Below are 576,716 nucleotides of genomic sequence, written 5' to 3'. Positions count from 1 at the left end.
AGCAGCAATTAAGAGTATGCTCGATACTCTGGTGAAAGAGAATGTGGCGAACCTTGCACAAGAAAACAAGGCTGTTGAGGATTCCACTCTTTCCAGTCACCAAGCGACCGAAAAAGTCGATAAACTAATCTCGGAAATGGAGACATTTATGACAGAGCTTCATACTATAGTTGAAAAGAAGAAGTTTATGCATGAGTTCATGCTTGCTGATATGCCCGATCTTAATCCTCATGATTGGATTTTGTTACTCAACTTGCTGCTGACTGAAGAGCAAAAATATGAACCCATTCTGGCTCACTTAAAGCGAATGTTGGTTTCGTATGTATATATATATATATATATATATATATATATGAAGTAGCGAATATCGAAATTGAAATAACTAAAGTTCTGAAGCGAAAGCTCACTGTCAATCCGATTGGAAAAGCTAGTGATATGAGCGAAATGAGTATGGGTAACATTGATATTGTCCACTTAACTGTGATGTTTCAGCATGGGACTGATGTTCCTAGAACTTTCCAAAAGTGCCTCTTCGCTTTACCTGAAAAACACTTGTTCACAACCTGCCTATAACATATTTTGGAGATCGTCAACAAGTGTGGCTTGAATGATGCTGCTGCGAAGAAGGACTTCAATGATATGATTTGGTGGTATATCTTGTTTCACAGTACTTTTCTCGCTGTTATACCCAAGCTCTCCAAGACAATTAAGAAGCCTCAGCAGTGAAGCATCTCTCGCTTCAATTGATGCAAATGGGGAGATTGTTGGGTATTAAAGTTGCGTCATTGGGTTTAGTATTTAGTCCATCTTGTATACGGTTTTGGCCCTGTCCATCCGTCTCATTTATTAGGGTTTAAGTATTTATAGTGCATGCATGCATAGTAGACAGTTAACGTTTTTGCTAAGATATCTTTTGTAAACCCTAACACGCCTTTACAGTTGAAATTCTTCATCGAGTTCATCTGGGGCGTGAGTTTTAATCATTCGGTATTTGTTTGATCATCTATGTGTTCTTTACTTACCTGTTTGAATCTAATCGATCATTCAAGGATTTTCATCCTAACACCTATATACTAGGATACATAACACAACCTTGTGGGCAACATTGGTTCCTTCGATCCATGAGTACAGTGAGGAAAACTCACCTTAATATTCGAAACAAAGCTGAGCTGAACATCGCTCCAAATACCAGCTCTGCAGGTCACAAAGGTCTAGAAGGTGTAAAGATGAATGATGGTGAGGCTTGAATTCTGAGATGATGAACTAGATGTTATTCCTCTCGTTCTTCTTTTCTATAAATCACCAAAATGAGCTCAAATGAACTATGGGATGCTAGTTCAATGAAGAGTATTAGGAGGTGATAGAGGCTGAGGGTGGGCTAACCCTATCCCTCACTTCCTTTATATATGAGGAAAAACCGAAAAATCAGGGTATGCCTCACAACCAGGTCTCATGTCATGACCCATAATGGCTCATGTCGTGAGCCTCAAGGGTGATGCGCTTTTTGAGATGCCACGTCACATCGTGACACAGAAGTGCTCACAAAGTGACATAGATTTGAGCTCGAAAATATATTTAATAACTTAACAAGATGAGTACCTGAACCGGGTGTTACAATTTCCCCCCACATAACTTAGACTTCGTCCTCGAAGTCTGGTGCTACGAATAAATCTAGTTAAAGCTCATGCATCTCAACCTCGGGTTCCCACGTCCACTCGGAAACCTTCTTGTGCTTCCACTGGGCCTTGACCAAAGGTACCACCTTGTTGTGCAAGGCCTTTGTCTTCCTATCCAAAACAACCACCAACCTTTCAACATAATTCTCGTGCTCAATGACCTAAATTTCATCCATGGGAACTACCACTGACTCACTAACTACACACTTACGAAGCTAAGAAATACGGAAGGTGCTATGAATCTGTCTAAGCTCATCAGGTAAATCCAATTGGTAGGTACCTTGCCTACCCTAGTCACTACTCGGAATGATCCAATAAACCGGGGACCTAACTTTCCCCTCTTCCTGAAGTGTATAACACCTTTCCAAGGTGACACCTTCAATAAAACGATATCCTTGACCTGGAACTCTAACTTGGATTATCGTCTGTCGGCATAACTCTTATGTCGGCTCTGGGCCATCTGCAATCTCTATGTGGTCTGTTAGATGAGCTTTATTGTCTGGAGAACTACCTTAGTCTTCCCCATGGCCTTGTAGCCGACCTCTCCTTGGCATATTGGTGTACGACACTTCCTCCCTTAGAGGAGATCGAAAGGCGGTGCACTAATACGAGAATGTTAGTTGTTGTTGTAAGAAAACTCAACTATGGGAGGGTAGGAGTCCCAACTCCCTCTGAAATCGATGACGTAAGACCTCAACATATCCTCGAGCATCTAAATGGTCCGCTCACTCTGTACATTAGTTTGAGGGTGATAATCAGTGCTAAAATATAGTCTCGTATTAAACTCCTCATGACACTTTTGCAAAATCGAGAAGTAAACCTTGTAAGCATCCTTATGATCTTTCCCAAAAAATTGAACTTCCTTAAGCGCTGACAGAACAGACAAGGAATAGGAAGTAATGCCAAATCAAACATTCTCAGGCTAAAGTTACTTAATTATGTACAACTATGATGCACACACTAAGCCATTGCAGTAATGATGCCAATTTCATACAAGAAGTCCTCCTAGGCTATTAGGCATCATACATCAAACAATTCTATCATGCAATTCCTAAAGATACCTAGCTTATCACTAGCATGTAGCTCTATCATGATCATTATAATTAAATAACAATATGGGTAATAATATACTTTCTGCTCCGGCTGATCGTACACCTCGTGTCCTTTTCTGGTTACCTTTGAAAATGACTTTTGAAAACTATTTTGGAATATATTTTAAAAATTATATGAAAACTTTTACAGATCTTTAGTTTGAGTCTGGATTCACTCAAATGCTCATCTAATTCTCTCAAACTAGAGCTCTAATACCAACTTGTAACATCCCACAAATCACGATAAAATTTTTAATTTTTAACTTAAAAGAAACCATTGTTTTCAACCAAAACCATATCAAATTAAGTGTCAAATACAAATATTCCCAAGATCATTATATCATAAAATCTCCCAAAACATATCATCGAAGGATGTGTATGATCACGCCTTCGCCTTGCCCCAATCATTCGAAGTACCTGAAACTTAAACTTAAACTGTAAGCCAAAGCTTAGTGAGTTCCCCCAAAGTACCACACACAACCATACAAATAACAGCATGCATACATGAGCTTTCAGCTTGGCTGGACTGCCACATCGGGCCTACAGACTATCTGGACCGCTCATAGAGACTTCAAAATGAATGGACCGCCTACAGTATATCTGGACCGCTCTCCGGGCCTTCAACCTGACTAGACTGTCTCACAGGCCTTTAGTCTATCCGAACCGCCTTATGTATCTTGGCCTTTAGCATATAGCAAGACCGCCCCAATCTAACCGACCATAACACATCAACATATACCATAACAATAAATAGCCAGTAAATACAAGTAGTCCTACAAATCTACCAGTCTAACACATACCCAACAATACAGGTAATCATTCAGATCTACAAATCTAGCGCGTATTAGTAATCATACAAATCTACCACATACTCAGCATAACATTAATCAATATAACAGGATATCAAATCTAGTGGGCCGACCTTGGAACCTTTGACCCACAAGTACAGTGAGGAAAACTCACCTTAGAGTCTGAACAAATAGCCAATTAGGTATTTTCTCAGAATATCAGCTCTACCCATCACCTAATAATCAAATAGTGACCAATCACAAATACAACTAAAAAATACCCAAAATAACCTTAGGTCAAACTTGGTCAAAGTCAAAAAGTCAAAAGTCAAACTTGGTCAACACAGCTGAGTATGCTGGCGTACTCAGCTGGTACGTGAGACATACTCGCCTTGACCAAAATTGGGTGGATGACCGCGTACATGCATCGTACCATTTGGTACGCCCAACATACGCGTCTGGCCCCTTATCCTTCTAATTAGGAGCTTAATCCTTAAGCTCTTTTGCCCAAATTCCAGATCCAAACCGCAACTAACGTCCTAAACCATAAAATTGGAAACTTTATGGTCTTGCATAGCTATTAAGTGGTAAATACCAAAAACCCTAGCCACTTAACCCATTAAGACATCCAAACTCATGCATGGAAGGGAAATAATGATCAAGACAACATTTTTATGCTTCTAAACACTCCAAAATGTATGAAAGGACCAACTTAGATGGATTAGAGTAACCCATACTCAACATACCAAACTAATGGGACTAAAAGAACACAAACTTCATGGCTAAACTAGATCTAAGCATAATTCTGGATCCAAGGTGCTCCATACTTCTAGAATGATCTCCTCTTCTTTCTTCTCCTTCAATTTCACCAAAACACACACACCAAGCTAAAAAATGCTCTCAAATGGATTACAGTTTCCAAAGGGGGTTGAGATGGGGCTAGAGGTTGATGAAAGGAAGAAGACTTGGGGCATAAGGATATTTAAATAGAGTCGAAACCCTAAAAATTTGGGTTTAGGATCCTGCCACGTACGCTGTGCGTACTTAATATACGCCCAACATACGTGCCCCTTGCCCAAAATTTACAAAAATGCCACTATGGGCCAATTTGCAACAATTCTCAAACATAAGGGTTGGAAATGTAATTTACCTTTAATAGGAATGTTACACCAAGATGATGTGCATAATCACGCCTTCGCCTTGCCCTTATCCTTTGATGTATCTGAAAACCATAAAATCAAATTGTAAGCCAAATCTTAGTGAGTTTCCCCCAACATACTCCACACGATAATAGGAAGTACAATACATGCAATAGGGTTTGTTGGCCTATGGCCTCAAACGATCCATCCAGGGTTTGTTGGCATATTGCCTCAACGCACCCATCTAGAGTTTGTTGGCTTACAGCCTCAACTCAACCATCATGGGTTTGTTGGTCCACTGTATGACGTAGTAGAACCTCAACCCAATCATCCAAGCTTTGTTGGCCTCTTGCCTCAACCCAACCTCCACTATCTCGACATATGTAACATATAACAATAATCGGCAAATACAAGTATTCATACAAATCTACCAATCTATCAGGTGACTACAACATAAGAGCATCCTATATACCAAGATACATAACTCAACCTAGTAGGCCGACATTAGTGCCTTCGAACCAAGAGTAGAATGAGAAAAATTCACCAAAATATCCGAAATACAGTTGAACTTAACGCTGCTCCAAATACTGGCTCTACATGTCACAAGTTTCCAGAACGTGTGAAGATGAATGATGGTGAGGCTTGAATGTTGAGATGATGACCAACATGCTCTTCCTCTTGTTCTTCTTTGCTAGAAATTACCACAAATGAGCTCAAATCAACTATGGGGTGCTAAGGTTTCAAGGAAGAGTACTACGAGGTGATGGAGGTTAAGGGTGGGCTAACCGTAGCCCTCACTTTCTTTAAATACAAGAAAACCCCCAAAAATCAGGGTTTGCCTCGTAGCCAGGTCTCCATAAGGGCTCATGTCGTGAGTCTCAAGGGTAATGCGTGTTTTAAGATGCCACTTCACGTCGTGACACACAAGTGCTCACGACGTGACCTAGGTTTGAGCCCCAAAATTTATTTAATAACTTAACAAGATGAGTACCTGAACTGGGTGTTACATGGCTTGAGTTTAGAAATATGCATTCTTGGTCGCTTTTAAGACTTAAAGACTGGATCTTGGTTGTTTGGACCATCCCCAATGGATAATTTGGAAACTTCATCCATTATGAAGCTATTAGGAACCATGTCTGATGATATGAGTTCTCGTCTTTAAAGATTAAGCTCTTAATGAAGAAAAATCTTTCTGGACGAAACCATGACGTGGCCAAGGAATGCCCACGACATTGTGGCACGCTGCAACACGTTTGTTTTATCTGGACATGACCATGGCGTGGCAGAGGAATTGCCACGATGTGGGTGTCATCTAAGTTAACTTTGATGAGTGACTTTTTGACTAGTTTGCCTTTTGGTCAAATTGGGGTAGAATTGAGTATTTGATTAATCACTGGTCTCGATTTGACCCTAGGAAGCTTGGGTTGCCTGTCTGTTGTTGAGCTTCTACCTAGTATTTTATGTGAGTCTTCTCACTATACTATGTAGGATGCTAGTTGTCTTTATGGTACTTACATGGAAGACCATGAGGGTAGTCCATGGCAGTTGTATGAAAGACCACGTAGGTAGTCCATGAAACTTGGATGTAAGACCCTAGGGGTAACCTATGACATTTTAAGGGAAGACCATAGGGATAGTCTATGACACTTGGATGTAAGACCATGTGGATAGCTCATGACATTGGCATGTAAGACCATGAGGGTAGCGCATGACATTTCAGGAAAAGACCATAGGAGTAGCCCATGAGAATGTATGTATGGTATTTTGTATTTTAAAGAACTCGTCGAGTTTTGTGCTTATAGTTTATGCTTGAAATGTTTTAAGTTTTCTTATACTCTGATAAATATTTTTGAATCAAATGGTTTTATTAGATATTTGATGTTGTAATTGAAAGAAATGCCTTAATTTTTAAATGAATTTTTTTTTTTGAAATTTTGAGACGTTACAATAAATAAGTAATTATGGATCATATTTTGATAAGGAGTTTCAAATAAATAATTAGAAACAAACTTATTAAAAATTTATTATTTAACCAAATAAGTGTTTATAATTTATACTTATTCAACCACTATGTGCTTATTTATTGGTGCCAAACTTAAACAAACAATTCAAACACACCCTAATTAGTCCTAAATTGATAAAATATACTTAATGGATAAGAACTTATTTGTAGATAAAGTGATGTTGAACTTTTTTTCACCGTATGAAATGTCTGTATCTTAATAAATTAGTAACTTATCCTCATAATTAACATTGATAACTGAATAACAATTAACAATTACCAATATTTTAACAAAACGGTTATGCGCGATTAAACCACAATAAACACCATTAAATACGTTAAATTAATGTTTTAACAAAACGGTTATGCGCGATTAAAACACGATTAATAAACATAATTAATTCCATCTAATGCTTGATTACTTTTCGATCATACATTTGCAACTGGTCCAATTCCAGTCGCATTTGAACGCTTCTTAATCCTGAGTCTCTTGCATGTTTCCGTAAACATTCTGCAATTACCAAGTATATTTTATCATTAGAATCTTCACTCAATTAAAAATATTGTGACAAATAACATGCTAAAAGAATCACTTTGCGGTATTATAATATGTAGCTCGATAATCCGTCAAGAATGTACGTATTTCAGAATCGATGTTTAAGAGTCTGTTATGTATATATAATATAATATCAAGAAAGGGTTGTCATGACCCAAAATATAAACGAACTTATTGATAACTAGTAATATTCAAAAAATGTGATTTTAAGACATTATATATATATATATATATATATATATATATATATATATATATATATATATATATATATATATATATATATATATATATATATATATATATATATATATAAAATGTCTTAAAATCACATTTTTTGAATATAAAAGTTAATTAAATTTATATTTCTTTTATGTATAACTTGTCATTCGATTTACCAGTTTCTTGAAAGTTACAATAAAAAAAATCTATAGGTGAGATGGGTATTCGAGTACATCCCAACGTATGGACAAATTTGTCATTTCATCAACATTTTCATCTAGAGTTCTCCTTTGTCGGCAACGAGCATAGCTACTCAAGAATTTAACGCCAAAAAAAAGGACATGCTTAAATTGACATTAAAGCCACTATCGTTCGTACAAAAAATATTCATAGTAAATTAACAACTTTACACTAGGTTTGACAATAATATTTATTTATGCTATAAAAACGATCACTGTTAAAAACAAATCTGGAATCAAACCCTTCCAAAAATGATATTGCATTATGCTCAACAACTCAAAAGAAGCACTTTTTAAATAGATCTAAGAGTGGATGCTAATAAAGCTAGCTAGTTGCATGTGCATGTTTACTAACAATTCATAGCCACATAAAAAAGTGGCAATTTAGTTTTGTATTTTAGAGCATATAATTCACATGTACAACTTATAATTCTATTTTTAAATTTATATATTTGTTCCCAGTTAAACATTAACTTTCCATTTATTTAATTAAAACATCTTTTCAAATCTCAACACATCTATACGGATAGACCACGTACCTTTGATAATCATGGTCTTATTTTAATTAAATATTTCTTAACTAGGTGTAAGACCCATGTATTACATGGGTTCATTTAAAAAAAATATGAAATTCTAAAATTTTAAGAAGTTTAAATTTATAAAAAAAAATTAGAAAAATATTGAATTATTAAAACTTAAGTGTTTTTCTCCTTTAAATTTAAACATATAATTTAAATAAATAAACAAAGGAGACTAATGGGGTTTTAATTTTGAAAATTTGAAATTAGAAGAAAAGTCAATTATTGAAATTGATATGCATTTATTATTACATTTATTGCAATTAATACATTTAATCAATTATTATATGAAATTTAATAAAAATGAAAACAACCACAAAATGTCATGTGAAAAAAATTTAATTGAAAATAACCACAAAATGACAAGTGGCAAAATCAATGAGAGTGTGCCATGTGGCAAAATGATTTTCATTTATTAGAGTAGATATACAAGGGTGATGATAATAAGGCATCTTATCTTTTTAGACGTTTCATTGATATTTTTATAAAAATCAATCTATAATTAACTATTTATAATTAGCTTTTTCAGAAAACAATATAATTTCAACAAATAAAAGTATTTTAAAAATTAATTAGGTGTCTAAATATTAAATAAAAATATCTTTTTAGCCAACCTCCATTGTAAGTGGGTCGAATAATTTTTTAGGTTAAATAAAAATGGGTAAACAAATTAAAGTGTCTAATGTGTATTGATTTAATTTTAAAATTTTTTATTAAAAAAAGATTATTATTATAGCTAGCGCATAGCTTTTTACTCTACATAATTAAATAAATTCATCTCGATACATGCCTAAAAACTATACATTTCGATCGAGATACTATCTCAACTGTTCATTCTCATTTTACACACTTTTAAAAATGTTTGAGAGCTATTTAGTAGACCAATTATTGAATTTTTGAAGGTTGGGATGGAGTCTATTTGACGACAAAAAACAATGATTAATTTAAAGAGAATAAAATAAAGATTGGAAAGTGAACTTACGACCAAGGGACGTCTCCCACAAGCATCCAGTCTCTATCTTTGTCTTCATATATTGCTACGTATTCACAACTCTCGCTTTCTTCCTTCATTGCTTCACCTACGAGTTTTAGATTTCTCTTCTTTGAATAAGTTATTTATTATAAGCAAAAAAACAATATCAGTTTTGTATTTTAGCATGCAGACTGTTTCATTCTTCATTCATATTAAAGATGAGCGATGTAATATAAAAGAAATAATTAAATTCTTTTGGATGCAATGCAAATCCAATAACCTTTTTATTTTCTTTGTAATTTAATTAAAGAAAAAAGACCTTATATTAGACTACTAATTAAACAAAATTTAGTTAGTTTTGCAGAATGTTTATGAAATTTAATTAAATACCATTATATATTTTAACTTTTTGTTCCTAATAATTAATTGCTAATCTAACAATATATTTCGCAAGTGCAAAAAATTCTCTAGTAAATGGTATTATTTTTTGTAGTGTATCGAATGAAAACAAACATGGTATTATAAGTATTACATGAACGAACGCTTTTTTATGAGTATTATATTTATGAAAGATGAAATATGAAAAGGATAATCAATATTGATGTTTTAGCTAATAATTAAGGAAATTTATAAACGTGAGAAAAAGTGTACCAATGCCATAACAATCGAAGAGCTTCTCAAGAGCCATTCCTAGATCCGAATAGCACTTGAAACAACTCAAATCAATCTTTCGAAGAATCGGTGCACCATCCATGCTTACTTTCACGTACAACTTTGTCACTTCACGAATGCTTTTCTTCCTAAACACACACACCGGTGGCCACCCAACCACCTCATCCATATTCCTATTCTTCCCACAACCACCATCGCCGCCACCACCACCACCATGAATGCTACCCGAAAATGTCCTCTTCTTTTCACCGCCGCTGCCACCACCTGGTAGACCTAGCCTAAGTTCAGTAATCTCTAGCCCTAGTCCTTGAGATCCCATGTCTATGTTCTTTTTAGGGTTTTCAGAGAAAGAAGAGGAAGATGAGTTACATGTTTTTAATTACAAGTGGATACTGGTTATATATACATAGACACATAAAGACGACATGGAAAGAGCAAAGGGGGGTCGATCATGTTCGTGGTCGGTCACATGAAGATGAGGGTGGGGGTGCACTATTACTATAATTCAACCAACAACACATTAACACTAATTAAAGGCCGGCAAAGATAGAGGAAAGAGTTGGGATATTAGGCAAGATCATCGTAGTGTTTCTTGATTTTTGGTGGGTTTGATTTGTGGCCGTTGGATATGAGGTTTGGAGACAAACCATGTGATCTCTGCCTTCTCAAACACGAAGCTTTTCCGACTAAATCTTGTAAGCCATTTTCCAAAGTAAGTAACCAGTAAATACTCCACTTTCTTAAATCAATATATATATATATATATATATATATATATATATATATATATATATATATATATATATATATATATATATATATATATATATATATATATATATATATATATATATATATATATATATATATATATATATATATATATATATATATATATATGTGTGTGTATGTGTGTGTGGACATTCTTTTGAGAAGTCATAATTTGATGAGAACCCGAAAACTAAAGATGTAGTGTTATATCAAAAATTTAATGGCTTAGATTAAAAGTGACATATTTTTAATTATAAGTTAATTTAATGATACTTTAAGCTTTTCTCGATACACATTAAGGATAAATCTGGTATAAAAAATATCATTCCAAAATATTAACAAAATTCAAATAAAAAGGTAAATAAAAATTTCCCTAATTACTTTCTCTCTCTAGCGTATGATCCTCAATTTCTCTTACATCTGCATTGATTGCGTCTCTCAACGATGACTACAAATCCGATGTTCTTAATTTTCATATCATCGATGCCAAATCCACCAACCTAGAGATCGACACCTTTTGTGTTCATCTTCGATTTCATATGTAGATCGCCGAAGCCGTAAGTCGTTCAGTGGTGGATCAATGAAGTATCCATCGTCATGTCAGATAGAAAAACTTATTCATTGAAATCAAACTCACTCACACACGGTGAAGATTAACAACCACAACACTCACATTATATGTGCTCCGCCTTGACAACGCTCACTTTGTCAGTAGCATCGATGCATCCGAGCAAGCTGTGTCACAGTTCTCCGACTCTGACTCGTCGCTCTCTGCTAGATTCTTCATGTTCGCTGGTAGATTTTACGCTTTAGTAAGTTGACTTCATTTTTTTTTTTTGCGTTTCTTTGTAGATTTTGTTTTCAATTAAATTGAAATAGTATTGGTGATTGACTTAGGTTATATTTTTGTTAATCATATATACTGCGTGGTCATTAATCTGGTGATTATCTGCTTATTATCTTTTGTATCTTCCATAGGTTTATTTGTCCTCCATCCGACTTTAGTTGATTTGAAGTTGTGTGCTTTTGGTCACTATGTTTAACAAGGATTATACAATGTTTTTTTTGTGGATGTGTAGAGCTATGTTGCTTGTCTTCTATCTTTTTTACAGTCAAAATGCAAAGTAAATGTAACATTCGAATCCCCAGGTATCATAATTTAAGTATTTCTTTTGAGTTAAGAAGAGGTATTTGACGAGTTGACGCCTAAACTCGCCGAATATGATCGCGAATGATGACTCAGATTAATGAATGGACTCGATGAGTCGGTGAGGCGATTTGACGAGTCCGTGCTATTGGCAGAAATCCTAAATTGTAACAACGGAAATTTTCAAACAAAATTTTCATTTCAAAATAAAGTGTTTTCATCCAAAACAAGGCATAAACATTCCACGTGTCATGTCATAATACAAATCATATGAATCCCAAGATCATAAATCATCCATCAGTGTGTACAGATCACGCTGGCCCCTTCCCACGGTCCTCGCTAGTACCTGAAACACATACACAACAACTGTAAGCATAATTGCTTAGTGAGTTCCCCAAAATACAACTTACGCACATACGCCTTTCCAGGCCCTGACCTTCTGGTCCATGTGTCTCAGGGGACTTCCGTCCCTGCTGGGTAAACCTTCCGGTCCTACCCACGCCAACCCTTCGGTCCACATTACAACGCCTTCCGGTCCATAACATATTCGCCTTCCGACCTATAATATAATGCCTTCCGGCCCACATTAAGCATATCATACATAGCACATATAACAATTAACTTATCACATATAGCATGTATATCTCATATCATATCCGACCTTCCGGTTACACAGTCAAACCCTTCCGGGTACAGTATAGTGAGAAGACTCACCTCGTGAATATCGATAGCTAGCAAATCCCGAAGTCACTCGTGCTCGATCCGCCGAGCTACAATCTCCCTATAACATCATACATCTTTTGTTAACACTTTTATCTTCTAAGTTTGACTATCCCTAAGAAGTCAAACATAGGTCAACTCTGGTCAACGGTCAACGTTCAACTTGACCGGACTCGGCGAGTGCACGAGGGCAACTCGGCGAGTCTAGACGTTTTCGCCAACTCCCTAGGATTCCCTTCTTACACGTCGAGTGCTTCCCCTGACTCGACGAGTTCCACCTGGGAGAGTCGCGGGGCCACCCCGACTCAACTCGCCGAGTCTCAAGAACAACTCGGCGAGTCCCAGCTCGACTCAGTCCGCCTGTCGACCCTCTCTAACTCGTCCTGACTCACTTAGTCAACCCCTGACTCAACTGGATCACTCACTGGCCGATCCAAGGCAATCTTCAAGCTACTCGCCGAGTCTGATCATCGGACTCGGCGAGTCCATGCCATGCAATCACTCAAACTTGCTTCTAAGGTCAGATCTGTTCCAACAATTCATAGATCCGGCCTTCCTAGACTGATTCATCACGTAAAGCCCTTATCTTGGTGTTCACAATACACTCCGTGTCTCATAAATGGCATTTTGGCCCAAGGCATAAGGATTCCAATCCAAAACCTCCATTGATTCATAGAAAGCTTGGGCAAAGGGACACTCTGGACCCCCAGGGGTCCAGATCTATGGTCTAAAACGCTTAAGGGACCAAGGGAGCACTAGATCTAGCCACATGAGGCCTTAATAAGCCCTAATAAATGAAAACATCAACATAGAAGAGGATAGTTCGAAGATATTACCACAATAACGATGCTCTGGACTCCAAACCCTCAGAAATGGCTCCTCTTGCTTTCCCTTTAGCTGATCATCCCTTTCCCTTGCAAGATGACACTTCCAAGGTCAATAATGGCCTCCTTCTTTGCTCCAAACACTCACACTCGATTAGGGTTTCACTCAAGGGACTGGTAAGCACAAATGACGACCATAAGGCCCTTTAAATAGGTCCCAAACCCGAGCAATTAGGGTTTCATTAAACAGCGCGGACTCGCCGAGTCCAGACGAATCCCGCGTCCAGAATCGTGACCCTACTCGGCGAGTCTGAGCTCCAACTCGCCGAGTCCCCTCTCAAAACACCAAAAATCAAAACAATAAAGATACCTGGAAATCCAGGCTGTTACATAAATCTTTAGGTCTGAGCCATATTTAAAGGCATTTATGGCCTTCATTAGCGGCTACCTTCCCAAAGGAGAGAACCCTAGCGAGCTTGAGTGTGTTGAGTGAGAGGAAGAGCTATCTTGAGCTTTTTGGTGTGATTTTGCAAGGAAGGAGGAGAGTTTTAGCAAGAGGGATCAAGGAGGGTTGTTGTTCTGAGTCATTCAAGCAATGAGCTTCAATCTGAGGTACAAAATCGACCCCCCTTTCTTTCCCTATTGTGTAGATTCCATTTTAGGGTTAAGGATTGAATCATTTCATCTTTGGGGTTTTGAATGCCTCAAATCCCTCTTTATAGTTTGTTATAGATCTGGACCCTTCTAGGTCCATAGAGCCGAGAATATGAAGCTTTAGTTGAGTAAACCTTTGGGTTTGAAGCTAAGAGGCATTTATGGGGTTTTTATGGTATATTATGCAAAATATACCATGCATGAATGCCAAGTTCAGACCTTTACGTGACTTTTGGGTGTTAGAAGGTCAGATCAATAAGTTAGAGAAATAGATCTTACCTCAGAAGGCCGTTTGAGCATTTCCATGGAGGAAACTCGCCGAGTCCATGGAAGGACTCGACGAGTCGGATCGGGTTGCTCCGCGTTTCGTGATCAGTGGTAACCCGTCGAGTGAAAGGTCAACTCGACGAGTCGAGTGAGGCCTTAGGAGGATTCAGAGGACACGCATGGACTCGCCGAGTCACCCGAGTGCACTCGACGAGTCTGGTCAAAGTTGGGCCGTTGACTGGAGTTGACTTTCGTTGACATTTAGGGTTTGGTCAACATTTGGACATTTGGACCATTGGAGGGGTAAAATGGTATTTTCTCGTTCTATGAGATTATAGGAAGGGATTAGTCCAACTTCTTGAGGGCTAATATTAATTAGGGATAATTATTATGTGTTAGGGAGGAGCTAGACCCGGGAGTAGAGATCACGATCCCAGTTACGAGATTTTCATTCATTAGCTTACGAGGTGAGTCTTCTCACTATACTTACCTTATATGGTAAACCTTATGTATGACCAGAGGGTCTTATGTGCATGAACTGTGTAATGAGATATCCTGCTATTTTACTTGTGTTATGCATTATGAGTAATATATTGTGATGCTGAGTTGAGGGACCGGAGGGTCCATATGAGTTGTGGGACCAGAGGGTCCCACCGAGACACATCGACCAGAGGGTCTAACTGAGTTATAGTCTTGAGTCGCTATTGTGTTGTGTGTAGTATTTTGGGGAACTCACTAAACTTTTACGCTTACCGTTTTATGTGTTATGTGTTTCACGTAGTTCTGAGGATCGCGGCAAGGCACCGACATGATTGTACACACCGACAGAAGATTGTTTTTATGATTCTGGGATTGTGTTTCCTTTTGTTGACATTTGGGAAATAAGTATTTTGAGAATTGTGATACAAGTTTTATTGTGTTAAAAATGAAAATTTAGGTTGAAAATTTTACGTTGTTACAAGTTAGTATTAGAGCATTGGTTTGAGGGATTCGGATACACCCTCGGGTGTGTTTGGACTCAAACTGAGGATTTGAGAAGGATTTTCAAAAAGAGATAAAATTTTCTAAAAATGAGCAAGATTCTAAGAGAAGTCGAGTCGGAGCAATGTGTACAATCAGCCAGAGTTGAGCGGTAATTTCCCAAAATACCCTCATTTTGTGTTACGAGATATTTGATGGGATATGATGCATTATAGAGAGTAGGCTAGGTGATTCATATATTAGGACTAGGGTGGCCTGATTTGTGATGCCTTAGCCTAGGGATTTATGTTATTAGTGTTTAGCTTGAGTATAAGTACCTAGTAGGAACAAGCCAATGAGAGAACTTATGTGGGAGTAGATTGTGAGGCATAGAGTACTTGTAAATTGGGATCCGAGGAGGAGTACTTGCGGTGAATACTGATGCAGTGTGGAAGGTAGTATTGGGCCCGTACTACTGGAAGCACCGGATCAATGAGCGGCCCAAGTAAGAATCCTAGTGATGCTAAGGAACAAGTAGGGTCGAGTGATCGAGTGTAAGTATGCTCGAGCGACTCTCTGATAATATTGTGTTGTGTTTCAGAGACATCATGGTGGGGACACGCCACAACCCTGGGGGCAGTGGGAGTAGCGATGAGGAGATACGGAGGATGATCCACGAGGAGGTGGCTGTAGCTATCTGAGCAGAGATTCCGGAGATGTTTGGGTCTATCAAGACCACCTTGATTCAGAAATTTGACGAGCCTTATGATATTATCACTGAGGCTGCTGCTGCCGCGGCCCTGTAGCTGTCGCTGCTACTAGGCCACAGGGAGGTGACTCGTTGTTGTTCCAAGAGTTCAGCAACACGAAACCACCAGAGTTTGATGTGACGTAGGTGTTGGATTAGTGTCTTAAGTCCATAACTATTTTGGTATATACTTGACCCGATGGTGCATGGTCCTTTTGGGTTGCCTTCACCAAAGCAACTTGATAGGATGAATTATGGAGAGAAAGAATTAAATATGATTTATTAATATATTATGAGAATAATATATTAAAGGAGAAATCATATTGTTTAATTAATATTAGTCAATAATTAATTGGTAATTAGTTTTGTGACTAAAAGAGATTAATTAAACTTAAGGGACTGGAATTGTAATTATAAGATAATTGCAATTTGGGCCATGGATTGTCTTAAAACAAGAGGTGGACGAATTCTTATGGGAAGCCCATAAGGAAATCGTCCAAGGGCTTGATTAAAGGAGTCTATGGGTTGCTTAGGGCTTAAGCAATCAAATTAGGGTTTCCTTGTTAGATAACCCTAATAGCCTCACTATATATAGAACCTTTAAGGCTCAAAAACGTGGGGAACTTCTTTTCTAGGGTTAGAACACGTTTTGGGGAGCCTCCATCCTCTCTCCTCTTCATCCTCTTGCTTATGGTGTTTGTAAGCCATTAGAGGAGTGACACTTGTGACTCTAAGCCTTCTAAAGTCAATTCAAGGAGGAATTGGGATTGTTATTGCTATATAACAATCAAGGTAACATTATAAACCTATTCTAATATCTAATATGATTACTTGTATGCTAGAATTAGGGTTTATAGTCTTGGATTCAAAGCATGTACAATAGAGAAACCTAGATCCAAGCATTAGGGTTTGTATGAGCACATAGGATGTCTTATGACCAAAACCCATCAGTAGGATCCGATTGCGGCTATGAGGTGGATCTCTAATATCAAGGGGTGTTTTTAAACGTGATTCTATCCAGACCATTTGAGAGTTCGGTTTGCGCTGAACCAGCTTCGCTTGGGAGCGAAGGACTGGTGGAAGTTCGCGATAGCTGGCTTTACCACCGCAGATCATGCTGTAGTGACATGGGAGAGGTTTATTCTGATGTTTCGAGACGAGTATGTTCCCTCGATGGAAATGGAACGTTTGGCTAAGGAGTTTCTATCTCTTGGGCAGAAGACAAAATAAGTGACTGAGATCTCAAGGATGTTCCATGAGAGGGCGATTTTTTGCCCTGAACACGTGTCCACTGAGCAGGCACGTGTGAGCCGATATCTAATCATACTGAGGAGGGATATACAAGAGTTCTTAGCGAACGCATCATACCATACATTGGCCGAGCTTCAGGCCAATTCCAGGAGGAGGGAGATTCAGCTTGAGTTACAGACTAGGGAGGTTGAGGACGAGTCCCGGGGGAGGGACCGGAGGCCGGTGCAGTCGTAGCTGGCGACGAAGCGGGTTAACCCCGTTGATTCCAGAGTTAGGGGCCAGAAGGGCCGCACTTGTGGCAAGTGCGACAAGAGTCACGAGGGTTCTTGCCGAGTGGGGATTTGCTACAAATGTGGCAAGGAGGGGCACATGGCGAAGGATTTCCCCAAGGGATTCTCGGTTTGCTTTCATTGCAACCAGACTAGCCACCGGAAGGCCGAGTTCCCCCAGCTAGTGCAGGGACCAGCATAGGGATCTGCATCTACCTTTGTGCGTGCTTCCGAGAGTCGGCCAATGAAGGCCGAGACGCCGAGGGCTCGAGGGAGAGCCTTTCAGTTGACAGTGGAGGAGGTCCGCGTAGCGCCCGATGTCATGGCTGGTATGTATTCTTTCTTTTTACTTATACTGAGTTTGAGATGTTATGCTTATATTTTGACGTGTTTAGGTACTTTCCTTGTGAATTTTGTACCTGCTTTGGTGTTATTTGACTCGGGTGCGAGTCAATCTTTCGTGTCATTAGCCTTTAGTCAGCACATCAATATCCGACGAGAGGCATTGAGTCGACCGATGTGAGTTTCTATAGCTAACGAGCGAGTGGTTTTTGCTGCTAAGGAGATTCGAGGATGTATACTCGATATTTTCAGTGTTGAATTCCCAATAGATTTGGTACCTATTGCGATGGGCGATGTATGTGTCATCGTGGGCATGGACTAGTTGAGCCGATTCAGAGCTATTATCGACTGCGGGCGTCAGTTGGTGACCATATGAGACCCTAGTGGCGGAGTACCTACAGTATATGGCGAGGGTACCCGATCTGGGTCAGCATTTTGCTCGGCTTCTAGAGCGAGGCAGAGCCTACAGTAGGGATGTAGAGGGTTTATAGCCTATGTGATGGATATACGAGCTGCCGCAGAGAGGTCGAGCTCGGTCAGTGAGGTTCCTATAGTGCGAGAGTTTCCGTATGTTTTCCCCGAGGAGTTACCGGGTGTGCCTACTGAGAGGCAGGTGGAGTATCGCATCGATTTGGTTCCAGGTGCGGCGCCTATTGCTAAGGCACCTTATCGCCTTGTGCCACTAGAGATGCAGGAGTTATCATCGCAGCTTCAGGAGCTATTGGGGAAGGGATTCATTCGACCGAGTAGCTCGCCGTGGGGAGCACCGATCCTTTTTGTCAAGAAAAAGGATGGTTCGCACCGGATGTGCATTGATTACTGGGAGTTGAACAAATTGACGGTCAAGAACCGTTACCCACTTCCGGGGATCGATGATTTGTTCGATCAGTTGCAGGGAGCTTCTTGGTTCTCCAAGATATACTTAAGGTCGGGATATCACCAGACGAGGGTGCGGGATGAGGATATCCAGAAGACAACGTTTAGGAATCGTTATGGGCATTACGAGTTCGTGGTGATTCCTTTCGGACTCACCAATGCACCAGCAGCGTTCATGGATCTCATGAATCGAGTATCCAGGCCGATGTTGGACTGATCGGTGATCGTGTTCATCGACAATATTTTGTTATACTCGAGGTCTAGGGAGCAACATGAAGAGAATTTGAGGGAAATTCTTGGGGTATTGAGATCGGAGAGGCTTTATGCCAAATTCTCCAAGTGTGATTTTTGGTTACGAGAGGTCCAATTTTTGGGACATCTCGTTAATCAGAATGGGATATTGTTTGATCTAGCCCAGATTGAGGATGTTATGAGTTGGGAGGTGCCGAGATCCCCTACTGAGATCAGGAGTTTTCTGGGGTTGGCCGGCTACTATTAGAGATTTATTAGGGATTTCTCCAATATTGTCATTCCCCTCACCATATTGAACCGGAAGGGCGTTGCTTTTTCTTGGGGTCCCGATCAGCAGACCTCTTTTGAGACTCTTCGCCAGAGATTATGCGAAGCCCCGATGTTAGCCCTTCTGGAGGGAATGGAGGATTTTATGGTGTACTATGATGTGTCCATATCAGGGTTGGGTACGGTGCTTATGCAGAGAGGGCACGTGATAGAATACGCATCGAGGCAGTTGAAGCATCATGAGACGAGGTATCCCACCCATGATTTGGAGTTGGGGCAGTAGTGTTCGCCCTCAAGATATGGCGCCATTATTTGTATGGGGTTCGGTGTACCATATACACAGACCACAAGAGTTTGAAGTATCTGATGGATCAGCCCAACCTGAACATGCGTCAGAGGAGATGGTTGGATGTGGTAAAGGACTATGACTATGAGATCTTGTACCACCCGGGCAAGGCCAACGTGGTAACCGATGCTCTGAGCCACAGGGTGGAGAGTACCCCAATTCGGGATATATGCGTGAGGATGACGGTGATGACTCTAGTATTGGATACCATCCGAGAGGCCCAGGCAGAGGCTGTGAGGCCGGAGAACAGCAAAAGAGAGCGGGTGATTAGGCAGATGTCCGAGTTTGTTACTTATAGCCGAGGGCTTATGACCTTCAAAGGTCGGGTTTGGATTCTGTTTATGGGCAGGGCACGTAGCATATTGATGGAGGAGGCGCACAGATCGAGATTCTCAATCCATCCCGGGGCCACTAAGATGTATTTGGATCTAAAGAGAGATTATTGGTGGCCCTGTATGAAGAGGGATGTTGTGTGGGTTATGGAAAGGTGCTTGACCTGTCGTCGGGTCAAGGCCGAGCACCAGCATTCGCACGGCAAGTTGCAGCCGTTAGAGATTCCCCAGTGGAAGTGGGAATAGATTTCTATGGATTTCATCACCAAATTGTCAAGGACCATGAGGGCTGTTGATGCAATTTGGGTGATTGTGGATCGGTTGACGAAGAGCACTCACTTCCTTGCTATCAGTGAAAACTCTTCTGCGGAGAAACTGGCAGAGGTATATGTGAGAGAGGTGGTGTCGCGGCATAGAGTGCTGATCTCGATTGTGTCAGACCGAGATGTACATTTCAGTTCCAGGTTCTGGAAGAAGTTCCATGAGGAGTTGGGTACGAGATTGCACTTCAGCACCGCCTACCACCCCCAGACAGACGGACAATGTAAGCGGATGATTCAGACGCTCGAGGACATGCTTCGAGCATGTGTTATGGACTTACGTGGAAGTTGGGACACATACCTACCTTTGGCTGAGCTTTTGTACAACAACAACCACCATTCGAGTATTGGGATGCCTTCCTTTGAGCTTTTATATGGGAGGAGGTGTTGGACCCCATCTGTTGGGGAGAGGTAGGGCATTGAGTGATGGGAAGAACGGAGATAGTGCTTAAGACAACTGAGCAGATACAACAGGTTAGACAGAGGTTACTGACAGCCCAGAGCCGTCAGAAGAGTTACACAGATAGGCGGCGATCCGAGCTTGAGTTACAGGTTGGAGACTTTGTGCTCCTCAAGGTATCTCCTTGGAAAGGAGTGACCCGATTCAGGAAGAGGGGAAAGTTGGGGCCCCGATACATTGGTCCTTTCAGGGTGACCACAAGAGTAGGAAAGGTAGCATACCATTTGGAGCTACCTGAGGAGTTGAGTCGGATCTATAACACCTTCTATGTATCATAGTTGAGGAAGTGTGTGGCCGATGAGACGGCAGTAGTACCACTAGAGGATATTTAGGTGGATGCGAGCCTGAATTACATTGAGAATCCGATCGCGATCGTGGATCGGAAGATCAAGGTTCTGAGGAACAAAGAAGTTCCCTTGGTGCAGGTCCTGTGGCAACATCGGAGAGGGTCCGAGCTTACTTGGGAGCCGGAGACAGAGTTATAGGAGCAGCATCTAAAGCTATTTGTTGAGTGAAACTTCGAGGGCGAAGTCCGATTCTAGTGGGGGAGAGTTGTAACATCCGGATTTCTAGGTATCATAATTTAAGAATTTCTTTTGAGTTAAGAAGAGGGACTCGATGAGTTGACACCTAAACTCGTCGAGTATGATCGCGACTGATGACTCGGATTAATGAATGGACTCAACGAGTCGGCGAGGCGACTCGACGAGTCCGCGCTGTTGGCAGAAACCCTAAATCTTTGGGCATGAGCCATATTTAAAGGCATTTATGGCGTTCATTAGCGGCTACCTTCCCAAAAGAGAGAACCCTAGCGAGCTTGAGTGTGTTGAGTGAGAGGAAGAGCTATCTTGAGCTTTTTGGTTTGATTTTGCATGGAAGGAGGAGAATTTCAGCAAGAGGGATCAAGGAGGGTTGTTGTTCGGAGTCATTCAAGCAAGGAGCTTCAATCTGAGGTACAAAATCGACCCCCTTTCTTTCCCTATTGTGTAGATTCCATTTTGGGGTTAGGGCTTGAATCATTTCATCTTTGGGGTTTTGAATGCATCAAACCCCTGTTTCTAGTTTGTGTTATAGATCTGGACCCTTCTAGGTCCAGAGAGCCGAGAATATGAAGCTTGAGTTGAGTAAACCTTTGGGTTTGAAGCTAAGAGGCATTTATGGGGTTTTATGGTATATTATGAAAAATATACAATGCATTAACTCCAAGTTCAGAACTTTACGTGACTTTTGGGTGTTAGAAGGTCAGATCAATAAGTTAGAGAAACAGATTTGACCTAGAAGGTCGTTTGACCATTTCCATGGAGGAAACTCGTCGAGTCCATGGAAGGACTCGACGAGTCGGATCGGGTTGCTCTGTGTTTCGTGATCAATGGTAACCCGTCGAGTGAAAGGTCAACTCGAGAAGTCGAGTGAGGCCTTAGGAGGATTCAGAGGACACGGATGGACTCGCCGAGTTACCCGAGTTCACTCGACGAGTCTAGTCAAAGTTGGTTCGTTGACTGGAGTTGAATTTCGTTGACTTTTAGGGTTTGGTCAACATTTGAACATTTGGACCATTAGAGGGGTAAAATGGTCTTTTCTCCTTCTGTGAAATTATCGGAAGGGATTAGTCTAGCTTCTTGAGGGCTAATATTAATTAGGGATAATTATTATGTGTTAGGCAGGAGCTAGACCCGGGAGTAGAGATCACGATCCCGATTATAAGATTTTCATTCATTAGCGTACGAGGTGAGTCTTCTCACTATACTTACATTGTGTGGTAAACCTTATGTATGGCCAGAGGGTCTTATGTGCATGAACTGTGTAATGAGATATCCTGCTATTTTACTTGTGTTATGCTTTATGTGTATTATATTGTGATGCTGAGTTGAGGGACCGAAGGGTCCATATGAGTTGTGGGACCAAAGGGTCCCACTGAGACACATCGACCAGAGGGTCTAACAGAGTTATAGTCTTGAGTGGCTATTGTGCTGTGTGTGGTATTTTGGGGAACTCACTAAGATTTTATGCTTACCGTGTTATGTGTTATGTGTTTCAGGTAGTTCCGAGGATCGCGGCAAGGCACCGACATGATTGTACACACCGACAGAAGATTTGTTTTTATGATTCTGGGATTGTGTTTCCTTTTGTTGACAGTTGAAAAATAAGTGTTTTGAGAATTATGATACAAGTTTTATTGTGTTAAAAATGAAAATTTTGGTTGAAAACTTTACGTTGTTACAGTAAACCCTTACCTGATGGCCTTAATTTATGCAATGATTATATATGATCCTTTTTGTTAAGCATTTCTATTTTTTAGTTGATTTGAAGTTGTGTGCTTTTGGTTTACACATTAGGTGTTTGTCTTTATTTCTCAACTAGTTTTTTTGGTTATCATCATGTTTTTACTGGTTGGCAAGAATATACATGTTCACATTGAAATGAAGGAATTGACCAAGAGTTGTATAGATAAACCATTCTTCCTAGAATCCCAGAGCTGCTATTATTATTTATAAGTTTGTATCTATATATTGGTTTTGTTTTTTTTTATGATCCCAAGATTTAATAATAATTGCTTAATGGATTGTATAATTCAAGTATTTCTGATGAGTATCATATACAGACTCTTGAAACATCATTCGAAGATACTTTTGGAAGTAGAACAACAACGAACTTACCAATGCGTATGGGGGAAGATCCAGTTGTAGATTTACGGATATCTACAGTATGTTCACATAATTACGAAACTTTTGACTTCTAAGAGAGATTCAGAACTCTTCAATAACTTGTTAGATGGTATTCAACTATAAGTGTGTAGTGATTCACTTGTAAATCACAAGTGAATCACATATGAATTACTTGTGATTCACATGTAATTCTCATATGAATTACATGTAACGGCCTATTTCGAATCGTTTCCCAATCCGGGGTGGTGAGCAAGGATTGGATATTAGCTTACTTGGGACCCTTGAATAATTGAAATTTGGACTCATTTGGGCGTATAATGGTGTATGCAGGGCATACTGATGCGAGGTAGGATCGTGCCTTCGGGCACGTACGCGGGGTGTACAATGGTGTACATTGGGCGTATGTGGATCTTAGTGAAAACCCTAATTTTGATGATGTAGCTTATATAAGATGATTAAGCCTTTAGGGTTGGCCTCTTTACCATCCTCCAAGTTATCAAAACCTTAGACATCATCCTTTAGCTTTCATGATGGTATTTTGAGCTCATGGTGTCCGTTTTTGGTGTGTTTTGGTCCATATCCAAGAAGTAGAAGATTGGTGCATGGTTGGGGATCAAGGAAGAGCTTATTGATCTTGATTATGTGCTTCATTTCTAGCTTGTTTGAGGTATAAAGCTATAAACTTGATCATTGATGTCTTAGACCTGTTATTTATGAGTTTTGGTTCATTTTTGACCCCATGGATATGATCCAGTGGCATAATGCCACTCCAGGAGCTTTGAGTAGCTCCTGTTGGTGTTTCTAAGGTTTAAGGTCCAGGTTGGCACCTTTAGGATTTAAACCCATCCATGCATGAATTTGGCTCCTTTTCATGATGGTAGAATGCTATATTTTGAGATTGGGTCTTCTTGGGGCATGTAAAGTCACCAAGTCAGTGACTTTATGGTTTTAAACGCTTATTGGACTCTGATCTATGGTTTGGACTTCTAGATTTATGCATTAAGAGCTTCATGGAAGGATTGGGCTTATTGGGTGAGTATGTTGGGCGTACAAGTTTGTACACGCAGCGTACAAGCCAATCAACGAGTACGCTTAACGTATAGATGGTATGCCCTACGTACTCAGCAAGGAAGGATTTTGCGTGTTGGGCTTCAGTTTGGGCCATCTTTTGGGCTTATTTGTCTTGGGCCCTGTTTGGCCATCAGGTTTTTGGGCTGATAATTATTTTGAAAAGGCTTGCAATGGGTTTGGGCCCAATTTGGAAATTTAGGCCATGGTATTTGGGCCTTGGTTAATTATTTGGCTTTTAAGCCTTTCAGATTGTGAGTTTGGGCCTTAGACTTGGACCAAGCCAGGTTAGGGGTAAAATGGTCATTTACCTCGAGTATGGATTTATGGTTACGGATTGGAACCTAATTGTTAATTGGGCGTTGTTCTGATATTGACAGTTCGGGGAACCAGTAAGCCAACAGTCAGGGATCATCCGTGTGATTTGGCAGTGCGAGGTGAGTCTTCTCAGTATATCCATGGGTCAAAGGCACCAATGTCGGCCCATTACTTGTTATGTGGAATGCTAGTTGTCTTTGTTATGTTTGCATGAAAGACCATAGGGTAGCCTATTGCACTTGGATATCAAACCTTGGGGGGAGCCTATGGCATTTCAGGTCAAGACCATAGGGGAAGCCCATGACACTTGGATATCAGACCATATGGGGGGGGGGGGAGTCCATCGCATTCTAGGTAAAAACCATATGGGTAGCCCATGACACTTGGATATCAGACCATGGGGGGAGCCCATGGCATTCCAGGTCAAGACCATAGGGCAACCCATGGCAATTATATGTATGTTGCATGATATTCTGTGGTTATATGTTATGTAGTATGTTGTGGAAATTCACTAAGCTTTGTGCTTACGGTTTTCAGTTTATGTTTTAGGTACTTTGGTTTTTCAAATGGAAGAGCTTGGGATGATTGCAGAGCACACACCACATGTTTCCACACCCTGTGATTTACTCTGATTTGAAAATGTTTTACTAAATCTAAATTACATGGTTTTATGGAAATGATATGTATTAATAATTTATTAATCTAAAAATAAATATTTTATGTCATTATTTTTGGGACATTACAAGTTGGTCTCAGAGCCTTGGTTTGAGGGATTCGAGCACACTCTTGGTTGTGTCCGAACTTAAACTGAGGTTTTGATTAAATTTTTCAAAAAGAAATGTATTTTTAGAAACGAATCTTCCAAAAAGAAGAAAGGGTGTAGTGCGCGCAATCGACCGAGCTCAAGTAAGGTTTCCCAAAATACCCATACATGCCATCTGATATGATTTGATCTGTGAATCTATGAATTGCATGCTAGTTAGCGCTAAGAATCTGCTCCATTTTTGCATGATAGAATGCAAGAGATGCCTTTGTATGTCTATTGTATGAGCTGGTAGACTTGCATGCTACTGTTGATTAGTCAGTGATAGCTTGGTCTGATATGTGATGCCTTGTAGCATTGGGAGTATTGGATGCTATGATGGAATAGGAATACCTATCGGTATCAGTAATTGCTAAGTGTATGAGTCAAAAATTGTCTACGGTTGGGATTTTATAGTCCTAGAATAAATGATTTGATCTTATTTCCTATTATTCGTTTGATTGTGGTCCTAGGGTAGAGTCTTTTATTCGACAGTCTATTTGATCATGTTTTGTGTATAATTTGCATGCATAAGGCAACCTGCAATCAGGGTGGAAAATTCTAGTATTAGTGGTAGTATGTAGGATTAAATGCCCATGATTATGTCGGATTAGTTTCTAAGTCCATAACTATAATTGGTATGTACTTGGCCCGATTTGGCATGGTCCATTTGGCTTGCATGGCATCAGAACAATTGGATAGACAAAATGAGAAAAGGATAATTATGATTTATATTAATAGATTATAAGTTCTAATATATTAATGTGGAATCATATTATTTAATTAGTATTGATAGAGAATTAATTTAGAATTAATATAGTGATAAAAAGGAACTAATTAAATATGGACTCTTATATATATATATATATATATATATATATATATATATATATAGGATGGGCCAAGTTCATTTATGTTGGGCTAAGCTTTCATGTATAGTCTATGGAGTGTTTAACCCATGGATCCTATGGAAATGAAAGGTCATGGGTATTAGGGTTTACATCAATGTAACCCAAATGCTCCACACTATATAAATAGGTGTATGGTTCATGAAATGGTGGCTAAGAACTAGTGTAAAGTACACAAGAGGGCAAAACCGATTTCATAAGTGTGAACCTAAGTATTCTTTTTCTCAAGTTATTCCAAGGGTTCTTGGTGTTGTGTGAACCATTTGAGGTGCAACACTTGGGGCACTAGGCACTTAAAGGTTCAAGACTTCAAGATCCATCAAAAGGTATGTCATTCTACTAGATTCTTGTATTGTATATACTTCTTATTATGCTAGTTAGGATGAAACCTTGGAATATTGAATATTTGCATGTATAATAGAGAAAACATAGATCCAAGGTTTATAGGGTTGCATGTACACCATAGGAGTGTTAGAATGCTCAAACCCATCAGATTATACTATGGATTAGAGTGTTAGTGCATGAATGTTGCTTGCTTTGTGCTTTGTGGAAACTCTTAGGTGATGGGAGTTAGCTACTAAGTGAATATGGTAAGTCACGTGTGACAAAGGTTGAATAATCTAAAAATGATAGATTTGACCCTATTTTGCAGCTCTTGTCTACATCCAACTATTGTAGGGATGATTCTATTACTCAAAGGATTATCTAAGCTTTGTTGCATGTGATTGTATTCATGATGTGGGTGACTGACATTGTGGGGAGTTCTTCAGCAGCTAATGGCAGGGCGAGGTTGGGAACCTAGGAAAGCTTAGGGAATGCTTCAGTGGGTTTTTGCGATGGGAAGCGAGTATTGGGTGTACGGATTTAAGAAGGTGATTTAGAGGATTCAGGAGGATTCTTGAGGAAGGTATGGATAGGTGTGGACTGTAGTATTGGCCCCGTACTACTGAAAGCACATGATCCATACTAGAATTGGGTGAGTCTTGGAGAATTTATGAAGATTTTGGGATGAGGATTCTTGGGTATATTCGGGTCTTTTGCATGTTTTTGTCGGTATGGTGTTGAGCACTCAGGAATGGGGTCATGTTATGGTTCCGACTCAGGTGCTGGTACTGAGTCTATCGATGCAGAGATGCGGGAGTTTATCTCGTTGGAGGTTACTCGCGGTATTTTGGAATGGACCATGGTAGTCTGGGGTTCAGTCAAGGACGAGATTTTGGAGCTCTTGGATGATCATCTCGGGGCCTTTCGGGACGAGGTTGTAGTAGGGCAGTTGGGGGTTCATTTGGAGCCCGAAGTTTGTGGATCCCTAAAATCCTTTAAGAAGGAGGATCCTATGGCTAGTTCTTGTCTTTTGAGATCAGAGGGGAGTTTTTCACCATGTCCTCAGGGTGGTCGGGGTAACTCAGGAGGAGGAGGTCAAGATTCCTTTGGATGCTTTTGCGGGAATGTTATCTTCTGTTTTCTTCTGGGTTGTTGTCGGGAATTTGTATTGCGTTGGAGTTTTGCTTGGGTTTGGGTAGATTATATCTCGAGTTGGTTCTCTGTTATGGTATGGGTTATCAAGGATTGTTATATGTCATTCTGCATGTCGAGAGTTTTCGATGAATCTTTAGAGGTTCGTATCTTGTTGAGTGGGTTTCAACGTGTTCGGTTGTTAAAACAGTTCTTGGTAGGATCGATTCAAGGGCTTTTCTTGGAGGATCTTTAGTCAGGGTTAGCGGGCTAGTTCTCCAGTGAAGTCAGGGCTCAGTGGTTTTATCATATGTTCTGGTGTGATCGGCAGTTGCCTATGGAAGAATTTTTGGGTTCAAACATTATTGTTGCTCTGAGAGGAACGATAGCAGGATGATAGTGGTGTCAGTTGCATGAGTTGTTTATGTTGGCTTAGGTGTCTAAGCCCATAACTATAATTGGTATGTACTTGAATTGATAGCATCACAATCCTTTTGGGTTTCCTTCATACTAGCAACTTGACAGGATGACTTTTAGAGAGCGAGAGGTTGAATTAATTATTTGGAATAATAAATTAATATATGAAATGATTTATTAATGTATTATTTAAATAATATATTAATTAGAAATCATGTTATTTACTTAATATTTAATTAGAAATAAATATGGAATTAATTTTGGGATTAAATGAATTAATTAAAAGTATATGGGCTGTTTTGCAATTAATTAATAGCTATGGTTTTGGGTTCTTGGACCACCCTTATGAGGGTTGGACGAAAACTCTAGGGAGGCCCTAGGGATTTTCGTCCAAAGCCTTGTGAAGGGGAGTCCATGGGCTGCTTAGGTTTTAAGCTGGAAATTAGGGTTTCCTCCAACAAACCCTAGCTTTGGGACCAAGCAACCTAAAGTATAAAAGGAGCCTCACCCCTTTAAGTTTCGGCGATCACTTTGAAACCCTAGAAGAGTCTAAACTTTGAACAACTTCCCTCGTCTCTCCTCTCATCCTCTTGGTTGGTGTGTTTGTGAGACATTAGCGGTGTTACACTTGTGACCCTTGTTCTCAAAGTCAAGATCTTCAAGGAATCCATTGTTATTACAATATAACAATAAAGGTATGTGTTATAATCCTTATTTTGTTAACTTCGAAATTTGTAGAAGCATGGTAGGGTTTCTTGTTTTATGTTTAATGCTTGTATGTCTAATAGAGAAAACATATATCCAACAATTAGGGTTGCATACACACATAGGATTGTTTGCTATGCTCAAAACCCGTCAGTGGTATTAGAGCTAATGGTTTGTGTTTTCAATTACATTTTATGCATTTGATTAAACTTAACAAAATTAGGGTTTATGGTAATTAAACCCTAGGCCTTGTGATTTTCACAAATAGGGTTTTCATAACCCTGTTTTTCGAAAATTGCTAAGGGTTTTTAAACCCTTTCCCTTGGCCTCCATATTTTCGAGATCTAGGGTTTCCTAATCCTAGGGTTTTCCAAAATAAGGCAAGGTTGAAAGCCTTGCCTTTCACTCCAAGTCCCAGATTTCAAAAATCAAGGGTTTTATAGGGTCGTTATGTTTGGTAATTATCTTCCAAATTGCTTTACTAGATAATTATAGAGTCTTATAAATCTCTCCCATATTTTCTAAATTAGGGGATAAGGGATTAGGTTAAATTTATTTGTTTAATTTAATGGATAATCCTTAATTGATTTAATAAATTAATTAAAGGTTTAATTAATAGATAATTATTAAATCAAAGTCTTTTAAATTTTAAATTTTAAATTCAATTTTTTTTTTCATTTTCGAAATTTTAAATAGATTAAAAAACCTAGTATTTTGAAATGTTTAAAATACACCTTTATACTATATGTCAACTTAAAAGTTTAATATTTACTATACTTATAACACAAGTCATTCGAACCGCTAGTACGCTTCATTTACAAAGTCGGTCTATAAGGGGGGGGGGGGGGGGGTATAAGGAAACTGCCTATAAAATGGTAGTTGAATGGGTGTTCACTCTTACCCACCACTTCCTCGATTGGTGGAGGGTCGTTAGCCGAACGGGTTTGATAGGACACTTAATTCTCATTAATAAGTATAATGTAATTAACAAAGTAACTAAATGTTTTAATTAAATTCCCAATCTTAGTTACTTTAGGAAATTTTGAATTTGATGCTAATCAATGAAATTAGACATTGCACTTTATAAAAGTCATTACTGAAGCGTGTGTGGTTGCCCGACACACTAATATGGACTAATAAAGGGTGGCAATGGGTGTCTCATAAATTATCATTGATTAATGGAGTGTGTGTGGTTAACCGACACATTAATTAGGTGATAAATGACATCGAGAGTACCAAGCTAATTTTCATGGTTATTCACACCTTGTTTGTGATCCTCGGTATCCCAGTTACAAATGAAAGGGCATAATCGAGATTAAACATGCCATTGAATAGTTCAATGAATCTCAAAAGATCTAGGAATTTCATTTAAAACCTAGTTCATTTAAATTTCATTTTTCGTGGTTAAATTGGTAAAATCAACGTTTACCTACCTTTAAATAATTTGCAATTAGATTATGGCATCCCTTTTTTGAATTGTGAAATATTTAGTTGGATCCTAGCCTTAATATTTCATTTGGTTGTTATATTGAGGATTTTCTTATCTAATCAAAACCTGTCCTTTTTCCTTTTCAGATGTCGACTTCAAACAATGCTTTTGGTTCCTCCTCCAACAACAACAACTTCTCCAACCACATCTCGCTCTGGAGCATCTGATCGAAAGTCACCTTCAATGGCTCCAATTATAATGATGGGATGCGTAACATCAAGATGGCTTTATGCTTTGAGGACAAGGAATATGTTCTCGAGAAAAAGCTGAATGAGATTGATGAAACAACTGTTACTCTTGAAGAAATAGTTGAGAATATGAGACATTGCAATGATGCTACCAAAGTGGCATGCATCATAGGGCTACTTTGACTCCTGAGCTGCAAAGTTTCTATGAGGGCTATTGGTCGTATGAGATGTGCAAGGACATAATGGAAAAGTGTCATCAACGAGCTCGTCAAGTCACTCATAACTAGCAAGATGAAGGACGGAGAGTCCGTCACGACCCACTTGCAACACATGCAACGTTATGTGGATCGTTTGATGAAACTTAATTTGAACTTTGATGAGGAATTGGCTATTGACATAATCTTGCACTCATCGCCTAGTTGTTATGATCAGTTCATTATGACATATCATTTAAACAAAGTGGAGACCACATTGAGTTAGCTTAAAAGCTTACTGAGAACCGTTGAGAGTGGAATGAAGGGAAAGAGCATTGCCTCCATTCCTGCTACTGTTGTTACTGTCGTCATAGCCATTAGGAAAAGGAAGAGGAAGAAGAGGAAAGATCCTCCCAAGCAAAACTGGAAGGGAAAGTCTCAAATCGGGTATTCAAGCAATGGCCCTAAAGGCAAAGCCAGTTCTGATGCTCCTCCCGCCTCTGATCTGAAGGAGGCTACTTGCTTTTACTTCCACGACAAGGAGAATTGGAAACAAAGCTGCCTTAAGTACTTGCAAGACATAAAGGATGGAAAGATTAAGCCAACGTCAGCAAGTATTTACAATATCCTATCTAAAAACTCATCACATTCTAATTCTTGTGTCTTTGATAAAGGATGTGGTTTTCCCTTTTGCTCTAACTTACATGGACTAAAAAGAAGTTAGGATGTGGAGCATGGGAAGATGAACCTGATTATGGGTAATAGGAGATCGTTTCCTGTTACCAATATTGGTGTTTATTCTTTAGTGCTTAGTTATGGGTTGTGTTTAGATTTGAACAATTGTTTCTATTTGTCAGAAATGACGAGGAATATTATTTATTTTCATGGTTTATATAGAAAATGTTTTAGATATTCTTTTCATAAAGAATGGTTCTATTTATGCTTATTATAATGGTGTATTTTCTTTTGAAGCATTACCTTGTGATGGTGTGTATGAAATTGTGATGGTTGTAGACAAATTAGGTAATAATGTGTTGCAAATTGATTCGTATAAAGGTTTAGACAAACCATGCTTGTGGCATTGTCATCTTGGACATGTCAATAATAAATGCATTGCCCAACTCTAAAAGGATAGAGTGTTGGAATCATTTAACTTAAAGTCAGATGATATATGTGAATCTTGTTTGCTTGGAAAGATGACTAAATCCCCTTTCACTGGTTCTTGTGAAAGAGGTGAAGGATTGTTGGGCCTCAGTTAGGGTTGTGCATGGGTCGGTTTGGGTCGGTTTTGTACCCAAACCCAACCCAACCCATAAATGGTCGGTTTCTGGTTTTTAGAACCCAATAGGATCGGTTTCTGGTCGGTTCGGTTTCTCGGGTTCTGGGGTCGGTTTGGGCGTTTTTTCGGTTTCTTGGGTTCAACCCATACACTCACGGGTTCTGGGTTTAAACCCCTTGGTTTTGGGTTTTAACCCATTTTCCATAAATGAAGCAACAAGTTAGATACTTCAAAAAATAACAAATTGAAGTTAATTACTTCAAAAAACATGAGTCTTACAACAAATAGTCCATTACAAGTTTCAATTAAAGCCCGAAATAGTCTATTACAACTAAAACACAATCAAGTATGGGTGGTTTCTTGGGTTGGATGGGTCGGTTTGTCGGTTTTAAGTATGGGTCGGTTTCTCGGGTTGGATGGGTCGGTTTCTAGTTAAATACCAAAACCGAACCCGATTTTTCGGTTTCTAAAAATATCAAACCCAAACCGTCGGTTTTGCTTCGGTTTCGGTTTTTTTGGTTTCGGTTTTGTCGGTTTCTTGGTTTTTTGGTTTGGGTTTGCTCATCCCTAGCCTCAGTCACCCGGATGTGTGTAGGCCCTTTAGATCCAGCACAAGGGATGCAAATCGATTCTATGTGACTTTCATTGATGATTATAGTAGATATGGATATATTTACTTAATCAAGCACATGTCAAAAACCTTTGAAAAGTTCAAAGAGTTTAAATAAGAAGTGGAGAATCAATTGGACAAAAAGATCAAGATACTCAGATATGATAAAGGTGGTGAGTATCTTAGTATCGAGTTCCACAACTACTTCAAAGAATGTGGAATCATTTCACAATTTATACCTCCTAGGACACCACAACTCAATGGTGTGGATGAGAGGCATATTCAAACCTTGTTGGATATGGTTCGTTCCATGATGAGTCGTGCTTCACTTCTAATCTCATTCAAGGGGTTTGCCTTAGAGACTTCCGCCCACATTCTTAATCTGTTCCCAACAAAGAAGGTTGCCAAAATACCTCAAGAGATGTGGACAGGGAAGGTTCCCTCGTTGGCACATATCAAGGTTTGGGGTTGTGAAGCTTTCGTTAGATGAGAGACTCACGACAAGCTTGAACCTCGAAATGAGAGATGTATTTTCATCAGCTAACCACAAAATTCCTTTGGATACTTGTTCTACAGACCTAGTGATAACGTGGTTTTCTTAGCATGAAGGGGAGTCTTTTGAGATAGAGAGCTCATATGTAAAGAGGACAGTAGAAGTACAATTGATTTTGAAGAAATTTAAGAGTCTAACGATGAAGGAACCTCTAACACCAGCGCTCAACCTGATGAAGAAATTCATGTTGAACTAGTTGACGAGTCATTGCTTCTTAGGCATTCCAGTAGAGTTAGCATTCCGCTTGTGTTGTTTGGTTTCCATATAACTACAAAAGGTGATACGTTTATCAGTTTTAGCACACTGGTAAATTTGGATGAACATGCTAACTACAAGAAAGCAATAGCGGGCCCTAAGTTTGCCAAGTGAAAAAAAGGCAATGGAGAGTGAGATCAAGTCCATGTATGAGTACCATGTTTGGAATTTGGTTGATAATGTGCCAAGTCGTAAGATAATTGGATGCAAATGGATATTCAAGATGAAAACAAACCTGGATGGAAAGGTGCACACCTTCATGGCTTGACTGGTTGCAAAGGGCTTTACTTAAACCCCAGGGGTTGACTATGATGAGACCTTCTCACCAGTGGCTAACATTAAATCTATTAGGCTTATGCTAGCCATACTTGTGCTTCATGATTATGAAATTTGGCAAATGGATGTCAAACCCGCTTTCCTTAATGAAAAGTTGGCTGGGGATGTTTACATGAGTCAGCTAGAGGGTTTTGTGGATGCTAAGTACCCGAATAGAGTGTGTAAACTTGATAAATCAATCTATGGATTGAAACAAGCTTCTCACAGATGGAATCTTTGCTTTGATGAGATAGTCAAAGAGTTTGGTTTCTCTAGAAATGAAGATGATTCTTATGTATATGTCAAAAATAGTGGGAGTATAGTCACCTTCTTGGTATTGTATGCTGGTGACATACTACTTCTAGGAAATAACATTCCAACCTTGCAACAAGAAAATGCTGGCATGGAAAGTGTTTTGCTATGTAGGATCTAGGAGACGTTGCTTACATTCTGGGAATAAGGATTTTGAGAAATAGGAGTAGAAGACTAATTGGACTTAGTAAAAGCACATATTTGGATAAAGTGTTAAATGTTTTAGCATGGAAAACTCTAAGAAAGGAGAGTTACCTATCCATAGTAATACCAAGCTGAGTAAGACTCAGAGTCCGAGTATCGATGCAGAGAGCGAAAATAAGTCGAGTTCCATATGCTTCCTCTGTTCGATTGATCATGTATGCTATGACATGTACTCACCCTGACATGGATTTTGCTTTGAGCATGGTTAGTCAGTATCAGGGAAATCCCGATAAAGCTCATTGGATAGCGGTCAAGAACATTGTTAAGTATCTGCGAAGAACTAAGGACTGGGTTCTTGTGCTTGGTGGTAGTGATGACTTAATAGTTATGGGGTATAGTGATGCCAACTTTGAGACAGACAGAGAAAACTTCTATTCTCAATCTGGCTGGGTGTTTACCCTTAATGGAGAAGCTATGACTTGAAAATGTTCTAAGCAAGAAACCATGGCTGATTCTACATGTGAATCATAGTATATAGCTGCAAGCAAAGCATTAAAGGAGGCTATATAGTTGAAGAACTTCATTGGATACCTTGAGTTGTGCAAACCATTTAGGAACCGATGGAAATTTTCTGTGATAATGAAGGAATGGTTACCTTAACCAAGGAACCAAGAGATCACGGGAGATCTAGACATATCGACAGAAAATACCACTTTATCAGACATCGGGTGGAAAAAGGACACATCTTTGTTAATAGGGTATCATCTGAAGAGAATCCATCAGATTCCCTCACAAAGGGTCTGAGTAGGGTCAAGCACATTCAACATGCAATGAGCATTAGTCGGAAGGATGATATTGGTTTTAGTGATTAGATAGATATTTAGAAACTTGTAACAAATAAATGTGATTAACATTTGATGATTAAATAAATGGAGATGTGTTTATAAGTATTGTTTACTATCTTCTGTCAATTATTTATCATTGTGCTTCTCTTTTGCATGTTTTACTTACAGAATAATTATATTACTCAAATATCCATAGTCGATCATACTTTGGAAGTAAGAAGTGAGTTAAGGCTAACATGAATTGGGTTGTCTAAGGGTTTAAACATAGCAATGGTTTGCTGCAACATTCATGAGTACTTATGAAATGGGGATTTGAGTATTAGATTTATTCCATGCTCAGTGAATTACTTCATAGAATTGATCACAAGTAATTCTGAGACGATAATATCGTATAATCTTTAAACAGAGATATATGAGTTGTTACTTGTGAGTTGGTTAGGCATTGATAATGCATAAACGCATCAGTAACTTGATGTTATAAAATGTATTTTTGTTCATGATTTGATGAGTAAATAGTTCAAGCATATAAGTCAAAGTTTATCTGTTCCTTTTGCCCTAAACGGGAAAAGCGATATCCTAGGCCCCTCGATGATTTGGTGTTGACTTGTGTGTCGGGCCCAGTCAGGACTTAATTGATGTGTTCAATTAAGTTCTCTGTCGTTACAAATCTGAAATCGGGAAACAATCTATTAGAGAATGAGAGTGATTTTGTTCCATGTCACTTGTCCACATGATATCTTGTAGAACGGAGATTATATGAACACTTATCTTAGGACACGTTACTGACTAGGTCAGAGTTCGACAACAGCTTTTAGAGCTACAATTTGCTAATCAATTTTTGAAGATATATTGGCAACTAGTATTATTAGACTTATCCAAGTGGGAGACTGTTGGATTATATGTCTAAGTCCATAAATATAATAGGTATGTACTTGAATTGATTGTAGCACAGTTCTTTTGGGCTGCCTTCATACAACTACTTGACAGGATGAGTTTCGGAGAGAGAGGTTGAATTTATTATTTAGAATAATAAATTAGTATATAAAATGATTTATTAATGTATTATGAAAATAATATATTCATTAGAAATCATGTTATTTGATTATTATTTAATCATAAATTAATTTGGAATTAATTTTGGGATTAAAGGAATTAATTAAAAGTATAGGGACGGTTTTGCAATTAATTTATAGTTATGGTTTTGGGCTCTTGGGCCACCCTAAAGAGGGTTGGACGAAAAATCTAGGGAGGCCCTAAGGATTTTCGTCCAAAGCCTTGTGAAGGGGAGTCCATCGACTACTTTGGCCTTAAGCTGGAAATTAGGGTTTCCTCCAGCAAACCTTAACTTTTGGACTAAGCAACGTAAACCATAAAAGGGCATCACCCCTCTAAGCTTCGGCCATCACTTTGAAATCCTAGAAGAGGCGAAACTTTGAAGAACTTCTCTCCTCTCTCCTATCATCCTCTTGCTTGGTGTGTGTGTGTGTGTGAGCCATTAGAGGTGTTACACTTATGACACTTGTTCTAAAAGTCAATATATGCAAGGAATCCATTGTTATTACAATATAACAATGAAGGTATGTGTTCTAATCCTTATTTTGGTAATATCAAAGTTTGTAGAAGCATGTTAGGGTTTTTTTTTTGTTCGATGCATGTATATCTAATAGAAAAAAGATAGATCCAATAATTACGGTTGCATGCACACATAAGATTGTTTGCTATGCTTAAATCCCATCAGTTTAGTCATCGGATGTGTCAGGGGAGTTGTATATTTGCATGGATTCAAGATTATTAGAGTTCAATGGTTCTCTGAGGATGAAAGCTGGGGTGAAGATTCGTCAATTTAGGGAAAGGGTTATAATTTCTTTGTCGCCAGCATAAGAACGCATCAATTGTTGATGTATCATGGGAGGCGATTTGAATTATCAAGCTAGTTAAGATCTCAAGAACATTCTTCAGGATTTCAAGATTTGGGCAATCATTAAGTTTGGCTAGCAATGAAATGCCAGTATTGTTTAGCGTAGGTCATAGACGGTTCATGTTGTATGACGTTGATGGGTTGGGAATCCATCAGGATTTAAGAGATGAGAGAGTTTCGTCGAATCCAACTGAAGAAGAATCGATTAGAATTTCTGGAAGTTTGGAAGGGTGTGGATATAGGGCAAGTTTTACATCCTGTCCAGGAAGAGAGACGATCCAAGTGACCGTTTAGAATGTGATTGTGTAAGTGGGAGTTCAAAAAACTTCCGACCATTGGGTGACACCTTCTTTATTGTGCATAGAAAGCTTGCGGGTAAGTCTGGGTTGAGGGCTTTGGGATTGAAAGCGTGAATCGAACACCTGATCGGATGCAGTTAGATGTAGTTTTCGGCTCAAGATAAGCGGGGTTTTGATGGTTTGAGTGTGGTAAGGCCATGGATGGTAACCATGGTTGGTTAGAAGTGTTTTAAGACTGCAATAGGATCATAGCATTCACCAGTTCAAGGTAAACTGACGTTAGAGATGGTCATGTGGATAAAGGGGGAATCAGTTCGTACCTTGGGCATACCGGTCAAGATAGTCGAGGACTAATTCTCTATTTTGGGTTGAAGACCATTAGGGTCTGAGGCGGAGTCGGGCTTTTGTAGATCTAGATGGGGTGGGACCAATGAGTGAGGCCCGTGCGATTATAGCAATACATGTGGGACATGGTAGAGACCATTGGGTTAAGGTTTTGGATCTTGAGTTGCAGGATTAAGTGTGGGCCAGTGTGTGATGCGAAGGGGTTTATAGGCTAGGTAGCCTTGTTATTTGGCCTCTTGGGAAGCTAGTGGTTAGACTAAGTGCAAAACTGGTATTCTGAGCGATAGTTTGGGAACCTTTATATCACGGTCTAGTGAGGGGTTGTGATGAATTAAAAGGTTTTGGGTGAAGTGCAATTATGGATTTGTGGATCTTGAGTTTGAGTTAAGTATTGGGCTGGTTTTGATTGAGATTTCGAGCTGGGAATCGTAAATGTTTTGTGTAGGATTTCCTTTTCAATGGGATAAGAGTTGGGTATCTGTATGCCGAGGGTATCAATCGAAGAGTTCAAGGGTAATGAATGGATGCAGTTTTGATGATACATCAAGCTCTTATAATTGTGTCTTGGATTGGTTCTTTTAGTAAAGGGAAGCCAGATAAGTCAAGGCAGTATAGGAATATGAACAACCCTTTGTCATTTAAGGACCTGCCAAGTATCTCTTACGCTGATGACAATGCAAGCAAGGTAAGCTATTGGGTTATGCTCAATGTTTCAGCATAATATGAAACTTGATGCATACGACAAACGTGCTTCCAGGTACAGGGTCAGGTAAAGATGATTAATTTAAAAATAATAAACATCCTAGCCTTTTTATCAATATTTTTCATTTGGACCAGGCTATCTCACTTTCGAGAGTTTAGACAATGCTAGACAATCAGCGTGAGAGGGTGACTCACTGTTGTCAGCAAATGGTCTCGTTGATGAGAGACTTAGAGAGATTTAGTCACATACAAAAACATTCTTCTAGGAACGATGATGTGTCAAAAGTTGCATACTAGGCTTAACTGCTACGCCAGAATCCTTTTATATAGAATGGTCCAAGAGAACAATATAAGAATACAAACAAAAGAATTAGTCAAACAAGAAATAGTTTAAACAGAAAATTATGCAGCTATTTCAGAGAAGTAACAAAGACTTTACCCATCAAATCTTTGGAATTGAATGGTCATTAATGCCTTTCCATTTTCCGAGATATCTACCACTTGAAATTGCAGCTATAAAAGAGAACAAAAACAATGAAACATATCACACACAAATAACACAAATCATAGAAAGCAAGAGAAAGAATGCCTTTATTCGTTGAGGTTTTGCAGATCGATTCGAAGCTTCATGTTCTCCCAGAACAAAAAAAGAACATTAATAAGTCTTTGTAACCAATGAGTTAAAGGGATCCATTCTTTGTAGCCTTCGAGTTATAAGAGTCATAAAGACTACACTCGAAGGTTTCATTCATTGTGGTCCATGAAGGAGAAGAAGGTAGGATGGTTGTCTCCTTGATGGTGCCTTTAGATCTTTGAGGGGATGAAGTTATAGTGTCATTTTCTTTGGATATTATACGATCCAAGACACCTAACTACATCTCATCTCATTAAAACAAAAATAGGTTGTTCAAGATAGAATAGATATGTGTCCAGAAGAACATCCTTTGGCACAGTCATCCCCCATCTGTTCTTATCAGCGTGAGCATCAGTGATGGTGTGAGATTTTTTGGTGCTGAAGAAAAGATGCAGATTCAATGTTAACATGCTTTCCATAAGGGGAGTGATGCATTCAAGGAATGACATGCTGACTCCTTCAAAGTAGATCCATCATAGATGGTCACTTGTTGAGGAAAGATATGCTCGTATCTTTGATTATGGATGTTGATGGTCATAGCCTGGACTTCCAGAGTGCCTTCATAAGCCATCGTTAGCATATCCATCATCTCTTAAGCAGATTCACAATTCTATACGAGATGATACACATGGTATGGAAGAGAATTTCCAATAGCGGCCTTAGCTTTTACATCAAGACTGAGTAGTCTTTTGTCATCTTCATCATAATTTGCTACTGGTTTTTGCTTCATAAGGCCAATGGGAGCATTGTTTGCCATGGGTTGGTGCATAGAAACATGGGGACCTTTTTCAACAGTACTTTTCATCTCATAATCAATGGTCTCAAGAACCACCATGGCCTTGGTTTTCCACATGGCGAAGTTGTGTTCATCGAAGGGAGGTATTTTGTTGAGACCGAAGGATTTGGAATTGCTTGAATTTGACATGATAACTTGAGGATATCAAAAACCTACTCTGTTACATCCCAAATTTAGATAAAATTATCATTTTTGAATTCATTCTGGTCATACGATAATCATATAAAAATAGTCGAGAGGATATCGTTATAAAATATTATTAGAGTACAAAATCCCAAAATCACGTGATGCGGAAAAACATATGTTAATGTAGTACGACCAGGTCGGGCCCTTCCCTTTCTAGCTGGAAGTTCCTGCAAAATAAACTAAAAACCATAAGCACAAAGCTTAGTGAGTTCCCCCAAAATACCCCATAGCATACAAACATACACTCAAGCATATTTGTGTGCTTGCAATCCCATTCACTCTATTTTAACCGGGTACAGTTAAGCATATATGGGTGCTTGCAATCCCCTTCGGTCTATTTCAACCAAATACAGTCAAGCATATCTATGTGCTTGCAATCCCCTTCAATCTATTTCAACCGATATCAGGTCAAATTCACCCCTACCCCTACCACTACCACATAATATCATAAGAAAAGAATCACAAAGTCAACAAGAAAATACAGACATAACTGGCAATTATCATAAAGACAATCATCATACTTTATCAAAAACTAGTGGACCGGTATTGGTGCCTTCGGCCCACGAATATAGTGAAACTCACCTTAGACTGAAGGTATCAAAACTCACTCGAGTTGCTGACTCAAAAAATCCTGTCACTCTAAATCACAAGTAAAATAAACCTTAATTAGAAACTAGGTCAATAGCCCACCACGAGGGTCCAAACCCTAAATCCTATATTTAAGGGAAAATGCTACTTAATACTTTCCTTATTGGGCCTAACCCACCAAGGCCCACATACAGTTAGTCCCAAGGCTCAAAAGATATGTCATGTCAAAATGGGCCCAAGTCTAAAAGCCCATCATAGAAAAACTCATGGCCCAACAAGGGCCGAAAGTCTCCAGTTCCCAAAATAAGCCCAAGTCTTCCCTCTGGTGAGTACGCTCAGCGTACCCTCAGAGTACGCCCAACATACTCAAAACCCTCACAGCACGTAAGTGCAACGCACATATGCACATGCCCTGCTTATGTCCCAGAAGCCCAACATCCATTTTTGCAGTCTTAATCAGTTAAGACATGATGTCTAACTTCAGATCTAGGCTCCTTAATAAGTAGTAAGCCATAAAGTTACCAACCTTATGCTTTTTCATGTCTTAATGGCTTACTACTTATTAAATTGGGTTTTTCATAACACCTAAGAGGAGCTAGATCTATTAAATGCATCATCAAGATTCAAGATTTATACCTCTAGAAGAAAGATCAAGGTGAACAAATTTTTGATCTACAAGCTCCAATGCAACCAACACTTCTCCAATTAGCTCCTTTTTCTCCAAGATGCACCAAGAACACTCCAAATCACTTAAAAAAACCTTCTTTTTTCTCATAATGCTCAAACTAGGGTTAGCGTTTCAGTAGAGGGTGTTGGAGAAGTGGAGGCTAAGAATGGAATGGTTTTAGGGAAGTTTAGGGGCTTAAATAGGACTCAAACCACAAAAATAGGGTTTAAGCACTAATCGCGTACGCCCAACATACTCTAGGTACGCCAAGCGTACTCCATGAATGCCTAGTATGTTCAACACACTCCAGGTACGTCCAACATACTCCATGTATGCCTAGTACGCACAGTGTACTCTAGGTACGCCCAACGTACTACACTAAGCCCCCAAAACCTTCTTAACTTTAAACGGTCATGACTTCTTAGTTCGAACTCTGTTTTTGACGATATTTATATCTATGGAAAGGTAATGAGAAGCAATACAATCCTATCAACTCTCCTTTGCCTTAGAACCTCCCGAACATAAATCCAAAATTCATAAAAAGCCTGAACTATCACATTATGGTTATACCCATGGGCTCCAAAGAACCAACCTAACTCTCAGATCAACTAATCTATGTTGAGAGAAGAACTTTGGGAAACACTTGAACAAACGTTAGTACAATATTATAGTTACAGAATAAGTTAATCTCAAAGGATCATGAAAGCACAACAATAATAAGTTAGATTTGTTAGATTGTTAGTTGCGGATATCTTAAGTTATAAAATGTAAAGGAAATGTAAATGAAAAGTTATATCAAATAAACACCAAAATGATACGAAACACGGTTTGCATTCAAACACGAGTTAGTAAGGGAGATCAGTTTAAAGTGAAGAGGATCTTCGTTGATGATCAGTAAGATAGAGATATGATAAAATGATCTTTATATTTCAAACAGAAGGATCAAAAGATCATAGTATAGAAATGATAAGAAGTGAGAAATAGAAGTGGTGTTTGATACAAAACCTGAGCACTCTATTTATAGAGCGTTGAAGACTTACATTTAGAATAAACAATTAATAAACTACTGACTAATATGGCCATGCAAGGTCCATTGGATAAATAGATGCTATCACTAAGTCAGTACATAAGTCTTCACTATGGTTCACTTCTTGATTCCAGTAGCAGAGAAGTAATTACAGCAGGAAAAAGAGTTGAGGTAGCAAAAGAACAAGTTGCAGTATACATAGATGATTGCGGATGACCTAAGTTTAAGATGGTCATTTTTTCCTTTAACATTTTCCCCCTAAGTAACCTCTTCAACTTATTCTTCATTAGTTATTAAGCTTCAAAAACTTGATAAGCAACCACCAAATTTGCCTTACTTCTCCTAGCCAGGTAACTCTCCGTGTGATCTCGAACTTCACCTCATCCGTTGTGTGCTTAGTTCTCTTAACTGAAGCTAAGGTGACTTCATGTTGTTTGCGGGTTAGACTATGCATTGCGGTGATAAGGATGAAGTATTTAATATCGATTTTGGCTCTTTTATACACAACTCCAAGTTTAGGGAAGTTGGTTGCTCCTAAGGACCTTTCTTGATATCCTTCAGTGAATACTGGTGCAAGATCAAGAGCTGGGAGATTGAACTTTTGGGCGAGTACCGGATGAATGTCTGCATCAACTTTCACAAAATGCCGACTTAAGAAATCCATAGGCTTTCTCATTTGATATCTTCATTTTTGGATGTTTCTCAAACTTGATTTGAATTCCCTTGCAATCAGAAACACTTCCTTCATATTCATGCAAGGAAAATCTGCTTGAGTCCTAATATAGTCGTCGCCTCTTCTTGTAAGCGTATACTGAACAAAGTTTGTCTTCATGAACTTCCTTATCTTGAAATTTTTAACTGCGGAAGGTCTATCATTAGACCAGATGCTCTCAAAATCAGATCCATGCTTGGCATGGAACCTGTTCAGACGTTCAAACTCGAGAGGTAGTCTTTGGTCATCAGGTAGGCTGCTGTCAAAGGGTTCAAATACCAAGAAAAAAATTGCATTGGGAGAGATCGGGATATCCCAGTATCCATCCAAAGGTGGTTCCGCATAGGTCATAACTGGGCTATGATCTTCATCGAGCAATCTTCGAGTGGGATTAACCTAGGAATTAATCAGGGTTTCATCCATGGTTGTGTTGAAACCATGTTCTCTCCAAATTAGTTCAACAAATTTCTCTGCTTTCCAGTCTGCCTTCCTTTGATGAGTTGCAGGAGAGTCAGTGGAGTATTCAGAAGACATTGATGCTTCCAAATTCTTGAACTAAGGAGGGGTTTCTTGACGAGAATGGGATTGATGTTGGACTTTTTGTTTCGGGGAGTTTTGTTATGGTGGAGGAGAATTATAATATTGCACTGTAGTTGGAGACTTGTTTTGATTTGTAATTTGAGAACTTTGATGATGAAGTGGAGATTGAACCAAAGTTGTCTGTTGTGGGGATGGTTGCGGATTCACTATTTTTTGATGCGAAGAACCAGTAGTTGGGATTCTTGGGGGAGATTGACGTTGATGAGAGTGTTCACTTCCTCCTTTTGAGGAAGAAACCATTTATTGCTCCTCAAACCACTATCTGAGGACATCAATCTACGAATTTTTTTTGTTGAATTGAGACTTGATTATGTTAGAGATGTGAACATTAGAAGGAACTTCAGTGTTGAATAGCAGATTGTAGATCTCTTTAGTGAAGCGTAGAATTTCGTCAATACTTGAGTTTGTTGTGAGAGAACATCTCAAGCCATTGATGGTTGATTGTAGCACCGCAATAGCAGGCTCATATGCATTGTGCATTTCTTGCACCTGGTTCTTTCAATTAACGGCTTGACTTTCTAGAGAATACTTGATTTCTGTTTTGAGTGCGGTCACCTCTTTGATGAGGTTTTCTGCAGTGGATAGGAATTGTTTATGATTCGCAGTGCGATTGTTATCAAGGGCTCTAATACCCATTTCCACTTTCAATGATATTTTGTCCACATCCAATCATTCTCTGGTTTCTAATATTTCCACTCGTTCAGCCAGAGACTACGGTCCAACAATATCTGATTGTTGCGGTTGCTGAATGGTGACTGCGGCATGAATTTGCTCGACTTTGGGTTGTAACGAGAGAAATTCCTTTCTAGAAATTTCCAACTTCTTCTTTTTCTTCTTTTCCTTTGGATTTGAGGTGGAGTGTTGAGATCCACTTGATTCATCTTCATCAAAAATCATCATGAACTCATCTGACTGCACAGGTTGATCAATTTCGCTGACATCCAGATCATCAAGACGAAACATCGGTCCTGAGCTTATCTCGATTGCGGTTCCATCCTCATATGAGCCTTGATTTTCAACAGTAGGCAGAGGTTGAGATAGACCAGCACCATCTTTGAGATTCTGAGCTTGCTGCACCGTGGCTTCCATTTTGGACATCCATTCTTGAATCTTTAAGATATCATTAGCTTTTTTCGCGTTGTTGAATGCATCAGCCCATTATTTAGCTACAATATGAATTTATTGCTCCCTTTGCTGTAGTTGCTTCATTTGATGAGCCTTGTGTGCCTGGAACGCCCTACGAAAGGCTTCATATTTCCTGATTTTGGATTTAGTGCTTTGTTGAAACTGGGTCCATGAATCACCAATATAGTATCCGTCAAATCCTTTGGCTCGCATTAGGGTGTCCCTCGGGTTCGTGGATCCTGGCATAGTTGTGCTCACCATGCCTAAACCACTTGGATGTAATGGTGGTGGAATAGGATTTCCCGAGCTTCCTTGGTCTCCTTGACCTGTAGTCAAGTTTGGCCTCGACTCTATTCTGGAAAGGGCTGAAGAAATGCCATGTAGTGGGTAAGGTGTTTGTAGTATTTTTGTAACAGAAAGAAGGATGGAGCGCAACTCCTCAGGCTAAAAAACGTGTAAGTGTGTTGCCCTAGAGACCTTAGGGTGTGATGTACCAATGGGATCCTCTGAAGATCTGACTGGGGGTGTGTCTCCATGTTTAGATAAAACAGATACACTTGTTATATCTGAGTAGCTGGAAAGGGTAGAAGCGAATAAGCCTGCTGGGGCTCCTAGGACTATCGGAGTCTTTCGAGAGATTGTGGTGTGAGTATAGTCAAACATTTGGCTATGACTTTGAGTAAGTTTGAGCTTCTTACGTCTAAAAAGATCACTGGAGTAAGGATCAGAGTCTTTTGTAACATTGACAAGTATGTCATGGGATTCAGAGGGAGAGGGAGGAGTTTCATCTGAGGATTCAGTAACTCTGGACTTGCGTTTCTTGGAGGGATTTTCACCTGTTTTTACTATGTTGCGGGGAGCTTTCTTAGAGAAAACAATTTGCTTACGACGTTTGGGTTTTGGTTGACTAGACTGCTCTTCAATACGAGGGACCAAAGTTGAGGTAGGAACTGCGTTACTAGAAAGAGCTTGGGTTTTGGTAAGGACTATGACAACCTGACTAGGATGAGGCAGGGAAGAATGGTATGGTTCAATACCACCTGTAGCCTCAGATCTGTGACTTCATGAGAATTGAGTCCAATAGACTCCAAGATGTGTCTAGGTAGTCTCCTAAGAGGTCCAAAAAGAGATTGATCTTTGGAAGGGGTGTACCTTTTCAACTCGCAGGTGATAAAGAGTGTGGAATCATTACCCATGTCTAGCTTCGCCTCCTTGTGAAGATCTGAAATGCATAGAGACCAAAAACGAACAAAAGTAAGCTCTGTAGCATATTGTCAAGGAGTTTCTTTTGGGATGTACTGTAGGAAATCATCCTATAAGATTTGATTGAAATTGACCGCGTTGCCAGTGAAGATGCTCCATACAAGCTCGAGAAGCATGATCCGCATGTTGTCTGTGCCACCAGTTCTGTTGGATAAACTTCTGATGACAAAATGAAAGATAAACCGCCACACCACTGGCAATTGATTCTTCTTAAATTCGCCAATCCCTTTCATTTTCTTCTATTAGCCCATCTGGTAAAGGGTGGTGATGATGTCGGATGTGCTTCGTGTGAGAAAAATTTGGAGTTGGAAGGAACTCTAAGATTAATGGCTTCTAAGAACTTTTTCTTTGTGAGCACGACCAGTGAATCGCCGATCAAGTGCATATGCACTTCTTGAAGGTTATGAAGTGATTGAAAGGCTGAAAAGGCACATTTAAATAGTGTGGGGAGTGGGACGACATTAGTGAATGAATCAAATACACCAAACAATGGATTGGATGGAATGAGTTGGATCATCAGGAGGATTGTGTCATTGTAGTGAGCTTGATCTTCAAATACAACCCTAAAGTTTCTTGAAGCAATGGTTAGGGATTGAACCTTGATCATTGTGTCTAAACTAGTTGGTTTCACAGACCCTGAGGCCTTAGATTGTTTCTTGGAAACGCCGAATTTCACCATTGTTAAAAGGAAGGTTTTGAAGAACTTGCGAGAAAACTGTTTTGTACAAGAGGGAAGAAGATGAAGTTCGTTGATTAGGAATTTAGAAAGAGTAAAGCTTTCATGGAAGGAAAAGGGGATTTTTATACCTCCGGATATCAAAGTTTATTAGAAGTAACTTATTTATAGCTGTTAATGGTAAAAACCCTTGGGTCTTAGCCAATATCAGCCATAGAAAAAGAAAATTTAAATCAAAAAAATAAAAGATTTTCTTGGAAATCGGGGCATTTAATGACTGTCAGGCCCATGATCACACGCTGTGGAATATGTGGTAATGGGAGTTATCTTTTGTAGAAAAGGAAAAAGTTGAAACATAATTGACAATTTGGAGGCTAAGAGACGTGGCATAATAAACAAAAAGATTTTCTCAAAAGATTTCTTTTATGGAATAAGGATTTATTTGTTTCATAGCCCAACATAGGTCTGACATAGAAAAGTGATTTTGAAAGAAACATAAACGTTGTATGCTACAAAATGAATGTTTTGCTTTTATGAGGAATTTTTATTTAATGAGAACCATTAAATAGCACACAATGTTATCAGGAAATTTATAAAGTAATTGTGGGATCCTTTAATGCGACTGCGGTGGAAAGATGATGACTACGGTTGAGATTTGGTATGGCTGCGGTAGCATTAGCTGAGGAAACACTTGATCAAATAAATAGAAATAAAAGGAATTAAGGACCCGAAGAATATATAGATCATATGTGATTGTAGTGTAAAAGATATACCAAATAGACATATGATTAATATATTGTTCTAGAACCGCGGTGAAGAGAATGCTTCAAGAATTTTTTGAAAAGAAAAGAAACAAGTTCTTCACATGACAATGACTGCGGTAGCTATCAATTCAAAAGGAATTACGGGTCAGGATTCAACATTCCTAAAATTTATAGAAAGCTATTCAATTTAGTGGCATCGAGTGCTTTTGTGAAAACATCAGTTATTTCCTCGTGTGTGGGAACAAAAATCAGTTTGATGTTACCTTTTAGTATATGGCCTTTGATAAAGTGGTACCGTAATTCAATGTGCTTCCTCTTTCAGTGTTGGATTGGATTGTGAGAAATTGCAATGGCACTCTCTAAGTCACAATAAATTGGTACACGCAACATTTTGTACCCATAGTCCATCAGTTGAGTCTTCATCCAAAGAACTTGAGAACAACAATAAGCTGCGGCCACATATTCTGCCTCTGCGGTAGAAAACGAGACATAATTTTGCTTCCTTGAGGACCAGCTGACTAACCTTCCTTCTAGAAATTGGCAACCACCTGATGTACCTTTTTCGATCTAATCTACAACTGGCATAATCCGCATCGGTGAAGGCTTGAAGGCTGAAGTCATTTCCTGCTGTGTACCAGAGGCCTAAAGCTTTGCTTCCCTTGTGGTATATGAAGATTTGCTTAAATGCAGTCAGATGTGATACTTTAGGGTCGGCCTGGTATCGAGCACATAAGCTTGTGGCAAAGATAATGTCTGGTCTACTTGCGGTTAAGTACATCAATGACCCAATCAGTTTTGTGATCAATTGGCTCTCCGGTAGGATCAGCAGAGATCTTGTATCCAAAGGCCATAGGAACTTTGGCTGAGGAGCAATTGTCCATTGAGTATTTCTTCAGCAGCTGTGAGGTGTATTTTTCATGATGGATGAAAATCCCTTAAGGAACTTGCTTTACTTGAAGACCTATAAATAAATTGATCTCTCTATTCATGCTCATTTGAAATTTGTTTGTCATGAGCTTAGGAAAATCATCACCCATATTCTGATCAGTTGAACCAAATATAATATCATCCACATATATCTGGACGAGCATTAGGTGATTACCATTTGCCCTTCTAAATAAAGTGGGATGAGTTACACCTCTTTTGTATCCAGACATGACGAGAAACTCTGAGAGCATACCATGCCCTTGGAGCTGTTTGAGACCATAGACCGCCTTTTCAAGCTTGTTGCAATGGTTTGGAAAATCTTGGCATTCGAAGCCCGGAGGTTGTTGCAAGTAAACCTCCTCTTTCAGTTCACCATTGAGAAAGGAACTTTTAACATCCATTTGATGAACCTTGATGTTCTTATGTGCCGCATACGCCATGAAGATGAGTATGGTTTCCATTCATGCTACAGGGGCCTAGGTTTCATCGTAGTCAATGCCTTCCAGTTGATTGTACCCCTTAGCAACAAGTCTTGCTTTGTTTCTCACCACTGCATCGGATTCATAGCTTGTTCTTGTAAACCCATCTAGTAACAATGATTGTGTGGCCTTTCGGCTTTGGTACCAGCTTCCACACCTTGTTTCTTTCAAAATCAGCTAGCTCTTCTTGCATTGTGGTGATCCATTGGGGATCCATGAGTGCTTCTTTTATTGTTCGACGCACGACTACAGACATGAAGTCTGCGTAATGGCAATGGTCCGTTAGATTACCAGAAGATCGAGTTTGTATGCCTGCAAATGGGTTACCAATGATTTGACCCGGTGGATGATCCTTTTTCCAAATATGAAGGAGGGATTGGTAATGATCAACAACTGCGGTGGAGGGAATATCTTCAAAGTCGGAGCATTCAACAATTGGAGAAGGTAGTTCCCCCTCGACTTAAGAGAAGCCCACAGAAGTATCTTCGTTGTAAGAGCTTGAACTGTAGTTGTTAAAAGAGGTTCCCCCGAAACTGCAGATGGGAGTTCCACCTAGATTGTAGATGGTTCCCCTAGAGAGATGAATGAGTGATAACCCTTGAATTTGATCTTGTGTCAATGTTTTCAATTTCTTCATCATTAGTATCTGAAGGTGCAATTGATTGGAATGGGACTCTATGAGAAGACATCGGAGTTGTATCTTCTAGTACTGGAACCTCGATGGTTGTCATTTGAACCGGAGTTGAACTTTCCCCCTCAACTGGCGAGGTGGAAGTGTTGAGTGACAAGTATTTAGAGAGAGACGGACCAGATACTTAAACTATGTTGAGGGGACCAGATGAAGCTTGGATATCACTCTCTAGGATGAATTTGGTTTTAGTTGAAGGAGCAGTGTTGCGGATATGATAGTCATCGAATTTAACATCGAAGCTTTCAACTATCAGCCTTGTACGTCTGATGAGAACTAGATAGGCCACTTTATTGGTTGAGTAGCCAAGAAAAATTCCTTCGTCTGACTTGGGCACAATTTTTTTAAGATGATCATTATTGCTCACAAAACATTTGCAACCAAAAATGTGGAAGAATCTGACATTCGATTTATGGTTGTTTAGGCCCTCATATGGAGTTTTATTTAAATTCTTGCAAATGATCCTTTGGTTTTAAACAAAGCATGCAGTTGCCACTGCTTTGGCCCAGAAATATAGAGGAAGGTTGGCAAAATTTAACATTGATCTAGCTGCTTCCACCAAAGTACGATTCCTTCGCGCTACAACTCCATTTTGTTGCGGTGTATAGGGAGCTGAAAAGTTGTGACTTATGCCCTTTGAAAACAAGAAACTATTCAAGAGCTGATTACTGAGTTCGGTTCCATTTTCACTTATTCTTCTTACTGGTAGCTTGATTTGGAGCTCAATTTCTTTGTGTAAGTTAATCAAGACCTGCGGTGTATCTGATTTGAGTCTCAAGAGGAAGACCCAACTAAAACGAGTATAGTCATCAACTATAACCAGTATGTATTTCTTATAATGAAGACTGGCTACGGTAGATGGGCCGCAAAGGTCAATATGAAGTAACTCCAATGGCTCAATAATTGAAGAATCGATAATCATTGGATGGCTTCCCTTTGTTTGTCGTCCATACTCACACGCTAGGTAGAGAGAGTCATTGTTGTATTTCAGAATAAGAAGACCATCGACAAGTTCTTCGGTGACCAAGTTATTGATATACCGGAAGTTGAGATGAGCTAGCTTGCAGTTCCACAACTACCTGACTTTGGATAGAAAACACAACTACGGTTTCCCAATGATCAATAAGACATCCAACGGATACATTGTAACTTCGGATTTAGACTTAATCAAGCAGGTGCTTCTATCACTTGTCAAAATGTGGCAATACTCACTATCAAACTCAACTTCGTGACCAACTTTGCATAATTGACCCACACTTATCAGATTATGCTTGAGACCTTCAACATAAGCAACCTTTTGAATTGAGAAATTTCTCGTATTCAAAACACCATAACCTCGAATGATTCTATTTGCATTGTTACCAAATGTGACATGTCCACCATTACATATAGGCCTGAAATCGCGAAGGTACTCTAACCTCCCGGTCATGTGCAAGGAGCATACACTATCAATTAACCACTCCCCTTCTTGTTCCTCGTTGCACATTGCCTACAAAATTAATTGGTTAGTTTGGTCACACAAACGAATTTGGAACCTGAGGACAAACTGGAATTTTTCTTACATGATGCATGTACATGAGTTACCAGGACAGGTTACGTGTTCGAGTTTATACCTTGTCCTAGGTACTTGGTAACTTTAGGAGTGTTACGAGGTTGAGTTGGATGTGATGTTTTCAAAAGAAAAAGTCAAGAAGAAAGAGGTTTTATCCAGACACCAGATTTGCTCAACGGTTCGAAGGGTGTGTTATGATTCTTTTGTCCGGTCCATGAGTGACTTTTGGCTGCAGAAACCTTGGGACTTGAAAAAAATTTTACACGTGAATTTGTCCAAGTTTTTGACTTAAGAAGTGACTGAGGTGACTTTGAAGACTTGGGAGTTGGCAAAAGGCCTTTCCATTTTGGATCTTTTAAGGAATAATTTTGAAAAATATACCTTTGAAATGATGTGACTTCCTTTTGGGATTTTGCAGGAGAGTTTGGAAAAGTTTTTGTTACTTTACACTCCTTTTTGTTTGATTCTTTGACTGTAGTGATTTTCAAAAGATTTTTGTCATTGATGGGTTTTTCTAAATTCTTTTGTTTTGAAACCTTGGTGTGTTTGAAATTGTTTTTGTATTTATCATCCCACTTTCTAGATTTGAGATGCTCTTTGAAAGTGAATTTTGTATGAGATTTTGGAGAACCGCAGTTAGAAATATTCAACTGCAGTTTGTTGAGAGTTTTTGACTGTTTCGAAAAACAAGGGTTGGAATCATCTGAACTATAGATTTCAGGGTTTTGTGAACATTGACCAAACTCAAAATTTTCATTGGTAATTCATGATGAATGGGCTGAATGGTTACTGTACTTTTGTCTGTGGTCTGTGGTAAGGATGATTGGACTACCATAAAGTAAGTCAAGGATGGATTTTTGTTTGGATACTTTAAGGAAGGTAAAGATGGACAATCATTGGATAAGTCTGGTCCTTCTAAAACTTCTTTGTCTGCATTAGAGGATGACTGAGAGTTGGGACAATTTGTGTTAGTGATTGGTATGGAATCTGAGGATTCGGAGAGAATATCCTCAATAACAAAATTGTTACTCATTTCATAAAGCCTACCGAAGTGACATCTTATGTCTTCGGAGAATGTTTTGTCATTGAAAGGGAAATGAAGCTCTCGATCTGGAGGGGCATATGGACGGTCTTGGTTAAATCGAGGTGATGAGTCCTTTGTGGTTGAAAACCCATTGGACCATCCCCAATTGTATGTATTATCTGTAGTCCCATTATTCACAAGATTTTCAATAGCCTCATATTCATTAAACAACTTTTCAATTAAAAGATTTAAGCGTACATTTTCGTTTTGGACCAAGTACCATAGATTTATGGCTATCCCTAACTAGGTTTCACACAACATCCTAGCATTTTTCTCTAATATTAAGTCCTTCTCTAACATGGCAGCTTTGAGTCTCTTATATTCTAGTCCTCCTCTCACATGAATCATTTCTTGGGACGCTATGTTTTTCTCATTTAATGCCTTGTTATAGTCTGAAAGGACGACAACACAAGTTTCATTAATTTTCTCCAAGAAGGGCTGACATTCATTCATGTTGTAATTATTAGATTGGATCATGAGTTTTACCTATTCGATTATGCTTAGATTTCCATCTTACGCAATGAAGTAGTAGTTTTTCTCCAGCTTTGTTGATCCATCCTCATCAGCAATCGCCAACATGTAGATTTTTCCTTTATCCTTGATGTTGTTATCATCTTCATTTTCATCTCCGGAAGATCACACTTGATGATCCCTCTTTACATGGGCTACATATGCCATTGTCTTTTCTTTCTCCTCCATCTCCTGAGCCATTCTCAGATAAAAGGCTTTATCTTTCACAACGCTAGCTTTGCAGTCTTTAGCAAAGTGATTTTCTTTGTTGCGTTTGTGACAGATAATAACATCATTTTTGTCTTCTGTTGAGGTACTGGAGTCAATTCACTTGATGGACTGCGGTGCCTCTCTGTGTTGATGAGTGTTTTGTGATTGCGGAGACTGGTGAGGGTTTTTGGGATATCGAGAATGATTGTTTTGCGGATTGAAGTTACGGTTGAAGGGTGGTTTGGTAAATTGCTGATTTTTACGAAAAAAGGTTGGTGGTAGCCTATTGAATTGTTGGCTAACTAGGGCGATGGCATTTTGAAATTCTTCTTCATCATCATATTTTGTATCGGCTTCATAGGATTGCAGTGGGTTGTCATATGAGAGTGGATATGATTTATAAGATTGGGTGGTTTTTCTTTGAGGGGTTTGAACTTTGAGAGCAAGTGGACCTTCGAAGTCTACATTATCTTTTAGCACTATTGATTCTTATGCATGGAGTTCAACATACAACTTGAAGAGAGACAGTGTGTGAATTTTCCTATCTCTTTGGACTATCATGTTTGTCGTAGTCCAATGTTTACACAAACAATTGCAAAACTGAAGGTTTGTTTCATGATTGCTTCAGACGGTGCCAACATTCGATAACTTTATGACAATAAGATCAAATCATTTGAATGAGTCTTCAAGACTCCCACCTGGATGGGCTTTGAAGTTGTTAAACTCGTTGAGTGCGGTGATGAGTTTCTTGTCTTGAGCTTGATCGAAACCTTCATACAAGTTTTTGAGAACATCCCGGATTTCTTTGGCTGATTTGCAGTTGATGATGATGTCAAAGTTTTCTAGGGCCACTCCACATGAGATTTCATAGAAGGCAACATCATCACTTTCAATCTTATCAATATCATCTTTAGTGGGATGATTCATTACAACTTGACCTCCACCTAGTCTAGCTTGAGCACCATAAGCTTGAACATGAATGAGAATAGGAACATGAGGTCCTTCTTCTACATGTATCTATACATCTCTAACAAGTCTTTTTAGATACCTCTTCATTCTTTGAGACCAGTGGTATATTCGCTTACAACAAGTATTGGGGCTCGGTTAGAACCACCAACACTGTTGGAAACGTTAAGTGATAAAGCTTGTGCCATTTCCTTTTTTTTAAGAGAAAAAATGAGCTTCAGTGGTATAGAAGGCTTTTAAAAATCATATTTTCGTTTAAAAAACAACCACTTTGGCTCTGATACTAATTGTTGAGAGAAAAACTTGGGGAAACACTTGAACAAACGTTAATAGAAGATTATAGTTGTGAAATAAGTTAATCTCAAAGGATGATGAAAGCTCAACAATAATAAGTTAGATTTGTTACATTTTTAGTTGCGGAAATGCAAAGTGCTAAAATATAAAGGAAACGTAAATGACCGATTTTGACCAAGTTACGTCAAACAACCTAATCGTAATCGATTTAAAGCCGCCAAACGATTAATCGACCACCAAGGCCGATTTCTACAACCTTTATATATATATATATATATATATATATATATATATATATATATATATATATATATATATATATATATATATATATATATATGCTTGTGTCGTCGAAAAAAATTAATAAGTAAAAGTTAATCATGATATTATGTTTCAAGTCGCATGACAAACTAATAACCGACATGAATGGCATTAATTTTCTTTTATATTAATAATGATGTTTATGATGTTATTATTAAGTAGACAAATCTACAGTGGTCGCCAAGAATATTAAATAATGGTACGGCCATTTGGTAGTCACTAGTGGGCAAGAGGAAACTAATTAAAACAAAACACAATGATTCACTATAAGAAAACAAAAGCAAAACAGGTCTGTCATTGCGTACGACTCTACCCTTATTTTTGTCTTGTGATTGAGTATAAGAAAATGAAATTGTATTTGTAAGGATTGTGTTTTTGAAAATGATAGGCACTTGCCCATAATAATGTGCAGATCGTAAATTCTTGGGGTGTTAGAAGCAATATGGTCCATCATTGGACCGACAATCAAATTTTAACATTGGCTTCTAAGTGGGGTTAATATCAATAGTTTCCTAACAATTTTAGTCTATAAACTATCATTCTACCCGTTAAATTCGGGTTAGAAGCAAGGGTTAGAAGCAGTAAAGGAATAGGCAATTACAAAGGTCGATAGAATTACAATAAAGGAATAGCCAATTACAAAGGTCGATAGAATTACCCATTAACATTGAAATGATATCCATGTAATTTTTTCTGTTTAATTATTTATTAGTTGTGAAACCCGTATATTATACCGGTTAATTAAAACATAATGTTAAATATGAGTGATTAAATGAGAAGTTTATTTGAATTTGAAATATGAAATAAGTGAAAATTATGAAAAAAAAATGCAAAAAAAATAAATTATCTAAAATTATGTGTTTAATTGTTAGACCCGTGTACTAAACGAGTTGTTATAATAAAATGTTAAATACAAATGTTTAAAGTGTACATTTATTTGAAATTGAAATTGAAACTTCAAATTTGAAATTTGAAATTAATAGTTATTATAGTAGGTTTAATTTATGGAAACTAAATTAATGATATTGTGAAAATGAATAATGAAATAATTGACAAGTGGAAAATAAAGATATTTCAAAATTATGACAAAATGACATGTGGCCAATTAAATGAGAGAATGACAAGTGGCAATAACATTTTCATTTATTAGGGTGGATTTTTATAAATTTTAAACATTATTATTATTATTATTATTAAAACACCTTTGACTTGTGAACAGTAATCAGCTGACTGTTCATTGGTTTAGGCTAAAACAATTCAACTCATCGGCTTGCAACTAAGACGTGTTCTCCTACCATTCTTCTTGATCCAGATGACTAAGTATTGGGTCATCGTCTCCCACCCAATTACGGTATACAGGGATGCAACTGTGTCTTTCTACAATCGATTTCATTCCACGATGACCACTCTTGTTATGAAATATAATGTTTCTTGTTTCATGTTTGGTTTAATTGAGGTAGTTCTAGACCCACTTATGTTCGCTATTGACCTTCATTTATTCCCCTACATCGAAAATTGCTGAAAAGGCAAGAAACGAATAACCTAACCTGATTTTTTTTTTATCAGAAAACCGATTCTTTTATTGTCGTTGTGTCGTTGGTATGCAACAATCCCTTCTACGCTTATGTTTTCAGGCACATCACTGTTCAAATTTCGATTTAGGTTTTTTCTTATTTTGGGATTTTTGACGATAGCGATGAGTCAATGGAAATTGTTTTGATGTATGTGGTTTGAATAGATTTCTAATTTCAACAGAAGAAATTTGAGACAACGGTTATATAAAGTCTCAGCATTCTTTGTCCCCCTTGCTATCCCCAATGCTACATCATTCCTCAGTTTTGAGTTCCTTTAGTAAGAAACTTGTACTATGTTAATTACTTATGATCTATTTTTTTTGGTTTTCCGGGTTGTAGAGCCTCTCTATGGTTTTAAAGACGTTTGTGTGTGTGTGTGTGTTTTTTTTGCAGGAATGGAAAGCTGGCTCTGGATATTGGTAAACTGGATACAAATAGATGAGAAATTAATCCAACATGCATCGTACACTATGCATCATATGGTGCTAACTTCTCCTTGAGACTACTTTATGTAACTTTAGCAGCCTCCCACTTCCTTTTGGGATCTGGCTTCATGAAATCTAACATAATTGAATTATCAACCCTTTATGGAATTTTGGCTGCCTAAAAAATTCTTGAAATAAGGATTAAGGACTCATTAGTCACTGAAAATGGTGCAGTAGAAGCCATGTTCTTGATTAAGTTAATCTTCCCTGTAGTGACAGTTTCAGATTTTAGTGATCTTTAGGTTTAAAAAATATCTCAAATACTAAATGGTGTTTCTGTTATTAATGTAAAGAAGATAATGCCTAATGCCTTCCTGAAAAAAAATACTTTCTTCAACATTTGATTTGGTAGGTTGGAATTTTAGGTTATTAGTGATTATAAAATTTCCAGGTTGAGCTCTTATTGAAAGAGGTTAATTAAATATCATTCCATTTTACATTCCTTATGCCAAAAGAATGGATTTGAATTTTTTGCTATTGATATTGCACTCATGGAGCCCGACTACTAATACATCTTTTTATTGCTTTTATGCAGCCACACGAGGATGACGTCATATTGTGTTATGGTAGTTAACAACAGCTGACATATTATCCATAAGACGAATTCAAATTTTTTTTATTCCTTGACTATTTAACATATCTATGGTGGGTAGACCTGGCAATGGGACGAGTTTGGAGCGAATCGACCTTGATCCAAACCCTTTTAACAAATTTTAAAATCCGATCCAAACCCGCTCCGTAACCCGCAGGGTTTTGAATAATCAAACCCACACCCTTATCCACCGAATCAGTAGATATCCAAACCCGCCCCGTAACCCGTAGGTTTTTTGAATAATCAAACACATTTTACTTAAATCATAAAATCACATTTATTAAGTAAAACTAAGTGTTGATTTAGAAAACGCATTATGTACTCGAGGACTTTCTATTGGAATTAAAATCATTAATTTAGTTACTTCTGATTGGTTTTTGACCGTCGATTGCATTGATAGGGAATAAGAATTACAAACTTTCTTCCGGTTGATAAATGACCTTATTGATTTATAAATGAAATTAGTGATTACATGATGATATATAAATGAAATGAAATCATGGCTCTTGGGAGAAGACTAGAAGTCTAGAAGTTGAGTCCTCGAGTCCTATGTAAAAACAGTTTAGTTTTTGGCCTTTTCCTTTTAGACTTTTGATTGGAATTTAATGTAAACTTTATGAAATATATAATATAAATGTATAATTCTAAAATTTATATAGGGCGGGTTATAAACGGATCGGATCGGTGATGATCCATACCCGACCCTTTTAATAAAAGGGTTAGCGGGTATGGGTCGTTAACGGGTAAACGGATCAAAAACTATGCTCCAAACCCGTATAATTGTTAAGGGTTTGGATCGGATCAGGGTCAAAACCCGCTCCATTGCCAGGCCTAATGGTGGGTAAGAAGTTTGGTTAGTACAAGTTATAGTTTACGAGTCTTATGGTCACCAGATACTTCAATACTTTGTCATATCGTGTTGAGATGGCACCAAAATTATAGTATGAAATTACTTTTTTTTAGATTTAATGAGTATTTAGGTGTCGTATGTCTCAAAATTTATTCATTTATTGTATAAGTGGTACAAGTACATGACAGAATCTAAATTGAAATTCACAACAAGTATTTGGCTATTGAATGTTTTAGGTGCAAAGCCCTTGACTATTGAATGCACTAACTCATTTTATGTTGTAATTATGTTTCCAAATTATTTATCTTTGATTTTATTTTATGCTTGATTCAACCTGATTTGTTTGTGGTTTCTTTGATTGCAGAAAGTTGATGTTGTGGATTGAAGAACAAACTTTGACGTTCTGAATGTCGGTATGTACTTTGCCACTATGTGTACGAGTGTTCTTTGTCTGGCGGCACTTAGGAATCTATGACATCCCCTATTTTTCCAGAACAAAAAAAACTTTTTCTTTATGCTTTGAAAAATCATAACATCTCTGTTTGCAGAAAATTCCAGTAAAATAAAACATTCTGCGGAAACTGTTTCGTCTTATTAAAAAAATCTATAAATAAAGATGTTGTTTCAAAATACAAAACTCTATGGATGTCATAATCAACGGACAACATAGTTACATCGTAAAGACCTATGGGCTGAACTTTATTGCATGTCTTATTCTTAATCACTCAGTATCCTATTCAAACCTCCAACAGTCTTAACATTGTTACCTTGATGTATGTAAATGTACTGGGTTAGGTTGGGAAACCTGGTGAGACACATAAGGTTTTCAATCTCACAATATTATTATGATAATAATTTATAATTATTAAACCCGCAAAACCAACTATTACCAAACAATATCATATAACCTAGATATCTTCTAAGGCAATCTATCCTCAGTTACATGTCTCGTCGATCCTCACATATTATCCATGTACAACAACCTCACGAGATTTATCAGAAAGGTCATTGTGAACAACAAGTTGCTTCCGAGATTCCTTGGAAGAAGATAAGGATAAAAAATACAACAAATGATAGAAATGGAGTACACCGATGAACACACAATCCAATCACCCTGAATAACGTGATTCATCAAGACCCGCTAGATTGCTAAGACTTGCCTAGCAGTGGTCCTCCAACGCACCCGATCCAACACACGATTAGATGACTCATACATACCTAGTACCAGTCCGAGTCACGAAGCATATATGATCAACATGAAAAGGGAAATGCTGACACACACAACTCATCAAAAGAAAAGAAGGGGAATACTACTATATTACTCAGTACGCTCCCATATACTAACACGTGATAGTGTTAAAAAGGAATTTTCACATAATAGTACTCTCTGGCATATAATAGTACCACAACACAAGTAGCACCTGAGAAAAAGAGCATTACACTCCGTTTAAATCCTACGTACGTCCCAATATAAAACTACTTATTGTCCAAACTTAATTGAACTAAACATCCCCCTTAAGACTTAGGGTATAACTAACAAATTGTAATACCCGTAATCGTCCCAACATTCCTGGCAATGTTTTATATTTACAATACCCGGTAAATCTATAAATCTTTCAACTGAACTCGAACTAAACATTATTTATAAGTCTTATTTTAACACCTAGGCAAGACTACAATGCTTATAATCAAATTTCAAAATGTTTTCCTGTTTCATACCATACAATATATGACTATAATTTTATTCAACTCACTACTAGAAAAACAGCCTTTTACAACGCGCAATGCGCGTCGTAAAATGGTCAGATGACGCGCAAATGCGTGCCAAGGAACGCCCTGTCATAACGAGAGATGACCCGCTTTTGCGCATCGTCTATTTACAACACGTATTTACGACGTGCGCTTACGACACACAATGTGTGTCAAGGAAGATGACACACATTTACATGACGTAAATTTACGATGCGTGTTTACGACTCACATTATGTACCGTTAAAGCCCCTGTCATAAAGAAAGATGACACACATTTTTGCGTGTCATAATTTTAAATGTTTTAAAAATATATATATGTTTGATAAATTTACTAATTTTCAAATTAAATAACACATTTAAAGTCTCATAATGCAAAATAAAATACTTATATAACAAAACAATCCATTTCATAAAATAAATGTACTAATATTCAAAACAAATCACAATTTATTGTTAGTTTATTAACATCAGTCAAACTAGAAAAACAAATATTCCTAATCCAAATAAGAACAAACGTATAAAACACAAACTATTTCGGAATTGCCATAAATGTTTAAGATTTGTGGGATCATTAATCGTCTCCTCTGTTGTAGGGTGTGTTGTGTATGCTTGTTGCAAGCCTAATAAATCCTGACAAATGAAATGGATTATTTGAGGATTTGAAACTGATGAAATGACTGAATACATATAAATACCTATAGTGGGAAAATTGCCCACATAGACAAAAACCAACTTTAACTTCAATGTTGACTTCTTAGAAAAAGATGTTTGTCAATTAAGAAAACTCTCTTTACTTGATAACTTACAGCTTCATTAAGAAAAATATACAAATCATTATATTTCTATCGTGTTCTTATTTTTTAACCTTTCATTCAATTGCTACATCATCCATCGTCCAATTCCCTAAACTTTCCAACTACATTTTACACAAAATAATTAATTAACTCCATAAGATGCTTCAAATCTGAAGAAAAAAAAAGGTAATTTCTCAAAGTCAGAACTTGAATCATAACATTAAGAGATGGTATATGGGCTATGCAACTTTCAAACAAGAGGTGATCAGTCTTCACATGCCTCACTAGACAACCAATCTTTGAAGATAAATAAAAATAAAAAAATCAGATTACATTACCAATACCTCCATAAATGAACTACCACCAGGATTTCTCATATAACATGCCTAGAAATAATTATGTTTTTCATCACGTATTCTCAAGTACACCATTTTAATACGTAGATTCGCTATAATAATGAAAGAAGTCAAATGGAGCTTTCCTTATATGATCAGTTGTGAAATTATCTTGATACATAGTAGTGTCAAAAGGAATACCTACCCTTTTCCTAGCAGACATGTGACTTCAGACTCATCAAGCTCCCTAGAAGTATATCATTCACATCATCTGTTGAAAGATTGCATATTGCCATCCCCAACAGTGCAGTGATAGCACTAATAGATTCCATAATAAAACTCATTAAAAGCCATATAAGTTAAAGTAAGATTAATATTCTTTGTTTGACATTTGAACTTTAGTGTTGCTGTTTCTTATTGTGTTCTTATCTTTGCAATGACAGACTGTAGAAAACAAATAATTTAGTAAGTGCATATAACAATAGGAAATTAAAAACATTTTATGAATTATATAATTGAATTAACAAACCTTACAGCATGAAAATAATATATTTCTCTCTTATAAACATTCTCTCATAACAAAGTGTATTAAGCAAAATACCTAATTTGCCCCTCCATTAATAAGATTCTCTTTATTTTCTAATTTTCCCATATTACCCTTGTCTAAAGTACTTGAATGAATTGGATGTGTATCATACAAAAAGAATGGAACAAGATATTACTAACATATAGTTTCATAGTCTAGGGCTTGATTATCCTCTGGTGAATAAATGTCTGAACTTATATCAACAAAGTTGATTACATTATACTTCTTATTCCTTTCCTTTAGAATGCTAACCTAGCAACAAGAAACATGATGAAGTTTAAATAATGATCTTCATTGTGCTCGAATTGATAAATCATGGCTTTGTATATACACAACTGCATACCTCATGCATGCAAAGTGGACAATCACCATCATATAGCATTTTAACCTTCCAATTTGGGCTAGATTGCATTTGATCTCCATTTTCCCTTTTCATTGGAGTTATAGGATCCGTTGTTGCCTCTTGTATTACTCTTATAGAAAATCAGAATCCTATCACCATTAACAATCATATGGAACGCATCTGATTAGTAATTAGTGAATAATATATGTAATTGAACCTTTATTTGATTATAGAGGCAAATTGGAAGTTTCATGTGATAGGAAACTAGATTTGGTAGTCAGCAGTATCAATAACTATGTTGAATTTCATACAAATTTTCGTTTATACAGGTGTGATTAAAAAAGCAATCGAGAATTCAACACATACAGGACCAAGAACAGCCACTATTGAATTTATGAGGCGACCTGCTCCTTGCTAAGGCACAACCGATCCATTCTCTTCAGAAAAAAGGATATCCATAGCAAGGCCAAGTGTTGCCTACAAGAGAATGAGAAATTATATAATAAATATTAATTCCTAGTCCAAATCGTTTTAGTTACAGCTAGTTTGTGTTTATTTTTATTTTTACATTAGAGAAAAAGGTAGGAATTGTATAGAAACAATAGGATAGGTACCTGAACTTGTGAAACATAGGACAAGCCTGCAACTTCTATTGTTCGAAGAAATCCATGCAAAGCCCATACTTATAAGTTAGCTATTGAACTCTTAGCTAGTGATGAGATAGAATGCACAGTGGATGGAACTAAACCTGATAATGCCATTCCTCCTGTGCTGCATACAACATGAGAATGATAAATCTTTTGCTTTTAGAAAATAAAAAAATAAATTATGAGAAAACAACTAAGTTCACTAAAAACACAACATAAAAAGACAAAGACCTGCAATGGATGCAACCAAGACCTAGAGCAATTAATCCAGCATAATGCTCTGGTGTGCCAGTTACATCAATAAGCAGGTCTAGTCAAAACAAGTTAATAAATGGATCAGGAGATTTCATCATACCAAACACCACCAAATTGATTAACAAGAATAAAGCTCCTTTAATTTATAATAATGAGCTTCTTCTAATACAAAAGGCGCACCTTACAGTAACAACCTGGGCAAGAAGCATTTGAGACCAAGTAAACTTTAGTTGATGTATATTGAACTTGCTTCTTGAAAGAAACCCCCAAATATCTTACCTTAATTGTTGTTCATTCGGAGACTAGGATACAGTCACGAACAAGATCTCATTATTAAAGTAACCTGAAGCAGAAACACCATAGAAGCATTCCGTTGAACACTTTAGAGGTAGCAAAAAAAGGAAAAGAAAGTTAGGAGCAAAGGTGTTCAGAAGCTAACGTACTTTACACTTCATCTTCTCTGCAAATTTCTCTGGCTAAAACCACCCATACATTGCTCCTCCTCGTTCATGATATTCATCGCCTCCTCCAACCACCATCCTTCACCGTCTCCTCCAATTTTCATGGACCCGAGCCGCTGCTCCAGCCTCCGAGTAGAGCCCTCAAGTTGATCAAATCGCTCAATGGTCTGGAATATCATGTGATGCACGTCAGGGAGGATGTGAGCATGAAGTGGGCCCTGTAGGTTCTTGCACGATATCTTTTTCTCGACCATCTTCATCTTCCATGACATCTGTAGGTTCTTGTAGATGTTCCAACGACTATAGAAGAGGACTTTTGCAGTGAGTTCGAGGTTGTCGTGGATAGCTCTAGAGAGAGTATCGAGTTGCACCTGATGTGTCAGGGTTAACTCCACACTGAAGTATTTGATCTGAGATACGATCTTGGTTGCATTATTCCTTTAGGATAAACAAAATGGATTCAGTAGTAGTGGAGGCAGATTAGGGTTTACAGAGAAAAGGAGAAGTAGAAAGTGAAGGTTGTCGGTTGGTGGAGAGGATGAATTATATGGTGAAATTCAAGTAGGGTTTAAGATAAACAAAAGGGACAGAGCATGAAGGAGAAGGAGGAGATGCAACAAGCAGGGTTTTAATTTTTTGGGATTTCATTTCCCGCTTGCCTATTAAAAAATGGAGAACGCGCATTCATAAAAAAAAATTATAAAACGACACATTAACATGACACGCTTTTTATGATATGTGCCTTTCGTATTTTTGTTGGACACTAATTTTAAGGTGTGCACAAATGTGTGTCCTCTATCTTTCAAATGTTGGAAATCTGACATAATTTTTTAGGACACGCACAAATACGTGTCCTCTATCAATGTGTGTCATTTTTCACATCTCATTAAAGGGCTGTTTTCTAGTAGTAACTTAACAATGTCAGACCCCCAAACTAGAACGGTGGAAACATCTAGAGGCGGATGGAGTGACTTCATGTATAGTATCATAACAATTGGATAGTAATGAAACATAGCAACACAAACATTCATACCTTGGTAATACAGGTTTACATCGTTTACAACTTTGTTTTACTAAAAAGTTAAATACAAATAACAAAAAGTATAAACTTGATGTAGCAATGCTGACCTTGAAAATGTTTTCAAATCCCTGTTTACTGATTTTCAGAGAATACATGTGATTTTAAAAAGTGCCAACAATTAATTTGGTGAGTTCAAAAGCATTTTTGAAATAAGAAAGATTTGTAGATGTTTCGTTAAAAACGATTTTTGTAAACATCTAGAAAATCCAATATTTTCTTTAAAACAAGTTGAAGGTCTTATCCTCAAAAACTTAAATGTATGCATATTCCTTGTATCTTTTCGTTTTCATGTCCGAGTGTATGTATCGAGAAAATCCAATATTTTCTTAAATATGAATTGTAGTCTTAAACCCTAAAACAAAAAATGTAAGTAGTGATGTGCTTAAAGTAATAGGTAGTTTTATCTTTTTATAAAACTATTGAAGTGTAAGTTACCCCATAAACCAAGTAGTGTCGTTGAACCCTATATGAGTTATTATAACCATGCTAATACGACGAGTGGCTTGTACAACGTTGTTCAGGCGTCGGAGCGAGAAGACATTTGTCACCCTAGACATGCTGGTCTAACTGTAGCGAACAACTGAGGTGCGGGATTGTCAATTCTGTATAGATCTATACACAACAGTCTTGCTCTCCCTCAAAGAGACTCTAGTTCTAATGTGTCACTTAAGGTGTACGCTAGGTAGGTACGGTGAAGGAGCGTCTCACAAGAGCATCAATTAATTCACGGGAACTACGACTCCTTTTTCTTGTAAAATGAAATAATTATACCTTTGAATAATTATATGGTTCTTCTAAAATGAAAGTGTGGTTTGTGACTTCCACACTATACCAATTGTAATTTATCTTGTATGTTTGTTGAGACTATTTATATACTCTATTAAATAAATATAAAGTTGTTTTCATGTCTAGTACCTCTCCTTTGTCTTGGGAGTTCTTAGGTTTGTGATTTGCGGTTTCCTTACAGGAACACACCTGCTGGTGTCCTTGGTTGCCACCGGGGTTGGTACTGCTGGCACCGCTCTCGTTTCCGTTTGTGTTGATAGTGTTAATTTGTGCCATGATGGATGTCACAACGGCTGTTATGGTCGCTTGATACTTAGTGAGGTCCATTTGTAGAACTGGTGCTTTGCTGGTAGGCTGGTTACTTCCTTGTTGCGGCATGATTCTGTTGTATGGTATTAAACGGGTTCGTAAGTAACTATGGTCGTTGCTAGTTGTATCTCATATATATATATATATATATATATATATATATATATATATATATATACTTATGGAGGTAACTAGTAGGGATTGAATGAACGTTAAGTTTATCAAAACAAGATGTAATCATTAATACGTTAAGTTGCCTCTGGTCACATGGGTCTTGGAGGGCGTACCTCTCTTGATTTACTACTACTAGTTGCGATGAAAGATGTAATAAATCTAAGACATAGTGTGAGTAGTGTTCTCACTAACTCACTCGGCTATGTTAGTCTACAATATGCCAAAATGGCGCACAAGGTGCCCAACCATATCACTCACTCATTTCGTGAGTGACCTCCTCCACTCTCTATTCTGCTAAGGCTGCCCTAGCTTTAGCTATAAGGATCTGTTGTCTCATGGTGGCCACTTCCTCCTCTAAGGAGTGTATACGGTTCGTAATACCCTCCGGCTCTGCTTGTTGTTTCAGTATAGCTCCTGAATGGTGTTCTTGTTCTTTGCGGATGCATCGAATTCGCATTGCCGCATTCCAGGATTCGTCTCTAATCTCCATTACTTGATAATGGAGAGCCTAAACCTGGGTGCCTCGATGGGCCACTTGTGGTAGCAATAGAGGTAGTGCTTGACTCGTGAGGGTGATGGGGCCCAGAGTATGGTGTAGTGGGTACATGCCTAATGTGGATTTGTCTGTCGTCTCTTATAGCCCAGGCATGTAGCTGGGTTGCCCTTTGTGGTGGTGCATCCTGGACAAGGTAGATGTCGGCAACAAAGCTTGCCCTTGCATGGGCAATATTTTCATACTAGGTATGTTCATCCCAAGAGGAATCCTATTGGATGCTTATGTACCTGGGAGGAGGGAGGTGAAAGGGTCTCTTTCCTGCTCCTGATATGGTAAGGCTCGCTAAGGATCTCTCCAGCACCTTCATCCTCGTCTGACTCCTCATTAGAATCCTCCCCTTCCTAGTCCACCTATTGATATTCTTCAGGACCCACTATTGGGTTCTCCTCATGAACCTCTTCTGGCACCTCCTCATTCCATCAGTTGGCTACCATGACATGGTAGTTGGGTCTTTGTGGTGAAATTCATCCATGTTGTATGTGCGAGAATAGGGACATATAAAGGATTTATGATATTAATCGATGTATTTCTAATGAAAATTTTTATGGTGTGATCCTTACCGGGTCCTCCTATAATGATGTATTGTATACAAGTTGTATATAACTAAGATCGTATAGACCTTCAAATAAGTGATCCTACTCTAAGACCACAACGAAACAAGGAACGGGAAGTAATGCAAGATCACAAACTCTAAGTCTATAAAATCTAAATTATATATAACCTTAACGTATACACTAAGTAACTATAGGCCTGTCGGTAAGGGTCTTTAGTTTTCACATGAATTATTTATAGTATCATAAAATACCCCTATAGTATTTTAAGCTTTACGTTTAGTTCTAGAGTTTCCTTTTTTATATAGAGTTGGTAAGTTTTAGACTTGTTGCAACACCACGATCACTCCCAAACACATGTTGTTCGTATCTCAAATAAATATAGGTGATCATGGTATATTTATTCCATATAAGATTACATAACTGTCTAGGCTTAACTTTAGTGTCCAACATATCTAAATACTTTTTTTTGTCCTTATTATGACATTATTCTAATATGTATGTATGTATACTTCTATGAAATATTATTATATTTAAAAGTATAACTGTTGGTCAGATGGTTTTAGTCCTATTGTATATATAGTTTTATATCTTGTATGGTTTGATATACTAGCTCACTATAAGCAATGCTCTGATATCAATCTCTCACACAGCCAAACCAGAATGGCAGAAACATCCGGGGGCAGATGAAGTGACTTCATGTACAGGATCATAACAATTTGATAGTAATGAAACATAGCAACGGAAACATTTCCATACATTGGTAATACAAGTTTACATCGTTTAGAACTTTGTTTTACTCAAAAGTTAAATACAAAAAACAAAAAGTAGGAACACGATGCAGCGACGCCGACCCACAAAATGTTTTCAAATCCCTGTTTACGGATTTTCTGAGAATACATGTGATTTTGAAAAGTGTCAACAATTAATTTGGTGAATTCTTAAGTATTTTGAAATTAGAAAGATTTGTAGCTGTTTCGTTAAAAATGATTTTTGTAAACTTCTAGAAAATCCGATATTTTCTTTAAAACGAGTTGAAGGTCTTATCCTCAAAAACCTAGGTGAATGTATATTCCTTGTATCATTTCCTTGTAATGTCAGAGTGTATGTATCGAGAAAATCCAATATTTTCTTAAATATGAATTGTAGTCATAAAGCCTACCACCAAAGAAGGAAGTAGTGATGTGCTGAAAGTAGTATGTAGTTTTATCTTTTTTATAAAACTATTGAAGTGTAAGTTACCCCGTAACCAAGTAGTGTCGTTGATCCCTATATGAGTTATTATAACCATGCTAATACGACGAGTGGATTGTTCGACGTTCTTCAGGCGTTGGAGCGGGAAGACATTTGTCACCCTAGATATGCTGGTCTAACTGTAGCGAACAGCTGAGGTGCCGGATTGTCAATCCCATATAGATCTATACACAACGGTCTCACTCTCCCTCAAGGAGACTCTGGTTATAATGCGTCACCTAAGGTGTACGCTAGGTAGGTACGTTGAAGGAGCGTCTCACAAGATAAACAATAGATTCACGGGAACTATTACTCCTTTTTGTTGTAAAATGAGATAATTATACCTTTGAATAATTATATGGTGCTTCTGAAATGAAAGTGTGGTTTCTGACTTCCACACTATACCAATTATAATTTATCTTATGTGTTTGTTGAGACTATTTATATACTCTATTACATAAATATAAAGTTGTTTTCTTGTCTAGTGTAAATATATGAAAACAAACATAATATCTTTGGGTTGAAACCCACCAAATTAGTAAATGACTATAATGTAACCATTTTTACTAGAAAGGCTATAATTTAGTATAAGTTTCCAAAACCTTGTAGATTTTCCAAATCGTACTCTTCCTAATGATGTTTGTAGCATATAATAAGTTATGTTTTTGTTAGCTTTCCATAAAAAAAACTAATATATCACAAATATCGTATAAAAGTAGTGATACTCATACCTTATGCAAATAATATCTTATTTTTAACATAAAGATGAGATCATGGAAGTATTTGTGTCATTAACAAATTTTTACTTGTATTCCCCCCCCCCCCCTAAAAACATGAAAAAGCATGAAAATGTGGGGGTATGAACTCACCATGAGTGGTTTTTTGGGTTGATTTGAAGTGATGTTGAGAAATTTTCAAGCCTAACCACTTGAATGAAGTTGATGAACTTCCTTGAGAATAATGCTATCCTAAGGGTTTTAGAAAATTTAAAGTGTGTAAATGGAATGAGCTAAACATAAGAATGTGTAGGATGTTAAGAAGTCTCAAAATCACTTACCAAAATCTAAGAAAATGCTTTGATGAAAATCCTTGTAGACTTAGGCTTGAGTTTTGAGAGAAATTGAAGTTCTCTGGTAGTTGAAATGAAAATGGGGGAATTCCTAAATGGTGATTTTGGTTCTATTAGAGTGTGGAAAGGAGTGATGGGATATTTATGTTAATAATTGTTCGTTTATCTGCTTGGAGTTCTATTGGGTATAAACTTGTCTTGAAAAAGATTAATCTATCAAATCCTTAAGTCAAACCTTATCTTCCCCTTTCCTTAACCGAAATCTCTTTAGGAAGGGGTCAAAGGAAGCGTTTTCGGCCATTTATGACCTAAATCACTTTGTGCTTTAGTGATTTCGGTCCTAAGTCTTCATTTAAGGTGTTTTCGGTTTGAGTTTCACCCACTAAGGGGGTGATTTCAGTTCTAGCTCCTTCACACATGGTGTTTTCGGCCTTACTAAGGTTCTAGGGTGATGTTTTCAGCCTAGGGTATTCTAGGTAGGAGATTTAGGCCTTGTGTGGTCCTAAGCAAGCCAAAATTTCAAGGGGTGTGGTACTTAGGCAAAAAGTTATAAAACAATGTTTTAGTTCCATGATTTTATGTTCCAGTTAGTTTACTTGCTAAACTCTTATGTGTTTACTACCAATATTAGTTTTTAAATTATGCATAACACTTATATATATATATATATATATATATATATATATATATATATATATATATATATATATAATTAAAATCATATCATGAAGCCTTCTTGGTTTTCCAATGATTGTTATTGCATCAAAGTTACATACACCTATGTTGTGGGTACACTTGTACACAAGACCCCGTAGACTTTGTTTGACCCAACATTTTCTAGTTGTCACATTATCCCCCCCCCCCCCCCCCCCCCCGGTTAGAGGGAATTTTGTCCTGAAATTGGCATCTTGGACGGGCTCTTGCAACTAAAAAGTTGTGGGCATCTCTGGTTTCTTCGTTCCTAGTTGAATTTAGTTCCTTGCTTGGCGTCCAGCGGACCTTCGTTATTGGTATTTGACTTTGTGGGATGTATGATTCTGAGTTCTTGTGGTAACCAAAGTCTATGGGCTACTGGACTGATCCTGGCGAGGAACTCGAATGGTCTAATGAAGATTGTACACTTGTACACAAGACCCTATAGACTTTGTTTGACCCAACATTTTCTAGTTGTCACATTATCCCCCCCCCCCCCCCCCCCCCCGGTTCGAGGGAATTTTGTCCCGAAATTGGCATCTTGGACGGGCTCTTGCAACTAAAAAGTTGTGGGTATCTCTGGTTTCTTCGTTCCAAGTTGAATTTAGTTCCTTGCTTGGCATTCCAGCGGACCTTCGTTATTGGTATTTGACTTTGTGGGATGTATGATTCTGAGTTCTTGTGGTAACCAAAGTCTATGGGCTACTGGACTGATCCTGGCGAGGAACTCGAATGGTCTAATGAAGATTGTGTACTTGACGCCCTAGAGGTAGTGTCTCTAGACCTTAAGACGAACATTATTGTCACTAAGGTTAAGGTTGTGTGTGGTGCAGTTGGCCTTAGGAATCTTATGTTGTCTTGGGAGTTTCTACATTCAGAATTATGAGCTAGTGGTATGTTGACCTTTGCTCGTTCCTTGAAGTTGCTTGAATAGGTTGTGGATTCAGAATAGAGGATATTGTGTAACACTCGTGTTTCTAGCCTATGCATTTATATTGACGTGATAGTCTAGGTTAACCTTTGTAACTCATTTTGAAGAAATGAAAAGGAATTATATGAATATTATGTGAATTATGTGTTTTATGCTTAATTATTAGGGTTTAATTAATTAAGAATAAAAATAAGCGTCAAAATTAAAGTGTGAGATAAGCCCGATATCTTTACATAAAGTTGTAGTGGTGAAACAAGGATTTCGGGGATATAAGGAATACCAAAATCCGAGTTATAACAATGAAGTTATGACTTGTCGAAGTTTCGCGACAAAACCGGCACGGTGCTGAATGTCGTAAAAAGTGAGTTTTTGATAAACTACTTTTTAGCCTTAGTGATTTAAACGAAAATCGTAGTATTCGTTAAACCGAGAAGTTCGATAAAAAGAATGCCCAAATCTGACTTCGTATGAGGAAGTTATGATTTTTCGAAGTTTTAGCTTAGTAGTAGACAACTAAAAACTCGAATTTTAGATCGAGCGATTTTTAGCCGACACAACCCAAATGAGAATTGAAGGTCTCGTCATTAGTAGCACAACGGTAAAAAGTCTGATGAAAACGGACGTCGGATGAAGACGTTATGAATTTTTAACGGATTTTCTGTCCCGGTATGTTAAAAATAATAATTTAAAAATTAAAGCAAAAATTAGCCGACGAAGTATAAACGGAAGTTGTAGAGCGTAATTTTAGCTACGTGTGCATATAAAGAACGTCAATAACGGAGCTCGTATGCAAAAGTTATGAATTTTAGAAGTTTTTGCACAAAAAACCGAGAAACTTGGCATAGTCACAATTGCCACGTCACCCTCGCTTAGAGTGTGACACATGTCCGAAATCAGTGAGTGATGCGAAGCCACATGGCGAAATCTGCTGAGTCACCCTCGCATGAACAGTAACCATGGTCCATTAGCAGTCCGACGCGTGTACTATCCTTGTGACCGAACCCTCGATGAATGCCACGAAGCATGCCTACTTCGGACCTAAACCTCAGTCCAATCACAGGAAGCCAGCAAGCCTTTGCACATGCAGCCCTCGTGCGAGCCTCCCCTGCGAGCCATCGGATCTGCGACGCGTGGCCTTTTCTCAGCGGTTGGATCAGGAGCTTCGGCCCCTATATATAGGGTGGTGCGAGACCTCCCGGGGGTATTTTAAAAACTTGTCATTTTGAGCCCCTTTCTCCATATTTCTTTCATATTATCATCCCCCGAAGCCCCGATATCAATTATAAGCCCCAGAATACGCCACGAAGAGCCCGTGAAGCCCGAAAATTTTTTCTTTTCGGTTTCGAAGCCCGACTTTTGCAGAGCCCGGTTTCTCAATAAAACTCCCGGTTTTATTAGAAACGATCGTTTTAGGAAACGAAATGCCGCCCGATTTTCATCAAAACAAGTGAGTGTGTAGTCACTTTCATCTTACACCTAGATATGAAGTATTTTCTATAAAATACGTGCTATGTGTAATTATATTAAGTGTTTATTTGAGGTGACTGTTGAATAAATGTTTTATACAAGTTTTAAGCTGTATATGTATTTTATCTACAAAATATGTTGGGTAGAACATGGGTAGATGAAATAGCTGATGTGTGTTAAAATGGTGAGAGGACTCGATGTTGTTGTTGTTGTTGTCATCTAGTGAAGTATATATGACGACCACGCACCTTTCTAGACAGTCCAGTGGAACACTAGAAGGTTCGTAACTTGTAGGTGTTGATGACTTAAATGTTCATTTGCGTACTCCATCCCCCTTATGGTTGCCTTTAGGACATGTGTGGCTGAGGAAACCCCTTAGCAGTAGTGTCCATCCCGATGATAATCCTTAGGCTAGGTCCCTTGTGATAGGTGTTTAGGGACGTAAGGTGAGGACAACGGGAATGGGTAATGAGGGTTATTGTTGATTGGTAAACTTAATAAGTATATTATTATTGTGGTTTGAAAACCCTATATGCTCACCAGGCTCCCAAGCCTGACCCACTCAGTTTTTTATGATTACAGGTAGTGGACCCCGAGCATAGTCGGAAGATGATGAGAGATTTTTTATTATAGGCTAGTAGTTGTAAATAACTATTGAAAGGCTTATAATGTCTTGTTTATGCTTTTGATATGTATCGGAACATGAAATCCCGAGGTTTTGATATGGAATGAAACTATATATTTCTTAAGCAATGATTTTGATAAACTTTTATCATGTATTATCTTGGGGACCAATTCCGCAACATCTTTTAAAAAGATTTCTCTGATTTTATTTCAAAAAGCATAAATTAAATCGGTCTTTTCTGGCTGAGAATTAGGGGATTTCAGAGTTGGTATCAGAGTATTAGTTTAAGCGAACTAAGAAATTGTAGAATTTCTAGACTTGAACGTAGAATGCTAAGTGATGATTGTGAGATGAGTGTCTACCATATTTTAGACATGAGCACTAGTTTATTTTAGGAAAGATGCATAAAATGCCTTTATGTGCTAAATGCTATATGTTGCCATATATGCTATTATTTGTTCAGATCTATGGTCTATTGTCGACCGGATCTGGAAACCTTTTGTGTGTAGGATTCTAAGCGTATGATTACGAGATTAGAACTAACATGTAAACTTTTCGGAGTGATAAGGGAATTGACATGTCTAACAAGGATAAAGAACTAAATTTGCCTTATTCGGTATATAGATTTTAATGGCAAGAACTCAGAGTGGAGCGGGAAATGCAAACAGAAACCAACAACCTGAACCTCAAGTGGTGGAACAGGTGCCTATAGTAGGAGCTGCACCCGCACCCATCACCATGGCTGGAGTACGAACTATGATTCAGACCATGTTGGCTGAAAAAAGGGAGGAATTGAGGCAAATGTTGCTGAACAACAGGGATGGACCTTCATTTCCTGTTGAACAACGTGAATTGAATGTAGATCGATCTGAAGAAGGAAACAACAGTAGATCTATTAGTCAAACTGATCCACTTGTGGTTAGGAGAAATAACCACGAGGGTAGAATGGAGAGAAATGGGTGCAAGTATAAGGATTTTATGACTTGCAAGCCATCGACCTTCATTGGAAAGGAAGATCCTGTCGGAGTAATGGACTGGATCTCGGAAATGGAGTTGGCTTTCATGAATTGTGATTGCCAAGGCAAGTTACAAACCACGTTTGCAGTATGTTAGTTCAGGGGTAGTGCTGCTCGATGGTGGAGCACTTTGGGGAAAACCCTAGGCCCTAATGAGCCACTGTAACTAATTTGGGCAGAGTTCTTGGTATGCTTCAAGCTCAAGTACTGCTCGGCCCAAAACGTGCTTGAGTTAGAAAATCAATTTCTAACGTTGAAGAAGGGGAGTATGACCGTCGACGAATATACAAATAACTACACAGACAAAATGGAGTTTGCTTTGCGTATTGTCCCAGATGACTTAGCAAAAACTGACAGATACGCAAAGGGACTTCCATGGGAGTACGCGGTGCCAGTACGTCGGGCACTTATTTTGGAGGCAGCTATCTGGGCTGCCAAGTCTGTTGAAGATATGATAAAAGGGAGAGCCGCCAGCAAGGTTGAAGTTGGCGAAAAGAGAAAGTTTCAAGGAACTTCAGGTTCCAATAAAAAGAACAAATTCTCGAAGACTGGTTCGAGAAAATTTGGAGGAGGAGCCGAAGCCAAGTGGTGTGACAAGTGTAAGAAGAAACATGCTGGGAAGTGCAGCGTGGAAGTCACTTGTTACAAATGTGGAATGCCTGGGCATTATGCCAATGAATTCACCTTCAATAAGAACGTATGTTTTGGGTGCAATGAAGAAGGGCATATTTTGAGGGACTGCCAGAAGAAGAAGAAGGACGCAGCAAAACCCAATCTTCCACCAAAGCCGAAGGCGAGAGCCTTTCAGATGACACTTGAAGCTGCAAAAGAAGAAGTCGATGTCGCTTTAGGTACCTTTCTCGTAAACGAATTGTCTGCCCAAATTTTGTTTGATTTTGGAGCCAATTACTCCTTTATATCGCATGAATTTGGTAGAAAGCTAGCTTTGCCTATAGATAGACTAGTTAATGCTATAATAGTCGAGATTGCTAGTGGCAAGTTTGTACCTGTTAGCCATCGTATGAAAAACATCCTCATTGACTTGGATGGGAATAAGTTCCACGAGGAATTATTGCCTATCGAGTTAAATGGATTCGACATAGTTTTAGGAATGGATTGGCTTAGCGCCAATGATGCATAAATATTATGTAGAAAGAAGATAGTAAAAGTAAACCCGCCAGGGAAGGAGTCGTTTATGGTGTATGGAGACAAACGCAGAGTAAATTCTAGAATCATTTCTCTAATGAAAGCTAGAAAGTGTTTGGCCAACGGGTGTACATCATATTTAGCGTTCGTGATTGATGCTAAGATGGAAAAGAAGGAGGTGCAGAATATTTCGGTGGTGTGTGATTATCCGGAAGTCTTTCCCGAAGATCTTCCCGGATTGCCCCCTGATCGACAAGTAGAATTTCGTATCGATTTGTTACCAGGAACGACGCCGATAGCAAAAGCACCATATCGATTAGCACCAACAGAGATGAAAGAACTTATGACACAACTTCAGGAGTTATTAGACAAAGGTTTCATTCGGCCTAGTTCATCGCCATGGGGAGCCCCTATGTTATTTGTAAAGAAGAAAGACAGCACCATGAGAATGTGCATCGATTACAGAGAGCTGAACAAAGCGACAATAAAGAACAAGTACCCGTTGCCAAGGATCGATGACTTGTTCGACCAGTTGCAAGGTTCGAGCTATTTCTCGAAGATTGATCTTAGGTCGGGATACCATCAACTAAAGGTGAGAGAGCAGGATATCGAAAAGACTGAGTTTAGAACAGGATATGGACACTATGAATTTTTGGTTATGTCGTTCGGACTAACCAATTCCCTAGCAGCTTTCATGGATTTGATGAATAGAGTTTGTAAACCATTCCTAGATAAATCCGTGATAGTATTCATAGATGAAATCTTGATTTATTCGAAAAGAAAGCATGAGCATGAAAAGCATCTTCGTGAAGTGCTAGAAGTCCTGAAAAAGGAGAAGCTGTATGCAAAGTTCTCCAAATGTGAATATTGGATTCAAGAAGTCCAATTTTTAGGTCATGTGGTTAACCAAGAAAGAATAATGGTTGACCCAGCAAAGATTGAAGTTGTAATGAAGTGGGAACAACCAAAAAGTCCTACAGAGATTCGAAGCTTTTTAGGATTAGTTGGATATTAACGAAGGTTTATCCAAGGCTTTTCTTCAATTGCTACTCCATTAAATGCTTTGACCCCCAAAGGAGCTACTTATGCTTGGAATGAGAAGCATAAGGAAGCCTTTGAGAAGTTGAAGAAGAGATTGTGTGAAGCACCGATTCTTTCATTGCCTGAAGGAGTTAATGACTTCGCAGTTTATAGCGATGCATCTGGAGTTGGGTTAGGTTGTGTTCTGACCCAAATAGATAAAGTGATAGCGTATGCATTGAGGCAATTGAAGGAGCATGAAAAGAACTACCCCACTCATGATCTGGAGTTGGCAGCGGTAGTATTTGCTTTAAAGATACGGAGGCATTATCTTTATGGTACTAAATGCAAACTTTTCACTGATCATAAGAGTCTCCAATATCTCTTTAATCAGAAGGAATTGAACATGAGGCAACGACGCTGTCTAGAGTTACTCAAGGACTACGACTGTGAGATACTTTACCACCCTGGTAAAGCAAATGTTGTTGCTGATGCTCTCAGTTGGAAGGTAAACCTTGAAAAGGAAAGGCCAAGAGCGTTGAGAATTGAAGTTGTCTCGACAATTGTGGAAAGTATAAATAAAGCTCAAGAGGAAGCTTTAGAGAAAAATGACCGAAAGGAAGAACGTTTGGGAAAAACGTTAGTATTCGGTAAAAACAACCAAGGGTTTAAGGTATTCGAAGATAGGATTTGGGTACCTAAGATGGGCAGAGTAAGAGATCTTCTGATGGAAGAAGCTCACAAGACCATGTACTCGATTCATCCCGACATTACAAAAATGTATAGGGATCTAAAACCCTATTATTGGTGGCCGACGATGAAGCTCGATGTTGCTAAGTATGTGGCCGAGTATGTAACTTGTGCTAGGGTTAAGGCACAACATCAGAAACCGTATGGGAGTTTAGAACCTTTACCCGTACCCATGGGTAAATGGGAAGACATCACCATGGATTTTGTGACTAGACTGCCCAGAACAAGGAACGGTCACGACATAATTTGGGTGGTCGTTGATCACTTCAATAAGAGTGCACATTATATAGCAGCCAAAGAGAAATGGTCTATGGATAAACTTGCGAATTCTTACGTGAAGGAAATTATGAGGCTTCGCGGTGTTCCGTTAATGATTGTATTCGATTGTGACAACCGTTTTTGATGGGTTTTGGTCATAAGAACACCCTATGTGCTCATACAAACCCTAATGCTTGGATCTAGGTTTCTCTATTGTACATGCAAGTTATCCAAGACTATAAACCCTAGATCTAGCATATGATAATCAATATAACATATAATTAGGGTTTAGATCATACCTTGATTGTTATGTAGTAATAACAATCTCAAATCCTCCTTGTAATGACTTTAGAAAGCTTAGAGTCACAAATGTCACTCCTCTTATGGTTCACAAACACCAAGAGCAAGAGGATGAAGAAGAGAAGAGAAGGAGGCTACCAAAAACGTGTGGAAACCCTAGAACATTAGTTCAACACGTTTTTGGAGCATAAGGGTTCTATATATAGTGAGGCTATTAGGGTTATCTAACAAGGAAACCCTAATTTGGATGTTTAAGCCCTAAGCAACCCATGGACTCCTTTCCTTAAAGGCCTTGGATGATTTCTAATGGGTTTCCCCATAGAATTCGTCCAACCTTATAATATAAGGCAATCCATGGCCCAATTGCAGTTATCTTATAATTACAATTCCAGTCCCTTAAGTTTAATTAATCTCTTTTAGTCACAAACTTAATTCTTATTAATTCTTGACTAATATTAGTTAAACAATATGATTTCTCCTTTAATATATTATTCTCATAATATATTAATAAATCATATTTAATCCTTTCTCTCCATAATTCATCCTATCAAGTTACTTTGGTGAAGGCAACCCAAAAGGACCATGCACCATCTGGTCAAGTACATACCAAAATAGTTATGGACTTAGACACTAATCCAACAGTCTCCTACTTGGATAAGTCTAATAACTATTCTGTGTATGACTTCAGATCTTGATTTGCAATCGTAGCTTTCCAAAGCCGTTGTCAACTCTGATCCTATCAGATACGCGTGTCCTTTAGATAAGGGATCATATGTTCCTCCATTCTAGATATCGTATGAGGCATGATTTCTAATCATTCTCTCTGTACTATTTCTCGACTTTCGATTTATGACGACTGACTAATTGAACAAACTAAATTAGCCCTAGCCCGGCCGAGCATTTACGTTTGTCATCACTAAATCATCGAGGGGCCCAAAGATATCGCTTTTATCCTACTTTAGATAAAAGGAAAGGATAAACTTTGATTCAATGCTCGCTTGCACTTACTCACCGAATCACACACAATAATATGTTTTATGACACCAAGTTACTGGTGCATTTACATATTATCAATGTGCAACCGACTCGCAAGATACAACTCACACATCTCGGTTTCAAGAATATAAGACATTATCGTCTCACCAATTACTCGTGATACAATTCATGGAGTGATCCAAGTGAGCGTGGGTTTAATCCAATGCTCAAATCACATTCATAAGCACTCATGAACGTTGCAACAAACATTTTCTTATGTCTAATGCTCTTTAGACAATCCACACACCAATTCACGACAGTCTTTATTCATACCTACTTCCAACGTATGAATGGCTGTGGCCCGTTCGAATAATTTGACTGTTCTTAACCAATTAAATTATTCAGGAAGTCAAAACATGCAAAGTGAAACACAAGAATAATACTAATCCCATATGGCCTCAAACCTTTGAGTATAAATAAAACACATTTTATTTATCACCATATCGATTACTCATTATTTGTTGTTTCGGGTAATAAACTTCTTACTTGAATTATTACACTTGTCCCATGCTCTTATCATGCACACAATGTTTACCTATGGTTCTTACTTTGTGAAATAGATCAAATGAACACATTTCCAATCATACTCATTTCACAACTCGAAATCCTTTTTCATAAGTGAAAGAATATCAAATTCTTGCCACTTATGGAATATGCTAGATTCTAACATTTTATGCAATGATCCTTTCGTAATGTCATAGCGCAAAAGTTACAATGACTATTGCCAATGAAATTACAAAATCCTCTATTGGAGATTGTTACAAGACAATTCTTTAGATATGATGTCTCTCACTCAAAGTACATTCCTTTGAACATTTTTTTGCATAAAAGTTGCTAATCTAGACATTGATTCTCAATATCCGACTCCCAATATGGAAACCTTTCCATACTTACCATATGTCAACTCATTCTCAATAGAATCTTATCTATTCATAATAATGTCGATATGGTCCATCCAATACTATACTTCCAACTACTCACAAGCGACCAATCCTCGGCGAACTTTGGATTGTCCTTTGATAGTTGTTTAATTATCTTAGTCAAAACCGATTCTTGTCCTTTTTCCCTCTAAATGCGCTAGACATTTGGAAAATTTTAGAATGGTCAAATAGTATAGCATTTGCAATCGATCCTATACCCGAAGCGTATGGGACACGATGCATAATGTCTTACATAAAGATTTGATACTTTATCAATCTTTTGCCGTAATATTTTGTGTGCTACGTTCTCAAAATTCAAACTATGAAGAGGAATGTCGTAATCATAATCGAAATTTGAGAACACACAATGTTTCCTTGACTAAATTATTAACATTCCACAACCTAAGCCTTTAGATTTGAAATGAAGCATAATATTCTCTCCCTTAATTATAGCAAAACAACTATTCAACCTTTACAACTTTGCAAAGTATGACTTTTTTTTCTATAATTAATATTGGTAACTTGCAATACTTTCCATAATAATCATGCAATCATAACATTTATGCTCCCACTATCATGATAATTATTATAAACATAACACTTATGCTCCCACTAGCTTTGACATGTATTCAGAAACCAGCTTAACTTCCAGAAAAACAATACTTATTGAATTTCTTAAGTTCATGTTTCTAATACCTAATTCTTTGATAATCCTTTATCAAAGCTTATACACCTTTCCCTTAGATAGCTCATATGTGTGTCTAAACAATTCAGACTAATTGCCAAATCTCACAATTCGAATCATGGAAAGGGATACCGTAACCATAATCGAATTCGAGAATTCAATTTTCACAGTCACTATCCTTTTTAAAATCTCTCTTAGTGAAAGCATTTCCTCACAGTCATTTTCATGAAGGAGAGAATCTTATGACACTTAGATTTTAATGGTGTATGTGTTCCTATCCATGTGAATTTGTCAAAACCAAAGTTTACGACAAATTCAAACTCATATGGACCGAACTTTCTTAATCTTGACTTATTACCTTATGGTAACACAGCTGCCCACCATGTCTTCCAAGTAGTTAAGCAGCTCACCCTTTCCTATCAATGTACTTTCCATTGATCAAGGTGCCTGTCTTTTATGCGTTCAAATGAGAACTCACAGAACTCACATGCATAATTAACTCAATTGGAATGGCACAAAAACAAAATAGTGTCAACACGATAGGTTGTAAACCTCAACTCGTGTGCTAGTGATGATCGATGAGGTTTATTTAGATTTGTTCTTGAAACCTTTCAAGACCATTAAGACTCCCACTGACTCCTTGACATATAAGATTCTCTTGTCAATAAACATTTCTTGAGAAACAAATATTCAAGAGTTAGTGTAGTTTTTATCAAAACACTTCATAAATTGGTCCTAGTTGGTCTTTGTCTTATCCAAGACATCACAACTTTCCACATTTGATGAATGTCATAAACCTTCTTAAAACTTATCACTCAATTTCACAATCTTAACTCTAATACTTGTTTTGGAACGAAATATGATTGACTTCTTGATTTGACCATTTCTTCAATTCTTGATTCCTCTTCTTAGACATGCAAATGTACTAAGACTTACTTAGAGGACCAATTGAGATATGGTTCTTAATCATTAAGACTTATCATAAAGCATAAAAGGTACTCTCCCTTCTTCTTAGAATGGATAACCTTTTATCTTTCTGCCTACTTGATTCTTCTTATTCGTTCTACTATTGATTTAAACCTTTTCAATCAATTTAGAATTACACTTAATCTTATAAGTATAATCATATTTACTAAACCTTTAGTAAATCATGACGAATGTCTTTGTAACTCTTATGGTGGACTTTGATCAACACACAACATTGTGTACTCGATCTCCTAGTCCTTCACTTGACACTTTGTCAACGAATTAGTCTAATTTCCAAATATGAAATTTCTCATTCATCATGCAACCAAGTTGCGTGAATCCAAATTTCTGTCCAACTGAAACTTAGGCGATGAGAAACTCTTCTTATATGGTAAATTTTCGACATTTCCATAATTAAGAATCAAATCCATTATTGCTAATAATAGAAATATTCAAACATCAATTTTTCATACACGCCATTGCAAGGATAAATAAATAATATAAAATCAAAATTTATTTTATTGCGGAAAAAATTTGTCCTTACAATGCAATTCATTGAAAAACTATGCTAATACATATTTCTTAGCAATTTAATTCTAACTCTAAGTAGTAGCTCAAGAATCTAATCTTCAAGTAATCCGATCGAAATCCATTCTTTCACGGTTAGATTCTGCTCACTTCTTCCCTTAAGCTTCCTTTCTTTTCTTCGATCCTACAAAACATCAATTGTAATCTTATCACATTATGTATCAAGAATCTATAATAGGAGCTTAAAAGAGTTAGTCAATGGATTTTACCTAAAGCAAATTCATACGTTTTGACTCTCCCATCTCTTAGATCTCTTAGGTAAATAGGGCAGCTTTGTCTCCAATGCCCATTCTCTTGGCAATAAAAGCAAATTGACTCTTTTGAAACAGGACATGGAACTACTTTAGACATTGCCTTTCTCTTATGATCAAACTTTCCGATCATATCATGTCTTTTGTTGCCATTGTCTATATCCATAGAGGTCTTGAAGGCAGATTCACCAATCAACTTTTCTTTTCTATTGCGCCAAACCATTGCTGATTCGGCAGCAATAAGCATATAGGTGAGATCTATAAGGGTCACGTTGCAGTTCATCATATAGTACTCTCTTACGAACTCACTATACGAGTTAGGAAGTGACTGAAGAACCCAATCAACAACCATCTCCTCACAGACAACGGATCCCAACATTCTTAACCTATCAATGTGTGACTTCATCCTTAGGACGTGTGCACACACCGACTTTCCTTCTTTATGTTTACTTGCCAAAAGGGCTTGAGTGAGCTTGAACTTTTCAAGCCTTCGAACTTGTGGGTTAGGGAGAATAATTGGAGGAGGTGGAGGAAGAGAATCATGATCTCTTGTTCCTCGATCGAATCGTGGAATATCATCTTCATGTGGACTGCTTGTTCCACGGGATTTAGGAAGACCATAGTTGTCGAACTTTGACATCTACAAAACGGGAGAAAAACGAATTCAAGTTAGTTGATTGATTGAGTCCTTAGTAAATCACCCAAATGAGATACTAAGGCTAGGACCCAACACAATATGCTACAACCTAGAAAAGGGATGTCGTAATCTAGTTACACAATATTTGAAGGTAAGTGAATGACGATTCACTAATTTCCACCACGAAAAACGAAAAAGAAATTTTAGTTTTAAATCTATGAAAACTCCTAGATCCTATGAGATTCATTGAACATTTCAATGGCATGTTTAAATCTCGATATGCCCCTCTTGTTTGTGACTGGGATGCTGAGGATCACAAAGCGGGTGTGAATAACCATGTAAACTGACATGGTGCCCTCACATGTTACGGTCACCTATTCGATGTGCCGGTAAACCACACACGCTCCACCGAACTATGACAAACATTGAGTCACCCTTTGCTACCTTTGCTTAGAACCATTTAGTGTGCCGGTAAACCACACACGCTCCACTAACGTCTTCGCAAGGGCACAAAGTGTAATTTCATGGAATTGCATCAATTCACTTTTGCCTAAGTAACTAAGATTGGGAATTTTGTAAAACATTTAGTTACTTACGTACTTCATTATACTTATAATGGAAGGTTTCTGTCCTATCCCACCCGTTCAGCTAACGACCCTCCACTAGTCAAGAGTGCGGTGGGTAAGAGTGGATACCCATTCAATAGCCATTTTATAGGCAATTTCCTTAAACAGCCCTTATAGACCAGCTTCGTGAATGAGGCCTACTAACAGTAAGACTGACTTTTACTCATACATATATATAATGTTAGACTTTTAATATTATATATAGTATATGGTGTATTTTACACCTTTTAAAATACTAGGTGGTCAAATTTAACCATTATACTTTTAATTCAATTAAATTGTAAACCTAAACTTTTATGGATTTATTAAACCTCTTTTAATTATACACCTTAATTAATTAATAAAACCATAAGGGTGTGATTTGAACTTTTCAAAAACAATACTAGGGTTTTAGAATTTAACATTCTTAAATTAAACTTTTAATCAACTTTTAAATTCCAAAACGTGAGGGCAAGTTTTGAAACATTTCAAAACATTTAGGTTTAGAATTTAAATATACATCAAAATTAAACTTTTAATCAAAATTTACATTCCAAAACATGAGGGCAAGTTTTGAAACCTTTCAAAACACTACGGGATCAAATAACAAATAATCTAAATTAACATTTAATCACATAATTATCCATATTTGATTTATTTAATGATTTCTTGCAAAACAATTTACCAATTTAATCAAAATAATTAATCAATTATCACATAAGGAAACAAATATTTTATTAATTGATAAATATCTTCAATTAGATCAAGAATATACTCATATATATCATAAAATCGGATTTATATTGATCTAATATGATAAAGGCAAGTATCTCAAAGATAAACAACAAGAAATCCCTAAATCCCCTCTTTCTAACTCATGAACTCGCCGAGTACCCATATGGACTCGTTGAGTCCACAGTGGGAATCGCCGAGTCCATCATGCAGAACCACAAAAATCGAATTTTTTCAACATACAAGGCATCAATACAATAGAAACCAATCAAGGCTCTGATACCACTGATGGGTTTTGGTCATAAGAACATCCTATGTGCTCATATAAACCCTAATGCTTGGATCTAGGTTTCTCTATTGTACATGCAAGTTATCCAAGACTATAAACCCTAGATCTAGCATATGATAATCAATATAACATATATTTAGGGTTTAGATCATCCCTTGATTGTTATGTAGCAATAACATTCTCAAATCCTCCTTGTAATGAATTTAGAAAGCTTAGAGTCACAAATATCACTCCTCTAATGGTTCACAAACACCAAGAGCAAAAGGATAAAGAAGAGAAGAGAAGGAGGCTACCAAAAACGTGTGGAAACCCTAGACCATTAGTTCACCACGTTTTTTGAGCATAAGGGTTCTATATATAGTGAGGCTATTAGGGTTATCTAACAAGGAAACCCTAATTTGGATGCTTAACCCTAAGCAACCCATGGACTCCTTTCCTTAAAGGCCTTGGACGATTTCTAATGGGTTTCCCCATAGAATTCATCCAACCTTATAATATAAGGCAATCCATGGCCCAATTGCAATTATCTTATAATTACAATTCCAGTCCCTTAAGTTTAATTAATCTCTTTTAGTCACAAACTTAATTCTTATTAATTCTTGACTAATATTAATTAAACAATATCATTTCTCCTTTAATATATTATTCTCATAATATATTAAAAAATCATATTTAATCCTTTCTCTCCATAATTCTTCCTATCAAGTTGCTTTGGTGAAGGCAACCCAAAAGGACCATGCACCATCGGGTCAAGTACATACCAAAATAGTTATGGACTTAGACACTAATCCAACAGTTTTACCTCAAGGTTTTGGAGGAGTCTACAAGAGGAATTGGGTACCAAGTTGTGTTTAAGTACAACTTCCCATCCGCAAACCGATGGTCAGAGCGAACGAACAATTCAAACATTGGAGTATATGCTTAGAGCATGTACCCTTAAATTCCAAGGTAATTGGGATGAACACTAACCTTTAGTAGAATTCTCCTATAATAATAGTTTCCACTCAAGCATTAAGATGGCATTTTATTATGCCTTGTATGGAGAAAAGTGTCGAACGCCATCATGTTGGCTGGAAGCTAGGGAAAAGCAGTTTATGGGACCTCAAATAGTCCATCAGACTGCTGAAAAGTTGAAAGTGATAAGGGAAAGGATGTGAGCTGCTCAAGATCGACAAAAGAGTTATGCTAACAAGAAAAGACAAACGATAACCTTTGAAGTTGGGGATTCGGTTTTACTTAAAGTCTCACCATGGAAGGGACTTATAAGATTTGGGAAACGAGGAAATTTGAGTCCAAGGTTTATTGGACCGTTCAAAGTTCTTTAGAAGATCGGGAATCAAGCTTACAAGCTAGAGTTACCGGAAGAACTGGAGGGGATTCATAACACCTTTCATGTGTGTTACTTGAGAAAGTTCACGGGAGGTGTGCCCGACATAATTCCGATTTCTAAGTTAAGGTTGGATGAAAACAAGAGGTTAATCGAAGAACCTGAGGCAATCGTTGACTGTATGTAACAACCCGAAGTTGTTCATTGCCGAAAACCCATTCTACCCGTATAACTCGCCGTATATCGAAACGTTCCGATGTCGTTTTTGGGTTAAGTTAATTAACTTATATGTTTAATTGATGATAATGAGTGTCTAAACCTCTTACGAACTCATGAGATTAGCCCGAAATAGTTATTTCAAAATTTTTAGAAACGTTCCCGCCTAGTAACGGAAACTTAATCGGGTGCGACCAAAAGCCCCGTTTAATGCCGGTATCGGGTAGAATTCCACCGTGTCCAAGTTTTGCAACCTATATAAACGTGTTTAATCCTTCATTTGAAGCTTTTGCTTCCTCTCTCTACTCTCTCTCTAACCTCTCTCCTAAATCTAAATTCAAGGGTCCAAAACTCAATTTTAAGGCCTTAAATCCCTAAGGTTCCTTCCTAAACTTAATGTATAGCATATTTGACTTCCAAATTCGGGATTTAATCATGAAATAAGGCCTTGAATGTGAGTTTACAGCCTTGGTAGAAGCTTAGGCCGTAAACACATAGTTAAGGGGTTTTTAAGCCCTAAAACCCTTCCAAACCACAACTAGACTTTAGATATGGCTAAATGACTTCATGGAATGGACTTAGAACATTTTAGACATGGATTTTGAGGGATTTGAAGGAGTTTACGGCCAAGGCACATGCTTGGGCCGTAAACTCATATATATGGGGTTTTTATGACCTTAAACCCTTCCAAAACACTAATTAGGCTTAGATATGAATTTTAGAATATTGGTCTTAGCCTTAGAACACCTTAAACATATTATTTGAGGGACAATTGAGAGTTTATGGCCAAGACTTATGCTTGGGCCGTAAACCCTTCATTTTGGGGTGTAAACTCCTCCAAAGGTCTTAGAAAGCCACTTTAACACCCCTAAAGCCTTAGAATAATTTTTAGAAGTGCACGCAAACAAGTTTTTGGCCTTAAAACATAATGAATCACACTCTAGGAGAGCTTATGGCCATGAGGGGGGTTTCATGGGCCGTAAACTCCAAAAACACCTCAAAAGTCCCACAAAAATCCATTCAAGGCTAGGAAAAATGATTAGAATCACATGTGATTGATTAAAGGACCAAAACATTAAGGATCTTGTGTGTGGGGGAGTTTACGGCCGTAAACTCCATGTTTACAGCCGTAAACTCCAATAAATGGTCCATAATTATGTGTAATCCATTCCAAGGCCCTAGAATTGATCCTAGCAAATTTCCCCATGTAGTATAAGACCATTTTGCATCATAAAATACCCCACCATGAGTTTACGGCTGTAAAATCATGGGGAGGGGGTCATTAGGGCCGAAATCTCCTCTATGAGTTTACTCTTGAAGAGTAAACTCCATATCCAAGCCTTATGTGACTTTAAACGCCACCCGGGTCCCTCCAAACACTTGTATCGGGGTGTTTTCGCGACTAGAAGTAATTGTCCCTAACAATTAAATAATCTAAGTCATAATTAGATACAAATGTGTATCTTTGCATTATACTTAGGAATCTCGTGCGTTTGCAAGCCCCGAACCAACGTTTAGCATCCTAAATCGTCACGTTTCTCGTTCGGTGAGTTCATACCCCTACGCTTTTTCCATGTTTTTCAATGTTTTCAGAGGGGGGGGGGGGGAATACAAGCAAACTATAACTGTTTTCAAAACATAACATTGATGTGTTTCAAATAATATCTGGCAATTTTATAAACACTTTTACTCCTTATGTATTATGCTGAGCATAAGGGATGATCTATCAACTACAACTAAATGGATTTTAGTTAAGAAAATAACCAAATTAATCAAATTATTATGGGAATAATTTGGGGGTTCTTTAGTTCTCATTTTATCATGTACTAATATGTGTATAAAGTTATTAGACAAACTATGTCTGATTCAGTTTATCTCTGTATCATTTGAATGTAATGCCAGATAGTTTCATTGTATGTATCTATATTCACTGTATTATGTTTCATAATCTTTTGTATGTTTGATACCGTATGAGAACCCTGTAAACAGAGTCTCCTGGAGGGAGAGTGAGGAATTTGTGAATAGATCTATTCGGGACTGACAATCCCACACCTTAACTGCTAGCTACAGTTAGGCGGGCACGCCTGGGGTGACAAATTCTGGATATCGTCCGACGTCTGACAAGCGTCACGGAGGTCTCGTTGTCGTATCAGCATGGTTACCCGACTCACAATATGTATTAATATAAGTTTATTCACGGTTTTGGTTTTGGAGATATATATCTAGTACGCGATGGTAATCCCATGGTTTTTAGTCTATAAGTTTCATATCTATTGCAGGATGTTATTCCTATGGTTAGAATCTATATCTAGTTCGGGATAGTGATCCCATGGTTTTATCAAAATATCTTATATCTAGTTCGGGATAGTAATCCCATGGTTTTATTAAAATATCTTATATCTAGTTCGGAATAGTAATCCCATGGTTTTATCAAAATATCTTATATCTAGTTCGGGATAGTAATCCTATGGTTTTATCAAAATATCTTATATCTAGTTAGGGATAGTAATCCCATGATTTTAACAAACTATCTTGTATCTAGTCCGGGATGATAGTCCCATGGTATTCAATCTACATGTAGTATGGGATGTTAGTCTCAAGGTTTTCAAACTATTTTCCATCTACAGTTCACGTATATTAAAGTATTTTATATCTAATTCGGGATAGTAATCCCAAGATTCTCAATATATAGTTTTGTGTATTAAACAATACGCTGTGATATTCAATTAGTCTTGCATTTAGGAAAATATGGGATTTTCCTGGGGTAACATATAACGCGTAATTGAACTGTAATGAAGGATAACTAAACTGTTTTACATAAGAAAATATGGGATTTTCTTGGATAACAAACCTTTTCGGAAAACTAAAGGAAATTGGTACATTTTTCAGCAAACAAACATCTTATGAACTCACCAGCTTTATGCTGATTTTCAAACTGCTTGTATTCTCAGATCCTCGTTAGACAGGTACCTGGCGATATCTTTTGGAGAAGACGGAGTGCTCAGAAGACTCGTCTCAACTTTTGTTCATATGATATATGTATTACACTTGTACAATTTACTTTTGAAACAAATGTAAACTTTCAAATATATGTAATGTAATGGTTGTTTACTGTGATTACTATGTACATTGGATTTGATACTCAACGTGGAGTCAACCCCGGAAATGTTTCTGCCTTTGGTTTTCGGGGTGTGACATTGTAAGACTATGAAGTTGCGATGCAAGATGGTTGATTTAGTTCTTGTGCGTTGGAAACATACGAATGGACCAAATCTCACTTGGGAAACGGAGAGTGACATGATGAGTCGCTACCCGCAGTTGTTTGGTGATATGTGATTCCAGGGACAGAATCATCCTAAGGGGGAGAGAATTGTAGCACTCGTGTTTCTAGCCTAGGCATTTATATTGAGGTGATAGTCTAGGTTAACCATTGTAACTCATTTTGAAGAAATGAACAGGAATTATGTGAATATTATGTGAATTATGTGTTTTATGCGTAATTATTATGGTTTAATTAATTAAGAATAAAAATAAGTTTCAAAAATTAAAGTGTGAGATAAGCCTGATATCTTTACATAAAGTTGTAGTGGTCAAAACAAGGATTTCGGGGATATAAAGAATACCAAAATCCGAGTTATAACAAAGAAGTTATGACCTGTCGAAGTTTCGCGACAAAACCAGCACGGTTCTGAATGTCATAAAAAGTGAGCTTTTGATAAACTACATTTTAGCCTTAGTGATCAAAGTCATAGTATTCGTTAAACCGAGAAGTTCGATAAAAAGAACGCCCAAATCTGACTTCGCATGAGGAAGTTATGATTTTTCGAAGTTTCAGCTTACTAGTAGACAACTAAAAACTCGAATTTTAGATTGAGCGATTTTTAGCCGACACAACCTAAATGATAATTGAAGGTCTCGTCACACAACGGTAAAAAGTCTGACGAAAACGGACGTCGGATGAAGACTTTATGAATTTTTAACGGATTTCCTATCCCAGTCTATTAAAAATAATAATTTAAAAATTAAAGTCAAAATTATCCAATGAAGTTTAAACGGAAGTTGTAGAGCGTAATTTTAGCTACGCGTGCATATAAAGAACATCAAAAACGGAGCTCGTATGCGAATGTTATGAATTTTAGAAGTTTTTGCACAAAACCGAGAAAATCCGCATAGTCACAATTGTCACGTCACCCTCGCTTAGAGTGTGACACGTGTTTGAAATCAGTGAGTCATGCGAAGCCACGTGGCGAAATCTGTTGAGTCACCCTCGCATGAACAGTAACTGCTGTCCACTAGCAATCTGACGCGTGTACTATCCTTGTGACCGAACCCTCGCTGACTGCCACGAACCATGCCTACTTCGGACCTAGACCTCAGTCCAATCAATGGAAGCCAGCAAGCCTTTGCATGTGCAGCCCTCGTGCGAGCCTCCCCTGCGAGCCATTGGATCAGCGACCTGTGGCCTCTTCTTAGCGGTTGGATCAGGAGCTTCGTCCCCTATATATAGGGGGTGCGAGTCCTCCCGGAGGTATTTTGAAAACTTGTCATTTTTAGCCCCTTTCTCCATATTTCTTTCATATTATCATCCCCTAAAGCCCCGGTATCAATTATAAGCCCCAGAATATGCCACGAAGAGCCCGTGAATCCCGGAAAATTTATCTTTTCGGTTTCGAAGCCCGACTTTTGCAGAGCCCGGTTTCTCAATAAAACTCTCGGTTTTATTAGAAACGATTGATTTAGGAAACAAATTGCTGCCCGATTTTCATCAAAACAAGTGAGTGTGTAGTCACTTTCATATTACACCTAGATATGAAGTATTTTCTATAAAATACATGCTATGTGTAATTATATTAAGTTTTTATTTGAGGTAACTGTTGAATAAATGTTATATACAAGTTTTAAGCTGTATATGTATTTTATCTACAAAATATGTTGGGTAGAACATGGGTAGATGAAATAGATGATGTGTGTTAATATGGTGAGAGGCCTCGATGTTGTTGTTGTAGTCATCTAGCGGCGTATAGATGACGACCATGGACCTTTCTAGAGAGTCCAGTGGAACACTAGCAGGTTCGCAACTTGTAGGTGTTGATGACTTAAATGTTCAGTGGCGTACTCCATCCCCCTCATGGTTGCCTTTAGGACATGTATGGTTGAGGAAACCCCTTAGCAGTAGTGTCCATCCCAACGCTAATCCTTAGGCTAGGTCCCTTGTGATAGGTGTTTAGGGACGTAAAGTGAGGACAACGGGAATGGGTAATCAAGGTTATTGTTGATTGGTGAACTTAATAAGTATATTATTATTGTGGGTTGAAAACCCTATATGCTCACCAGGCTCCCAAGCCTGACCCACTCAGTTTTTATGATTATAGGTAGTGGACCCCGAGCATAGTCGGAAGATGATGACAGATTTTTGATTATAGGCCAGTAGTTGTAAATAACTGTTGAAAGGCTTATAATGTCTTGTTTATGCTTTTGATCATTATCGGAACATGACATCCTGAGGTTTTTATATGAAATGAAACTATACATTTCTTAAGGAATGATTTTTATTAACTTTTATCATGTATTATTTTGGGGACCAATTCCACAACATCTTTTAAAAAGATTTCTCTGATTTTATTTTAAAAAGAGTAAATTAAATCGGTCTTTTCTGGCCGAGAAATTAGGGGAAGTCACATATTGGCCCTTGATGGCGGGTTGGTTTGGCTCTTGGTAGTTAATGGTCATATGAACAATATGCCCTTCTTCTTCACGAGTCATACTAGCGTTCTTCGAGGTGAGAGGCTCGACATGATAATTTCCTTACTTATTAGGTTGTTCCATTGACCGGGCAGTTTCTGTATTCATGTAGGTACTAAGTGGTACTGGGGATTTTGCTAAGGGAATGGCTCCAAGAGTCGAGTCGATTCCGAACTCAACTTGGCACATGGTGGTATTTTCGAAAGAACTTCTGGGAACACTTCAGGAAGGTTATAGACCTCTAGGATACCCTTTATGTCTTTTGGTTCTTGTTTTTTTATCTCTATTGTGGGCTAGGAAAGAGTGTGGTAACCCTCTGATAGGTACTCTTGAGCACGAATATGTGGAACGATTCGGAGGTTTGTGTCGGGTTTGACGTTTATAGACTGAAAGGGTTTCAATAGTCGGTCAGTTAAGGAGAGGGGTCTTTTCGTAGCACATAAAATTGGTATGGTGAGGACCAAGCCAATCCATGTCAAATGACAATGTTGGAACTACCTACTGTAACAGGTGTTAAGTCGATTTGGAAAGGGGTGATTTTTTAGAACGATAGTGTATTCTATGTATATGTCTTTAATGTTTCCAGTTTTATCCTTGTTATTACTACTACAAATATTTTGTACCATAATTAGTGAGTACTAGTAGTACGAGTGCTTTGATAGATAGTGATGAAATTTCATAGTATGCTCCCTACTAGGTTCCTCTATAATCGTTTGGTGTAACCAGTCGTATATAATTAAGATTGAAAAGAAGGTTGAAGGAGTGACTCTGCCCTAAGCCCAGAACCAAAGAAGGAACAGGAAATAAGGCGGAATCACACTTTCTAAGTCTGTAGAATCTTATGTGAATGATGTGATTTATTCGAGTGAGGGGGTAATTTATGACTATGGTTTGCTGCGCTTCGGGATCTACGGTTGATGAACTTTAATTGGCACTAGTTTTAGTGTAAAATTCAAGGATTAGATATTCTTGTTTGGAAATGTACCGATAACCACTGGTGGTTCCGAGAGAGTCTCTCCTGTAGTAATCATCAGTACCCTTCCATTACTATCAGCATTCGCGTCCATGGCTCTTGGGAACTCCCTTTTGAAATTGCCCAGTCTTGCCACAACAGTAGCAGGTTTGGCTCGCTCTGAAAATGGCGGCTTGGGCGGCCTTTCGGGTTGGCATTCTACAAAAGCGAGTGGTATGCCCTTTTATCTTGAAATTCTTTCAATGCATCTCTTGGCAAGATCCTTTGTGATGGAAGTTACATTTGTGGCACTCGGGTAGGTTTCCAGCATATGATTTCATCGGCACTGAGGTAGTAGGGGTAGTGGCGGGATAAGTTGCCCCAATTTTTTGTCTTTTTGTAGGTACCTGGGTCGAACGATCCCCTTTATTCTTCCAAAACTTTCATTTCTTGGGTAGTACCTCTCCATTGTCGTGGGAGTTCTTAGGTTTGTGATTTGCGGTTTCCTTGCAGGAACACACCTGCTAGTATCCTTGGTTGCCACCGGGGTTGGTATTGCTGGCACCGCTCCCGTTTCCATTTGCGTTGATAGTGTTAATTTGTGCCATGACGGCCGTCACAGCGGTTGTTATGGTGGCTTGATATGTAGTGACGTCCATTTGTAGAACCGATGCTTTGCTGGTAGGCTGGTTACTTCCTTGTTGCGGCATGATTCTGTTGTATGGTATGAACCAGGTTCGTAAGTAACTATGGTCGTTGCTAGTTGTATCTCATCTATATATATATATATATATATATATATATATATATATATATATATATATCTATGTATATATATATACATATATATATATATATATATATATTGTATATATGCATATAAAGTAGCAGGGAATATACGAACGATAAGTTTATCAAAACAAAACATAATCATTAATACATTAAGTTGCCTCTGGTTACATGGGTCTTAGAGGACGTACCTCTCTTGATTTACTACTACTAGTTGTGATGAAAGATGTAATAAACCTAAGACATAGTGCGAGTAGTGTAGTCACTAACTCACTTAGCTATGTTAGTCTACAATATGCCAAAATGGCGCACAAGGTGTCCAACCATTTCACTCATTTCGCGAGTGGCCTCCTCCGCCCTCTGTTCTGCTAAGGCTGCCCTAGCTTCAACTTCATGGATATGTTGTCTCATGGTGGCCACTTCCTCCTATAAGGAGTGTATACGGTTCGTAATGCCCTCCTGCTCTACTTACTGGTTCAGTATAGCTCGTGAATGGTGTTCTTGTTCTTCGCGGATGCATCGAATTCGCATTGCCACATTCCGAGATTCGCCTCCAATCTCCATTACTTCATGATGGAGGGCCTGAACCTGGTGTCTCAATTGGAAACGTGTGGTATCATTAGAGGTAATGCTTGACTCGTGTGGGTGTTGGGGCCTAGAGTATGGTGTAGTGGGTGCATGCCTAATGCAGATCGTCCGCCATCTCCTATAGCCCGGGCATGTAGCTAGGTTACCCCTTGTGGAGGTGCATCCTGGACAAGGTAGATGTTGGCAACGAAGCTTGCCCTTGCATGGGCAATATTTTCTTACTATGTATGTTCATCCCAAGAGGAACCCTATTGGATGCTTATGTACCTGGAAGGAAGGAGGTGAAAGGGTCTCTTTCCTGCTCCCGATAGGGTAAGGCTCTCTAAGGATATCTCTTGCACCTTCATCCTCGTTTGACTCCTCATTAGAATCCTCCCATTCGTAGTCCACCTATTGATATTCTTCAGGACCCACTGCTGGGTTCTCCTCATGAACCACTTCTAGCACCTCCTCGATCCATCTGTTAGCTACCATGACAGGGTAGTAGGGGTCTTTGTGGTGAAATTCATCCATGTTGTATGTGCGAGAATAGAGACATATAAAGAATTTATGACATTAATAGAGGTATTTCTAATGAAAATTTGTATGGTGTGATCCTTACTGGGTCCTCTTATAATCATGTATTGTATACAAGTTGTACATAACTAAGATCGCATAGACCTTCGAATAAGTGATCCTACTCTAAGACCACAATCAAACAAGGAACAGGAAGTAAAGCAAGATCGCAAACTCTAAGTCTAGAAAATCTAAATTATATATAACCTTAACGTATACACTAAGTAACTATAGGCCTGCTGGTATGGGTCTTTAGTTTTCACATGAATTATTTATAGTATTATAAAATACCCCTATAGTATTTTAAGCTTTATGTTTGGTTCTAGAGTTTCCTTTTGTATATAGAGTTGGTAAGTTTTATATTTGTTGCAACACCACGATCACTCCCAAATAGATGTTGTTCGTATCTCAAATAAATATAGGTGATCATGCTATATTTATTCCAGATATGATTACATAACTGTCTAGGCTTATTTTTAGTGTCCAACATATATAAATACTTTTTTTGTCCTTATTGTGATACTGTTCTAGTATGTATGTATGTATAATTCAATGAAATATTATTATATTTAAAAGTATAACTCTTGGTCAGATGGTTTTAGTCCCAGTGTATTTATAGTTGTATATCTTGTATGGTTTGATATACTAGTTTACTATAGACAATGCTCTGATACCAATCTGTCACACCCCCAAATTAGAACGGCGGAAACATCCGGGGGCGAATGGAGTGACTTTATGTACAATATCATAACTATTGGATAGTAATGAAACATTGCAACACAAACATTTATACATTCGTAATACAAGTTTACATCGTTTACAACTTTGTTTTGCTCAAAATTTAAATACAAATAACAAAAAGTATAAACATGATGCAGCGACACCGACCCTCAAAATGCTTTCAAATCCCTGTTTACTAATTTCCGGAGAATACAAGTGATTTTGAAAAGTGTCAACAATTAAGTTGGTGAGTTCATAAGCATTTTGGAATATGAAAGATTTGTAACTGTTTCGTTAAAAATAATTTTTGTAAACTTCTAGAAAATCTGATATTTTCTTTATAATGAGTTGAAGGTCTTATCCTTAAAAACCTAAATGTATGTATATTCCTTTATATCTTTTCCTTGGTAATGTGAGAGTGTATGTATCCAGAAAATCCAATATTTTCTTAAATATGAATTTTCGTCTTAAACCCTAAAACAAAAAATATAAGTAGTGTTGTGCTGAAAATAGTATGTAGTTTTATCTTTTTGTAAAACTATTGAAGTGTAAGTTACCCTATAAATCAAGTAGTGTCACTGATCCCTATATGAGTAATTATAACCATGCTAATATGACGAGTGGCCTGTATGACGTTCTTCAGGCGTTGGAGTGGGAAGACATTTGTCACCCTAGATTTACCGGTCTAACTATAGCGAACATATGAGGTGTGGGATTGTCAATCCCGTATAGATCTATACACAACGGTCTCGCTCTCCCTCAAGGAGACTCCAGTTCTAATACGTCACTTAAAGTGTACGCAAGGTAGGTACAGTGAAGGAGCGTCTCACAAGATCATCAATAGATTCACGGGAACTATGACTTCTTTTTCTTGTAAAATGAAATAATTATACCTTTGAACAATTATATGGTTCTTCTAAAATGAAAGTGTGGTTTATGACTTCCACACTATACCAATTGTAATTTATCTTGTGTGTTTGTTGAGACTATTTATATACTCTATTAAATAAATATAAAGTTGTTTCATGTCTAGTCTCAAAATATAAAAATAAAAATATTATTTTTGGGTTGAAACCCACCCAATTAGTAAGTGACTATAATGCAACCTTGTAGTTTTTCGAAATCATACTTTTTTTATGATGTTTGTAGCATATAATGAGTTATGTTTTTGTTAGATTTGCATACAGAAACTAATATATCACAAATATCGTATAAAAGTAGTGATAGTCATACTTTATGCAAATAATATCTTACTTTTAACATAAAGATGAGATCATGGAAGTATTTGTGTCATTAACAAAGTTTTACTTGTATTCCCCCGTAAAAACATGAAAAAGCTTGAAAATGTGGGGGTATGAACTCACCTTGAGTAGTTTTTTGGTTGATTTGAAGAGATGTTGAGAAGTTTTCAAGCCTAACCACTTGAATGGAGTTGATGAACTTCCTTGAGAATAATGATATCCTAAAGGTTTAGCACATTTAAAGTGTGTAAATGGAATGAACTAAACATAAGAATGTGTAGGATGCTAAGAAGTCTCGAAATCACTTACCAAAATCTAAGAAAATGCTTTGAGTAAAATCATTGTAGACTTAGGCTTGAGTTTTGAGAGAAATTTAAGTTCTCTGGTAGTTGAAATGAAAATGGCGGAATTCCTAAATGGTGATTTTGGTTCTATTAGAGTGTGGAAAAGAGTGATGGGATATTTAGGTTGGTAATTGTTTGTTTATTTTCTTTGAGTACTGTTGGGTATAAACTTGTCTTGAAAAAGATTAAACTATCAAATCCTTAAGTCAATATTATCTTCTCCTTCCCTTAACCAAAATCTCCTTTGGAAGGAGTGAAAGGAAGCGTTTTCGGCCATGTAGACCGAAATCACTTTGTTCTTTAGTGATTTCAGTCCTAAGTCTTCATTTAAGGTGTTTCGGTTTGAGTTTCAGCCACTAAGGGGGTGATTTCGGTTCTAGCCCCTTCACACATGGTGTTTTAAGCCTTAGTGAGCTTCTAAGGTGATGTTTTCGGCCTAGGGTATTCTAGGTAGGAGATTTAGGCCTTGTGTGGTCTGAATCAAGCCAAAATCTCCGGGGTGGGGTACTTAGGCCAAAAGTTATAAAACAATGTTTTAGTTCCATGATTTTATGTTCCAGTTAGTTTACTTGCTAAACTCTTATGTATTTACTAAACAATGTCCTAATCAAGCCAAAATCTCAAGGGATGGGGGTACACAGGACCCCTTAGACTTTGTTTAACCCAACATTTTCTAGTTGTCCCAAACAGGATTTGAAAATCCTTTATACTTCTTAAATTAAAATTAGAGGAGACTATAATACCTATAATCAAACTCTCAATACTATCACAATTCAGACAACGTTGTCATAGTTTAGGGTCTATATCTATGTAACATCGTAATTTTTTAAACCAAAATTTTCATTTTAAAACACACAAAACTTATATATTATATTTTATAAAACCATAAGTGTCTTAATGTCAACATAAATTCCCAACAAAAGTCAAATCCCATAATCCTCAACATAATCATGAACAAGTGTGTACAATCATGTCGGCGCCTTCCCATGTTCATGAGAAGTACCTAAAACACATAACACATAACAAGGTAAGCACAAAGCTTAGTGAGTTCCCCAAATTACCACACACAACTTGTTAGCCACTCTAGGCCATAACTTAGTAAGACCTTCTGGTCAATGTGTCATTGTGGGACCCTCCGGTCCCAACTTAGTAACTCATAACAACAATATTCAGCATAAATCACAAAGACATAATGTAGAATACTACAATACACAGATAAGCACATAAGACAGCTCAATCACATAAGGATACCACTCTTGGTAAGTATAATGAGAAGACTCACCTCATAAGTAAGCTAAGTGAATGAATACTTCTCGCACACGAATCACCAAATCTAGCCTCCGCCTAATCACATAAGATAATTATATCTAATTAACTCCTTAAATCACACATTTACTAAGTTATCTCTCCCCCTCTCTCTTGAAGTGGGAAAAACACCATTTTACCCCTCCATGGTTTCCCAAAGACAAGGTTGACCAAACCCTAAGTCAACTGAAGTCGAACTCGAGTCAACAGTCCATGTTGACCCTACTCGTCGAGTGCACTTATGGGACTCGATGAGTCTACTCGCCATTCACGGAAATACTCAAAAGTCCTACACAAATTACCGAGTTGACTCATCAACTCACCAAGCTGCTGCTCGATGAAAATCTTCGGGACAACCCTATCCGACTCGTTGAGTCGGCTCTTGACTCGGCGAGTCCATTCAGGCCCATATCTCATTCAGTCATTTTCAAGGCAGATAACCTTCCCAAACTGTTGATCTACACTCCTAAGGCTCATCTATCACGTAAAGTCACAAGCTTTACGTTCATGCATGGCATTTCGAGCTTAAAATGCCAAAACACACCTCAAGAAGGGTTTTTCACTCAATATGACTATTATGGTTGGATAAATCAGGGACTTTTGGACTCTAGGGACCTCACATGGTCCAGATCTGATGTTCAACCCTCTCAAAGAACATGAAACACTCAAGGTCCTCATATTTGGGTGGAAAAATACTAGATTCACAAAATCATGAGATCTATACAAAATAATGAGAAAGGTGCAAGCTTTATACCTTTTCCAGAAGCTCTGAAGTGAAACTACCTCAGATCTAGCAGCACCTTCTACTCTCTTGGCTTGGAATTCTTCACTTCTCTTTACAATATGCACCAAACACTCACAATTAGCAAAGCACTCTCTCTCTCTCTCTCTCTCTCTCTCTCTAAGCTCAATGGCCGTTTAGGGTATGCTCTCATGAAAGGGTAGCCACAAATAAGGCTATAAGTGCCTTTAAATAGGCCCCAAATCCGGGGATTTAGGGTTTCTCATCCCAGCGCCTACTCGGCGAGTCAACTCTCGGACTCGTCAAGTAGGTCATTAATCCACGTGGCACACCGCGACTCTACTCGACGAGTTGGGGCCCCGACTCATCGAGTAGCTCAAGAGATAATTAAATAAATAAATAATAAATAATATATCTGGAAGCCCAGATATTACAATCTAACACAAAACATCATACATTTAATATGCATTAATCTTTTTATGTAATAATACTCTTCCAAATATTATCATGTAATAATACCATATAATCACTTAACACGTAATTAACCATATCTAGTTCACACAGTATATGTTATCAAATATACATTAAACACATAATTCAAATAATCAGAAATTAATTCACATATACACTTTCAATAGAAAATAAATACTTTATATTAAAAATCATGTGCTTGAACGTAGCTATGCACTCACCTAATATAGGTGGAAGACTCATGGGAAAGTCAGATCTTTGACTGAGACATCAGATTCCCTTTTAAAATGACATAAACATGAATATTACTAAGCCTTAGTATTTGTTCATATTTATAAAGTTTAAACGTTAAAAGTTTTGATCAGATTTATCAATAATCGCAAATGAAACAATGAAGTATAATTGTTAAAAAAAAAGTGACAAACTTAGATCGTATTGGAGTTAGGATCCATTTGGTATATTCAAATATATTGTTTGGAAAATCCACTTGAAACACTTCACTAATCTAGCGTTGTTATCATTCCCATAAGTAGATCGTCTGTTATAACAATTGGTACTACTGATAGATTTTATTTATACGTTTGTAATAACGATTATAAATATAAATATAAGTTATACTTAAAGCACGATAAACATAACTCAACCTACAGGTTGTTTGACGAAAACCGGACTTTACGTGGGCATAACCTTGAAACCGAAAGCTCCATTTCTCGGGGCTCTCAGGCACTCCAGAGATTCGCTACTAACACCTAAGAACTGCTAGGGTCGGGCTTCGTGGCCTCGGTAAAGTCTGATAGTAATTTCTAAGAAAGAAATTGTTTCAATATAGAGGCATATTTATTGGGCACATCACGTCCTATGCCACGTTTTGATGATCTAATAGCTGGCATAGTGAGGACGGGTGTGGTTGGATGGTGAGACTTGTCACTCTCTGGTGGTTCCAAGTGTCAAGTTGTTGTGGCTCGAACTTAATTTTCTTCAAAATTTCAGAACTTTCACATGCCAAATCCATTTTCATCAGACTTTAATGCCACGCATAGGTATCAATGAGTACTACAACATTCAATTAGACTCTGTTGGCTAATTTTCAATTTATTTTGTGTTTTATGCTCCGAGAAGGCGTGCACTATAAATAAAATTGGGAAAATCATAACTTCATAAAAGCTATGTTTTCAACATTCTTTATAGCATTGACTTCATATTGAAGAGAACTACAACTTTTATTTAGATTGTTTTGCCTTAAATCAACCAATTTTGATTTCAATTTATGTGACGCACATTACTGTATCGCATCGCACTTGAAACTTTGAAAAATCATCAATTTCTCATACAAAGTTAGATTTTGGCGATCTTTATATCGACACGTTCTTATTGACAAGCACTTCACTTTGGCTTAAAATCAACCTATCTCTGGTTCATTTTTATGACGCATCTTGTTGTATCGGTTAGACTGTGAAACTTAGATAAATCATAGTTTCTTCATCTAAAGTCAGATTCAGGCATTGTTTATATCCACGGAATCTTCACCATGACCACTAAAACTTTCATCAATACTATTTATCCTAAATAGTCATTTATTTTTAGATGCTTATTTGACGTAATTTGTTAACTTTATAATAACGGTTTATTCAAATATTATAAGCCCATAATATTTTTCCCATAAAACATGTACGCATTACAAATATATATTATATAATTTATAATTCCTTAAAATGTATAAACCGAATTGTAGGGTGTTACAATTACATCCGAGAATCATACAACAACATGACAGCTAATAATAACAATTCCTCAAGTCGCATCTCGATCCCTAGTATATATTTACCTCAGTACTTGTTTCCACACAATATTATCTCACGAAATAATGTTTAGGTTCCTTTATGCATCTAAACAACATGACGACCCTATTTTATAACATTAACTCGTTAATTAAGGTTTCATTTAAGCAACTTTATTGAGTTCTTCACACAACCACTTCTCATTATCCAAAACTTAGACAAAGTTTACGAAGTTAATTGCTCTGTGCCCTTTCAGGTTTTGACTTTGTCAGACTAGAATATGTTTCACATTATCACCATCAGAAGTCTTCTTCAGAAGGTCGTAGAATGGTCTAAGAACAAAATCTTTACTTATTTCTGATAACTAATCTATGAAAACATTCTCCACACACTAATTCACTATATGTTTGATACCTAGGAAAGTATACATTTAACGCTTGGTCAATTTTGACCCATAACATATTGTGATCCTACACACTCCTGGGACACTTGATGATGAGTGGTTCCCTCGTGACATTTGTTGGTATTTCGTTACTTTGCAAAAAAAAACATTCTATTATGTACATAACAAAAACTAAAGCTAATAACTCTTCTTCTAGCTTCTTAGCTTACAATTCTCTTGGATCTTGACGTTGAATCTGAAATTGAGTTGCCTTTAGCACTTTTTCCTTAAGCATTCATTCTTCCTACATGGGTTTGAACCCTTACCTACTGCTTCTCACAATTGATTAAAGCCTAATTGGCTCAACTTATGTGATTCGTAGCTCTTTTTATTATTAAAGGAAATTTTTGATTGTCATGTTAATGATTTTAATATCCCCAGTGCAGTGTCATTACTTGTGCTTATAATGAGCGATCTTCTCACATAATCAAGATCATTATAAGAACGAAGGCATCCATTAATGCATATGTATATAGGAATGGTAATACAGGATATTCCTAACATAATGGAAATATTAGCAGCAAACACGGTTTTTGAACTCAATATCATTCTTTCCTCTTTTTTGGTACGATTAACCTTTTCGTGCTCCAATCACTACTAGAAAAACAGCCTTTTACGACACTCATTGCATGTCGTAAAACGCTCAGAAGACGCGCAAATGCGCATCAAGGAAGGCCCTGTCATAAAGAGAGACGACGCGCATTTACGACGCGCATTTATGACGCGTATTTACGACACGCGGTGATGACACGCAATGCGTATCAAGGAAGGCCTTGTCATAATGGAAGACGACACACATTTGCGTGTCGTAACCTTACGACGCGCATGTTTATGACACGCAATGCGTATCAAGGAAGCACCTGTCAAGAAAGGCCATGTCATAAATGAAGACGACACACATTTTTGTGTATCGTAATTTTAATTTTTTTTTTTTAAAAAATATTTATAGGTTTAATGATTTTCAAATTCAATTTGCATTTAATGTCTCATAATAGAAAATAAAATACCATATACAAAAAATACGATACATTGCACAAAAGTTAATGTCATAAAAATAATCATTCCAATAGTAGACAAATGTAATACATCAAATAATCATTCCAATAGTAGAGAAATGTAACATTTCAATATTTTTTATATAATTAACTAAACTATTAGCCAAATTTCCTAAAATACCAACATACTTTTCTATAAAGAGCATTAACACTATTCTTTTCCATTAAAAACTTCAAAACCTACATAATTAAATTAATGTGTAATCAGCTACAGGTCAATACGGTAGGTTAAAGCAAAAGAGTTTCATAATAGTAAGATTTTACTTTGAGTTTATTACAACTTTCAGCTCTTAATTGCTCATGACTTGTCTCATACAGATAAATTCTAGGATTAAGAAGTCTTACTTTAGGGCCAAGGTTGCCAACATAAACGGTTGTGTATTGTGGATTATTCTCAGGGCCATCACTATCACTTTGCTCTTTAGTATCCTCTACAAAACAAAACAAAAAATATATATATCAAAAAATGAAACTTTTTTATAGTATTGCATACCTGAAGATCCATTTGTTAGCTTTACAACACTTTTTGAATCTGAACCTTGTCTTTCATCAGTAACACCAACACCTTTTGTAGCCCAATTACATCGTATCTGCCTACTCCCAAGCCACTTCCCTAATATATATATATATATATATATATATATATATATATATATATATATATATAATCATGAAATCAAGTTAAATAAAAACACAATGCTAAAAATTGTAATTGAACATTCTGGAAGAGATGCATAACAAATCCCTTTAATGAAGCAAAAAAAAAGTACATATATGTGTATATGAATGTAGATATATGTATAATTATATGTATGTATGTATAAAGAGATGAAACATGTAATCACGAACAGTTAAAATAGACTCAGAAGCATGTCTACAACACTTGTTGTGTGAATAACTACATGAGGCTCACAGTTTGTCTTGGTTGAAATCCCTTCATTCTCTCTCTTCCTGAAAAAACATATAACAAAACTAGATATTTAAATAATTTTCTTTAAAAAAACATATAACATTTCATTAACTTACTGTCTCTTGGATTCTGATAAAATGTCATTATTACTCTCACTTCGTGAAACAAACCAACATTGTAGCTCATTTTCAACATTCGTTCTCCTACCCATCCGGAAATCAAGGGTATTTTAGTCTTTATATATATATATATATATATATATATATATATATATATATATATATATATGTATATATATAACTCAAAAGAGTTATATATATATATATATATATATACATATATATATATATATATAACTCAAATAGTCTGTATTTTAGTCTTTTCGAAAGTATACAATAGATTTCATGTTTCTTTTCTTTTATTGTTCCCTATGTTGTATTATTGGTGTTTGTTTTTTAATCAAGGGATCGTGTAAAAAGTATGCAAACCCAAAGGAGAACCCCTACTTTTTTTAAACGATTTTCCACGAAGATCGTGATAAAACAATATAATAATCAATCATCAATGCCACGTTCCACAAAAATAAGTCTAAGCAAAATAGTTGTGCACGAGGTTATTAAACTGTTTGCTTAAACAACAAAGGATTCCAAATAAAAATAGTAATGAAAGGGATGTACATCTAGACAAGTTGTTGAGAAAATCAGGAAATTTGATAACACCAGAGTTGTTATAGAAGTACAAACGTTCCAAACTACAGAGGTTACCAAGATATTTGGGTATCCCATCTAACATATTGCCAGAGAGATCAAGAGAAAGGAGGTTATTGGTGGTTAATGGGAACAACCAACGATACATGGATGAGGTCAGATTGTTGTCATTAAGATAAAGCTTAACAATAGATGAAGAAGAAGAGTTGAGAAATGAAGAAGAATATGGATACATGACCTGTGACAGCTCTCATCCCTGTAAACTTAACCATGAGAGTTTTGGGAGATTTGAAATTACATCTACCCAATGATTTGCTTTGGACAGGGAAACCTCATCAATTACAAGTACCTCCAACTGAGAGAGATGAGACAACCACTCTACCTTTTCCACTCTGCACCTTCCAATAGAATCAAGATGAAGCTCTTGCAAGTTGGTGAGGTTTCCAAGCTCTGGAGGAATGGTTCCATAAAGAGAGTTCTCAGAAAGGTCAAGGTAAGTTAATTGACTCAAAGAACGAATGAAGGTGGGAATGGTTCCATTAAAAGAATTGAAGGAAAGAGCAAGATTATTCAACTAACTCAAGTAGGTTAAGTTAAGCAAGGAAGAGCTTATCTCATCTCCAAGGCCATAGAAATGCATATCAAGCCCTGTGACATGACCTGATTGTTTGCTGCACATGACTCCACTCCAATTGCAACAGTCTTGGTCGTCAGTTGTCCATGTAGACAGAGTACCATGGGGGTCTCCTTATCCGAACACTGCTTCATATCATATCCTCCTGTAGCTACCAAATGGCTTCTAGTTGTAGACAAGAGAAGTGACAAAATAATAAAAACACAAGGATTCATTATGTAAATGTAAATCAAAATCTTGCTGATTTTTTTGGTTTTCGTATTGATTCCTATATGAACAGCTCCCATGAGGGTTTATATAGTCTCCACTGTCAAGAACTCAAGATAAATGATTCTAAGCTGGTGGCCATAAACTGCCCCAAACTAAACTTCAAAGACTTGTAAGTCCTGGCAATTTGTCTATATTATAGTAGATATCTTTTCCCATCTTATCAATATGATATTGTTTCGTATATGATATAAATCCCAAAGTGTAAAACTAAAGACATCATTCAGTCAAATACAAATCTACCAATTAAAACAGTAATGACATTATTTGGGTCTAAGAATCTAATCATGACTATGAAATGAAGTTTTGTCGCTTGCATTAACTAAATCATGAACTTATATTGATGAAACCAAGTTTATCCATTACAGATTAATCCTGGCCTTTTCCATCCTTAAAAATGATATTAAGTTAACACTACATTAGTAATAATACTATTTAAAACACATTAGGATGATAATTAATACAATTTTTGAAACGTTTTTGTCCCTATTCCAAATAAATGACTATAATTAATATCAGATCGGGGACAAAATATTGTAATTTTAATTGAAACATGGACCAAAACGTTTCAAGAACCTCAAATAAGGACCAAAACCGAACATTTCAGCTATAGTCAAGGACCAAAAACGTGTTATTTCACTCTCTCTCTCTCTCTCTTTCTCTCTCTCTCTCTCTCTCTCTATATATATATATATATATATATATATATATATATATATATATATATATATATATAAGATACACACACAGAAGAAGCTTGCTTTTGCAACAAATCTTACCTTCTATTTACCTAAATTAAGCTCCTGTCAATCAAAAGTCACATGTTAAAGACTCCAATTCTTCAAGTGTCTTTTCTGACCAACAATTCACCTCTATCACTTTGCCCAACTCATTAAGAAAATTTAAGAAAATCATGTTATTAATATTAATCAGAAAGACAAAATATTTAATGATAAAAAAGGTATAACTGATTTTAAACCATCTTATTTGGCTTTTGATTATAAAAATGTCATCATTTTTATTGCACTTTACAAGAACAGATCCGCCTGCATGCATCAAGAAATATATGAGTTTGATCGGATTTCAAGAAAATTTGTCGACATCAAGTTTGCTTCTAATATGTTGAATTTGGGCATGCTTTGAGAAATCGAAACAGTATTAAAGTGCGACTAATTCAGATGTAAAGAAAAAGTTTAAAGCACTTTCTTGGGATTTTCTTGAAGACTCTAAAAGACAGCTTTTTGACTCCCATATAATTTATTATTTATATAATTCATCCATATGATCCTATGTTAACGGCACATGTAAAGCAAGATTAAAAAATGTAAACATCTGTTCTCCCACCCATCTACAAATCAAGGGTATTTTAGTCTTTTTTATATATAAAACATAACATGCTTCTAAAAAATGTAAAGATTTCACAGAATGAGAATCTTTGTCATTATAATATCATCATAAAAGATATATATAGATAGAACAAATGAAAAAGAAAAAAACAGAGACAAATTGTCTTAACTTACAGATCATTAAGGTAAATATGCCATAGAAGATGAACAGCAAACGACCATTCGTCTTGAAATGCAAGACCTTGTGAAGCAATCTACATGAAAAAAGGAAAAAGAAAGTAAAAGTAAGATTGAAATCAATCCAGCAGATATAAAATTAGGGTTTCAAATCTTAACCCAACACACAGTCAGTCTTAGTAGTAAGCCACGATTAGCGCACAACGATCATTACACAGATTCATATGTATGTTACCTGAAGCATAATTTGATCGCAGATATCAGCGACTTTGTCGTGCGATCTTGACCCCATTGCATCTATGAGTTGAGAGAAATCCAATGAAAAACATATATGAAAGGGGAAATTAAGATGAATAGAATTGAATAGCCAACAATCGATCGACACTACAATCGAGAGGAGTTGCAGTTGTCGAACCAGTTAGTGTGAGGATTGATGTGGAAGAAATTGGACTACAGATCTGATTGCTTCACCTTTGCGATTTCATAGATGTGTTTTAGGGTTGTCGTAGTTATCGATCGACGCTACAATCTAGAGCTTCCGATTTGTATTTATGGGTGCAAGCGTTGACTTTGTATTGACCTACTACCGGTGGTCCAGATATTCCTCCGCCAACTGGGATGGCGAGACGGACTGTCGCCGCCACAGGTCGACGGCCAGATGCATTAGACTTTACTTCAGGGACTCCATTTGACTAAAATCCATACCTGAACAAAAAATTGGAACAGTAATATGAAAAAACCCTAATTCCTTAATTACAAGTGTAAGAAATTAAAGGAGAACGATAAGAGAGTGATGTATGTGTTTGTTCTAGATTGTGAACGAATCAAAAAATCAATGGCATAACTAGTGGAAACAACGGAGAAGAGAATGAGCGGGGTTTTTGATTTTTGGGATTTGATTTCCCTCCTTAGGTATACCTAGATGCTATATAGATGGAGACGCGCCTTTCATTAAAATATTATAAAACGACAGGCCTAGATGACTCACTATTTATAAAAGGTGCCCTCCGTGTTTTTTTAACGCAAATTTTAGGGCACGCAAAAATGCGTGACCTATATTCTTGAATTTTAGGAAAAGCCGACATTATTTTTAGGGCACTCATAAATGCATATAGTAAATCACTGCGTGTCATTGTTTCTGCGTCATTAAAGGGTTGTTTTCTAGTAGTGAATTGATCTTCTTGTAATGATCCTTCTAATTAGTTTTTGAAGCATTTGGGTAAGACACATAAAAGACACTTGTATACTCTTCATGTACTAGCTACAATGACCATAGCTACCCAGGTTTCCTAAACGAAAAATAATAGGTGTGAACCTACCTGCTAGACATGGGGATTGAACCTGCACTTGTTCTTTTATCCACTGATAGACCTTCAGTCCTAATTCTCGAATCATAACTTCAAATTCATCAAAGACTACAGCTCCTTTTTAAATTGGATATTAGCCTTGACCTAAGATAAGGTATTTACTTTGGCTACAAAATCCAACCGAATGGTCATACTCTAATGACCTTCCATTGCCTAATGCAGTAGTTACATAACAACTAAGTCTCATGTCTACAAAAGACACTAACACTGACGTCACCTTCCACCTTATGTTAAAAACTTTATCTTTCCTCTTTTGGTTAAGGAAAAATGACCTACAACCTTATCATAATAGGTAGCATCTCTAGCTATAGGCTTCTTATCCCTAATGAAGGTTGCAATACTTGTGTTGATCACTTCGATCCACATGGCAAAGTTGTGTTTATCAAAGGGATGTATTTTGTTGAAACCGAAGGATTTGGAACTGCTTGAATTTGACATGATAACATGATTATATCACAAACTTGCTCTAATACCAACTGAAGGTTTGTATTATGATCGGATATACTTCAAGTATGAACAAGAAAGGTAACACTAATCTAAACAAAATAATCAACAGAAAGTAAATAACACAGAAGCTCTCCAAATCTTCCTTTCACCAAGAAAAGTGGTTTTGTCTTCACCATGAAGACGAGGTTTGCCACAAAGACAATTGACACAAATCCTAAATCATATCTTTAAGGGAAAAAGCTACTTAATCCTTGCCTTATTGGGACTAACCCACCCAGGTCTACATACAATTGGTCCTAAGGCCCAAAAGATATGCCATGTCAAAATGAGTCCAAGTCTAAAAGCCCATCACAAAAAAACTCATGACCTAACAAGGGCCTAAAGTCTCTATTTCCCAAAATAAACGAAAATAAGTCCAAGTCTTCCCTCTGGTGAGTACGCTCAGCATACCCTCGGAGTACGACCGACGTACTCAAAACCCTCGTAGCATCGGGACCTTTGACACATAGTATTGTTATATGTCGACATGTTATGTGGGATGGGTTGAGGTGATGTTGCTCCGTGCGGCAACCAACAAACCCGGGAGCATTCCAGATATGAGCTAAGGAATCTCATATTGTGGGCTCGATGGCAATCCAGATGTGAGCTGTGGGCATAGAAGGCAATCCAGACTCACAATGTAGGCCCAGGGGTAATCCAGTCTGTAAAGTTGTGGACCAGTACATGTTGTTATTTATATGTGTTATATGTAGTGTATCGGTATTTTGGGGGAAACTCACTATGCTTTCGGGCTTACAATTTTTAGTTTATTGTTTCAAATACATCAGGGGATCCTGGAAAGGCAAAGGCATGATCGTACAGCTCCTCGTGTTTTGTTTATGTTTCTGGGAAAAACTTTGATATTGTACATTTTGAAAACAAGTTTGTAATGATTTAATGGTTTTGAAATGTTTTTAAAAGTTCAAATTTGGCATGATTTTATGGGTGTTACAAGTTGGTAACAGAGCCTTGGTTTGAGGTAATTGGAGGAACATTTGTGTAAATCCAGTCTCAAAACATGGAAGGATTTTCAAATAGTTTTAAAATGGTTTTCAAAATGAGAAAAGGAGGATACGGAGTGTACGATCAGTTGGAGCCAGTAAGTAGACCCCAAAATACCATACGGTTATTTGATATTGTGATATGTTAGAACGGCATGCTAGTACTAGGCTAGGGATCTTCAGGATCTGTAGGATAGAATTTCCTAATTACATGATGCTTGCTAGCCTAGGGTTTTCCTTATATGAGATTGACATCATTACTGTATGTATAATGGTTGTACATAATTAAGATCTTATGGCCTAGGAATGTTTGATTTGGCCTTATGTTCTGTTCTTGTTGATTAGGGACTTAGGATAGGATCAGATATTCAAAAGTCTATAGGGTCCAGCGTTATGTATGGCTAGCATACACTAGTGATGTAGGGTTGGTGGAAGTTTCATGGATGAGTGAGTTGTGTGAGGCCGATAGGTCGATGTGAGACAGTTAGCTTTCCTCTAGGAGTGAGGATTGTGTGACCACCATGTGAATGTTTATTATTAGGGTGTTGTGATGATACTTGACACAAATATGGGTATATGTGGAAGGTAGTATGGCCCCGTACTACTGAAAGCACAGGACCCATACACATAGCCAGGAAGTCATAACCCTAGGGTTTAGTCGAGAGTTGGTTTCTCGTTATTTATGTGGATTATCTGATACCTTTTGATATGTTTTCAGAATGGTGATGAGAGACACTTTGTGAGTGGATCTGTGTCAGGATCAGGATCAGGAGACGGAGGCCAAGAGGGGCCAGCAGCACTTGAGGTTATGGTGCATATGGACACAGATGAGCTAGACGCCAGGATTGGAGAGATCCTGTATGATGAGGTTGCCACTTTGTTCCTGGTACAGCTGCCAGAGATGTTTGGGTCGATTAAGACCACCATGGTTGAGTATTTCGATGAGCGTTATGTATCCCTTTTAGAGACAGTCATCACTGCAGCTGCATCGGCTATAACAGCGATAGGAGGAGGATGAGCCAGTCGGGGCTTCCAGTACAGGGACTTCGATAACACAAAGCCCCCTACTTCTGTTAGGACTCAGGACCCCATCAAGGCTATGAGGTGGGTTTCTGATGTGGAGGGGTGTTTCTTTACTTGTTCGTGTCCTACTGACCAGAAGGTCAAGTGTGCTCTGAACCTACTAAAGTCTGGGGCCAAGGACTGGTGGAGATTGACGATAGGGTTGTACACTGATGATCAGATAGCTGATGTTACTTGAGAGCAGTTCAAGGATATGTTTTGTGCTCGTTACATCCCTCGGGTTGAGCAGGAATGATTGGATCAGGAGTTTTTTAGTTTGAGACAGGACGGGGAGTCGGTGACGGAGATCACTTGCATGTTCACAGAGAGCGTAATGTTTTGCCCAGAGTTTGCTTCCGAGAAGGCTCAGATGACTCGTTATCTGAGCATTCTCAAGTCTGACATATGACAGTTTGTGTCTACCCAGCTATGTGATACTCTTCTGGATTTACAGGAGGCCACGAGGCGGCGTGAGTTGGAAATTGAGTTGCAGTTGAGGGAGCAGCGGCAGGCCCCGGCACAGTCGCAGCCGGCACCGAATCGGTCTAAGACCGCTGATTCCAGGATCGGGGGTCAGCAGAGCCGCACTTGTAGAAAGTGCGGCAAGAGACATTTTGGGGTTTGTCGAGCGGGTAGTGGGTGCTACAGGTGTGGCAAAGAGGGGCATTATGCGAAGGATTGTCGCCAGACCGCCCCGATTCTGAGTATGAGGTTATGTTATCACTGTGATCAGGTTGGCCATTTGAAGGCCAACTGTCTGTTGCTTGCCGCTAAGCCAGCGCAGGCTTCCGTGCCAGCTACGTTGCGGATTTCGGATATGAGGCCAGTTAATGCAAAACCTCTGAAGGCTCAGGGGCCTACCTTCCAACTTACGACCGAGGAGGTCAGGGCGGCGCCGGACGTGGTTACAGGTATGTTTCTATTCTCTATTTCTTTTATTATATTTGTTTTATGCTTATCTGTTGTACCTATGCTTAGGTACGTTTTTAATGAACTCCCTGCCTGCATTCATTTTGTTTGACTCGGGGTCGAGTCATTCATTTGTATCACAAACATTTAGTAGGGAGTTCAGTATGCCAGTAGGCGCGCTTGAATGTCCGTTGCAAGTCTCTATCTCCAACAAACATGGGGTTTCTTCTTCTTCGTTCTACCGAGGATGTGAGTTGGAGCTTTTTGGGGTGTCCTTCCCGATAGACTTGATTCTGATTCCCATGGGGGAGGTGTGCGTGATTATGGGGATAGACTGGCTTAGTCGATTCGGTGCCATGATTGATTGCGAAGGTCAGCGGGTGGTAGTTCAAACCCCAAGTGTGCGAGAACTGATTGTATATGGCGAGGGCACCAGAGTGGGATCTGGGCTTTGTTCAGCTGCCAGGGCTCGACAGTATATTCAGCACGGGTGTGCGGGTTATCTAGCATATGTGGTGGATACACGAGCATGGGATCAGATTTCACTTACAGAGGTTCCAGTAGTCAGGGAGTTTCCTGATGTGTTTCCGGAGGAGTTGCTAGGGATACCTCCGAAGAGGCAGGTCGAGTTTCGGATCGACCTTGTGCCCGGTGCGGCCCTTATCACCAAGGCGTCGTAATGGTTGGCGCCACCAGAGGTGCAGGAGCTGTTGTCACAGCTGCAGGAACTGTTGGGCAAGAAGGTCATTTAACCGAGAAGTTCCCCGTGTGGAGACGCCGATACTCTTCGTGAAGAAGAAGGATGGTTCGCACCGGATGTGCATTGATTATAGGGAGTTGAGCAAGTTGACGGTGAAGAACCGTTATCCACTCTCGAGGATAGATGATCTCTTTAATCAGTTGCAGGGTGCATCTTGGTTTTCCAAGATAAATTTGAGGTATGGGTATTATCAGGTCCGGGTCAGTGAAGAGGACATGGAGAAGACCACGTTTCAGACCTGTTATGAACATTACGAGTTCGTGGTGATGTTGTTTGGGCTCACCAACGCGCCAGCAGTATTTGAGGACCTAATGAATCAGGTTTGCAGACCGATGCTTGATCGCTCGGTCATCGTGTTCATATATGATATCTTGGTTTATTTCAAGACCCAAGAACAGCACGAGGAGCACCTCAGTGAGTTCTTGGGAGTTCTGAGATGAGAACAGTTGTATGCCAAGTTCTCAATGTGTGAACTTTGGTTACAAGAGGTCCAGTTACTCGAACATCTCATTAACCAAGACAAGATTTTGGTCGACCAGGCCAAAATTGAGGCAGTCATGCAGTCGGAGGTGCCGAGATCTCCTTCAGACATCAAGAGTTTTCTGGGATTAGTAGGGTACTACCCAAGATTCATTCGACATTTCTCCAAGATTGCAGTACCCCTCAATCATCTGACGAGGAAGGTGGTGGATTTTCGGTGGGACCCTAAGCAGCAGAGGGCGTTTGAGACCCTCCGACAGTGTTTGTGCGAAGCTCCAGTTTTGAATCTCCTAGAGGGAGTTTAGGATTTTGTGGTGTTCTGTGATGCATCCATCACAGGTTTGGGGGTGGTCCTCATGCAGAAAGGACAAGTGATAGCCTACGCATCGCGGCAGCTGAAGCCGCATGAGACGTGATACCCTACGCATGATCTGGAGTTGGGGGCGGTGGTATTCACTCTCAAGGTTTAGAGGCATTACCTATATGGGGTTCGTTGTACCATATACACGAATCAAAAGAGCTTGAGACATATCATGGATCAGCCGAACCTGAACATGAGGCAGCACAGGTGGTTGGATCTACTTAAGGACTACGATTGCGAGATCCTTTACCACCCCAGTAAAGAGAATGTGGTGGCGGACGACTTGAGCCGCATGTCAGCTGGGTCCTCCACCCCAGCAATATGTATGAGGATAGCGGTGGATTCTCTGCTTGTGAGTTTGATAAGGGATGCTCAGTTCGAGGACAGGCGACTAGAGAACTGGAAGCTGGAGAGGATTAGGGGTGTGAACACCCATTTTGTGCAGGATAGCTAGGGATTATTGACTCGATGCGGTCGGGTATGGGTTCCGATGTCTGGTGGGGTCAGACAGACAGTCATGGAGGAGGCTCATAAGTCTCACTTCTCTATTCACCCGGGGGCCACCAAGATGTACAAAGACCCGAGTTTGAGATACTGGTAGCCATGTATGAAGCGAGAGATCGCTTGGTACGTCGAGAGGTGCTGGACCTGTAGGATGGTCAAGGTCGAGCATCAGAGGCCACATGGTATGATGCAGCCCCTGGAGATTCCCATGTGGAAATGGGAATAGATCATGATGGATTTCATTACCAAACTGCCAAGGATGGCAAAGGGGTTTGATGTTATATGGGTCATCGTAGATTGATTGACCAAGAGTGCCCATTTCTTGGCTATACAGGAGAGTTCTTCGGTCGAGAAGTAGGCCGACGTGTATTTTCACGAGATCGTCGCTCACCATGGGGTTCCGGTTTCCGTTGTTTCCGACCGATATGTTAGATTTACCTCCTGTTTCTAGCAGAAGTTCCACGATGAGCTGGGCATACAGCTGCATTTTAGCATGACATTTCATCTACACACCGACGGTCAGAGCGAAGGGACCATTCAGACCCTCGAGGATATGTTGAGGGCATGTGTCATCGACTTCGGTGGGAGTTGGGATTCCTACCTACCCCTTGTAGAGTTCGCCTACAACAACCGCTGTGATTCCAGCATTGGCGCCCCACCTTTCGAGCTGTTGTATGGTCGGATATGTCGCACCCTGGTTTGTTGTGGTGAGGTCAGACATAGGGTGATGGGCCGGACGGAGGTAGTCTTGGAGACTACCGAGAAGATTCAGCAAATCAGGCAGCAGCTGCAGACCCCTCAGAGTCGGGAGAAGAGTTACTCCGATAGGTGCCGATCTGAGTTAGAGTTCCAGGTCGGTGACATGGTACTCCTGAAGGTCTCGCCCTGGAAGGGTGTGATCCGCTTCAGGAAGAGGGGGAAATTGGATGAGATTCATTAAAACTTTTCAATGGCATGCTTAAATCTCAATATGCCCCTCTCGTTTGTGACTGGGATACTGAGGATCACAAAGTGGGTGTGAATTACCATGCAAATTTACATCGTGCCTTCATTGTAACGATCACATATTCGATGTGCCGGTAAACCACACACGCTCCATCGAACTATGATAAACAATGAATCACCCTTTGCTACCTTTGCTTAGAACCAATTAGTGTGCCGGTAAACCACACGCGCTCCACTAAGTTCTTAGCAAGGGTGCAAAGTGTAATTTCATGGGATTACATCAATTCACTTTTCCTAAAGTAACTATGATTGGGAAATTTTTGAAAAACATGTAGTTACTTTGTATTTCATATTGTACTTTTAATGAAGAGATGAGGTTGCCCTATCCTACCCGTTCGGCTAACGACCCTCCACCGATCAAGCAAGCGGTGGGTGTGAGTGTACACCCATTCAGCGCCATTTCATAGACAGCAACCTTATACCCACCTTATAGACCGGCTTCGTGAATGAGGCCTACTAACAGTAAGACTAGCATTTTAATTATATATATATATATATATATATATATATATATATATACATGTATATATATATATATATATATATATATATATATATATTAATCATGAAATATTATATTAGTGTAGGGTTGGATTTTAAACTTGTAAAATTCTAGGGTTTGAAATTTAAATTGTCTAAATTAAACTTTTAATCACAAAACATAAATTTCAAAACTTAAGGGCAAGTTTTAAACTTTTAAAACATAGAGGATCAAATAACAAATAATCTAAATTAACAATTAATTCCATAATTATCCATATTTGATTTATTTAATGATTTCTTGCAAAACAATTTACCAATTAAATTAAAATAATTAATCAATTATCACATAAGGAAACAAATATTTTATTAATTGATAAATATCTTCAATTAGGTCAAGAATATACTCATATATATCATAAAATCGGATTTATATTAATCTAATATGATTAAGGCATGTATCTCAAAGATAAATAGCAAGAAATCCCGAAGTTTCCTCTTTCTGACGCTCGAACTCGCCGAGTACCCAGATGGACTCGCCGGGTACCACCATGGGACTCGCCGAGTTCATCAGGTAGAGGAAAAAAAAACGATTTTTCCAGCAACAAACAAGCAATCAAAGTATGAATTCAATAGAAACCAATCTAGGCTCTGATACCACTGATGGGTTTTAGCCATATGAACATCCCTATGTGCCCATGCAACCCTAATGCTTGGATCTAGGTTTCTCTAATTGAACATACATTGAATCCAAGACTTCTAATGGCTAATATACCAAAATAACAATATGAAACCAGAGATTAGAAGTTTACCTTGAATCACTTGCTTGATCTTGTTGTCCTTGAGGCTTTAGAGTCACAATTGTCACTCCTCTAATGGCTTACAAACACCAACTAGCAAGAAGATGATTTAGAAGAGAGGAGAGGGGATCAAATCGGCCAGGGTTTCTTCTCTAAGCATAAGTCACGAATTCCCTTAGCCCTAGGGGTCTATTTATACTTGTAAGGCTCCTAGGGTTTCACCCTTAAACCCTAATTGGATAACTTAGGCCCTAAGCAATCCAATACCCTAATAGATAAGCCCTTGGACGAAATCTAAGCCTATCTAAAGCCCTAGAATTTGTCCCCCCTTATCCTTAAGGGATTTATAGCCCAAAGTCAAACTATCATACAATTGATAGTTTATACCCCTTTATTTAATTAATCTCCTTAAGTCACCAAATTAATTCCTAATTAATTTATGACTTATATTAATCAAATAACAATATTATTATTCCTTATATTATTTATATAATATATTAATAATATTCCTTCTCTCATTATAAATCATCCTGTCAAGTTGCTATGGTGAAGGCAACCCAAAAGGACCATGCTCAACCGGGTCAAATACTTGCCTAATATAGTTGTAGCCTTAGACACTATTCCAACAATACTATCCCCATAAAACGGCCTCACAAGATTTATCGAAAGGGTCATTGTGAACAACAAGCTGCTTCAGGGATTCCCATGTAGCAAACAAGGATCAAAAAGGCAACAAATTATAGGAATGGGGTACACGAATAAGCACACAATCTAAACACCCGTATAACACAATTCATCAACACCAGTTAGATCGATTATACTTTCCTACCAGTGCACCTTTAACACACCTTATCCAGAAGTCGATTAGATGACTCAAAATTTTGTAGTAGTGGTCCGGGACACAAAGCATATCCGATAATCATGAAAAGGGAAACGCTGACACATGAAGCTCCTCAAAAGAAAAGGAGGGGGAATACAAATATAGTAGTTTGGTATGCTCCCGTATCCTGGCACATGATAGTGTCGAAAAATGACTTTTTACATAATAGTACTTTTTGGCACATAATAGTACCCTGAAACAAGTAGCACCAGAGAAACAGAGTTCTATTCTTCGTTTAAATCTTAAGCACAACCCACTATAAAACTACTCAACGTACAAACATAATTGACCTAAACATCCCCTTTAATTCTTAGGGTATAACTAACCAATTTTAATACCCATAATCATCCCAACGTTCTTGCCTATGTACTATCTTTACAATAAATGATAAATCTATCAATCTTTCAACATAACTCGAACTAAACATTATTTATAAGTATTATTTTCACACTAGGCAAGCCTAGAATACTTATAATCAACTTTCAAAATGTTTTCCTGTTACATACCATACTATTGCAATACTGTATATGACTACACTTTCATTCAAATTAACAAGATCTAAAAATCCTTTATACATCTTAGATTAAAACTCGACGATAATATAATCCCTATAATCAATCTTTCAATATTATCGCTATTCAGACAATATTTTCATAAATCAGGATCTATATCTAAATCAAAACATCAGGTATTTAATATAAATTAATCTTTTTCAGTAATAATACTCTTCTTAAGAAGATTATGTAATAATACCATACAATCAATTAACATGTAATTAACCATATCTGGTTCACACAAGATATGCAATCAAATATACATTTAACACATAATTCAAATAATTAGAAATTAATTTGCTTATACACTTTCAACCGATAATAAATACCTAATATTAAAAATCATGTTCTTGAAACTAACGATGCACTCACCTGATATAGGTGGAGGACTCATCGTAAAGTCAGATCTTTAACTGACACATCAAATTCCCTTTTAAAACGACATAAATACGAATATTACTAAGCCTTAGTATTTGTTCGTATTTATAAATTTTAATCATTATAAGTTATTATCAAATTTATCAATAATATCAAATGAAACACTGCATATAGTTGATAAGAAGACAACATGTAAGATGGTATAGGAGGTAGGTTCCGTTTGGTATATACAGATATACTGTTTGGAAAACCCGCTAGAAACACCTCACTGATCTAGCACAACCATCATTCTCATAAGTAGATCAATCAGTATAGTGACTGGTTACCGATAAACTTTATTTATAAGTTCATAATAACGATTATAAATGTAAATATAAGTTATACTTAAAACACGGTAAACATAACTCAACTTACAGGTTTTTTGACGAAAATCGGACATTATGCGGCCATAACTTTGACACCGAAAGCTCCATTTCTGGGGGATCTGTGGCGCTCCAGAGATTCGCTACTAACATCTAAAAAGTACTAGGGTTGGGCCACAGTAAAGTTTGAGAAAGTTTAGGAAAGAATGAGCATGTTCGAAGCAAAAAAAATCGTTTTAATATATAGGAAATTTTATAGGGCGCATCATGTCATATGCCACGTGTCGATGATCTAACGGTAGGCGTTGGGAGGAAGGGTGCAGTGTGATCATGCATGTGTCACCCTCTAGTGGTGTCACGTATTAGCGTCTGGTTTGCCCGTATTTTATTTTCTTTTAAAATCCGTAACTTCCACATACATATTCCATTTTTGACAGTCTTTATAGCCACCCATAACTATTGATGAGTACTATAACATTCATTTAGACTTCGTCGACTAATTTTTATTTTATTTTTTGTTTTAAAGTCCAAGAAGGCTTGGACTTTAAATAACATTAGAAAAATCATCACCTCATCATAAAAGGTCTATTTTCAACGTTCTTTATATCACTGAATTCATATTGAAGAGTACTACAACTTTTATTTAGATTGTTTTGGCTAACAATCAACCATTTTTGATTTCCATTTGTCTGTTGCACTCAAAACATTGAAAAAACATCACATCTGCAAAGGAAGTCAGATTTTGGCACTCTTTATATCGAACCGTTCTTATTGACAAGCACTTCGAATTTCATTTACATCACTTTGGATTAAAAACAACCTATCTCCGGTTCATTTATTATGACGCATCTTGTAGTATCGGTATGAACGCAAAAAATTGATAAATCATATTTTGTTCATAGAAATCCAGATTTGGGCTTCGTTTATATCCACGGAATCATCATCTTGATCACCACAACTTTCATCAAAAGTATTTATCCCAAATAGTTTTTATTTTTGGATGCTTATTCGATGTAATTTGTTAATTTTATAATAACGATTTATTCAAATATGATAAGCGCATAATATTTTCCGATAAAACATGTACATAGCTCTGAATAACGATTCCTCAAGTCGCCTTTCGATCCCCTAATAAGGATTTACCTCAGTACTTGTTTCCACATAGTAGTATCTCTAGAAATAATGTTTTGGGTTCCTTTATGACAACTAAACGGCATGATGACCCAATTTTATAATGTTAACTACATTAATCAATGTTTAATTTAAGTGAATTTTATTGAGTTCTTCTCACTACCTTTTCTCATTATCCAAAAACTTGAGAAAGTTCATGAAATTATCTGTTGCGTTCCCCTATCAGTTTTGACTTTGTCAAACTACAATTTTCATGTTATCACCATTATAAGTATTCTTAAAAAGGTCGGAGAATAATCCTAGTACAAAATCTTTACTTATTGCTGATAACAAATCTATGAAAAACATTCTCTACAGACCAATTCAATACATATTTGATACATAGGATGGTAAACTTTTTTTGCTTGATCAATTCTGATCCATAACATATCGGGATTCTACACAATCCTAAGACACTTGATGATGAGATCTAAGATAAGATCGTTCCATTTACACATGGGCATAGTTAAAGGCCTCTAGTTCCCTCATGATATTTGATGTTGTTTTCTTAGTTTCCAACCAAAAGATTCATTATATTATCTACATAACAAAAACCGAAGCCAATAACTCTTCTCCTAGCTTCTTGGGACAAATCTCGTGGATATTGACGTCAAATATGGAGTTGAGATTCCTTTTTAACTTTTGCCTTAAGGTTTCATTCTCCCCTAGTTGGGTTTGAACCCTTACCTACTACTTCTCACAATTGATTAAAGCCTAACTGGCTCAGCTTATGTGATTTGTATCTCTTTTTCTTATTAAAGGAACTCTTGATTGTCATATTCATGACTTTAACATCCCCAACGCAGTATTACTGCTTGTGTTTATAATGAGTGATCTTCTCACATAATATAATTATTATTTAATCAAGATCACGATAAGTACGGAGTCTTCCACTAATGCATACGTATATAAAAATGGTAATAGAGGATATTCCAAACGTAGTGGAAATATTAGAAACTACAATGGTTGTTGAACTTAATATTATTCTTTCCTCTTTTCTAGCACGATTAACCTTGTTGTGCTCCAATGGATCTTGTAATGATCCTTCCGATCAGCACTTGAAGCATCTGGGTAAGACATACAAAAGACACTTACATACACTTCATGTACTCGCTATAATGACCATAGCTCATGTAACGCCCGTGTTTCCCACTAGGCGTTAATAAGATGACGTAATAGTTAGGGTCAACAATTGTAACTTTTTATGAAATAAATAAAGAACATTAGTTGAGTATTATGTGTTCTATGTGTAATTTTTTGTAGTAGATGTGCTTATAGCAATATAATATAATAGGAATAAAATACACATCTAAATAGGTTAATAATTAGGATGAATATTCTTAACAAAAGATGAAGTAATCATAACAAGGATTCCGAAGATATAAGGAACGTTGAAATCCAAATTCGTATGAAGAAGTTATGCTTCTTAGACATTTCACGATTAAATCGACACAACTCTATGTATCGTAAAAATTAAAATTTTGTTAGGTTAAATTTTAGCCTTAGTAATCTAAATGGAAGCTGCAATATTCGTTAAAACAAGATCGTTCATATAGAGAACGTCCAAATCTAACTTCATGAAAGGAAGTTATGATTTTTCGAGTTTTCAATGCAATAGTACGGACGCACAAATCTAATTTTAGCTCGATTGATTTTTAGCCAAACAATCTAAACAATAATTGAAGATCTTATTAATAGGAGTTCAACGATATAAAGATAGTTGAAAACGGATGCCGGATGAGTGAGTTATGTATTTTATATGGGCTTTAACAGTCCAAGCTTATGTAAAATAAATAAATTCAAAATTAGCCGACGGAGTCGAAATGAAAGTTGTAGATCTGGTCGAGAACTTTCTGTGGGGTATAAATAACATAAAAATGGAGCTCGTATGAAGAAGTTATGCAATTTTTAAATTCTGAAATTTGTTATGTGTGTATGCTCCTCATGCATAACCTTCTAGAAGCCAAGCACATCGCACCACACAGAGTCAGACACGTGCCAAGAGCTGAAAGGAGGAGAAGCGCCCAAGTAGGTGCATGGCACATACCTGCCATTGTGCGGCACATAGGCCTGGCTGTCTTCCTATAAATAAGTCATTTTTGTTCATTCTTTCCCACACTCATCTACAACTCTCTTTCTCAATTTCTCTCAATTTGGTCTGAATTTTCCTTGGATTTTAGGGTATTTTGGCATGTTCTAATGGCCATAGGAGCCCAACATCTAGTAGTTATCAGCCCGAAGTTGTACCAGTGCATTTTATGGACTTCTGTCTAGAAAATCTACGTATGTTAAATTAAACTTACCCTTATTTTAGTATAATTTATATCTATAGTCATAGTCATTGTTATGAACCTATATATAAGAAATATCAGTAATTCCAAGTTATAATACAAATTGATCTACTTCCGGGAGAGGTGACTAGAATGGTCATGATGGCTTGGTTATTGGATTTTAGAAAGGCTATATGTTGAAATGGTCCTGCTTCCCAATTGTCCTACCTGGTTGATCCTTATTTGATAGAACTAACGGTATTTATTGAAATGATTGATAGGCCTAGACAATTTTGAGTCACATATAATATTAGACTAAGACTTAGTGATAATGATACTAGGTTACGTAAAATGAAAAGTATGTTGCTAGAAGTGAAGCGCTGTCTGAGTTATGAGTCATCACTTTAACAAGTGAGTACATAATCACTTTCATCTTACACACACATACACACACACACATATATATATATATATATATATATATATATATATATATATATATATATATATATATAATATTTAAGATAATTACATGTCATATGTTCCTATTATATGTGTTCCTGATATCTATGCTAGATGAACGATCTATACATGTTTAATTCGATTTAAACTATATATATATATATATATATATATATATATATATATATATGTGTGTGTGTGTGTGTATGTATGTGTGTGTGTGTGTTTATACCTATAAATATATTGGGTAGATATGGGAAGATGAAATATGAAACAGAACAGAAAAGCCTCAAATTTTTGGTATGATAAGTACTTATCGTTAATTCATCTAGCAGGGTATACATGATAACCATAGACTATTCTAGACAATGTAGTGGAACCTTAGAAGGCTTACAACTTGTAGGTGTTTTTAAACTAAGTGCCCACCATGTATATTCCACCACCCCCCCCCCCCCTTCATGGTTGCCTTATTGACATATATTGCTAAGGAATCCCCTAAGCATTAATGTTTATCATGTAGATGATTCCTTAGGATAGGTCCCTTGCATTAGATGCTTTAGGCACAAAAAGTGAGGATAATAGGAATAGGTAATCGAGTTGAATGAATTGATGAAAATATATAATTATAAGAATTTAATTATTGTGGGTTGAAAAATCTATGTTCTCACTAGGCTCCCAAACATGACCCACTTAGTTTTTTATATCACAGGTAGTAGCATGAGATCACATGTGTAATGATTAGATGAGAGACTTATGGATTATAGCCCAGTAGAATAATAGATGTTTGTAAGGCATGTATTATATTCGTTTATGATTATGTACTGTATTGACGATGACATCCCAAATCTTTTAATTTAAATAAAATAAATTTCTTCGAAAATGCTTTGATAATATCATTATCATGTTTTAGGGACAAACTCCACAAAATTATTCATCAAAAAGGTTACTCTGATTTTAAGTAAATATAAACAAATCGGTCTTTTATGGCCATGAAATTAGGGATGTCACTATTTGTATCAGAGCATTAATTTAATCGGACTAGGAATTTGTAGAATTTCTAGACTTAAACTTAGAATGCTAAGTGATGATTGTGAGATGAGTGTCTTTATTCTAGGTAGTATGCCTGAAATGACACATGCATTATCTTATTGTAGGAATGATGCCTAAATTCCATTTATGTGGTAAATGATTTATGTTGTAGCTATAAGATGCCTTATATGCTTTAGGATGCTATTATTTAAATGGATCTATGGTCTATTTGCGACTAGATATGGAAATTTTATGTGCTCGGGTTTCTAAATGTTTAATTACGATATTAGAACTAACATATAATTTTTTAGAATAATAAGGAGATTTATACGTCTATCAAATTTCCATGTCTTAAATTCTTGTCACTATAAACTGAACGTTTGACTTGGTATATAGATCGTCATGGTAAGAACATGCAATGGATTACGAAAAGCTAATGGAAAGTAGTAGCTGGAGCCATGAGTGATTGAGCGTACACCAGAGGTAGCAACTGAACTCGAGCCAATTACGATAGTCGGATTATAAGCAATTATGTAAATTATGCTAGATCGTCAAATAGAGGATACAAGGCGTCTACTCCGAGAAAATCGTAGAGAACCTACTACACCCATTGTGCAGCGTGAGTTGGAGGAAGAACAATGGGAGGAAGGGAATTACAGCCAGACTGTGAGTCACGCTATGCCCCGCGTGCCAAGCCGCCAAGTATTTCTGGAAGCCCAAAGCCAGAAGATATTATGGACTAGGTCTCTGAGATGGAGATGGTATTTCACAGCTGCAACTACAACAACAAACAGAAAACCATCTTTGTAGTCAAATAACTAAAGACTGGGGTTTTTAGTTGGTCGAAGTTGTTGTCGGACACAATGCCTTAGGGAGAAGCCATGAAGATGTCTTAGGAAGCATTCCTAGAGCAGTTGAAGATGCAATATTGCTTGATAATGGATCCGATAGACATGAACAATGATTTTCAGGACCTAAAGAAGGGGAAGATGAGCGTTGATGAGTATGCCACCGCATTCATCGAGAAGACGAAGCTATTCCCATACTTGGTGCCTACTAAAATTTCCAATATATAGAGGTTTTATAATGGATTGCCAACGGAGTTTGGTCCAATAGTAAAGATGGAAACAACTTAGAACACAACCGTCAAAGTAGCCAAGAATGTGGAAACCCAACTTTAGGTGAAGGTTCTAGAGAGAATGGAGGTAGGAGAGAAATAAATTTTGATGGATCTTCAAGTTCCAACAAGAAGAGTAGATTTTGAAAATCTGGTTCCAAAATGTTTGGAGGCAGAGGTGTAGAAAAATGGTGTGAGAAGCGCAAAAAGAAGCACTCTAGGAAGTATGCAGAGGAGTTAACCTATTCCAAGTGCGGAGAGAAGAGCCACTACGCCAATAAGTGTACATCCAACAAGAAGGTGTGTTACAAATGTGGTGAAGAGGGGCATATTGTGACGGATTTCCCAAAGAAGAAGGATGTTGTAAAGCCTAATCTTCCGCCTAAGCCAAAGGTGAGAGCATTAATATATGACTCTGGAAGAAGCAGATGTTGCTTCAGCTAACATTCTTGTAAATGGATTTCCTGCCAATATACATTTTGATTTTGGAGCTAATTACTCGTTTATATCACCTAAATTTGGTTGAACACTACCATTGTCTGTAGATACACTAAATAGTGCTCTAGTTGTAGAAGCTGCTAGTGGAAAATTCGTACCTGTTAGAGATTACAGAAAGAACATCATCATCAACTTGAATAGGAATAAATTCCACAAGGAATTGTTGCCCATTGAGTTAAACAACTTCGACATGGTGTTAGGGATGTATTGGCTTGGTGCGAATAATGTTGGCATCAAGTGTAGAAAGAAGATTGTTGTGATCAAACCATTTGGAAGAAAACCATTTATGGTGTATGGGGATAAACATGGAGTAAATTCTCGAACCATCTCCCTAATGAAAGTGAGGAAATGTTTGTCTAAAGGATGTACATCATATCTAGCATTTGTGATGCATGATTTTGAGGACGGAATCATAGGGGAGAGACAGAAATCGAGATGAAGAATCGTTATCCACATCTGTTTGATGATGCATGATTTTGAGGACAAAATCAACCTAAGGGGAGAGAATTATAATGCCCACGTTGTAGGATCCCAATGAAGATGACAAATACAAAATTGATGAATCAATGCATAATCAATAAGACCTAATCTAAACTTTAAGCACCATTTGTATAGATATAGGAGAAAGTACAAAAATTGTAGAAGCATGTGCTTGCTTACTACACTACTCTCTCTCTCTCTCTCTCTCTCTCTCTTTCTCTAAACTAGAATAGAAATCTATACAATGGGAGCTCTCTCAAACCTACATATGAAAACTATACAAGTATATAGTCAAGCTCCACCCAAAAACCCATATCACAAAGAAAAATCCTAAGACAACATCCAATGAAGAGATTTTCACCCTAACATTCTCCCCCTTGAAGCTTGGAATGGATGACCCGACTTCTTTTCCAAAAAGAGCAACTTTGCAAAAGAGACCTCAAGCATGACAAATGTAGAAGCAATCAACAAATATTCAAGTCTTGAATGATCTTCTAATCCAGGTTCTAGAATGTAAGACATTAAAATCCAAAGCAACAAGAACCAAGAGGCAATTTATAGGTCCATAAGTATCCAAAACCCAAGGAAAACTACCCATCCTTGAGCTTAAAAGCACACCCCAAAAATCTTCATTAAGATCAAACCCTTCATAAAACCGAACCATTTTAGAAAATCGAATTCAAATCGCTTTATAATAAGCTCCCCTTCAAGGTGACATCGGTCTTCAATCATAAATGATAATTCGCCAAATATGAATATCCAAAAAATTGCAATTTCGAATACACATATCATAATCTCTCCCCCTTTTTATAATCGAAATATGATTATAAAACTCCAAATGGGAATGAGAAAGTGTTCAATGTGGATTTGGAAATACAATCCACCCTTTTGATACGAGACAATAATGAAGCTGAAAAAATGTATTAATTTTCGAAACTTTTACTTCCCGTACCATTTTCACCTAAAAACTAACACAATTATTCATGTTGCTGGAAAACATCTTGTAAAAATAACTTGAAATCCCCCCAATAAAATCTCCAAATTTTGGAAAGAATTAAGTTTAAGGGTAAAATGTATTATTTTTTCTGAAACAACACAGACCAAATGTGAAATTTGGAGCTTCTTCGCCAACTCCAGATGCAAGAAACGAACACATATACTAGATGCGAAAAATAACTTTCAATATGAAAAAATCGACTTTCCCGTTGAAACTTGAACTTTCATTCTCCACCTTAGTCCAGGGAACCATGATGTGAGGTCAAACTTTCGATCATTCGCGACTAACCTCAACTTTCGACAATTCACACCAAACCTCAGCTTTCGACTATGAGGTCTCATCTTCCCAACGAAGATCTGATTTCGTTCTCAACGCTTGAAATTCAATTTCCTATATAGTAACCCAATTTGGAGGGATAATTGAATTCCAAACTTTTGACCATCAAAGAACCATTCCATTGAGATATAGCAAATGTGAAAATTACCTTCCCATTGAAAGTCAACACACGCCTCTTACGATCGTTCGCATCACGTCGTAGTTAAAACCAACTTGTGTTTCGAATGAAAGTAGTTTGGATTAGAATAATAAAACTTTTGAATTGGAATCCATTTGAATCGGAACACTCATACTCACATCATAAAACTTTCGTTCTCATTTGAACAGTATAAAATTCGCATCTATAGTGCTCAAATCACATCCATATGTGTTTAATGTTCTTTCGTTCATATCAGTACGGTCCTGTTCATTTTTAACCCAATCTGATTACGATTCAATGCGATCGATGGCAATAGAATGCATTTGAATGGTAACACATGAATCAATGTGAATCAAATTCATACCCAAAAAGCTTTAAACTTTTAATTTCCAGTTCTTCTTCCCATTCTACCATTCCTTAACGAAAATCGACCACTTGAAACGAAAATCGATAACTCATTATTCAACTACTTGATATCGAGCATCAGTCGCAATCTTTCAAACATTGGCACTCGACCAATCTTCCCAACTTTCTAACAAAAAATCAATACTTTCGTTTTTAGACCCATCCTAACGAAAATTAAAATTCGTTATCAGTCATCAAATACTCTAAATTGACACTCGTTACAAGCACACAAGAGCCTCGTTATAATGAAGAATATCAACTTTGCGTATCAGTATCAAGCATACTTCAACTATTCGATATTTGACCTTTTGCTTATTTCAAAACCGAATTATCTTCATCTTCAAACCATCAATGTTAATATTTATGATTTCTAGTTTCGACATAAAAATCATTCATGGAACCACTATAAAGAACTCAAGTTCAAAAATTCCCCATTCTCACATCGAAAACATCACAAACACCGAATTGTCCACTTTCCAACTCCTATTCAGATCAAAATGTTGAAGTTCGTCATGTTCTTCATCGTCTTCAACTGTTCTTGATTATTCATCAAAATTAAATCAATTCCTTTTCAAATCATCTTCATCCATCACCAATTTCAATTATCATTTAATCATAGGAGTGGAATTACCAAATAGTTAATCGATTAACATGAATATTGTTCAAATGAAAAAACGAATCGAGTAAAGGAGATTCAATGAAGATGAATCATCCAATGAATCACAACAATGAACTCAGAGAATCAAAAATGAGAACAACTCAATCATGACGAGTTTCAATGAATCATGTATTTCAAATAAATCGATTAATTGAGTAAAAAAATCGATGAATCACAGTGTTCGAATGATCAAAAACGATGATCGTATCAAAAGACGACAACGAAACAAAATTTGGGCTGAAAATCATCTATGAACAGTATTGGATAAAAAAAATTGAGCCAAGAAGTTATGACGATGAACAATAAAAGAATAAAAGATTTTGGGCTTAGTTTTTTTATTAAAACAAATTGAATCATCAAAATAGAAGTGAAATAAAATTTGATTCAACAGAATTCAAAATGAATCACAATTGATGATCAAAACACGATTCCAAGAGATTTTGATAGATTTTGAATTACAAAGATAATTGGATCAACAAATTTAGAATAGAAAGCAAATAGATCCAATAGAGAGACTCACTAAAGAATTCGAATCTTCGAGTAGATTACACACGAAAATATTGCCATCTAGAATCGTTGATCTTGAAAAAGTTGTAAAACCTTCAAGATTAACCTCCGATACCACATGTAGGATCTCAATGAAGACGAAAAATGCAGAATTAAAAAATCAGTGCATAATCGATAAGAACCGATCTAAAGTTTAAGCACATTTTGTATAGATATGGGAGAAAGTACAAAAAAATGTAGAAGCATGTTCTTGCTTACTACACTAATTTCTCACTCCCTAGAACTAGACTAGAAATCTATACAATGGGAGCTCTCTTAAACCTATACATGAAAACTATATAACTATATATATAGGCAAGCTCTACCCAAAAACCCATATCACAAAGGGAAAGCCTAAGACATCATCTAATGAAGAGCTGTGCATCTTAATACGTGTTTAGTGCTAGAAATTAATAATATGACGTAACAGTTAGGGTCAACAACTGTAAGCACTTATGATATAAAAAAAGAAATTTATTTTAGCATTATGTGTTCCATGTGTAATTATTATTAGTATACATAATTATAGAAAAATGATATAATAGAAATAAAATACACGCCAAAATAGAATAATAATTCGGGCAAATATTCCTAACAAAATATGAAATAGTTGTAATAAGGATTTCGGAGATATAAGGAATGTTAAAATCCGACTTCTTATGAAGAAGTTATGCTTCTTCAAATTTTCGCGATTAAACCAGCACGACTCTACGTATCGTAAAAAGTAAAATTTTGTTAGGTTACTCTTTAGCCCTATTGATCTAAAGAAAAATTCGAAGTAGTCGTTAAACTGAGAGCATGCATATAGAGAACGTCCAAATCTTACTTAGTGAGAGGATGTTATGACTCTTTAGAGGTTTCAGTGCAGCAGTGCGGGCACCAAAATCAAATTTTAGATCGGTCGATTTTTAGCTGAAACAATCTAAATAATAATTATATCTCATTAATAGGAGTTCAACGATATAAAGGCATTCGAAAATGGACACCTGATGAGAGAGTTATGCATTTTATTGGGGCTTTAATAGTCTAAGAATGCGTAAAATAAATAAATATCACATTTATCCGACGGAGTCTAAGTTAAAGTTGTAGATCTAACTGAGAGGTTTAGGTGGATATAAAGAACATAACAACAGAGATTGTATAAAGAAGTTACGCAATTTCGAAATTCTGAAATTTGTAGTGCGCATATGCGCCTCGAGCCTAACCTTCTAGACGCCTACCACATTACACTACATAGAATCGGACAGGTGTCAAGAGAAGAGAGGATGAGTAGTTCCTAAGCATGTGTGCAGTGCGCAGGCCTGAGTTTCTACCTATAAATAACTCATTTTCTCCATTCTTTCCTATACTCATCTAAAAATTTATCTATCTATCTATCTATCTATCTCTCTCGATCGATCGATCAATCGATTTCTCAATTCGGTCTGAATTTTTCTTGGAGTTTAGGGTATTTTTGCAAGTCTTGAAGACTCTAAGAGCCCGCCATCTAGTAGCTATCAGCCTGAAGTTCTGACAGTGCATTTGAAGGTTTGTATCGATCGGATACACTTCAAGTATAAATAACAAATGTAAAACTAATCTAAGAAAAATAATAAACTGAAGTTAAATAACACAAAAGTTCTCCAAATTGTTCTTTCACCAAGAAAGAGTTTTGTCTTCATCAAGAAAAAGGTTTTGTCACAAAGACGATTGACACAAAGCCACGATCACAACATTAGGCATTGCCATAATGTTGTGTGTGTGTGTGTATATATATATATATATATATATATATATATATATATATATATATATATTAATCTATACATTTATATCCCATGATTGAAGGGATTACATCTAATCTATACTAAGAACCGATCTTATCACAAAGATATCGGATTTGTGATCTATTCTATACTTATCTATATCATTACCTAATATACAAAAAAGTTACGATTGGATAACTAAACTGTAAGTTAACGCTGATAAGCTTGATACACTGGCGATGTAGATATAGTTGATGCTGACGCTGATCTATCAGTGTGTCATGTGTTTGACTCATCAGATCATAAGGTATGACCTTACAAGATTTTCCATAATTTTGTCTAGAAAATCTTTGTAAGTTAAATTGCACTTACCCTTATTTTAGTGTAATTTGTATTTACAGTGATAGCCATTGTAATGAACCTATAAATAAGAACTATCAGTAATTCCAAGTTATAATACTGATTGATCTACTTATGGTAGAGGTGAGTAGAATGGTCATGTCAGCTTGGTTTATTGATTTTAGAAAGGCTATACACCAAAATGGTCCTACCTCCCAAACGTCGTACTTGGTTGATCCTTATTTCGTAGATCTATTGGTATTCATTGGAATGATTGATAGATGTACACTATTTTCAGACACGTAAAATATTAGATTCAGTCTTAGTGATAATGATACTAGGTTCCATCAAAAGAAAAGTCAATTCTTAGTAGCGAAGTGTTGTCCGAGTTTCGAGTCATCACTTTAACAAGTGAGCTCATTGTCACTTTTATCTCACACACAGATATGGAAGATTTAAGATAATTACATGTTATATGTGCCAATTATATGTGTTCCTTATATCTATGCTAGCTGAATGACCTATTCTTGTTTTATTCGATTTAAACTGTATATGTATTTGTATACCTATAAATATGTTGGGAGGATATAGGTAGATAAAATATGAAATAGATGAGAAAGTCCTCAAATTTTTGGTACGACAGGTACTTGATGTTGACTCCACTAGGAATTTTGCTTCTCCATCAAGCACATATTAAAGTTTCCTAGACTCACCTTCTAGGATTTTTCCGGCATTACAAAAATCTTCTAAGGCTTATACGGTATGGATTCATAAGAACCTTGATTGTTTAAGTATCTATTCGAAATAAAATGTAAATTTAGCAGCAATTGTACTCTCAACTCTTTGTATTCCTTCTAGTATAATACCAGTATGTATGACGTACTCTATCTAAATGCACTTTGGTGGTATTGAGACAAATGCTCTTTAATTATCTACACCACTTTTCGATAATTAGAAGTCAACACACATATCATCAGATCTGTTCACTTCATCATCTTTTACTTTATAGGAGTTAATCCTAGAAGTCTATATTTTAGTTACATCTTCGGATTCGTGTGTTGGTATTTTAGGGGAACTCACTAAGCTTTGTGCTTACATTTTTGGTTTATGGTTTCAGGTACTTCAGTAAACTGTGGCAAGGCGAAGGAATGACCATACACATCCTTGTTTTACAACTGGTTGGATCCTGGAAGACTCTGATTTTGATTAATGTTTTGGAAATAATAGTTTGTAAACCCTTTTATTAATAAATGGTTCGTTTTTGAAAGGTTTAAATTTATTGAAATTCTTGGGATGTTACACTGCGCTTACCAACACTAGTGTTCCATCACTAGCCAATCCCAATAACCACACAACTCTTTAAATCCATACGAACACTGCCCGAAATCTCAGCAACTCTGATAACCCCAAATTCTTCCCATGATACATCACCCAAATCCTTATGTCCTTTATGTTGGTGACAAAGACCATAAACCTTATGATAAATAAATCCCCCTGGCACTCCAGTGGCTAACCAAGCTCATGCGAGTGCCACTACCATCTTGTTGCTACCGCTCCTTCCCTAGCAACGACGGTGATTGAACCCAAAAGTTCTTCCATAGATGACTGCCAATCCCACCAGATTAAATACTAAAACAACTGAACTCTGACTTCACTGGAAAACTAACTCACTAAACCTGACCATTGACCTTCTAATCAATACCTTTGAATTGACCCATTAAAGAACAAGAACGCGACCAAACAAACTGAAATCCACCCAGCAAGATACGACCCACTAATGATTCATGGCATGCAAAATGGCATATAATAATTCTTGATGATATAACTGATGGGTTTTAAGTATACTACAACATCCTATGGTGCACATACAACCCTAAATACCTTGGATCTATGTTTCTAGTAATTATACATGCAAATGGCTTCCAAGGCATTAAACCTATAAATAGCATGTAATTGACATAAACAATACAAGATACTAGTTAGAATAACATACCTCTTTGGTGTATCTTGATTCCATGGAGCTTAAGAGCCTAGTGCCCCAAGTGTGACACCTCAAATGCTTCACACAACACCAACAACAACTTGGAATAACTTTAGAGAAAAGTCCTTATGCTCAAAATCGGCTAGCCCTCTCATATGAAACCCTTTTTTTGGGCCGATTTCTTGAGCCATGGGGTCTTTATATACTGTGGCTATTAACGTTACACCATGTAACTCATGAATTTCCATACTCTTCATGCTCCATGGGTTAAAACCTCCATGGATTACCCCGTGGGTTTAGCCCAACAAAATAACTATGGATCATAAGCCCACATATATAAGAATGAATGATTTACACAATCAATCCCCATATATTTAATTAGTGTCTTTTGATTGCAAAATTAATTCCAAATTAATTCTTGATCAATACTAATTAAATAATATGATTTCATATTAATATATTAGAACATATAATATATTAATAAATCATAATTATCCTTTTCTCACAAAAGTCTATCCAAATTGTTCTGATGCCATGCAACCCAAATGGACCATGCCAAATCAGGTCAAATACATACCAATTATAATTATGGACTTAGACACTAATCCAACAGTCTCCCACTTGGATAAGTCTAAAACTATTATTGTGTATGACTCCAAGATCCCGACTAGCAATCGTAGCTCTTAAAAGCCATTGTCGAACTCTAAACAAATCAATGACGTGTCCATTAGATAAGGGATCATATATTCCTCCATTCTATATATCATATGGACTGATACATGATTATAATCATTCTCTCTGTCCATCTATTGTTTCCCTATTTTCGATTTATGATGACCGACTAATTGAAAAAATCAAATCAGTCCAAGCCCGGCCGAGCAGTTATGTTTCTCATCACTAAATCATCGAGCGGCCCACAGATATCGCCTTTATCTCTCCAAGGGTAAAAGGAATGGATAAAATTTGACTCATATGCTTGCTCTATATACTTGTCAAATCACACACAAAAATGTGTTTTATAACTTCAAGTTACTAGTGCGTTTTCACATAATCACACTGACTTGTAGACTACAACTCATATCTCTTGGTTTGAAGAATATAAGATATTATCGTCTCATGATCACTCGTGATAAAATCCATGAAGTGAGTCAAGTGAGCGTGGGTTTAATCCAATACTATAATCTCATTCCAGGATCACTCATGAATTTTGCAGCAACTTTTGTTATGTCTAAACACTTTAGAAATCTACGATCCCAATTCATGACAGTCTTACCTTACAACCTACTTCCAACGTATTATCGATTGTGGATGGTTTGAATAACTTAGTCATTCGGGAAGAATGACCTAGTTATTCTGGAAGTCAAAACATGCAAAGTGAAACACAAGAATAATCGAATCCAATATGGTCTCGAAACTTATGAATATAAATAAAACACCTTTTATTTATCACCATATTGATTATACATTATTCATTGTATAATGTTTTGATTTATCAACCTAATACTTGAATTAAAACAATAGTCATGCCATGCTCCAAGCATGCACACTATGTCTGTCCAAACAATAGCTATGCCATACTCCAAGTATGCACACTATGTCTTTCTATGATCCTTACTTTGAGAAATAGACCAATTGAACATAATTTCAATGATGTTCATTTCACAATCCCAATCCTTATCGTAAATGTAAAAATTCCAAATTCCTACCATTTATTGAAATCTTTTAGATTCTAAACTTATATGCATTGATCCTCTTGTAATGACTATGCACAAGGTCACAAAGACTTGTCAACAGACATTACAGAGTATTCCAATAGAGATCAATTCTATGGAAACGAAGTCTCAAATTCAATGTACATTCCTTTGAACATCCTTCTTGCATTAAGTATTCTAATCTTACGCAGATTTAATGAATATCTTCCTCTTATGGAAACATTTCCACATTCCCATTTTGACTATCACTTCTGAACAAGAGTTGCCTCTTTTCAGAATATGTCAATATGGTCCTTTCAAAAATTTACACCATACTTCCAACTGTCCATGAGCAACCAATTTTTGGTAAACCTCAGATTGTCCTCGACAATTGCTTAATCATGTTAGTAATATCCAATTCTAGACCTTTTCCCCTCTTAATGCCTAGGCATTTGAAAATTTTAGAAAGGATAAATATTATAGCACATGTAATCGATCCTATACCCAAAGCATATGGGACAAGATTCATAATGTCTCACATAAAGACATGATCCTAGACCAGTCTTTTGCTACAATATTTTTTATTTGCCATGTTTTCATAATTGTCGTAATCACAATCGAATTTTGAGAACCCAATTTATACATAATTTCCTTATGCTGAACCATTCCAACATAAAATTCATATATATATATATATATATATATATATATATATATATATATATATATATCCTTGACTAAAGATGATTAAAATCTCAATCTAAGCTTTTAGAATTGCCATGAAGTATAATTTCCTCTCCCTTAATTATAGCAAAACAACTTTTCCCAATTGAAACTTTTGTTTTCTATAATTAACATTGTTAACTTGCCACGCCTAACATAATAATCATGCTCCCACTAACATGATAATTATTAGCATAATACTTATGCTCCCACTAGCTTTGACATGTACTCAGAAATCAGCTGGACTTCTAGAAATCAATACTTTATTGACTTCCTTACCAAAGTTCAGATTTCTGATACGAGATGCTTTGATAAAACTTTATCAAAAAACATCCACCTTTTCTTAGATAGCACACATGTGTGTCTAAAAAATCTTTAGAACTATGAAAATGGATGTCGTAATAATATTCTCAATTGTTTAAACCTTTGCCATTTCTTACAAGTCCATGTTAATGTGCCAGTTAATCACACATGCTCCACTAACGACTTTGAGAATGCAAATATCACAATTGCTATCTACTTAAAATCTACTTAGTGAAAGTGTTTCATCACCATCAATTTCATGAATCGAAGAGAAACCTTATGACACTTAGATTTTATGGTGTATGTGTTCTTATCTATGTGAATTTGTCATAACCATAATCACAAGACAAGGTTAGTGATAAATCCAAACTCATATGGACTAAACTTGTGTAATCTTAACTTCTTGCCACTTGGCAGCACAAGGGCCTACCATTGCTTCCAACTATTTATGCAAACAGCTGAGAACTCATAGAAATCACATGCATAGTCCACTTTAATTGGAATGGGCACAGAAATAAGAATATGTCAACATGATAGGTTACAAACCTCAAGTCGTGTACTAGTGCTAAACTACAGGTTTTATTCTTGATTAGATCTTGAAACTCTTTCAGGATCTTTAAGACTCCCACTGTCATCTTGACATATAAGACTCTCTTTCCAAGAACCATTCCTTGACAAACAAATATTCAAGAGATAGTGCAGATTCTTATCAAGATAAACACTTCACACAATTTGCCTTAGTTGGTCTCTATTTTATCCAAAACATCACAACTTACCAATTTCAAATGTACAAGAGTAGAGCACATTTTACTCTTACATTTGACAAGTGTTATAAACCTTCTTTAAGATTTTTCACTCAAGTTACAATCTTGGAGTATGACTCTAAGAATTGTTTTGGAACGAGTATGACTCATCTTCTTGATTTAACCATTTCAACAATTCATGATTCCTCTTCTTAGCCATAGGAATGCACAAAGATGTCCTTAGAGGACCAATTGTGATATTGTTTCTTAATCATTAAGATAATCATAAAACAAGATACTCAAGTACTCTCCCATCTTTTTAGATTGGAGAAACTTTTTATCTTTCTGCCTAATTTGATTCTTGTTGTTCGTTCTGCCTTACATTGAAACTTTTCCAATGATTTAGAATTACACTCAAACTTGTAAGTATAACCATATTCACTAAACTTTAGTAAATCATGACGAATAGTCTTATAGATCTTTGTGGTGGACCTTGACCAGTGCACAAGAATGTGTACTTGATCCCTTAGTCCTTCACTTGAATCACATATACATGTGATCAAGTAATTAGTCTTAATTTCCCAAAGATGAAAATCCTTATTCATCATACAATACATGTTGCATGATTCCAAGTTCTACCCAACTGAAACTTGGGTGATGAGAATCTTTTCCTTATTTGGTAAATTATGACACTAGCACAAATGAAAGAATCAAATCTATTTTCCAATATTGCTATCAATGGAAACATATAAACAACAAATTTTCACAAATGCCATTGTAAGGATACTTAAAATAAATAAAATAAAAAAAATTTCTTTTATTTTAAAACTTGCGGAAAAACTTATCCTTACAATGCAAATGCATATAAAACTATGTTGCTATGAATTCCTAAGCAATCTATCACAACTCTTTAAGCAATAGCTCAAAATTCTGATCATCGAACCATGTGATCAAAATCCATTTTCACGATTAGAATCAGCATATTCTTCCTTTAAGCTTCCTCTTTTCTTTGATTCTTAAAACATCAACATGCGACCTAGTCACATCATGTAATAAGAATCTTCAAATAGGAACTTAACATAGTCAAATAGCGGATTTTACCCAAAGTAGAGTAAAACTTTTGACTTTACCATCCTCATGATATTTCAGGTAAATAGGACAGCTTCACAACCAATGACCCTTCCTTTAGCAACAGAAACATATGGACCCTTTCGGAATGGTACACGAGACTATCTCAGACTTAGCCTTTCTCTTTACCATTTGGTCAACCGAGCTGACTTTGGCCGATCCCTTTCCATTGGGAAGAGAAAGCTTTTCTGGATTTCCAATGTTACTATTGTCAATGTCCATGGAAGTTTGGGAAGTCGATCTTCTAATCAAATTTGCTTTACATGTGCTCCAAATCGTTGCTGATTCAGCAGCATCAAGCAAATAGGTAAGATCATTAAGGGTCATGTCATAGTATGTTACATAGTAGTCCTTAAAGAACTCACTATGTGACTTAAAAAGTGATTGAAGAACCTGGTCAACAAGCAACTTCGTCAAGACTTTGACACCCAACTCTCCCGTCTTGTCAATATGTGACTTTATCTCTACGATATGAGTACACATAGACTTTGCTTGCCAATAGGGCTTAAGTGACCTTGAACTTTTCAAGAACTTGTGGGTTAGGGAGAATAATTGGAGGAGGTGGAGGAAGAGAAGTATGATTTCCATGATCCAACCACGGGCCATCATCTTCATTAGGAAAACTTGTTTCAAGATATTTGAGAAGATCATAGTTGTATGAACCAGACATCTGCAATGAGAGAAATTCAAGTTAGTTGATTTAAGTCCTTAATATAACACCCAATATGAAATATTAAGGCTAGGACCTAACACAATATTTTATAACTTGGAAGAGCGATGCCGTAATCCAAGCTATAAAATATTTGAAGGTAGGCGAATGACAATTCACCAATTTCCACCATGGAAAAACGAAATAGGTATTAGGTTTTACTTGGTTTGAAACTCCTAGATCTTTTGAGATTCATTGAACTTTTCAATGGCATGTTTAAATCTCGATTGTGCCCTCTCAAGTTTTTGACTGGGATGCCGAGGATCAGAAACAAGGTGTGAACAACCATGCAAATTGACTTGGTACTCTTAATTTTTATCACCTAATCCATGTGTCGGTTAACCACATGCGCTCCACCGATCTATGATAGACCTAAGCCACCATTTTCCAACCTTGTTAAGTCCAAGTTAGTGTGTCGGTTAACCACACATGCTCCACTAACGACTTAAGCAAGGTGCAAAGTGTAATTTCATGGGTTAGCACCAAAATCACGTTTTCCTAAGTAACTAAGATTGGGAATTTATAAGTGTTTAGTTACTTAGTATTTATCATTATACTTTTAATGAAGGTAGAATTAGAGTCCTGTCAAACCTGTTCGGCTAACGACCCGCCACCAGTCAAAGAAGCGGTGGGTGAGAGTGGACACTCATTAAACTGTCATTTTATAAGCAGTAACCTTAACCCCCCCCCCCCCCCCCCTTATAGACCGGCTTTGTGAATAAGGCCTACTAACGGTAAGACTGTCTTTGTTCTTATATATATATATATATATATATATATATATATATATATATATATATATATATATATATATATATATATATATAAACTATTAATATTACAATAGTATAAGGGTTGAATTTTAACTTTTAAAATTCTAAGGGTTTAACTTGGAATTAAAGTATTCATGCGGGGAAACTTTACAAATTCCAAAACTGGAGGGCAAGTTTTGAACAATTCAAAAAACTTTTCAATTCCATAACATGTGAGTTTAGAGTAGTTTTAATGGAAAAACTCTTCAAGTTCCATAACTTGAGGACAAGTTATGGAAGACTTTAAAGTATTAAAAAATGAGATTCTTCATTTTAAAATTATAGATTCTTATGAGCTTTTTAAAAAAAAAACATAAATGTAACTTTTCATATAACTTGAGGACAACTTACAAAAACACATTTTATGAATAAATTTTAGATCAATTTAGATTAAAAACACATTATCACATAACTTTTCTATTAATCTAAGCTAACTCATAAGAAAAAGATAATATAAATCATCAACCTTCAAGAAATTAGCATGAACATGTAAACTAATACAAATCTTGAAATTATGACAATTATCTTTGAAATTGGATTAGCATGAACATTACCACATCAAAAACAGGTTTATAAGTTCAAAAACAATTTAGGATAGTGTTTCTAGTCCAATTCCAGCCAAAAAATTGAAGATATGTTGTTAGGAGATCCAACTCGTCGAGTGCATGAACCAACTTGACGACTTGGATGAAATTACACATGGACTCGTCGAGTCCCTTAATGGACTCGGCGAGTCCGCTGTCCAAACAGCATAAAAATTTGATTTTTTCAGCTTTTTCCAGCAAATTGCATCAAGTATAAATGAAAACAAGCCTTGGCTCAGATACCACTGATGAGTTTTAAGTATACTACAACATCCTATGGTGCACATACAACCCTAAATATCTTGGATATATGTTTTCACTAATTATACATGCAAATGGTTTCCAAGGAATTAAACCTATAACTAGCATGTAATTGACATAAACAATACAAGATACTAGTTAGAATAACACACCTCTTTGATGTAGCTTGATTCCATGGAGCTTAAGAGCCTAATGCCCTAATTGTGACACCTCAAATGGTTCACACAACACGAACAACAACTTGGAATAACTTTAGAGAAAAGTCCTTATGCTCAAAATCGGCTAGCCCTCTCATATGAAACCCTTTTTTTGGGCCGATTTCTTGAGCCATGGGGTCTTTATATATTGTGGCTACTAGGGTTACACCATGTAACTCATGACTTTCCATATTCTTCATGCTCCATGGGTTAAAACCTTAATGGAGTATCCATGGATTACTCCATGGGTTTAGCCCAACATGAAGAACTATGGATCATAATCCCACATATATAAGAATGAATGATTTACACAATCAATCCCCATATATTTAACTAGTGTCATTTGATTACAAAATTAATTCCAAATTAATTCTTGATCAATATTAATTAAATAATATGATTTCATATTAATATATTAGAACTTATAATATATTAATAAATCATAAATATCCTTTTCTCACAAAAATCTATCCAAATTGTTCTGATGCCATGCAACCCAAATGGATCATGCCAAATCGGGTCAAGTACATACCAATTATAGTTATGGACATAGACACTAATCCAACAATAACCCAGACAATAACAGAGAACCAAACCAGACATAATGCTTATCCAAATTAATACAAAATTCCAAAGCAATATAAATATTGATAATAACCAAGAAGATAGCAAAAGATTACATACCCGCAGTAGCACCTGATGGAACCCTGGTCTCCCCTAAATGACACTGCAATGCTCGGCTCCTCTTCGCTGGGGCTCCTGCCCTACCCTCACGACCGTTAGTGATCCTTCAAGTATCCGGAGCAGGTGCACTCACTGATCCGCCCCTCAACATTGGACAGTCGGCCTTCTTGTGGCCCACATGATTCTAGTGAAAACATAAAGGAGCTATCCCCTGAAGACAATCGCGACTGACATGACTAACCCTTCCACACTTGTAGCAGCCCATGCCCCTAGAACGACATACCATGTCATGCTGTTTCCAGCACGTGCTACACATACTCTGATACCATCTTGTAACATCCCAAACTTTAAAGGTAAAAAAATCATTTTTAGCATAATCAAAACACCCATTTGTCTTTTAAACAAGCATTTAAAAGTATTTCTTAATAAAACAGTTATCAGAGTACAATCCCAAAATCACAAAGTTGCAGAAAACATGGGTGTAAGCGCTGCAATCAAGTCGAGCCTTTCCCTTTCGAACCGGAGGTAACTAAAACCATAAAAAGAAAATTGTGAGCACAAAGCTTAATGAGTTCCCCAAAATACCAATACCAAACATACAACTGGGCCTACCCCTAGAATATATTCCAATCCAATAAGCAAGTATGGATCCCGCCCTGAGGTATATTTCAATCCGAACATGCCATAATGGGCCCCGCCCTAGGGTATATTTCAATCCGAACATGCCATAATGGGCCCCGCCCTGGGGTACATTTCAACCCGAACATGCCATCCATGGGCCCTGCCCTGGATATATTTCAACCCGATCATACAAATATATATATATATATATATATATATATATATATATATATATATATATATATATATGTCTTTGTATGATCGGGTTGAAATAAACCCAGGGCAGGGCCCATGATGGCATGTTTGGGTTGAAATATACCCCAGGGCAGGGCTCATTATGGCATGTTCAGGTTGAAATATACCCTACGGCGGGGCCCATTATGGCATGTCATATATATATATATATATATATATATATATATATATATATATATATAGCACAATAGATAGCATTCTACATAGCCGAATAATGGGCTGACATTGGTGCCTTCAACTCATGGATACAGGGAAGAGACTCACCTCATATAGCTGAAACCCACAGATAAATCTTTGATTGTAGATCCACTAAAATCCTTGCATTATCAATCAAAAAATAACATCCAACCAATAACTGGATCTCGACTTGCACTAAGAGTCTAAATTAGGGTAAAACACCTTTTTAACCTTTCCCGGACATGGCCTAAGGCCAAGACCTAATCCAGTTGTCCAAAAAGCCCAATTTCAAAAATAATCACCCAAAGCCCAAATATGGCCTAATTTTCCAAATTGGGCCCAATCTCTTTTCATGGGCCTGCACCCAAGAAGGTCCAATAAAATCTCAGCAGTCCAAAAGTAGAATTCAGATGACCGAATAAGGCCCAAGACAACCAAAGACCAACATTACCCAAAACCGAGAACCCAAAACAACCGAAGCCCACTCTACTGAGTTTGTCGGGCGTATTCAGCTCGTACACTTAGCGTACTCCCTTCGGGTCCAGTACTTGGATCGTACCAGATGGGTATGCCCAACATACTCCTCAAATCAATATCCTACCTTATTAAGCACTTAATCAATTATGCCCTTACTCTAAACTCTCAGATCTTATTCCTATGGACGACTTATCACGTAAGGAAGCCATCTTTATGTGCATGCATGGCTTAATGGGGCATTGGATCTCAAAAGAGCTTAATAAATAACTCAACACATGCATGAGGCCAAAACCACCATAAATTTTGCACCTTTATGCTCAAGAAACCCTCAATGTGTCCAGATCTACAAGGATAAGCTCCAAAAACGACCTTAACTCACAATCACCAACCTAAGGGACCAAAATGACCAAAGACAAGCAAATGAGTAGATCTGTGAAATGGAATGACAAGCTTTGAACTTTATACCTCCAAAGCCACAAAAAGAAGGTGCTAAAGTTGAATCTCAAGGCCCTCCTCCAAAGAATGAGTCTTCAAGATTCTTTTTCTCCCTCAAGATGCACAAAATCCCCAACAAAAGCTTCACAAGAGCTCAAAAGCACCACACAAAGGCAAATGAACGAATTAGGGTTTTCTAGGGTATTGAGGCTGGTTAAACAAGGAAAAAAGAGGCTACCTTATGGTTTATATCGGGTACAAGCTTTAAAATTAGGGTTCCAAGACTGCTCACGTACCCTAAGTGTACTCCACATACGCCCAACCTATGTAGATGAGCTTCACGACCAAACTACCTTAGTACACCCAGCATACAAGGAGTACGCCCAGGTACTCCAATTTTCCCAAAATTGGCAATTCAGCCCCGTATGGACCAATTCTGCAACAATACACCCCCCAAAGGGTCTGAACCAAAATGCACAATGAACCAAGCATTACACAGGAGGAGGATTAGACGACACCCAAATATTATTCCCCATGATCGAATCCATCTCATCATTGATTGCTTCTTTCTAGAAAGCAATATCTTAAGATTTCATTGCTTCATCAAATGTTTTAAGATCCTCTTCAACACTAAAACAATATGAATATTGATTTGCAATTTCATCTCTAGAACCCTCAACTAGGTAAAGTTGAAAATCATTACCAAATGATTTAGCTTTCCTTTATCTCTTGCTTCTTTTAAGCTCAGGTGATTCATTAAATCAGGTACAACTTCCTTGGTAGTTCCACTAGAACTAGGAGCCAAGTCTTTTGGTCTAGGTATGGATGAAACATGATTTTCATAAAATATTGCATCCCTAGATTCTATAATAGTGTTAACTGAAATAGAAGCATTAGGTTCTATCACATAAAACCTATAAGCCTTGGAATGTTCAGCGTATATAATAAAGGTACAATGAATACCTCTTTCACCAGAGTCTTCATTTTTAGTTTAGTCAGCTTCACAACAGCCCCACAACCCCAATCTTTAAGATATCCTAAGTTTGGTTTCTTTTTGTACCAAAGTGCATAGGGAGTTACCTTGTTCCTTTTGTTTGGAACTCTATTTAAAAGATAACATGTAGTTAGCATAGCTTCTCCCCAGAAACCATCACTCAACCCTAAGTAAAACAACATATAGTTCACCATTTCCTTTAGAGCTCTATTTTTCCTTCTAGAAATCCCATTTTTTAGGAGTATATGGAGTAGTTCTTTCATGTATAATTCCAACATATTGGAAATAACGAGGATCATAATACTCTCCACCTTGATCAGTGCAAAGTCTTTTAATTAAATTACTTTGTTGCAATTCAACTTCATTTTTATACATTTTGAATTTATCAAGGACTTCATCCTTGGAATGTAACAAATACATATAGCAAAAACGAGAATACTCATCCATAAAAGTAACTATGTATTTCTTATTTCCTAAGGATGGGGTTGAATGCAAATCACATAGATCACTATGAATTAATTTAAACATAACAGAGTTCCTTTTACCATTATGAAATTTTTGTCTACTTATCTTAGTTAACATGCAAGCTTTACATTTTTCTTTGTTAATATCAAATGATGGTATTAATCCATTTTTAGACATTTCTAGCATTCTTTTATAATGTACATGTCCTTAAAGAGAATTCCATAAAGAAGAATCACTAATACTAGAACAAGCCATGTATATAGAATCTGCAACTTTATTGTTTACATTCAACCTAAACATTCCGCTACAATAATATCCAAACCTAACGAAGGTACCACACTTAGATCATACATACTTATCAGATTCATAGACTTATTTATATCCACATTTATTAATTACACCACCAGAAACCAAGTTCTTTCTAATCATAGAAATATGAATAACATTTCTAAGAAGAAGACCTTTTCCAGAACCAAAATATAAAAACCCAGATCCATGACCCACAACATGTGTTTTATGATGGTCTCCCATGTACATCACCGATCCATCCTTAACCACTTTATAATCCTTGAAGAAGTGCATATTTACACACATGACTCCCCGCACACAATTCCATCCACCATGCATGATCATCATACTGAAGATAGAATGACTCTGGAATAAGTGCTGCATGATATATAAATAATCAAAAATTTCTGCATCTACATCAGATCTGAACAACTTGTGAAGAAACATTCTAGATCTGAAGGGGTTTTGAAGTGTTTTTAATACGTTTTTCAAGATCTGTATTTCTCACATCAGATCTACATTTTTATCAAGAAAGTCATCCACATCTGTTTAAAGAGATATAGTATCCTAAAAAAGGTACTCGTTTCCCTCGAGGTGCAGTCTGTAGTGCTCTAGATTTGTATAGGGCAATGTCGGTAGAATGGATTAATTATGATAAAAAGTATCATATGATAAAAATACATTGAATTATCATCCTATACATACTGATAACTTGTTGATGTCTAATCTAACTGAAATAAATGATATAAAAGAAAAAGAGAAAGAGAAAGAGGTGATTTGTACTCTAGTTATAGATGATGCTCCCCAAGTAAACATAGTTCAAAAACCCCTAGAATTAGAGAAAGAGAAAGAAGTTGTTGATGATCCTTGTTCTCTAAATGTTCGAGAAGTTTTTCCTAAAACAAAAGAAGATATTGTTAAGTTTATTCATAATGGTGAAGCCTCAAATAGAAAGCTTCCTGATATTTCATCTAGATAAAGTAATTATTTTGTTGGCCTGAAACCCTACAAAAAATCAGTGTTTTATGAAGAAACTGTGTACAAAAAGCCTAATAAATTGGTATCAAGAAGTTGTGAGAATCGTTTCAAGAATCCTTATGTGTCTTCATGGACTGTAAATTCATTCTACAAGCCAAGATACAAGAAGTTCAAAAAGAAAAAGGGTAAAACTAAGCAAATTTGGGTTCCAACAAAAAAAATCTCCTGAACCTAAATGTGACTCAAACATAGAAGTCGAAAGAATGAGCTATGGAAAATGATTGAAAGAAGATATATGAAGAACAACAGTACTGAACCACCTCAGTTTTGGTTGAAGGAATTTGTGAAGGTTCTTAGTTCACTGAACAAAAGTTACAAGACTCAAATTATTCATATTATGTTTAATAATGACATTGTTTGTAGTAATCATTTTGGTGACAAGAAGATGCTTTCATAAGATCAGAAGTTTTTGAAAAGCAAATCTCCAACTTTTAAGAAATTTTGGGTTCCTAAAGTGTCTTAAGTATTAGGAAATTCTAACCAACAATTCCTGAAAAATATCCTTAGCCTACATACTAGCATGCATTTATAACATTTCATACACCAGCAAACATAACAATTATGGATATTTTAGGAATCTCCTTCCTTTCTGAGCTTTAGCTGACTGTACGCATCGTATTCTTTTTGTTTTGTATTATTCTTTTTATGGAAAGGTTTATTAATTACTCAGATCCTTAGTTTGAGTCCGGAATCACATAGGTGTTCATCCAGTTCTCTCAAAGCAAGGATCTGGTACCAACTTGTAATGTCCCGCATTCCAAGGAAATTTTTTCATTTTTATTTACTAAAATATATCAGAGTATGATTACATTGTGAAGAAACATGTTACAAATACACGTGTGTACAATCGAACCATGCCCTTCTCACGAATCATTGAATTACCTGAAAAACATTTTATTCAATTGGGTAAGCATGAGACTTAGTAAGTTTCCCAGAAGACCATATACCACTATATATATATATATATATATATATATATATATATATATATATATATATATACCAAGCCCTACCCAATAAGAATATAAATGAGCCCCGATCAATGAGCATATAACAACGCCCACCCAAACTACATAATACTCGGGATTTTCTCTCTGCTTATGCCCTTACTTTCTTTTTTCAATAGGACTACTTGGATAGCTTCTCGCTCGATAGGCTGACCAACAGGACAGATTCTCGATTCCGTAGGCTTGCGGGATTACGCTTAATGGGATAGACCGATCATCGCTTCCTTCCTCTACTAGTTCTGGAGTCAAGCCAACAAAGAAGTAGACTCCTTCCTTTTTCATTGGCTAGCATCATAGGGATATTCGACCGTCTTTAGGCATTTCAGTTCTCAGGAACTTCTTCTATTGAAAGTGATTTGTGTATCTACCAAATCCTCTTTCTTGAATGAAACTAGCTAGCTGTCTTTGAGGTCAAGTACTTAGCCGGAAAGGCAAGTCGAACGCTTTCAGGCTTACTGCTCTACTAGTTTCAAGTAAGACCTAGCCTCTCCAGCTTATTCATTAGGTATGAGGCATGAATGCTAGAAGGCAGGGATATGTATTCAACCAGAAACCTGAACCCTTTAAGTCGTTCCTTCTATGGGTAAGTCAACTTCAGTTAGAAAGCCCTTCCCTCTCTGCTCATCCTTCCCCGTTCCTGGACTTTTCAAACTTAGCGAACTGAAACATCTGAGTAGCTAAAGGAAGGGAAATCAACCGAGACCCCGTTAGTAGCGGCGAGCTAGAGCGGATTAGGGCTTTGTAGAAAAACAAAGACGAAGCTTCATTTCTCAGCAAAGTGTTCATTTCTTTTTCGCCAGGTTTCATTGTCTTTCTTTTTTCATTGGATGATGGAAAAACTAGAAAGCTACGGATTGAAAGCATACCTTCTTCTCTTTTGGAGAAAGGGCTTTCTTTATAGATGAAGACGAAGTCCTTTGAATGTCTGCTTGCACGGAGATAGTGATTCGATCTTCCATGTCTTCCTTCGTAGTGCTTGCGAGATGGACTCTTTCATCGAAGGGTGCTATTTCACCCATTAGTCTTGAGAAATCCTACTTCACCTACCTTTGAAACTCAGATCTCAAGAGAAGTCTTGACCGGACTACCGGACTCCCGATCAGTGCTGCTAGACCTCTAACCAAGTGTTGCTAGACTTTCCTGGCTGTTGTTGTTGCTCTTACAACTGCTAGGCAAGTTACATGAGTGAGGACGAACGAATGGAACGGTTCAAATCCTACAGAGTGTGATTCTGTTCTTGTTAGGTCTAATTAGAATTCAAGAACTTCACTCATTTGAACAGCAACCTTAATTGAACCTCCCGCAGATCCAAAAAAGGAGGAAGTCAATAAAAAAGAGATGTTAATGAATCAAAGGTCCACCTGATCGCCACGTCTGTCTTGTAAATATGCAGTTACGAATAATCCAGCCGCTGGTCAACTAGCATGGTAAGTAGGTCCATGCAGCTGGCCCCGGATGTACCCTCATAATAGGGGAACCGGGTAACCAAGTCGCGATCTGAATGAATGGTAGTTCGTTGGGCCTGTCTTTTGCTCCTAGAGGTGCTGGTTCGAATCCAGTTCGTGACAACCACAAAGCCTTTGATCATAGGCCCCACCCAATAAACTTAACAGGCCCCGCCCAATAACAAACCCCACCCAACATACATAATCCTATTACACATATAGAGACTGAGACTACACTTTTAGACTCTACTCATACAGACACATAGAAGTTATACTACTAACTTCGAGTGCCATGACATTGAGCCCTAAAGACTATTATATTGACTCTTATTCTACTACTGCTTATAACCTAAAACATATGGATATGTATAGTAATACATAGTATAGTTAGATAACTCACCTGGATAGTTTCATAGAAGAATAACAACTTTCTAGTGATCCTATTAGCGAATAGCGCACCTTATGAGTATTAACCTATAATACTATACTTATTAGTCCATCTGGGAATCTAGTAATGAAGGGCTAGATCTTTCACTAATGCCAATGAATACTAAGAGTTCCACCAAATAAGGATCGGCTAGGTAGGACAGTTGGGAGGCAAGATCATTTCCACATATAACTTTTATGAAATCCAACAATCAAGCCAACGTGACCATTCTTGGCACCTCTCATGTAAGTAGATCAATTAGTATTATAACTGGAGTTGCTAATAAATCGTATTTATATGTTCATAATAACGACTATGACTATAATTATAAGTTACACTTAAAAGCCTAGTTAGCGTAGCTATACTTACAGAGATTTCTAGTGAAAGCCGGGATTTGCCCTTGGCAGAACATCGATACCAAGCACTTCTATTAGCTGAGCCTTGACACCCATAGTTTTTTTAAATCAAAATTCCCCAGAATCCCGAGGGTACTAAGAAAAATAGAATCTAGAGAAAGAGGTATGAGAATTTTGAGTGAGAAACAAATGAAACCAAACACCGTTATTTAGAGCAGGCAGATGTGTCATGCCTGTCTACCAGGCACACCGCTCATAGTGGTAGGTAGGTTGGGTGTGTCACCTGCTGCCACGTGTCGCGTGTTTAGCCTTACAGGCGGGGTAAAATTGCAAATTTTTAAAAATTCATATATATATATATATATATATATATATATATCATACAAGCTCCATTTTCTACATTCTTTATATTGACACGTAGCTATCAACTAATACAACTTTCATTTAGAGTCCAATGGCTAATTCTCGTCCGATCTTAAATTTAACAATCTACGAAGATTATATAGCTAACAACCGTATAAAATTCATAACTTCTTCATACACATTCCATTCTCGACTGTCTTTGTATCGACGAAATCATATCTACAAGATTTTCAACTATCGTTCAGATTGTTTTTCATAACAATCGACCGATCTTAATTTTGGTTTTTGTGTCGCACACTGTTGCGTTGAAACTTGGAAAAATCATAACTTCCTCATACAAAGTTAGATTTGGACGTTTTCTATACGTAGGCTCTCAGATTTACAACTACTACAACTCTCGTTTAAATTTCTTAGGTTAATAAGCAACCTATCTAAAATTCATTTTTTACGATATGCTGAATTGTGTCGGTTTAATCGAGAAACTTCGAAGAAGCATAATTTCTTCATATAAAGTCGGATTTAAACGTTCTACACATCTCCGAAAATCGTATTGACATTTCCAACATCTATATGATTATTACTTAGGCTAAAGTGTGATATATCTCTACTTTGAATTTTATAAACGACAGTTTATATTGATTTTTTCTGAAAGATGAAAATTGGGTGTTACATATAAATAAGACTATATACTTTCATTACTGAGAATATCAATTGCAAAAGTGACACATTTTCTATGGTTATCAATTCCGATAAAATGAACAAAAACCATACGATACCTACAAATAAACATAAAATAAAATTTAATATAAACACAATAAAATAAGTAGTATAAAAAATCAAATTATAAAAAAAAATTGTTTGTGCTAATACAAAAAATCAAATTATAAAAAAAAAATTTGTTTGTGCTAATACAACTTTGGTTGATCTAATTCTCCAGAATCCATATTTTGCGAGTTAGGAGAGAAAAAAAACTCAGAAGAAATAAAAAACAAACAATATATTAAATTAAAAGACATATATTATAATAAATAAACAAAAATTGAAAATTCAAACTTTAATTACAAATGAAAATTAACATTAACAAATAAAAACCCTATTCATATATTAAAACAACTAGTTTATAACCTATGGAAACCATGATTATAAAATTAATTGAATTTTTATAATAAAAACTCAAAATTATTAATCAATTATTTTAAATAAATTATTAATTACGAGATTTTTTAGTTATATATAATTATAATCATTGATTTAAATAAATATGTGAAATTATATCACTTTATAATTTGTATTAATTTTATTTTAATTTTTATTATAATGTTACTATTTTAATGTAATTAAAGTGGGAAACTTAAATTTTGAAATTTGAAATGAAGAATTAATAGGCTGACAAGTGTTATGCATTAATTAGACATAATAGGGTGACACATGGCAAAAAGAGAATAACATATACATTAATTATAAGGCCTAATAAAATGACACATGTCAAAAGAAGAATAAAACTATTCTTTTATTAGAATAAGGATGAAAGGAAAAACAACGTCATAACATGACAATTCACATGCTAATAATAATTAAAAATCATTAATGACATTTCAAAAATAATGAAATACAAAACAACAAATAAAAGATTAAAGTCAAAATTCACAACTTAAATGAATTATAAACAAACAACAACATAGCTGTTGTTGATTCACCTTCGATTTTCAATATCTACATCAAAACCAGAAGTTTCACTTTGAAACTGAACAAGAAATTGAACACTAAATTACTATGCTCATGATATGTTTTAAACATTATTTTGAACATGCGTCAAATCCCAATGAGAAACAAAAGTTGTTTCACCTTGAAAACAATTGAAATCAGATTGAACGATCGGTAAACACAGATCAGTTTTATCGATCAAATATTCTAATCGACTATAATAAATTTCAGATAATGATTCCATATAAACAAAATCTTAATGTAAATCAAACAACATAAGATGATCGATTAACAAAATCGATCAATTTTAGAAACAACAAAAATCACGAAGAGAATCAAGATAAATCTCTGTTAATAATAAAAAAAACGTAGAACACAATCATTCTCATTAAAACGGAAATTTAATTAGATGATGATTTTTTGTTTGAATTTGTAAAAGACAAGAATGCCCTTATAGAAAAAATAATGAAGATTTTACAATTGATAAAAATAACATTTTAAATATTTCCAAGACATATTTCATAAGATAAATACAAAACATTAATAATAACTTATAAATAATAGATTCTTAGAGTTCTTAACAATTATCTCTCTTTCATATATATATATATATATATATATATATATATATATATATATATATATATATATATATATATATATATATATATATATATATATATATATATATATATATATATATATATATATATATATATATATATATATATATATATATATATATATATATATATATATATATATATATATATATCAAACACATTACTAAATTTTCTTTCTTAAAGAAGATTTAAAAATGCTACAGAAAATTAATAATTGCTCTCAACTAATTTTCAAGAAAAAGTCATTGATGCAATAAACGTGTCATTTACATATGTTTATAAAAAAAACTCATCCACAAGTCTTCTAAAATTTGATATTTGACATATTCCCTATGCTTCTCAAGAGGACTATTCATGCTGTAATTGGATCTTATAAATATCTTTTATCACTTGAAATAAAATTTAACTAATAATAATGATGGGAATTTGTTTATGCGTTAATGCCGTAACACAAACATAAATAATTTACGAGGAGAATGTATTCTTACAATCCATATTTGGTGAAATAATTAATAATACCTAAACTTAATGGAGCCTCATAAATTGAGTTACTAAGTATTCACGCTTAAAAGGTTATGTCTATCTATCGTTGGGGTTTTTTAGAACACCCTTTACAGATTGTCATTAAGAAAAATAATAGTTTTCTATAAATAAGATCACAAATATGTTTAAAACTTTTTGAATGGCTAAGCTACTCCATCCGTCTAAGGGTGGACGGAGTCGTCCAATCTTTGCAAAGGTTTGGAGGAGATACCAATAACTATACCGTCCTGAGCTCGCACGACATTACAAAGTGTGTAGATCATCGGTCTTAATTAGCAACCCGTACTCATTGTCTCCCTTTTTTCTTCTTTAACTTCTACTTCATGCATAAAAGTTTGTATTAAATTTTGTGGATTAAGAGGGATGAATTTTGATAAAAACGTGAAAGTTAGAGAAAAAAATTAATTTAAAAATGACAAGCGGACTGAGAGGGGTGGGAGTCCCTCCACCCTAATATCTTTATTATACCCGAACGATTGTCTTTAAATTGAAAATAGCTGGTTAAGGTTATGTTTGACGCGCCACAACTAATTGATAAAATGACTTATTTTTCAAGTTTTTAAGTTGTCATGTTTGGAAAGCCAAAAAGTAACTTAAAAGCTAGTTTATAAGCTACTTTTTTTAAAAAAACTATTTAGACTAGTTTTTTAAGAGTTTTTTTTTATTTATTTTTTATATTTTTTTTATTTTTGTTTCTGAATATATTCCTTAATTAATTATAAATGTGATTTTATGTCATTTTATATCTTTTATCCAGCTTTTCAGCTAGTTTTACCAAATATTTTTTATCGGTTAACTTTTCAGCTACCAACTATTTTTTTATTTAACAACTAGTTTTTCAACTATCAGCTAATAACTAACATTTCAGCAAATACACCAAACATAACCTTAAGTATCAACAAATGAATATTTATAGACAAAATTGCAAAAATGGTCCCTGTGGTATGCATTTTTTTTTGGGTTTTAGTCCAAACCCCGACTTTTTTGGGTTGATGGTCCTTTTGAGCTAGTTTACTTGCAATTTTGGTCCCTGTTCAAACTAAAAAGACTATTATACCCTTAATGAATTTAGTTTTCATTTTTCTTTCAATTTTTAAAATTATTATTATTATTAAATATACAGTTGGGCCCACGTCTCCATCACTCTCTCTCTCTCTCTCTAGAAATCAACATCGGATACCCACCTTTCTTTCATCTTTCCTGTAAACCACATTGAAACCTAGAAAACTATTGTTGTTGCCAACATGATTTCGTTACCTTGGCTCAATACCTCACACCTGCTTGACACCAACAAAACAAACCATTGCTGACCTCTTCCCTTTATCTTGATGTTGTCGATTTTTGAGTGTGAGGGTAAGCACACACCAGTTGAGGGACGAAGGAGATGATGGGTATGCTCAATTCAATCAAAGTCTAAATCCTAATCCAAACCCTATCTTCATCTCCGATTTGCCGTGAATGAAGATGGATTCACAATATGAAGATGATTTGGATCGATTTATGTTTCTCTGTATTTATTTTTTCTTTTCTTAAACTGCTAAAACATATCAGTTTCCCCACAGCCTTCACATTATTAAGAACCACCATTCATCTTCTCTACACTTTCCGCCAAACACCACCACTGAATCACCATATTCATACCTATATCGATTCAAATGGAGAAATATATGAATTTCTTTTGGATTTGACCTACAATTTAGTTCAAATAGGGGAAGAAGGTGGGTTTCCACCGGAACCTCAATCGTTACGCCACTTGCACAATTTGAATCAAGGAACGAGAGAGAATCATACAGGATAAAAAAAGGTTTTAAATCTTTTCTACTTACTTTGATTTATAGAGAAAATGGAAGGAGAGAAGGACCTTTGGTCTGTATGTCACTTTGATTTATAGAGAAACCTTAGTTCACTTAGGCATTTCATCGATCACTTGGTATACGATGTTTAATCTCCCTCAGTTAACTCAACGAGATGATGGTTATGTTTGAGATTAATGATGGTGGAGTAGACGAGGGTTTAGTTGGTATAAGTAGCAGGGGAGTCACCAAGTTGGGGGAAACGATGATGAAGAAGAGGATGATGATGACAAACCTTTTTAGGAAGTAGAGGGAGTAAGGACGGTGGATCTTTTTATATATTCATCTTTTGAGTCAATCACAGAAAAACCCAAATTTTGTATTTGATGAAATCCAACAGAGATTGAAAACTCAAATCTTCTTTCTTCTTCTCCAATTTGTTATTTGTTTTGTCTGGTTTTTTTATATTCTTTCACCATCTTCTTTTTGAATGTTGAACAAACATTCACTGGTGACATAAGTTGTAGGCTAGATCCATTAAAGAACTTTGAAATGAGTTCTAATGAAAAGCAACGAGAGAGAGAGAGAGAGAGAGAGAGAAGCCCCATAATTATTATTAATAAAACTTTAAATTAAATAGAAAATATCATAAAAAATGTATCAGAAGGGCATTTTAGTCTTTTTAATTTTCTAAGGGACCAAAAACGCAACGAAACTAGCTCAAAAGGACCATGAATCCAAAAAACTCGGGGTTTGGACTAAAACCCCAAAAATTTGCATACCACAAGGACCATTTTTGCAATTTTGTCATATTTATATAATAAGTTTCATAATTAGCATTTTCTTTATTCTAATTACACATGAATGCCTCCAAAACATAACTATGGTTTAAGCGAAATATCTAAGCTAGGTTAGAATCCAATGTTTGCTATGTGGGTCTGCCCCATTGTAGTTCTCACTTCTCTAAAATGGGGTTGTAATAAGCAGCATTCTTTTAATTTAATAGATTGTTGCGTATTTGATTTCATGTCTCAAAATATTTATTCAAACATGAATGATATTGCTTGTTAGAATCACTCTTATAAGGGTTATAAAATTCAAAAAAAAAAAAAAATACCTTTCTTTAAATGGATGAATCATAAATAGAAATATCACCACCCTTATGCTAAAGTTCATTGATTAGATTCGATATTGGTTGGTATAGTTTTCTAATAATAGAAAATTGACAACACAATTTTTAGTAGGGTTAGAAATTGAAATTCCGACATCCACAAAAGCGCACAGTACTTTGGGCCTGGCCCATATGTTTTGGGCCCAAGCACGAGACCCACGTGATTTCCACGCGATATGTCCAAATCTATGGCCCTACATTTCACGGCACAAAAGCACGTTTGCATTTGGTGGTTTGTTTATTGCGAAAAAAATATGAGAAATTAAATTTCTATATTTTGTTTTTATTTTTCTTTCAATATATTTAAGATGACGACAAGTATATACTTTCTAATCAAATTTAAATTGAATTTAATAATAATTGTCACCATCTAAAATAGATAAGAAGATAATATAAACAAAAGTATGAGAATATTTAATTGTCAAAAATTATACTTTTTTTGTGCAAGTCATTGGAAAATTAAACTCGTCAATATTGCAAATACTGAAATCCATGTCTACATTAGGAATCTTGGGATGTTATTATTATTGCCAGCCCAAATCCTCTAAGTCACTTCCTCAGCAATCCTCTCAAACCTTCTAAGTCACTTCCCCAGCTACAACTACTTAACTAACAATTGTCAGAGTTCAGACTCTGGTCTTTCATACAAATTGCCAAGAGTCGCCTCGTGGTCTTTCATATCAAATGTCAAGGGTTACCCCCAGGTTGTCATACAATACATAAACCAAATGGGTTGGCATTGGTGCCTTCGACCCATAGAACAATGAGGAGACTCACTTCGAATGTTGAAGCTCACTGCAAGAAATCCTTAGCTACTGCCCTGACGACTTCCCAAGCTATCAATACTAGAATATCACCCAATTAGCAATTGGGTTCCAAACTATGACCCATAAGTCATACTTGGGGTAAAATGACCATTTTAACCCTGACCCAACATGAACCAAAATTGAGGCGCAAGCCCGAAACGAAAAAGGCCCAAAACTACAGAATCCATAAAAGCCCACTAATGGCCCAATTTTCCAAATTGGGCCCAACCCCATATAAGCGTTATCCTAAAGCCGAACAATTTCTGGTACAATAATAAATCTTCGATGGTCCAATGGCCCAACCATATTAGGCCCATTAAAGTCCAAAACCATTGGGCCCACCAATGCCTAATACAAAAACTTTGGCCGAACTAGACATGCCCAAACAAGAGTCCAAGACTATAAAATTCCTCTGACCAATAAGCCCAACACACAAGACTCAAACCTAAGTCTGAAGCCCAAACAAAGAACAAACCCAAAATCTACAGTTGAGTACCCCTATGTATGCTCAGAGTACTCAAAGATACTGATGGGGGCTCAAGTCAGTACGCAGGGCGTACATGGACTTATGTGGGGCGTACCCACTATTTATCCAAAACTCATATCATGACTTAATTCGTTAAGTCTTTCCATCAAAACCTCAGAACACCTTCCCAATAAGCTCTTAATGCATAAAGTCGGCACCATTATGCATTTACATGACTCAATGGGGCCCAATAACCATTTTAATCCATTAAGACCCAACAAGAACATGCATGGACCATTTCTAAACACCAAGCAAGCATTTTTATGAACTTATGATCTTAAAACTGCCAAGAGTGGCAACTCAAAGCTCCTGGAGTGGTGTCCAACCACTAGATCTCACTCTTGATGTCAAAATTGGACCAAAACCTACATAATCTTAGATCTCAACTTCTAAAGAGCAAGTTAAGAACTTTTTACCTTTTATGAGCTGAAAATGTAGCAAATAGTCCAGATCCACAAGCCTTCCACTTGATTCACCACCTTGTACAATATTTCCACTCTTGAATGTACAATAAAACCACCAAAGATGCACATAAAAGGCTCACGACTCTCTTGGATGAGGCTACAACTTGAGATTAGGGTTTATGACAATGGAGGATGAAAGACAGGATCACATCTGGCACTTAAGGTGTTTAAATAGTGAGCCATCCCTAAAATTTAGGGTTTTGGGATTCAACACATTACGTTGGGCGTAATATTTGTACGATGGCCGTACAGCTCGAACATCTGCGTTCATTTTCCAGCCTTACGTTGGGCGTACTCAGCCAACACGTGCATACCCTCCTTGCATGCATGGGACTGATTTGTCAAATATTTCCATTAGGGGACAATACTGCAAAATTCTTCAAAATACCATAACTCCCTCATCCTACGTCCATTTCCAACGAAACTTATGTCCACTAAAAGGTTGCGAGAAGACCTACGCTCCTAACAACACACCCAAACCTTAAAACCTCCCGAACAAAATCCAAAATCCATAAAAAATCGAGATATCTAATTATGATTATACTCTTGGCCTCCGAAGACACAATCAAACACTTGCATAACTTATACTATGACTACTACATCCGAAATGGGCCAAATCCTTTCCTTCCCAAGGCCCTAACCCTTATAACAATTGATGATTGGGTCGTATCCCCGAGAAATGAAGCAAATCCAAAACAGAGTGTTACAATAAACCATTCAAGGTAAACCGTTACTCCACCTTCTAAAACTAGCCAATTGGCCCAAAAGTCAAGCCAAGTCAAAGTCAACGGTCAACATCACTATCAAGTGACTCTCACGTCATGACCAACCCTTGGTCCCATTGTGGGAAAATGAACTCAGCCCAATCAGAAACTCGATCACGATCCAACTCAGTCACAATTCAAGCTACCGTCAGGTTATGATGGCCAGGCCATTACGACGTGACTGAATCAGTCCAAAATAGTCAAGAAACCCCTAGTTGTCACATTGTGAAACAGGGCTTTCCACAACTTAATGGATTCAACTCTACATCCATTAAGCCATCCACTCATTCCTTCCAGAAGTCTTCCTAATGTCGAATACAACCTTAAGAACGATGATTTTCAGCTATGCATGTCCATTTTAAGTCTAAAGATCAAACTACGTAAAAAAATGGAGAAACAACACCAAGAATCTCATGCATGGGTCAATACCGTAACACCGTAAATTTTCAGACAAATTTTTCATTTTTAAATTACAAAAATTATCATAATACACTCCACAAAAATCCCAATAATCAATTAACAAAACACAATTCCATAATAGTTAAATAAATAATCCAGGATCCTCCAAAAGATAACTCTTTATCTCGTGTGTACAATCAAGCCGACGCCTTCCCATGATCCTAAGAAGTACCTGAAACACATAACACACAACACGGTAAGAACGAAGCTTAGTGAGTTCCCCAAAATACCACAAATACCCATTAACCACTCGAGGCTATAACTCGGTAAGACCCTCCGGTCAATGTGTCTCAGTGGGACCCTCCGGTCCCACAACTCTAATGGACCCTCCGGTCCTAACTCTGTGGACCCTCCGGTCCTAACTCTATAAGCTCATAATAAATACACAACATAATTCACTTGGACATAATGCAGGACATCGCAGTACTCAAATAAACACATAAGATTAATATATACACATATTACCATAACAACATAAGTCACAAAGACAGTATGCACGATAACACATAACACATAATAAACAAATAAGACCCTCCGTTCGATAGTGTACTAAGACCCTCCGGTCTATACGTACTAAGACCCTCTAGTCAATAATATACTGAGACCCTCCGGTCAATAGTGCAAATAAGACCCTCTGTTCATCAACAAGAATAAGACCCTCCGGTCACACACAAATTACAACACATATAAGTATAGTGAGAAGACTCACCTCGAATGGCGAACAGATCCTATACATGCTGCTGCTACACTCTGACTACTATCACTAAGTTAAACCCACAAATAACCCCATTAGGTTCTAAGAACAACCTTAACATTATTAGGTCTAAATATAGTCCACCAATCCGGTCCATAATATCTCAAGTCCATTAGGTCCACTAAGGCCCAATTTTCCAAATTGGGCCCAAACCCTCATATGGGCCTTACCCTAAAGTCCATCAAAATATCCTGGTTCACATGAGTGCTCTTGGATGGCCCATCAATGGCCCAAATACCAACCCCAATAGGAAAGCCCAACACAAGGCCCATGAAAAATTAGGGTTTTCACATAAAATGACGATTAGGGTTAAGTGTTTCTCACTTGACCCATTAAGGACTTAGCCCATTAAGGACTTAGCCCATTAAGGACTTAACCCATTAAGCCCCTCATTCCACTAAGACATCATATAATAAAATTGTCATGAGTTATATCTTCAGTTACTGGTTCAAATGCGGGTTCCAATATGCCCAATCCAACAAGCCAAAAATTTAGGGTTTTTAGCCCAATAGCCATCCATCAAGCCCAGATCAAGCATTTGGGCCAATTAGGGTTCACTATGCCAAGCACCACCTATTACCACCCCGGGTAGTGGTTGTCATGGTGGCTCATGGCGGTGGGCTAGCGGCAGCCACCATTTCTAATGGTGGTGGTGATGGTTCCTATCCAAAAAGTGCATAAATGACCTCCCATATAGAATACACACACCCACAGACACCACCCACGGTGACTGGTGGCGGCCAATGGTGGCAGAAAAACGAAATGGGTGGCGGCCACCACCTTGAAGTGGTGGTGGTGGTGGCGGTCTCTTTGATTTTTAATTGTGCAAACCCATAAACACGCTCACAAATGCGATTTGAGCAGACAAACATAACCAAATCAGCCTCACAGGCGGGAAACGAAAATTAACTGCATAGCAGCGGCGACCCTTGGCCACCAGCGACCACCGTCGACGGTCAAAACGCAATACACGCAACAAATGGTGAAAGGAAGAGGAAACAGATTGTGATTTGACTTACTGAGGAATTACGATGGCTCCCGGCTCACGTACGATGTACACGTCGTGCATCACGGCCCTCAGCGGTTTCCCTCCGGCTTCACGTCCCGTTCTCGACAGCAGTATGAGGCGGCACACAATGGTGGCAGCAGGCGGCACATCGCCTGATTGGAATAGCGATGGAGACAATGGGTGGCGGCTAAGGACTCACTCGCGACGGCTGAAGGTGCTTCAAAGACATGGTGGCGGCCGATATGCAATAGTGTAGCGCTAGGGTTCCTAATCCCATCCGAGCAAAAGGAAATGAAGTATACGGGATTAACCCGTGGTCCTCTCAAACTATGATGCAAATTAAACACTTTTGGTCCTTCCCCACTAATTTATTTTTAATGCAACTCCAAAAGTTACCCTTTAACCCCTGATTCTATAGACTCCTTTCAAATCAGGTCCAAAACTTACCATACACACCCTGACTTCTGAAACCCTTCTCAATTTAAATCCATAACTTACTCTTTTAACCATAAACTCTAAAAATTATATCAATTAGCTCCCCAACACTAACAACCTGCTAAATATTATTTATTCTAGTATTATTATTCATTTATAAATCTTTTTCTACTCATTTACTCAATAAACGGGATGTTACAACTCTCCCCCACTTAAATTAGATTTCGCCCTCGAAATATTTCCTCATCATCCCCTACATGCCTTACAACTTGAATGACCTAGCCCCAAGCTCGAGCATAACCCCAGTCATTCAATCCAACAGAGTTTTCTCAACCAACCATATGACACGTGCAACTACTAAGTACGCTTAACTCCAAGCAACTATTACAACCGCTTTGAAGTCACATGACACTCCTGACCTCTGTCGTCTAACACTCACTAACTTGATGCTTGTTGCGGTCCTACTCAACCCAGACGAACTGACCCTCCCAGGTCCACAACATCAGATGCAAACCATAACCACTCAACATGAAATCCATCAGGAATCTAAAATCTCAACTCATCTATCCTTTACACAACTAGGGCCCACTTAAACTCATGAGTCTGGTTCAACAGCAACATTGGAACCACCCATATCCAATCTGATACTTGACTCATGGCTCGTGATCCGCGAATCTACGCGTACATCACTTCTCCACTTCCCTTCGATTCGTGACAAACTCCCTCCAATTCTAGATATAATAGATCCCGACCATCATGGAGACCCCAGTTTCGCTCCTGGTCCATCCACCAAGTCCCCCAAGACTCTGTCGTCAAGGCTACTTAAGCCTAAGAACTCCTCTGTGTCATGCTCTAACTAGGGAATACTACGGGTTCCCGTAGTCTTACAATACCCTCACACTGACTCGTGAATGCTAGAACTCCTCGCAGGCTTACGTCACTTACTCACTTACTCGTGAATGCTACGGCTCCCCGCAGGCTTATATCACTTACTCACTCACTTGTGAATGTTATGGCTCCCTGCAGGCTTACATCACTCACTCACTCGCCATGGGCTCTCCCATGGTTTTTCCCTGATATAACAAAGTGATTACTCCCACCTGGATAATTCCTCTCTCTTACCGCCACATAATCTCATCATTAAGCCATCACCATATTGCACTCATTGAACTCATGCTCCGCGATCTATCATGGACAGGCACACTCACCCACCCAGACTAAGCATCACTACTCCTAACGCCCATTGAAGCAACAACACACTTTCTCTCGATACAATTCACATTCTTTGACAATCCCCGTCTGAAGAAAATTAGTTGATGGGTTCCCACTGGAACAATAGCTATCCGATACTCCACGTATCATATCATAAACTCGAGTCTCAAGGTAACCCAACAACTTAGGGCATTAGACTCGGATACCTCGATACGCCATCGTCAAATCTCACGCTCGCTTGTCTGAACCTCTGATCTTCCATTCACGACATCATACTCGGATGCCTCGATAAATCATCATAGAATCTCATAATGTCTTGCTACAACCATTGATCTTCTTCTCGCACAACTCATATCCTCGGAATATTCTACTCACAAATTGAACAAATGGATTATTCGCCTAACAAAATACCCCGTTCTCCCCCACTTAGGGTTCGAGCTGTCGCCTAATGTCACACCCAATCAACTTCACTGCAGACTGTCTCTCTAGATGTATCATTCCAAACCCAAGGAATGTACCACACAACACTCAATGACTTTCTAGAAAAATAACCAAATAACTCCAAGTACCCCGAACCCCATATGAAAATTCCGGATTCCTCCCCATGTGACTGCCTCTAGTCACCCAGAACCTCGTCTGGTTGCACATACACTTAATCTGACGGTCATAGAATAGAACGATCTCCTTCCCTGGATATACTGGACTATCACATACTTCATTCTCAGAATCCTCAATCATCACCCCACTGCAAGATTCGACATAGTATGGGAGACCTCACTCCCACAGTCGATCTATTGCATAGCCACGAAGGTCGACAACTCGATATACTCCTCTCGTTTCCTTGAAACAATTGTTGATATACGACATACCAAAATCAAACAAGGCATACTCGAACCCTCGCTGTCAAATTCCCCATTGATAACTTCTTCCCAGCATAAGATTGTAACACAATGCTCTCTTACAACAAAATTACTCTTAGTGCCGCTATCGCAACTCTCTGGTACCTCACAGGATCTTCTTTTATTCTCCGACACCAGAAACTCATGCACCCATCCTCTTAAAATGGAAAAAGGATAAATAATCCATAAATAGAAACTTGGAATTATAGGATATCGCCCAACCACTCAACTCAAACTGCAACCCTCCACGGTGCATCATCTCCACCCTTATTTGAGTCTTGTGACTCCAACTGGCACCTCACTAGTCAAAACCCTCGAGATCTAAACTCAGATTTGCCCACCCGAGTATACCCCATTAAAATCAATCGACATGGCCCTATGGCCCCAAAACCTCCCATATCCGATCTCAGACTACTCAAATACAACAGGATAACTGGTAAAACCAGAAACACTAACCGCCACGAATCATGGTACTCGAACCATGTGATCACCTCTCAATCTGCTCTGAATCATGGTACTCGAACCATGTGATCACCTCTCAGTCTGCTACTTAGAACCTCCGGAATGCTCCCTGCATCTAGTATGGGTCCCTTGCTTTCAGTAATACGGGCCCATACTACCTGCCACATCTACCCATACTTCCACACGAACCATCCCAGAGTTCCTAAGTAGCTACTCAACCTTCTCGATCACCAATCTCGATACGCGTGCTCACTCCCCAACGAAATGTTCCACCCTATCAGTGCACTAATCTGACCATTATCACTCCCTAGGCTCTTCCTAGGTCCTCACACTTCTCCGCCATCAGTTGCTGAAGAACTCTTAATGATGCAAGTCATCTACCTCCTAAATATCGTCATATTCACTTAGTAGCTGACTCCCATCATCGAGAGTTCCACAAAGCACAAAGCAAGCAGCATTCGGGCATCGAATAATCTGTACTAGCATGTAAAACCACTCTAGGTTATTATCCCACTTGCTTTGCTCATACTCGAAGGACATCACCGAACTCCATCAACTTCACCCCAAGCGGCATCTGTCCACCCTCCCTGTAGACTCCTCAAATGCTAATCTAGGTATCTCTCCTAGATTACTCCCCTACTCAAATCCTTCTCTAAAAAGGATTCCCGCTGGTTACTCTTACTTTGTACATACTCAAAAGCAAATCACAAATAGCAACAACTCCTAGGCTAAGGCATCACAAATCAGGCCACTCTAGTCCTAAAATATGAAATACCTAGCCTATCTCTGGCATGCATCAATAATATCTCAATAATAGCTCATAACACAATAAGTAAGGATATTTTGGGAAATCACCGTTCGGGCTTTGGCTGATTGTACACACTGCACTTCTCGGTTTTCTGTTAGAAACTCTTGCTCGATTTAGAAAAATCATTTCTTTTGAAAATTTTCTCAAATCCTCAGTTTGAGTCCAGATATACCCGAAGGTGTACCCGAATCCCTCAAACCAAGGCTCTGATACCAACTTGTAACACCGTAAATTTTCAGACAAATTTTTCATTTTTAAATTACAAAAATTATCATAATACATTCCACAAAAATCCCAATAATCAATTAACAAAACACAATTCCATAATAGTTAAATTAATAATCCAGGATCCTCCAAAAGATAACTCTTTATCTCGTGTGTACAATCAAGCCGACACCTTCCCGTGATCCTGAGAAGTACCTGAAACACATAACACACAACATGGTAAGCACGAAGCTTAGTGAGTTCCCCAAAATACCACAAATACCCATTAACCACTCGAGGCTATAACTCGGTAAGACCCTCCAGTCAATGTATCTCAGTGGGACCCTCCAGTCCCACAACTCTAATGGACCCTCTGGTCCTAACTCTGTGGACCCTCCGGTCCTAACTTTATAAGCTCATAATAAATACACAACATAATTCACATAGACATAATGCAGGACATCGCAGTACTCAAATAAACACATAAGATTAATATATACACATATTACCATAACAACATAAGTCACAAAGACAGTATGCTCGATAACACATAACACATAATAAACAAATAAGACCCTCCGATCGATAGTGTACTAAGACCCTCCGGTCTATATGTACTGAGACCCTCTGGTCAATAATATACTGCGACCCTCCGGTCAATAGTGCAAATAAGACCCTCTGTTCATCAACAAGAATAAGACCCTCCGGTCACACACAAATTACAACACATATAAGTATAGTGAGAAGACTCACCTCGAATGGCGAACAGATCCTATACATGCTTCTGCTACACTCTGACTACTATCACCAAGTTAAACCCATAAATAACCCCATTAGGTTCTAAGAACAACCTTAACATTATTAGGTCTAAATATAGTCCACCAATCCGGTCCATAATATCTCAAGTCCATTAGGTCCACCAAGGCCCAATCATGGCCCAATTTTCCAAATTTGGCCCAAACCCTCATATGGGCCTTACCCTAAAGTCCATCTAAATATCCTGGTTCACATGACTGCTCTTGGATGGCCCATCAATGGCCCAAATACCAACCCCAATAGGAAAGCCCAACACAAGGCCCAAGAAAAATTAGGGTTTTTATATAAAATGATGATTAGGGTTAAGTGTTTCTCACTTGACCCATTAAGGAGTTAGCCCATTAAGGACATAACCCATTAAGCCCCTCATTGCACTAAGACATCATATAATAGAATTGTCATGAGTTATATCTTTAGTGACTGGTCCAAATGTGGGTCCCAATAGGCCCAATCCAACAAGCCTAAAAATTAGGGTTTTTTAGCCCAATAGCCATCCATCAAGCCCATATCAAGCATTTGGGCCAATTAGGGTTCACTATGCCAAGCACCACCCATTACCACCCCGGTAGTGGTGGTCATGGCGGCTCATGGCGACGAGCTAGCAGCAGCCACCATATCTAATGGTGGTGGTGATGGTTCCTGTCCAAAAAGTGCATAAATGACCTCCCATATAGAATACACACACCCACAGCCACCACCCACGATGATTGGTGGCGGCCAATGGTGGTAGAAAAATGAAATGGGTGGCAGCCACCACCTTGAAGTGGTGGTGGTGGTGGCGGTCTCTTTGATTTTTAATTGTGCAAACCCATAAACACGCTCACAAATGCGATTTGAGTAGACAAACATAACCAAATCAGCCTCACAGGCGGTAGACAAAAATTAACGGCGTAGCAGCGGCGACCCTTGGCCACCAGCGACCACCGTCGGCGGTCAAAACGCAATACACGCAACAAATGTTGAATGGAAGACGAAACAGATTTCGATTTGACTTATTGAGGAATTACGATGGCTCCCGGCTCATGTACGATGTACACGTCATGCATCACGGCCCTCAGCAGTTTCCCTCCGGCTTCACGTCCTGTTCTCGACAGCAGTATGAGGCGGCGCACAATGGTGGCAGCAGGCGGCACATCGCCTGATTGGAATAGCGATGGAGACCATGGGTGGCGGCTAAGGACTCACTCGCGACGGCTGAAGGTGCTTCAAAGACATGGTGGCGGCCGATATGCAATAGTGTAGCACTAGGGTTCCTAATCCCATCTGAACAAAAGGAAAAGAAGTATACGGGATTAACCCATGCTCCTCTCAAACTATGATGCAAATTAAACACTTTTGGTCCCTCCCCACTAATTTATTTTCAATGCAACTCCAAAAGTTACCCTTTAACCCCAGGATTCTATAGACTCATTTCAAATCAGGTCCAAAACTTACCATACACACCCTGACTTCTGAAACCTTTCTCAATTTAAATCAATAACTTACTCTTTTAACCCTAAACTCTAAAAATTATATCAATTAGCTCCCCAACACTAACAACCTGCTAAATATTATTTATTCTAGTATTGTTATTCATTTATAAATCATTTTCTACTCATTTACTCAATAAACGGGATGTTACAAATACAGTAGCAAATTTGATATCCAAATCGTATAACACTCAAGGAACCTCAAGGATCCATAAAGTAGCCACCTTTATGGAATCCATCCATCCAAACTTTCCCAAATGATGAGAAAATGGACAAAAAGCATAGATCTATAAGCCTAATGCATAAAGATTGGAACATGATTACTCATAATGGTCTAGGAGATGCTCAAATGAAGCCCCTTAGCTTGCCAAGATGTCGTCTACACCACAAGAGTCTTATTCTTCCTTCAAGAACCACCAAGAATACAAAATGGAGCTCGAAAATGTAGGAGAGGGGTTAGGGTTTTGTTGAAAGGGTTGGAAGCTGAAGAGGATGACCTAAACCTTAAGTTAAAGGGCTTAAATATGGTGGAAACCCTAAAAGATCATTGGCTTGGGCTGCAACTATTATCTCGTCGTGAACATCTTCTTGTCACGTCGTGACATCCATCCAAATACGTGATCTTCATTTTGTATGCCATCTCATGAAGACCTTCATGTCACATTGTGGCTTATGGTTTTCCTCAAAAACCATGCATGATTGTCCTATATACCATCCGCTGATCTATTTTGAAAAACGGGTGTTACAACTCTCCCCCACTTAAATTAAATTTCTTCATCGAAATCAGTCATTACCAAATTCCTTAAATATCCTCCGAACCCCCTGTGGGTCTTCTAAGCCCACTCTTTTCAACACGCATCAATGTCACTCTAAAACCCAGAAGTTGCTACTGTCAACACGAGGACTACTTAAGCCAAGCGTATAAGTCAGACCGGATGAAAATTTCCAAACTTAACAAAAGCAGCCATGGGTTAACACCCTAACCAACAATATTTTTTCCGACATTTTTGTCGATTCAATCCCTAGAGAGAAAAATGCGACCCATCGAAAAAACAATGCCAAGAAAACTAAATAACATCGAAGAGAGTTACTTCTTCATTTGAGCCTGAAAACTCCAAAACCACACCTGAATCCCAGGAAGACAAAGCCACCCCATACGACCCTCATGCTCATCAAAAGCTCACCGATTTGATCTTATCGGGACCTCCCCGATTCCTCACCGCAACATTGATAATTGGAAAAATAGACTCCATGACCAAAATTCGATGTCGATAGTCTTACACTCAAATACAAAGGCAAATCCAAACATGGATCTCAACAAATGAAGACTAAAGTAATCTATACATCGATCAGGTGGACTAAAAATTCACAAACTCGATCTGACCAAGATCTCCTCTGTCTCACGTTGCCATACTAATAAAATGAAATGTGGAATCCATAGCTAACCGTAGTCGTTAGCAACTTCACATACTGTCGCAAAACGAAACCACGAACAAAAACCTACCCACATATAAATACGCTTCACTCAAGAGTCTCACTTAAAATATCATAAGTAACAGACCTTGCCCACGGGTTTCACTCAAGATAATCATAAGCAACAGGCCTCACCTAAGGGTCTCTCCCAAGATAACATAAGCAAAGAACTCGCCCATGGGTCTCACCCAAGATAACATAAACCATGGCCTCACCTTATGATCAAAATCTATGCGAGCCAAAGCGTGGATACAACTCTAATGAACCTTAAGTCCAAGAAAGGGACTAATTACAAAACAAAATTTATCAATGATAGGTTTGGCTCCACCTAAGTGAATTCCATGTATCAAATCATAGTCTTACATCACGCTTGGCCCAATCGGCCTAGGACCTATTTCAATCATATGAATTTTGTGGACCTCCTATGGTCTTATAACCACTCCTGTTACAAACTATCTCAACCTAGTGAATGCTACTAGCTAGATCGTAGTCTTACAACACTCATGCAATTACCATGGGCCCACCCCATGGTTTTGCCAACAATCCACAAGAATACCTAACCAAAATTTCAACATGAGCCTGACCCCAAGCCTGTTGGACCGTATCAGAGGAGATAACCTTGAATCCTAAACACCTTCTCCCTTATTATAACTTACCAATGAACATCATTCCTTGCATAAACCTCAATTCAGGTAACCACCAAAGCCATCTATTCTCCTGATCTTGAATATAAAGCTCTAGGGTGACCTGGACTTGAAAGTATTTCCATTTAATCCAAGCGGTTCTCCCCTACATGGATTTGGCTAGATTCTAATGACTTCTTAAGCACTTGAGTTTCCAAGCCAAACAAAAAGCTTCCTTACTTAGATCTTAACATCCACGCCTGACATCACCAAGCATAAGAGAATCTAAATTCTTCAGGCGTAACTCAAGAGCTCTAACATATGACTACAACCCATAATGACATGACACCCAGAGTTCCAACATGTGACCTCAATCTCACAACAATAAGCATCCTAACCCAAAATAATCCCTTCCAACTTAAACCAATAACCCAACCTTAAATAAACTGAAAAGATCCTATCATGCACAAATTATTTAATAAAACTTCCCACTCGAAGGGAAATTCCAAAATTAACTAGAATAATGTTCGAACCACGATCAGATTGACTCCATTACCAACCCTGATGACGCAACCTGCCAAAATTGGATTCTTCATAGATCTAAAGCCTTATCTAAAACTAAAGAACGACAATCCAACATCCTAACTTCCTGAAAACAAAGGACAATTGCCAAACTTGATTCCGTACAGATTAATAAATCTACAACCAGAAATTAAGGGTATACATACCTAGAGGCCGGATATACATCATACAAAACTTTGAAGAAGCATTTATGCACTTGTATCATCTTCAACTTATACAACTGAAAACCTTCAGACAAATTCAGCTGATACCGATGAATGACATAACCAATTATCAAGAGAGGGTAGATAACCAATCCAAGGGTTCTACTTACTATTGAACAAAGCCCATTCGAAAATACACATACTTAACTTTGATAATGGTTGATAGATCAAAAATTGATCTTCCCATACTATAGATAGCGTCTGGGACGGTTAGTTAACCAACCTTTCAACTGTCATTGAATCTGAGCGGCTCGGGTACTTCATAACCTAAACCGATGTAAGGACAACACGCATATCCCTAAATGCATAATCTCGATAGAAACTAACTCTACACTTGCGGTATTATAAATCCTTTTTTTTTGCAAAAAGATTTTGAAGAATCGTTGAGAATATGATGAGATACTTTTCAACTTTAGGCACTTGAGGATAGCCCACCATCCTTTTCTTTTTCCGAAATTAACCCAAACCAAAATACAATATATTTACAGTGCAACTTTCTTGGACCCATAGAGCTAAGATCGTAAAATTGGACCGGCTCAACCATATATACTCCAATCATGACTCTCGGTATACAGAATGGCATATGGTACTCCTTTGAATAATGACGAAACAATCAGAAGGGAACCCTGATCCTTAGGTGGAGACTTCTACACTTCGAGCACTCCGTCTCTCATAGATAATCATGACCTTAAATAATGGAAGCAAAAAGGAAATGAATACAATGCATACCAATAACAAAATCCGACAAAACCCGGGCCTTCTTAGCCTTCAACTGAAATGCTTGCTTCTCCGTTGGAGCCTCCACCCTGCCCTCACGATCATTAGTAATCCTCATTGTAGCTAAAGTGGGTGTTCTCTCCCCTCCACTTATCGGTCTTGGGCAGTCAGCCTTCTTGTGGACCGTCTGATTGCAGTGAACAAAAATCAGACTTGATCCTAAAGGGCAATCCCTACTGATATGACGAATATCGCTGCACTCGTAGCAACCTAAACCTATTTCTTGACATGCTCTATCATGTGGTTTCCCGTACTTGCCGAAATGGCCCAGGCTCTACTGGCATATAGCTCGTGAATCAAAAGTCTTGGGTTTCTTGCTAAGCCCTTTGCGAACTGATACTGGCTTCCGCTTTACCCGAAGCTCTAACTCAATCTCCTATTCTTGGGCTCTAGCAATCATATCCTTCAAGGTCTTGCGACTCGTCAGGCTCATGAAATCCTGAATGTCATCCCTCAACATATCATGGTATCTCATCTTCTTCATCTCCTCATCTGCAACATATTGTGGAACCAATAAAGCACTCTCCCTAAACTTGGCATAAATGCCCGCAATAATCTCCATTGTCTGGCGAAGGCCTTGAAACTCCATTACCAACTACTGCACCTCAATGGCTGGTGTAAACGTTTCCCTGAATGCCAAAAAATCAATCCAAGCCATGGTCACGACAGCCTCAGCTCCCAAGGCATGACCAACCTCCTCCCAACAGTTACATGCTATATCCCTCATAAAGCAAGATACAAACCTCCACATTTGATTCATTAGGGCAGAAACTCATCCGCTGAGCATTCTCTATGTAAGTAATCCAACGTCTACTGGTAATAGGGTACTTCTTACCTACGAACTCTTGGGATCCATAAGCCTTGAACTCCCAAAATAAGAGAGTCTGTATCCCTAACTAGCCAGCTACAATCTCAGTGTGAAAGGCCCCTAAGCGCTCATCTAATAGTTGCATGACCCCCTCCTTGATGGTACAAAACTGATGGGTTTTGGTCATAAGACATCCTATGTGCTCATACAAACCCTAATGCTTGGATCTAGGTTTCTCTATTGTACATGCTTTGAATCCAAGACGATAAACCCTAATTCTAGCATATGGAAATCAATATTAACATATAATTAGGTTTAAGATATTACCTTGATTGTTATGTAGCAATAACAATCCCAATTCCTCCTTTGAGTTGACTTTGGAAGGCTTAGAGTCACAAGTGTCACTCCTCTAATGGTTCACAAACACCATAAGCAAGAGGATGAAGAGGAGAGAGGATGGAGGCTGCCCAAAATGTGTGAAAACCCTAGAAGGTTGCTTGTCCACGTTTTTGAGGCATAAGGGGTCTTTATATAGTGAGGCTATTAGGGTTATCTAACAAGGAAACCCTAATTTGGTTGCTTAAGCCCTAAGCAACCCATGGAGCCCTTTTCTTAAAGCCTTGAACGATTTCATATGGGCTTCCCCCATATAATTCGTCCACCTTATAATAAAAGGCAATCCATGGCCCAAATTGCAATTATCTTATAATTACAATTCCAGTCCCTTAAGTTTAATTAATCTCTTTTAGTCACAAAAACTAATTACCAATTAATTATTGACTAATATTATTTAAACAATATGATTTCTCCATTAATATATTATTCTCATAATATATTAATAAAGCATATTTAATCCTTTCTCTCCATAATTCATCCTATCAAGTTGCTTTGGTGAAGGCAACCCAAAAGGACCATGCACCATCGGGTCAAGTACATACCAAAATAGTTATGGACTTAGACACTAATCCAACAGTCTCCCACTTGGATAAGTCTAATAACTATTCTGTGTATGACTTCAGATCCCGATCTGCAATCGTAGCTTTCCAAAGCTGCTGTCAACTCTGATCCTATCAGATATGCGTGTCCTTAGATAAGGGATCATATATTCCTCCATTCTAGATATCATATGAGATATGATTTCAAATCATTCTCTTTGTACTATATCTCGATTTCCGATTTATGACGACTGACTAATTGAACAAATCAAATTAGCCCTAGCCCGGCCGAGCATTTACGTTTGTCATCACTAAACCATCGAGGGGCCCAAAGATATCGCTTTTATTCTACTTTGAATAAAAGGAACGGATAAACTTTGATACAATGCTCGCTTGCACTCACTCACCGAATCACACACAACAATATGTTTTATAACACCAAGTTACTAGTGCGTTTACATATTATCAATGTGCAACCGATTCACAAGATACAACTCACACATCTCGGTTTCAAGAATATAAGATGTTATCGTCTCACCAATCACTCGTGATACAATTCATGGAGTGATCCAAGTGAGCGTGGGTTTGATCCAATGCTCAAATCATATTCATAAGCACTCATGAACGTTGCAGCAAACATTTGCTTATGTCTAATACCTTATAGACAATCCACACACCAATTCATGACAGTCTTCATTCATATCTACTTCCAACATATGAACGACTGTGGCCCGTTTGAATAATTCGATTATTCTTAATAAACTCAATTATTCTGGAAGTCAAAACATGCAAAGTGAAACACAAGAATAATACTAATCCCATATGGCCTCAAACCTTTGAGTATAAATAAAACGCCTTTTATTTATCACCATATTGATTACTCATTATTTGTCGTTTCGGGTAATCAACTTCTTACTTGAATTCCAACACTTGTCCCATGCTCCTAGCGTGAACACAATGTTTACCTATGGTTCTTACTTTGTGAAATAGATCTCATTGAATACATTTCCAATCCTTCTCATTTCACAACTCCAAATCCGTTTTTCATAAGTCAAAGAATATCAAATTCTTGCTACTTATAGAATATCTAGATTCTAACATTCTATGCAACTATCCTTTCGTAATGTCACTGCACCAAAGTCACAAAGACTATTGCCAATGATATTACAAAGTCCTCTATCGGAGATTGTTACAAGACAATTCCATAGACGTGATGTCTCTCACTCAAAGTACATTCTTTGAACATCCTTTTGCATAGAAGTTTCTAATCTAGTCATAGATTTCTCAATATTCAATTCCCAATATGGACACACTTCCATATTTTCCATGTGACAACTCATTCTTAATAGTATCTTATCTATTCGTAATGATTTCGATATGGTCCATCCAATATGGAAACATTTCCATATTTTCCAATACTATACTTCCAACTACTCACAAGCAACCAATCCTCGTCGAACTTTGGATTGTCCTTTGATAGTTGTTTAATTATCTTAGTCAAAACCAATTCTTGTCCCTTTTTCCCTCTAAATGCGCTAGACATTTGGAAAATTTTAGAATGGTCAAACATTAAAGCATTTGCAATCGATCCTATACCCGAAGCGTATGGGACACGACGCATAATGTTTTAATTGCTATGTTCTCAAAATTCGAATTGTGAAGAGGGATGCCGTAATCATAATCGAAATTTTAAGAACACACTATGTACCTTTGACTAAATATTATTAACATTCCACAACCTAAGCCTTTAGATTTGAATTGAAGCATAATATTCTCTCCCTTAATTATAGCAAAACAACCTTTCAACTCTTACAACTTTGCAAAGTATGACTCTTGTTTTCTATAATTAATATTGCTAACCTTGCAATACTTTCCTTAATAATCATACAATCATAACATTTATGCTCCCACTATCATGATGATTATTATAAAACATAACACTTATGCTCCCACTAGCGTCGACATGTATTCATAAACATCTTAACTTTCAGAAAACAATACTTATTGAATTTCTTAAGTTCATGTTTCTAATACTTAGTGCTTTGATAATCCTTTATCAATGCTTCTTGAACTTATACACCTTTGCCTTCGGTAGTTCATATGTGTGTCTAAACAATTAAGACTAACTGCCAAACCTCACAATTCAAATTATGGAAAGGGATGCCGTAACCATGATTGAATTTGAGAATGCAATTTTACAATCACTATCTTCTTAAAATCTCTCTTAGTGAAAGTATTTCTTCACAATCATTTTCATGAAGGAGGAAATCTTATGGCACTTAGATTTGAGCGGTGTATGTGTTCCTATCCATGTGAATTTGTCAAAACCAAAGTTTACGACAAATTCAAACTCTTATGGATCGAACTTTCTTGATCTCGATTTCTTGCCTTTATGGTAGCACAGCTGCCCACCATGTCTTTCAAGTTAAGCAGCTCACCCTTTCCTATCAATGTACCTTTCATTGATTAAGGTGCTTTGCCTTTTATGCGTTCAAAATGAGAACTCATAGAACTCACATGCATAATTAACTCGATTGGATTGGCACAAAATCAAAATAATGTCAACACGATAGGTTGTAAACCTCAACTCGTGTGCTAGTGATGATCGATAAGGTTTATTTGATTTGTTCTTGAAACCTTTCAAGACCATTAAGACTCCCACTGACTCCTTGACATATAAGATTCTCTTGTCAATAAACATTTCTTGACAAACAAATATTCAAGAGTTAGTGTAGCTTTTATCAAAATTCTTCATAAATTGGTCCTAGTTGGTCTTTGTCTTATCTAAGACATCACAACTTACCACATTTAATGAATGTTTTAAACCTTCTTATTACTTTTCACTCATTGTCACAATCTTAACTCTAAGACTTGTTTTGGAACGAAGTATGATTGACTTCTTGATTTGACCATTTCTTCAATCTTTGATTCCTCTTCTTGGACATACAATTGTACCAAGACTCACTTAGAGGATCAATTGAGATATGGTTCTTAATCATTAGGACCTATCATAAAGCATAAAAGGTACTCTCCCTTCTTCTTAGAATGGAGAAACTTTTATCTCTCTGCCTACTTGATTCTTGTTATTCGTTCTACTATTGATTTAAACCTTTTCAATCAATTCATAATTACACTTAATCTTATAAGTATAATCATATTTACTAAACCTTTAGTAAATCATGACGAATATCATTGTTACTCTTATAGTGGACTTGATCAACACGCAACATTGTGTGCTCGATCTCTTAGTCCTTCACTTGACACTTTGTCAATGAATTTGTCTAATTTCCAAATACGAAATTTCTCATTCATCGTGCAATCAAGTTGCATGATTCCAAATTTCTGTCTAATTGGAACTTTGGCGATGAGAAACTCTCCCTATTTGGTAAATTCTCGACTTTCCATAAATAAGAACAATAAGAACCAAATCCATTATTGCTAATAATAGAAACATTTTAACATCAATTTTTCATACACGCCATTGCAAGGATAAATAAATAAAATTTAAAATCAAAATTTATTTTATTGCGGAAAAATTTTGTCCTTACAATGCAACTCATTTGAAAACTTATGCTAATACATCTTTCTTAGCAATCTAATTCTAACTCTAAGTAGTAGCTCAAGAATCTAATCTTCGAGAAATGCAATCAAAATCCATTCCTTTACGGTTAGATTTTGCTCACTTCTTCCCTTAAGCTCCCTTTCTTTTCTTCGATCCTACAAAACATCAATTGTAATCTTATTACATTATGTATTAAGAATCTAGAATAGAAGCTTAAAAGAGTTAGTAAATGGATTTTACCTATATTAGAGCCATACGTTTCGACTCTCCCATCTCTTAGATCTCTTAGGTAAATGGGGCAGCTTCATCTCCAATGCCCCTTCTCTTGGCAATAAAAGCAAATCGACTCTTTTGGAACATGAGATGCAACTACTTCAGACATCGCCTTTCTCTTATGATCAAACTTTTCGATCATAGCATGTCTTTCGTTGCCATTGTCTATATCCATAGAGGTCTCGAAGGCAGATTCACCAATCAACTTTCCTTTTCTATTGCGCCAAATCATTGCAGATTCAGCAGCAATAAGCATATAGGTGAGATCTATAAGGGTCACGTCGTAGTTCATCATATAGTACTCTCTTACGAACTCACTATATGAGTTGGGAAGTGACTGAAGAACCCAATCAACAGCCATTTCCTCACAGACAACGGATCCCAACATTCTTAACTTATCAATGTGTGCACACACGGACTTTCTTCTTTATGTTTACTTTCCAAAAGGGCTTGAGTGATCTTGAACTTTTCAATCCTTTTAACTTGTGGGTTAGGGAGAATAATTGGAGGAGGAGGAGGAAGTGAAGCATGATCTCTTGTTCCTCGATCGAATCGTGGAATATCATCTTCATGTGGAATGCTTGTTCAACGGGATTTGAGAAGACCATAGTTGTCGAACTTTGACATCTACAAAACGGGAGAAAAATGAATTCAAGTTAGGTGATAGATTGAGTCCTTGGTAGATCACCCAAATGAAATTCCAAGGCTAGGACCCAACACAATACGCTACAACCTAGAAAAGGGATGCCGTAATCTAGTTGTAGAATATTTGAAGGTAAGTGAATGACGATTCACTAATTTCCACCATGAAAAACGAAAAAGAAAATTAAGTTTTAAATCTATGAAAACTCCTAGATCCTTTGAGATACATTGAACTTTCAATGGCATGTTTATATCTCGATATGCCCCTCTTGTTTGTGACTGGGATGCCGAGGATCACAAAGCGGGTGCGAATAACCATGCAAACTACATGGTGCCCTCACATGTTACAGTCACCTATTCGATGTGCCGGTTAACCACACACGCTCCACCGAACTATGACAAACATTGAGTCACCCTTTTCTACCTTTGCTTAGAACCATTTAGTGTGCCGGTTAACCACACACGCTCCACTAACGTCTTCGCAAGGGCACAAAGTGTAATTTCATGGAATTGCATCAATTCACTTTTCCTAAGTAACTAAGATTGGGAATTTGTAAAACATTTAGTTACTTTTGTACTTCATTATACTTATAATGGAAGGTTTTCGTCCTATCCTACCCGTTCGGCTAACGACCCTCCACTAGTCAAGAGTGCGGTGGGTAAGAGTGGATACCCATTCAATCGCCATTTTATAGGCAATTTCCTTAAACACCCCTTATAGACCAGCTTCGTGAATGAGGCCTACTAACGGTAAGACTAACTTTTACTCATACATATATATATATATATATATATATATATATATATATATATATATATATATATATATAATGTTAGACTTTTAATGTTATATATAGTATAGGGTGTATTTTATACTTTCAAAATACTAGGTGGTCTAATTTAACAATTATACTTTTAATTCAATTAAATTGTAAACCTAAACTTTTATGGATTTATTAAATCTCTATTAATTATACACCTTAATTAATTAATAAAACCATAAGGGTGTGATTTGAACCTTTTCAAAACAATACTAGAGTTTTAGAATTTAACATTCCTAATTAAACTTTTAATCAACTTTTAAATTCCAAAACTTGAGGGCAAGTTTTGAAACATTTCAACACATTAGGGTTTAGAATTTAAATATACATCAAAATTAAACTATTTAATCAAAATTTAAATTCCAAAACTTGAGGGCAAGTTTTGAAACCTTTTTCAAAACATTAGGGTTTTAACTATTTAAATTTCAAAACAACAAAACTTTTGGGTTCAAATTTAAAATATAAAACCTAAAGGGCAAAATTTGAAACTTTTGATAACAACAAGGATCAAATAACAAATAATCTAAATTAACAATTAATCACATAATTATCCATATTTGATTTATTTAATGATTTCTTGCAAAACAATTTATCAATTTACTCAAAATAATTAATCAATTATCACATAAGGAAACAATTATCTTATTAATTGATAAATATCTTCAATTAGATCAAAATTATAGTCAAATATATCATATAATCGGATTAATATTGATGTAACATGATAAGGTAACTATCCATAAGCAAAAACAGCAAGAAATCCCGAAGTACCCTCCTTCTGACGAGTTGACTCGTCGAGTCAGGCTTGGACTCGTCGAGTCACCTTGGACTCGGCGAGTTCAACTATGGACTCGGCGAGTCCAGCCTCCAGAAACCCAAAAAACGAATTTTCCAGATATCTAATGCATCAATACAATTGAAACCAAGCTAGGCTCTGATACCACTGATGGGTTTTGGTCATAAGACATCCTATGTGCTCATACAAACCCTAATGCTTGGATCTAGGTTTCTCTATTGTACATGCTTTGAATCCAAGACTATAAACCCTAATTCTAGCATATGGAAATCAATATTAACATATAATTAGGTTTAAGATATTACCTTGATTGTTATGTAGCAATAACAATCCCAATTCCTCCTTTGAGTTGACTTTGGAAGGCTTAGAGTCACAAGTGTCACTCCTCTAATGGTTCACAAACACCATAAGCAAGAGGATGAAGAGGAGAGAGGATGGAGGCTGCCCAAAATGTGTGAAAACCCTAGAAGGTTGCTTGTCCACGTTTTTTAGGCATAAGGGGTCTTTATATAGTGAGGCTATTAGGGTTATCTAACAAGGAAACCCTAATTTGGTTGCTTAAGCCCTAAGCAACCCATGGAGCCCTTTTCTTAAAGCCTTGAACGATTTCATATGGGCTTCCCCCATATAATTCGTCCACCTTATAATAAAAGGCAATCCATGGCCCAAATTGCAATTATCTTATAATTACAATTCCACTCCCTTAAGTTTAATTAATCTCTTTTAGTCACAAAAACTAATTACCAATTAATTATTGACTAATATTAATTAAACAATATGATTTCTCCTTTAATATATTATTCTCATAATATATTAATAAATCATATTTAATCCTTTCTCTCCATAATTCATCCTATCAAGTTGCTTTGGTGAAGGCAACCCAAAAGGACCATACACCATCGGGTCAAGTACATACCAAAATAGTTATGGACTTAGACACTAATCCATCAAAAACATCATAAGAGTCACATCAAAAATGTCGTGGGTGATCTATGTTGGTGATTTGTTATCATCAATGTTATTTAAGTGTAATGGGATTACTTTGTTGACTAAAAATGATCTTGATAAATATTAAACAAGTAAGGAATGTGTGGAGTACACACTTGTTTAAGTTTGATCAAGTATCAAAGTACAATGTCATTTAAGGGAGAAACCCCTGAACGAACGGGGGTATGGGGGCAGCACCCCTGGGAGCGGGGTCCAAGGGGCGGCAACCCCTGGTGGGGTCCAAGGGGTAGAGCCCCTGGCTGGGATCGAGCTGCCAGAAAATCCAAATTTTGAATATTTGACCCGGTTTTGACTTTGCATTAATACTTATACCAAACCCAGATTTATAATAGTTTTGACTATTGAGAAAAACTGTTATATGATAGTTTTGATAGTTTTCAGACAAGGAATGTATATAACCAATTTTTAGTCAGTTTTCTGGTACTCACGAAAATTACACCATCTCATTCTCTCTTTCTTTCTCTTTGATTTTATCCGAGTCTTATCCAATTGAGGATTTGGGAGTACCACCCAAATACTTCGATTTGAAAGTGATTATCACGATTCTCAGATTTCCAAGTGCCACTAAACCATATTTCTAACAATCTATAACATGATAAACTCGTGTATCCTGTCATCAATTAGTTTGGCACTAGAGCTAGAACCAATACCAAAACAAGAAGTGCTCACCACCATACAAAAATGAAAGTGATCAGAATATACTCGAGGAAACTCTGACACTGTAATCTCCTTAGGATCTTTATGATTTTCCTTCATTCAAGTATGGATCTTATTCTTTCAGTAGTATGGGCCCAATACTACCTTCCATACCTATCCGTACTTTCCTAAAGAATAATCCTAAATCCTCTAAGTCTCTTCACCATGGCAACTCTCATAAGCCCTATGCTAAACAACATACATATACCTCTATAGCACCTCCTAAGCTCTCCTAGGAATCCTCGTCTCACTTTCTTCTGCCATACTAGGAATCTCTACCAAAATTGTCAGTTTCCTTGTGCATGCAAATTATACACAATCTATGATGAAATGGACTGTCAAATAAATGATTATACCCTATGCACAAAACCAGACAAGGAACATGAAATAATACTAAATCAGTCGTTCTAAGGCTATGTGATCACAATTGCATACAATTTTTAAACATACACTTAGCATTTAACCCTGTCAATATAGACTCCAGATAATGCATAACATCCAATTCCTCCTAGGCTATAATGCATCACACAAATAAGGCAATTCTTATCATGCAATTCCTGAAGGTACCCTTAGACTTATTCTAGCATGCATTTCACATAAACACATAATACTCATGTATGGGTATTTTGGGAATCACTTACTTGAGCTCGGCTGATCGCATGCATCATACCCCTTTCATTGTAAAAAACTTTTTAGAAAACATATTTTCATTTAAAAAGATTACTGATTCCTTAGTTTGAGTTTAGACACACCCGAGAGTATGTCTAAATCCCTCAAATCAAGGCACTAATACCAAATTGTAACATCCCAAAAAATACTAGTAAAAATTTTCAATTTCGAACCATCAAATCCATACAATGTTTGTTACAAAATTAGTCATAGTAAAATATATCTCAATCATCGGCATAAAATAATAATCATTAGTGTGGAAAATCATAAGGGGAAGTTGTAGTCAAGTAAGGCCATTCCATTTGAAACGGGTAGTACCTAAAAATATTTAAACCACAAAATCGTAAGTACAAAGCTTAGTAAGTTTCCCAAAAATACGACATACCATACATAACATCGTGCACCCTACATTTTAGGCCCCACCCATCATAAAAATGGGCCCCGCCCAACATATAAATAGGCCCCTATCCACCATACAAACGGGCCCATCCCATCATATGAATGGGCCTAGCCTAGCATATAAATGCAAGAGTCATAAAGACAACTAGCATCCTACATAGTATAGTGAGAAAAATCACCACGCAAACATAGTCAACAAATAATAGCTCTCACAACAAATAATTGGGTGCTACAAACCTCCTAATAAACCATTCATTGTATACCCTTAGTCGACCCTCTAGAACTATCCAATTGGCCTAAAAGTCAACCCATGTCAACAAGTCAATAGTTAGAGTCAAAGTCAACTGTCAACATCACTATTAGTTAACTCTCACATCGTGCCTAACCCTTGGTAACGTCATGGGAAAACGAACTCGGCTCTGTCACAAACTTTGGCATGATCCAACTGATTCACGATTCAAGGTACCGTTATATTGTGATGGTTCAACCATAACATTGTGACAAAATCAGTCCAAAATAACCGGGAAACCCCCAGCCATCATGTCATGATGAGGATGTTGTCATGTCGTGAAACTAGGCTTTCCACAGCTTAATGGATTCATCTCTCCCTCCATTAAGCCATCCACTCATTCCTTTAAGAAGGCTTCCTAACATCCATTGCAACCTAAAAATGGATGTTTTTCAGCTATGAATGTCCATTTTAAATCTAAATCTCAAACTAGGTAAAAAATGGAGAAACAAAACCAATAATCTCATGTATGTGTTCAATACACTAGCAAACTTCAAATCCAAAGCTATAACACGCAAGGGCCTTCACGGAACGACAAAGTTGCCAACTTTATGGAATCCGTCCATCCAAACTTTCCCAAATGAAGAGAAAGGGAACAAAAAGCATATATCTATAAGCCTAATGCATAATGATTGGAACTTGATTACTCACAATGGTCTAGGGTATGCTCAAATGAAGCCCCTTAGCTTGCGAAGATGCTCTCTACACCATAAGTGTCTTATTCTTCCTTCAAGAACCACCAAGAGTACAAAAATAATCTTAAAAATAGAGGAGAGAGTTTATGGTTTCGTTGAAAGGGTTGGAGGCTGAAGAGATTCCCTAAACGTTGAGCTTATGGGTTTAAATACCAAGGAAAGCCTAAACAATCATGGTCTTGGGTTGCAGCTATTGTCACGTCGTAAGCCTCTTCTTGTCACGTCATGACATCCATCCAAATATGCGATCTTCATTTTGTATGCCACGTGATGACAACCTTCATGTCACATCCTGGCATACGGTTTTCCTTAAAAACCATGCTTTTTTCTCCTATATACCATCCGGTTATCCATTCTAGGAAATGAGTGTTACAACGGAAAGGGTAATGGTTGATGAAATGGAGAAACAAGGATGGTGGATTTGGGATGATAGTTGTTGTACAAGGGTAAGGTGACATTAGGTGATAAAGATGATTTCCCCCCAATCTATTCATCCTTTTACTTTTTTTTACTATGTATGCATTTATCAAATGAATAGTCCAAACAAAACCTATAAATCTTATATTTCTCCTTTCTTTTCACTTAAGGTTGAATGTTTTTTTATCTAAATATTTATCAAATTACGTTTCTAAATGCAAGATTTTTTTTTTGCTTAAGAAAATTACAAGTTACAAGTACAAAATATGTAATGTGATAAATTAATAGGTAAATTATAAAAGAATGATTATAAAAAATGTTGTTCGAGGGTAATATAGTTGTTTTCATCATTTAGTACAGTCAGTTAGATGTAAAATCAAAAAACAAGTATCATTCAAAAGTTGACACTGTTAGAACTTCTAACTCAATCAGATTTAACTCAACCAACAAATATCAAACAATTCCTAAGGAAGAGATGGCCTTTTGAATTAGTTTTGCCTATTAAAACTAAATTTACCCTTTATGCCCTCAAACCACCTCTAATAACCCAACTCTCCCCATTCTCGCTCAAATTGAACATAGCTCACATCATTCTTCACCAAATTTCACCATACTACGAAGGCTTCTCCTGCACCACTTACCCACCTCTGATCTCCGCTCCAAACCGCCATTACCGGCACCAACTACTACTCCATCTCCAATATGGTAAGTCCCACCTCCCACCTCCGATCTCCACTTCATCACATGATTTTTTTTATTTTTTTTTAATCTTGAACTTAGTTGTATGATACCAACATGTAACATCCAGATTTTCGTATTCGATACACCTTAAAAATTTATTTTATTTACTACCTTATAACATTTTGGTGTATACTAGCACATTTGAATACAAGAAGTTATCACCAGGAATCGTACTATCATTAGGTATAGGATTTGAGCTAGAGGCTATAACAACCTAACCTGCAAACACAATCAATAACAAAACATTGTAAGCTAGAAGGCTAAGTGAATATATATATATATATATATATATATATATATATATATATATATATATATAAATTAACTTATTACCACTACATAAAACACATTAAATATAATAATTAAAGCACACCTACATGTTTTTGTCTCATGACCTCTTATGAGACCTACTATTATTATTGCACTTTAATGATTAATACCTTACAACATCATTAAGGCTAACCAATAAATCATCATAACCATACTAAAACCTCTTTAGATATGCTCTATCCGAAGTAAATACACTACAATAATAATTTACTTCATATATCAATCATCATTTAAACTTATTCCATTATACTATAACATATCATCATCTCAAAAATACATAAGATAAAAATATTATAGTATATGTAATCCACATATTATGCAACAACATTTATCAACAACAAGATGTGTTAGAGTAGAGTTACCCACCTAACTAGTTAGTAGGCTAACTCCGATACCAAGAAAAATCTTCTTTTCTCAGCCCCCTACCATTCAAAATCCGTCCATATGCCCTCCCATCTCTCTCATGTCTTAAAACCTATCATTACTACTCATTTAAGCCATTTCTACACTCTACTCTCTCTCATTCTTAAAGAAAACTCTCCAACTCCCAGAAGCTCTTAAACCCATCCGAAAATCATCACTCTTCTGCCCTAATTTCGGATTCTTGAAGGTCTTGAAGTGTTCTTGCTTCACCCAAAGTCAAAATGAAGGTAAACAATACAACACCTTCTCATGCTTTCACGACTTTGCTTCACTTTTCTTCACATTTCTCCTTTGTATCTTGGATTATATGCCCTATAATGGATCCTTTTCTGCCCACTATATCTCACCAAAACACATTGCATGTGTTAAATATGGTGAAAATCTGGGATCAAACCAAAGCTAAGATCAAAGGGAAGCATGCATGTTCTCAAAACTTCAAAAAAATCGGCTTCTACTCCTTCATCTTATTATGCTTTGAGTTTTTCTTATTTAGAAACCAATTCTAGTACATCGTGACGTGTTTTCACTCCATGCTTGTGATAGAAATCATATTAGTGATGCAAATACTACTGCAAGATTCGGTTCCAAGGAGTTCCTTATAAAAAGAACGAAACACCCATTTTTGGGGTCTTGGATAAATCTAAATCTATCGATTGGATTCTTTCACATAAAATGTTGGATAAGGTGTCTAAATTCGTAACTATATTTGGTATGTACTTGACCCGACCCGGCATGGTCCATTTGAGTTGCATTTCACCGGAACAATTTGTATGGATAATCTTTTGAGAATAGTATATTTATGATTTATTAATCTATTATAAGTTATAATATATTAATATGAAATCATATTATTTAATTAGTATTGATCAAGAATTAATTTGGTGATCAAAAGAAACTAATTAAATATGGACTCTTATATAGATAGAATGGGCCAAAGTTCATTTAGGATGGGCTAAGCTTGCATGGATAGTCCATGGAGTTTTTAACACATGGATCCTATGGAAATGAAAGGTCATGGGTATTAGGGTTTACATGGATGTAACCCTAATCCACCATACTATATAAAGAGGTCTTTAGCACATGAAATGGCACTAGTGTGTGTGAGAACAAAGGGTGGGCCGATTTTTAGTGTGCTTCATACTCTCTCAAAGTCTTCCAAGTTGTTTTGGTGATTTGTGATTCCAATTGAGGCATTCACATTATTGGTGCTAGGCTCTTGAAGCTCCAAGCAATCAATCACAAGAAAAGGTAAGTCAATCTTCTAGTTTTTATATTACAAGTATCCCCATGATATGCTAGTTAGGATGACAACCTTGGATAAATAAAATTTGCATCTATAATAGAGAAAATATAGATCCAAGGTTTCTAGGGTTGCATGTACACCATAGGAGTGTTAGAATGCTCAAAACTGTTTAGTGGTATCAGAGCCTAGGATTGTTTTCATTATACTTGATGCAAACTGCTTGAAAAGGTCGAAATTCTGCTCATTGTTCAATGAAATCGCCGAGTCCATGGGGTGACTCGACCAGTCCAAGTGAATATTCATCCTACTCGGTGAGTAGGAGGCCCTGTGTGCAGATTTTCGAGTTTTGTTGCTGGAATTGGACTAGAATCATTACCCTAAACTGTTTTGGACTTGTAAAATCTATTTTTGATGTGGTAATGATTATGCTAATCCATTTTCAATGATAATTATCAAAGTTTCAAGCTTTATATTATGTTTATATGATTCTTGAAAATTGTTGACATGGGTGTTCATGGTTATGAGTTTTAGTAGATCATAGGAATTATTTGCAAATTGTTTGTTAGTGTAATTCTTGATCTAAATGCCAATTAATGGACTCCATAACTTGTCCTCAAGTTATGGAATTCCAAAAGTCTTTTCTTTAAAACCATTAAAACTCATATGTTATGGAAATGAAAAGTTTTTGAATAGTTTCAAAACTTGCCCTCAAGTTTTGGAATTTGTAAAGTCTCACACACACTTTAATTCCAAACCCTAGAGTTTTAAAAGTTAAAATTCAACCCTAATACTTTATAGTATTATAAGTTAATAATATATATATATATATATATATATATATATATATATATATATGTATGTATAAAAGCAAGTCAGTCTTACCGTTAGTATGCCTCATTCACGAAGTCGGTTTATAAGGGGGTATAAGGTTGTTGCCTATAAAATGGCAGCTTAATGGGTGTCCACTCTTACCCACCACTTCCTTGACTGGTGGATGGTCGTTAGGCGAACAGGTAGGACAAGGACTATAATTCTCATTAAAAGTATAATGATGATGATAAAGTAACTAAAAATTTTATAAATTCCCAATCTTAGTTACTTTGGGAAAATGCGAATTTGGTGCTAACCCATGAAATTACACTTTGTACCTTACCAAGTCGTTAGTGGAGCATGTGTGGTTAACCGTCACACTAACATGGACTAGTAAGTGTGGAAAAGGATATCTTGGTGTTTATCATTGATCAGTGGAATGCGTGTGGTTAACCGGCACATCGATTAGGTGACAAAGTTAAGTGTACCAAGTTAATTTGCATGGTTATTCACACTTTGTCTGTGATCCTCGGCATCCCAGTCACAAAATTGAGAGGGCACAATCAAGATTTAAACATGGCATTGAAAAGTTCAATGAATATTAAAAGATCTAGGAGTTTCAATCCAATAAAAACCTAATACCTATTTCGTTTTTCATAGTGGAAATTGGTGAATCATCATTCGCCTACCTTCAAATATTTCATAGCTTGGATTGCGACATCCCTCTTCCAAGTTATGAAGTATTATGTTGGTTCCTAGCCTTAATATTACATTTGGGTTTCTTATTAAGGATTCTTTATCTAATCTAAACTTGTCTTTCTTCTTTTCAGATGTCTTCCAACAATGCTTCCGGCTCAAACCCTACTGGCTTCTTCTCTCTCATGAACCTTTCTGGGAGAGTCAACTTTGATGGTTCCAACTTTAATGATGGGATCAAGAACATCAGGATGGTCACGCGTTACGAGGACAAGGAATATGTCCTCAACAAGGAGCCGAAGGAGATCGATGAGTCTACTGCTACTCCACAAGAGATCGCTGACTTTAGGGCTCATGAGAGAGATGCCACCAAGGTGGCATGTATCATGTTGGCCACAATGACAACTGAATTCCTAAAGTCATATGAGGACTTTTACCCTTTTGAGATTCACATGGACCTGATGGAAAGACACCATTTGAGTGCTCATCAAGAGAGGTACGAAATCATCTCTTCCATGATAAAACCCCGAATGAAGGATGGTGAACCCATCACGGGCCACATGCAAAAGATGAAAAGGTTTGTGGACTGTTTACTAAAGTTGAATGTGAACTTCCCTAAGGAGTTGGCTATTGACATCATACTACAATCCTTACATACTTGTTATGATCAGTTCCGAATGACCTATCATATGAACAAGGAGGAGGTCACACTCAGCAAGCTTCAAGGACTTTTGAAGACAGCCAAAAGTGGTCTCAAAAGTAAATCGGTTGTTACTACTCCTACTCCTAACACCGCCCTTGTTCTGGCAATCGATCAAGGTAGAGGGAAAAAGAGGAAGACCCCTTCGAAGGGTACCAAGGGAAAGTCTCTTGATGGCTCATCTTCAAGTGGAACCAAAGGTGGTTCTGTCACTCCTTCTTCCAACCCAAAATAAGCTGAATGCTTCTATTGTCATGATAAGGGGTAGTGGAAATGAAACTGCCCCAAGTACCTGCACGATGTTAAGGATGGGAAGGTTAAACCTACCCATGCATGTATTTACACTATATTGTCTAATAACTCACCGCATACTAATTCTTGGGTCCTTTATACAGGTTGTGGTATTCATATATGTTCTGATTTGCAGGGCCTAAGAAGAAGTGAGGATGTGGAGCACGGAAAGATAAACTTGATCATGGGGAATAGGAAAGCTTCACCTGTCACCATGATTGACGTTTATTCTTTGTTGCTAAGTAGTAGGTTAATACTAGATTTAAATAAGTGTTGTTACTCTTCTGAAATGGCGAGAAATATTATTTATTTTCATGGTTTGTACAAACAAGGATTTACTTTTTCATTTGATAATGAATGTGGTGGTGTTAATGATTCTTATAATGGTGTTCTTTATTTTAAAGTATTACCTTGTGATGGTGTATATGAAACTGCTTCGGTTGTAGACAACCTAGGAAATAATGTGTTGCATAATTATTCTTCCGCTAGTTTGGACAAAGCATCCTTGTGGCATTTTCGTCTTAGACATGTTAACAAGAAGCACATAGGCCAACTCCAAAAGGCTGGAGTCTTGGAATCATTTGAGTTAAAGTCGGATGATAGTTGCGAGTCGTGTTTTCTTGGAAAAATGACAAATTCACCTTTCATTGGTACTTGTGCTAGGGGTGAAGGTTTGTTGGACCTCATACACACAGATGTGTGTGGACCATTCAGAACAGCCACAAGGGATGCTAGCCGCTTCTATGTGACTTTCACTAATGATTACAGTAGATACGGTTATGTCTACTTAATCAAACATAAGTCAGAAACCTTCAAAAAGTTCAAGGAGTTTAAACAGGAAGTGGAGAATCAGCTGGGCAGGAACATTAAGATGCTTCGATCCGATCGAGGTAGAGAGTATCTTAGTACAAAGTTCCTTGACTATCTTAAGGAATGTGGAATTGTTTCACAATTGACACCTCCCAGAACATTACAGCTTAATGGTGTGACCGAGTGGCACAATCGAACCTTGTTGGACAGGGTTCGTTTCATGATGAGTCAAGCTTCATTACCTGTGACAACCCGATGTTTCAACTCTTTGTAATGACCTAAAAGGTCAAGTATTGTAACCACTTTTGAGTTAATAAAATTAACTTTCATAATAAAATGTCCAAATAGTTCTATTTAAATTCCTTCTATATTTAAATGTCTTTAAACCATGATCGTACGTAAAAAGAATGCCCAAATCCGACTTCGTATATTGAAGTTATGATTTTTCCAAGTTCAGCTTAGCAACAGACAGCTAAAAACTCGAATCGGAGATCGAGTGACTTTTGGCCGGAATGACCTAAACGAGAATCGAAGGTCTCGACAATGGTATTTCAGCGGTAAAAAGTCTGGCAAAAACCGACGTCAGATAAAAAATGTTATGAATTTTTGAAGAAATTCCTTAAACACGATGAGTTATAAAATAAATAATAAAAATAATTTCGGAATTTGCCAACGGAGTCTAAACGAAAGTTGTAGAGCGTAGTCTCACCTACGTGTAGATATAAAGACCACCGAAAACGGAGTTCGTATGAAGAAGATATGAATTTTTGAAGTTTATTAAATAAATTATATATTTATTTTATTCAAAATTCAAGCATTATCCGAAGAGGAGTTAGCGTCCTCATCCGAGGTACGCGCTGCGTACCCCTGTACGTCCTGCGTACCCGAGGGACTTGGCCTCCGATCGTCGACGTCTCCCTATGCGAGGCTACCGACCTGTCCGACCCGCCCGTCCGACTCGCCGTCCCATCCGACCCGCCAGACTGATCCGTCCCATCCGAAGCCGAGGCAGTCGAGGCTTCGGTCATGCATGACGTACGCGTACGCGCTGCGTACGAGCGTACGCCCCGCGTAAGAGGCTTCTTAGACCCTCCTATAAATAGCATGCGAGGACTTCCGAGAAAATTGCTCATTTCTCTCCTTTCTCTCTCGATATTGCCTCGTTTTCCGTGCCCGTTCAAACTCGAAGCTCTGGTCTTTTTGCTCAAGTCCCGAGGGTCGATTTTACTCCCGAGATTCCCGAGAATCCCGAGAAAAATCCGTTTCCCGAGACGAAACTCTGCCCGGTTTTCCATCTCGCTATCTTCAAACTTTCAAGTGAGTTCATGCCCCTTAATTTACCTTTTAAATGTTCTATAAATTCTTTTATATGCTTTCAAGGAGGGGGGGAGGGATTACAAGTAAAACACACGAGTCTTATCGTGTGTTACATAAAGAACTCTTTTATATGCTTTTATCTATCCAAATCACATGCGATTTACAAACTTTATAAGGAACTTTCATATATATAACATATGTTAAAATAGCATTCAATCTTTCGAAATATAAATTTGTAGTAATGCATGTATAAACTAAACTTTTCTTAGATTATACTTATCATTCTTAGACTCTACACCAAAAATTTATGCTTTCATAACAAATGATTCCTTTTCTAGGTATTTCTAAACAAGCAAGAACCACTTTTAGAAAACTATAATAGGTATAGTTTTACGAACAAATTTCTAACTCTTATGTACTAGAAACATGAATTTCAAGAAGTCACTTTCGTATACAAGAACAAACGTAACATTTTAACAAGTAGATCTGTTTTTATACCACGGTTTTGTGAGACACTAACTTCATGTACGTTCGAGTACACATTGCAAGTCCTGTATTATATACCAGAATCCCTTGGAGGGGGAGCATGGTGTTTGTGTATAGATCTATACGGGCTTGACAACCCGCGCCCTGACTGTTAGCTGCAGTCCACCGTTTGGGGTGACAAACGTCATAACATTCCAACGCCTGAAGAACGTTGTGTATAGGCATTCCGAGTCAATAGTATGGTTATAAAACTCACAAGGGGTATTAAAAATGCATTGATTTACAAGGTTGTCAAACTCATTGATTATTTTACACTTACATACATTTTAGAAACAAACATTGGTCTTGAGTGAATGCTACTTTTATACTAGTAGAAAATATAGGATTTTCTAAATACAAACAAACAAAGACAAAACATTTCATTTCATACAAACATTGTCACTTAAATACTTATGAAACTCACCAGCTTAAATGTTGATCTACTCTTTCAAAATTACTTGTATGTCCCAGGGAATCAGTAATTTCAGGTATCTTTATGCTTTTGATGAAGGGATGTTGCGTCGCCAGTTTAATCTCGTATTTTGACATCATATTGTAATTGGTTTTAAACATGTAACTTTTGACAAATGTAAACTTTCAATTATATATATGATGGTTGTATTGCTTTCTTTACTATGTATTCATTTGTTACGCTACCACATGAAGTCATCCGCCCCCGAACGTTTCCGCCGTTCAGGTTTGGGGGTGTGACAGATTGGTATCAGAGCAATGTTTATAGTGAACTAAGTATATCGAACCACATAAGATATACAAACTATAAATGCTTAGGGGGCTAATACTCTCTGACAAAACAAATTTTCTTTTTACGCTTAAGCAGCATTGCGTTCAACTTAAATTGATAGTTCATTTAAGTACCATTACATGCATACCACAAATTATTTTTATGTTATCCAACTATACAAGTATTTAGACAAGTTGACACTACGATTGAGACTCGATATATGTAATCAGATTTTGGACAAATATAGCGTGATCAACTATATTTGCCCGAGATTGGACCAACGTATATCGAGGAATGATCGTAGTAAGCAACAAGTCAAAACTTACCAAACCATTACTAGAATCAAACACAAGAATTTAAATACTATAGGAGTATTTGCTATCTAAACTAGTTTAACTTACATGTTTTGCATGTTTCAACTTTATTCCATTCTTATAACCCTATTTCTCGTACAGTCAAATGGATGGATTTCACCACCCTGGCGACCCCTACTTTCCCAACCAAGGCAACGGAGGATGGATCGAAGATGATCCCGAAGAGGACGAGGAACCCATAGAAGTGGGTGATGACTCCGGTACCGACTCAGAGCCGGAAGTTATCGATCCACCACCCATTCAACCTCCCGTCTTCGTAAGGAACTTTCAAGGACCGACTCCCGTCTGGGGAAGTCACCTCCACCATTGGAGCCAACAGCAAAACCTACACCCTCCCTACGACATGTGTCAGGACTTCTATGATGTCCGCGGGCGGAGGTTCGGCTGATCAAGCACTCTCGGTAATGGTGGGTAAGTTAGCCAATCAGTCCTATCAGTCTGGAGTTCAAGCTAGTCGACTCCGGGATGTCAACGTGGAAGTGCAGGTTCACACTTCTGACATCCGTAGGCTGGACAAGATACAAGACAATGCTCAACTCCAAACCGAAGCATTTCAAGCGCAAATGATTGCAGCCCTCGCTGAACTGAGGGAACAACAAGCCGCTTTTGATAGGCGTCTAATGGAGTCGAAGCAATCAGATGCGGAGTCAAGCTCCAAGCGCAACCTACGTCGCAAGTAGTGCTTGTCAAAGACTCAAATTTTGTTATAGCTTAGGACATCGGCTAAAAGTCTTTAAATTTCTCGAACTTTGTAATCGGAGACCCTTATAGGGGTCAAATTTTCATGATCGTTGTAACAACTTTTGTATTAATATAAGTGACACTATTACTACTATGTTAAGTATTTCGTTCAAACCTTGAGAGGTCTTTGTGAAACCAAATACTTGTTTCATACCTTCAGTCTTACAAATAACTTTCATTCTTCTATTTTAAGACTCATACTATCATCCGTTGTTGAACTATAGCGATTTAGTTCATGAGACACATACATTTTCTATTCTATGAAATTCTTATCCTTTTCTTTTCAACCTATAGTTGAAGGATGCGTCCGCGTAGGAATCCAAGGCGAAACAACGGTGGGGAAGCACCTGTACCACCACCACCTCCACCACCTCAATTTGATGCTGTTATGTTTCAAGCAGCAGTCACCGCAGCGGTGGCAGCTGCCATGTCACAGATCAATAACTCGAGTACTAATGGCTCGGGATCTGGCACATACCTATCCAACCATGGCGAGAGTCATGGACCACCTCGAGAATGCACCTATAAGGACTTCACCAATGCCAAGCCCCGGATGTTTTATGGAAGTGGTGGTGTGATGGCCCTGAGGCAGTAGATTGAAAGGACGGAGGCAGTCTTTGAAATCTGCTCCTGTACCGAGCACAGCAAGGTCAAATTTGCAACTTTCACCCTTATTGATAAAGCTTTAACTTGGTGGAATGGCCACGTTAAAGTACTTACCCTAATCGTGGCAAACTCCATAAGCTGGGAGAGCCTGAAAGCCATGATGATGAGAGAATACTGCCCACGGGGAGAGATTCAAAAGCTCGAACACAAACTGTGGACTCTCGGAATGGTTGGTACCGACATCGCTACTTATACCAACAGATTCTGCGAGTTGGCAATCCTTTGTCCAGATATGATTGCTCCCGAGAGCAAGAAGATAGAGAGATACATCTGGGGACTGACGCCCCAAATTCGATCAAGCGTGTTAGCTTCCAAACCTGACACCTTTGAAAGTGCTAAGGAACTGGCACAATCTCTGATTGACTACGGAGGTCATTAGAACTCAACCACTTCTGCACCAGAACCATAGAAAGGAAACAACAACAACAACAACAACTACAACAACAACAACAACAACAATAGCAGGAAGAGAGTATGGAATAAGGGGAAGGGTGGGTCTTCCCAAGAATCCACAAAGAAACAATTGGTTTCAGTGAATGCTGCCACTGTACCCACTACAGCTCCTACAAATACCTACCCAACAAAGCCTTATGTAGGTAACCTCCCAAAGTGCACCAAATGCAATTACCACCACCATGGACCTTGTCGGGAAATGCAGTGCGCCAACTGCAACAGGAAAGGACACACAACCCGTTTCTGCAAGGACCCCACAAAGCCGATCACTCAAGTTCCTGGTGCGGGTGTAGGGCAGACTTGCTACGGTTGTGGCGAGGTGGGCCACTACAAGAGGAACTTCGCTAAGGCAGCAGGCACTGGCGGTGTGGGACGAGTTTTGGCTATAGGCCACGACGAAGCTGTAGCTGACCCAACTATAGTTGCTGGTACGTTCCTTCTCGATAATTCATATGCATGCATATTATTCGATAGTGGAGCGGAGAGAAGCTTCGTGAGTCAAAACTTTATTCATTTACTTAAACCTAAACCTAGCAAGTTAGAAAAATCATTCACTGTAGAGATGGCCAATGGGAAAACCGAAAACACTAACTGCATATACATGGGCTGTACGTTAACTTTAGATGGCCATTCTTTCCCAATCAATCTCATGCCGGTCCAAATTAAAAGTTTCGACGTCATAGTCGGCATGGATTGGTTGAGTCTTCTTCGCGCCGACATCATGTGCTTTGAGAAAGCAGTCCGTATTAATCTCCCTAACAACGAAACATTAGTTATCTACGGCGACAAATCTAGTACAAACCTTCGCATCATTTCGTGCATCCAAGCTCGAAAGTGCTTGCGGAAGGATTGTCGAGCATTCCTAGCGCACATCGTTGATACAAGTCAAGAACTGAAGGACATCAAGAGCATCTCGGTAGTACGCGACTTTCCCGATATCTTTCCAGAAGAACTACCAGGATTACCACCGCAACGCCAAGTCGAGTTCAGAATCGACTTAGTTCCAGGAGCTACCCCAGTAGCGAAGTCGCCTTACCGTCTCGCACCAGCAGAGATGCAGGCACTTTCCAGTCAACTTAATGAACTCCTTCGAAAAGGATTCATAAGACCAAGTTTCTCACCTTGGGGAGCACCGGTCTTGTTTGTAAAGAAGAAAGACGGATCGTTCTGTATGTGCATCGACTACAGAGAGTTGAACAAACTTACTGTCAAGAATCGTTATCCTCTACCCCGTATTGACGACCTATTCAATCAACTTCAAGGAGCGAACTACTTCTGCAAGATAGACCTAAGATCCGGATACCACCAATTACGAGTTCTAGAGGGGGACATTCCAAAGACAGCTTTCCGAACTCGTTACGGACACTATGAATTCATAGTGATGCCGTTCGGATTAACCAATGCACCAGCAGTATTTATGGACCTAATGAATAGGGTATGCCGTCCTTACTTGGATTAGTTCGTCATCGTCTTTATCGATGATATACTTATCTACTCCCGAAGTGAGGAAGAGCATAGTCAGCACCTACGAAAAGTCCTAGAAACACTGCGAACGAAGAAACTCTATGCGAAGTTCTCTAAATGCGAATTTTGGATTCGAAGAGTCGAATTTTTAGGCCACATTGTTAGCGAGAAAGGTATACACGTGGACCCCTCCAAAATTAAGGCCATTGAGAACTGGTCGGCACCAAAGACACCTACAGAAATTCGTCAATTTCTAGGTCTAGCTGGCTACTATCGCAGATTCATAAAGAACTTTTCGAGCATTGCGAAACCTCTTACTACATTAACCCAGAAAGGCGTGGCCTTTGACTGGGAAGCGAAACAAGAGAAGGCATTCCAGACACTAAAGCAGGCCTTGTGCACCGCACAGATACTATCCCTCCCCGAAGGGATAGAAGACTTCTTAGTGTATTGCGATGCGTCAAATCAAGGACTTGGTTGTGTTCTTATGCAGAGAGGGAAGGTTATCGCTTATGCCTCTCGACAGCTTAAGACACATGAAGTGAACTATACGACACACGATCTCGAGTTAGGAGCAGTGGTATTTGCTCTGAAGATCTGGAGACACTACTTATACGGAACAAAGAGTACTATTTTCACCGATCACAAGAGCCTTCAACACATTTTCGATCAGAAGGAACTCAACATGTGACAACGACGATGGGTTGAGTTACTAAATGACTACGAATGCGAAATTCGTTATCATCCTGGCAAGGCCAACGTAGTAGCTGACGCCCTCAGTCGAAAGGAATACACTGGTCGGAGGGTCAAATCTTTGACTATGACCATCCATTCCCACTTATCCACACAAATTAAGGAGGCACAAATGGAAGCTTTGCAACCTGAAAATGTGGCGGGTGAATCCCTGCGAGGAATGGAAAAGAATCTAGAAGTCAAGGGTGGCGGAGCCTACTATCTCATCGACCGAATCTGGACCCCGAAACATGGTGGTTTCAGAAATGTAGTCATGACCGAAGCTCACAACTCAAGATATTCCGTTCACCCGGGTTCAGATAAAATGTATCTGGATCTTAAGAAACTGTACTGGTGGCCTAACATGAAAGCAGAAATTGCTACCTTCGTAAGTAAATGTCTTACTTGCGCTAAGGTTAAGGTCGAGTATCAGAAACCGTCAGGATTACTACAACAACTAGAGATACCAGAATGGAAATGGGAGCGGATTACTATGGACTTCATAACCAAGTTACCCAAGACGACAAGTGGACTCAATACCATATGGGTCATTGTCGACAGATTGACCAAATCCGCACATTTTCTACCCATCAAGGAGACTGACAAAATGGAGAAGCTTACAAGAACTTACCTAAGGGAAGTAGTGCGACTGCATGGTGTTCTGATATCCATTATCTCTGATAGAGATAGTAGATTCACTTCAAGATTCTGGCAGTCACTACAAAGTTCCCTGGGAACTAGGCTAGACATGAGTACAGCCTACCACCCACAAACAGACGGACAAAGTGAGAGAACAATACAAACTTTAGAAGATATGCTGAGAGCCTGTGTGATTGACTTTGGAAAGGCATGGGATATCCATTTACCCCTTGTCGAATTTTCATACAACAATAGTTATCATACAAGCATAAAGGCTGCTCCGTTTGAAGCCCTCTATGGTCGAAAGTGCAGATCCCCTCTGTGCTGGACTGAAGTTGGCGATACCCAATTAGCTAGAGGAAGAGTTCCTGAAAGCACTCTCACCGGTCCGGAAATCATACGAGAAATGACAGAGAAGATCGTTCAGATTCGTGAACGATTGAAAGCCTCTAGAGACCGACAGAAAAGCTATGCTGACCAAAGGAGGAAACCTTTGGAATTCCAGGTAGGAGACCACGTCTTATTAAAGGTCTCACCGTGGAAGGGTTTAATGCACTTTGGAAAGCGTGGGAAACTAAATCCAAGATACATAGGGCCTTTCGAGATTCTTGCCAGAATCGGCCCTGTGGCTTACAAGCTTAACCTACCGCGCGAACTTAGTAACATCCATCCAACCTTCCACCTCTCAAACTTGAAAAAGTGTCTGTCCAACGAGACTCTTGTTATTCCAGTCGACGAGATCGAGATCAACGAGAGCCTTAACTTTGTGGAAGAACCAGTAGAAATCATGGACCAAGAGGTCAAACAAACAAAACAAAGTCGCATACCCATCGTGAAGGTTCGCTGGAACGCCAAGCGGGGACCTGAATTCACATGGGAACGCGAAGATCAGATGAAACAAAAGTACACTCATCTCTTTCATGTTCACTAGCATCTTTACTACTTTAAATTTCGGGACGAAATTCTCTCTAACGGGGGGATGATGTGACAACCCGATGTTTCAACTCTTTGTAATGACCTAAAAGGTCAAGTATTGTAACCACTTTTGAGTTAATAAAATTAACTTTCATAATAAAATATCCAAATAGTTCTATTTAAATTCCTTCTATATTTAAATGTCTTTAAACCATGATCGTACGTAAAAAGAACGCCCAAATCCGACTTCGTATATTGAAGTTATGATTTTTCCAAGTTCAGCTTAGCAACAGACAACTAAAAACTCGAATCGGAGATCGAGTGACTTTTGGCCGGAATGACCTAAACGAGAATCGAAGGTCTCGACAATGGTATTTCAGTGGTAAAAAGTCTGGCAAAAACCGACGTCAGATAAAGAAGTTATGAATTTTTGAAGAAATTCCTTAAACACGATGAGTTATAAAATAAATAATAAAAATAATTTCGGAATTTGCCAACGGAGTCTAAACGAAAGTTGTAGAGCGTAGTCTCACCTACGCGTGGATATAAAGACCATCGAAAACGGAGTTCGTATGAAGAAGATATGAATTTTTGAAGTTTATTAAATAAATTATATATTTATTTTATTCAAAATTCAAGCATTATCCGAAGAGGAGTCAGCGTCCTCATCCGAGGTACGCGCTGCGTACCCCTGTACACCCTGCGTACCCGAGGGACTTGGCCTCGGATCGTCCACGTCACCCTATGCGAGGCTACCGACCCGTCCGACCCGCCCGTCCGACCGACCCGTCCGACCCGCCGTCCCATCCGACCCGCCAGACTGATCCGTCCAATCCAAAGCCGAGGCAGTCGAGGCTTCGGTCATGCATGACGTACGCGTACGCGCTGCGTACGAGCATACGCCCCGCGTATGAGGCTTCTCAGACCCTCCTATAAATAGCATGCGAGGGCTTCCGAGAAAATTGCTCAATTCTCTCCTTTCTCTCTCGATATTGCCTCGTTTTCCGTGCCCGTTCAAACCCGAAGCTCTGGTCTTTTTGCTCAAGTCCCGAGGGTCAATTTTACTCCCGAGATTCCCGAGAATCCCGAGAAAAATCCGTTTCCCGAGACGAAACTCTGCCCGGTTTTCCATCTCGCTATCTTCAAACTTTCAAGTGAGTTCATGCCCCTTAATTTACCTTTTAAATGTTCTATAAATTCTTTTATATGCTTTCAAGGGGGGGGGGGATTACAAGTAAAACACACGAGTATTATCGTGTGTTACATAAAGAACTCTTTTATATGCTTTTATCTATCCAAATCACATGCGATTTACAAACTTTATAAGGAACTTTCATATATATAACATATGTTAAAATAGCATTCTATCTTTCGAAATATAAATTTGTAGTAATGCATGTATAAACTAAACTTTTCTTAGATTATACTTATCATTCTTAGACTCTACACCAAAAATCTATGCTTTCATAACAAATGATTCCTTTTCTAGGTATTTCTAAACAAGCAAGAACCACTTTTAGAAAACTATAATAGGTATAGTTTTACGAACAAATTTCTAACTCTTATGTACTAGAAACATGAATTTCAAGAAGTCACTTTCGTATACAAGAACAAACGTAACATTTTAACAAGTAGATCTGTTTTTATACCACGGTTTTGTGAGACACTAACTTCATGTACGTTCGAGTACACATTTCAAGTCCTGTATTATATACCAGAATCCCTTGGAGGGGGAGCATGGTGTTTGTGTATAGATCTATACGGGCTTGACAACCCGCGCCCTGACTGTTAGCTGCAGTCCACCGTTTGGGGTGACAAACGTCATAACATTCCAACGCCTGAAGAACGTTGTGTATAGGCATTCCGAGTCAATAGTATGGTTATAAAACTCACAAGGGGTATTAAAAATGCATTGATTTACAAGGTTGTCAAACTCATTGGTTATTTTACACTTACATACATTTTAGAAACAAACATTGGTCTTGAGTGAAGACTACTTTTATACTAGTAGAAAATATAGGATTTTCTAAATACAAACAAACAAAGACAAAACATTTCATTTCATACAAACATTGTCACTTAAATACTTATGAAACTCTCCAGCTTAAATGCTGATCTACTCTTTCAAAATTACTTGTATGTCCCAGGGAATCAGTAATTTCAGGTATCTTTATGCTTTTGATGAAGGGATGCTGCGGCGCCAGTTTAATCTCGTATTTTGACATCATATTGTAATTGGTTTTGAACATGTAACTTTTGGCAAATGTAAACTTTCAATTATATATATGATGGTTGTATTGCTTTCTTTACTATGTATTCATTTGTTACCCTACCACATGAAGTCATCCGCCCCCGAACGTTTCCGCCATTCAGGTTTGGGGGTGTGACATTACCAATCTCATTTTAGGGGTATGCCTTAGAGACTGCCGCCCATATCCTTAATCTTGTCCCTACCAAGAAGGTTGCCAAAACATATCATGAGATATGGACTAGGAAAGTTCCCACTTTAGACCACATCAAGATTGTGGGTTGCAAGGCTTTCGTGACGTGCGAGACTCACGATAAGCTTGAACCTCGTAGTGAGCGGTGTATTTTCATCGGCTACCCATAGAAATCTTTTGGTTTCCTTTTCTACAGACCCGGTGAGAATATGGTCTTTATGGCATGGAGAGGGGTCTTTCGTGAGAGAGAATTTATAAGCCAAGGAAACAATGGGAGGCAAATTGACCTTGAAGAGCTTCAAGATTCAAGTGGTGAAGGAACCTAAAACCCTAGCAATCAACCTGAGGAAGAAACTCTTGTTGAACCAACTGACGAGTTTGTACCTCTGAGGCGTTCCACTAGATTTAGTAATCCACCTGAGCATTACTATGGTTTCCATATTGCTGCGGAAGGTGATACATTTATCAATGATAGTATACTGGTAATTTGGATGAACCTAACAGCTATAGGGAAGCCATGGTAGGCCCTGAGTCTTCTAAATGGTAAGAGGCTATGGACAGCGAGATTCAATCCATGTATGCCAATCAAGTTTGGAGCTTGGTTGATAATGTATCGGGTCGTAAGACAGTCGGGTGCAAATGGATCTTCAAGAAAAAGACCGACCTGGATGGGAAAGTGCACACTTATAAGGCACAATTGGTTGCGAAAGGCTTCACTCAAACTCAGGGAGTTGACTATGATAAAACCTTCTCACCAGTAGCGAAAATTAATTATATTAGGGCTATGCTAGCCATTTTTGCATTTCATGATTATGAGATATGGCAAATGAATGTCAAAACCGCTTTCCTTAATGGAAAGTTGGCTGAGGATGTATACATGAGTCAGCCAGAGGATTTTGTCAATGCAAAGTACCATAATAGAGTGTCCAAGCTTGAGCAATCCATTTATGGATTGAAACAAGCATCTCGCAGCTGGAATCTTTGTTATCACGAGAAAGTCAAAGAGTTTGGTTTTTCGAGAAGCGAAGATGAGTCTTATGTATATGTCAGAGCTAGTAGGAGTATAGTTAGCTTTTTGGTACTGTATGTGGATGGCATACTACTCATAAGAAATGACATCCCAACTTTGCAGGAGATTAAATCCTAGCTTGGGAAGTGTTTCGCTATGAAGGACCTTGGAGAAGCTACCTATATCCTAGGGATAAGGTGTAAGTCCCCAAAATTGCTTGTGTATCAATCAGATCCAATTGATGGTGCGGAATCCCAATCAGTTGGATGATGTCAGATCAATATAGAAAAGAAGGAGAAGAAGAATTAAGATGAATCTAATGATGTATTCAATATGAATTATGCTCCTTACAATAGATTATCTCTCACACACACTTCTTCTCTCTAAGTTTCTCTCTCTATAAGATGCTCTTTTCTTCTCACCTTTTTCTCCAACCGTACACTCACATGCACTCCTCTATTTATATGGACCTCCAGCCATACACATGTGTACAGCCGCACACCTTGTGTACGGCCGTACACACAAACAATATTACATAAAAATATATTTTCCTAGAAAAGCAAAGTATAAACCAATAATTATGACCCAACAATCTGCCCCTTGGTTTATAGCTTTCTTTTCTAAATGACCCAACAAGCTCCACCTAAAAAGTAGCTGGCTTTTCTTGTCAATCTTCAATGGGAGCTTTGGCTTCAGCTTTAATCTTTGATTTCTTCACAGCTTCAAGATGAACTTGATAAATCTTCATGAATGACTTCATCTCGAGCGGTTGGGCTTTTCTTCAAGATTTGACTCTGAACGCACATTGGGTGAGGAGGCTTGATGAAAAGATTCTTGAAAGATAGCACTTTCAGCTTGAGAATCTTCAGAGAGAACAACGGAGAGAAATAAACTTCTGGATCACTTCAGCAGGTTCATAGATAGCATCAAATTGATTAGGAGGCTTCAATGCAATCTGTCACATAATCTTCAAGAACAGCTTCACCTTGCTTTTGGGGTTGACAGATTGAATGTCGAAAGAATAATCTTCATTTCTTGCTCCTTCGAATGCGAATTCTTCGATGATCACGAATGAAGCCTTGGCTTAGAAGATCTTCAATACAGTCTACACGAGTCTCATCTACGCCTGAAATCACTTTTCAAGACAAAACAAAACTAAAAGAAAAATTAGCACAAGAAAAAATATTTTTGGATTTTTAATATTTTCTGGAAAAATAAAAACAACAACAAAATATTTTTGGATTTTCTGATTTTTCTGAACAAGAAATAAAACATAAATAACACTATTTTTGGATTTTTAATTTTCTGATTTTTGTTTGATTTTTGAATTATTTTTAATTCTCCTCCTAAAATTTAAATTAGAAGAAACTATGACAAATTTAACAAAAATAAAAATGATATCTAACTTTAAGAGAGATTTGGGATCAAAGTTTTTAGACAACCTTTATCCACTTATCGGTACCTTTCATATTCACATCTTTGTCTGGTCGATCGTCGGTATTGTTGTCCACTTAAACACGAAAAATTATGACAAAATTAGGACATACTATAAGTGACAAGACGATGTGATCCTAAGTTCCTAGATATTATATCTGATCCTAAGTTTCTAGATACTATATCTTAAGGACCATTCAACTGACGACGACCAGGGATATTGTTGTCCACCTAAATTGAGCAGCGAGATCTATAGACAATCTGTATGTGTTCAATTTTAAGTGTACTAGAACGTGTTTCCTGCTTCCTGATATGCCCCAGCCATCAAGAACTTCCAGAGTACTCCTTACACCGGGTGAGCAGACAACCATTCAGAGAGAAGATAGATTCAAAATTCTATTACTTATTACTTCAGAGGGGTTGAGAAGTAGAAGGTTGCATATGCTGTGTACCAGGTTGGATTAGAAGTCACGCAAAGGAGACAACATATGGCTAACAGATAAGAAGTTTTTCACATATATATAACATGCAGAGAAATAGAGTTGCATATGTTGTGTACCAGGTCGGATTGGAAGTCGCGCAAAGGAGACAACATATGACTAACAGACGGAAAGAAAGAAAATGATATTCTACAGACCTAATTTATCGGAATTTACCAGTCGTTCCATCCAACCGGAATTAAGGACAGAATCCGCACATCGAGGAAAAGTGAAACCACGGTTCCAAGTACGGGTTCATTTAATGTGACGAGTAGATTCCCATATATATATCTCCCTGCTCAACCTATCCAAGCGTCGTATTGTTAGGCTAAACGGAACTATCTAGGTCAAGATTTGTCAAGTCATTTGATTTCCTAAGTTCAACTCTCCCTAGTCAAGTCCATTTAAAAGATTTTCGTGCCTACCGACGCATCAAACCAGAGCATAGACCCTTCAACTTCGGGTACGTTACACAGACTCAGGTTACCAGTTATCACTTTATCATATCACTTCCCAAAACATCTCCCTCAAGCACATTCCATAACCAACATATTATTATTTTGTTTTTCTAATTTTCTAATGTTTTTGGATTTTCTAATTTTTTATGTTTTTTAAAATTTTCTAATTTTTGTTTTGTTTTTATTTCTCCCCCTAAATTTGTGCATAGGAGAGAAACGAAAGTAAATGCGCAAATTTAAACTATCCTAAAACAAAAATTAGTCTTTAAAGCGAATCAGGTTAAGAAAAACTCAGGAGTATAGAGAAGAAAACGCAAACCGTAAGTCACCGATTGAATTTGCATCCAGAAGGTCTGAAAACAGTACGCATAAACTCAGAACAGATCCGAAAATTCTTCATGTCGTTAAGGACAAACCCCATTTGTGATCTCTTCCTTTCTTCCTTTCCCGCCAAGGACACATACTCTCAACTAATGTCTGAATGTTGTACAGTTGAGAGATGTACCCTATCAAGTGCCAGGAACAACCACTACCAACAAACCGAAGTCTGATGATATGCCTCCATAGCTGCTCCGACATAGAGCGGGATCAGTTGGTCTTTGCAACCCAGTCCATTTTGAAACTGGGTCGACCTTTGTCACCCTTGCACAGTACTCTCTCCCATGACATATCCTGTTTATCACAAACAGAAGATGAAGAAATATTAGAGTCATTAGTTGATTTGGGAGAGTGAGCCTTTGGAACCCATTTGTAGTTGGGTTTAACCCATTTCTTTTTCGATCTGATGGGTGGCTCAGCACTTGATTTTGAAGTTGATGTCGGCCGTTGAGATGACTTTGATTTTGACTTCATGGGAGCATCTCTTGGATTTGGCTTCTTGGCCGACATTCCCTTCTTGCCCTTGGGATTTTGATTCTTGGCCTTGTGGCTTTGATTGTTAGCCTTCTGGGCATTCCAGTCGCTATTGTATGAATGTGCCCTCGAAGGGTTTCATATGCGCGATTTGGACAATTTCTGGTAATGTGTCCAGGTGTTCCACAGTGAAAACATGTCTTTTTCTTCACTATGGAGTTGTTTCTTCCTGCCCCTGGTGGCGTATCCTTGCCTCGTTTTTTATTGTTCCCACGTGCACACTTGCAGCAAACACTTTGTTTAGCTTGAAATGGTGGCCTGTATTTACCAACAGTAGGTTGATCAGAAGCAACTGAGTTAGAAGCAACAGATTCAGAGTTCAAGGAGATGTTGGTTTGTTCAATGGTGTTCTCCTTATTCTCATCTTCTGCTACTTTACCTGCACATGTAACAGAATTATTAGAAACGTTCACTTCATCCTTTTCTGGCACAACCGCAATAGGTTTCCCATATTGGAGATGTGCCTCATTTTCAATTTCTTCTTGTGTCATAGGGATGGATGTGTAGTTATGATTGAAAGGGGGAGGAACACTATCATACCCTAGACCCTTGTTTTGATTATCTTTGAATTTTAATTGGTTTTCAAATAAGGACTCGACTGTCTTACTTTATGCAGTGTAATTTTTGAAACTAACATCTGTTTTTCCACACTTAATTTTCAAAGCGTCAAGTTCCTCAGTTCCAGCAACAAGTTTTCTTTTGATGTGATCATAATTCTCACACTTATTGCTGTAATCATCTTGCAGTTTCCAGAAATCCTTGATTTTGGTTTCTAATTGAGCTTTTAACAGTTTTTGTCCTTTCCTAAGAGTATAGCCTTCGTATTTGACGTCCTCATTTTCTCTTTTTAATAAATCAATTTGTTTGCGAAGAAATGTAATCGTAGCTTTACAAGATGGAGTACATGAAACTTCATTTACCGGAATTGATGTGGAACTAATTTTTTTTTTAAATTTAATATATATATTTTTAATTGCCCTTTGACTTAAAAACCGAGAAAGTCAACCTTAAAAGTCAAATTTAAAAAGTCAAACTCAAAAGTCAAACTTAAAAGTCAAACTTAAAAGTCAAACTGAAAAGCCAAATTTGAAAAATTAAAAGTCAAAGGTCAACTTTTAAAAGTCAAAGTCAAAATTTTAAGTAAACAGTCAAAAATAAAAGTTAAAATTTAAAAACTATTATTTTGGTTGAAAATGAAAAAAAAAATTTAAATTTTTGGGCTGATTTTGTCAAATTGTGAAAGTTTGGAACCGAATGGTAGTCTTTAAGAAGAAAAAACGGGATTTAAATAACAAGATTAAGGGTAGAAGAGATGGTAAGTCGCTTGGTTGTTGGTCTTAGGGACCCGGGTTCGAATCTCGGCAGCCTCAATTTCCGTTTCGTTTTTCTTTTTTAATGAGAAGCTGCTGTGCGAATGGCTGCGAAGCGAGTACTAGAGCTGCGAAGCGAGGATGAAGCCGCGAAGCCGAGGCCGATGCTGCTGAGCCGTGAACCAGATGCGAGACCGAGGCGAAGGAGCTGGACAGTACACGAGACCGCACACGTCCAGACTGAACACGTCCGAGTCGCACACACTGAGCCGCACACCGAGGCTGATGAGCCGCACACACTGAGGGCGCACACACTGAGCCGTATACTCCTGAGCCGCACACCGAGGCTGCTGAGCCGCACACCTTCAACCAGCAGCACTCCTTCAACCAGGCCGCACACCTTCAACAGATTCACGAAAAAAACGACGTTTTTCACCCTTTTTTGCTCTAAAACTCGATCAAAAACTCGTTTTTATGAAAAATACAAAGAAGTAACCCCCCTTATTTTTGTGAGATCTATCCAAAAACGCTATTCTCTTTTCAAAATAAGATCAAATAAGCTCCAGATCTGGAAAAATTGATTGATACAACCAAGCTCTGATACCAATTGTAAGTCCCCAAAATTGCTTGTGTATCAATCAGATCCAATTGATGGTGCGGAATCCCAATCAATTGGATGATGTCAGATCAATATAAAAGAGAAGGAGAAGAAGAATTAAGATGAATCTAATGATGTATTCAATATGAATTATGCTCCTTACAATAGATTCTCTCTCACACACACTTCTTCTCTCTAAGTTTCTCTCTCTACAAGATGCTATTTTCTTCTCACCTTTTTCCCCAACCGTACACTCACATGCACTCCTCTATTAATATGGACCTCCAGCCATACACATGTGTACGACCGCACACCCTGTGTACGGCCGTACACACAAACAATATTACATAAAAATATATTTTCCTAGAAAAGCAAAGTATAAACCAATAATTATGACCCAACATAAGGATAATGAGAGATAGGAGTATATGACCAATTGGACTTAGTCAGAGCACCTACTTGGAAAAGGTCTTGAAGAGGTTCAACATGCAGAATTCCAAGAAAGGTGATTTACTGATCCAAAGCAATGCCAAATTTAGTAAGGCTTAGAGCCCGAGTACAGAGGCTGAGATAGCTGAGATGAGTCGATTACCATATGCTTCCACTGTTGGCTCGATCATGTATGCTATGACTTGTACCCGCCCTAATGTGGCCTTTGCTTTGAGCATGGTTAGCAGATATCAGGGGAACCCTGGCAAGGCTCACTGGACTGTAGTAAAGAACATTCTCATGTACCTGTGAAGGACTAAGGATTAGATTCTTAACCTTATTGGGAGTGATGACTTGAGAATAGTAGGGTATAGCGACACCAGCTTTCAGATTGACATGGATAAATTCCGCTCTCAGTCGGGCTGGGTGCTTACCCTGAATGGAACAACGATTACATGGAAAAGTTCCAAGCAGGAGACGGTAGTTGACTTGATGTGTGAATCAGAGTACATAGCAGCGAGTGAAGCGGCAAAGGAGGCGATATGGCTGAAGAATTTCATCGGAGACCTTGGAGTTGTACCAGCTATAAAGGAGCCTATGGAGATTTTTTGTGACAGCAATGGTGCGGTTGCCTTAGCCAAGGAACCAAGAGATCATGGCAGATCCAGACACATTGATAGAAAATATCACTTCATAACACACAAGATAGAAGAAGGACTCCTCTTGACAAAGAGGGTATCGTCATAAGAGAACCCAATAGATCCCCTCACGAAGGGACTGACTAGGGTTAAGCATTTGCAACATGCGAGGCGCATCAGGCTGAAGGACGATATTAGTTTTGCAGATTAGATAACTATCTTTGAAACTTGTAAAATTTAATTAACATTTGATGATTAAATAAAATTTGTTGTTTATTTATAAGTAAGGTGTTGTTATCTTGTGTCAATCGTTTACTGTTGTTTGAACTTTGCATGTTTTGACTTCCAAAATAATTACTTTATTCAAACTCCCCACAGTCAGTCATACTTTGGAAGTAGGTATGAATCAAGACTGTCATGAATTGGGCTTGTAGATGTCTAATATGTTGGACATAGCAAAAGTTGCTACAACATTCATGAGTGCTCATAAGTTATGAGTATTAAATTAAACCCACACTCACTTGTATCACTTCATGGAATTTCTCTCGAGTGATCGTGAGATGGTAATATCATATAAGTCTTCAAACCAAGAGATATGAGTTATTGACTATGAGTTGGTTGTGCATTGATTGCACAAAAACGTATCAGTAACTTGATGTTATAAAACATGCCTTTATGTATGATTCAACAAGTAGTAGTAACAAGCATATGAGTCGAAGTTTATATGTTCCTTTTAATCCTTGGAGGAGTAGAAGCGATATCTGGGCCCCTCGATGATTTTGTTTTGACCATTGTGTCGGGCCAGGTCAGAGCCAAATTGATGTATTCAGTTTAGTTCTATGTCAAACAAATCGGAAATCGGGAAACAAACTATTGGACAATAAGTACGACATTGTTCCATGTATTTGTCCGACTGATATCTTGAGAACAGAGGGTTATATGATCACTTATCTTTAATGACACTTCATAGTTCAGCCGAGTTTTTAGAGCTACGACTGCTAGTCGGTTCCTAAAGTCACACTTGCAACTATAGTTATCAGACTTATCCAAGTGGGAGACTGTTGGATAAGGTGTCTAAGTCCGTAACTTTATTTGGCATGTACTTGACCCGACCCGACATGGTCCATTTGAGTTACATTTCACCAAAACAATTTGTATGGATAATCTTTTGAGAATAGTATATTTATGATTTATTAATATATTATAAGTTATAATATATTAATATGAAATCATATTATTTAATTAGTATTGATCAAGAATTAATTTGGAATTAATTTGGTGATCATAAGAAACTAATTAATTATGGTCTCTTATATATAGAACGGGCCAAAGTTCATTTAGGATGGGCTAAGCTTGCATGGATAGTCCATTGAGTTTTTAACCCGTGGATCCTATGGAAATGAAAGGTCATGGGTATTAGGGTTTACATGGATGTAACCCTAATCTACCATACTATATAAAGAGGTCTTTGGCACATAAAATAGCACTAGTGTGTGTTAGAACAAACGGTGGGCCAATTTCTAGTGTGCTTCATACTCTCTCAAAGTCTTCCAAGTTGTTTTGGTGATTTGTGATTCCACTTGAGGCATTCACATTATTAGTGCTAGGATCTTGAAGCTCTAAGGAATCAATCACAAGAAAAGGTAAGTCATTCTTCTAGTTTTTATATTACAAGTACCACATGATATGCTAGTTAGGATGAGAACCTTGGATAAATCAAATTTGCATGTATAATAGAGAAAACACAGATCCAAGGTGTCTAGGGTTGCATGTACACCATAGGAGTGTTAGAATGCTCAAAACCCTTCAGTGGTATCAGATCCTAGTCTTGTTTTCATTATACTTGATGCAAGCTGCTTGAAAAGGTCGAAATTCTTCTCACTGTTTAGTGAACTCGGCGAGTCCATGGGGCAACTGAAAGAGTCCTAGTGCATATTCATGCTACTCATCGAGTAGGTTCATGCACTCGGCGAGTAGGATGCCTTGTGTGCAGATTTTCGAGTTTTGTTGCTGGAATTACACTAGAATCATTACCCTAAACTGTTTTGGACTTCTAAAATCTGTTTTTGATTTGGTAATGAATTTGCTAATCTAACTTCAATGATAATTATCAAAGTTTCAAGTTTTATATTATGTTTATATGATTCTTGAAAATTGTTGACATTTGTGTTCTTGCTTATGAGTTTTAGTAGATCATAGGAATTATTTGCAAATTGTTTGTTAGTGTAATTCTTGATCTAGATGCCAATGAATTTACTCCATAACTTGTCCTCAAGTTATGGAATTCCAAAAGTCTTTTCTTTAAAACCACTAAAACTCATAAGTTATGAAAATTTTCCCAACTTTGGGAACATTATTAAAACCTGTACAACTTTATTTGGGAATTTGTATAACTGTTTACTATTTGTTTCTAATTTTTCATATTATTTAGGCTTAAATTAAAAGTAAATATCAATTGACCTTCATAAACTACTATAAAAATGATTAACAACATACCCTCTATTAGAACCAGAAAATATATTTTTGTAATTTTTGGAGTTCATCTTCATGCCTTTGTGGATTTTTGAACACAAGGCACCGTGAATCCAATATTTACTGGTAATGAACCGAACGAACTTTGTGCACTTTGTAACACCACGAGTTGTTTAAATAGTTACTAGATTATGGCTAGTGATCAATGACTTACAAGAAACTTGTTGTTTCGTAGGACACTAGTAGGGATCGAACCCAACGAACTCAAACCGTTACACACGAACCGCAAACCTTCCCCTGTGAGTATTCACAACCCCCTTTTTACTGTTTTCATGTTTTAGGGTGGAAAGCATGCTAATGTTTTATGAGCTGTCCGTACTATTTTATGAACTTGTGGAACTTTGTTTTATGAACTTGCTAAACTCTATTTTGTGAACTTTTTGATCCTTGTTTTATGAACTTAATGAAATTGGAACGATATTGTTTTATGAACATCATGTACATGGAACGATACTCATTTATGAACTTTCTATTTTGACCTTTATGCTATGAACTCTTGATATGAACTTTATATGTTAAGTCCTCGAGAACCGAGCTATAACCTATTAACTCGTATTTCGTGCCGATAGTTTTCTGGATAATGCTATTTGGGGTAGACAACCCCCACTCACCCAGAACTGTGAGTGTATATTTTCTTGAATTTACATCATGGGAACCATGGACATGATCGAATGGGGCAAGAACGATCGTTAGGCTTGGTTGTGAATGCAGTGCTTTGGCATTCAACACTCAATTTGAGTTGCAACTTTTATTGAAAAAATCTATTTTTTCTTAATGAAATGATGTATCTTTATAAACTTGTGAACTCACAAACTATTTTATAGTTGACCCTCGTTTTTTCATTCTTTTCAGGAAACGGTCAGTGAGATAGCTTAAGACGTCATAATGATTTAGGTTTGTTGCTCTTGTTATGTACTAGAGTATGTAGTATGGAACTAAGATGTAATACTTTTTCGAATACGATGTAAACATAAAAATCCTCAATGATTATGGTTGGTAATCCTATTTACCTAGTGATATGAGACCTTAGCCTGTCACCCTTCGTGATTCCGCTTTAACGGGGTGTGACACATGACTTTTCACTAGGAATGGGAAGCCACAAATATATTATAACATATGTTGGCTCAGATAAACATTTGAGCGCTCATCAGATCATCCGACGCAACACTAGCAACTTAAGTTTAAACTAATACTAGATTCAGTTTTTAGATTATTATTTCAAATCTATTAGAATTTTTTTTTAATTTTAAATTAAAATTCTTTCTAGCAATTTACTTTTTTCGACCCCCTACCCCACACTTATTACATCCAATGCCCTCATTGTATGCATAAAATAATATAAAGCAAAAAATGGGAGAAAAAGGAATAGACTCCCCTGGGGTAGTAGTGGCGAGATTGACTCTAAACGTGAGGAAAACTTGAACATCTTGAATATGGACATCTTTAATGATGGAGAATGGAACTTGGACTTCATTGATACGCTTGAATGTGCCAAAAAAATGCGAGACTTGAATCTTCAATAAATGTGGTGTAGAAAAATCTTCAAAGCATAATAGATCAATGTGGGAAAGCATACGCCACATTGCATGGTTGAGAAAAAAAATACCAACCAAGTTTATGATAACTATGATAATGATAATAGCAACCCATCAAATGAATATATAGTAAAAGGATCCCGACTTTTAGAAGTTTAAGGCTCATGATGTGGGGTATGAAGCCCACGATGTGGCATCTTGTGAATTGCCTTGCGAAATACTACTGAAAACGGGCCCACGACGTAAGATTTGGAGCCTCACATCGTCAGAACTGGGTCATTCAGAATGTAGATTGTAAAGACTTTCTCTTTCAAGTGACATGTATCCATTGTCTAAATTGCTTAAGACTATTCTAAAACTCTATTTTTCTTCACATTTGACTCATTGCTAATCTTATTTCTCTCTCGGTCAACCCCACACTTATGAAAATTGTGGGTCTCGAATCTCGACTCTAATAACGACACAACTTAACTCGTAAACGCTATCGTATCTCTAATTCTCTACCTTTTTGCGTTTTCTATCACTAAATTATGTCAATAAACAACCAAAAGATATGGAAAGAAGAAGCATAAAAATCTTAAAGTACTGTTACACAACCAAATCAAACCAAAATAAAAACAAACAAGACAAAAACTCAAAAGAAATAAAAGGATAAAAATTAATCATCATCCTCCTCATCATGTGCTCCGCTCGTTCATGCTCCCTCTCCACCCCGGCTCCGATAGTCACTCCATGTAGGACAGGTTGGATAATGATGTCTTAAGTTAGGTGGTTGCTCAATGTTAAACTGTCAGAACATGTTTTCCACAGTTCCCCCAATCCAGTTCATACTTAAAGATAATTGGTCAAAATAACCACCCATAGCTTCTTCTCCAAAATTAGCTCCTCCCATGGGTGCATTATGACGTACCGGATGTCCTCTCTCACGACGCCCTCTCACATTCCTCCTTCCTCGCGGTCGCGGCTGCTGTTCGGGATCCTCTTGTTGTTTCTTAACATACTCAACATCACTATTTGGAATACTCCAATGTGTACCCATATTGACCACCACCCGCATGGTTTCCAAATAACCAAAAGAAAATCCATACCTTTTCTTGCATGTAAGAGTCCTAGTGATTCCAGGAATGATGACTCCGTAAGAACATGCCAAATGAGTGACAAAATGGCCCCCACATATCGGGCTCCCAGCCCGAGAACTGACCGCATGCTCGACTAAGTAACTTGCCAAAAAGTAAGGAATATTGCAACAGATTTTCGGTACCAAGATGGTACACAAAAAGAAAAAATTGATTTTTGTAACTTTGTCCCCGTGCTTTTTATAGTGAATCGAAAAGGCGATGAATTGGTGAATCAAGTGATGGATTGGGGATTTAATGTTGCTTTATGGAGGTACACCCAAATTGAAATTTCCTATAACAATGTTACTCCAAAATTCATACCCTGACATACCCCCAAAATATTCCCGTAAAGCTCCCCGTAAGAATGTACAAAAATATTGGGTTCATTGTTTCATGAGCCTCATACAAACCTATTCTCCATGCAAATTCAACAAGGCTACATTCCATGTATTCCCCTCCTAAACAAAATACTAAAGCAGGAGGGAAATTTGGGTTGTCTATATTTTCTTGGAATACCACAGTTGAGAAACACTCCAGACACAACTCCTTGTAAACCCGTTCTTGAATTACAAACAAATTACTCCATCCTTTATACGTGAAAGTAATCTCGTTTCCCACAAATATTTTAGTGCGAAACGGAGTCAACCTGTCAAGCAATCCCACCTCCCTTAACTTGTTCCAGTTTATGATTTGGGCCACAACAAACTCTCGACTTTGGAGCCATCCAATATGTTAGTATACTAATTATACACTTCACGAAATATGTTAGTAGGGAATACATAAAAGGGGTGAAGGTTTGAGACACAACCTTGAGCTTCCTCAACATTTCTTCTCGGATCCATAACTCTACAAGAATAGTAAAACAACAAAACCCAACACCAAAAACCATTAAATATTACATAAAATAAAATATTGCCATAGTCCAGTTCCCACGTTGTGGGAACAAATTCACATCGTTGGCTTGTACGAAGCCACTTCACCTTGTGCTTCCAAAATCGAACCAATTTAAGTGTAGAATAAGTCCAAATAACACATAGGGTTTTGTCTTATACTTATTCTAAGTAAAATCAGAGACATGCAAGATGAATTTCATACAAAATCATGGGTAATGGCAAATCCTTTATATATGAGTAAAAATCCTAACCCCTAATTATAAAATCGGTCATAATAAAGAATCAAAAACATGATTTGTTTACCTTAAGTGAGGATTATGTAAGAGAGAAGGTACGCTGTAGATGATATAGCTGAAATCGAGTGGGGGGGGGGGGACCAAAGGTTTGAGTTCATGTCAAAGTCCCAAGCCGGTTCATCTAGTAATGGACCCAAAGGCAAGTCCAGTTCCGCTGCTCCCCTTGTTTCCGACCAAAAGGAGGCCACTTGCTTTTACTACAATGACAAGGGGCATTGGAAACGAAGCTGTCTGAAATACTTGAAAGATATCAAGGATGGAAAGGTGAAGCCAACCGCGACAGGTATTTACACTATCCTATCTAAAAAACTCATCATATTCTCATTCTTGGGTCCTTGGTACAGGATGTAGTTTTTACATTTGTTCTGATTTTCAGGGGCTAAGAAGAAGTGAGGACATGGAGCATGGGAGAATGAACTTGATCATAGGCAATAGAGTATCGTCACCTGTTACCAAGATTGAAATTTATAAATTAGTGCTTAGTAGTGGGTTATGTTTAGATTTAAATAATTGTTGCTACTCGTCAGAAATGACATGAAACATCATTTCATTTCATGCTTTATATGGAAAAGGTTTTAGATATTCTTTTGATTATGAGAATGGATCTATTTATGCTTAAAAAAATGGTGTATTTTATTTTGTAGCTTTACTTTGTGATGGTGTGTATGAAACTATGATGGTTGTAGACAATTTAGGTAGTAGTGTTTTACAAATTGAGTTATCCAATGGTTTAGACAAAGCATGCTTGTGGCATTGTCGTCTTGGATACATCAACAATAAACGCATTACCTAACTCCAAAAGGATGGAGTATTGGAATCATTTGACTTAAGGACTGATGATACATGCGAGTCTGGATTGCTAGGTAAGGTGACAAAATCACATTTCACTGGTTCTTGTGAAAGAGGTGAAGGATTGTTGGATCTCATACAGACAGATATGTGTGGACCCTTCAGATCCACCATATGGGATGCAAATCGATTCTATGTGACTTTTACTAATGATTATAGCAGACATGGTTATATCTACTTAATCAAGCATAAGTCAGAAACCTTTGAAAAGTTCAAAAAATTCAAACAAGAAGTCAAGAATCAATTGTGCAGGAAGATAAAAATGCTTAGATCCGACTGAGGAGGTGAGAATCTTAGTATCGAGTTCCATGACTACCTCAAGGAATGTTGAATAGTTTCACAACTGAATCCTCCTAGAACACCACAACATAAAGGTGTGTCTGGTAGGTGTAATTGAACCTTGTTGGACATGGTTCGCTCCAAGATGAGTTGAGCTTCATTTCTGATCTCTTTCTAGGGGGTATGCCTTAAAGACTGCCACCCACATTCTTAATCTTGTCCCAACAAAGAAGGATACCAAAACACCTCACGAAATATGGAGGAGGAAAGTTCCCTCGTGAGGACATATCAAGGTTTGGGGTTTTGAATTTTTTGTTAGACGAGAGACTCACGACAAGGTTGAACCTAGAAGTGAGAGATGTATTTGAAGGGTTTTGGTATACTACAACAGCCTATGGTGCACATACAACCCTAAATGCTTTTGATCTATGTTTTCTCTAATTATACATGCAATATTGTTTCCAAAGCATTAAGCCTACAACTAGCATGGAAATGACATAATCAACATAAGATTAAGTTATGGAGTTAGTAGCTTGTAGAAATTTTTGAGATTGGACTTTAAGAACTTAGTGCCCCAAGTGTTGCACCTCAAATGTAGGGCCGGTCCAGACGGTGGGCGACCCGGGCGACCGCCCAGTGCCTACGACTCGAGGGGGCCCAAAAATTCTAGAATATATTGTGTATATATATAACTTTTTTTATCTATATATCTAATTAGGGGGCAAAATTATTCCAATATCACATTAGCCCAATAACCCAACAAATTAATAAAATGGGCCGCTTACATCCTCACTTGATGTCGCTGTCTCGCTGAAGCCCTGAAGTGTATAACGTGATTCCAATTTTGGTGAATATCAAATAGGAACGAGACTAAGGAAGGTAGCGGGAACGTGGGAAATCGAGATTAGGGTGCCATATGAATCGGTAGGTAATTGAATCGACCCGACGCCTCACCTTGATTCTGTCATATTGAATCGACGATTTTCTCTCACGATCTTAAATCTCTAACGACTAATTGTCTCTCAAATCTACATAATACATCTCGTTTCCCGTTTCCGGTTTCACAATTCTCACTGTCTCACGATTCTCACTTTGTCTCTCAGTATCACATGTCTCTCTGCTAATCATAAACTGATTGAGTGATTGATAATCACCTAATCGGTTGATTTCTCATATTCTTCTGCCACAGTGCAAGTGTGCAACTTGCGAGTTCATTGAAGATTTGAGGAAGGCTAAAATCGACTATTGGATTCAAGGACAAGGACACCACTCACCAGGTAATTGTCTAATCAATTTCAATCTCTTAATTCTCATTCAATTCGTTGGTTTCATACTTTCATTAGATTCAAGTAAATTAGATTCAAGTAAAGCTGTAAAGAGGAATATAAAGAATTAGGGAAGCAAATTTTTGTTTCACTAATTTAGGAAAATTTTGTTTCTGATTTTCTGTATCAAATTGCTTAGTAATTCAGTTTCAATTTGCTTCTGACTTTATTTTTACTTTATCAGATTCCTGTCTTCAAAATTTATCATGTTTTGCTTGTGACTTTATTTTTCAGAATTACAGCTTTAAAGTTCAAACCTTCAAAGTATTACACCACTAGATAAAGTTTTTTGTTTTTGTTTTTGAGTAAAATGGAATCAAAACACACCAAGGACAAAGGAGAATTTTGAGAGAGAGTATTTCTTGCACCAAAATCGGCTCATGGAACTCCAAGGATCACTAGTGTGTCTAGTCCCTAATTTTGGATGCTAAGGGGCTTCTTATATAGTGTGTCAAGATTCGGGTTAGCACCATGTAAACCCTAATGCCCATGACCTTCCATATTCCTTAGGCTCCATGGGTTTAAACCTCTATGGATCATCCATGGGTTGTCACATGGGTTTAGCCCAACCTAAAGAATCATGGATCATTGGCCCACACCATAAGAATGAATGATTTACCAAATCAACCCCTTATATTTAATTAGTCTCTTTTGATCACAAAACTAATTCCAAATTAATTCTTGATCAATACTAATTAAATAATAATATGATTTCATATCAATATATTATAAATTATAATATATTAACAAATCATAAATAACCTTTTATCAAAAGTTCATCCTATTGAAGTGTCTTGGTGATATGTAACCCAAATTGACCATGCTATTCTCGGGTCAATTACATACAAATTATAGTTATGGGCTTAGACACCTAAGCCAACAGTCTCCCACTTGGATAAGTCTAATAATTATTATTGCAAGTACGACTCCACAACCTGACTAGCAATCGTAGCTCTTAAAAGCCGTATTCGAACTCAGACCTAGTCAAGGACACATCCATTAGATCAGGGATCATATAATCCTCCATTATAGATATCATATGGACATGAGACATGGATTATAATCATTCTCTCTATCAATTTGTTGTTTCCCGATTTTTGATTTATGACGACTGACTAATTGAAAAAATCAAATCAGTCCAGGCTTGGCCAAGCACTTAGAGGTGTCATCACTGATTCATCGAGGGGCCCACATATATTGCTTTTATCCCTCTAAGGGTAAAAGTAACGGATAAACTTCAACCCAAATGTTTGCTTGTACTTATTCATCAAATTACACACAACAATATGTTTTATAACATCCAAGTTACTGGTGCTTTTACATATGTCAACGTGCAATCGACTCACAACTACAACTCATATGTCTCTGTTTCAAGAATATAATATATTATCGTCTCACAATCACTCGTGATAAAATCCATGAAGTGATTAAGATGATCGTGGGTTGAATCTAATACTCGAATCTAATTCCAGGAGTACTCATGAACACTGCAGATATGTCTAAAACACCTAGACAAACTACAGACCCATTCATGACAGTCTTGCCTCAATACCTACTTCTAAAGTATAATCGACTGTGGACGGTTTGAATAACCTAGTTATTAAGGAAGTCAAAACATGCAAAGTGAAACACAAGAATAATATTAATCCTATATGGCCCTAAAACTTTTGAGTCCCATATTGATTACCATGACAACCCGAAATTTTCATTCGTACAAACCCTACACTCCAAAACTTTAATTTAAAGTTAAATACTTTTCTGCTAAATTTTAGCCGGTTTAAAGTCCGTTTGAGTATTTTTTTTTTTAATTATTCATGAATCGAGCGGATAAAAGGAAGTGATTTCTAGAATATCAGGATAGCAATGGAACAACCAACACCTTAGTTAGGTGTTCACGGCCAAAAAAAAGGAGTTTGGGCCGTGAAATCCCATAAGGCCGCAAACTCCTGCCGTAGGCATGAGTTTACTCCCCATTTCTTTCATTTCTAACTTCCAAACTCAAGCACACTTACCATTCTCTCTCAAGTAGCATCCCGTTGTTCACCTAATCTTCCGAAAACGTAAGTGTCTCTTAAATTGATTTGTTGTTATAATCTATCATCTAGTGTTTATACATCATTTCATCAATTCATTATTGATTTTCAATTAGATCTTCAAGTGTTCTTCAAAACACCAAGAACACACACTAGTGTTCTTGGACCTTAAACACCCAATCAAACTTCTATCTTGTAAGTACACTTACCCTAGCTTCTTGTGTGATTAATATGAACTTCTTTACACTTGAAAAACAACAAGAAACATAAGATCAAAGGATTTTACGGCCAAGGGATGTTCTTGGGCTGTAAACCCTTCTAAATGGGGTTAAATGAACCCTAGTCCTTTCCTAAGCCTTAGATGCTAGTCTTGATCCTTCCTTGAAGTGCTTAGGACCTTAAACAACAAAGAAATCATGTACCCATAAGAGTTTATGGCCGTAATCACATAAAGAAATGGTCCTTAGGCCGTAAACTCTACAAAGTGGTGATCTTGTGCCCCTAAAGCTTCCTAAGGCTTGAAATTGATCATAGAATGCTTAGTCTTCACTTATAAGACCTTAAACCACCAAATGGCACTAAGTACCATGAGTTTACAGCCGTAATCTCATGGGGGAAGTGACCTTAGGTTGTAAACTCCATAAGGAGTGGTCCTTGGGCCATAAACTCCAATGTCATGCCTTGCAATTCTTAGATGCAACCCTTTGGTATCAATAGCACTTGAATCAAAGTGTTTTCATGTCCTAGGATGTCTGAACATAGTTAATAAGTTGTTAAATGATTAATTGGATACATATATGTGTTATTATATGTTAATTAGGATCCGTGTGTGTGTTCAAGTCCTCACTTGACACTTAGCATCCTTTATCGATCCTACTATCGCATCACTCACGTCAGGTGAGTTCATACCCCTTAAACTTATCTTTTAAATGATTTTAAATGCTTTTATAGGGGGGAATACAAGTAGAAAACATGCTAGTTATAAGATCAATCACCAGTGATTTATAACTGTGTTTCAAACAAGGATATCATATACTTCAAACTGTGTTTCTAAACAATCTACTTCTAAATTGTTTTATAAACTAACATAAAGTCATTATTTATTTATTACTCAAAACTCTTTAAATGTATTAGAAAACCTCTTTTCAACTTATATATACTGTCAAAAGCATGTATATATATATATATATATATATATATATATATATATAGTTATATACATAATGTTTAAAGGACTTAGGACTGCTAGCTCGCTTTATTTCCTTTTCCTTGTTTGGATGTGGACTTAGGGTATCGGTCAGTTGTCCGAAGGCCGTCTAAATATTAGATATATATTATGTATACATATGTAGACATAAAAGTTCTATTCAATCAGTTCATTACCTTTGGGTAGCAAGGTTATACATTCATCTATTCATATACATAACTTACTAGTAAACTCTAATAGGTATAGTTTAGGAGAATACTATCATATAAAAATACTATAACAGAGAATACTATAGCAGAGAACATTATAACAAAGCATACTATAACAGAGAATACTAGACAAAGCATACTATAACAGAGAATACTATACATAGAATACTATTACTATAACAAGTGTACTATACCAAGATTCAGAGATAACATAATGTGAGATACTACTTCATGACACATCGACCATTTCGTTATGTCACGTTTTGTAACCAGAATCTCCTGGAGGGGGCGCGTGAGTTTGCGTATAGATCTATACTGGATTGACTATCCTACACCTTTGTTGTTCTCTACAGTGGGACTTGCAAGTCTTCGGGTGCCAGATGTCATTTCTTCACGTCTTTCATCATCGTGTTATGGTCAGATTAGTATGGTAACAATCATATCACATTTTACCATAATTAGACCATTGGTTTTAAGGTAGTTATGAATTCAGTGATTAATACAAATAATACTGTAGTACACATGTATATTTTCCCATTTATTGAAATTATGATCTTCTCACATAAAGGGTAATATAAAACTATATTCTGGTAATGATAGTCATACTTGGGAAAAGGTTTCACTTTTACAAAGAGACAAACATACAAAACAGTCGGGTCTTGGTAGAAGACTAGTTTTTATACTAGTAGAAAATATAGGATTTGCTAGGAGTTTTCAAACATATACAAACCTTTACATTTTTCAAATACAAGCATCTTCATCAAACTTATACAATCATTGACACTAAATACTTATGAACTCACCAGCTTTAATGCTGATCTACGCTTACAAAATAACTTGTATTCTCCGGTCACCAGTAGACAGGTACCGATGATCATGTTTTGAGAAGACGGAGCATCTTCAAGACTCATCTTTTATTTTGATTATTCTTTTTGGTGTCTTATTACTATAAAAGAACACACTTGTATGAAATTATATGTCACACCCCCAAACCTGAACGGCGGAAACGTTCGGGGGCGGATGACTTCATGTGGTAACGTAACAAATGAATACATAGTAAAGAAAGCAATACAACCATCATATATATAATTGAAAGTTTACATTTGTCAAAATTTACATGTTCAAAACCAATTACAATATGATGTCAAAATATGAGATTAAACTGGCGCCGCAGCATCTCTTCTTCAAAAGCATATTAGTACCTGAAATTACTGAATCCCTGGGACATACAAGTAATTTTGAAAGAGTAGATCAGCATTTAAGCTGGTGAGATTCATAAGTATTAAATGAAAATGTTTGTATGAAATGAAATGTTTTGTCCTTGTTTGTTTGTTTCTAGAAAATCCTATATTTTCTACTAGTATAAAAGTAGCCTTCTCTCAAGACCAATGTTTGTTTCTAAAAATGTATGTAAGTGTAAAATAACCAATATGTTTGAAAACCTCGTAAATCAATGTGTTTTTAATACCCCTTGTGAGTTTTATAACCATACTATTGACTCGGAATGCCTATACACAACGTTCTTCAGGCGTTGGAATGTTATGACGTTTGTCACCCCAAACAGTGGACTGCAGCTAACAGTCAGGGCGCGGGTTGTCAAGCCCGTATAGATCTATACACAAACACCATGCTCCCCCTCCAAGGGATTCTGGTATATAATACAGGACTTGAAATGTGTACTCGAACGTACATGAAGTTAGTGTCTCACAAAACCATGGTATAAAAATAGATCTACTTGTTAAAATGTTACGTTTGTTCTTGTATACGAAAGTAAACTTCTTGAAATTCATGTTTCTAGTATATAAGAGTTAGAAATTTGTTCGTAAAACTATACCTATTATAGTTTTCTAAAAGTGTGTCTTGTTTGTTTAGAATTACCTAGAAAAGGAATCACTTGTTATGAAAAGTGTAATTTTTGATGTAGAAGACAAGTTTGTAAACAAAACATATATATGTATATTTTCGATGTAGAAGACAAGTTTGTAAACAAAACATATATATGTATATTTTTGATGTAGAAGACAAGTTTGTAAACAAAACATGTATATGTATATGGTTATATATATGTATAAATTTTAAAAGATGATTTGGTATGTTTCGTAATTGTTGTTCATATTCTTACCTTTTTATTAGAAACTTTGCATGAAATAATCCTTAAGTTTGATACTAAAGACCTTTTTGTACTTATCACTTTTGTAAAAATGGTAATTAAACATATTTAAATGATTGTGTTTTAACTTCCTTAATGTATAAACATTGCTCAAAAAATGTTAGAAGGTGTTAATAAATGTATAAACCACTTTTGACAGTTTTACCCTTTACTGTCCCTGTTTTTAGAAAACTCATAGAAAAATCCTCGTAAGTCAAAAACTGAATCCGTCACCTTTGAGAGTTTATAAAATGAGTCTACCTTGTTCCTAATTTTTATTATGATTTTTAGTGGTCTCAAACTAGTGTGAAAATGAACATCTTCACAGACTGGTCCGAAATCACTTCTGAAATGACAGGCAGTTTTATAAAAATCGCCATAAATTGTAGAAAAATCGTATGAACACGTGCGAGTAGTCATTAGAAAGGTATAAACTTGGAATATTTGGATATTGTACAGTTTTGAAAGATATTAAGTTTAAGATGGTCAAAACAGTCCGTGAATAGGACTCAACTTTTCTGTAGAAAGCTGTCATTTAAATTTAAGTTATGTTTAGTGTTCTAACTTGTATTCCCCCCCTTAAAACTTGAATAAAACATGAAAATGTAGGGGTATGAACTCACCTTATGTGAATACTTGAAGAATGGAAGGTTGAAGATGAACTTTTGGTTGTTGGTTTGATGCTCCAAAACAGCCACTCTTTTGGCTATGTTGCTGTCACGAAATTTCACAGCAAAAGAGCAAGAAAAGGGGTAGTTTACTCACTGTTTTGAATCAATAATTTTGAGTATCATAACAAGTAACTTCCAGGGGTATTTGGTGGTAAAAATATCAAGCAAAAGGAAGGTGTAGATGGGTGAAATGGTGGCTGAAACACAAAAGGGACAGCAACCCTTTAGTTCATGGTTTTGATGGCTTTGGAAGGAAGTTCTTGTGCTTGAAAATGAGATGAAGGTTGAGAGTAATTCCCTGGAGTATTGGCTGGTCAAATGAGGGTAAAATGAAGATGAAATTTCGTGATTATGAAGGAGGAAAGAGTGGAAGAGGATAAGGGGACAAAACCTAGACTAGCTTGTGATGGGATGTGAGTTTAAGTGATGTGATCTTGTCTAGCCACTTGCTTGGGTGGTTGTTTAGAGATAGAGTTAGTTAACTAACTAACTACTAGTTATTTAGTTAGTTAGGAGTTCTAGTTAAGGAGAGGGAAGGTCTTAATCTCGAAAATTAGAAGATGGATTAATAAGCATTCTTAGTAAAATGTCTTAAGTGATTAAGCACTTATTAGTTAAGTTGGCACTTATCTTCACCAATTCTCTTATCTTAATTGATTTAGACATCATAAAACTTACATGAAATCACTTTAATTCATGACCCATAACTAGTCATTCACTAGATAATAATACATATATACAAATACATACATGTATACTTAGTATAAAATAACAATGTAGTTTTTGTGTATTTGAACTTTAATGTTTATGTTTTATTCTTTTTATTCAAAAACACTTAAATACATTTTAATTATACCTTATAATAATTCATTTTATATTTTAATTTATTTAAATATAAAATTTATTGAGCAATGTATAATTTCGTGACATTTAACCGGTTAACCATATCGTTAAACACGTTTTGTCACTTTGGTTCGTATATTTGTCAAATTTAGATCCTTCACATCTATTAAGCAAACGTTTTACATAGAACCTAACTTACTTATCAACTAGAGACATGTTGATACAAAAATTAAGTTTGTTGCGTTTAAATGATGTTATATGCTAATTTCACAAACCGGTGATGGTTCGTAGTCATACATCATAACGAAATTTATCAATAGTTACTTGTTTTATATTTCACAATAACTTATTTAAATAAAAGAGGTTAAATTCCTTCAACCATTCTTAATAAAATACTCATATTGCTTAATAATCAAAACATAGCATCGCACGATCGTTCCTATTTTTACCAATTGTTACATTATACTATTAATGCAATGGATGACGTTGTTGCTTATTTACCACTTTGCATTGTTATGATACTGTACATGACGTCCTCTGCCCCGGAACATTTCCGCAGTTCTTGGTTTTGGGGTGTGATAGATTGGTATTAGAGCATTGTTTCTAGTGAATCAAGTATATCAACCCATAAAAGATATACTAACTATAAATACAATGGAATTAAAATATTCTGACCAAGAGTATATACTTTTAAGTACTAAAATACTTAACAAGAAGTATACATAATTACATATCTACATACTTACTATAGATCAGTGGCATACTACAACATAACAAAAGTATTATGATTGTTGAACATCACAAGTGAGCTCAGGGATGTATGGTCAATCCTGGGAATGACATAGCCTGATCAACTATGTTGATCCGAGAAGTGATTAGCATATGTCGAGAATGGTTGTGATGTATCAACAAGTCTAAGAACTTACCAACACTACTACAATGAGAACATTAGAACATAACATAAACATAAAATACTATAGGAGTATTTTGTGTTACTATAATTAGTTACTTATTTGAGAACTAAACAGGTCTTTATTAGTGTGTCAATAGTTGCTGAGTGAATACGCAAAGGTGATATGTAACTATGGTGGCATAGACTTAGAATCTGTGATCTTTGATTTACTTCATGTTCCTTATTTGGTTGTGGACTTAGGGTTAGGATCACTTATTCGAAGGTCTATCCTGTTTTGATTACATATGACTGGTATGCACTACGCAAATGTTGGAGTAACTAATGAAGATCATCTTATAATTATTTTAGTTAGTACGTCTATTAATTATTTCTTAGACTCCTTTTCTCGCGTAGATATCATGGCTGGATTCCATATCCCCGGAGACCCGTACTTCCCGAATCAGGGCAATGCTGGATGGCTGGATGACGAGCCACAAGATGACCATCCAATCCTTTTGGATGATCACCTCGCAGAAGGTTTTTCGGATCGTTCCGACTCCGAACCAGAAGTCAACAACCTACCGCAAATAGTTCAGAACCCAAACCTCAACCCTCGACCTGCATTTCAGACCTAGCCGAACCTTGAGAAAAGTTCTTGAATGTGGACTATTTTGGCCAACCATGTCACGCGACTATTACTTATTTTGAAAAAGTTGTGAACGGTGTCAAATGAAGGGAAACATTTCGCAAAAGAACCAAATGCCCCAAAATCCAATCCTTGTTTGTGAAATTTTTGACGTATGGAGGATTGATTTCATGGGCCCATTTCCTGTTTCGTTTGGCAATGTTTACATCTTGCTTGCGGTTGACTATGTTTCTAAGTGGGTTGAGGCCAAAGCCACAAGATCGGATGATGCCAAAACGGTTATCGAGTTTTTAAAATCTAATGTGTTTGTGAGATTTGGTGTACCTAGGGCTTTAATTAGTGATAGAGGGACGCACTTTTGCAACAAAATGATGGAGGCTTTATTGAAAAAGTACAATGTGACGCATCGTGTCTCTACCGCCTACCACCCTCAAACGAATGGTCAAGCGGAGGTCTCGAATCGTGAAGTGAAGTCTATTCTAGAGAAAACGGTGAATCCGACAAGGAAGGATTGGAGTTTGAGACTTGACGATGCCTTATGGGCCTATCGGACCACTTATAAGACCCCGGTAGGAATGTCGCCCTTCAGCTTGGTTTTTGGAAAACCATGTCATCTTCCCGTCGAATTAGAGCACCGCGCATTTTGGGCGGTCAAGCAATGCAATTTCAATATTGATGATGCGGGAAGGCATAGGAAACTTCAACTCCAAGAGCTAGAAGAATTGAGAAACGACTCTGATGTGTGTAAAACGCACTAGTTTTAATCCTATTACTTCAAACACAAATTAAACACACGAAAGGCAGTGAACCTATCGATTAATAGTATAGTTTAAGCAAGTAGGGTATCGAACACTAGGAACGGTAACAATCAAATTAAGTACTAGTTTACCTAATTAAAAACAATTAATAAAATAGGGGGTTTCTCTAGTTTTACAAGACTAGAAACTTAATCAATCACTTAACTTTCAAACAAAGACAATTAACAACTAAAAAGAACAAGAAAGGACAACTAGATTCAATGATAAAAGAGACTTCTATTCAGATTCGATTCACTTATTCCTATGGTTGATTCCGTGGCAAGTGCAATGGATTAATATGTCAATGGTTACTGATTCCTAATGTGATTGGGTTCATGTTCATTATTAACAATCCTTTAGTAGACAAGTTAATTCAAACAATGGCCAGTTGATTAAACTAACAAGTTTCCTAGTGTTTAGTTCGTATTAAGTAAGACTTGTAATAATAGCTAATCAAATTTGTTTAATTCAATCAACTCATATGTGGTTGTTCATCACACATGCTCACACATTGATTTACCTATTTTCTAGTTAACCCTAGTTTCATGTTCATTATTTATAGGCATACAATCTTGTATTCACAAAACTATATGAATCAAGTAATCAAGAAGATGTTCATGAAACTCAATAACTTACTTAATAACATAAAACATTTATCATCAATACATGAGGATCTTTAACAAGCTTAACAAGATGAATAACCAAATTAATATTAATCCAACCAATCAATCAAACCATGTTCATAAGATTATCTCATCCAAACAGAAGTAAAAAGCTTTTAGCTCATATCTACAGCAAGTAATAACCTAAAATCAAAATCTACTGATTCAAACATGGTTCAAAACAAAGATTAAGAAAAGAAGAATGATTATTTGCCTTTGATTCTCTTCTAAATTGTCTCTTATGTTGAAATCTCGAAAATAGCAGCTCCAAGAACCCTTCTGGTCTTCAAAAGTCGCAGCTAGCCTCCACAAAAAGTTAGGGTTCGAATGAGAAGAGTTTATATATATAAATTCTGAAAACAGCGTCAACTCGACGATTTTTCACCAAAAACTCGTCGAGTTTTTTCGATAATCCGCGTATACAGCGTGTACGGCAAGGCATCTTCGAATCTGAAACATTCTAACCAACTTGTCAAGTTTGTGCTAAAAACTCGTCGAGTTTCTTTTGGAATCAACATTTTCTCAAAACAGGGAAGTCGTCCGAAATTGTGTCTAGTTTTCATAACATTTTGAATCTCGTCAATCGGAGTTACGGTTCATCAGATATGGCCAAAACACTGATGAGGGGTCAATCTGTCCAGCAACATCCTTCTTTCTTCAAAATCCAAGATCCAAGCTTCCAATCACTCAATCGTCTTCCTTTCTCACCCGAGCATGTCTTTTATTGTTGAAATTGAAATATTAAGCTAATTAAGTATCTTTTGTTCATAAAATGATATAAAATCAACAATAATTAATAAGATAATGAATGATTTCTATGACTAAATAAGCCTATATCAAAATACCCCACACTTGACTTTTGCTTGCCCCCAAGCAAAACCGAATTTTAGCAGACTAATACCACATAAGACAATCCCAATCGAACCCAGCCATTATGCCAAGACCGCAACACATGCATTTGTGTCTAACATTTTCCTAAGAACCCCCCTCAATTCTAAATACTCACAATCCTCATAAACACTCGCCCACTTCTTTCGAATAACGCTCATTTTATGCATCCCTCCGAATCCATACCCAGAAAACTATCTTAACCTCAAGTCATTTTTGGTTAAATCCCCAAGCATACATACGATAAAATAACCTAGAAAAGAAAATTACAAATAAAAGACAAATACAACTTTTGATTGAATCTTTTATACTTTGTAGCTTTTCTTCATGATATTCTTCTTTGTCTTCACAGCTTTGTAGATTCTTTATTCAAACATTTCATCACTTTTTTTTTCAACTTTTTTTTTTCTTTTTTTTTTCACACACTTTTTCCATTCAAAACTAAAAACCTAGAAAACATATGCTTAAGCAAGGGAATTTAACTTCATCATTTATTGGTTAAAGGCATTAGTCTAGTGTGCAATGACTACTTAAGCTTTCCTGGATAAATTTCTGGTACATGATGCTAAACATGTTGCGATCCTCAAACTAAGTGAGGTTGTGTTTTTGTCCCATGATTTCACTAGAATAAAGGGGGCCACAAATGCACTATAACGTATGTTGGCTCAACTAAACATTTGGGTTCTCATAGAATCATCAAATACAATACTAGCATGGAATCCTAATTGCTTTACCAAAACTTTCTAAATTAACCCTAGCAATTTTTATGCAATTTTCAAAAATTAAACCTAGGATTCTAATATAACTAATGTAATCAACCCCCTACCCCACACTTAATTTATGCAATGTCCCCATTGCATGTTATGCATGAAAAAGAACATAAAAGTAGAGAAAATTAGAACAAACTCCCCTGGGATAGTAGTTGCGAGGTTGATATTCTTCTTTTGAGCTCCTTCTTCAGCTGACTTTGGACATGAGAACAGCTCATCCATGCCTTGGGTGTCAAATCTCGTATGGTTATGCTCCAAAATATAGAGGAAAAAGATCTTGGAAATGCTCGGAAAATAAACAGTGATAACACAGCCAATTGCCTTCGTAGAATGTAATCAAATCACCAACTAAAAGGTAAGAGAAAGAGCAACTCGTCGAGCTGGGTCGCTGAAACTGGCACAGTCGGGTTTTCCAAAAGAACTCGTCAAGCTTATATAGGGAACTCGACGAGTTTTATGCACTGAGTGAACAAAATATACTCCAACTTCAGTTTCATTTTTGGATTTTAAGGAAATGATTATAGCAATATTCCCCCTCATTTTTCTTCAGTAAAAGCTCATCCTTTCATCCATTTATTCACCGGACTCGTAATTAGACTCAATTCTCCCACTCTTCTCATTTTATACTCGATTTCACATTTATTCCTCATGCTTTAACAATTTGATCGATTCTCGCCCTAACTTCTGCAAAGATCAAAATCAAGAACCAAATAATAAAAAGGAAAACAATCATTAAATTAAAATCCTACACTACCCTAATAAACTAGAAGTTCAAAAAGAAAAAGAAAAGCAAACTTCTAATGATGGGTTGCCTCCTGCAAGCGCTTCTTTTTGTGCGAGTCTTTAGCTGGACTCTCAACTTAATAAACTTCCAATAAACTCAATGCCAATCCATCTGTTGCATTGAATATCTTCTTTGGTGGACCAATTTGTAAAATTTGGTTCTTTGCTTCTATAATTGGCCAAACGAGCTTGAATATATAAAACCCAAGAATCTTGATAAGGGTTGGGACCGATTGGATACTAATCAGAAATGGATCGCGTTTCAAAACTTTCTCCAAAGTTGGAATCGTCACCCCATCCTTCGAAACACAAACTGGAAATATAGGGGGCCATGTCGTGGTAATGGTCAAACCACAGCTTGCTTCCTGCAATTCAGCTTGTTCTCGTTCTTCATTTGACCATTCTGCTAGCAATCTTCCCAGTTCCTCCAAATCTCTTTCTGGATTAAATTCTTCATCTTTTAACTCTAGCTCTTGTAAATCAGATTGCTCTTTTTCATTAGGCAAGATGTTATCTAACCATCTTCCAAATTTCATCAAATCCTCATCTGAGTCATATTTCTCATCTTCTTGCTCAATTTCCGGTACTATTTCCTCAAGAAAAGCATCAAAAGCATCGAGATTTGGAAAATACATAATAATATTATAACAAAAATTAAAACTGAAAACATGTAACTTTATATGAGATAAATCTCACACAAAGGATCGATAACACTAGCAAATAAAATTAACTATTAGAACCGTTCCCCGGGAACGGCGCCAAAAACTTGATGTGTGTAAAACGCACTATTTTTAATCCTATTACTTCAAACACATATTAAACACACGAAAGACAGTGAACCTATCGATTAATAGTATAGTTTAAGCAAGTAGGGTATCGAACACTGGGAACGGTAACAATCAAATTAAGTACTAGTTTACCTAATTAAAAACAACTAATAAAATAGGGGGTTTCTCTAGTTTTGCAAGACTAGAAACTTAATCAATCACTTAACTTTCAAACAAAGACAATTAACAACTAAGAAGAACAAGAAAGAACAACTAGATTCAATGATAAAAGAGACTTCTGTTCAGATTCGATTCACTTATTCCTATGGTTGATTTCATGGAAAGTGCAATGGATTAATATGTCAATGGTTACCGATTCCTAATGTGATTGGGTTCATGTTCATTATTACCAATCCTTTAGTAGTCAAGTTAATTCAAACATTGGCCAGTTGATTAAACTAACAAGTTTCCTAGTGTTTAGTTCGTATCAAGTAATACTTGTAATAATAGCTAATCAAATTTGTTTAATTCAATCAACTCATATGTGGTTGTTCATCGCACATGCTCACACATTGATTTACCTATTTTCTAGTTAACCCTAGTTTCATGTTCACTATTTCTAGGCATACAATCTTGTATTCACAAAACTATATGAATCAAGTAATCAAGAAGATGTTCATGCAACTCAATAACTTACTTAATAACAGAAAGCATTTATCATCAATACATGAGGATCTTTAACAAGCTTAACAAGATGAATAACCAAATTAATATTAATCCAACCAATCAATCAAACCATGTTCATAAGATTATCTCATCCAAACAGAAGTAAAAAGCTTTTAGCTCATATCTACAGCAAGTAATAACCTAAAATCAAAATCTACTGATTCAAACATGGTTCAAAACAAAGATTAAGAAAAGAAGAATGATTATTTGCCTTTGATTCTCTTGTAATTTATCTCTTATGTTGAAATCTCGAAAATAGCAGCTCCAAGAACCCTTCTGGTCTTCAAAAGTTGCAGCTAGCCTCCACAAAAAGTTAGGGTTCGAATGAGAAGAGTTTCTATATATAAATTCTGAAAACAGCGTCAACTCGACGAGTTTTCACCAAAAACTCGTCGAGTTTTTTCGATAATCCGCGTATACAGCGTGTACAGCAAGGCATCTTCGAATCTAGAACATTCTAACCAACTCGTCGAGTTTGTGCTATAAACTCGTCGAGTTTCTTTTGGAATCAACATTTTCTCAAAACACAAAAATCGTCCAAAATTGTGTCTAGTTTTCATAACATTTTGAATCTCGTCAATCGGAGTTACGGTTCATGAGATATGGCCAAAACACTGATGTGGGGTCAAGTTGTCTAGCAACATCCTTCTTTCTTCAAAATCCAAGATCCAAGCTTCCAATCACTCAATCCTCTTCCTTTCTCACCCGAGCATGTCTTTTATTGCTGAAATTGATATATTAAGCTAATTAAGTATCTTTTGTTCATAAAATGATATAAAATCAACAATAATTAATAAGATAATGAATGATTTCTATGACTAAATAAGCCCATATCAGACTCCTATGAAAACGCAAGGATTTATAAGGAGAAAACGAAGCTCTTCCACGACAAGTCCATCACCCAGAAGCATTTTGAACCGGGGCATAGGGTCTTACTATACCATTCGCGATTGAAGTTATTTCCAGGCAAGCTAAGGTCAAGATGGATTGGACCTTTTGTTGTGATAAAGACCTTTGACCATGGGGCGGTAAAAATTCAAAGCGAAAAGACGGGACAAATTTTCAAAGTCAATGGGCATCGGTTGAAGCCATTCTATGAAGTTTTCAGTGTTAATGCTCTTGAAATCATCCATTTGGATGTCCTGATGTGTTAAAGCAAGCCAGGAAGACGTCTCGCCAAAGACGTTAAAGAAGGGCATTTTTGGGAAGCAATGTGCTTTCGCTATTTTTCAAATTCAAATAACGCATTTTGCAAAGCATTTTTTTTGGGATTCAAATAAAATTTTGAAAGGTTTAACCAATCGTTCCCCATTTTACTCCAAATTTTGTCAAAATTTTGAAACCGGGCCTTATGAGGATCGTTTTGGCTTAAAAATCAAATTTTTGCGAAAAATTTCAATTTTTTGATGTGCAGGGGAACCCGTTGCCCGCGTAAGATGCATGAAGGAGTACCCGCGCCCCGCGTAGATCAAAAATCAAATTGTGGTTCAGCACCCGCGGCCAGCACACGGCCCGAGTACAACCCGCGTGCGGGATCAGAGAGCATCAGTTCATTTCGAGCAAGTAGACGCGGCCAGCACGCGGCCTGCGCCCAGCCTGCATAGGCCAAAGCTCAAATGCCATTCAGTGCCCGCGGCCTGCCCGCGGCCCGAGTGTCACCCGCGCATAAGTCTTTCTTGTTCGCTGTTGGATCTGTTGGGTCTTGGAGGCTAGACGCGGCCAACACGATGCCCACGCCCTGCCCACGTGTTGGTTGTTTGACTGATTCCTTGGAGCTGTTGATTGCCTTGACTTTTGTTGACCATGGGGTTTAATGAGTTGACCAACATTGACCCAGCTTTGACCCTTCTTGACCATAGATTAAACTCCTCCAGCACCCTCCTTCTTCATTCTAACCTAACAAAATCTCCCATTCTCTCTCTAGAAGCTCAAGAACTCCATAACCACTTCTCACGAAAATCCATTTTCCCAGAGTTCTACTGGTTGGAATCTCGTGAAACCACCGCCATTCTTCGCCATTTTTCACCCTCTACAAACCCCACCCAAATTCCGGTCCGATCTATGGCCGGAATTCCGGGCGCCACCACCACCTTCTTTCGTGTTTTCCGGCCAACTCCAGCCACCATTGGAGATTCCGAGCACGGGGTTTTGTTTCTCTCCTCAAGAGCTTTCTAACCATACCAATCTTTCCACAAAAACTCACGAAAAATTTCCGTCTAATTCTGGGTGCCGCCACTATAGTCACCGGAAAGTCATCTTGAAGCTAGTTTGTGGGGTTGTTTTAGCGATTAAAGCGTCAAATACGGAACAAAATTGCAAGCTTGGGGTACGTCTTGACGAAATAATTTTGGTGGCACAAATTCATCCCGGGTCTTAGAAATTGGGTAACTTCATTCCTTTCACTTGATTATTTACACCTCAATTTCCCATTTGTTGTTGGTATTGTGTGCCTTTATTGTGGCTTGAGAGTTATTATTGGTAGAAGTTTGTCCCAAATAAATGTCTAAACGTGCAAAAACGAGGACGGGAGCTACTTCCTTTAAAGGAGGGTTGAAGGGAAAGTCCAAGGATCCCCCATTTCGTTTGTTGAATCGCGAGGACCGTAAAACTTATGATTTTCTCGTTTCGAATAAGCGTAAAGTCAAGTCAACAAAATTCCTCCACATGGAATCTTTTGCTAGTGTTGGGGTACTCGATGGAGTCCAAGCGTTATTTAACAACATCGGGTGGGGTCAATTCCTTTATAACCGCGCCGCCACCTATGTTGAACCCACCTTGGAATTTCTTGCCACATTCAATCTCGAGGAGGAAGCCCAAACCGTCACCTTCCAAATGCTCGGCGAGAAACGATCCCTACCGCATCGGGTCGTGAACGCCTTGATGGGCACTCCAGTGGACAACCTATATTACCAACAAGACCCATGGCCCGAAAAATTCAATGAGCATTACTTTTGGCAGCAAATTACTAACGAGCCACAATATTCATCGTCTTCGTCAAAGGCCTTTTCCATAATTCACCCATGTTTGCGCCTAGCGCATCGAGTTCTCACATGCACCATTTTCGCCTGCTCCGAAGTGGGACAAATTTCAAAGGTGGAATTATTTTTTCTTTGGTGCATGACTCGTGAGAACGGTCCGCGGCCGGATTTTGCCTCCTTTGTCTTCACCAAATGTTACAACCTCACAACTATGGACAAAGGAGACATTTTCATTGGGGGATTGATCACCCTCATTGCATCTCGGCCACCGCTTCAACTTCATCTCTCTACTCTTCCATTCGAGAAGGCTTCCGGCTCCTCTAGCCTTGACGGCCACGCACTTCGTCGAATGCAACTCATCCGGGATTCAGTCGTCGGTCCCATGTGGATTCTTGAGAACCAACCATACCTCATTCTCCCCCATGAGTATATAGGGAGTTTTGAGCCAACCGATCCCGAGCAATGGATCATTCCATCAGACTACCCTCCACCTGTAAATGATGAGGATGACCAGTTTCAGCATGCAAAGCAATTCGCCGAGCCTTAGTTTCAGCCGCAGCAGCAGGGCGGACACGAAATCCCACCATATTTCCCTCCTACGTTCTTTGAACAATTCGCCACCATGTTCTCCACGGTGCAGCGCATCGATGCCCAAACGCAAGAGAACACCCGGGCCATCCAGGATGTGGTGACCAGTGTTGATCAGCTGGAGCAGTCCTTCCCGTCCACTTCCCGCCAGGTCCAAGATATGTGGGACTACCGTTATCGCCACGGGCATTTCCCGCCACCCGACCCTCCGATTTAGGTCCTTTCCGCCCTTTCCTTAAGCATTAAGGACAATGCTTGTTCTTAAGCTTAGGGTGGGGCATTTCCCTTATCTTTTACTTTTTCATGCATTTTTAGCTAGGTTGCATAACATTTTAGTATTAAGCTAATTTTCATTCATTTTTTTATTTATTTAAAATTCCAAAAAGATTTTATTTTCTTCTTTTTCACCTTTTATATTTTTGCATAACATTTAGCTTAAGGCATTAGCATTCATGCATTTTTGTTGTCTGTTTATTCTCACCTCTCTTGGATGTCATGTTACAGGTTTACAGTTATTGTATCATTATTGGTCCAGGATCTTGTTGCTATCTCACCCATCGAACCGGGACCACTAGCTGCAGTTTGGGATTTCATACTTGGGATTAGATGCTGGTAGCTTAAAGGGGTAAGTGATCATGGCCAGGTAGTTTCATGAAAAATTATGCATACAATACTAACAACTGTAGGATATACTATAGCAATGGATGTTCTTAGCCTTGCGGTCATTACCGCTGAGAGGATCACACTTGATCATGTTTGAACTGTTAGGATGAAGCATTGGTGCTTGTCCCCGAGTAGAATCCATATCCGGTCTCTTTACATCACCATATCTTTTTTGCGATTTTCTTAGAATTTTAGAGAGTCTTTTAGTCCACATTTGGACATTTTCATTATCTTTGAAAAACTACAAGTTTGAAAAGGAGCCTACAATACATCTTTATGTTCCGCACATGGTCATTTTCACACTTAGACCATTCGGATTATATCATTACCCTTTCGGTTCCACTTACACACCTTTGGGAACCAAATTTTAAGTCAAAGGGTTTTCTTGTTAAAAAAAAAGAAGCATGCAAATTTTCAGTTGCAACTATCTTAGATAGGTGGCCGGTTCAATTATTGAACAAATTTTCCAACATCTTGGTTACCCGGCGTTTGATATTCATTTGTATAGGTCTGTTTTATTGTATATAGATCGAGTTATTTTTTTCGCAAACTGGTGATGTTAGGGAGACTGTGGAGTCGGATACTACGGGAGGTTTGGGCCAACACTAAGTGAATCGATTCCTACAACGGTGCCCGAGTGATTAAACCTAGTTACACATGAGAGAAACCGGCAAACATGAGAGCAGAGTGTGCACTTAAAGAAGAGCTCCACCCGAGCCCATCCAGTTGCTTTCTCTCTACTACAGATGTTCTTCATTGTATGCATGTTCCATTAAGACTACGACTGACCATCCCTCCTTATTCACCTAGAGGAGTTGTCCTGGCTGTGGTTTATGGTCCCATTGTCATCGGATGAAAAAGTTGTGAGATAGCAGCGAGATCAATTCCGACCATGTTGACTAACATCGAACAGGTTCCATGATTCTATCCATTCTTTTTATTTCTAGGGTAGTTCGTCCCAAGTTCATTTTAGTCTTGTCTTACTTGAGGACAAGTAAGGTTTAAGCTTGGGGTGATTTGATAGCTTCATTTTATTTACTTCTTTTCATAGTTTTTTTTAGCATATTCCATTCACATTTTAGTTAATTCCCATGCATATTTTCCTTTTTGTTATTTTTATGACCATTTCGGGTACTTTCTAGTTTCTTGAGCATTATTGCAGATTTTAAGGAAACTAGAGGAGCGGGAGTGTGCGGGATCTTTTGGAAGGCGATTGGACTTGAAGAGCTGTGGGGATGTCGTGCTTGATAGCTTTGGAGGTGATCCAGGGAGTAGGCTTGTCGATTGCTTGAAGGCGCAGAAGTGTTGAACTTTAAATTTGAAAGGGCGTGAGAGAATTCTTGAGTGTGCAAGATCGATGTTTAAGAGTTTGCGGAAGTTTTGAATGATGAGGAAAGACAAATTGGGCTTTAATTGAAGAAATATTGAAGAAAAATGGACTAGGAGCTGATTAGATTCGAACTGGGTCAATGGATTGGCTTTGGGGGCCCAAGACTTGAAGAAGCCCAAAAATCCCGTCGAAGGCCGCGACCTGCGTAAGATTACCCGCAGCCCGCATGGATTCCTGACAAGGGCATTTTTGGGATTTTACTTAGAGCTATATATTGGGAGGGTTGGTGTGCCTCTTTAGCCTCATCTTGGAGGTCCGAGTTTGACTTGTTCTGTCTGGAGTTTGGAGTACTTGTGAAGGCCAAGAACACCTCAAGAACATCTTGATTTCACCTCTTGATTATTGTGAAATGTTTGGTATAATCTTATCTAACTTTGTTCCTTTGAGTTTAGCCATGCTTGGCTAAACAAATCTTGGTTGATTTCTTGTTGAATCCTTTGAACTTTTGTTGAATATTGAAGAATCTATGAACTTGTTCTTAAATCTTTATGAAAATGTTTTGTGTTTTATCATGTTATCACTACTAGTATGTTTTTATTCATGAGTTTAAATGTGTTTGTGGTGATTAGTTGGCTAATTTCTTGATTAAGTAAAGGATCCTCAAATTAGCAAGCAACAAGTGATTTTTGTGTTGTTTTTGCTTCACACAATCATAAAAACATTTCCTCCAACATGGTAGTGAAAGCAATTGACTCCTCTTGGATTTGGTGACTTTTTGGTTCTTAATGCTAGTTGACTTCCACTAATTACATGCTATTTGGAATTAGTGACTTTGACTAAGGAAATTGTTATGAGCTTCTCTAACCATTTCAACAATTAAGAAAAGTCTAGGTAATCTCAAGCTCCTTGGATTACTATAGCCAAATTAAGGATTTAAATCAAAGTATTGCACCATTGGATTCTAATGATATGTTCATCAAAAGTCAAAGTGAGGAAACTTTAAGTCAACCATCTCTCCCTTATTGATTTTACATCAAACCGTTATTTTTGTTGAAATTGTCTATTTAATTCATAGTTAATTCTAGTTTGTTTCAAGTATTTCAAAACACCAAATCCCCCCCCCTGTTTTATTTTTATTGTTATTTTACAAGTATTTTTACAAAGAGATTTTTCGTTGAGTTACAAATTGAACCAATCTCCGTGGATTTGACCCCTTTACCACTATACACTATTTTAGTGTGTAATATTTAGGGTTATTATTTGTGTTGGCCTCGACAACCACCAGACACCTACAGAAATTCGTCAATTTCTAGGTCTCGCTAGCTACTATCGCAGGTTTATACAGAACTTTTCTAGCATCGCTAAGCCGCTTACTACACTGACCGAAAAGGGCGTGGCCTTTGACTGGGAAGAGAAACAAGAGAAGGCGTTCCAAAATCTGAAGCGAGCCTTATGCACCGCGCCAATACTATCCCTTCTAGAAGGAATAGAAGACTTCGTAGTCTATTGCAATGCATCCAACCAAGGGCTCGGATGTGTTCTAATGCAACGAGGTAAGGTCATCGCCTATGCCTCGAGACAACTGAAGACACACGAGGTCAATTACACCACACATGATCTTGAGTTAGGAGCAGTTGTGTTTGCTCTAAAGATCTGGAGACACTATCTGTACGGTACAAAAAACACTATCTTTACAGACCACAAAAGCCTTCAACACATCTTTGATCAGAAGGAGCTCAACATAAGACAATGACGGTGGGTCGAGCTACTCAATGACTACGAATGTGAAAGTTGTTATCATCCCGACAAGGCCAACGTAGTAGCTGACGCCCTAAGTCGGAAAGAATACTCTGTTCGTAGAGTCAAATCATTGACTATGACTATCCTTCACACTTGTCCACACATATCAAGGAGGTTCAGCTCGACGCTTTGAAACCTGAAAAAGTGGCGGGTGAATCCCTAAGAGGGATGGATAAGAACCTAGAAAGCAAGGATGGCAGAGCATTTTATTTCATGGACCGAATCTGGACACCGAAACACGGTGGCTTCAGAGACGTGGTCAAGACCGAGGCACACAACAAGCGATATTTCGTTCACCCAGGTTCAGATAAGATGTATCTGGATCTTAAAAAGTTATACTGGTGGCCTAACATGAAAGCAGAGATTTCTACCTTCATGAGTAAATGCCTTACTTGCGCCAAGGTTAAGGTCGAATACCAGAAACCATCAGGTTTACTTCAGCAACCGGAGATACCAGAATGGAAATGGGAGCAAATTACTATGGACCTTCATAACCAAGTTGCGCAAGACAACGGGTAGACATGATACCATTTGGGTCATCGTCGACAGACTGACCAAATCTGCGCATTTCCTACCAATCAAAGAGACTGAGAAGATGGAGAAACTAACAAGAACATACATTAGGGAGATCGTACGACTGCATGGTGTTCCCATATCCATTATCTCCGATAGAGATAGTATGTTCACTTTGAGGTTCTGTCAGTCGCTATAAAGTTCCCTAGGAACGAGGCTGGATATGAGTACAGCCTACCAACCACAGACCGACGGAAAAATTGAGAGAACTATCCAAACCTTAGAAGATATGCTGAGAGCCTGTGTGATCGACTTTGGGAAGGCATGGGATACTCATTTACCCCTTGTCGAATTTTCCTACAACAACAGTTACCACACGAGCATAAAGGCTGCTCCATTTGAAGCCCTCTATGGCCGAAAGTGTAGATCCCCTCTGTGTTGGGCTGAGGTGGGTGACACCCAGTTAGCTAAAGGACAAGTTCCTGACAGCACTCTCACGGGTCCGAAAATCATACGGGAAACGACAACGAAGATCGTTCAGATCCATGAATGATTGAAAGCCTCTAGAGACCGTCAGAAAAGCTACGCAGACAAGCGAAGGAAACCTTTGGAATTCCAGGACGCAGACCAAGTCCTTTTGAAAGTCTCACCTTGGAAGGGCTTGATATGCTTCGGAAAGCGTGGAAAGCTAAATCCAAGATACGTAGGGCCTTTCGAGATTCTTGCTAGAATCGGCCCTATAGCTTACAAACTCAATCTACCGCGTGAACTCGGTAATGTACATCCTACTTTCCACGTCTCGAACTTGAAAAAGTGTTTGTCCGACGAGACTCTTGTAATCCCACTCGACGAGATCGAGATCAACGAGAGCCTCAACTTCGTGGAAGAACCTGTAGAGATCATGGACCGAGAGGTCAAGCAAACGAAACAAAGTCGTATCCCGATTATGACGGTTCGCTGGAATGCCAAGCGAGGACCTAAATTCACATGGGAACGCGTGGATCAAATGAAATTGAAATATCCTCATCTCTTTACTTAGTTATTTGTAACTACTTATTTGCTTAAACTCTAATTTCGGGACAAAATTCCCTCTAATGGGGGGATGATGTGACAACCCGAAATTTTCATTCGTACAAACCCTACAGTCCAGAAATCCAATTAAAAGTTAAATACTTTTCTGCTAATTTTTAGCCGGTTTAAAGTCGGTTTGAGTATTTTTTTTTTTTATTTTAATTATTCATGAATCGAGCGGATAAAAGGAAGTAATTTCTAGAATATCGGGATAGCAATGGAACAACCAACACCTTAGTTAGGTGTTCACGGCCAAACAAAGGGAGTTTCGGTTGTGAACTCCCATAAGGATGCAAACTCATGCCTTAGGCATGAGTTTACTCCCCATTTCTTTCATTTCTAACTTCCAAACTCAAGCTCACTTACCATTCTCTCTCAAGTAGCATCCCGTTCTTCACCCAATATTCCGAAAACGTAAGTGTCTCTTAACTTGATTTGTTGTTATAACCTATCATCTAGTGTTTATACATCATTTCATCCATTCATTATTGATTTTCACTTAGATCTTCAAGTGTTCTTCAAAAGACCAAGAACACCAAGAACACACACTAGTGTTCTTGGACCTTAAACACCCAATCAAGCTACTATCTTGTAAGTACACTTTCCCTAGCTTCTTGTGTGCTTCATATGAACTTGTTTACACTTGAAAAATACCAAGAAACATAATATCAAAGGAGTTTATGGCCAAGGGATGTTCTTGGGCCATAAACCCTTCTAAATGAGGAGAAATGAACCCTAGTCCCTTCCTAAGCCTTGGATGCTAGTCTTGATCCTTCCTTAAAGTAATTAGGACCTTAAACAACAAAGAAATCATGTACCCGTAAGAGTTTACGGCTGTAATCACATAAAGAAATGGTCCTTAGGCCGTAAACTCTACAAAGTGGTGATCTTGTGCCCCTAAAGCTTCCTAAGGCTTGAAATTTATCATAGAATGCTTACTCTTCACCTATAAGACCTTAAACCACCAAATGGCACTAAGTACCATGAGTTTATGGCTGTAAACTCATGGGGAAAGTGACCTTAGGCCGTAAACTCCATAAGGAGTGGTCCTTGGGCCAGAAACTCCAATGCCATGCCTTGCAATCCTTAGATGCAACCCTTTGGTATCAATAGCACTTGAATCCAAGTGTTTTCATGTCCTAGGATGTCTTAACTTAGTTAATTAGTTGTTAAATGACTAATTGGATACATATATGTGTTATTATATGCTAATTAGGATCTGTGTGTGTGTGTGTTCGAGTCCTCACTTGACAATTAGCATCCTTTATAGATCCTACTATAGGGAGGGATACAAATAGAAAACATGCAAGTTATAAGATCAATCACATGTGATTTATAACTGTGTTTCAAACAAGGATATCATACACTTCAAACTGTGTTTCAAAACAATCTACTTTTAAATCGTTTTATAAACTGACATCAAGTCATTATTTATTTATTGCTCGAAACTCTTTATATGTATTACAAAACCACTTTTTAACTTATATATATTGTCAAAAGCATTTATATATATATATATATATATATATATATATATATATATATATATATATGTATGTATAGTCATATACATAATGTTTAAAGGACTTAGGACTGCTAGCTCGCTTGATTTCCTTTTCCTTGTTTGGATGTGGACTTAGGGTATTGGTCAGTTGTCCGAAGGTCATCTAAATATTAGATATATATTATTATACATATGTAGACATAAAAGTTCTATTCAATCAGTTCATTACCTTTGGGTAGAAAGGGTATACATTCATCTATTCATATACATAACTTACTAGTAAACTATAATAAGTATAGTTTAGGAGAATACTATCATATACAAATACTATATACAGAGAATACTATAACAGAGAACACTATAACAAAGCATACTATAACTGAGAATACTAGACAGAGCATACTATAACAGAGAATACTAGACAGAGCATACTATAACAGAGAATACTACTTTTTATACTAGTAGAAAATATAGGATTTTTTAGGAGTTTTCAAACATATACAAACCTCTACATTTTTCAAATACAAACATTTTCATCAAACTTATACAATCATTGACACAAAATACTTATGAACTCACCAGCTTTAATGATGATCCACGCTTTCAAAATAACTTGTATTCTCAGGTGTAACACTAGTCAAAATAGGTCAATAACAATCACATGTGATTATACCAATCATGTAATGTGATTTTGTTAAACTAGTAATGTAGTAAGCTCACTATGTTTTCATGATAATTATAATATAAATATGAGCTTTCATAGATAATTTATGGTATAAATCAAAGTATACGTCCATACGATTCCAAAAATATAGAGAACATCTAAATCCGACTTTGCATGAAGAAGTTATGATAAACCGAACACTATAAAATCTCTATAACATAAGGAATTAGGCATAGAAATAGCTATTGGAGTCTAAAAGAGAGTTGTAGTGCTCGTAAATACCTACGTCTAGATATAAAGAACGTCAAAAACGGAGTTCGTATGCAAAAGTTACGACTTTCCGAAGTTACAGCTGTCTGAGTGCACGACACGTGTCAGAAACCCTAATCTGACTGGACTCACAACGTGAGCATAAATACTCGCGACGTGAGGAGTCAAACAGCCTCATTTTGCATCTAGAAGTCTATGGAACGATAATCCAAAAGCTCACGACGTGAGCTAGGTTTTCTCACGACGTGAGGACGCTGCAGGACACGAATCGAGGCTAGAAAACACGCGTTAAAGCTACCGAATGACTCTTGTCATAGCTCACGACGTGAATCTATCATTCTCACGTCGTGAGAGGCCAAAAATAAGCCTATAAATAGCAAGTCTGGCCTCCTCTCTCCTTACACCATTTCTTTTCTCTCTCTCTCTCTCTCTCTCTCTCTCTCGTTTACTGAAGTCGTTTCCTTTCCCGAACCCCGACGACCTCGTACCGCTGACCCTTTCTGCTTAGATTACATAAAATCACGATACTAAGGTGAGCTTCACGGCCCCACTTTCTAATATTTTCGGGGGGAAACGCATGCTAAATATTGTATACGCAATAATATTATGTCTATATGATGGTATATTAGTATCAACGTAGATAGTTATATTAACCGGGATATAGTTATTTTAAATATAATATATTGAATATATACAACTATTATCAACTTGTTAGCATGTTATTATAAGAATGTAGATCTTGAGTTATATTTAGGATTCTATATATATGTTTTGTGCGATGTAGTTTCGAAGTTATATTCGGAAGTTCTATATGTTAATTAATAAAATATGTTGTTATTGTTGGTCTTATGTCAAGATAAAACATAGTTTTACTTCAAGTTATAGCTATTATACTGCCTAAATATTATGAAATTAGGAGTAATGTTTAAAAGCGTAGTCTAGTAACTTAGGGTTTTAGACACGAAAATGCTTTTGTTGTTAGAGCTATAGGAAGTCGATAAACTGTATATGAGTTATTGTGTTCATTAACTAAGATTGGGGATCTTAGTGAAAGTACTCTGACATGTATTCGTTAATCATGTGTGAGCGTGACAACCCACCCGTGGTTGTTAGCTATAACCAATATTTGGCGGGTGACAAACTTGCCTGATTTACTACCTTCCGACATCGATGAAGTATATGGAAACTACCGCAAGGTGTAATCCTTGTACTACCGCAAGTGTGATCCTTGTCCTACCGCATGGTGTGATCCTTGTACTACCGTAAGGTGTGATGCTTGTACTACCAAAAAGATGTGATCCTTGTAATAATAACCAAAGGTATAAAACTAAGTCATACAGTCGTAGCTACAGACTCATGGTAGCATAACTTTAGAAGCATTATACTTTGTCGATATAGAAGTATGAATGTTAAGTAAAAGTTTCCCAAAGACTTATACTCTAAGTATAAGAATCTAGAAGGTATAATACTTGTATATTAAGTAGACCACTATACCTATCCTACTTACTCGTATATAATTGAAATAGATTTATACGTAGCGGTTTTACTCGTATAGAATTGAAATAAGATTTATACGTAGCAACTTAGTTTGTATGGAATTACAAACATTTATACTTATGCTATAGGTTCAAAGAACGTTTAGGTATAACACTTATTTGGTAAGTAAACCATTATACCTAGGATATATATACTAAAGGTTTGAGAGTCAAAATGATACTTTAAAAACTATACTTTTTGAACTTGGAAAATGTATTATTTTTATATGGAGTCAAAACCTGTGGACTCACCAACTTTATGTTGATGTATATTAAATTGCATGTGTTTTCAGGAAGTTGATAACTATGATACGAGAAATGACGTTACATTACCCGGTGTTTCCGCCGACGGCCGGGGTGTGACATCAGGTCACCAGTAGACAGGTACCGATGACCAGGTTTTGAGAAGACGGAGCATCTTCAAGATTCGTCTTTTATTTTGATTATTATTTTTGGTGTCTTATTACTATAAAAGAACACACTTGTATGAAATTATACTATTAATGCAATGGATGACGTTGTTGCTTATTTACTACTTTGCATTGTTATGATACTGTACATGACGTCCTCCGCCCCAGAACGTTTCTGCCATTCTTGGTTTTGGGGTGTGACAATTACTCATTATTAATTGTATAATGTTTCGAATAATCAACTTAATACTTGAATTAAAACAATAGTTGTCCCATTCTCTAAGCTTGCATACTATGTTTGTCTATGGTCTTAACTTTGTGAAATAGATCAATTAAAAACATTTAAATGATGCTCATTTCACAATTCCAACTCCTTATTGCATGTGTAAGAACTCCAAATTCCTATCACTGCTAGAAAGTGTTAGATTCTAAACTATCATGTAATGATTCTTTTGTAATGTCTAGTTACCAAAAGTCACAGAGACTTGACCAACAGTATTATAAAATATTCCTTTGGAGATTGTTACAAGACAATTCCATGGAAATGAAGTCTCAAATTCAAAGTACATTCCTTTGAACATCCTTCTGGCACAAAAGTTTCTAACTTTCTCATCTAGTCTTCAACCCCCAATATGGAAACATTCCATATTTGCCATACATCAACTCATTATTAATAGACTCCTGTCTATTCATACTAATGTCAATATGGTCCATCCATTACTATACTTCCAACTGTCCTTAAGCAACCAATCCTTGGTGAACCTTAGATTGTCCTTAGCAGTTGTTTAACCACTTTAGTCATATCCAGTTCAATTCCTTTTCCCTCTTAGTTCCTTTGGAAAATTAGAACATGAGAATATTATAGCATATGCAATGGATCCTATACCTGAAGCATAAGGGACACGATTCATAATGTCTAACATAAAGACATGATACTTGATCAGTCTTTTGCTATAATATTTCTATTTTCCATGTTCTCACAATTCGAATTATTAAGAGGGATACCATAATCATAATCAAATTTTGAGAACGCAATCAACATTTCCATATATAAAAATTCCTTATGTTGAACGATTCTAACATAATATTCATATATATTTGACTAAATTTGATTAAAAACTCAATCTAAGCTTTTAGATATTGAAATGAAGTATAATTTCCTATCCCTTAATTATAGCAAGACAACTTTTCAAACCCTACAACTTTATGATTTGAACCCTTTTTTTTTATAATTAACATTGCTAACTTGCAACACTTTCTATAATAATTATGCTCCCAGTAGCATCATAATTATTATCTTATTTGCATAACATTATGTTCCCACTAGCTTTTACATGTATTCATAAATCAGCTAGACTTCTAAAATTCGATACTTATTGACTTCCTTTCCAAAGTTCAGATTTCTGATACGAGATGCTTCGATAAGACTTTATCTAGGCTTCTCAAACTCATACACCTTTCCTTCGATAGCTCACATATGTGTCTTAACAATTTTAGAACATACAAAAATAAGTCTCAAATGTTTAAACCCTTTGCCATTTCTCACAATTTCAAATTATGAAGAGGGATGTCGTAATCATAATTGAATTGGAGAATGCAAATAACACAATTACTAACTATTTAAAATCTACTTAGTGAAAGCGTTTCCTCACAATCATTTTCATGAATTGGAGAACCATATGACACTTAGATTTTATGGTGTATGTGTGTCACACCCCAAAACCGAGAACGGCGGAAACGTTCTGGGGCGGAGGACATCATGTATGCATCACAACAAATGTAAAGTAGTAAACAAGCAACAACATCATCCATTGCATTAATAGTATAATTTTAGTTACAAGTGTTTTCTTTTATAATACAAGACAACATGATAACTGATCAAAATAAAAGACGAGCCTTGACTGCTCCGTCTTCGCTAAACCTTGCATCGGCACCTGTCTATTTGTAACCTGAGAATACAAGTTATTTTGAAAGTGTAGGTCAGCATTTAAGCTGGTGAGTTCATAGGTATTTAATGTCATTGCTTTGATTAGTTGTTATGAAAGACTGGTGAATGATTGATGAAACATTTAGTATAAGTATGAAAACTCTAGAAAATCTCATATTTCCTACTAGTATAAAAGTAGTCTTCTACCAAGACCCGAATGTTTTGAAAGTAGTCTTTTACTAAGACCTGACTGTTTTGAAAGTACGCATCACTTGAAAATGTGACGGTTTTTCCCTGTTTAACTATTATTAGAAAACTCTAAAAGTAATAATAACTTATGTTGTATCCTTTGGTACTAAGATACACACGGTGTGGAAACTCGCCGTAAACTGATCAACCGTAGACATCCGTAGATGTGCATTTACCTCTGTTGCTAACAGCTGGGTTTAGGAATAGTTAGTCCCTTAAGTAAAGATACACACGGCGTGGAAACTCGCCATAAACTGATCAACCGTAGACATCCGTAGATAAGTCATCATCCTCTGTAGCTAACAGTGGCTATAGGAATGGTTAGTCCCTCAAGGTATCCTTTGGTACTAGGATATAAAGTCCAATTCATCTCGTCGATTATGTGATTGCATCACAAGGTAAAGATAAGAAGGTGATCTATATAACAGTATCTATGTAGTAGTAACTCGTGATATATGATCTATGTAAATGTACTCAGCTAAGCATATCTATGTAATCGTATTCATGTAAGCGGAATCTTTGTAAGAGTATCCTTTCATATAGCATGTAGTCTAGACTCATGAATGAACTGACTCTGGTGTAATTTCTTGTAATAGAGATAATGTTTTATATACCCTAAACTATTCCTATAATAGTTTACTAGAATGTAATTGATGAGTGTCCAAGTAGGTTTATACACCCGTGTTACCCAAGAGTATCGGAACTGAATTAACTGATGGAACATTTATGACCATATATGTACACATGATATATAACTAATATTTAAACGACCTGCAGAAGAGTACCCGATATCCCACCAGACCACATCCAAATCGAGGAAAAGGAAACAGGGTGGATAGCCTTCCTAAGTATTTTAAACATTTCTTATATAACTATACCTATAGAGGCATGCAATTTATAATATAAAAGCATAAAAGAAGTTTTGTAGAACTTTTGAAAAGTTTAATAAATAGGAATTTATGACTTGATGTCAGTTTATAAATCGGTTAGAAAGACCGTTTGACAATACAGTTTAAGTGTGAGAAAACCTTTGTTTGAAAACACAAATATAACAGACTCAAAAGGAAACCTACAGTTTGTAAGACAGTTTCTAAAACTGTTTCAACATGTAAAAACGTTTGTGAAAACTATTTGAAGTATCTATGAAAATGTTCATTTATTCTTGTATATGAATGTATCTCCTTGCAATAGTATTTCTAGTATATAAAAGTTCGTGATGTTCTCATAGAACTATGCCTATTATAGTTTTCTAAAAGTGTGTCTCGTTTGTAAAGTAATCCCTAGTGAAATGCCCACTTGTTATGAAAGATATAATTTTTGTAGTGCCTAAGATGGACACATATATATACAGTATAAGCAGTGTGTTTGATTTATACATAAATAACAACACTTTTCATTTAAAAGATATGATGTTATCGTGATACATTTTGCATACGGAAGTTTCTTTATAATAGTTATAAATCACATGTGATTCCGTTGATAAAAAGTGTATAATGAAACTTTATATAACATACAATGATCATCGTGTGTTTTACTTGTATTACCCCCCCCCCCCCTTAAAAGTATATAAAAACATTTATAAAAAATTTAAAAGTGTGGATTATAGGGGTATGAACTCACTTGATTGATTGAAGAAAGCGAGACGAAAACCGAGCAGAACTTTTACTCGAGAAAGTGGATCTCTCGAGATTCTCGGGAATCTCGGGAATATCGGGAGCGTAAAACTTCATCCCATACTTGGATATGAAAACCGGGACTTTGGGATGGCTCCGAGGGTTGAAACGCAGAGCTTCGGCGCGATAAAGGAAGGAAATCAGCAAAATTGGCCGGCACCCTTGCATCCCTTTTATAGGGTCTGGAAGCCTCGCGTACGTGGGGCGTACGCTTGTACGCAGGGCGTACGAGACGTCATGGATGGCCGCATCCTCGGTCGAAGCATCGGAGCGACGTGGACGAACCGGAGCCTAGCATCCGAGTATGTTGGGCGTACGAGGGTACGCGGAGCGTACGAAGGATCGGACCGTTGACTCACTCTTCGGATAATACCGGGTTTTAATTAAATTTATATTTTAATTAATTAGTAAACTTCAAAAATTCATATCTTCCTCATACGAACTCCGTTTTCGACGTTTTTTATATCCACGCGAAGGTGAGACTACAATCTACAACTTTCGTTTAGATTCCGTCGGCTAGTTTTGAATTTATTTTTAATATTATATTTTTAATAGGTCAGGACAGGAAAAGTCCGTTAAAGTTCCATAACTTCTTCATCCAATGTCCGTTTTTGTCAGACTTTTTACCGTTGTGCTAGTATTGTTGAGCCCTTCGATTCTCATTTAAATTGTGTCGGCTAAAAGTCTCTCGATCTCTATTTCGAGTTTTTAGTTGTCTACTGTTATATCTATAACTTAGATAAATCACAACTTCCTCATACGAAGTCAGATTTTGACGTTCTTTTTATGCACGTTTACGGTTTAATGATATCTGATTCTTTTATTTAGATACCAAATGCTAAAAACTATTGTATTGAAACTTCGCATTTTATGTCTATCAGTATTGCCGGTTTTGCCGAGAATCTTCGGTTGGTCATAACTTCTTCGTTATAACTCGGATTTTTGGGTTCTTTATATGTATGAAAACCTTGATAAGATTCCTACTACTTTATTTAACCCAAATAAGAGTTTAGGAAAGTTAAAGTTTGACCTAAATTTGACTTGCGTTCCATCATATTGTCTTGAAATATCGGGTTGTCACATCATCCCCCCGTTAGAGGGAATTTCGTCCCAAAATTAGAGTTTAAACAGAATTGATAAACAAGCTACGGATAGAAGTTTTATTTGCTTCTCGTGTTCTTAAGTGAACTCGGTTCCTCGCTTGGCATTCCAGTGAACCTGTCACTATCGGGGCACGACTCTGCTTCTTTTGTTTGACTTTACTGGCATGACAACTCTTCTTGGTCGAACGTATGTTGAATGTTTTTGTGGACTGTGAGAGTAGTACATATTGTATCCTACAAGTAGTGCCTCCAGATCTTCCAAACAATTACTGTTGTCCCTGACTCAAGATTATGTGTTGTATAGTTAACTTCCTGCGTCTTAAGCTGTCTCGAGGTATAGGCAGTGACTTTTCCTCTTGTATAAGAACAAAACCAATTCATACTGATTATGAAGTCAGAATCTTGTGGTTGATTAGATGTCGTGAAGATCTAAAATAAAGTATGATTACTCATGAATTAAGGAAAAAGGATAGGTACTTTTGTTCTATCTGACTTTCTCGTCCCAATCGACAGAAAGGGCATGCGTTGGGTTTCTAAGTTTATTCGCATAGTAGCATGATCACTCGTAGTCTTGGGCAGTCTCCGTCCTGTAGTTCATAGTAGAACCCATACCAGGTTCACCAATCACAGTCTCGGGTATACGAGTCCTATATAAATAAGCTTGAAACTGTGGGTCTTTGGATTGAACTTGACGTACTGCACGAGTGGTACTTCGGGGCGGTTTGCAGAGTTTTTCTTCGGAAAGGATGAGAAACATGAGGTGCTCTATGTACGAGTACCTTGTTGTTCTGGAATGACGGTTTTTGCTAGAAAGACGATTTTGGAGGAATAGATGTACGTATGAAGCTGCTTTTGTGAGGATAGAATTGAATCAAGTAGTATGATAATGTCGTAATCATAAGGAAACTTAAAGACATTAGATTTAAACAAAAGATGTTTATAGACAAAACACAACCGTGCAACCCTCAACAGAGTTACGGTACTTTAGACTTCTACAAGACTATTGCCGCGAATAAGGTATGCTTCAAAAAGCAAGTATACGCAGCACGAGCATCCCTATACCAACGGGATCCCGCAAAAGATAAGACTCTGGTTGCACTAGTTTTGGATGGTTTATAAGTCTGTTACAATGACACGCCCAAGTTACATTAACAAGGGTTCCGGAGTAGGCTCTCCTGAAGCTGTGATCCTGAGAATCTTCTCATCCGCGCCAGAGTTCTTTGCTATAGGGCAATCCTTCTTGAAGCGCCCTATTTCACCGCATTGGTGGAACGACTGGCTAGTAATTGTATTGGTGACGGGATTTCGGTGCTTAGCCAGTGTTATGTGAACACGAGTGCCTTCCTCATTACTCCACCTTGGAAATTGCTTCCTAAAGCGTTCTGCCGGAGTTGCCACTGGTGGCTGTGGCATGGCAAGTCTTTGGGCTCTCTTATGATTCCTTAGGACTTTACGAAATCGTCTCCTCCTTTCGGTCTTTAGGCTTCGCAATTCCATGAATGTTGCCATTTGTTGGTTTCCCGGTTTGGTACTACCATCGGAACTCACGGTTCCTTTTTCAGCCTTGATTGTGTTGTCTGAGTTGATGTGTGTAAGGAAAGTTGTCACAGCAGCTCCTACTGCAGCTAGTAATGTAGCGGCGACGATATGGAGGATAGGGGTTTCGGTGCTCGGCTGATCGTTTCTGGATGACAACATGATTCTGTTTCACGGAGAGAAATAAATTTGCGAGCGATTCTGGTTGACCCTAGGTGTACTTCAATTGTTCAAGTAAAGAGTAAAATTATATTCTCAAAAGTTTGACCTACATCCCTATGATGCAGTCCTGGTACAGTTTGGAAGTATGTTTGCGGAAATTTGACCTACATCCCTATGATGCAGTCCTAGTACTGAGTGGAAGTGTGTTTATGAAGGGTTGACCTACATCCCTAGGATGTAGTCCTAGTAATGAGTGGAAGTAAGTTCATAGAATGGTCTCAAGACGCTTGTCGTTCAAGCCGAGGTATCGTTGGTTGGTGAATAACATGATCCAACCACTAAAAGAGACATGAAAATGTTTCCGGAGTTAAATTACTATGGTCAAATGACTTGACTAAAGCATGTTTCAGATAGATTCCAATGAAAGTATGATAAGAGTACTTGAATAAAGAATGACACAGAAGTTAGCCGACTGTCAATACCTTTGATATTCCTGACGTAAAAGTTTGGGAAAATGACCTTGTAAAAGGCCTTACTGTTGGATATAGTGTCTAAGTCCATAACTATATTTGGTATGTACTTGACCCGACCCGGCATGGTCCATTTGGGTTGCACTTCACCCGAACAATTTATGGATAATATTTGAGAATAGTGCAAGTTATGATTTATTAATATATTATAAGTTCTAATATATTAATATAAGATCATATTATTTAATTAGTAGTGATCTATAATTAATCTAGGATTAATTTAGTGATCAAAGATATTACTAATTAAATATGGGCTTCTATATTTATATAGTGTGGGCTCATGCTTATTTGGAATGGGCTAGGCTTGGATGGAGAAGTCCATGGATACTCCATGGAGCTTTAACCCATGGATCTCATGGAAATGAAGAGACATGGGTATTAGGGTTTACATGGATGTAACCCTAATCCACCACACTATATAAAGGAGGTCTTGGTTCTTGAAATCACACTAGTTGACACATGTTGAGGTGAGGGCCGATTTCAAGAGAAGTGGTGACTATTCTCTCAAAGTTCCAAGTTTGTGGTGATTTGTCACTTTCATTTGAGGCATCCACACTATTGGTGCTAGGCTCTAAAACTCCAAGCAATCAACTACAACTACAAGGTAAGTGTTTCTACTAGCTTTATTTGATTCAAGTTCCCCATGCCATGCTAGTTAGGATATAAGCCTTGGAAAAATAATTATTTGCATGTATCTTAGACAAACATAGATCCAAGGTTTATTAGGGTTGCATGTACACTTAGGAAGTGTTAGAATGCTCAAAACCCTTCAGTGGTATCAGAGCCTAGGCTTGTTTATTTGATACTTGTTGCAATATGCTTGAAAAAGTCGAAATCTTGTTGTCTGACTGCTGGACTCGCCGAGTCCATGGGGGGACTCGCCGAGTTCACTTGTATCTTTAACCTACTCGCCGAGTAGGTTCATGCACTCGGCGAGTAGGGTCGACAGAGTGCAGATTTTCAACTTTAGTTGCTGGAAATGGATTAGAAACATTACCCTAAACTGTTTTGGTACTTGAAAACTTGTTTTAGAAGGTGTAATGTCTTTTCTAACTCATTTACAACAACTAGTTATCAAAATTACAAAGATTAAGTGTGATTTTGATATACGAAAGTGTTCATGTTCATGATCTTGTTCTTATGATGTTTAGATGATCATAGGAATTATTTGTAACCTATGTGGTAGATTAATTATTGATCATAATGTGATTTAATGGAGTCCATAACTTGTCCTCGAGTTATGGAAAACCAAAAGTCTCTTGGATTGAAAACCATTAAAAGAACAAAAGAGTTAGAAAAGTGAAGAGTCTTCATTTTATTACTCTATTAAACTCATAAGTTACAAGATATGAAAAGTTTTGAAAGTTTCCAAAACTTGAGGTTCCAACCCTTAGAATTTTAAAAGTTAAAATTCAACCCTTATACTTATATTATTATGATTTAATAATTATATATATATATATATATATATATATATATATATATATATATATATATATGTATAAGAACAAAGTCGTCTTACCGCTAGTACGCCTCATTCATGAACCCGGTCTATAAGGTGGGTATAAGGTTGTTGCCTATAAAATGGTGACTTAATGGGTGTCCACTCTCACCCACCGCTTGCTTGACTGGTGGAGGGTCGTTAGCCGAACGGGTAAGACAAGGACTTATAAATTCTCATTTAAAGTATGATAAATATTATAAAGTAACTAAATGTTTTATTAAATTCCCAATCTTAGTTACTTTAGGAAAAATGTGAATAAGGTGCTAATCCATGAAATCACACTTTACACTTTGATTAAGTCGTTGGTGGAGCGTGTGTGGTTAACCGGCACACTAACTTGGACTTAACAAGGTAGGTAAAGGGTGACTTAGGGTTTATTATAGTATCGATGGAGCGTGTGTGGTTTAGCGGCACATCGATTGAGTGATAAATCTTAAGGGTACCAAGTGATTTGCATGGTTACTTCACACCTCGTTTTGTGATCCTCGGCATCCTAGTCACAAAACTTGGAGGGCACACTCGAGATTGAAACATGCCTTTGAAAAGTTCATTGAATCTCAAAGAATCTAGGAATTTCTAAGAACCAATCAAAAACCTAATACTTAAATATTTCGGTTTTCGTGGTGGAAATTGGTGAATCGTCATTCACCTACCTTTCAAATATGGTATAGCTTAGATTACGGCATACCTCTTCTAAGTTATATTATATTGTGATTGGATCCTAGCCTTAATATTACATTTGGGTGTTTTATTAAGGAAACTCTTATATCTAAACTAATCTTGTTCTCTTCTTTTCAGATGTTTTCAAGCAATGTTGCTTCTGGCTCGAATCCCCATGGCTCCTTTACCCTTATGAACTTGTGTGGGAAAGTCACCTTTGATGGATCCAACTTCAATGAGTGGATCAGAAACATCAGGATGATTACCCGCTACGAGGACAAAGAATATGTCCTTGACAAGGAGCTTAAGGAGATTGATGAGACCACTGCAACTCCTCAGGAGATCGCCGACTTTCGGGCACATGAAAGGGATGCTATGAAAGTGGCTTGCATCATGATGGCCACAATGATAGCGGAACTCCAAAAGTCTTATGAGGATTTCTACCCTTATGAAATGCACCAAGATTTGATGGAAAGATACCATCAAAGTGCAAGACAAGAGAGGTATGAAATCATCTGCTCCATGATAACAACCATGATGAAGGACGGGGAATCCGTCACGAGCCACATATAGAAAATGCAAAGGTATGTGGATCGTTTGCTAAAGCTTAATGTGAACTTCCCTGAGGATCTTCCAATAGATATCATTTTGCACTCCTTACCATCGTGATATGATCAATTCCGCATGACATATCACATGAATAAGGAAGAGGTCACACTCAGCAAACTTCAGGGACTTCTCAAGACCGCAAAATCAGGTCTTAAGGGGAAGTCGGTTGCTATCACTCCTACTCCAAACTCAACTCCGGTTTTGGCAATTGGGAAAAGTCGATGGAGGAAGAGAAAGAGATCCTCGAAGGGTACCAAGGCTCGGACCCTTGATGGCTCTTCTTCAAGTGGAACCAAGAAAGGTTTCATCACTCCTTCTTCTGACCCAAAAGAGGCTGAATGCTTCTATTGCCATGAAAAGTCTCATTGGAAGCGGAACTGCCGAAAGTACCAGCAGGATGTGAAGGATGGGAAAGTCAAACCCAACCATGCAGGTATTAACACTATCATTTCTAATAACTCACCCCATTCTAAATCTTGGGTCCCTGATACCGGTTGTGGTATTCATATTTGTTGTGACTTGCAGGGACTAAGAAGAAGTGAGGATGTGGAGCAAGGAAGAATAAACTTGATCATGGGGAATAGGAAAGCTTCACCTGTCACCAAGATTAGAGTTTATACTTTATCGCTAAGTAGTGGGTTTAATTTAGATTTGAATAAATGTTGTTATTCGCCAGGAATGGCAAGAAATATTATTTCCTTTCATGCTTTGTACAAACAAGGGTTTACCTTTTCATTTAATAATGAAGTTGGTTCTATTGATGTTTTCTATAATAATGTTTTTTATGTTAAAGCATTACCTTGTGATGGTGTGTATGAAGCTGTATCTGTTGTAGATAACTTAGGAAATAATGTTTTGTGTATTGATTCTACTAATCATAATAACTTGGATAAAGCATCATTATGGCATTGTCGTCTTGGACATATAAGCAAGAAACGCATAGGCCAACTCCAAAAGGATGGAGTCTTGGAGTCGTTTGACCTAAAGTCAGATGATAGTTGCGAATCATGCTTACTTGGAAAAATGACAAAGTCACCCTTCACAGGCTCGTGTGAGAGGGGTGAAGGTTTGTTGGACCTTGTACACACGGATGTGTGTGGACCATTCAAACATGCCACAAGGGATGCTAATCGTTATTATTTGACTTTTACTGATGATTACAGTAGATATGGATATGTCTACTTAATCAAGCATAAGTCAGAGACTTTCGAGAGGTTTACGGAATTTAAACAGGAAGTCGAGAATCAATTGGGCAGGAACATTAAGATGCTTCGATCCGATCGAGGAGGTGAGTATCTTAGTTTAGAGTTCCTCGACTATCTTAGGGAATGTGGGATTGTCTCACAATTGACACCTCCCAGGACACCACAGTTGAATGGTGTGGCTGAGAGGCGTAATCGAACCTTGTTGGATATGGTTCGTTCCATGATGAGTCGAGCTACGCTACCAATCTCATTCTGGGGGTATGCCTTAGAGACTGCCGCCCATATTCTTAATCTTGTCCTTACAAAGAAAGTTGCCAAAACTCCTCACGAGATGTGGATTGGCAAAGTACCTAAGCTAGACCACATCAAGATTTGGGGTTGTGAGGCTTTCGTGAGACGCGAGACTCATGATAAGCTCGAACCTCGAAGCGAGAGGTGTATTTTCATTGGCTATCCACAGCAATCCTTTGGTTACCTCTTTTACAGACCTAGTGATAATGTGGTATTTGTAGCAAGAAGAGGAGTTTTTCGAGAAGAGAATTTATAAGCCAAAGAGACAGTGGGAGGCAAATTGATCTTGAAGAAATTCAAGAGTCAAGCGGTGAAGGAACTTCGAACCCTAGCCCTCAACTTGAGGAGGAAACTCCTGTTGAGCCAGTTGATGTGCCTGTACCTCTGAGGCGTTCCACGAGAGTTAGGAATGCACCTGAGCATTATTATGGCTTCCATATTACTGCGGAAGGTGAGACACTTATTAGTGATGAGACACTAGTAGGTCTGGATGAACCTAACAGCTACACGGAAGCCATGGAAGGCCCTGAGGCTACTAAATGGAAAGAGGTCATGGATAGCGAGATACAATCCATGTATGACAATCAAGTTTGGAACTTGGTTGAGAATGTACCTGGTCGTAAGACTGTAGGGTGCAAATGGATCTTCAAGAAGAAAACCGACATGGATGGTAATGTACACACTTATAAGGCACGACTGGTTGCAAAAGGTTATTCTCAAACTCTGGGAATTGATTATGATGAAACCTTTTCACCAGTGGCCAAGATAAAGTCTATTAGGGTTCTGTTAGCCATAGCTACATTTCATGACTATGAAATATGGCAAATGGATGTCAAAACCGCTTTCCTTAATGGAAAGTTGGCTGAGGATGTTTACATGGTTCAGCCAGAGGGTTTTGTCAGTACAGAGTACCCCAATAGAGTGTGTAAACTCGAGAAATCCATTTATGGATTGAAACAGGCACCTCGCAGGTGGAATCTTTGATTTGATGAGAAAGTCAAGGAATTTGGCTTTTCGAGGAGTGAAGATGAATCTTGCGTCTATATCAAGGCTAGTGGGAGCATAGTCAGTTTTTTGGTACTGTATGTGGATGACATACTACTCATACGAAATGACATCCCAACCCTACAGGAAGTAAAGTCCTGGCTTGGGAAGTGTTTCGCTATGAAGGACCTTGGTGAAGCTGCCTATATCCTAGGGATAAAGATTTTGAGAAACAGGAGTAAAAGGCTAATTGGACTTAGTCAAAGCACCTACTTGGACAAAGTGTTGAAAAGATTCAACATGCATAACTCCAAGAAAGGTGAGTTACCCATTCAGTGTAATGCCAGATTAAGTAAGACACAAAGCCCTAGTACTGAGGCTGAGATAGCAGAAATGAGTCGACTTCCTTATGCTTCAGCTGTAGGATCGATCATGTATGCCATGACGTGTACTCGACCTGATGTAGCCTTTGCTCTGAGCATGGTTAGCAGGTATCAGGCGAACCCTGGCAAGGAACACTGGACTGCGGTAAAGAATATCCTCAAGTACCTGCGAAGGACTAAGGACTGGGTCCTTACCGTCGGTGGGAGTGATGACTTGAGAGTTGTAGGGTATAGTGATGCTAGCTTCCAGACTGATAGGGATAATTTCCGCTCTCAGTCAGGCTGGGTCTTTACCCTAAACAGAGGAGCAATTTCATGGAAGAGTTCCAAGCAGGAGACAGTGGCTGATTCCACTTGTGAATCAGAGTATATAGCAGCAAGCGAGGCAGCAAAGGAGGCGATATGGCTAAAGAACTTCATCGGAGACCTTGGAGTTGTACCAGCTATAAAAGAGCCAATGGAGATTTTCTGTGACAGCAATAGTGCGGTTGCCTTAGCCAAGGAACCAAGGGATCACGGGAGATCCAGACACATCGACAGAAAATACCATTTTATCAGACATCGAATCGAAGAAGGACTCCTCATGGCGAAGAGGGTATCATCGGATGAGAACCCAGCAGATCCCCTCACGAAGGGACTGAGTAGGGTTAAGCATCTCTAGCATGCTCGAAGCATAGGACTAAAGGATGATATAAGTTTTAGTAGTTAGATAAATTATGAAATTTGTAAAGTGTAATTGACATTTGATGATGAATAAAAGGTGTTTTATTTATGAGTAAAGTGTTGCTATCTCTTGTCGATCTTTTACTATATTTCTTTTGCATGTTTTGACTTCCAGAATAATTATGTTTGGTATATCATATTATTCAAACCTCCACAGTCGGTCATATGTAGGAAGTAGGTATGAATCAAGACTGTCATGATTGGTTGCAGAGGTCTAAGGTGTTGGACATGGCTACAACAATCATGAGTGCTCATAAGTTCTGAGCATTGGACTCAACCCACGCTCACTGGAATCACTTCATGGAATTTTATCTCGAGTGATCGTGAGACGGTAATATCATATAAGTCTTCAAACCTAGAGATATGATTTGTTACTTACAAGTTGGTTATGCATTGATTGTACGAAAACGCATTGGTAACTCGATGTTATAAAACGTGCTTTTGTATGTAATTCAATGAGTGGTAGAACAAACATATGAGTCGAAGTTTATCTGTTCCTTCTTGGATTAGAAGCTGATATCTGGGCCCCTCGATGATTTTGTTTTGACCTATGTACCGGGCCCGGTCAGAACTAAATTGATGTGTTCAGTTGAGTTCTATGTCAAACAAATCGGAAATCGGGAAACAAATGCTGGACAATAAGCAAGACAATGTTCCATGTATTTGTCCGGCTGATATCTAGAATAGAGGATTATATGATCACTTATCTAAATGGCGCGTTCTAGTTCAACAGAGTTTAAAGAGCTACGATTGCTGATCGGTTCCTGAAGTTATACTTGCAAATATAGTTACTAGACTTATCCAAGTAGGAGACTGTTGGATATAGTGTCTAAGTCCATAACTATATTTGGTATGCACTTGACCCGACCCGACATGGTCCATTTGGGTTGCACTTCACCCGAACAATTTATGGATAATATTTGAGAATAGTACAAGTTATGATTTATTAATATACTATAAGTTCTAATATATTAATATAAGATCATATTATTTAATTAGTAGTGATCTATAATTAATCTAGGATTAATTTAGTGATCAAAGATATTACTAATTAAATATGGGCTTCTATATTTATATAGTGTGGGCTCATGCTTATTTGGAATGGGCTAGGCTTGGATGGAGAAGTCCATGGATACTCCATGGAGCTTTAACCCATGGATCTCATGGAAATGAAGAGACATGGGTATTAGGGTTTACATGGATGTAACCCTAATCCACCACACCATATAAAGGAGGTCTTGGTTCTTGAAATCACACTAGTTGACACATGTTGAGGTGAGGGCCGATTTCAAGAGAAGTGGTGACTATTCTCTCAAAGTTCCAAGTTTGTGGTGATTTGTCACTTTCATTTGAGGCATCCACACTATTGGTGCTAGGCTCTAAAACTCCAAGCAATCAACTACAACTACAAGGTAAGTGTTTCTACTAGCTTTATTTGATTCAAGTTCCCCATGCCATGCTAGTTAGGATATAAGCCTTGGAAAAATAATTATTTGCATGTATCTTAGACAAACATAGATCCAAGGTTTATTAGGGTTGCATGTACACTTAGGAAGTGTTAGAATTCTCAAAACCCTTCACTTACATCATATCCATAGGAGATAGTTCTTGACATCATAAAGACCTAACCAAAAGTACTTACAGTACAAGGTAGTCACATAGAAAGTACTACACAAAACATAGACAGGAATGCGGTTCTTTAAAACAAGGAAGGAAGTAAGGTATCTCTTACTGGCGACAGTCACCCGCACGGTGAACCCTTAGTTCGGTTAGTTGACGTTCCATAGCAAGCAGGTATCTCTCGTACACTCTCTGGCGGACTTGGAGCTCTATGACTTTGGCTCAGGTTTTCAGCTAGTTCTTGCAGCAGGTTCTCATGGTTTCTTTCTGATCTCTCGTGAGCATCTTCTAGATGAATGGTGCGGAGGGTATGCATTCTTGCATCGGTGACAACTTCAGCAATCTGATGTAGGGCTGTCCTGCCTTGAATCTTATTTCGGGCCACTCTGCGGACCAAGATTAGCAAGATTCTGCGTGTTGAGCCCCCATTGCTCAGGTCAAAAAGTTTCGGTCGCTAATAAATGGCATGGGCTGATCTTGTCCTTGGATCCATGTTTCCAAGCATTCCACCGACTCAGGCGTCGGGCCATGAAAAGTCGGACGAGGGTTAGGAATTTGAAAGGGAGTTGCTCGGGGTAGGTTCTCAACCTCTAGTTCAGAATTAGCATCGTCTGAAAGGTTTTCATCATGATGATCATTCAAAGGGATAGGATGATCATTCTCTGGTTCTTCTCCAAACCAACCAGCTATGACTTCGTTCGGAAGATATTGGTTGCCGTGGGGATGGAGTCCAGCTATGTTTTCTATGCGATAATTTAAGGGTAAGAGAATAATTATTAGACGAACAAGCTAGATAATTATTTAGAAAACCTTCATTAGTTACATCGCTATTTGTGAAATGCATACCAGCTATGTGTAATTTAACAGGATAGACCTTCGAATAAGTGACCTTAACTCCGTATTCACACAGAATAGGGGTGAAGTAAAATTTTCACAGATTCTAAGTCTATAACATCCTAATTACATATAGCCTTAGTGTATCCACTTAGAAACTATCAACTTAGTGATGAAGATCCCGTTTTAGTTCTCAAGCATAAAGTACTTATAGTAACACCAAATACTCCTATAGTATTTTAATTTTAATGTTATGTTCTATTCCACTCATTGTGGTAGGGTTGGTAAGATTTTAGCATTGTTGCAACCACCCAATTAAACTTAGGCACATGCTAGTCAACCCTCGGATAATATAGGTGATCAGGCTATATCTTCCCAGTTTTGACCACATGTCTCTAAGCCCACTTGTGTTGTCCAACAATCATAATTCTTTTGTACTGTCCTAGTGACACTGATTTTAGTATGAATGCAGGCACGTATACCTACTTAAATATTTTATTATTTAAAGTATAAACTCTAAATTAGAATATTTTTAATCCCATTGTATTTATAGTTAGTATATCTTTTATGGGTTGATATACTCAATTCACTATAAACAATGCTCTGATACCAATCTGTCACACCCCAAAACCGAGAACGGCGGAAACGTTCTGGGGCGGAGGACATCATGTATGAATCACAACAAATGTAAAGTAGTAAACAAGCAACAACATCATCCATTGCATTAATAGTATAATTTTAGTTACAAGTGTTTTCTTTCATAGTACAAGACAACATGATAACTGATCAAAATAAAAGACGAGTCTTGACTGCTCCGTCTTCTCTAAACCTTGCATCGGCACCTGTCTATTTGTAACCTGAGAATACAAGTTATTTTGAAAGTGTAGGTCAACATTTAAGCTGGTGAGTTCATAAGTATTTAATGTCATTGCTTTGATTAGTTGTTATGAAAGACTGGTGAATGATTGATGAAACATTTAGTATAAGTATGAAAACTCTAGAAAATCCCATATTTCCTACTAGTATAAATGTAGTCTTCTACCAAGACCCGAATGTTTTGAAAGTAGTCTTTTACTAAGACCTGACTGTTTTGAAAGTACGCATCACTTGAAAATGTGACGGTTTTTCCCTGTTTAACTATTATTATAAAACTCTAAAAGTAATAATAACTTATGTTGTATCCTTTGGTACTAAGATACACACGGCGTGGAAACTCGCCGTAAACTGATCAACCATAGACATCCGTAGATGTGCATTTACCTCTGTTGCTAACAGCTGGGTTTAGGAATAGTTAGTCCCTTAAGTAAAGATACACACGGCGTGGAAACTCGCCATAAACTGATCAACCGTAGACATCCGTAGATAAGTCATCATCCTCTGTAGCTAACAGTGACTATAGGAATGGTTAGTCCCTCAAGGTATCCTTTGGTACTAGGATATAAAGTCCAATTCATCTCGTCGATTATGTGATTACATCACAAGGTAAAGATAAGAAGGTGATCTATATAACAGTATCTATGTAGTAGTAACTCGTGATATATGATCTATGTAAATGTACTCAGCTAAGCGTATCTATGTAATCGTATTCATGTAAGTGGAATCTTTGTAAGAGTATCCTTTCATATAGCATGTAGTCTAGACTCATGAATGAACTGACTCTGGTGTAATTTCTTGTAATAGAGATAATGTTTTATATACCCTAAACTATTCCTATAATAGTTTACTAGAATGTAATTGATGAGTGTCCAAGTAGGTTTATACACCCTTGTTACCCAAGAGTATCGGAACTGAATTAACTGATGGAACATTTATGACCATATATGTACACATGATATATAACTAATATTTAAACGACCTTCAGAAGAGTACCCGATATCCCACCAGACCACATCCAAATCGAGGAAAAGGAAACAGGGTGGATAGCCTTCCTAAGTATTTTAAACATTTCTTATATAACTATACCTATAGAGGCATGCAATTTATAATATAAAAGCATAAAAGAAGTTTTGTAGAACTTTTGAAAAGTTTAATAAATAGGAATTTATGACTTGATGTCAATTTATAAATCGGTTAGAAAGACCGTTTGACAATACTGTTTAAGTGTGAGAAAACCTTTGTTTGAAAACACAAATATAACAGACACAAAAGGAAACCTACAGTTTGTAAGACAGTTTCTAAAACTGTTTCAACATGTAAAAACATTTGTGAAAACTATTTGAAGTATCTATGAAAATGTTCGTTTATTCTTGTATATGAATGTATCTCCTTGCAATAGTATTTCTAGTATATAAAAGTTCGTGATGTTCTCATAAAACTATACCTATTATAGTTTTCTAAAAGTGTGACTCGTTTGTAAAGTAATCCCTAGTGAAATGCCCACTTGTTATGAAAGATATAATTTTTGTAGTGCCTAAGATGGACACATATATATACAGTATAAGCAGTGTGTTTGATTTATACATAAATAACAACACTTTTCATTTCAAAAGATATGATGTTATCGTGATACATTTTGCATACGAAAGTTTCTTTATAATAGTTATAAATCACATGTGATTCCGTTGATAAAAAGTGTATAATGAAACTTTATATAACATACGATAATCATCGTGTGTTTTACTTGTATTACCCCCCCCCCCTTAAAAGCATATAAAAACATTTATAAAACATTTAAAAGTGTGGATTATAGGGGTATGAACTCACTTGATTGATTGAAGAAAGCGAGACGAAAACCGAGCAGAACTTCTACTCGAGAAAGCGGATCTCTTGAGATTCTCGGGAATCTCAGGAGCGTAAAACTTCATCCCATACTTGGATATGAAAACCGGGACTTTGGGATGGCTCCGAGGGTTGAAACGCAGAGCTTCGGAGCGAGAAAGGAAGGAAATGAGCAAAATTGGCCGGCACCCTCGCATCCCTTTTATAGGGTCTGGAAGCCTCGCGTACGCGGGGCGTACGCTTGTACGCAGGGCGTACGAGACGTCATGGATGACCGCATCCTCGGTCGAAGCATCAGAGCGACGTGGACGAACCGGAGCCTAGCATCCGAGTAGGCTGGGCATACGAGGGTACGCGGGGTGTACGAATGATCGGATCGCTGACTCACTCTTCGGATAATACCGGGTTTTAATTAAATTTATATTTTAATTAATTAGTAAACTTCAAAAGTTCATATCTTCCTCATACGAACTCCGTTTTCGACGTTCTTTATATCCACGCGAAGGTGAGACTACGATCTACAACTTTCGTTTAGACTCCGTCGGCTAGTTTTGAATTTATTTTTAATATTATATTGTTAATAGGTCGGGACAGGAAAAGTCCGTTAAAGTTCCATAACTTCTTCATCCGACGTTCGTTTTCGTCAGACTTTTTACCGTTGCGCTAGTATTGTTGAGCCCTTCGATTCTCATTTAGATTGTGTCGGCTAAAAGTCTCTCGATCTCTATTTTGGGTTTTTAGTTGTCTACTGTTATATCTATAACTTAGATAAATCACAACTTCCTCATACGAAGTCAGATTTGGACGTTCTTTTTATGCACGTTTACGGTTTAATGATATCTAAAACTTTTATTTAGATACCAAATGCTAAAAACTATTGTATTGAAACTTCGCATTTTACGTCTATCAGTATTGCCGGTTTTGCCGAGAATCTTCGGTTGGTCATAAGTTCTTCGTTATAACTTGGATTTTTGGGTTCTTTAGATGTATGAAAACCTTGATACGATTGCTACTACTTTATTTAACCCAAATAAGAGTTTAGGAAAGTTAAATTTTGACCTAAATTTGACTTGCGTTCCATCATATTGTCTTGAAATATCGGGTTGTCACAATGTGTTCCTATCCATGTGAATTTTTCATAACCATAATCAGAAGACAAGGTTAGTGACAAATCCAAACCCATATGGACTGAACTTGTTTAATCTTAATTTCTTGCCACTTGGCAGCACAAGGACCTACCATTGCTTCCAAGTTGTGATGCAAACAATTGAGAACTTATAGAACTCACACACATATTCAACTTTAACTGGAATGGACACAAAAACAAAAATATGTCAACACGATAGGTTACAAACCTCAAGTCATGTGCCAGTGTTTAACAATAGGTTTACTCTTGATTAGTTCTTGAAACTTTCAAGATCTTTAAGACTCCCACTAACTTGTTGACATATAAGATTCACTTTGTCAAGGAACATTAGTTGACAAAACATATATTCAAGAGTTAGTGCGGATTCTAATCATGAGTAATACTTCACACCATTGGCCTTAGTTGGTCTTTGTCCTTACCAAGACATCAGAACCTACCAATTTCAAATTTACATGAGTAAGAAACATTTTTACTCTACATTTTATAAGTGTTATAAACCTTTCTTAAGATTATGTCACTCAAGGCTCAGTCTTGGAGTATGACTCTAAGACTCGTTTTGGAACGAAGTATGATTCACCTTTTTGATTTAACCATTCCAACAATTCACGATTCCTCATCTTAGCTATAGAAATGCACTAAGATGACCTTAGAGGATCAATTGTGATATGGTTTTCATAATCATTAAGATGATCATAAAACACGATACTAAAGTACTCTCCCATCTTTTCAGATTGGCGAAACTTTTATCTTTCTGCCTAATTTGATTCTTCTTATTCGTTCTGCCATACATTGAAACTTTTCCAATGCTCAGAATTATACTTAGACTTGTAAGCATAACCATATTTACCAGACTTTAGTAAATCACGATGAATAGTCTTATTGTTCTTTGAGGTGGACCTGACTAGCGGACACCCAGTGTACCTGATCCCCTTGTCCTTCACTTGACTCACATATTCATGTGAACAAGGAATTAGTCTTAATTTCCCAAAGATGAAGGTTCTCATTCATCACATAATACAAGTTGCATGATTCCAAGTTTTTATCCAACTGAAACTTGGGTGATGAGAATCTTTCCTTGTTTGGCAAATTTTGACACTACCACAAACGAAATAATCAAATTCATAATGCTAACATAGAAACATCAATTTTCACAAATTCCATTGCAAGGAGATATAAGATAAGATAAAATCAACAAAAATTTTATTTATTTATAAAATACGGAAAAAATTTTCCTTACAATGCAATTACAAATGAAAACTATGTTATTACAAATTTCTAAGCAATCTATCATAACTCTTAGGCAACAGCTTAAAAATCCGATCATCGAACCATGCGATTGAAATCCATCTTCACGAGCAGATTCGACACACTCTTCCTTTAAGCTTCCTTCCTTTTTCATGATCCTACAAAACATCAAAATGCAACCTTGACACATCTTGTATTAAGAACAACAATTAGGAACTTAATAGAGTCAGACAATAGACTTACCTGAAGCAGAGTCAAACTTTTTGATTCTACCTTCTTTCAGATCTTTCAGGTAGCCAGGGCAGCTTTGCTTCTAATGTCCCTTCAAATGTCTATAGAAACAAATGGATTATTTTGCATTGGCACATGAGACAATATCAGACTTAGCCTTTCTGTTTACCATTTGGTCAACCGGGTTGACTATGGTCGATCCTTTTCCATTGGGAAGAGAAATCTTTTTTGGACTTCCATTGTTACCATTGTCAATGCCCATGAAAGTTTGAGAAGTAGATCTTCCAAGTAAATTTGTTTTTCTAGCGCCCCAAATCATTGCTAATTCAGCAGCAACAAGTAAATAGGTAAGATCAATAAGGATCATGTCATGGTCTGTCACATAGAAGTCCTTAATGAAATCATTATATGACTCGGGAAGTGACTGAAGAACCCAGTTAATAGCCAACTTCCTTGGGAACACGACACCGAACATTCTTAGCCTGTCAATATCTGACTTCATATCCAATACATGTGCACACACAGACTTTCCATCTTGGTATTTACTTGCCAATAGGGCTGGAGTGATCTTGAACTTTTCAAGTCTTCGAACTTGTGGGTTAGGGAGAATAATTGGAGGACGTGGAGGAAGTGAAGTATGATTTCCATTTCCACTAATGCACGACAAAGGGATTAATCTTTCAACTTGATTGCCATGTGGGATATCATCTTTAAGAGGAAAGTTTGTTCCAAAAGATTTGGGAAGACCATAGTTGTCTGAACTAGACATCTACAATGGGAGAAATTCAATTTAGTTGATTTAAGTCCTTAATATAACACCCCAAATGAAATATTAAGGCTAGGACCCAACACAATATTTTACAATTCGGAAGAGGGATGCCGTAATCCAAACTCCAAAATATTTGGCGGTAGGTAAATGACGATTTACCAATTTCCACCATGAAAAACGAAATTGATCATTAGGTTTTAAATGGATTGAAATTCCTAGATCCTTTGAGATTCATTGAACTTTTCAATGGCATGTTTAAATCTTGATTGTGCCCTTCAAGTTTGTCACTGGGATGCCGAGGATCACAAACAAGGTGTGAATAACCATGCAAATTAGCTTGGTACACTCCATGTTACAACCACCTAATCAATGTGCGGGTTAACCACACACGCTCCATTGATCTATGATTAACATCAAGCTACCCTTTTCCACACACTGTCAGTCCTAGATTAGTGTGCCGGTTAACCACATATGCTCCACTAACGACTTAACTGGGTGCAAAGTGCAATTTAATGGGTTAGCACCTAAGATTGGGAATTTATAAGTGTTTAGTTACTTAGTATTTCATTATACTTTTAATGAGAATTTAAATGTCCTGTCAAACCCGTTCAGCTAACGACCCTCCACCAGTCAAGTAAGAGGTGGGTAAGAGTGGACACTCATTAAACTGCTATTTTATAGGCAGTAACCTAATACTCCCCTTATAGACCGGCTTCGTGAATGAGGCTTACTAACAGTAAGACTGACTTTACTCTTATAAATACATATATATATATATATATATATATATATATATATATATATATATATATATATATTACTATATATTACTAAACCTATAATAATATAATAAAGTATAAGGGTTGAATTTTAAACTTTTAAAACTCTAGGGTTTGGAACTAATTGTTTCAAAGTAAGACTTTGCATTTACAAATTCCAAAACTTGAGGGCATGTTTTGAACTATTCAAAAACATTTGGTTTCCATAACTTATGAGTTTAATATATGTTTTATGAAAAGACTATTGAATTTCCATAACTTAAGGATAACTTATGGAGTTCATAAAAACATTTATGTAAAAGACTCTTCAAGTTCCATAACTTGAGAACAAGTTATGGAAGACTTAAAACCATTTTATGATGATATTTAAAAATGAGATTTTTCACTTTCCATAACTTGGGGACAAGTTATGGGTTTCATTAAAAACAATTAGATCAAAAAATTCCAACTAACAAAATCAAACAATATGCCTATGTTCTAATTAAACTCATAACTTAAGATAATTCACATCAAACAAGTTTCAAGAAATTAGCCTAAACACATAAACTAATAAAAATCATGAAAATTTGACAATTATCTTTTATTTGGTTGAGAATAATCATTACCATATCAACAAAATCAGATTTTATGAACTAAAACATGCCAAAAAAAAACTCGAAAAACTGTCCACTGGAGCACCAACTCGGCGAGTACGTGAACTGGACTCGTCGAGTTGGACTTTTTCCGAGTGGACTCGGTGCGTTCATTGTCCAGAATGCAAAAAAATTATTTTTTTGCTTTGAAAACCAGTAAAACATCAAGTATAATGGAAAACAATCCTAGGCTACGATACCACTGAAGGGTTTTGGTATACTACAACATCCTATGGTGCACATACAACCCTAAATGCTTTGGATCTATGTTTTCTCTAATTATACATGCAATATTGTTTCCAAAGCATTAAGCCTACAACTAGCATGGAAATGACATAATCAACATAAGATTGAGTTATGGAGTTACCTCTTTGTTGTAGCTTGTAGAACTTCTTGAGTTTGGCCTTTAAGCACTTAATGCCCTAAGTGTTGCACCTCAAATGGAATCACAACACACTAAGGAAAAAGGAAACTTTTGAGAGAGTATTTCTTGCACCAAAATCGGCTCATGGAACTCCAAGGATCACTAGTGTGTCTAGTCCCTAATTTTGGATGCTAAGGGGCTTCTTATATAGTGTGTCAAGATTAGGGTTAGCACCATGTAAAACCTAATACCCATGACCTTCCATATTCCTTAGGCTCCATGGGTTTAAACCACGAAGGATCATCCATACGTTTAGCCCAACCAAAAGAATCATGGATCATTAGCCCACACCATAAGAATGAATGATTTACCAAATAAACCCCTTATATTTAATTAGTCTCTTTTGATCACAAAATTAATTCCAAATTAATTCTAGATTAATACTAATTAAATAATAATATGATTTCATATTAATATATTAGAACTTATAATATATTAACAAATCATAAATAACCTTGTCACACCCTCGGACCAGAACGACAAAAACGTCCGGAGGCGGATGACGTCATTGTGTAGTATCGTCACAATTGTATATAAATGAAACACAGCAATCCACTCATCATACATTGAGATATCAAACTAACATTGTTTTACATAGTATATTTGTTCACATATTACAACAAAAGTGACATTAGTAAGTAATTCCCAAAATGCAGCAAAATATCCAGTATTCGAGGCTCTTTTATCTGCCTACTGAGTTCCTGAGAATACAAGCAATTTTGAAAAGCGTCAACATATAAAATGTTGATGAGTTCATAAGCATGTCTATATGAAAACGTAGTATTATTTTGTAAACACCAGAGAATCCGATATTTTATGTAAAAACGGTTTGTAAGTTTTGTTTCAAATCTTGTACTATAGCATGTGTGTTTTGTTTTTGACAATGTATAAAAAGAGAGAGTGTTCTATAAGATCCTATATTTTATGTTGTTTTAAAACTGTAGTGTGTAGTATGTAGTTTCCAGAAAACCCGATGTTTTCTGTTGGTAAAAGCGTTGTAGTCTCAAAACCATAAGATCTGAGTAATATAGTAAATGTATAGTTCGTACAATGTATCAAGTGTATAGTATGTGTATTCTTGTAATTTTATTTTGCTGTTAATCTTTATGTGAGTCGTTATAACCATGCTTGATGTGACTGTTATGCCTTTCATGACGTTTTTCAGGCGTCGCTTGTTTAAGGTAAGATATTTGTCACCCTAGACTGGCCTGGTCTAGCTATAACGAACAGCTCAGGTGTGGGGGTGTGAATGTGACAATAGTCAATTTCGGGTCAAGTCAAAGTCAAACAAAGTCAACGAGTCAAACCAGTCAAGTCAATTAAACATTGTATATTAGGGTTTACGTTATGTAATTTCTGTATAACTCACTATTCTAATGAGAAAACATCATTTGGAAAATTCGTGTGTTTAATTTTCCTTAGCCTTAGTGCTAAACAATGAACCAAACTGATAAAACAATGTTGCATACTCATCTGGAGTGTGTAAGATCCTAAAACATCTCTCAATGGGGCTTACGGACCTTATGTTGTGAAGCAAAACACTTACAAATAACACACACGAAACCTCTATCAATCATTTTCACTCTATCTCTCTTTATCGAGAATCTCTCCCAAATCTCTCCAAGTATGTGAAATCTCTCCCAAATCTCTCTTTGTATGAGAAATCTCTCCAAGAATGTGAAATCTCTCCCACATCTCTCCAAGTATGTGGAATCTCTCCTTGTATGAGAAATCTCTCCAAGAATGTGAAATCTCTCCCAAATATCTCCAAGAATGTGAAATCTCTCCCAAATCTCTCCAAGTATGTGAAATCTCTCCTTGTATGAGAAATCTCTCCAAGATTGTAAAATCTCTCCCAAAATCTCTCTCAAAACCCCTTTCGATTTATTTTGATCATTTAAGGGCATCCATGTACTTGGCTTGATAAGAAACCACTCAAGGAAGGGAAAAATCTTGGAAAAAGACCCCTTGGGATCGAAGCCTCCCCTTAGGGGCCAAGTCCCTCTTGAACCGAGGTCTAGAGTAGAACCGAAGCCCCAGGAGAAGCCATCCGGAGCCGCAGCCAAGGAGGCCGACCGCAGTCAGCGAGTCGCAGCAAGCCAACCGCAGTCAGTGAGCCGCAGCAGAACTTCCCTCGGACTGCAGCTTCTTTCCTTCGGATCCGCCTCCGTGACCAAGACTCCCTCCAGATTCCAAGGTTGTTGATGACCGCAATCTCGCCCAGACTTCGGATTTCACCCTTTTTCACCCGGTTTTTGACTAATTCTCCATTTTAATTCCGTTTTTAATTGTTTAATGCGGGATTTTCTCCAGAAATCATATTTTAACATATAAGACCCTAAATAATCATAATTTGGGCATATTTTCATGAAAATATTTATTTGAGAATAAAATCTTTTAAGTGAGATCTTGAGGTGGAGTGTGGATCTTGCCATAATATTTGACACAAACCACCACCCCATGCCCATTCCTTTGACCAATCCTTGTACTCCCCACTACTCATAGTCACTTCAAGGCACTACCCCTCTCTTTTCCCAGCCACCAACGTCCAAAAAGAGCTGGCGAACCCTCTTTCACTCTTCACTTCACACATTTTTCCTCATTCTCTCCAAGTATCAAACATCACTTTTCTCTCAATTCCCCCACTCCAATTTCGAGATTTAAGGGTTGATCTTCACACTTTCTCTCATTTTTGGTAATTTCATCATTCTCCTTATGGTTATTACATTCCCTTTTACTCAAATTCATAGATTACTTACACCAACGTCATCACATTCATGTTAGATCTTTGAATCTTCAAGTGATCTTTCAAGTGTTCTTGAGTTGAACACTTCTCATCTTCAACATTCACCTACTGAAATCACTCAAGGTGAGTTCAGACCCCTACATTTTCATGTTTTCTTAAGTTTTTAGGGGGGAATACAAGTTAAAACACCAAGAATATAACTAAACTTTTCTAACAGCTTTCATCAGAAAAGTTTGACTCCATTCACGGACTGTTTTGGACAACCTAAACATTTTAGTTTTCAAAACTGTTTTAGATGCAAGTAGTTCCAGTTCTTAGCTTTAAAATGACTGCTTGCACATCTCCATACGATTTTTCTACAATTTATGGAGAAACTAGACTCATTTTCCAAACTCTCATAATTTTTGGATTCTGATTTGGACCATTGATGATTTTTCTAGAAATTTTATAAGAACAGCAAATCAAAATGTTAATAACAGAAACATGCTATCAATTTCATTTCACCTTGTAACATGTTGAGCAAGATGTATATCTTTATGTGATTATATGTTATTGCAATATATGGTAATATTGTCTTATTATGTAGACATACCTCAGATAACAAATGGATTTTTCTAGACAAAGCATAGAAATAACAATTCGTTATAATCAAAGTACATCCAATACATACAAACATTTGAATAATCTATGTTAAGTATAGTCTATGTACATTACCACTTTTACCCTTGTTTTGATAAAGTATAATAGGTATAGTTTATGATACATCACATAACCTACTCATACAAAAAGGGTACATTTATACAAAAAAGGTTCTACACTCACGCACACTACACGTAAACTTGTTAACTCAGGTTGTGAGACTTTCTCTCCCCGTACGTCCGAGTACGAGATCCAAATTCCTGTAAGTTATAACCAAAATCTCTTGTAGGGAGAGCGTGATAATTGTGTATAGATCTATATTGGGGTATCCAAATTCCTGTAAGTTATAACCAAAATCTCTTGTAGCGAGAGAGTGATAATTGTGTATAGATCTATATTCGGGTATCCATATTCCTGTAAGTTATAACCAAAATCTCTTGTAGGGAGAGCGTGATAATTATGTATAGATCTATATTGGGGTTGACATCCCACACCTCGCTGCTAGCTACAGCCGGACCGGCAGGTCTGCGGTTGACAAGAGTGATAGGATCAGGGCGTCTAAAAGACGTTGTGCAGGTTACCTCTAGTCATAGTATGGTTATAGCGAATCACATAGGGAGCTAACAATACATAAAGTTTACGGGATTTTTATAAAACAAAAGAGGTTTATGTCGATTTAAACTCACTTTTTATATCAATAAGTACAGATATTACTGTACACTTTCGGTTTTGGTATTTATGACTACACATCATTTGAAACCACTTTTATATCTTTAAGTATGGCCAATACTTGTTATTTCTCGGTCCTGGGATTTAGGACTACATATACATAATAAAGAAAATATTGGATTTTCTGGATACATATTCTAACGCTTTTACAAGGAAAACGGTTTACTTCTCTAACGAAATCTATTATGAACTCACCAACGCTTGTGTTGATACTTTTCAAACAACTTGTATTCTCAGGAAATCACTAAACAGGAAATCAAGTGCATTTTGAGGATGGGACGTTAAGGCGTCAAACATTTCATATTTTGTCAACATATTGTAATTGATTTTGAAACATGTAATTCATACAATGATTTAACTTTTTTAATTATATATATGTTGGTTGTGTTGCTTAAATCATTATTGCATTTGTTGTTATTATACTATACATGAAGTCCTCTACCCCCGGACATTTCCGTCATCCTTGGTTTGGGGGTGTGACAGTCAATCCCATATAGATCTATACACAAACTCTCACTCTCCCTCCATAAGACTCTGGTTATAACTATAGGGCTTACGATGTACACTAGGTAGGTACCAATGAAGGAATTGTCTCACAAGAGCCTTAACTAAACTTACGCAAACAGTGTATCCCATTATTTAGTATTTTAAATAATGCTTCTAGTATGTAATTGTTTCCACAACATTAGTGATAAAATAAAATTTGTTTTTATCGAAATGTCAAGTGTTTAATTGTTGTAGGCCTGATTAACGTAAAGTGCGTCGTAAGGCCCAACAAACATATAATGAGTATAACCGGCCCAATTAGGGTAAAATGTTGTAAGAAACCCAAAAATGAACGTTTTAGTCCAATTAGTGCTAAAATGACATTTTAGTCCCATTTTTAGTAAAAATTACATTATTGGCCCATTTTAAATGAAATTTGTCATACTTGGTCCATTTATCAAAAATGACCATTTTAGTTCTAAAATACCGAAGATGACATAAAGGTCCATTTTTATGAAAATAACCATTTTAATCTCTTAAAAACCGAAAGTGACATAAAATACCCATTTTGTTCAAAAATATTCATTTTGGCCCATTTTTCACTTATTTGACAAATAAGGTCCTTGTAATTTCTTTTAGTTTCATGATAACTTGTAAACATATTTATCATTTGTAACTATTTTGTGAAGCTACATAATGTAACTTATTTTGCAATCACTTCAAAACATGAAGAAATCTCGAGTTCATGGAGGTTTATTAATAGTTTATAGCATTTTACAAACAATAGCATGAAAATATACACATGCAAGCATAAATACTAAGATCAAACACAAAACTAAGCTTGTATTCCCCCATAAAAGTAGAAAACATGAAAATAAGGGAGTATGAAGCACACCTTGGGTGTTTTTGTGGAAGATTTGAAGTATGTAGAAGAGTTTGTAAGCTAAAACTCTAAGATTTTTCCTTGAAGAACACTTGAAGTTTCTAACACCTTATGAAGAGTCACACACACAAATTTTTGTGTGTAAATGGAATGAAATGAACATAAATAAGTGTAAGAACACAAGGAGTTTGTAGAAGTACTTACCAAGAAGCAAAAATCACTTAGATGATGAAGTTATTTGAAGAACTACACCCTTGTTCTTGAGAGAGTTTGAAAATGCATACAGTATCAGAGAGGAAATGAAAGAAGAGAACAAAGTGCACATGAATTGAATAAGTCTCTAATTTGTGGGTTATAAGATATAGAAGTGGGATCGATGCATGTTGGGTATTTGGGAGATTTGCATTGTAATTCGGTGGAAAATAAGAGGTAAGGCCAACTTTAGTTTCCAATGCACCTTTTACGTACTGATATCTAATAAACAAATGATATCCCACTGAAAGATCTTTGATTTTGACTGAACACATATTAATTTAATCAAGGTACGGCCGATTTTAGTTTTGCAGGACAAATTTTACGTACAAGAAATCTATTAAACAAATAATATCTCACTGGAAAGTTCCTAGTGTTGACCGAATTCACTTCTTTTACAGGAAATCGGTCCTATATGTATTGATAATGGAGAATTCGGTCCATATATATATATATATATATATATATATATATATATATATATATATATATATATATATATATATATATATTAGAAATTCGGTCCTTGTAGCCTCCTATATAGAGAATTTGGTTTTGAAATTTTAGAATTCAAGAAATCGGTTCGATATGGGCCTTATATGGAGAATTCAGTTTTGGAAGGCCCAAAACACATGTGAATTCGGTTTTGTGAAGGCCCAAACACCCTTTGACATGTGTTTTCGGCCATGGCTTCTTCATGGCCGAATTCCTCAAGGCAAAATCAAAATATTTTATGTTTTGGTCACTTTTGGTCCCTCTTGGCATTTAAGTTTGTGTTTTACAATATCTCACATGTTTTGCTTATGGTGCATCCAAAATATATTCATCTTTGACTTAAAATAGTCTATTTCAATTATATTATATGAAAAGAGTGTTGGTGCATGCATACAATCACAAACCGAAATTGCTAGTTGTGACAAACCTTTTTTCAAAAGTTCATTCTATCAAATTGTCATGTTGATATGCAACCCAAATGGACCATGCTACTCTCGGGTCAAGTACATACCAATTATAGTTTTGGGCTTAGACACCTAATCCAATAATATTTTCATCAACTATCCACAAAAGTCCTTTGGATATTGGTTCTACAGACCTAGTGAGAATGTAGTCTTTATAGAACGAAGGGGAGGCTTGAGAGAGAGAGAGAGAGAGAGAGAGATAAGATGCAAAGAGGACAATGGGAGTACAATTGATCTTGAAGAGATTCAAGAGAAAAACGATGAATGAACATCTGAAAAATACTAGCACTCAACCTAGGGAAGAAATTCCAATTGAACCTATTGACGAGTCATTACCTCTTAAGCGTTCTGGTAAGCTTAGCATTCCACCTGTGTTGTATGGTTTCCATATAACAACAGAAGGTGATATGTTTATCAGTGATAGTACACTGATAAATTAGGATGAACCTACTAAGTACAAGGAAGAAATGGTGGGCGCTGAGTCTGCCAAGTGGAAAGAGGCAATGGACAACGAGATCAAGTCCATGTATAAAAACCAAGTTTGGAACTTGGTTGACAATGTACCAGGTCGTAAGACACTTGGGTGCAAATGGATCTTCAAGAAGAAGACCGACATAGATGGAAAGGTACACACTTTCAAAGCTCGGCTGGTTGCAAAGGGCTTTACTCAAACCCCAAGGGTTGACTCTGATGAGTCCTTCTCACCAGTAGCTAAGATAAAGTCTATTAGAGTAATGATTTCCATAGTTGCGTTTCATGCCTATGAAATCTGGAAGATGGATGTCAAAACCACTTTCCATAAAGGGAAGTTGGCTGAAGATGTTTACATGAGTCAGCCAGAGGTTTTTGTGGATGCAAAGTACCCAAATAAAGTGTGTAAGCTTGAGAAATCAATCTATGGATTGAAACAAGCTTCTCGCGGATGGAATCTTTGCTTTGACGAGAAAGTAAAAGAGTCTGGTTTCTCTAAAAGTGAAGATGAATCTTGTGTGTATGTCAAAGCTAGTGGGAGTATTGTAACCTTCCTGTTATTGTATTTTGACGACATACTTCTTCTAGGAAACAACATTCCAACCTTGCAAGAGGTTAAGTATTGGCTTGGAAAGTGTTTCGCTATGAAGGATCTGGGAGAGGCCGCTTATATTATGGGAATAAGGATTTTGAGAGACAGGAGTAAAAGGCTAATTGGAATTAGTCAATGTACATACTTGGATAAAGTAATAAAACCTTTTAGTATGGAGAATTCCAAGAAGGGAGAATTGCCAATACAGAGTAATACCAAACTGAGTAAGACTCGGAGTCCAAGTACCGATGCCGAGATAGTAGAAGTGTGTAGAGTTCCATATGCTTCCGCCGGTGGATCGATCGTATATGCTATGACATGTACTCATCCTGATGTGGCTTTCGCTTTGAGCATGGTTAGTTGTTATCAGGGAAATCCGGGTAGACCTCATTAGATAGAAGTAAAGAATATTCTCAAGTATCTGAGAAGAACCAAGTACTAGGTCCTTGTGCTTGGTGGCAGTGATGACTTGAGAATAACTGGGTATAGTGACGCCAATTTTCAAACAAACAAAGACAACTTTCGTTCTTAAACCGGTTGGGTGTGTTCCCAAAATGGAGGAGCTGTAACTTGGAAAAGTTCCAAACAGGAAACAGTGGTCGATTCTACTTGTGAGTCAGAGTACATTGCAGAAAGCGAAGCATCGAAGGAGGTCATATGGTTGAAGAACTTCATCGTAGACCTTGGAGTTGTGCCAACCATAAAGGAACCAATGGAGATTTTCTGTAATAACAAAGGAGCGGTTGCCTTAACCAAGGAACCAAGAGATCGTGACAGATCAAGTCATATCGACAGAAGATACCATTTCATTAGACATATAGTGGATGAAGGTCACCTCATCGTGAAGAGAGTATCTTCCGAGGAGAATCCAGCAGATCCCCTCACAAAGGGGTTTGAGCAGGATTAAGCACATTCAGCATGTAAGGAGCATTGGTCTGAAGGATGATATTAGTTTTAGTAGTTAGATAAATATTTGGAAACTTGTAACAAAAATAAATGTAATTGACATTTGATGATTGAATAATGGAGAATTATTTATGAGTCTTGTTTACTATGTTTTGTAGATTGTTTATTATTGTGTTTCATTTTGCATGTTTTACTTCCAGAATAATTAGATTATTCAAAACATCCACAGTCGATCATACTTTTGGAAGTAAGTAGTGAATCAACATATTCATGAATTGGATTATAGATTGTCTAAGGGGGTTTAGACATAGCAATAGTTTGCTGCAACATTCATGAGTGCTTTGAAATAGAGATTTAAGTATTGGATTAACCCACGCTCAGAGAATTACTACATGGAATCTTATCACGAGTAATTCTGAGACAGTAATATCTTATAATCTTTAAACGGAGATATACGAGTTGTTGCTTACAAGTTGCTTGTGCATTGATAATGCATAAACGCATCAGTAACTTGATGTTATAAAACGTATTGTTGTGCATGTTTTGATGAGTAAATGTGTACAAGCATATAAGTCAAAGTTTATTACTTCATTCTTTCCTTTGGGGAAAAAGCGATATCTTGTGCCCCTCGATGATTTGGTGTTGATTTATAGTGTCGGTCCCGGGTAGGACTAGATTGATGTGTTTGATTAGTAGTTCTTTGTTATTACAAATCCAAAAATGAGAAAAAAATGGTGGAAAATGAGAATGATTTTGTTCAATGTCATTTGTCGACATGATATCTTGCAGAACGGAGGATTATATAATCACTTATCTTAGGACACGTAACTGACTAGGTTAGAGTTCAACAACGGCTTTGAGAGCTACAATTTGCTTGTCAATTTTGAAGGATATACTAGCAACTATAGTTATTAGACTTATCCAAGTGGGAGACTATTGGATTAGGTGTCTAAGCCCATAACTATAATTGGTATGTACTTGAATTGATTTGGCACATTTTTTTGGGTTGCCCTCAAGACTAGCAACCGGGAAGAATGATTCTGGAGATAGAGGTTGATTTATTAATATGATTAATAAATTGTATTAAGTAATTTTAATATGTTATGAGAATAATTTTGGGAAAAACCCCAAGAACAATTTGATGGTTATAATGCGAAAAATAAGAACGAACACAATAATGAAGATATGTCGGATGAACAAAATATTTTATTCAAGAACATGAGGAAATTACACTATAAGAAAAGATTAAATTTATTCTACCTAAGAAACCTCATTATGATTGGCGGCGACATCTTCTCTCACTCTTAACCATAATAATGAATAATACATGACAATGTATAGGGAATAAAACAAGTTTTGAGCCTAATAACCTACACTTCATCAAGGGGGTCATTGTCATAATCCATGGAATACTTTGAACCCTACATTCTCCCCCTCAAAGTATAGAATAGATGACAAGGCTTCAAATTCCAAAACAAGCATCTAGCAAATAAGAAAGGATCTTGTGATGAGGAATATCAAAAGCGGTCCACGAATCTTGATTCTTCAATAGTCTTCAAAATGGGTTCTAGGATATATAAGTATGAAACCAAGCACTGAACTAAAGCTTGTAAACTTCATCTTCTAATGTAATCCCAAAGATCTTCAAGAAAGCCAAACCTGCCATAGAAACCCATTTCAGAATTAAGAAATAAAATCACTTCTTTTCTTTGAAGAACTCCCCCTCTAAGTCACAATGATCTTCAAATAAGCTAATGATATAAGCCACCAAAAAAATCATGTAACAAACCAAATTTAAGATTCGTAATGTCACTTGATCAAGAAATCACTAGAAGTCAGATGTATATCAAAGCTTTACCAGAGTTCAATGAGAACTTCTCTGTAAAAGCTTTAGAAGAGTTTAATCAATAACTTTTCTGCAAAAAACTACCTTCATATCGCTACCAAAAGCTTCATAAAAAATCTTCAAATTTGAAAAGTTACAAATCCAATTTCGAATGGCCATATCAAATTCTTCCCCTTTTTATAATAAAAAATGTGCTTATAAAACCTTCAAATGGTCTTGAGAATGATCTTGAATTGGATAAACAATTACTATACTCTCCCTCGACAAAATGGAATATACAATGAAGTTAAAAATCCAAAAAAGTCGAAATTTTTTTTTGACGTTATTACGAAATACGACCTTCCGAACTGCCAAGACTTGTTGAAATCCATAAATTTCTGTTCACAAAAAATATGTTCATTAAAAATCCAAATATGTTCATCAACCCTTAAATTTGCAAACAATGCTGAATATCGGACTGAAACTGTCACTGTGCAGAAAGTAAGGGACTTAAATCGTAATTCTGCATCATCTTCCTAAAATTTGTAATAATCTCGGAAATTGAAGTAAAACAACCATGTTGCTGAAGTTACAGGGACCAAATGTGTAAATTTAAGTTTTCTTCCCCAATTGATCGAATAAGAACGGACAGCAACATCGACTTGTAATCATGAAAATCAATTCCGAACACCAAATAGTTCCGATCAATCCTTCGGTTCTGAGCAACCAGTTCGTTTGCGATTGAAGATCAAAGTTATGATTCCAAGCATTCATCATAGCCATTCTGAATACGGTGATTAGAGTTCTGATTCCGAATGAAGTTCCGATTGGTGATGTGAGTTATGATTCCAAGCAGACAGTAACTCCGATTCCGAGCAATATGTTTAATCCTGATTGTGAGTCCATCATTTCCGCCTTATTCCCGAGTTTTTTTGTAAATTCATTAAAAGAAAGGGAAGGAAAATTTTGACGGAAAGAAAGGGAGGTGAAGGAAAATATTCATTATTCCGTGTTCTCGAGTTCGAAGGAAATGAAAGGAAATGGAAGGAAAATTTTAAGTTTTTGTGTTCCCGAGTTAGGAGGAAAAAGAAAATAAAACACAAAATTTTCCTTCCCCTCACTTTCTTCAAAAATCCGTCCAATTTGGGAGGAAAATTTGGAAGGAAAATATTACTCCAAAATCCTTCCCCTCCCCTCACTTTCCTTCCATTAATGAAACTCAGGAACATGATTTTCCTTCGACACCCCTCACTTTCCCTCCGTATCCTCCCATTTCTCTCCTTAAGTAGAACTCGGGAACAAGGCGTTCAATTCTGAATTCTGATCTAGTTCTGAATGCCAAATAATTCCGATTGCGAGTCCTATTACATTCTTTCCGATTGTAATTACTAAATCACGGTTCAAGATCCGACTTTGAACCCTTATCTCCGTAGATCCGATTTTTGTTCCAACGAAGTGATTTTACAGTTCCGATTTCAACTTTAAACCTTCTGATCTTATTTTGACTTTTCTGGTTTGACCATCCAAATCAAGATTCAATCCAATTCATCCATTTGTCATTTGTTCATCATAAGTCTTCAAAGTCTGCATTCAACAAACAACAAATTGATACTCCAAAGATCGTTTTCATTCAAAGATCGTCAGAAATTTTCAAGTTCAACATGAATCAAATTAATAATCATGAAATCAAATCGACTGTAAGAATAGGAATGAGAAAATCGATGGAAAATATGATCTTGGATTAAATCCAACAAATATTGATTCATGAGAATTGATGTACACATGTTAACAACCATTAACCTCAGACGATTAAAAAGAATTACCTATTGTTGATTTTGAACTGAATACTGAACGAACGATATCAAAAGCAAGTGACATATATGGGAACTTGTGATATAATATTAGGGCTAAAAAAAGAATAGTAAAGGGTCGAATCAATGGCCCTAAACAAAGGAAATTGATCTATCAATAATATATTGATTTTGGATTTAAACTAATGATCAGATCCAATCAGAAAACACGAACGAGATACAAATTGGATTGAAAAAAAAATTGAAAATACCATAAATCCTCATGAACAGTAGGTTTAACTTGAATCTTGATTCCAAAATGCCAGAATAATAAAAATCTTTAATAACTTGTGTAGAAAAACATCAAATCAAGAACCAATACATTAAAAATCAGTTAGATCTTTAAAGACCCGCTTTGATACCACTTGTTGGGAAAACCCCCAATGTGACATCCCCGTTTTTCGACCAGAAAAGATTGATTTAGTTTATGCTTTTAAAATAAAATCAGAATAAATTTTTCAAAAGATGTTGCGGAATTTGTTCCCAAAACAAAATATAATAAAAATTTATCAAAACATTTCTTAAAGAAATATATTTTCATTATATAACAAAACCTCGGGATGTCATGTTCCGATACAAATCAAAAGCATAAACAGTACATTATAAGCCTTACAACAGTTATTTACAACTACTGACCAATAATCAAAAAGTCCCTCATTGTCATCCAACTATGCTCTGGGTCCACTACCTGTAATATAAAAAGCTGAATGGGTCAGGCTTGGGAGCCTGGTTAGCATATAGGGTTTTCAACCCACATAATAATAAATTTATTAATTTCATCAAACAACAATAACCTTGATTACTCGTTCCCGTTATTCTCACTTTACGTCCCTAAACACATATCATAAGGGAACTAGCCTAAGGATTTTCATCGGGGTGACAACACTGCTTTAGGGGATTCCTCAGCAATTTATGTTAAATAAGGCAACCATGTGGGGGATGGAGTATACCATTGAACACTAAGTTCACAAACACCCACAAGTTGCGAGCCTACAAGTGTTCCAATGGACTATCTAGAAAAGTCTGTGGTCGTCATCTATACTCCACTAGATGACTGAAACAATAACAATATCGAGGCCTCTCATCATTTTAACACACATCAACTATTACATCTACCCATGTTTTACCCAACATATTTGTAGATAAAAATACATATACAATTTAAAACTTATATAAAATATTTATTCAACACCCATCTCAAATAAACAAACAATATAATTACACATAACACGTATTTTATAGAAAATACTTCATATCTATGTGTAAGAAGAAAGTGACTATACACTCACTTGTTAAGAAGATAATTGGGCAGCACCTCGTATCTTAAAATGATTGGTTCCGATGAGAAACAGGATGTTTTCCCAAAAACCGGGCTCCACACGGGCAGAGTTTCGGCTTGAAAATATAATTTTCTCAGGAACTTCGGAGCGTCGGGACTTGCTTCGGTGTCGGGGATGATATTGGGGCTTTCGAGGGGTTAAAAGTAGGCTAAAATAGAGTAATGAGTGAAAGAGAATTGAGTTTGTAAACAAAAATCTGTAAGCCATCGGGTGCTATTTATAGGGGCTGAACCATCAGATTACGCGGGGCGTACTCCCTATTTAAGAAGTACGCTAGGCGTACATCATGCTACATGGGGCGTACTAATGGATAACTCTGGACTCAGCAAGGCTATGACATGTGGCATTCATGCAAAGGAGTAGGGGAGGTGACGGACCCCGGGTCACGTACACGAGTACGCTGCGCGTACTCCTTTCGTTCGCTGGGCGTACTCCCATTTCCAAACTTCAAAAATTCGTAACTTTCTCATACGAACTCCGTTTTTTTTTACGTTCTTTATATCCCCGCGTAGGTGAGACTGTGCTCTACCACTTTCGTTTAGAGTTTGTCGGCTAAATATGAATTAATTTTTAAAGTTATATTTTTAATAGGCCAGGACAGGAAAAGTCCGTTAAAAATTCATAAATTCTTCATCTGACGTCCATGTCCGTCTGTCTTTTTACCGTTGCACTAATATCGAAGAGATCTTCGATTCTCGTTTAGACTGTTTCGGCTAAAAATCGCTCGATCTAAAATTCGAGTTTTGGGTTGCATACAGCTAAGCTGAAACTTAGAAAAATCATAACTTCCTCAGACGAAGTCAGATTTGGGTGTTCTTTTTATGCACGCTCTCGGTTTAACGAGCACTACAACTTTCATTTAGATTACTAAGGCTAAAAATCGTTCTATCGTAAATTCACTATTTACGTCATGCAGTGGCGTACCGGTTCTGTCGCGAAACTTCGATAGGTCATAACTTCTTCGTTATAACTCGGATTTCGGCATTCTTTATATATCTGGAATCCTTGTCACGACCACTACAACTTCCTTCATAGATATTAGGTTTATCTAATATTTATTTTCGACGCTTATTTTTTTTATTTGTAATTCATTAAATCATAATAATTAAGCATAAAACACATAATACTCAGATAATACAATTTATTATTTCAAAACAAATTACAAAGGTTGACCTAGACTATTATATCATCATTAATGCCTAGCCTAGAAACACGGGTGTTACAATTCTCTCCCCCTTAGGATGACTTCGCCCTTAGAATCACACATCAGCCAACAAATGCAGATAGCGACTCATCATGTCAGTCTCCGTTTCCCAAGTGAGATTTGGCCCATTCGTATGCTTCCAACGCACTAGCACTAAATCGACCACCTTGCGTCGTAACTTCTAATTCTTACGGTCAAAGATTGCCTCTAGTTCTTCAATCAACCTTTTACTTTCATCTAATCTTATTTCAGAAATTGGAATGACGTCGGGAACTTCTTCCATGAACTTCCTCAAATAACACTCATGGAAGGTGTTATGAATACCTTCTAGTTCTTTTTGTAATTCTAGCTTGTAAGCTTGACTCTCAATCCTCTGAAGAACTTTAAACGGTCCAACAAACCTTGGACTCAACTTTCCTCTTTTACCAAATCTTATAAGCCCCTTCCACGACGAGACTTTAAGTAAAACCGAATCACCAACTTTGAATGATGCCGGATGTCTTTTCTTGTTAGCAAAGCTCTTTTGATGATCTTGAGCTGCTAACATCCTTACCCTAATCACTTTCAACTTTTCAGTAGTCTGATGGACTATTTCAGGTCCCATAAACTGCTTTTCCCTAGCTTCAAGCCAACACGACGGTGTTCGACACTTTTCTCCATATAAAGCTTGGTAAGGTTCCATCTTGATGCTTGAGTGGAAACTATTATCATAGGAAAATTCTACTAGAGATAAGTGTTAATCCCAATTACCTTGGAATTCCAGGGTACATGCTCTAAGCATATCCTCCAACGTTTGAATTGTTCGTTCACTCTGACCATCGGTTTGTAGATGGTAAGTTGTACTTAGACACAATTTTGTACCCAATTCCTCTTGTAGACTTCTTAAAAACCTCGATGTGAAACGACTATCACGGTCTGACATAATCGTCAGGGGAACACCATGAGCTTTTATTATCTCTTTCACGTAAACCTTTGCAAGCTTTTCCATAGACCACTTCTCATTGGCGGCTATGAAATATGCACTTTTAGTGAACCGATCAACGACCACCCAAATTATGTCGTGAACGCTCTTTTTTCTGCGTAGTTTAGTTAAAAAATCCATAGTGATGTCTTCCCATTTACCCATAGGTATAGGTAAAGGTTCTAAACTCCCATACGGTTTTTGATGTTGTGCTTTCACCCTTGCACATGTCACACACTCAGCCAAATTCTTTGCAACATCGAGTTTCATCATCGGCCACCAGTAGTAGGGTTTCAGATCCCTATACATTTTCGTGCTGCCAGGATGAATCAAGTACATGGTCTTGTGAGCTTCATCCATCAGAATATTTCTCATTCCTCCTGCCTTAGGTACCCAAATCCTATCTTGGAAACCCTTGGTTCTTTGTACTGAACACTAACTTTTTGCCCAAACGTTCTTCTTTTCGGTCATTTTTCTCTAAAGCTTCCTCCTGGGCTTTCTTTATACTTTCCACAATTTTCGAGACAACTTCAATTCTCAATGCTCTTGGCCTTTTCTTTTCAAGGTTTACCTTCCGACTGAGAGCATCAGCGACAACATTTGCTTTACCAGGGTGGTAAAGTATCTCACAGTCGTAGTCCTTGAGTAATTCTAGCCAGCGTCGTTGCCTCATGTTCAATTCCTTCTGATTAAAGAGGTATTGAAGACTCTTATGATCAGTGAAAAGTTTGCACTTTGTGCCATAAAGATAATGCCTCCATATCTTTAGAGCGAATACTACTGCTGCCAACTCCAAATCATGAGTGGGGTAGTTCTTTTCATGCTCTTTCAATTGTCGAGATGCATATGCTATCACCTTTTCTCTTTGAGTTAGAACACATCCCAACCCGACTCCCGACGCATATCTATACACTGCAAAGTCTTCAACTCCATCGGGTAGAGAAAGAATCGGTGCTTCACATAATTTCTTCTTTAGCTTCTCGAATGCTTGCTTATGCTTCTCACTCCAAGCATAAGTAGCTCCCTTGTGGGTCAAAGTTGTTAATGGAGCAGCTATCGAAGAAAAACCTTGGATAAATCTTTGATAATATCCAACTAATCCTAGAAAGCTTCGGATCTTCGTAGGACTCTTTCGTTGTTCCCACTTTGTTATAGCTTCAATATTAGCTGGTTCAACCATAATCCCTTCTTGGTTAACCACATGACCCAAAAATTGGACTTCTTGAATCCAAAAATCACATTTGGAGAACTTTGCATACAGTTTCTCCTTCTTTAATACTTCTAATACTTCTCGCAAGTGTCTGCCATGCTCCTCCTGGATTTTCGAGTAAATCAGAATGTCATCTATGAACACTATCACGGATTTATCTAAGAATGGTTTACAAACCCTGTTCATTAAATCCATGAAGGCTGATGGAGCATTGGTTAGTCCAAATGACATAACAAAAAACTCGTAGTGTCCATATCTTGTTTTGAACACAATTTTCTCAATATCCTACTCTCTTACCTTTAGCTGATGATATCCTGACCTAAGATCAATCTTTGAGAAATAGCTCGAACCTTGCAACTGATCAAACAGGTCATCAATTCTTGGCAACGGGTACTTGTTTTTTATTGTTGCCTTGTTCAGCTCCCTGTAATCTATACACATTCTCATGCTCCCATCTTTCTTCTTCACGAATAACACCGGAGCACCCCAGGGTGATGAACTTGGTCTAATAAAACTGTTGTCCAACAATTCCTGAAGTCGCTTCATAAGCTCCTTCGTCTCTGTCGGTGCTAATCGATATAGGGCTTTTGCTACTGGTGTTGTTCCTGGTAACATGTCTATTCTAAACTCCACTTGTCTATCAGGGGCAATCCAGGAAGATTCTCAAGAAAAACTTTCGGATAGTCACACACCACTGGTATACTTTGCATATTCTTTCTCTCCTTCTTATCATCGATCACGAATGCCAAGTATGAAGTGCATCCTTTAGATAAACATTTTCTGGCTTTCATTAGGGAAATGATTCCAGAATTCACTCTGCGCTTATCTCCATATACCATAAACGACTCCTTTCCAGGCGGGTTTATCCTTACTATCTTTTTCTTGCACAATATTTCGGCATCATTGGAGCTAAGCCAATCCATCCCCAAAACAATGTCGAAACCATTTAACTCAATGGGTAACAGCTTTTCTTGGAATTCGTTTCCATTCAGGTCGATGACGATATTCCTAATACAATCGCTAATAGGTATGAATTTGCCACTAGCAACTTCTACAATTAGGGCATCATCTAGCTTTTCTATAGGCAATGCTAGTCTTTCACCAAATTTATGTGATATAAAAGAGTAATTCGCTCCAGAATCAAACAATAAATTGGCAGGCAATCCATTCACAAGAAAGGTACCTGAAGCGACATTCGTGGCATCCTTTGCAACTTCCAATGTCATTTGGAAAGCTATGGCTTTTGGATTTGGTGGGAGATTAGGCTTCACTACCTCTATCTTCTTCGGCCAATCCTTTAAAATGTGCCCTTCTTCATGGCATCCATAGCACACCCTTTTGTTGGTTGTGCACTTGCTGGCGTAGTGCCCTAGCTTTCCACATTTATAGCAAGTGACCTCCTCGTCACATTTCCCAACATGTTTCTTCTTACATTTATCACACCATTTTGCTTCGGCTCCTCCTCCAAATTTTCTCGAACCAGATTTCAAGAACTTACTATTCTTGTTGGAACCTGAAGTTCCTTTAAACTTTCTCTTTTCGCCACCTTCAACCTTGCTGACGACTCTCCCCTTAATCATATCTTCAACAGACTTGGCAGCCCAGGTAGCTGCCTCCAAAGTAAGTGCCTGACACACTGGAACTGCATACTCCCATGGAAGTCCCTTTGCGTACCTGTCACTTTTCGTCAGCTCGTTTGGGACAATACGCAAAGCAAACTCCATTTTGTCTGTGAAGTTGTTGGAGTATTCATCACTGGTCATACTTCCCTTCTTTAATGTTAGAAATTGGTTTTCTAACTTAAGCAGATTTTGTGCCGAGCAGTATTTGCGCTTGAATTACACCAAGAACTCCGCCCAAGTCAGTTGTAGTGGCTCATTAGGGCTTAGGGTCTTCCCCAGAGTGTTCCACCAGCGAACAACGCTACCTCTGAACTGACGCACTACAAATATGGTTTGTAACTTGCCTTGACAACCACATGTCATGAAGGCCAGTTCCATTTCCGAGATCCAATCCACTACTCCCACAGGATCTTCTTTTCCATTAAAAGTTGATGGCTTGCAAGTCATAAAGTCTTTATACTTGCATCCATTTTTCTCAACTCCATCCTCTTGATTGTTTCTCCTAACCACAAGTGGTTCATCTTGACCAACAGATCTACTGTAGTTTCACTCCTCCGACTGATCATCATTTAATTCAGGTTGTTCAACAGGCATTGAAGGTTCACTCATGTTGTTCAGCAATAGTTGCCTCATTTCCTCCCTTTGTTCATCCATCATTGCGTGAATCATGGCTTCTACTCTAGCCATGGTGATGAGTTCTAGTGCAGCTCCTGCTATCGACACCTGTTCCACCACTTGGGGTTGAGGTTGCTGGTTTCTATTTGGATTTCTAGCTCCACTTCGGCTTCTCGCCATTTGATCTATACACCAAATTAGTCGAATTTAGATATTTATTCACGATAGACATTTAACTTCTCCTTATTACTCCGAAACGTTTATATGCTAGCTCTAATATCGTAGTCGTACACTTAGAATCCTAAACACATAAGGTTTCCAGATCTGGTCGGCAACAGATCATAGATCCAAACAAATAATGGCATATATGGTAAACATATAGCATTTAGCACATAAAATCATTTTAGGCATCTCTCCTAAAATATACTAGTGCTCGTGTCTGAATTATGGTAGACACTCATCTCACGATCATCACTTAGCATTCTAAGTTTAAGTCTAGAAATCCAACAAATTCCTAGTTCGCTTAAACTAATGCTCTGATACCAAGTGTGACATCCCCATTTTTCTCAACCAGAAAAGGCCGATTTAGTTTATGCTTTTAAAATAAAATCAAAGTAAATTTTCCAAAAGATTTTGCGGCATTTTTTCCCAAAACAAAATATAATAAAAATTTATCAAAACATTTCTTAAAGAAATATATTTTCATTATATAACAAAACATCGGGATGTCATGTTCCGATACAGACCAAAAGCATAAATAGTACATTATAAATCTTACAACAGTTATTTACAACTACTGGCCTATAATCAAAAAGTCCCTCGTTGTCATCCATCTATGCTCTGGGTCCACTACCTGTAATATAAAAAGCTGAGTGGGTCAGGCTTGGGAGCCTAGTGAGCATATAGGGTTTTCAACCCACAAATAATAATAATTTTATTAATTTCATCAACCAATAATAAATTTATTAATTTCATCAAACATCAATAACCCTGATTACATGTTCCCGTTATCCTCACTTTAGGTCGCTAAACACATTTCATAAGGGACCTAGCCTATGGATTTTCATCGGGGTGACAACACTGCTTTAGGGGATTCCTCAGCAATTTATGTCAAATAAGGCAACCATATGGGGGATGGATTAGACCATTAAACACTAAGTTCACAAACACCTACAGGTTGCGAGCCTGCTAGCGATCCACTAGACTGTCTCAAAAAGTCTGTGGTCGTCATCTATAGTCCACTAGATGACTGAAACAATAACAATATCGAGGCCTCTCATCATTTTAAAACACATTAACTATTTCATCTACCTATGTTTTACCCAACATATTTGTAGATAAAGATATATATACAGTTTAAAACTTGTATAAAATATTTATTCAACACCCATCTCAAATAAACAAACAATATAATTACACATAGCATGTATTTTATAGAAAATACTTCATATCTTTGTGTAAGAAGAAAGTGACTATACACTCACTTGTTAAGAAGATAATTGGGCAGCACCTCGTATCTTAAAATGATCGTTTCCGATAAAAAACGGGATGTTTTCCCAAAAACCGGGCTCCACACGGGCAACGTTTCGGCTTGATAATATAGTTTTCTTGGAAACTTCGGAGCGTCGGGACTTGCTTCGGTGTCGGGGATGATACCGGGGCTTTGAGGGGTTAAAAGTAGGCTAAAATAGAGTAAAGAGTGAAAGAGAATTGAGTTTGTAAACAAAAATCCGTAAGCCATCGGGTGCTATTTATAGGGGCTGAACCATCAGATTACGCGGGGCGTACTCCCTATTCAAGAAGTACGCTAGGCGTACATCATGCTACATGGGGCGTACTAATGGATAACTCTGGACTCAGCAAGGCTATGACATGTGGCATTCATGCAAAGGAGTAGGGGAGGTGACGGACCCCGGGTCACGTACACGAGTACGCTGCACGTACTCCTTTCGTTCGCTGGGCGTACTCCCATTTCCAAACTTCAAAAATTCGTAACTTTCTCATACGAACTCCGTTTTTTTTACGTTCTTTATATCCCCGCGTAGGTGAGACTGTGCTCTACCACTTTCGTTTAGACTTTGTCGGCTAAATATGAATTAATTTTTAAAGTTATATTTTTAACAGGCCAGGACAGGAAAAGTCCGTTAAAAATTCATAAATTCTTCATCTGACGTCCATGTCCGTCTGTCTTTTTACCGTTGCACTAATATCGAAGAGATCTTCGATTCTCGTTTAGATTGTTTATGCTAAAAATCACTCGATCTAAAATTCGAGTTTTGGGCTGCATACAGCTAAGTTGAAACTTAGAAAAATCATAACTTCCTCAGATGAAGTCAAATTTGGGCGTTCTTTTTATGCACGCTCTCGGTTTAACAAACACTACGACTTTAATTTAGATTACTAAGGCAAAAAATTGTTCTATCGTAAACTCACTATTTACGTCATGCAGTGGCGTACCGGTTCTGTCGCGAAATTTCGATAGGTCATAACTTCTTCGTTATAGCTCGGATTTCGGCATTCTTTATATCTCCGGAATCCTTGTCACGACCACTACAACTTCCTTCATAGATATTGGGTTTATCTAATATTTATTTTCGACGCTTATTTTTTTATTCGTAATTGATTAAATCATAATAATTAAGCATAGAACACATAATACTCAAATAATACAATTTACTATTTCAAAAAAAATTAGAAAGGTTGACCTAGACTATTAAATCATCATTAATGTCTAGCCTAGAAACACGGACGTTACACCCAAGAACAATTTCATGATTATAATGCGGAAAATAAGAACGATCACAATAATGAAGATATGTCGGATGAACAAAATATTTTATTCAAGAACATGAGGAAATTACACTATAATAAAAGATTAAAGTAAATCTATTCTACCTGAGAAACCTCATTATGATTGGCAGCTACATTTTGCCTCACTCTTCACCCTAGTAATAAGTAATACATGACAATATATAAGGAATAAAACGATTTTTGGGCCTAATAACCTACACTTCATCAAGGGGGACCATAATCATAATCCATGAAATACTTTAAACCATACAAATAATATGTTAATTAGAAATAGTAATATTTAATTAATATTTAATCAAAAAAATAATTAGAATTATTTTTGGGATTATATGAATTAATTAAAAGTGCATGGATTAAATTGCAATTGCTTAATAGTTGACCAAGAGGCATTCTAGAACCCTCCATAGTTAACAAATCGGCCCTCTCTTTTTGTATGGTGTAGATTGCATGAATCTAGGGTTTCTTGACCCTTGTCTTCAAAGGATTATGGAGTATATGAAGTATCAATGTGGAATAAGCATTAAATTTAGACCTTAAGAAGTCCAGAGAGTCCCAACCTTCCAGCTTTATGCAGTCCATTTGGAGTTATGGACCTTGGTTGCCATTTTAGGAGCTATTTCATCAAATAAGGACATATGAGTGTTGCATGAGCTTAAAGATTGAACCTTTACGTGATTTTTGGGTGTTAGGAGGTCAAATATATAAGTTAGAGAAGCAGATCTGACCTCAGAAGGTCATTTGAGTGTTTCCATGGAGGGAACTCACCGAGTTCATAAGGGGACTCGACGAGTCGAGTCGGGTTGCCCCGCGATTCGTGACCAGTGGTAACCCGTCGAGTGAAAGGCTAACTTGACGGTTTGAGTGAGGCCTTAGGAGGATTCTATGAACACGCATGGACTCGCCGAGTCACCCGAATGCACTCGATGAGTCTGATCAATGTTTGATCGTTGACTAGAGTTGACTTCAGTTGACCTTAGGGTTTTGGTCTAGCTGATTCAAGAGAGGTCAGGGAAGGGTACAATGGTCTTCTACCCATTCTTTAGAGATGAGGACAAGTGAAAGTATTGATTAGAGGTGTTATCATTTTGATAGGAGAAGGCTAGGTCGGGTTATCGAGCACGAGAGGTTATCCGACATCATACGAGGTGAGTCTTCTCACTATACTTTACCTAGAGTGGTAATTATTCATGACCGAAAGGTCTTATGTGCTATGATAAGTATGTGATGTATGTTATTATATGATATGTATGTGCTATGATATGTTATGAGTATTATGATATGGACCGAAAGGTCAAGATGATGTGGACCAGAAGGTCAGAGAAGTGGGCCGAAAGGTCTACCAGGATTAAGGGACGGAAGTCCCCTGAGACACATTGACCGAAAGGTCTTGTAGAGTTATAGCCTTGAGTGGCATATGTGCGTATGTGGTATTTTGGGGAACTCACTAAGCATTTATGCTTACCGTGTTGTATGATATGTGTTTCAAGTACCAGCGAGGATCGCGGGAAGGCGCCGGCTTGATCCGTACACACTGAGAGAGATTTATGTGTTTGATATTCTGGGACATGTTTTTTGAGATAACATTTGATACAATGAGTTTTGAAATTGTTTTATGAAATTTATTATGTTTGGAATTGAAAATTTGTTTTGAAAATTTACGTTGTTACAAGTTGGTATCAGAGCCTTCGTTTGAGGGATTCGGATGCATCTTCGGGTGTAACTGAAATCAAACTGAGGATTTGAGGAAGTTTTTCATAAAAGAAACAATTTTTCTAAAATAGTAAAAGATTTTGAGAAAAGCAAGGGGAACAGTGTGTACGATCAGTCAGCGTTGAACGGTAATTTCCCAAAATACCCTTACATTATGTGTTATGAGATATTATGTGATATGTTATGTATGTTAGAGTAGGCTAGGTATTCATATTAGGACTAGTGTGGCCTGATTTGTGATGCCTTAGCCTAGGAAATTGCTGCTGTTATGAGATGCTTCGAGAGTGAGTAGGTAGCAGTGAGGAGAGTATGAGAGGTCTACCAAAGGGTAGCCTATGCTTAGCGAGAGGTAGAGTACTTGTGATCTGGATCCTAAGAAGAGGACTTGGGGTGAATGCTGATGCGGTATGGACAGTAGTATAGAGCCCGTACTACTGAAAATATTGGATAAGTGAACAGTCCAAGCAAAAATCCTTAGGGTACTAAGGAACAAGTAGGGTTGAGTTATCGAGTGCAAGTATACTTGAGCAAGACTCTGATATTTTTATGTTGTATTTCAGAAACATCATGGTTGGGACACGCCACAGACCAGAGACCAGCGACGTGAGAAATGAGGAGATTCGTCGGATGATCCACGAGGAGGTGGCTGCGGCTATCTGCGTAGAGACATAGGAGATGTTTGGGTCTATTAAGAACACTTTGATTGAGACGTTCAATGAGAGATACGTTGCGATTACTGAGGCTGCAGGCACTGCAGCTACTACAGCTGTTGTTGCTGCCAGACCTCAGTGGGTGATTCGTTGCTGTTCTGGGAGTTCAGCAACACGAAGCCATCAGAGTTTGATGGGACGTAGGATCCGATTGCTGCGATGAGATGGATTTCTGACATTGAGGGATGCTTCTACACCTGTTCGTGTCCAGAGCATCTGAGGGTACGGTTCACATTGAACCAGCTCCGCTTGGGAGCGAAAGATTGTTCAGGGATGAGTATGTTCCCCCGGTGGAGAGGGAACAGTTGGCGCAGGAGTTCTTGTCCCTCAAGAAGGGGACAGAGTCCGTGATTGTGATTACACGGATGTTTCATGATAGGGCGTTCTTTTCCCCTAAGCACGTTTCTTCTAAGCAGGAACGCATAAGTAGATACCTGAGCATGCTGAGGAGGGACATTCAGGAGTTTGTGGTGAACTCGTCATACCGGATAATTTCCGAGCTCCAGGCAGATGATCGGAAGAGGGAGATCGAGCTGGAGACTCAGGCCAAGGAGGAGGGAGAGTCTTAGAGGAAGGACAGGCGGCTGGTACAGTCTCAGCCGGAAGCCAAGCGGGCTAAGCCTGCCGATACGAGATTGGGAGGCCAGAAGGGTCGCACTTGTGGGAAGTGTGGCAAAGGACATGATGGAGTGTGTCGAGCAGGTGCTTGTTACAAGTGTGGCAAGGTGGGGCATATAGCCAACGACTACCCCAAGGGATTTATAGTTTGCTTTCATTGCAACCAGACGGGCCATCGGAAGGCCGAGTGCCCGCAGCTGTTACAGGGATCAGCCCCTGCTGCTGCACGAACTACTGAGGGTCTGCAAAAGAAGGTCGAGGCACCAAAGGCTCGCGGGAGAGCCTTTCAGTTGACAACAGAGGAGGTCCGCGCAGCGCCCGATGTCGTGGCTGGTATGTATTCTTTCATTTATTTATGCTTAGTTTGAGATATTTTGCTTATATTATGGTATGCGTAGGTACTTTTCTTGTGAGTTATGTACCTGCTTTGGTGTTATTTGACTCGGGTGTGAGTAGATCTTTCGTGTCTGTAGCGTTTAGTCAGCACATCAGTATCCGACGAGGGGCGTTAAGTCGACCTCTACGAGTTTCCATAGCCGACGAGCGAGTGGTGTATGCTACCGATGTGATTCGAGGATGTGTAATCGAGATCTTCGGTGATGGGTTTCTGATAGATCTGGTCGCAATTGCGATGGGGGGCGTTTACGTCAATGTAGGTATGGATTGGCTGAGCTGATTTGGGGCTGTTATAGATTGCGAGCGTCAGATGGTGACGATACGAGACCCTAGCGGGGGAGTGCTGACAATATATGGCGAGGGCACCCGATGTGGGTCAGCATTTTGCTCGGCTGCCAGAGCGAGACAGAGTCTACAGCAGGGCTCCAGCAGGTTTGTAGCCTATATGATGGATACACGAGTGGCCGCAAAGAGGTCGAGTTCGGTCGGTGAGGTGTCGATAGTGTAGGAGTTCCCATATGTTTTCCCCGAGGAGTTTCCGGGTGTGCCTCCCGAGAGGCAGGTGGAGTTTCGCATCGATTTTGTTCCGGGAGCGGCGGCCATTGCCAAGGAACCCTATCGCCTTGCGCTGCCATAGATGCAAGAGTTGTCCTCGCAGCTTCAGGAGCTACTAGGGAATGGGTTTATTCGACCGAGTAGCTCGTCGTGGGGAGCGTCGATCCTTTTGTCAAGAAAAAGGATGGTTCACACCAAATGTGCATTGATTACCGGGAGTTGAACAAGTTGACGGTCAAGAACTGTTATCCATTAACGAGGATTGACGATCTGTTCGATCAGCTGTAAGGAGCGTCTTGGTTCTCCAAGATAGACTTGAAGTTTGGATATCATTAGATGAGAGTGCGCGATGAGGATATCCAGAAGACGGCGTTTAGGACTAGTTATGGGCATTACGAGTTTGTGGTGATGTCTTTGGGGCTCACCAATGCACCAACAGCATTCATGGATCTCATGAACAGAGTATGCAGGCCGATGTTGGGTTGATCGGTCATTGTGTTCATCAACGACATTCTGGTGTATTCGAGATCTAGAGAGCAGCATGAGGAGCATCTGAGGGAGATCCTCAGATTATTAAGATCGGAGAGGCTTTACACCAAGTTCTCCAAGTGCGATTTCTGGTTACGAGAGGTCCATTTCTTGGGACACCTCGTTAACCAGAATGGGATAATGGTCGATCCGGCCAAGATTGAGGTTGTTATGAGTTGGGAGGTGCCGAGATCCCCCACCGAGATCAGGAGTTTTCTGGGTTGGCTGGCTACTACTAGAGATTTATCAAGGATTTCTCCAAGATTGCCTTTCCCCTCACCAGATTGACCCAGAAGGTCGTTGCTTTTACTTGGGGTCCCGAGCAGCAGACCTCGTTTGAGACTCTTCGCTAGAGATTATGCGAAGCTCCGGTGTTAGCCCTTTCGGAGGGAATGGAGGATTTTGTGGTGTACTGTGATGTGTCCATATCAGGGTTGGGAGCGGTGCATATGCAGATAGGACATGTGATAGCATACGCATCGAGGCAGCTGAAGACTCATGAGGCGAGGTATCCCACCCATGATTTGGAGTTGGGGGCAGTGGTGTTCGCCCTCAAGATATGTCGCTATTATTTGTATGGTTTTCGGTGTAGCATATACACAGACCACAAGAGTTTGAAGTATCTGATGGATCAACCCAACCTGAACATGCGCCAGAGGAGATGGTTAGATGTGGTAAAGGATTATGATTGTTAGATCCTATACCACCCGGGCAAGGCAATGTGGTAGCCGATGCTCTGTGCCGCATTGTGGAGAGTGCCCCAATTCGAGATATATGCATGAGGATGACAGTGATGACTCCGGTATTGGACACCATCCGAGAGCCCCAAGCAGAGGCGGTAAGACCGGAGAACTACAATAAAGAGCAGGTGATTGGACAGGTATTTGAGTTTGTTACCGATAGCCGAGGGATTATGACCTTTCATGGTCGGATTTGGGTGCCATTTATGGGCAGGTAACGTAGAATATTGATGGAGGAGGCGCACAGGTCGAGGTTCTCGATCCATCCTGGGGTGACTAAGATGTATTTGGACCTGAAGAGAGATTATTGGTGGCCCTGTATGAAGATGGATGTTGCGTGGGTTGTAGAGATGTGCTTGACCTGTCGCCAGGATAAGGCCGAGCACCAGCGTCCGCATGGCAAGTTGTAGCCGTTAGAGGTTCCCTAGTGGATGTGGGAACAGATTTCTATGGATTTCATCACCAAATTGCCAAGTACCGTGAGGGGTGTTGATGCAATTTGGATTGTGGATCAGCTAACAAAGAGTGCTCACTTCTTTGCTATCAGTGAGAGCTCTTCTACTGAGAGGCTGGAAGAGCTATATGTGAGGGAGGTGGTGTCGTGACATAGGGTGCAGATTTCGATTGTGTCAGACTGAGATGTACATTTCACTTCCAGGTTCTGGAAGAAGTTTCATGAGGAGTTAGGTACGAGATTGCACTTTGGTACTGCATACCACCCACAGACGGATGGACAGAGCGAGCGGAAGATTCAAACGCTCGAGGACATGCTTTGGGCATGTGTTTTGGACTTTGGTGGAAGTTGGGATATGTCCCTTCCTTTGGCTGAGTTTTCCTACAACAACAACCACCATGCGAGTATTGGTATGCCTCCCTTTGAGCTTTTATATGGGAGGAGGAGTCGGACACCCATCTGCTGGGGAGAGGTAGGACAGCAAGTGATGGGTAGCAGTGAGATAGTGCTTTAGATGACTGAGTAGATATTGCAGGTCAGGCAGAGGTTGCTGACAGCCCAGAGTCGTCAGAAGATTTATGCAGATAGGCGACAATCCGAGCTCGATTTCCAGGTTGGAGACTTCGTACTCGTGAAGGTATCTACTTGGAAAGGAGTGATTTGATTCAGGAAGAGGGGCAAGATGGGGCCTCGGTACATTGGTCCTTTTAGGGTGACCGCGAGGGTGGGCAAGGTAGCATATCGTTTGGTGCTACCTGCGGAGTTGAGCCAGATACACGATACATTCCATGTATCTCAGTTGAGGAAGTGTTTAGCCAATGAGATGGTGGTAGTACCGCTAGAGGATATTCAGGTGGATGCGAGCATGAATTATGTAGATAGGCCGATTACGATATTAGATCCGAAGATCAAAGTTCAGAGAAACAAAGAGGTGCCCCTGGTTCAGGTCCAGTGGCAACATCAGAGGGAGTCCGAGCTGACTTGGAAGCCGAAGGCGGTGTGACAACCCGAAACTTATCTCGTTTCCGTTATGCGATTTCATTAATAAAAAAATTCAAATTTGTTAACTTTTCCGTCAAACTCTTTGGTTTATTAAAATAATCTAGTTATGTTTAATTAAATTATTTACGAATCGAAAACAAAAATCGCATGGAAACCCAAAAGTCTCGAAAAATCAAACATTTTTGGTCTAAATGGGAATACGACCGTAAACGTGTTTACGGCCGGAAACTCGTTTACGACCGTAAACCCTATTTATGGTCAATGACGAGTGGCCACATTCTCTCCTCCTCTCTCTAAGGTTCTTCAACCGTAAACTCCTTAAATCGCATTTAAGCTCAGGGAAACATCGAAAAACACCTTTTGGAGCACTTTGGAGCATCTGGAATCACACCTCGCATCGAAATCAGCATTCAAAACCTCGTATTCCGAGTTTACGGTCCGAGCTTCAAAGACCGTAAACTTAGTTCTTGAGTTTACGGCCGTAAACTCAGCCACTTGCTGAAACCATAAACTCATTTCAGAAACCGTAAACCCATCTTCAGAGACCATAAACTCGAGTTCTAAGGCTGTAAACTCATTCCTTCGATTCAACCAAGTCTCGGTAACATTCCTCAACCAAATTCAAGTGTTTTCCGACACTTTATTCATCGAAATCGCTAATTTAGATGCATATATGTATTTATTTGACAATAGGATTTCATTAAGTGTCACGTGCAACAACCCGGGAACCTTCTTTTCAGTCAACAACTCCACGCAACAACAGTGAGTTCATACCCCTACATTTTTCCGTATTTTTAAGGTTTTTAGGGGGGAGGGGGAATACAAGCTAAACATAAATGTTTTTCTTATAAGCTAAACATAAATGTTTTCAGGAATATACATAAAACTTATGCAAAATTTCATACTTTATTTCCCTTTTGTACTATGTCGAGCATAAGGGACGGTTTCACGAAAATTGCATAGTTTTTACGGATTCGATATTCACTTCATTATTCATACAAACTATAATCGGTATAGTTGGGAAATTCTCTAAGAACTTATCAAGCATGAAAACTTTCTCTACTAAACATATGCACTGGAGCATAAACTATTTACAGTTTATATCATTGTTTTATCATGATTTTTCATAACTGTAATTTATCATTATACGTGGTATACACTCGGATTTCCATTACGGTAGAACGCTACTGCTTTACTTGTAAACTAGATTGTACGATACTATGAGGCGCTACTTGATTACTGTACCCTTAGGTGTACAGGGATAAATCCTACCACTGTATAACCAGAGTCTCCTGGAGGGAGAGCGTGAGGTTTGTGAATAGATCTATTCGGGACTGACAATCCCACATCTGGACTGCTAGCTACAGTTAGGCGGGCACGCCTGAGATGTACAAATGTCATTTAACATCAACACCTGAAGAACGTTGGAAATGTCACTAGTCATATCAAGCATGGTTATACGACTCACATTATGTATAAATCACCGATAGTTTACCAACCTGGTTTTCTTCAGTAGTTTTATTTATACCAAATAGAACTAAACACACTATGCATACTGGCCGAGCCAGGGTTTTCAAAAACCGAATCATTTATGCTACAGTTTTACATTTAAATACGTATACTTCATGATTAGCTTTAGCTAGTCACATGAAGTAGTATTTTTCATATCTATACGATTTTCAGAAACGAACATTCATGGTTGTATACGAAATCGGTTTCACTATGTTTTTCACAAAAGAAAATATCGGATTTTCTTGAAACTACATAATCATTTCGGATCACTTATCAATAAGTTTTCATTACAAATTACTGCTTATGAACTCACTAGCTTTATGCTGATATTTTTCAAACTGCTTGTATTCTCAGGAAATTAGTAGACAGGTACTTGTTGGATTTTCGAGGAACCGAAGCATTTAGAGATTTTAAGTTTTTATTTTGTAAAAATATTGGATGTATTTCAAACTGAGTTTCAAACAGATGTAAACATTTTATTCAAATATTCACTGTAATGGTTGTGTTGCTATGATTGCTGTTATTCATTGGTTGTGATGCTATACATGACGTCCTCCGCCCCGGAACGTTTCCGTCATCGGTTTCGGGGTGTGAAAGATTGGTATCAGAGCCCATGTTTATAGCGAACTAGTATACCGAACCTTACGTGGTATACAACTATAAACACTAAGGGGCCTAAGTGCTCTACACTAAAAGTATACTTTCAAAATATAAAGTATTTTTATAAAAGTATACGAGCATACATAACAGGATTCGTGTCGCTAGTAGAACTGAACAAAAGTATTTTGGATGCTGGAATGTTGCGGTTAAACCTGGGTAGTTATGTAATCATGTCTAGGGTGAATATAGCCTGATCAACTATATTCAGTCGAGACATGACCAACATGTGTTTTGGAGTGACTGTGGTGCTACAGCAGGCCTAAAACTTACCAAAAACCATCTCACATAAAATACTATACGAGTATTTTCGCTAGAGCCAAACTTAGTGCGTAGATTCACTCTAAGTATTGCTATCCCTCCTTTCTTAAGCGATAACTTACTTGTGTTAGTAACCTTTCTATGATTATCGCTTGGTAGAATACTTTCATTATCAGGATGAGATATATTTTGATTCTATATATCTCGAGGACTTACCGATTCTTTTTTTCCTGATCGTTTCTAGAACAAGATGCCTCCTTGACCAAGACCCATCAGAAGGAACAACGACACTCCGCCACCACCACCACCTCCTCAGTTCGACCCTGTCATGTTCCAGGCAGCAGTTACTGTCGTCGTGACAGCAGCAATGGCACAAGTGAACGTTGGAGGAGATGGAGGTGGAACCGACCCACAAAGACAAGATGGAAGTCAGGGATATCAGAAAGAGTGTTCCTACAAGGACTTCATGACTGCGAAACCCAAGTCCTTCGATGGAAATGGAGGTGTCATCGCCCTGACACGGCGGTTCGAGAAGATCGAATCCATCTTCGAAATTTGCGTCTGTTTTGAACCCAACAAGGTGAAGTTTGCCGCCTGCACCTTCACTGACAGAGCCTTGACCTGGTGAAATGGTCGAGTCAAAACCCTAACCCTACCGGTGGCTAATGCCATGGGTTGGGAAAGGCTTAAGGAGCTCATGCTAGCGGAGTACTGCCCAAGAGGCGAAGTGCAAAAGTTGGAGCACAAACTCTGGAACTTGAAGATGAAGGGTTCCGACATCGCTGCTTACACTCCTAGATTCTGTGATATGGCGCTTCTCTGTCCGGGAATGGTCACCCCGGAAAGCAAGAAAATCAAGAGGTACATCTGGGTACTGACGCAACCCTCCAAAGGAAATGTCTTGACTGCTAGGCCAACTACGTTTGAAAGCGCCAAGGATCTGGCACAAACTCTGATCGATCATGGAATCGATCTGGATGAAGTGACAACTGTCCCTGGACCCCAAAAGGATAGCAGTGGGAAGAAGAAGAAGTCTGGCAATAAGCGAAAGGGTCAGTCTTCGTAGGATCCCTCCAAGAAACAACAAATAGTAGCAGTTCATGCTGCTACTGCTCCTGCTGCTGCTCCCACTACTGTTCCAACCACCCAATCCCCTAAAGGTGGTTATGCTGGAAAACTGCCTTTGTGCACCAAGTGTAACTTCCATCATCATGGGCCATGCCGTGAGTTGATCTGCAACAACTGCGGAAAGAAGGAGAGCACTAACGACATATTCATAGGCTACACTCTTACTCTAGACAATTATTCTTTTCCTATCGATCTTATGCATGTGTCCATCAAGAGCTTCGACGTTATTATCGGCATGGACTGGTTAAGCTCCAATCATACTGATATTCTTTGCTTCGAGAAGGTTGTCCGTCTCAATCTTCCTTCTGGCGAAACCCTTATGATTTATGGTGATAAGCTCAGTTCGAACCTCTGTATCATTTCGTGCATCAAAGCTCAGAAGTATCTGCAGAAGGAATGTCATGCATTCCTAGCTCATGTTGTCAACGAAATGCGAAAAGTTAGAGACCTCGAGAGCATACCCAAAGTCTGTAACTTTCCTGATGTCTTCCCTGAAGATCTCCCAGGAATCCCTCCCGAACGTCAAGTTGAGTTTCGTATCGACTTGATCCCCAGAGCTACTCCTGTAGCTAAATCTCCCTACCGTTTAGCGCCAACAGAAATGCAAGAATTATCCAGTCAGCTCAATGAGCTAATCAACAAAGGATTCATAAGGCCGAGTTCCTCACCTTGGGGAGCTCCGATCTTATTTGTGAAAAAGAAGGATGGATCCTTTCGGATGTGCATTGACTACCGAGAGCTGAATAAGCTGACCATCAAGAACCGATATCCTTTACCCAGAATCGACGATCTCTTCGACCAACTTCAGGGAGCCAGTTATTTCTTAAAGATCGATTTAAGATCAGGGTACCATCAGTTGCGAGTTCACAAGAATGATGTGCCCAAGACAGCATTTCAAACTCGCTATGGACACTACGATTTTGTAGTAATGCCCTTTGGTCTAACTAACGCACCGGCAACATTCATGGACCTGATAAATCGGGTGTACCCCCCTTTCTTAGACAAGTTCGTGATTGTGTTCATCAACGATATACTTGTCTATTCGCAGAGTGAAGATGATCATAAACAAGACTTGAGGCAGGTGTTAGAAACATTAAGGGCGGAAAAGCTATACGCAAAATTTTCGAAATGTGAGTTCTGGATCAGGAGGGTGAATTTCCTTAGTCACGTGATTAGTAAAGAAGGCATACATGTGGACCCTTCCAAGATCAAATCGATTGAGAACTGGTCTGCACCAAAGACACCCACAGAAATCCGGCAATTCTTGGGTCTCATGGGCTATTATCGCAGGTTCATCCAAAACTTCTCCAGAATCGCTAAGCCTTTAACTACCCTGACACAAAAGGGTGTAACCTTCAATTGGGGAGTCAAGCAAGACACTGCGTTTCAAACATTGAAGCAGGCCCTGTGCAACGCACCTATCTTGTCCCTGCCTGAAGGGATGAAAGACTTCGTGGCCTACTGTGATGCATCCAATCAGGGCCTAGGTTGTGTGCTCATGCAACGAGGAAAGGTTATCGCCTATGCCTCGAGGCAGTTGAAAACACATGAGGTCAATTACACAACTCATGATTTGGAGTTGGGAGCAGTGGTATTTGCGTTAAAGATCTGGAGACACTATCTCTATGGAACCAAGTGCACTAACTTCACCGACCATAAGATCTTACATCACATCTTTAATCAGAATGAGTTAAACATGAGACAGCGACGATGGGTCGAGCTACTCAGTGACTACGAGTGCGAAATTCGCTACCATCCCGGCAAGGCCAATGTGGTAGCAGACGCCCTCAGTCGAAAGGAGTATTCAGGGCGTAAGGTGAAGGAATTAACAATGACCATCCATTCCCACCTGCTCGTACAGATCAGAGAGGCTCAACTGGAACCCTTAAAACCATAGAGCATGCCAGGTGAAGCTTTGAGAGGAATGGAAAAGAATCTAGAGATCAAGGGAGACGGAGTCTACTATTTCATGAACTGAATCTGGACCCCAAAGTTCGGTGGTTACAGAGAGGTTGTCATGAATGAGGCTCACAAGACTAAATACTCTGTTCACCCAGGTTCGGATAAGATGTATTTGGATCTCAAACAACTCTATTGGTGGCCAAACATGAAAGCAGAGATTGCTACCTTCGTGGGCAAGTGCCTGACTTGCGCCAAGATGAAGGTTGAATATCAAAAACCCTCATATTTACTTCAACAGCCAGAAATACATGAGTGGAAGTGGGAAAGGATAACCATGGATTTTATCACCAAGTTACCCAGGTCTCCGAGTGGGCACGATGCCATCTGGGTAATTGTCGATCGATTGACGAAGTCCGCCCACTTTCTGCCAATCAAGAAGTTTCAAGATGGAAAGACTCACACGGATCTACATTCAAGAGATAGTTCGCCTTCATGGTGTACCTGCATCCATTATCTCTGATCGAGATAGCAGGTTTACTTCAAGGTTCTGGCAGTCCTTACAGAAGGCTCTTGGAACTAAGTTGGATATGAGCACCGCTTATCATCCGCAGACTGATGGACAGAGTGAGAGAACAATTCAGACCTTGGAAGATATGTTGAGAGCCTGCGTCATTGACTTTGGCGCGTCATGGGACACTCATCTTCCTTTGGTTGAATTTTCCTACAACAACAGCTACCATACCAACATCAAGGTTGCGCCGTTTGAAGCCCTCTATGGTCATAAGTGCAGATCCCCTCTGTGTTGGGCTGAGGTGGGCGACACGCAGCTAGCCAGGGGTTAAATCCCCGACAATACTCTCACCGGTCCTGAAATCACCCGAGAGACAACTGAGAGGATTGTACAAATCCGGGAACGACTAAAAGCTTCACGAGATAGACAAAAGAGCTACGCCGATAAGAGACGTAAACCCTTGGAGTTTCAAGTTGGTGACCGTGTCCTTCTGAAGGTCTCACCCTGGAAAGGCATGATACGCTTCGGAAAGCGTGGAAAGCTAAACCCAAGGTACATCGGACCATTCAAGATCCTTGCTAGGATCGATCCAGTAGCATACAAACTCCGGTTACCGCGAGAACTCAGCAACATTCATCCTGTTTTCCACATATCGAACCTAAAGAAGTGTCTGTCCGATGAGACACTTGTGATTCCTCTCGACGAGATTGAAATCAACGAGAACCTCAACTTCCTGGAAGAACCTGTCGAAATCATGGATCGGGAAGTCAAGCGAACGAAACAAAGTCGCATCCCTATAGTGAAGGTTCGCTGGAATGCCAAGCGGGGGCCTGAATTCACGTGGGAGCGCGAAGATCAGATGAAACAGAAGTATCCGCATCTCTTTCCTAATCCATGATTTGTATTCTAGGTTCGAATTTCAGGACGAAATTCCCTCTAACGGGGGGGATGATGTGACAACCCGAAACTTATCTCATTTCTGTTATACGATTCCGTTAATAAAAAAATTCAAATTTGTTAACTTTTCCATCAAACTCTTTGGTTTATTAAAATAATCTAGTCATATTTAATTAAATTATTTATGAATCGGAACCAAAAATCGCATGGAAACCCGAAAGTCTCGAAAAATCAAACATTTTTGGTCTAAATGGGAATACGACCGTAAACGTGTTTATGGTCGTAAACTTGTTTACGACCGTAAACCCTGTTTACGGTCAATGATGAGTGGACCCCATTTTTCACCCTATAAATACGATACACCCACTCTCCTTAGAACATTTTCTGGCCACATTCTCTCCTCCTCTCTCTAAGGTTCTTCAACCGTAAACTCCTTAAATCGCATTTAAGCTCCGGGAAACATCGAAAAACACCTTTTGGAGCACTTGAGAGCGTCTGGAATTACACCTCGCATCGAAATCAGCATTCAAAACCTCGTATTCCGAGTTTACGGTCCGAGCTTCAAAGACCGTAAACTCAGTTCTTGACTTTACGGCCGTAAACTCAGCCACCTGCTGAAACCGTAAACTCATTTCAGAAACCGTAAACCCATCTTCGGAGGCCGTAAACTCGAGTTCTAAGGCTGTAAACTCATTCCTTCGATTCAACCAAGTCTCGGTAACATTCCTCAACCAAATTCAAGTGTTTTCCGACACTTTATTCATCGAAATCGCTAATTTAGATGCATATATGTATTTATTTGACAATAGGATTTCATTAAGTGTCACGTGCAACAACCCGGGAACCTTCTTTTCAGTCAACAACTCCACGCAACAACAGTGAGTTCATACCCCTACATTTTTCCGTATTTTTAAGGTTTTTAGGGGGGAGGGGGAATACAAGCTAAACATAAATGTTTTTCTTATAAGCTAAACATAAATGTTTTCAGGAATATACATAAAACTTATGCAAAATTTCATACTTTATTTCCCTTTTGTACTATGTCGAGCATAAGGGACGGTTTCACGAAAATTGCATAGTTTTTACGGATTCGATATTCACTTCATTATTCATACAAACTATAATCGGTATAGTTGGGAAATTCTCTAAGAACTTATCAAGCATGAAAACTTTCTCTACTAAACATATGCACTGGAGCATAAACTATTTACAGTTTATATTATTGTTTTATCATGATTTTTCATAACTGTAATTTATCATTATACGTGGTATACACTCGGATTTCCATTACGGTAGAACGCTACTGCTTTACTTGTAAACTAGATTGTACGATACTATGAGGCGCTACTTGATTACTGTACCCTTAGGTGTACAGGGATAAATCCTACCACTGTATAACCAGAGTCTCCTGGAGGGAGAGCGTGAGGTTTGTGAATAGATCTATTCGGGACTGACAATCCCACATCTGGACTGCTAGCTACAGTTAGGCGGGCACGCCTGAGATGTACAAATGTCATTTAACATCAACACCTGAAGAACGTTGGAAATGTCACTAGTCATATCAAGCATGGTTATACGACTCACATTATGTATAAATCACCGATAGTTTACCAACCTGGTTTTCTTCAGTAGTTTTATTTATACCAAATAGAACTAAACACACTATGCATACTGGCCGAGCCAGGGTTTTCAAAAACCGAATCATTTATGCTACAGTTTTACATTTAAATACGTATACTTCATGATTAGCTTTAGCTAGTCACATGAAGTAGTATTTTTCATATCTATACGATTTTCAGAAACGAACATTCATGGTTGTATACGAAATCGATCACACTATGTTTTTCACAAAAGAAAATATCGGATTTTCTTGAAACTACATAATCATTTCGGCTCGCTTATCAATAAGTTTTCATTACAAATTATTGCTTATAACTCACTAGCTTTATGCTGATATTTTTCAAACTGCTTGTATTCTCAGGAAATCAGTAAATAGGTACTTGTTGGATTTTTGAGGAACCGAAGCATTTAGAGATTTTAAGTTTTTATTTTGTAAAAATATTGGATGTATTTCAAACTGAGTTTCAAACAGATGTAAACATTTTATTCAAATATTCACTGTAATGGTTGTGTTGCTATGATTGTTGTTATTCATTGGTTGTGATGCTATACATGACGTCCTCCGCCCGAGAACGTTTCCGCCATCGGTTTCGGGATGTGACAGGCGAAGATGCGGGAGCAGCATCCAGAGCTGTTTGTAGAGTGAGACTTCGAGGGCGAAGTCTGATTCTAGTGGGGGAGAATTGTAACATCCGGATTTCTAGGTATCAGAATTTAAGTATTTATTTTTGGGTTAAGAAGAGGGACTCGACGAGGTGACGCCTAAACTCGTCGAGTAGGAACACGACTGATGACTTAGATTAATGAATGGACTTGACGAGTCCATGCTATGGGCAGAAACCCTAAATTTTTGGGCTTGTGCCTTATTTAAGGGTCCTTATGGCCTTCATTGCCGGCCACCTTCACCCTTGAGAGATCCCTACGAACCATAGAGCATAGAGAGTGAGAGAAGAGCCCTCTTGAGCTTTATTGGTGTGATTTTGCAAAGGAAAAGAAGGGTTTCAGCAAGAAGGACCAAAGGAGGTTGTCATTCTAAAATTTTGGAGCAAGGAGCTTCACTTTGAGGTAATAAATCGGCCCTCTCTTTCTGTATGGTGTAGATTGCATGAATCTAGGGTTTCTTGACCCTTGTCTTCAAAGGATTATGGAGTATATGAAGTCCTAATGTGGAATAACCATTAGATTTGGATCTTAAGAGGTCCAGAGAGTCCCAACCTTCCAGCTTTATGCAGTCCCTTTAGAGTTGTTGACCTTGGTTTCCATTTTAGGAGCTATTTCATAAAATAAGGACATATGAGTGTTGCATGAGCTTAAAGATTGAACCTTTACATGATTTTTGGGTGTTAGGAGGTCAGATCTATAAGTTAGAGAAGCAGATCTGACCTCAGAAGGTCATTTGAGTGTTTCCATGGAGGGAACTCACCGAGTTCATAAGGGGGCTCGACGAGTCGAGTCGGGTTGCCCCGCGATTCGTGACCAGTAGTAACCTGTCGAGTGAAAGGCTAACTCGACGAGTCAAGTGAGGCCTTAGGAGGATTCTAAGAACACGCATGGACTCGCCAAGTCACCCGAGTGCACTCGATGAGTCTGGTCAAAGTTTGACCGTTGACTGGAGTTGACTTCAGTAGACCTTAGGATTTTGGTCAAGCTAATTCAAGAGAGGTCAGGGAAGGGTAGAATGGTCTTCTACCCATTTTTTAGAGATGAGGACAAGTGAAAGTATTGATTAGAGGTGTTATCATTTTGATAGGAGAAGGCTAGGTCGGGTTATCGAGCACGAGAGGTTATCCGACATCATACGAGTTGAGTCTTCTCATTATACTTTACCTAGAGTGGTAATTATGTGTGACCGGAAGGTCTTATGTGCTATGATAAGTATGTGATGTGTGTTCTTATATGATATGTATGTGCTAGGTTATGTTATAAGTATTATGATATGGACCGGAAGGTCAACAGTGTATGGGTCGGAAGGTCAAGATGATGCGTACCGGAAGGTCAGAGAAGTGGGACCGAAAGGTCTACCAGGATTATGGGACGGAAGTCCCCTGAGACACCTTGACCGGAAGGTCTTGTAGAGTTATAGCCTTGAGTGGCATATGTGCGTATGTGGTATTTTGGGGAACTCACTAAGCATTTATGCTTACTGTGTTGTGTGATATGTGTTTCAGGTACCGGCGAGGATCGCGGGAAGGCGCCGACATGATCCGTACACACTTATAAAGATTTATGTGTTTGATATTCTCGGACATGTTTTTTGAGATAACATTTGATACAATGAGTTTTGAAATTGTTTTATGAAATTTATTATGTTTGGAAATGAAAAATTGTTTTGAAAATTTACGTTGTTACAGTTTACACATTGTTGTTCACATGGTATGTAAAGTTAGAGAAAACGTAGATCAATTTTTAGGGTTGCATGAACACATAGGATTATTGGTATGCTCAAAACCCATCATATACCCCTCTGGTTGACGATGTGTCCTAAAAACTGCATCTTGCGCAACCAAAACTTACATTTAGAGTAATTGACATACAACCTCTATCTTCTTAGAGTCTCCAATACCTCCCACAAATGCTCCTCGTGCTGCTCATTGGTCTTGTAGTAGATCGGGATATCAAGGTTGTAAAAGTCACTAAATGGGAGTCAAGCGGTCAATAACGGTAAAGCGTCTAATCAATCTAGGCATGGACCCTTAATTGTATTAGAATTTTTTTTTTAAATTAAATATTACTTGTATCCTGACAAAATTAATAAATATGACAATTTTTATGATTATTTACTTATGTTGATATAGTATATATAATTTATTCAAAAATTAATATATTTTAAGAAATAAATATTTGAAATTTTAAAATATTAAAATTTGAAATCGAAATATTTGAAAATTTAGGAATACTATTTGAAATTTAAAACATTTGACATTTAAAATTTGAAAATTTGAAATTTTTTTTATGTAATATTTGAACATTTAAAACTAAAAAATTTTTAAAAATTGAAAATTTTGGCTGCCTAGCTCCGCTTAGTCCTATCTAGACCAATGTTGATCGTCGTTGACCGGCTCCGACTAATTTGACCGGCTAGCAAAAATCGTTGGTGGTCATTGTCCGCCTAGCATCTAGGCGCCGCTTAGACGGCCACCTAGCCTACCATTTACAACACTTATATATATATATATATATATATATATATATATATATATATATATATATATATATATATATATATATATATATATATATATATATATATATATATATATATATATATATTTCATTCTTATACAATACACTTTGAAATTGGATCGGATTTGAATTTAGTTTGTAGTATTTTGATTCATTTGATTAGATTAGAGTAGACAGACCCATTCAAACGAGCATCCATAATTATTATTCTTAATATACAATTTCAATGTGTTTCTTGTTTACACTTTAATTTTACCTTTTAAATTAGTTATGAAAACTGATTCGTACATAACGATTTTTTTCTATACACAATTTTGTGATTTAGAAAAATATATATTATATATATAACTTTATAAAACATAAATCAATATCTATGAATAACCTCTCGATAGTTATGGATAAAGTCATAAAACATGACTGTAATCAATACTAGTTGTGAGACCCCAATACTAGTTGTGAGACCCGTGTATTACACGGGTTTATTAAAAAAAATTTAATATCAATATTTAACTATTAAATATTTTATAAAATAATAATTTTACATATCATAATGTAACCTTTTGAAACATTTATAAAAAAATCAAATCTTTTTTAGAGCATTTATGAGACTTTATTATCAAATTAATACAATGATTCTTTTTCCTTATATGAAATTTTATTTTAAAAAATGGAAATTCTCAAAAATGACAAATAAAAAATAATAATTTTAAAACTCCCATAAAATTACATGTGACAAAACTCTTGAGAATTTAATAAATGGCAAAAAAAAAAACCTTCATTTATTAGAAAGGATATATTAAATAAATGTCAACTTGCCATCTAATGATAATACGGCATGTATATATTTCGTTATCATCCCTACTACCACGTAACCCTTGATGTAGATAGAGTCTAGATGTCACGTCTTATTCACCTCATGTAAATTTATTGTCAAACATTTATAATTGCTATGAAATTTTGAACCTAGACAAATACAGTAGGCCATGGGCTGATGGGTTGGGCCCATCTGGATCCGTAAGTCACTCGAAACAAAATTATGTTCCGTATGACCATAACAAAACTCTAGAATCTGGACCCATAAGCTATGAGCCCCAAAATGGGTCAGCTTAAGTGTAGTTTATTATATGGGCCCAATTGCTGATGCATGGATGCTAACTCATGAACGTGTGTACGCATGTGTCCATGAATACATAGATATATAATGTGTGGATGCATGGATGACAACTGTTAATGGACAATTGGCCAGTGCCCAATAGTTTACATATAATTATCATCTTTGTTAATACGTTAAAGGCTTTATCTTTAAATATTATTAAAAGAGAAATTTTGTAACATTACTTTTAACAATTAGACTCATTAATTGTGTTTCATTTATATCTTTTTTACTTTTAGATTGTTATGCTTCAACCTTTTTTTTATCCACCAATTTTATCAAAACCTATTAATGACAATTACTTTTAACATCAGGAAATCTATTAATGACAATTAAATCTAACCAAAAATAAAATTATTTTTAAAATTAGGAAATTTATTAATAACAATTAAATCTCATAAAAAATAAAATTACTTTTAAAATTAGGAAATCAATTAATGACAATTAAATTTCACCAAAAATAAAATTATTTTTAAAATTAAGAAATTTATTAATGACATCATTATTTGGTCAACCCCACCCCTCATTACCCGTTTCTTTTGTTCTTGTTTGAAAATCACTAACACAGACATTATTTTATTTTCAATTTATTGCAGGGAAGAAAATATGAAGATCAATGGTGTTGGAAGATACATAAGAAAGATTCTCCCACTAATTTTAATGATGCGTATGTCTTCTTTCACAACGATTCAATCGATTCTCCCTTCTACGACCTCGAATCCAGATACAATTTCTCTTCCCATGTCTCTATGCGCAGACAATCCGTAATCTTATCTCTTTGATTCCTCCTTATGTAACCTCGAATCTCTTTCATCTTATCATCACAACCGCAAGCACTCATTTATTTCATCTCCTTCCCTTTCTTCAAATTTCTTGCGTTTCACCTTAGGGCTCTCCTTCTTCCAGTTAATTATTTGTTTCTCCGCACAACAACTTATAATTGACTTGTTATGTTTCGATTTCTAGTGTTTATTTATCAATTTTGATGAAAAAAACCTAATTTCTACATTTGCTTTTAGGAATTAAGGGAATCGTCGCTCCTTCTCCGCCTCCCTTTTTCTATCTGTTGCAGAAACTAGAAAGACGACATACACACATAGTTAACGCGTTCGTCTTCTTGATTTATTCAAAGGTTGGTTTTCTACACCACTTCAACATTTTGCTTTGCATTTTATACAATTTTTGTTACTGTTTTCTTCTTTTCCCTCATTTTTTTCACCATTTTTTGTTTTTATATATATATATATATATATATATATATATATATATATATATATATATATATATATATATATATATATATATAGCTTTTGTGTGCTTACTTTTTTCTTCAGGGCTATCTTGATGTTGATTTTGAGTTTTTGTTGAACACAATTATGATATGTGTTCTTGATGTCAAGTGGCATTCAGTACCTCAAGAACATATAACACCATCTTGCAAATACCATTTTTTATGGTGTCAACAGATGAAGATAAACAAAAAAGGGAATAAAAAAGGAGTCAATTTGCATCAGGTAGCAATTCAATCTTCAAATATGTTTCTTGCAGGATTTTTTTTTGTTGTTAGTGATGGAACAAGTAATATGATAATTAAATATATCTTTTTTTTGTATTTGCTTTTAGTTGTAAAAAACGATAGAATAGACAGAGAAGTTGTCGTCAAAAGATATTAGGTGAATTATTAGTTCCAGAGTTCAGTTTGATTGAGTAGTTGGTAAAATAATATAAAAAAGTGGTCAACATTTATATGTATGATCATAAAAAATAGAAGTGGTCAAATAATTTTATAATTTTGTCTCTAAAATAAATTGGAACTTTTCTTTTGGACTAAAAAAGAGTATCAAAAAACTCCCAAAATAAGACACCCAACACTCAGATGAACACGCTCAATAAAAAAAAATAAAAAATGCTTTTATTTTTTACTGAATTTTTAATATATTTTTCCTATTTTATGTAGATACCAACCGGTTTCTTTCATGTTGATCATCATCCTAGAAACCTTGCAATTGGCTCAGATGGATAATGAATAATGAATCATTAATATACTATGTTTTGGTATGATGAGGGAGATTAAATCCTTGACCACAAAAAGATTGATATATCTTTTCATGTAATTTATGAAAAAGTTGCAACAAAAGGTATGAATTTTTTTATTTATTTTTCTAATACTGTAAAGCAGGGACACCATAATGTAGTTTTTTAGGTACTCGAATAGAATTTATGTTTGGATTAAGATTAAAAAGTATTATGTTATCATTAAAGATTATGAACAATTTCATAAGTCTTGAAGCGCTTCAACCCATTGGAGACATGCCGTCAATATGTAAAAGTTGAGAGAAGAATATTTGAAGTTTTGGAGCATTTGAGGTTATTAGGTATGTATTGTATGTAGTTCTTTAGTTTATATTCATATCCTTAAGCCGTTATTAGATGCTTAAGCTATTGAGACAAAAAAAAAATTGTAATGATCGTGTACTATCAAAGTTTATCATCGGGAAGATTTGAGATTTTTATGTATAGAAGTTTGATTATTAAAACAAAATATATCCACTTCCAAGAATTTATAAAATTTATATATTTTTCAGTATAACTAACGAAAGAATGGTGTTTTGCCATCAAGTTCCAATTGGCCTTAATTCTTACCTTCTTAGATAATATACCATCGAGGTAATGGGATACAATCCCCTTCACTGGAATAAAAAACCAACTACGGGACACTATACTTGGGAATCTTTGTAGTTAGGTCATTCCTAAGATTCTTACATTTGAAGACCAGACATTTTCTAACCTTATTCCATAATATGCATGTTTTCTAAAAGTGCAATTCTTATCTGATTTATATGGTTGTATAACTTTGTATTTTTTTAACAGAAGCACGAATCACACATGATGAGAGCCAAAGTATGTGTAAAAGGGATATGAAAGTGGATGTTACCCAAAAATGGATGTTGGAAAATCAATTCCATATCCTTCACTTTCATTAACCAATACATGTGCTTTCCAAGATCCAATATAGTTAATTCGGATGCATATGTTGTCAAAAAGGATCTCAGGTTTGGCTTGTTTATTTATTTTTAATTTCCTTATAAGTAAATTGACATTTGCATTATTAAAATAATGTCTGTGTGAAGTAAGTATGAACAAAGAGCGTTTCTTTTTTGCAGTCATCTAAAGTTTGGTAAATAACCATTTTACACTTCTTTTTTAGGGTGTTTTATTTTCATTTTTTTGTAAAATCTTTTAAATTTTGCATTATAGGAGTATTGATTATGGACTGCACATCTATACGAATTATTTTAACTTCTTGACAGCTCAATATGAAGTCATCTCATAAGAATTCGACATTCAAAAAGCTTTTTAACTTGTCACCAAAGGAATTTCTCATCGGTGATTTTTTCATGCTCTCCATGAGAAAATTAGCCCTTTAGGTATACTCAGACGGTTGGATTTGATTACGGATTGCACATCTACACGAACTGTTTACTTATTATAGTTTCCAATTTCATTTTTGAAGAGTAGACTCTTCCTATATTCAAGAACTGTTGAATTTTATGTCAACTTATTGGTATACAAAACAAGGTTATCATTGCAACTGCTTTTTTATTCTTTTATTTGTTCTTTTAGTGTATGATACAAAATTAGATGAGTTAGGCCAATGTTATGAACTATCATTTTAGGGTTTTATATGAATTGTATCCTTGTATTCCGAATTTTTCATTTTCATTTAACGAAATTATATTGTTTTTCCTTTTGTTTAATCCCAAAAAGAACTTAAATGAAAATGAAAATGAAAAATAACAGATAATTCAACTACAAATACAACTTATAACATTTCGAATTCTAGAGGACATTTGACAGTTTTCATATAGGTCGCACTTGCATTCTCCAAGTTAAAGTTTTTTGCCAACTCAAGAAAAAGGAATAGTTTGCCCGTTGATTAAAATTGACTTATATTTGGAGATATGTATAAATTGATGCTAATACCCTTAATAAATGTTATGATAAACACACGACACACAAACACAAGGGTGTTGTCGTAACCTGAGTTAGAAATAGATTTACTTACAAGATTCTTGAAAAAAAAAACATTTATGTTATTTGCTAATGTCAAATGATCGTCAACACCAGTCTTTGGTAACTCCATCACCTTAGAAAGTTGAACAATAACATCAGAGGAGAGAGGAGTGTAAACATCATATATGTATGGAACTAAGAAAATCAATGGTTGCAATAAAAAAAATGCAAAATAGCTTGAAGGAATAATTCTTTTTGAAAGGTTATATTTTTTTTAAATAACCGAATCAAATGTAATTCCCATAAGTATTTTAGGACCCTCCTACACCAATCATATTATTATTACAAATCAATAAAGCATTAACTCGAAGAAAATATAAAAAATTGTAATTTTTTTGAAAAAATATAAACTTATTGGAAGGTCATTAACAAATCGATTAATAACACTAAAAACTCCAAATATAGCATCAATTTATATTACATTAATTGATACATCAACAAGAAGGGAAAAAGACAACTGACATTGGTTCCCGAATCTAAGAAGAGTATAAATTAAAAAGATATAGTATTGAAGATATTCATATAGGACAATGTCATCCAACTAATAAAACAAAAAAACGTTGTTTACAAAGAGGTTCTTTATCGGTTATAGATATTCAAACATTTCATTGTTTTTTTTTAATGTTACCAATAAAACTAATTATATTTTTGTTACTTTCTTTTTAATTATTGTGCCAACTTTTTATACTTTTTATGTATTTTTTATATATTCTCCTACGTTTTACGCGGGTTATAATCTAGTTTCTAATAAAGTGAAAACCACGAATAACATTTGGAAAATATATGTTTTATTGAGTAAAATCTTTGGAAGGTGATTTTGAAAAGAAAGTTATACATTATACCCATAATGCTGGAACTATTAGGAAATTAAGGTTCATTGAGAATATTCGGCCAAACTTAAACCTGATTCGATAACTAGATAATCTTCTTATTGCAACTATTTAAGTTTGATTTATTGAATAATTATGCAAAATCTTGTGTGTGTTGTGAGAGTTAAAATTATTTAGTTATAATTTAACAAATATACGTTATTAAAAATTACTAGTCATTGACATTAAATATAATAGTTATTTATATACTAAGTTGATATATAATATCCAATTTTAATATTTTGTAAAGTTTTTAAGGATAAAAAATGATTAATGGATTATATAATTATTTTAACTTTTAAGAGATCTTTATTTATAGAAAATAAAAAAGTTTATTAAGTTTGTTTACCATGATCATGTGAGATCAAATTCTTCTTTATCACGTGTGGTTTTGTTTCTTGTTTTTTTTAATTCCACATTGCTTAAGAAAAAAAAATTGAAGGGAAAGCAATTAACTACAAGTAAAATGCTAACGTATTGTTTATCTCATATTGTTTGAGAAACAAAATTTATGGGAAAACATACATTAATAAGTGACGAGGCTAAAACATTTTTTCTTGTATTTTTATTCTCTTATTTTCTTGATTTTAAACGATTTAGATATCAATTAAACATTTTCATGAACCATTTATGTTTTATAATATTAAAATTAAATTGCATGAAAATAAAGTAATATTAATTTTCAAACTTTGTTGGTGAAAATAGATACCTTTTACTCAAAATCAACTTGTGTAAACTCAAATAATAGAATGTTCAATTATATTTTTCCCCTTAAATTTAAATGTTTAAAGAAGTTTCTAGGAATAAAAATGATTAATAATTTATTTAACTATATTAAATTTAAAGAGAGACATTTATTTATAAATTAAAAGAGTTTATTAACTTTATTTACTATATGAGATCAAATTCGTCTTTATCATGTGTCTTTTTTTTATCATTTTTTTTTTAACTTACGTCGTTTAATAAAAAAAGTTGAAGTGAAAGCAATCAATTATAACTAAAAAAGGCTAACACAATTCTTATATCACATTGCTTAAGAAACAAAACTCATACGAAAGACACATGATGCCGAAACATTTTCTCTTATATGTTTGTTCTCTTATGTTTTGATTTTGGTTGGTTTTGGCATCAAACGCAAAATTCAAGTAACCATGTGGTTGACCATGAAAGTTTTTTTTTTGGTAGAATTATCATATTTTTTACCTTTTATGATTTCTCATATTGATAGAATATATAACGATGATACTAAAATCAAACTATTTAATAAAAATCTTATTATCATAAACTTTCGACTTAGTTTTTTAACTTTCATGGGAAGTCTTAAGATAAAAAAATCTTTTACCCCCCTTATGTCAAATATTTTTAACGAGTTTTAGTATATATAATCTTAAGTCTTGATGTTTAGAGAAATGTTTAAAATTTTTTGAACATTTTTATAAATACGATGTTCAACTTAATTTATTTAAACAATGTTCAAACATTCAACATCAAAAAGAAATTATGTATATGTATTGTGATTGTTCGAATAAAAAATTACATGTATCGGTGCACATTGGACTATGGAAAATGGTATACTATGGACATGCAAACTTAATCATTTTTAAGTGTTTAACTAATTTTTTAAAGAGCAAATTAGTGAAATAGTCCTTTATGGTTTGGTTAAAATTTCATGTTTGGTCAATAATATTTTTTTTTTTGCACTTGGATCGTCCATATGATATAAATTTATTGCGTTTTGAATCCTTGATAGACATGAAAAGACCATATTAACTTAGATTTTTTTTTTATAATATTTCTAATTTTTATTTAATTATTTATTACATTTACCAAGTCAAATATGACCCCACCTCTTTCCCTTTGACCTTCTTCCCCTACCCTATATTTCCCGACAAAGTGTTCTTGTTTATGCCATTCCACATTCCCTTGTTGGAAAAATCCTAAAGAATTGCTCCATATTAGAAAATCGTCCATCTCCTCCCTTGACACCATCGTTCAACAAAAAGCATGGGATCTCTATCGTCGACAACATATCCTTCCCTAAAACTCACTATCTCCGATGAAACTTCATATTCTTTAAAAATCACAGTATAGAATCTTCGATGAAGCTCCAATGTATCTAGTGGGTTGAGAAATTGAATAATCCAATGTCTTCGACTTTAAACCCATTAGCAATTGGCGATGAAGGATTTGAACCAGAAAAATACTTTGAATGATTGACTTTGGGAAAAAAAATTACATAACTTTAGAGAGATATCGAGATGCTTTTGTGTACAACCCTAACTACTCCACCCTCCTCCTTATCTCACTGGAAATGTCGGCGACAACCACCACCATCTAGTGTGCTTCATATCTACTCAGCCTCACAACCCTTACTCTACAGATCGATGCACCTTTGTGTATGTACAACCCTAGATCTCCAGATCGATCCTAAGGTTTGATTTTCATTTCTAAAATTCGAAATAAGAACATTATCGATTTCAATTTTCATTTCTAGAACTCAGTTTTGTTTCTACATTTTGAATAACCACAGAAGTTTTGTTTTTATTTCAATTTTGATTTACGGAATAAGTTTGATGTTTGGATTGTTTTTTATTTTGGTGTTTAGTTTGATTTCTGAAATTTGAATAAGATAACAAGTTTGATTTTGATATCGATTTCAATTTCCACAACACAGGTTTGTGTTGAATCTATATGCCCAAGAATCATTATTGAGTGACATTACTAATAATATATGATCTTATAGGGTCATACATTTATCAAGTTGACACATTTTGTATATTTATTATTAATATGATTATTAATAAATAATATCAATTCTTATATTTTAATTAAAGAATAATTATTGTTTTGTGAAAATAGTAATTACAAGAGAGTATAACTAGTTCTTATTTATATGGTATGAATTAATAAGTCATGCACAACCTTTTGCACTAGTTGGATTCTTTTGTATTTATCCTAAAGACTAAGTTTATATTTTATAAACTTTTAGTTTATAAAAATTGAAGAATCTTTCTTCTTTTACTAGGTATGGACGGAATTTATATTTAAAGAATGGAGGTTGCTTGTCAACCTTCATACCATGTCTCCCATGCTTTTAAAAGCTACAAATAATTTAGAGTATTTTAATGTAAAACCCCTACCTTGCATGGCGTATATAAGAGTGCCTTATGCATAAGAAATGAGCTAGTTTTTAAAAGTGAATTCTCTCTTCTAAAAGCACTAAAAGTGTGGGTTCTTTCTTCTTCTCTTCCTTTCTTCTTTTGAAGTTCAAGTGTGAAGATTTGGTGCTTACTTTGTGTCTTTCTTTAGTGCTTATTGTTTAATCAGTTAAAGGCTTAAAGCACAAGGTACTACAAGAAGGAACTAGCATTCCAAGTGACTTACTCTTGATGGTGGATACACATAGAGAAATAATATTCTTGAATTTTTGCTATCCGCATCAACACCCCAAAACCAAATGGGTTCAAAGGCTTGAAAGGTTGTCATTCTAGAACAACATTTGGTTGTTTTTTGTTTCATTCTAACCTCTCTAAATGGATAGTTGATTGTTTGGTTTTGTTATAAACTAAAAATAAAATTGTTATTTTTAAAGACTTATGTTGCTGGTTTTTATGAAAAAATAACTTATATTTTGTATTAAAATCCATTAGTAGTATCAGAGCCATCTTTTATATGTTAGAATGATTTTTTATGTTGATAATCTTTGGTTTTTGGAAAACAAGCATTGATTTCTTTTGCTTAAGAAAAATTTATATTTAGCTTTTCTGATAACTTCTTGGTTAAAATTGTTTATTTTTATATATAACCATTTTTCATGCATTTTGGTTATATAAACGTTTCCTTAGAAAAAACAAAGAATTGTTTGTTATAATGTTTGATATATTGTTGTGTATAAACAAGCCATTTGACCTTTGTTTTTGTTGGTTGGTTGATATTTATTTATTCATAAAATATAATAGATAAATAGTTTTTTTTTCATTTGTTGATTTGTTGTAATAAATTAGTCAGAATAGTTGTATTTATTTTTAAATGTAAAAAAATGAAGAAATGACCACCTTGAAGATGACTTAAGCATTTGAGACAATAATCCGAACCATAAGCTTCTACTTTTTGTTTTAGGCTTACTTATAGTCTTAATGGTTTAAGTGTAACAACTTTTACAACATGAAGATTTGAAGTTCTTTTGCAAGAAAGACATAAATTGGAAAGTGAGAACTTGAAGACCTTTTGAAGTGTCCCTTAAGTCATTTAGGAAAGACTTAATAATTCTTGTGATGACTCATAAAAATTATTACAAGACATGACTTAGTTTATACACATTAAAATGCATGCATGTGATGTTTATTTTTATGTTTTTGTAAGTTATGTTTTGTGTATGAAATGAGTTTTACGTGTCAAACAACATTTTAATATAAGATGATATCACTTGGAGTTTGAGTAAAAAATATTTAAAAGATAACATAAGATGTTTATAAATGGATATTTATAAAAACAGTTCTATCGATTTATCGGTTAAAGATCGATTTTTTGTTGAAAAAAAATAGTTTTATTTTAAAAATTATAAATACTCAACTTTAAAATATTTGAAATGGTTTAAAAAATGTTTAAACATTATATAAACTCCATGTCTTTATAATAAATAAGTAGTTTTTATTAAACAAACTAAAATCGGTTTATAGCGTTATAATGACAAATAATAAAACTAATGATTATTTTTTGCGTCGAAACTTAATATATGATATTGGTGTTTTAAACATAACGCGACATGTTGATATTATGTTTTATGCATGTCAAATGAGATTTAAAACATAAGTACCATCACTCAAGTTTTTGTTTATCAAAATATGACTTTTATCATAAGATGTATAAAATTAAGTTTATAAAATAAAATGAGTTTATTCTACAAAATCAAGAAGTCATAAGATTTTGATTGTTAAAAGGAGATTTAAAATAATGATTTTCTAACTCATCCAAAACTCCAAATCTTAAATATAAAATGAAGTTTTATTATGACTATTACATGTGCCTTACAAAAGGGTACATAAATTGTTGGATGCATACAATAGTCATGAAACCATGTTTTTATAAACTATAATTATAGAAAAGTTATAAAACATTTTCTAAAAATACAAGTCATTGCCATCCTTTTGAAGAACACTCGTTATCATTTGTATGGTCTTAGTGTCACAGGGTCACATGGTCGTTAGGATTGTCTTATGATGTTTGGAATAGTTTTGTAGTTTCTGGTTTCTAAAGGGTCACCTTGTCACTGGTTAGTTACAATACTACAAGTTGTTTCAAGTAGGATCACTTGATCGAAATCTTGTGTGATAAAGGTCACCTAAGCATGAGAGATTCGAGGCATAAATGGGATAAACATGCCAAGTTGAGAAATAGTTGTTTAGGATCCCATAATCTAGAATTTACATATCGTATGCAATTGGTAATCACTACCTACCGAGTTTGATTAAGTTAATGGGATAAAGGTCACCTAACCACTTACTTGTTTCGTTACTTGGATCCTAGACTTTAGTGTTGGATTTAGTGTCTAAGCCCATAACTATAATTGGTATGTACTTGACCCGAGAGTAGAATGGTCCATTTGGGTTGCATGGCACCAGAACAATTTGTAAAGATGGACTTTTGAGAAGATAATATATATGATTTATTAATATATTATAAGTTCTAATATATTAATATGAAATCATATTATTATTTAATTAGTATTGATCAAGAATTAATTTGGAATTAATTTAGTGATCAAAAGAGACTAATTAAAGATAAGGGGTTGATTTGGTAAATCACTCATTCTTATGGTGTGGGCTTATGTTTATTTAGGATGGACTAAACCAATATGTAGTCCATGGATAGTCCATGGAGGTTTAACCCATGGATCCTAAGTAAGATGAAAAGTCATGCATATTAGGATTTACATAGATGTAACCCTAATCCTAGCCACACTATATAAAGAGACCCTAGGCTACTAAAATCGGCACCTAGAGTGATCTTTGGAAGAGCATAACCGATTTTTGTGTGCAAGTAATCCTCTCTCAAGTCCTCCATTGTTGGTGGTGTTGTGTGAAGCATTTGAGGCATCACATTTGGGGTGCCAGGCTCTTAAAGGTCCAAGGAAACAAGCTACAAGAAAAGGTATGTTAACTAACTAGTTTTGTTATACAACTACCCATGTTTTGCATGCTAGTTAGGATAATGCTTTGGAAAATCAAATTGCATGTATAATTAGAGAAAATATAGATCCAAACCATTTAGGGTTGTATGTGCACCTTAAGGTTGTTAGAGTGCTCAAAACCCATCAGTGGTATCAGAGCTTAGGATTGTTTTCTATTATACTTGATGTTTTATTGGTTTTCAAAGTTGGAAAAATCGAATTTCTGCATTCTGACAGGTGAACTCGCCGAGTCCACTAGGTGAATCGACGAGTCCACTCAGAAACTGACCAACTCGACTACTCCAGTTCATGCACTCGCCGAGTTGGTGCTCCTGTGTGCAGAATTTCGAGTTTTTTTGGCAGAAATTAGATTAGGATCATTACCCCAAACTATATTTGAACCATGAAATTTGTTTTTCTAGAAGGTAATGATGATGCTTGTCCAATTAAAAGATAATTGTCATAATTTCAAGATTTGTATTAGTTTATATGATCAAGTTAATTTCTTGAAGACTGATGATATGAATTATCTTATGCTTATGAGTTTAACTAGATCATGTATGTATAATTTTATTATTGTGTTGATTAAATTAATGATCTAAATGTTTTTAATGGACTCCATAACTTGTCCTCAAGTTATAGAAAACCAAAAGTCTTTTATTTAAAGGTCATTAAACTCATAAGTTAAGAAAATGAAAAGTTTTGAAAAGTGCCAAAACTTGTCCTCAAGTTTCGGAATTTGTAAAGTCACACTTATGAATACTTTAATTCCAAAACCAAGAATTTTAAAAGTTTAAAATTCAACCCTTATACTATTATAATATTATAGGCTTAATAATTATATATTCGTATAAGACAAGTCAGTCTTACCATTAGTAGGCCTCATTCACGAAGCCGGTCTATAAGGGGGTATAAGGTTACTGCCTATAGAATGGTGGTTTAATGGGTGTCCACTCTCACCCACCGCTTCCTTGACTGGTGGAGGGTCGTTATCCGAATTGGTAGGATAGGACATTAATTCTCGTTAAAAGTATAATGAAAATTATAAAGTAGCTAAATGTTTTATTAAATTCCCAATATTAGTTACTTTAGGAAAATGTGAAATTGATGCTAATCCATGAAATTGGAATTTGCACCTTGCCTAGTCATTAATGGAGCGTGTGTGGTTAACCGACACATTAACATGGACTAGTAAGGGTGGCAAAGGGTAGCTTGGTGTTTATCATAGATTTATGGAGCGCGTGTGGTTAACTGGCACATTGATTAGGTGATAAATGACATCGAGTGTACCAAGTTAATTTGCATGGTTATTCACACCTTGTTTGCGATCCTCGGTATCCCAGTCACAAACCTGAAGTGCATAATCGAGATTTAAACATGCCATTGAAAAGTTCAATGAAACTCAAAGGATTCTAGGAATTTCAATCCAATTAAAACTTAATAATCTATTTCGTTTTTCATGGTGGAAATTGGTAAATTGTCATTTACCTACCTTCAATTTTGCAAGTTGGATTACGACATCCCTTTTCCAAATTGTAAAATATTGTGTTGGGTCCTAGCCTTAATATTTCATTTGGGTGTTATATTAAGAAGTTTTATCTAATCTAAACTCTGTCTTTCTTTCTTTTCAGGTGTCTTCCAACACTTCTTCTGGATCTAACCATACTAGCTCCTTCTCTCTCATGAACTTGTGTGGGAGAGTCATCTTTGATGGTTCCAACTTCAATGACTGGATTAGGAACATCAGGATGGTCACTCATTATGAGTTCAAGGAATATGTCCTAGATAAGGAGCTTAAGGAAATCAATGAGTCTTTTGCTACTCTTGAGCAGATCGTTGAGTTTAGGACTTATGAGAAGGATGCCACCAAGGTGTCTTGTATCATGTTGGCCACCATGACAGATGAACTCCAAAAATCCTATGAGGACTTCTACCATTTTGAGATGCACCAAGACCTGATGGAAAGATACCATCAGAGTGCTCGTCAAGAGAGGTATGAAATCATCTCTTCCATGATAACAACTAAGATGAAGGATGGTGAACCCATCACAACCCACTTGCAGAAAATGCAAAGGTTTGTGGATCGTTTGCTAAAATTGAATGTGAACTTCGATGAGGAGCTGGCTATAGATATCATTCTACACTCCTTACCTCCATGTTATGATCAGTTCCGCATGACCTATCATATGAACAAGGAGGAGGTCACACTTAGCAAACTTCAAGGGCTTATGAGGACTGTTGAAAGTAGTCTCAAAGGTAAATCGGTTGTTAATACGCCTACCACCGCCCTGTTCTGGCAATTGGACAAGGGAAGGGGACGAAGAGGAAGGCTCCCTTTAAGAGCCGCAAGGGAAAGTCTCTTGATGGATCCTCTTCAAGTGGGACCAAGGCTGGTTTTGCTACTCCCACCATTCCTAAGGAAGCAGAGTGTTTCTATTGTCATGAGAAAGGGCACTAGAAGCAAAGCTACCCCAAATACTTGCAGGATGTTAAAGATGGGAAGGTTAAGGCCACCTTAGCAGGTATTTATACTATTCTATCTAATAACTCATCACATTCTTGTTCTTGGATCCTTGATATAGGTTGTGGATTTCACACTTGTTCTGATGTGCATGGCCTAAAAAGAAGTAAGGATGTGGAGCACGAGAAGATAAACTTGATCATGGCGAATAGGAAGGTTTCACTTGTCACCAAGATTGGACTTTACTCTTTATTGCTTAGTAGTGGGTTAGAGTTCGATTTGAATAATTGTTTCTACTCGTCTGATATGGCAAGAAATATTATTTCCTTTCATGGTTTGTACAAAAAGGTTTCACATTTTCGTTTGATAATGAAATTGGGGCTATTAATGCTTTTTATAATGGTGTTTATTATTTTAAAGCATTACCTTGTAATGGTGTATATGAAACTGTGATGGTTATAGATGTGACAACCCTATATTTCCCAAAAGCATTGTAAACACTCGAAAGCCAAAAACAACGAAATTAACCTCGAAAATAAAGTGTTCAAGTATCTAAGTTGGGATGCATCAAATATTAGATATCATGCCAAGGTTTCCAAAAACATAAAGAACGCTCAAAACCGGGTTATATTGAAGAAATTATAACCACTCGTATATTTACGACCCGCCGTTAAAACATTACTGGACGTAAAAAGTAAAATCTCAATAAAATGCATTTTAGCCTTAATTATCTAAACAAAAGTCGTAGATCTCATTGAAAGGTGAATGTGCATAAAAAGATCGCCCAAATTGGACCTCGTATGAAGAAGTTACGAATTTTCAAAGTTTCGTAACGGTAGTAGAGGGCTAAAAACTCGAATTGAAGATCGAGTGTTAATTAGCTAACGCAACCTAAATGAGAGTTGAAGATCTCCACATTAGTAATAAAACGATAAAAAGACAAACGAAAACCAACGTCGAATAAAGAACCTATGAATTTTTAACGGACTTTAGGAGGCCCGGCCTATTAAAATTATGTCATTAAAAATAAAGTCAAAACTAGACGACGGAGTCTAAATGAAAGTTGTAGATCATATTTTCAGCTACGCGTGCATATAAAGAACGTCGAAAACGGAGTTCGTACGCGAAAGTTATGGATTTTACAAGTTCGGGGTCCAAAATCCGAGGCTGTCAGGCCCCACGACGTGGCACAGCTTGGCCGCGACCCGGCAAACGACTGAGGGCGTCCAATCAACGGAAGGGGATAGGGCTTGCTCCCCACGACGTGGCCAACCCTAGCCACGACGTGGCACTCAAAAATACCACCTATAAATAGATGGCATGAGCTTCGAGTTTTGGCACACCTTCACCATTTCTCAGCCATTCTCCCAGCTCCAGAGACCATTTTCTTACCTTGGTTTCCGCACTCGAGCCCCGACGAAAGATTTACGCTGCAGAGATCCCCGAAGAGCCCGACGACGCAACCATCCGCGGTCGAAGTTCTGCTCAACCCTAGCCTCTCTCTTCAAACTTAACGAGTGAGTTCATACCCCTACTTTTCAATTCTTTTCACGTTTTAGGGGGGGAATACAAGTACATTACAAATCAAAGTATCATTTTTATAATATCGTTCTTATAGGGTTTTGATACAAAAATAACTTTATGTTTAAAGGGCTATTATATCACCAAGTTGTTATTACCAAATGGGAACATACTTTTGAGAAACTATAATGAGTGTAGTATTCAAGTGATTCATACATTTTACATATACATCTCGACAAATGAAATGTTTTCAAAAGAAGTAAAGTCTTTGTTATCGTAAATCAGTTTATACCAAGTAATGTGAGACAGCTTCACGTACGTTCGAGTATGCATTATTAAGTCCTGTATTATATACCATAATCCCTTGTAGGGGGAGCGTGATACTTGTGTATAGATCTATACGGGATTGACAATCCCACACCTAAGCTGTTAGCTACCACTAGGCCGGCAGGCCTAGGGTGACAAATGTCATAACAGTTCCAACGCCTGATGAACGTTGTTACAGGCCATCAGTGTCAATAGCATGGTTATAAAACTCACAGAAAAGTATAAAAACAAGTTTGATTTACGAGATTCATATATGCATTTCACTTTTCCATTTTATCGTTAACACAAATTTTATCACTATTATTCAAGTATGGAAAACACAAACGCACTCCAACACGGGAAACTTTTCAAATCATTTATAGAAAATATTGGATTTTCTGAAAACCTCGTTCATCGATTTACTATCAAAAAGGACATACTTTTCAATGCAAAACACTTATGAACTCACCAACTTAATTGTTGACACTTTTTCGAAACCACTTGTATTTCTCAGGGAATCAGTAATACAGGTAACCACCAGCTTTTGGAGAAAGGAACACTAAGGATGTTTTATTATTGAACATTTATCATCTCATTGTAATATTCTTTTGCTAAATATGTATAACGCAACAATATACGTTTTCATTATATATGTGATGGTTGTGTTACTTTCTTTACAATATTCAATGGTTGTGATACTACGTGAAGTCATCCACCCCCGAATGTTTCCGCCATTCTGGTTTGGGGTGTGACAATAGACAACTTAGGAAATAATGTGTTGCACATTGATTCTTCCAATGAGTTAGATAAGGCATGCTTGTGGCATTGTCGTCTTGGACATGTCAGCAAGAAACGCATAGGCCAACTCCAAAATGTTGGAGTTTTGGAGTCATTCGACTTAAGGTCGGATGATACTTTCAAATCTTGCTTACTTGGAAAGATGACCAAGTCACCCTTCACTACCACTTGTGAAAGGGGTGAAGGTTTGTTAGATCTCATACATACCGATGTGTGTAGGCCCTTCAGAACCGTCACAAGGGATGCTAACCGCTTCTATGTGACTTTTACTGATGATTACAGTAGATATGGCTATGTCTACTTAATCAAACATAAGTCAGAAACCTTTGAGAAATTCAAAGAGTTTAAACAAGAAGTGGACAATCAGCTGGGCAGGAAGATAAAGATGCTCCGATCCAATCGAGGTGGTGAGTATCTTAGTATCGAGTTCCTTGACTATCTTAAGGAATGTGGAATTGTTTCACAATTGACGCCACCTAGGACACCACAGCTTAATGGTGTGGATGAGAGGTGCAATCGAACCGTGTTGGACATGGTTCGTTCCATGATGAGTCAAGCTTTGTTATCTATCTCATTCTCGGGGTATGCCTTAAACTGTCAAATGAAGGGGACTTAAACTGTCAAATGTGTGATAGTTGAATATTGGGCTGAGAAGGCTTATTGACTAGGCATGGACGAAATTAGGGATGTGTCCATCCTAATTTTGGCCATAAGGGCCCTATTCCAGAATCTTCCTTGGATTGCTTAAGGCCTAAGCTGTCCATTAGGGTTTTGACTGAAACCCTAGCTCCACCAGTATAAATAAGACCCTAGGACATCCAATTTTTGGCCACTTAAAACCCTAGGAGTCTTCATAGTGGAAATTATGCCATCCCCTCTCTTTCAATTAGCATTCTCTGCTTGTGGTGTTTGTAAGCCATTAGAGGAGTGACACTTGTGACTCTAAGCTCCAACACAAGAAGATTCAAGTCATTGAAGAAGAGGTAATCATCTAGATCTGTTTTCATATGTTAATTTCGAAATATGCATGCTAGATCTAGGGTTTGTAAGTCTTGGATGAATTGCATACAATAGAGAAACCTAGATCCAAGCATTAGGGTTTGCATGAGCACACAGGATGTTCTTTTTGCTCAAACCAATCAGTGGTATCAGAGCTTTGTTTGGTTTATATTGTATTGATGCTTTACTTGTTTCGTCTTCTGAAAAATTGTTTTTCTGCCCTTTGCCCAACTTGACTCGGCGAGTCACTAGTTGAACTCGGTGAGTCCAGTTAGTGACTCGGCGAGTCGGGGAGTCATACAAAAGGTTAATCGGGATTTTCTTGCTGTTTTGCTGAAGGATAATTACCAAAATCGTTTTTGACTAATAAAATCCGAATTTTATTGTTATTATATGATTATCCTTACCAAAACAAAAGATAATTACCATTTAATTGAATAATAAATTCCTTATGTGATAAAATTTGATTATTTGATTTATTTGATGAATTATCTTGTAAATAAAATAGAATAGATCAAATTTAGATAATCATTAAATTAAATGTCTAATTTGAATTATTTGCTATTTGATCCTATGTGTTTTGAAAAGTTCAAAACTTGCCCTCAAGTTTTGAAATTTAAATTTTTTAATTAAAAGTTTAATTTGAACTATTTAAATTTCAAACCCTAGAATTTTACAAGTTTAAAATTGAACCTTATACTATATTTATTATAAGATTAATATATATATATATATATATATATATATATATATATATATATATGTGTGTGTGTGTATGTATGTATGTATAACTTAAATGCTAGTCTTACCGTTAGTAGGTCTCATTCACGAAGCCGATCTATAAGAGGGGGGGGGGGGGTATAAGGTTATGGCCTATAAAATGGCCATTTTGTAACACCGTAAATTTCAAAACAATTTTTCGCATTTTATAAAAACATAATTTATTCATTATTCATAAAAACATCATTGTTTAAAACTCAATTCATAACATATATATCAATCCCAAGATCTCATAACATAAAAATCTCGTGTGTGTACTGATCAAGTTGGCGCCTTCCCGCGATCCTCACTAGTACCTGAAACACATAGCACAAAACACTGTAAGCACGAAGCTTAGTGAGTTCCCCAAAATACCATATATAACACATATTAGCCACTCGAGGCTATAACTCTGTGGGTCTGTGCACCCAAACTCTGTGAACCCTCAGGTTCTATCTCTGTGAACCTTCAGGTTCTAACTCTGTAAACATGCACAACATAAATCACATAGAATAATGCAGTGCAACACATAACACAATATAGCATACAAACACTGTATCACATAACCCTGATTACCTACTCAAGGTAAAGTATAGTGAGAAGACTCACCTCGGATATCTCAGTAAATCTTTGACTCGGTAAACTCTGGTCTAGCCCCTGCCTAATCACATGAAATAAATACTCTAATTAATACAACCCTCAGGGCTAGGCTAATCTCTCTCTCTCTCTCTCTCTATACATCCTCTAGGAAGGGTAAAAGACTATCCTACCCTTCTGATGACTCTAAGGTCCAAACATTGACTAACCCTAAAAGTCAATAAAGTCAACGGTCAACCTTGACCAAACTCGTCGAGTGCACAACTGTGACTCGGCGAGTCCACACATGTTCTTCACTCTCCCAGTCCTCATTCGACTCACTGAGTCAACCTCAACTCTGCAAATCATCACTGATCACCATCTGTTGAAATGTCCCGACCCAACTCGCCGAGTCCGGCTCCTGAATCGGCGAGTACCATCGTGCACTCTGTCCTCTAGATTCCCTCTGACTCACCGAGTCACTTCCCCAACTCAGTGAGTCACCAACTATGTGATTATCGGGAAAACCCTCGTCCTACTCGTCGAGTCGTCTATTGGACTCGGCGAGTTCATGCCATGCTCAAGCTGAACTGACCTCCTGAGGTTAGATCTACTCCTCTAAACCGTAGATCCAGCTTCGCAAAGCATTATAATCACGTAAAGCTAACATCTTGGTGCTCATGCAAAGGCTCAAAGGCCTTATTTGAAGATATGACCTCTAAAATGACATCCTAAGCTCATAACCCCCATTAACACTCATAAAGCTCAAGGGAAAAGGGTCTCTGGACCTCTTTGGGTCCAGATCTACAGCACCAACACGAGAAGGGACCAATTACTCCATATAACCATCCTCTAAAGGGGCTAAAAAGCCCTAACTCTAAGAATTACACCATAAACTAAAGAAGGGTCGAATGAATACCTCAAAATGAAGTCTCTGAGCCCTGGAATCACTGGATTAGCACCCTCTTCAGCCTCCTCTTGTCTTGGTCCTCTTCTATTTGCAAAAACACTAACAAATGATCAAGAAATGACTCCTTTCCTCTCACAAACGCTCTAGCTCACTTAGGGTTTCTCTCTGGGGTCTGGTAGCCGCAAATGACGGCCATAAGGCCCTTTAAATAGGCACCAAACCTGAGGAATTAGGGTTTCATTAAACAGCATGGACTCGCCGAGTCCAACCATCCACCCGGATAATGATTCGCATCTCTACTCGGCGAGTCTACGCGTCAACTCGCCGAGTTCTTCCACAAAACTTGAAATTCAACGAATAAATAAAATACCTGGAATTTCCGGATGTTACAATTCTCCCCCACTTGAATCAGACTTCGCCCTCGAAGTCTCATCCCTGGAATAGCTCCGGATGCTGCTAACGCATCTCCTGCTCTGGCTCCCAAGTTAACTCGGATCCTCTCCGATGTAGCCACTGAACCTGCACCAGAGGCACCTCCTTGTTCCTTAGAACCTTGATCTTCCGATCGACAATCGCAACTGGTCTCTCCACGTAGTTCAGGCTCGCATCCACCTGAATGTCTTCTAACGGCACTACCGCCGACTCATCGGCTATACACTTCCTCAACTGAGACACGTGGAAGGTATTATGAATCCGCTCCAACTCCGCAGGTACCTCCAAGCGATACGCTACCCTGCCCACCCTCGCGGTCAATCTGAACGGCCCAATATACTGGGGCCCTAGCTTGCCCCTCTTCCTGAATCGAATCACTCCTTTCCAAGGAGATACCTTCAGGAGAACATAATCACCGGCCTGGAACTCAAGCTCGGATCGTCGCCTATCCGCACAACTCTTCTGGCGACTCTGAGCGGTCAACAATCTCTGCCTGACCCGCTGTATCTGCTCTGTCATCTGAAGCACAATCTCCGTGCTACCCGTCACTCGTTGCCCTACCTCTCCCCAACAAATGCCCAACAAATGGGAGTCTGACACCTCCTCCCATACAATAGCTCAAAGGGCGGCATACCAATGCTCGAATGATGGCTGTTGTTGTAGGAAAATTCCGCTAAGGGAAAATACGTGTCCCAACTTCCGCCAAAATCCAACACGCATGCTCAGAGCATGTCCTTGAGTGTCTGAATCGTCCGCTCGCTCTGACCGTTAGTCTGTGGGTGGTATGCGGTACTAAAATGCGGCCTCGTACCCAACTCCTCATGGAATTTCTTCCAAAATCTGGAAGTGAAACGCACATCTCGATCTGACACAATCGAGATCGGCACCCCATGCCGCGATACCACCTCTCTCACATATATCTCTGCTAACTTCTCCGCAGAAGAACTCCCACTAATGGCGAGAAAGTGAGCGCTCTTTGTCAAGCGGTCTACTATCACCCAAATCGCATCGACACCCCTCGCCGTTCTCAGCAATTTGGTGATAAAATTTATAGATATTTGCTCCTATTTCCACTCTGGGACTTCCAGTGGATGCAACTTACCATGCGGTCTCTAATGTTCGCCTTAACCCTACGACAGGTTAGGCACCTCTCAATAAACCACGCTACATCTCTCTTCATACAGGGCCACCAATACTCCCTTTTAAGATCCAGAAACATCTTAGTGGCCCCGGGATGGATCGAGAATCTCGATCTATGAGCCTCCTCCATCAAGATGGTACGTGTTCCTCCAACAAACAGTACCCAAATCCGACCCTGGAAGGTCATAAGCCCTCTGCTATCGGTCATGAACTCTGACACCTGTCTGATAACTCGCTCTCTCTTACGGTTCTCCGGTCTCACTGCCTCAGCCTGAGCCCCTCTGATGGTGTCCAACACCGGAGTCATCACCGTCAATCTCATACAAATATCCCGAATCGGGGCGCTCTCTGCCCTACGACTCAGGGCGTCGGCTACCACATTAGCCTTGCCCGGGTGGTACAGGATCTCGCAATCATAATCCTTTACTACATCCAACAATCTCCTCTGACGCATGTTCAGGTTTGGCTGATCCATCAAATACTTCAAAGTCTTGTGGTCCGTGTATATCATACACCGAACCCCATACAGATAATGGCGCCAAATCTTGAGGGCGAACACCACAGCCCCCAACTCTAGATCGTGAGTGGGATACCTTGCCTCATGGGGCTTCAGCTGCCTCGATGCGTACGCAATCACATGCCCCTTCTGCATCAACACCGCGCCCAACCTAGATATCGATGCGTCACAATACACCACGAAGTCCTCCATTCCCTCTGGAAGAGCCAACACCGGGGCTTCTCACAATCTCTGGCGAAGAGTCTCAAATGAGACCTGCTGCTCTGGGCCCCAGCTAAACACCACACCCTTCTGGGTCAACCTGGTGAGAGGAACAACAATCTTGGAGAAATCTCTGATGAACCTCCAATAATAGCCGGCCAACCCTAGAAAACTCCTGATCTCAGAAGGAGATTTCGGCACCTCCCAACTCATCAGCACCTCGATCTTGACCGGATCAACCAAAATCCCCTTTTGGTTAACGAGGTGACCAAGGAACTGCACCTCTCGTAACCAAAAATCACACTTGGAGAATTTGGCGTAAAGCCTCTCCGATCTCAGCATACTGAGGATTTCTCGCAAATGCTCCTCATGCTGCTCCCTGGATCTCGAATATACCAAAATTTCGCCAATGAACACAGTCACTGATCGATCCAGCATCAGTCTGCATACCCTGTTCATGAGATCCATGAACGTTGCAAGCGCATTGGTGAGCCCGAATGGCATCACCACGAACTCGTAATGCTGATAACGAGTCCTGAATGCGGTCTTCTGGATATCCTCCTCGCGCACCCTCATCTGATGATATCCAGATCTCAGATCAATCTTGGAAAACCAACATGCTCCCTGCAGCTGATCGAACAAATCGTCGATCCTCGGCAAAGGATAACGGTTCTTGACCGTTAACTTGTTCAGCTCTCGATAATCTATGCACATTCGGTGCGAACCATCCTTTTTATTCACAAAAAGGATCGGTGCTCCCCACGGCGAGCTGCTCGGCCGAATAAACCCCTTCCCCAGCAGCTCCTGAAGCTGCGAGGATAACTCCTGCATCTCTAGAGGTGCAAGGCGATAGGGCGCCTTGGCAATAGGTGCTGCCCCTGGAATAAAATCAATGCGAAACTCAACCTGCCTCTCGGGGGGCACACCCGGTAACTCCTTGGGAAAGACATCTGGGAATTCACGCACTATCAGAACCTCCTCAATCGTACTCGGTCTCTCTGCATCAACTCTCGTATCCATCACATACGCTACAAAACCACTACAGCCCTGCTGTAGACTCTGCCTCGCTCTAGCAGCCGAACAAAACGCTGAATCGGGACGGGTACCCTCGCCGTACACCGTAAGAACTCCCCCAGTTGGGTCTCGTATAGTCACTAGCTGCCGCTCGCAATCGATAACTGCTCCAAATCTGCTCAACCAATCCATGCCTATGATGACACAGACGTCCCCCATCACAATCGGGACCAAATCAATAGGAAACTCCACACTGAAAATCTCAAGTACACATCCTCGAATCACCTCCGTGGCATACACTGCTCTCTCGTTGACTATGGAGACTCTCAGAGGTCAACTCAACGCCTCTCGACTAATACTGATGTGCTGACTAAAAGCCAACGATATAAAAGATCGACTCGCACCCGAGTCAAATAACACCAAAGCAGGTACATAACTCATAAGAAAAGTACCTACGCATATCATAATATAAGCACAAAATCTCAAACATTAAAATAAATACATGAAAGAATACATACCAGCCACGACATCGGGCACTGCGCGGACCTCTTCCACAGTCAATTGGAAGGCTCTCCCCCGAGCCTTCGGCATCTCGGTCTTCACCGGCCGATTATCAGAAGCTCTAACAGCAGTAGGGGCAGACCCTTGAGAAGCTCCCTGTGCTGACCCTCGTAGTAGCGGACACTCGGCCTTCCGGTGTCCGGTCTGGTTGCAGTGAAAACACACTGCAAACCCCTTGGGGCAGTCCTTGACCATATGCCCCTCCTTGCCACACTTATAGCAAGATCCAGCTCTACAATCTCCATCATGACCCTTGCCGCACTTTCCACAAGTGCGGCCCTTCTGGCTCCCTGCTCTGGAATCAGCGGGCTTGGCCCACTTGGCTGCCGGCTGGGACTATGCCGGCCGTCGATCCCTCCCCTGAGACTCCGCTTCCTCCTTAGCCTGAGTCTTTAGCTCGATCTCCCTCTTCCGGGTATTTGCCTGAAGCTTGGCAAATGTATGGTATGAGGAGCTCGCCACAAACTCCCGAATATCTCTCCTCAAAATACTTAGATAACGGCTCATACGTGCCTGTTCAGTAGACACATGTTCAGGGCAGAACATCGCCCTCTCATGAAACATCCTGGTAATAACCGTAACAGACTCCGTACCCTGCTTGAGGGTCAAAAACTCCTGTGCCAACCGATCCCGTTCCACCGAGGGAACGTACTCATCACAAAACATGGCGGTGAACCTCTCCCAGGTCACCGCAGCAAGCTCTGCTGGAGAATAGTGTACTGTCGTGAACTTCCACTAGTCCTTCGCCCCCAGGCGAAGCTGGTTCAGCGCAAACCGAACCTTCATGTGCTCCGGGCACGAGCATGTATAGAAACACCCCTCAATGTCAGATACCCATCTCATCGCTGCAATCGGATCCTACGTCCCATCAAACTCTGGTGGCATCATGTTGCTGAACTCCCTGAATAACAACGAGTCACCCCCCCTGCAGCCTAGCAGCAGCGACGGCTGCGGTGGCCGCTGCAACAGAAGCCTCAGAAAGAGCGGCATAACGCTCGTCAAAAGTCTCAATCAGCATGGTCTTAATAGACCCGAACATCTCTCGTATCTCTACCCTGATGGTCGCAGCCACCTCCTCATGGATGATCCGGTGGATCTCCTCATCACTAGTCCCGCTACTCTCTGGCGCATGACGTGTCCTCACCATGATCTAACTCTGAAATACAACATATGATATATTAGAAACTCACTCGAGCATACTCGCACTCGATAACTCATCCCTCCATGATCCCTGGCATCCCAAAGATTCTTATTTGAACTGTACACTGCCCCGGTGTTTTCAGTAGTACGGGCCCAATACTACCATCCACACCGTATCAGTATACACCCCAAGTCCTCCTCCTAGGATCCCAAGTCCCAAGTACTCTATTATGTGTAAACCACTCTCTAACAGATCTCTCATAAGCTCCTCACTACTACCTACTCACTCTCAAGCCTCTCATAGCAGCTCACCCCCTAGGTTAAGGCATCACAAATCAGGCCACTCTAGTCCTAATAGGAATACCTAGCCCACTCTAGCACGAGAATACATCATATCAATCTCATAAACATATAACATAAGGGTATTGTGGGAAATCACCGTTCGGGCGCTGACTGATCGTACACACGACTCTGCTCTGCGTTTTCCAAAAGTCTTTTACTCTTTTTAGAAAACTTGGTTCTCTTTTGAAAATATTTCTCAAATCCTCAGTTTGAGTTCAAATATGCTCGAAGGTGTACTCGAATCCCTCAAACCAAGGCTCTGATACCAACTTGTAACACCGTAAATTTCAAAACAATTTTTCGCATTTTATAAAAACATAATTCATTCATTATTCATAAAAACATCATTGTTTAAAACTCAATCCATAACATACTCGAGGCTATAACTCTGTGGGTCCGTGCACCCAAACTCTGTGAACCCTCAGGTTCTATCTTTGTGAACCTTCAGGTTCTAACTCTGTAAACATGCACAACATAAATCACATAGAATAATGCAGTGCAACACATAACACAATATAGCATACAAACACCGTATCACATAACCCTTATTACCTACTCAAGGTAAAGTATAATGAGAAGACTCACCTCGGATATCTCAGTAAATCTCTGACTCGGTAAACTCTGGTCTAGCCCCTGCCTAATCACATGAAATAAATACTCTAATTAATACAACCCTCAGGGCTAGGCTAATCTCTCTCTCTCTCTATACATCCTCTAGGAAGGGTAAAAGACTATCCTACCCTTCCGATGACTCTAAGGTCCAAACATTGACTAACCCTAAAAGTCAACGAAGTCAACGGTCAACCTTGACCAAACTCGACGAGTGCACAACTGTGACTCGGCGAGTCCATACGTGTTCTTCACTCTCCTAGTCCTCATTCGACTCATTGAGTAAACCTCAACTCTGCAAATCATCACTGATCACCATCTGTTGAAATGTCCTGACCCAACTCGCCGAGTCCGCCTCCTGACTCGGCGAGTACCATCGTGCACTCTGTCCTCTAGATTCCCTCTGACTCACCGAGTCACTTCCCCAACTCAGTGAGTCACCAACTGTGTGATTATCGGGAAAACCCTCGTCCTACTCGTCGAGTCGGCTATTGGACTCGGCGAGTTCATGCCATGCTCAAGCTAAACTGACCTCCTGAGGTCAGATCCGCTCCTCTAAACCGTAGATCCAGCTTCCCAAAGCATTATAATCACGTAAAGCTAACATATTGGTGCTCATGCAAAGGCTCAAAGGCCTTATTTGAAGATATGACTTCTAAAATGACATCCTAAGCTCATAACCCCCATTAACACTCATAAAGCTCAAGGGAAAAGGGTCTCTGGACCTCTTTGGGTCCAGATCTACAGCACCAACACGAGAAGGGATTAATTACTCCATATAACCATCCTCTAAAGGGGCTAAAAAGCCCTAACCCTAAGAATTACACCATAAACTGAAGAAGGGTCGAATGAATACCTCAAAATGAAGTCTCTGAGCCCTGGAATCACTGGATTAGCACCCTCTTCAGCCTCCTCTTGTCTTGGTCCTCTTCTATTTGCAAAAACACTAACAAATGATCAAGAAATGACTCCTTTCCTCTCACAAACACTCTAGCTCACTTAGGGTTTCTCGCTGGGGTCTGGTAGCCGCAAATGACGGCCATAAGGCCCTTTAAATTGGCCCCAAACTCAAGGAATTAGGGTTTCATTAAACAGCGTGGACTCGCCGAGTCCAACCATCCACCCGGATATTGATTCGCGTCTCTACTCGGCGAGTCTACGCGTCAAGTCGCCGAGTTCTTCCACAAAACTTGAAATTCAACGAATAAATAAAATACCTGAAATTTCCAGATGTTACACATTTAATGGGTGTCCACTCTCACCCACCGCATCCTTGATTGGTGGAGGGTCGTTAGCCGAACGGGTAGGATAGGGCGACCCTTTCCTCATTAAAAGTATATTGAATTTATAAAAGTAACTAAATGTGTTACAAAATTGCTAATCTTAGTTAGGTTAGGCAAAAGTGAATTGATGCAGATCCATGAAATTACACTTTGTACCCTTGCTAAGACGTTAGTGGAGCGTGTGTGGTTAACCGGCGCACTAATTGGGCTCTAAGAAAAGGTGGCAAAGGGCGACTCAATGTTTGTCATAGTTCGATGGAGCGTGTGTGGTTAACCGACACATCGAATAGGTGACTGTAACAATGAGGGCACTATGTACATTTGCATGGTTATTCACACCCGCTTTGTGATCCTCGGCATCCCAGTCACAAACTTGAGGGGCATATCGAGATTTAAACATGTCATTGAAAAGTTCAATGAATCTCAAAATATCTAGGATTTTTTAACACATTTAAAACTTAATCTCTTTTTCGTTTTTCATGGTGGAAAATTAGTGAATCGTCATTCACTTACCTTCAAATTATTTTCATGTTAGATTACGGCATCCCTCTTCTAATTTGCAAATAATGTTGTTGGGTCCTAGCCCTAATTTCTCATTTGGGTGTTTAATTGGGGATTCATTTCTAATCAAACTTTGTCTTTTTTCTATTTCAGATGTCGAACGTCAATAACAACGCTTCCGGCTCAAATTCCTCTGGCTCGTTCTCACTCATGAACTTGTGTGGGAGAGTGATCTTTGACGGGTCCATTTTTAATGATTGGATCCGCAACATCCGAATGGTCACTCGTTACAAGGACAAAGAGTATGTCCTCGATGAGAAGCTGAAAGAAATCAACATCAACACTGCCTCTGCTGAAGAGATCGCGTTCTTTGAGGACCATGAGCGTGATGCTACGAAAGTCCATTGCATCATGCTGGCAACTATGACTGCAGAACTCCAGAAGTCCCATGAGAACATGTATGCCTATGAGATGCATCAAGATCTGTTGGACCGGTACCACCAGAGCGCTAGGTAAGAAACGTACGAGATCATCACTTCGATGATCACTGCCAAAATGGGCAGTGGAGAGTCCTTTACCGCTCATCTGCAAAAGATGTAGAGATGTGTTGATCGCCTGCTAAAGTTAAATGTGAACTTTGATGAAGAGCTGGCAATTGACATCATCCTTCATTCCTTGCCTCCCTGCTATAACCAGTTCCGCATGACCTACAATATGAACAAGGAGGAGGTCACCTTGAGCAAGCTTCAAGGCTTGTTGAGGACTGTTGAGAGCAACCTCAAAAATAAATCTGTTGCATCATCTCCAACTCCTACTGTTGCCCTAGTCTTGGAAATTAGGCAAGGGAAGAGTAAGAAGAGGAAGGCTCCCTCAAAGAGCCACCGTAAGGGAAAGTCTCAAAATGGCTCCTCTTCTAGTGGAACCAAGGCTGGTCCTGCTAAACCATCCAACCCCAAGGAGGCAGAGTGCCACCACTTCCATGAAATACGGCATTGGAAACGAAGTTGCCCGAAATATCTGCAGGACATCAAGGATGGAAAGATCAAGCCATCCTACGCAGGTATTTACACTATTAAATCTAATGATTCATCACATGCTATTTCTTGGGTACTTGATATAGGATATGGTTTTCACATTTGTTCTAATTTGCAGGGCCTAAGAAGAGATAGGGATGTGGAGCATGGGAAGATAAATTTGATCATGGGGAACAGAAGATCGTCGCCTGTCACCAATATTAGAGTTTACTCTTTAGTGCTCAGTAGTGGATTAGGATTAGATTTAAATAATTATTGCTATTTGCCAGATATGGCAAGAAACATCATTTCTTTTCATGGTTTGTATAGACAAGGTTTTAGGTATTCATTTGCTAATGAAAAGGGTTCTATTAATGCTTATCTTAATGGTGTTTTCTATTTTGAAGCATTGTCTTGTAATGGAATATATGAGACTGTGATGGTTGTAGACAATTTAGTAAATGATGTGTTGTGTATTGTCACACCCCCAAACCTGAACGGCGGAAATGTTCGGGGGCGGATGACTTCATGTGGTAACGTAACAAATGAATACATAGTAAAGAAAGCAATACAACCATCATATATATAATTGAAAGTTTACATTTTTCAAAAGTTACATGTTCAAAACTCAATTACAATATGATGTCAAAATACGAGATTAAACTGGCGCCGCAGCATCTCTTCTTCAAAAGCATATAAGTACCTGAAATTACTGAATCCTTGGGACATACAAGTAATTTTGAAAGAGTAGATCAGCATTTAAGCTGGTGAATTTCATAAGTATTTAAGTGACAATGTTTGAATGAAATGAAATGTTTTATCTTTGTTTGCTTGTGTTCAGAAAATCCTATATTTTCTACTAGTATAAAAGTAGCCTTCACTCAAGACCAATGTTTGTTTCCAAAATGTATGTAAATGTAAAATAACCAATGAGTTTGAAAACCTTGTAAATCAATGCATTTTTAATACCCCTTGTGAGTTTTATAACCATACTATTGACTCTGAATGCCTATACACAACGTTCTTCAGGCGTTGGAATGTTATGACGTTTGTCACCCCAAACGGTGGACTGCAGCTAACAGTCAGGGCGCGGGTTGTCAAGCCCGTATAGATCTATACACAAACACCATGCTCCCCCTCCAAGGGATTCTGGTATATAATATAGGACTTGAAATGTGTACTCGAACGTACATGAAGTTAGTGTCTCACAAATCCGTGGTATAAAAACAGATCTACTTGTTAAAATGTTACGTTTGTTCTTGTATACGAAAGTAAACTTCTTGAAATATGTGTTTCTAGTACATAAGAGTTAGAAATCTGTTCGTAAAACTATACCTATTATAGTTTCCAAAAACGTGTCTTGTTTGTTTAGAAATATTGAGAAAAGGAATCACTTGTTTATGAAAGTATAGATTTTTGGTGTAGAGTCTAGGATAGACAAGAAAAATCTAAGAACAGTTTAGTTTATACATGCATTACAACAACATTATATTTTAAAAGGTAAAATGCTATTGTGACATAGGTTATATATATATATATATATATATATATATATATATATATATATATATATATATATATATATATATATATATATATATATATATATATATATAAGTTCCTTTAAATGTTTATAAATCGCATGTGATTTGAATATATAACAGTATATAAAAGAGTTTCTTTATGTAACACACGATAATACTCGTGTGTTTTACTTGTAATCCCCCCCTTGAAAGCATATAAAAGTATTTAGAATAATTAAAAAGGTTGATTAAGGGGTATGAAACTCACTTGAAAGTTTTGGAGATAGCGAGATGGAAAACCGGGCAGAGTTTCGCCTCGGGAAACGGATTTTCCTCGGGATTCTCGGGAATCTCGGGAGTAAAATCGACCTTCGGGACTTGAGCCAAAAAGACCAGAGCTTCGGGTTCGAACGGACACGGAAAACGAGGCAAAGTTGAGAGAGAGAGGAGAGAAATGAACCCTTTCTTTGGAAACCCTCGCATCCTATTTATAGTAAGGCTGGTCTGCCTCGGTACGCGGGGCGTACGCTCGTACGCAGCGCGTACGCGTACGTCATGCATGACCGAAGCCTCGACTGCCTCGGTTCGGATGGGACGGGTTGCTGGGTACGCGGGTCGGATGGGATGTCGGGTCGGACGGGTCGGGGCTTCGGACGGGTCGGACGGGTCGGTTTCCTTCGGATAGCGCGACGTGGACGATCAGAGGCCAATCCTCTCGGTTACGCGGGGCGTACAGGGGTACGCAGCGCGTACCTCGGATGAGGACGCTGACTCCCCTTCGGATTATATCCGAATTTTGATTAAAATAAATAATTAATTTATTTAATAACTTCAAAAATTCATATCTTCTTCATACGAAATCCGTTTTCGATGGTCTTTATATCCTCGCGTAGGTGAGACTACGCTCTACAACTTTCGTTTAGACTCCGTCGGCAAATTCCAAAATTATATTTTTATTATTTATTAAAAATCCATCGTGTTTAAGGAATTTCTTTGAAAATTCATAACTTCTTTATCTGATGTCGGTTTTTGCCAGACTTTTTACCGCTGGAATACCATTGTCGAGACCTTCGATTCTCGTTTAGGTCATTCCGGCCAAAAGTCGCTCGATCTCCGCTTCGAGTTTTTAGCTGTCTGTTGCTAAGGCGAACTTGGAAAAAATCATAACTTCGCTATATGAAGTCGGATTTGGGCGTTCTTTTCACGTACGATCATGGTTCAAAGACATTTAATCATAGAAGGAAATTAAGTAGAACTTATTTGTACATTTTATTATGAAAGTAACTTTTTATTATTCGGAAGTGGTTACAATACTTGACCCGTTTTGGTCGTTACAAAGAGTTGAAATATCAGGTTGTCACATCATCCCCCCGTTAGAGAGAATTTCGTCCCGAAATTTAAAGTAGTAAAGATACTAGTGAACATGAAAGAGATGAGGGTACTTTTGTTTCATCTGATCTTCGCGTTCCCATGTGAATTCGGGTCCCCGCTTGGCGTTCCAGCGAACCTTCACGATGGGTATGCGACTTTGTTTTGTTTGCTTGACCTCTCGGTCCATGATTTCTACTGGTTCTTCCACAAAGTTGAGGCTCTCGTTGATCTCGATCTCGTCGAGTGGAATAACAAGAGTCTCGTCGGACAGACACTTTTTCAAGTTTGAGACGTGGAAGGTTGGATGGACGTTACTAAGTTCGCGCGGTAGGTTAAGCTTGTAAGCCACAGGGCCGATTCTGGCAAGAATCTCGAAAGGCCCTATGTATCTTGGATTTAGTTTCCCACGCTTTCCAAATCGTATTAAACCCTTCCACGGTGAGACCTTTAATAAGACGTGGTCTCCTACCTGGAATTCCAAAGGTTTCCTCCTTTGGTCAGCGTAGCTTTTCTGTCGGTCTCTTGAGGCTTTCAATCGTTCACGAATCTGAACGATCTTCTCTGTTGTTTCACGTATGATCTCCGGACCTGTGAGAGTGCTTTCAGGAACTCTTCCTCTAGCTAACTGGGTATCGCCAACTTCAGTCCAGCACAGAGGGGATCTGCACTTTCGACCATAGAGGTCTTCAAACGGAGCAGCCTTTATGCTTGTATGATAACTATTGTTGTATGAAAATTCGACAAGGGGTAAATGAATATCCCATGCCTTTCCAAAGTCAATCACGCAGGCTCTCAGCATGTCTTCTAAAGTTTGTATTGTTCTCTCACTTTGTCCGTCTGTCTGTGGGTGGTAGGCTGTACTCATGTCTAGCCTAGTTCCCAGGGAACTTTGTAGTGACTGCCAGAATCTTGAAGTGAATCTACTATCTCGATCGGAGATAATGGATATCGGAACACCATGCAGTCGCACTACTTCCCTTAAGTAAGTTCTTGTAAGCTTCTCCATTTTGTCAGTCTCCTTGATGGGTAGGAAATGTGCGGATTTGGTCAATCTGTCGACAATGACCCATATGGTATCGAGTCCACTTGTCGTCTTGGGTAACTTGGTTATGAAGTCCATAGTAATCCGCTCCCATTTCCATTCCGGTATCTCTGGTTGTTGTAGTAGTCCTGACGGTTTCTGATACTCGACCTTAACCTTAGCGCAAGTAAGACATTTACTCACGAAGGTAGCAATTTCTGCTTTCATGTTAGGCCACCAGTACAGTTTCTTAAGATCCAGATACATTTTATCTGAACCCGGGTGAACGGAATATCTTGAGTTGTGAGCCTCGGTCATGACTACGTCTCTGAAACCACCATGATTTGGGGTCCAGATTCGGTCCATGAGATAGTAGGCTCCGCCACCCTTGACTTCTAAATTCTTCTCCATTCCTCACAGGGATTAACCCGCCACATTTTCAGGTTGCAAAGCTTCCATTTGTGCTTCCTTAATTTGTGTGGATAGGTGGGAATGGATAGTCATGGTCAGAGATTTGACCCTCCGACCAGTGTATTCCTTTCGACTGAGGGCGTCGGCTACTACGTTGGCCTTGCCAAGATGATAACGAATTTCGCATTCGTAGTCATTCAGTAACTCCACCCACCGTCGTTGTCGCATGTTGAGTTCCTTCTGATCGAAAATGTGTTGAAGGCTCTTGTGATCGGTGAAAATAGTACTCTTTGTTCCGTATAAGTAGTGCCTCCAGATCTTCAGAGCAAATACCACTGCTCCTAACTCGAGGTCGTGTGTCGTATAGTTCACTTCGTGTGTCTTAAGCTGTCGGGAGGCATAAGCGATAACCTTCCCTCTCTGCATAAGAACACAACCAAGTCCTTGATTTGAAGCGTCGCAATACACTACAAAGTCTTCTATCCCTTCGGGGAGGGATAGTATCGGTGCGGTGCACAAGGCCTGCTTTAGTGTCTGGAATGCCTTCTCTTGTTTCGCTTCCCAGTCAAAGGCCACTCCTTTCTGGGTTAATGAAGTAAGAGGTTTCGCAATGCTCGAAAAGTTCTTTATGAATCTGCGATAGTAGCCAGCTAGACCTAGAAATTGACGAATTTCTGTAGGTGTCTTTGGTGCCGACCAGTTCTCAATAGCCTTAATTTTGGAGGGGTCCACGTGTATACCTTTCTCGCTAACAACGTGACCTAAAAATTCGACTCTTCGAATCCAAAATTCGCATTTAGAGAACTTCGCATAGAGTTTCTCCGTTCGCAGTGTTTCTAGGACTTTTCGTAGGTGTTGACTATGCTCTTCCTCACTTCGAGAGTAGATAAGTATATCATTGATAAAGACGATGACGAACTGATCCAAGTAAGGGCGGCATACCCTATTCATTAGGTCCATAAATACTGCTGGTGCATTGGTTAATCCGAACGGCATCACCACGAATTCCTAGTGTCCATAACGAGTTCGGAAGGCTGTCTTTGGAATGTCCCCCTCTTGAACTCGTAATTGGTGATATCCGGATCGCAGGTCTATTTTGGAGAAGTAGTTCGCCCCTTGAAGTTGATCGAATAGGTCGTCAATACGGGGTAGAGGATAGCGGTTCTTGACAGTAAGTTTGTTCAGCTCTCTGTAGTCGATGCACATACGAAACGATCCATCTTTCTTCTTTACAAACAAGACCGGTGCTCCCCAAGGCGAGAAACTTGGTCTTACGAATCCTTTGTGAAGGAGTTCATTAAGTTGACTGGAAAGTTCCTGTATCTCTGCTGGTGCAAGACGATAAGGCGACTTCGCTACTGGGGTAGCTCCTGGAATTAAGTCGATTCTGAACTCGACTTGGCGTTGCGGTGGTAATCCTGGTAGTTCTTCTGGAAAGATATCGGGAAAGTCGCGTACTACCGAGATGCTCTTGATGTCCTTCAGTTCTTGACTTGTATCGACGATGTGCGCTAGGAATGCTCGACAATCCTTCCGCAAGCACTTTCGAGCTTGGATGCACGAAATGATGCGAAGGTTTGTACTAGATTTGTCGCCGTAGACAACTAATGTTTCGTTGTTAAGGAGGTTAAGACGGACTGCTTTCTCAAAGCACATGATGTCGGCGCGAAGAAAACTCAACCAATCCATGCCGACTATGACGTCAAAACTTTTAATTTGAACCGGCATGAGATTGATTGGGAAAGAATGGCCGTCTAATGTTAACGTACAGCCCATGTAAATGCAATTTGTGTTTTCGGTTTTTCCATTGGCCATCTCTACAGTGAATGATTTTTCTAACTTGCTAGGTTTAGGTTTAAGTAAATGAATAAAGTTTTGACTCACGAAGCTTCTCTCCGCTCCACTATCGAATAATATGCATGCGTATGAATTATCGAGAAGGAACGTACCAGCAACTATAGTTGGGTCAGCTACAGCTTCGTCGTGGCCTATTGGCAAAACTCGTCCCACACCTCCGGTGCCTGCTGCCTTAGGACAGTTTCTCTTGTAGTGGCCCACCTCGCCACATCCGTAGCAAGCCTGCCCTACACCCGCACCGGGAACTTGAGTGATCGGCTTTGCGGGTTCCTTGCAGAAACGGGCTGTGTGTCCTTTCCTGCTGCAGTTGGCGCACTGCATATCTCGACAAGGTCCATGGTGGTGGTAATTGCATTTGGTGCATTTTGGGAGGTTACCTATATAAGGCTTTGTTGGGTAGGTATTTGTAGGGGCTGTAGCAGGTACAGTGGCAGCATTTACTGACACCAGTTGTTTCTTTGCGGATTCTTGGGAAGACCCACCCTTCCCTTTAATCCACGCTCTCTTCCTGTCATTGTTGTTGTTGTTGCTGTTGTTGTTGTAGTTGTTGTTGTTGTTGTTTCCTTTCTGTGGTGCTGGTGCAGAAGTGGTTGAGTTCTGATGACCTCCGTAGTCGATCAGAGATTGTGCCAGTTCCTTAGCACTTTCAAAGGTGTCAGGTTTAGAAGCTAACACGCTTGATCGCATTTGGGGCGTCAGTCCCCAGATGTACCTTTCTATCTTCTTGCTCTCGGGAGTAATCATATCTGGACAAAGGATTGCCAGTTCGCAGAATCTGTTGGTATAAGTAGCGATGTCGGTACCCACCATTACCGGGAGTGCTCGATCAGCCGAACCTCCGTCGCGGACATCATAGAAGTCCCGGCACATGCCGTAAGGAGGGCGTAGGTTTTGCTGTTGGCTCCAATGGTGGAGGTGACTTCCCCAGACGGGAGTCGGTCCTTGAAAGTTCCTTACGAAGACGGGAGGTTGAATGGGTGGTGGATCGATAACTTCCGGCTCTGAGTCGGTACCGGAGCCATCACCCACTTCTATGGGTTCCTCGTCCTCTTCGGGATCATCTTCGATCCATCCTCCGTTGCCTTGGTTGGGAAAGTAGGGGTCGCCAGGGTGGTGAAATCCAACCATTTGACTGTACGAGAAATAGGGTTATAAGAATTGAGTAAAGTCGGAACATGTAGAACATGTAAGTTAAACTAGTTTAGATAGCAAATACTCCTATAGTATTTAAGTTCTTGTGTTTGATTCTTGTAATGGTTTGGTAAGGTTTTGACTTGTTGCTTACTACGATCATTCCTCGATATACGTTGGTCCAATCTTGGGCAAATATAGTTGATCACGCTATATTTGTCCAAAATCTGATTACATATATCGAGCCTCAATCGTAGTGTCAACTTGTCTAAATACTTGTATAGTTGTATAACATGAAAATAGTTTGTGGTATGCATGTAATTGTACTTAAATGAACTACCAATTTAAGTTGAACGAAATGCTGCTTAAGTGTAAAAAGAAAATTTGTTTTGTCAGAGAGTATTAGTCCCTTAAGCATTTATAGTTTGTATATCTTATGTGGTTCGATATACTTAGTTCACTATAAACATTGCTCTGATACCAATCTGTCACACCCCCAAACCTGAACGGCGGAAACGTTCGGGGGCGGATGACTTCATGTGGTAACGTAACAAATGAATACATAGTAAAGAAAGCAATACAACCATCATATATATAATTGAAAGTTTACATTTTTCAAAAGTTACATGTTCAAAACTCAATTACAATATGATGTCAAAATACGAGATTAAACTGGCGCCGCAGCATCTCTTCTTCAAAAGCATATAAGTACCTGAAATTACTGAATCCTTGGGACATACAAGTAATTTTGAAAGAGTAGATCAGCATTTAAGCTGGTGAATTTCATAAGTATTTAAGTGACAATGTTTGAATGAAATGAAATGTTTTATCTTTGTTTGCTTGTGTTCAGAAAATCCTATATTTTCTACTAGTATAAAAGTAGCCTTCACTCAAGACCAATGTTTGTTTCCAAAATGTATGTAAATGTAAAATAACCAATGAGTTTGAAAACCTTGTAAATCAATGCATTTTTAATACCCCTTGTGAGTTTTATAACCATACTATTGACTCTGAATGCCTATACACAACGTTCTTCAGGCGTTGGAATGTTATGACGTTTGTCACCCCAAACGGTGGACTGCAGCTAACAGTCAGGGCACGGGTTGTCAAGCCCGTATAGATCTATACACAAACACCATGCTCCCCCTCCAAGGGATTCTGGTATATAATATAGGACTTGAAATGTGTACTCGAACGTACATGAAGTTAGTGTCTCACAAATCCGTGGTATAAAAACAGATCTACTTGTTAAAATGTTACGTTTGTTCTTGTATACGAAAGTAAACTTCTTGAAATATGTGTTTCTAGTACATAAGAGTTAGAAATCTGTTCGTAAAACTATACCTATTATAGTTTCCAAAAAGCGTGTCTTGTTTGTTTAGAAATATTGAGAAAAGGAATCACTTGTTTATGAAAGTATAGATTTTTGGTGTAGAGTCTAGGATAGACAAGAAAAATCTAAGAACAGTTTAGTTTATACATGAATTACAACAACATTATATTTTAAAAGGTAAAATGCTATTGTGACATAGGTTATATATATATATATATATATATATATATATATATATATATATATATATATATATATATATATAAGTTCCTTTAAATGTTTATAAATCGCATGTGATTTGAATATATAACAGTATATAAAAGAGTTTCTTTATGTAACACACGATAATACTCGTGTGTTTTACTTGTAATCCCCCCCCCCCTTTGAAAGCATATAAAAGTATTTAGAATAATTAAAAAGGTTGATTAAGGGGTATGAAACTCACTTGAAAGTTTTGGAGATAGCGAGATGGAAAACCGGGCAGAGTTTCGCCTCGGGAAACGGATTTTCCTCGGGATTCTCGGGAATCTCGGGAGTAAAGTCGACCTTCGGGACTTGAGCCAAAAAGACCAGAGCTTCGGGTTCGAATGGACACGGAAAACGAGGCAAAGTTGAGAGAGAGAGAGGAGAGAAATGAACCCTTTCTTTGGAAACCCTCGCATCCTATTTATAGTAAGGCTGGTCTGCCTCGGTACGCGGGGCGTACGCTCGTACGCAGCGCGTACGCGTACGTCATGCATGACCGAAGCCTCGACTGCCTCGGTTCGGATGGGACGGGTTGCTGGGTACGCGGGTCGGATGGGACGTCGGGTCGGACGGGTCGGGGCTTCGGACGGGTCGGACGGGTCGGTTTCCTTCGGATAGCGCGACGCGGACGATCAGAGGCCAATCCTCTCGGTTACGCGGGGCGTACAGGGGTACGCAGCGCGTACCTCGGATGAGGACGCTGACCCCCCTTCGGGTTATATCCGAATTTTGATTAAAATAAATAATTAATTTATTTAATAACTTCAAAAATTCATATCTTCTTCATACGAAATTCGTTTTCTATGGTCTTTATATCCTCGCGTAGGTGAGACTACGCTCTACAACTTTCGTTTAGACTCCGTCGGCAAATTCCAAAATTATATTTTTATTATTTATTAAAAATCCATCGTGTTTAAGGAATTTCTTTGAAAATTCATAACTTCTTTATCTGATGTCGGTTTTTGCCAGACTTTTTACCGCTGGAATACCATTGTCGAGACCTTCGATTCTCGTTTAGGTCATTCCGGCCAAAAGTCGCTCGATCTCCGATTCGAGTTTTTAGCTGTCTGTTGCTAAGCCGAACTTGGAAAAATCATAACTTCGCTATATGAAGTCAGATTTGGGCGTTCTTTTCACGTACGATCATGGTTCAAAGACATTTAATCATAGAAGGAAATTAAGTAGAACTTATTTGTACATTTTATTATGAAAGTAACTTTTTATTATTCGGAAGTGGTTACAATACTTGACCCATTTTGGTCGTTACAAAGAGTTGAAATATCAGGTTGTCACATGTATTGATTCTTCCAATGGTTTGGATAAAGTATCTTGGACATTTCAACAAGAAACGCATAGCCCAACTCCAAAAGGATGGAGTGTTGGAGTTATTCGACCTTTGGGACGATGACGTGTGTGAATCTTGTTTGCTTGGAAAGATGACCAAGTCACCCTTCACTGGCACTTGTGCGAGGGGTGAGGGTTTATTAGATCTCATACACACCAATGTGTGTGGGCCTTTTAGATCCACCACAAGGGATGCGAACCGCTTCTATGTGACTTTTACCGATGATTATAGCAGATATGGGTATATCTACTTAATCAAGCACAAGGTAGAAACCTTCGAAAAGTTCAAAGAGTTTAAACAAGAAGTGTAGAATCAGTTGGGCAGGAAAATCAAGATGCTTCGATCCGATCGAGGTGGAGAGTACCTAAGTCTTGAATTCCACGACTACCTCAAGGAATGCGGAATCGTTTCGCAATTGACACCACCTAGGACACCGCAGTTGAATGGTGTGGCCGAGAGGCGTAATCGAACCTTTCTAGACATGGTTTGTTCCATGATGGGTCGTGCTTCACTACCTATCTCTTTATGGGGGTATGCCTTAGAGACTACTGCCCATATCCTTAACCTAGTCCCTACGAAGAAGGTTGCCAAAACACCTCACGGGATGTGGACATGGAAATCTCCCTCGTTAGGAGATATCAAGGTTTGGGGTTGTGAGGATTTTGTAAGACGAGAGACTCACTACAAGCTCGAACCTCGTAGCGAGCAGTGTATTTTCATCGGCTACCCACAGAAATCTTTTGGATATCTCTTCTATAGACCGAGTGACAATGTTGTCTTCGTTGCGAGGAGAGGGGTTTTCCGAGAACAAGAAATCATAAGCCAAGGGGACACTGGGAGGCAGATCGATCTTGAAGAGCTTCAAGAGTCGAGTGATGAAGGAACCTCTAATAATGGCGCTCAACCCGAGGAGGAAACTCTGGTTGAACCGATTGACAAGTGCTTACCTCTTATATGTTCCGAAAGAGTTAGGGTTCAAGCACAATTTTATGGTTTTCATATTACTACGGAAGGGGATACGTTCACTAGTGATAGTACACTAGTGAATTTGGACGAACCTAATAGCTACAAGGAAGCCATGGTAGGCCCGGAGTATGCAAAATAGAAAGAGGCTATGGACAGCAATATTCAGTCCATGTATGATAACCAAGTTTGGAATTTGGTTGACAATGTGCCAGATTGTAAGACGGTCGTGTAACAACGGAAATTTTAAAACAAAATTTTCATTTCTTAAAAATGTATTTCCATCCAAAATAAGGCATAAAGATCCAATGTATCATGTCATAATACAAATCATATAAATCCCAAGATCATAAATCCTCCATCAGTGTGTACAGATCACGTCGGCGCCTTCCCACGGTCCTCGCTAGTACCTGAAACACATACACAACAACTGTAAGCATAAATGCTTAGTGAGTTCCCCAAAATACAACCTACACACATATGCCTTTCCAGGCCCCGACCTTCCGGGCCATGTGTCTCAGTGGACTTCCGTCCCGACTGGGTAAACCTTCCGGTCCTACCCACGCCAACCTTACGGTCCACATTACAACGCCTTCCGGCCCATAACATATTCGCCTTCCGGCCCATAACGTAATGCCTTCCGGCCCATATCAAGCATATCATACATGGAACATATAACAATTAACTTATCACACATAGCACATATGTCTCATACCATATCCGACCTTCCGGTCACACAGTCAAAACCCTTCCGGGTATAGTATAGTGAGAAGACTCACCTCGTGTATCTCGATAGCTCGCAAATCCTGGAAATCACTCGTGCTCGATCCTCCGAGCTACAATCCCCCTATAACATCATATGTCTCTAATTAACACTTTTACCACTAAGGTTGACTACCCCTATCAAGTCAACACTAGTCAACTTTGGTCAACGGTCAACGGTCAACAGTCAACTTTGACCGGACTCGGCGAGTGCACTAGGGCGACTCGGCGAGTCTAGACGTTTTCACCAACTCTCTAGGATTCCCTTTTTGACACGTCGAGTATTCCCCTGACTCGACGAGTTCCACCTGGTAAGAATCGCGGGGCCACCCCGACTCAACTCGCCGAGTCCCAAGAACAACTCGGCGAGTTCCAGTTCAACTCAGTCCACCTGTCAACCCTCTCTAACTCGCCCTCACTCACTGAGTCAACCTATAACTCGGCAGGACCACTCACTGAGTGGTTAAGGACCATCTTCATGCTACTCGCCGAGTCTGTTCGTCGGACTCGGCGAGTCCATGCCATGCATCAACTCAAACTTGCTTCTGAGGTCAAATCCGCTCCAACAATTCATAGATCTGGCCTTCCTAATCTTATTCATCATGTAAAGTCCTTATCTTGGTGTTCATAACACACCCCATGACTCATAAATGGTGTTTTGACCTTAAGCATAAAGATCCCAATCCAAAACCCCCATGGATTCATAAAAAGCTTGGGCAAAGGGACACTCTGGACCTCCAAGGGTCCAGATCTATAATCTAAATCGCTTAAGGGACCAAGGAAGCACTAGATCTAGCCACAAAAGGGCTCAATAAGCCCTAAATCAATATAAACATCAACATAACAGAAAATAGCTCGAAGATAGTACCTCAAATGTGATGTTCTGGATCTCAAACCTTCAGGAAGTGGCTCCTCTTGTTTCCCTTAGCTAATTCTTCCTTTCCTCTGCAAGATGACACCTCCAAGGTCAATAATGGCTTCCTACTTTGCTCCAAACACTCACACTCGCTAGGGTTTCACTCAAGGGACTGGTGAGCACAAATGACGGCCTTAAGGCCCTTTAAATAGGTCCCAAACCCGTGAAACTAGGGTTTCATTAAATAGCACGGACTCGCCGAGTCCATACCTTGGACTCGCCGAGTCCAGGCGCGAACCCGCGTCCAGAACCGCGATCCTACTCGGCGAGTCTGAGCTCCAACTCGCCGAGTCCCCTCACAAAACATCAAAATCATAAGCATAAAAGATACCTGGAAATCCGGGCTGTTACAGGTCGGGTGCAAGTGGATCTTCAAGAAGAAGGCCGAAATGGATGGGAATGCACACACCTATAAGGCGCAATTGGCTGTGAAGGGTTTCACTCAAACTCCCGGAGTTAACTATGATAAGAAGTTCTCACCAGTTGCGAAGATAAAGTCTATTAGGGTGATGCTAGCCATTGCTGCATTTCATGACTATGAGATATGGCAGATGGATGTCAAAACCGCTTTTCTTAACAGGAAGTTGGCTGAGAATGTTTACATGGATCAACCAGAGGGTTTTGTTGATGCAAAGCACCCTAACAGAATGTGTAAGCTTGAGAAGTTCGTTTATGGACTAAAACAAGCATCTCGCAGATGGAATCTTTGTTTCGATGAGAAAGTCAAAGAGTTTGGTTTTCTGCGAAGCAAGGATGAATCATGTATATATGTCAAACCCAGTGGGAGTATTGTTAGCTTCCTCGTATTGTATGTCGATGACATACTACTCATCGGAAACAACAACCCGACGCTGCAAGAAGTCAAGTCCTAGCTTGGGAAGTGCTTCGCTATGAAGGATGTCGGAGAGGCTGCCTATATTCTGGGAATAAGGATAGTGAGAGACAGAAGTAAAAGACTAATAGGACTTAGTTAGAGTACTTACTTGGACAAGGTACTAAAGCATTTTAGTATGGAGAATTCCAAGAAGGGGGAGTTACCAATCCAAGGTAATGCCAAGTTGAGTAAGACTCAAAGCCCGAGTACCAAAGTCGAGATAGCATAGATGAGCCGAGTACCATATGCTTCCGCAGTTGGCTTGTTTATGTATGTTATGAATTGTACTCGCCCTGATGTGGCCTTCGCTTTGAGCATGGTCAGCAGATATCAGAGGAACCCTAGCAAAGCACATTGGACCGCAGTCAAGTATATTCTTAAGTACCTTCGGAGGACCAAGGAATGGTTTCTAGTCCTCGGTGGGAGCGATGACTTAAGGGTGCGAGGGTATAGTGACGCCAATTTTCATGCCTATTGGGACAACTACCGTTCGTAGTCGGCCTGGTTCTTTACCCTAAATGGAGGGTCAGTGACTTGGAAAAGTTCCAAGCAGGAGACCGTAGCTGATTCAACATGTGAATCAGAGTACATTGCGGCGAGCGAAGCGTCAAAGGAGGCAATACGGTTGAAGAACTTCATTGGAGACCTTGGAGTTGTGCCAGACATAAAGGAGCCCATGGAAATTTTATATGATAATGAAGGAGTGGTTGCCTTGACCAAGGAACCGAGGGATCATGGCAGATCTCGACATATCTACAGAAAATATGATTTTATTCGATATTGGGTGGAAGAGGGACTCCTTGTAGTGAAGAGGGTATCGTCGGAGGATAACCCAGCAGATCCGCTTATGAAGGGATTGTGTAGAGTTAAACACTTGCAGAACGCTAGGAGCATCGGGCTGAAGGATGATATTAGTTTAGATTAGATAGCTTTGAAACGTGTAATAGATAAATGTAATTAACATTTGATGATTAAATAAAAGAGTATTATTTATAAGTAAAGTTATTGTCTTATGTTGATTATTTACCTATTGTATCACTTTGCATGTTTTGACTTCATGAATAATAAGATTATTCGAACGTTCCATAGTCGTTCGTACTTTGGGAGTAGGTATGAAAGAAGATTGTCATGAATTGGTATGTAGATTGTCTAAAGTGTATTAGACATAGAAAAAGTTTGCTGCAACGTTCATGAGTGCTTATGAATTTGGTTTGAGCACTGGATTAAACTCGCGCTTGCTGGCATCAGTTCATGGTATTTATCTCGAGTGATCGCAAGACGATAATATCATATGGTCTTAAAACCTAGATATATGGCTTATTGTTTGCTTGTTGATTATCCATTGATAATGTGTAAACGCATTAGTAACTTGATGTTATAAAACACATTGTTGTGTATAATTGATGAGTGAATAGTAAATACATATAAATTGAAGTTTATCTATTCCTTTTATCCTGAGAGAGTAAATGCGATATCTGGGCCCCTCGATGATTTGGTTTGACTTATGTGTCGGGCCCGGTCAGGATTGAATTTATGTGTTCAATTAAGTTCTATGTCAGACGAATCAGAGATCGAGAAACAAACTACTGGACAATAAGTATGACCATGTTCCATGTAATTGTCCGCACGATATCTAGAACAGAGGACTATACGATCCCTTATCTAAAGGACAGGTTATTGATAAGATCAGAGTTTGACAGCGTCTTTGAGAGCTACGATTGCTAATCGGATTATACTTACATTTGTAGTTACTAGACTTATCCAAGTGGGAGACTATTGGATTAGTGTCTAAGCCCGTAACTATATTGGGTATGTACTTGACCCGGTTGTGCATGGTCCTTTTGGGTTGCCTTCACCAAAGCAACATGATAGGATGATTTATGAATAAAGAGGTTATTATGGTTTATTAATATATTATATGATTAATATATTAAAGGAGAAATCATATAATTTAATTAATATTAGATAAGAATTAATTATGTGGCTAAAAGACATTAATTAAATGAAGGGGACTTAAACTGTCAAATGTGTGATAGTTGAATATTGGGCTGAAAAGGCTTATTGACTAGGCATGGACGAAATTAGGGATGTGTCCATCCTAATTTTGGCCATAAGGGCCCTATTCCAGAATCTTCCTTGGATTGCTTAAGGCCTAAGCTGTCCATTAGGGTTTTGATTGAAACCCTAGCTCCACCAGTATAAATAAGACCCTAGGACATCTAGTTTTTGGCCACTTAAAACCCTAGGAGTCTTCATAGCCTATATTGTGCCATCCCCTCTCTTTCAATTGGCATTCTCTTGCTTGTGGTGTTTGTAAGCCATTAGAGGAGTGACACTTGTGACTCTAAGCTCCAAAACAAGAAGATTCAGGCCATTGAAGAAGAGGTAATCATCTAGATCTGTTTTCATATGTTAATTTCAAAATATGCATGCTAGATCTAGGGTTTGTAAGTCCTGTATGAATTGCATGTACAATAGAGAAACCTAGATCCAAGCATTAGGGTTTGCATGAGCACATAGGATGTTCTTTTACCTCAAACCCATCAGTGAAAATGTTGTCTTAGTTGCGAGGAGAGGAGACTTTTGCGAGAGAGAGCTCATAGGCCAAGGAGACAGTGGGAGGCAAATTAACCTTGAAGAGCTTCAAGAGTCAAGAGGTGAAGGAACCTCAAACACTAGCGATCAACCTAAGGAGGAAAATCATGTTGAGCTAATTGACGAGTCTGTACCTATGAGGCGTTCCAGTAGAGTTAGTGTTCCACCTATGTTGTATGATTTCCATATAACATCTGAGGGTGATACATTTATCAGTGATAGCACATTGATAAATTTAGATGAACATAACAACTACAAGGAAGCCATGGCAGGCCCCGAGTCTGCTAAATGGAAAGAAGCTATGGACAACGAGATTTAGTCCATGTATGACAATCAAGTTTGGAAATTGGTTGACAATGTACCGGGTCGTAAGAAAGTCAGGTGCAAATGGATCTTTAAGAAGAGGACCAACATGGATGGGAAAGTACACACATACAAGGCGAAAGTGGTTACGAAGGGCTTTACTCAAACTCCGGGAGTTGACTATGATGATACCTTCTCACTGGTAGCGAAGATTAAGTCTATTAGGGTTATGCTAGCCATAGCTGCATTTCATGATTATGAAAGATGGCAAATGGATGTCAAAACCGATTTACTTAATGGAAAGTTGGTTGAGGATGTTTACATGAGTCAGCCAGAGGGTCTTTTCGATGCAAAGTACCCTAATAGAGTTTGTAAGCTTGAGCATTTATGGATTGACACAAGTATCTCGGAGATGGAATATTTGTTTCGATGAGAAAGTCAAAGAGTTTTGGATTTTAGAGAAGCGAGGATGATTCCTGTGTATATGTCAAATCTAGTGGGAGTAGAGTTAGCTTTCTCGTGTTGTAGGTGGATGGAATAACTCTCATAGGAAATGACATCCCAACCTTGTAGGAGGTTAAGTCTTGGCTTGGGAAGTGTTTCGCTATGAAGGACCTTGGAGAAGCTGCCTATATTCTTGGGATAAGGATGTTGAGAGACACGAGTAAGAAACTAATTGGACTTAGTCAAAGTACCTACTTGGAAAAGGTGTTGAAAAGATTCAGCATGATGGATTCCAAGAAAGGTGACTTACTGAACCAGAACAATGCCAAGCTGAGTAAAACTCAGAGTCCGAGTACAGAGGCTGAGATAGCTGAGATGAGTCGAGTACCATATGCTTCCGCTGTTGGCTCGATCATGTATGATATGACTTGTACTCGCCCTGATGTGGCATTTGCTTTTATCATGGTCAGCAGATATCAAGGGAGTCCTGGCAAGGCTCACTGGACAGCGGTAAAGAACATTCTCATGTACCTGTGGAGGACTAAGGACTGGGTCCTTACCCTCGGTGGGAGTGATGACTTGAGAGTGGTGGGGTATAGTGACGCCAGATTTCAGACTGACAGAGATAACTTTCACTCTCATTCGGTCTGGGTATTTACCCTGAATGGAGGAGCAATAACTTGGAAAAGTTCCAAGCTGGAGACAGTGGCTGATTCAACTTGCGAATCAAAGTACACAACAGCAAGCTAGGCGGCTAAGGAGGCAATATGTCTGAAGAACTTCATCAGAGACCTTGGAGTTGTATCAGCTATAAAGGATCCTATGGAGATTTTATGTGACAACGATAGTGCAATTGTATTAGCTAAGAAACCAAGGGATCATGGCAGATCCTGGCACATCGACAAAAAATATCACTTCATAAGACATCGGATTGAAGAAGGACTCATCGTAGAAAAGAGGGTATCATCAGAGGAGAACCCAGCAGATCCCCTCACGAAGGGACTGAGTATGGTTAAGCACTTACAGCATGCGAGGGGCATCGGGCTGAAGGATGATATTAGTTTTAATGATTAGATAGTTTTGAAACTTGTAATAGTTGAAATGTAATTGACATTTCATGATTAATAAAATGTGTTTTTTTTATTTATAAGTAATGTTACTATCATATGTCAATCATTTACTATTTTTTCACATTGCATGTTTTGACTTCCAGAATAATTATATTATTCAAACTATCCACAGTCGACCATACTTTGGAAGTAGGTTTTGAGGCAAGACTGTCATGAATTTAGCTTGTAGATTGTCTGAATTGCTACAACATTCATGAGTGCTCATAAGGTCTGAGTATTGGATTAAACCCACGCTCACTTGTATCACTTCATGGAATTTATCTCAAGTGATCGTGAGACGATAATATCATATAAGTCTTCAAACCAAGAGATATGAGTTGTTGACTATCAGTTGGTTGTACATTGATAGTACGAAACCACAACAATAACTTGATGCTATAAAACGTGTTGTTGTATACAATTTAACGAGTAGTTAGTACAAGCATACGAGTTGAAGTTTATATGTTCCTTTTAGTCCTTGGAGGATTAAAAGCGATATCCAGGGCCCCTCGATGATTTTGTTTTGATTTATGTTTCGGGACCGGTCAAAACTAAATTGATGTGTTATATTAAGTTCCATGTCAAACAAATTGGAAATCGAGAAACAAACTGCTGGACAATAAGTATGACATTGTTCCATGTATTTTTCTGGCTGATATCTTGAGAACAGAGGATTATATGATCACTTATCTAAAATGGTGTGTCGCAGTTCGACAGAGGCTTTTAAGAGCTACGATTGCTAGTCGGTGCTTTAAGTTGTACATGCAGTTATAGTTATTAAACTTATCCAAGTGGGAGACTATTGAATTTAGTGTCTAAGCCCATAACTATAATTGGTATGTACTTGACCCAAGAGTAGCATGGTCCATTTGGGTTGCATGGCACCAAAACAATTTGTAAGGATGGACTTTTGAGAAGATGATATTTATGATATATTAATATATTATAAGTTCTAATATATTAATATGAAATCATATTATTATTTATTTAGTATTGATCAAGAATTAATTTGAAATTAATTTAGTGATCAAAAGAAACTAATTAAATATAAGGGGTTGATTTGGTAAATCACTCATTCTTATGGTGTGGGCTTACGGTTATTTAGGATGGGCTAAACCAATATGGTAGTCCATGGAGTTTTAACCCATGGATCCTAAGTAAGATAAAAAGTCATGCACATTAGGGTTTACATGGATGTAACCCTAATCCTAGCCACACTATATAAGGAGACCCTAGGCTACTAAAATCGGCACCAAGAGTGATCTTTGAAAGAGCATAGCCGATTTTTGTGTGCAAGTAATCCTCTCCTAAGTCCTCCATTGTTGGTGGTGTTGTGTGAAGCATTTGAGGCATCACATTTGGGGTGCTAGGCTCTTAAAGGTCCAAGGAAACAAGCTACAAGAAAAGGTACGTCACTTAACTAGTTTTCTTATACAAGTACCCATGTTTTGCATGCTAGTTAGGATAATGCTTTGGAAAATCAAATTGCATGTATAATTAGAGAAAACATAGATCCAAAGCATTTAGGGTTGTATATGCACCTTAAGGTTGTTAGAGTGCACAAAACCCATCATTTAGTAAATTAATGCTTTTAAAAGCAATAAAAGGTATTCATTTTTAAAGACTAAATACTAAAAATACTAAATGAAACTTTATTAAATTCTATACATAACGGTTAATACTCTTTTGCCCTGCAAAACCTCTCTCTTATTGAGTTTCAACAAATAGTAACATTTGATGATTATAATTTCTATAATTGATGTGATATCTTGAGGTTCTACCTTAAGGATAAACATAAATTATATATACTGAAAGATCCCATACCTGAACAACCTCTGCAAGCCAGTCAGTCTGATCATGATACTTTGATGAAAACATTATTGTGATGATGCTTATATGTCTCACATCATACTGGAGTATTTAACCTTGACTTGTAGAAAGTCTTGGATAATTATGAAATATGTCAGATGTCTCATCAAGTGAAGCAAATATTCAATCAAAACAGTAGAAAGTGTTTCAAGTTTGTTCAAGCATTGAATAATGGAAGTATAAGAAATTAGGTACTCAAATAGACTTATAGTTCAGTTAAGGGAAATACATCATAAACCTAGGAATCAAGAAATGATAAAAATAATTTAATGTTGTTTCTATTGTAGAAAAAACTAGACACTAAAAGAGAAACTGCTTCTCTAATCTCACCAAGTTGAGGAAGTATGGCTTAACCAAGACTTCAAATATCTATATGATAGAACTACTTATTTTTTCCATCATTCACTTGACTATGTTATACTTCAGGTGACACTAATAATTGATATTATGTGTTGGTGATTGGAAGAAATAATCAACGAATTATATACTAATGACATTTCATGTTGAAGATATATCTAGTGATGTTATAGCATTTATTTGAACAATAGATGTTTTGTACCTATTTTATAGGAACATGAAACAGTTGTAAATTTATTACAAATTTAGATTTACTTATTGTTTAATGAATGTTCACATTCATGATTTGAGAAGATGTATTCAGTGTTAAAGAATTTGTTCTAATAATGTCATTTATGAAGTAAATCTATAAGCTTTCATTAAATTGATAGTTCTGATCTTGACACCTAAATAATCAAATCATATTTGATTGAAACTTATCTATGTCATAATCATCATGACTATATAAATATGAAACACATATACCAACTTCAAAAGGATGACACTTTGAAGGCAAATAAGCTTGATTGATTTGATATAGTGAATCCTATTTATATGGGAAGTTGATTTGCCCGTGTCTTTATCTACTAGTTGTTAAAGAACAAAAGGCTTGACAAAGAATTATACATAACTGATATATGTAATCTTTTCAATCTATGAATATATTTAGTGATAGATGCTTAATCAATTTCACTGGCGGTTTTTTTTATTCGTGATTTTTTAAACATGTGACTTGCTCAAATTGTCTCATAGTGAAGATTGAAATACAACTTAATGAGACCATCATTAGCCTTTCATTATGATAAAGAAAATGAGTTTTGTAAGCCAAGTCTTCTTGGAACATCTTAGGATTTGTGGAATCGATTCACAACTTATTTGATCAAAAACACTCACTTGTCATTAGTATAGTTCTTTTGGCACATGATCACCTGGTCACTTGGATCTATATTTTGATGTTCGAGGTAGCCATCAAACTCTCTAGTGGGGCAGGGTCACCTGGAAACTAGTTAAATGTCGACAGTATACGTTTTTGAATAGGATAACATAGACCTTGTAGTCTATTATATGATGCTTTTAAAAGAACTATTTACTTTATAAATTCTTTTGGAATTATGCTCACTCCATATATATATATATATATATATATATATATATATATATATATATTCCAACCAAACAAGTAGATTACATACTTTCATTAGAGTAAGGATGTAATACTTTATCCTTATCTAAAAGGTACGGAGTTATGGAGCTTATGTTACATAATGAGTTTGACAAATCCAACATCTACTAATTGCATTTATGTAGACTATCCTAAATGATTGTTTAAGATGAAGTCTCTACTAGTCCAACTGATTTTCATTCCAGAAGACAAGTTCTTAGAAAGTTATTTTTCTAAGTGGGAGCAATATAGAACTTTTAGAGCTAACGAGCCATAAGCTAATGCATCATAGTTTGGAACTAGCAAGTTTTCAACTGTTGTTGAATCTACTCAATAGTTGATCAAAAACTAATAAAACACATAGAGATTCATTTGTGACGTCCCCAAATTCACAGTCATTTAAAAAGTTTAATTTTTTCTTATTTAAAAATCAGAGTATTCATTTTAAAGAATACTATTGTGGAATTTGTTCCCAGAAAACATGATAAATATATTATCAAAACATTTCCAAAGAAATCTATTTTGTTTATGTTAAAACTGTGGGATATCATCACCAATACAGAAACATAAGTATAAGCAAACCTTACATTCATTTACAGTAGTGATTTACATCTCCTTTAATCTCTCAGTGTAATGTAGCTTCATATCGACACCTGTGATACAAATAAACTAAGTGGATCCGGTTGGGAAACCTGTTGAGTACATAAGGTTTTCAACCGACAATAATAAAGTTATTATGTTTCATTTTCAAAGAATTAACTCAATGACCCATATCTGTTATCTTCTTTATTTCTTAAGGATCTACCCTAAGAATCATCTATCATTCACTCATTCATTCCTAAGGATTGTCCCAAGGGATAGGCATGAAGTCCGTCACTGCCAATGGCACAACTTCCAGTGTTATATATTAAGCACAACTACCAATATTATCATTTAGGTGCAACTTCTAGGATTATGATGTTCTCTATTAGGCGCAGCTACCGATATTATCCTTTAGGCGGAGCTGCTAGGATGTTTAAAGTACATCGTAGTTCAAAAGCACCTATAGGTTGTGGCGTAGCTGCTAATGTTCATCTATTGGGCACTAAGTCCATAGCTGCCAATGTTCATCTATATCATCTTTCATCCATCATCATTAATCTACCCATCTTTACCCAATACTTTTATAGGTATAAAATACATATATAGTTTAAATCAAATAAAACATGTATATTCGGTTCATCTAGCATAGATATCAAGAACACAGATAATATGCATACATAGCACGTAATTTATATTAAATACTTCATATCTATGTGTAAGATGAAAGTAACTGTGCACTCAATTGTTAAAGTGATGATTCCAAACTCAGACAATGCTTCGCTTCTAATAATTCTATTTTCCTTTGACGAAACCTAGTATCATTACCATTAGATTTTAGTCTAATATTTATTGTGACTATTTATGAGTGATATTGTTTTATAAGTGTTAAACAATACTTTTCAACCACAATCTACAGATAGTGGTCAGACATGAAACACCAGAGGGAATGACCATTTTGGCATTATAGCACTTCTGAAATCCAACAACCCTATGTGACCCTTGAAACCAGATTCCTCGTACCGTGAGTAGTTAAAAGATATTACAATCACATTTTTTTATATTATATTTTATAATATATATTTTTTTTATAAGTTCATAATAACGACATTGAACTTAAACTATTGAGTCTAGGAGTTGCATCATTGGGCTTTTTGTATATGGTCCAATTATATCACGGTTTGGGCCTGTCTAGCCGTGTTTTTATTATTAGGATTTAATATTTATGGTGCATGCATGCATCGTCATTAGAAGACCTCTGATTTATTATCTTTCATCGTATTGTAACCCTAGCACACCTCTATAGTAGAAGTTCTTTATCGAGCTCTTCTGAGGTATTGCAGTCTTAATCATTCAATATCTGTTTGATTTATTGTGTATTCTTACTTCTGTTTACATTCTAATTTACTTGTTAAGAATCTAATCGATCTTAAACGAGTTTTTCAACTCATCAATTAGTATCAGAGTAGGAGACTGTGTAATCCATACGCATCTCTTCTGTTGAAGAAAGTTTTAGGGTTTCCATTATCATCGTTTTTGCTAGAGCTGTCATCTTGATATTGACGTTGCTCTTAGATCTCGATCTTACCCTAACTTGTTTACTAGTCTGATTCTTGGCAGCTTATCAAACCGAATCATCATGTCAGACAACAACTCTCAATCGAACCCCATCAACATATCCAACAGTATCGGATCTACCACAAGAATCCCTATTTTATACACACATGACTATGAAGTCTGGGCGCATCACTTCGAGGACTATGTTCTTGGTTCGGAGGAAAATGGGTATCTAATTTGGGAAGCGATCACCATGGGTCCGTTTTCTCATTCTGGAACAAGCAAAATCATCATGAGGCAGAAGGAATACAATTTAATTATGATTGACGTTGAAAAGGTTCCTTAAGACGAGAAGGAAAAACTGATGAGCAACATCAAAGCCATGAGGATGATCAGATTTTCCTTACAATCTGATACGTTTCGTCTGGTCAGTACATGCAAAATAGAAAAACAGATATGGGATAGGCTTAAGGAGCAATATTCAACAGATGTGGACTTGGAACACTCGATACAAACTCTATTGCTCTCAGATTTCGGTGACTTCAAGCAGAAGCCAGAAGAAAAACTCATTCAGATGTTTGATCGTTTCAATCATCTCCTCAGCAAGATGATCAAACATGGAATTAGCAGAGAGGTCACTGAGCAGAAGGTCATGTTTATAAATGACGTGAGACCCGAATCGATGGCGGTGGTTTCGACTGTAAAAGCCCATGAACAGTTCAAATCCTATTCGTTGGCGAAACTTGTGGGAATACTTAAATCACACGAAAGCATTGTGACCAAGAAACCGAATATGGTTTCTGTGACAACCCGAAATTTCTATTCTGTACAATCCTTCACTTCAATAGAAGTCAGAACAGTTTCTGCAAACTTTCAAGCTTTTTGGAATAAGTTTGAGTATGTTAGGATTAACCCTTTTAGGAGATACCAGGAGAGAGGATGCCCTAGGGTTTATTGTGCAACAATAAAGTTCCAAAAACTCCAAGAGTTTGGAGTTTACGGCCCAAATGGCTTTTGGATCGTAAACCCCAAGAGTATATATATATATATATATATATATATATATATATATATATATATATATATATATATATATATATATATATATATATATATATATATATATGGCACTTAGCCATTTAAATCACTTTTTCACTTTTCAAGATCCAAACTTAATTCTCTCTCAAGTAGCTTCGAATTTTCCTTCTAGATCTTCAACCTAGTAAAAGTTTCTAACCCTTTTAAGTTGGTATATCACTTAATCTAGTGTTTTAACACACTTCCATCCATAAAAATGTTCTAAAAGGTTAGATCTTCAAGTTTCACCAAGAACATACACTAGTGTTCTTGGCCTTTTGGTACCATTTCAAGCCTCTATCTTGTAAGTACTTCTATCCTAGAGTATCTTAAGGCTTCTTATACTTCCATATATCAAGAAAACACCCAAGAAAGTGAAGATCAAAGGTGTTTACAGTCCAAGATGTTCTTGGACCGTAAACCCTAAAAAGTGTGCCAAAGTGGCCCTAGTCCCTTCTCAAGCTTTGGAAACTAGTTTAGACCCCTTCCTTGATGTGTTTAGGACTTGAAAACGTCAAAAGACCTTAGATCATATGTGTTTACGACTGTAAACACATGGAATAGTGGTCCATGGGCCGTAAACTACATATAAGAGTGATTTGATGCCACAAACACTTCCATAGACTTATGCTTTAAGTAGAATTGCTTCTAAGGACTTATAAGGCATCAAAACTCAAAGTGGTCATAGAATCATGAGTTTACGGTCGTAAACTCATGGGTTTATGATTGTAAACTCAATGAGTTATGTTCTAAAAACCGTAAACTCAAATAGAGGGCTCCCTTGAACCCTAACCTCAATAGCAATGTCCTCCTACACTTAGATGAAATCCTTAGCACTTATAACACTAATATAAGGTGTTTAACATGCCCTAAGATGTCTTAACTTTGTTATTTAGTTTTTTAAAGACTAATGGGTTACATATATGTGATATTATATGTTAAACAGGATCATACAGTGTGTACAAGTCTTCACTTGACACTTAGCATCCTATACCATCCATTCATCCCAACCACTTGCTACAGGTGAGTTCATACCCATTAATTAACTTTTAATTGTTTTTAAATGCTTTTATGGGGGGATACAAGTTGAATCATGCTAGTTATTATATCAATCACATGTGATTAATAACTAGCATACAAATGCATTTACTACACTTTTAGCTGTTTTACCAAACAGATTACTTCAAATGGCTTTCCAAAACATTTTTACTCGTTTAAAACTCTTTATTAAACTCTCTTACATACTGAATGTTTCTTTTCAAACCCTATTATAGTTGTGTTTCAAGCAAAGGTTTTCCTTATACTTAAAATTGTTCTTATCAAATAAACTGCTTTCCAACCGTTTTACAAACTGACATCAAGCCATATTTTCTTAGTTGTTAAACATTCATAAGGTTTTACAAAACTTCTTTTATACTTTTATCTTGTCAATTGCATGCGTATATATGTATAGTTATATAAGTAATGTTTAAAGGACGTAGGAAGGCTAGCTCGCTTTATCTCCTTTTCCTCGTTGGGATGTGGCTTTAGGGCATCGGTTATCCGTCCGAAGGTCGTCTAAATATTAGTTATATATTATGTATACATATATAGACATAAAAGTTCTATCAGTCAACTCAATACCCTTGGGTAACAAGGGTATACGTTCATGTTCATACGTACATGTCATATTACTAGTAAACTACGATAGGCGTAGTTTAGGAAGTTACTAATACTATTACTAGAACAAAGAATCATACAATGCGTCAGTTCATTCATGAGTCAATACTTGCTAGATAGAGAGAGAACACACGATATAGCTAGTACACACAGTACATTTCAATACTTGCTAGATAGAGAGAGAACACACAATACAACTAGTACACACGGTACATTTTAGTACTTGCTAGATAGAGAGAGAACACACATTACAACTAGTACACGCTAAACCTTATAATACATACATGCTAGACAGAGGGAGAACATAAAATACAGCTAGCACATTCATTACATATACATTCATGCAGTTATGTGAGCCACTAAACGGGGCATGGCACTTCCTACCATGGCCGTTTTTGTATCCAAAATCTCCTTAATTGGGGACCGTATGAGTTTGCGTATAGATCTATACTGGATTGACTATCCTACACCTTTCTGCTCGCTACAGTGGGACTTGCAAGTCTACGGGTGCCAAATCTCATTTCTTACGGCGTCTTACATAGTCGTTTTACTAGAGTCTGTAGCAGGGTACAGGCCGATTACATGGTACTTTAAATTACAATTGGTTTAAGGTAGTTAGTACAACAATAGTTACTTATTACAATACTACAATACTATAATATTTTTCCCATTACATTCACTTCGTGAACATTCACACGATGCACGGTAATGTAAAAGCTATGTTTTTGGTTAATAATAGTCGGATTTGGGAAAATACACACTCTTACAAGAGACACACACATATACTAGATGCCTTGGTAGAAGGCTACTTTTAGTAGGAAACATAGGGTTTTCTAAGAGGTTCAAAACTTTTACATACTTACACTTCACATACTTACAAATACTTTCTTAAAAATTCAGACACTAAAATACTTATGATCTCACCAGCTTTAAAGCTGATACTCTCTTTCAAAATAACTTGTATTCTCAGGTCAACATTAGACAGGTACCGATGCAAGGTTTAGAGAAGATGGAGCTTGTTCAAGACTCATCCTTCATTTTGATTTATACTTTAGTTTCTATTAGACATGTCAGAACACTTTATTAAAATTATATTATTAATGCAATGGATGATGTTCTTGCTTGTTTACTACTATTCATTGTTGTGATACTGTACATGACGTCCTCCGCCCCAGAACGTTTCCGCCGTTCCTGGTTTTGGGGTGTGACAGTTTCCGTTATGGGATCGTTGTCTCTTCTCTCAAAGGGAAAGTGTGTAGCTGAAGAAGAAGAAGAGTTAGATCTTTCTGAATGTGATCTAACAAAGGAAGAATATGCATTCATGGTTTCTAATCCCAAAAAGTTTTCTCGCAAAAAGTTCCTTACCTCTAAGAACCGAACTGGCAAGGGAGCTACAGTTCAGAAAAGGCGAAAGAGGAAACTAAAATCGCTCCTCAACAAGAAATAGTGAAGAAGGAAAGCAAGTTAGTTGGTGACTCAAGATTTGATTATCATTTTTGTTGGGGCAAAAATCATTTTTCCAAAGATTGTGTTTTAAGGAAGCAGTCAGAAAAGAATGAGGATGAAAATGAAGAAGCTTACCACTTGCGTAAGCTGGAAGAGATCAAGAAGAAAAAGTCTACTACCAATACAATGAATACTTTAATTGTGTAGGAAAACATTGATGAAGATGAGTTCGGAGGAGTAGAAGTCTGGTCTATAGACTCCGTTGATGAAGAAGTTTGCAAGCCCACGCATGGCAGGGATTTTGTGGCAAAGGAAGATAACTCAAAGTTTGATGGAAGGTTTTTAATGGTGACTACTGGAGTGTCACAAATGAGAGGCTACACAACTGATTGTGGAGATGAGGAGGCGAAGGAAAGAGAAGACAAGTGCTTCGCTACCAAACCAATGGGCGAGCAGATCAACGACTGCGATCAGTTGATCAAGAAGGGACAATCCATTCTCGAATCACTAAAAATACATGTCACTAACTATGAAAAGGTATTAAATGAACTAAAATTCAAATTTTCTATTTTAAGTGGTAGTCTAAAACAGAATCGCCTAGATAACTCTAACCTAACTGATCAACTCAGCAGGGTGTCTTCCAAGAGTGAGGAGAGAAGGATGTGGATAGAGAAGAAGGAAGTGGAGTTAGTTAGGGCGAAAGATGAAGTTATTTATTTGCAACATGATAATTTGAAGCTTTTGAAACAAATAAACATTTTTTACTTGATTGCTAAACATTTATATACTAATATCATTCAATTGCATTTGGATTGTGAGATCGGTAAAAAGATTCATAAAATGATTTTGCCCTACCTAGAGTTTAAGGAGGACGAAGTCGATATTGATGGTTATAACTGTGAATCTATTGTTTCTTCATATGAAATTTCTGATGCCTATAAGATCGGTCTGGACAAAATCGATTCCTTTATTAAGTCCAAAGACGATAAGGACATGCTTAAAAACCTTTTGGAAGAAAATGATAAATTGAAAATAAAGACCGAAACCATATGCAGAAATTCGACTCATTGAATGCCAAGTTGAGTTCAGAAAAAAAATGTGGAAAACACTTCTGAATTTGATGAGGATAGTGATATGAGTGAAATATTTTCAGAGGATGAAGTTGAGTGTTCAGAGTTTGTCAAAAGCGAAACCGAACCTACCAAATGTCTTATATCTGAAAATTCGGTTGAGTTCGCTCGAATGTCCTAAGATAAGTCCAAGGTTTTGAAACAGAAGGCTGTGGTATATCAAAAGATACAAACTGTACCAAATCAGGTATACACCACAACATGGGTCACTCAAAAAAAAACAGCCGAACTTACAGCCATAGTAAACGAAGACAACGCAGGCAGCTGTGATAACTATTTTTGGTCTGCTCTAATTGACAATGCGGATTAGACTGTCGGCTTATCAGAGAGAACCTCATGGAGAGTTAAAGGTAGATATGTGGCTGAACCACTCAACAAGCCTGCAAGCTTTGATGTACCAAGAACAAGTGGTACCAAAGTAATTCCAAGTGAACCCACGAAGGTGGCAAGAGAAACCTCTTCATTGAAGAGTGAAACTCATGCTGAGAGACCAAAGCCGAAAGTAAACATTCACAAGTCTCAAAAACAACTTGCTAAACAAAAACGCCAGCGAAACAGGAGAAACAAAAGAATCTCAATGAAAGGAAGCAATTTTGGCAATCCTAAAACTCCAATTATGTTCACATAGAAAAGGCGTCCAATCTCAAGGAGAAAGAAAGATCAAAAAGAAACTTTGATCCATGCACTCACTGCCAATCTTGTAGATAGACGAACCAAGGAAGCAGTTTTGGTCCCAAATCCTGGAGCAACAAGAACCGAACGATAAGTTTCGGTCCTAAAACCCATCCTCCTTATTCTCAACCAAAGCAAAATCCTAACAAGGATGTCAAGGGAAAAGGAAAGCTTGTCTCAGAAGAGAAGAACCAGACAAAGAAGATGACTGCTAAACCTAGAAAACATAAAAACAAGTTTGTTAAAAATCAAAATAAAAATCCACAACCTGATTTAAGCAAACCAAAAGGTAACAAAATTAAGGTTTTCATCATCAAAAGGAAAGACAAAACCACTTTAATAAAAAGAACTTATATGGTTGATCTTTTAATTTCTATTCTCTATTCTGTAAAAGGCTCACGTGGAACCAATCAACTTTGGGTTCCTAAATATACTTGATTTTTGTAGGTTAGTCGTGATGAGCAGTTTGACGACAAATGGTATATTGATAGTGGTTGCTCACGTCACAAGACAGGGAGAAAGGAAGAGCTGAGGGAATTTAGGGCTCTAAAAGATGATGGATGTGTCAAATAAGGTAACAAGCATATGGCACAATAAAAGGATATGGCATCATCACAAACGGGGATTTTTCAATTAGAAAGGTGGCATACGTGGAAGTATTGCAACACAACCTCATAAGTGTATCGCAATTGGTTGTGGGGACTGGCTTGAAGGTCTCATTTATTGATGAAGGATCTGAGATCATTGAAAAAAGAAAACAAAGACAGTTATGTGGATGTCCCAACGCAAAGGCGAAATGTATCCATTAAATCTGAATTCGATACGAGGGAAGCCTGTTGTGTGGCTTCTAATGAAAGCCCATTTTGATGAAAGCTGGTTGTGGCATCATCGACTTTTGAATCCTAACTTTAAAGACATCAACAAGCTAGTTCTTGGTGATCATGTGCGAGGACTGCCACTTCTAAAGTTTGACAATGAACATTTGTGTGCTGCATGCGAAATGGGAAAGAAAAGTTGGAAGAGTCATCCCACACGTATTAACACGAAGATCATCGAACCTCTTGAGCTTCTACATATCGATCTATATGGTACATCGGCCATAGAAAGTATCGATGGTAGTAAATACATTCTTGTAATAGTTTATGATTTTTCACGTTTCACGTGGGTTTTCTTTCTTAAACAGAAATCAGAGGCGACACCAAAGCTCAAGAACTTTATTAAGCAAGTGGAGCTTCAAATGTGAAAGGTGGTTAGAAATTTCCAAAGTGATAATGGCCTGGAATTCAAGAACCAATAGTTTGAAGAATTTCTTACTGAAAAGAGAGTATCTCACAACTTCTCTGCTCCTTATACTCTACAACAAAATGGTGTAGTTGAAAGGCGAAACCGTTCATTGTGTGAAGCATCCCGAACCATGCTTTGCTCCACTTCTCTACCTCTGTACTTCTGGGCTGATGCAATTACAGCTGCCTGCTACACCCAGAATTGAACCTTACTCAATAAGCGATTTTCCATCACACCATATGAAATTCTGAATAATCGTAAGCTTAACGTTAAGTTTTTTCATGTTTTCGATTCCAAGTGTTTTATCTTTAATTCTAAAGAGAACCGAAGCAAATTCAATGTGAAGGCAGACGAAGGGATCTTTTTTGGCTATTCTCTCACCTACAAGGCATATAAGGTGCTGAATAAAAGATCAAAGAAAATCGAAGAAACCTACTATGTCTCTTTTGATGATAATTATGTGAAGAAACTTGAATTAAGTGAAAGTCCAATGGAGGAAATATTTCCACAAACAGTTCACGTTACGGCTCCCATCTCAAATCTGTTTGAAGAGACATACTGCTCTTTAATGAACCGGAGAAAGCTATTCTTTCTGAAGCAAATTTAGCTGATAATCAGATCGACAATCTAAAGAAGATAATCAATGAAGTTGCAAAAGCTATGGAAAGCAAATCTCATGATTCTAGCAAACCTCAAGGTCCGAATGAATCTCAAGGTCCAAGTGAACCTATAAATGACCGCACCACATTCGAGGGGGAGAGCTCATCTACACCGAAATGACCTGAATCGCCATTCCAGGGGGAGAACCCATCTTCAACAAAGAACAATGAAAGTCCAATCAAGAGGGAGAATTTTGAACCGGATGTTGAGAATATTTGGTCATTCAAGGGGGAGAACAATAATACAAATGACGAAGATACTCAATCAGAATTTGAAGAAGAGATAAATGCTGAATTGGATCCTGCTTACGATCCAGATTACCCTCCACTCGTAAGATGGACACGTGATCATCCTAAAACACAAGTAATTAGTGAATCATCTGAGGGGGTTCTCACACGCTCTCAACTGAAAGCGAAGCAAACTGCTTTATTCTCTTAAGTAGAATTTTCTATGTTTAATGTTGGATTAGTGTCTAAGTCCATACCTATTTTGGTATGTACTTGACCCGATGGTGCATGGTCCTTTTGGGTTGCCTTCACCAAAGCAACTTGATAGGATGAATTATGGAGAGAAAGGATTAAATATGATTTATTAATATATTATGGGAATAATATATTAAAGGAGAAATCATATTGTTTAATTAATATTAGTCAAGAATTAGTAAGAATTAAGTTTGTGACTAAAAGAGATTAATTAAACTTAAGGTACTGGAATTGTAATTATAAGATAATTGCAATTTGGGCTATGGATTGCCTTATATTAAGGAGTGGACGAATTCTATGGGGAAACCCATTAGAAATCGTCTAAGGCCTTTAAGGAAAGGAGTCCATGGGTTGCTTAGGGCTTAAACATCCAAATTAGGGTTTCCTTGTTAGATAACCCTAATAGCCTCACTATATATAGAGCTCTTATGCCCCAAAAACGTGGACAAGACTTCTTCTAGGGTTTCCACACGTTTTGGGCAGCCTCCTTCTCTTCTCTTCTTCATCCTCTTGCTCTTGGTGTTTGTGAACCATTAGAGGAGTGACATTTGTGACTCTAAGCTTTCTAAAGTCAATACAAGGAAGATTTGAGATTGTTATTGCTACATAACAATCAAGGTATGATCTAAACCCTAATTATATGTTATATTGATTATCATATGCTAGATCTAGGGTTTATAGTCTTGGATAAATTGCATGTACAATAGAGAAACCTAGATCCAAGCATTAGGGTTTGTATGAGCAAATAGGATGTTCTTATGACCTAAACCCATCAGTGGTATCAGAGCCTTAATTGGTTTCTATTGTATTGATGCCTTGTATGTTTGTTCAAGTTGAAAAATTCGTTTTTGTAAAACTGCCTGATGAACTCGGCGAGTCCCATTGTGGACTCGGCGAGTAGGCCCCTACTCGGCGAGTCCATATGGGTACTCGGCGAGTTTGAGCGTCAGAAAGAGGGGATTTCGGGATTTCTTGTTGTTTATCTTTGAGATACTTGCCTTTTTCATGTTAGATCAATATAAATCTAATTTTATGATATATATATGAGTATATTCTTGATCTAATTGAAGACATTTATCAATTAATAAAATATTTATTTCCTTATGTGATAATTGATTAATTATTTTGATTAAATTGGTAAGTTGTTTTGCAAGAAATTATTAAATAAATCAAATATGGATAATTATGTGATTAAATGTTAATTTAGATTATTTGTTATTTGAACCCCAATGTTTTGAAAAGGTTTCAAAACTTGCCCTCAAGTTTTGGAATTTAAATTTTGATTAAAAGTTTAATTTTGAGGTATATTTAAATTCTAAACCTAAATGTTTTGAAATGTTTCAAAACTTGCCCTCAAGTTTTGGAATTTAAAAGTTGATTAAAAGTTTAATTTAGGAATGTTAAATTCTAAAACCCTAGTGATGTTTTGAAAAGTTCATGTCACACCCTTATGGTTTTATTAATTAATTAAGGTGTATAATTAAAAGAGGTTTAATAAATCCATAAAAGTTTAGGTTTACAATTTAATTGAATTAAAAGTATAATCGTTAAATTTGACCACCTAGTATTTTAAAATTGTAAAATACACCCTATACTATATATATAACATTAAAAGTCTAACATTATATATATATATATATATATATATATATATATATATATATATATATATATATATATATATATATATATATATATATATATATATATATATATATATATGTTTGAGTAAAAGTCAGTCTTACCATTAGTAGGCCTCATTCACGAAGCTGGTCTATAAGGGGTGTTTAAGGAAATTGCCTATAAAATGGCGATTGAATGGGTATCCACTCTTACCCACCGCACTCTTGACTAGTGGAGGGTCGTTAGCCAAATGGGTAGGATAGGACAAAACCTTCCATTATAAGTATAATGAAGTACAAAAGTAACTAAATGTTTTACAAATTCCCAATCTTAGTTACTTAGGCAAAAGTGAATTGATGCAATTCCATGAAATTACACTTTGTGCCCTTGCGAAGACGTTAGTGGAGCGTGTGTGGTTAACCGACACACTAAATGGTTCTTATCAAAGGTAGCAAAGGGCGACTCAATGTTTGTCATAGTTCGGTGGAGCGTGTGTGGTTTACTGGCACATCGAATAGGTGACTGTAACATGTGAGGGCACCATGTAAGTTTGCATGATTATTCACACCCGCTTTGTGATCCTCGGCATCCCAATCACAAACTAGAGGGGCATATCGAGATTTAAACATGCCATTGAAATGTTCAATGAATCTCAAAGGATATATGAGTTTTCATAGATTTAAAACTTAAATTTCTTTTTCGTTTTTCATGGTGGAAATTAGTGAATCGTCATTCACTTACCTTCAACTAGATTACGGCATCCCTTTTCTAGGTTGTAGCGTATTGTGTTGGGTCCTAGCCTTAGTATCTCATTTGGGTGATTTACTAAGGACTCAATCAATCAACTAACTTGAATTCATTTTCTCCTGTTTTGTAGATGTCAAAGTTCGACAACTATGGTATTCCCAAATCTCGTGGAATAAGCATTCCACATGAAGATGATATTCCACGATTCGATCGAGAAACAAGAGATCATGTTTCACTTCCTCCTCCTCCTCCAATTATTCTCCCTAACCCACAAGTTTGAAGGCTTGAAAAGTTCAAGTTCACTCAAGCCCTTTTGGCATGTAAACATAAAGAAGGAAAGTCGGTGTGTGCACATGTCCTAGGGATGAAGTCACACATTGATAGGTTAAGAATGTTGGGATCCGTTGTCTGTGAGGAGATGGCTGTTGATTGGGTTCTTCAGTCACTTCCTAACTCATATAGTGAGTTCGTAAGAGAGTACTATATGATGAACTGCGACGTGACCCTTATAGATCTCACCAATATGCTTATTGCTGCTGAATCAGCAATGGTTTGGCGCAATAGAAAAGCAAAGTTGATTGGTGAATCTGCCTTCCAGACCTCTATGGATATAGGCAATGGCAACGAAAGACATGCCATGATCGAAGAGTTTGATCATAAGAGAAAGGCAATATCTAAAGTAGTTCCATGTGCTGTTCCAAAAGAGTCGATTTGCTTTTATTGCCAAGAGAAGGGGCATTGGAGACGAAGTTGCCCTATTTACCTAAGAGATCTAAGAGATGGGAGAGTCAAAACGTATGGCTCTGTTTTAGGTAAAATCCATTGACTAACTCTTTTAAGCTCCTATTCTAGATTCTTAATGCATAATGTGATAAGATTACAATTAATGTTTTGTAGGATCGAAGAAAGGAGAGGAAGCTTAAGGGAAGAAGTGTGCAGAATCTAACCGAGAAGGAATGGATTTCGATCGCATTACTTGAAGATTAGATTCTCGAGCTGCTACTTAGAGTTAAAATTAGATTGCTAAGAAAGATGTATTAGCATAGCTTTTCAATGAATTGCATTGTAAGGACAAATTTTTCCGCAATAAGATAAATTTGATTTTTATCCTTGCAATGGCGTATATGAAAAATTGATGTTTGAATGTTTCTAATATTAGCAATAATGGATTTGATTCTTAATTATGTTGTTTGTGGAAATGTCAAGAATTTACCAAATAGGGAGAGTTTCTCATCGCCCAAGTTTCAATTGGACATAAACTTGGAATCATGCAACTTGGTTGCACGATGAATGAGAAATTTCGTATTTGGAAATTAGACTAATTCATTGACAAAGTGTCAAGTGAAGGACTAGGAGATCAAGTACACAAAGTTGCGTGTTGATCAAGTCCACCATAAGAGTAACAAAGATATTCGTCATGATTTACTAAAGGTTTAGTAAGTATGATTATACTTATAAGATTAAGTATAATTCTGAATTGACTGAAAAAGTTTAAATCAATAGCAGAACGAATAAGAAGAATCAAGTAGGCAGAAAGATAAAAGTTTCTCCATTCTAAGAAGAAAGGAAAGTACCTTTTATGCTTTATGATAAGTCTTAATGATTAAGAACCTTATCTCAATTGATCCTCTAAGTGAGTCTTAGTACAATTGCATGTCTAAGAAGAGGAATCAAGAATTGAAGAAATGGTTAAAATCAAGAAGTCAATCATACTTCATTCCACACAAGTCTTAGAGTTAAGATTGTGACAATGAGTGACAAGTATTAAGAAGGTTTATAACATTCATCAAATGTGGAAAGTTATGATGTCTTGGATAAGACAAAGACCAACTAGGACCAAAGTTATGAAGTGTTTTGTCTTGATAAAAGCTACACTAACTCTTGAATATTTGTTTGTCAAGAAATGTTTATTGACAAGAGAATTTTATATGTCAAGGAGTCAGTGGGAGTCTTAATGGTCTTGAAAGGTTTCAAGAACAAATCAAAATAGACCTTATTGATCATCACTAGCACACGGCTTGAGGTTTACAACCTATCGTGTTGACACTATATTGTTTCTGTGCCATTCCAATTGAGTTAATTATGCATGTGAGTCCTATGAGTTCTCATTTGAATGCATAAAAGGCAAGGACCTTTATCAATGAAAGGTACATTGATAGGAAAGGGTGAGCTGCTTAACTACTTGGAAGACATGGTGGGCAGCTGTGCTACCATAAGGCAAGAAATCAAGATTAAGAAAGTTCGGTCCATCTGAGTTTGAATTTGTCGTAAACCTTGGTTTTGACAAATTCACATGGATAGGAACACATACATCATTAAAATATAAGTGTCGTAAGATTCCCTCCTTCATGAAAATGACTGTGAGGAAATTCTTTCACTAAGAGAGATTTTAAAAAGATAGTGATTGTGAAAATTGTATTCTCAAATTCAATTATGGTTACGGTATCCCTTTCCATGATTCAAATTGTGAGATTTGGCAATTAGTCTGAATTGTTTAGACACACATATGAGATACATAAGGGAATGGTGTATAAGCTTAGATAAAGGATTATCAAAGCATTAGGTATTAGAAACATGAACTTAAGAAATTCAACAAGTATTGTTTTTCTAGAAGTTAAGTTGGTTTCTAAATACATGTCAAAGCTAGTGGGAGCATAAGTGTTATGTTTTATAATAATAATCATGATAGTGGGAGCATAAATGTTATGATTTTATGATTATTATGGAAAGTATTGCAAGTTAGCAATATTAATTATAGAAAACAATAGTTATACTTTGCAAAGTTGCAAGAGTTTAAAAGTTGTTTTGCTATAATTAAGGGAGAGAATATTATGCTTCATTTCAAATCTAAAGGCTTAGGTTGTGGAATGTTAATTATTTAGTCAAGGAAACATAGTGTGTTCACAAATTTCGATTATGATTACGGAATTCCTCTTCATAGTTTGAATTTTGAGAACGTATCACATAAAATATTATGGCAGAAGATTGATAAAGTATCAAATCTTTATGTAACACATTATGCATCTTGTCCCATACGCTTCGGGTTTAGGATCGATTGCAAATGCTATAATATTTGACCATTCTAAAATTTTCCAAATGTCTAGTGCATTTAGAGGGAAAAAGGACAAGAATCGGTTTTGACTAAGATAATTAAACAACTATCAAAGGACAATCCAAAGTTTGCCTAGGATTGGTCGCTTGTGAGTAGTCGGAAGTATAGTATTGGATGGACCATATTGACATTATTCTAAATAGATAAGATTCTATTTAAAATAAGTTGTCATATGGAAAATATGGAAACGTGTCCATATTGGGAATTGAATATTGAAAATCTATGTCTGGATTACAAACTTTTATGCAAAAGGATGTTCAAAGGAAAGTACTTTGAGTGAGAGACATCATATCTAAGGAATTGTCTTGTAACAATCTTCGATAGAGGACCTTGTAATATCATTGGCAATAGTCATTGTGACTTTTGTGTTATGACATTACGAAAGGATCATTGCATAAAATGTTAGAATCTAGCATATTCCATAAGTGGCAAGAATTTGATATTATTTCACTTATGGAAAAGGATTAGGAGTTGTGAAATGAGTATGATTGGAAATGTGTTCATTTGATCTATTTCACAAAGTAAGAACCATAGGTAAACATTGTGTGCATGCTAGGAGCATGGGACAAGTGTAGTAATAATTCAAGTAAGAAGTTGATTACCCGAAACAACAAATAATGAGTAATCGATATGGTGATAAATGAAAGGTGTTTTATTTATACTCAAAGGTTTGAGGCCATATGGGATTAGTATTATTCTTGTGTTTCACTTTGCATGTTTTAACTTCCTGAATAATTTAAATGGTTAAGAACAGTCAAATTATTCGAACGGGCCACAGTCGTTCATATGTTGGAAGTAGGTATGAATAAAGATTGTCATGAATTGGTATGTGGATTGTCTAAAGAGTATTAGACATTAGCAAATGTTTGCTGCAATGTTCATGAGTGCTTATGAATATGATTTGAGCATTGGATTACACCCACGCTCACTTGGATCACTCCATGAATTATATCACGAGTGATTGGTGAGATGATAATATCTTATATTCTTGAAACCGAGATGTGTGAGTTGTATCTTGCAAATCGGTTGCACATTGATAATATGTAAACGCACCAGTAACTTGGTGTTACAAAACATATTGTTGTGTGTGTTTCGGTGAGTGAGTGCAAGCGAGCATTGAATCAAAGTTTATCCGTTCCTTTTATCCAAAGTAGGATAAAAGCGATATCTTTGGGCCCCTCGATGATTTAGTGATGACAAACGTAAATGCTCGGCTGGGCTAGGGCTAATTTGATTTGTTCAATTAGTCAGTCGTCATAAATCGGAAGTCGAGAAATAGTACAGAGAGAATGATTAGAAATCATGTCTCATACGATATCTAGAATGGAGGATATATGATCCCTTATCTAAAGGACATGCGTATTTGATAGGATCAGAGTTGACAGCCGCTTTGGAAAGCTACGATTGCAGATCAGGATCTGAAGTCATATGCAGAATAGTTATTAGACTTATCCCAGTGGGAGACTGTTGGATTAGTGTCTAAGTCCATAACTATTTTGGTATGTACTTGACCCGATGGTGCATGGTCCTTTTGGGTTGCCTTCACCAAAGCAACTTGATAGGATGAATTATGGAGAGAAACGATTAAATATGATTTATTAATATATTATAGGAACAATATATTAAAGGAGAAATCATATTGTTTAATTAATATTATTCAAGAATTAATAAGAATTAAGTTTGTGACTAAAAGAGATTAATTAAACTTAAGGGACTGGAATTATAATTATAAGATAATTGCAATTTGGGCTATGGATTGCCTTATATTAAGGAGTGGACGAATTCTATGGGGAAACCCATTAGAAATCGTCCAAGGCCTTTAAGGAAAGGAGTCCATGGGTTGCTTAGGGCTTAAGCATCCAAATTAGGGTTTCCTTGTTAGATAACCCTAATAGCCTCACTATATATAGAGCCCTTATGCCCCAAAAACGTGGACAAGACTTCTTCTTGGGTTTCCACACGTTTTGGGTAGCCTCCTTCTTTTCTCTTCTTCATCCTCTTGCTCTTGGTGTTTGTGAACCATTAGAGGAGTGACATTTGTGACTCTAAGCTTTCAAAAGTCAATACAAGGAGGATTTGAGATTGTTATTGCTACATAACAATCAAGGTATGATCTAAACCCTAATTATATGTTATATTGATTATCATATGCTAGATCTAGGGTTTATAGTCTTGGATAAATTGTATGTACAATAGAGAAACCTAGATCCAAGCATTAGGGTTTGTATGAGCACATAGGATGTTCTTATGAACTAAACCCATCATTTAATTCGTTTGTTTCCAAGATTGAGCCAAAAACAGTCAATTCTGCACTTGATCACTCTGACTGGGTACAGGCAATGGAAGACGAGCTAAACGAGTTCGAGCGAAACCGAGTCTGGAGACTGATTCTCACATCAAAGGATGCATCTACTTTTGGCTTGAAATGGGTATTCCGAAACAAGATAGATAAAGAAGGGAACATGATACGCAACAAAGCAAGGTTAGTGGTTAAGGGATATTTTTAGGAATAAGGAATCAACTATGAAGAAACCTTCGCTCCTGTAGCAATGTTAGAATCAATTCAAATCTTTCTGGCATATGCTGCTCACAAGAATTTTGAAGTCTTTCAAATGGACATCAAGTGTGCATTTTTGAATGGAGAACTAGAAGAGACTGCGTACGTTGAGCAACCACTTGGATTTTTGAACAAGAAGTATCCCAATCATTGCTACATTCTTGACAAGGTTGTTTACGGTCTGAAGCAAGCCCCGAGAGCCTGGTATCACACACTAACTTGATTTCTAAAAATGTCTAAATTCAAACAAGGTTCTGTTGACCCAACCTTCTTTCACAAGAAAGAGGGCGACCACCTAATGATTGTCCAAATTTACGTCGATGATATCATCTTCGATTCTACGAATCCTAGCTTAACAGCTGAATTCTAGAAGTTAATGGAGACTAAGTTTAAGATGAGCTCAATGGGTCCAATTAACTTTTTCCTTGGATTGAACATAAGATAGGGACCCGAAGGTGTCTTTATTAATCAGGAGGCTTACACGAAGACTCTACTCGGTAAGTTTGGTATGATGGGAGACTCTAAAGTAAACGTTCCAATGGCATTCGGAACGAAGCTGACACCTTCTCTGGAGAAACCGGCTACTGATATGACACTCTATCATCAAATGATAGGGTCTCTAATATATCTAACAGCTAGTAGACCAGATATAATGTTTTCTGTCTGCTATTATGCCAGGTTCCAAGCTAATCCACGCGAACCTCATATGGTAGCTGTGAAAAATATCTTCAGATATTTGAAGAGAACCTCGTCTCTCGGTCTTTGGTACCCAGTAAAAACTGGCTTCTTTGTTCAAGCATTCTCGGATGCCGATCTTGGAGGATGTGGGTTACATCGAAAGAGTACAAAAGGCGGGTGTCAATTCATTGATGGAAAACTCGTTAGTTGGCAATCCAAGAAGCAAACATGCATGTCTCTTTGTACGGCCATAGCTGAATATATTGCTGCAACATCATGCACTTCCCAAGTCATATGGATACAAAGTCAACTAAGAGACTATGGCCTAAACATGAAGAAGATTCCCCTCTATCGTGACTCAAAAAGCGCTATTTGAATATGTCACAACATGTGCAACACTCCAAAACGAAACATATAGCACTAAGATACCACTTCATCAAGGATCACATTGAAGATGGTAACGTGGAGATTCACTTTGTTCGATCCGTTGATCAAGTAGCTGACATTTTCATGAAAGCCTTACCAGAAGCAAGTTTTAATAAAATACTCCAAGGCTTAGGAATGACGGAAGCTGAATCGGTACCAAAACTACTTTCGCCTCATCAAAATTAGTCAAGCAAAATAGAGCGAATGCTCGGTCTATTTCGGTTCCGGATTTTTTGGGAACCAAAATAAACCGAACGCTCGGTCCATTTCGCTTCACCTCTCCAAAGGTGAAGTTTCCGTTGTATAATTTTTTTTGTTCCTATGTATGTCCTTTATAAATTAATTTTATGTTTTTCTTTTCTTTTCTTTTCATAAAATCCAAAAATGTTTTCTTTTCTGTTTTTATTTCTATTCAGAAAAATTCTTAAAATTCAAAAATATTTTCCTTTATGTATTATTTCTTTTTGTGTCTTTTCTTTTCATTTTAATTTATTCGCACTAAAATGGCTCGTGGACAACTTCACATGATGGAGCTGGAGCAGGTATATCTCTCTTTCTTTGCACTAGCTAGATGTCCCTAGAAGCATGTTGTTGTATGTTGTACAAAGCCTCATAGACTTCAAGTGAAGCCTTACTTATTCGATACACACAAATCGATTCTTCCCAATTAGGTTGATATAGTCACTTAATTCACGAGCTACCTTACTATTCTCATATTGAGTTGAGAGTTAACTGCTTGGTCCCTTTCGCATAGTAGAGGTACTTTTGGTTCTTTAACCATCTCTACACATTTCTCCACCATATTTTATTTCATATATGTAACCCTTGAGACTCTCATAATTTACCACTGAGGTTTACGGTTACACAACTTTTGTGTTAGTGATCTTAGTTTCGTTTCACCACGTGCTAAGTGAAACCCAATATCCAACACCTACAATGAATTGACAGTGAATAAACAAACATTCCAGTTCTTACCCAAGTATTAACGAAACCATTTGAGTGGGAAGCACAAAGAAATCTCCTTTTATTTTTTAGCGATATTTATGAAAATGTCTAATACCAAGACTTTTCTTCCCAAGAGATCCAGTTTAAATTTTGTTTTTGAGATTTCTATTATATCACAAAGTCACTGAAAAATGATCCAACCTACTTGTTTTAATAGGCCACATTGGTCTCTCAACTACTTCTTCCCACTTTCGGTCTTATATCAAGCTCCGTAGTGTGGTTGAAGTGAAAGCCACCTTAATAGCCTTATAATTAAAAGATGCCTTTCAATGCTTCTTAATAAGCATTTGATCGTATTTTAACGGGAAACCACACAGACACTTCTTAGTGTCTCTTGACTTTGCAGGAAGAGATTCGTGTCGGGGATCCACTGTTTCGTGTCTTAATTGACATCACTTAAATCCCACAAAGCATTTGCTTTATTTCTTTTTCTTTGACACACTCTTGCACAACAATCTTTATGATCTTCCACAAGTCTTGATTGTGGTACTAATGGATATTTCTCAGACATAACAGTTCGGTTAAGTATGTTGTAATGGATCAGTATGTTAGGAGCGAAGGTTATTTCATATAAAGCGAAACGCTAACTGAACCTTCAAGGAGAATTTGAATAGTTTCAGAATTAAAGAGAAGTTGTAAGGATAAGATTTTGAAAGGCGCATGAATTTGAACCGTTTCCTTTCTCACGCCGTCTGACACACTCAACACACTTTTCGGGGTAACAGTTGTCAAATCGCTTTTAGGCGTCACATCAGAGGATAGTACAATCATCACTGCAGATTTTTCTCTCTCATGGTAACCTTACAAAGATATTTCTTAACTTCCTTTTACACTCTTACCACATAAAAATTCTCTCGAGCATTATACGACGATTTTTCTCTATTGTTCATCTTCTTCTCCTCAAGGTTCATCAATGGCATACTCCTCTTCAGTTCAAGAACAAAGCGCACAGTCCTCGCTTCTCACCATCAAGCCGAATCAAAACCTGTTAATCGAATTCTCCTCTTTCCAGTATGATCCTTACATGCTCCAAGTGGTTGAATGCCTCAAATATTCACTACTTGTGATTTCTCTCACCAAGGTGGAATCCGTCCCAATGTCACTTCTTTCTCAAGTTTATTCAAGGCAGTATACGATAAAGCCAAGGAGAGGATTTTCTTCAAGATCTTCAACCATAAAACTTCCATCTCAAAGACTAGGTTTTGTCTGTTACTAGGGCTTGCTGTCAACGACTCCATGATCAACCCAGATTCGATCACCACAACCCAACTATTCACCATGTTCTATGCTATGGGGTACACTGAAGTTCTCACCACACGACTCGATTCTTACTATCACTGTTCGACGACACTTGGCTGAGAAGCTGATACCAGCTCTTGACATACTGAGCAAAATTGAAGGTGTTCTGAAGACTGTTGTCCATCCGAAACAAGGGGGAGATGCAAGTAAGGGTTAACCACAACAACCTCCAACAGGCAAACCTACTTCACAACCGAAAGTCACCACTGAACCGAAGGGTAATGAAGCTTCGGGTTCCAGTGTGAAGGACAAAGGCAAGAGTAAAATTGGTGATGAAGATGAGGTAGAAATCGAAGAAGAGGTAAAAAAATGCTCTCAAAACAAAGCGATCTGACCGAGAGCTTGAAGAAAAACTTCGCGTTGCAGGGAAAGCGGTAGAGAGGGAAAGGAAAGCGAACGATGCATTGGAATGTAGAAAATCTCTATTTACTATGTGGTTGTTGTAGAGACTTTTAAAAGAAGCAATCGAGTCTCCTAGCACTCATTGGCTCGAACCAGTCCTCTCCTTTGATCGTGAGAACTCCAAATATTCTCAGTTCGACATGTCGAATACCCGAAAGGCATTCGTATTTCATTGCTTTGAGCCAACAGTTGTCGTCCCCTCTCCTGATCTGAAGGTTGATCGAGAAATTATTGACTACTATCTGGCTTTCTCTCAACCTCAATACCCGACTTGGAGCATACAAAAGATCACAATAGTCAAGGTATTGAAACCAACTTCGGCGGGGAATTTTATCAAAGTGAATTTCAACGTGACCCGAGGCTATGACAGTTCGGTTCATATGATTTCCCTTGCTGATTTGCCAAAATTGAATCCACATGACTGGATCCTCCTGAACAATATCTTGTTGACCAATCAACAAGAGTATGATCCTATCATTGATCACATTAAGCGAATGTTGGTGTGTTACATTCTTGAGGTTGCCATTGCCCACAATTAAACCAATTGGGAAGGAAAGCGATGTCAAAATGATGCTTATGGGTAAAATCGACCCAAAGTATCACACTGTCATGTTCACCAGAGCTGAAGGCCAAAGGTGCTTGTTCGCTCTTGATGACAAAAACCTGTTCTCCACTTCTTGTTTGGAGCATATTCTTGATATTATTTATAGGTCTAATCAAAACAGTGAAGTTGATAAGAATATTTTTTCGGATATGCTTCGTTGGTACATTGACTTCCGTCAGACTCTTCTCGCCATCATACTGAAGCTATTCAAGACTATGAAGAAATCCACCCTCACTCAACCGAAGTGATCTCTCGCCTCAATTGACGCAAAGGGGGGAGATTGTTGAGTATAGGAGTTGTGTCATTGGGCTTTTTGTATTCGGTCCAATTGTATCATGGTTTGGGCCTGTCCAACCATGTTTTTATTATTAGGGTTTAGTATTTATGGTGCATGCATGCATCGTCATTAGAAGACTTCTGATTTATTATCTTTCATCGTATTAGGGTTTAGTATTTATGGTACAGTAAAAGTTCTTTATCGAGCTCTTCTGAGGTGTTGCACTATTAATCATTCAACATCTGTTTGATTTATTGTGTGTTCTTACTTCTGTTTACATTCTGATTTAATTGTGAAGAATCTAATCGATCTTAAAAGAGTTTTTCAACTCATCATAAACATAAGTTATACTTAAAGTAGGGTAAGCCTATCTCACTTACTGGGGGTTTGGCTAGGAACCAAGCTCTGCAGGGGCAGAATTTCTGAGCCAAAAAGCTCTTCTTCTCTGAGCCTTCTGGCACTCCGAGGCTCGCCTCTTAGCTCTTGGGAAATGCTAGAGGTTAGGGGAGATTTAAAGAGAAGTTAGAGAGAGAGAGAGAGAGAAGGTTTGAGGTGTGAAGAAAATGGGAGAACCTCGAATGCTATTTATAGGCTGTAAATTATCCCAACTTGGTGAGTTATGGGCCACCAAATCATCTTGTTGGTGTGCCATATGTCACCATCTGGTAGCAAGGCGAGGGAGGAATAAATGGTCAGGATTGTGCCACGAGTCACTCGCAGATTACTCCAAAAACTAATTATCTTCTAAAATCCATAACTTTCACATACGAGCTTCGATTTTGACCTTCTTTATATCCAAGCATAGGTATTGAAAAGATACAACTCTCCTTTTGACTCGATCGGCTGATTCTCGACCGATTTTAAATTTAACAGTATGAGAAGATTACACTATTTAATACCGTGTAAAATTCATAACTTCTACATACGGACTCCGTTTTCGACTGTCTTTTTATCATTGAGATCCTATTAATCAGATCTGCGGTTATCATTTAGGTTATGTCGGCTAAAAATGATCGATCGAAAATTCGAATTCCGGGTTGTGCACTGTTATGCTAAATCTTAGAAAAAGCATAACATCCTTATACGAAATCAGATTTGGACGTTCTTTTTATGCACGTTCTCGGTTTAACGTATACTACGACTTTCGTTTAGATTCCTAAAATTAAAACGTATTTTATCGCAAACTCACATTTTATGATTCTCGATGTCGTGTAGGTTTTGCCATAAAACTTCGACGAGTCATAACTTCTTTGTTATAACCTAAATTTCAGCGTTCTTTATATGTACGGAACCCTTGTGACATATACTATAACTTGGTTAATATTATTTATTCTAAATAATCTTCTATAAATAAGTCATTTTTGACGCTTATTGTCTCTAAATTGACTAGCCCGAATCTGCGGGCGTTACACATAAGACTGTCTTCGCGGTCAAACAAACAAAGAACAGAGTGTTAAGTTAGTGGAATTTACTGGTTGACACTATGCCAAAAGGTGAAGCAATCAAGATGTCATGGGAAAAAATTTTGGAACAGATAAAAAGGGAGTATTGTTCGGAGAGAAACATCCTAGAAATAAATAATGAGTTTCAAAATCTAAAAAAGGGGAAGTTGAGCATCAGCGAGTACGTTACAAATTTTACTGAGAAGATGAAGTTATTTCCTTACTTGGTTCCCACTGATCTTTCTAGAAGAATTTGGTTCAACAGTGAAGTTAGCAACTGCTCTAAAAGCAGCCATCTGGGCGGCTAATAACATGGAGATACAGATAAGGGAGAAAGGTCTGGAAAAAGCTGAAACTGGGGATAAGAGGATGTTTAAAGGATCTTCAAGATCTAATAATAAAAGTGTATTTTCAAATCCTAGTCCCAACGAAAAGAAGTCTAGGGATAGCAATGAGGTGAAGTGGTGCGACAAGTGGAAGAAGAAACACTTTAGGAGATGTGATGAAGCAGTGATCTACTTCAAGTTTTGTGTAACGACCCAACTTTTCACAGAAAATTTTTCGTTTTTAATTAATCAAAACCATTTGCCATAACCATAAATCCCCAAAACTTCTGTTTTCAAATCCACATTCATTACATCATTATTTTACTTTTAAAAACATCTGAGTGTCCCAAACACACTAGTAAAAGAGAGATAGAGTGCACGCCGCACCATCACGCCTTGCCCTTGCCCTTGGGCTCAGAAGTACCTAACAACAAATCAACAACATGTAAGCGAAATGCTTAGTGAGTTCCCCTAGAGCATACCGTACATAATCCATATACACATATCCTGTTAGCTATTAAAGTTATACGCATACCACAAAACCATGCAAATACGAACTAGCAAGAATTCCATGGGCTACCCCACATGGTCTTTACCTTGGACTGCCATAGGCTACCCCACTTGGTCTTACATCCAGTGCCATGGGCAACCCCACATGGTATTCACCTAGGATTGTCATGGGCTAACCCACTTGGACTTACATCCAATACCACGGGCTCCCCCGGGGTCTTCCATGCAAAACACAGAATCACATATCATATCAAGTAACATAATGACCGAATCACCTAACGACCAAAACATATAACATAATCACATAATGGGCCGGCCTTGGTGCCTTAGACCCATGGGTATGTGATGTGCACAAAAGTACCCACTAATTTTAATATTTATAACCTAACAAACTTAGACTATCTATGCACTTATAGGCAGTGTACCTAGTCAGATTACAGTATAGCTTAGGTAAGTCGGGTGTCGATCACAGGGAACGGTGGATTAATTTAATATATTTGATTATAGGTTACAGGTCACACGAAAATAATAAAGAAAATGGTTTAATAAATCTCAAACTAACAATTAACAACTCTCGATAAACTAACAGGAAAGCACATCTCTTCAGGTACTTTGGTTTAGATAAATTACACCTTAAAAACATAGACAATTGCATACACAAATTCATTTATTCATGTTTACCGATTCCTAAAATGATTAGATTCGCGTTCACTATAACTAATCCTTTAGCAAACAAGTCAATTTAAACAGTGATCAGTTGATTAAACTAACATGCTTCCTAGTGTTCAGTTCGTATCAAGCAAGACTTGTAAATATAGTTAATCAATGTAGACATTTAATTAACCTCTTGTTGATGGTCATCAAACAAGGCTCACACATTAACTTACTTATTCTCAAATTAATTCTGGTTTCACATTCGTTATTTCTAGTCTTATAATCTCAATGGTCATCAAAAATCATAAGAGACAAGTAATCGAGCAGATGTTCAAGCAACTCAATTCACTTAACAATTAACAGAAAATAATCATCATTAACACATGAGGATCTTTAAACAAGCTTGGCAGGATAAATTAAACACAAATAAACTATTTAATATAGCAATTAGTCTAATAATCAAAGCTTCATTCAATCATAAACACAAAGTAAAAGGTTTTTACACCTAAATCAGAAACTAAATACAGAATAGTACCACAATGGAATGCTAAACATGGTCACGTCAGCAATCCATATGATAACCGATATGTATCCGCTCTCCAATCCTTCCGATCTCCGCTCCTGTTAGCTTAACGCCTTCCGGCCGCCTTCTAGACCCTCAAAACGACTTAACAGAAGTTCATGGTCGACTAAATTAGGTTAGAAGTCGAATCCTCCCTCCTGGTTAGCTAAAAATCGACATTTATACTCTTCGTGGCCGACCTAAGTACGCTGGGCGTACTTAGGATTACGCAGCGCGTACTCAAGATAATCACGCGATCAAGTCTATCCGGTGCAAAGGTGTACGCGGGGCGTAACCTTAAGGTACGTGGGGCGTACTCGCTACCTCAACATTCTTTTCTTTCTTTTAGCTTCTAAGCCCGGTTTCCGCTTCAGTCTTTTCTTTTGTGCTTTATCGACAACAAATAGCTGCAAAACATAATTCAAAGTATTATGAGTACTCTTTAGTTCTAAAATAGAATAAATAAGGCCAAAATATTAAGATAAAGTGCATAAAAATATATATAAAAATACACATATCAAAATACCCCACACTTAGCCTTTGCTTGCCCCCAAGCAAATTTACTTTTATCTTACCAATATCGCACTAAACAATCCATTTAAAACTCAGCCATTATGCCAAGACCTCAACGCGTACATTTGTGTCTAATATTTTCCTAAAGTACCCCCCCCCCCATATTTTAAATACTCACAATCTTCATAAACACTCGCCACTTTTTCCGAACAATGCTCATTTTATGCAACCCTCCGAATCCATCCGCAGAAAACCTCCTAACCTCAAGGTATTTTTAGTTGAGCAACCTAAGCATACATAATCTAGAATTACAATTTTCCGATACCACTATGGAGCTTTATTTGAATTCTTCATTTCTTTGGCATTTTGATCTTTGATTTCTTTGAATTCACCACCTTATTTGAATTGATTTCTGGTATCTTCAACTTTTTGGATTTCTTCAGAATTTTGATCTTTTGATCTTCACTTTATTTGCTACAAAATTCTTCAAACTTTTTTCGTAATTCTCTCTCTCTTTTGTTTTCACATGTAACTCATTTTTTTTCTTTTTTTCACTCAAAACCTACATGCTTAAGCAGAGGCGCTCAACCTCAACCTTTATTGGTTAATGATAATAATTTTCCTGGATACATTTCAGGTTTAGGCTGCTAAACATATTGCATCCCTCAAACTAAGCGGGGTTGTGTTTTTGTTCCATGATTTCACTAAAATAAGGGAAGCCACAAATGCACTATAACGTATATTGGCTCAACTAAACATTTGAGTTTTCATCGGATTATTTCATACAATATTAGCAAAATTTAAATTATCACTAGATTTTCTAAATTAAACTATTATTTCAAGTTTTTTCAAATTTTTAAATTTTCTTTAAATTCTAGCAATTTCATTTTTCTCTTAAATTTAATTTACTTTTACCGACCCCCTACCCCACACTTATTTCATACAATGTCCTCATTGTATGCTAAAACGAATTAAGAACATAAAAAGGAGAGAAAAAGGAACAGACTCCCCTGTGTAGTTGTGGCGAGATCGAATGGGGCTGCTACAAGTTGCTTCAAATATCGCCGAAAGACTGAAAACTGGAACTGCTGCCTCTGAATTTGCCGAAAAATAAAATCAAGACCGCCATCTTCGAAAATGTGGTGCAAAATATTGCAAATAAATGCAAAGCATAGTAACCATGACGTGGGAAAGTGTCGACCACGTCGTCTCGTCGAGAATGACATCCTCTACTTGCGATGAAAAATCCCCCATAACATAGGAAAGTGTCAACCATGTCGTGGCAGCCGGGACGATACTTCTTCCTCACGTCGAAATAAAACTCTATAGTATGGGAACTGCTCATCCATATCATAAGAGTCAAAACATCGTAACAATGCCAATCTTCAAAACGATCGTTAACAAAATAAATATGCACCCCACACTTATGACAAATCGTGGGTCTCGACTATAATCTTCAACTCTCATACCGCTCTCTTTAGCAACAGTCGGACCTAGCTGTTGAACTTACTGCCAGCTTCCTAATTGCGAAGATTCTACAGAAATCTAAACAACCAAAGAGCATCAACATGGAAAACAAAATTAAAACAAACTAAATCAAAGTTTAATTACATACCAAATACTAAAAACTAAACTAAACACAAAACAAACAAATAAACAAAATAAAAAGGATCACTCGTCATCTCCATCATCATGTGGCTGTGTCCCAGAAGTATCGGCCCCATCAAATCGTGACTGGAATGGTGGTGGAAAGGGAACCGAATACTGAAACCCCTGGTGGGCAAAGAATGCGTTCAACGCATTCCCATACCACTGCTGTTGCATGTCCACATGTGCAACATACTCGCTAAGACGGTCAATGCCCTGAGCCAGGTAGCGCATATCAATCTCCCGCTCAGGTCCCTGCTGTGCTCCCCGAGGAGCAGGTCGACGCCGCTGAACCCGTCTCGGCTGTGGCTCGGCAGCACCCTCCTCATTTGCCACATCATCTGCTCGAACCCTCAAAACACCATCTCCACCCCGCTCTAATACACGCATCGACTCCAATAGCTGAAGACTCATCGGCCTCATGTCGTGAAACACCATCGATCTCGTGATCTCACGTGTCATCAACTGGTATGATCGAGCTAACCGTGTGATAAAATGCCCTCCGCATATCGGGCTATCTCCCCTAAGTCCCCTGGCCCTCCGTCCCAAGTATGCAGCTAAAGCAACTGGAAGGTTCAGGTGCCTCCCTGGAGTAACTAGTGCCCATAGGAAATACAGGTCCGTCGAAGGCACTCTCTCACTATTCTTGTGATGCGTGAGAGACATAGAAATCAACCGGTGCAACATTCGGTATGTAGTGGACCGAATCATCCCCCCTCGAGCGGTAGATGGTGTATAAACTCCTCCCGTAATCTCGGCCCAAAAGGTGTTCTCATTATAGTCCTCCGGCCGGTCCATGAGACAATCAGCAAGGAATGCCGGGAAGTGAACACTCCTCGTCTCATCGACTGTGTAAATACCCACCCAAGTCGCAAGCTCTATCACGCTGCATTCCCGGCTCACTCCTCCCAGTCTGAAAGCAAAGGCCGTCCTGTCATCGAGTGCCTTCCTAGGATCATAGGAAACTGTAGCGTAAAACTCCAGCAAAAACTCCCGATATACAGGCTCCTGGATCCTGAACAAACGCGCCCATCCCTGACACACAAACAATTCCACACCACTCGCGTCCGAGTGTGTGTATTGCAAAAATTACTGGATCAATGCAACAAGTCCAGTCCTGGTAGCCAATTCCCAATCAAATGAGGGTGCAATATCAATCTCTTTTGTGAGAAGCAAACTCAAGTTAGTAACATAACGTGCCCGGGTAGCATCGTTCAGCGTTTGCGGAGGAAATTGTAAAAAACGATGATCGGTAACATCCTCGGGTGGGTTGGTTCTTTGTGTCCTTCGAGCCATAATCAGCACAAATAAACACACACACAAATCCAAACAAAATATCACAACATTAATAATTTTTTAAACTAAAAAAAAATGGGGTTGGATAGGTGCAGTACGCTGGGCGTACATCCAGCATACGCTGGGCGTACGTCCAGGTTCAACAGATCTGTGTCGGTTCTATTACTCGTGCTTAAACCATTCCCCAACTCAAAATAAACACAGCAGGGCAGCAAACTGTTAACATTTCGTGGTCCAAATGCAGTAGGAACAAAAAACGTGACCACCCTTAAAACTTATGACCAAAATGATAAATCAATCCCCTATTAGTTCCTCATCTATTCAAGATTGGTAAACAATTAACAGAGAAACTTCATAGGGCAGTCAATCGATTTTTCAGGGCGTACGCTTGGCGTGCGACCCCAAGCTTTAATCGATGGATATGGGACGGGATTAAGACAAAATTAGGTCCTAGGGTTTAATCAATTGGCAGAAATCGATCCATTCAAGTGGTAATTAGAACACATAATAGCGAAATCGGCCCTAATTCAAGAACACTATGAACCCTAGATTTCGAGCAAAAGCTAAATGCAGCTTATTTCATCAAATTAACATAAATCCAAGCCATTGAGTATCCGAAATACTTACTTTTGTGTTGGATTTAACAAGAAACGAAAGAAAATTGAGGATCTTTAGGAGGCTTCTTCCGTCACAACGTATGCGAGAAAGGAGAGGATTGAAAGAATTACACAACACAGTCAAAGGGTCAAAAGATATACCTGGTCGTCGCCTTACGCGGGGCGTAATTCTATCCCCTTGAAAATTCATACGCGATCAGATGTTGGTGTACGCTTTGCGTAATATAACTTACGCGGGGCGTAAGTTTAAATGAAAATTTTCCTTCTTTCTTTAATTTAACTTCCTTTTCTTTTTAATTATTTAATCTAGGGGCTTAAAACTTATTTATTTTTTTTTCTTTTTAATTTCTTCAGCTAATGATGACTTCACGATGAGTGATAAAAAAAACGGAGATGTCATAATCACTTATCTTTGTCAAGATCAAACAACAATGGTTGATCAAAAACCTTTGCATGCAAGAATTGGTTTGCGAAAACACCCACTTTCGGGACCCGTTAGAATATTTCCTTTGTTTTCCTTGCACCTTTAACTAGAAGCGGAACAAGAAGTGACCTAACTAGTCAAGAACAGCAAGAGCTTGGTCTTCCACTTAACCACCACAATACGCCTTGCTATACTACGCCTCGTGGACTGAGTTGGACAAATCACCCAAAGTAACATCAAGCAATGTGTACAATCCCAAATTCCTGCAAAATAAAAACAAGAACCTTCCCGACAAGTGAAATGATATCATCGAAAATCAAACTAAAAATAAAAACTAACTAAAAACAAATAACGAATAATCAAATAAAATAAATTAATGACAAGCCGTTCCCCGGCAACGGCGCCAAAAACTTGATGTGCACAAAAGTACCCACTAATTTTAATATTTATAACCTAACAAACTTAGACTATCTATGCACTTATAGGCAGTGTACCTAGTCAGATTACAGTATAGCTTAGGTAAGTCGGGTGTCGATCACAGGGAACGGTGGATTAATTTAATATATTTGATTATAGGTTACAGGTCACACGAAAATAATAAAGAAAATGGTTTAATAAATCTCAAACTAACAATTAACAACTCTCGATAAACTAACAGGAAAGCACATCTCTTCAGGTACTTTGGTTTAGATAAATTACACCTTAAAAACATAGACAATTGCATACACAAATTCATTTATTCATGTTTACCGATTCCTAAAATGATTAGATTCGCGTTCACTATAACTAATCCTTTAGCAAACAAGTCAATTTAAACAGTGATCAGTTGATTAAACTAACATGCTTCCTAGTGTTCAGTTCGTATCAAGCAAGACTTGTAAATATAGTTAATCAATGTAGACATTTAATTAACCTCTTGTTGATGGTCATCAAACAAGGCTCACACATTAACTTACTTATTCTCAAATTAATTCTGGTTTCACATTCGTTATTTCTAGTCTTATAATCTCAATGGTCATCAAAAATCATAAGAGACAAGTAATCGAGCAGATGTTCAAGAAACTCAATTCACTTAACAATTAATAGAAAATAATCATCATTAACACATGAGGATCTTTAAACAAGCTTGGCAAGATAAATTAAACACAAATAAACTATTTAATATAGCAATTAGTCTAATAATCAAAGCTTCATTCAATCATAAACACAAAGTAAAAGGTTTTTACACCTAAATCAGAAACAAAATACAAAATAGTACCACAATGGAATGCTAAACATGGTCACGTCAGCAATCCATATGATAACCGATATGTATCCGCTCTCCAATCCTTCCGATCTCCGCTCCTGTTAGCTTAACAGCCTTCTGGCCGCCTTCTAGACCCTCAAAACGGCTTAACAGAAGTTAATTGTCGACTAAATTAGGTTAGAAGTCTAATCCTCCCTCCTGGTTAGCTAAAAATCGACATTTATACTCTTCGTGGCCGACTTAAGTACGCTGGGCGTACTTTGGATTACGCAGCGCGTACTCAAGATAATCACGCGATCAAGTCTATCCGGTGCAAAGGTGTACGCGGGGCGTAACCTTAAGGTACGCGGGGCGTACTCGCTACCTCAACATTCTTTTCTTTCTTTTAGCTTCTAAGCCCGGTTTCCGCTTCAGTCTTTTCTTTTGTGCTTTATCGACAACAAATAGCTGCAAAACATAATTCAAAGTATTATGAGTACTTTTTAGTTCTAAAATAGAATAAATAAGGCCAAAATATTAAGATAAAGTGCATAAAAATATATATATATAAATACACATATCAGTATGGTGACAAGATTCACCTCAGACTGCTGAATACAAATACTGCTCTCCTAACCATCTGCAAACTCTTGAGTTGAATCATAATAATAATAACATAATCAACATTGTGACTTTAGATTAACCAATGGGACAACCTAACATCCAAACCCTCACTCAAGACCCAAATACCCTATCCTTGCTAATGGGCCCCAAAGTCCTAGTCCAATATCATTAATGGGCCTTTTGGACCAAAAGGCCCAACCATTGAATCCATGGCCCATAACAGATGAAAAATCCCCTAACTCACAGAATCCATGGCCCAACTGTGTTGCGTACGCCCAGCGTACCACCCTGGTACGCACATCATACTAAGGGTTTAGGGACTACATGCCGCGTACAGCTGTTTACGCCCAGCGTACAATCAATTTAAGCACTTTCTTCATTAAGTGCTTAATGAACGATTCCATCACGTCCAAAAGTCAGATCTAGACTTGTTTAAACATCCTAAGGCATAAAGTTGCCAACTTTATTCCCTTACATGTCTCATAAACACCCAACACTTCCATTAAGACCTTTCCAAAGTCCTTTATCCATGCATGAGACCAATACATCCATCAAGATCCCATTTTTATGCTTCTAACTAACTAAGGGACCTCAGATATGACATTCCCACCTCATGGAGTTGCTTAACTCACCAAAAGAAGTCCAAAACCAACCAAAATGGGGTAAACTAGAAAACCCTAGCTAGATCTAAGGATTTAGATGGAAAGGTGCAACCTTTTTACCTCTAGAAGTCTTGCAAGATGACCCCAATATAGATTCTTGAAGCACCAAACCGATCCAAGCTTGCCTAGCAACTCCCCTTCTTGAAAGAACTCCAAAATGCTCACCAAAACCCTCTTCTTAAGCTCAAACTCTCACTCAAACTCTATCTCAGCTGAAAGTAGACGAAATGGGGCAAAAGTGGCTGATAGGGTTTGGTCCAAGAGGCCAAAAGATGTTTAAATAGGGGTTCAAGTCCAGATTTAGGGTTTTGGCCTTCACTTGCGTACGCCCGGCGTACCCTTACGTACGACCCGCGTACGCGAAATGACCGCACGATCATTCATGCAGAGTACGCAAAGCGTACTCATAAGTACACCCAATGTAATCCAAGCGACTATTTATGACAAAATTGGAATTCCTCGAGGGTTTTCAAGACATACCTGATTTAGGTCATTACAACTCTCCCCCACTTGAACTAGACTTCGTCCTCGATGTCTGCAGCTATGAATAGATCAGGATAATGCTCCCACATCACCTCTTTCGACTCCCATGTCCATTCGGAGCCCTTCCGGTGCTGCCACTACACCTTTACCAACTTCACTTACTTATTGCGAAGACCCTTTGTCTTCCTATCCAAGATGGCGACCGGCTTCTCGACATAATTCATTCTCCTATCCACCTGAAACTTAAGATTTGAACGTCGTCGGTCAGCATAACTCTTCTGTCGAATCTACACGACTCGCAGCCGATTGCGTACCTGCTGAATCAATCTGGTAGTCTCGAGCACTACCTCAGTGCTCCCCATGACCCGGTGCCCAACCTCGTCCCAACACTCTGGGGTCCTGCACCTCCGCCCATATAACATCTCGAATGGAGCCTGGTCAATACTGGCATGATAACTGTTAATGTACGAAAACTTTGCCTGTGGGAGGTACGTGTCCCAACTCCCTCCAAAATCCAACACGCATGCTCACAGCATGTCCTCCAACATCTCGATTGTCCTCTTGCTCTGACCGTCAGTCTGAGGGTGATACGTCGTACTGAAATGTAGATGATTACCCAGTTCCTTGTGGAACTTCTTCCAAAACCTAGATGTGAACCGAACATCTCTATCAGAAACTACCGACACTGGCACCCCATGCCTAGCCACGACTTCTTGAACATAGATGTCCTCCAACTTCTCTACTGATATACTCTCGAAGATCAGAATGAAGTAGGCGCTCTTCGTTATCCTGTCCACGATAATCCATATAGCATCCACTCCCCTCGGCATCCTCAGTAGCTTCGTAATGAAGTCCATAGTGATCTCTTCCCACTTCCACATGGGAATGGGTAGCGGTTGAACCTTGCCATGTGGCCGCTGATTCTCGGTCTTGACCTTCCTGTAGGTCAAGCACCGCTCCACAAACCAGGCGATCTCCCGCTTCATGCAGAGCCAACAATAACTCAGTCTCAAGTCCCTATACATTTTCGTTGCACCTAGATGTATAGAGAACTTGGACTTATGTGCCTCCTCCAGTAGCTTCTGCCTCACTCTCCCTGATACTGGCACCCATACTCGGCCACACTGCGTCAAAAGGCCGCGACTATCCTTAGCAAACAAAGGGTACTACCCCCGTATCCGCTCTATCTTCCAATTCTCCTTCTTCACTCCCAAGACCTGAGCCTCATTAATCAAATCCAGTAGAGGAGAAATCACCGTCATCCTCATACAAACGTTCCCAATCGGGGACCCTTCCATCTTGCGGCTCAATGCATCAGCCACCACATTGGCCTTCCCTGGAGGGTATAGGATCTCGCCATTATAATCCTTCAACACATCCAACCACCTCCTCTGACGCATGTTGAGGTTGTGTTGATCCATTAAATACTTTAGACTCTTATGATCGGTGTAGATGGTGAACCGTACCCCGTACAAATAGTGTCACCAAATCTTGAGGGCAAACACCACTGCCCCCAGTTCCAAGTCATGTGTGGGGTAATTCGCCTCGTGGGGCTTCAACTTTCTCGAGGCATAAGCAATCACATGCCCCCTCTGCATCAGCACCACACCCAACCCTGCTATTGACACGTCACAATACACCACTAAATCATCCAACCCATCAGGTAGAACTAGAACCGGAGCCTCGCATAACCTCCGTCTCAGGGTCTCAAAAGCCATCTATTATTCTGTACCCCATCGATAAGTCACATTTTTCTTGGTCACGCGGGTCAATGGCACAACAATCTTGGAGAAATCCTGAATAAATCTCCGATAGTAACCCGCTAAGCCCAAGAAGCTACGAATCTCTGATGCATTCTTCGGTACTTCCCACCGCATCACAGCCTCGACCTTAGCTGGATTAACCGAAATACCCTCGTGATTGATGACATGCCCTAAAAACTACACTTCTCTCAGCTAGAAATCACACTTGGAGAACTTTGCATAGAGTTTCTCCGCTCTCGGGGTCTCCAATACCTCCCTCAAGTGCTGCTCATGCTGCTCCCTGGTCTTGGAATAGACCATAATATCATCAATGAAAACGATCACTGACCGGTCCAGCATCGGCCTACATACCCGGTTCATGAGACCCATGAATGTTGTTGGGGCATTGGTGAGCCCAAATGGCATCACCACTAACTCATAATGCCCATATCTAGTCCTGAAAGTCGTCTTCGGTATATCCTCGTCCCGAATCCTCATCTGATGATACCTGATGTGCACAAATTATACCTATCAACTTTTAAATTTATAACCTAACAAACTTATACTAATTATGCACCTATAGGCAGTGTACCTAGTCAGATTATAGTATAGCTTGGGTAAGTCGGGTGTCGATCACAGGAAATGGTATTTAATTAATAAAATAATTACTAAAAGCTAAACTAAGAAAAACAACTAAAACGGGGGGTTTTATCTGATTTTACAAGTTTAGAAAAACTTAAATTAAAATAGCAAACTAATTATTAAAGTAAACAACTAGAAAGACTGTTTAAAACCAAGAATAAAAGATACTCTCGTTTAGCTTCGAATCCCTCCTTTTTCCTATGGTTGATTTTAAGTCAATGGATTAACTCCATTAGTTACCAAATAAAAGTTACTAGTCATCATGGTCAGACTAAGTAGCATAAGTCAATTTAATAACTTTAACCCAAATGATCATGCAAGTTAAGGGTACTAAATTGATTTTAAAGGTAATTTGGACTCGAAATGATAGAATCTACAGACTACTATTCTATGGTCAAGTCTAGTAATTAAGCAAATATTATGATCAAATACTGCTCTCTAACACATTTAAGCAACTAACTTATCACCTACACTAGGATATGGTTAATCTCTAGCTCTAACAATTTAATGGTCATAAACAGCTAGGTAAATCAGTTTTCATGCAATTAACTGCAGTTTAACTACACAAAACTTGATACTAGGCAATAAAGATAGAAACTTTACCTAGCTAGGTTTGAATTTATCAAACAATATTTAAAGATAGAAACTTACTCCAATCTCTTTATCCTTTGATACCTAGTTGAATTCTGCCCTCAAAGGGGTCTTGGAAGGGTATTTTTTCCTTAATAGTCACAGCCTTCAACCCTCTCTCCCCTGGAATCGACCTAATGTCCGATATATATATATTTACAAAAAATCTCAACACCATGACGTGGTAAAGGCACCACGTCGTGGTCCTCAAGTTTATCTTGTATTCTCCAACCCAACGGTAAGAATCACGAAGATTTTATTCACCACGTCGTGGTGGAATCACCACGTTGTGGTGATTGGAAATCCGACTTTTCTTAAATCACAGAAGTCATCCGAAATTGTGTCTAGTTTTCAGATTATTTTGAATTGCCTTAATCGGAGTTATGAGTTAGGAGATATGGTCAAAATAATGATGAAGGGTCAAGCTGTTCAACAACATCCTTTATGTATCTTCTTCTTGCTTATGCTCACATTTTCCTACTTACAACTTCCATATTGCTTCCGAGCATGTCTTTTACTCTACATAATAGATATTAAACATAATAAGTACCTTTTGTTCTATAATAAGCATAATTATAGCTAAAAGTATTAAGATATGATGTAAAATATATAAGTAGATATCCACATATCAATACCCGAACCGAAGATCAATCTTGGAGAACCAAGATGCACCCAAATGTTGATTAAATAAGTCATCGATCCTTGGCAAAGGATAATGGTTCTTCACTGTCATTTTGTTCAGATCCCTATAATTGATGGACATCCTATGCGATCCATCCTTCTTTTTCACGAAAAGGATCGGTGCTCCCTATGGAGAACTTCTCGGACGGATGAACCCTCGGTCTAGCAGCTCTTGAAGCTGCGTAGATAGCTCCTGCATCTCGTTCGGTGCCAATCGATATGGTGGCTTCGCTATCGGAGCCACACCTGGCACTAAATCAATACGAAACTCCACCTGCCTCTCTGGTCGCAGTCCCGACAACTATTCAGGAAAAACATGCCGAAAATCATGTACCTCTAGCATACTGCCCATATCCGACACAGTCTCTACTCTCGTATCCGAAACATAAGCCATAAATCCCGTGCAGCCCTGCTGCAAAAACCTCCTAGTCCTTGCAGCCGAATAGAGGGTCGGTCCCTACGAGGCCCTCTCACCAAGAATAACGAGTTCTCCCCTACTTGGGGTTCGAACTCGGACTAACTACTGCTCACAATCAATCATGGCTCCGTTGGCCCCCAGCCAGTCCATCCTAACGATTACCTTCAATCCTTGCAACGGTATGGGAACTAAATTGATGCGAAACCTCTTGCCATGCACATTCAAGACACAGTCCCGATATACCCTCGCAGCACTAACAGTGCGATCATCTGCAATCTCCACTTCAAACGGGGTATCTAGAGTCCCTGGCGCGTTTCGGAATTTCTGGCTAAGCGCAAGGGACACGAAAGATCGGGTAGCACCTGAATCAAACAAAACATGTGCTGACATAACATTGACCAAAAAGGTCCCTATACAAGCATGATATACATAAATAAGCACTTCAAATAAATATAAAGCTGACAAGAATAAACATGTACCAGCCACAACGTCTGGCGCTGCTCGAGCCTCCTCGTTAGTCAGTTGGAATGCGCGGCTCTTCACCGTTGGAGCTTCCACCTTGACAGGGCGACTATCAGTAATCCTCATAGTGGCGGGTGTGGGCGACGCCACTGCCCCTCCCCCTCCCTGTAACCTCGGATAATCGGCCTTTTATGGCTTGTCTAGTTGCAGTGAAAACATATCAAGCCCTTCTTGGGGAAATCCTTGCTCATGTGGCCCTGCTGACCACAAGAGTAACATCCCGACGTCACAGCTGTCCTACAAGCCCCAATATGAAACCTCCCCACTTGGCACACCTGCCCCAGCCCTGCTGGCCCCTACCCGAAGAATCAGAGGTCTTAGACTTCTTAGCCTGAACCCCTGCTACCTGCACCTGCTCAGTCTTTCGCTTCGTGCAGGACTCCAACTCCATCTCCCTCTCACGGGCCTTCTTTACCATCTCATTCAGGGTTTTGCACCTCGTAAAGCTCACAAACTCCTGAATATCCTCCCGCGGTATGGAATGATATCGGTTCCGCCTCATCTCCTAGTCAGTAGCATACTGTGGGATCAACAAAGCTCGCTCTCAAAACTTGGCGGTGATCTCCGCCACAGTCTCGGTGGTTTGCTGCAAACCGTGAAACTCCCTCACCAATCGTTGCACCTCAATAGGCGGTGCAAAATCTGATTCGAAACATCGAACCAACTCAGCCCATGACATCTCAGCCACACCGGTTGCTCCCACCTGGCTAGTAACCTCGCCCCACCAATCTCGGGCCCTATCTCTCAACATACAAGAAGCATGCCTAACCTTTGCCTCCCCTGGGAAAGAACTCGTGCGTTGGGCATTCTCAATGTCCGCTACCCAGCGTCGACTCACAATGGGGTCCCTGGACCCAGAGAACTCTGGAGCTCCACATGCCGTGAACTCCTAAAATGAGGGAGTTCGAGCTCCAACCTGACCCGCATAAACCTCAGTTCTGAATGCCCTAAGTTTCTCCTCCATAATCTCCATCATACCATCCTTGACCGCCCCAAAGTTGACTGAGGTAGCGTCAAGGATACCCTTCGTGACCTCGGCCGCAATCAACTCACGCAGCCTCCCATCAATACCATTAGTAGTGTTGCCTGACCCTGACCCTACCCCAGATCCAGATCCCGATCCTAAACCCCCTGCTCTGAATCGTGTTGTCACCATGTTGGACTGAAATGCCATAAAACATAATCATCAGGATACCCATAACAAGGGTCCTTCCACACTGGTCCTCCTTGGAGCTCCCAGGGAAAACATGGCTTTGGGTATAGGTCTTGTGCTTCCAGTAGTACGGGCCCAATACTACCTTCCACACCTACATGTACCTTTCCCCCACTGCCTTACTTGATAACTCCAATTCGTCCCAACACTAAACCATGTCCCTCAATAACCGCATAAATCAAATCCTAAGTTGTCCTACGATTTCCTCTACTCATAATAATCAAACCAATCATAGCAGGTTGCTTTTATGCATGCAAATTACACACAGAAAGGATCCAATAGGCTTTCAAATAAGATATTCTACCTTAAGAACATATCCAGAAAAGGAAAAGAAAATAAGGCCAAATCAATCATTCTTAGGCTATAAGCTCCTAACCGTATATAATTTTAAAAGCATACACATAGCAAGTTCCATATAAGCAACAAGACTCAAATATCAATACAACATGGCTAACATGTTGGGGAACTACTTGGCTCGGCTGATCACGTGCGTTGCACTCTCATCTTTCACTTCCTTTTGAAAACCCTTTTGAGTTAATTTTGAAAATCTTTTTACCATTTCCTTAGTTTGAGTCCTGACACACCCGAGGGTGTGCCCGAATCCCTCAAACGAAGTCTCTGATACCAACTTGTAACGACCCAATTTTTCATAGAAAATTTTTCATTTTTAATTAATCAAAACCATTTTCCATAGCCATAAATCCCCAAAGCATCTGTTTTTAAATCCACATTCATTACATCATTATTTTACATTTAAAACATCAATGTCCCAAACACACTAGTAAAAGAGAGATAGAGTCCACGCTGCCCCATCACGCCTTGCCCTTGCCCTTGGGCTCAGAAGTACCTGAAACAAATCAACAACATGTAAGCAAAATGCTCAGTGAGTTCCCCCAGAGCATACCATACACAATCTACATACACATATCCTGTTAGCTATTAAAGCTATACACATACCACAAAACCATGCAAATACGAACTAGCAAGAATGCCATCGCTACCCCAAATGGTCATTACCTAGGACTACCATGGGCTACCCCACATGGTCTTACATCAAGTGTCATGGGCTACCCCACATGGTCTTCACCTAGGACTGCCATAGGCTACCCCACATGGTCTTACATCCAATGTCACGGGCTCCCTCCCGGGGTCTTCCACGCAAAACACATAGTCACATATCATATCAAGTCACATAATGACCAACTCACATAACATAATTACATAATGACCAAAACATATAACATAATCATATAATGGGCCGCCTTTGGTGCCTTAGACCCATGGGTATAGTGAGAAGATTCACCTCAGACTGCTGAATACAAATACTGCTCTTCTAACCGTCCGTAACCTCCCGATCAGAATCATAATAATAATAAGATAATCAATACTATGAATTTAGATTAACCAAGGGGACAACCCAACCTCCAAACCCTCACTCAAGACCCAAATACCCTATCGTTGCTAATGGGCCCTAAAGTCCAAGTCCAATATCCTAAATGGGCCTTTTGGACCAAAAGGCCCAACCGTTGAATCCATGGCCCATAATAGATGAAAAATCCCCTAACTCACAGAATCCAATGAAGCCAAAAAACCAAATGAAGCCCAAAGGCTCAAAGGCCCAAAACAATTTAGAGCCCAACCGTGTTACATACGCCAAGCGTACCACCCTGGTACGCACATCATACTAAGGGTTTAGGGACTACGCGCCGCGTACAGCTGGTTACGCCCAACATATAATCAGTTTAAGCACTTTCTCCATTAAGTGCTTAATGTTCAATTCCATCACGTCCAAAAGTCAGATCTAGACTTGTTTAAACATCCTAAGGCATAAATTTTCCAACTTTATGCCCTTGCATGTCTCATAAACACCAACACTTCCATTAAGACCTTTCCAAGGTCCTTAGTCCTTGCATGATACCAATACATCCATCAAGATCCAATTTTTATGCTTTTAACTAACTAAGGGACCTCAGATCTGACATTCCCACCTCATGGAGTTGATTAACTCACCAAAAGTGGTCCAAAACCAACCAAAAGGGGGTAAACTAGAAAACCCTAGCTAGACCTAAGGATTTAAATGGAAAGGTGCAAGCTTTCTACCTCTAGAGGTCTTGCAAGATGACCACAATACTGATACTTAAAGCACCAAACCGATCCAAGCTTGCCTAACAAATCCCCTTCTTTAAAGAACTCCAAAATGCTCACCAAAACCCTCTTCTTAAGCTTAAACTCTCACTCACGCTCTATCTCAGCTGAAAGTAGACGAAATGGGGGCTAAAGAGGCTGATAGGGTTTGGTCCAAGAGGCCAAAAGATGTTTAAATAGGGTTTCAAGTCCGAATTTTGGGTTTTGGCCTTCACTTGCGTACGCCTGGCGTACCCTTACGTACGCCCTGCGTACGCAAAATGCCCCTACGATCATTCATGCAGAGTACGCTAAGCGTACTCATAAGTACGCCTAGCGTACTCCAAGGGACCATTTATGACAAAATTGGAATTCTTCGAGGGGTTTCAAGCCTTACCTGATTTAGGGCGTTACATGTGGAAGGACTGGTTGTTATTATAGTGAATATACATTCAATAAAAGGGAATATTATTTCTATGGAGAGGATGGGAATATTCAAAAGGACCGCCCAAAGAAGAAGGAAGTTGCAAAGCTAAATTTATCACCAGAACCAAAAGTGCGAGCATTCCAAATGACCCGTGTGGCGACGATAGATAAAGCAGATGTTGCTTCAGGTACATTGAAAGAACATAATTTTGTGGTTTGAGCTAGGCATCATTTTGTATAGGTGATAGTGTCATTTTTTTTTTCAAAAAATTAACACTTTTAACCCAAAAATCAATTTTCTTTATTTCTAAATTCTATTTTCAACCCAAATTTTTTAGTTATTAATTTTTGATTTTATTTTTATCTTTGACCTTAAAATTTTTGACTTTGACTTTTAAAATTTGACCTTTGACTTTAAACTTTGACTTTCTCGTTTGAATTTTAATTTTTCAAATTTAGCTTTTCGGTTTGACTTTTAAGTTTGACTTTTTAAATTTGACTTTTAAAGTTGACTTTCTTGGTTTTTAAGTCAAAGGGCAATTAAAAAAAATAAAAATAAAATAAATAATAATAAAAAAATTAAAAAATATATAAAAAAATTAAAAAAATGACACTATCACCTATACAAAATGATGCCTAGCTCAAACCACAAAATTATGTTCTTTCAGTCTCCCCCTTGGTTTGAGACTAGCATAGTCTTGTCTTCACTCCTTTGGCTCCTCAGCAGGCTTCTCAAACAACTTCAAATCTGATGGAACTTCTCTTTCCAGAAAGTATTGCAGAAGAGTTTGTAGCAGATTCTTCAAACGAACCTTGTTCATCCTCTACAGATCATACAGCAAATGATGTAGCGGTTAATATTCATAATCTTCATGTTTCTGTCAATGATATTAGCTATCAGATCCCTACACGTATTCAGCGAGAACATCCGATAGAAAACATCATTTTCCAGTTGGGCGACGGTGTTCAAACGAGAAGTAAAAGTGGGGATGTTAATACATGTCTCTACTCTTGCTTCATCTCTCAAATAGAACCTAAATATGTCGAAATGGCTTTGAATGAGCCCAGCTGGGTTGAAGCCATGCATGATGAATTAAATCAATTTGAGAAACTCGGAGTCTGGAAATTGGTGGAGCTACCAAAAGGAAAGAAATCTCTTGATACTCCTTGGGTATTTCGAAATAAACAAGACGATTCAGGTGTCATTGTGCGCAACAAGGCAAGATTGGTGGTTCGAGGGTTTCGGAAAATTGAGGTTCTTGATTATACAGAAGTTTATGCTCCAATTGCTCGTTTGGAAGCCATTTGCATCTTCCTTGCTTATGCTTCCTACATGAACTTTACTGTATACCAAATGGACGTTAAGACGGCTTTCTTGTACGGAAAGGTCAAGGAGGAGATTTATGTTGACCAACCACCTGGTTTTGTTAACTCATCTCTTCCAAACCATGTTTACAAGTTAGACAAAGCTTTGTATGGATTGCATCAAGCTCCTCGAGCTTGGTATGCTACTCTTACTCAGCATTTGCTCAATCACGGCTATTCCCGAGGTACCATTGATCAAACCTTATTTCTCAAGCATGTCGGTCCAGATCAAATTCTTGTTCAAATTTATGTGGACGGCATCATTTTCGGGTCGACAAGCCAACAACTTTGCAAAGAGTTTGAAGCGGTGATGAAGAAGTGCTTTGAGATGAGTTCACTTGGGGAAATGACCATGTTTTTGGGGCTTCAGGTCAAATAATCTTCAATCGAAATCCTTATTCATCAATCAAAATATGTGGATGATGTACTGGAGAAGTTCGGGTTTCGAGATGCAAAACCTGCTCTTACGCCCATGGCGGAACGGCCTCTTCTGACTCCTGATCTTGAGGGTGAATTGGTAGATCAAACTGATTATCGATCAATGATCGGATCACTCATGTATCTTACTGCTAGTCGCCCAGACATCATGTTTGCGGTCTGTCAATGTGCTCGCTACCAGGCTAATCCTAAACTCTCTCATTTAATTGCTGTTAAAAGGATTTTTCGGTATCTCAAAGGGTGCCCAAAACTGGGTCTTTGGTATCCGAAAAATCCCGAATTTGATCTTTATGCTTTTGCAGACAGCAATTATGGTGGGTGTGAGCTTGATAGAAAATCGACTTCAGGAGGATGCCAATTTCTGGGAGATAGACTGGTGTCATGGCAGTGCAAGAAGCAGCACACAATCTCAACCTCAATAGCAGAAGTGGAATATGTTGCTGCATCTGCTTGTTGTTCTCAAGTCATTTGGATCCAACATCAGTTGTTGAACTATGGTTTGAATTTTCAAGAAACCCCTATTTTTTGTGATAATGAGGCTGCGATCCAAATTGCCAAAAACTCGGTCCAGCACTCAAAAACCAAGCACATCGACATCAAGATTCATTTTATTCGAGAATGTTATGAGCGTTTGCTCATTCGGCTAGAACAGGTCCGCTCTGATAATAATGTAGCAGATCTGTTCACCAAGCCCTTTAACAAAGCTCGATTCGATGTGCTGGTTAATTTTCTAAAAATGATTCGTTTTGAGGATTTTTTTTTTTGTATAAATTTGCGCATTTTATTTTATTTCATTTTTATGCACAAATTTAGGGGGAGAAAAATAGAAAATCCAAAAACATTAAAAAATAGAAAATCCAAAAACATTAAAAAATAGAAAATCCAAAAACATTAAAAATAGAAAATCCAAAAACATTAAAAATTAGAAATTATGTTTGAGGGAGATGTTCTGGGAAGTGATATGATAATGTGATAACAGGCAACCTGAGTCTGCGTAACGTACCCAAAGTTGAAGGGTCTATGCTCTGGCTTGATGTGTCGGTAGGCACAAAACATTCTAAACGGACATGACTAGGCAGAATTGAACTTAGGAAATCAAATGACTTGACAAATCTTGACCTAGATAGTTCCGTTTAGACTGGCAATACGACGCTTGGATAGGTTGAGCAGGGAGATATATATGGGAATCTACTCGTCACAATAATTGAACCCGTACTTGGAACCGTGGTTTAACTTTTCCTCGATGTGCGGATTCTGTCCTTAATTACGGTTAGAAGAGAGAAGGCTAGAGAAGAGAGAGAGAAAGTTAGAGAGAAGTGTGTGTGAAAGAGAATCTATTGTATGGAGCATCATTCATATTGAATACATCATTAGATTCTTAATCTTCTTCTTCTCCTTCTCTTCTATATTGATCTGACATCATCCAATTGATTGGGATTCCGCACCATCAATTGAATCTGATTGATACACAAGCAATTTTGGGGACTTACAATTGGTATCAGAGCTTGGTTGTATCAATCAATTTTGTCAGATCTGGAGCTTACTTGATCTGATTGAAACACAAGCAATTTTGGGGACTTACAATTGGTATCAGAGCTTGGTTGTATCAATCAATTTTGTCAGATCTGGAGCTTACCTGATCTGATTGATACACAAGCAATTTTGGGGACTTACAATTGGTATCAGAGTTTGGTTGTATCAATCAATTTTGTCAGATCTGGAGCTTACTTGATCTGATTTTGAAAAGAGAATAACGTTTTTGGATAGATCTCGCAAAAATAAGGGGGGTTACTTCTTTGCATTTTTCATAAAAACGATTTTTTTGATCGAGTTTTAGAGCAAACAAGGGTGAAAAACGTCGTTTTTTTCGCGAATCTGTTGAAGGTGTGCGGCCCGGTTGAAGGTGTGCTGCTGGTTGGAGGAGTGCATGTGGGAGTGTAAGGTTAGAAAAGAGAAGGCTAAAGAAGAGAGAGAAAGTTAGAGAGAAGAAGTGTGTGTGAAAGAGAATCTAGTGTATGGAGCATCATTCATATTGAATACATCATTAGATTCTTAATCTTCTTCTTCTCCTTCTCTTCTATATTGATCTGACATCATCCAATTGATTGGGATTCCGCACCATTAATTGGATCTGATTGATACACAAGCAATTTTGGGGACTTACAATTGGTATCAGGGCTTGGTTGTATCAATCAATTTTGTCAGATCTGGAGCTTACTTGATCTGATTGATACACAAGCAATTTTGGGGACTTACATACATTTCTATTAAATAAATTACCTGCAAATATTTTGTTTGATTCTGGAGGAAACTACTTCTTTATTTCACATAAATTTGGTAGAACACTAGCATTGCCTTTGCACAAACTAGAAAATGCCTTATTAGTCGAACTTGTTAGTGGTAAGCTTGTACATGTTAGTGATCGTATGACAAACATCGTCATCGACTTGAATGAGAATAAGTTTCTCAAAGAATTATTATCCATTAAGTTAAATGGTTTTGATATAGTGGATAAAATGCCTTGGATAGTAAAGATACCCACCTAGAAAGAACCATTTATGGTGTACGGGGACAAACACCGAGTGAATTATGGAATCATCTCTATGATGAAGGACAAGAAGTGTTTGACCAAGGGATATACATTGTATTTGGCATTTTTGATTGATGCAAAGAAACAAAGGAAGGAGATGTAGAGAATATCAGTGGTATGTGTCTTTCCGGAACTATTTTCAAAATATCTTCCTGGATTGCCACTTGAAAAACAAGTAGAGTTCTGAATAGACTTATTCCCAAGAACGACACCGATAGCAAAAGGAACATACTAACTAGCACCAATTGAGATGGAGGAGCTTATGTTACAACTTTAGGAGTTGATGGACAAAGGTTTTGTGACATCCCCTATTTTCCAAAGCCGAAAAACTTTTTTATGCTTTGAAAAACCATAATATCTTTGTTTGCGGACAATCCCAGTATAATAAAACATTTTGCAGAAACTATTTCATTTTATTAAAAATATCTTTTAATCAAGATGTTTCAAAATACAAAACTCTAAGGATGTTATAATCAACACACAAGATATTTACAACATAAAGATCTAACGGTCCTAAACACTATTGCAAGTCTTCTCTTTAATCACTTAGCATTCTACTAAAGTCTCCATAATTCTTAACATCGCTATCTGTGATGCATATAAATTAAGTGGGTCAGGTTGGGAAACATGGTAGGATACATAGGGTTTTAAATCCCACAATGTTATTATAATAATAATCCATAATCAATAAACTTGTAAAACCAACTATTACCAAACACTATGTAATCCAACAAGGACATTTATAAAACAATGAACCTATACATACCCCGCCCAATTGATTCTCACGAATCCTAATCAACGGTCATCACCTGATCTGACGAATCATTTAGAGAAAGTGTTTGACTACATATCTAGGGATTCTTTGGCTTGTGTATGTCATAAAAGGCAACCTTGAGAAGGATGGGGTATATAATTGAACCACAATTCATTAACACCTACAGGTAATGTCACAACTAGCATTTTTTGCTAGGAAATTTTGTCCTCGTGTACTCAACTTTTGTGTAACTTGTAATCTAAGTTGATGTTATGTACTAATACTCATTCCAAAAACTCACTCGTGAAGTTCAAAACCTAATTCAATGCATCTCATATACTCAACTATGGGTTTGAAACCCTAATATCCTGGTTCAAACTCAGAATGGACCAGGATCCTTTTATTGGGCCATTAAACTTTCAAGTTCGGTATGTTGGGCCAAGGAACCCTATTTGGGATCTAATTGGACCCACATTCATTAAACCATACCATTTTAGGCCATGATGGGCCTAAAATGTCTCACTTCATTTTCATGGGCCGTGAACAATCTTCTTGAACCTAAATGGCCTGAAATCCCATTATGTTCAACCTTTTGGGCCGTAAACCCACTTCATTATCATTATTGGGCTGTAAACTCTCATATGCATCCAATAGGCTGAAAACTTCCATATTGGGCCTCATAATCTTGAGTATAACCAAAACTAGCCCTCTCATTCTCGGCCCATATTATAAAAAAATATATATAAAAAAAATTAAAGAGAGAGAGAGAGAGAGAGAGAGAGAGAGAGAAAGGATGAAGATTTAACATGTATGTTACAACTCATGTTTTACCCCCATATATCTATGGAAAATCTCATGTTTCTAGACAAGTCATTACCTTGCAAATAACAAGATTAGTATACCCCTCTCTCTTTTCTCCATACCCTCGGCCATAAGGTCTTCACTACCAACAATCTTCATTTCAAACACAATATTCTCTCTTCTTTTCCTTTCTAGCACAAGGAAATTCCTCTCTATATTCCTCCAAATTCTCGTGAGTTTTAAGGGTGCATCAAGAACTCTTCATCAAAATCCATCCATTCTTGGTAAGCTACTTTCTCATCAAGGCATTTAACTTCATATTCATGTTGAACTTACTTCTCTTACACTCCATTTCATGATCTATGATCCTTACAAACCTCATAAGCTCAAGATCTACTCAAGAAAGCTTGCTAGGGCCGAAATATCTCTATTTTCTTCACCAAACCCAAATTCAACACCCCAAAGTGAGTTCATACCCCTATTTTTGGTTTTTACTATGTTTTGGGGGAGAATACAAGTTGTTTTGTGTAGATCTATGTGTATATGCATGATTATGTGTGTTTTTCATGTTATGTGTTGTGATTATGTGCTATAGGCTTCATAAACTCTAAAATATACTAAAATATGAAGATTTTTATAGAACATAACACTTGATACAACTTATTATGCAAACAAAAGGTTTGAAACATTCAAGGTTGTTTAAATTAAGAAAAATCACATAAGAAGGCCAAAAATGACAAAATAACCAAAAAGTGAAGTTATTATACATAACTCACGGTTTTTGAAAAGATTTATTTGAATAAATATGGATCTTTATGGTATTTATGATTTTAGAAGGGCTAAAAGTGTAAATTTTCGCAAATGGGCCTCATATTGGGCTTTCATGATTTTTGGGCTAAATTTGTAAATTTATGGGCTTTTATGGGCTTAAGTGTCATTTTAAACAAAGTTGAGCCAAAAATGTTATTTTTCGGTTATAAGGGCTAAAAATGATAATTTAATCAAATTTGGGCCAAAAAGATAAATTCTATGCCATTAGGCTGAAAATGTAAAAACTTCATACACTTGGGCCGAAAAATTATATTTTTGACAAAAGTGGGTTAAAAATGTTATTTTTATTTGAAACTAGCCTTAAAGGTAAACTTTTGGTCCTAAGGGACCTAAAGTGTTATTTTTATCAAAATTACGCCTAAGTTATAAATTTTCGGTTTTTAAGGACTAAAAATGTCTTTTCACAAAAGTGGGCTCTTTTTGTTATTTTGGTGAACAATTAAGCTTAACCAACCAACGTACAACAAACGGATCAATTACATCGTTTATGTGTTTATTGGGACTTCGTTGTCCATTTACATGCTTATTGGGCCTGGAATATAATTCACATGTTTAGTGGGCCTTAGTTGTCCTGTTACATGTTTATTGGGCCTAGAATATACCTTACAAGTTTATTGGGCCTTAGTTGTCCATTTACATGCTTATTGGGCCTGGAAAATAATTCACATGTTAGTAGGCCTTAGTTGTCTACTTACATGTTTATTGGGCCTGGAATATACCTTACATGTTTATTGGGCCTTCATGGTTCATCTACATGCTTGTTGACTTCACACATTCATATACATACTCGTTGGGCCTTCGTATACTTAAAACATACACGGAAACAATATACCCTGTGCAATTTCATATTCACGTAAATTCAATTAAGGATCTTGTGAGACACTTTGTTTTACACCTATCGAGTGTACAACCGTAGCCTGTGGTTATAACTAGAGTCTCCTGGAGGAACAGCGAGAGTTTGTGTATAGATCTATACGGGGGTGACACCCAACACCTGAGCTGTTCGCTACAGTTAGGCTGGCCAGTCTAGGGTGACAAACCTTACCTTAAACAAGTCGGCGTCTGAAAAACGTCATGACAGGCGGATTAGTCATTGTCAAGTATGGTTATAACGACTCACTTAGTGGAAAACTCCATTATAAAATTTACGGAATACAACTTCAGTTGGTAACACGGTAACATACATGCACTAGTACTCAGTCTTAGGGTGTTAAGATCACAACGCTTTATAAACAGACAATATCGGATTGTGTGGGATCATTCACTTCATACATTTTCAAACATTAACCCGCACGCATTAATACAAGATCGTACACAAATATTTCAAATTGTTTTTTTTTCATAAAATATCAGATTTTCTAGCATTTACAAAGTAATACAAAACATTTTACTCAAACATACTTATGAACTCACCAACATTATATGTGTTGACGTTTTCAAATTAACTTGTATTCTCAGGAAATCGTTGAGTAGGTTGGTCAGCAAGAATACCTAGAATTTTGTTGTGTTTTGTTATCACCATACTTTGGATTTTGGCATGTAATTTGAAATACAATACTTGATGTAAACAATGACAGTTTTAATATTGCATGTGTGGTGATGATGGTGTTTTGTTACAATTATATACACTATGATGATACTACAAGAATGAAGTCAGCCAACCCCCGAACATTTTCTCCGTTTCTCCAGTTCGGGGGTGGGACAGGTAATGAGCTTGCTATTATTCCACCAGACTGTCTAGAATAGTCAGTGGTCGTCACCTTACTTCGAAAGATGACTTGCATGGAACCCACACCCAGGCTCGTGATAGTGGCATGAAAATAGAACAGTGCTCTATGTTCAAATCTCACACACACCCTTAAATGTGACTATCAAATATCCAATTTATTAGGTAACTCTAGTATGTAACTCGTACCCCGACACATGATAGCACCATAAAACAGATCTCTACTCTCCGTTCTAGTCTTACATACATCCCTTGTATGATTACTATACATTTACTCAACTGCCTATTGATAAGTTAAAACTAACTTGAAGATCGATTAGATCTATAAAACAGGTAAAGTAATTAACGAGTGAACAGCAAGAACACAAGAATGGATCAAAGATGTCAAATGATTAATAAACAATCCTCAGAAGAGCTCGATAAAGAACTTCTACTGTAGAGGATTTAGGGTTTACAAGAGCGATGAAGAAAATTTGTGATCTATCGTAAATAGCTATCAATCGTTACTCTATCAATCGATTTTCTAATATGCATGCAAGCACATTATTATATACTAAACCCTATCAGCTCACGGTTGGACAGGCCCAAACCGGAGTACAAAACATGGACTATTAACCGAGCCCAATAGACGCAATACATCAAAAATGCTACGCTACCCAACAATCTCCCCCTTTGTGCCAATTGGAGCGAGATCACTTTGTCTTCTTACTTGGGCCAGCGGCAGCAGGAACCTTCTTCTTTACAGTCTCAAACAGACGAGAGATGAGCGCGAGGATTGTCTGTCTAAATCGGATGTACCATTGTATCATATCGTCAAAATATTTGATATCATCCGCTGTATTTTCTTTGCACCTGTGGATGATACCCAACACATGCTCGAGACAAGCAGTGGTATAAAGATGTTTATCAGCTAAGGCAAAGAGACATTTCTGTCCTTCACTCCTAGTGAACATGACGGAGTTTCGCCTTGGGTCAATTTTTCCCATCTTCATCTGGTTCAGATCACTGGCCGAGCCAACAGGAGAGATCTTCGGTTTCTTCTTAAAGACATTTGCAATCTCCAGATCCATTAGGGCTACCTCCATGATATAGCACACTAACATCCTCTAGAGATGGTCAATGATCGGACCATATTCAGCTTCATTAGTCAGGAGGATGTTGTGCAGAACGATCCAGTCATGGGGGTTGAGGTTCAGTAAATCTGCTAAGGATATGGCATGTTCGGTTTTTGCAGACCCTCTAAGCACTTTGAACCGACCGTTGATAAATCTCCCTTCAGTGTATGGCTTCAGAACCCGAACGTTTATGATCTTCTGAGCGCTCCAGGTTTGGTACTGGGGTTGAGCAGCCTTCAGATAGAAGTCAATCAATTCCCGATCAACCTCCGGATGAGGATGAGGGAACTCAACAACGTTGGCGAAGGCGTGAAAGATAAACGCCTTTCGGGTTAAGGGCATGTCGAACTGAGAGTCGACGGAGTTGTAGCAGTCAAAGGAGATTACCGGTTCAAGCCATAAGATGCTCGGAGTATCGATTGCCTCCTTTATCATCCTCTCGAGAGTCCAAGCAGGGAAAAGATTCTTCCTGCTCTCGAGAAGGTCGTGGGCTTCTTTCTGCTTGCGTTCAGCTTCTTCAGCTTCTCTCGCCACACGAACATTATCATCTTCAACATTGCGACGACTTTTGCATTTCAGCAAGTCGGCAATGGTTTCTTGATCATCTTCCTCTTCATCCTCTGCAAGTTTCTTGCCTTTGTCCTTCACACCCGAACCAGAGGCTTGGCCTGCAGGAGGAGGTTCGGTTGTGTGAGTTGCTTTCGAGGAATGAGGTGGTTGTTGCGATCCGGACTCCTTTTCTCCCCCCTTGTTTCGGATTGGACACGAAACTAGGTAGCCCTTCTATTTTACTAAGCAGATCCAGGGCAGAAGCGAGTTTCTCTGCAGGGGTACGCCTCACAGAGTGGTTCAGGATCGGATCGTGCGCTTCGAGGATGTTGGATATAGCGGAGTGTACATCCGAAACACACGTCTTGATGACCTCCCGTTCGGATCGAAGAGCGTCAATTTGTTGTTGAGAATTGAAAAGTTGAGCACTCTTGACCTTTAGGGCGGTGGTCTTCCTTGCCAGAACGTCCATCAACGAATTCTCAGCAGCAAGATCCTCTTGGAGTTTGGAGAGGCGTTCGTCAATAGAGGCACGGAAGGCAGAGTTGTCGTCTGTCAGAGATTGACGAAGTGTGGCAAAGGACGTCAACTCTGTGGAGACAAATGTGGCCAACTGTTGAACAATTGGTTCCAACGTTGTCTTGGTAGCAGCAGCACTCTCCTGTAAAGATTGTAACAGGGTAGAGGCGTCAGAGAATAGTTTTTCGACTTTTTCGGTCGCAGCCTCACAAGCTTTCGTCGAGGCATCTATGGCGGCGGTGGCAGAAGCGACCGAATCTTGCTGAGCCCTAGAGAAGGCATCAACAATCTTCTGAAGAGAAGCTTCAGAGAGAGAGAGAGGATTGAGAGTTGGAGGAAGAGGCAATGAGCAAGTTGACCTTGTCATGAAGCTCCTTAAGATGTTTCTTTGTTACCGAAGCATCCTCATCATCGTCGCTTTGCACTTGCAACGGACTGTAATAGACCGAATCAAATGTCATGTTTTCCCTGCCAAGGAAAGGGTTATCTCCGTCAGAGGCATGATCGGGAGATGGTGGTGGTGGTGAAGCTGGGGGTGTAGTGGTATGAGTAGGTTCAGGTTGAGTATGAGTAGGGGTAGGTTCGGGTGCTTTTTGGGTTTCGGTTGTGTGTATGGCTTCGGTTACTGGTGGAGGTTCGGTTGCATCGGTATGAACCCCCGTATCAGATACGTTAGTTGTAACCTTTGTTGTGGATGTTGTTGTTGCATTGGTGAAGATGGGTGGTGGCATTGGGAATGAGGTTTTTGGTATGTGGGTAAAGGGGTTTATGGTGGGAATAGAAGTAGGAATTGTTTGAGTAGGAGAGGGAATTGGAGAGGTATGGATTTCCATTTCAGGAGTAGGTGATCTGGGTGGGGTGTTGCCTCTTGGAGGTGTGTTGCCTCTTGGAGAGTCGTCAGAATCCAAACTCTCACCCTCCGACTCACTGGAGGAGGAAGCGATAATGAGCTTTCGCCTGGGTTGTGTCTTTCGCCTCTTCTGCTGCGGGGACTGAGCAGCTTTGGTAGATTTCCTCTTCTTGGGAGAAGGGCCTTTAGCCCCTTTCACCACCTGTTTGCCTTTATCTGCCTTTTTGCCTCTCGGAGCAGGCTTATCGGCATCGTGAATGGACTTAAGCATCTCCGGCGTGAGATCCCTCGGACTAGACTTTTTGAACTCCTTGTAGGTCCGGATGATCCTGCTGTCAGCTGGAACATCAGCGTACATGGTCTCCGGAATGGAACCATTGAAAGGAAATTTCGATGCATCGGAGACGATGATCTTCGTGGTACGGAATGTACCAATCGAAGACATCGGTGCGTCGGCGACAGTGGGAATGTTGTACTTGTCCATAACCCACTTCGTAATTAGGGTCCAAAACCTTGCATACGACACCTCAGAATGTCGTGAAGAAGAAGATAAACTCTGGATGAGTTGTTGCCAGAGAACCAACCCATAGTCGACGTTGACGCCGTTGTAAACTCCGTACAGGATGGACATGAATAGTCGACTGGAGCCATCTGAACCTGAGCTCCTTTCTAAAAGACCCTTGAAAAGCACAGTGAACATTCCGTTCCACTGTGGCGGTAAACATGACTTTTTGAACTTTGCGACGGAGGTGAGCGCCTCCGTGTACCCTATATTATAGAACATATTGAAGAGATGCCCCATCGGAATAGTCTCCGGATTAACCCTTGAAGGGTCAGCTTCAAACCCTAGCAGTGAGCCAAATCGTTGCTTGGAGATGGAGGCTTTATGATGAGCAACTTCGAAAAAGATCCTATCGACGACTTTGTCGTAATGCGCCGTCGCGTAGATCTGTGAGAGGAACTCCATTGGCACTGATTCTGCCTTTGAAAGTGCAGGTGCAATTGGCGAATACTTCAAACATTCAATGACTGGGACCATGTAGGAGTCATATGCGTGAGGGGTTAAGTCAATGATGAGACATTGCTGAGGGCGAATGGGAAGGATATGAGAAGTAGCGTGAACGGAGGATGAATCTGCCATTGTTGAAGAGAGGGAAGAAGATGATGAACAGTTAGGGTTCAGGAAATTCTTTTGCTCTGGGAATTTTGATTGCAGTAAAGAGGTAAATGGTAGATGCTAACGCCTTTTTATACTGGGGTTTAAGGAGAGAGAAGGATCTTCCCAAATCTTCTTTCGAAATACGAAGCGTTTTTCGGAGTGACTGATGCGTGACAGTTGTGGAACTGATGATCACGCATGAGAGAGTGTGTCAGATTCCGAAGGACACGCCTCCCATCAAGCGCCGTTTCTGATAAACCGTTTCAAATTTACACGCGCCTTTCTGTGCCAGAGATGAACCGTTTCAAATTCGCACATGCGTCTGCGACGTCAGTTAGAGATTAGACGCTTCAAATTCGCACGCTTTCCCTGTTCCACCGTTTGAAATCAAATCAATTAATCTCCCGCCTGAGTCAGCAACTCTTCATCTTATCCCTTTAATATGTAACAACATTTTTTGAATAATACGCCCACGTGTATTAAAATTGACCGCATCTTATAACTAATCACCAATCCAATGAGACAGCCTGTAATTATTAGTACCAGAATAATGGAAAATCAAAGATTTTCGTGCTAAGGGTGTAAAAAGAAAAGAAATAAAGCAAATCTTTTTAGGAATTATTGTGATGTCAATAAAGACACGAAACAAATGATCCCGGGCACGAATCTCTTCCTTCAAAGTCAAGAGAGACCTTAAAGTGTTAGTGTGGTTTCCCGTTGAATAACGATCAAACACTTATTAAGAAGTGTTGAAAGGCTTCTTTTAAGTAGGCTTCTTAGGGTGGCTTTAGCTTTGATTCAACAGTCCTAATCTTGAAATAAGATAGAAAGTGAACAAAGTACTTGTGAGACCGGTGTAGTCTGTTGAACAAGTAGGTAGGAAATAATTTTAAAGTGGCTTGGAAAATATAAAATCTGAAAAACAATTAAAAACTGGATCCCAAGGGAAGAAATGTTATGGTGTTTAACAATTTCATAGGAATCACACAAAATAAAAACTTGAGATTTCATGAGGATACTTCCGTCAATTCGTTAGTGAAAGCTTGAGCAAATTAATTGTTCACCGTCAATTCAGATTTGGTATTGAATTTGGGGTTTCACTCAGCTCGTAGTGGCACGAAACTAAGATCATAAACATAGTTTTTGAGTAACCATAAACCTCAGTGGTAATTTCTGAGAGTCTCAAGGGTTACGTTGGTGAAACGAATTTAATGGAGAAATGTAATAGAGATGGTGTAAGAAATCAAAGTACCTCTGCTGCGAAAAGTAGGACCAAGCAGAAAACTCTTATCTCATGTGAAAAGAGAGTTAGGTAGCTCACGATTAGAATAAGTGAGTAGCCTAATTGGGAAGACAAGGTTTGTGTATACCAAGTCATTAAGGCTATTATTCAGAATCTGATGAGGCTTTGGGCACATACAGCAACATGCTTCTAGGGACACTTAACTAATTCTACAAATTCCCCATAAACGAACGAACACACAAATAAAAATTAATGACAAAAAGTAATTAGAGAACAAAAATATTTTTGGAGTTTTTGATAGTAGAACAAAATATTTTTGGAGTTTTTGATACATAAAAAATAAAATAAAATAAAAAAATAAGACTGAGAAAGAAACTTAAAAAAAACTTTGGGAAGAAAAAAAAAACTTTGGAAAACTTTGGAACCGAACCCGAGCGTTCGGTTGATTTCAGTTGAGAAAAATTTTGAAAAACCGAACCCGAGTGTTCGGTTGGTTTCGGTTTTGAAAAATTTTGGAAAACCGAACCCGAGCGTTCGGTTGGTTTCGGTTTTGAAAAATTTGGAAAAACCGAACCCGAACCTTCGGTTGGTTTCGGTTTTGAAAAATTTTGAAAAACCGAACCCGAACGTTCGGCCTATTTCGGTTACCGAAGAAATTAGATTTTCAAAAAGGAAATACTTTTGACAAAAAGAAATAAAATAGAAACATTTATACATGAAATTTACAACCAAGAAAACCACCTTTAATTGATGAGCAAAGTGTAGATCATCCAGCCGAACCTGAGCGTTCGGTTCATTTCGGTACATGAGTATCAAAACCGAACCCGAACGTTCGGTCTATTTCGCTTCTTACTTGTGAGATTGAGAAGTAGTTTGTGGTACTGACTCTAATTCCATCATACCTAGCCCTTGTAGAATTTTGTTGAATGATGCTTCAGGAAGAGCTTTGGTAAAGACATCAGCCAGTTGATCAGTGGTTCTAACAAAGTGTACTTCAACGTTTCCATCTTCCACATGATCTTTGATGAAGTGATACCTCAGTGCTATGTGCTTAGTCTTTGAGTGTTGCACTGGGTTATGACAAATCCTAATTGCACTTTCAGAGTCACAATATAGTGTGGTCTTTTTCATATTGAGTCCATAGTCTCGAAGTTGACTCTGGATCCATATCACTTGAGAGGTGCAGGATGCAGCTGCTATGTATTCTGCTTCAGATGTAGACAAAGACACACACGTTTGTTTCTTTGATTGCCAGCTAACCAACTTCCCGTCAAGGAATTGGCAGCCGCCAGTGGTGCTTTTCCTGTCTAGTCCACATCCTCCAAGGTCTGCATCTGAGTAGGCTTGAACGAAGAAGCCTGAGTTGGATGGATACCATAGACCTAAAGATGTAGTTCGCTTGAGATATCGTAGAATGTTCTTCACTGCAAGCATGTGAGGTTCGCGTGGGTTGGCCTGAAATCTAGCACAGTAACAAACAGAAAACATTATGTCAGGCCTGCTAGCAGTGAGATACATCAGAGAACCGATCATCTGGCGATAAAGCGTTATATCAACAGCCGGTTTATCTAGGGATGGAGTGAGCTTGGTGCCGAACGCCATTGGAATTTTGACTTTTGAGTCTCCCATCATGCCAAATTTTTCAAGGAGAGTCTTCGTGTAAGCTTCCTGATTAATAAAGATGCCTTCGGGTCCCTGTCTAATGTTTAAACCAAGGAAAAAGTTAATAGGACCCATTGAGCTCATTTCAAATTTAGTCTCCATCAGCTTTCTGAATTCAACTGTTAGGCTAGGATTCGTTGAGCCAAAGATGATATCATCGACGTAAATTTGAACTATCATAAGGTGGTTACCTTCCTTCTTACGAAAGAAGGTTGGGTCAACCGAACCTTGTTTGAATTTGGACATCTTTAAAAATTTAGTCAGCGTTTCATACCAGGCTCTCGGAGCTTGTTTCAGTCCATACACGGCTTTATCCAAAATGTAGCAATGATTAGGATACTTTTCGTTCACGAATCCAGGAGGTTGCTCCACATACACAGTTTCTTCGAATTCTCCATTGAGAAATGCACACTTGACGTCCATTTGGTAGACCTCAAAGTTTTTGTGTGCAGCATAGGCGAGAAATATTCTAACGGATTCCAGCCTAGCTATAGGAGCAAAAGTCTCTTCATAATCAATGCCTTCCTCCTGACAGTATCCTTTCACTACCAGACGTGCTTTGTTTCGAATCACGTTTCCTTCCTTGTCCATTTTATTCCTGAAGACCCATTTGAGACCAACAACCGAGGCATCTGGAGGAGTTGGAATAAGTCGCCAAACTTTGTTTCTTTCGAATTCATTCAGTTCGTCTTGCATAGCTTGAACCCAATCGGAGTGATCAAGAGCAGTGTTAACTGTCTTTGGTTCAACTTTTGACACAAATGAGTTAAACATGCAGAATTCGACTTTTGAAAAAAAGGAAGTCTATTTTGCCTTAAGTTGTGATCGAGTCAGAACTTTTTCAGATACATCACCAACAACTTGAGAGACAGGATGATCTCTGGTCCATTTGGTGAGAGGAGGGTAGTTTAGATCAAAGGTTGGATCTAATTTAGCGTTTATCATTTCTTCTGGTTCGGATTGGCTTTCATAGTCGTAAGACATATCGGCTTGCTCCCCCTCGATAGATGATCTTACAGGAATGTCTTGAGAATCTTGAGCTACAGAGGTTTCTTGTGGTGCTGAGCTTTCGGGCGTTGATGCACCTTCGGATGGTGAGGCACTTTCAGTTGGTGAAGTGCTTTCGGGAACAGTTTGAGACCTTGGCTCCCCCTCAACATGTGAGCTCGGCGGAGATGATGATGGCGGATCCTCCCCCTCGACTAAAGCATTGTGTGGTGGAGGTTCGTCAGAACTTGATCCTCCTTCATTCATTCTTCTTGCAGCGTCTTCAACAATTTGCTTCATATGATCTACCTTGTTGTCTGCTGCACTGGCTTCAGAGAGAGTGGCCTTCTCTGGTTCATCAAATAGCTCCATGAACTTCTCGAATAGATTAGCGATCGAGGCAGTGACTTGGCCAGTTTGAGGAAAGATTTCTCTAGTTGTGTCTTCGTTGACCTTTAGCTTTTTGACATAGCTATCATCAAAAGTCACGTAGTAAGTTTCTTCTATTTTCCTCGAACGCTTGTTTAATACCCTGTACGCTTTAGAAGTGAGAGAATAGCCCAGAAATATTCCTTCGTCAGCTTTGACATCGAACTTGTTGCGGTGTTCTTTAGAATTAAAGATGAAACACCGTGAACCGAACACATGGAAGAATTTGACATTCGTCTTCCTGTTGTTGATGATCTCATAAGGAGTGAGAGTGAAGCGCTTGTTGAGATATGACCTGTTCTATGTAAAACAAGCAGCAGAAATAGCATCAGCCCAAAAATATAAAGGTAAGGAAGCGAAACTTAGCATGGTTCGGGCTGCTTCACACAAAGATCAGTTTCGTCTTTCGACAATGCCGTTCTGTTGAGGTGTGTAGGGAGCTAAGAAGTTGTGACTAATTCCCTTTTCCATCAGGAATTCTTTGAATTCTCTATTTTTGAACTCCAATCCATTGTCGCTCCTGATGTTGCGAACGACCTTCTTCAGTTGTACTTCAATCTGCTTGATGAACATCTTTAGCTTGTGAGTCGCTTCAGATTTAAGCTTCAGAAAGAACACCCATGTAAAACGCGAAAAGTCATCAACAATAACAAGAATGTACTTGCTACCACCGATGCTTTCGATAGATGATGGACCACACAAATCAATATGAAGTAATTCTAGTGGTTCAACAACTTTAGTGTTTATTATAGATGGATGACTTTGACGACTCTGCTTCCCCATTTCACATGCAGCACACAAATGATCTCTATCGTACTTGAGTAATGGAAGACCTCGAACATGACCTCCAGTTACGAGTTTGTTGATGTCCTTAAAGTTAAGATGAGAGAGCCTTCGGTGCCACAACCAGCTTTCGTCAGATTGTGCTTTGGATAACAGGCAGATAGCTGGGTTTCCTTTGATGGGTTTGAGATTTAGGGGAAACATTTCACCTTTACGCTCGGATTTGAGAATAATTCTTTTCGTCTTCTTCTCAATTATTTCAGAACCCTCATCGTCGAATGAGACTTTAAGACCGGTACCTCCAACAAGCTGAGATACACTGATGAGGTTGTGTTGTAGTCCTTCCACGTATGCAACCTTCCTTATCGTGAAATCACCATTTGTAATCATTCCATATCCTTTTATGGTGCCGAAGGAGTTGTTCCGGAACTTGACGTTTCCACCGTTTGAAAGAGACTTGTATTCCCTTTGCTCTTCCTTCCTCCCTGTCATGTGACGCGAGCAGCCACTGTCAATGTACCATTCTTCGTCAAACTGCTCGTCACTGATAACCTGCAAAAATTAAGCAGATTTAGGAACCCAAAGTTTCTTGGGTCCACGTGAGCCATTCACAGGAACAGGAATTGTTAGAGAGATGTCAACAAGATATGTTCGTTTTATTAGTGTTGTTTCATCTTTCTTTTTTATGGTAAAAACTTTAATTTTATTGGGATTCGATGCTTTCGGTTTAGACTCTAGTTTAGCCGCTGAAACCTTCTGTTTTCCCTTTTGTTCAGTTGATGTTTGAGATTTTTGACAAGGAACAGAATGGAATTTGGAACGAGGTGGAGAAGAATTGGAAGAATTAGAAGAATTAGAGGAGTTAGAATGAGAGGGCTTAGATTGAGATGACTTCTTGGTTGAAGACTCTAGGTGACCCTTTTGCTTTTGATCATTGGTGGGACCGACCTTAGAGTTTTGATCTCTTTTATTCTCAGAACCGAACCTTTGCTTTTGGTTGGAATCATTCTCTGAACCGAACCTTTGCTTTCGGTTGATGTTTTTCTCCGAACCGAACCTCTGCTTTCGATTGTTGTTGCTCTCTTGCGATTCAACAGGATTTTTCTCTGACTTTAAGTTCCTGTCTTGATGTGAAAAATAGGCATTCTGAGATTGCCAAAACTGTTTTCTTTCAGATAGATTCTTCCTGTATCTCTGATTCCTTTGCTGTTTTTGATTTCTCATCTGCTTCGGTTGATGATGGATATTAGCTTTCGGTTTCTGGTTTTCTTTGGTTGGTTCACTCTGAACTGATGAAGTTTCACTTGGAGATGTGACTTCTTTTGCAGGAATTCCTTTTTCTTGAGGAATTTCTTTCGTACCGCTAGTACTTGGCACATCGAAGCTATTAGGTTTATTCAAAGGTTCTGGCACATATCTGCCTTTGCTTTTCCATGAGGTCCTTTCAGACAAACCTACCATTTCATCAACGTTATCGATTGGAGCTGACCAGAAAAACTCGTCGCACCCATCAACATTGTCCTCGTTTACAATAGCTGTGAGTTCAGCAGTTTGATGTTCAGTTACGCCGGTGACCTTGTACACCTGATTTGGAGTGGTTCTTACTTTTTGATATACAACTGCCTTCTCTGCAAGAATCGGGGACTTTTGTTGGGACATACGAGCAAACTCCACTAAATTTTCTGAAATTAGATTTTTGTGGTTTTCAGGTTCGCTCTTGACAAATTCTGAACAGTCAACTGTGTCCTCTACAGAAATTTCACTCATATTGTCGTCTTCATTAAGCTCAGATGCATTTTCAACATCAATTTTATTTTCTGAGCTCAAGTTGGCGTTTAAAGAGTCAAATTTTTGTATGGTTTCGGTTCTCAGTTTCAGTTTATCATTTTCATCCAAAAGGTTTTTAAGCATGTCTTTATGGTCCTTGGACTTAATAAAAGATTCAATTTTGTCCAGTCCATACATATACGTCGGATTAACATCCTCAGATGAAATAACACTCTCACAATTATACGCTTCAGCATCAATTTCATCCTCCTTAAACTCAAGGAAGGGTAAGATCATGCGATGAATCTTTTGTCCTATTTCACAATCCAAATGAAGCTGAGTAATATTAGTGTAAAGACGTTTAGCAATCAAACAAAAAACATTTCGCTGTTTTAAAAGCTTTAAATTGTCTCTTTGCAAATAAATGTTTTCATCTTTTGTTTTGATTAACTCCGATTCCTTCAGTTCGATCCACATCCGCCGTTCCTCACTCTTCGAAGACACGCTGCTTAATTGGTCAGTTAGGTTAGAATTGGTGACTCGAGTTTGAGTTAAACTACTATCTAGATGAGAGATTCTTGAATTAACACTTTTTAATTCTTTTTCATATGAGCATTGTGGGACTTTAAATGAGACAAAAACTGATTGTACCTTCTTAATCAGTTCATCAAGCTCGTTGAACTGCACGCTGAGCGGTTTAGCTGTAAAACACAAGTTCTGTTGCTCCTTTGTGTCATAATTTCCTCCATCAGTGTTGTATCCCCTCATCTGAGATACATCGGATACCATCAAGCATCTTCCTCTATTGCTTTCTTCTTTCTCCACATAAGCCTTTCCATGAGAAGGCTTCCTCACTTCATCATCTTCAGAGTCGGTTGACCAGACCTCCACGCCACCGAACTCATCATCAGCTACCAAACCCTGCACAATTAATGCATTCATAGAAGGGTTAGCAGTAGATTTCTTCTTCCTGATTTCATCAAGCTTTTTCTGCAACAAAGCTTCTTCATCCTTTTCCTCATCCTTTTCTGCCATCTTTTTGAGGACACAATCCTTTGCATAGTGGTTCTTTCCTCCACAATAATAGCAGCTTACTCCCAAATCTCCTTCAGCCTTCGGTTCCTTCTTTGATTCTTCTACCTTCGGTTCATCTTTAACCTTTTCAGAACTATAACTCCCCTGCCAATTTCTATTCTTGTTAGTGGGGAATCTCTTCTTGATGAACCTCTTAGGGTTTGACACCATCATAGCATAATCCTCAGAAGTGAGGTCATAGTCCTCCAAATTGAGGTCTTCTTCATCCATCACAGCTTTACTTTTGGACAGGAGGGCCAACGGACCTAGGCTTGAAACCACACTTTTCTCTTATAGCACGATCTTTTCTTGAGATTTTAGAATGCCCACCAGTTTCGCCAAAGAATAGGATTTAAATTGCTCGTGGGCTTTAACTGTAGACACAACTGCTCTCCACTCTGATCTGAGACCGTTCAAAAATGTAACTTTCTGCTCAATAAGCTTTCTTTCGATGTCGTGTTTGATCATCTTGCTGAGAAGATGATTGAAGCGATCGAATGTTTGAGTCACAGTTTCTTCGGCTCCTTGCTTGAATTCACCAAACTCGGACAAGAGTAGGGTTTGAATGGAGTGTTCAAGATCTTCATCTGTAGAGTACAATTCTCGTAACCTGTCCCATATTTCTTTTGCAGTCGTGCATGAACTCACCAGCCTAAAAGTATCGAACTGAAGGGCGAATCTGATCAATCTTAACACTTTGATACTGCACTGAAATTTATCTTTTTCGTCTTGCGCAATATCTTTAACATCTTTCAGAAGATCATTATACTCCTTTTGAGTTTTAATAATCCTTGAAGTTTCTGAATGAGATAAGGGTCTAGAAACGATTGCATCCCAGATGAGGTATCCATTATCCTCAGATCCTATAACATAGTCTTCAAAGTGATGCGCCCAGACTTCATAATCATGGGTGTACAGGATGGGAATCTTCGTTGTTGATCCAATGCTGTTCGAAATATTAATAGGATTGGATTGCGACTCGTCCATAATTGATCGAATAACCTGTTCAAAGATCAGACTTGTAATATATCAAATTAGGGCAAAACAATAAATATCAAGATACGTCAATTATGAGATGACGGCTCAATAAATATCAATAAATGCAGAATAACCCTAATTGAAACCTTTTTCACAGAAAATAAGTGTATCGATTACACAGCCTCCTGCTCTGATACAAATTGATAAGTCAAAAACTAACTTGAAGATCGATTAGATCTATAAAACAGGTAAAGTAATTAACGAGTGAACAGCAAGAACACAAGAATGGATCAAAGATGTCGAATGATTAATAAACAATCCTCAGAAGAGCTCGATAAAGAACTTCTACTGTAGAGGATTTAGGGTTTACAAGAATGATGAAGAAAATATGTGATCTATCGTAAATAGCTATCAATCGTTACTCTATCAATCGATTTTATAATATGCATGCAAGCACATTATTATATACAAAACCCTATCAGCTCACGGTTGGACAGGCCCAAACCGGAGTACAAAACATGGACTATTAACCGAGCCCAATAGACGCAATACATCAAAAATGCTACGCTACCCAACACCTATGAACTAGGAATCCTTTATAAGTCTTATTTTATCACTAGACAAGACTAAGATGCATGTAATTAACTTCCAATACCTCTCTTGTTTTTATGAAATACTTTTCATCCTACATGTGCTTATATTCAACATGGAATTGAACCGGTAAGTATTAGTATACCCTAAATCATTCTAAGTACTAATACTTGTATTAAGATTATCGTGTGGTATAGCCAATAATACTTTTAACACTTATATAATCATATCTGGATCGCACAGAGTATTATGTAATATTTATCAAATATATAGTTACATATATTCCAAATAACTAGCATTTAGTTCACATATAATATATATCATCAACATATAATACAAATAATAAACTTTCAACATATACTTAACCCTATAAGTATTCAAGGCTTATATTAAATCATGCTCATGAAAGTAGCTATGCACTCACTTAATTGAGGTGGTAGATCCACGGGAAAGCTAGTTTCTCAGCTAATACTTCAACTTATCCTTTTTAAATAACCTAAATATGGATATTGCTATGTCTTTGTATTCGTTTATATTTTATAAAGATATATTAACTATTTCCAGACTCCTCAACAATCCCAATGAATATTTCAAGGGCTAGCTGATATGGAATAACTTGGTAAGATCATATCGGGGGTAGGATCCGTTTGGTATACATAGTATACTATTTGGAAAATCCACTTTAAACACCTCACTAGATCTAGCCTAGACATCACTCCCGTAAGTAGAGCAATCAATATTTTAACTTGGAATCACTAAAAAATCTTATTTATAGGTTCATAATAACGACTATGTTTATAAATATAAGTTACACTTAAAGCGTTATCTTATTATTGAAACATCAACTTTATTGATTAAAGTTTCACTATAATCAAATGACCATTTTTCACTGAATTTCCCCTCACAGTCGTATTCCCCTTATCTACTAAGGATTTAGATGAAAAATCTCATGATCTTTACTGATTCGTGTCGTCTTTGGGTTTTGATTTTTTATGCCACAACTGCTTTCATTTTATCACCAGAATAAGTATTTTTATTTAAGAAAATCGGAGGTTAATCTTAAATCAAATCTTTACTTATGAGTCTTATGAAAAAAAATTCTAGATCAGTCCTCTACATATGTACCCTTACTCTAAATAACTATTCTTTCCAAATTGACCTTATGTCGGTCTCAATTAAAAGCTTTGACATCATCATCGGCATGGATTAGTTAAGTACTCATCGTGTTTATATCCTATGTTATGAAAAATCAATTCGTCTTAATCTACCAAGTAGCAAATCCCTCGTTATCTTTGGCGACAAACCTGGTACGAACCTTCAAATCCCATGATTGACATATGAATGACTTTAACATCCCTATGATAGTATCATTTTTTGTCCCCACAATGATTAATCTTCTCGTATAACACAATCATAGACCGATCAAGATTAAGATAAGCACGAATTCATGTATCAACATACACATGTACAAAATGATATAAAAGGGTATTACCAACATAATGGGAATCACTAGCAATAACGGCTATTGTTGATCTCAATACGATTACTCCATATTTCCTAACACACTCAACTTGTCATGCTCTAACTGGACCTGTTGTAATGATCCTTCCAACCATATCTAAAGCACTTAGGTGCAAACGCACAAATGATGCTTACAATTTCATATACCATCTTACAATGATTGCAGCTCTCTTATCCTTCTGAGCGAAATTCAAATAAGTTTGAACTTATTCGAAGGGGGTGCTTGAACCTGCACTAGTTCTTTCATCCACCTGTGAACCTTCAATCCCATGAGTTACAAAATCGACTTTTGTAATGCCCACGTCTATCGCTAGGCATAGTTAAGAATATGTATGTATTTCTTTCGACGATTAAATCGCCTATGAATAAATAAAAGTAAATTATTCATATATATATATATATATATATATATATATATATATGTATGTATATATATATATATATATGTATGTATGTATGTATGTGTGTATATATATATATATATATATGTATGTATGTATGTATGTGTGAGTGTGAGTGAGTGAGTGTGTCTGTGTTTGTTTAAGTGAATTTTATATATATTAGGTGTATAACATATTTGCATGAAATCTTACATCAAAACTTAATAGACCTGGCTAAAATATAAATTTAAAATAAAAGATTATTTAAGATAAATAATCTAAATTAAAGGCGTAGTAATCGAGAAAGCAAACTCGTACATATAAAGAACGCCTAAATCTTACTTGGTAAGAGGAAGTTATGATTTTTTAAAGTTTTAGCATAGCAATGTGCAACTTAGAAACCGAAATTAAAATCGGTTGATTGTTAGGAAAAACAATCTAAAAGAGAGTTCAAGATCTATTCAATACATATTTGTCGATATAAATACAATAGAGAACATATATCATATGAGAAAGTCATTATTTTTATACGGACTTTAACAGTCTAAGTCTGTTAAAATTATAATTTCAAAAATAAAGTGAAAATTAGCCAACAGATTCTAATTGAAAGTTGTAGATCTCATCGATAGCTACGCTCGGATATAAATAACGTTGAAAACGAAGCTCGTATGAAGAAGATTTGAATTTTTGAAAAAAAAAATTAAAATTCTACGTGCCCAACAAGAGGCGCAGCACGCCTCTGACAGCCACCGCGGCCCACTAGCTTTTTGGCACGTCTCTCACATCTGTTGGAGCCACATCATAAGACCTGACAATGGGCAAGACACACTCCGACACAAGGCACGATGTGATTTCTTCTCCAGCCTATATATACATATATATATATATATATATATATATATATATATATATATATATATATATATATATATATATATATATATATCCGTTTGGCAACTCATTTCTCACACACTTACATCTGAAATCCTTTGGAGTTTCTTCTAACCCTTTGCCCCTTTTACTCCCTAGTTTCCAACTTCCCTAGTGAGGCCCTGCGGCATTAGAGAGACAGAGAATAGAATCTCTCAGGCTAGAGTTCTGCCCCCGTAATTACCAGTTTTTGTTAAGAAACTTTGTAAGTTAAGTTGCACTTATTATGCTTTAAGTGTAGCTTATACATATAGTCATAGTCACTATTGTGAACCTATAAATAAGATTTATCAATGATTCCAACTCATTATATTGATTGATCTGCTTACGGAAGTGATATCTTGGTTGTATTTAGTGAGGTGTTTAAGGAGGGATGTCTAAACCGTATACTTTATATACAAAACGGACCCTACCTCCGATATGAACCTACATGGTTATTCCTTATTTGATAGATCTTGATGTAGACATTGAGATCATTAAGGAATCTAGACTATCATTATTATAGGCACAAGGAATATGAAAATTGACTAAGACTTATTGTCATTTTAATCTTGGTCTTTTGAAAGTATAAAGTGTTAAGGCGAAGTGTTTCCCTAACCTCAAATCTCCTACTTTTCTCAAGTGAGTGCTTAGTTACTTTTAAGAGCATAATTTAATAAAAGTATTTATTAAATGCTAATTGCATTAATTATAAAGTGTTAAGGCGAAGGTGAATCTATCGAACTTTATTATGATCGCTTGAATGAACTCATCTACAAATGCAGTCTTAATGGAATAACCAGGACAACTATGGAGTTGGCGATTGTTTGCTTATATTAGTAGACTTCTATTGTAAATTGCTTAATAGAACACTATGAAATTCATGATATGATGCGTTTAGAATTAAGATATATCTTGTTCAATATCACCTGACTCATAACTACTATAGAAGACTTATTATCACTTATTTTCTAAATCTTATCAAAAACGATGTCGCCACGTAAATCAAATAGGCGCTTCAACAATACTCCACCAACTCAACCATGGCCACCACCTCCACAGTATGACCCTGTTGTCTTCCAAGCAGCAGTAACAACTGTCATGACACAAATCAGCACAAGTGGTGCTAGTGGGGCGGGTAGTAGTGCCAACCCTTCAAATCATGGAGAAAGTCATGGACACCCAAGGGAGTGTTCTTATAAAGACTTCGATGGCACTGGAGGTGTCATTTCTCTAACATGCTGGTTCGAGAAAATTGAATCGGTGTTTGAAATTTGTGTGTGCCCTAAAGCTAGAAAAGTGAAATTTGCAACATGCACTTTCTTGGACATAGCCCTCACTTGGTGTAATGGCTATGTCAAGTCACTGTCGATCCCAGTAGCCAATGCTGTGAGTTGGGAAGACTTAAAAGTCCTAATGCTAGCGGAGTATTTACCGAGGGGCGAGGTGCAAAAGCTAGAACAACAACTTTGGGGTCTGACGATGAAGGACTCCGACATTGCTTCTTATACTGCCAGATTTAGTGACCTAGCTATTCTATGTCCCGGGATGGTCACCCCGGAGAGTAAGAAAGTGGAGAGATATATATGGGGGTTATCTCCTCAGATCCAAGGGAACGTGATTGCTGCCAACCCACTTACTTATGATAGTGCCAAGCATTTGGCACAGACACTCGTATATCATGGAGTTCGTCAACGCTTCATGACAACCGTTCCAGAGCAACCTAAAGGAGGTAACAAAAAGAAATTTTGGAACAACGGAAAAGGCAAATCATCTTAAGAGCCCACAAAGAAGCAACAAATGGTGGAATTTCATGCTGCTACTGTTCCCGCAGTTGTTCCTGCTACTATTCCTACCGTTGTTTCTGCTACTCCAGCAACCCCGAGTAGATATGCTGGAACCTTGAAAAAGTGGAATAAGTGCAACTTCCATCATATGAGAGTTTGCAGGGAAATGCACTGCAAAAACTGCAACAGGAAGGGGCACATCGCCCGTTTCTGTAAAGCGCCGGCACAACCCATCTCCCAAGTCCCCAGCGTGGGAGTAAGCCAGGCTTGTTATGGGTGTGCTGAAACCGGGAACTTCAAGAGAAACTTCCCAAACACAAGGAATGCTGGTGGTGTGGGAAGAGTATTGGCAATTGGTTACGAAGAAGTGATAGCAGATCCTACTGTGGTCACCGGTACGTTTCTTCTCAATAATTCTTATGCATGCATTAGTTTTGATAGTGGTGCAGAGAAAAGCTTTGTGAGTCATAAATCCAAACACCTACTAAAACGAAATCCCCAATCACTAAAAGACACATTCACCATAGAAATGGAAAGCGGAAAGACCGAGAGCACTCACGACATATACATAGGATGTACCCTTACTCTAAATAACTATTCTTTCCAAATTGACCTTATGTCGGTCTCAATTAAAAGCTTTGACATCATCATCGGCATGGATTAGTTAAGTATTCATCGTGTTTATATCCTAAGTTATGAAAAATCCATTCTTCTTAATCTACCAAGTAGCAAATCCCTCGTTATCTTTGGCGACAAACCTGGTACGAACCTTCAAATCATTTCTTGCGTCAAGGCCCAAAAGTATCTTCGCAAAGATTACTGTGGCTTCTTAGCTCACGTGGTAAATAAGACACAAAAAGTGAAAAACCTCAAGGATATCCCCGAAGTTTGTGATTTCCCTAACATATTCCCCAAAGATCTCCCAGGAGTTCCTCTTGAACGCCAAGTCGAATTCTGAATCGACTTGATTCCCGGAGCTACCCCCGTAGCTAAATCTTCGTATCGTTTAGCACCGTCAGAGCTGCAGGAACTATCCAACCAATTAAACATACTTCTAAGCAAAGGATTCATAAGACCAAGCTTCTCACCCTAGGGAGCATCGGTCTTGTTCGTGAAGAAGAAGGATGGATCGTTCCGCATGTGCATAGACTACCAGGAATTAAATAAGATCATTGTCAAGAACCGATACCATTTTCCTCGAATCAACAACCTCTTTGAACATCTTCAAGGAGCAAGCTTCTTCTCTAAGATTGACCTCATATCAGGATACCATCAGCTACGAGTCCAGGAGGAGGATATTCCTAAGACCTCATTCTAAACTCGCTATGGCCACTATGAATTTGTAGTAATGCCCTTCGGTTTAACAAACGCACCTGCAGTGTTCATGGACCTGATGAACCGAGTGTGTCGACCTTACTTAGACAAATTCATGATAGTTTTCATCGACGATATACTAGTCTATTCTCGAAGTAAGGAAGAACATAGCGAACACTTACGACAAATCTTACAAATGTTAAGGGCAGAGAAGTTGTATGCGAAGTTCTCAAAAAGTGAATTCTGGATTCGGAAGGTAGACTTCCTAGGTCACATACTCAACGAGGAAGGGATACATGTTGATCCCTCCAAAATCAAAGCTATCAAAAATTGGGAGACCCCACGAACCCCAACAAAGATTCGTCAATTTCTAGGTCTCGCTAGCTATTACATAAGGTTCATCCAAAACTTCTCCAAGATCGCGAAACCACTCACCACACTGACTCAGAAGGGTGTAAGCTTCAGCTAGGATGAGAAAAAAGAAACTACTTTCCAGACACTAAAGCGAGCCCTCTACAGCGCACCTATTTTTTCCCTCCTAAAATGGACGGAAGATTTTGTAGTTTACTGTGATGCGTCCAAGCAAGGGCTAGGCTGCGTTCTTATGCAGCGAGGAAATGTTATATCCTATGTCTCGAGATAGCTTAAGAACCACGAGGTCAACTATACCATTCACGACCTTGAACTGGTTGCAGTGGTTTTTGCTCAGAAAATCTGGAGGCATTACCCTTATGGTACGAAATGCACAATCTTTACAGACCACAAAAGCCTCCAGCACATATTCAATCAGAAAGAACTCAACATGAGACACTGACGATGGGTGGAATTACTCAATGATTATGAATGCGAGATTCGCTATCCTCCCGGAAAAGCCAATGTAGTATCAGATGCTCTTAGTCGAAAAGAGTACTCGAGACACCTAGTAAAGTCTCTAACTATGACAATCCATTCACACCTATCCAACCATCTCAAAAAGACTCAGCGGGAAGCCTTGAAACCTAAGAATGTGACAGGTGAATCCTTAAGAGGAATGGAAAAGAACATGGAAATCAAGGGTGACATAGTTTGTTATCTCATGAATCGGATCTAGACATCGAAGTTTGGTGGCTACAGAGATGTTGTCATAAACGAATCCCATAAAACTCGATACTCTGTTCATCCATGTTCAGACAAGATGTATCTGTACCTCAAGAAACTCTATTTATGGCCGAACATGAAAGTTGAAATTATTACCTATGTGGGCAAGTGTCTGACTTGAGCCGAAGTCAAGGTAGAATATCAGAAGCCTTCGGGTTTACTACAACAACCAGAAATACCCGAATGGAAGTGGGAGCAGATAACTACAGATTTCATAACCAAGTTACCCAGGACAACGGGTGGTCATGACACCATTTGGGTGATCGTCGACAGATTAACCAAATCCACACGCTTCCTGTCAATAAAAGAAATTGACAAAATATAGAAGTTAACAAGGACGTGCATTAAAGAGATAGTATGATTGCATGGTGAGCCAATGTCCATTATCTCAGACTGATATAGTAGATTTACCTCACGGTTTTGGCAATTACTACAAAAGTCCTTGGGAACAAATCTTGATATGAGTACAACGTACCATCCTCAAACTGATGGGAAAAGCAAGAGACCATACAAATGCTGGAAGACATGTTGAGGGCTTGTGTGATAGATTTTTGTAAAGCTTCGGATACCCATTTACCACTCATCGAATTCTCATACAACAATAGCTATCACACTAGCATCAAAGTTGCTCCCTTTGAAGCCCTCTATGGCCGTAAGTGCAGATCCCTCTATGTTGGGCTGAAGCGGGTGACACACAACTTGCCAAGAATCAAGTACCCAACAGTACTTTAATCGGTCCCGAGAACATTCGAGAAACAACAGAGAAAATCGTCCAAATCCAGGAACGAATGAAAGCTTCTAGAGACACAAAAAAGAGTTATGCGGATAAACGACGAAAACCCTTGAAATTCCAGGTTGGTGACCGCGTCCTGTTAAAGGTCTCACCCGGGAAAGGAATGATATGTTTTGGGAAACGTGGAAAACTAAATCCAAGGTACATCGGACCATTCGAGATTCTAGCTAGGATCAGTCAGATTGCGTATAAACTCAAGCTACCGCATGAACTCAGTAACATTCACCCCACTTTTCACGTATCTAATCTAAAGAAGTGTTTGTCTGACGAGACTCTTGTAATCCCACTCGATGAAATCGAGTTCAACGAGAGTCTACACTTCATAGAAGAACCAGTGGAGGTCATGGACAGGGAAGTCAAGAGAATAAAACAGAGTCGTATACCAATAGTGAAGGTCAGTTGGAATGCCAAGCGGGGACCTGAATTCACTTGAGAACGGGAAGATCAAATGACACAAAAGTACCCACATCTTTTCCCTATTACATGAATACCAATTTAAAAACAATTTCGGGACGAAATTCCCTCTAACGGGGGATAATGTAACAATCCGTTATTTCAAGTCAATGTTAGTCAAACTTATTCCAATAAAAGTCTAAACTATAATCATATACAAGTAAATACATATCATAGCATTAATACAATAAGAACATGAATGCCTTGAGGGCATGTTTATAAAAGCTATTTTATTTGCATACTTTGCTAATCATACTTATATATAAATTATAAACACTTATATATTGAAAGCCATGCATATATATGTGTTTATATAAGATGTTATGAGTCAACATAAGACAAAAGGTAAAGTTAAAACTAAAATTCAATACCTTACATGTGTGATTTCAGTCTAGGAAATCTTAGATTAAAAGTGATTTTGGTTTTAAGCATCTAGAAGCAATGTGTTTTCGATTTAGGATATCTTGGACCACTTTGTGATTTCGGTTTAAGTTTTGGCCGAAATCTCCTCATGCTTTCTTATAGGACCGAAATCACCTACCTAGGTGTAATTCCAAACCAAAATCAAACAGATTTTGGTCTTAGTTAGACCGAAATCATCTCCTTTTATTCGAAAGCTCCTTAAATATCTTCACATTTTATTCTAATCAGTTTCCCAAGATGATATGATTCAGTTACCAACGAAAAATCACCTCACCTCCTCATATTTACTTCATACATAAGATACATAATAGAGTCTATTGGTCATTTTAAGACTTTAGAGCTTTGCATGCACGTAAAGCTTGCAACTTTACGTGATAAACATGCCTTGGGAAGCTCGATCAACAGCTAGCATAGCTTAAAAAGTCTCTGTATGGATGAAGGACTGAAGGGACTCGGCGAGTCGCATGGTCGACTCGGCGAGTCCGATGAAGATTGTCGTGGGCTCGGCAAGTCAGATAAGTGACTCGACGAGTCGGCTAGGGTTTTCCCAACCTTTGGAAACGTATGAACACAGTGAGTTGTAAGGGGAAAACTCGGCGAGTTGGTCAAGGAGTTACGGCCACTGACACTAGGAACTCGACGAGTCACTCAAGTGACTCGGCGAGTAGCTGAGGGTACTCTATGAGTTGAGGTCAACATGGACTATTGACCTTTATAGTAGACTTTGACTTTGACCAAGGGTTGACTATGGGACTTCTGGGGTATTTTGGGAAAATATGAGCATGGTGGGGACATTTAGTCAAGAAGGTCATGACGGGTGTTAATTTATTATTTATGGTGTGATAGTGTGGGATTCCGGGGAGACAACAGTCAGAGATTTGCAGTACTTCAACACTACTTGCGAGGTGAGTTATCCTCACTATATCAATAGAGCCTAAGGCACCAAGTCCGGCCCTTTATGGATTGTATTCGGTTATGGCATGATATGTTTATTGATTACATCCTGGTAATTAGGGTGGTGATATGCTTAAGTGTAGCGACCTGGTTAGGTCAGTGTCCTGATTATAGGATGATGATATGTTAGTGACCGGCTAGGTCTGTATCCCAATTATTGGGATGTTGCTATGATTAGTGATCTGTTAGTTTGGTTTGATTGTTATATGATATGAGCTAGCGTATGATATTTATGTGCACATGTTTGTTTGATTGGGGATGGGTTGAGGCGGTCTTGCTTTGTGCTGAAGGCCAACATACCCAGTGAGCAGTCCGGATAGGTTGTAGGCCCTGCGAGGCAGTCCAATCATGCCGTAGGCTCGGGAGCGGTCTAGATAGGATGTAGGCCCTACGGCGCGGTCCAGTTAGGCTGAAGGCTCATTATGCATGTTGATTTGTATTTGTGTATGTGATATGATTACGGTTATACGAGATTGATATTTTGGGGAACTCACTTAGCTTTCGAGCTTACAGTTTTAGTTTATTGTTTCAGGTACATCAGGGGATCGTGGTAAGGCGAAGGCATGATCGTACAGCTCCTCATGATTTGTTTATGTTTCTGGGAAAACTCTGATATTATACATTTTGAAAACAAAGTTGTAATGATTATAATGGTTTGAAATGTTTTAAAAGTTCAAATTTGTCTTGAAATTTTTGAGTGTTACAAGTTGGTATCAGAGCCTTGGTTTGAGTGAATTGGAGGAACACTCGTGTGACTCCTGTCTCAAATCAAGGGAAAGATTTTAAAATGATCTTTTTTTAAATGGTTTTCAAAATAAGTAAAGGAGGATGCAGAGTGTACGATCAGCCGGAGCCAGTAAGTAGACCCAAAATACCACACAGTTATTTGATATTATGATATGATAGAACATCATGTCAGTACTAGGCTAGGGATCACTAGAAATTGCATGATAGAATTGTCTGATTACGTGATGCCTGGTAGCCTAGGGTTTCTTTACATGAGATTGACATCATTATTGTAGTTACTTGTGTATGTATCACGGTTGTACATAATTAAGATCTTATAGTCCGAGAATGTTTGATTTGACCGTATGTTCTGTTCTTATTGAATAGGGCTTAGGGTAGGATCGGATATTCGAAAGTCTATAGGGTTCAGCATTGTGTATGATTAGCATACACTAATGTTGCATGGTTGGTGGAAGTTTCATGAAAGGGTGGGTTGTGTGAGGCTGGTAGGTCAGTCGTGATTCAGTTAGCCTTCCTCTAGGAGTGAGGAGTGAGCGCTCGCTATGCTTATGTATATTGTTAGGGTGTTGTGGTGGTACTTGAGACAAATATGGGTAGGTGTGGAAGGTAGTATGGGCACGTACTATTGAAAGCACAGGACCCATACACGTATCAAGGAAGTTACAACCCCTAGGGTTTAGTCGGGAGTTGGATCCCAGTTATTTATGTGGATTATCTGATATCTTGTGGTATGTTTCAGAATGGTGATGACGAGACGCTTTGTGACTAGATCCGGTTCAGGATCAGGATCAAGAGACGAAGGCCAGGAGGGGCCAACAGCACCTGAGCCCGTGGTGCAGATGGGTACAGAGGAGTTGGATGCCAGGATTCGGTGGATCATGTATGATGAGGTTGCTGCTGTGTTCCAGGCACAACAGTCGGATATGTTTGGATCTATTAAGACCGCCATGGTTGAGTACTTCGACGAGCGATACGCAGCCCTTGTGCAGACGGCTGCCACTGCAGCTGCATCAGTTGTAATAGCGGCAGAGGGAGGAAGAGGAGGAGTCACTCAGGGCTTCCAGTACAAGGACTTCGATAACATGAAGCCCCTTACTTTTGATGGGATGTAGGACCTCATCAAGGATATGAGGTGGATCTCAGATGTGGAGGGGTGTTTCTTTACCTACTCGTGTCCTACTGACCAGAAGGTCAGGTGTGCTCTGAACCTGATAAGGTCTGGGACCAAGGACTGGTAGAGATTGGCAACTAGGTCATACAATGATGATCAGAGAGCTGTTGTTACTTGGGAGCAGTTCGAGGAGATGTTCCACGCCCGATACATTCCACGGGTCAAGCGGGAATGGTTGTCATAGGATTTTTTGAGTTTGAGACAGGAGGGGGAGTTGGTGATGGAGATCACCCGCATGTTCACAGAGAGGGCGATGTTCTGCCCAGAGTTTGCTTCTGAGCAGGCTTAGATGACCCATTATCTTAGCATGCTCAAGACTAACATCTATCAGTTTGTGTCTACCCAGCGATGTGATACTCTTTTGGAGTTGCAAGAGACCACTAGGTGGCGTGAGTTGGAGATTGAGCTGCAGGTGAGGGAGCAGCAGCAGGCCCCGGCGTAGTCACAGCCGGCGCCTAAGCAGTCTAAGACCACTGATTCTAGGACCGGGGGTCAGCAGATCTGCACTTTTAGAAAGTGCGGAAAGAGTCATTCTGGAGTTTGTCAGACGGGTAGTGGGTGCGACAAGTGTGGCAAGGAGGGGTACTATGCTAGGGATTGTCGCCAGACAGCCCCTGCGTCGGATATGAGGATATGTTATCATTGTCATCAGGTTGGTCACGTGAAGACCAACTGTCCACAGCTCGCAGCCAGGTCGGTGCAAGCTCCAGCGTCGGCTACATTGAGGATACCGGATGGGAGGACAGTAAAGACAGAGCCTCCGAAGGCTCAAGGGTGTGCCTTCCAGCTAACCGCAGAGGAGGCCAGGGCAGCACCGGATGTGGTTGATGGTATGTTTCTCTTCTTTATTTCATTTATTATAATTGTTTTATCCTTATCTGTTGTACCTTTGATTAAGTAGGTTTTAAGTGAACTCTTTGCCTACTTTGGTTTTATTTGACTCGGGGGTGAGTCGATCCTTCGTATCTCAGTTGTTTAGTATGGAGTTCAGTGTGCTAGTGGGTGAGTTAGAGTGTCCATTGCGAGTCTCTATCGCCAATGAAAATGGGGTTTCTGCTTCTTCGATATACCGAAGGTGTGTGTTTGAGATTTTCAGGCTGTCCTTTCCGATATATTTGATTCTGATCCCCATGGGGGAGCTGTGTGTGATTGTAGGGATGGATTGGCTTAGTCGGTTCGGTGCTATGATTAACTGTGACGGCCAATGAATGGTAGTTTGAGCCCCGAGAGGGGGAGAACTGGTTGTATATGGTGATGGCAACAGAATGGGATCAGGGTTTTGTTTAGCTTCTAGGGCTCAACAGTCTATTCACCAAGGGTGTGCGGGTTATCTAGCGTATGTGGTGGATACGCGGGTCAGGGATCAGACTTCAGTTTCAGAGGTTCCAGTGGTTAGTGTGACAACCTGAAATTTCTATTATGTACAACATATCAAGTCAATAGAAGTCAGAACAGTTACTATTAATTTTCAGACTTTTTGGATTAAGTTTAAGTATTTTAGGATTAACACTTTAGGAGATATCAGGAGAGAGTATGCTCTAGGGTTTATTGTGCAACAATAAAGTCCCGACACATCAAAATATTGGAGTTTACGGCCTAAACAATGGTGTTTACGATCGTACCCCCCAAGGAAAGGGGTATATATGTGACACTTAGTCATTTATATCATTTTTCCACCTTTTTCAAGAGAAAATCTCAAACTCTCTCAAGTATCATCCAAGTTTTCTTCAAGATATTCAATCTAGTAAGTGTTTCTAGCCCTTTCAAGTTAGTATATCACTTAATCTAGTGATTTAACACACTTCTATCCATGAAATTTGTCCAAAAGGTAGATTCTTCAAGTTTCACCAAGAACACACACCAGTGTTCTTGGACTTTTAGCTCATTTCAAGCTTCAATATTGAAAGTAATTCTATCTTAGAGTAGCATAGAGCTTGTTATACTTCTTTACATCAATAAAACACAAGGAAACACCAAGATCAAAGGTGTTTACAGTCCAAGAACACCTTGGACCGTAAACCCTTCTTTAGGGGCCAAAGTGACCCTAGTCCCTTCCTATGCCTTAGTAACTATCATGGATCCCTTCATTGATATGTTAAGGACTTGAAAAAACCAAAATACCATATTCCATAGGGGTTTACAACCGTAAACCCAAAGGGAAATGGTCTTAGGGCCGTAAACTCCTCAAAGGAGGGAAATGGTGCCCTAACTTCTTCGTTAGGCGTATACATCAAGAAGAAATGCTTCTAGGGACTTATAAACCTTCAAAGCAACAAATGGTCAAAGGAGTATGAGCTTACGGCCATAAACTCAAGGGTTTACGACCGTAAACTCAATGATATGAGGTCACAAAACCGTAAACTCAAGAAAGGGGCTCTTTTGAACCCTAAACCCAATAGCTTTGTCCTACAACAGTTGGATGCAATCCTTGGGGCTTAAAACACTTATATAAAGTGTTTAACTTGTCTTAGGATGTCTTAACTTTGTATATTAGTTGTTTAAAGACTAACTGGATACATATATGTGTATTTATATGTTAACTAGGATCATTGTGTGTGTACAAGTCTTCACTTGACACCTAGCAATCCTATTTCTTTAGTTCATCCATACCACTCATTGCAGGCGAGTTCATACCCCTTAATTAACCTTTTAAATGTTTTTAAATGCTTTTATGGAGAGGAATACAAGTTGAACAATTCTAGTTATTATATCAATCACATGTGATTAATAACTACCAAACTAGTGGATTCTTACTTTCAAACTGTGTTACCAAACTGCTTTACTTCAAACTGTTTTACAAACTCTTTTACTTATCAAATACTTTTACTTAAACTCTTTCATACTTATATATTGTCAAATGCATGTCTATGTATGTATAGTTATATAAGCAATGTTTAAAAGACTTAGGAAGGCCAGCTTGTTTTAATTCCTTTTCCTTGCTTGAATGTGGCTTTAGGGCGTCGGTTATCCGTCCGAAGGTCATTTAAATATTAGTTGTATATCATGTATACATACATAGTCATAAAAGTTCCTTCAATCAGTTCTATACCTTTGGGTAGCAAGGGTATACAAACATGTTCACACATTACTAGTAAACTACCATAGGGGTAGTTTAGGAAGATACTAAAACTATTACTAGAACAATGAAACATACAATGAGTCAGTTCATTCATGAGTCAATACTTGCTAGATAGATAGAGAGAGAGAGAGAGAGAGAGAGAGAGAACACAATACAACTAGTACACACAATACATTACAATACATGCTAGATAGAGAGAGAACACACATTACAGCTAGCACACGCAGAACATTACAGTAGATATAGGCTAGACAGAGAAAGAACACACAATACAGCTATCATATTCATTACATATACATTCATGCAGTTATGTGAACCGTTAAACGGGTCATGGCACTACCTGCCATGACCATTTTTGTATCCCGAATCTCCTTAATTGGGGAGCGTATGAGTTTGCGTATAGATCTATACTGGATTGACTATCCTACACCTTGCTGCTCGCTACAGTGGGACTTGCAAGTCTACGGGTGCCAAATGTCATTTCTTACGGCGTCTTACATCGTCGTTTTACTAGATTCGGTAGCAGGATACAGGTCGATCACATGTTACTTTAAATATCAATTGGTTTAAGGTGGTTAGTACAACAGTAGTCACTTATTACAAATACTACAGTACTATGATATTTTCCCATTACATTCATTTCGTGAATATTCACACGATGCACGGTAATGTAAAAACTATATTTTTGGTTAATGATAGTCGGACTTGGGAGAATACACACTCTTACAAGAGACACATGCACAGATACTAGATGCCTTGGTAAAAGTCTACAATTAGTAGGAAACATAGGTTTTTCTAGGAGAGTTCAAACATTTTACAAAACATCTTACAAATGCTTTCATACAAATTCAGATACTAATATACTTATGATCTCGCCAGCTTTAAAGCTGATACTCGCTTTCAAAATAACTTGTATTCTCAGGTCACCAGTAGACAGGTACAGGTGCCAGGTTTTGAGAAGATGGAGTTCGTTCAAGACTCGTCTTTTATTTTGATATGTATTTTTGGTGTCTATATAACTTGACAGAACACACTTGTATAAAATTATATTATTAATGCAATGGATGATGTTGTTGCTTGTTTACTACTATTCATTGTTGTGATACTGTACATGACGTCCTCCGCCCCAGAACGTTTCCACCGTTCATGGTTTTGGGGTGTGACAGATTGGTATCAGAGCATTGTGTATAGTGAATTGAGTATATCAATCCATAAAAGATATACTAACTATAAATACAATGGGATTAAAATACTATGACCAAGAGTTTATACTTTAAATAATAAAATATTTAATTAAGTATACGTGCCTGCATTCATACTAAAATCAGTGTCACTAAGATAGTACAAAAGTATTACGATTGTTGGGCAGCACAAGTGGACTTAGAGACATATAGTCAAAACTGGGAAGATATAGCCTGATCAACTATGTTATCCGAGGGTTGACTAGCATGTGCCTAAGTGTGGTTGTGAGGTTGCAACAAGTCTAAAAACTTACCCACAATACCACAATGAGAAGAATAGAACCTAAACTTAAAATACTATAGGATTATTTTGCATTACTATAAGTTACTTATGTGCTAGATTCTTATACCTCTCTTCTCTCGTAGATTTAATGGCTGGATTCCACCTTCCTGGAGACCCGTACTATCCCAACCATGGCAATGTAGGATGGCTGGAAGAAGAACCAGAAGATGATCACCCAATTCCTTTGGATGATCATGAAGCTGAAGGCTTTTCTGATGGTTCTGACTCATAGCCAGAAGTCAACAACCTACCTCCAGCTGATCAAAACCCAAACCCTCGCCCAGCATTTCAAGGACCCACACCTTTGTGGGCCACAAACTTGAATAGATGGAGTCAGGAACAGGGTCAACCCATTCCCTACAATGGAGACAGAAGTTTCTACAACCTCACTGAGGGAGGTTCTACTGACAGAGTCCTACCAATCATAGTTCGTAGGATTGCTCGGAACACAGATCAAGGTCGAGCAGCTATCAACCGAGTCATGGAGATTGACGCCAACTCTGGCGTTAACACTGTCCACATTCGCCAGCTAGAGTATGCTCATGAAAGGACTCTGGTCCACAATGTAGCTTTTCGGAGGGAACTCGCTGACACCTGATCGGAAGTTAGAGAACTTCGAGCTCAGCAAGCAAGAGCTGATAGGTGCATGAGGGACATAGAACGTCTCCTGTCGGGATCAAGAACTCACTCTGGTAGTTCTCGTCGCCGATAGTTTCTCATCAACTTCTCTCTTTTGGATATAACCTAGTTATGTAAAACTCTGGTCTAATTCCCTATTTTTGTAAATCATAGGCCTGTTAGGTCTTGGTTAGGTTGTAATTCTGTCAAAATTTTCCCATTTTGGTTGATGTAAGGCCTCCTTCTGTTGGCCGTTTTTCCTGAACTAGTTACATCTGTAATTCCAGTAATATTGACAGGTACCTAGTCTTATGGGAGTTATTATCCAAATGTGATCATCTATTAGTTCTAGATCTACATTCAATCGTACTGTTGGGCAATGAAGAGTTAGTCCATGAGTCATTCTCATCAATTTCTTCCATTAAAATCTTAACACTATTTTTGTCTTCATAAACTTATAGATCAAAGAGGCCGCCTCGCAGAAATCTAAGGCGTACCCCTAATAACGAAACACCGATACCACCACCTCAACCACCTACTCATCAGTTCGACACGACAGCCCTAAATGTTGTTGTAGCTGCAGTTGTGGCTACAGCCATGGCTCAATATCATTCATCTGGTTCCACTGGAGGAGGAACCCCTGTCCTGTCTACTCATGGTGAAATCCCTGTGCGCTTGAAAGAGTGCTCCTACAAGGACTTCACCAACTGCAATCCATTGTCCTTCAAAGGGACTGGCGGAGTCATTGCCCTCTCGCAATGGTTCGAGAAAACCGAATCAGTTTTCGAAATCTGCTCCTGTCCCGAGGAGAGCAAGGTGAAGTTCTCTGCTTGCACCTTTGAAACAAAAGCCCTAACATGGTGGAATAGCCATGTTAAGTCACTATCTCTCATAGTGGCTAATTCTATGGGCTGGGAAACCTTGAAAGACCTCATGATTGAGGAGTACTGCCTAAGGGGCGAGATCCAGAAGCTGGAGGAAGAACTGTGGAGCCTAACCATGAAGGGATCCAACGTAGTCGCCTACACCGCCAGATTCTGTGAGCTGGTGGCCCTCTGTCCCAACATGGTTCATACAGAGGGAAAGAAAATCGAGAGATACATATGGGGGCTGGTGCCACCATACCAGGGAAATGTATTGGCATCACACCCTACTACATTTGATAGTGCCAAGCGATTGGCACAGCGGCTCATAGACCATGGGGTTCGTACCCCGGCCACAACAACTACCCTGGCCATCTTAGAACCCTCAAGAACCGATGATTCCAAGCAGAAGTTTTGGGATGAAAAAAAGAAGGCTAAGGCTGCCAAAAATCAGCAGGTCGTGGCAGTACATGCTGCGATAGCACCTGCCGCTGCTGCTCCGGTAAAGCAGTACGCTGGAAGTTTGCCCAAGTGCAACAAATGCAACTTGCATCACGTCGGTGCCTGCCGGGAGATACAGTGTCTGAACTGCAAAGGGTAGGGGCACACTGCCTGTTTCTATAAAACTCTAGCGAAGCACATCAACCAAGTCCCAGGTGCTGGAGTGGGCCAAACTTGCTACGGATGTGGCGAGGTAGGCCACTTCAAGAGGAACTGCCCGAAGGCAGGGTTTGCCGGTGGAGCGGCAAGAGTTCTGGCCATAGGCCATGAGGAAGCGGTTGCCGACCCCACAGTGGTCACTGGTACGTTTCTCCTCGATAACTCTTATGCATGCATTCTATTTGATAGTGGAGCGGAGAGGAGTTTCGTGAAGCAAAAATTTGCTCATTTACTTAAGCAAAAATCACGAGCACTTAATGAACCGTTCACTGTAGAAATGACTAATGGAAAGACAGAGAGCGCTAGCAGTATATTCATAGGGTGTACCCTAACTTTAGATAGCCGTTCATTTTCGATCGATCTCATGCCAGTCTCAATTAAAAGTTTCGACGTCATTATCGGCATGGATTGGTTGAGTTTACATCGTGCCGACATCATGTGTTACGAAAAGGTTGTTCTCCTTAATCTGCTGTTTGGCGAAACCCTAGTAGTTTATGGCGACAAACCCGACACGAACCTTTGTTTAATCTCGAGCATTCAAGCTCATAAATTCTTGCGAAAGGAATGTCGAGCATCCCTTGCTCATGTGGTTGATGTGAGCCAAGAAACGAAGGACATTCAGAACATTCCAGTAGTACGCGACTTTCCCGATGTCTTTCCAGAAGAACTCCCAGGATTACCTCCGCAACGTCAAGTCGAGTTCCGAATCGACTTAGTTCCATGGGCTACCCCCGTAGCCAAATCGCCCTATCGTCTAGCACCTGTAGAGATGCAAGAACTGTCCTGTCAACTTAACGAACTGCTCATCAAGGGCTTTATAAGACCAAGCTTCTCACCCTGGGGAGCTCCAGTCTTGTTCGTCTAGAAGAAAGACGGATCGTTTCGTATGTGCATCGACTACAGGGAGCACAACAAACTGACCGTCAAAAATCATTATCCGTTGCCTCGTATCGACGATTTATTTGACCAACTTCAAGGGGAGAACTTCTTTTCAAAAATCGACTTGAGATCCAGATATCACCAACTACGAGTGCTAGGGGAGGATGTTCCGAAGATAGCCTTCCGGACTCGTAATGGGCACTATGAATTCGTAGTGATGCCGTTCGGATTAACAAACGCGCCCGCTGTATTCATGGACTTAATGCATAGGGTGGTTCGTCCTTACTTGGATCAGTTCGTCATCGTCTTCATCGATGACATACTTATCTACTCTCGTAGTAAGGAAGAGCATAGTCAACATCTGCGACAGGTCTTAGAAACATTACATTCGGAGAAGCTCTACGCGAAGTTCTCGAAATGAGAATTTTGGATCCGACGAGTCGAATTCTTAGGACACGTGGTTAGCAAAGAGGGAATACACATGGACCCTTCCAAAATCAAGGTCATTGAGAACTGGTCAGCACCGAAGACGCCTACAGAACTTCGTCAATTTCTAGGCCTCGTTGGCTATTATCGCAGGTTCATTCGGAACTTCTCCCACATTGTGAAACCTCTTACAACACTGACCCAGAAGGGCGTGGCCTTTTACTGGGAAGAGAAGTTGGAAAGAGAGTTTCAAATGCTCAAACGAGCCTTGTGCACCGCACCAATACTATCCCTCCCCGAAGGAATAGAAGACTTTGTTGTCTATTGCGATGCGTCAAATCAAGGACTCGGATGTGTTCTGATGCAGCGAGGTAAGGTCATCACCTATGCCTCGAGACAGCTAAAGACACATGAGGTCAACTACACGAACCACGATCTTGAGCTGGGAGCAGTTGTGTTTGCTCTGAAGATCTGGAGAAATTACCTGTACGGTACGAAAAGCACTATCTTTACAGACCACAAAAGCTTACAACACATATTCGACCAGAAGGAGCTCAACATGAGACAATGACGGTGGGTCGAGCTACTCAGTGATTACAAATGCGAAATTCATTATCATCCGGGTAAATCCAATGTATTAGCTGACACTTTAAGTCGGAAAGAATATTCTGGTCGTAGAGTCAAATCATTGACTATGACTATCCATTCACACTTGTCCACACAAATTAAGGCGGCTCAGCTCGACGCTTTGAAGCCTGAAAATGTGGCGAGTGAATCCCTGAGAGGGATGGATAAGAACTTGGAGGTTAAGGGTGGTGGAGCTTATTATTTCATGGGCCGGATCTAGACCCCGAAACTCGGTGGTTTCAGAGACTTGGTCATGAACGAGGCGTACAACACTCGTTATTCCATGCACCCGGGTTCAGATAAGATGTATTTGGATCTTAAAAAGTTATACTGGTGGCCTAACATGAAAGCAGAGATTGCTACCTTCGTGAGTAAATGTCTTACTTGCGCAAAGGTCAAGGTCGAATGCCAGAAACCCTCCAGTCTACTACGACAGCCCGAGATACCGGAATGGAAGTAGGAGCGGATCACTATGGATTTCATAACCAAGTTGCCCAAGACAACGGGTGGACTTGATACCATATGGGTCATCGTCGACAGACTGACCAATTCTGCACACTTCCAGGCTATCAAGGAAACAGACAAGATGGAGAAACTTACAAGAACTTACATTAGAGAGAGTGTACAACTGCACGGTGTTCCTGTTGGGTTTCGAGCAATCTAACACTTCCTAAGTGTGCATGCAACCCTAATAAACCTTGGATCTATGTTTGTCTAAATACATGCAAAATAATAATTTTCCAAGGTTCATAACCTATCTAACATGGCATGGGGTACTTTTAAACATAAAAGAATTAGATGAGATTACATACCTTTTGATGAGTTTGATTCCCAAGGAGTTTGAGGGCCAAGCACCAATAGTGTGAATGCCTCAAATGGAATCACAAATCACCACAAACTCTTGGAAAACTTTGAGAGAGTGTATACACAGTATAAAATCGGCCACACACAAGCACACACACTAGTGACACTAGTGGCTATTGCATGCAACATAAGCATGCTTATATAGTGTACATGATTAGGGTGAAACCCTAATAACCCATGACCTTTCCTTTTCCAAGGATCCATGGGTTAAAAGCTCCATGGATCATCCATGGACTTCCATACAAGCCTAGCCCATTAACAAATGAGTGTTAGCCCACATTATATAAAACCAATAGCCCACAATCTAATTAGTCTTCCTTTTAATCTCTAAATTAATTCATAATTAATTTAAGACTAAGACTAGTTAAATAACATGACTTCATAGTAATATATTATAACTTATAATATATTAATAAACATATGTGTATAACTCTCATAAGATTATCCATAAATAGTTTGGATGAAATGCAACCCAAATGGACCATGCCGGGTCGGGTCAAGTACATACCAAATAAGTTATGGACTTAGACACCTTATCCAACAGACTCCCACTTGGATAAGTCTAATAACTATATTTGCGTATGTTACTTCAGGAACCAACCAGCAATCGTAGCTCTCGAAAACTCTGTTGAACTATGAAGCGCCATTTTAGATAAGTGATCCTATAATCCTCTGTTCTCATGATATCAGCCGGACAAATACATGGAACAACGTCGTACTTATTGTCCAGCAGTTTGTTTCCCGGTTTCCGATTTGTTTGACAAAAAACTTAATCGAACACATCAATTTAGTTCTGACCGGCCGGTACATAGGTCACAACAAAATCATCGAGGGGCCCAAATATCGCTTCTATTTCTAGAAGGAACAGATAAACTTTGACTCATATGCTTGTTCTACTACTTGTTGAATTGTACACAAAGGCACGTTTTATAACATCAAGTTACTGATGCGTTTACGTGCAATCAATGCACAACCAACTCATAGGTAACAACTCATATCTCTAGGTTTGAAGATTTATATGATATTACCGTCTCACGATCACTCGAGATAAATTCTATGAAGTGATACAAGTGAGCGTGGGTTTCTTCCAATACTCATAACTTATGAGCACTCATGAATGTTGTAGCAACCATTTCTATGTCTAAGCCCATTTAGCCATCTACAAACTCGATTCATGACAGTCTTGATTCATATCTACTTCCAACATCTGAACGACTGTGGAGTGTTTAAATAACTTAGTCATTCGGAAAGAATAACCTAGCTATTTTGGAAGTCAACACATGCAAAGTGAAACACAATAATAATCGAATCCAATATGGTCTCAGAACCCTTTTGAATATAAATAGAACCACCTTTTATTTATCACCATATTGATTACACATTATTCATTGTATAATGTTTCAAACAATCAACTTAAGACTTGAATAAAAACAACAGTCGTCCCATACTCCTAGCATGTACACTTTGTTATTCTAAACAATAGTTATGCCATAATCCAAGTATGCACACTATGTTTGTCTATGATCCTTACATTGTGATGTAGATCAATTGATCATGATTCCAATGATACTCATTTCACAATCCCAAATCCTTATTGTAAATGTGAGAATCCCCGATTCCTATCATTTACCAAAAAATCTGTTAGATTTTAAACTTTTATGCAATGTTCCTCTTGTAATGATTATGCACAAAGTCACTAAAACCTTGTCACCAGTCATTACAGAGTATTCCAAATAAGGTCAACTTCTATGGAACGGAAGTCTCATATTCAAAGTACATTGCTTTGAACATCCTTCTTGCATTAAGGTTTCCTAATCTAACATAGATTGAATAACTTCCACCTATGGAGACATTTCCATAGTCCCATTTTGCTTATCACTTCCGAACAAGAGTTACTTCCTTTCAGAATATGTCAATATGGTCCTTTCTGACAACTTACATCATACTTCCAACTTTCCCTGAGCAACCAATCTTTGGCAAACCTCAGATTGTCCTCGACAATTGCTTAATCACTTTAGTCATATCCAGTTCTAGACTTTTCCCTTCTCAATGCCTTAAGCATTTGGAAAATTTAGAAAAGATGAATATTATAGCACATGCAATCGATCCTATATCTGAAGCATATGGGACACGATTCATGATGTTTGACCTAAAGACATGATACTAGACAAGTCTTTTGCAACAATATTTTTTATTTGCCATGTTTTCAAAATTTAACTATGAAGAGGGATGCTGTAATCATAATCGAATTTTGAAAACGCAATATATATAGAATTTCTTCAAGTTGAACCATTCCAACATAAAATTCATATATATATATATATATATATATATATATATATATATATATATATATATATATATATATATATATATATATATATATATATATATATATATATATATATTCTTGACTAAAGATGATTAAAATCTCAATCTAAGCTTTAGAATTGAAACGAAGTATAATTTCATCTCCCTTAATTATAGCAAAACAACTTTTCAACCCCTGCAACTTCACGAATTGAAACTTTGTTTTCTATAATTAACATTGCTAACTTACAACACTAAACGTAATAATCATGCTCCCACTAACATGATGATTATCAGCATAACACTTATGCTCCCACTAGCTCTAACATATTTCCAGAAATCTGCTGGACTTCTGAAATTTAGATTCATACACCCTTTCTTAGATAGCTCACATGTGTGTCTAAACAATTTTCAGAACTATGAAAAGGGATGCCGTAATCATAGTCTCAATTGCTTAGGCATTTGCCATTTCTCATAAGTCCATGTTAGTGTGCCGGTTAACCACACGCGCTCCACTAAGGACTTTTGAAAATGCAAATAACACAGTTGCTATCTACTTAAAATCTACTTAGTGAAAGCGTTTCCTCACCATCATTTTCATGAATCGGAGAGAAACCTTATGAAACTTAGATTTTATAGTGTATGAGTTCCTATCCATGTGAATTTGTCAAAACCATAATCACAAGATAAGGTTAGTGACAAATTCAGCCTTACACGGATTAAACTTGTTCAATCTTAGTTTCTTGTCACCTTGGTAGCACAAGGCCCACCAATGCTTCCAAGTTGAACTCTGATAACTTACATGCAAATTCAACTTATTTGAAGTAGGTACAGAAATAAGAATTATGTCAACACGGTAGGTTGCAAACCTTAAGTCGTGTGCTAGTGATAAATTACAGGTTTTACTCTTGATTAAATCTTGAAACTCTTTCAGGATCTTTAAGGCTCCCACTGTCCCCTTGACATATAAGTTTCCCCAGTCAAGAACCATTCCTTGACAAAACAAATATTCAAGGGACAGTGCGGATTCTTATCAAGACTAACACTTCACACAATTGGTCTTAGTTGGTCTTTGTCTCATCCAAGACATCACAACTTTCCAATCTCAAATGTACAAGAGTCGAAGACATTTTACTCTTGCATTTGACTAGTGTTAATAAATCATCCTTTATGTCACTCAAAGTTACAATCTTGGAATATGACTCTAAGAATTGTTTTGGAACGAAGTATGACTCATCTTCTTGATTTTAACCAATCCAACAATTCATGACCCCTCTTCTTAGTCATAACAATGCACTAAGATGTCCTTAGAGTATGAATTTGTGATATGGTATCTTAATCATTAAGATGATCATAAAACATGATACTAAAGTACTCTCTCATCTTTTCAGATTTGAGAAACTTTTATCTTTCTGCCTAATTTGATTCTTCTCATTTGTTTTGTCATACACTGTAACCTTTCCAATGTTATAGAATTATACTTAACCTCATAAGTATAATCATATTTACTAATCTTTAGTAAATCATGACAAATCAATCTTTGTGGTGGACCTTGACCAGCGCACACCCAGTGTACCTAATTCCTTAGTCCTTCAATTGACTCACATATACATGTGATCAAAGAATTAGTCTTAATTTTCAAAGATGAAAATTCTCATTCATCATACAATACAACTTGTATGATTCCAAGTTTCTGTCCAATTGAAACTTGGGTGATGAAAAACTTTCTTCATTTGGTAAATTCAGACACTACCACAAATGAAGGAATCAAATCCACTTTCCAATATTGCTATTACTGGAAACATATAAGCAACAATTTTCCATAGATGCCATTGTAAGGATATTTTTAAAATAAATAAAATTAAAACCCTTTTTTTTCTTTTATTTTAAAACTTGCGGAAAAACTTATCCTTACAATCCACATGAAAACCTTGTTGTTATCTATTCATAAGCAATATATTATAACTCTTAAGCAACAGCTCAAAATTCTGATTACCGAACCATGCGATCGAAACCCACCTTCGCAATCAGAATCAACATATACTTACTTTAAGCTTCCTATATTTTCTTTGATTCTTAAAAACATCAACATGTGACCCATTCACATTATGTAATAAGAATCTCCAAATAGAAACTTAATAGAGTTAGTCAGTGGACTTTAACTGAAGTAGAGTCAAACTTTTTGACTTGATCAATCTTATGATCTTTCAGGTAAATATGGCAGCTTCGCAATCAGTGTCCCTCCCTTTGGCAATAAAACATATAGACCCTTTGTTAATGGCACATGAGACTATCTCAGACTTAGCCTTTCTCTTTACCATTTGGTCAACCGAATTGACTATGGCCGATCCCTTTCCATTGGGAAAAGAAATCATTTTCTAGATATCCAGTGCTACCATTGTCAATGTCCATTTAAAGTTTGGGAAGTTGATCTTCTAACAAAATTTGCTTTACTAGTGTTCCAAATCATTGCTGATTCCGCAGCACCAAGCAAATAGATAAGATCATTAAGGGTCATGTCATAGTCTATCTCATAATAGTCCCAAAGGGACTCACTATGTTACCAAGAAAGTGATTTAACATCCAACTTTCACAAGACTTTGACACCCAACTCTCCCGGCTTGTCAATATGTGACTTTATCTCCAAGATGTGAGCACATATAGACTAAGCTTGCCAATAGGGATTGAGTGACTTTAAACTTTTCAAGAACTTGTGGGTGAGCGAGAATAATTGGAGGAGGTGGAGGAGGTGAAGCATGATGTTGAGGGACACCATCTTCAAGAGATTTGGGAAGATCATAGTTGTCTGAACCAGACATCTATAATGGGAGAAAATCAAGTTAGTTGATTCAAAGTCCTTAATATAACACCCAATATGAAATATTAAGGCTAGGACCCAACACAATATTTTATAATTTGGAAGAGGGATGCCGTAATCCAAGCTATAAAATATTTGAAGGTAGGCGAATGACGATTCACCAATTTCCACCATGAAAAACAAAATAATTTATTAGGTTTTAATTGGAATTGAAATTCCTAGATCTTTTGAGATTCATTGAACTTTTCAATGACATGTTTCAATCTCGAGTGTGCCCTCTCAAATTTTGTGACTGGGATGCCGAGGATCACAAAACAAGGTGTGAATAACCATACCAATTCACTTGGTACCCTTAATATTATCACCCAATCAATGTGTCGGTTAACCACACACGCTCCATTGATCTATGACAAACATTAAGTCACCCTTCGTGATCCTTACTAGTCCAAGTTAGTGTGTCGGTTAACCACACACGCTCCACCAACGACTTGGTAAGGTACAAAGTGTGAATTCCATGGGCTAGCACCAAATTCACATTTTTCCTAAAGTAACTAAGATTGGGAATTAAATAAAAAATATTTAGTTACTTTATAATAATCATTATACTTTTAATGAGAATTTAAAGTCATTGTCCTACCCGTTCGGCTAACGACCCTCCACCAGTCAAGCAAGCGGTGGGTGAGAGTGGACACCCATTAAGTTGCCATTTTATAGGCAACAACCTTATACCCACCTTATAGACCGGCTTCGTGAATGAGGCCTACTAACGGTAAGACGACTTGTTCTTATACATATATATATAATAATTAACCATTAATGTTATAAATAGTATAAGTGTTGAATTTCAACTTTTAAAACTCTAGGATGTGGAATTAAAGTTTGTGTGAGACTTTACAAATTTCAAAACTTGAGGGCAAGTTTTGAACAACTCAAAAACTTTGGGATATTCATAACTTATGAGTTTTAATGAAGTGTTTTAAAGCTTTTAATGAAGAGTCTCTTGGAAATCCATAACTTGAGGACAAGTTATGGAGTCCATAAAACATTTATGGGAAAAACTCTTCAAGAAAATGTAACCTACAACTTCTTAAAAAACATTTAAAAGAAAAACTCTTGGAATTCCATAACTTGAGGACAAATTAAGAATTCCATTAAAACAAATTAAGATCAAGAATTAACTAACAAACAATTTGCAAATAATTCCTATGATCTAACAAAACTCATATGAACATGAACATCCACATCAACAATTTCAAAAATCATATGAACACATATAAACTTGAAATTTTGATTATAACTTTGAAGTTGGTCCACCATCATCATTACCACATCAAAAACAGGTTTTATGAGTCCAAAACAGTTTAAGGTAATGATTCTAGACCAATTCCAGCACCAAAACTCGAAGATATGCTGTCTGGGGGTCCAACTCGTCGAGTGCATGAACCAACTCGCCGAGTTGGATGAATTTTGTCTTGGACTCGGCGAGTCTGCTGTGCAGACAGCACATAAACTTCGATTTTCAGCAATTTGCATCAAGTATTCAAGAAAACAGGCCTAGGCTCTGATACCACTGTTGGGTTTCGAGCAATCTAACACTTCCTAAGTGTGCATGCAACCCTAATAAACCTTGGATCTATGTTTGTATAAATACATGCAAAATAATAATTTTCCAAGGTTCATAACCTATCTAACATGGCATGGGGTACTTTTAAACATAAAAGAATTAGATGAGATTACATACCTTTTGATGAGTTTGATTCCCAAGGAGTTTGAGGGCCAAGCACCAATAGTGTGAATGCCTCAAATGGAATCACAAATCACCACAAACTCTTGGAAAACTTTGAGAGAGTGTATACACAGTATAAAATCGGCCACACACAAGCACACACACTAGTGGCTATTTCATGCAACATAAGCATGCTTATATAGTGTACATGATTAGGGTGAAACCCTAATAACCCATGACCTTTCCTTTTCCAAGGATCCATGGGTTAAAAGCTCCATGGATCATCCATGGACTTCCATACAAGCCTAGCCCATTAACAAATGAGTGTTAGCCCACACTATATAAAACCAATAGCCCACAATCTAATTAGTCTTCCTTTTAATCTCTAAATTAATTCATAATTAATTTAAGACTAAGACTAGTTAAATAACATGACTTCATAGTAATATATTATAACTTATAATATATTAATAAACATATGTGTATAACTCTCATAAGATTATCCATAAATAGTTTGGATGAAATGCAACCCAAAGGGACCATGCCGGGTCGGGTCAAGTATATACCAAATAAGTTATGGACTTAGACACCTTATCCAACAGTTCCCTCATGAATTATCTCGGACAGAGATAGTAGATTCACTTTGAGGTTCTGGCAGTCGTTACAAAGTTCCTTAGGAACTAGGCTGGACATGAGTACAGCCTACCACCCACAGACCGATGGGAAAAGTGAGAGAACTATCCAAACCTTGCAAGATATGTTGCGAGCCTGTGTGATCGACTTTGGGAAAGCATGGGATACTCATTTACCCCTTGTTGAATTTTCCTCAAATGAGGGAAATGGTGCCCTAACTTCTTCCTTAGGCGTATACATCAAGAAGAAATGCTTCTAGGGACTTATAAACCTTCAAAGCAACAAATGGTCAAAGGAGTATGAGCTTACGGCCATAAACTCAAGGGTTTACGACCGTAAACTCAATGATTTGAGGTCACAAAACCGTAAACTCAAGAAAGGGGTTCTTTTGAACCCTAAACCCAATAGCTTTGTCCTACAATACTTAGATGCAATCCTTGGGGATTAAAACACTTATATAAAGTGTTTAACTTGTCTTAGGATGTCTTAACTTTGTAAATTAGTTGTTTAAAGACTAATTGGATACATATATGTGTATTTATATGTTAACTAGGATCATTGTGTGTTTACAAGTCTTCACTTGACACCTAGCAATCCAATTTCTTTAGTTCATCCATACCACTCACTGCAGGTGAGTTCATAACCCTTAATTAACCTTTTAAATGTTTTTAAATACTTTTATGGAGAGGAATACAAGTTGAACAATTCTAGTTATTATATCAATCACATGTGATTACTAACTACCAAACTAGTGGATTCTTACTTTCAAACTGTGTTACCAAACTGCTTTACTTCAAACTGTTTTACAAACTCTTTTACTTATCAAATACTTTTACTTAAACTCTTTCATACTTATATATTGTCAAATGCATGTCTATGTATGTATAGTTATATAAGCAATTTTTAAAAGACTTAGGAAGGCCACCTCGCTTTAATTTCTTTTCCTTGTTTGGATGTGGCTTTAGGGCATCGGTTATCCGTCCGAAGGTCGTTTAAATATTAGTTGTATATCATGTATACATACATAGTCATAAACGTTCCTTGAATCAGTTCTATACATTTGGGTAGCAAGGGTATACAAACATGTTCATACATTACTAGTAAAGTATCGTAGAGGTAGTATAGGAAGATACTAAAACTATTACTAGAACAACGAAACATACAATAAGTCAGTTCATTCATGAGTCAATACTTTCTAGATAGAGAGAGAGCACACAATACAGCTAGTACACATAGTACATTACAATACATGCTAGATAGAGAGAGAACACACATTACAGCTAGCACACACAGAACATTACAGTACATACAGGCTTGACAGAGAAAAAACACACAATATAGCTAGCACATTCATTACATATACATTCATGCAGTTATTTGAACCGTTAAATGGGTCATGGAACTACCTGCCATGACCGTTTTTGTATCCTGAATCTCCTTAATTGGGGAGCGTATGAGTTTGTGTCACACCCCAAAACCAAGAATGGCGGAAACGTTCTGGGGCGGAGGACGTCATGTATAGTATCACAACACAGTAAATGTAAATAAGCAAACAACATCATCCATTGCATTAAATATATAATTTTAATACAAGTGTGTTCTGTATAGTTATAGACACCAAAAATAATGTAACACAAAATAATATGAGATGAGTCTTGAATGCACTCCATCTTCTCAAAAGCTGGCCTCGGTACCTGTCTACTGATGACCTGAGAATACAAGTTATTTTGGAAGAGTTTATCAGCATTAAGCTGGTGAGTTCATAAGTATTTTAGTGTCAATGTTTGTTGTCAAAAACGTTTGAACCTGTCTTAATGTATAAGTTTGTAAAAATGTAAGTAAATGTTTGAAAGTGTTTGTAAAAGTTTGAATCTCTCAGAAAATCCTACATTTTCTATAAAAGTAACCTTCTACCAAGGCTTAACTGTCTTGTATACTCATTTGTTGTAAAAGTGTGTGATTACCCAAGTATAACTATCATTTGATAAAATATAGTTTGTACAAGAATGCTTAAGTGAGATTATCACTAAAATATGTAATGGGTAAATCATTGTAGTACTGTAGCTTTGTATAATAAGAACTACTGATGTACTAATTACTACTACCTTAAACCGGATTTATATTAAGGTATAATGTGATAAATTGCACCATGCTATCGACTGGTAACAACGACATAATGAATGGTCGTAATAAAGAAATGACGTTTGGCACCCGCAGACCTGCAGGTCCGGCTGTAGCTAGCAGCAAGGTGTAGGATAGTCAATCCAGTATAGATCTATACGCAAACTCACGCTCTCCCTCCAAGAGAATTCTGGCTACAACTCGGGCCATGACATTTAAGGCATGCTTCGACACAGTGGATCACAATTGTTAACGTATTCATGTATATGTAATGTTTCTCGTTCTAGTATAGTTGTATATGTTCATGTTTCTAGTATGACTGTATATGTACATGTTTCTAATATAGCTGTATAAGTACTTGTTTCTAGTATAGCTGTATATGTACTTGTTTCTAGTATAGTTGTATATGTACTTGTTTCTAGTATAGATGTATATGTACTTGTTTCTAGTATAGCTGTATATGTACTTGTGTTACCCCGATGGTAACTAACTATTGATGTACTGATAAGTATGAATATGGAAGTACTTTTATGTCTATACATGTATATATGATATATAAGTAATATGGAAACGACCTTCGGATGGTCACCCGAAATCCCACCAGACCACATCCAAATCGAGGAAAAGGAAATAGGGCGGATGGCCTTCCTAAGCCCTTTAAACATTATTTATATATCTATACATATATAGGCATGCAATTGAATATGTAAAAGCATAAATAGGTTTTCATAAGACATTTGAAGCATAAATATAATTTCAAGAGGAGATCGACTTGATGTCGATCTATAAAACAATTTGAAGGCATAAGTTGATAAAACAGTTTAAGTATAAGAAATATTTGTTTGAATCACAGTTTGTAAATAAGTTTGGATAGTAAAAGAGTTTGTAAAACATTTCAGAGTAAAGCAGTTTGATAAACAGTTTGAACAATGGTAAAAATCGTTGTTTTCCTAGTTATTAATCACATGTGATTAAATGCAATCACATGTGATTGAAGCAATAACTATAAGTATTTGACTTGTATTCCCCCCCCCCCCATAAAGTATTTAAAACATTTAAAATCATTTCAAAGGTTGATTCAAGGGGTATGAACTCACTTGTGGTGAGTCGTTTGAATTGCAGTGTCGGATACCGTGCTAGGTGGCAAACGGAGACTTGTTTACACGCACGAGCCTAGTTATCATATAATAAGCATATATATAACTAATTAGACAAATAATAACTTAATAAATAAGTTAAGACACTTAGGAACATGTAAACACTTTTTATAAGTGTTTAAGGTCCAAATGGTTGCATCTAAGTTGCTACGGGACAAGGCAAAAGGGTTTGAAACATCAAATGGCCTTGCATAAGAGTTCACCACCCAACAAACCCCACCCTTTGGAGTTTACGGCCGTAAACTCATGGGTTTATGGCCGTGAACTCCTCACATTGTGGTTTTGGGTGTTTTAAAGTGCTATCTTGATCCTAGAACACTCCTAGCTTTGTTGGAATAACACATGAAGTAGTTTAAGGCCCTAGAATGCTCCATAGGGGAGTTTACGGACAAAGGACCTCATCCCCTAGAGTTTACGGCCGTAAACTTCTATGGGGTGATGGCTTTTAATTGTTTTGAGGCCCTTTCATGTGTAGGATAGCTTCCAAACTTTTATCTAAGGCTAATGGGGACAAGAGGCACACATTTGTGCCTTCACTTGGAGTTTACGGCCCAAGATATGTTCCTTGGCCGTAAACTCCTTTTAAGGAGTGATTATGATGTCTTTTGTTCTCCATTCAAGTCCCATGTGTTCAAGGTAAATTGTCTTAAGGCCTAAAGTGTGATTGTAGTGCATTTTACCCTTAGAAAAGGGGTTTACGGCCCAAGAGGGGTTCTTGGCCGTAAACTCCTACAAACTTATGATTTTGAAGTGTTTTGATGTTCAAAATAGGCACAAGCATTTTAGGGTTAAAGTCCTTAAGCATTTGGGGAAGTTTAGGGCACTAAATGCCCTTGAAAAGGGGTTTACGGCCCAAGAGAAGTTCTTGGCCGTAAACTCCAATTACTTAGGTTTCTTGGATGATTTCTAGCCTATAAAGATCATACACAAAGTCCTTGATAAGTTGCCTAACATGGGGATGGGTCTAGAAAGCATTAAGGCTCCATTTTGGAGTTTACTCCCCAAGAACGTTCTTGGGCGGTAAACTCCCGGATCTTGTAATCTAAACATGTAATTGATGTTAACAAGCATCTAACAAGTATTGAAACACATTTAGTAAAGTAGACTCACAATCTGGGATGAAAACCCGAAGATCCGTCAGAGAGAATATGGCTTTTCTCTATTTGGAATTGTAAATAATGAATTAATTTAATTCAGAAAACTATTTATAGTCCTGGAATATTTTGGCAGAAAATATTTTTATTCCTGATATAGGACTGTAACATTATGAAACTTGAAATGCCCAAATTTCACAAAACCAGGAGCATCCACTCTCCTGATATCTCCTTAAACATAAACCCTAATGTACACAAACTTGTTCGGAAAAGTGTGAAAATCGCAGAAACTGGACTAGCTTCTATTGGATAGATAATGTTCGTACAATGGAATTTTCGGGTTGTCACAGTTTGCATATAGATCTATACTGGATTGACTATCCTACACCTTGTTGCTCGCTACAGTGGGACTTGCAAGTCTACGGGTGCCAAATGTCATTTCTTACGGCGTCTTACATCGTCGTTTTACTAGAGTCGGTAGCAAGATACAGGTCGATCACATGTTACTTTAAATATCAATTGGTTTAAGGTGGTTACTACAGTAGTAGTCACTTATTACAAATACTACAGTACTATGATATTTTCCCATTACATTCATTTCATGAATATTCACACGATGCACGGTAATGTACAAACTATATTTTTGGTTAATGATAGTCGTGTTGGATTAATGTCTAAGTCCATAACTATATTTGGTATGTACTTGACCCGACCCGGCATGGTCCATTTGAGTTGTACTTCACCGACACAATTTATATATAGTCTTTTGAGAATATTATATTTATGATTTATATTAATATATTATAAGTTCTAATATATTAATATATAATCATATTATTTAATTAGTATTGATCAAGACTTAATTTAGAATTAATTAAGTGATCAAAATGAAGTAATTAAATATGGACTCTTATATATATGGAATGGGCCAAGTTCATTTAGGTTGGGCTAAGCTTTCATGGATAGTCCATGGAGTGTTTAACCCATGGATCATATGAAATGAAAGGTCATGGGTTTAACCCTAGTTTCCATACTATATAAAGATGCCATTGGTTGGTGAAATTCGCACTAGTGTGGGTACACTAAGAAAGGCTAGCCGATTTCACTAGAGAGAACCAAGTATCCATATTCTCTAAAGTCTTCCAAGGTGTTTTGGTGATTTGTGATTCCACTTGAGGCGTCCACACTATTGGGGCTAAGCTCTTAAAGCTTGAAGACATCAAGCTACACCAAAAGGTATGTCATCTAACTAGTCTTAGTAGTATAGTTGCTTCATAATATGCTAGTTAGGATTTAAGCCTTGGAAAGTTCTTATTTGCATGTATAACAGAGAAAACATAGATCCAAGGTTTATAGGGTTGCATGTATACCATAGGAGTGTTAGAATGCTCAAAACCCATCAGGGGTATCAAAGCCTAGGCTTGGTTTCTCTTATACTTGATGCGAATAGATTTTTCGAAGCCAAGAAACTGTCAGAGCCTAAAACTTGACGAGTTCTGGTAGAAAACTCGACGAGTTCATGTATTAGAGCATGAACTTGACGAGTTATGGTAGAAAACTCGACGAGTTCCATGAAGAACTCAACGAGTTTGGCCTCCATATAGCATATCTTCGTGGTTTTTGGCTGGAATTGGACTAGGAACATTACCATAAGCTGTTTTTAACTTATAAACTTGTTTTTGATGTGGTGATGTTCATGCTAATCCAATTTCAAAGATAATTGTCAATAGATTCATGTTTTGTATTACTTTAAAATTTATGCTAATTACATGAAAAAGTTTGATGTGAATTATCTTTGTTCTTATGAGTTGCTTAGATTAATAGATAAGTTAATTGATTATGTGTTTTCAATCCATTTTAATCTAAGAGTTGGTTCTAAAATGTGTTTGTGTAACTTGTCCTCAAGTTACATGAAAGGTCAAATTTAAGTTTCATAAAACTCATAAAAGTTGGCAATGGTTACAAAAATGAAGAGTCTTGTCTCATTGAATGGTTTTATGACTCCATAACTTGTCCTCAAGTTATGGAAGTTCAAGAGTCACTTTATTAAGTAATAAAATGTGTAACCTTAATTAATTCCATATGTTATAAAATAAAGAAAAGTTAATTCTTTTATTAGTTTAAAGTCCTCCATAACTTGTCCTCAAGTTATGGAACTTGAAGAGTCTTTTAATTAAAACTACTTTAAACTCATAAGTTATGGAATTAATTAGTTTTGAATAGTTTCAAAACTTGCCCTCAAGTTTTGGAATTTGAAAAGTTTTCACTTATGAATACTTTAATTCCAATTTAGCCCTTAGAATTATAAAAGTTAAAATTCAACCCTTATACTTTATAATATTATAAGTTAATAATTATATATATATATATATATATATATATATATATATATATATATATATATATATATGTATACGAGCAAGTCAGTCTTACCGTTAGTAGGCCTCATTCACGAAGCCGGTGTCTAAGGGGGGTATAAGGTTACTGCCTATAAAATGGCAGTTTAATGGGTGTCCACTCTCACTTACCGCTTCCTTGACCGGTGGAAGGTCGTTAGTCGAACGGGTAGGACAAGGACTATAATTCTCCCTTCATTAAAAGTATTAATGATAAATATGAAGTAACTAAACCTTTTATAAATACCCAATCTTAGTTACTTAGGAAAATGTGAATAAGGTGCTAATCCATGAAATTACACTTTGCACTTTGTTTAAGTCGGTTAGTGAACCGTGTGTGGTTAACCGGCACACTAACTCGTATTTAACAAGGTAGGCAAAGGGTAACTTAATGTTTATCATAGTATCAATGGAGCGTGTGTGGTTAAGTGGCACATCGATTGAGGGGTAAACACTTAAGGGTACCAAGTAACTTGCATGGTTACTTCACACCTTTTTTTGTGATCCTCGGCATCCCAGTCACAAAACCTGAAGGGCAAACTCGAGATTGAAACATGCCATTGAAAAGTTCAATGAATATCAAAGATCTAGGAGTTTCAAATCCAATTAAAACCTAATAAATTATTTTGTTTTCCATGGTGGAAATTGGTGAATCGTCATTCACCTACCTTCAAATATTCTATAGCTTGGATTATGGCATCTCTCTTCCAAGTTATAAAATAGTTTGTTGGGTCCTAGCCTTAATATTTCATATTGTTTGTTATATTAAGGACTTTAAATCAACTATCTTGAATATCTCCCTAAAGATGTCAAGTTCAGACATCTATGATCTTCCCAAATATCTTGGAACTTCACTTCCTCCACCTCCTCCAATTATTCTCCCTAACCCACAAGTTCAAAGGTCACTCAAGCCCTATTGGCAAGGCAAGGTCTAGGTGTGATCACATCTTGGAGATGAAGTCACATACTGACAAGCCGGGAGAGTTGGGTGTCAAAGTCTTGAGAAAGTTAGTGGTTCAATCACTTTCTAAGTCACATAAAGAGTTCCTCTGGGACTCCTATGAAATAGACTATGACAAGACCCTTAATGATCTTATCTATTTGCTTGGTGCTGCTAAATCAGAAATGATTTAGTGTACTAGTAAAGCAAATTTGATTAGGAGATCAAATTCCCAAAACTTTATGGACAGGGACAATAGTGACACAGGAAATCTAGAAATGCATTCTCTTCCCAATGGAAAGGGATTGGCCATAGTCAATTTGGTTGACCAAATGGTAAAGAGAAAGGCTAAGTCTGAGATAGTCTCATGTACCATTACCTAAAGGTCCATATGTTTCTATTGCCAAAGGAAGGGGCTTTGGTTGCGAAGCTGCCAAACTTACCTAAGGATGGTAAAGTCAATGAGTTTGACATTATTTCAGGTAAATTCCATTGTCTAACTCTATTAAGTCCCTACTTGAAGATTCTTATTACATGATGTGGTTGGGTCACATGTTGATGTTTTAAGAATCAAAGAAAAGTAAAGGAACTTAAAGGAAGTATATGCTGATTCCGATCGAGAAGATGGATTTCAATCGCAAGGTTCAGTGATCAGAATGTTGAGCAGGTTGTAACAACCCGGAATTCATATCCCTAGTTGAAACCCTTTCTCGCGACTCGTTCCGATCATCCAATCGTCGTTTCTGATTTTGTTTCCATTTCCGACGTTTTATTAAGTCGTTATTGAGAGTTTTAATTTATGACTTAATAAGTGTCCTAATACCCTTAGAACTCATTCTAACGTCTCGCATTAATGATCGGAACATTTCTAGAATCAGCCATATCGGATTTCGGCAAATTGGTCGGGTGCGACCAAAAGCCGCGTCTAACGCCGGTATCGGGTAGAATTCTAACGTGTCCCGAACTTAGACACTATTTAAAGTGGTCCAAGTCTCCATTTTGAAGCTTTTGCTCCATTCTACAACTTTCACTCCAACCTCTCTCCTCAAACTAGATTTAAGGGTCAAAATCTCAAGTTTAAGGCTTCAAATCACCAAGGTACCTTCCCTAATTAGTTATGCAACCTCTTTAGCCTTCAAATTAGAGTTCAAACTAAGGATTAAGACCATTACCATGAGTTTACGGCCCTAGAACTATCCTAGGCCGTAAACTCATATAAAGAGGGTTTTTGGAGCAACTAAACCCTTCCAAACCTCATTTAGACCTTGGATAATGTTAAATGACTTTATGGAATGAGCTTAGAGTGCCTTGGACCATAATTTAATGACTTGTATATGAGTTTATGGCCTTAGAAGGTGCCTAGGCCGTAAACTCACATTTAAAGAGATTTTAAGCCATTTAACCCTTCCATGACTCAACCAAGCCTTAGATATGATTTTTAGAATTTGGACAATGGACTTAGAACACATTTAACATGAATTTTTATGGGATAAAAGAGAGTTTACGGCCAAGGCTCCCTCTTGGGCCGTAAACTCCTCTAAATGGGGATTAAACACCTTAAAACATGTCAAAATGCCTTGAAATTAAACCTATAGCTTTGTAGTAAATCCTAGAACACCTTAAAAATACATTTTTGATGAGTTTGTGTGAGTTTACGGCCAAGGCTTGTGCTTGGGCCGTAAACTCCTTAATCAAGGGTATAAACTCACTTCTAGGGTGTTAGAATGCAAACCAACACCACCAAAAGTCTTGGAATAAATCATAGGGTCTACCAAAAATAGTTTAAGGACTTTCACACATCAAAACCCCACATTTGAGAGTTTACGGCCATAGAACATGCCCCATGGCCGTAAACTCCTAAAAGGAGGTCATATGATGCCCAAAACTCATTTCTAGGTTTGTTGGAATTTTTAGAATCACATGTGATTAATTTTGGGACTTCAAAAACACCTATTCTAAGAGATTTGAGAGTTTACGGCCATAGATCCCATGCCTAGGCCGTAAACTCCTTTATGTGTTGCAATTGGTGAATTTAATCCATCCCAAGCCTTAGGTAAAATTTATCCAAGCATTTCCAAGTGTTATTGACCCATTTAGACCCATTAAACACCATAAACCACACCCACCATGAGTTTACGGCCGTAAACTCATGGGGAATGGGTGTTTAGACCATAAACTCATTTAGGAAGTTTACTTTTGGGGAGTAAACTCAAATCCCAAGTCCCTCGCTTCAATTCCCGTCCGTAGATGTCACCCGGGTCGCTCCAAACACCCGTTTTGAGGTGTTTTCGTTCGTTGGCGTGTAACCTCATATCTAATTAGAGTTTGTAAATTCTAATTAGATATATTTGTATTCCATTTCACTTTACATAGGAATCTCGCGTGTTATCAGGCCTCGATTCGACGTTTAGCATCCGAAACCGCCACATATTCACGTCCGGTGAGTTCATACCCCTACCCTTTTTCAATGGTTTTTCAATGTTTTCAGGGGGGGAATACAAGCAAAAGTACAAGAATAGTTTGTACTTAAACTTATGTTTTCAATCAAATGGTTTCGTAATTATACATATTTATGAATTGAAAACCTTTTAACAAACTGTTTTAACTTGCAGGGTTGTTTGTTTTAATCCGATTTTCAATTCTTAATATATATTGATATGTTGTATTCTTTAGATTGATTGTTCTCGATTAAATCGATAAAGCACATAAACCATCGTAATGTCTGTAATAAAACACTAAGGTTCGAGTGTAAAAGTCAGACAATACACCTAGGTTCGAGTGTGAAAGATAAATACCATCACAGCGCACAAATCAATTATAATGTCCTTAATAATACACCTAGGATCGAGTGTAAAGGACAGTCATCATTAAATAACACCTAGGCTCGAGTGTAATGTCCTTAATAATACACCTAGGAACGAGTGTAAAGGACAGATACGTTATATTCTAGTTAGTTGTAGATACCACTTCCCTAGGCGAGATGTGATGAGTAATCTCAAAGATTGGAGACACGTCCTTGGTAACACGTCCCTCGGCACGAGATAGCGGAGGACTAACCCTGTAACCAGAATCTCCGTTCGTAGGAGAGCGTGGCTTGAGTGTATAGATCTATACGGGACTGACAATCCTACACCTGGCTGCTAGCTACAGCCGAACCGAAAGGTTCAAGGGTGACAAAAGTCATAAAAAGGATATTGACCCCGATGCGAGTCATATCTAGTCTGAGTATGGTTAAGGACTCGCAATCTAGATTATTAACACTTTAGACTCGTTTGCTAGCTTTATATTCGTAGTAAAGCTACTGTATATTTCGGTATTTCAAGTAGACACACACAGTCAGGGAAACGTGGGGTTTTCCTGGGAAGGACATCGAATATAATCAGAACTGTAACAACTCACACACACATAGTCAGGGAAACATGGGGTTTTCCTGGGAAGGACACCGAACATAATCAGAACTGGTAACAACTCACACACACACAGTCAGGGAAACATGGGGTTTTCCTGGGAAGGACACCGAACATAATCAGAACTGGTAACAACTCACACACACACAGTCAGGGAAACATGGGGTTTTCCTGGGAAGGACACCGAACATAATCAGAACTGGTAACAACTCACACACACACAGTCAGGGAAACATGGGGTTTTCCTGGGAAGGACACCGAACGTAATCAGAACTGGTAACAACTCACACACACACAGTCAGGTGAACATGGGGTTCTTCCTGAGTATCAGTAGTATGTAACTAGAAAAGTGTAGCAAGTTAAACAACTGAACTACAATTCATAAGAACAATCATGTTTTCATTGTATATCGTTTACTTTACTTTCAGATTTGGAAACAAATTTTACATAAGAAAATATGGGATTTTCTTGGATAACCACTTTTACAGGAAAACAAAGGAACTCGTACATTTTCAGAAAAACTAACCGCTTATGAACTCACCAGCTTTATGCTGATTTTCAAACCGCTTGTATTCTCAGGTCCGTGATAGACAGGTACACGAAGATACTTTTGTGCGAAGACGGAGTTCTCAGAAGACTCGTTTCGTGTTGTTTATATATACTATGTATCACATGTATAACTTTAGCTTTTGAAACAAATGTAAAACTTTCATATATGTAATGTAATGGTTGATCTACTTTACTTACTATGTACATTGGATTTGATACTCAACGTGGAGTCAACCCCGAAAATGTTTCCGCCTTCGGTTTTTGGGGTGTGACAGATTGGTATCAGAGCCCTTGTTTATAGTGAATGAAGTATACCAAACCTTACATGGTATAAAACTATAAACATTAAGGGGCCTAAGTGCTCTGAACTAAAAGTATCCTTCAAAGTATAAGTATTTTCGAAAGTATATAAGTATACCGACTCGTCGAGATCCGTAACTACAAGTAGAACAGAACATAAATAAATGGGTTGTACGCTGCGGTTAAAACTGAGCAGTTATGTAGTCGTGTCTAGGATCAATATAGTCTGGCCAACTACATTCATTCGACACACGGCCAACATGTGCTTGGGAGTGACTGTGGTAAGCGGCATACCTAAAACTTACCCTAATACCACAAACATCGAGCTAGTGTTGTAGCAAATCATGAAATACTATGGGAGTATTTCTCGAGCCAATCCTTTGTAGAAATTCTCATATACGCATTGTTCCTTGATCATTCTCTTAACGATAATTTTTCCTCTTGATAACTCTTTCATGCTTTATCGCTTACTCAATCTATATCTGTCATATTTCTTGATTCAATTCAGAGGACTTATCATCCTCTCTTTCTTGATCTTATTAGATCAAGATGCCTCCAAGAAAGAGGCCCAGCTCCAAGACCAACAACCCTCCGCCACCACCTCCTCCTCAAATCGACCCTGTAGTATTCCAGGCAGCTGTTACAGCTGCGGTGACAGCTGCCATGTCTCAACGGAACTCTGGCGGTTCCGGTGGTTCGGGAGGTGGTACCCAAACCCAAAACCAAGATAGCAACCAGGGATGCCGGAAAGAGGGTTCCTATAAGGATTTCATGAACGCCAAACCCACGTCCTTTGATGGCACTGGAGGTGTCATTTCCCTTACCCGATGGTTCGAGAAGACCGAATCTATCTTTGAAATCTGCGCCTGTTCAGATTCAAACAAGGTGAAGTTTGTCGCTTGTACCCTTCTCGACAAGGCTCTGACTTGGTGGAACGGCCGAGTTAAATCCCTAACCTTACCTGTAGCCAACGCCATGGGTTGGGAAGCCATGAAGGAACTTCTGCTGGCTGAGTACTGCCATCGGGGCGAAATGCAGAAGTTAGAACATGAACTGTGGAACCTAAAGATGAAAGGTTCCGACATCGCTGCCTATACTTCCAGGTTCGATGACTTGGCACTACTTTGCCCGGGAATGGTTACCCCGGAGAGTAAGAAGATAGAAAGATTTATCTGGGGACTTACTCATCCAACGAAAGGAAACGTCATAGCTGCGAGGCCGGATACGTACGACAGCGCCAAGTGCTTAGCACAAATCCTAATTGATCATAGTGATGACCTTGAAGAGGCAGCTACCACTCCCGAACCGACAGTGAGGAGTGGTGAGAAAAGAAAACTTGGGAAGAAAGAGAAAAGCCAGACATCACACGAATCTTCAAAGAGACAGCAAACAATGGCAATTCACGCTGTCACTTCCTTTGCAACTGTTTCTATTGATGGATCCTCAAACCGAAAATCTGCTAATAGGTATGCTGGAACCCTTCCTAGTTGTGGCAAGTGCAACTATCATCATCTTCCGTCCGTTCCATGTATAGAGATAATTTGCAACAAGCGTGGCATAAAGGGTCACATGGCGAAAAACTGTAAGACACCAATTCAATCAACGAGTCAAACTTCTGGAGCGGGTATTGGTCGAGCCTGCTATAGTTGTGGAGAAGTAGGGCATCTCAAGCGAAACTGCCCCAAGGCTACAACGCCTGGGAACACCAGAAGAGTCCTAGCAATAGGCTGAGAGGAGACGGTCACCGATCCCGCTGTTGCCACAGGTATATTTCCCTTCGTTAAATTTATATGCCTGTGATTCTTTTCGATTCTAGCACCGAAAGAAATTCGTTAATCACCCTTTTGAACATTTTCTAACCCCGTCGTTTACGAGTAACTAAAAATGTGTAACTTCGAGATGGTTATCACGTGAGAATGAGAACGCTTGTGTCGTGTCCGTAGATTGTATTCTCAATCCGAGCGATTATTCTTTTCCATCCAATCTATTGGCAAACTTTCTATGAAATGCTTTGATGTCATTTTTAGCATGTAATGACCGAGCCTCATTTATACTGTCTTTCCTAGTTTCGAGAAAGCTATTCGTTCTAACCTTTTCTCTGACTCGTCATGATCCTCGTACATCAAAGCTTAAAAAGTTTTCCCATGTATCTCTCATCCGAGAAATCATCGAAGAACGAGTAGTCTACAATTCTTTCCCCGATACTATTTCCAAAGAATTCATGAGAATTCTTTCCGAACGCATAGCCCAGTCCCATATCGACCTAATCCAGAGAAGTTCTTCTTGGCCAAACTTCGGTGAGCATGATGTGTGCAAGTCAACAATCAGGGCATGATGCAATCATTACGAGGTAGTAGAGGCGCTCTTCGGTCGAACCAACATCTTGATCATGTAAAGAAGCAAAGCAGCCATACTCGTGGATCCTTCCAAAAGCTAAGACAATAAGGAATTAGTCAACACCGGGAACACCCATGGAAACCTGTCGATTCTTAGGTTCCGTCGATTATAATCATAGATTTATGTAGAAGTTTCCCTTAGAACCATCAAACCCTTAGTTACTCTGTCGTGTGAAAATGTACCCACTTGTTGGAAGTTTTATCCTAGAAAGACATAGTATGCCTTGGAAAGTGCGGAAAGCTTAACTTGTGGAACCCTAAACACTTCGTGATCCTTGTTTGAAACTTTGAAGTTCGGGACGAAATTCCCTTTAACGGGGGGATAATGTAACAACCCGGAATTCATATCCCTAGTTGAAACCCTTTCTCGCAACTCGTTCCAATCATCCAATCGCCGTTTCTGATTTCGTTTCCATTTCCGACGTTTTATTAAGTCGTTATTGAGAGTTTTAATTTATGACTTAATAAGTGTCCTAATACCCTTAGAACTCATTCTAACGTCTCGCATTAATGATCGGAACATTTCTAGAATCAGCCATATCGGATTTCGGCAAATTGGCCGGGTGCGACCAAAAGCCTCGTCTAACGCCGGTATCGGGTAGAATTCTAACGTGTCCCGAACTTAGACACTATTTAAAGTGGTCCAAGTCTCCATTTTGAAGCTTTTTCTCCATTCTACAACTTTCACTCCAACCTCTCTCCTCAAACTAGATTTAAGGGTCAAAATCTCAAGTTTAAGGCTTCAAATCACCAAGGTACCTTCCCTAATTAGTTATGAAACCTCTTTAGCCTTCAAATTAGAGTTCAAACTATGGATTAAGACCATTACCATGAGTTTACGGCCCTAGAACTATCCTAGGCCGTAAACTCATATAAAGAGGGTTTTTGGAGCAACTAAACCCTTCCAAACCTCATTTAGACCTTGGATAATGTTAGATGACTTTATGGAATGAGCTTAGAGTGCCTTGGACCATAATTTAATGACTTGTATATGAGTTTACGGCCTTAGAAGGTGCCTAGGCCGTAAACTCACATTTAAAGAGATTTTAAGCCATTTAACCCTTCCATGACTCAACCAAGCCTTAGATATGATTTTTAGAATTTGGACAATGGACTTAGAACACATTTAACATGAATTTTTATGGGATAAAAGAGAGTTTACGGCCAAGGCTCCCTCTTGGGCCGTAAACTCCTCTAAATGGGGATTAAACACCTTAAAACATGTCAAAATGCCTTGAAATTAAACCTATAGCTTTGTAGTAAATCCTAGAACACCTTAAAAATACATTTTTGATGAGTTTGTGTGAGTTTACGGCCAAGGCTTGTGCTTGGGCCGTAAACTCCTTAATCAAGGGTATAAACTCACTTCTAGGGTGTTAGAATGCAAACCAACACCACCAAAAGTCTTGGAATAAATCATAGGGTCTACCAAAAATAGTTTAAGGACTTTCACACATCAAAACCCCACATTTGAGAGTTTACGGCCATAGAACATGCCCCATGGCCGTAAACTCCTAAAAGGAGGTCATATGATGCCCAAAACTCATTTCTAGGTTTGTTGGAATTTTTAGAATCACATGTGATTAATTTTGGGACTTCAAAAACACCTATTCTAATAGATTTGAGAGTTTACGGCCATAGATCCCATGCCTAGGCCGTAAACTCCTTTATGTGTTGCAATTGGTGAATTTAATCCATCCCAAGCCTTAGGTAAAATTTATCCAAGCATTTCCAAGTGTTATTGACCCATTTAGACCCATTAAACACCATAAACCACACCCACCATGAGTTTACGGCCGTAAACTCATGGGGAATGGGTGTTTAGACCATAAACTCATTTAGGAAGTTTACTTTTGGGGAGTAAACTCAAATCCCAAGTCCCTCGCTTCAATTCCCGTCCGTAGATGTCACCCGGGTCGCTCCAAACACCCGTTTTGAGGTGTTTTCGTTCGTTGGCGTGTAACCTCATATCTAATTAGAGTTTGTAAATTCTAATTAGATATATTTGTATTCCATTTCACTTTACATAGGAATCTCGCGTGTTATCAGGCCTCGATTCGACGTTTAGCATCCGAAACCGCCACATATTCACGTCCGGTGAGTTCATACCCCTACCCTTTTTCAATGGTTTTTCAATGTTTTCAGGGGGGGAATACAAGCAAAAGTACAAGAATAGTTTGTACTTAAACTTATGTTTTCAATCAAATGGTTTCGTAATTATACATATTTATGAATTGAAAACCTTTTAACAAACTGTTTTAACTTGCAGGGTTGTTTGTTTTAATCCGATTTTCAATTCTTAATATATATTGATATGTTGTATTCTTTAGATTGATTGTTCTCGATTAAATCGATAAAGCACATAAACCATCGTAATGTCTGTAATAAAACACTAAGGTTCGAGTGTAAAAGTCAGACACCATTAGAAAGCATAAAACATCTATATATCCTTAACAATACACCTAGGTTCGAGTGTGAAAGATAAATACCATCACAGCGCACAAATCAATTATAATGTCCTTAATAATACACCTAGGATCGAGTGTAAAGGACAGTCATCATTAAATAACACCTAGGCTCGAGTGTAATGTCCTTAATAATACACCTAGGAACGAGTGTAAAGGACAGATACGTTATATTCTAGTTAGTTGTAGATACCACTTCCCTAGGCGAGATGTGATGAGTAATCTCAAAGATTGGAGACACGTCCTTGGTAACACGTCCCTCGGCACGAGATAGCGGAGGACTAACCCTGTAACCAGAATCTCCGTTCGTAGGAGAGCGTGGCTTGAGTGTATAGATCTATACGGGACTGACAATCCCACACCTGGCTGCTAGCTACAGCCGAACCGAAAGGTTCAAGGGTGACAAAAGTCATAAAAAGGATATTGACCCCGATGCGAGTCATATCTAGTCTGAGTATGGTTAAGGACTCGCAATCTAGATTATTAACACTTTAGACTCGTTTGCTAGCTTTATATTCGTAGTAAAGCTACTGTATATTTCGGTATTTCAAGTAGACACACACAGTCAGGGAAACGTGGGGTTTTCCTGGGAAGGACATCGAATATAATCAGAACTGTAACAACTCACACACACATAGTCAGGGAAACATGGGGTTTTCCTGGGAAGGACACCGAACATAATCAGAACTGGTAACAACTCACACACACACAGTCAGGGAAACATGGGGTTTTCCTGGGAAGGACACCGAACATAATCAGAACTGGTAACAACTCACACACACACAGTCAGGGAAACATGGGGTTTTCCTGGGAAGGACACCGAACATAATCAGAACTGGTAACAACTCACACACACACAGTCAGGGAAACATGGGGTTTTCCTGGGAAGGACACCGAACGTAATCAGAACTGGTAACAACTCACACACACACAGTCAGGTGAACATGGGGTTCTTCCTGAGTATCAGTAGTATGTAACTAGAAAAGTGTAGCAAGTTAAACAACTGAACTACAATTCATAAGAACAATCATGTTTTCATTGTATATCGTTTACTTTACTTTCAGATTTGGAAACAAATTTTACATAAGAAAATATGGGATTTTCTTGGATAACCACTTTTACAGGAAAACAAAGGAACTCGTACATTTTCAGAAAAACTAACCGCTTATGAACTCACCAGCTTTATGCTGATTTTCAAACCGCTTGTATTCTCAGGTCCGTGATAGACAGGTACACGAAGATACTTTTGTGCGAAGACGGAGTTCTCAGAAGACTCGTTTCGTGTTGTTTATATATACTATGTATAACATGTATAACTTTAGCTTTTGAAACAAATGTAAAACTTTCATATATGTAATGTAATGGTTGATCTACTTTACTTACTATGTACATTGGATTTGATACTCAACGTGGAGTCAACCCCGAAAATGTTTCCGCCTTCGGTTTTCGGGGTGTGACACAGGTGCTTAAGAGTTATGATATATTGCTAGGAATAAATGATAACAAGTTTTCATATACATTTTCATTGTAAGGATTAGTTTTTCTGCAAAGTTTTAAAATAAAAGAAAAGTTTTTAATTTTATTTATTTTAAAACATCCTTACAATGGCATTTGGGAAAAAAAAGATGTTACTTATATGATTCCATTGATAGCAATATTGGAAATAAGAATTTAATTCATTCATTTGTGGTAGTGTCTAAATTTACCAAATAAGGAAATATTCTCATCACCCAAGTTTCAGTTGGATAGAAACTTGGAATCATGCAAGTTGTATAGTATGACGAATAAGAACTTTCGAGCATTGGAAAATTAAGACTAACTGCTTGTTCACATGGATGTATGAGTCAAGAGAAGGACTAAGGGATCAAGTACACTTTCTTGTGCACTTGTCAAAGTCCACCACAAAAGATGGATAATACTATTCATCATGATTTACTAAGGTTTAGTAAATATGATTATACTTACAAGCTTAAGTATAATTCTGAAACATTGGAAATTTTTCAATGTATGACAAAATGAATAAGAAGAATCAAATTAGGCAGAAGGATAAAAGTTTCTCAAATCTGAAAAGATGGGAGAGTACTTTAGTATCATGTTTTAAGATCATCTTAATGATTTTGAGACCTTATCACAATTCACCCTCTAAGTGCACTCTGATAGCTAAAAAGAGGAGCTATGAATTGTTGAAGTGGTCAAATCAAGAAGATGAGTCATACTTCATTTCAAAAAAAGTCTTACAGTCATACTCCAAGACTGTAAGTTGAGTGACATATCTTAAAGAAAGGTTTAAAACACTTGTCAAATGTAAGAGTAAAAGTTTTCTACTCTTGTACATTTAAAATTAGTAAGTTGTGATGTTTTGGATAAAACAAAGACCAACTAAGGCTAATTGTGTTAAGTGTCTGTCTTGATTAGAATCCACACTATCTCTTGAATATATGGCAAGAAAGTCTTATAGGTCAAGGAGACAGTGGGAGTCCAAAAGATCCTGAAAGGGTTTCAAGAAGTAATCAAGAATAGAAATCTATATGTCATCACTAGCACACAACTAGAGGTTTATAACCTATCGTGTTGACATTTCTGTGCCCATTCCAGTTAAGTTGGCTATACATTTGAGTTCTACATGTTATCAGTTGTTTGGATAGCTACATGGAAGCAATATTACTGGCAGGCCCTTGAGCTGCCAGGTGGCAAGAAGTTAAGATTGCACAAGTTCAATCCATATGAGTTAGGATTTGTCACTAACCTAGTCTTGTGATTATGGTTTTGACAAATTCACATGGATAGGAACACTTACACCATAAAATCTAAGTGTCATAAGGTTTCTCTTCGGTTCATGAAAATGATGGTAAGGAAACTCTTTCACTATGTAGATTTTGAGTAGATAGCAATTATGGAAATGGCAAAAAGTCTAAACAATTGAGACTATGATTACGGCATCCCTTTTCATAGTTCTGAAATTGTTTAGACACACTTGTGAGCTATCTAAGAGAGGTGTATGATTTTGATAAAGTCTTATCGAGGCTATCTAGTATCAGAAATCTGAACTTTGATAAGAAAGTCAATAAAGTATTGACTTCTAGAAGTCCAGTTGATTTCTGGGTACATGTTAAAGCTAGTGGGAGCATAAGTGTTATGCTATTAATCATCATGTTAGTGGGAGCATGATAATTATGATAAAGGTTGCAAGTTAGCAATGTTAATTATAGAAAACAAAAGGTCTCAATTGGGAAAAAGTTGTTTTGCTATAATTAAGGGAGAGGAAATTATACTTCATCTCAAATCTAAAATCCTAGATTGAGGTTTTTAATCGTATTTAGTCAAGAATATATATGAATTTCATGTTGGAATGGCTCAACATAAGGAAATTCTATATATGGGTTCATTATTTGCGTTCTAAAATTCGATTATGATTACAGCATCCCTTTTCATAATTTGAATTATGAGAACTTGGCAAATAGAAATGGAAATATTATAGCAAAAGACTGGTTTAGCCTTTATGTGAGACATCATGAATTGTGTCCTATATGCTTCGGATATAGGATCGATTACATGTGCTATATTCATCCATTCTAAAATTTTCCAAATGTCACGGGCATTAAGAAGGGAAAAGGTCTAGAAATGGATATGAATAAAATGATTAAGCAATTGTTGAGGACAATCTAAGGTTTACCAAAGATTGGTTGCTAAAGGACAGTTGGAAGTATATTGTTAATATTGGAAGGACCATATTGACATAGTCTGAAAAGAGGTAACTCTTGTTCAGAAGCGGTAGTCAAAATGGAAATATAGAGTTTTCTCCATAGATGGAAGCAATATGTGTAAGATTAAAAAAACATAGTGCAAGAAGCATGTTCAAAGCAATGCATACTTTGAACATAAGGCTTTGTGTCCATGGAGTAGGTCTTCGTTGGAATACCCTGTAATGGTTGTTGACAAGTTTTTATGACTTTGTACACATTCATTGCAAGAGTGTAGTGCATTTAAGTTTAAAAATCTAACATATTTCGATTTGGGAGTGTGAAATTAGAATCATTGAAAGTTTTGTCAATTGGTTTATTTCACAAAATTAAGGATCATAGACAAACATAGAGTGCATACTTAGTGTATGGCAAAACTATTGTTTAGAAAAAAACATAGTGTACATGCTTGGAGCATGGGACAACTAGTGTTTTAATTCAAGTATTAAGTTGATAAAACCGAAACAATGAATAATGAGTAATCAGTATGGTGACAAATAAAAGGTGTTTTATTTATATTCATAGGTTTTGATACCATATCAGATTCAATTATTCTTGTGTTTCATTTTGCATGTTTTGACTTCCATAATAACTAGGTTATTCTTCTGGGATGACTAAGTTATTCAAACCATCCACAGTCAGTCATATGTTGGAAGTAGATATGAATCAAGACCTCATGGGTTGGCTTGTAGAGGTCCAAGTTGGTGGATAAAGTTGTGCTACAACACTCATGAGTGCTCATAAGTTCTGAGTATTGGATTCAACCTGCGCTCATTTGAATCACTTCATGGATTTTATCACGAGTGATCATGAGACGATAATATCGTATATTCTTCAAACCTAGAGATATGAGTTGTTACTATGAGTTAATAGTACATTGATTGCACGAAAACGCATTGGTAACTCGATGTTATAAAATATGCCTTTGTGTATGATTCAACAAGTAGAAGAACAAGCCATATGAGTCGAAGTTGATCCATTCCTTTTACCTTCGGGATAAAAGCGATATATGTGGGCCCCTCGATGATTTAATGATGACACATGTGAGTGCTTGGCCAAGCCAGGACTGATTTGATTTGTTCAATCAGACAGTCGTCATGAATCGGAAATCGGGAAACAACAAATGGACAGAGAGAATGATTATAATCCACGTCTCAGTCCATATGATATCTAGAATGGAGGAATATATGATCCCTTATCTAATGGACAAGTCATTTACAAGGTCAGAGTTCGACAATGGCTTTAAGAGCTACAATTGCCAGTTAGGTTTTGAAGTCATACTCAATAATAGTTTTAGACTTATCCAAGTGGGAGACTGTTAGATTAATGTCTAAGTCCATAATTATATTTGGTATGTACATGACCCGACCTGGCATGGTCCATTTGGGTTGCACTTCACCGACACAATTTATATGGATAGTCTTTTGAGAATAGTATATTTATGATTTATATTAATATATTATAAGTTCTAATATATTAATATATAATCATATTATTTAATTAGTATTAATCAAGACTTAATTTAGAATTAATTAAGTGATCAAAATGAAGTAATTAAATATGGACTCTTATATATATGGAATGGGCCAAGTTCATTTAGGTTGGGCTAAGCTTTCATGGATAGTCCATGGAGTGTCTAACCCATGGATCATATGAAATGAAAGGTCATGGGTTTAACCCTAGTTTCCATACTATATAAAGATGTCATTGGTTGGTGAAATTCGCACTAGTGTGGGTACACTAAGAAAGGCTAGCCGATTTCACTAGAGAGAACCAAGTATCCATATTCTCTAAAGTCTTCCAAGGTGTTTTGGTGATTTGTGATTCCACTTGAGGCTTCCACACTATTGGGGCTAAGCTCTTAAAGCTTGAAGACGTCAAGCTACACCAAAAGGTATGTCATCTAACTAGTCTTTGTAGTATAGTTGCTTCATAGTATGCTAGTTAGGATTTAAGCCTTGGAAAGTTCTTATTTGCATGTATAATAGAGAAAACATAGATCCAAGGTTTATAGGGTTGCATGTACACCATAGGAGTGTTAGAATGCTCAAAACCCATCAAGTCGGACTTGGGAGAATACACACTCTTACAAGAGACACACGCACAGATACTAGATGCCTTGGTAAAAGGCTACAATTAGTAGGAAACATAGGGTTTTCTAGGAGAGTTCAAACATTTTACAAAACATCTTACAAATGCTTTCATAAAAATACAGATACTAATATACTTATGATCTCGCCAGCTTTAAAGCTGATACTCGCTTTCAAAATAACTTGTATTCTTAGGTCACCAGTAGACAGGTACAGGTGCCAGGTTTTGAGAAGATGGAGTTCGTTCAAGACTCGTCTTTTATTTTGATATGTATTTTTGGTGTCTATATAACTTGACAGAACACACTTGTATAAACTTATATTATTAATGCAATGGATGATGTTGCTGCTTGTTTACTACTATTCATTGTTGTGATACTGTACATGGCGTCCTCTGCCCCTAGAACGTTTCCGTCGTTCATGGTTTTGGTGTGTGACAGTTAGGGAGTTTGTCGACGTGTTCCCGGAGGAGTTTCCATGGATACCTCCGGACTCCGGAGAGGCAGGTCGAGTTCCGGATCGACCTGGTGTCGGGTGCAGCTCCTATTGCCAAGGCGTCATACCGGTTGACGCCACCCGATATGCAGGAGCTGTCTTCACAGTTGCAGGAATTGTTGGTCAAGAAGTTCATTCGACCTAGCAATTCTCCACGGAGAGCACCAATCCTTTTCGAAAGGAAGAAGGACTGTTCTCATCGGATGTGCATTGATTCTAGGGAGCTTAACAAGTTGACGGTGAAGAACCGTTATCCACTCCCTAGCATAGATGATCTCTTTGATCAGTTACATGGTGCATCTTGGTTCTCCAAGATTGATTTGAGGTCGAGGTATCATCAGGTCCGGGTCAGAGAGGAGGACATGGAGAAGACCGCGTTTCAAACTCATTATGGTCATTACGAGTTTGTGGTGATGCCATTTGGGCTCACCAACGCGCCAACAGTATTCATGGACCTGATGAATCGGGTCTGCTGACCGATGCTTGATCGCACGATCATTATGTTCATAGATGATATCTTGGTGTATTCCAAGACCCGAGAGCAGCACGAGGAGCACCTTAGGGAGTTGTTGGGAGTTATGAGACGAGAATGGTTGTATGCCAAGTTCTCGAAGTGTGAGTTTCCGTTGCGAGAGGTCCAGTTGCTTGGAAATCTCGTTAACCAAGAGAGGATTTTGGTCGACCCGGCCAAAATCGAGGCAGTCATGCAATGGGAAGTGTCGAGGTCTCCTTCGGCCATCAGGATCTTTTTGGGTTTTGCAGGGTACTACCGGAGGTTTATTCAGGATTTCTCTAAGATTGCAGTACCCCTCACTCGTTTGACGAGGAAGGGAGTGGATTTCCGGTGGGGACCGGAGCAGCAGAGGGCGTTTGAGACTCTCCGTCAGTGTTTGTGCGAGGCTCCGGTCTTAATACTCCCGGAGGGAGTGGAGGATTTTGTGGTGCTCAGTGATGCATCCATCACAGGTTTAGGGGCGGTCCTCATGCAAAGAGGATGAGTGATATCTTACGCGTCGCGGCAGCTGAAGCTGCATGAGACGAGATATCCTACTCATGAACACGAGCTAGGAACAGTGGTGTTCGCTCTCAAGATATGGAGACATTACTAATATGGGGTCCGTTGTACCATATACACGGATCACAAGAGTTTGAGACACATCATGGATCAGCCGAACCTGGACATGAGGCGGCGCAGGTGGCTGGATGTAGTCAAGGAATATGACTGTGTGATCCTTTACTACCCTAGTAAAGAGAACATGGTGTCGGACACTTTGAGCCACAAGACAACTGGGTCTTCCATCCCAACAGTGTGTATGAGGATAGTGGTGGATTCTCCTCTTATGAGCTCGATTAGGGATGCTCAGGTTAAGGGCATGCGACCGGAGAACTGGAAGTTGGAGAGGATCAAGGGTGAGAACACTCGGTTTGTGCAGGATAGTCGGGGATTATTGACCCAATGCGGTCGGGTATGGGTTCCGATGTATGGTGGGGTTAGACAGACAATCATGGAGGAGGCTCATAAGTCTCACTTCTCTATTCACCCGGGGGCCACCAAGATGTATCGAGACCTGAGTTTGAGTTATTGGTGGCCATGTATGAAGCGAGAAATCGCTTGGTATGTCGAGAGGTGTTTGACCTACAGGATGGTCAAGGTTGAGCATCATAGGTCGCATGGTATGTTGCAGCCTCTAGAGATTCCCATGTGGAAATGGGACCAGATCACGATGGACTTCATTACCAAGTTCCCATGTGGAAATCGTAGATCGAGTGACAAGAGTGCCCATTTCTTGGCTATTCGGGAGAGTTTGTCGGCCGAAAGGTTGGCCAACATGTACGTCCGCGAGATTGTGTCTCGCCATGGGGTTCTAGCCTCCATTGTCTCCGACCGAGATGTTAGGTTTACCTCCCGTTTCTGGCAGAAGTTCCACAAGGAACTGGGCACGCGGCTGCACTTTAGCACAGCATTCCATCCGCAGACCGACGGTCAGAGCGAGCAGACCATTCAGACCCCCGAGGATATGTTGACGGCGTGTGTCATTGACTTCGGTGGGAGTTAGGATTCCCACCTACCGCTTGCAGGGTTCACCTACAACAACAGCTATCATTCCAACATTGGCACCCCACCTTTCGAGCTGTTGTATGGGCGCAGATGTTGCACCCTGGTTTGTTGGCGTGAGGTCGGACACATGGTGATGGGGCGGACGGAAGTAGTCTTGCAGACTACCAAGAAGATTTAGCAGATTAGGCAGTGATTGCAGACCGCCCAGAGTCGGCAGAAGAGTTACGCTGACAGACGACGATCTGAGTTAGAATTTCAGGTAGGTGATATGGTACTCCTGAAGGTCTCACCCAGAAAGGGTGTGATTCGCTTCAAGAAGAGGGGGAAATTGCTTCCCCGTTACATTGGGTCATTCAGGATCATTGTCATGGTTGGCAAGGTGGCTTACAGGTTAGAGATACCATAGGAGCTTAGTCGAATCCACAACACTTTCCACGTTTCGCAGTTGCGGAAGTGCGTTATGGATCAGGAGGCAGTGGTGTCGTTGGATGATATTCAGGTCGATGAGCGTCTGAATTACATGGAGAGGCCTGTGGCCATACTAGAGAGGAGGATGAAAGTTATGCGGAACAAGGAGATACCTTTGGTGAAGGTACAGTGGGAGCATCGGAGGGGGTCTGAGTGGACGTGGGAGCCAGAGGCAAAGATGTAGGAGCACTATTTGGAGGGAGAATTGTAACACCCCAATTCTTAGGTATCGATTTTATATAAGAATTTTCTTGATTTCAAGGTCTACTCAACGAGTTGGTTGCCCTACTCGTCGAGTAGCAGCGGGTTGGTCCACGTGTTTTAGTGACCTACTCGCCGAGTCCAAGAAAGGACTCAACGAGTAGGAGCTGGCAGATGAAACCCTAAATTTTGGGGTATTGCACCCTATTTAAAGGATCATTGGCCTCCCCTAGCCTCCCTTTTACAGCTCCTTGACACTCTTAAACCCTAAATCGCGTGTGTGTGTTCTTTGGTGCGTTAAAGCTTGGAAGAGGGATCTTGGTGAGAGAAATCTTGGGGAAAACAGGTAAATTGAAGCAAGGAACTCATGGGAAGCAAAGATCTGCTTTAGTTGGCACTCTCTTGATGGGGACATTTAGTCAAGAAGGTCATGATGGGTGTTAACTTATTATTTATGGTGTGATAGTGTACGATTCCGGGGAGACAACAGTCAGAGATTTACAGTACTTCAACACTACTTGCGAGGTGAGTTATCCTCACTATATCAATAGGGCCTAAGGCACCAAGGTCGGACCTTTATGGATTGACCGGTTAGGTATGATATGTTTATTGATTACATCCTGGTAGTTAGGGTAGTGATATGCTTATGTGTAGCGACCTGGTTAGGTCAGTGTCCTGATTATAGGATGATGATATATTATTGACCGGTTAGGTCTGTATCCCGGTTATTGGGATGTTGCTATGATTAGTGATATGTTAGTTTGGTTTGACTGTTATATGATATGAGCTAGTGTATGATATTTAGGTGCACATGTTTGTTTGATTGGGGTTGGGTTGAGGCGGTCCTGCTTGAAGGCCAACATACCCAATGAGCAGTCTGGATAGGCTGCAGGCCCTACGAGGCGGTCCAGTCATTCCGAAGGCTCGGGAGCGGTCCAGATAGGTTGTAGGCCCTGCCAGGCGGTCCAGTCAGGCTGAAGGCTCATTATGCATGTTGATTTGTATTTATGGATGTGGTATGATTATGGTTATATGAGATTGGTATTTTGGGGGAACTCAATAAGCTTTCAGGCTTACGGTTTTAGTTTATTGTTTCAAGTACATCAAGGGATCGCAGCAAGGCGAAGGTATGATTGTACAGCTCCTCATGATTTTTTTATGTTTTTGGGAAAACTATGATATTATACATTTTGAAAACAAATTTATAAGGATTTTAATGGTTTGAAATGTTTTAAAAGTTCAAATTTGTCTTGAAATTTTTAGGTCTCACACATTCTTTATCCATCGGATATTCTCACAAAAAGCTCATATTGTGGCTTGTCTACTATTATTCACTTACCACCAGTGTTGTAAAAATCCAGATTAATCTCTAATTAATCCCTAGGCGCTTCCCGAGGTATTAGAGGGCGCCTAGCGATTAATCCCTGCCTACAAAGTGACTGAAATAGTAGAAAACGATGAAATTTTAACACTTTGAAGAAGTTCTATCTCAATAGAAACTATTTGAGGAATAATTAATGTAGTATTAGTCACATTAACCTATTTTATTAAGATATTTGTGGTATGTACGAACATTGTTATGATATTAGTCATATTTAATTTTTGAAAATTTAACGAGTTAGCAATTAATGTTCCCCGATTAATCTTCGCCTAACCGATTAATCCCTTAACCCCAGTGCACCGACTAGCTAACGTCGAGCGTTTTTTACAACCTTGCTTACTACTTATCCGAAATCTTAGTAATAATAATCAATTTATCATTAAAAATCATTTTCTCAATAATGAATCTATCTCGCAGCAATGATCTATCTCTCAATGATGATTTATTTCGCAACAATAATCCATCTCTCAACACTTATCGATCTCTTAACCATGATCTATCTCAGTAATTAACAATATATTAAAAAGCATCAATCTCTCAGTAATGACTAATCCCTCGACAATAATCAATTTCTCAATATTAATCACTCAATTTGATCACAATATATTTCACGTAATGTATATCACATATATCACGGTAGCAGATGTTTGAGTAGTGCTACTCACCTTGAGACTAGCCAAATCCTGGAGGTTCTAGTATCCGTGATTCCTTTCCCGATCTTACTTTTGTAATTTTTAAAACAATTACCACATACCATTTAATAACCTACTCATCAAACTCTGACCATCTCAATAGTCATAACTTCAAAGTCATGTTATCGATATATTAAAACTCGTTTACAACTTATATTCAAAGTGTAAACATAGTTTTTCGACTAATTAACACTTTGGGTTTAACCCTCAAGATCCTAGCATAATATGACTTCACTGTGTAAGGGACTCATACCAACATATGTATGAAATACACAAATTAATCGTCGCATAAACTTACCCTCGATGTATCGTGAAAATGGAGGCTCGTAACGATTGTCAGACCTTTCGTAGGCTTAATCCTTCCAAAATTCGCCTCTTTTCTCCCCCCATTACCTATTATTTGAGTTCTTGGTGTTTATTTGCCACAAAATGACGAACAAGGGCTTTAAATACGTTATTTTTGTGTTAAGTCAGTTTCACCACGTCATGGTCATGTTTGAACCGTGTCATGGTGTCGCAACTATATTGTCTCAACTTCGGATCATAAATTTCTCATACGAACTATGTTTTTGACAATATTTATATCCATGCGATCATCTCGGAGTGTTCTACAACTTCCTTCACTAATTCTTTTCTTGAGAGTTATAGATTTCCATTTATAATTCAATATGTAAAAATGTGTACATATTACCTTGCCAAAAACATTGTTGTTGCACTACTTAAGTTCAGCCTTGGATGTATTTATGCGAAATTCATCTTATAACACATAGTTTGAGATTTGTGGATCATTATATGTCTCATAATATTACATGTCATGAAATAGGTGTCACACACACACACAAACATATATATATATATATATATATATATATATATATATATATATATATATATATATATATATATATATATATATATATATATATAGTTAGTTAGTTAGTTAGTTAGTTAGTTAGTTAGGTATGTAGGTAGGTAGGTAGGTTCATGGATAAAACCTTATCTATTGTTTGAATGTATGACTAATTACGGAATAATTGTCACAACCCAAAAATATTTATTCTTAAAAGTCAACCGTGGTCAAGCTTATTTCATCCATTATCTTAAATTAGATGGATTGTTGGTTTATGATTTTTGAAGCCTAGCTAACGAAGTGTATTATAGTTTGGAAGAGAAAAGCCTTAGAAATCAAGAACCTTCGCATGGCCGCAAACAACTTCGGAACCGTGAACCACCGAGCCGAGAACCTACGAAGTCGTGAACATCTTCGGACCATGAACCCTCGGCTCATGGACATGAACTCCTCGGCCGCAAACACTCCCTCGTATATATAGATGAGTTCACTTAGTATGGTCGTAAAACTCACAATAGATAACAACGATAAATTTACATAGTAATATACTTTTCATGAACAAATCTCAAAGGACACTAACTATGTGATTTCCCAATGTATACTTTTGGGTTAGATAAAACTGAAGTCCGATAGACAATGGAATGTGTGTTTTCCGCCTTACTTCCTGTTCCTTGTTTGGTTGTGGGCTTAGGGCAAATTCACCCATTCAACTGTCTGTTCGATCTCAGTTATATGCAACTCGTATGTATTAGGTAATCATAGGAGGGTAGTATCGTCGTACTAGGTATCCAGAACAACCAGGTCTTTATTCAGTTTAACATATCAACAAAACTAGACATCATTGTAGTAAGTATATGGAGTATACTTGTGATTTTCAAACATAGAACAACATAGACATCCAGTCGGTTTTTTAGGAAATATAGGATTTTCTATGGTAAACATCATTCTTTTAAGGTAAACAATTTTCGATGGATCTTTCTGAAAACAATAACATTTATTACTGAAATCAATGTTTCACAATGGAGTTAGTGAAACTAGAAACTTATCTATAAAAGGTTTAATTCGTTTTATTAAACTTGTTTAACATATAGGACCTTAAATGGTTAATTCTATAACTCCTTGGTTTATACATCAGGGTTATATATAATTAATATCCGATAGGCAGTGGAATGTGTAACTTCCGCCTTACTTCCTGATCCTTGTTTGGTTGTCGGCTTAGGGCAATGATTATATATAGCTTGTATAAATTCAGTAATTAAAGAAGGAACTATTTTGGTTACCATTTTTACTAAAGGAAATATATGATTTTCTTAAGGAATGTTTTCTTCAAATATAAAAGAGTTATTACAGTTAACTCCGTAAGCACCTAGTGAATACGCTAGGGTTATATACAATGAAGATCTAACAAACAATTGGATGTGTGACTTCCGCCTCATTTCATGTTCCTTGTTTGGTTGTGGGCTTAGGGCAGATTCACACAATCGTTTGTTTGTTTACTCTGAATTGTATATAACTTGTATCCATTGAGTACTCATAGAAGGAACTATAAGAGTCATTTTCACTTATCTTTCATCACATCAGAAAATATAGGGTTTTCTAGAGGAACAAGTGAACTTTTCTAAAAGAACTTGGAGTATATTTTTTATAACAAAAATGCTTATGAACTCACCTGCTTAAATATTGATCTACTCTTTCAAAATAACTTGTATTCTCGGGAAACCAGTAGACAGGTTCACGCTCATGGATTCAGAAGATGGAGCATAGTAGCTTCATGTCTTTGTTTTGTTAATTACTTTTGGATTCAATCTTTTGTGAATCAAATACATATAAACACTTTAATATTAATGCACAGGGCCGGTCCAGACGGTGAGCGACCCGGGCGACCGCCCAGGGCCTACGGCTCGAGGGGCCCAAAAATTCTAGAATATATAGTGTATATATATATAGCTTTTATTTATCTATATATTTAGTTAGGGGGCAAAAATAGTCCAATATCACATTAGCCCAATAACCCAACAAATTAATAAAATGGGCCGCTTACATCTTCACTTGATGTCACTGTCTCGCTGAAGCCCTGAAGTGTATAACATGATTCCAATTTTGGTGAATATCAAATAGGAACGAGACTAAGGAAGGTAGCGGGAACGTGGGAAATCGAGATTAGGGTGCCATATGAATCGGTAGGTAATTGAATCGACTCGACGCCTCACCTTGATTCTGTCATATTGAATCGACGATTTTCTCTCACGATCTTAAATCTCTAACGACTAATTGTCTCTCAAATCTACATAATACATCTCGTTTCCCATTTCCGGTTTCACAATTCTCACTATCTCACATCTCGATTCTCACTTTGTCTCTCAGTATCACACGTCTCTCTGCTAATCATAAACTGATTGAGTGATTGATAATCACCTAATCGGTTGATTTCTCATATTCTTCTGCCACAGTGCAAGTGTGCAACTTGCGAGTTCATTGAAGATTTGAAGAAGGCTAAAATCGACTATTGGATTCAAGGACAAGGACACCACTCACCAGGTAATTGTCTAATCAATTTCAATCTCTTAATTCTCATTCAATTCTTTGGTTTCATACTTTCATTAGATTCAAGTAAATTAGATTCAAGTAAAGCTGTAAAGAGGAATATAAAGAATTAGGGAAGCAAATTTTTGTTTCACTAATTTAGGAAAATTTTGTTTCTGATTTTCTGTATCAAATTGCTTAGTAATTCAGTTTCAATTTGCTTCTGACTTTATTTTTACTTTATCAGATTCTTGTCTTCAAAATTTATCATGTTTTGCTTGTGACTTTATTTTTCAGAATTACAGCTTTAAAGTTCAAGCCTTCAAAGTATTACACTACTAGATATATGACTTGAGTAACTGACAAGGTAACATTGTAATATGATGTATTGGTTATTTGATTTTTGATATTATTTTAGTTATCATATTAATGTTTTTTATTATTGATTTTTACAGCTTGCTTTGATATTAGGCTTTATCAGTTCAACATATTTCACAAAGAAATCAGGTGTATTCTTTTCTTAAACTAGTTTTTACTTTATTGTCATTTGTCAGTCATAAAATGTTTTCTAAAAAACATTTATCCGGTAGTGAAAAACGAAAAAAACGAAAAATTGTTGAGGCGTCTTTACAAAAAGAAAAAAGTTCTATGGTTAAATTTTTAAAACCAATGAGTTCCAATGAAAATGTTGCTAGTGTTAATGAAGAAAACATTAATTTAAATGAACATGATAATAATTTGAATGAAGAAAATATTAATTTGAATGGACAAGATAAAAACATAGATAAAAATGTTTCTAGTTTGAATGAAGAAAACATTAATTTAAATGAACATGATACTAATATAAATGAAGAAAATACTAATGTAAATGAATCTATAGATATTTTTGACTCTAGAAATTGGGATACTCTTGATATTAAAGCAAGAGATATTCTAATTGAAAAATGGCCAATAAGAGAAATGAATCTTGTGTTTCCTAAAGATAAATTTTCTAGACATTTTTCTTATACATTTTATACTAGAAAGTTAAATAATGGTTTGTCACGTGATCGAAAATGGTTAGTATACTATAAAAATTTAGATAAAGTTTTTTGTTTTTGTTGTAAAATATTTAAGTCGAGTAATCAAAAAAGTTTTTTAACAAGTGAAGGATATAATGATTGGAAACATCTTAGTGAGAGACTTAAAGAACATGAAAATAGTAATGAACATTTTGTTTGTATGAGTCATTGGAATGAAGCAAAACTAAGATTAGATAAAAATCTTACAATTGATAATGAATTACAACAAGAAATAATAAAAGAAAAAGAACGTTGGAGACAAGTATTAAGAAGAATAATAGCGGCTGTGAAATTCTTATCTAAATATAATTGGGCTTTTCGAGGGTCTAATGAAAAACTTTTCAAGATAAAAATGGTAACTTTTTAGGAGTAATCCAAATGATGGTTGAATATGATGGTATAATGCAAGATCATATAAGAAGAATTTAAAATAATGAAACTCATCATCATTATCTTGGCTATAAAATTCAAAATGAACTAATTTCTCTTTTAGGTGACATGGTTAGAAATTATATTATTAAAATAGTTAAAGAGGCAAAATATTTTTCTATATTTCTTGATTGTACTCCCGATGTGAGTCATCAAGAGCAAATGACTTTGATTGTAAGATGTGTGAATTTTTCTTCTAAAAAAATACAAGTTGTTGAAAATTTTTTAGAATTTTTAAAAGTAGATGATACTTATGGTTTGGGACTTTTTAATGAATTATTAGATGCATTGAAATTATTAGATCTTAATGTGGACGATATAAGGGGTCAAGGTTATGATAATGGGTCTAATATGAAAGGAAAACACCAAGGGGTTCAAAAAAGAATGCTTGAAATTAATCCTAGAGCTTTATATATGCCTTGTGCTTGCCATAGTCTTAACCTTACGGTTAGTGATATGGCACTTTCTTGTGAAAAAGCTGTTTCATTTTTTGGAATTGTGCAACGCCTTTATACATTATTTTCTAGTTCTACTAAAAGATGGAACATATTGTTAGATAATGTTCCAACTTTAACCTTAAAATCATTATCTATTACTCGTTGGGAAAGTAGGATTAAAAGTATAAAAGCAATTAGATTTCAAGCTCCTCAAATAAAAATTGCTTTGCTAAAATTAAGTAAAACAAGTGATGACCCAAAGTCAAAAAGTGAAGCTAAAAGCTTACTTAAATCTTTTGGGAAATTTGAATTTTTAGTTGGTATGGTTATTTGGTATGAAGTTTTATTTGCAATTAATATTGTAAGTAAAAAGTTGCAATCTAAATCTATTTGTATTGATACTACTATTAACCAAATAGAAAATATTATGAAGTTTTTTGAAAATTATAGAAATGAAGGTTTTACATCAAGTATGAATATTGCTAAAACTATTGCACTAGATATGGGTGTAGAGCCTACATTTCCATCAAAACGTCATATTGTTAGAAAAAAACAATTTGATGAAAGTGATCATGAAGAAGAAACACAATCAGTTGAAGAGTATTTAAAAGTTAATTATTTTTTGGTTGTTGTGGATATGGCAATTGTTTCATTAAAAAATAGATTTGAACAATTAAAATACTTTGAAAGTATTTTTGGGTTTTTAAATGATTCAAAAAAATTAAAGTCATTAAGTGAAAGTGAACTTAAAGAAAGTTTTATAAAGTTTGCTACTACTTTTTCTAAAGAAAATGTTTCTGATGTGGATTCAAGTGAACTTTTTTCAGAATTGAAAGTGTTGAAAATGACTTTACTTAATGATATAAATTCTGCTGTTGAAATTTTAGAGTTTGTTAAAGCTGTTGATTGTTACCCAAATACTTTTATTGCATATAATATTTTGTTAACCATTCATGTCATTGTTGCATCTGCAGAGAGAGGTTTTTCAAAGTTAAAGTTATTGAAGAATTATCTAAGATCGTTGATGTCGCAAGAAAGGTTGAACGGATTGGCAATGTTATGTATAGAGAAAGACATGTTAGATAAAATTGATTTGGATAGTATTATTAATGATTTTGCATCAAGAAAAGCTAGGAGAAATATTTTTCTTTAAACTAGTTGTTTTTGTCATGTTGTGACCTTATTTGTGTTTTTTAATATTAATAGTAAATTTTATAGCGTTTTATTTTGAACTAATTTTATTATATATATGACCTTTGGGGCCCACTTTTTCTTTTCGCCCTGGGCCCACCATAGCTTTGGACCGGCCCTGTTAATGCAATGGTTGTTTGTTACTTTGATTACTATGATGCATGTGTTGTGATACTAAGCATGACGTCATCCGCCCCCGAACGTTTCCGTCGTTCCGGTTTGGGGGTGTAACAGATTGGTATCAGAGCATTGTTTATAGTGAACTAAGTATATCAACCTATAAAAGATATACAACTATAAATACAATGGGGCCGAAGTGCTCTGAATAAAAGTATATTTTAAAATATAACAATATTTTTATAAAAGTATATATACTTACTTATATAAATAAATACTATAACAAGTATCACAGGAAGAACAAAACAGAAGTATTTAAAGTTTGGACACTGCGGTCAAACCTGGCAGTTATGTAATCATATATGGGATCAATATAGCCTGATCAACTATATTTATTTGATATATGACCAACATGTGTTTGGGAGTGATGTGGTGTTGCAACAGACTTAAATTTACCTAACTCTTTACACAAAGGATTTCTAGATCATAACATAAAAGTTAAAATGCTATAGGAGTATTTTAGAACATATGTGAAAATTAAAAAGACCTTTACTAGTAGGTCTATAATTCTGGAGTGTATACTTCCAAGGTTTTATATAATTGAGATTTTATAGACTTAGAATTTGTGATCTATGCTCTACTTCATGTTCCTTGTTTGGTTGTGGTTTAGAGTACGGTCACTTATTTGAAGGTTTGTTTAATCTTAAATTATATACAACTTGTATACACTGCACAATTATAGGAGGACCCGGTAAGGATCACCCCATAATGATTCACTTAATCTCGTAGATTCTTTAGACACTCCCATTCTCGCACGACAACCCTAGATAGATGTAACCACTCCATCATAGCAGTCAGCAGAGGAGTCAAGGAGGAACAAGAAGAGATTCATGAGGAGTTTTCCAAGGAGGGATCAGCTGAAAAAACCAAACGTCTTATGTGTCACCCCAATAACTAATAACATAAAATGACTTAGAGAGAGAGTGAATACACTACTCACACTATGTGTTAGGATTATTTCATCTTTCGTAACAACTTGTGTCAATTATTCAAATTCATAGAGATTCATTCGAGAGTAGTCGCTACTGATTCATAAAGTAATTTTATATAGACTCCCATTATGATTTTTTTTCAAAACCTTATGAGAGTCAGAATTGGATACACTCAGAACTAGGATAACTTTGTCAGTCAACATTCGACTTATAACCATTGCCATAGACTTATCACCATTTCATCTTGTATTCATTTTAGCAAAAGATGCCTCGCGGATGACCTGAAAGGCGCGTAGTCAATAACACAACAGAGAACCCACCACCATAACCTGATCCTTCTGCTTTCCAAGCAGCGGTAACAGTCACAACAACGGCTGCCATAGCTCAAATCCACGCAAGTGGTACTAGTGGATCTGGTAGCGGTACCCACATATCTAACCCCGGAGTTACCCATGGACACCCATGGGAGTGTTTGTACAAGGACTTCATGAACTGCAAACCCAAGTCCTTTAATGGAATTGGGGGAGTCATCGCTCTAATGAGATGGTTCAAGAAAACAGATTTAGTTTTCGAAATTTGTCTGTGCCCGGAAGGGAGCAAAGTCAAGTTTGCTGCCTGCACCTTCTCCGACAGAGCCCTAACATGGTGGAATAGCCATGTTAAGTCACTGACCCTATCAGTGGCTAACTCGATGGGTTGGAAGAACCTGAAAGAAATTATGGGTGAAGAATACTTCCCCAGAGGCAAAATTCAAAAGCCGGAGCAAGAGCTATGGGATCATACCATGGCTGGCTCAGATATAGTAGCCTATATTGACAGGTTTAGCAACCTGGCAGCACTATGCCACGGGATGGTTACCCCGGAGAGTAAGAAGATAGAAAGTTACATCTGGGGCTTATCTACCCCGATTCAGGGGGATGTACTATCTTCTAATCCAACTACCTTCGATAGCACCAAAAGCTTGGCCCAGCAACTCATTGACCATGGAGTCCGCCATGGCGTGGTGGTCCCTGTTCTCGAGCCATCAAAGGGAGGGGACTATAAACGAAACTCGGGGAACAAGAGGAATGAGCAAACAACACAAGAACCCCCACAGGAGCAACAAGTGGTTACTGTGCACGCCGCCACAACACCTGCCATTCCAGCAGGTGTATATCGGGAAATGAAGTGCACCGCAGGAAGGGGCACACTGCTCGTTTCTGCAGGGCGTCGGCACAACCAATCTCCTAAGTCCCAGGAGTAGAAGTAAACCAGGCCTGCTATGGTTGTGGTGAGACTGGGAACTACAAGAGGGACTACCCAATAGCAAAGAACTCGGGTGGGGAAGGGCAAATACTGATGATCACCGCAGGAGAGACTACCCTGGAACCACCAGCGAACAGCGATGCGTCTTCTAATTAAAATTACTTTAAAGGTTTAAATTTATATTAATATTAAATCTTGGGGAAATTTTTAAAAGTAATTATAAATTGTTAACTTGTCTGAACAAGTCACAACATTCATAAGAGAACTAAAGATCCATAAAGGTGAGCTATTATGGCTTAGTACATACATCAGGGTTATGCATAACTAAGATTTTGCAGGCTCAGAGTGAGTGATTCCGCCTTATTTCATGTTCCTTGTCTGGTTGTGGATTTAGGGCAGAGTCACTCAGTTGACTGTCTTATTCATCTTAATTATACATAACTTGTATGTGCCAAGCGATCATAGAGGTACCAAGAAGGATCATAATATAAAGTATCGACACTAGTTATCAAATATCGACACTAGTTATCAAAGCACTTTCACTGCTAGTACTCGCTTAGTGCGGTATGTTTTGTGGCAGTGGTAATATCGAGAAAGCACTAGAAAACCTACACAGAATACATTGTCCAGTACACTCGGGATACACCATCGTATAACAAACGTTTCTTTCAAATCGGCCTAACATTTGTCTCTATAAGGAGTTCCAACGTTGTCATTCATCATGGATTAGCGTGGTCCTCACCATACCAATTTCATGTGCTCTGAAAACTTTTCATCGTAACCGACCGACTAACGAAACCCTCGTTACTCGTAACGACAACCCGACACATAACTCATAATCGTCTCCCTCATATTCTAAACCCCGAAGTACTCATGTGAGGAGTACCTTGACCTTCGAAAACTTGCCGATGTATACTCAGCAAACCTTCCAGAACTACCACTCGTCTAGCAGGTCAAGTTCGAGCACAGAGGCTAAGGATGAATACGGTTAACATATCACTACTAAGTGTATACGCGAGAGTAGTATATAATTAAGATTCTGTGGACTAAGAATGTGGGCTTCCGCCCTATCTCCTGTTCCTTGTCTGGTTGTGGACCTGGGGCAGAGTCGCACATCCGACCATCTTACTAATCTTAATTATATACGACTTGTATGCACGAGATGATGATAGATGGATCAGGTATGAATCCTATCATGAACTTCAGGGCAAAGTTGCCAAGGTCTACGAGAGGGTACCCTGCCATTCAGAGGAGCACGACCCCAAGAGTACTATTGAGAAAGCTAATTTCGGGATGAAATTCCATCTAACGAGGGGATGATGTCACAACCCGAAAATTTTTATTCTTAAAAGTCAATTATCTTAAATTAGATGGATTATTGGTTTATGAGTTCTGAAGCCTAGCTAACTAAGTGTCTTATAGTTTGGAAGAGAAAAGCCTTAGAAATCAAGAACCTTCGCATGGCCGCAAACAACTTCAGATTCGTGAACCACCGAGTCGTGAACCTACAAAGTCGTGAACATCTTCGGACCGTGAACCCTCGGTACACGGCCGTGAACTCCTCGGCTGCAAACACTCCCTCGTCTATATAGATGAGTTCACTTCAGTATTTTTCATTATTCATCCTCTAGCCGTGGATCCTTCAAGTGGGTCGTGAACCATTCAACTTAGGCCGTGAACATTCATGTGTTCTTGGGTCGTGAACACCCCATAGGGTCGTGAACATCTCAAGCCTAACCGTGAACTCCATTTCAACCTCCTAACTTGCTTCTAACACTCTTTTGGTGAGTTATTCTTGCATCCTTGGTCGTTTCCTAATCATCTTTGTAGTTATATTCACTAACTATATGCATATATGTGTGATAATATACTAAGTAGGACTCATTTGTGTCTCGGGACTTTGTTCATGGAGCATATCATCCTATATCGAACCTTCTATTGAATCACCACATAAGGTGAGTTCATAGCCCCATATCTTTTCCAACTTTTTAAATTTTTTTAGGGGGGGGATACAAGTATAACACAAGAAAAGTTGTGTTTTAAAATATAAATTGCTTATTTCTTTATACCAATGAACTGTATTTAGAACATTATACTCTGAACAGAACATAGAAATGAGCTTATAAACTTTAATAAGTTTAGCTTAAGGAACAAAAGGATCTTTTTAAAACTTATATGTTAATTATAAAAAGATTTTCCCGCATTATTACTTGTAAAGTCGTTAATCTAGCTTGTGTGACACGTCTTCGGTACTTACATAAGTACAGCGGAAGTCTACCCTTACGACCAGAGTCTCCTGGAGGAAGAGCGTGAGTTTGTGTATAGATCTATATAGGATTGACAATCCCGCACCTCGCTGTTAGCTACAGTCGGACTGGCAAGTCTGCGGGTGACAAATGTCATACTATTTTCGACGTCTACAATACATCGTGGTTAACCGGTCCAATTAGTATGGTCATAAAACTCACAATAGATAACAACAATATATTTACGTAGTAATATACTTTTCATGAACAAATCTCAAAGGACACTAACTATGTAATTTCCCAATGTATACTTTTGGGTTAGATAAAACTGAAGTTCGATAGACAGTAGAATGTGTGCTTTCCACCTTATTTTATGTTCCTTGTTTGATTGTGGGCTTAGGGCAGATTCACTCATTCAACTGTCTATTCGATCTCGGTTATATGCAACTTGTATGTATTAGGTAATCATAGGAGGGTAGTATCGTCGTATCAGGTATCCAGAACAACCAGTTCTTTATTCAGTTTAACATATCAACAAAACTAGACATCATTGTAGTAAGTATATGGAGTATACTTGTGATTTTCAAACTTAGAACAACATAGTCATCCAGTCGGTTTTTTAGGAAATATAGGATTTTCTATGGTAAACATCATTCTTTTAAGGTAAACAGTTTTCAATGGATCTTTCTGAAAACAATAACATTTATTATTGAAATCAATGTTTCACAATAGAGTTAGTGAAACTAGAAACTTATCTATAAAAGGTTTAATTCGTTTTATTAAACTTGTTTAACATATAGGACCTTAAATGGTTAATTCTATAATTCCTTGGTTTATACATCAGGGTTACATATAATTAATATCCAATAGGCAGTGGAATGTGTGACTTCCGCCCTACTTCCTGTTCCTTATTTGGTTGTGGGCTTAGGGCAGATTCACACATTTAACTGTCCGTTCGATATTAGATTATATATAGCTTGTATAAACTCAGTGATTACAGAATGAACTATTGTGGTTACCATTTTTACTAAAGGAAGTATATGATTTTCTTAAGGAATGTTTTCTTCAAATATAAAAGAGCTATTACAGTTAACTCTGTAAGCACCTAGTGAATACGTTAGGGTTATATACAATGAAGATCTAACAAACAATGGGATGTGTGGCTTCCGCCTCATTTCATGTTCCTTGTTTGGTTGTAGGCTTATGGCAAATTCACACAACCGATTGTCTGTTTACTCTGAATTGTATATAACTTGTATCCATTGAGTACACATAGAAGGAACTATAAGAGTCATTTTCACTTATCTTTCATCACATCAGAAAATATAGGATTTTCTAGAGGAACAGGTGAACTTTTCTAAAAGAACTTAGAGTATACTTTTTATAACAAAAATGCTTATGAACTCGCCAGCTTAAATGTTGATCTACTCTTTCAAAATAACTTGTATTCTCAGGAAACTAGTAGATAGGTTCACGCTCAGGGATTCAGAAGATGGAGCATAGTAGCTTCATGTCTTTGTTTTGTTAATTACTTTTGGAGTCAATCTTTTGTGAATCAAATACATATAAACACTTTAATATTAATGCAATGGTTGTTTGTTACTTTGATTACTATGATGCATGTGTTGTGTTACTAAGCATGACGTCCTCCGACCCCGAACTGTAACACCCAAAGTTTTGAAGGCCAAGAAATGAAAGAAAATCTTAATTTTAAGGGCGACTCGGCGAGTCCGAGCGGGATCCGAGTCGAGGAGTAAGTGACCGACTCGGCGAGTCGGCCAAGGTGACTCGGCGAGTCTGGTCTGTGAGTGGAAAACCCTAAATTCGGGACTTGGAGCCTATATAAACGTCTTAATCTTCTTCCTAGGGTTCCTTACTGCCTCTTTAGCCCTGGATACCCAACCCTAGCCGTCATATCCAGTGATTGAGCCAATTATTGCCTTGAAGAGTGCATTAAAGCTTGGAGAAGGAAGAAGGAACTTGGAGGAGCAAGAAGGGACTATAGATCTGGGATTGTGAGTTCATTCTGAGCATTTGGAGGTAATAAACTAGTTCGTGGACCCTTTTTGCACCTAGATCTATGTGTGGTTGTTGGGGCTCTTTAGCCATAATATTATTATTATGAGTTAAAATCCAGATCTGATGTTGCTACTTCAGATCTAAGCATATTATGGTCTTGAGAAGCATAAAGTAGCAGCCCTTGAGTTGATTATGGAGCCTCCTTGCCTTAAACCCTAGTTTGTGGTGTATTTTGCCTAGATCTCCTTCTCTATACGTAAAGTTTGCAACTTTACGTGAGGAATGGGTTTGGGAAGGGTAGATCTACAGTTTGGAGTCCATGCATGACTCAAAAGTCCTCTGCATGTTGGGAGATCTGAATGGACTCGGCGAGTCCTTTGAGTGGACTCGGCGAGTAGCATGAAGATTTGGAGAAACTCGAAGAGTGGGATGAACAGCTCGTCGAGTCAGATGATGTTGGGCAGGAACTCGGCGAGTTGGATGAACAACTCGGCGAGTCTATTGAAGGTTGCCTTGGACTCGGCGAGTCTGTTCCTGGACTCGGCGAGTCAGGTTGCGAAACCCCAAACCCTTCGAGTTGAGACTCGAATCAGTGAGTCGAGTGGAGACTCGGTGAGTTGGTCAGGTCAGGACTCGGTAATCGGTAGACTCGGCGAGTCATGGACTGACTCGGCGAGTCGAGTCGCGAATAGAAGGACTCTGAACATATGAACTCAGCGAGTCAATAGGGTGACTCGGCGAGTAGGGTTGACCTGGAAGGTTGACTTTGACCAGGACTTTGACTTAGACCAGGGTTGACTTAGTTGTCGGTTGGGGGTCAGTTTGACTCAGTGTTGCTTTGATATTGGTAGCTCGGGCAGCAGCTAGTGGGTTCATCAGCCAGTTCAGCCAGTGCAGGTGAGTTTCCCTTTTGTATGAATGGGTCTACGGCCACAATGCCGGCCCATGTAGTTATGAGTAGAAGACCCGGGGGTTAGCCCTAGGCACAGTATGCTAGTATGATATTCGGGACGAGGTCCAATGATAGAGGGCGGGTGCCCAAGGAATGGTTTATGTGATAGTTTATACTTGTTGTCTGTGTGATACTTGTATGTGCCTGGTAGGGAGGTGAGTGTGGGCGAGGTCCCGTATCTCACCAATAACAGAGTGTGGGTGGTGTTCCACATCTCAGTAGCAGCAGAGCAGGGGCGATGCCCAAGTTAGGGAAGGAGTGAGGGTGGGTTGGGCCCGTACCTCACTATCAGCAGGAGTATGGACGGGGTTTCATGACTCATCAGTAGCAGGACAAGGGCATGGCCCAGAGATAGGCGAGGCCTTAGGACAAGATCCGTTAGTATGTGTTTAGATTATGTGATGTGATGTGATATGTTTACGTGCTATTATATGTTAGTGGGCGAGGCCCTGTGACAGGCGAAGCCTAAGTGAAACAGATCTGTATCCGAGCGGGGCTCGAAGCCAGGCGGGGCCTGGAGCGGCGGGGCCGTTGTAGCGGGCGAGGCCCGAGGTAGGGGGCGGGGCCCAGGATAGCGAGCGTGGCCTAGTATGTGTAGTAAGTGGTTATGCATGGTATGTGGTAGGGTGGGGAACTCACTAAGCTTCGTGCTTACGGTTTTCAGTTTTGGTTTCAGGTACTTCCGATAGCGGATGATGGAGCTCGGGGTGATCGCATGGCACACACCATAGATTTGTCAGTCTGGAAATGTTTTACTCTGATAACGAGCATGTGCTTTGGAAAATATTACATTGATTATGTTTTGAATCGATGATTTTACTTCAAGTAATATTTATTAAAGGAAATTTTTAGTCTTGAATTTTGGGACGTTACACGAACGTTTCCCTCGTTCCGGTTTGGGGGTGTGACAATAATCACCATCTAGGGGAAAATTCAGATGGTTATATAATATTAATTTAATAACCTAAAAATAAAAAGAGTTATTTAAGGAATTTTTCAAAGATCGTGTTCATAAGTTATTAAAGATCACATTCAATTGACTCTTTCTTATTATTTGAAAAGGGTAAGGTTACGATTCCTTTGTTGTTACTACGCGGGACATAGATGCATCACTAACTCTGCGATCTCCAACTGTTCTTCATATTTTGTTCCATTTTTTTCATTGCCAAATAAAAATGAAGAAAATATTCTATAAGGTTTGAAATCAGTTGCTAAGTTTCTTCCAATCAGGTTATTGATAAGATTTCAAATAACCTTTTCTCTAATCTAGTTAATAAATTTAACTAGATGAATGAATTTTATATGGATATTTGATAAATTTTATTCCTAGCTTGGTATCATCTTCTACGATGAGTGAATTTTATATGGGTATTTGATAATTTTCAAAAATGGAAAATAAGGAAAAAAAGTATTCAATTATGTAACATACTATATGATACATAGATGAATAATTTGGTTAGTAACTTGCGATTTATGATGATTAAGATACAACAATATTCGATTCAGTCTCCTCCATAAAAGCTTCCATTGACGGTCTAAGAAAATGACATGATTATTTAAGAAAGAAACCTCATTCTTTCAAAAATGCATATTCTTTCATAATGATTTGCAATTTTATAAGAATGTATCAGCAAATTTTATTATGGTTTGTATTAGTTTCTTTCAAAGTACATATAGAAATTTTTAAGAATGTATCATAAAAATTTTAGGTGATCTTTTTGCTAAGAAGTTTGGACATACATCTTATTCTTAGTTAAGGTAATTAACTACTCCTTGATTTATTTATTTTTTGAAAATTTCTACATGTAGTTGGTGTTTATATAATTAGCAAATTTGATCTATAATAAATCTTGAAGGGAACATGAAACTATTTAGTTAATGAACTTCCAATCTTTGAATATCGATGTCAAGAAGAACCATGTATATTATCCTTCAACTATTAGTGGACAGAAAAAACAATTAATGCCTCATTTCATTCCTATATTTCATAGTTTTCCTTGATATTTGCAGCCCAAAGTATTGTTTCCATACTCTCCATGTTTTGTTTCTTGAAAAAATCATCAGAACCCAGTAATACCATTTCTTTTCTCCTAGCTTTTTGCAGCCAAACATTACCAATTATTAAACCTTGAAAGAAAATGTTAATAGACCTCCTAAGTCCTATTAAATAGAACTTATTATTGTTGAAATTTAATGAATAAATACACTTGAGGTCAATTATAATTTCTAATGTTTATATGGAAAGAATTTTTAAGTAATTTTTACAGAATGAGGTGTGTTATATAAAAAGGGACTTGTAGATACTATCAAAATTAATAAGCAATTCAATAGATGATTGATCGTTCAAGAATGTTGCAGGTAGTGTTGGTTGGTCAAACATGAACATAGGTGATAAAAATGATAAACAATAGAGAAGATTGTAGGGTGTTTGTATTTCAATTTGGCCTTTTTTGACAAACAAAATCTTAAAGAATGTATTATATATTATAATTTTTTTTGTATTTTCTTCAAGAATGTTGTATATTATACAAAAAATATAGTATACATTACAAATATATTTTTAAAGAATATAGTATAGTAGATTGTGTATATTCATCGAAATGTTGTATGTATATACTTGTTTTATGTTAGAAAAATGGTTGTTTTCTATTATAAGAATAGTTATCACTTATTACTTTTATAGTATATATTCTTAATTATATTGCAACATATTTTTCTTAAAAAATCATATGTTATTCTCTAATATATGTAGGTTTATTCTTTAAGAATTTTAATTCTAAAAAAGAACTATAGAATGAAATTATATTCTTTAATATTTAAAGGATGAACATATGTGATCATATATGTTGAATAAAATCATATTCTAAAAAAATCTGATTTAATATGAATGTGTTGAATAAAATATAATATTTGATTTGATTTTTATTAATTAATTTGACTACGTTCCCTAAAATATAGATAAAAAAAATTCTCACTTTTACTAAAATGTCATATTTGCCCTTATAATTAACAAAGCGTAATTATATAGTAAATATATGTTTCATGTTAATGGCATGTACCCTAAGAATAAGATCATAGTTCTTCATTTTTTTTAGTTTAATTTCCAGAATTTGATCACACATTCACACAATACTTATGATTCATATTTGATCATAGTCGCGCGCGTGTGTGTGTGTGTGTGTGTGTGTATATATATATATATATATATATATATATATATATATATATATATATATATATATATATATATATATATACCAAGGTCCTAAAAGGCGTAAGGCGTGGCGTGGCGGCAAGGCCAAGCCTCAAGCTTAACAAGCCTTGGCGAGTCATGGCGTTTTTCAAGGCGTGATGTAAGATGGTGATTTTGTATTAATTTATAATTATATTGCCACATAAATATAGATTTATATCAAATATAACTAGTTTTTTGGAGTGTTATATCAACAACTAATAACAAAAAGTTAACAAAAAACACAATGTTTGTATGTCCGATTAAAAAAGGCATAAAAATAGCAAAACAATGTGTCCCAAACAAAAAAAACAAGCGCCATATCACGCCATAATGCACCATGGCACGTCATATCACGTTTTGACATGCGTCACGCCTAACAACAACGTTATGGCGCTTTCATAATGGCAAAATTGTGCTTCACGCCATTGCACGCCTTGGTGCGCGTCATGGTGGGCCTTTTAGAACACTGATACACACACACAGAGAGAGAGAGGAGGTCATCCAAATCAATATGGTTCAAGATAAATCATCTATCTTAAACCATATTTATTTGAAACTCCTAAATTTTAAACTTATGCTAATTAACTCTATTATTAATTGAAATATTTTGCATATATAATAAACTTATTTGATGCTTGGTTACTCATAGTGAAAGAAAATGTTTGAATGATGAACTATGTTTGGAAGAACTAAAGGGGAATATGATAGTAAATTTTTGAAAGACTAAAAGGTATTTGGGTGATTTTCTTAGTTTCATACTATATTTATATATTTTTCATTATACTTTCTTTAGATTTCAAAAAAAAGTTATGGTTGTACATTTGGAGTCAAAAGAAAAAAGATGAATTTATTTAAATTTATTTGTTATAATTAGTTAAAGATGCATGTTCTTGGTCTATAAATTCCTATATTGTTTGTTTGATCGAGTTTCGCCTCAGGTATTTAACTAATTTATCTATCTCTTATAAAGGAGGGCATCCAAATCAATATGGTTCAAGAAAAATCATCTATCTTGAACCATATTCATTAGAAACTCCCAACTTTTCAACTTATGCTAATTAACTACATGATTAATTAAAATAGTTTACCTATATAACAAGCTTATTTCATGTTTGGTTACTCGTATTGAAAGAAAATGTTTGAATGATGAAATATGTTTGGAAAAACTAAAGGCAAATATGATAGTAAACTTTTGAAAGACTAAAAGGTAATTATGTGATTTTCTTAATTTCATATTATATTTACATATTTTTCGTTCTACTTTCTTTAGATTTCAAAAAAAATATTTATGGTTATACATTTGGAGTCAAAATAAAAAAGATGAATTTATTTAAATTTATTTGTTATAATTAGTTGAAGATGCATTTTCTTCGTTTGTAAAATCTTATAGTTTTTGTTGATTGAGTTTCGCCGTCGGGTATGTAAATAATATCAGTGTTCTAAAAGGCACGTCATGGCGCGCGTCATGGCGTGAGGCATGGCTTCGCCGTTACTAAAAGTCTCATAATGTTACTATTAGGCGTGGTGTGTGGCAATGAGTGATATGGTGTGCCATGGCGTGTTATGGCACGTGTTTTTCGTTTGAGAAATTGAGACACATTTTTTTGCTTTTTGTTATGTCTTTTCTAATCGATGATACAACTATTGTGTTTTTTGTTAACTTTTTGTTCTTAGTTATTGATATAACACTTCTAAAAACTAGTTATATTTGATATAAATGTATATGGATGTGGTAATATAATTATAAATTAATATAAAATCATCATCTTACATCAGGCCTTGAAAAACGTCATGGCTCGTAAAGCTTGAGGTTTGGCCTTACCGCTACGTCACGCCTCACGCCATTTAGAACCTTGACGAATATAATTAGAAAAATATATTTATATTATTGATGAATATTTTACTCGAATGTATATGTTTCATCTTAATGGAAACGAGAATATGACGAATTGATGTAGCAACCTGAAAAGAAATGCAATTTTCTATGCAAGATTCTAGCGCCTCATTGGTTTGCTTTAATAAATTTGATTTGATGTTCAACTAGTTTTTCTATTTTTTTTTAACTGTTTCAAACATTTTCAAACTTATGAGTTTACTTTGTCATACCTACAAATTATATATAAAAAATGAACAACCAAGGTCAATACAACCGACAACCGTAATCATTAGATATTTTGACAACATAGATGTTCAATTTTAGTGTAAAAATGCAAACAAAAATGAAAAGAAATTTGAATTATAAAATCATCCTTATTAGATTGTATTTTCTATTACATTCTAAGAATTTGTTAATAATTGAAACATATATGTAAATGAAGGAAGATAGAAGCTTACTACAATGCTAAAACCATATAACAAAGAACACAAACAACAAGATCTTAAACTTAAAGAATAGTATACAACAAAATATCATAATAGATGTCTATGTATAACAACTTACAATCATGAAATTGTAACAACTAAGTAAAAGCCCATTTGTATTTCTTGTGTGTGTGTCTATATATATATATATATATATATATATATATATATATATATATATATATATATATATATATATATATATATATATATATAATTACCTATATAAATCTTATAATATAAGTCATCCAAGTTAACATGATTCAAGGTAAGTCAATATTCATTTCAAACTCCTAATTTTTCAACTTTCTACTAATTAACCATAACATTAATATATTTTAATATTAAAACTCTTCAACTTTTAGCTAATTAACCACTATAACTAAAAAAAATTAACTTATGATATTTAATTCGTACTTAATTTCACTTTATTTTCTTAACAGTTTTTTATATACTTTATACATTTGTATAATCCCTAAATGTAAGTTAGTTTTATTTTACATCATGAATGATATATATGTATTTGATTTAGTAAAACAATTTATTATATGTTTTGTTTCATTAATTATTCATTGATATTTTTTGTTTTTTAGAATTAAAATCATTGAAATTAGTGAGTGTGAATGAGTGGAAGTTTATACTTCACATATTCACATGTAATGTTTTATATCTATATACCTAAAAATGATTTTATGTTATTCTATTAAACATTTTGATGGCTGTTTGGTTTGTAGAATGTTTTGGGATTAATATTATCTTTTAAGAAAAATAATATAAAATTTGTGACGTTATCGTCAAGTTAGTAGTTAAACATTTAAAATTGATATTTTTTAATAATATAACATAAATTAAATCATCTTAGAAAATTTTACCATTAAATAAAAAATGAAACTTGATTATCATTAAATAATAATGATTATTAAAAATAGATTCATACTGATGTAAAATATATATATATATATATATATATATATATATATATATATATATATATATATATATAAACCGAAATTTCAACTCAGATTTACATTGTGAATTGTTTGAAAATTGAATTATATTCAGCTCAAATTCATAGCGTGAATAATAGTAAATCAGATTTACACTATAAGTTCTGAAAAATAAATTATATATAGTTCATATTCATAATGTTAATAAATGCATTTGTTGATTTTCCAAAAGTAATTTAAAATATACCAAAACATCAAAATATTATAAAATTATATGGAAATATATTTTGATTTATATGTAAATTTCATTAAATTAATTTGTGAATGATCAAAGAGTTGAAATAATAAGCCAAATTAACATTGTCAATGCTAAAACTATAATATTTACAATTCAGATTCACAGTGTGAATTATGAATCTGTACAGATCAAAGTGTTTTTTTATTGATGTTGATGTCTATTAATATTAATAGATGAAAGAAATTGAGATTTTTGGAATTTTTAGTTTTTTGGGATAAAAAATAAACCTAAATATTGAAATGAAAAACAACAAAACAACAAAAAGAATTGGGTTTTTCGGAAAAAAAATTGATTTTATATATTAATATGGATGTCTATGGGAAAGAAGATAAAAAAATTATGAATTTCGGTATATTCGGTTTTTTTCGATAAAAACATGGCCTAAAAAATTTAGATGAAAAAATAAGGTGGATTTTTTGGTATAATTTGATGCATATAAGTCCAATGTACAAATCTACAACCATTCATTATGATTTTCGATATTTATCGTTGCTTTATTTGTTAGTTGTTAATAATGATTCTCTATTGAACATCAATATATATATATATATATATATATATATATATATATATATATATATATATATATATATATATATATATATATATATATATATATATAGGAGTAGGATCAAATGAGAACACCAAAAAGGTTGAGAACGCGAAAACAAAGTATATTTATTTATGATTCAATGTATTCATTTGTGGAGGAATGATAAATTTTTACGCCTTTAATTTCAACCGAAGAGAAAAAGCATATTCATGTTGATTATGTGTAAAAATTTGTCATTTCTCCACAAATGAATACACGGAATCACAAATGCATATACTTGTTCTCGCGTCCTCAACCTTTTAGGTGTTCTCATTTGATCATTTCCCTATATATATATATATATATATATATATATATATATATATATATATATATATATATATATATATATATATATATATATATATATATATATATATATATATATATATATATATATATAAAGAGAGAGAGAGAGAGAGAGAGTTAGGTTCATGTATAAATGCTATATATTGTGTGAATGTATGGCCAATTTTGGACCAATCATTCCATAGAGATAATTTAGTAATTTACTATTAATTAATTTATTATCTAAATTTAGAAAATCCATAATAAAGGAAATTAAACCAATAATTATGGAAATGATACAATCTATTTTTAATCAATTTTTTTACCGTAACAAAAGTCATACACCACAAACACTTTAAGATTGTCGTCATTGCCTTCTTGTCGCCGGGAATCACCATGTTCAACCTTCTGTCAGCCACATGTATCACTTTCAATCCACCTTATTGCCTATAGTCGGCCAAAGGCTATTGTTGGTCTTGGCTGATAATTATAAGGTTCATTAGGTTTATGTTTTTTCCCCTCAATCATCTCTTCTCACCTCCCAGCTATGATTAATATCATAATTTTTACTCTGACTTTCTTCACAAAATCATTCCTACACAAACCAAATGCAATCTCCTACCTTATAATTTATAAGTTTATACATGTTTGTATGTGGTAGTTATGAATGCATGCTATGTGCTTGATAAAATGCTTGAGTGAAATCTTGAAACAAAAAAAAAGCTCTCTAGTGGAAGTGATCACCATAAAAACCACTATTCTTTGTATGATTTTTATCTCTTCATTGTCTAATCTTTTGTACAAGTTCTCAATAGTTAGTGATTGGTGATTGGTGATCGATTATAACCAACTTATATATTATGAACTCCAATATATGAGTGTTTTTTTACATAACTCCTAACCAGTAGACACAAAATCATATAATTGTTGCTTAATCTCCAGTCATGTTTTTGTGTTGTATGCTCATTGAATACACTAAAACCGACCCTAGGAGTAATGCTGCTAATTCAATCTTCATACCTGAGTTGCAGGTTGTGTTCATTGTCGATGCTGAAGTGAGATTTTTGTAATATTTAAGAACGAAAGAATGAAGCAAATGTATGATAAATGAATTTTTTAAGAATGAAAGGCTAAAAAAAGATAGGAGTGATTGTACAAGAATGTTGCAGGTAGTGTCGGTTGGTCGAGGATGATTAATCTTTTATAAAGTAGATCAGAAACAATGTTTTTGCATATATTTTTTCATAACTCAGAGTCTTCCAAAACTCACTCTTCAAGAGTATCTCATATTCTTTTCAAGCATGTCTTTAAGAATGTCATTTATTTTCAATTCTTACAAAATGTTCATGTATTAGATTTTGAGAATGAATGCAATTCAGTTTTATTCTTTAAGAATGCATTTTCTTTAAGAATATATATTCCTTTTATGTGTTCTTCAATAACAGCTCATTATTTTCTAAGCAGGGGCGGAGCTTCAACATTTGATTTGGGGGGGAGTATAATATGTATAAAAATCGGTGAATAGGGGGGGCCATGGCTAAAATTTTCTATTTTTGGGCCGAATATGTACAAAATTAAAGTAGAGGGATTATATGTAACAAAAAAAATCAGGGGGGGCCACAGCCCCCCCCCCCCCTTGCCCCTATAAAGCTCCGCCCCTGTTTCTAAGAATGTTTTATGTTATATGTTGTATATACCATATTCATAAAGAATGATTTATGTTATATGTTATATATACCATATTCGCAAAGAAAAAAATATAATGGGTGACGATAATTAAATCACATATTGTTAAAGAGTTACTAAAATGTATAATTTCTTGTACCTAATTCTTAAAGAATGTATAAAAAATAAAATAATTTTTTGAATGAATAAATATCAAGACGTTGAAAATGTTTAGTAATCATATTAAATGAGTAAGTTAGCTAATTTATACATAACAACTAATTTTATTTTTGTAAATCTAATTTAAGTTTTATCCCTTAATATCTTAACTTTTCGTAATCTATTCTTAATAATTGTTCTAAAATAGAATATAATTAATTTTCTTACAGTTAATTACCATCATGTCATCCATATCTCAATCATTCATTCTTTAAATCTAATGGACCAAAAACGGTCATACAATCACACTATATTTATAATTCATATTTAATCATAACCCTATATATATAGGGGAGGGCTCATGTGTCACACCCCAAAACCACGAACGGCGGAAACGTTCAGGGGTGGAGGACGTCATGTACAGTATCACAACAGTGTAATAAAATAAACAAGCAACAACATCATCCATTGCATTATAAGTAAAGTTTTAATACATGTGTGTTCTTTCATTGTAGTAAGACACCAAAAATATACAATCAAAATAAAAGACGAGACTTGTCTGCTCCGTCTTCTCAAAACCTGGCCTTCGTACCTGTCTACTGATGACCTGAGAATACAAGTTATTTTGAAAGCGAGTATCAGCTTTAAAGCTGGTGAATTCATAAGTATATAAGTGTTGTTGCCTTGTTTGTGAAAATCTGTTATGAAGGCCATGTAAACCTTTAAATGAGAATGTTGAGGTAAGTATGAAATCCCTAGAAAAACCCTTATTTTCTATAAGTATGAAATGTAGTCTTCTACCAAGATCCGAATGTTCTGTGCGTATGAAGGGTAGTCTTCTACCAAGACCCAAATGTTTTGTTTGTAAAATGATAGTTTTCCTTTAATTGTTTAGTACTAAAGTACTTAGTCTAACTCATCGTTTATGTGAAAGTATCACAAAATAAAGTAAACAGGAAAATATACTACTGTAAGTGTTGTCACTGGGTACTAGGACCAACACAGCCTAGGTAATTGTTATCCCGAGGTACTAGGGTTAACACTACCTATATAACCTAATGAACATCCGAAGATTGTCCAATTTTCCTCTGTAGCAGCAGTAGGTGGGAGGAAGGGTTAGTCCCTGTAAAGGTACTCCTAGTATAAGTAATAACCGTAGCATCTTTAGATGTTCATTACCCACTGTTGCTAACAGATGGGTTCCGGAATGGTTAGTCTCGTCCATATATCCCGAGGTACTGGGGATAGAGCCCTATTCTAGATATCCCGAGGTACTGGGGATATGCAGGATAATTTACACAGAAGGTACTAATAAATTATCCTCGCAATTTGTGATACAAATATTCAAATAAGTATACACAGGTAAAGGTATCAACGTAAAGGTACTCATGTAATGTGTTCATGTATCAGGTAAACATATGTAAAGGTACTCATGTATCAGGTAAGGTACTAGTAAAGACTCATGAATGAACTGACTCTTGTGTGATTCCTTGTAATATGAATAATGTTTTGTTATCTTCAAATTATCCCTATGATAATTTACTGTAATCTAACTAGTTGATCATGTAAGTTTACACACTCTTACTACTCAAGGGTGTGGGAAACTAAATGAAAGATGCAAACTATAACATCAATACATATATAAGAATATAAGTGTATATGCATAGTTTAGTTCAAGAATGAAAAATGGTTTTTGTAAGACATTTTATGGGTTTTGAACAATAATTAACAATGACTTGATGTCATTTTAATAAACATTCCAAAGATAAAACATTTGGTAACAATGCGCTTTTAAGATGTAAAACCATTTCATGCATCACATTTTGTAGCATGTGAAATCTGTTAAATGACAAACACAGTTATAAAATACATATCAATGATTTAATAACATGTTTGTTTCTACTTGTATTCCCCCCATTAAAGCATTTAAAATCATTTAAAACATTGATTAGGGGTATGAACTCACTTGGAAGTTTGAAGATAGCGAGATGGAAAACCGGGCAGAGTTTCATCTCGGGAAACGGATTTTTCTCGGGATTCTCGGAAATCTCGGGAGTAAAATCGACCCTCGGAACTTGAGCAAAATGACCAGGTCTGAACGGGCACGGAAAACAAGGCAAAACGCAAGAAAATAGAGAGAGAATGAGCCAAATTTCTGGAAAGCCTCGCATCCCTTTTATAGGGGCTGAGAGGCCTCGCGTACGCAGGGCGTACGAGACGTCACTGCTTACCGCATCCTCGGAAGAAACATCGGAGCGACGTGGACAGTTCGGAGCCCTTGATTCGAGTACGCGGGGCGTACGAGGGTACGCAGGGCGTACTCCGGTCCTATCTGCTGACTCCCTTTCGGATATTATCAAGAGTTTTTATTTATTTTTATATTTATTTTAAATAAACTTCTAAAATTCATATCTCCTTCATACGAACTCCGTTTTCGACGTTCTTTATATCCACGCGTAGGTGAGACTAAGATCTACAACTTTCGTTAGATTCCGTTGGCAAATTATGAAATTATTTTTATTATTTATTTATTAAAATGACGTGATTAAGGAATTTCTTTAAAAATTCATAACTTCTTTATCTGACGTCGGTTTTTGCCAGACTTTTTACCGCTGAAATACCATTAACGAGACCTTCGATTCTCATTTAGGTCATTCCGGCCAAAAGTCGCTCAATCTCCGCTTCGAGTTTTTAGTTGTCTGTTGCTAAGCCGAATTTGGAAAAGTCATAACTTCAATATACGAAGTCGGATTTGGGCGTTCTTTTTACGTACGATCATGGTTTGATGACATTTAAACATAGAAGAAATTTAAATAGGAACTTTTTGGACTTTTTATTATCGAAGTTAATTTTATTAACTCAAAAGTGGTTACAATACTTGACTTTTTAGGTCATTACAAAGAGTTGAAATATCGGGTTGTCACATCATGCGAAAATACAAATAATTTGTGAAAACGCAAAAACAAAGAAAACCTAAGAAATTATGTAACCTCAACCTTATATTTCAGACAATAATTCATCCAAATTTTAAACTACATAGTGATAATCGATGATACATAAGAAATTGTTTAATATTAGCAAAACATGTTTTTTGACTTTTTTATTATGAAATTTTGAATTTAAAAATGATTAAAGACTTGAAAAAAAAACGGTTGTTAAAATAATCTTTAAATCTATATTACCATAACATTTCCTATATAAACTTATTATCTTTAATTTATTGGGAGCTCTTATATAGAAGTACTAACTCTGAGGTGGGTCAAGTCTTGTTGCTGCATGGAAGGGCTTTGTTTATAGTTTCTACTTTGTTGTATAAAATTAAAGGTGGCAATCGTGTCGTGTCATGTCGGGTCGAAACACTAAATGGGTTGATGTGACAACCCAAATTTATTTCTGTTACATAATCCCGTTTTCACTAACGGAATTCGTCGTTATATATAAATTTTCGTAATATTTGGAGTCGTCAATAAATAAATATCTATTTATTTATATTTTCTTGACATTATCATTTTAGTATAAGTAAATATAACTTGTAAGTGTTAACCCCGTTTAACCAAATAAAGTTATATTACTTTTCAACCACTTCACCTGGGTAAAAAGTTTTAACCCCGTTAAACTTTAGCATCGGGTAGCCGTGTACCGGGTGCAATATCCGAGGCATTTATAAAGGAAATGGACACCACTTTGAACACTTTTTACCACTCATTCACTCTCTTTCACTACTTTCTCTCTCTAGACACGAACCCGACTCCAAAACCGCGAATTCCGGCTTCCAAACGTAAGATTTTCTTCCCTAACTTGTTCTAATCATACATCAAAGTGTTTATATCTAGGAAATCATAAGAATGAGGGGAAAACAAGGAGTTTACGGCCTAAGACGCTCCTTAGGCCGTAAACACCCCAAATCTTGGCCAATGTCCCATTTTTCCTTCCTTTAAGCTTGTGTACTAATTAAGGGATATACCTAGATGAGTTTGGACACCAAAACATAAGATTTTAGGACCTAAAAGAGAGTTTACGGCCCAAGCACATGCCTAGGCCGTAAACTCCCAAATTTCCATGTTAAAGGCCCCAAAAACTCATCTAAGGCATGCTAGAATTTATTTATGATCATAGGAAATGCTTAGGGCCATAAAGCAACACATTTTGAGGGACAAAATGGATTTTACGGCCCAAGCACAAGCTAGGACCGTAAACTCCCTCAAAAACAACCAAATGAAGGTTTTAAACCCCCAAATTGGTCCTAGACATTCACTAGAAATTTAGGGGATTGATTTAGGGCCTTAACTTTCATTTTGAGAGGAGAACAAGAGTTTACGGCCAAGCCTAGGGGCTTACGGCCGTAAACTCCCAAGGAGTGACCTTTGGGCCGTAAACTCCAAGGGAGTAAACTCTTGGACTCCCCCGTAACCCCTATTTGGCCTTGTACAATTCCCGAGAACCACTTCTAAGCCCTAAGACCCCGAATCAATGCTAGAATGTCTAAATGTTTTCATAAAAGGCATAAAATGATTAATTCTTTATAAAACACATATTCCACATGTTAATAGGGTCCTAAAAGGTGTACAAGTCCTTATTTGGCACCAAACGCTCAACCGACACTTTCACCCGATTTACCCGATTTACTCGGATTCAAGTGAGTTCATACCCCGTTAATGAACCTTTCAAATGTTTTTATATGTTTTAGGGGGGGATACAAGTCAAATATACATGTTTATGGAAATTAATCACATGTGATTCACTATCCGTAGTTCAAATCACATGTGATTTACCGCTATGCTTTATAAAAGGATTTCACGTTTTCAAAACTATTTTGGATAAATAAACAATTTTCTAAATGTTCCCTTTGGACAAGGTTTTTATTAAATAAATTTTTCTTACAAAATGTAACCACACTAATATATTTATATAATTAAGACTTGAAGGACTTAGGACCGATAGCTCGCCTTATTTCCTGTTCTTGTTTGATTGTGGGCTTAGGGTAGTTGTTATCCGCCCGACTGTCGTTTATTTCTTAGTTATATATCATGTATATTAGTGTTGGATACGAGTATTTTCATTTCATCCGATGCTTAAACCACTAAATTGACAAGAACCATACACACTAAGTTAACTATAATAGGTATAGTTAAGGCCACTACTACTCGCTATAGCTACTACTCTACACACTATTACGAGACTATACACTAATAAGAGAACACACTACGAGCTATACAAAAGACTACTACACTATAATACAAGAGAAAGTACTAATCCGAAGATAACACACTAACTCACTAAGAGATACTCTATTCGCTACACACTACGCCTAGAGTTTTCCAACAGGAGACCGACGCTACATGTATAGATCTATACGGGGCAGACACTATTACATCCTGACTGTTAATTTCAGTCCGAGCCGTGCAGGCCCAGGGATGCCGCTACTTCACTACACTGTGCATGACCGAGAAGGTCATGAGGTCCTCTATTATTCACACTATCAGTAGCATACAAGGAATACACTATATCTACACTAAAATACTAAACTAAAGGCTAAGTTAACATCCCGAAGTAAACAAGTATCTAACACTAAAGGAAGTTTGCACCTCTATTACTGACTACAGGCATAACCTATTTTAATACCTTACTTATTGGAGATTCACTAATATACTTTTACAATAAACGGTTTTCAAAGATGAAAATTTCATGCTTTCTTAAAGGTTTTCACTTACAATGTATTTTCTGGAAAATATAGGATTTTCTAGGGTTTTGTACTACTTATGAATGTAAATTGCAGCTTTTCATACTATCAGTTCTAATGCCTTTTATACAAAAATTCACACTAAACTCTTATTAACTCACCAGCTTTATGCTGATACTCGTTTTCAAAATAACTTGTATCCTCAGGTCAAAGATAGACAGGTACAGGTGCAGCATTTTGGAGAAGGTGGAGCATACAAGATCCATCTCTTATTTTTGTATTACTTTTGGTGTTTGTTGAACATTACAAAACACACTTGTAATTAAACTCACTATGTAATGCAATGGTTGTATGTTTCTTGTTTTTACTATTATGCAATTGTGATGATACTGTACATGACGTCCTCCACCCCGAAACGTATTCCGCCGTTATCGGTTTTGGGGTGTGACAGATTGGTATCAGAGCATTGTTTATAGTGAATCAAGTATATCAGCCTATAAAAGATATACGAACTATAAACACTTTGGGACTAAAACACTCTGACCAAGAATAAATACTTCTAAGTATTTAAAAGATTTAACTAAGTATATATACGCACACCTCTATAAAACACAGAAGTCAGTATCGCACTAGAACAGAACAAAAGTATTAAGATTGTTGGACAGCACAATTGGGCTTAGAGACGTATAGTCACATCTGGGGGGGGATGTAGCATGATCAACTACATTTTTCTAGGAGTGACTAGCATGTGCCTAAGTTTGGTTGTGGTGTTGCAACAAGTCTAAAACTTACCAACACTACCACAATAACGTTACCATAAGAATACAATAGGAGTATTCTGTATCTCTAAAACATACGTATGTGATAACAAAAAGGGTCGTTACTGGTAGGACAATAGTTGCTATGTGGATACACCACGGTTACATGTGACTAGGGCGCTATAGACTCAGAATCTGTAGCCTTTGCTTCATTTCCTGTTCTTGTTTGATTGGGGATCTGGAGTTAGGGTTGCTTATTCGAAGGACTATCTTGCTTCGGTTGCATGTAATTGGTATGCACTACGCAAGTATTGGGTCAACTAGTAACGATTCACCTTATAAGCATCTCAGAGTAGTACGTCTATTAACCTTCCTATCCCCCTTTCTCGCGTAGATAGCATGGCTGGCTTCCACCATCCTGGTGATCCGTACTATCCAAACCAGGGCAATGGAGGATGGCTCGAGGAGGAGTCAGACGATGAGCACCCGATCCCTTTGGATGATCATCATGCTGAAGGCTTCTCGGATAGCTCGAGCTCCGAACCAGAAGTTAACAACCAACCTCCTGAAGCTCCGAACCCCAACCCCTGTCCGGCATTTCAGGGTCCCACTCCTATGTGGGCCATATCCTTACACCGATGGAGCGAGGAGCAGGGTCAACCCTTACCTTACAATGGAGACCGAAGCTTCTACAACATAAGCGAAGGAGGATCAGCGGATCGGGTTCTTCCTATCATAATCCGAAGGATTGCCCGGAATGTCGAGCAGGGTCAAGCTGCTATTGGTCGAGTTGTAGAAGTGGATGCCAACTCGAATCTCAACACGGTTCGCATCCGCCAGCTAGAAGAAGCCATGGACAGGACAAGGAGGACCAACGAGGCTCTGCAGCATCAGCTGGCTGCATCCCGAGCCGAAGTTAGGGAACTCCGAGCACGCCAAAGGACTCATGATCGACACCTTCAGGAAGTTATGCGTCAGCTAGCGGATCTGAGGGTTCGCCCAACAAGTAACCGTCGCCAGTAGAAGACGTCTAGTTACCTCACTCTTTTGTTTAAAGGACTAGCCTTTCCTCTCTATGTTCCGTAGATCTCTTGTCTGTAAACATTCCTAGCTTAAAAATACTCTAAGTAGGCCTCTAGACTGCCAACATTTTCCTTATGGTTGATGTAAGACCTATTGTTAGGTCACTTTTTACGAACTTGTATTACATCATTAATACCAGTAAATTGGCAGTTAACTACTCTATTGCTATGACTCTCATTCTGATTTTGGATTATGTTGATTTAATCCATGAAACACTCTATTCATATTCGCAATAGACTCTTACTATTGCTATCATTTCTATGATCTTCCAGTGAAAGATGCCTCCACGAAAGCGTCCAAACAGAGGAAGACCAGCAACTCAAACCCCTCCTCCACCACCCCCTCCTCCGCAGTTCGATCCAGTGCTGTTCTAAACAGCTGTGACCGCGGCTGTGACAGCAGCCATGGCCCAAATGAACTCCGGGGACGCAAGCGGTGGTAACTCCAGATTTGGTGAAGTCCACCAAAGAGTGCAGGGATGCACTTATAAGGACTTCATGAACTGTAAACCTACCTTCTTCGATGGTACCGGAGGAATCCTGGCATTGTCTCAATGGTTCGAAAGAACCGAAGCTGTGTTTGAAATGTGCTCTTGCCCCGAAGAGAGCAAAATCAAGTTCGCTACTGCCACCCTCACTAACAGAGCCTTGAAATGGTGGAACGGCCATGTCAGTGCACTCTCCTTGGTAACAGCCAATGCCATGGGCTGGGACACTCTAAAAGATCTCATGAGAGGGGAGTACTACCCTAGGGGCGAAGTTCAGAAACTTGAGGAGGAACTCTGGAACCTCAAGATGAAAGGGACTGACATAACAGCCTACACGGCCAGGTTCTGCAACTTGGCGGCTATGTGTCCCAACATGATCCCATCCGAAAGCAAAAAGATCGAACGATACATCTGGGGTTTAATGCCCCCGTATCGAGGAAATGTTCTAGCCTCACGCCCTACCACCTTCGACAGCGCCAAGGAATTGGCCTAGAGTCTGATCAACCATGAAGTCTCTTCCACTCCAGCAACAGCAACCCCCACTACCACTGCACCACCAGATCCATCTGACAAAAAGAGGAAGCGTACGGATAAGAAGAAAGGCAAGAAAACTCAAACCTCCTCCAAGGACCAGCAAATCGTGGCGGTCCATGCTGCCACCACTCCAGCCGCACCTGCCCCGCCAAAAGCTTACAGTGGGAATCTGCCCAAATGTCCCAAATGTCCTTTCCACCACCACGGCCCCTGCCGTGAATTGCAGTGCTCCAACTGCGGCCAGAAAGGCCATAATGTCCGATTTTGCAAGGCCCCTCCCAAACCTATCTCGCAAGTTCCCGGTTCGGGAGTGACCCCGACGTGTTGCTGCGGTGAAACTGGTCATTTCAAGAAGAACTGTCTGAAGGCTGCGAATGCTGTGGGAACTGGAAGGCTACTCGCTATTGGTCACAATGAGGCGGTAGCGGATCCTACAGTAGTCACGGGTACGTTTCTTCTCAACAACTCTTATGCCTGTGTCTTATTCGATAGTGGTGCAGAAAGAAGCTTCATAAATCAAAACTTTAAACACTTACTCAAACAAACTCCTCAACCACTAAAAGAAACATTCGTCGTAGAAATGGCTAACGGGAAGACTGAAAACTCTAACGAAATCTACATAGGTTGTACCCTCACGTTAGACGATCACTCATATCCAATCGACCTTATACCAGTCTCAATCAAGAGTTTCGATGTTATCGTTGGTATGGATTGGTTGAGTCTCCATCGCGCTGATATACTATGCTTCAATAAAGCCATTCGCCTGAACCTTCCGAATCACGAAACCCTACTAATCTTTGGAGATAAACCCGGTACGAGCCTTCGTATCATCTCCAGTATTCAGGCTCAGAAATACTTGCGCAAGGAATGTCGTGCCTTTCTTGCTCACGTTGTCGCCAGAAATCGAAAGATCCAAAGGACATTCCCGTTGTATGCGAATTCCCTGATGTTTTCCCAGAGGATCTTCCAGGTCTATCTTTCAAACGTCAGGTTGAGTTCAGAATCGACCTAGTCCCAGGGGCTACTCCTGTAGCTAAGTCGCCCTATCGTCTAGCGCCTGCCGAAATGCAAGAACTATCCGGTCAACTCAACGAACTGCTCAACAAGGGTTTTATAAGACCGAGCTTCTCACCTTGGGGAGCTCCGGTCTTGTTCGTGAAGAAGAAGGATGGATCGTTTCGGATGTGCATCGATTATAGGGAACTCAATAAACTCACGGTCAAAAATCGCTACCCTCTCCCTCGTATCGACGACCTATTCGACCAACTACAAGGAGCAAGTTACTTCTCCAAGATTGATCTTAGATCCGGGTATCACCAGTTACAGGTACTTGAGGAAGATGTTCCGAAGACAGCTTTCCGAACCCGTTACGGGCACTTCGAGTTCGTAGTGATGCCCTTTGGACTGACTAACGCCCCCGCAGTACTCATGGACTTGATGAATAGGGTGTGTCGTCCATATCTAGATCAGTTCGTCATCGTCTTTATTGATGATATACTCATCTACTCTCGGAGCGAGGAAGAACACAGGGATCATTTGCGACGAGTCCTGGAAACGCTGCGATCCGAGAAGCTGTATGCGAAGTTCTCTAAGTGCGAGTTTTGGATCCGAAGAGTTGAATTCTTAGGACACGTGGTTAGTGAAGACGGAATCCACGTGGATCCCTCCAATATTAAAGCTATTGAGAACTGGTCAGCACCGAAGACGCTTACAGAAATTCGCCAATTTCTAGGCCTCGCTGGCTACTACCGCAGATTCATCCAAAACTTCTCTCGGATTGCGAAGCCTCTCACCATGTTGACACAGAAGGGTGTATCATTCGACTGGGAAGAGAAACAGGAGAAAGCATTCCAGACCCTGAAGCGAGCCCTATGCACTGCTCCGGTATTATCCCTTCCCGAAGGGACAGAATATTTTGTTGTATACAACGATGCATCAAATCAGGGGCTCGGTTGTGTCTTGATGCAACGAGGTAAGGTCATCGCCTATGCCTCAAGACAGCTAAAGACACATGAAGTGAACTACACTACTCACGACCTCGAGTTAGGAGCGGTCGTCTTCGCACTAAAAATCTGGAGACACTACTTGTGTGGGACGAAGAGCGTGGTGTACACTGATCACAAAAGCCTCCAACACATACTGAACCAGAAAGAACTCAACATGAGGCAGCGCCGATGGGTCGAGCTACTTAACGATTACGACTGCGAAATTAGATATCACCCGGGGAAAGCCAACGTAGTAGCAGACGCCCTGAGTAGGAAGGAGTATTCTGGTCGAAGAACCAAGTCGTTGACGATGACTATCCATTCCCATCTATCCGCACAGATCAAGGAGGCTCAACTGGTAGCCTTAAAGCCTGAGAATGTAACGGGAGAATCCCTGCACGGAATGGATAAAAGTTGGGAGGTCAAGGATGACGGAGCCTACTACTTCATGGACCGAATCTAGACTCCGCGCCATGGAGGTTTCAGAGACTTGGTCATGAGGGAAGCACACAACACTCGCTACTCCGTCCACTCAGGTTCAGATAAGATGTATTTGGATCTCAAAAAGCTATACTGGTGGCCTAACATGAAAGCGGAGATCGCTACCTTTGTGAGTAAGTGCCTTACTTGCGCGAAGGTCAAGGTCGAATATCAAAAGCCATCGGGACTCCTCCAACAACCAGAGATACCGGAATGGAAGTGGGAGCGGATTACAATGGACTTTATAACCAAGCTACCCAAGACAACGGGTGGATTGGATACCATTTGGGTCATCGTCGACAGGTTGACCAAGTCCGCACACTTCCTACCCATCAAGGAAACGGACAAGATGGAGAAGCTCACAAGAACATACCTTAAAGAAATAGTACGACTGCATGGCGTCCCTATATCTATTATCTCGGACAGAGATAGTAGATTTACCTCTAGATTTTGGCAATCACTGCAAAAGGCGCTAGGGACGAGGCTGGACATGAGTACAGCTTACCATCCGCAGACCGACGGACAAAGTGAGAGGACGATCCAAACTCTAGAAGATATGTTGCGAGCTTGTGTGATCGACTTCGGTAAAGCGTGGGATACACACTTACCTCTTGTGGAGTTTTCCTACAACAACAGTTATCATACGAGCGTCAAGGCAGCTCCATTCGAAGCCCTCTACGGCCGGAAGTGCAGATCCCCTCTGTGCTGGGCTGAGGTGGGTGACACTCAGTTAGCTAAAGGACGAGTTCCTGACAGCGCTCTCACTGGTCCGGAGATCATTCAAGAAACGACCGAGAAGACTGTACAAATTCGTGAACGACTAAAAGCCGCTAGGGATCGACAGAAAAGCTACGCAGACAAACGAAGAAAACCCTTGGAGTTCCAGGTGGGAGACTGTGACAACCCGAAATTTCCATTGTACGAACATCATCTATTCAATAGAAGCTAGTTCAGTTTCAGTGATTTTCATACTTTTCCGAACAAGTCTGTGTACATTAGGGTTTAGGCTTTAGATGATGTCAGGAGAGTGGATACTCCTGGTTTTGTGAAACTTGGGCATTTCAAGTTTCATAATGTTACAGTCCAACATCAGGAATAAAAATATTTTCTGCCAAAATATTCCAGGACTATAAATAGTTTTCTGAATTAAATTAATTCATTATTCACAATTCCAAATAGAGAAAAGCCATATTCTCTCTGACGGATCTTCGGGTTTTCATCCCATATTGTGAGTTTACTTTTCTATATGTGTTTCAATACTTGTTAGGTGCTTATTAACATAAATTACATGTTTAGATTACAAGATCCGGGAGTTTACCGCCCAAGAACGTTCTTGGGGAGTAAACTCCAAATGGAACTTTAATGCTTTCTAGACCCATCCCCATGTTAGGCAACTTATCAAGGACATTGTGTATGATCTTTATAGGCTAGAAATCATCCAAGGAACACAAGTTATTGGAGTTTACGGCCAAGGAACTTCCTTGGGCCGTAAACCCCTTTTAAAGGGCAATTAGTGCCCTAAACTTCCCCAAATGCTTAAGGACTTAAACCTTCAAATGCTTGTGCTTATTTAAGACATCAAAACCCTTCAAAATCATAATTTTGTAGGAGTTTACGGCCAAGAACCCCTCTTGGGCCGTAAACCCCTTTTCTAAGGGTAAAATGCACAACAATCATATCATAGGCCTTAAGACAATTTACCTTGAACACATGAGACTTGAATGGAGAGTTAAGCACATAATAATCACTCCTTGAAAGGAGTTTACGGCCAAGGAACATATCTTGGGCCGTAAACTCCAAGTGAAGGCACAAAAGTGTGCCTCTTGTCCCCATTAGCCTTAGATAAATTCATGGAAGCCATCCTTGATGTTTAAGAGCCTCAAAACAATTAAAAGCCATCACCTCATAGGAGTTTACGGCCGTAAACTCTAGGGTGAATGGACTTTAGGCCGTAAACTCCCCTATGGAGTATTCTAGAGCCTTAAACTACTTCATGTGTTATTCCAACAAAGCTAGGAGTGTTCTAGGATCAAGATAGCACCATAAAACACCCAAAACCACCATTTGAGGAGTTCACGGCCATAAACCCATGAGTTTACGGCCGTAAACTCCAAGGTGTGGGGTTTGTTGGGTGGTGAACTCCTATGCAAGGCCATTTGATGTTTCAAACCCTTTTGCCTTGTCCCGTAGCAACTTAGATGCAACCATTTGGACCTTAAACACTCATAAAAGTGTTTTACACGTTTTCTAAGTGTCTTAACTTATTTATTAAGTTATTATTTGTCTAATTAGTTATATATATATGCTTATTATATGATAACTAGGCTCGTGCGTGTAAACAAGTCTCCGTTTGCCACCTAGCACGGTATCCGACACTGCAATTCAAACGACTCACCACAAGTGAGTTCATACCCCTTGAATCAACCTTTGAAATGATTTTAAATGTTTTAAAACACTTTATGGGGGGAATACAAGTCAAATACTTATAGTTATTGTTTCAATCACATGTGATTGCATTTAATCACATGTGATTAATAACTAGGAAAACAACGATTTTTACCACTGTTCAAACTGTTTATCAAACTGCTTTACTTTGAAATGTTTTACAAACTGTTTTACTATCCAAACTTACTTATAGACTGTGATTCAAACAAATGCTTCTTATACTTAAATTGTTTTGTCAACTTATGCCTTCAAATTGTTTTATAGATCGACATCAAGTCGATCTCCTCTGGAAATTATATTTATGCTTCAAATGTTTTATGAAAACTTATTTATGCTTTTATATATTCAATTGCATGCCCATATATGTATAGATATATAAATAATGTTCAAAGGGCTTAGGAAGGCCATCCGCCCTATTTCCTTTTTCTCGATTTGGATGTGGTCTAGTGGGATTTCGGGTGACCATCCAAAGGTCGTTTCCATATTACTTATATATCAAATATACATGTATAGACATAAAAGTACTTCCATGTTCATACTCATCAGTACATCATTAGTTAGTTACCATCGGGGTAACACAGGATCATACATATACAGATATACTAGAAACAATACATATACAGATATACTAGAAACAAGTACATATACAGATATACTAGAAACAATACATATACAGATATACTAGAAACAATACATATACAGATATACTAGAAACAAGTACATATACAGATATACTAGAAACAATACATATACAGATATACTAGAAACAATACATATACAGATATACTAGAAACAAGTACATATACAGATATACTAGAAACAAGTACATATACAGATATACTAGAACGAGAAACATTACATATACATAAATACGTCGATAATCGTGATCCACTGTGTCGGAGCATGCCTTAAATGTCATGGCCCGAGTTGTAGCCAGAATTCTCTTGGAGGGAGAGCGTGAGTTTGCGTATAGATCTATACTGGATTGACTATCCTACACCTTGCTGCTAGCTACAGCCGGACCTGCAGGTCTGCGGGTGCCAAACGTCATTTCTTTTATTACGACCAATCATTATGTCGTTGTTACCAGTCGATAGCATGGTGCAATTTATCACATTATACCTTAATATAAATCCGGTTTAAGGTAGTAGTATTTAGTACAATAGTAGTCTTATTATACAAAGCTACAGTACTACAATGATTTACCCATTACATATTTTAGTGATAACCTCACTTAAGCATTAATGTACAAACTATATTTTTAACAAATGATAGTTATACTTGGGAAATTACACACTTTTACAACAGACAAGTTTACAAAACAGTTTAGCCTTGGTAGAAGGTTACTTTAATAGAAAATATAGGTTTTTCTGAGAGATTCAAACTTTTACAAACACTTTCAAACCTTTACTTACATTTTCACAAACTTATACATTGAGACAGGTTCAAACGCTTTTACAAGAAACATTGACACTAAAATACTTATGAACTCACCAGCTTAATGCTGATAAACTCTTTCAAATAACTTGTATTTCAGGTCGTTAGTAGACAGGTACCGAGGCCAGCTTTTGAGAAGATGGAGTGCATTCAAGACTCATCTCATATTATTTTGTGTTACATTATTTTTGGTGTCTATAACTGTACAGAACACACTTGTATTAAAATTATATATTTAATGCAATGGATGATGTTGTTTACTTATTTACATTTACTGTGTTGTGATACTATACATGACGTCCTCCGCCCCAGAACGTTTCCGCCGTTCTTGGTTTTGGGGTGTGACAGAGACCGAGTCCTTTTGAAGGTCTCGCCCTGGAAGGGCACGATACGCTTCGGAAAGCGTGGAAAGCTGAACCCAAGGTACATAGGGCCTTTTGAGATTCTCGCTAGAATCGGCCCTGTAGCCTACAAACTCAACCTACCCCACGAGCTAAATAAAATACATCCTACCTTGCACGTCTCAAACTTGAAGAAATGCCTGTCCGACGAGACCCTCGTGATTCCCCTCGACGACGTTGAGGTCAATGAGAGCCTCAACTTCTTGGAAGAACCTGCGGAGATTATGGATCGGGAAGTAAAACGAACGAAACAAAGCCGCATCCCAACTGTGAAAGTTCGGTGGAACGCCAAGCGGGGACCGGAATTTACTTGGGAGCGCGAGGATCATATGAAACTCAAATATCCCCATCTCTTCGCTTAGTAGTTCTGTAATAACTTATGTGTTGAATTCTAGATTTTGGGACGAAATTCCCCTAACGGGGGGATGATGTGACAACCCAAATTTATTTCCGTTACATAATCCCGTTTTCACTAACGGAATTCGTCGTTATATATAAATTTTCGTAATATTTGGAGTCGTCAATAAATAAATATCTATTTATTTATATTTTCTTGACATTATCATTTTAGTATAAGTAAATATAACTTGTAAGTGTTAACCCCGTTTAACCAAATAAAGTTATATTACTTTTCAACCACTTCACCCGGGTAAAAAGTTTTAACCCCGTTAAACTTTAGCATCGGGTAGCCGTGTACCGGGTGCAATACCCGAGGCATTTATAAAGGAAATGGACACCACTTTGAACACTTTTTACCACTCATTCACTCTCTCTCACTACTTTCTCTCTCTAGACACGAACCCGACTCCAAAACCGCGAATTCCGGCTTCCAAACGTAAGATTTTCTTCCTTAACTTGTTCTAATCATACATCAAAGTGTTTATATCTAGGAAATCATAAGAATGAGGGGCAAACAAGGAGTTTACGGCCTAAGAAGCTCCTTAGGCCGTAAACACCCCAAATCTTGGCCAATGTCCCATTTTTCCTTCCTTTAAGCTTGTGTACTAATTAAGGGATATACCTAGATGAGTTTGGACACCAAAACATAAGATTTTAGGACCTAAAAGAGAGTTTACGGCCCAAGCACATGCCTAGGCCGTAAACTCCCAAATTTCCATGTTAAAGGCCCCAAAAACTCATCTAAGGCATGCTAGAATTTAGTTATGATCATAGGAAATGCTTAGGGCCATAAAGCAACACATTTTGAGTGACAAAATGGAGTTTACGGCCCAAGCACAAGCTAGGACCGTAAACTCCCTCAAACACAACCAAATGAAGGTTTTAAACCCCCAAATTGGTCCTAGGCATTCACTAGAAATTTAGGGGATTGATTTAGGGCCTTAACTTTCATTTTGAGAGGAGAACAAGAGTTTACGGCCAAGCCTAGGGGCTTACGGCCGTAAACTCCCAAGGAGTGACCTTTGGGCCGTAAACTCCAAGGGAGTAAACTCTTGGACTCCCCCGTAACCCCTATTTGGCCTTGTACAATTCCCGAGAACCACTTCTAAGCCCTAAGACCCCGAATCAATGCTAGAATGTCTAAATGTTTTCATAAAAGGCATAAAATGATTAATTCTTTATAAAACACATATTCCACATGTTAATAGGGTCCTAAAAGGTGTACAAGTCCTTATTTGGCACCAAACGCTCAACCGACACTTTCACCCGATTTACCCGATTTACTCGGATTCAAGTGAGTTCATACCCCTTTAATGAACCTTTCAAATGTTTTTATATGTTTTAGGGGGGGATACAAGTCAAATATACATGTTTATGGAAATTAATCACATGTGATTCACTATCCGTAGTTCAAATCACATGTGATTTACCGCTATGCTTTATAAAAGGATTTCACGTTTTCAAAACTATTTTGGATAAATAAACAATTTTCTAAATGTTCCCTTTGGACAAGGTTTTTATTAAATAATTTTTTCTTACAAAATGTAACCACACTAATATATTTATATAATTAAGACTTGAAGGACTTAGGACCGATAGCTCGCCTTATTTCCTGTTCTTGTTTGATTGTGGGCTTAGGGTAGTTGTTATCCGCTCGACTGTCGTTTATTTCTTAGTTATATATCATGTATATTAGTGTTGGATACGAGTATTTTCATTTCATCCGATGCTTAAACCACTAAATTGACAAGAACCATACACACTAAGTTAACTATAATAGGTATAGTTAAGGCCACTACTACTCGCTATAGCTACTACTCTACACACTATTACGAGACTATACACTAATAAGAGAACACACTACGAGCTATACAAAAGACTACTACACTATAATACAAGAGAAAGTACTAATCCGAAGATAACACACTAACTCACTATGAGATACTCTATTCGCTACACACTACGCCTAGAGTTTTCCGACAGGAGAACGACGCTACATGTATAGATCTATACGGGGCAGACACTATTACATCCCGACTGTTAATTTCAGTCCGAGCCGTGCAGGCCCAGGGATGCCGCTACTTCACTACAATGTGCATGACCGGGAAGGGCATGAGGTCCTCTATTATTCACACTATCAGTAGCATACAAGGAATACACTATATCTACACTAAAATACTAAACTAAAGGCTAAGTTAACATCCCAAAGTAAACAAGTATCTAACACTAAAGGAAGTTTGCACCTCTATTACTGACTACAGGCATAACCTATTTTAATACCTTACTTATTGGAGATTCACTGATATACTTTTACAATAAACGGTTTTCAAAGATGAAAATTTCATGCTTTCTTAAAGGTTTTCACTTACAATGTATTTTCTGGAAAATATAGGATTTTTTAGGGTTTTGTACTACTTATGAATGTAAATTGCAGCTTTTCATACTATCAGTTCTAATGTCTTTTATACAAAAACTCACACTAAACTCTTATGAACTCACCAGCTTTATGCTGATACTCGTTTTCAAAATAACTTGTATCCTCAGGTCAAAAATAGACAGGTACAGGTGCAGCATTTTGGAGAAGGTGGAGCATACAAGATCCATCTCTTATTTTTGTATTACTTTTGGTGTTTGTTGAACATTACAAAACACATTTGTAATTAAACTCACTATGTAATGCAATGGTTGTATGTTTATTGTTTTTACTATTATGCAATTGTGATGATACTGTACATGACGTCCTCCACCCCGAAACGTATTCCGCCGTTATCGGTTTGGGGTGTGACAGTTGAAAGTGCACGACCCTAACCCGACCCATTTAATTAACGTGTCGTGTCATGTCGTGTCAACCCGTTTATTTTTGTGTCGAGTTTGTGTTGGGTTTCGGGTTAGGGATATACCTTGAAATATGTTGTGTCATGTGAGGTTAAAAGATTGAGCATGTTGAAAGAGTAGGAGTTGGGTAGGCGGAAAGGAAAAACTAATAGTTTGGAGGCAAAATAAATGAAGTCATAGCAAGTTCAGATGACAAAATTAAAAGAGTGAGAGTTAGGGGGGCGAATGACAAGGTCATGAGGACGTGGGAGTGGTGAAAAAGACCGGATAGTTTGGAAAAGAATGGAAAAACTGAAATGAAGTCTTAATCTAGAAGACTAAGTCATTTCAACATTACAAAACAATTCAATTCGAAGGTTTTATTTTGCTTATGGTTTTGGTTTTGTATCTTTCTAGATTATTTAAATAATTCAAAAAACATGCATATAAATAAACGGGTCATTTTCGAGTCATATTCGAGTTGAAATTCTCAACCCTAACCTTACCCATTTAACTTTCGTATCGTGTCGTGTCAACCCGTTTATTTAGACGGGTTGAAATATCTTACCCAAACCCGTTTATTTCGTGTCAGGTTCGTGTCGTGTCGCTATGGTTTTCAAAACATGGACAACCGGTGCTTCTATCAAACTGCTAATTAAACTAGTTCAACTATCTGGTTCGCTATGGTTTTCAAAACAAGGACAACTGGTGTTTCTATCAACGTGGGCCATTTTAACTCGTTAACCATCACACATAATTCGATTCAGATAAAACAAACATATGGGAATAACGTCAAAACACAACGTGTTTGTGGTAGTAAAAATATTCAATGCCAAAACTTTCATAGCATTTGTACATGATAAACTTATAAAAAATTTAAAAAAAGACCAAGTACAACATACTCTCGAGGTATTCCCAACTATCTCTTCATCTTAATAACTAAAAATCCTCCAAAATCAACACTAAAAAGACATCAAATACTTTTAACTGAAAAAACACATCTCAAGTATACACATGATTTTGTCCCTTAAATAAACACTAAACAAAAACATTTTGAGTACCTGGTTGTGTGAGGTGACATTTTCTCTCCAAACCTGCAACATGATTTTGTAATTGATCAAATCTTGTCATTTAAGTTATACGCACGAGATGATTTCTATTCCTGTGTTGTTTATATTGCTAGATTCTTTATTCCCTTTTCTACTTTTCCATTTGATGGAAGGAATGGAATCGATCCATTTTCGGCATGTGAATGATTGGAATCGCTGTTTCCGTTGAGAGTAGAGCAGTGGCGACCTTCGAAGTAGGTCGAGTATGGAAAGTAATCTGCACATCGGACTTTCCATCCTACAAAACAGAAAAGTTATATTCCGCAATGGTATTTGATAGAATGGAATGGAATAAAGCAAAGTAATGGAATTAGTAATTACATTCTATGATCATGTTTAAAAAAAACACCATCTGACTACAGAATTAAAACTAACAAAATGGATGGAATCACATTCCCTTAAGAATGGGGACTAAGGTCGGATTTGTTTTCTAGGAAAAAAAAAAAAACTTACTGGATGCAGCATCATGATCATTGAAAATAGCCTCCAATGTTTTGTGAACTGCAATACAGTCTTTAAGCTTCCATTCTCTAACCAATCCATTACTGATTAAAAAACACAGCAGACTTTTTAGTATATATATGAACACTTGATAATGATATGTCCATTTGATTAAAAAGGTAATATTGTTTATAAATTTATGATGCAAATATAAAAAATATATATAGGATGCATTTTATTAGTCAGATTTACCTAGACACAAGGTTATTGGGTGAATCTTGTATTAATTTAATCGCGTCTCCTTTCTTGTTTGGTTCTAAACAGTAAATCATCTCAGCAACTGCTGCTCTGTGCATCAAGGAATCTAAATAATAACATCAAGAATATAATTAATATTTCTTGTATTTATCCCTTTTAATGGTAAAAGTAAGAAATAACCTTTATGTTGTTCGAGGAAAATAGTATTTGCCTCCATCAGAGATTTGTCATGTAACTGACTACAATAGAGAAAACCCAGAATTTATTTCACAATACATAAATAATAATAAAAGATTAATGTTGTAAAAGGTAATTAAATAATCAATTTAACAACCTGAAAGTAGGTCGCTCTGCTTCAAGGACACCGGAAATCAGTTTTTCACCATCAGTGACAGGAGCTGGCCTTGATGCCACTTTATGGAAGAATCTTATCTGTAAAAAGAACAAAGTATGATTTTTTATTGAGAAATAATATTTTTTATATAAAAAAAATATACAACTATCAGAGAAATTAATTTGATTGTTGGGATACCAAGCATCGGTGAGAGTCCGGGTTTCCAGCATCTAATCGTTGTAGTTGCTTCAGGGCCTGATGAAAGACAAAAGTTAGTTAAGTTATTATCCAAATTAAATAAAATAAACTACTTTTTTTTTTAAATTTCCCTCCATATTTTTATTTGAAATAAGATTACCTGTAATGCAAGCAAGATCTTTTGTTTTCTCATATTTACTTCAAAAGAAAGCAAATGTGTCTCCAAGGAATCAGATGAATGTTTTTGAAGCAGCTTTAGATACTTTCCAGCTTCCATTAACGGATCTTCAGTCTAACATTTACAAAAGATTACAACAGTAATTCCATCAAGCAATATTTGGGGGGGGGGGGGGGGGGGGGGGGGGGGGGGGGGGGTAACCTGTAATAGCTTCTCTCCATGTGGATCTGGATCAACTGGCTTGACATTTCGTTTCCCAGACCTGGAAACACCACCAACTGCTTCCTCACTTTTCACTTCTGCCTCCTTAAGAAAACATAAAACAAAAGGTCAAAAAAAAGAAAAAAAAAAACAATTTTTGTATCCATAAAATGTAAAGAATGAATACTTTCTTAGCTCGTGCTTCAGCCTTCCTCTGTTTTTGCCTCAATTTCTTTTTCTGAGAAGCAGGTAGTTTTGCCAGCTCATCGTCTTCTTCAGTAGACGACTTTGAAGGAGAATCATACAGCTTAATATAACATCTGCATCAAAAAAAAAATCAAATTTCAAAAGGTATAGAGTATAAAGAAATGAGAGATTTTACAAATGTAACTGAATCATCAGCATTACCTTATAGCTCCAACTGCTGCCTTCCTAAAGTAATTATGTGCATGAAGTCGATCTTGAAACCTTAACATTTCAATATATGCACGCAGAGTCATTTTTCTTAAACAATAAGAATGAAAATCAAATTGATCTTCTGTAATATCTGCATAATGTTTCTCTACACCCAAGAATTTTTTCAAAGCACGTCCAAGATCACCCTGTCTCAAATAACTTTCTCCAGAAGCAAGTTCATACCTAAAAATTTTAAAAATTAAAAAAATATAGATATTTGTTCTCAAACTTATTTGTAATAAAGAAAAACTAACCACATGCACTGCATATCATGAAGGTTATTGTGCTGATCTCCATCTTTTGTGAATAATACAGCTGTCTTTTCTGCTAGTGGAACCTATAATAAAAAAATATGAAACAATGTAAATTAATGAATAAAAAATCATACAGAAACAAGATAAGTGAAAAATATATATATATTATTTAGAGGTGTTGACCTGATCAGCTTGTAACATTCGTTTGACACATTGACTATTTACATAACGATCTGCAAGATCCATGCATCTAGCTTCATCTGCTAAAGCAGCAGCTGCTGTAAAGTCTCCACCATGTTTTAATATCTTGCTCTGTGAACAATTAGAAATCTCAAAGGTAAATGTTGTTACTTTTTATAAAGAAAAATGTAAGAGAAGTTTTTTTTTTAAAAAAAAAAACAGACCTTGAAAGAATATAAATCGATAACAGTTGGAGTGTGTTGCATGGCTTCATCGATTTTAGTAAGAGCAATATGATACAGCCCTCGCCTGTCATAATGCTACACAAGGAAAACTTTATAGTTTATAAAAATGAGAAAAAGGAAATTTTATAAAATCAAGTGAAGACAAACCTGAGCCAAATAAAACATGGTCCACATAAGTGTTGAGGGTGGCTCTTTTTCTGACCTGTATTAGATTTAACACATTAATTTAAAAATCTGAAAAGGGATTAAATACATAATCCACTAATTAATAAATTACCTTCCAGGGTATCCACCAGTTGTCTTAATTGATTCCTCAATATCAAGGAGTAACTTTTCAAGAATATCAGCCTATGAAAAAGGGTAAAGATTTTCCAAAGTAAAAGAAGAAATCAAGAAAATTCACAGTTTTTTTAATTTTGTGAAAGTGGTAGTTTGCACAAACCTTTCCAGGGTGATTATATAGAGGCGAAAGGTCAGAGAACAATGAAGGGACACCCTGCATGTGACATTGACAAAAGTAAGAGTTTGTAACAAAAAAAGGAAAAAAAAAAAAAGAACACACACACACACAACATTTGGTACCTTTGTTAGGAGAGGCCTAACATAGTTATCTGCTGCATCACGAAATTTTACACCCTCCAGAAAATCTAAGGGGATCCTCTAAAAACAAAATGTTGTAATTTAGATAGAGGAAATTTTTTAATTTAAATCAAAATGTGGTGTAATTTATATCACCTTAACAGCAGAAGACCAGGTGTATTGTTGAGCAAGTGATTTGTACAATGTATCCAACTGATCAATTTCATCAGATGAATATTGACCAATCTTTGAGTGTAATCCAACACACTTTTGCAATCCTTCATAGTATCTAAGTGATAAAAGAGGTCAATTAATATTCTTTTTTTTCTAAATTGAAGCTCATAAAAGCTAAAAAAAAAAGGTTTACTTGTAGTTGTCAGGATTCATTGATAGGAGAACTCTATACAACTTTTCACCTTCTTCAAAGCGATTAAGTTTCACAAGAAGAGAAACCTCCTCTTCCTTGTAGGATAACTTATCAACCTAGAATGGCATTTTCAGAAGGTGACAAACGACAATTAATCCAATTTTTTCTCTTACTTATACCATTTTGAAACTAATAAGCAATGAACTTACAATCTTGAATTCTTTCTTGTGCAACTCCTGAAGAGCTTTCTCAATCAATCCACATTCCTCCAATAAAGATATCTGTATGACAACAAAGGCACATAAAAATGCATTCTTTCAAGTTTCAATTGCATACTCTATTACAGATATTACCTTATATAACAGCATTTCACCATGCTCACAACGTTCATTATCTGGAGGATAATCATCCTCAAGAGTCCCTTCATATGCTTCTAGAATATCAATAGCTTTTGAAGCACTGGCAAAACAACATAAAGGTTAACAAAATCTTCTGGAAGGTTAAGGAAATAGAAACATGCGAATAGTAGTTTTTGAGTATAAAAGTATATCACAACTTACTTTGAGTTCAAATGATGAGAAACTGCAAAACCAATCCAATTCATGCGATGATTTGGTTTCAATGTTAACAACTGTTGTCTGGTTTCAACAAAACCTGACAAATCCCGCATTTGTGCCTGCATGTAGAGGACAAAAAACACCATTAACCACCCAAAAGAAGATAAAATATGAGATATATAATGCAAGAATACCCACCTGTAGAAGTGATAGGTCCCTCAAGATTTCAATATTGTCAGGATCTATCCTCAGAGCATTTCTGTAACATTTAATTGCCTCCCTATACTCTCTGTCTGACCGATACAGAAGACCATAAACATGCCAGCAAACATGGCTTTTCAAGTCATTCTACAATGGAACAAGTGATGCTAAAATTCATATTAGATTTATACAGAGCAAAAAGAAAGAAAAACATTTTACATGTAATGTGAAATATGATGAAAAGAAACAATTCCGACCTTTAAACCCAATCGAACTAGCTCATATGCTTCTGACTTTCGGTCCATACAATTCAATGTTAATCCTTTCATCGAAAGAGTTTCTAGAAACCAAAATGGAAGAATAGTAAAAACTAAAAATCAAGGGTACAATTTAGTGTAGCACTAGAATACTAGATAATAACTTATAACATAAACAAACCTCCATGATCTGGGAACTTCTTCAATATTGCATCTGCAGCCTTCAGCCCCTTTTTATACTGTTTTGTTTCATAAGATTTCTGGCAAACATACAATCAAGAGAGAATGTCTCAATCAATATCAAACCACTTAACACAGTCAGACAATGATGCTGGTAATATTAAGAAGTTGGCAGCACTGTTGCAACTAAAATATTATATTATGCAGCACTGGTAAGGTTCACTGCTGAACAGTGAACACCAAGAATTTGGTTTGAATGGCTATTACACAAATGTGCATAACAATTTTGACTTTGTCTCAGTCATCCATACTAGGGTAAAGAAAATGTTCTTTGATGCAAATCCAGTTAAATAAATCGCTACAGTGTCCTCTATAGTGTTGCATGTAACAACAATCGTAATTTTTTATCCATCAGCAAGAAGTACCAATTCAAAGTTCATTCAATGTGATGCATCAAATGCATGAATAGTAAAAAAAAAAAAAAAAAAAAAGGAACTTGCTGCCAGTTGGTACTACATAAAAGTCGTATCTTTACTCTAATTCATAACGAACAAAACACACTTCATAATTACAATTGACGATCCAATTTCATCTACACGTAACAGTCATCGAGATAGTTGTGTACAACCAAAAAAACTAGGGTTCTTCAGATAGACTGGCAGAAGAAATAACAGATTAATACAGTGATTAAATCAATACAGATTGAAGAACTTACGACGATTAGCTTGAACAGGTTGGCCTCCTTGGGAGGTAGCGAAGCGCCCATTGTGTCTTGCAAATTAGACACTTCTTGAGAGAGAAAGTAGATGTATAAATACACAAACACACAGAGGTTCGGTAGCTCAGTGAAGGTCTTTAGGTCACTGGAGAGAGAGAGAGAGAGAGAGAGAGAGAGAGAGAGAGAGAGAGAGGTGAGTGGTGGCGTTTATCTGCTGCAACCCTACTCAGAAAAGAGAACGAGGAGGCGAAGGCCAAAAGCTTTTTTTAGTGTTGGAAGACTACGAGGGGTGTGTTTGTAATTCTTTGATTCTTGAGACTAAGCTAAAATGTTTCCAGATTTAGCCACCAAACAAATAAATTTCGAAATTTAGCCACTCAAATTGTAACCAACTCTAGGTTTCCGTCATCCCCGTCAAATTAGTTTTTTTTTAAAAGGTAGGATGTTCTAATGGAAGTAAAATATGTAACGACTCATAACATGTCTATGTAAACACATTATAATCAATTTATTTTCAGAACTAGTAGTTATTTAGTATGCTTGAATGTTGGTTAAACAAAAAATGATGTATAATGAATAAACTACTTCAAAACTTTATTCAAAATGATATCCATCATAAAGTTTAGAGTTTTATTTGGCATTTATTATTAAGTTTAAAGTTTTATTCAACAAAAATCATAAAATTCAAAAGAAAAAAAAAATAATAGTCACAAAAATTAATTTTTATCTGTTATACATCATAAAGTTCAAAGCTTTATTCGATATTGATTTTATTCAATATTTTATTTGATATCCATCACAAAGTTCAAAACATAATCCATAAACATCACAAAATTTAATGCCCTGTTCATTTAATATTCATTACTAAGTTGAAAAGTTTTATTAGATAAACATCATAAAGTTTAAAAATTTTGATATTCTTACTTCAAATACAATCTTATTTTATTTTATTTTTTTAAATAAGAGTATCATAATATTCCTTTACCATGTATTTTTTTTAGTTATCTCTTCGAAACATATTTTTAAGGTAATCTTATATGATTTTGTTGAATAGATTATCGAATGGAGAGACAAAGGTTCATATTCTCATACTTTCGAGTTCCATAATCATGTTATTAACACCATTTACATATTTAAGTTCTTTCGATTAAACCAGTTTGAATACCACTATGAGTTGCGTCATTTTATGTGTTTACAATATACTCAGCTACAGGATCCACACATCAAATTTTTAGCTAAATATTAAACATAGAGCAAAACTATTAGTCCCAATTGGTTCAATTCGTGTTGTTCCCCGGTTAATGCTTGTAATTTCTAGATGTGCTTTTGTATAGCAACTTGCTATTCGTTTTTGCTTGTTATAAACTTTTTTGTTCTGAAAAAATAAGATAAAAGCAATTAGCAGTGTTAAAAGTACACATCATAACAAATTCAAATTCGGTATATCTAATGGACAAGAATTTAAGAAAAAAAAAACTAGAAACTTTTGGAAGTGAATTTTACAAAAATAACAAATTATGTTGCTTGTTCGACAAGTAACCACCAAATAAAAAAATTAGAAACTTTTGGAAGTGACTTTTTAGTCGTGAAAGGATCCTTTACTTTAGATTTTTCTCATTTTTCAAAAAAAAAAAATCAAAAATCTCTTTTTCTTGACAAGAAACTTATTTTTGCAGACAGAAACGGTTCTTTAAATCACCACAACAACAAAAAATCATTAATTTTCATAATAATATGAAAAATTCCATAAGATATGAAGAACAATTTCACAACATAAGAAGAAATATCACAGTTATATAAATTTCTTTTTAGTTTTTTAATATTATTTTTGGTGAGAACCATACAAAAAGCAAATTTCACAGCAGATAGCGATTTCACAATAAGTCCATTGCAAAATTATTGGCTATATGTGGAAAAAGCCATAAAATGGCTACAATTATCATAATATTGTAATCCTAAATAAACAAACCTAAAAGCTAAATTCCAAAAGAAAAAAGGGGCCACTTGTAATAAAATAAAATAAAAAATAAATAAAGATCAAGCATTCGGAACCAAAAACAAAAACTTCTTAAAGATCATACAAAGCAAATGTCCACAAAACCATGAAAAGAGTAGACATGAGAGTTTTTTAAGATCTATGAGCAAAGTGGTTATCATTTACAATGTTATCAAATGCCTCTTTTACTTCATCTTCTGTCATCTCAATGGTATCATCACTATCATAAGCAGCAGCAGCATCACTTTTTGGATTTTCCTTTTTTACCCCTTTCTCAATCTTGGGTCGTTTGTTCTTATTATCTTTTGTCTCATTTTCCAAATTGCCAACCTCAAATTCATAAATTTTTTTACAGACAATTGCTTGGTGATAGATGTCTTTTTTAGAATTATCTCCAGATATATCCAGCTTGTTTAGCTCCTCAATGACACGTGGCACAATACTCCACTCCTCCATTATCTTTCCCAAACCCTATAAATAAAATAGAGGTGGATTGAATAACAATAGAGGAGCATAATTTTACTAGCAAACTTTATTGAGAAAAAATTACATACCTGCCCCTGCTTAAGAGAATCTAAAGCATCCTGTAAACATGTCAAGATTCCTTCAGCTGCTACTTTCTTTATCTCACTTGGATCAGGCTGTGTAATATGAAAGAAGGTCAATTTAGTCATTTACCATAAACTCAGTCTCCTTGCAGCACAACTTAGAAATCAAATACCAAAATGTGTTACCTTTTCATCTTGGCTTTCCAACCATGATATCGTCCTTTTCACATCATCTATTGCCCATTTCTTCACTTCAGAAGTTGAAAACTCATTTTTAACATTCTTGTGAGTTGTTTGTTTCTGATTATAACATACAAATATGTCATTGCAACTAATACTTAATCACCCAACATTTATATGCACATTGAAGAATAACTAAATAAACCTTGCTCAATGTAGAAGCCTGTGGTTTTGAATCTGTAGACTTATCTACTTTCTTAGAAGAGCTCTTTGTTGAACTAGAGCTACTTTGATGCCTCCAAGGTTTACCAGCATGTAAAAGGTAAGGTTCAATGCCAACAAGCTTTTTCTGGTTGTAACATTCGGTTATCCAATCCTAAAATAAAGTTATCAAATTCATAAGATTTTCATACCTCTAACAAGTAACAATAATAAAAGAAGATATAAAGTTAAAACCTTGGATATAATGGTTCCATTATCAGCCTCAACTTGTCTAAACTTTGGGGTGTTAGGAAATGCACAAACTAAAAGGGTGCAATTGTTGTTCCAATCAGCTTCATACTTTGCCCCCATTTCCAATGCTTGAGACCTTAATGTGCTGCGTTCAGGGTTAACAAATCCTGAGAGCACAAATACAACCCCTTCCTACAAGAATCAAAGTTATTGTCAAGAAATTTAGCAGAAGAAAAAAGTGAATTGGAGCATTGTAGATCATCTCTTACCAGGAGTTTGGAGGATTTACTAGAACCTAAACTTGATTCAGAAGATGTTGTGGCTTGGCTGGCTTGTGGTTTACCTTGTCGTTTACCTTTATCATCTTCAGATGGTTCCTTACTCTCAGATTTTTTATCAGTGTCCCTTGAGCTCATCCATGAAGGGAGATTCCTCCCTGTGGCCTTAACACTTCCAGAATCAGGCATGTCAACACACCTACTTGCACCAACTTCGTGACCTAATCATGTAGGAAGAAGTCAGAATTCTAGCTTATGCATATTCCTAAATATCAATATCGGACTGTTTGGGTATCGAATGTGCCTAAATATGAAAAGTTTACACTCATGTACACCGAAATTGAACAATTACAAACAGAATACAAGGTGAAGATAGATACTTGCTTGAAACTGTAATTAAATGAGGAACAAGCGCTGAATAATTTATCAAAACCTTGAGCAAACCAACAAATTGATACGTCTGTGTTTTTGCCAATAATTTGTGCTCGAACCGGTAGTGAATGGCCAATCAATGGCGTTCCTCGGTCGTTGAGTCCCTGAGAATTACGGGAAATTGCGTACTTCACCAATCAACTCCTCTGGTAACGGCCAGTGATACCAATACTTCGCCGATCGGTGGCTCTTTGCTCTTCCAGCCTCGAAACTACCTAAGACGTGGGTTAGTGATCCGCACCCGACCATTTGCAAATGGGCCATTGTTTTGTGTTAATTTAGTAAAAAATAAAAATTATTATGTTTTTGAGAAAAATGTGATTTTAATATATTTTTTACTAGTTTATAACTCATGAGAAGACGGTTATAAAATTAATTAAACTTTCATATTAAAAAATTAAAATTATTAATCAATTATTCTAAATAAATTATTATTACTTAGAGATACTTTTTTAGTTATATAAAATTATAATCCTTGATTTAAATAATTACGTGAAATTATATCTTTTTATAATCTTTATTAATTTAATTTAGTTCTTTAATCTAATTTTATTAATCATTATCATACATACTTATAAAACTAGCATTTTTTCTTGAATCTCATGCATTTGAAACCCCCATTCTTTTTTCCTTTCACCATATTCATTTGAAACTCTCATGACTTTTCAATTTCTTTATAATAATAATTATAAATTGGTAATTAGGTTAAATAAATATCAAATCTAAAGTGTATTTATATATAAACTAAATTACAATATTAAAATAATATCTTTAATTCTACTTATAAAATTATGATTTTGAACTTTTAACATATTATACTTAATTTATTAGTTTTAATATATTGTTGGATGTAAACCATTATCATTTTAAAAGTATAATTTTTGAACAATTTGTATAAAATACTTAAATTATTAATTAAAATATAACAATATAGGCTCAACTTAAATATAAATTTTATTTAACTTAAACAACCCAAAGATTATTTTATAAATAGTTAAAAGTGATAAAGTGTAGTGTCTTTCTAATAATGATTGTAAGTTGGTTAATAAGGTTAAATAAATATCAAACCTAAAGTGTAATAAAAAATAGACTAAATTTCAATTTTAAAATAATATCTTTACTTCTATTTATAAAGTAATGTCTTTAAATTTTAACATATTATACTTAATTTATTAGATTTAAAATGTTGTTGCGTGTAAACCATTATCAGTTTAAAACTATAATTTTTGAACAGTTTGGACAAAATACTTAAATTGTTAATTTAAATATAACATTACAGTGTCAACTTAAATATAAATTTTAGTTCCACTAAAAAAACCAAGTAATATTTTGTAAATAGTTAAAAGTGATAAATTATAGTGATAAATGCAAAAACGAAATTATAATATCAGTTTAACTAAAATATTTCCTAAATATATTTATATAATCATTAAAAAATTTCAAATAAGTAGCTTAAAATAACTTATAATAACAATAGTTAAAAATAACTCGAATAAATGATTATATTGTTACATTTAAAATAAAAAAATAATGTTTGATGTTTTAAATAATTATAATGATAGAAATTAAAACATTAAGCAAATAAATTTTAAAAAATTAGTTAAAAATAACAACTATAAATAATATTAGACCATATATAATATTTAATTTTATTGATGTGTAACTCGCGAGTAGAAGTCATTCAAACAATTGAGATTATGACGTTATAATAGATTTATATATTATCATATAATTTAAAATAATCAATATATTATATCAAATTAATATACGAATTATTATATCAAATTTAACAACAACATCAGTGCTATATTTGAAAAAATATATATTTGTAAAGACTTCAACTATATATGTGTTTCTGCGCATTACAATGTCAACTCAAATATAAATTTCAGTTCCATTTAAAACAACAAAAGAGTATTTTGTAAATAGTTAAAAGTGATAAATTGTAGTGATAAAAGCAAAAACTACATTTTAATCACAATTTAACTAAAATATTTCTTAAATATATTTTTATAATCGTTTAAATTTTCCAAATAAGTAGCTTAAAATAACTTATAATAACAATAGCTAAAAACAACTCTATATAAATGATTATATTGTTAGCTTTAAAATAAAAAAAAAACAATGTTTGATGTTTTAAATAATTATAATGATAGAAATTAAAACATTAAACAAATAAATTTTAAAAAATTAATTAACAATAAAAACAACTATAAATAACATCAAATCATATATTATATTTAATTTTATTCATGTGTAACTCACGGGTAGAAGTCATTCGAACGATTGAGATTATGAAGGTATAATAAATGTATATATTATCATATAATTCAAAATAATCAATATATTATATCAATTTAGTATATACAAATTATTATATCAAATTTAACAACGACGTTATTGTTATATTTAAAAAAAAATCATATATTTGTAAAGACTTCAACTATATAGGTGTTTCTGCGCAACGCACGGGCATTCGCCTAGTATACTTATAAAGGAAGCATTGTTTCTTTCACCACATTCATTTGAAACCCCCATGTATTTTTTCTTTCACCACATTCATTTGAAACTCCCATGACTTTTCAATTTCTTTCTAATAATTATTATACAAAGTTGGTTAAAATAGTATTTTTACTTATATTTATAAAGTTATGTCTTTAACTATTAACATATTATACATAATTTATTAGTTTTAATATGTTATATGTAAATCATTATCATTTTAAAGCTACAACTTTTAATTAGTTTGGATAGATACTTAAATTATTAATTTAAATATAAGGTGAACTTAAATATAAATTTTAATTCGACTTAAGCAACCTAAATAATACTTTGTAAATAGTTAAAAATGATAAATTGTAATGTCTTTCTAATAATGATTATAAATTGGTTAATAAGGTTAAGTAAATATCAAACCTAAAGTGTAATCATAAATAAACTAAATTTCAGTATTAAAATAATATATAAACTTCTATTTACAAAGCTATGTTTTTAACTTTTAACATATTATATTTATTTATTAGATTTAATATGTTGTTGTATATAAACCATTATCAGTTTAAAGCTACAACTTTTGAATAGTTTGGATAAAATACTTAAATTGTTAATTTAAAACATTATATGATCAACTTAAATATAAATTTTAGTGTTACATAAAAAACCCAAAGAATATTTTATGAATAATTAAAAGTGATAAACTGTATTGCTAAATACAGAAACTAAATTGTAATCTAAATGTAACTAAAATATTTCCTGAGATATTTGTATAATCATTAAAGTTTCCAAATAAGTAGCTTAAAATAACTTACAATAATAACAATTAAAAATAACTCTATATAAATGATTATATTGTTACCTTTAAAACGAAAAACAATGTTTATTGTTTTAAATAATTTCAATGATTGAAATTAAAACACTAAGAAATAAAATTTTGAAAAATTAATTAACAATAACAACTATAAATAACATTAAACCATATACTATATTTAATTTTTTCATAAGTAACCCACGGGTAATGGTCATTTAAACGATTGAGATTATGCATTTTTAATAGATGTGTATATATTATTATATAATTCAAAATAATAGATATATTATATCAACTTAGTATACGAATTATTATATAAAATTTAACAACAATGTTATTGTTATATTACAGAAAACACATATTTGTAAAGATTTCAACTATATAGGTGTTTCTGCGCAACGCGCGGGAATTCGCCTAGTTTAATATAATTTGAGTGAAAAAAAAATTAAAATTTGAAATTTAAAATGGAGAATCATTTAATAATTTAATTTAATTAGAGTGAAAATTTTAAAATTTGAAATTTGAAATTAAAAATTGATAATTAATAGGTTGACAAGTGGCATGATATCCCTATTCTAATAAAAGAATAGTTTTATTCTCATTTGGACATGTGTCATTCTATTAGGCTTCTTAATTAATGCATATGTTATTCTTTTTTTGCTATGTGTCACCCTATTATGTAATCTAATTAATGCATGTCATTTATCAACCTATTGATTATTCATTTCAAATTTCAAAATTTAAATTTACCACTCTAAGTACATTAAATTAATAACATTAGAATAAAAATTAAAATAAAATTAATACAAAATATAAAGTGATATTATTTCACATATTTATTGAAATCAATGTTTATAATTTCATATAACTAAAACAATCTCTTAATTAATAATTTATTTAAAATAATCGATTAATAATTTTGAGTTTTTATAATAAAAGTTCAATTACTTTTGTAACCGTGATTTCCACAGGTTATAAACTAGTGTAACATATAATATTAATGAGGAATTCTAATAGTATGTCACTTGGCAATAGGAGAATAAACCTATTCATTTATTAGAATATGGATTTTTTTTATGATTTGGTGACTAAAATATATTATATAAACTAGTTAATAACCCGTGGAAACCACGGTTACAAAATTAATTAAATACTCATAGTAAAAAATTCAAAATTATTAATTAATTATTTTGTATAAAATTTTAAATACATTATTAATTAAGAGATTTTTTTATTAGTTATGTAAAATTATAATTACTGATTCAAATAAATATGTGGAATTAATTTATCATATATATTAGACTCTTTTTATTTGTGAACTAATGAAAACAATAATATAAAATTTAAAATTTAAAATAAAGATTAAATATATTGACAAATAACATCACATTAATTAGGAGGTTTAATGAATTTAAAATAGAGAATTAATAGAATGACAAGTGGCATCATATTAATTAGGAGTTCTAATATTATGACACTTGGCAAAAGGACTACTCTTTTATTAGTATAGATTACAGATGAAATTATGAATATTATTCTTTTTTTTGAACCGGTAAACTAACCTACTCTTAATTCTTAAATACCACTTATGCCTCCTAATGAGACTTGAACTGATGATCTTTCATTTGAAAGTGGCACTCCTTACCTCTAGGCCAAATGTCTTTTGGTTATGAATAGTATTCTTTATACATTTTAGAAATACTATATATTAATTACAAACTAGGAGATCAATCCGGGATTCACCCTTTTTCCATATTATGGTATAATAAATTTCACAGAAATTACCGGAAAAATCTTATGTTGTACACTTGTACGCCTATGATAGGAATAAATGAAAGAGTCGTGATACTTGTCTCGATCCCCATTGTCAATTCACCATTTCTTTGTCCAAATACAAATATATATATATATATATATATATATATATATATATATATATATATATATATATATATATATATAAGGACCAAATATGGAACAAAAAGGACATATTCGTGATGGGTGGAAAGAGTTGTGATACTTGTCTCGATCCACGAAAACTACCCAAATAAAAGATTGTAGTTTCAAGATGTTTCATTACTTTGAAAAATCTAGTGAATTATATGTAGTAACAGATAAAATGTGCTTACACATGGATTATGCTCAAGGTAAATGGTGGTTGGCTTTTCTCTCGATGCAGAAATTGCCTTAGCAATGTCATCAAATGATGTTAGTTGGTTGTCAATTAACCATAAATCTTCTAGATTGAAATTAAATCACAAATAAATCATATAATGACAAAATTTTCATGTCTTTCAAGTTTCTATTACAACATTCTACCTTTTTTTTACGGAGACATTGTAGACCATTGTTGAGACATTCATCCAAGCAATAAGTTTCAGCTTTTGTATCTCCAAATCTTTTTTTTTATCGGATGTTAGTTTTTCTACCATGCCAGCTGGCTGAAACCCATGGTAATTATGTTGCAGACTTGAAATGGATAAAAATTAGTATAGAAAAAAGGAAAGAAATAACTTATGCAAGAAATAACAACTTACTTTAATTTATTTGTGTGGTATAGCATCCCACTTACAATCTTTTCTACTACAACATTGTAATTCAAATATTTTTCTTATTAAGACATTGTAATTTGAAATACCTGATTATAACATTCTACTTTTGATATTTTCCTTATTAGGACATTTTGCTTAGAATTTTTTTGTCAAATATAGAGGATAAAATCGCTTTGTCTGGATGATATTGTTAAATTTAGATAGATTTTTCAAATAAAGTACATTGATGTTTTGAACATGCACAACAATAGTAACCTGCTCTATGATAATTATGTTGACATGTCGACCAAAAGTTGCACATGACTTGATACCTTTTCCACATTATGGTGTTTTTGTCACTAGTAGCATCCTGACACAAATAAGTGTAACACTCGTTTTTCGGGATGGATCAATTGAGGACTTGGAGGGATCAAAGGTAAGATTTTTGGGAAAAATCTAGTGCCACAATGTGTTGAATGGAGCACCATGACGTGGCATGCCAAATGCATGGAATGTGTATATGATGGTCGTCACGACGTGGCAAAAGGAATGCCACAATGTGGCAGCAGCTGCAACCCAATCCCATGATCTCAAGGATTAGGGCATTTTCTTTAGACTCCAACCCCTTATCGCGAAACCCTAGCCTCCATGGATGATTAAGAGCATATCTTCTTGATTTGAAGCTTATTCTTTGGATTATGGTGAAACTTGAGGGAGAAGGAAGCTCACATTGGTGCAAGGAAGCAAGGAGTTGGTCTGGATCCATCATTCTTTTATGATTTATGAGTTAATTGATGTATAAAGTTCAGACATTTCTTCTTCTATATTCAAGTTTGGGGTCATTTGGATGGGTTTTGGCCCCTTTCATGGATGCTCTTGGAGTTTGAGGAACTCTAAAGCTTGTTATGGTTCTTTTTGGTCTCCAAGCATTTGGTAATTTATAAAAGAGTCATGGATAGATTTACTTTGTGTCCATGTTCAAGATTCGGCCTCATTAAGGACTTATTGGACTTATAATTATAGATTTTGCTTTGTGGTGGAGTCATAATGGATAAAGTTGGAAACTTTATTCATTAAGTCATTGAAAAAGACTATATTTGAAGTTATGGTTTTAGATCTGTAATGTTAAGCTCTTAATGTAACACCCGTTTTTCAGGATGGATCGATTTAGGGTTTCAAGGAGTCAAAATGTCGACTTTTTTTAAAATCAATTGTCACGACTTGACCATTGGGTGGTCACGATGTGAAAATGACAAAAATGTAATTTGTGTTTGATACCAATCTCACGATGTGAGACATAAGGGCTCACGGCGTGAGTCATAAGGGCTCACAACGTGAGAACTGTTGCAGCCCAAGTCCATGATCTTTTAGGGTTTCCTTCATATTTAAGCCCCTCTAAGTCATTTATAGGGTTCATTGCCAGCCTCCAACACCCTTTTACCTCGAAAAAAACCCTAACCCTAATTCATTGGTTGATTATCAGCCTTTTAGAGCATTTCTTGGCTTGAATAAGAAGAGAAGAAGGAGAAGAAAGTGTCCTATTGGTGGAGCTTGCAAGGAATATCATCATCATCATAATCTCATTTTGTTTCTATACCTTTTTAAGTGGAAAAGACTCAAACTTGATTGCTTAAGGTGGTTAGATCTAAGTTATTGTCCTATTTTTCTATGTTTATGCAAGTTTGAAAGGAAGGAATACATAAAGTTGGCAACTTTATGCATTCCAGGGATCTTTGGAGTATGATTATTATTCAGATTTAGCAGTTGGATGATTATTGGACCCACGCATGAGAATTTTGGTAGAATCCCTTCATTTTTACTTATAATGGATGGAGAACATGCATGAGGCATACATGTCCATCAAGTAATCATTTTTATGGACCCTTGGAGTCCCCTTTGGCTTATGGAGAAGTTAGGGTGAAAGGCTTAATGAATTGAGGAGTTAAATCTTTGGATTTTGGCTCTAAACTGTGCCCATGATATGAGCCATAAGGTCTCACGACATGAAATTTGAAGACCCTATTTTCTGTTGAGCTTTCTGGGGCTTACAACATGATAGAAGATTGTTCACATTGTGAGGTCAACTCAGATGATATATTTTTCATGACTGAGTTGGTTGAGTTGGGTTGAGTCAAGTTGGAATCAAATGAGTGGGTTGGTCAAGATGTGAGGCTTGATAGTTAGCATTATAGGTTGTTGACCTTGACTTTGACCGTTGACTTTTGACTTGGTTTAGTGTTTATACTAAGGTTGGACCTTGTATGATGTGATAAGAGTGTCGTAGCAACGGTTGCGAGATTTTGAGTTATGGTTTAGCTGAATTTATGACAGGTGAGTCTCTTCATTATACTCATGGTTCGAAGGCACTAATTTCGGCTCACTAGGATGTGTTATGTAGGATGTTAGCTATCTTTGTGACTCTTGCATTTGTATGTTGGGTTGGGCCCATTGGAATGCATGTAGGTCTGGGCTTATTTTCTTGAGTGGGTTAGGCCCATTGTACGTTGAGCTAGGCCCATTGTATGACGGGCTAGGACTATTTGTATGTTGGATTGGGCCCATTGATTAGGAAGGGATCCTATTATTATGGGTTGGTCCCAATGTGTCGGTTAGGCCCAATGATATGTATGGTATGTGGTATTTTGGGAAACTCACTTGGCTTTGTGCTTACAGTTTCATGTTTATGGTTTCAGGTACTTCCGATACGAAAGGGAAAGGCCCAACGTGACTTCGGAGCATCCCCCAACATTTTTCGAATCGGTTATTTATGACTTTTACTTTGATGTTTAAATGATTTAATCACTTTGATTGCTTTTGGAACAACTCATTTGTATGGTTTAAGTGCTTTTAAAAAGAAAATTTTACTATGAATTTTTGGGACGTCACACTTAATGAAGAATATGGAAATTTGTCGATTTCCACGATGTAGCAATGGGCTTGCCACGATGTGGTAGTTCTCAACTCTACGACTGCTTTGTCCTGATGTGCCCACGACATAGCCAAGAGGTCTCCGCACCTATACGTAGTCGATTTAGAATTCATCCCAAGGTCCTAAATCACTGCACTAGACCACTCTTAGGTGTGCTAACACCCATTTCTTCTACGAGCTAAAACTAACTTCCTAGGTACTCTTCCTAGGATTATCCTTGCTCCTGCACCACCGGTTGCTTTTGTGCTAGCTTGTTGTGCACAATATGAGATCAAATAGATTGTCGAATAATCGAGTATACCCTATGTCCACAACCAAAAAGGAACAGGAAGTAGGGCTAAGTTAATCATTTTAAGGCTATTCAATCCCGACCATATACAACTAATCAACATACACGCAACAATCACATATCAAGTAATATATATCCGGCAAGCAACTCCTTGTATCATAAGGCATCACAGAAACCAGGCATTTCTATCCAACAGTTCCTAAAAGAACCTTAGCTTATCCACTGGCTTGATTTCCTAACAGTTCACATATCAGCAACATCAAAACTCAGTACATATAACAAGTATGGGTATTTTGTGAACTACTCTCTTGCTCGGGCTTTGGCTGACTATACACACCGCATCTTCCTGTAAAACCAAAGTTAAGTCAAGGTTTACGTTCTCGATCCCAAACCAATAATCAAACAAGAACGTGACAAAGAGACTGAGTCCATGTCCCTAACCTAACCCTTTTATTATAAATTCTTTTTCAAAATGTTTTGTGACAATTCTCATATCCTAGTTTAAGACTGGATTCACACAAGTGTTCCTCCAATTCCCTCAAACCATGACTCTGATACCAAGTTGTAACGTCCCATTTTCTCGACCAAATTTGTTTCGTTTTATCTAAAGTTAAACTTTTCAATTATAAAACCATTTTAAGAAAACCATCTATTCCCAATTAAAATTATTAAAAATCAGAGTATTATAATGAACGTGAAATCCTCAAAGCTACTAATGAGTGTGTATAGTCTCGCCTTCACCTTCCCATGGCCACCAATGATACCTGAAACAATAAACAACTGGGTAAGCATAAAGCTTAGTGAGTTTACTGTTGGACTAGGTGTCTAAGCCATAACTATATTTGGTATGCACTTGACCCGGTTGTAGCATGGTCCTTTTGGGTTGCCTTCACCGAAGCAACTTGACTAGATGAATAATGGATAAAAAGGTTATTATGGTTTATTAATATATTATATGAATAATATATTAAAATAGAAATCATATTATTTAATAAATATTGGTTAAGTATTAATTTAGAATTAATTTTGTGGTCAAAAGAGATTAATTAAATATAAGGGGACTGATATTGTAATTATGTGATAATTGCAATATGGGTTGAGGAACCCTAAAGAAGGGGTGGAGGAATTCTATGGGGAAGCCCACATAGAAATCGTCCATATGAGGGCTTCTAAAAGGATCATGTGGACTACTTAAGGCCTAAGCAATCTAATTAGGGTTTTGACTGAAACCCTAGCAACTCACCTATATAAGGAACCCCTTGGCTTCACAATTTCAGCGACGACAACCCTAGAAGGATTCATTGAGCCGAAAATTACCTCTCCTCTATCTCTCTAAGATTCTCCAAATTTTTTTGGTGTTTGTGATCCATTAGAGGCATCAAATTTGAGGTGTTAGGTTCTCATAAGCTCAAGATCATCAAGCTACAATCAAAGGTAACATTCTTACTAGTTTATTTATGTGGATTTCGATTTTGATATGCTAGATCTAGAGTTTATAAGCTTTGGAAGATTATTGCATGTACAAATAGAAAAACCTAGATCCAAAGATTTAGGGTTTGTATGTGCACCATAGGATTGATGTTTTGCTTATAACACAATAGTGGTATCAGAGCATAGGCTGGTTTTCTTTTGTATTTGATGCATAGCTTAATCGTTCAAAGCAAAAAGTTCTTCGTTTTTTGCTTCTGTCTGGTGACCACGACGTGGCATATATTGCCACGACATTGTGGCGGGTCAGAGTGCAATTTTCGGGATTTTGACTGAAACTGAATTAGGATAATTACCAAAAATGTTTTTGGCTGATAAAATCCGATTTTTTTTAATATGGTATGGATTATCCTAATGTAATTCAAAGACAATTGTCATAAATAAGATAATTACTTGTTTTATATAATAAAGATTAATTATTTATATTTTGATTTGAATTATCTTGTCAAGAAAATAGATTAGGTCAAATTATGTGATAACTATTAATAATATGATTAATTAATTATTTTTCAAATTTGATCTAAAAGATATTTTGAAAATTTTCAAAACTTGCCCTCAAGTTTTGGGATTTAAATTTTCAATTAAAAGTCTTAATTTTGAAATATTTAAATTCTAAACCCTAAAATTTTGCAAATTTAAAATTCAATCCTTATACTATTATAATATTATAATATTAATAATTATATATATGTATAAGATAAAGCTAGTATTATCGTTATTAGGCCTCATTCACGAAGCCGATCTATAAGGGGGTATAAGGTTGCTACCTATAAAATGACAGTTTAATGGGTGTCCACTCTCACCCACCGCTTCCTTAATTGGTGGAGGGTCGTTAGCCGAACGGGTAGGATAGGACAACTAATTCCTCATTAATAAGTATAATGATTAATAAAGTAACTAAATGTTTCTAATAAAATTCCCAATCTTAGTTACTTTAGAAAAAAAATGAAATGATGTTATTCAATGAAATTACACTTTGCAACCTGCCAAGTCGTTAGTGGAGCGTGAGTGGATAACCGGCACACTAATTTGGGACTAGTAAATGTGGCAAAGGGTAACTTGATGTTTATCATAGATCAATGAAGCATGTGTGGCTAACCGACACATTGATTAGGTGGTAAATGACATCGAGTGTACCAAGCACATTTGCATGGTTATTCACATCTTGTTTGTGATCCTCGGTATCTCAGTCACAAACTTGAAGGGCATATTGAGATTTAAACATGTCATTGAAAAGTTCAATGAATCTCAAAAGATCTAGGAATTTCAACTCATTTAAAACTTAATTGTCCTTTATAGTTTTTTATGATGGAAATTGGTAAATCGTCATTTATCTACCTTCAAATTATTTGCAATTAGATTACGACATCCCTCTTCTAAATTGTAAATAATTTTGTTGGGTCCTAGCCCTAATTTCTCATTTGGGTGTTTAATTGGGGACTCATATCTAATATAAACTTTGTTCCTTTTCTATTTTAGATGTCTACTTCGAACAACAACGTGTTTGGGTCGACCCCTTCCAGCTCATTCTCACCCATGAACTTATATAGGAGGGTGATATTCGATGGGTCCAATTTTAATGATTGGATCCACAACATTCGCATGGTCACCCGTTACGAGGACAAAGAGTATGTTCTCGACAAAGAGCTTGTTGGAACCTGAAAGTGAACCTCTAGCAATCCTAAATCCTTTTGTCAATTCCAAAGTCAGTTGTAGTTTCGAAATGAAGCCTGCTTTGGAATATGTTTGTACCTGATGTTAAGTTGGTGATGTGAAGAAAGAGAGTGAAGGCATTCTAGAATGGACTTTATATCCGAAATGTTGATGTTCCGGAATCTGTATTTTGTCTTTATGTATTAAATGTATTTGTCATTTAGTTTGATTTAACTCGTCATAGGACTTAGTCTTTTTGTCAACACAGATATTCAGAGTGTCAGATGTAATTCTTTTATCTAGTCATATGTATGTAATCGGTTAGTACCATGTACTTCATTCTCCTACTTATAGGAGCATTCAATTTTAAATCAAATGACGGAGTGTTCAAACTTTTTAGCAAAATTTCATTCACTTCACCTTCTTGTTCTTAACAACATTCTCTTTGTTCTTCATTTATTAACTTTACTTTGATCTTGATTCTCATTCTTCAGTTATGGATTGAATATTTGTTGAATATACTAACTCATACTTGACTGGTCTATCCATACTTGACTGGAACATTCATTAGTAAGCACACATTGATCTTAAGTATTAACTCAAGGTTTGAGTTTTTAAACCTTGTCCTTGCGCATTAGATCTATTTGTTCTCTTAGATCCGAAGGAGGTAAATATGAACACTGCCACTCCCAAAGAAATTGATGCCTATGAAACTCATGATCGAGATGCTACGAAGGTTCATTGCATCATGCTCGCAACAATGACTGTTGAACTCCACAAGTCCTACGAGGACTACTATCCATACGAGATGCACCAAGATTTGATGGAAAGGTACCATCAAAGTGCTAGGCAGGAATGGTATGAGATCATCGCTGCCATGATCACTACCAAAATAAAGGATGGAGAGTCCATCACGGCCCACTTGCAGAAAATGCAGAGATATGTGGACCGCTTGCTGAAGTTGAATGTCAACTTCGATGAGGAGTTGGCCATAGATATCATTCTACACTCCTTGCATCCTTCCTACGACCAATTTCATATGACCTATCACATGAACAAGGAGGAGGTCACGCTAAGCAACCTTCAAGGCCTGCTAAGTGTTGGATTAGGTGTCTAATCCCATAACTATTTTGGTATGTACTTGATCCAATTATGAGCATGGTCCTTTTGGGTTGCCTTCACTCATGCAACTTGATAGGATGACAAAAGGAGAGAGAGAGAGAGATAGAGAGAGAGTAGAATTTATTATATGAATAATAAATTGGTACTCGAAAATGGTATTATTAATATATTACAAGTTTAATATATTATTTGGAAATCATATTATTTAATTAGCATTGATCAGAAATTAATTTGGTATTAATTTGGTGATCAAAAGAGACTGATTAAATAAAGGGGACTGATAATGTAATTATATGATAGTTTCTAGTTGGGCCATAGATTCCTAATAGAGAGGGATTGGATGAAATCTATGGAGAGTCCAAGAAGATTTCGTCCAAGGGCTTTCTAGGTGGGCTCCATGGATTGCTTAAGGCCTACGCAGAGAATTAGGGTTTCTATATGAAACCCTAGCAGCCCACACAACTATAAATAGACCCCATTACAAGGGAAATTTGGTCCGAGGCTTAAGAAACCCTAGAGTGGTCGAAATTCTCCTCTCTCCTACTTCATCCTTTGCATAGAGTGTTTGTGACTCCATTAGAAGTGCAACACTTAGGGCACTAGGCTTTCAGAAGTCAAGATCAAGGAGGTTTGTGATTGTTATTGTTACATAACAATCAAGGTAAGATTACAAACCCTTATTTACATATGAATTTTGTTCTTAGACATGTTATATTAGAGTTTATGCTTTGGAAGATTGTTTTCACGTATAACTTGAGGAAAACCTAGATCCAAAGCATTAGGGTTGCATGTACACCATAGGAATGATGTTATGCTCATAACCCAACACTAAGGACTGTTGAGAGTAGTCTGAAAGGAAAATCTATTGCATCTACTCCTACTACTGTTGACCCAGTTTTGGCTATTTGGCAAGGAAAAGGAAAGAAGAGGAAGGCTCCTTCTAAGAGCCACAGGGTAAAGTCTCACGATGGTACCTCTTCTAGTGGAACCAAAGCTAGTCCTGCTGCTCCCTCTTCCAATCCGAAGGATGCAGAGTGCTTCCACTACCACGACAAAGGGCATTGAAAACAAAGCTGCCTAAAGTAGCTTCAGGACATTAAGGATGGGAAGATAAAGCCCACCTTCACAGGTATTTATACTATTCAATCTAATAACTCATTACATGCTGTGTCTTGGGTCCTCAATACAGGATGTGGTTTTCACATGTGTTCTGATTTACAGGGTCTAAGAAGAAGTATGGATGTGGAGCATGGGAAGATAAACTTGATCATGGGGAATAGGAAAGCGTCGCCTGTCATCAAGATTGAAGTTTATTCTTTAGCGCTTAGTAGTGGGTTAGGTTTAGATTTGAATAATTGTTGCTACTCGTCAGAAATGACATGAAGCATTATTTCTTTTCATGGTTTATATAAACAAGGTTTTAGATTTTCGTTTAATAATGAAATTAGGTCTATTAATTCTTTCTTTAATGGTACTTTCTATTTTGAGCATTGCTTTGTAATGGAATATATGAAACTGTGATGGTTGTAGACAACTTAGGAAATGATGTGTTGCATATAAATTCTTCCAATGGTTTGGACAAAGCATGCTTGTGGCATTGTTGTCTTGGACATGTCAACAAGAAGCACATAGCCCAACTCCAAAAGGATGGAGTGTTGGAGTCATTCGACCTTAGGGACGATGACACTTGCGAGTCTTGTTTACTTGGAAAGATGACCAATTCACCCTTCACTGGTACTTGTGAAAGGGGTGAGGGTTTATTGGATCTCATACGTACTAATGTATGTGGGCCATTTAGATCCACCATAAAGGATGCAAAACGTTTCTATGTGACTTTCACCGATAATTATAGCAGATATGGGTATATCTACTTAATCAAGCACAAGTCAGAACCTTTGAAAAGTTCACAGAGTTTAAGCAAGAAGTGGAGAATCAGTTGGGCAGGAAAATTAAGATGCTCCGATCCGATCGAGGAAGTGAGTACCTTAGTATTGAATTCCGCGACTACCTCAAGGAATGCAGAATTGTTTCGCAATTGACGCCACCTAGGACACTGCAGCTGAATGGTGTAGTTGAGAGGTGCAATCGAACCATGTTGGACATGGTTCGTTCCATGATGAGTCGGGCTTCGTTACCTATCTCATTTTGGGGGTATGCCTTAGAGACTGTCGCCCATAGCAAATATGGGTATATCTACTTAATCAACCACAAGTCAGAAACCTTTGAAATGTTCAAAGAGTTTAAGCAAGAAGTGGAGAATCAGTTGGACAGGAAAATTAAGATGCTCTGATCCGATCGAGGATGTGAGTACCTTAGTATTGAATTCCACGACTACCTCAAGGAATGCGGAATTGTTTCGCAATTGACGCCACCCAGGACACCGCAGTTGAATGCGGAACGGCGGAAACATTCATGGGAGGAGGACGTCATGTTTAGTATCACAACACATGCATCATAGTAATCAAAGTAACACACAACCATTGCATTAATATTAAAGTGTTTACAAAGTATGTGATTAACAAAAGATTGACTCCAAAAGCAAATAACAAAACAAAGACATGAAACTACTATACTCCATCTTCTGAATCCCAGTGCGCGTACCTGTCTATTAGTTTCCTGAGAATACAAGTTATTTTGAAAGAGTAGATCAACATTTAAGTTGGTGAGTTCATAAGTACTTAAGTGATGAAAAGTAAGTTCTTTAGAAAAGTTCGCATGTTCCTCCATAAAATCCTATATTTTCTGATGTGATGGATGATAAGTAAAAATGACTCTACAATCCCTTCAATGAGTACTAAACGGATACAAGTTTTATACAATCTAAAGTAAATAGAAAATCGATTTTGTGAATCTGCCCTAAGCCCACAACCAAACAAGGAATAGGAAATGAGGCGGAAGTCACACATCCCATTGTTTGTTAGCTCTTCATTATATATAACCCTGGCGTATTTATTTGATACTTACGAAGTTAACTGTAATAGTTCTTTACATTTTATGAAAACATTCTGTAAGAAAATCATATATTTCCTTTAGTAAAAATGGTAATGTAACGCCCCAATTCTGGTATGTATTTAAATATCTATTTTTCAAGTTTTTAAGAGGAACTCGACGAGTCAGTAGCCCAAATCGTCGAGTAGAGACGGGATAAGCACGTGTTTGGATCGGCTACTCAGCGAGTCCATATTCTTGGACTCGGTGAGTCCTCTAGTCTGGATGAAACCCTAAATCTAAGGGTCTGCACCCTATTTAAACAACTTTTGTGCACTAATCAGCCTCCCTCACCTACAGAGAGTTCCATACTAAAACCCTAGCCGTTCCTTGTCATTTTTGGTGTGATTTCTCATATTGTGCAAGTTGTTGGTTCATTTAAAACTAGAAGAAGAGAAGAGAAGAGGAGGAATCAAGGGGGAGCAAAGTAGATCCGATTTCCTTGTTGTATTACAGTCTTCTTTGAGGTATCAAGCTCAAACCTTTGCCCTTCTTCATTTAGATCTCTTATTTGGCTTGTTTTTGCCATTTTTGGATTGGTAGTAGTATAGAGAGCATGTGGTGATGATTTGCCATCAGATCTACCCATGTCTGAGCTATAGAAGCTCAGATCTGGTGCCTTTATGGGACCATTCTTGTATAAAAGCCCTAGATCTACACTTTTGGTACCTTTAGAGCCTTTAAACCTTCTTTGATGCATAAACACACGTAAAGTTGGAAACTTTACGTGTGAAACAAGCCTTAGGAACCCAAATCTATAAGTTAAATGCAATGGAATTGATCAGAATCGACTGTATAGTGTTTGCATGCAAGTGACTCGACGAGTTGTTCTTTAGACTCGGCGAGTCGAGTCGCGAGTCCTCAACTTTTCCCCTTTTGAGTTATGTCGAGTGGAACCAGTGAGTTAGAGGTGGACTCAATGAGTCGGGAGTCAGAATCTACGATGGAGGGACTCGGCGAGTCAATGCCCTGACTCGGCGAGTCCAGGGCAATCTTCTTGCCTCAAGAACAGACTCGACAAGTTGTTCATACTACTCGGCGAGTCAGACGAGTTGTTCATGCTAGAATACTCTTATGATGAAGGAGAACTCGACGAGTTGTTCATACGACTCGGCGAGTCAAATGAAGATAGACTGTTTATTTGTATCGAGGAGGAACTCGTTGAGTCTATGCCAAACTCGACGAGTAGTAGCAAACAGGAATGAGAAATAAGAGTAGGGACCCGAAGAGTTGGCGGCCCAACTCGACGAGTCGGGTCAACTGTACGTTGATTTTGGCCAGGAGGTTGACTTTGTCCAGGGGTAAAATAGTCATTTTACCCTCAATATAGTTAACAGTAGTTGATTGAGTGTGTTTATGAGAATTGTAGCCGGGAGAGACCAGAGCAGCAGCAGACAGTTCCTGAGTCGAGTTTCAGTAGCCAACTTTCGAGTTGAGCTTTCCTTCCAGTAGGAACGAGTCTACGGCCACAATGTCGGCCCGTCTAGTTAGCAGTCAGTTCCGGACTTCGGTCCGATGCAGAAGTTCAGTGTGCTTGATGTCTTTGTGATTCAAGCATGTCTTTGTGTTATGTGTTCCGGACTTCGGTCCGATGCAGTGTGCAGTATATGTGTTTATGCTAGTTGATATGTCTATGTTATGCTATGTTATGCTCAGTCAGTTTTCGGGCTTCGGTACGATGCAGGGGACAAGGTCCCAGTCAGTTCCAGATTTTGATCCGATGCAGTTAGTTTCAGACTTCGGTCCGATGCAGGGGACCAGGTCCCAGTCAGTTCCGGACTTCGATCCGATGCAATTTCCGGACTTCGGTCTGATGCAGAGGGCAAGGCCCTGGTTAGTTCCGGACTTCGGTCCGACGCAGTGGGCAAGTCCCAATATGTGTTTATATGATTGTATGGTATGCGGTAGTCTGGGGGGTCTCACTAACTTTTGTGCTTACAATTTCAGTTTTGTTTTCATCAGGTACTTCCGCAAGCAAAGGGAAGGGCTCGGGATGATGACATTGCACACACCGCAGTTTCAGCTTTTGTCCTGGGAGCTTATTTCAGATACTATGTTATGTTGATATAGTTCTTTTGTCATGACACATCTATTATAAGTTTTGGGATTTATGACGTACGATTTCATGATATATTATAAATCGTTGATAACCTTAGTATTATTTAAACGAAAAATTTTGGGTCGTATTTTGGGTCGTTTCAGGTAACCACAATAGTTCCTTCTATAATTACTTAGTTCATACTAGCTATATATAATCTAATATCGAACAGACATTTAAATGGGTGAATCTTCCCTAAGCCCACAACCAAACAAGGATCAGGAAGTAAGGCGGAAAACACACATCCAACTGCCTATCAGATATTAATTAGATATAACCCTGATGTATAAACTAAGGTATTATAGAATTAACCACTAAAGGTCCTTTAAGTTTTACTGGTTTAATAAAATGAATTAAACCTTTTACTAAAAAGTTTCTAGTTTAGCCTACTAAATGTTCTATCCAAAAAGTATGTTCTTGTACTAGAAAGCATGAGTTTGTATGCTATGACCTGACCCGTACCTGATACTCCTTATGATTACTTGGTGTATACATGATATATATATATATATATATATATATATATATATATATATATATATATATATATATATATATATATATATAAAAGATCGAGTAGATAGTAGACTGGGTGAATCTGCTCTAAGCCCACAACCAAACAAGGAACAGGAAATGAAGCAGAAAGCAGACATCCTACTGTCTGTCGGACCCGATTAATATATATCCCTGATGTATCTACCGAGGAATCATAAAGTTAGCATTATAGGCCCCCTTCTAACTGAATGTACTAACACTCGGCTGTTCTATTTGTCTTTTGTAATGGTGTATGTTATCCCAAGTTTAAGACTATCTTTACTCACTACTAGAAAACAGCCCTTTAATGACGTGCAAACAATGACACTCGCTGATAGAGGACACGCATTTGTGTGTGCCCTAAAAAATAATTTAAATTTTGCAAAATTTGAAGGATAATGGACACGCATTTGTGCGTACCCTAAAGTTAGTGTCAGAAAAGAAAAAAATAAATGCGGAGGGCGCCTTTCATAATATGTGCGTCCTCTAAATGTTTCGCTTATATAAATTTAATGAAATACACGTTTTTAAGGCGGGATTTCACCCGTCTATTGAATCCCAAAAATTAACCCCCCCTGCCTCTTCCAACTAGCAAGAAAAAGCCCTAGGGCCTTCGTCTTCGTGGCCGCCGCTTCAGAGAACGGTACCGTTGATATCTCTACTGAAGTTGTGGTACCGTTGATATCTCTACCATAACAACAACCACCATCAATATATCCAGAAGCATCAGCTTATGCCATTACACCTCAAACCATCTTCCCTGCAAACCATCGAACCATCGACTGCCATAAACATCAACTGCTATCTCACTTCGCCTTTCTTCATCTAACAAAGCAGAAGGAAGAGGGAGATGGCGAACTTAAAAGGGTCGAATAACAAAATCACAGGGAAGTTGTCGGTGGTTCGGCGGATCATGAGCTGAAAGAAAGCCCTAAATCATGGACGCAAGACAGAATGTCACCAAACGAGGCTTTATTAGGTACACATTTCTTCTACTTCTGATACTCGTGGCCCTTTATTTTATCGCCATCTTCAACCACACTCAATTCCAAAACATATCTTCATTCTTACGACCACTTTGGGAAACACCACCACCTCCATTTCAGTACATACCCCATTACTACTCAGAAAACGCCTCTATTAACAACCTCTACGACCTCCATGGATGGACCTTAAGCTTTGAACCATGCAATGTCTTCGATGCTATCCTATTCAGCAACGAACTCGACTTGCTTGAACTCAAATGGCGTGAACTTTACCAATGCTTTCGGTTCAGCTGCCAATACTTTCGGTTCAGCTACCCTGTTTGTGGTATTCTTGCTGGGTGGATTTATCATGCCCAAAGGTAATTAAATTGCTAAAGTTTTTAGTTTAATTTTCAAAGAAATTCAATTATGTTCTTTCAGATATGATTAATCCATGGTGGATATGGGATTTTTGGATGTCACCTTTATCATATGCATAAAGTGCAATTGCTGTTAATGAAACACTACCACTTTATAGTTCCTCACTGGTACCAATACTACCCTTGGAAAAAAAAACTCCCAAAAAAGGAAAAGATACAACTCAGTATTAACTTTGGTCTCACAACTGAAGTTGTGTGTTACACTACTAGTCATCCACTAAAGGCATTATAGATTGTATCAATCTTTAATTATTCTTTAATCTTACCAGTAAACACTTGATTATTCTTTAATCCAGGAACGAAAGAGAGAACCAGGGAAGTTGGCTTTATTGTATGAAGTTGATGTTCTTTCATGGTCATCTATAGATTTTGTATACAAATACCACGTAAGCTCATCCACCTTGTATATTTTTATCATAAAAATAAAATCAAGTAACGTGATATGTGTTTGCAATATGTTTTAGGTTTCTACAATGAATTCATTTGGTAGTGTCCTTCTGCAATCTCCATCAACATTGGATATTGATCAAAGGGATATGTTTTCCTTGTATCTATTTGCAGGACCACATAAGGGTAAAAAAGTTGGTGATACCCTGTTAACTGTAGGCTTTACTAAAGTAATCAACTTTTTCACTTTTAGCACTTAATTTTTGTAGTATACTTGGTATCCTTAAGACTATAGTTACAAGATGTTGGGAAGAAACTAATTGGTGCTCATCATTACAACAAAGATAGAACCCTTAACAACAGGTAAAACATATCATATGATTCATATCAAATAAAATACAATCTCTTTTTGGTTATTTTGACCCTATAAACCATATTCATAAGTAATTTTCTCAAGATGCAATCAAACTGGATTTCTTTTTTTATTTTTCAGTCGATGCACGAGTATTTCATGGATACCTGAACGTGAAGGTGCTTTTATTGTTGCACATATTGATGTAAACTAGTATGTTTATGAAAAGGAAGCTTCAATTTCAACATAAATATATTTAAAAGTTTTTTATTAAGTTTTAAATTTTAATCAATACCTTGATTTATATACATTCTTGATTTTGTGTTATGTTTTACAACACTTAAACTCCGTAAACTAAAGAGGGAGAGCTTGGATGATGTGGCAAAACAATGCTCTGTGAAAGTTACCAAATTATCCATCAGAGGCACATTTATCAAATGTGAAAGGGTTATCTGCCAGAACAAACAGGGTGAAAATGAGAATCCTTCCTGCTGCTGCAGATGGTGCTAACCTGATAAAGGCTAATCAGCTAAATGTAGTTAGAGGATACAAATTACAATTCCTTTTCAAGCTTATATCACCATAAAAAGTTATTGTTGTGATTTTTTGTTTCAGGCAAGGAAAAAACAGCTACGTTTTCAAAGAAGTAAGATACATGATTTGGGTCTTGTTGCACTTGAGCCAATTGAAGCGGAAGATTTTGTTATTGAATATTTCGTAGAATTAATTCGTTCTCGTGTAAGCTTGCCATCTTAATTCAATTCTTACCTTACCTTATAATACCATTTTTTTTCAGATTTCTGATATCCGTGAACAACATTATGAGAGGATGGGAATTGGTAGTAGTTATATTTTCAGATTGGATGATGGTTATGTGGTAAGATATTATATTTTTGGTCCATGAGTATAGCTGATATTTGCAATTTTGGTCCTTCTTTAATGTTCTTGTATTGTTTTTGTCCTTGTTCCAAGTAAAATGACTGCTGATTTATGCAATTTTGATGCGACAAAGCGTGGGAGAATTTCTAGGTTTATAAACCATTCATGTGAGGTAACTAGTTTTTGTATTATTATTAATTTACTACATATGTACTAGAACTGCATGCACATTTAATATATATATATATATATATATATATATATATATATATATATATATATATATATGCTTTTTCTTTTTTTAATTGTTGCAGCCTAAATGTTATACTAAAGTTATAAGTGTGGCTGGTCAAAAAAAGATATTTATTTATGCAAAAAGGGTTTTAAAGTGAGTTATATCTTTAACGAGTATCTAAACAAGTTTTATCTATAATACAGATACATGATTCAAAGAAGTGTATTTGAAAATGAAAACTAACAAATAAAAAAACAAGTAACACACAAAAGAAAAAGTATATATATACAGCAAGTAACAAACTATGTATAAATCCCATAAAACTTCTAAAGCACAGGGATAGAAAGATATAATTTAGTCATAACCTAATTGAAGAATTGGGGATACATATTGTCTCATTCGATCGACCTGGTTATGGAGAGAGTGATCCGAACCCTAACCAAACTTTACAGAGTTCGGCTTTGGATATCGAGGAGCTTGCTGATCAGTTAGAACTCGGATCAAAGTTCTATGTATTCGGTTTTTCAATGGGAAGTCAAGCGATCTGGTCTTGTTTGAAATACATTCCTCACAGGCTAGCAGTAGCAAGTCTTATAGCTCCAGTAGTTAATTACTGGTGGCTATGTTTGCCATTGAAGCTATCTCAAGACGCGTATTCAAAGCAGTTCATTCAGGATCAATGGAGTCTACGTGTTGCTCATCACCTTCCATCATTAACATACTGGTGGAACACTCAGAAGCTGTTTCCTTCTTACAAAGCTATCGCTCATGGAGTCTACGAGTAGGACGAGGGTTTTCCCGATGATCACACAGTTGGTGACTCACTGAGTTGGGGAAGTGACTCGGTGAGTCAGAGGGAATCTAGAGGACAGAGTGCACGATGGTACTCGCCGAGTTAGGAGCCGGACTCGGCGAGTTGGGTTGGGACATTTCACAGATTGTGATCAGTGATGATTTGCAGAGTTGAGATTGACTCAGTGAGTCGAATGAGGACTAGGAGAGTGAAGAACACGTGTGGACTCGCCGAGTCATAGTTGTGCACTCGGCGAGTTTGGTCAAGGTTGACCGTTGACTTCGTTGACTTTTAGGGTTAGTCAATGTTTGGACCTTAGAGTCATCGGAAGGGAAAGATAGTCTTTTACCCTTCCTAGAGGATGTATATAGAGAGAGATTAGCCTAGCCCTGAGAGTTGTATTAATTAGAGTATTTATTTCATGTGATTAGGCAGGGGCTAGACCAGAGTTTACCGAGTCAGAGATTTACTGAGATATCCGAGGTGAGTCTTCTCACTATACTTTACCTTGAGTAGGTAATCAGAGTTGTATGATACAGTGTTTGTATGCTACATATGTGTTATGTGTTACACTGCATTATTTTATGTGATTTATGATGTGCATGTTTACAGAGTTAGAACCTGAAGGTTCACAGAGATAGAACCTGAGGGTTCACAGAGTTTGGGTGCACAGACCCACAGAGTTATAGCCTCGAGTGGCTAATATGTGTTACATATGGTATTTTGGGGAACTCACTAAGCTTCGCGCTTACAGTGTTTCTGGTACTAGTGAGGATCGCGGAAAGGCGCCGACTTGATCAGTACACACACGAGATTTTTTTATGTTATGAGATCTTGGGATTGATATATGTTATGAATTGAGTTTTAAACAATGATGTTTTTATGAATAATGAATGAATTATGTTTTTATAAAATCCGAAAAATTGTTTTGAAATTAACGGTGTTACATAAAATGTGAGGTGTTATAACCATACTGATTGACGAGTGTTTAACACGACGACCTGCTGGCGCCGAAACTGATGTGACATTTGTCACCCCTTGCCCCTTGGCCTGCCGGCCAAACTGTAGCAAACAGTTGGGATATGGGACTGTCAGTCCCATATAGATCTATACACACAATGCCCGCTCTCCCTCCAGGAGACTCTAGTTATAAAACGCAACATAACAAGTATATTGCCATGCCGTGAAGTAGTGGTTTCACATTATGGTTATCTTGTTCTTGTTATCGTATGTTCCTTCCTGTTCTTGTTATAGTATGTTCCTCCCTGTTCTAGTTATAGTGTGTTTTGAACCCCTAAACTATACATATTATAGTTTACTAGTATGTTTGTTTTGTACTGTCCCTGATTTATAGAAAAGACTCGATTATCTACTGAGTTATGCTCGTACTTAAAAAAATAAAGTTTTATAAACAACAAAGTAACATAACTTAAAAGATTTTTTGAATTGATTTGATCAGTTACAAAAGCATAAGAAATCATTTATTGTGATGGCTATCACAGGTAAATTTTTTCACAATATCATTGTGTTAAACTTGTATTCCCTCCTTAAAAGCATTTAAAACATTTAAAAGATTGATTATAGGGGTATGAACTTACCTTATGTGGGTGATTCAATTGAAGATTCGAGTAAGGATAAGAAGTTCCACGAATGAAGTCACGAGGCACAAACGAGTCCAAAATGACATATATTGATACATATATGTATATAATTAGTGTATATAACAACTAACATGTAAGGGAAACCACCTTAGGAACTAGGAATCACTCACAATGGAGTGTTAGAATCACATGTTATTGATCACAAGGAGTTCACGGCCAAACTCTAGGAGTTCACGGCCTTAGGAGGGTTTACGGCCCAAGATCTTATGAAGGGTTTACAGCTGTAAACCCTTCAAGATCTTGAAGATGGTGGCAAAGAGTGATGAATCAAGGCTAGACCAAAGGGGTTGTTAAGCATGAACAAGTAAAGGATGAGATGCTTACGTTTTGGAGTGAGAAGACAACTTTTCTTGGATGATACTTGAGAGAGAATGGAGTGTTTGCGGCTGGAGCTAGGAGAAATGAAGAAGAAATGAAGCAAACTCTTATATATGAAGGGTGGTTCACGGCTAGAAGAGTGTTCACGGCCGTGAACAGGGTTTGCGGCCGTGAACCTCTTATGTTGGTTTTTCTGGTTCGGTTGCAGCCTTCTAACCTCGAGCTAATACTTCATAACACTCAATCCTTAAGTGTACTATGCTTAGAACTCATTAGAATGACCCTTAACAAGGCTAAAAGGCAATAGAATTTAGTCTTACTTTTGGTTGATTGGATTGACTTTACAAGCTAGAAATTGACGGGTTGTCACATCATCCCCCTGTTAGATGGAATTTTGTCCCAAAATTAGATTTCCTAGCAATACTCTTGGGGTTGTGCTCCTCTGAATGGCAGAATACCCACTCGTAGACCTGGGGAACTTTGCCCTGATGCTCATGATAAGATTCATACCTGGTCCATTTATCATCACCTCGTGTATACAAATCGTATATAATTAAGATTAATAAGACGTTCAGATGTGCGACTCTGCCCCAGGTTGTAACATACACGTTTTGAAATCGTATTTTAAGTAAATAATATTATGAAATATTATGTGAATTTGAATGTTGAGTTCTAACAGATAGTTTTTACAAGAATTGAAGTAAAACTATGCTTAGAATCATTCAGAAAGTATTGGAAGTCTTATGAGATTCCAATCAAATGTCAAATAGTGAAATTTAACAAAAATATAAAATTTGGAATAAGTAAAATTTTATTATTGAAATTTGTAGATAATCTCGTTAGAAACATTTAGGCGAAAACCTCATCGAAATCCAAGTTATAACGAAGAAGTTATGACCAATCGAAGATCCGCGACAAAACCGGCACGACGTCGAATGAAGTAAAAAGTGAGTTTTTGATAAACTATTTTTTAGCCTTAGTAATCTAAATGAAAGTCGTAGTATTCATTAAACTGAGAAGTTCGATAAAAAGAACGTCAAAATCTGACTTCGTATGAGGAAGTTATGATTTTTCTAAGTTTCAGCTTAGCAGTAGACAACTAAAAACTCGAATTTTAGATCGAGTGATTTTTAGCCGACACAACCTAAACGAGAATTGAATGTCTCGTCATTAGTAGTACAACGGTAAAAATTCTGACGAAAACGGATGTCGGATGAAGAAGTTATGGATTTTTAACGGATTTTTCTGTCCCAGTCTATTAAAAATAAAAATATTAAAAATAAATTCAAAATTAGCCGACGAAGTCTAAACGAAAGTTGTAGAGCATAATTTTAGCTACGCGTTCATAGAAAGAACGTAAAAAACGGAGCCCGTATGAGAACGTTATGGATTTTACAAGATTGGGCACAATTTTCGAGAAATTTTGCATGAATAGTGCCAGCCACATCATCCCTCGCATGCAGCCTCCACGTGTCACCTCCTGATAGGACCGAGGTTTGTTGTGTTGCCTTCTGATTGGACCAATTCCACGGTCCACTAAGCCTCATACACCTTCGCATGAGACACACCGCACATACTCCTCGGATGACCCTCGGACCTTCGTGGAGCCTGCTCATTGGACCGAAGTTGGGTCCAATCCGAAGCTGCCATCTGCGAGCCAACTGTTCCGACCCTCGCATCCGAGCCTCGCCCTTCTGCCGCGTGTCCGAGCTTCACTGCAACCTGGCGCTTCCCTCTTGCTTCGGATCCGAGGCTCGCACCTATATAAGGGGTGCGAGGCCTCCCGGGTAAATGTTAGAAAATTGCCACTTTTTACCCTTAAACTTAAATTTCTTCTACCTCCACTTCCCCCGAAGCCCCAGTTTTATTTTTAACACCCGAAACACGCCCCGAAGTGCCCGAGAAGCCCGGAAACTTTATCTTTTCAGTTTTGAAACTCTACCTTCGCAGAGCCCGGTTATCAAGAAAACTCCCGGTTTTCAACGAAGAAAGTTATATTTAGAGCCGAAGGGCTGTCCAAATTAACATTTTAGCCCCCGATTATTTCATGGTGAGTTTAATATATAGGAACAATTGTATGTTATGTGTTATATGTGCTATGTGCTTTTCAGTGTTATTATTCCGGGTTATTTTCCCGTGTTATTTTTATTCGCTATTTTTAATAGCAAATAAATACCTTTGACCATGTGATCAGTGAAAGGACTTAGATTCACGTTGGTACTGATATGTAGCCTCTGGCCACGTAGAACATGTCTTCGTAAGACAATGATTTCTATTCTATGGTATTGGCAGAAGGTTAGACAAGGCTATCAGCCTGAAATCTACCAAAATGTTAATCCGAAGTTGTATGTCTTCTGTGCCATTTGGGCCAAAGCTTTATTGATGTATATCAAGTATGGAAATTGTTATTTCTCATTGATTGTGTGTGTGTATATATGTATATATATATATATATATATATATATATATATATATATGGCATAACGTTATATTGTATCGATTATTGAACTCACTAAGCGTCACCGCTTACCCTCTCAATGTTTAACAAATTGCAGGAGATAAGCATCCAGTATAGTTATATACTGGTAGAAGATTTTTGAATAGTTTGAAACTATTGTATTTTGCACTCCCATATGTATAAAAATATAGAATCTTGGGAAGTTATGTAATATACAACACTTTAAAATAGTCAGTTTGTATCCAGTAGTTTGTAACCTCTTTATCAATGTAAAATATTGTTTTTATGAATATGCAAGTAACATGTTTTGGAGTAACTATATTGTCAAGTATGAAAGTTTGGGTCTTTCATAAATACGAAAGTGAGGGTCTTTCACAGGTCCACAACCAAACAAGGAATAGGAGATAGGGCAGAAACACACATACTAAATCCGCATAATCATAATTATATTCCACCCTTGCGCATACACTTAATAGTGATAGGTGGGTTGTATTCGTCCTTAGCCTCTGTGCTTGAACTTGATATGTTGGATGAGTGGTAGTTCGGGAAGGTCTGTTGAGTATACGGTGGCAAGGTTTCGGAGGGCAAGGTACTCCTCGCATGAGTACTTCGGGGTTTAGAAGACAAAAGACAATACTGAGGTCTAGGTCGGGTTGTCGTTATGCATGACGAGGGTTTCATTAATTTGTCGATTTAAGGCAATGGGATTTCAAAACACATGAACTTGGTATGGTGAGGACCACACCAATCCAAGACGAATGATGACGACAGACTCTTTATAGAAACAACTGTTAGGCCGATTTGAAAGAAACGTTTGTTATACGATGGTGTATCCCTAGTGTGTTCGACAATGAATTCTGTGAAGATGTTCTAGTGCTTTCAGTTTTCTCCTTGATATTACCACTGCCACAAATTGTACCGCGATGAGCGAGTACTAACAGTGAAAGTGTTTTGATAACTAGTGTCGATACTACTTATTATGATCCTCCTCGATACCTCTATGATCGCCTGACATATACAAGTTATGTATAATTAAGATGAATAAGACGGTCGACTGAGTGACTCTGCCCTAAATCCACAACCAAATAAGGAACATAAAATGAGGTGGAATCACTCACTCTAAGTCTGCAAAATCTTAGCTATGCACAACCCTGATGTACATACTAAGCCATCATAGCTCACCTGTACAGATCTTTAGTTCCCTTATGAATGCCGTGACTTGTTCATACGAGTGAGTTATTATAATTACTTTTAAAATTTCCCCAAGTTTTAATCTTATATTAAATATAAATCAATTTTTAAAGTAATGTTTATTTCGAAAACGTACCGTTGTTTGTTGGTGATTCCGGGGTAGCTTCTCCTACGGTGATCATCAGAACCCGTCCATCTGTGCATGAGTTCTACGTTATCGGGTAGTCGTTCTTGTAATGCCATGTCTCACCACAACCATAGCAGGCCTGGTTTACTTTTACTCCACGGACTTGGGAGATCGGTTGTGTCGGCGCCCTGCAGAAACGGGCAGTGTGCCCCTTCCTACGGCAATTCATGCATTGCATTTCTCGACGTACTCCGGTGTGGTGGTAGTTACACTTTCCACACTTCGGGAGAGTTCCATAATATCGATTGGCAGGTGCTGGAGTAGCAGGTGTTGTAGCGCCGTATACAGTAACCATTTGTTGCTCCCGCGGGGGTTCCTGTGTTGTTCGCTCCTTTCTCTTTTTCCCTGAATTTCGTTTATAGTCCCCTCCCTTTGATGGCTCGGGAAAAAGGGATCACCACGCCATGGCGAACTCCATGGTCAATGAGTCTCTGGGCCAGGCGTTTGACGCTATCGAAGATTATTGGATTAGAAGACAGTACATCTCCCTGAATCAAGCTAGATAACTCCCAGATGTACTTTTCTATCTTCTTACTCTCCGGGGTAACCATTCCGGGGTATAGTGTTACCAAGTCGCTAAACCTGTCAGTGTAGGCCACTATGTCTGAGTCGATCATGGTATGCTCCCAGAGCTCTTTGTGTCAGCTTTTGAACTTCGCCCCTTGGGCAGTATTCTTCCAACATCATCTCTTTTTGGTTCTCCCAACCTATTGAGTTAGCCACTGATAGGGTCAGTGACTTAACATGGCTATTCCACCATGTTAGGGATCTGTCAGAGAAGGTATAGGCAACAAACTTCACCTTGCTCCCTTCTGGGCATAGACATATTTCGAAGACCGACTCTGTTTTCTCGAACCATCGCATCAGAACAATGACTCCACCATTTCCATTAAACGATTTGGGTTTTCAGTTCATGAAGTCCTTATGCGAACACACCATTGGGTGTCCGTGGGTAACTCTGGGGTTAGTTAAGTGGGTACCGCTACCAGATCCGTTGGTACCACTTGAGCGAATGTGAGTTATAGCAGCTGTTACTGCGACCGTTATTGCTGCTTGGAGAACAACATGATCGAATTATGGTGGTGGATTTTCTATTGTGCTATTGACTACACGCCTTACAGGGATACCGCTAGGCATCTTTTGCTAAAAAGAATACAAAGGTAAGATGGAAATAAGTCTCTAGCAGTGGTTATAAGCCGAAAGCTGAATGACTAAGTTATCCTAGTTCTGAGTGCATTTGGTTCTAACTTTCATAGGGTTCTGGAAACAATTCATAAAAGGGAGTCTATATAAAATCAACTTTGTGAATCAGGAGTGGCTATTCTCGAATGAATCTCTATGAATTGAATATCCGTTACTGGCTGCATGAAACAGGAATAATCCTAACACATAGTGTGAGTAGTGTATTCCCTAGCTCACTAAGTCAATTAAGGTTATTATTTATCAGTGTGACGCATAGGACGTTTTGGTTTCTGCGGCTAATCCCTCCTTGGAAAACCCCTCTTGAATCTCTTTTGTTCCTTCTTGATTCCTCTGTTGACTGCTATGATGGAGTGGATACATCTATCTGGGTTTGTCATGAGAGAATGGAAGTGTCTAAAGAATCTATGAGATTAAGTGAAACATTATGGGGTGATCCTTACCGGGTCCTCCTATAATTGCACAATGTATACAAGTTGTATAGAATTTAAGATTAAATAGACCTTCGAATAAGTGATCCTACTCTAAAACCACAACCAAACAAGGAACAAGAAGTAGAGCATAGATCACAAATTCTAAGTCTGTAAAATCTCAATTATATAAAACCTTGGGAGTATACACTCCGAAATTATACCTACCTAAAGGGTCTTTTAAATTTTCACATAAGTTATTTATAGTGCCTAAAATACTCCTATAATATTTTAATGTAATGAACTTGGTATGGTTTTAAACTTGTTGTTGTCTTATAGCATCATAACATACTCCCATAGTATTTTAACTTTATGTTCTGATCTAGAAATCCTTCGTATATAGAGTTAGGTAAGTTTTAAGATTGTTGCAACACCATATCACTCCCAAACACATGTTGGTCATATCTCAAATGAATATAGTTGATCAGGCTATATTGATCCCAGATATGATTACATAACTGTCCAGGTTTGACCGCAGTGTTCGACCTTTAAATACTTCTGTTTTGTTCTTCTTGTGATACTTATTCCGGTATGTATATATGTATAAGCATGTATGTATACTTATAAAATATTGTTATATTTTAAAATTTAGTTTTAGCCAGAGCACTTCAGCTCCATTGTATTTATAGTTGTATATCTTTTATAGGTTGATATACTTAGTTCACTATAAACAATGCTCAGATACCAATTTTCACACCCCCAAACCGGAACGGCGGAAACGTTCGGGGGCGGAGGACGTTATGTTTAATATCACAACACATGCATCATAGTAATCAAAGTAACACACAACCATTGCATTAATATTAAAGTGTTTACAAAGTATGTGATTCACAAAATATTGACTCCAAAAGTAAATAACAAAACAAGACATGGAACTACTATACTCCATCTTATGAATCCTAGTGCACGTACCTGTCTACTAGTTTCCTGAGAATACAAGTTATTTTGAAAGAGTAGATCAACATTTAAGCTGGTGAGTTCATAAGTATTTAAGTGATGAAAAGTAAGTTCTTTAGAAAAGTTCGCCTGTTCCTCCAGAAAATCCTATAATTTCTGATGTGATGGATCATAAGTAAAAATGACTCTACAATCCCTTCTATGAGTACTAAACGGATACAAGTTATATACAATCCAGAGTAAACAAACAATCGGTTGTTTGAATTTGCCCTAAGCCCACAACCAAACAAGGAACAGGAAATGAGGCGGAAGTCACACATCCCATTGTTTGTTAGATCTTCATTGTATATAACCCTGGCGTATTCATTTGGTACTTACGGAGTTAGCTGTAATAGTTCTTTACATTTGATAAAAACATTCTTTAAGAAAATCATATATTTCCTTTAGTAAAAATGGTAACCACAATAGTTCCTTCTATAATAACTTAGTTCATACTAGCTATATATAATCTAATATCGAAGGGACAGTTAAATGGGTGAATCTGCCCTAAGCCCACAACCAAACAAGGAAAAAGAAGTAAGGTGGAAAGCACACATCCAACTGCCTCTCGGATACTGATTATATATAACCCTGGTGTATAAACTAAGGTATTATAGAATTAACCACTAAAGGTCCTTTAAGTTGAACTGATTTAATAAAATGAATTAAATCTTTTACTGAAAAGTTTCTAGTTTAGCCTACTAAATGTTCTATCCGAAAAGTATGTTTTTGTACTGGAAAGCGGTATACTGAGTTTGTATGCTATGACCTGACCCATACTTGATACTCCTTATGGTTACTTGGTGTATACATGATATATATATATATATATATATATATATATATATATATATATATATATATATATATATATAGCTAAGATCGAATAGATAGTAGACTGGGTGAATCTGCTCTAAGCCCACAACCAAACAAGGAACAGGAAATGAAGCGGAAAGCACACATCCTACTGTCTGTCGGACCCTATTAATATATATCCCTGATGTATCTACCGAGGAATCATAAATTTAGCATTATAGGCCCCATTCTAACTGAATGTATTAACACTCGACTGTTCTGTTTGTCTTTTGTAATGGTGTATGTTTTCCCAAGTTTAAGACTATCTTTACTAGAAAATAGTTTGCATTACCTTTTATGTGAGAATATCACTATATGAATATAATGGGAAAATGAAAGTGTACAGTAATGTTGTAAAAAGTAACTACTAAAGCACTAACTACCTTAAAACCAGTTTGTTAATTAAGGTTAAAATGTGAGGTGGTTATAACCATACTAATTGATGAGTGTTTAACACGACGACTTGCTGGCGCCGAAACTGATGTGACATTTGTCACCCCTTGACCCTTGGCCTGCCGGCCAAACTATAGCAAACAGTCGGGATACAAGATTGTCAGTCCCGTATAGATTTATACACACAATGTCCGCTCTCCCTCCATGAGACTCTGGTTATAAAATGCGACATAACAAGTATATAAATCCTTAGGAACTAGGAATCACTCACAATGGAGTGTTAGAATCACATGTGATTGATCACAAGGAGTTCACGGCCAAACTATAGGAGTTCACAGTCTTGGGAGGGTTTACGGCCCAAGATCTTATGAAGGGTTTACGGCCATAAACCCTTCAAGATATTGAAGATCTTGAAGATGGTGGAAAAGAGTAATGAATCAAGGCTAGAACAAAGGGGTTGTTAAGCATGAATAAGTAAAGGATGAGATGCTTACGTTTTGGAGTGAGAAGAGAGCTTTTATTGGATGATACTTGAGAGAGAATGGAGTGTTTGCGGCTGGAGCTTGGAGAAATGAAGAAGAAATGAAGCAAACTCTTATATATGGATGGTGGTTCATGGCTAGAAGAGTGTTCACGGCCGTGAACAAGGTTTGCGGCCGTGAACCTCTTATGTTGGGTTTTTTTGGTTCGGTTGTAGCCTTCTGATCTCGATCTAATACTTCATAACACTCAATCCTTAGGTGTACTATGCTTAGAACTCATTAGAATGATCCTTAACAAGGCTAAAAGGCAATAGAATTTAGTCTGAATTTTGGTTGATTGGATTGACTTTACAAGCTAGAAATTTACGGGTTGTTAAACATTGGCCTAAGAGACGATATTAGTTTTAGTGATTAGATTGACAGTTAGAAACTTGTAATAAATAAATATAATTGACATTTGATGATTAAATAATAAGGGTTTTATTTATAATTAAAGTTTACTGTCTTTTGTCAATTGTTTATGTTATGTTTCACTTTTTGCATGTTTTGACTTCCAGAATAATATGATTATTCGAACTATCCGCAGTCGATCATACTTTGGAAGTAGGTTATGAAGTTATACTGTCATGAATTGGATTGTAGATTGTCTAAAGTGTTTAGACATAGCAAAGTTTGCTACAACGTTCATGAGTGCTCCTGAAATAAGATTTGAGTATTGGATTAAACCCACGCTCACATGAATCACTTCATGGAATTCATCATGAGTGTTGTGAGATGATAATATCGTATAGTCTTCAAACCAAGATATATGAGTTGTTGATTACGAGTTGGTTGTGCATTGATAGTACGAAAATGCATCAGTAACTTGATGTTATAAAACGTGTTGTTGTGTATAATTTAACAAATAATTAGTACAAGCATATAATTCGAAGTTTATTTTTTCCTATTATCCTAAGAGGATTAAAATCGATATCATGGGCCCCTCGAGGATTTTGTTTTGACTTATGTGTCGTGCCCGGTCAGGACTCAATTGATGTGTTCAATTAAGTTCTATGTCAAAAAAATCAGAAATCGAGAAACAAACTGTTGGACAATGAGTATGACTTTATTCCATGTCTTTGTCCATACGATATCTTGAAGAATAGAGGATTATATGATCCCTTATCTAAAGGACGATTCATTGACTAGATCAGAGTTGGAAAATGACTTTTGAGAGCTACGATTGCTAATCGAATTTTGAAGTTACATTGACAGTTATAGTTATTAGACTTATCCAAGTGGGAGACTGTTGGATTAGGTGTCTAAGCCAATAACTATAATTGGTATGTAATTATGTACTTGACCCGATAGTAACATCGTCCTTTTGGGTTGCCTTCACCGGAGCAATTTGATAGGATGAATATTTGAAAAAGTGGTTATTTGTGATTTATTAATATATTATAAGAATGATATATTAATTGAGAAATTATATTATTTAATTGGTATTGATCAGGAATTAATTTGGAATTAATTTAGTGATCAAAAGAGTCTGATTAAATTAACGGGGACTGATTATGTAAATCAATGATCCATATAGTTTGGGCTAATGATTTATGTTGATTAGGGATGGACTAAATCTATGTGAAAGTCCATGAAGAGTTAGTCCAAAAGGCTATCAAATGGGTTATTGGATTTAAGGCCTAAGTGAATGAATTAGGGTTTATAAGTTGAAACCCTAGGAATTCCACACTATAAATGTAACCCCTAACACTCCTAAAATTGGCCGAGACTTCCAAGAAGAAACCCTAACTGATTTGGTGCCTCATAGCCTCTCTCTCTCTCATAATCCTCCATTGTTCTTGGTGTTTGTGACTTGTTAGAGGTATCACATTTGAGGTACTAAGCTCTTAAAAGGCCAAGTTCTACAAGCTACAACAAAGAGGTATTCATCTAACTTGTTTTATGTTGTAAATCTCAAAATTGTCTGCTAGTTAGGGTTCATGTTTTGGATAATATGAAAATTGCATGTATAACTTGAGAAAACTTAGATCCAAAACATTATGGTTATATGTGTACCGTATGATTGATATAGTGCTCAAAACCCATCAGGTAAAATATGAGGTGGTTATTAGAGCCTTCTTGTAGACTCTTTGGTGTAACAGGAACAATATTTGTTTTAGAAACTTTGTTAAGAACATTCCTATTAAATGTTCTTCCTTCTTGTGGATGAGCATTAGAAGTAATCTAGGAAAAGACCTTGATTTGGTCTTGTGGTTGTAAGGTTGTTTGTTTTCCTTCGGGGTTTTTTCTAACTCCTTACTAGTCGTAAATAAAGTTGTGTTGTTTAAATATATATACACACACGTGCTCATAAAACATGAATTTGAATTACTCTTTATATAGAAAATGGATAACATTACTACCATGGATGCATGTTAGTAACAGGATGCATGTATGCGTATGTAGGCATGCAAAGCATGTTCATAGAAGCTTCTAGTGGGTGGCAACACCACTTTCTTTAAATGGAAAATTTTGCTGTAAATATCTAATATACCTATCATGACACTTTATGATAAAAGGAAAAGCAAAATGCAAGTTGATGTGTTCTTTTTTGTTTCCAATAATGTTAAGACGTTTGCCCATGCCTCATTGCCTGTATTGTTGAAGGGTCTTCGTTTGCAAAAATAAACGTATAATGGATGGTAAGGATATGACGGAAGGATACCTAAAGAAAACCTGATGGAGAACCGATCTATTTGCGCTTTACTTACCTTTTTCTTCAAGTAACGTAATGTAATCGATTCAAACGTTGAATTAACATGGAGAGAGGTTAACATCGAGAAAATATATACGGAATGATTTGTAATTTCTAATAAATGAACGCTAAATATATGTTATTTTGTAGATTATGGGTTTTTAACTATTTAAAGTATTAACTTATGTGGATCCAAATAACTAGATAACATATAATATTGAATAGTAAAAAAATATCTAGTAATATTTCTGGTACATATAATTCTTTTTTTTTTTTCTAGCAGAATCAAACGTAAGTTATATAAAAATCACTGTTGTAAAAATCTCGACTAGGTCCCGATTAATCTTCGATTAATTCCTAATTCCTAGGCGCTACTCGACCGATTAGAGGGCGCCTAGCGATTAATCTCTACATACATAATGAATGAAACATTATAAAATGACGAAAATTTAACATTTTGAAGAAGTTTTATCGCAATGGAAACCATTTGAGGCATGATTAGTGTTGTATTAATTATATTAACCTATTTTGTTATCATATTAGTGGTATTTACGAACTTTGATATGATATTAGTCATATTTAATATTTTAAAATTCAACAAATTAGCAATTAATGGTCCCCGATTAATCCTCCGATTAATCTCCGCCTAGCCGATTAATCTCTTGACCCTAGTCCACCGACTAGCTAACGTCGAACATTTTTTACAACCTTGATAAAAATAAACATCGTTTTTATTGATGTTGATCAAGATCGATCATGAGGATTTAAATATCCTTAAATTCCCAGGACGAACCAAAAAAAAGAATGCCATTATCGCTATTATGAGTTTTTTATTTTTAAATAAATATGTATACATAATATATATTATAAAAAAGTTGAGGCCTTGTGCAGCTGTCCACTTTGTCACCCCCTCCCTCTCTCAACACCCCCGTGATGCCGATATTGTTATAGGTTTTTGTTAGATTTTTTTTTAAACGTGTTTAATGTAATATCCACTTTTCTATTTAAACGGAAATTTATTAGTTTCTAGGTGAATAATATCATTTCTGATGTGATAGAATTATACTTGTGAATCTCGTGTTATAATATGGGTTTATTATCATACTATGTGAAATCAATGTTGCATTCATGGAAGTTCATGTGAATTCATTAATTTTTAATAATCTACGTGATTTTGAATAACAAAAATAAAAAAAACAAAAGACTAAACGGAATGTTTTGTAAAACTAAGTGAAAGTTAGAAGATTGAAGATTAAAGCGGGTAGTGCTATCTTTTATATTTACGAGTAATTATGCTTTACAAAAATCAAAGGTCATATAACAAAATAAAAAGTCCAGTAGTAAAACCATCACTTAATATAATAAATAACTTGTTTAAAGAGAATTGTTTAACGACTTTAAGTTAATTTCTATTTTGTTTGCAATGCTGGAGTAGTCTTCATTATCACAAATTAACAATACGATTGATATCTTCCTGTTTACTTGAAGAAGAGTATTATACGATATACAATAACTACGATATATTTTTTAAATGTAATGTGTATCTTAAGGCTAAACAGTATCAAGTGACATTCACTTCATTTAGGTTTTACATAGGATTTATCATGATCATCAATTGCCCTGGTTTTCTTAGAGAGAGAGAGAGAGAGAGAGAGAGAGAGAGAGAGAGAGAGAGAGAGAGAGAGAGAGAGAGAGCCGCCATGGTTTTCTTGGCCGCCCAAAGGGGACATTGTTCCAAAACCATGGGATCTGTCGGCTAAATTACTGAATATTGATACCTCTATTCCATTTGACCTATGTTATGGTTACTTGGTTGACCACTCTATATTTTAATAATTATTGTGATCAATCTTTATTATAATTGGTTAATCTTGGTAAAAATATAAATTCGATTCCTAATAAAAAAAATAAACATATAAGTTATATTTATAAAATAAGGGGCAATTTAATTTATCTATTTATAAAGGTAATCTAGTACAATTATTATATGATGCATGACCTTTTTCTTAAACACTATTTCATGTAGCAACATTCGAATTAATAGTTTTTTTGTTTAAAACGAAAACTATAAGCTAGCGTTCCCAACATCTTTTCTTTTGTTTGATTCTTTTTTTTTTTTTTTTTAATTTAAAAGTTTCTTAAAATTCTAAAAAAAATTGTGGCCAACAAACCCTAATTTGTATCAGATCTATTTTAAATTTAAAATAATAAACATAATCTATATTTTACAATGGAAACAAAATTATATATAGATATACTTTTTACTATTTTATCATGTTATGCCAAAAGGCACTTTAATACCATCCATTATTTTGTTAAAGCACACCGTGTCCGTTACAAAAGAGAAAACCGTCAACTCGAAGAAACCAAAACAAAATACGGCCAATGGGTCCGTCTCACGTCTCACCACTTTCCGTTTATACGTTCTTTTCGTCTTATTATCGATTCCCCGCCTCACTCACTCACTCAACTCACTACCTTCTAGAAACATTCCACCCCCTTTATTTATTTGATCTCCATTACTTCATTCTCACACATACTCCATATCTCTTTTTCAATTTCACTCCTAATTCATGGACCTCATACCAGGTCTCCCCAATGATGTCGGTTTAGAGTGTCTGATTCGCGTCCCTTACAACCACTTCTCCTCCGCCGCCTCCGTTTGCCGGAGCTGGAAGTCGGAGATTGACCTTCCTCTGTTTCGGAACCACCGCAAGTCCGCCGGGCTGAGCCGTCGCATCTTCGTGATGGTGCAGTCGCAGCTTGATTCGAACATGAACCACGGGTTACGGAAGTATATGATCACACCGGTTTACCGTCTCTCCGTTTACGAGCTGGAAACTGGTGACTGGAGTGAGCTGCCGCCGATCCCTGGGTTTTCCGACGGGTTACCTTATTTTTGTCAGATTGCTCCGGTCGGGTATAATCTTGTGGTGATGGGCGGGTTAAGCCCGGAGAACTGGGAGGCTTCGAATTTTGTTTTTGTGTATAACTTCGTTTCCGCCACGTGGCGACGTGGGCCCGATATGCCAGGGAGTACAAGGTCGTTTTTTGGATGTGCGTCGGATAATGACCGGAGAGTGTTCGTCGGCGGCGGACATGATAACGAAAAGAATGCACTCCGGTCAGGGATGATGTATGACGTGGCGGACGATAGATGGGTCATACTACCTGACATGGCAGACGAGCGTGACGAATGCAAAGGAGCTTTCCACCGTGGCAAATTCTACGTCATTGGTGGGTACAACACGTCAATGCAAGGGAACTTTGGGACAAGCGCAGAAGCTTTCGATGTTCCCACGTGGCGATGGGAAAAAAAAGAAGATGAGTTCTTGGGAACTGACACGTGTCCGAGAACATGCGTGGACGGTGGTGATGGGGTGATGTACATGTATCAAGATGGTGTGATCGTAGCACTGGATCATTCCTTCAAAACGAAGATCCCAAAGGATTTGGATAGAGTACATTGTGTAATCGGATGTGAAGGAAGGCTATTAGCCGTTGGATCTGTTGGATTTGGTAAAAGTCATGGGGTGTACGTGTTAGATCTGAAGAGCCACACGTGGAAAAAGGTGGAGACGCCGGAGGAATATTCCGGCCACGTTCAGTCCGGTTGTTGTTTGGAAATATAAAAAATGTACAGGAACTATAAATATAAATATATAATAGTTCGAATTTTGTTTTTTTAACATAACATAACTTTTGATTAAAGAATACGAATAAATATAAATAGTTCTGGATTTTGCTCATTGTTTCTGTCATTTCAGTGAAAATCATGAGAAACAGTGGGCAAAGTTTATTTTATTCTCATGGTGTTGTATAGAACTTCCCAAAAGATCTTGTACATGTGCTTTTTCAAGTACATGTTTTTAACTTTTTGTCTTCCTTGGAGTCCCATACGCTGTCGTTCTGATGGGTTTTTTAGTAAATATTGAAGGTTTTTGGAAAGAATACTTGTTCCTTGATGTCCAATAGGGTGTAAAAGACCCGTTACGTTTTGTTCCACAATCTCTTTCGTGCCCCCTGAATCTGTCCCAAGCACCTAATCAAAACACAAATTGTATAATTATAATTAGATATATAAAACTATAAAAGTTTAAAATTATGTTGCTATTTTTTTTAGAGTGACTTACGGGAATACCAAATGCCATTGCTTCAATTGTTACTCTTCCAAATGTTTCTCCAATCCCCTGTGCTTATCCTTATTCAGTCAATCGTCATGTTTATTAAGTCAAAACTTTATAAGCAAAAAGTAAGGGTATAATTGTCACCTGAGAATTTATAACGTAGACATCCGCTGCAGAGTAAAGAGAGGCAACACGAGTTGTTGCTGGGGTCCATAACACGGATTTTTCCAAATCCGAATGATTCGATAAGAACTTAAGGAGTGATTTTACGTAAAACACCTTATTGCTCTTTGACCCAACTGAACCAATTAAGAGCTTAATCTCTCCCCCTTGTTTCTTTTCATCACTTCCTCTCAACATTTTCTTTAAACTTTCACCATGGTCAACCAATCCTCTTTGGCTTTTATCAACGGTCAACTCTAAAGATTCAAGAAGCAAAAAATGACCCTTTCCAGGGTTTATACTGCTCAATGCCATCACAAGCATATCACTATCTTTGACTCCCATTTCTTCTCTGATTATTTTTCTTAACATCAATCTTTTTTCCAGCATCTTTTCAGTGGTGAATGCAGGGGTATTTAGGGAACAATTTATTCCAGCTACAAAAGCTAGCTCATCGTTAACCGAGAGTGGAACCAAAGAGGGTGGCGACTTGAATTCAATATTTTCTTCTTTACACCAATCCATCCATTGTTTAGATTGTGATTTAGAAAGGAAAACCAATTGTTTTACACGATTTAGAACAAGCTTTGACCGGTCAAAATACTCGCGTCGATTCTCCATGATCCACCACACAAGCTGACGTGTCCCAGCCACAGAGTGGTCAAGATATTGTTCTGTCATCATCACTCTAATTGTCATAAAAACTTAAAACACAAAGTTTATAAAAAAATTACAAAAGGTTCTTAGATCTCAGACTGTGTTTGACACACAACAGCTAACTGATAAACTAGTTTATTTTTCGAGGTTTTTTAAGTTGTCATGTTTGACAAACCCAAAAATAGCTTATAAGCCAGTTTTTTTTCTAAAAGTTACTTAGACTAGCTTTTCTGGAGCTTTTTTAAAATATTCCAAATATACCTTTAATTAGTTATAGAAAAGTCATTATCCTAAATGTCCTTATATGCCATTTTATATATTTCAGCTAGCTTTAATTTTTTACCGAATGTCATTTTTATCAGCTAGCTTTTCAGTTATCAGCTAGCTTTACAGCTAGTACGCCAAACATAGACTTAGTTTCTTACCAATCCATGATGAGCATACAGCTGAACCAGCAATGACAAGATCTGCTTTCATGGCAGTTTTGAAGCTGACTTTATCTTTGTCTTCAAGAACCCTAATTTTTTTTCTTGCAAGTTCGGTTAGCAATCCACCTCTTCTGCTAAGAGCAACTACAGAAACAGTTGCTCCACAGCTTAAAAGCTCGGTTGCTAACTCCATCATTGAAAGTGGAGCTCCAGTCATTGATAGCTCATGGAATATCAAAACAAATTTTCTTGACCAAACAAGACGAGCAAATTGACTTTTCCTATCACATGTTCCTGATCGCTTTGTAGGGCTCCATTCCAAAACTTTGTCTTCTATTGAACCAAATGGACCAAATAACATCCCATAAGTAGCATTTGTGTTAGGAAGTTGTTCTTCTTGGATTTCAAGATTCTTACTAATCTCAGTTTCCAAACCCTTTTTTTTATTACCACGTTTACGCCTTGATCTTTTAGTTCGTTTCTTTATGGGTACAATTGTGTGTGACTTTGATACACCATTAGATATGTTCTTGACCATATTATTTGTCTTCTTTACATCAGGCTGATTGACATTGATCACAACTTGATCTGTGAATGAATTATTACTCACACTCAAATCCCTCCTAGGAACTTGTTCAGATTCGGTTTTATCAGTTTCATCATTTGAATCATTTCCTCCAAAGATCCCTTCTTTGTTGTCACCATGAGCCCACCTTGATTGGATATAGAATCCAGCATAAGCCCAAAGAGTGATCAGAAGCAACCAAAGCACAATTCGGTTGCTTTTGAAACAATTAGTACCAAATCCACCTGTTCTTCCATCTTTTCTAGGGGTTCGACTGGAGTTTAATCTTCTAAATGAAGGAGAACCTCTAGGTGTTGATTTACCTGATAATAATGACTTTGAGACTGGGCGTGATGATTGTCTCCCTGAGTTTCTTTGCACATCTATTCGATTGTATTCATCCATATTCCCTTTCAATTGATTTCAAGCAGCATAAGATCATAACACATCATTTCTAAGACTATGAGAGTATATGTCCAACATTCTTAATATTAGGGTTTAAGCAGAATAATGAGAGCTTCGAAAAAATCAATCCTAGAGTTGCATCCTGCATAACGGAATACACATTGTTTCAGGTTGTTTGACACAAGAAAAAATCAATCCTAGAACATTCAGTATGTTTATGTTACAAGAAGGTGCATAATGAATACTTAGTCAACGTCGATCATAATTAGGGAAAAAATTATTGCAGATTCAGTTCTTTGTAAGCATACATCCTAAAAGTTATTAACTGCAGGATCACATTGTAGATTTGCAAATTCAGTGTTTCACGAAAATTATAGATTCCTTTGTCTGCGCTTTCGTCGGCAAGTGAATTGGAGAGTTGACTGATAATCGCCTCGCCTTTGAATCTTGAAGAACAAACTCAATCCATATAATATGCTAAGAAAATTTACGATTCGATAAAGGAAACAGAAAATCAGTAATCAAGAAGACTTACTAATTTGCTGAATGCCTTTGATTCAATTGTAACGGGCGTTGAAAATTTCGGATAGATCGAGGAAATGAACTCTGAAGCTGAGCAAGTAGATCATCTCAGTTACTTCCTGTTTAATCTGCAAAATTTGACTTTTCTTATACGGATCGATGTATGAACAATGCCACTTCAATCATCTGGCAAATTTCTAGAGGCAGAAACCGGTGAAACAGTCAATTTTCCGGTTTCTGGCAGCTCCCAACTTCGATCACCAGTGGTGAAAGCAGCAACAAGTGTGATTCTTTTCTCCCCTTTTTAAGCTTGTAAAGTAGTTAAAAAACACCAATCTGCTATGGAGTTTGTGTGTGTTTGAGAGTGAGGGAGATTTGTCTGAAACTGAGGAAAGAAGTCACACGTGCTGAGTACTCGTGTCGACGGAGTTTTGACGGAAGAAGAAAGGTAAAATTTTGAGGAATAATTTACAATGAAGTCCCTTTCAGTTGTTTAATTGTTATATATAGCCCTTGTTACTTTAAATCCAATATCCAAAAAACCCTACTGTGTTAAGTGTTCAACCAATTCATATTATGGCTCTGTCCCTACATATATTAGTATAATCTACATAATGCTTGCATCTCCTTCATATATTTTCTTGTTATGTTATTAGAATGGATGGTGTATTGGAGGATTCAATTAGAAGTTCGTCATCATCACCAGAAAACTATCATAATATTATGCGATGGTTAACTTTTTGGACATGTTGTGTCAATCTAAACCATAGTTTTGTCAATATTACCGGTACAATATCTAAGTTATAAAAAAAAAAGACAAAAGAAATATTTTTTTATTAATAATCAAATTATATATATATATATATATATATATATATATATATATATATATATATATATATATATATATATAATATAATTGTTATTAATATCTCTCATAAGTGAAGGAAATGTAAGAATATATATATATATATATATATATATATATATATATATATATATATATATATATATATATATATATAGGAGTAGGATCAAATAAGAACACCTAAAAGGTTGAGAACGTGAGAACAGATCTCATTCATCTATTATCTTAGATCTAAAGCTATAATTAAATAGAGATTTTGTTATTATTAAAATGTTTAAATTCAATTAATTTGAATTAAAAATAAGAAAATGATATCATGGTAATTAATCATTCCCTTATTTTAAACAACTCCTAAAATCTCTCAATCTCTCTCTGTATAAACCTACGACTTCATAATTCAGTCCCCCATTTTCGACTTCATCTTTCTCTATATACCTAGGGCAAGCCTCCCTCATCTATACATCAGTCTCAATAGATCCGTCTAAATCAGACCTTCCTGGTGGTTATTCTTGGCAGCGAATGAAGAACAACAGAGGGAAAGAAGGAGGGTTCGGTGGTGGCAGATTAATCGCGAAGTGGAGGGGAAAAAAGACCACCGGTTCTCGGTTCGATTAAAGAAAGGAGAAGGATGGAAGCAACAGAAGGAGCAGAAATTAGTCAATTTAAACATGATCAGGCTATAGTGGGTTTGGTCAATCGGGAATCAACGAGACACACACATGCATATTCAATGTGTGCCGATCATGGGGGTGAGCACGACAAATCCTGAGAGAAATTAGATGTAGTGGGTTATTAGACAGAATTAGAAGTTGCGGGAAAGAACTGGTGTGACTGAAAAAGAGATCGAGAAGGAGGAGGATGTAGCAGGGGTGGCGATACGGTGGTATTAGGGCAGGGCAAGGAGCCGACTGCAGACCTGGTTGTCGGAAATAATTTGTGTTCCTACTGTTTCTTTACATACAAGTGAAATGCATTCAATAAGTTAAGGAATCTATGGGAAATCGATGGGAGTTCTCCCTGTTCGTGTTGCAATTGGTTTCCGATGACAAAGCTTCGACATTTGGTTGTTTGGTGATCGAGAAGGGTTGCACCGATTCAACAACAGGTAAGGGTTCCGCTTTTTTCTTTGGTGTTTGTTTGATTCCCTTTTTTATCTTCTGTTTTGACTGAAATTTGTGGAGTTTGATGTGGGTTTTTGGGTTTGCTTTTTAACAGAAATGGATGAGCTTAATCAATAGATTTTGGTGTTGTTTTGTTTCTTGAAATGAATAGGAAGAAGATGAAGAATGCAATATTTTTTGAGTTTAATCGTTAAGGAGGTTTACTTCTTTAGTCTATAAGAGGCGTTTGGAATGTGATGTATTCATCTGTGCATATTTGTTATTTTGTTTGTTTTTTAATATAGATTTATTTCTTGTCGATGATTATAATCGATCTTTATTAATACAAAAAATTTCTTTGATTTCTTGTAGATGGGTCGAGTAAATATGGATGACCTAAATGATTGTAATGACAAATGATGAATGAACATCTTCAACAACTTGGGAGGAATAGAAATGTATTTTATTCAACAGTTAAGGGTTCCTTCTTTTTTTTTTTCTTTTTGTTTGATTTGGCAGCGACAGTAAAGGGAGTGACGGGAAGGAAGCCTTCAATCCACCTTAGGCTACGATGAACTCAACAGTACCGATTCACTCTTGATGTCGTTGTAGTCGATCGACAATAAAAAACGGATCATGAAGGGGGTGCGTGAATGGTTGTATTTATTTATGAATAGCACGTGTATTCATTTATGAATAACATTGCAGTTATGTGTGAATGATTGTATTCATTTATTAGTAGTAGTGTATTAATATGAATGAGTGTATTTATTTATGATTAGATGTATTCATTATATGATAGAATGTGTATTAATTTATAAATAACAGTGTATTCATTTGTGAATAACAATGTATTCATGTATGAATAATTGTATTTATTTATGAATAATAGTGTATTCATGTGAATGAGTGTATTTATTTATGATTAGAGGTATTCATTTTATGAAGAAATGATAATTTTCACACTATTTTTATTTTCAGTTGATGAAAAATGCATTAGATTTTTTGGGATTGGATTTCTATTCTTTTTTTTTGAAAAACAAAAACGTTAAATAGTAGAAAATAATAATTTTTTTAAGATTTTCTTTTCAGATTTAAAATAAAAAGAAATATTAATTTTTTTAGGTAATTTTTTTGAAACTGTCATAAATTATTTTTGGGAAAAATCATAAAAAATATATATATTTATATATATTTCATTAACTAAAAGGAAATATTAATTTTTTTAGGTAATTAAAATCATTATCCCTAGATTTTAGGAAATCATTAATTAATATTTATATAAAGTTACTAATATACCCTTATAAAATGATTGGTCCAGAATTGTTCTCGCGTTCTCAACCTTTTAGGTGTTCTCATTTGATCCTCTCCCTATATATATATATATATATATATATATATATATATATATATATA

At 37.4% G+C, this 576,716-nt stretch overlaps 6 protein-coding genes across 7 annotated transcripts; 1 reads left to right on the top strand and 5 right to left on the bottom strand.

The window, feature by feature from the left end:
• Positions 1–7,005: 7,005 nt before the first annotated feature.
• On the bottom strand, positions 7,006–10,656 carry LOC111918948 (auxin-induced protein IAA6). The gene is made up of 3 exons (XM_023914563.3): positions 9,916–10,656; positions 9,274–9,370; positions 7,006–7,207 (listed from the first exon to the last, which is right to left on the bottom strand). The coding sequence occupies exons 1-3, from the start codon at positions 10,253–10,255 to the stop codon at positions 7,126–7,128; spliced, it is 519 nt and encodes a 172-aa protein (XP_023770331.2). The 5' UTR covers positions 10,256–10,656; the 3' UTR covers positions 7,006–7,125.
• Positions 10,657–394,920: 384,264 nt separating this feature from the next.
• Positions 394,921–395,406, bottom strand: LOC111918954 (uncharacterized). The gene is made up of 2 exons (XM_023914570.1): positions 395,298–395,406; positions 394,921–395,228 (listed from the first exon to the last, which is right to left on the bottom strand). Exons 1-2 carry the CDS (start codon positions 395,404–395,406, stop codon positions 394,921–394,923), a joined length of 417 nt encoding a protein of 138 aa, XP_023770338.1.
• Positions 395,407–520,778: 125,372 nt separating this feature from the next.
• Positions 520,779–526,957, bottom strand: LOC111918949 (N-terminal acetyltransferase A complex auxiliary subunit NAA15). Its single transcript, XM_023914564.3, has 26 exons — positions 526,702–526,957; positions 525,988–526,066; positions 525,807–525,889; positions 525,547–525,696; positions 525,352–525,467; positions 525,145–525,250; positions 525,001–525,072; positions 524,792–524,907; positions 524,581–524,713; positions 524,428–524,505; positions 524,288–524,341; positions 524,123–524,193; positions 523,993–524,047; positions 523,825–523,920; positions 523,604–523,732; positions 523,421–523,503; positions 523,119–523,349; positions 522,898–523,030; positions 522,711–522,815; positions 522,492–522,623; positions 522,332–522,388; positions 522,134–522,231; positions 521,980–522,038; positions 521,794–521,905; positions 521,554–521,645; positions 520,779–521,338 (listed from the first exon to the last, which is right to left on the bottom strand). The coding sequence occupies exons 1-26, from the start codon at positions 526,750–526,752 to the stop codon at positions 521,163–521,165; spliced, it is 2,667 nt and encodes an 888-aa protein (XP_023770332.1). The 5' UTR covers positions 526,753–526,957; the 3' UTR covers positions 520,779–521,162.
• Positions 526,958–528,752: 1,795 nt separating this feature from the next.
• Positions 528,753–530,846, bottom strand: LOC111918950 (DNA-repair protein XRCC1). 2 transcript variants are annotated; one of them, XM_023914566.3, is made up of 7 exons: positions 530,544–530,846; positions 530,151–530,380; positions 529,885–530,073; positions 529,634–529,804; positions 529,435–529,548; positions 529,255–529,341; positions 528,753–529,171 (listed from the first exon to the last, which is right to left on the bottom strand). In XM_023914566.3, exons 2-7 carry the CDS (start codon positions 530,346–530,348, stop codon positions 528,833–528,835), a joined length of 1,098 nt encoding a protein of 365 aa, XP_023770334.1. In that variant the 5' UTR covers positions 530,349–530,380; positions 530,544–530,846; the 3' UTR covers positions 528,753–528,832. The 2 variants fall into 2 exon arrangements, with proteins under 2 accessions (XP_023770334.1, XP_023770333.1); XM_023914565.3 differs by having other exon boundaries at positions 530,593–530,846.
• Positions 530,847–568,964: 38,118 nt separating this feature from the next.
• On the top strand, positions 568,965–570,209 carry LOC111918952 (F-box/kelch-repeat protein At1g15670). Its single transcript, XM_023914568.3, has one exon. The coding sequence runs from the start codon at positions 569,040–569,042 to the stop codon at positions 570,096–570,098; it is 1,059 nt and encodes a 352-aa protein (XP_023770336.1). The 5' UTR covers positions 568,965–569,039; the 3' UTR covers positions 570,099–570,209.
• On the bottom strand, positions 570,105–573,749 carry LOC111918951 (uncharacterized). The gene is made up of 5 exons (XM_023914567.3): positions 573,346–573,749; positions 571,838–572,952; positions 570,738–571,429; positions 570,600–570,656; positions 570,105–570,508 (listed from the first exon to the last, which is right to left on the bottom strand). The coding sequence occupies exons 2-5, from the start codon at positions 572,808–572,810 to the stop codon at positions 570,263–570,265; spliced, it is 1,968 nt and encodes a 655-aa protein (XP_023770335.1). The 5' UTR covers positions 572,811–572,952; positions 573,346–573,749; the 3' UTR covers positions 570,105–570,262.
• Positions 573,750–576,716: the final 2,967 nt, after the last annotated feature.

This window comes from Lactuca sativa, chromosome 4 (genome assembly GCF_002870075.4).
Source record: "Lactuca sativa cultivar Salinas chromosome 4, Lsat_Salinas_v11, whole genome shotgun sequence".
Lineage (NCBI taxonomy): Eukaryota > Viridiplantae > Streptophyta > Magnoliopsida > Asterales > Asteraceae > Lactuca > Lactuca sativa.
This window is presented reverse-complemented; position numbering and strand designations above follow the sequence as displayed.

What these genes read in the sequence shown, in the direction of transcription:
- LOC111918948 (XM_023914563.3), bottom strand. Translation starts at nt 10,255, where the DNA reads ATGGGATCTCAAGGACTAGGGCTAGAGATTACTGAACTTAGGCTAGGT. An exon ending in CTTCGATTGTTATGGCATTG is followed by an intron (nt 9,371 to 9,915) that starts GTACACTTTTTC and finishes TAAAACTCGTAG; the next exon opens with GTGAAGCAATGAAGGAAGAA. An exon ending in GTGGGAGACGTCCCTTGGTC is followed by an intron (nt 7,208 to 9,273) that starts GTAAGTTCACTT and finishes TGGTAATTGCAG; the next exon opens with AATGTTTACGGAAACATGCA.
- LOC111918954 (XM_023914570.1), bottom strand. Translation starts at nt 395,406, where the DNA reads ATGAGGATTACTGATAGTCGCCCTGTCAAGGTGGAAGCTCCAACGGTG. An exon ending in AGCGCCAGACGTTGTGGCTG is followed by an intron (nt 395,229 to 395,297) that starts GTACATGTTTAT and finishes ATGCTTGTATAG; the next exon opens with GGACCTTTTTGGTCAATGTT.
- LOC111918949 (XM_023914564.3), bottom strand. Translation starts at nt 526,752, where the DNA reads ATGGGCGCTTCGCTACCTCCCAAGGAGGCCAACCTGTTCAAGCTAATC. An exon ending in ACAAGAAAGAATTCAAGATT is followed by an intron (nt 524,908 to 525,000) that starts GTAAGTTCATTG and finishes ATGCCATTCTAG; the next exon opens with GTTGATAAGTTATCCTACAA. An exon ending in ATGAATCCTGACAACTACAA is followed by an intron (nt 524,714 to 524,791) that starts GTAAACCTTTTT and finishes TTTATCACTTAG; the next exon opens with ATACTATGAAGGATTGCAAA.
- LOC111918950 (XM_023914566.3), bottom strand. Translation starts at nt 530,348, where the DNA reads ATGCCTGATTCTGGAAGTGTTAAGGCCACAGGGAGGAATCTCCCTTCA. An exon ending in ATGGAACCATTATATCCAAG is followed by an intron (nt 529,805 to 529,884) that starts GTTTTAACTTTA and finishes ACTTTATTTTAG; the next exon opens with GATTGGATAACCGAATGTTA. An exon ending in TGGAAAGCCAAGATGAAAAG is followed by an intron (nt 529,342 to 529,434) that starts GTAACACATTTT and finishes CATATTACACAG; the next exon opens with CCTGATCCAAGTGAGATAAA.
- LOC111918952 (XM_023914568.3), top strand. Translation starts at nt 569,040, where the DNA reads ATGGACCTCATACCAGGTCTCCCCAATGATGTCGGTTTAGAGTGTCTG.
- LOC111918951 (XM_023914567.3), bottom strand. Translation starts at nt 572,810, where the DNA reads ATGGATGAATACAATCGAATAGATGTGCAAAGAAACTCAGGGAGACAA. An exon ending in TGTATGCTCATCATGGATTG is followed by an intron (nt 571,430 to 571,837) that starts GTAAGAAACTAA and finishes TGATGATGACAG; the next exon opens with AACAATATCTTGACCACTCT. An exon ending in CAATGGCATTTGGTATTCCC is followed by an intron (nt 570,509 to 570,599) that starts GTAAGTCACTCT and finishes TGTTTTGATTAG; the next exon opens with GTGCTTGGGACAGATTCAGG.